The sequence below is a fragment of the Camponotus vicinus genome, unplaced genomic scaffold, assembly GCF_025532165.1.
Source record: "Camponotus vicinus isolate PSW18456_S1 unplaced genomic scaffold, iyCamVici1.0 SCAF_1, whole genome shotgun sequence".
Taxonomy (NCBI): domain Eukaryota; kingdom Metazoa; phylum Arthropoda; class Insecta; order Hymenoptera; family Formicidae; genus Camponotus; species Camponotus vicinus.
Genome location: NW_028141945.1, coordinates 16,424,489 through 17,001,204, shown reverse-complemented (window position 1 = coordinate 17,001,204; position 576,716 = coordinate 16,424,489). Strand labels below are relative to the sequence as shown.

At 39.6% G+C, this 576,716-nt stretch overlaps 11 protein-coding genes, 7 long non-coding RNA genes and 1 pseudogene across 34 annotated transcripts; 7 read left to right on the top strand and 12 right to left on the bottom strand.

Annotated features, from left to right (window-relative positions):
- Nucleotides 1-1,050: 1,050 nt before the first annotated feature.
- LOC145969877 (transient receptor potential channel pyrexia-like) lies at nucleotides 1,051-3,768 on the bottom strand (annotated as a pseudogene). The gene is made up of 2 exons (XR_014438261.1): nucleotides 3,113-3,768; nucleotides 1,051-2,912 (listed from the first exon to the last, which is right to left on the bottom strand). The product of XR_014438261.1 is annotated as a transient receptor potential channel pyrexia-like (transcript).
- A 12,584-nt stretch (nucleotides 3,769-16,352) lies between these two features.
- Nucleotides 16,353-17,833, top strand: LOC145959264 (uncharacterized). The gene is made up of 5 exons (XM_083077936.1): nucleotides 16,353-16,688; nucleotides 16,795-17,346; nucleotides 17,463-17,528; nucleotides 17,599-17,691; nucleotides 17,792-17,833. The coding sequence occupies exons 1-5, from the start codon at nucleotides 16,353-16,355 to the stop codon at nucleotides 17,831-17,833; spliced, it is 1,089 nt and encodes a 362-aa protein (XP_082934062.1).
- A 640-nt stretch (nucleotides 17,834-18,473) lies between these two features.
- LOC145959262 (uncharacterized) lies at nucleotides 18,474-21,778 on the top strand. Its single transcript, XM_083077934.1, has 5 exons — nucleotides 18,474-18,869; nucleotides 20,671-21,228; nucleotides 21,398-21,463; nucleotides 21,542-21,634; nucleotides 21,737-21,778. The coding sequence occupies exons 1-5, from the start codon at nucleotides 18,543-18,545 to the stop codon at nucleotides 21,776-21,778; spliced, it is 1,086 nt and encodes a 361-aa protein (XP_082934060.1). The 5' UTR covers nucleotides 18,474-18,542.
- A 1,287-nt stretch (nucleotides 21,779-23,065) lies between these two features.
- Nucleotides 23,066-24,957, top strand: LOC145959261 (uncharacterized). The gene is made up of 5 exons (XM_083077933.1): nucleotides 23,066-23,392; nucleotides 23,670-24,224; nucleotides 24,370-24,435; nucleotides 24,509-24,601; nucleotides 24,673-24,957. The coding sequence occupies exons 1-5, from the start codon at nucleotides 23,066-23,068 to the stop codon at nucleotides 24,712-24,714; spliced, it is 1,083 nt and encodes a 360-aa protein (XP_082934059.1). The 3' UTR covers nucleotides 24,715-24,957.
- Nucleotides 24,958-26,645: 1,688 nt separating this feature from the next.
- Nucleotides 26,646-30,116, bottom strand: LOC145977653 (CD63 antigen). Its single transcript, XM_083109739.1, has 6 exons — nucleotides 29,858-30,116; nucleotides 29,409-29,627; nucleotides 28,307-28,489; nucleotides 27,802-28,014; nucleotides 26,956-27,163; nucleotides 26,646-26,766 (listed from the first exon to the last, which is right to left on the bottom strand). The coding sequence occupies exons 1-6, from the start codon at nucleotides 29,918-29,920 to the stop codon at nucleotides 26,708-26,710; spliced, it is 945 nt and encodes a 314-aa protein (XP_082965865.1). The 5' UTR covers nucleotides 29,921-30,116; the 3' UTR covers nucleotides 26,646-26,707.
- Nucleotides 30,117-31,630: 1,514 nt separating this feature from the next.
- Elp4 (Elongator complex protein 4) lies at nucleotides 31,631-34,524 on the bottom strand. The gene is made up of 6 exons (XM_083109737.1): nucleotides 33,412-34,524; nucleotides 33,098-33,240; nucleotides 32,986-33,021; nucleotides 32,200-32,822; nucleotides 31,909-32,118; nucleotides 31,631-31,829 (listed from the first exon to the last, which is right to left on the bottom strand). Exons 2-6 carry the CDS (start codon nucleotides 33,225-33,227, stop codon nucleotides 31,716-31,718), a joined length of 1,113 nt encoding a protein of 370 aa, XP_082965863.1. The 5' UTR covers nucleotides 33,228-33,240; nucleotides 33,412-34,524; the 3' UTR covers nucleotides 31,631-31,715.
- On the top strand, nucleotides 33,749-194,045 carry Mam (neurogenic protein mastermind). Of its 5 annotated transcripts, none has more exons than XM_083109735.1 (8): nucleotides 56,819-56,844; nucleotides 113,488-113,551; nucleotides 145,354-147,114; nucleotides 180,042-180,479; nucleotides 183,684-183,873; nucleotides 184,859-185,173; nucleotides 185,486-185,740; nucleotides 186,028-194,045. In XM_083109735.1, the coding sequence occupies exons 2-8, from the start codon at nucleotides 113,495-113,497 to the stop codon at nucleotides 186,270-186,272; spliced, it is 3,261 nt and encodes a 1,086-aa protein (XP_082965861.1). In that variant the 5' UTR covers nucleotides 56,819-56,844; nucleotides 113,488-113,494; the 3' UTR covers nucleotides 186,273-194,045. The 5 variants fall into 5 exon arrangements, with proteins under 5 accessions (XP_082965857.1, XP_082965859.1, XP_082965861.1 ...); XM_083109736.1 differs by lacking the exons at nucleotides 56,819-56,844; nucleotides 113,488-113,551 and adding exons at nucleotides 120,155-120,425; nucleotides 123,134-124,153; XM_083109731.1 differs by lacking the exons at nucleotides 56,819-56,844; nucleotides 113,488-113,551 and adding an exon at nucleotides 33,749-36,528.
- On the bottom strand, nucleotides 39,290-41,442 carry LOC145977651 (uncharacterized). Its single transcript, XR_014440601.1, has 3 exons — nucleotides 41,275-41,442; nucleotides 41,145-41,175; nucleotides 39,290-40,512 (listed from the first exon to the last, which is right to left on the bottom strand). It is a non-coding gene; the product is annotated as an uncharacterized LOC145977651 (long non-coding RNA).
- Nucleotides 194,046-199,678: 5,633 nt separating the features above from the next.
- On the top strand, nucleotides 199,679-203,970 carry Trap1 (TNF receptor associated protein 1). Its single transcript, XM_083109730.1, has 14 exons — nucleotides 199,679-199,772; nucleotides 200,048-200,224; nucleotides 200,416-200,508; nucleotides 200,591-200,673; nucleotides 200,745-200,972; nucleotides 201,118-201,284; nucleotides 201,353-201,462; nucleotides 201,598-201,671; nucleotides 201,745-202,091; nucleotides 202,161-202,308; nucleotides 202,381-202,508; nucleotides 202,626-202,813; nucleotides 202,906-203,204; nucleotides 203,309-203,970. Exons 1-14 carry the CDS (start codon nucleotides 199,694-199,696, stop codon nucleotides 203,408-203,410), a joined length of 2,223 nt encoding a protein of 740 aa, XP_082965856.1. The 5' UTR covers nucleotides 199,679-199,693; the 3' UTR covers nucleotides 203,411-203,970.
- Nucleotides 203,660-506,313, bottom strand: Kug (FAT atypical cadherin kugelei). Of its 8 annotated transcripts, XM_083109722.1 has the most exons (26): nucleotides 505,901-506,313; nucleotides 469,871-469,936; nucleotides 402,754-403,677; nucleotides 399,558-402,271; nucleotides 254,049-254,155; nucleotides 252,695-252,899; nucleotides 245,349-245,410; nucleotides 230,122-230,277; nucleotides 228,394-228,504; nucleotides 225,936-226,088; nucleotides 225,196-225,409; nucleotides 223,414-224,974; nucleotides 219,933-220,503; nucleotides 219,633-219,804; nucleotides 219,323-219,547; nucleotides 218,462-218,485; nucleotides 216,390-216,626; nucleotides 215,234-216,286; nucleotides 214,475-215,118; nucleotides 212,994-214,391; nucleotides 212,692-212,829; nucleotides 209,915-212,623; nucleotides 209,239-209,572; nucleotides 208,785-208,925; nucleotides 208,233-208,379; nucleotides 203,660-207,677 (listed from the first exon to the last, which is right to left on the bottom strand). In XM_083109722.1, the coding sequence occupies exons 3-26, from the start codon at nucleotides 403,542-403,544 to the stop codon at nucleotides 207,124-207,126; spliced, it is 14,421 nt and encodes a 4,806-aa protein (XP_082965848.1). In that variant the 5' UTR covers nucleotides 403,545-403,677; nucleotides 469,871-469,936; nucleotides 505,901-506,313; the 3' UTR covers nucleotides 203,660-207,123. The 8 variants fall into 8 exon arrangements, with proteins under 8 accessions (XP_082965848.1, XP_082965847.1, XP_082965849.1 ...); XM_083109721.1 differs by lacking the exon at nucleotides 469,871-469,936; XM_083109723.1 differs by lacking the exon at nucleotides 469,871-469,936 and having other exon boundaries at nucleotides 208,233-208,358.
- On the bottom strand, nucleotides 322,626-332,866 carry LOC145977648 (uncharacterized). Of its 2 annotated transcripts, none has more exons than XR_014440600.1 (3): nucleotides 332,551-332,866; nucleotides 332,265-332,469; nucleotides 322,626-323,054 (listed from the first exon to the last, which is right to left on the bottom strand). It is a non-coding gene; the product is annotated as an uncharacterized LOC145977648 (long non-coding RNA). The 2 variants fall into 2 exon arrangements; XR_014440599.1 differs by having other exon boundaries at nucleotides 322,626-323,045.
- LOC145977647 (uncharacterized) lies at nucleotides 346,168-347,839 on the bottom strand. Its single transcript, XR_014440598.1, has 4 exons — nucleotides 347,730-347,839; nucleotides 347,282-347,644; nucleotides 346,953-347,155; nucleotides 346,168-346,656 (listed from the first exon to the last, which is right to left on the bottom strand). It is a non-coding gene; the product is annotated as an uncharacterized LOC145977647 (long non-coding RNA).
- Nucleotides 506,314-525,733: 19,420 nt separating the features above from the next.
- LOC145959257 (uncharacterized) lies at nucleotides 525,734-528,867 on the bottom strand. Its single transcript, XM_083077917.1, is given in 5 exon segments — nucleotides 525,734-526,073; nucleotides 526,163-526,545; nucleotides 526,609-526,673; nucleotides 526,731-526,887; nucleotides 526,951-528,867. Coding segments are annotated over 5 exon segments (2,862 nt in total).
- A 27-nt stretch (nucleotides 528,868-528,894) lies between these two features.
- Nucleotides 528,895-531,441, bottom strand: LOC145970522 (uncharacterized). Its single transcript, XM_083097369.1, is given in 3 exon segments — nucleotides 528,895-529,751; nucleotides 529,884-531,069; nucleotides 531,145-531,441. Coding segments are annotated over 3 exon segments (2,340 nt in total).
- Nucleotides 531,442-534,663: 3,222 nt separating this feature from the next.
- On the top strand, nucleotides 534,664-544,672 carry LOC145977633 (uncharacterized). Its single transcript, XR_014440595.1, has 4 exons — nucleotides 534,664-534,774; nucleotides 534,939-535,126; nucleotides 541,376-541,742; nucleotides 542,515-544,672. It is a non-coding gene; the product is annotated as an uncharacterized LOC145977633 (long non-coding RNA).
- A 3,817-nt stretch (nucleotides 544,673-548,489) lies between these two features.
- On the bottom strand, nucleotides 548,490-551,111 carry LOC145972605 (uncharacterized). The gene is made up of 3 exons (XM_083101334.1): nucleotides 550,962-551,111; nucleotides 549,437-550,772; nucleotides 548,490-549,136 (listed from the first exon to the last, which is right to left on the bottom strand). The coding sequence occupies exons 1-3, from the start codon at nucleotides 551,109-551,111 to the stop codon at nucleotides 548,490-548,492; spliced, it is 2,133 nt and encodes a 710-aa protein (XP_082957460.1).
- A 10,545-nt stretch (nucleotides 551,112-561,656) lies between these two features.
- On the bottom strand, nucleotides 561,657-563,160 carry LOC145969447 (uncharacterized). Its single transcript, XR_014438099.1, has 3 exons — nucleotides 562,743-563,160; nucleotides 562,451-562,672; nucleotides 561,657-562,363 (listed from the first exon to the last, which is right to left on the bottom strand). It is a non-coding gene; the product is annotated as an uncharacterized LOC145969447 (long non-coding RNA).
- On the top strand, nucleotides 563,148-575,877 carry LOC145969454 (uncharacterized). 4 transcript variants are annotated; one of them, XR_014438109.1, is made up of 5 exons: nucleotides 563,148-563,470; nucleotides 565,635-566,049; nucleotides 566,335-566,816; nucleotides 567,395-567,696; nucleotides 575,818-575,877. It is a non-coding gene; the product is annotated as an uncharacterized LOC145969454 (long non-coding RNA). The 4 variants fall into 4 exon arrangements; XR_014438100.1 differs by having other exon boundaries at nucleotides 567,391-567,696; XR_014438105.1 differs by lacking the exon at nucleotides 575,818-575,877 and adding an exon at nucleotides 567,801-567,877 and having other exon boundaries at nucleotides 567,391-567,696.
- LOC145969441 (uncharacterized) lies at nucleotides 566,278-567,581 on the bottom strand. The gene is made up of 3 exons (XR_014438097.1): nucleotides 567,191-567,581; nucleotides 566,658-566,781; nucleotides 566,278-566,544 (listed from the first exon to the last, which is right to left on the bottom strand). It is a non-coding gene; the product is annotated as an uncharacterized LOC145969441 (long non-coding RNA).
- Nucleotides 575,878-576,716: the final 839 nt, after the last annotated feature.

Below are 576,716 nucleotides of genomic sequence, written 5' to 3'. Positions count from 1 at the left end.
AGAAATTAACAATTTGAAAGATACGACATATGTAGCAGATAACAAATCTTTATATTAAATATGTCATAATTAGAAAATAACTGGATCATAGACATGGGCGTCCGGAGAGGGGGGCAAGATGGGGCATTTGCCCCCCCCCCCTGGAATTTGGAATCAGCAAAAAATTTGACATTTACATACTCTTTCTTTGAATAAACTTGCTGGGATTTACATCTCGATCACATTTCGATCCGATTCACGCTTATTGCCCCCAACTCATTGCTTGCATATTAGCAACGAGTCGCCAGATAACAATAAATGATGCTTCATGCCCCCTCCTGGAAAGAATCCTGCGGACGCCCTTGATCATAGAATGTCTTTTTTAGTAATTTTTACTATTTTTGTTTATACTACACAATGCAAGAACTAGTCCGAGTTTTCTAAATATTTCGGCTATTATGTTTGTGCACTCTTCTGCCTCTCTGGAATTAGTTTAAGTATTGATGACAATTCTATTATATGATCGTTTTTATGTATCGGACTTGTTGAAGATGATTGGAAAGATGAGATTGAGGCGCTTACTATATATATGTTCTGTTTTGATATAAATAATATTTAAAGGATTCTATGTTACAATTATTGTCCTGTTTCTTATTAGTCGGTCTTCATTCTCACAATTTTTTTGATTGTATTTTGTATTTAAGAACCACTTTTATGATCCTATTATTATTTTAATGCTCTTTTATATATTTACAACAAATTAAAAATTCTATCAAATTTTGGTATAATTTTTTTTAGTAGGTATGGGACGCATGTTCGGACGCTATGATAACGTTCAAGGAGGATCACTTGTCTGAGGAATTGGCACACATAGTTGAAAATGATCTGATATTGTACGCAGTCAAGACGCAACTTTCTTAGAAAGAGAATGTGACTGTGATTCACGAATATAAGATCACCGATGTAAAACTCTCCAAGACATCAACCGAATTTGCCTCTGTATAGCTGGAATCAGGAAAACGATACACAGCTGGATTACTGGTAGGTACAGAATAAAAAAATAACTTTAAATTTTATATAATTTATAATAAATACATATATCAATATAAATCATTTTGGAAATGACATGGTTCCTTAAATCCACAATTGTTTTTCGATTGCTACGAATTAGGTCGTTAAAATTTACATCTGAAAACATTTATAATTATTTTCGATTTGCTAGTTGCTCGGGAATGTCACATTTTTGCGTTCCTACCTAGAATTTTAGATTCTGCTTTGGTAGACCATCCGAGTCTCGGTTTCGCTTTTTTAAAACAATTCAAATGTTCGATATAGAATATTAGGCAATGTTAATAATGTTATAAGTGCATCGTCAAATCTGCTCTCGGGCGATACTCTCTATCTTGTTCGTTAAGCTATCCAACATGATACTGATGTCATGGGAACATTCCTTTAGCTCGGCCACGTCAGGGGAGCATTTCTTTAGCTCGGCCGCGAGTTCGTTCAGCTGCTGTTGATTGCTCTCGTTGCTGTACATCCTGCTGATCCTCACATGATTCATTCGCGGCGACGTTTTGGGATGGTGGCACGCCACAGAAAGTCGTTCCTCGCATTTTCCGCTCGCCGGCCAGACGATACAACGACTGAATGAGCTCTCGCGGTAGACGTTTCTCGCCCGGATCATTCGGCCGAATATGTAGGGCACAATGATGCGGTGGATGCAACAATAGTGTATTCTTTCTGCACGCTTCTATTATTTTACACGCATGAGTGTAATCAAGCAACTTAGAGAATAGCATGTTTTCGAAACCAGCTATTACCTCGGTCTGACGCACCAACCGTTCGAAACCCGCGCGTCTACGTAACTCCTGGATATCCGACACAGCCAGACCAACCATTAGATTCATTAGTATCACTGTCACCAGGATAACAAAGCAAAGAAACACAACATCCGCCGTGCCAAAATACTCAAGTGGCGGTTTACGTTTGAAGAAAAGGTCCTCGAATTCCAGCTCACCGGTCATCATAATCACTATCTTAAGCATGCTGATCAGCGAATCAGTGAAGAACTTGTAATTGTTGTGCAGCACATTAAAGCTAAGAGAGAAGACGATTAAGAGACAAAAGTAGGCTGCAAGAAATTTGAAGAAATTGATGGACACTCGCGTAAACATTTGTACATAGAGGCCAAAGATGGGAAAATAACCGATCACAATCATCAGCTCGATCCAGGCCAGCAGAATACCTAGGGCAGCAACGTGATGTTGCCATGGACGCGCTGGAGGAATCAAAATGATGCTGGATGCAACGATCACGCTCCACTGTAACCAGTTTTCCCAGCGTTTAGTATAAAAGTAAATACCATAGGTAATTTGGAAGATCTCTTTATTCGCAAATAAGCAGGTAATAGTTAATAGTGGCCAGAAGAGGACTCTGCTCAGTTGTTCATCGTGCCACAAATATGTCGCGCAGACGAAGCCGGTGAAGAAAGCGACGAAGATTAAATGGAACAGGAGACTGAGCAGGAAAAACTTGCGAATACGCTTCCACTTGAAATGGAGAAAACTCTCGCACAATGGATGCTTCAACATATGACCTTGACCGACCTCCACCAGGCAGAGCATCAGGTCCGTTTCGTTGCGACTGCCCAATGGAACCAATGGTCGAAAATCCGCTCGCAGTTCACAATCCATATCGGCAAGCATGCGATAGTGTAATGAGACCGCTTCATCGAGACGCGTCACAAATTGCGATAACACCTCCGGAGTATGGCGTACGATGAAGCTAAGAGCGGTGACGCCGTCTTTGGTACGCGCCGTTACGTCGCCACCATTTGACAACAACATTACCATTGTATGCGAATTCTCGTTCAAAGCAGCGATGTGCAGCGGCGTGTAACCGAATTTGTCCGCCTTGTTAACTGATGCGCCTGCCTTTTTAACAAAAAAATAATTTTATTAATTCCATCGTTAGACTAAAAACCATTATTTAAATTTTTTTATTACATAAATTGAATTACTTAACGTAATTTATTAAAAATATCTGTTTTTAAAATGTGAAGTTAATTTTTTTATTATTTTAATTAAGAAAAGATATTATATTCAGTGAGTTAAAGAAATTTTCATTTACAAACTTGTATTAAAGTCTTGACCAGTTCGCTGCTTTTCCGGGCACTTGCAGCATGTAGAGGGGTGCATTCTTCATTGTCCTCTGCATTTACCCTTGCACCAGCTTTAATCAACAGGTCTATCGTCTCTGCAGATTGGGCGAGCGTTGCCAAATGCATCGCTGTTTGACCACTCGAGTTTTTTGTCTCAGTTCTCGCACCGGCTTTCAACAGTAATCTAGTGCATTCCGCGTTACCCTTTTCCGCCGCCAAGTGTAGGAGCAACGATATGCTATGCTTGCGATCCTCATTTTTGTTGAGAGTCACACATTGAAATTTTTCCAGAACCTTTTGTAGAGCATCGCCATGAAGAGTAAGTATCAGAGATAAAGCTATGTCGCCTCCCAGAAGATTCGATAATGCTACTTCGATCTCCTCCTTGCTCCAAAATTGTTTCTGCGTCGTCGACTCGTCTTCTGATGCTTGAGATATCATAGATTCCATGCTGCGCTCGGAACTGCTATATGTCGGATATGCTATCTGAACCAATTATTCTCGTATTCTTCCTAAATATGATCTACATTAAGACATAGAAAAATCGAAAAACCATCGATGATTGTTTTTTTCACTGACCTTCTTCATAACGTTGGATCTCTTGTTTTTAGCAGTCTGTATCCCCTGCATTATTCATCGTGTCAAAGGAGTGACTGCCGGAGGAGGACTGCCGAAGAACCTCTCGAAGTTCTTAGTGAGACTCGACAAAGTAATATAATTCTTTGGTCTCGCATTCTTAAAAAGATACCCGGATTAAATAAATTGACACACACACACACACACACACACACATTACAATCACATTGCGAATTGATATAGAAATTGATCTTTTACACTTGAGAAGTGACGTTCACACTTAATCGTCATTTGATTTGATATAACAACTCGAATGCGAGTGAGGCGAAAATAACTGTTTATGTTTGATTTAGGTGCACTTCGTAATAAAGTCTTGTATTTATTATTTCAATTATTATTGATAAATACATGATTCATATATAAATTAACAGATATAGAGAATTGTTGTAGAGAACTTTTGAAAAATACAATAGTTCTCTACAACAATTCTCTATATCTGTTAATTTATATATGATTTATTTTTATGTTGGCTGTAAAAAATGTCATCACTTTTTTATCAAAACACTTTGAGTTGTTAGTTTTTTAAAAAGCAAAAAAACTATCAAATGCAAAGGATTAAATCAGCTCGACGCTATCTTCTACCAACAATGTTGATTCTGCGATTAACGCGCAATATACTGCTTCACAGTATGAGGTACAACTAATCTTCTCGATGTTGAATCGATGATTTCCTGCCGCGCGCTCTTGCTTGCTAGACTATACTTAAGTGATAATTCTAACTCTTTGTATATCCACAATATATACGCATATGTGTTTCTAAAATACATGTAATACATTTATATAGCTCCCATAAATCTCTTCTATTCTTCCAACGGCGAAGATAGAAAAGAAGAAAATCTTCGACAGTACAAATACTTTTCCTATGTAATCCTTGCTGGGAACGATTATTTTATTATTAATGATATCATTCAAAACAGTCATATCAGCGTGTGTATTTTTTTAAGAAAGATTTTTAATTAATTGAAGGACACGAAAAAATATATTTTAAGAATCCGTTTGTACAACGAAAAACAGTTGATTTATTTTCACTTCAAGTTAAGAGAAAAGTTAAAGAAAGAGACAATTTGATTATGAAAATGATAATTTTATATTATTTATATTTTAGTACTAAATATATATATATATATATTTTAATTATTATAATGTTTTATACATTTCGAAAGATTTATTTTCTGTATAACAGTTACATGATTTTTCTCATAGAAAAATTATAAATCTGAAGAATAATTTTTTCTTCATTATTTTAGTGATATTAATAATAAAATATTAGTAACATTAAATATTTTTTAATAATTTTTATATAAATATAAATTTTCAGGTAGGAAAAGTAGTAATTTTGATGTCATTTTCATGTAATTTAGCGTCAAAATGATTATTTTTGCTACTTGAGATGTATATTTTGCTATTGAAACATCGTATCAAAATGTAATCTTTAGCAGTAATATCCAGGTAGCAAGCACACATCATTTTGATGTCTCCAAACTGATCATTTTTGGTCATATGTCGCTTTACCAGCGTTTTTGAATAAAGCAGTTTAATCGATCCAAGATTCTTTTAAAGAATAGAATAGCTATAATTGTTCAATGATGCTCTCGAACCGGTTAATCTTCTTTATTCGACAATGTTATTAAATACATTATTATGCTAAGAAAAAGACGTCAAAATGGTCCATTTTATGATGTCAAAATGCGATACATGTTATGATGTCAATAATCTGTGACATTAGACTGTTACTTTTACGTCATAAAAACGTCAACTCGTGACGTCAAGAATAGTCAGTGAATGATCAATTTGAAATGTCAAAATGACATGTGCTTGCTACTTGGGTAGTTTGTGTATATAAATAGAATGATATTATGTTTACTATTGGATGCATATCATCTCCGGCATTTGTGTTGAAATTTTGAATTCTGGATTAGATCTGACTTCTATTTTCGTAACGTTTATTATAAATCGTTAAACTCGTTTTTCCAAACATGTGTCATTTTGGCGTTATCCCGATGAATATTATCTCATGACGTTGTTGGTAATTTTAAGATATAATTTATAGCATTGATGTCATAATAAAATAAATAAAGAGCATACCTATTTGTTTTAGATACATGTTGTTAGTAATTCAACTGTGCGAAAAACGATGTATGTGTCCTATCCAAACTGGCAGCACGATTGTTGCAACTCTCAAACTCTCCGAGGTAATATTATCTTTAAGAGTTGCTCGTTGACATTTGAATTTCTTGAGAAATTATAATATTTATCAATCAATTTCAGCCTACGGAAAACATCGTCGCTTGGCAGAGGTTTCTTCCACCCGGACTTATCATTATCACGTTGCTTCCGGTAACTTGTTCCTCTACTTAATAGAATTCCCGCGAATAAGGAATGATGTATGTATTAGTGGTAAGTGGTTTTGTGTGTCCTTTAGAAACCATGTCATAAATTGTGTTGGCAATTCGCTGAGAAATTAATCACCAAAGAATCGAGGAATCTTATGGCGAATTGAATTATGTATATTATAACAACATACAAAAATGTATAGTAAAATCAAAAAAGAAAACTGTCATCCTCTCCAGGAAACAACTGCTACTAATTTTCATTTGATTTTCCTCGAATAATGTAATATAAAAGTTGAAAACACCTCAATCTAAATACATTATTTTTTGGATTTTTATAAACAATAAAATAGATTAATACCTGATTTAGCCACGATGATATATAATTCTATCTATATAATTTTCGTACAGATTCTATCAGTTCATTTTGTTCGTGACAACCGAGAGAGAGAAGAAACCGCTGAAAATTTTGGAAGAGGAGTTTATAAACAATGTGGCGAAACTATCCGAAGAACGGTATCGTGAGCAGGATGCAGGCAATTTCACTAACTGCTTGCAAATCTGTCCCTGTAGACCGATATGCAATTGCCTCCGTAGCAGCAATCACCGTATACAATCACAGTGTTGATAGGGTAAGAAAATTTGCAATATTAAGAGTGAACTCGATTAAAGAAATATAGCTGAATGGATCATGTATTAAAACGCGAATCAAATCTCAATGAAAATTATGACAACATATTTCTCAAAATTTATCTTAAAATGAAAATTGTATTAAAATTTCTTTATAAAGATTTTATTATCATCCCAGTCAGCCAAGTCTGCTCGAACAGATTTTGTCAAGGGCTTGCTACAAATTCTTGTCACCAAAAAGGCCACAATTTGAGTACGAGTTGCTATTACAAATTTTGATAGCAAATTGGCGGCAAAAACTGAGTAAAGCTTGTTGGCAAAACCTGACAGCAAATTGGCAGCAAAAAGGGAGCAAAGCTTGCTAATATGCTCGACATCAAATTGTCGGCAAAAATCAAGCAAGATCTGCGCGCATGTAATCTAACGGTAAATTGACGACAAATTGTAAGCAAACTTTGTTGACATAATCTGACAGCAAATTGGTGGCAAAACCCGAGCAAAGCTTGCTAATATGTTTGACATCAAATTGTCAGCAAAAACCGATCAAGATCTGCGCAGGGAAGTTTAATGGCAAATTGTCAGCAAATTGTGAGCAAACCTTGACATTCCGAAAGCATTTAAATTTAACGTTTACAGATATTTAATTTTTAGTTTTCAATTTTTTCTCTTAAATAACTAAGATTATTTATACGTAGAAAAAATTTTATTTTATTTTATAAATATAATATTAAATTTTAACATTATGACTAATAAAAATTTCACATTACACTTTAAATATATGCAAAAAATAACGTTTGATATAATAAATATATAATAAAATAAAATATATAATACATATAATACATATTTTATAAAAATATACATTATATATGTTATATATACCTATATGTATATATATAACGGAATTTAAAAAAAATTGCAATATTAAACTTTCGCGCATCGTATATATATATATATATATACAGGGTGTCCTAGACCACCCGTACACCCCTTTTCTTTCAAAAACTAAGCATTTTAGAGAAAAACGTTTTCGACAAAAATTATATGGTTTTGAGGGGAACATAAGATGGTGTCATTGGTTTGACCTTGGATGGCATCGTTAAGGTGAGGTCAAGGACACCTTTAATTTCTTAAATGGAATCACCTATTTTTATTGCATATTCTTATAGCTTATGTCGAGAGCTTTCCAAAACACTATAATAAAGTATTTTTTTATCAAGTACTTTTCGAGTTATAAGGCTTGAAATAATTTCTTAATTTTACATAAACCATAAAATGTCTAGTAAAATATTCATTTTTCGATTATCTTACCTTAATACTTTTATGTACAAAATAATGAGAGGAATCAATTGGTGTAAAGAAAACACATAGTTGTTTCGAAGAAAAAATATGTAATTATTAATTGCAAATTACATTTTTTTTCTTCGAAACAACTATGTGTTTTCTTTACACCAATTGATTCCTCTCATTATTTTGTACATAAAAGTATAAAGGTAAGATAATCGAAAAATGAATATTTTACAAGATATTTTACGGTTTATGTAAAATTAAGAAATTATTTCAAGCCTCATAACTCAAAAAGTACTTAACGAAAAGGTACTTAATTATAGTGTTTTGGAAAGCTATCGAGATAAGCTACAAGAATGTGCAAAAATATGTAGGATGTTCCATTTAAAAAAATTGAAGTGACCTTCACGTGACCTTCAAATGACTCTTCAAAGTCAAACCAATGGTACCATCTTATGGCCCCCTCGAAACCATACAAAACATGTCTGAACCATTTTTCTCTAAAATCAAAAATGAGAGAGATATTTGGGGTGGACACTTAAAATGGGACACCCTGTATATTTATAAAACTTTATTCCTCTATATATATTGCATGTATATACTTACTCATGTAAATTAATGCTTTTTTCTGTAGATAAATTTTTGAAAATAACATCAAATACTACACAACATGCTTTAGGTTGTGTTAAGGGGTACGCCACCTTGACAGCCTCAAAAAATGGGTCAAATTCGAAGTGATATTTCTCAGAGACTAATCAATAGAATCAAATAACAGTTTTAGGGGATTAATAAGTATATTTTAGACTTTTATTAAACACGTCAATCTAATACAAATATAATAACAATGATTAATTATTTACTATGACTGCTGAGCGTGCAGCGCGTGGCACGGTCCGCTTGCCACCAGCATCAAATAAACCTGAAACATAAAAAATAGATCCAGTTTTGAAATTTGTTTAAAAATAGATTGTCTTCAGTGTAGCGTAACCGTTTTTAAAAATTTTGTTTTTAACAAAATGGCGGTACTTTTAAAATTGAGCATTATTTTTTTCTATATAAAAATTGACTTTAAACTTTCATAAAATTGTTATAAATAAACATATCAAAAATCGACTACGCTACACGAAAAAGAATATTGTTATCTATGATTCCTCAAAATTTCAAGTCAATCGAATGAACAGCGCCAAAGTTCTGCTGGTGGCAAGGTCAAAAAAATGTGATTTCGAGAAAAACGCGTTTAAAGTTTCAAATGAGAAAGTTTAAGGTTAAATAAAAAAATTTTTTTAAATTTACCTTTAGTCAGCTATTTCTGAGCCATAAAGGGATTCTTCTGTGTTTGCAAATTCCTCATTTGCATGCCTCCGGGCCTCCTTGAGAAGTTGGCGGGCCTCTTTGGATGACTGCTGCGCTCGGATCTCGACATGGTTGACGCGGCGCTCGTTCATTTTATCGCAGTATTCGAAAGCTTGTGTGCCAATAATAATATTCATTAATTACATCATTAAAAGGATGTTCATATAACTGTCGTTGAATATACTAATGGCACCTGCGGCAATATCAACAGTTTTTTTACCACAGAAAGTGGTTTTCGGAGCCATATTCCAAATGACGGAATTCACGCTCTCATTATTATCATTTTGCGTAAACCTGCCTTCGCATCTTTTCAGAAAATCGTCCGAAGTGAGGTCCTTATAAATAGGATAAATTGCGTCCTGTACGTTCTCGGGAAGTGGGTCCTTGTGCTTGTAGTCCTTCAATGTTTCATTCGCCTTTGCTTTCTTTCACGAACACCATTCTTCGGAGCAGTTCTTGTGCTGCGGCGTCTTGTCCGTTGAAATTTTGTGGAGGTACGTAGCCCATATTGCTTTCTTCATCTTGTCCTTATTCTTTACGTTTCTCCTGATTGCGAGTCCATAAGAAACAGCCAATTCATTAATCAATTTGTTGGTCAGTTTTCCTCTGCCTCCTAAACCTTTGTGGTTCTTTTTCGCATTCCACAAGCGAGTGCCCATTCGTTTCTAAACGTGGCAAATGCATTCCTCTTTTTCAATATTTGTGTCTCCGTAAGGCTTCGAAGTAACAACTCCGTTGTACGTCTTAGAATCGCCGTCTCCTACATATCTTGTATATTGTACAGAATATAATTCGTTCGACCTGGCAAACATTTCCGCAATTGCGTCTACTTCCATCTTACCGAATGATCCTTCATGATTGGCACTGCATGTTTTTTTGTGAGTTTCTTTCCATAATGCATATTCAACGGACGAAGAAAGCTTTCCCATGTCTCACAAGCTTTGCAATACGCGGATTTTACCATAAAATCTGTAACTTTGCCGGAGTAGTAGCCAATCAGTGTCGAAACGCCAAAAAGCGACGAAAATCCCCGCTTCATCCACGTCCCATCGCCCGAAACCGTTAATCCTGGACTATTTCCCGCGTCAAGATTTTTTTGTTTTTCTTCAACAACAGCATTTTTCTGGATCTCTTGGAAACAGCTTCAACCGCGGTATAAACATTCATCATGATTTTATCGTACATAGAAGATAAACAGGCTTTGGCAAATCCATCAGTCCACAAAACTTTTCAATCCCAGTAAGACCGATTCCTAGTAATCTAAAAACAAAACTCAATCGCCTGTTTATTTCATAAGCATGGTCGTTTATAAGGGGACTTGAATTGACATTTGTTGGTTCACACGAATCACAAACAATTAGTAACAATTGAATCCAAGTCCTCGTATGCTCGTTTCCCGGAATTTTACGTCACCGCCACACTTTTTACATTTCACAACACTGCTAATAGTAGAAAATACAGTTACGAAATTCAAAATTCGTTAACCGAAAATTGCGTTCATTTCCACATCAACCGTTTGTCCGCTACTCAGCTTTTTCGCCGACGCACTCGTACTTGCAGTTTCCTGCTCCATTTCGTATCTATTCTTCGGCCGATTCTTTTTGAAACTTTTTTGTCGATTTTTAGTTTCATGAGCACCTTTTAAATCGATGTAAGGGCGCTTTTTACTCGACATTGTCACGATAAAAAGTCGACTTTATGCGCACGGCACGTGAATTGTAACCTCGAAACAAATCAGTGTTATTAACACCATCTGGTGGCAAAAATTGCCACCAGAAAACATCAAACCGTGATGGTAATACACTTTTCATATTGATCTCAAGCCATAAAGCATAAAAGAATTCATTCGGGCGACGAGAAACAGGCTCTGATCCCTTCCGCTTGCGGCTTTCTACCTGCGCGGACGCGCGACCCTTCAAAGTGCTGTAACTTTGTAAAAACTTTGTATCCTGAAAAATCCTTTTGGCCCAACATTTTAGACACTTCAAACATTAAAATAAAGCAAAAAAAATTTCCATTTTTTGAACCTGTCAAGGTGGCGTACCCCCTTAAATGTAATATACAAGTGATAAAATTATAAAAAGTAATCAAATCTGCAGAAATGAACATCAAAACAATCATGCAGTTTCAATAAAATATCAAAAGCTTGCAAGCCATTGCTTCCAGTTTCGATTGGATGATCACATCTGCCTTAATATAATATATTCCTTTTCTTTCCTCAGTAGTCTTACTACTGATTAAATAAGGTTGCACATTTTTATTTTTATTATTTTGCGAGCATTCATTTAAAAATAAATTATCTTGTGCCTAAAAATATAAATATTAATTAATTAATATTTACCTATGTTTATTGAATAAAAATACTTTATTGAGTAAATGTTTTTAATTAGAGAGAGAGATACATGCATTTTTAAATATGAATAAACTTTTATATGGGATTGTTAATTTTGAACATAAAGTTACATATCCCACTGAGTGCTTTCTCTTCTTCATTGATGGTATCTCTTGTTAGAAGGTCTGATGTAAAAAAACAGGATTAATGTAAAAAAGACGATTCCAGATGAAAATGTAAGCTTTAATACAAAGGGATGCAGAAAAGATACAAAATGATATTTGCTACGACGTTGTGTGAATAATCGAATTATATATCCTTGCGCGCACTCTCATCGACAGGCGCGTCTTCTATCGGTATCTTGATACCATGATTACCGCCAAATTTTAACATCTCTGTGTCCTAAAATATGTGTATACTAACTTTTAGCACAATTTTTTAACACCTTTCAATAGCGATAAATCAGCAAAAAATCATCATATTAAGATGAAACAAAACTCAAATTAAAGCTTAAACATTCCTTTTAAAAACTTCTCCTTATAACTTAAAAATCTACATTGTTCTCAATAGTTTATTGAGAAAACTTCACTAAAAGGGTTCTGATCTCTGAGAATGTTTTCACAAGGTCGATAATCTGATCTGATAAGTGCGACAAGCAAAAATAAATTAGTATCAGTAGTATCGTGATATAATATAAATTCATCGTAACATCCTGTAAGACAAACATTCGCTTCTCATTCCGTGCAAATGAGTCCTCACTTCTTCGTCTTTTCGGTCGTTCACGATCGTCATTGAATCTGCAGTCAATCAGTCAGTCAGTGAGCCCATCATCAATCGCTTATTAAGTTAATTACTCGATAAGTTAATCGATCGAACTTTGTATAGTTTGATGATCAACAAGACGTCTTGATAATTAATATTTAATAATATAGTATATAATAATCATTTAAATATAAATGGACACGCTAATCTTTGGATCACGGCGATAAATTTAGCAAAATATTAGACAAATTCGCTCCATCCACTTGTTTAAAAGTTTATTTTCTATTTTTATTTTTTAGTTATCATCAGATGGAAAAAGAAATAGAAATCGAGTTTCAAGAATTAGTAGTGCCAAATACAATGAAAAACACTATATGGAAATACTTTGGTTTTCCTACAATAAAAGGAGAACCTAAATATTTTGAAACATATAGTAGTACGTAATCTCTGCAATAGATCATTTAATTATTGTAGGAATATTATTAATTAAGGATGAATGGGAACGTGAGAGCAGCGAGCGTCTACAATTTTTTGGTTCTACCGGGAATCGAACTCGTCTTTGACTTTGTAGACTGGCGCTGTCTACTATGCCACGCTTCGCTCCAATATCTGATGAATATAAAGAAGAAATAATTTTAAAAAATGAAAAAATACGAAATTTAGAAGAAAAACTAAAGTTAAAAGACAAAATTATTGACAAACTAAAAAATGAGTTGCAAACAGTAAAAAATAAAATGAACGAAGAAAAAGAAATATTATGTAATAAAATACATAAATTAGGGGGAAAATACGGCATATTTTGCCGGATAAGGCCGCGAACTCCAAACGACATTGAACAAACGAAAGAGTAAGTAGACTTTTATAAATGTATGTACTTTGCTTTGTAGTTATACTTCTTAATAAAACTTATTAATTATATATAAGTTAAATAAAAATTATAACAAAACACTAAATTCATTGAAATTTGCTTGCAATGTTAACAATTGTATAACTAGAATTATAAAACGCAATCAAATCTCTTAACCAATACGTCAAACTGAGTTTTAAAATTAATTTTGAAAAAAGAAAGAAATTTGCATAAATTTTATTTTATTTTTACTTTTATAACTTAATTTTTATTTATAATTATTTGATTTTTAATAAGATGTAAATAAAATAATAAAAAGCCATTTTTTAACATTAAGTCTTTTGCCGGTTGCCAAGCGCGCACCATTGGAGTGGGAACGGCAGGAACATATACAGAGAAAGAGATATAAAGAATAGGTATTCAAAATTTTGTTGCTAATTCTTGTCTCGCGCCTTTTAGATTTGCATGCGATCCATTTCATTTGCACACCGAACTTTTTTTGAGTTGCATTATAGCAGATAGATTGAATAGAACACAAGAAATGAAATATTACATATTTTTTTACTATTTTTGATAAGAGAGAATATAAGTACCTACAACTCATGCTTTTATTTTTTATTGAATATCCTTTTTTCTTTCTCTGCTTTGAATATCTCCATGTTAAACTGATGATCAAGGTTTCTCCAATAGCCAATGTAATAGAGCTTAATAAGATTTATATAATGTAAATAATCGCAGTTAAAGCAGTTATTAATAAAATTATCGATCTTTTAAATAATAGAAAAAAATATTTGCACTACTTGCGCAGACTATTAAAGACAATATTCAAAGACGTTGAAAGATAGATAAAGCTTCGATGTAAGTCAACGATTAAATTATAAGATAATATTAAATTATAAGATAAATCGCGATTTAAAATTCCTGAGAAAACACGATGAATAAATAAGTCGATAATATGCGGAATATTTGATCGCAATACGTATAACTTTTCTAACATAATAATCGAAGCTCTCAATAGACACGAGCGTGATATAATTATTATCACACAAATATAGAAAATCGAAGATATTTCGACAAACATTTGAGGTCTGTAATGTTTACGAATATACCATTCACCGACCGATTTACTTGCGAATTTTTATAAGATAAATCGCGATTTAAAGTTTGCGAGAAAACGGGACGAATAAATAAATCGAATATTCAAAATATTTAATTGCGTATAACTTTTATAATATAATAATCGAAGCCATCAGACACGCGGGTGACACACTGGTAAATATCCTATAAAAATAAATATCCGATAAAAAGAGGAAATCTTAAAATGATCTTAAAATGAATTAATTCTATCACTTAATCGATTCTCGATTAAATTGTATATTGTTTAATTAACAAGGATTGAGAAAATTTAAAGCATTGTTCGAAATATATTTAATTCTAATATTGTTAAGGAAATATTATTATAATAAGCATCAATGTAATCGAAAGATCATAATATAATTAATTCTCTTATCCCCTTTTATGTATCTCCTGTTTCAATTTTTATTCGCAGTAATGAATTATTGCGACTCGGTAAAGATTTATCGTTGCGATACAGTTTCCTATCCAGGCCCGTAACCAGCCCGTTATATTAGAGGGGGCAAATAAAATTCTAGATGGGGCAGTCTCAAAAACTCTTTTTCAATGCACAAAATACAATATTTTTTATTATTTAAATATCGATGCAATATTTCATAAGAAATACCAATAATATAAAATTACAATCAGGTAAATGTTAAAATGTTAAAATAATTGTAATTTTCGAGTTGTCTCGTTATTGAAAATTCTATAGGAAAACATTTTGATCGATTGATTCAGTTTTTTTTTTTCAAAAAGTAATATTGTCAGATTGGTTTCCCGACCAAACAACATAATTTGTCTGTGAATAGTTTTTTACTGCCTAGTGCCTTTATATTTGTATTTACGAATTACGTTTTTACTGCCTAGTGCCCTTAAATATGCAGAGCATTAGGAAACATATAAGATAAAAATTTGCCAGGAGGGACAAATGAAGTCCCTAGGGGGGGCAATGCCCCCATTTGCCCCCCCCCCCTGATTACGGGCCTGTTCCTATCGTTTATCAAAAGTTAATTAATTTTTAATTATTAATATTTATAGGAAATTATATTTCAATACTAATCGTAATCGTGTTTAGTAAAATAATTACAATATATGAAGCGTTTCACATCACTACTTTATTACTTGAGCGTCACCGTGCGAATGATGACAAAGTCATAACATAGCGCGCTACTGTTTATATTTTATATTGCCAAAGTCGAACACCGTATTATCGATAATTCGTTGCTGAAATATTTTATATATTATAAAATATACACTAACGTGGAATATTAAATTATAGAAGTATTTTAATTTATTAAAATTGATTATTTATTGAACGATCATTTATTAAATTGATTATTTATTAAATTTATCACGGAGCCCTTCGTTATGCTAATTATTTGCATCTATAATTCGATTGTTTTATATTTCGTGTTCTCTCATAATCCAAATTATTTTTAGATTGTCGAGTAGAACGATAAAGTAACACGGATGATATATATTTGTGGCCTTATGTATTAAAATAATAATTATTGTCCGTAAAGATCGAAGTGATTATTTAATATTTTGGATTCCTATCGATCTTGATGAATAATAATAAGTAGTACGAATACGTAATTTATTAAAATAGAAATAAAAATAATTTACATAAAATTTCTTCATCTCCTTTCAATCCACTGTTTAAATAGAGAAATATTGCTAATGGGGTAGACTAATGCTGTTATTATTAGCACGCGAGGATGGAAGAATGAATACATTAAAAATAGCTTTATGCAAATCGCGATACAGTTTGCAGACACGTTCGATCGCAGCTAAACTGATTTTTTTCGAACGACATTCAATACTTGAAGCATAATATCTTTCGAGTTATAATAAATATCAGTTATTAATAAGTGCGTTTACCAATGTGAAAAAAAATTCGCAAAATTGATTTCGGAAAGCATGCACGTATTAAAACAGGTATTAGAACAGAATTTCAAATCTTATGGACGATGCGCGGAACGCATGAAGCCATTTCTATTGTTGTTCAAATTGTGCGGAATGTTTGCCAACAAGATTACAGACGGTCAATTAAAACATTGCTCTAAGCCATTTTATGGTATTGGTGTCTTTTGGGTTGGCGTCTATATCTCATATACCTGTTTCTTGTTAAACGATTTTCTACAAGATCATATTAAAATAAGAACAACGGTAGACTTGATCAAGCATTTAATAGGGTATATAAGTCTTATCATTAACGTCATAGCTGCTTACTCTTCGCAAAATCACTTCGGCAAGGTAAGAGGAGGATAATGAAACGAAAAAGCGGTACACTATCTAAATGATTTGCATTTCCACCCATCATATGCATTTGACACTTTTCTGATATAAATTTTCACCGCAGCTTTTCGACCGACTGGATAGTTATGATTACGAAGCTGCACGATTAAAAAATAAAAGAAGGGACAATTTATGGATACTCAGAATTGCAATGCTTTTAGTAATATCTATTATTCTATTGCTTGCAAGCGTCACAATATATAAAAGATCAACGGATCTATTCTTCAGAATGATTTCAGATATATGTACGATATGTATGCACATTTTTGGTACTTTGGAGAAATCTCTCCTGTTGTATTTGATACTGATACGTTTCAAACATCTGAACGAAAAGATCGTGCCGAAGGTATCGTGGAACAAAACGCAACACGAACCAAAGACGATCGACATCTCGAATGTGCAAATTATGCACTCGATGCTTTACGATGCTCAGCAAGCTTTTAGCGATATATACAGAAATCCTCTATTGATATGGTTTGCGAATCTCATGATACACGTTCTTGGGAATGTACATTTGTTTCGAGAAATGAAGCCATTGATAGCTTGTGCCTTCGTTATTCCTCCGATTATGCAAATGTTAACTTTATGCGCAATTTGCCACTACACAGCGAAAGAGGTATACGAAAAATTAAATCTACTTCAATTACTATACGAAGTTCACTATGAATAATTTCATTTTATTTATAAAATCCATTTTGTGTGATGTGTAATGTAAATAATTGCATATTTCAGGCAAATGAAACCAGTTGTGTCATAAATGGAAGTATGACTTTGCTTGTTAACGCAGGACAAACAATGGTAATTGTAATTATCTAATAAAGAATAGGAGTTTCTTTTCGTATCAGATTGTAAATTTTCTTTATTTTAGAAAAAAATTGAAATCCTAACGTATTTCTGGAACACTCGTGTGTCTTTTGATGCAGCAGGATATTTTACAATTAATTTACCTCTATTTCAATCTGTAAGTATCTTCTTATTTTATATAAATTATTCACACATATAAATAATTATAAATATTTATTACACTTTTGCCGTTTTTTATCATGAATTTTTATTTCTAGATTATTGCAACGATAACTACTTACTTTATAATATTAATATAATCTTTCAACTAAAATATTCATCAATTACACATTTTTGTAAGACAAGCAAATATATATATATATATATATATATATATATATATATATATATATATATATTAAGAAAAAGAAGATTAATAAAATTTAGTAATAAATAATTAGTTTTTAATAAGCGTGATAAACGTATATGCGTGGAACTTAATCATTAATTCGCAATATAATAAATGATAATTTGATAGTATCGATGACATAGATTTTGAATAATCGTAACGTAAGTTATATAACAAATCGTGAATCTTTATTGAATTTTGTATGTCTATAGCGCGATGCGCGAGTCAATATAAGACAGAATGTGTCTTCACGCAAATAAATGTCATTTCACTTTTATTAACTGATGCGTCGAAATAGATTTAAAATACTATATGCGCGATTTATCGGTGATGCGATTATATTAGTTTTTACTATTTTAATCTTTATCTTCTGTCACATACGTCAGTTGCATCGGAAATATATATGTAAGAAAATAGCAATTTAACAGCATGAAAAAAGATCGAAGGCAATAATTTATACAGAATCCATTTATATAAAATTATATAGAATTATATAGAAATCATATAGAAAGTATCTCTAATAATCGTTATATGATGTCTTCTATGTAGCCGTCAAAAATAACTTATCAAAAGCTGTTAGTCAAGTTAGTCTGTTGCGAATAGCGCTTCATATTTTTACCATGTTAAAAAAGATATTGACATTACAAACACCTTTCCAAAATCTAAAGTTAATAACAATGATCAATAAAATATTTGGTTTACTTTCATGCAAATTAGTGAAAGGTCGATTGAAACCGAGTGCCGGTGGCCGTTGTTATTGTGCATTATGGATATTAATTCATTGTACGTACACGGGTATGTTCTACTATGATACATACATTGCATTGCTCGAAAAAGATGCTAAACAAAAGTTCATAATATTTGATACTTTGCGGTTTACTATTTTTGTCGCTTCAATAATTCCTTATAATTACGTGGCATGCTTTCAAGAGCAAGAGTTTATTAAGGTAAATGTGAATATTGTACACATACATATTTATTCACGTATATATATATATATATATATATATATATATATATATATATATATATATATATACAGGGTGTCCGATTCGTGAGGGACCAAACGAAAAGTGATGATAGATTGGGTCAAACTAAGAAGAAAAGGCCTCTACCATTTTGCAAAATTTGCAATAATTATTAAGTAATAAGCAAAAATGTCCCGGCGCATGAGAAGCGGTAAACCGCTTGTAGTGTGTGATTATTAAGTGATCAAACGAAAAGTGGTGATAGATTGGGTCAAACTGAAAAGAAAAGTTCTCTACCATATTGCAAAATTCGCAATAATTATTAAGTTATAGGCAAAAATGTTTCAGCGTATGAGAAGCGATCTGTCTACCGCTTCTTATACTCTGAGACATTTTTGCCTATAACTTAATAATTATTGCGAATTTTGCAATACGGTACAGAACTTTTCTTTTCAGTTTGACCCAATTTATCACCACTTTTCGTTTGATCACTTAATAATCACACACTACAAGCGATTTACCGCTTCTCATGCGCTGGGACATTTTTGCTTATTACTTAATAATTATTGCGAATTTTGCAAAATGGTAGAGGACTTTTCTTCTTAGTTTGACCCAATCTATCATCACTTTTCGTTTGATCCCTCACGAATCGGACACCTTGTATATATATATATATATATACATATATATATATATATATATATATACAGGGTGTCCCTGAATGGACTGTACAAACTTTGTGAATAAGTTCCAGGGACCTAAACAAGCAGAAAATATCCCATAAACATGGGGTCGGAAACGCTTGCTTCTGGAGTTACGACGAAGTTTTCCTGCAATAGCTGGAGAAATTATCACGTCAAATCGCATAGGTGTTACAAAACTGTGTTTATTTATTTCCTCGGTTTTGCCACGGACATAACAGGACAGTACACTTGCTATAGCAAATGCTCGAAATGGCCTCCGTTAGATTCCAAGGAAGCCTGCGCACGTCGTCGCATTGTCTGGCAAACCGTCCATTTCCACCGGCACGGCCATACACCAGATGGATATCCGCCAGTTCACCAAATGAATAATTTGATTCATTCATGTTTTTAAACACAGTTTTGTAACACCTATGAGATTTGACGTAATAATTTCTCCAACTATTGCAGGAAAACTTCGAACCGTCGTGTAAATCCAGAAGCAAGCGTTTCCGACCCTATGTTTATGGGACATTTTCTGCTTGTTTAGGTCCCTGAAACTTATTCACAAGTTTGTACAGACCGTTCAGGGACACCCTGTATACAGGGTGTTTCTAAAACTATGTCGGAGATTTTAAGGGCGTATTCTAAGGGTCAAAATAAGAAAAAAAGTTCATATAAAATCGAAAAATTTATTGTAACTCTCGGAGACTTTTTCATAGAACGTTAAAGTTTTGCACAGCGTAATAATTAATAATGAGCTTTATTTTTACAATACATTTTTCGATTTTTTCCCTCAACTTTAGGGGGCTATAACTCGGAGGAAAAGGATTTTTGGACCCATGTTTATATGAACTTTTTTTCTTATTTTAACCCCTAGAAAACGCCCTTAAAATCTCCGACATAGTTTTAGAAATATCCTGTATATATATATATATACAGGATATTTCTTTAGAAGTTAATGTTTTTAAGGGATATATATATATATATATATATATATATATATATATAAAAACATTAACTTGTAAAGTTTAAAAAAATAAGTGATATGCGGAGATTTAAATACATGTTTATTATATCGTGTCTTGTAATCCTTTCAGTTTTCCGACAAACTAGAAATGTATGATGACAAGGCAAGAGCACTAGGACATGAGAGAAAGGATAAGCACATATTCATATGGTTATATTTCGTAATAACAGCATGCGATCTGAGTAGACGAACATATAATATTATTAGTGCGAATATAGCGGATGGAGCGATACAAAAGATGATCGAAGACATCATTCCAATGGTTATAGGCACCTATGACATCTTTATAACTGGTATACTTCTGGATTTGATAGGCCAACGTTTCTATCATCTGAACAAAACAATAATACCTAATGTTTCGCAATTACCGGTCACTGGATCACCGGGCGAAATCACGGTTTATGATGTGCGCTATTTGCATCGTGTGCTCATTGATAGTGCGAATCAAATAAATAAGGTGTACGCGATGGGCAGCTTCTTCGTTTCCTTTTCTATATTGCTAGAATTTGTCAACCATATGTATATATTTGCAACAGAGGGTACAAAGAGAAGTGAGATCGGAAATATACTACAGATAATCTATCAAACCGTTTATTTCTATGCAATGTATCAGTTTGTGACTTATGAAGTAAATATAAAAAAAAAGCTTTGCTATGAAAAATTATTTCTTTTTATCAATTAATTCTTTAGAATGTTAAAATTATTTGACATTTGACATTTCCTTAAAAGTAGAATATTCTAATGTATCTTAATTGTTAAGGAAAAAAATCTCGAGTATAATATTATTATTATTCCAGGCAAATCGTGTTGAACATCAAGTATTAAAATATGGAATATCTTTTCAAAACAAAAAATACCGCATGGTAAACTTTAGGTTTCTTGCTCTCCTCCCTGCTCTGCAACAAAAATATAAATTATTTAATAAAAATAATTGATTTTAGGACAACATTGAAATGATGTTATATTTTTATCATCGGAGATATACCTTCACAGCTGCAGATTTTTTCATACTAAATTTAAGCATAATATTTTCGGTAAGATCAATCTATTCACATTCCTCTTGTACCATTATTGAAATATAACTCCATAAATTTTTAATTCCATAAATATAACTCCATAAATATTGTTTGTTTCAGATTCTTCTGGTTGCAGTAACATTTATAATAATATTAGTATAAATCTTGTAATAAGCCAAATATTTATCGAAAAAGATAATGTTTCTAAAAAAAAATTTTATATCGAGATATGTTATATGACACATAAATCATAACACATTTCATAAAAAATAAAACAATGCTTAATTTTAATGAGGACAGTACAAGGATTCCGTTTATTATAAAACTTCAAATATAAAATCCAATATCAATAACATATCAGATATACAGGGTGTCCCCTAACTTCAGTATCTTAAATATCTCGCTTGTTTTTGATAGTAGGACAAGATATTAAAGAGAAAAATTATTTTGTTTGAAAGGCTATAGGAATATCTCGAGAAAATCTATAGGAGTATGCAATAAAAAATTGAGGATTCCATTTAAAAAAGTGTTGATAACCTTGAAATCTCGAAAAATATGACTGAGAAAAATTTCGTTTTCATCATAATATTGGTTCTTTCAAACAAAATAATTTTTCTTTCTAACATTTTTTCTTAGCATCAAAAACAAGCGAGATATTTAAGATGTTCAAGTTAGTAGGATACCCTGTACAACTTATATACGTAATTAATTTATTCGTATGAATGTACGAGAAAATAAACATACAAGAGATAATAGATAAAAATAAGAATGAATAAAAAAACTCTTATTTCATATATTCTCCCCATATTTCTGCGCATATACGACGTGATAAACATATACATATATGCGTGAAACTTGATTACTTTGCAATATAATAAATAATGATTTGATAGTAACGGTGACATAGATTTTGAATAAGCGTAACATAAGTTTATATATAACAAATGACAACAAATCATGAAGCTTTATCGTATTTTGCATGTTGCATGTTGTGTGTTAAGCGTTGCGTGATTCGATATGAAACAGAATTGTAACACATATCTTCGAATAAATAAATGTCATTTGACTTTTATTGACTGATGTCGCAAATGGATTTAGAATACTATATGTGCGATTTAGTGTTTATCAGTGCTACGATTATATCAGCTTTCATTATTATGATTTAAGTCTCTATCTTCTGTCATACATGTAAATTGCATCAGAAAATATGTGTTAAAAAATATTTAATAGCATATATAATAGCAATATTTAATATTAGCAATTTAATAACAATGAAAAAAAGATAAAAATCGAAATGATAATTTATATAGAACTCATTTATATAGAAGTCATATAGAGAATATCTCTAATAATCATTATGTGAATTATCTAGCTTCGTGTTGTGTAGCCGGTAAAAATAAATTATCAAAAGCTGTTAGTCTGTTGCGAATAGCGCTTCATATTTTTACCATGTTAAAAAAGATATTGACATTACAAACACCTTTCCAAAATCTAAAGTTAATAACAATGATCATTAAAATATTTGGTTTACTTTCATGCAAATTAGTGAAAGGTCGATTGAAACCGAGTGCCGGTGGCCGTTGTTATTGTGCATTATGGATATTAATTCATTGTACGTACACAGGTATGTTCTACTATGATACATACATTGCATTGCTCGAAAAAGATGCTAAACAAAAGTTCATAATATTTAATACTTTGCGGTTTACTACTTTTGTCGCTTCAATAATTCCTTACAATTATGTGGCATGCTTTCAACAGCAAGAGTTTATTAAGGTAAATGTATGTAAATATTTTACACATACACATTTATTCACGTATATATATATATATATATATATATATATATATATATATATATATATATATACGTGAATAAATATGTATATATATATATATATATATATATATATATATATATATATATATATATGTACGTATATATATATATATATATACCTTAAAAACATTAACTTGTAAAGTTTAAAAAAATAAGTGATATGCGAAGATTTAAATACATCGTTCATTATATCGTGTCTTGTAATCCTTTCAGTTTTCCGACAAACTAGAAATGTATGATGACAAGGCAAGAGCACTAGGACATGAGAGAAAGGATAAGCACATATTCATATGGCTATATTTCGTAATAACAGCATGCGATCTGAGTAGACGAACATATATTATTAGTGCGAATATAGCGGATGGAGCGATACAAAAGATGATCGAAAACATCATTCCAATGATTATAGGCACCTATGACATCTTTATAACTGGTATATTTCTGGATTTGATAGGCCAACGTTTCTATCATCTGAACAAAACAATAATACCTAATGTTTCGCAATTACCGGTCACTGGATCGCCGGGCGAAATCACGGTTTACGATGTGCGCTATTTGCATCGTGTGCTCATTGATAGTGCGAATCAAATAAATAAGATGTACGCGACGGGCAGCTTCTTCGTTTCCTTTTCTATATTGCTAGAATACGTCAGACTTATATATTTGTTCGCAACAGAGGACATAAATAAATATGATATCGAAAATATAATACAATTATTCTATCAAACTAATTATTTCTACGGAATGTATCAATTTGTGACTTACGAAGTAAATATAAAAAGCGTTGCTATAAAGAATTATTTCTTTTAAAATGTTAAAATTATTTGACATTTCCTTGAAAGTAGAATATTCTAAGGCATCTTAATTGTTAAGGAAAAAAATCTCGAGTATAATATTATTATTGTTATTCCAGGCAAATCGCGTTGAATATCAGGTATTAAAATATGGACTATCTTTTCAAAACAAAAAATATCGCATGGTAAACTTTCTTTGTCCTCTCCCCTGCTTTGTAACAAAATTATAAGTTATTTAATAAAAATAATTGATTTTAGGACAACATTGAAATGATGTTATATTTTTATCATCGGAGATATACCTTCACAGCCGCAGATTTCTTCATACTAAATTTAAATTTAATATTTCAGGTAAGATCAATTTATTCATTCCTCCTGTATCATTGAAATATAACTTCATAAATTTTTATTGTGTGTTTCAGATTATTCTTGTCGCAATAACATATGTAACAATATTAGTATAAATCTTGTAATAAGCTAAAGATTCATCGAAAACGATAATGTTCCAGAAAAGCTTTATGAAATATATCATATAATACATAAATCACATTTCATAAAAATAAAACAACGCTTAACTTTAATGAGGGCAGCACAAGGATTCCGTTTATTATAAAACTTCAAATATAAAATTCAATAACATATCATATGTATATATATATTTACACACAACTCATACGTAATTAATTTACTTGTACGAAAAAATAAACATAAGAGATAATAGATAAAAATAAGAAGGAATAAAAAAAGATCTTATTTCATATTTTTTTTACACATTTGGCTTTAAATTAATAGCAAAATAAACCGTATCCATTAAATCGCTTGTACAATTGATGAAGAAATTTGTTTTTTTTTTTTATTTTAAATGGTTTGATAAAATATATTAATGTAATAATTATTAAAAACACAAAAAGCTGCATCGATGAATACTTTGTTTCACCACATCATATCCGTTTCCGGATTGGCACGCGCTAGAGGATTTAAACATAAGCTTTTTAAAACTTGTACAGCCTCTTCGCCATCATCTTTTGCGTACAGAGTCGTCCGTTTCGCGCTTCCCGTTTTAATCGATTTCCTGCCAAAAGTATCTACCAGCGAACTTACTTTAATTCCGTGCTTTCTAGATTTATTTGTTCTCTTGAAGGAATTCTTCGAGGACAACGATCCCGCTTTAGTTGTGATAAACGATGAGCGACGATGCTTTCGCCTGGATTTCTCACCGCTGTTAACAACATCCAGATAACCCACCGTTTTGATTGTCGATCTTGTAGTATTGCGATCGACGTCTCTAGAATGTATCATCTCGCGATTCGGCTGCGGCGCTTTCCGTTTCTGAGTTCGACGTCGCACGTTAGCAACAGTGCGAGGATTCTTGTAAACAGACCTTGCAATTCGCAGAGGATCCAAAAGCTCATGGTTGTGCCAGGAAGCTACGACGGGTAAGCCACAGGCGTTGTGCATACCTACCAATGGCACACCGATGCTTCGGTGTCCCTTTACCTCGAAAAGCGATCGATACCTAGGATTGGAGCTACGTAGGCTACGTCGAGTGTTTTGTTCATACGTCGATATCTTTTGGCCAACGTGACCCTCCGCTACCTGCAATGCATCGGTATCTTCAGTTTTCACTTTTCCATCTTTTGTACACGCCACCGTTACCGTTGTATTTCCCGAAGACTCGCGCGTACATCTCGAAGGCCAATGATCGTAACTCGATCTAAATCCCCTGCGTGAGCTCCTATGAAAATATTCATCTATGTCGGATCCGTCCTGCGATCTTTGGTCTTCTGTCTTATTAAAATATCGATTCTTTTCGGCGTTCTTATTCGGATCAGTGCAACAGCAGCTACGTGAATCGCGCTGACTGTTACAAAAGTGGCAGAGTGATCTCTTGCGACTATTATCGGTTTCCATTTGCGCGGCGATGCATGTAGTCTGCAATGCTGTCCGAGGATGCAAATTACTGGTTGTAGGAATTTTCTTCGCTGGTATGTAAATGCTTTTTTCAGGTTCAGAGACTAAAGTCTCGAATTGCGATTGAGGTGCCATGGATCGTCGTAACGTACCGATGTTATACGCAATCGATGCTTGATAATCTTTAATAGGGATGCTTCTAACTGTACCACCACCTTGAGGTCTTTTAATCTTAATCAGCTTGTCATCGTTGCTATTTTTATTGACGTCATCATTCACGATCTTTAAGGTGGGCGCGTTCTGTGAAAATTTCTTAAGATACTCCTGAGGACGATTATCGATTATAACATCGACCGCCCGTTCCTCGTATGTTTGATCGTTTCGTAATAAATCCTCGGAATATTTGGAGGGATTTCGCCATTCCTCGATTATGCTCTTTTTACTCGATGCTAATACGCTATATTTAGTATCATCGCATGTGGGTTCTCGATTATTCGCGTCCTTAACGTCGACCGTTGTCCGTCCTTGACTGCCCTCCAGCCATCTTCATGATTTGGCACCAAATGTCGTCCCGGCCGTATGCATCCTGTTCTCGATACCTATACCTATAATTTATATAAATTACATAAAAAAATATAAAGTTAATAATAAAAATTAGAAATAAATAGAAATTAAAAATAATTGTATGAAGTGTATAATTATAAAGACATATAAAATACGAAACATTTCAATTATTTGTGGCGTGAAATCGTGTGATCTAAAATCGCAAATTTTAAGACAGAAACTTCTCTTACTAAAATCATGATCGCTCTCGGTAAATGGACTTAAAGTCTGCGTAGAGGTAAAAGTCGACGCTTGCGACTTGCTTCTCCTGTTTCCTCGAGAGCAAGCGAGAAGTATGCTGAGGAGCGCCGTGACTTCAACAAACATGACGGCTAATACGATAGCTAGTAGTATCAATGCCTGATCTTGCGTCCATTTTTCGATATATTCAAGACAACCCTAAATAAACAAAGAAATTATTAAAGAAGAAAAATTATCGACATTAATGTGTAGCGAAATACTATTACAGAAAAGTGACTGCAACACTGAAATATCAGAGCTACCCGCATTTGAATAAGTTTGCTCACAATCTTTCTCTATGAAAACCTTGCCAGATAAGACAAAAGCCATTAACATTAGTATACGATTCTCTAAAATTCACGCACGAGGACATGCCGGCTTTATCACAAATTTCCTAACAAAGCACGAAACATTTACATTTACAGAACATAATTACAGAAAAGCAAATTGGAGTAAAAATGAAATTCATATTTCTTTCAAAAATATAATTTCGCGAAAATATTAGATTTTCGCATTCATGCAAGATATACAATTTTATCTTTTATTAAAATAAAATAGCTCTTTCCAACTTTGCAATAAAATGAGAGTTGTATAAAATAGTAACGCACGTGTCTTGCGAATTGTGCTTCCATCGACAATATGTCGATATTCCATATTTAAAACGCATTTGTCCCCGTTTGATATATGCGGGCATCCGCATTTATCTTTAATAAGAATCGAAAGTGCCGTCTCGCATGCGTTCGCATGACATGGCGAAAAAAAAAGGGGAGCAATAACTTCCTGATTATCGAGCATACCACCGTGTGTCGGGCGTATTGATGTTCAGCAGGGTTCAGAGCCTGGCAGAAAGTGAGATTGGCAGGCTCAGGATTGAGAAAAGAGTCCGTCTCATTGGCGTTATTCAGGGTGCAGCAACTGAGAGGTACTACTAATTCTCTTCGGCCGACTTCCTGCAGCCGCCACCACGACGTGCCGTAATTGCTGCTTCCGTTTATACCGCAACAGGCGAACTGTAATCGTCACAACGATATAAAATCTAAAGAGTTGTAAAAAGAAATATCACATATGTAATATATATAAGTAATGAAATAGATAAGTTCAATTTTTTTTACAATCTTAATTTTTATTATATTAATTTGTTAAAAAAATTGTATGTACAAGTTGATGTCTACGAATCAATTTGTTTGCAATATTTAAATAGTTACGTAATACAATTATAATGACAATTTAAAAGACACTGGTTCAAATCTATATTTTTTATTTTTGTATAAATTAAAAAAAACGATATATAGACTTTCTTACCGTCGTTTGTGCAAGATCGAGGGCCGCCGTGAATTGTTCGCGACCAGGAACAGAGTAACTGCGTTGCAAAGCGCGTATCAAACGCGCCGGTCTTACATCGATCCCCAATATGTGAGGCCAAAAAACGGCGATGATGCACACGGTACATTCACCGAGAAGCAGCAAAATTATCGTCACGAGATACTAGAAAGTGCAAAATTAAAGGATCAATCCCAATTATTTATTTATATTGAGATAGCTATCAATTTTGCATGTTACTATATACGATTATATTCACGAATAATATTTCTCCATGTATAATAATATCTGTTTAATATTTAACAGTTTAATATTATATTATATATTTAATTTATATATTTATTTTAATATTATATATTTCTTTTTAATTCAATGTGAAATATGTTTTTTAATTCAATCCGTTCCACTAGTGTATACGTAAAAATTAGAAACGCTAAGCAATTTTTGCTTTTCAAAAAAAAGAGCACTATCTCGTATTATTCTCTCGACGAGCTAATTCACATTCGCTCGTCCATGAGCAAATAATTAGTGTTTTTACGCGGCAGTCGGACGCGCCCTCCTTTTATTTACGCGCGTGTCTGCATAAGAGCAGATCCGTTTCCGGGCAACGACGCGTGACTGATTCCAAAGTAGGAAATCTAGTTTCAGATAGGCTCGATGAATAACATACCATAGTGAATTCAACGAAATGTTACGAATAGAATAGACTCCGATTACGTGATTAATCCCGATTTTTCGTATCTCGATTTTTATTCAAACAAATTTTTTCTTCATAAATACGCGAAAACCATTACAATTACTTCCATATATTGTATTCTATACAATATTTTTATTGATTTATGTTGTTAAAATTATCGCTATAAAAAAGAATTGTTGCAAATGACTATGTAAATTTTTGATAACATTGTAGAGATAAATTTTTGATGTTACACGCATTGAATAATGAATATTATTGAATAAAACAATATAAAAAATATAAAAATACTGGCGCATTACATGTTTTTTTCGAAGATATAAAATATTATTAAATACGTGTATGGAATTTTTATATTGTAAAATTAAAAAATATATAGATCTTTCTTACGGAGATTGTGATGCAGCGATTGAAGAGACAAGCTGCCCAGCATCCGAGAAGCCCGGTGATGGCAATGAGAAATCCTAGTGCAACTATAGCAAAAGCCAGATAATAAAAGAGTGGTTGATCAGGATGAATATCACCAGGTCCTAGTAGACGTGATAATAAAATCCGTTCATTATCGGCTAATAATAATCCACCCAATGACATCAATGCAAAACCTGAAATCTGAAAGAATTCTTTTTTTTATAAAAATTGAATTTATACCAAATAATTTTAATAATCATTTTACACGAGATATGTATATCGATCGATTTCTATCATATTAACCGACATATCATTTCATATATATTTATTTACTCAAATGTCATTATCCATCAAAATTTATAAAAACTAGTAACAGTAAGTATGTAAAATGAGATTTTATATTTGAGAAACAAAAATAATCGATAACTCACCAAGAAGATTATATTCGAGCAGCAAACAAAGGCGCGTGATATGGCTAATCTTCCAGTTTCCATTGTTATATCCGGGCGCGTTCCTTTTAATAAACAATTATTGATTTGCAAGTGACTTTTTTTAGTCACATAAGTTTCCACAATCACACTCTACACGCCGCATAATAATTCGACTCGCAAGATTGTGTCATTTAACAATTCGCTACGAGTTATAATCCGCTCTTCTTCCGAAGCGGACCTGATCGCGTATGTTGACGGACTGAAAACCCCCTTGTATGCGGTGGATGGGACTTTGCCGTACGCGTCTGTAGGCGCGCTTGCGTGCCCTCATGTGCGACCGACCGGACGGAACCGGAAGGAAGTAGAAAGGTGTGGATGCAAAAAAAAACGGAAGGGGAATGAAAAGTTTATATGCATACGCGGTTGTTTGGCTGCTTCATTTTACGTATGATTTGAGTGAAGGTTTCACTTGATCAAGAGAAGAACTTTCAATAGCAGATGCCCACTCGTTCAGATGTTAAATATACTTTTGTGTATTAATTTTATATATCATAATTGTACTATTTTTTGCATATGTTACATTATTTTGTAGACAAATATTAAAATTATTAAAATTCCTTTTTTACGTGTATGTAAGGATAATATGCGTATAAATGTGCGCCATTTTATTATTAATATTATTATATATATATCATACTTATTATATATATATATATATATATATATATATATATAATAAGTATGATATATATATAATAAGTATAAGTATATTAATAATATTAATAATAAAATGGCGCACATTTATACGCATATTATCCAATGTGTATATATATATATATATATATATATATATATATATATATATATACACACATTGCAAGTACATATATATATTACAAGTTTCTATAAATTTAGTTTTTTAATAAAGAGCTCAGTTAGAGCACTTTAAAATGTTACATGGGACGATATTTCGTGATGCTTTAAAAATGATTATATAGAAAGATTTTAAATCGTGTTAGGTTTTTTATAAGACAATATATTTTCTATAACAAAACTAAAATATGCAAAAAAAATCACAAAGAGATTAATATTCTTTCCATCAATGAAGTTCCTTCGATTTTTTTAATAATATAAAAAGTAACGTTTCATAAAACTTTTAGATTTATAAATACGACAGAAAGAAATTAAATTTACAAATATATTCTATGACACTTTTCTCTTATTTTTTTATTGTATTATTTACAGTTGAAAATCTTATTTGCAAATCACGCTATATATTATATATATATTTTTCCATGATTATGTAAAAATATTTATTATTTAATAAGAGGACGTAATAATATTTTAATAAACATTTCACTATTTTAAAATGTCATTAATTATACATATAATAACTGATTATTCTTCGAATATATTCGTTATAGGAATCTTTCTATGGTGTAAACGAAATTGCAGGTTGAGATCATATACCGCGTAACACGGCAAAAAGATATTTTATGCGCATTATTGTAAGTGTGCACGAAGCCTATCTCCTCTTGTCTACATTAATTCAGCCGCCACACCATGCATTTCCCGTTAAACGGAATAGGCACGGCTTACACGCGTACGTGAAAATTCAATTTGCTATTTACAGGTATAAAGTAAAATCGTAAATATATATAAATATATATAAATATTTACAATAATGATATTAGTAAGAGATAGAAATTGTAATAACAAAAATAATTGTGTATCTAAATTGACAGAAAATATAGTAGATGAGAATAGAATCAATTATAAAATATAAATGTTTACTCTGATTAATATAAATATACATATGTTAATTTATTAAATTTAATTGTTTATAAAACGTTCAAACTTAGAACTCTAACATATTCTTATGAGATCCACTCATACATCCAGTAGAGGATATTATTGGCTCATCTTGCTCTCGTTGTGTTGTATCCTCAAATTCAGGTGGTAAATGTAGAACCTACAAGTAAAATACATAATATAAAAATTCATATCAATACCATTACTTGAACTTAAACAAAATCATAAATTTGACTGACTTCTATGATAAATTTTTTACGACGTAATTTAAATGCTAGATCTCTAAAGTCTGTACAGCGAGGTGCCAATGTATTTAATGCAGACAATTTCTCAATATGTAAAAGTCCATGATAATCCTTAAACAATGGATTGGTCTCCTTGACAGATCCTGCAAATGATTCTAATCTGACTGCTATGTCTGACATGTGTTCAATTCTTTCAATGACATTCTAGAAAAAAAACATACATTATAAATTAACTGTAATCACTATAATAAAAATTCTTTTAAAATTAATTCTTTTAAAACTTACAGTATTGTCAAAATTACTAATTGGGACTGTTATTACGCCAACTGCATACGAGTTCCTCAAAAGTGCTCTGAAGCAATATAAGAATTTTAACAAATCTCGGTTTGAAGATTCTTCTGTATCGGAAAGCCACAATCTTGATCCCAGAGAATGTATAATAATTCTTAAAATTTTCCTTTTATCTGTTGTTTCAGAGATAAGATATTGTTCATTACGCAAAGTTTCTTCAACAGTATGTAACAAGTCAGTGTAAGCAGTATTTTCAAATATATTATTTCGCCACTGCAGATTATTTTCATGCCACTGTTTTATATCTGCATGTTCTAAGAGATCTTGTTGCATTGGTTTTGTAAGATCATAATAATGACCAAAGATTTGACTTGCCATAGGAGATGAGTCTATTACTTTCATATTTTGATATCGCCAAGCAATTTTCATTTCTTCATCTATGTTATTTACAGTTTTTGTATATAAATCTGGATCGTTTATAACTGCAGGCAATTCTGATACAAATTGAGAAGGTTGGATATCTTGCGAGGCAACCAGTATAGGCTGAGATGTGACTACTCCTTCTGCCATAAAGTATTTTAATGCAGTCTTAGCATAGAGACCATACTTGTCTTCTTCTGTAATTAATTATATTTTGTAAAATATTTAGAAAGTTTACAAACTATAGATTATTTTTAAAAAGCAATTATATATATCTTATAAAATTATATATATCTTATATTTACAAAGTTTTCAAACAATGAATTATTTACAAAGCAACAAACTTATTAGAATACGTACCAATTAAAAGTATTGAACCAATGGGTAAACCTCCACCTAAAAAGGGAAAAAAATTAAAATTAAAGAAATACGATTCTCTTGTAAAGAAACAAAATAACACATGCACGCAAACCTATTATATCATCTAGTGAAAGTATTCCTGTTGATATAAGCAATTGTGCATTTCTTATAGATGGTTTTGTGCCTAGTATCGCAGGAAATCTAGTTTTAACTTTTATCGTTTCTTTTGTGTCTGAAGCCATCCTAATATATTATCTGAAAAATAATTTAGCATTTAATTTATGTATACAATTTAACCTAAAAAGTGCTCATAAAGTTATATCTTATTTAGAGACAACGCAAAATAATTACATTCTTCATATTGAAATTTTATATATTTACTAAAAGTATATGAATATAGTAAATACAACAAAAATTATCGTTCACCTGTCAATATGTACACAGATTATTTTTTTTATTGTGGTATTTAATCTACCGTCAACCGATTTTGTAAACAGATTATTTTAGATTGGTTAGGTTAGGTTAAGTTCACGTGTATACTTCATTGAGATTTTTGCGACATGTTTTGCGATTATTATCCCATAATCGACCATTGTTGTCGTAGTTTCGATATCCATTAAACGATGACACCACGCGAGTGAAGTCAATCGACAGCTGACGTTTCTAGCGATTTCCCGCATCGCCACCAGAGTGCGCTCGCGTCGCGGCGGCAGTAATTATGGTTCGCCGTTTGAACGATACATCGTTCTATCCCTATGCGCAGTTCTGTTAATGGCATCGCGCGTTTGATAGAAGCAAGTCCTTCGAGAGCGCGATCCTTCGTTTTGTCGCCGGATGCGATCGCGCGCGAGCATCCGCATGACAGAGACAGAGACAGAGAGAATCAAGTCGAAGCGAGAGCCGAGTCAGTTGCATCGAGAGGCGCGCGCGCGCGCGCGCGTGCGTGTGTGCGCGACACGCGAAAAGTGAGGTTATGTAATTGTTTGGTACGATCGCGCGCAGCGCGTTTAATGTCGACGCTCGACGTGACTTTGTGTGATTTACCCGCGACAGATCGGGATCGCACGTGTGTGTGGATGTGTCAGTGAACCAATATTCGCGCAACGTGCGCGACCGGAGTGCGCGACGACTGTGTGTGCGAAAAACGAATTTCGCGCGTGTCAACGGCTCGGACGACTTCAAGCGACTTCCGGAATGTTCCTCGCGAGCAAGCGCGCTCGCGACAGTCCTCGTTTCGAAATAACGAGACTCGGATCGTCGATCGCGGAGTGCTCGATCTCGGTATAACGAGGGAGAGGAGAGAGGAAGCGAGAATTATGGAGAGGAAACACGCGAGAAGAGAACGGGACAGCGCGACGGGAAAAGGGATAGATTCCGGAGAAAGGTGAAGAACGTTCCTCGCGCGCGCGGCCAACTTCAAGCTGCGTCTCATGCACGAAGTGCGCGCAGGAGGAACTCGGAGCCGAACGTTGGAACCCGCCGCTCCCTCCCTTCCCTCTTCCTCCCACTCTCTCTTTCTCCGTCTTCGTCACCGTCTCTCGCGATCCCTCGTTCCTCCTCACTCCTTGGCGCGCGCGCACGCTCTCCCCCCTCGTCTCGCCCCCTCCCCCCGCTCAACCAGCTCGTTCGTCGCGGCGCGTTTCCTTCTCGTTCTATCCGATAGGTGGCGTCTCTCTTCCGCGGTGCCGTTTGACGACCTCTCGCTCCCACCCGCTCTCTTTTCTTCTCTTTCTCCGGACAAGCGGCAGCACGCTGCCCTCGCTCAACTACCTGTTGTGACGTCCAGCGCGCTCGACGCACCGAACGAATCCGCCGTAAGTACCTAAGGTCGCGTTGGTGTTTACTCAGTGTGTTCCTTCATCTAACGACGATCATTCGATACGTCGATAACATCGAATCGAGCGCGTCGGCAAGATTTTGGCGCGTCGAGAAACGGAGCAACGCGACTACCGTCGTGAAGGAGGTCCCCCGGATTGTGCGAAGCCGCGAAAGGCTTGTGTGTCGCGGTGGCCCCTATCCCCCTCTCCTTCTTACGCCAGCATCTCCGTGACGAGAGCAATACGGAGAGACGGGGAACGAGCGAACGCGAGAGAGAGAGGGGCGACACGCGCCCGTGGGATGGAGAGAGAAGAGGCGAACGGGAGAAAGGACTCGAGCGGGCTCTTATCGTGAAGTTAGTCGCGCGCGGCGAACCTTCCGTCCCACCGTCTCGTCAAATCTTCCGTTGCGCGCCTTGTCGAGAGTGACAGTTGCCGAAGCCGATTATTTCCAGTGAACTCTGACGCGACACTGGACTCGAAGTGACGCGTACAACGCGCGTGTACGAGTATATATCATAAACATTGACGTTTCGCGTGAAATCCGAATACGGCGCACGTCCGACTTGAACGTAGCGCTGGATATTAGCGCCGTAAATGTAGCCGCGAACGCGACCGCTCGATGGAGACGCGCTGGACGCGGTAATTCGCACTCGTGCGGAGTTTCGAAATAATACTGGAGGAAGGAGAGCGACGATTTAACGGGCCGTGCGACGACGCGCGCACTATCGCGCGCGCGGTCACGTGGATCACGAACAAAAGGCGGAACGCGCCGCGTTCATTGACGAGTCGCGTCGACGCCGCGCGCCGGTGGCATCACGTCGTATCGCGTATCGCGGGAGTCGCGAGTGTGTATGTATATGTGCGCCAACTCCGGAATATCTCTCCGTCGTAACCGTTACATAGGGACGTCTCTCGATCTCTCTCGTGATCGAGACAGCTACTTTGACAGCGAGCGAGTCGTTGCCTCGAAACAAGGTCTCGCGAAAGACGGAGCATCGATCTTGACCGCGGTCAAGTCCGGGGGCGCCCCGACAGCGCGATTACACGCAGCCAGATGCTTCCCTGTCGGAAGTCGGGGACGATCGTCGACACGCCAGCGGATTGGAGGATGCACGGCACGCGGACATCGGTGCAGCCGGTGGTAGAGGACGACGAGGTCGCGCGGCCGGCATCGCGCGTAATCAACGACCACCTCGGTGGCACTAATTGAGAACTGGCTTATCCTGCGGTGGATTTAGGGGGCTGTATGGAGGCCGGGGGGCTCCTGTCCCGTCAGCCCCCGCAAGGCCCCCCCGGCACCATCTCCGTGTGCGCGGGCCAGGGCCCGAACGGGCACACCGGCAACGTACCCGGCAACGTCCTCGGTCAGTCCGCGATCCACGAGTTGAACGCGTCCGGTCAGCTGGGCCTAACCGGCCAACAGCAGTTGCATCTGCAGCAACAGCAGCAACAACAAATGGGCCAGGCACCCGGCATGGGTGAAGTGCTCACCCCGAAGAGGCAGGCGGTCGTGGACCGTTTGCGACGCAGAATCGAGAGTTATCGGCGTAGACAGACCGACTGCATCCCCAGGTTCGATCAGAGCTTCAACGGCCTGTGCGAGCAGAATACATACGACACCCAGGTGCTGAAGCAACGCTTCCTCGAGAGCAAGGCGAAGCGGCAGGCCAAGAAGACGGACAAGAAGCAGAGCGACTCGGTCGGGCTCTCCAACGTTCACATGGTAAGTCCTTTATCTCTTTTACTCTTATACTCTTACTTTTTCCTCTTCGTCTTCGTCTCCTTCTCTCCACCTTCATCGCTTGCCGGGCAAGCGTAGGTGTGCCTACGCCGCTGTGGGAATTCGAACTTGTTACAAAGTTGGCGGCGACTCTCCTTCCTTCCTTCCTTCCTTCCCCATCCAACTTCCTCACCTTGGAGGTGGAAGCACGCACGAGGGAGGCGCTCCTCGCGTCACGCGGTAGACGAACGTATCCGATGCGTTCAATATACCGTTTATACTCGAGAAATTCAAATATATACCCTCGCAAACCCTCGTCTTCCTGTTTAGCATTTCTGGCAATATCCGAATAGTAAAATTTATTTTTTTTTTCCTTTGTTGTTGCAAAAATTATCAGATTTGCGAATCTCGGTCCTTTGCGATTGCGGCTAAACGGTTAGGCGCTATTCCCGTATGCTCGACCGTTAATCGAATTCACGAATACTATCCGAATGTTATTCGAGATATATGCGGGTATCCCCGGTATTGACAGCATTAATCCAAAGCATCGAATCGCGTCGGTTATTGTATGCGAACGGTACGCTTATCAAGTTGGACGATGACAATTGAAGATAAGCAGTTGTGTGACGTTTTCTCGAATAGTGTTTCGCTTTTCAGTGCCGCGATATTGATCGAGATTTATTTCTAAAATTACTTTGAGGAAAAAGTTTTTATATGTTATTCGCACAAAAGGATGTATATATAATATATATAAATATTTCAAAGGATGTTTAAAAATATGTTATACAGGGTGACCCATTTTAACTTAGGCAGCCAAATAACTCGAAAAATAAGCAAGATAGAGAAAAATGTTTTAGACAAAAGTTGTATGGTTTCGAGGGGGCCATAAGATGGTATCATTGATTTGACCTTGAAGAGTCATTTGAAGGTCACGTGAAGGTCACTTCAATTTTTTTAAATGGAACATCCTATATATTTTTGTACATTCTTGTAGCTCATCTCGAGAGCTTTCCAAAACACTATAATTAAGTACATTTTCGTTAAGTACTTTTTGAGTTATGAGGCTTGAAATAATTTCTTAATTTTACATAAACCGTAAAATATCTTGTAAAATATTCATTTTTCGATTACCTTACCTTAATAGTTTTATGTACAAAATAATGAGAGGAATCAATTGGTGTAAAGAAAACACATAGTTGTTTCGAAGAAAAAATATGTAATTTGCAATTAACAATTCCATATTTTTTCTTAAAAACAACTATGTGTTTTCTTTACACCAATTGATTCCTCTCATTATTTTGTACATAAAAGTATTAAGGTAAGATAATCGAAAAATGAATATTTTACAAGATATTTTACGGTTTATGTAAAATTAAGAAATTATTTCAAGCATCATAACTCAAAAAGTACTTAACGGAAAGGTACTTAATTATAGTGTTTTGGAAAGCTCTCGAAATAAGCTACAAGAATGTACAAAAATATATAGGGTATTCCATTTAAAAAAATTGAAGTGACCTTCACGTGACCTTCAAATGACTCTTCAAGGTCAAACCAATGATACCATCTTATGGCCCCCTCGAAACCATACAACTTTTGTCTAAAACATTTTTCTCTATCTTGCTTATTTTTCGAGTTATTTAGCTGCCTAAGTTAAAATGGGTCACCCTGTATAAATTAACACTTTTCTATAAATTTTACCGATTAAAGGAAAAATTTTAGTTTCAAATAATTTTATTTTAAATACTATTATCATTATTTATTTAAATATTATATTAAAAGTATTATATTACATTATATCATATCATGTCATATCATATTATATTATATTATTATTTCTTTAAATATTATTTATTTCTAAGAAACAATAACTACACGTATATAATAATTAAAAAAAAATTATGTTAGAAATTGAAAGGCAACATCGGAATATATTTATTTGACCGTGCCAATTAATCGCGCGCTTCTACCGCGTTAAATCGATGAATTTAACGTGGCGTTGAAATCGAGACGGAACAGGTGGACACGTGGATTGTTAAGGTCGTAGGTCGCGCCCGCGCTAGTTACCCGTAGGCGTTCGATTCGAGACGTCCCTGTGTTAACCTTGGCTTTACGTCAATGCAGGGGCGTTCTTACGATCCTCGCTACGCGTAACGTCATTGTCACGAAAGTTCGCGCAAAATGTTTACGTATAGAGACCTTTGCATGCCGCGTGCAAATATCTCTAGAGGAAAAAAACGAGTACTTCCGTCAGCTCGATTAAATAGCGAATACGTTGGATACGTCAAATATGCGTCGGTTTAACTATTTCTTTGGTGATGTGAAAGAATTTACTAATTCTGAGAAGTCATTTTTTCGATCAAAATTATTATTGAAAGTAAAAAGAATTATATTATTTTTTAATGAAGAAAAATTAATAAAATTTGATACATCCATCTGGAAAAAAGTAATCAAGAAATGTTTTAAAACCAATATTATAAAATTAAGATAAAATCACAATATAAAGATTACAGATATTAAATTATGATTTGAAATTATTGATAATATAAATATAGCACAGGTGATTAATTGATGTGATATGTATGTAAAAAAAGACTGACGCAAAATTTTTTACGATGCATTGCAGCTCATTGAATTGATCTTTGACTCAACTAAAAGAAATAGTTTTAAAATTTAATTTGAAATAATTTGTCGAAAGCAAAACTAACGGAAGACAAAGATATGATGAAACTTTCTATCTTGTTTACCATAATTATTACGTTGTCAACGTACCCGAGCGTGTGATATTAAGTAATACGTAAATGTGAACGTCATCGGGGTGCACTTTATAAATGTCGCGTGCAAAGATGAACGATAACAACTTCCCCACATCGGATGACGTCAGGTCATCGATGTGTGTTGTACGTGTGTAATGTGACGTGCCCGTCCTATACGAATCGCCATCAGCTATAAAGGTGATAGGTAACACGTTCGCGTCATACGAAATTACTATGAAGTTGATATTAATTAATTCGCATGATTGCACGAAAAACCCAGTGATATATGAAAGACGGAAATATCGGAAATGTTTATCAATCCAGATTAATGCGAAAATTTGAAATAATAACTCGCAAAAATTTACATCATTTTCATACATTGTAAGAAAATGTTAAAAGTTACACGAATAATAATTATGCAATTTTATTATACTCATTTATTGTCCATATAATTTTTAATATTTTTTACGGTATATGCTATATTTGTATCTTACGATTAATGAAGTGATTAGACTTTATAACGAGGATGCAACGTTTCAGAGTTGTCTGTAAAACAATTTCCTTCCTTCCTTCCTTGCTTAATAAGAAACTGGAAACTTTACATTTATCTTACTCTAATTGAAATTTGTTAAATGTTTCATATATATCAATATTTTTAACAAAATCAAGTGGATTACAAAAAGTCCCAATTCCTTTAATACAATTTTTTTTCTTTACTTTGTCTATTGCAAACATTTTCTTCATCATTACCGACTTCATAATCAAAGTCATAATTTTCACAAATTTTTCTCGAGTTTATTTAAAGATTCTAATCGATGCAAAATAATTTTTCCCCAATTTGAGGAACAATATCGCGCAATTACACTACTGATATTCCAGTCTTGCGTTATCGTCCGATTGATAGCGAATTATCGTGCGAGGGAGGGGATCGACAGGAAACACGATCCAATGCGATGCAACAGGATCGTCGATAATCGCGGTCATCTTCTCGCACGATTCGTCTCTTTTTTTCCTTTCTCATTCTCGATCGACTCTAACTCGAATACGCGCGCGTGTTCAAGTCTCGCGTTCCGCTCATTCATAACGCGCCGCGAACAATGGTGGACCACCACGATGCGGGGGAAAGCTATGGGAATCACGATTTCCGCCGAGAGAAGCTAACCGCGCTGAACCAGATCTAGAAACGCTTTCCTTTCGGCATCGCCGCTCAATTTGCGTGATTCCCAATTTATATCTGAAAAACGATCGTATTAAGTAAGTGATTGGCTATCGAGATATTTATACAATAACATCAGATTTGACAGAATAATTTACGATTACTTGCGCGATAATAAAAGATAACAGAGATAACTTTTTAGGGGAATTTTGAGAGAGAATTTTTATTATGAAATTAAAATCATTTTTTGAGTAAACTTTCTCTTGAATAAACTTGAATAAATTTTGTCTACGTACGTTTTGTATGTTTTTTATGATATTGTAAAGATATAACAAATAATAATTGCTCGAAATATTACTTTTAATCGTGTAAAAATAAAAAGATGATGCAAGTAAATATTATTATATTAATAAAATTATTATGATTCATAACTCGACAAGTACACAAACAATTCAAAGTGTTTTCCATCTCGATAATTTTTATCAGAACAGTATATAGATTACAGTTTTATAAGAATTTTGCTCATCGAGTTATTAATAATACATTATCCAAGTTCAAGTAACAAAGCACATTGCGACAAGGAATTAATCTTACATTAAAAATTTAAAAAATATGGAAAAAAAATATCATCCATAAAAGTTAAACAATATTGTTTACTCTCTGATTCTGACGTTAATAGGAGTTATCAAGCTTAAAGAAGACTTACTCACGTTGGTAGAAAATATAAATGACGCTTTTTTGCTGTAACAATTTTCACACATTAAATAAAAATAATTTCTATGTAACAATATTGTTAAATTTACTTCAACATTCTTTACAATACTATGAAAGGAAAATTACATGGTTCTTTCTCCATTTTTCTCGAGCAACAAGATCGGTTCTTAACGCGCGCGACACGTACGGAATCGTTTTGTCGTTTGGCCGCTGTTCGTTCTTATTCAAAGCCGTCTGGTGCCACGAATGACACGTGTCAGAGGGAGCCGTGGCTCGCGACACACGAAGGATGCCACTCCGACTAGATCGGCTCCAGTGGTGCTCAATCGGCGGCTGCATCGGGGACGATCCCGCAAATCGAACCGATGCGATGCACAGGAGAAAGAAACTCGAGGTTATTTGTTCGCGTTCATTCTTATCCGACGTTACCTCGAGAGTGAGTCACTTGCTGAACGAGACCGGCGAGATCAGTTGCAGCGACACTCATCCTGTCGAACGAGACACTGTGTTGTTTTGATCGAAACTTTTACCTTGAAAGTGCTCAATTAATAGCTGATCGTTCCTCAATACATTTTGCTAAGAGATATTCTGATTTATGGGATATTTATCTGCAAAAGGAGAAAGGCAATTTAATCAAATAATTTAATTTATGTAATATTAACTAATTTATATTTAAGAAACTACATTTTTTTCATTGTTACATAACACAAATTTTTTTTACATTTTTATCTTACTGCATTGTACCTAGAATTATTGTGGAAATTTAATGGATATTTTTTTAAATTTTATTAAATATTAAATTTTTTTTTTCATAGTTTTGTATATTTTTTACATACTTTCATGTAACAAATATGAATATTTAACATCAGATAATATAAAAATCTAATGTTAAAGAGAAAATAATTGCAAATATTTTCCTCTATATTTGATTTTCGGATATTTAAGAATAATTTTTCCAAATTGCAAATTTGTTATTATTTTATTTGTTGAATTTACTTTATTACACGAATAAAAGAAACAGCTATGTTATACCTCTCGATTAGAGATCGAAACGACTGTAAAATCGCTGCGTTTCGTTCATCTAATATTATACGAATCGGAAAGATCTTGCCGACCAAATAGATAATAATTTGTCAGGACCAAAGAATTTTTGTTAATCGCTGCACACGCGCCCGCTCATCCCTTTCCCATCGAAAATGTTTCCCTTCAAGCTGATCGAGAGAACTCAACATTCGTTTCAGCATAGTCATTATGCTAGCCCGACAACTCTCATTACGACCCATTAGCCGGACGCCCACCGACAATTTAGGACACCGTATAGGCCTGTGGTATTAGGCATCTCGGCTTATTCGTCTCCGAGTGTCGGTTCATAAGCATCGGATTTATTTCTCCGTTTTGCTCGAATCTGCGATGTGACTAAATGCTAGACGGGCCTTTTTACACGTAGCATAGTCTCAAGGATACTTCGCGTCCGGCTTTAAATTCTTCGCGTGCTGAAGGACACGAATCCCTTAATCCGAGATTTCGAATCCTTAATTCGAAATCTCGGATTATTTTATCGGCAAATTAATTTAGAGTTTTGTTCGAGAAATTAACTGCTACAAATTTGCTAAACTATTTATCTCTAACTCAATCAGTTCGTAAACAGGAATAAAAATCGAAATATATGACAGATTAAGCTATACATATATCTAAATTATATTTTTCCGAAAAAAATAGTAAGAAAAATTTCATATATGAGATTTTGTATATTTCATATATGAGATCGGTCGATAAACACATGATTGTAAAACGAAAGGAAAAAATTTTTGTCACGAAGGCGATGAAAAAAAAAATAAAAAGGTCATTCGGACTTTTGTTCCACCTACGATCGCGTCCGTTCATGACCGCAAAACGCGTCTCCGCCAAATCGAAACCTTGGTCAACAAGTTAACAGGACATAACGATGACAAAAAGGCCAGAAATAGTGGTACCCGATGATGCTACGTTTCTCTATGCGCGCGATTTGCATCGCGCCTCATGCTTGAGCACGAATAAAATGAATCGCAGCGGTTCTCATCACGTTATTATACGCGGATGATGACGAACGAAATTTCGTTTGAAATGCCATTCATAAGATGACTAAGCCGCAGTCGCCGATAACGATCAAGTGTTATCATAACGGTCCCAGGATGCGTTCGCTGTTACATCCTGACATTTAATTCTCGGATACACAGTATCCAATGTACACGAGAGATTTAGAAATTAGATTCTTTCATTTCTTTATCTCGTTCGATGTCGAATAAAAAATTCAACATTTAATATTCAACATTTTTTTATTATACGTTAATACATAATAAATTGTTTTTAACGTACTTAATTATAATGCGAATAATCATAAAATTTTGTCTATCATTTTTTATTATATATACGTCGTGCACAATATATAGTAATATAGTACTAGTAATATAGGGATATGTAATATTGTAAAAGTTACAAATTTTTATCCATTTTTATCCGAATAAGTTTTGTTGATAGAAACGATAACGGCTTTGCTTCGTTAAAACTTCGATAACAAACCACAAGTCGCCATCACAGCGACTCGCTGAAGCGTTATCTTTGTGAAATGCAGATTGCCTTGTGTTCGATTCGCAGAAATTTCAAGGCTACATCGTCCAACGCGATGTTTGCGCGATAATCGGAATTGTATATGCGCGCGAACTTATGCCAATAGCGTTCAAGGAAGCGCTTCCAGAGGACACAAATTATTGCCAGAAGACACGAAGATCCGCTTTGTCGAGCGAAGTTCCAGGTGGCATTTCGAGAATTTACAAATTATCATGCACCGATAGATAAAACTTCACTTTCAAAGTGACTATTTTGAAGTATCAGCCAGCGTTATCGGTCTTATTACGTCTATTATTAGCATCGTTGAGAGAAAAAATAAATTTCTTGTTTTGAAAATATCTCATCGTTTCAAGATTTCCATGAAATCTTGTTGAAATTAAAGATATTTTCAAAACAAGAAATTTCTTTTTTTCTGTGTATATAGTCGAAAAACACTCGTCATAGAACGCACACATCTGTCCGTAGCATTCTGTAAAATCTCACAAAGTTGTCTTGTGAGAAGCGTATAATTATACTCTTAAACCGTAACTTATCCGTAATAGCCGCTTTAAGCACGATAATAACGCTGCCATTATTGTCTTTGAATATCGCCAACTGTCAGTGAGAGAGAAAGAGAGAGGCCAATGCAATTTCGAACATTACAACATCGTAAAATAAAATGCAAATATGCATCGAACTCATCGCTAATTCACGTCATTAATTTGTGCGATTATTGCGTTCGGAAAGACGATATTTTTCCAATCAATAAAATAACAATCAATAAAAAAATTGTGAAAAATTATTTCATAACGCATCGAATCATTGCATATACTTTGTCGAGAAATTATTTGCATGCAATATTATATTACACGCTCCTTTAAATCCTTTCTCTCGATACGCGGATCAAAGAGTCGAGACGGAGCTACGGCGGAGGTGTTTCCGACTTCCGTTTTTCCTTTATTATTCCGTTTTAATGAGAGCAAGAGTGTCGCATCTCGCGAGATTCGAAACATGCCGATGCGACGTTACGCGCATGAGATATGTAACGGGCCTTCTCGGAACGCTTCGGGGAACGGTTGGAATTCGTGGTCGTGTTCCGACCACCCAAGCGGTTCCGCCGGACATGCCGGTCGCGTCTTTCGGAACGAGTCGAACGCGGTATTGCCTCGGCTTGATTATGTTTACGAGCGAATCGCGCGAGCGCGGTTATAATCACGTTTACCACGCCAGCCGGTCCCGCGATCTTTCGTGAAAGCGCGCACCTTGGTTATCGCCAGGCGAGGGGGAAGAATACGTCGTAAAACGAGACGTAGCAGCTACCCTTTATTGTTATGTGTGGTAAGCCGTAAATTTATTTGAGGAGATGTTTAGGAAAAGCATTCTACAGAGATGTGCCGTCTACAATTAGCGAGAAGCAATGTCGTCTCTTGCAATCATTTTTTTTTTATCGAAAATATAGAAAAATAAAATAAAATATATAAAATAAATATATAAAATATTATACATTTTTTCGAAAAATATAAAACAAATCACGTATTCGTTTTATGCAGATTCCCTTTTAGAAAAGGAAAAAGGAATCATGATTACGGTTTCTATAAAATGAGACGAATGGAATCATTTTCCGAGGGAGGTTTTCTACCAGTGTTTCTCGGGCGTGACCAAAATAATATAAGAGCCTGGAGATGCATCTGAATTGCTCACGGATCATTGGCGAGATCTCGAAAACGAGCGCGTTCGTATAGTGCGTGCGAGGGTCCGGGCTTCTTTCGTTGGTACATGTGTGAGAGTTTGTCGGACGAGTCTCTATCTTTCTCTTGGCTGGGTGGCCTCTCCTTGGCACACAATAAACACGGGAGCAAATCTCCCGATGAAGCGCACGGTCCCGGTGAACGGTCGGGGCCCCGAAAAATGTGCGTCTCTCGACGGTGCGAACACGACCAGACACACACGCGTCGACGATGTTGCGCGTCGCGTCGACCGGTCGAATCATATGCTCGCCGAGACATTTGCCCCTTTACGGCCGCGCTCCGACAAGACGGAGGGTGTTACATTCCGGACGTATGACGCATGCACGGCTTCGGGCGATCCCTTTCCTGCGGCCTTGAGGCTTTCCAGATCTCGCGGTCGCTTCGAAAACGTATCACACTCGAACGCCGTTCGATTTCGACTACCCGGTATTTAACGGTTCCTTTACGATTTTGCTACGACCTTGTTCGCAATATCCCTGAAGTTTAAGATCGACTTTCGTCTCTTGGAGCTTTGCACCCTCCAGAGGAACCGCTCTTCGATTCTGTCATAAAGGTAACATATCGACTGACATTTTTACACGCGAGCCAAACTCGTACGAGATACTAACGTAAATTTTACGGTCTCCAAGCACCGGTGACCCCCGGTATACATTTCGCCGGTATCTCCTCTCGGCTATTCACTCGCGAACACATGGTTCGCTCTCGAGTGTAATGAGCGACAGGTTTAATCTGGCCGGTCACGTACAAGTTAGATGGCTCGCGCGTTCATGAATACGGTATATCCGGCAAAGGGCTGAGATCGGTTCCCTTAAAGGACGCAGACAGCGATCGGTTTACATCGTCATTTTATTCCGTCACATTTGCTTAATTATATCCGATTATCGCGATCGAAAAAAAATATGCGAATATTATTTGCGCACGATTGCTGTGATGGGGTCGAAACGTTATAGTCACAAGGGAAAAGGAAGAAGAAAAAATATTACAGTCGCTCTATAGACATCCACGCTCGCAGGAGAGCGCATTAACGCGCCAGACTCTACTCTCCGAGATCGTATATGAAGAAAATAAATGTCCCGCAATAAAGGATCGCTGCGCGTTGCAACCGACGTGTAACGATTTACCGCGCCAGGTGCGCCGCGCTTCTATCGCGCGCGACTTTCATTACCGCGCCTAGTGACGTACGTTTTAATGGCGAAAAAATACGAAATTCATCGCGCGCCGAGATGATGAAATACGCGTAGATGAAGTTACGGATACAGATAACGCAGCGACATTGATGGCCATGTATATTATTTATTATTTATTTTATTTAATTCTTACTTTTTTCGGTTTCAAATGGCTTCCGATATTGCATTTCAGTTTCACTGCAAAATTACAAAATTACAAATAGTGACAATAGCATAAACTATAAGCTAAAATTGCAAATCTGAAATGAAAAAAAAATGAAACTTGAAATTCAAAACGAGGTAAAAATGATAAAAAAAAGGTGAATATGTCACGAAAACTGAACTCTAATTAGAAAACTTCTGCCTCGATAATTTGGAAAAGGATATGCGCGAAACTCTGGTACTCTGCTGCGAATCCTTCCATTTTATCGCGAGCTTGAAACGATCGAATATTTGCAAACCGCAAGTGCGATAAAGATTTTATTAATTTTAGCTAAAGCTCATTTCGAATTTAAACACCGAAAATACAAATTGTTTGACACGTATATCAGAGAAAAATTAATAATTCCAAAAGTTTTGGATGATAAGTGACAGGATATTTTATACGTGTACATATAATACGATCTGGTTTAAAAATGGTCTCGTGGTCGTTGACCGGTTTAAAATTCCGCCGTTTAGAAAACTTTTGGGGATTTCTCGACATAACGACGTCTATTCTGCATCGAAAAAAAATCGAACTCACAAATGTAGACAATGCAGTCTCAATTCAAGCTGCTCAGCGTGAGTTCTTTGTTATGCGCGTTTGTGTTGGGCTCTCCTGACGGAATCAAAGAGAGGAAGGAAGAGCATCGCCATTGTAGGGGATACCGTCGGAATAATAATGCAATTGTCATCCTGAATCCTGAATGAATTCCTCACTCTTTTATCATTTATAGGCTCTCTCCTTACATATGTATAATACTTATGAAAATAGGTATACAAATAAGACGAACAATCTCGGCACATATAATATATACGCTTTCCTCAGACTTAATTTACCAATTATATTTATGCACAATGTTTCAGAAATTAATTTTAAGGATTGATAATCGTCTTATAGCGCTGAATAATATTTTTAAAATTAGTATTTTTAAAATAATAAATTATTCGTGAAATTTAATTACTATTATGTAGCTTCTTATGTTATAATTAATTTAAATCAGATCGAATTATACAAATAACAAAATCATTGTATTAATCTACTAATTGATTTACATGTGTAATTTGAAAGCGGTATAAAATATATAAAACAAAGGCAGAGTGAGGATGATTGTCGAATTTATGCGCGAGCTTGGTCACGTTTGCGTTAAACACATTTATTAACAATGTTAATAATTTCGCATGCGGATACAGAAAGCGTCGAGCACCGCGGATTACAAAATTATCGTTTGAATGATAAATAAAGTTCACCATTTCGCTCGCTTCTAGATGAGTAATACTTGAGGAAATAATTCAAGCGTTAAATATCGATCCGCGAGTCTCGTCACCACTTTACACATTCTAATTTTGTCTAAAAACTTGTCTTTTTTCTTTAATTTATTTACTTGAACAATATTGAATATTACTATTAATATGTCTATTTGGATTAGAGATTTCTGCCACCGTTTCTTATTTTTCTGAAAAATTAATCCGCGATCGCGTTCGGTAATAATTATCGCCAAGGATTCTTTGCGAAGGAAAATAATTGTGATCGATGTGGAAACGCACATGTCAGAAATAAGAGAATAATTCATCGCGAACTTTGCACGCAACCTCCTTCGTTTTGCGTACACATGTACACACCCCCTATTGTCATTGAATCGAAACCAGGTTACTCGGCATAAAATCACCGGTTTATTAAGTAAGCCAGCGCCCTCCCCCGCCATCCTTCCCCTCCCCGTTTCAACGCAACGACAATATAATCACGGTCCCCGCGGTTTCCTTTCTTCTTACAATCGACGGCTTCGGTAAAACGGATATTGCGTAACCTTCATACATTGCACATCCGTCGTCTTCGATTCCCCCGCGCTTTTGCGTGACTCGCACGGGAAACTTTCTCCGCGAATGAACGGTGTAACAAAGATCCATACGAGAGAGGCATCGATAGACGAGCGCTATCCTTATTCCGGACGTCTTATTAAAATTTTAATACTTCATCTCAGATATACGTGATCGGAGAGATAGAATAATAAAAATAGAGTTCGCATTAAAAATTAGTAATTATGATATAACAGGTAAAATTCAAATTCAAATTTATAAAAGGTATTTTATACATCACCTTCGTGCCCTGCAATGTATTTCTTTTGATAAATATATCGATCTATAATCTAGTTTATAGTTAATGTCCGAGTGCGCTGGAAATCGCGCGTCACGGCGATTCTCGAAACAACGTGTTGGTGAAGGGCAGAACCCGACACGAGGAATCGTGCAAAAATATCCATCGCTCGTGCGACCATCGCTTCGCTCAGCTTCCTGGCGCCGGGGACTTCTTCGCGGCGCGTTACAAGAGGCGCTGCGCGCGATCGAGCCCAGATGGATGCGACTCGTACGTGTCATCGGATAGTTCGCCAATTGTTGCGGAATCGTGCGTCGTCGAGAGATATGGAACGCGTGGAGGGTGGGAGGGAGGGATCGAGCGAGATATTCGTTCGCATGCGCGTGCGTGCGCTAACATTTCACGCGATGCACTCTCTCTCGTTCGTTTCTACGTTCCGTTTCTCTCCCTCCCTGCGGTAGATCTCTCCACCTATCCTTCTCGCTTCCTCTCTTTTCGCTCCCCGCAACCTAGCCCCCCGTGTCAGGCCTCGAATGCGAATGTATACGTTTGCGCGTGTTCCTCTCTTTTCGACACGTTTGCTTCTCTTCTGCTTTCTTCCTCTCTCCTTTGGGCTTGCTCTTCCTTCGAAATGTGTGTTTATGTGTGTGTGTGTTTGCTTGCTTGCTTGCTTGCTTGCTCGCGTGCACGGAGAAGTGGTGCCACCCGTCCGTCGAGCGCTGTTGCCGTCTCTTCGTCCCTCTCTTCCTCTGCGAGTGCCTCGTGTCAGAGCTCCAGCTGAGCGTTCCGCAGCGGTTTTCAACTTAGTCATAAGCTGATGTTTCATTTGCCGTGTAAATTTATTGGATGTATGCTGATTGGTTGTTATATAAAGAAGTTTTCGAAATGTCAAAAATTCTTTATTTAATAGTTAATCGGTATATCGGATAAACTTGCCGTATAATACATAAGATATTAAGCTTGTTAGGTTGAAGATAGCGCAATGGAATGCAGAATGGACATCGTTCTCGTCGATTTTCAAGCGCGTTAAATAAGCAAAAGGACAAATTTATTTATTTTGAGATAAGTTTTCTAAAAAGTGAGAGAGAAAGGTAAAGCAGCGGTACTCATTTTAGTTTACTAGGTAACGAAAATTAATTCAAAGTGACAAAAAAATAAATTTTAAGTTAATAATGAAAATACTCATAATAAAGTAAAATGTATTAATACTTGAAAAAATTATTATAATTTTTCGCTTGATTTTAATGCCGTTTAAATTTAATTTTTGTCGAAATTTGATATCAAAAGCTTTTATTGGTTACAATTCAAATGCAGCGCGCATGCCCATTTTTGCGTGTCCAATTTCTCGACATGGTAATGCGGTAGTTTGTTTTTTTAAGTCAATGTCCACACATTCCTGCGATGGTAGATGGATATTATTAGATATGAGGCTGATTTGGCGTGTTATGTTAACGAGATTATCAGATTTTGCATAAGATTCTCTTTTGAGTATTTAGCTTATTTTGAACAAGTCATATTCGTTTGTAATCGTGATTTTCTCTTTGATTATTGCAATATGGTCTTTTTTTTATTTTTATCCTCATAAAATTTAAATTTTAATAAGTATTAATATTTTTGTTATATCGCTGTTTTCGCATTAATAATGCGAATAATTTCATCAAGCCTTGCGTGACATCTTGCACGATCTTTTCACCGCTTGCATAAATTTGCTCGATTGTTTTTTACAAGATCTGTGAGAAAAGTGCAAAGTAAAATATAGATTGTGAACCATTTCTTTTTCAAAATTTCCTTCTCTGATATATGTGTGTCACTTGTAGATTAACGTCGCAAAAATATTTTTTTTGGATTATAAAAAATGGGTTATTTTTTATAAAGTACTCTTAAAATTTGAAATTATTTTCTGATCTCAATACTGATTCTCAATACATTTTTAAATAGTTACATATTTTGAAAAAAAAATATGTTATTTATTACGTCTAACTTATTAGATTAGATAATGAATAATCTTAGGAATTAAGAATACATGTAGAATCTACTAAAAGTAAATCTACAAAGTAAATGTGTATCACAACTCGAAAATTATCGTTGACCTAGTTCTTGGTTTTTACGTCCCCGCTAGCGATGTCGTCTCCCGCGATAGGCGGTCTTAAAGTTGGCGAAATGAGGTTAAACCACCATACAAAAGCCGCGCTCATAACCATATGGTGTCTGTGGCAGTGTTTTATGTTCAGGTAGGGTTGGCATCATATATAATTCACATGGTAGCGAATATACTGCCTCGATTCCGTAGCATCCTGCCGGTGGATAAGCGAGGGGATGATAGAAGAAAGAAAAAGAGGTTTCACATATAGAAAGGTGCTTACTTTGACAGTGATCCTCAAATTATGTTGATTTCTTATGATTGCCAAAAGCAGTTACATAAATCAGCAGAAATTTACTTCATGTTCAGGAAATATAAATACTCTGTGTACGTTAGTAAATAAAATGCTTGTTTCGATAAATTTATATAGTGAACCAATATAAACCGATGTTTAGATTACAAAATTCAATCAACAATCGAAGAGCAAAAATAGAAGAAAATTAATGAAAAGCACAAATCGTACAATCGAACATATGTAGATATATGCCACTTTGAAAGATTGTAAAAATCAGATTTTTTATGTAAAATTGCAGAGTTTTGCATAATTATGAAGTCTATTTTCTACGCGAATACATTTGAGACATACATATCTCACATAAAAACTTGACAGTTTCAATTTATACGCAATGTCACGTGTCACATCACGATCTAGTAATACAGTGATTGCTTAGGATAATTTATCCACGAGATCATTTAACATGTCACGTTTACGCGTAAGAGAATATATTTTAAGAACGCATTCGTTGTTGCTATACGTTTGAGATAACATATCGTATTTTTCGATATGTCAAATACCCGTCTTCCCGAATTAATCGATGACAATAAAAGATCGCTGAGCGCGCGTGGACACATTTCCGATGCGGTTAAAAAGTTAAACGGTTACCGTATCGTTAGGCACATTCTCGGAATAAAGCCGCCATGTATCTCCAACACGGCCAGGCAGGTATTTATTGATTCAATGATAGCAGCGCCTATAGTTACGCGGTATGATGTAACTCTAGAATAGAGCAGAAGAACCGGGGTTATTGGCACCAGAGGTAAGGGTGGAAGGAACGCGAGGGTTGTGGCTCTCCGACTGTGTCGACATTAAAACGAACTGAAATACTAATGACATATATCGTAGACCAAGAGTTGTATATTTTTACTATGATGCGTATGAGGCTGTAAATTTAACGGCTCAAGAAAAGATAATTTTGGAAAAAATAATTTCTCTTACGGAGAGTCTGTATATAATCTCCTCATCTTACAGCGATATCTTGTTGGAAAAAAAGTGTTGAAATAAATCAACCAACTTTTTTCAATCTTAAACTATTAATTTCCGGCTTTACCTCGCTGACAAAATACCGGTTCTACACATGTAGATAGGTATATGTGTCCTTGATTTACGTCGATATACGTGCAAGATGGCGAAATGCATTAATCGATCGAATAGAAGACTGTGCAGAAATTTGTTGTCTCGAATTTTTATCAAGTACGAGCAGCAAAAAAGTGGAAACGAAGTAACGCGATAACATGTCGTGTATTTTTATGATTCTATCGTGTTACGTAATTCGCGTGCACGGTATATCGCATACACATGTAATAAATCGTTAAACAAACCGCTCGGATGGATTCTATTTTAGCAGCTGTGCTGTACGCGCGCGCTAAATCGCACTCATCGCACGTTCATCTGTATCATATTGAGACGGAAGCAGCGAGAACGAAATAATCTTGGCCATTAGAAACGTTTGATAGACGAGTGACACATATATTTTTCACGCTGTGTATCATTGCGAGCGTTATAAACTTGCTCTTTCGTTTAATTCCGATGTGTATGCTTATCTAAAATAATGTGCTTATCTTGTATAAAAAACAATCGCATCATTATTGTTTTATAAGTTCGCGATTTATTGCAAGCGTCGAATTTTTCCACTATACGGCAGTTATATTCCAATCGTGTGAATGTAATGAATAATAAAACACAGTATATATGTATATAAATTATCCATACTACTTGACTCTTCGTGAATTGTATATAAATATTACACGAGAAGGTCGCTTGCTCGAAATATAAACACTAAAGACTAGGAAGATTACGGGTCAAAAAACGTAAACAAATCTTTTCGCGCATTCTTTTCGTCAAACGGTAGGATCACATTTAGTTGAATTGTGAAAGTCGAGCAGTAAGGATGTTCCTTCGTTAAACGGTGTGGAGAGAATAAATGTGAAACGGAAAACGCTATATTCGCGAACGTGTGTGTCCTGTGTATCAAGTGTGTACGAGGCATCGTTCTTTGATTATTATAAGTAAGTATTAAATGATTAAGAGTACCTATAATTATGGAGCTTATAACTTGACATTGAACATAATGGAATGTCCGCTTTACGATTGTGACGTGTATAACTAAGCTTGATGTATATCGATACCATAATCGATACACATGTTACAATAAAACAATATGCATATACATTACGCAGATTATAAGGATTTAACCATCGATATCGAATACAACGTTACCCAAATAATCTTATTAATCGCCATTTATACTTTGTTTTATATTGTAATATTCTATCGCGCGTAATCTATTGTGATACATTACTAGTAAATATTTAAAGACAAAAACAAAATATTTAATGTCCAGTTATATCTCCAAATTATTAAAACAGAGAGCTAATTATAAAGAAAATGGAGAATGTATATTTTTCTCACCTCTTTTTATTTCTCTCTTTCTTTTTTTTAACTCTCGGTTTTTTTTGTTTTTTTGTTTGTTTTTTTTGACGTTTTCTAATGCTAACTGAATGGGAAGGAGAACTGCTAGTTAAATAGAGAGAGAGCTCGCGATCCTATCTATTGTGATACATTACTAGTAAATATTTAAAGACAAAAACAAAATATTTAATGTCCAGTTATATCTCCAAATTATTAAAACAGAGAGCTAATTATAAAGAAAATGGAGAATGTATATTTTTCTCACCTCTTTTTATTTCTCTCTTTCTTTTTTTTAACTCTCGGTTTTTTTTGTTTTTTTGTTTGTTTTTTTGACGTTTTCTAATGCTAACTGAATGGGAAGGAGAACTGCTAGTTAAATAGAGAGAGAGCTCGCGACCCTATCTATTGTGATACATTACTAATAAATATTTAAAGACAAAAACAAAATATTTAATGTCCAGTTATATCTCCAAATTATTAAAGCAGAGAGCTAATTATAAAGAAAATGGAGAATGTATATTTTTCTCACCTCTTTTTATTTCTCTTTCTTTTTTTTAACTCTCAAGTTTTACTTGTTTTTTTTTTTTACGTTTTCTAATGCTGACTGAATGGGAAGGAGAACTGCTAGTTAAATAGAGAGAGAGAGAGAGCTCGCGATCCTATCTATTGTGATACATTACTAATAAATATTTAAAGACAAAAACAAAATATTTAATGTCCAGTTATATCTCCAAATTATTAAAGCAGAGAGCTAATTATAAAGAAAATGGAGAATGTATATTTTTCTCACCTCTTTTTATTTCTCTTTCTTTTTTTTAACTCTCAAGTTTTACTTGTTTTTTTTTTTTTACGTTTTCTAATGCTGACTGAATGGGAAGGAGAACTGCTAGTTAAATAGAGAGAGAGCTCGCGACCCTATCTATTGTGATACATTACTAATAAATATTTAAAGACAAAAACAAAATATTTAATGTCCAGTTATATCTCCAAATTATTAAAGCAGAGAGCTAATTATAAAGAAAATGGAGAATGTATATTTTTCTCACCTCTTTTTATTTCTCTTTCTTTTTTTTAACTCTCAAGTTTTACTTGTTTTTTTTTTTACGTTTTCTAATGCTGACTGAATGGGAAGGAGAACTGCTAGTTAAATAGAGAGAGAGCTCGCGATCCTATCTATTGTGATACATTGCTAATAAATATTTAAAGACAAAAACAAAATATTTAATGTCCAGTTATATCTCCAAATTATTAAAGCAGAGAGCTAATTATAAAGAAAATGGAGAATGTATATTTTTCTCACCTCTTTTTATTTCTCTTTCTTTTTTTTAACTCTCAAGTTTTACTTGTTTTTTTTTTTTACGTTTTCTAATGCTGACTGAATGGGAAGGAGAACTGCTAGTTAAATAGAGAGAGAGCTCGCGACCCTATCTATTGTGATACATTACTAATAAATATTTAAAGACAAAAACAAAATATTTAATGTCCAGTTATATCTCCAAATTATTAAAGCAGAGAGCTAATTATAAAGAAAATGGAGAATGTATATTTTTCTCACCTCTTTTTATTTCTCTTTCTTTTTTTTAACTCTCAAGTTTTACTTGTTTTTTTTTTTACGTTTTCTAATGCTGACTGAATGGGAAGGAGAACTGCTAGTTAAATAGAGAGAGGAGCTCGCGATCCTGCGATGCGCTCGTGTCCCCGAGGGGAAATTAGATTTGCCCGTTTAATTTCGTTCTCTAAGCATGCGTAACTCCGGGTACTAAATTGACTTCGGCGCGTCCTATCTGTCGAGATAAATCTTCGAATCCCGTGGTTTCTTCGGACGGCGTCGTGGCTAGATCGAGGCGAGTTTCTCTTCGCAGTATCATGATGTATCGATATCAATAATAGGTTGAAACTGCCGTAATTCAGATGAATCCAGATTTCGCCACAAATTCTTATCTCACTTATTTTTACAACGTCGAAAATTAAATCCGATGAGACCGCGCAGATTTTAATTTTCAAAGAGAAAGCTTTACAGCTTTATCTATTTATAAATCGTAGACGCAACGGCCTTAAAAATGTCAAATCATGCAACTCGACTATGTGCGTCGTTTGTTTCAACGATCGAAGAGTGAAAATATCAAAGGGGTTAAGCGCCACACAATAGCTCTCTTGTGTTCTCTTATCCCTTTCAATATTTCCACTCTTCCAATCAATTCGAATCAATGTATAATAATGGAAGTAATATTTAGGTAAATCGAGTCTATATATATATATATATATAATCGACCCTAACGTGCGTAGGTGTAGATGACTATTTCATGGAAATGTGGAGCTTTAAATATTTATTTCGCATACGTCAAGATGTATAATCTAAATACCACATGTGCGTTTCAGACATATATCGATATTTTATTAAACAAATTATACAGATTAATATATTATTTTATTTAAACAGATTTAATTTCAGTGAGACAGAAAGATGTATTGAATAAAGAAAATTATTATAAATTTATTATTTAATCACTGAATAATTTTGATTAATTAATTTCATAGTTATCTTGCGAAATATTATGACACGTACGATAAACGCACAGCGACTTGCTATCAAAACAAATTCACGCTACTTAGCCACGTAAGTGGGAGATCGTGATAAAGGATATTGGTGATCGTGGATGTCGCGAGGTGGAAGGGAGACAGGGAGGGACGGTGTAAAGGGGGCCAGGAGGAGGAGGAGAAGACCAGTAAAACGAGGAATACGAGGGATGCTACGTCAGGGTAGGTCGCTCGATACTGACCACCCTATACACCTACGGACTTTTCTTGCTTTCGTTCTTTTTTTTACCCTAGTTACTCCCACGATTCATTTCCTGCTTTCTGCAAATATCACGATGTTAATTTCAATATTCCTTTTTGTCTAACTTGCTTTTATAAAATTACAAGTACGAGATATGATATAAATGTTACGTTGTATGTTAATATTCTAATTAAAGGACGTAATATATTTATATTTCTGTTATATTTTTGTTTCAGGTGAGTATTCACAGCACTAAAATCTTGATGTATTGTCAACTTTTGATCATCGACGTAATGTGAGTAAATAATGAATGAAATAATTTTATTATATTTCTACAATATTGTATTGTTTACGAATTTAATAATCGTGTTTATGAAATATTAATAGTTTATATATATATTGGTTAGGAATTTTTAATATTTTATAAATATTGATTTTAATATAATTTTTGCGCAACATATATACAAATGGTAATGTGAACGCAGCAAATTGAATTGACCGCTTATCGTGACTTGCGTTTCATATTTTATACGTAAATAGCAAGCATTTATAGGACATCGCAATTATTCGAAAAATAGATGCGATACAGGAAATGATTATAACGTGCGATTGGATAACAAAAATATATACATCACATATACAGAAATCAATCATCATAAATCATAATAGATATAGTGTTTGTTAAATAAGTATTCTATTTTTCTTATATAGGGAACTATATTAATAGTAAATAATAATAAATTAATTTAATTTTCATATGAGAAAAAAACGAGAACCAATTTGATTAACTAGATCAATTAGATTAATCAGACATAATTGTTACTTAATTACGAAATTATATTAATTTAATTAATTCGATATATGTATAATACGGAAATTTATTTGACTTTGATATCGTCTGATTTCATTGAGAATAATGAGCATTTCTCTGAGCTTTGCTTCATAACAATTGGACCGCAACGTTACGCAGCATCGGGTTAATAATCGCGAGTCGGCGCGGGTCTTTTCGCGCGTAGTAACTAGTAGATAGGTAACAAGAGATGGAGTACGGCACGCGACAAATCTAGGTTGGTAACCACTGGCAAGCAGGAGGCAGCTGAACGGACAAAGAGCGAACGGTTATTGCAGGACGACAGTGCAGACTCGATGCCGGCAAGCCCCACTCTTCCTTTTGTCTCGCTCCTCGTTCCTCTCCCATCACACACCGTGTATCCCTTGCATCTAAACCTACTAGAAGCTACCTGTATACCTACCTATCTGCCTACCTACTCTTCCTGACACCATCGCCATGTTAGCGAAACTTTTCTGGAATTCCTATGTCCGGTGTTTCTTGAACGTCGGTTTCTCAATCGCTTTTGGCCTCCTGACTTAACGTTCTTAAGTAATTCTTTTCGTTTGTGATTTTCAATCCGTTATAAGTCTGCGTACTATACAACACCATCTTCATATTGCGTATGTTTATTTAGTACATTTTCCCCATTTTTCTTTATAAAAAAGAAATTTCTTTTGTGCGATTAACCAGAGAATGTATACAATTTTTGATTTTATTTTTCTTAAAAATATAAATAGCGTTTGATTGTATAATATTTAATTTATATATTAATTTTTACAAATTTTGGAAAATTAAATATTAATAGATGTGTTTTTGGCTGAGAATTATACTGCAGATTTTCTTTTCGAATTCGATTTAAAAAAAAATATTGATACTCTCTTAACAGAAATCATTTGAGAATTGCATTAAAATTATACATTATAACACAGCACACACTATAGATATGTACAAAGACCGCACACACATTCAAAATTTCCCGAAATTATAATTTCTTTATCACAAGATAAGAAACAGTTATAACTTTATCACAAGATAAGAAACAGTTATAACTTTATCACAAGATAAGAAACAGTTATATATAGATAGATTACTTCAAAAACTAAAATTAAAAAGGGTATACTTTTGATGACATTCACCTTAGACTATTCACCTATGACTATTCTTTTTAGGTTACTTAAAAAAATAAATTTTACTAAAAAAATACATAGGATATATATCTTTTTATCTCTTTTAAAATTTCTACACTATTATTTCTCAAGCTGCTGATTATATTAAAACAAAGTTTTAGATGAAATTTAATTTAAGTTATGAAATCTGTCTCTAATAATGTATAAAAAAGTCATGATATTAAGTATCAGAGAAAAAATCCAAGAAGAAGAATTTATTGTATTTCAAGAGAGATATTTTTTGTTAACATAAATTTGTGCCAAATTGAGATACTTCCTAGAAATGTAAAAAATTATTTTTTTTTATTTTAAATAAAATTATTCATTTTTTCAATAAATTGATAATCTTTATTATTTGTATCTCTAAAAATATTATCGCGTAAAATTATCGAAAAATGAAAATATTTCATTTTTTAAAATATTCTAATATAAAATATGAAATATATATTTTGTAAAGAATATTTTAGAGACACTTTTATTCAACTTTACTAAAATATTTTAATATCCAGAATAATGAAAAAAATCGAGTTATAAAAAAATATATAATCTTATTTAAAAAGCCAAAAATAGTTTTGGATATTTTATTTACGTAAATAATTTGTATGTTGATTACATGTTCCTTAAAATAAGTAATATACAATAATTTTATTTTTTTAATAGAAGATAATTTATACTCTTAAACAAAAATTTTTTTGAATTAATTAATAAAATCAGTTTAGATGCATTAATACAGGAGATGGTGAGAATCGTAGAAGAATAATTTTTATATAGTATATAATAATTTTTATATAGTCAATGTTGATTTCGAAATCACACAGTATTTATCGCTCGTTCGATAAATTTTCTTATTTATTTTGTGTGACACGCTTTCTCTTTCTAAAGAAATACTTCCTGTAGCTGCTTTCAAAAGTTTACATTTGAGTGTGCGCATTACTATAGGTTGAAGATAAAGGAATATATCCCTCTTTGTCACAATTTCTGAGCAATTAGGTTTGCCTTCGAAGGCATCAGTCGAAAAGAGAAGCAAGTGAGAAAAGGTTGTCTTTCGAACGAAGCGTAGTACAAAAGAAGGAAATATTTTTAAGTGCGATTGGTGATGAAATAAAAAAGAATTCACTAAGTGATCAATAAGTGATTGTCGGATTGTGTAATTATTAGCAAAAATGTGAAAGTGATTGAATACGTGACATTTTTTGCACGTAATAATTTACGCATATATTTTGATAATGTATATCATCACGTTATTAAATATCATTCCGTAGTTTTTTAAATAAAGTGAAAGTATTGCTGAATAAATATGAATTTTTTAAATGATTTTTGGTACGACAGCTTTCGGAACACATTAAGAGATCAAATTACGTGGTTTTTGTTATCTGCGCCTGGTTGGATACAACACCCAATTCAGAAAGAAGAGAAAAAAATTCGCAAGACTCGAAAGAATCATTCTTATCAGGAGAAGGTAAATTTTTTATACTCACAAAATTCATTAAATCCGCTGTAAATTAATTCGGGGAATAAGAATGGGTAAAATTGATCATCGATTTTTACAATATCACGAGGTGGATGTTACAATATCACGATTATTTATCTACAGATGAAAGTTTAAAAAATATTTTTTCGAAGATGGTTTTTGTAGAACATATGTGATAGTAAAGCATGGTACAAAGGGCACAAAATTTTGTCAAGGTTAAGCATAATAGTGTCTCAGCGCATATGCGTAGTTGTATTAAGTCTTTGACCTTGTGAATTTCTTTTCAAAATCTCTTGAATCTTTGCTAGCACAATTTTAGAATTTCTATATCATCACTGTTTTTTTTTCTCAGAAAATTTCTGATAGTTTAAAAAGAATCTTTTAAAATACGTGCGGATTTGAAGATGGAATAATTTTTTTGTTTTACGAAAACTAGTTAAAAAGTTATTTAATTCAATCAGTTTAAATCTAAATATTTTTTAATCGATTTTTTAAAAAAATTATTCAAAATTTTCAAGAAAATGAAAAGTTAAACGTTAAAAGTTAGAAAAAAAATATATACCTATATATAATTCATCTGTAAAATTTAATTTTTATATAATTTTTAATATAATTTTTTTAACTCGAAAATCGGGAAATTGTCGCAACTCTTTCATTTTTAATTTTATCATTAATGTTATAAATTAATATTTTAAACTTTTAAAAACTTTTTATGATATATTTATCATACTTATATACGAATTTTTTTAAAATCTGCTTGAAATGATATTAATTTCAAATTAATGATATTAATTTAAGTGAGAAAGAAATGAGACGAATGCAACAAGATCCATGCGTAATTTTACATTTCATATTACTCGCTATCATATATCTCATTAAAGATTTATATCCTTTTCTTCTCTCTATCCGTTCATCCTTCCTTTTTTTCTTTTTCGCGATCGAGTAGCCATTCTTTTCGAGACGCTTAATTCAAGGTGACGGTCGATCGATAAAGACGCGGCTACGTGCTTGAGACGGGCTCAAATTAAGCATCCGTTGATATTTCGCCTCCCCCGCTGATCAGTTTCGTGGTTTTTGCGTTCGTCATAAACACCCGTAACCTTTCGTCCACGCCCGTTTCTTTCTCACTTTTTTGCCCATGAGGCGCATAATTGTTTAATGCGTATAGGGACAGGGACGTTTAAATTTATTAAAATATTGCTACTATTTTAGTGTCGATATCCTTATTTAACATCAAAAGTTCAAAAATTAGTGAAATTTATTATATAAATATAATTTTCCAATTTAATTTTTATATTAGAATTTATCAATGATAAAAATATTTAATACAAATATCAAATAATTACCAATTGTAAAAACAAAGAATTAACACATCGAATAATTGAATTTTGGATTTCGAATATTAACTTCAGTAGGTCAGTTCTCTCGAATTGACACAATTTTTCGTTAACGAAAACATGGTAATATCGTTCAGGACACTTTCACAATGCTTTGTTTCGTATGAAATAAAATGTGTCAAAGTAAGTGCTAATCGAGAAACACTGGTTTTCCTGGCTTTATGAATAGAATAGCCCGAAGGTAGAGTCGCCAGACTAGTCTAGGATACTATTGTCAGATGCTAAACTCAAGCATATTAAACTCACAATGGTCTATAATAATAAATTGAACGTCCGATTGAAGAATGGAGTTTCTGCATCGCGACTCGAATCTTAAATACATCGCGAATTACGACGTGTCATATTGATCGGGAATTAATTCCGATATCATGCGGTAATTTGAAGTTGTTTGATGTTTAATCACTTAATGATCCAATAAAACGATAGAAAATGTTTCATAGTATTTAAAACATATTTCCAGATAATCTGCAAATATCTGAAAATAATTGTAAGAAAGATGCATTATTTGTTAAAATTTCGAAATGTACTACAATTTTTTCATACTTGATATACACGAAATAATGGTCATTAAATTTTTAATTTACGACTAATGGCTTTCCACAAAAATATTTTCCGGTACGGAAAAAATCATTCGATATGGAATCTGTTAAATTTACTAAGTTGACAAAATGAACAGCTGATATGCGATACACGTGAGTAAAAGCATAGTTGAGCCAGTTTTTCCGGGAATAGAAACGTCGAATCTCCATCGGACAACAGGTTCTTGCGGTCGCGTGAATACGTGAATAATGAATGCAGATATTCTCGGGTAATGATAACGAGAGGTATTGGATTAAGGAGACGGGTCGCGATAGAGTCCTTTTATTTTCACGGGAAGGGGCGAGAAAAGGAGCGTGTGCCATCACGTGCGAAATGCCATCGTAGGGAAGAGACTCGACTTTTTCGCCAATTATCGTGACAGTGACACACTTTGCGGGCAAACGAGTTTTCCAGGCTATTTTAATCGAGAGGGAACGTACGTCGCGCGGCTTCGTTTAATCGGTTCCCCACTTGTTACTCTTTGCGATCGTCCAGCGCGCGTGCTATGCATCGTGATTTCGCGTTTCTTACTAGGAACGTATCGTCGCCCTCAGATCTACTGATCGAAACATAATAGAATTTGATCATGATGCTCAAAAATATATCAAATTTTTTTAATGATAAAGCTTTAGATATAATTAAAAAGTATAAATTTTATTTTTTTATTTTGAATGATTTCTAACCTAATCTAATCTAATAATTTTCTTCGTGTTGCATTGTTCCATTTCCCCCCGGTCTTGATTTCTTTTTCTCATTCGAATCAATGTTAATGGCTACGATACTTTAGTCCCGGTTTTCCTCGCTCAACTCTTACTATTGTTAACACAATTAGATTGAACGAGAGATTAGACATTGTAAGACGAGCAATTAACTTAAATTATCTTAAATTATATTGATTGAATTACACGGGAGCGATCGGGGGCGAATTGCGCGGGGTTTAATTGCGCGTGTCATGTCCCAAAGTCAAAGGTTCGCGTATCTGAAACGAGCGTGTCGAATCCATTTCTGCTCCGCTACGGCAACTATAATTCGATGACGCGTCGATACGCGACCGCGGGCTCCTTATCACAGCCGTCGTGACGCGCGTGTGTATCGCGCGACGCTGCGGCATTAATTAGCCGACCGGAGCGAAGACAACTGGCCGGCAAGGTCGCACACTCGCTCGCCGGTGCTCTGGACCCTCTTCGACGACAGCTGACAGCCGACGTGCGCGATCCGGGTAGTACACACCTCGCGGTATTAATCGCGCTACAAACGTTTCCTGGGCGCAGCGGTGCTCAATCACACCGATGTGACGTGTCGTCGGGCGGTCGTAATCTCGGAAAATAGGGACTTTGCCTTCGCACGTGAAGCGGAATGTTTCCCGGGTAAGATAAGACCGATCTCTCTTTTGCTCGTGATTCCGTCTTAACCGGCGTGTTAACGTGATTCTTATCGCTCGAAATAAACGGACCCGTTTTGGTCAAAGTGACATCATCGTCCGATTTATCGCGTATCGATAAAAAAAGTTTTTGTTAAAAGATCACGTTCTCTCTCTATTTCAAAGATACGTACGAAGACTTAGAGTGAAACGTAACGATATGAATTGACGAATATAAAGTTATACGTCAATTTTATAATTCTTTCGAAATGGTACAATTTTTTTTAAATTCGTTTAACGGCTAGATTTTTTTCGTCACGAGAAATCTCGATTAAATTTACGAAAAGTCGCTTAGAAATCGAACTCGATTTACATGGACGGAGATTAGAAACTGACATTTTCTACTCTGCGGAGTGTGTAACAGGTAATTAACTCTCTCACAAAGTGTTTGCGAGAAGGGAAATGCAAGACGCGATGGAGGAAGAAGCGAGAGAAAAAGAGACGGAGAGCGCGCGGAGAGAGAAGGATGGAGAGAGACGGAGAGATAGAGAGAACGTTATTAAGTGAATTACATGTTGTGCAAGGTAACATCGTATCCTATCGTAAGCGAGCTCGCGCGTCTCGATGGCTGCGCGCGTATGTGCGTAACGCGAAACCACCATTATCCTTAAAAAGGGATTCTTCCGTTTGAAAAGCCTGCGAAAGATAGCGGCAACGGATACGTTCGCGCTTCACCTCGCGAAGAATCCGAAGATTACCCACTGTTGGCGGAACGAGAATTCGTCGTACGAATTATTTTCTACCAAATTTTTCTTTGAAAAATTAATCTCGAAAAAAGAGTTTATTCGCATCTCATGTGGTTGAATCGAGTTTACTGCATTATAATTCCATTTCTTTGTCATTAAAAGTAGAATGCGTAAAAACGCCGAGTTGATAAGCTATTAATGATTCATCGAGTACACTTGTTTATGAAAAATTACGACAGAGAAAAATCTTCATGCAATAAAACACGACGCGCAAATGATTTTCCGTCTAATTAACTAATTGTTTCGAGTAAAGAGTCACAATCTTCGCACGTGATAGTATGGAATTAATATAATGAAAGTAATTCTCGTTGATGCAGCGGTTTGAAACCGGCGAAAACCGGGTCAGGAGGAGATTCTAGAAGCTTCAAACCTGTTATGCAATTCACGTATTAAAATATCAAATATGTTTTATTCATGTCACTTGCCAGGTTACGATCGAAGTCACATGAAATATAAAAATTGTAGGATATAAAAGAAAAACTCTATTATACGTATATCGAATTTCTGAGACGTGTGCTCGTGCATTTTTTTTTTATTTTCTTTTTCTATCGATCAGCTCTTATGAAAAAGTAAAAATTTTAAAAATAAGAAAATTAGAGACTGTTAGGTTTACTCTTTTATATATTAATTAATTATTAATTATTTTTGATATGAATCAAGGGCTAAAAATAATTGCGTCGCGGTTTACGGGCACCGAAGAGAAAACTAGAAACTTATCACGAAACGAAAAGTTTCCAGCAGGCTTCGTACTTTGAACCGTGTTCCTTCTCCTATTTGAAAGGCACGCAGGATTTGCGTCTACGGGCGAAGGGAAGCGATGCGTAGTGCGTTCGAGATGGAGGGGACAAACCGATGCAAGGGATGAGAGTCGGCAGGCCGAGACCGAGAGAAAAAGATATGAAACAGCTGTGCCGGTTCTATGGAGACAAGTCTCAGTCTACCGACCTATGCGGACATACCGTATAATACCGTGCTGGAGTTGTGTACCCTTCCCAAACAGGGGCGCTCATCTCGCACTTTGAGCGAGTTGTCACCGATCACTGATAACATCATCAGCTGACAGAACGAAAAAAAGCTGTGCTCAATCGCGGCGATTGCGCTCTAACATGAACACAAAACTCTTGAAAAGGATTAACGTGTGTTAAGGCGAAGAAATATTACGTAAAAGATTTACGTAAAATATGCCCTCGTCGAAATAACCATCTATTTAGGATTTACTTAAATATTTGTGATTCGGAGAAAGTGCACAACTTTGACGGCAAGTGTGCCTTTCTCCCTTCTATCCTTCTCTCTCTTTTTCTATCAATATTTTTCTGAAATACAACTAGTATACTTTTCCATAATGTAGGGAAAATTATCTATATACACGCTATCGCGTAAAGTCACGAACGGTGCATTCCTGTGTCTTTTACATCAGTCTGCTACTTTGTAACTTTTCACTATTGCGATGCATCGTTTCGATTTCTTTAAAGTTTTGTTCGGGACGGTGACCATTGCTGTTCTAATATTAGTCCGTGAATAATACTCTAGTTTAGCCGCCTGTACGAGCAGTACTATAAAGGAGTATGCGAAAGGAGGGGGAGAGAGAAGGGAAGGAACAACGGGAGTCTTTTTACGCCATACAAGTTCGTTGCTCCCTATTTTGGGAACGATAATACGGCGGATAAGCATCGAATCTTGCTTAAGACACGCTGTACATACGTTTTTCATGATAATCGGGGTTTCGTGATAGCGCGGAAAGCGTTGTTTTCTCATAAGAAGCAGAATTGGAACGTATATTAATAATCGTTTACCGTTAGCTAGACGAACGGCCGCGGAAATGGAGCGAAACCCGCTTGTTAGTTATTTATTTATTAAAGATTTCTCTAAATTTACTCACATAGCGTACCTTTAACTCCGCTTTCTGCTTTCGCATTGCTACACATCTTACACATTTTCGATAAATTGGAATTACATTACATTCCAAGATGTGCCATCTCAAAATTTAACGTGAAACGCTTCGAGATAAAAATTGATAGATAATGTTAAATTTAGTAAAATGCACTTATAATTAGTGAAAGTATAAATTTTCATACTTATTACGTCGCTCGCCATTTGTGCGCTCATTTCGTGCGATCTAATCGAAGTGCAAATTATAATGTCTCATATAGATATTTAATCCATATCTAGACCATATTACGGGCCTCGGGATATTAAAATGCGTAAACGAGGAATTCCATGAGCGATCGGAGAAATACGAATACGAGAAATAAATACAATCGCCGCGATATGAATATATAAATCGATCCCCTTGTCGTAGCCTCTTCCCCTGTATCATCTCCTATCGGGTGTGGCCGATAACTAGGATCCGTAGCGTTCCTCTCGATCTTCTCTCTCGGTGGCATTAACCTTGCCGATCCTCGTGCGTCTCGTCGTGGCCGCGAGTTAACACTAGCAGGTACTCGCCGCGATAATGGCTGAAGCTCCTTGCGACCGTTAGGTATGGCAAACCGGATAGGATATACGCGATCGGTGCAGTCGATGCTACTCGCAAGGGAAACATTCGCATTTCCTGAGAGCTTCTGCGATTTCGACAAACTTTGGATATATTGTAGACACGATGCATAAAGGCTACGATATTAATAATTATAATAATAATATATTAATAATAATAATATATTAATATAATAATATATTAATATAATAATATATTAATAATTAAAACTTTTACCATTAAGTAGTTTTTTGAAAATAGAGAAATTTCTTTGAAATTTGGAATTAGTCTTTAATTTCCAAAAACTTATACGTGGCTCTGAAAAATTTATTTTTATACATGCCTTTATGTCATTAAAAATTTCTTTCTCGTAATCACGCATAACATTTAGAAATTTATAATAGATTCCAAAAATATTATTTTTTCGTTTGAAATACTTTCGACGTCACAAAAATATTTTTCTGATTAGAGATATCTAAATGAAATTAATCTTTATTAATTAGATATCTAAATGAAATTAATCTTGCAGATTTATACTAATTCTTGCTTTAGCGTTAAAACAGTGAAATATAAATACATGTCTCCTAATTTTCTGCCTGCTCTTGCCTAACTATTTTATTAAATATTTGGAATTTGTATCAAAATATGAGAAGGAAAATTGTCAATGTTTCTTAATTAGTAAGTTTCCGTCGACTCATTGCCATAGGAAGAGGATACTGCGGAAAAGAGCGCGCCGCAGGTTGTTGATCCTTTCTTCTCGTTCCTAGCGTCCGTTCTTCTCCCCGTCATCCCGTTCTCTTTTTCACAGGGAGAGCGTGTTTTCTCCTCTCCTCTCTTCTCCCATATCCCATCCGCGGGGTCCGCGGCTTTACAAGATTATTACTCATGGATGACAGGTAAAAGGCGCGATCTGGTGCGAGTACCAGACCCAGAGTGGGTGCGGTGGCCTTCCGATCGTGTGTTTTTACGAAGACGATTTTATTTTGTAAACAGCACTCTGATTGAGAGTATCTTTCTGTCACAGTCATCACAATCTCGCGATCGATACGACAATCACGTTGATAATCGCGTCTATTTTTATATTTAAAAAATGGTAATTCCTTTGGATTAATGAAGAATATTATGCAAAATCAAAAGATATCGACTCTTGAGCTAGTTAATATCGAAAACGAAATACAAACGATACTTGATGTTATCAAATTACCGATATTATCGGAGAATTATATAAGTGTGCAGATTCAATACAGTCGTAATTTTATCAGAAATTGCAACACGATATTTGAATCTAATCTGCGACATGTTACGTTGTTTCGCAACAATAATGATTATTACTCGCGTTCGTGATCGATCCGCGAATATCATTCTCGGAATCGTCGGCGAAATCACGGCGACCGGTCGAGGCGCCAAGGTCGTGGACTTGGAAGGTTGAAGAGAAACCGGGAGGTGAGGAAACTCGCGGCGGAGGAACGCGAGAGAAGGAACAACCCAAAGAGAGAGAGAAGCTGCGAATGTATCTCTCTCGCTCGGAATGGATGATAATTGCATCTTGCATTCGCTCGTTTTATATGACCGATCTCGAGTGATTTAACGAATATGGCGGCCGCGATATTCTCATCTCCTGCGAGGTTTCTTCGTCTCTCGAACCGGCGAATGTTGGGTTCAATCGTCCACTGTGTAATGATGCTGGCACCTTGAGGTCCAGTCGATAAATCCGCAATGCTGTCCTAAAGAAGCATCTCTGGCTCCACGATATCGAAACTCTCGCTTGTAATTTCGGTAATTTCTTAATAATTTCTTAATAATTTCTTACTTAATCATGCGACAAATATTAATAAACACACAATTAAATAGTTCAATATGCATTCACGTTCTTGTGTTTATCTTCCTGAGCTTTTCGGCGTTTTAGAAAAAATATAATCGTTGACGTTGTCGCGCTTTTTCAATAGCCATTCAATAAAACAAACAAATGACTCATATTAAGCATTATGCGAGCAACTATGCGTTCTTCCGGAATTTTCCGCAGTTATCTACGATTATGAATCGCGCTTCAATTCGCTCAGACACATTTTAGTTGGAACAAAATTCTACGTACAATTCGATGTCGTTTAATAATCTCGGATTCTAGATCGTCTAAAGTAGGTTCCGTAATGAATGATAAAGCGTCGCGGAGCTTTACGCAACGATATCGCGCTGCTCCCGTTATTAATGTATTTTGCGAGTGTTAAGCGAGAATAAGCGACTCTTATCGATGAGTAATATGATGCGAGCCTCGATGGGGCGATGGGAAGGGAGTGGGGGTGGATTATTCGCGTAAACGATTACTGTAACAAAGCTACGCGCAATAATGTTCGGAGAGACAAATAGTGCAGTGGAGGAGGAAAGTTACTGTAGATAATCATGCGGTTCACGCGACAAAAGAAATTTCTGTCTTGATATCTGTCTAATTCTAATAAGATATAACATATGCAATTTTCTTTCTCTCTCATTCTTTCTACACGATACATATATTTATATGAAACATAGGAAAGGAATATCATAATTGCCACGTGTACGAAAACGCGTTTATTACAATCTAGGATAAAGTGGCATCAAGTATTATACCGTCTACTAAGAAAATTATATCATCATATTTAGCATTAAACGCAGAGTGCGGATACGGATCACGGCGTATGGTATAATTTGAAATTACACGAGGTAGCGTTCCCTCAATCCCCGTGTCGCGTATAGAGAACAAAGGAAACGACCGCGGGCGGGAACGAAGCGATACGTCAAAAAAAGAAAAAAAAACAAGAAAGAAGAAAAGTAGAAAAACAAACCGGACGACGTGGAGAAGAGCGCGCGCAACATGCCGATCGTAACGGTGGCTCTGACACAGAGCTGTCAGTGGCGCCCGACCGAGAGTAGGAATAATGATAATGGTAATCCGCGGGGGGGGGGGGGGGGGGGGGTTGGTAAGGCAGGGGAGTAAGTGCGGCAACCTCTCGTCGTCACCCCTCGCGCGCCGATCGGCTCCTACCACTCGCGCGGCGCTCCCACCCTCGGGGGCCGTCGCCCCCTCGTGTGTTGTGATTTTCCCCCACCCCTCCCAAACTGAATCACACTCTCACCCTCCCGCCCCCACCGCGAGCCTCGGTCCGCATGATGCTCACGCGCGGTTCAACCTGTTTTCCCCTCCCCACCGCGCGTGCCCCACGACCGAGCACTTCCGCCCCTCGCCTCCGTCTCGGGATCTTCCCCACTCGGGATCTGGTTTCCGGACCCCTCGCGCATGCGCGCGCCGCGTGCGTGCGTGCGTGCATGCGTGCGTGCGTGCGTGCCTGCGAGCGAGCGTCGTGTGTGCGCGCGCGCGGGTAATAATAATAAGAGAGCAACTCTATGAGGAACCAACGGCCTTCGACCCGTTCACCCTATGCTAGGTGGAGCCGGCCTGATACTGTACCCTCGACGGTTCTCAACCCGCGGCACCGGCAACTATCTTGGAAAGAATAAAACCGCCTAACTTTACTATGCATCGAATCCATTGCTTTTTTGTTTGGAAGAGGATGTTATCGCCCGTTGCATTATAATAAACGGTATATCTATCTGTCTTATATATGATATTTTTTTAATCAACTGGAATGTAATATTTTATAATTACTATAGGTGCAAGTTGTTCCATAGAGATTTATTATGAAATATTCATGCTACATTATGATATTAAAGTAATGCAAAACGAAATTTAAAATTTAAAATTTTGATAGCAAAATCTTAACAAAATATTTAATTTCTAAGTCCATTAAATTATTACAATCATAACATTGATGTCTTGCATATTATGTTTTATATTTGGATCAATTCATACATGCGATCCTTTTCCTTCTTGATCCATGTCAAATCCCTGTGAGGAATTTTGACCCAAGTAATCTCGAGTTGAAGACATGTGGAGGTTGAGCTTTACTGCGAGTATGACCGTGAACGAAGAGGCAGGAAAGCAAGACAGCGTTGTGGAGCAGTATTTCTGTCCTCGCCCTCTACCTCTTCCTCTCGCTGCGCGTCGTGCTTTCCTTCTCTGCCAACCCCACCCCGGTTGATTCCCCAACGTGAGACGAAGTGGACACTCGTCGAAGCGGTCGCGATGACGATGGTAGTGGGGCGCCAGGTCGCGGGTGAGGGAAGTTGGGGGTAGAGCGCATTGTCGCGCGCGCGCAGAGGGGAGGGTGAAATACGGTGAGGTTAGGCTGGTTTAGATTGGATCTTCTCTCTCCCTCTTTTTCTCGGAGAAGAGGAACTCGTTCAACGCCGATGTAGGGGGTGACGGCGACAAGAGCGGGGAGGGCGGGGGACACCCAGGTCACTCCGGAGATCGCCGGGAGATGACACCACCGCACCCACACGATGCGATATAGCGGTGATCGTGCAGGTGTAACGCACCGCACTCTGCATGCCGCTAACGCCCGTTCCCTTCCCCCTTCCTCGTTGATCTTTTCGCAACTTCTCCCTCCGACCTTTCTCCCTCTCGCTCTCTCTCCTCGTTCGCCAACGTTCTCCGTTTCGTCTCGACTCCCAAGCTTCGCGGAGACTTTGCCGGCTCTCTCTGCTCCGTGCATGCACCTAGGAATACGGTAGCGATTACGCGACACCGTCGTTGCACTTCGCGGCAACGTCGCGAATCCGCCCTCCATCCTCCCTACCTCCGACATCGTAATTTCTCCGCCGTTCCTCTCACTCGACCGGCCGTCTCGTTCTCTCCTCTCTTTATTTCTCTGCGCGCGCCAGCTCGCGACTAGCCGGCCGATCACCGCCACCGACCGCGCGCAATCCTGGTGAACGCATCGCGGTGAACAAACACTGCGGCCGCAGTCGCAGCTGCCGCGTGGTCGCCAGCGAGGTCCGCTGTGGCTGAGATTGCAGCTAATCTCGACGAGATTAGGCAAATTTTGACACGGGAACATTATCTCTACATCTATTCGCGATAACATAATAATTGAGATACAATATTTTTGTTAAATGTATGACACAAAAATTCCCAAAAATTCCCATTAAATAATATTTAAACTCGAAAGAATTTGATTTACAAAATTGAATAAGAAAATCACGCGTGACAAATTGCATCTCATTAAATTATTGTATCTACATATATCTTGCTTTATAATGTTTTATTATAAATATTAATTTATATTTCATTTTAATTTTGATAATTTTTTTTCTTTAATTGATTGCGACATCAATCCCGCTCCGATCAGAGACTTCCTGTCTCAAAGCAATAGCGGAGACGCTACGATTAATTTTACAGACATCTCTCTGCATACAAACAAAACGGAAAACACACACAGTCCGTCGAAACGAGTCAAAAAGGTCAAGGCGTTCGGAATTTTTTAACATTTAAAACGCGCCACGGCAAATACAGAACGCATGTACAAATATCACGATTTTATCTATCTGTGCTTCGATTCTCCACGCTATTACCATATTCACGTGACCTCTCGCTTCGAACGTAGGATATGTAAGTGCGAGTTCCGTAGATTGGTATCTACGATCGCAGAGAGATGCTCGCGATAAAAATAAATTTCTACTCCCCTTTGAAATTTTTATTCCTTACGATAAATGTGTTTTCGGGAAAGAGTTTATTTTTATTATGGCGAAGTATATATTTTTATTTATTGACATGGGAATTATTCATTTTCCGTTATCGGTAATTCCCATGTCAGCCTGTAAAGTAGCTCATTTGTTAATCGTACATTTATCTATTCTTTCTTTATCTCAAGTCGACGCAAAAATACCATTCTTTTTCTTGGCAGAAACATATTGTTAAATTAAAATTTCGATTACCATTACGTTATCTCCCTCCAAAGCTATCCGTTTAATAGATATCGTCGCGGAGTAGAAAGCGTCTGGCTCGGAGAATAGCGGAATCGCGCTTGTCGCGCGTAAAAACGCGACTTTTTCGGAAACTCGATTCTCTCGTATGCATGATTGACGCGTCGACGCACCGTTTCCGGAGGGAGCCCTCTCGCCGGTGGATTTCAATATCGGACACGGCCCTATCGCCCGCGCGGTGTACAGTATCGCCCGTTGCTCGCCCGCTCTTCTCTTCGCAATCGCCCATTTTCCTCCCCTTCCTCCCCTCCCCCTCCCGCTTCTCTCTCTCTCTCTTGGCTTGATATTACGGTCGTGTAACGTGTTAGCATATACAAACATACGGGATCGAGAAACTGGCGGTGACGGCGGCGGTATAAACTGGCGCGCGAATGAGAAAGAAACGAGCCGCGGTGTCGCGAAATTAGGAGGGGACACACGGCGGTTGGACCGATTGAATTTCTCCCCCGTCATTGATACCGCGTCTGAAATCGCGCGATGATATTTCCAATGATTTTTCCTTTTGACGCGCTAATAACTCGGGCCAAAAGTATCCAGGAATTTGCGTAAAGAGAAATCTCCTGCAAAAGTAGTTTTAATATTAAAGTATATACGATAAATAGCGGGAAGAATAAATACGAGTACATATGCGGCGGGGGATGAGATCACGCTGCATTTTTACGCGACGGTATCGATCTCCCTCCTCGCAAAAGTTCCTCGGCGAAGTTGAATTTCGCTCGCGCCAGGCGAGCGGATGAGCGAAACATTTTCCGGCGAAAGATGACGGCGAAAGATTCGGATTCGCCGCATTGGGCGGCGGGGAATTCGACATTGGGCAGACTCCCGGGGATATTGTGCCGGGCGAAATTAAACCGGATTTCACGGGGGATTAAATGGTATTTGACGGGCCACGCGGCGGGACGGGTCCCTCCTCCCTCCGTATTTTGAATTTGGGCGTGAATGTGACAGTCGAGTTTATACGATTTTCGGATTGATGGGCTCGTCGCGCGGAATGCCAGGAAATTACGAAAATAATTATTATCCGCGCGCGCGACGCACCCGCGTGCTCGGTCATCGACGAGGCCGGCCTCCGGAGGAAGGAAAAGGGGACGGACGTTCGCGGGAGCGAGCGAATATAGCGTCGATCGCGGATATTAACCGAGCGTGGAATCATCGTCCCCGTGATACGACCCCGCGTCGCTCCTCGACGCGTCGGTTCGCCAGGCGAGCCCGTAATCGGGGCTCGCCGCTCGCGAGGTTTCGCGCGTGTCGTGTCTCGATAACGTTTTTGTCGCGCGATATCGTCGCCTCTCTGCACCGGACTACTCCGCGAAATATAAAATAAATAAAAATCGAAAACGGAATTGGAGAACATACGAAACGTCAAACGTACTCTACGGAGCTTTTTATTTTTTCGAAATCAACAAATCATATTCGATTAAAAAATAGATAACTCTTCGATGTATGAATCTCGAGGGAACGTTCGACGGGTTTTGTAATTTTGACATATCACGCTGAATCGTTGAATCGCAGAATCTTATCGTTAAGACACTCGGTAAGCGCTGGGAGAAGAACGAAAACCCGATAATTCACCCATAGAGGCGAAGTGCGTGCACGCAGCGGTACCGATAAATGCCCCACACGGGTGTCCAGGTACGCGTATAACGACACGCCGGTGGAGAGAGCAACAATATCGCGCGGCTGCCGCGTCGCGCTGGTGTGCATCGCCGCGAGCAATGCATCAGCCTCGGCTGACCAATCCCGATAATTTACGATTATCGATCCGACCGTGGTGCTCAAATTTGCTAATTACGCAATAATTATACGGGACCGGCATTAGATCCCCCGACTACCGCGCGTCGCCCCGCGCCCCGCGCCCCGAGCTTCCAGATGCCCGCGGGGAAAACTATTGACCGCCGCGATGCCGCGTCGCGCCGTTTCGAATGGGCCAATAATAAGCCCTCGCTATGCGTGTCAATAGTTCATAGCCCCGTTGGATCGCATATGTATTGACCCGGCTCGCGGCTGCTCCGGCGAGACCATCGGCCGCATCCGGCGCGCCTATAGTTTCGCGACGAGTCCTGGAGCGCTGCGCATGGAGAGTACGTTCCTCGGTGCAGCGAGGCACTCGAGAGAGAAAGAGAGAGAGAGAGAATAGAACGAAGGAGAGAGTTGGGAAAGTAAGAAAGAGAGAGAGAGAGAGAGGTTGTACCGACCGAATCTTAGCGTAAGGTACATTATGTACACTCTCGGGAGTCTAGGCGGGTAATAACCTTGTTATGATGGCGTGGCTTTTCTCAGCCTATACGTTTCCATCGACAACGGTACGCTCGTATGAGGTTCTTCGAATAGAAATTGTTTCAAAGGCATACGACACGGGTCGATAAATTAATGTGGAAAGTAATACGTAATCGATTATTGTTTAAATTAATTTCTAGTTTTTTTACATAATTTTATTTCTTAAAGTTTCCTTTTTAAAATTATATATTGCATATCTTGTTCCAAATCAAACAACGAGAATAAGTATTCATTTAATTATATATTCATCTTTAATAATATAATAATATTTGAATATAAACACGAGTAAGACACAATGCAAATTAGGCAACTTTGCATTAGCTTGTCTTTCGCGTATTTGCCTCCTCTTCGAGGATGACCTCGCGGATAGCTGTACATGCGCGGCACACCCCGCAAAATAGACGGTTGTTCTCCTCGTCGCTCCTTTAGCGGCGCCTCTTGCTCCGATATGAGGCGACGCGATGCGATGCGATGCGGCGTGGCGTCTCGACGCGCACAGAAACCGACCGTGCACGGAGAGCGGAGCAAAGACGAAGAGACGGTCGGCGAAGAGGTGAACTAACAGGATCGCAACAAGTGACCGCCTCGCCCTCCTTCTATTATTTGCTCTCCCTCCCTGCTTTCTAGCGGATACCCTCTGCCGTTCCCTCAGCCGCCGTCCACCTCGGCTATCTGGCTCCCCTCTTCCTCCCCCCCCTCTCTCTCTCTTTTCATCCGTCTTTCTGTCCTTTCCTTCTCTCTCGGTACCTCCATCCGATTCTCGCGTGCGTATATTTCCGTCTCGCTTCGATCGCGCCGTAAGCCGGACGGCTTGTTTGTCCGACGAGCGGCTAAAAGATCGGTTCGCCCGTCAACAGTACCGATGCATCCCGAGTAGCTCGTGGAATTACACGCTTTCGACATTCCTCGGGAAGAGCGTCGAGTCGAGACCAACCAAACCGTTCGAGTCAAATATTTTGCGACTTACGGTACAGGGAGACACGTTTTTTTTTTTTTTTCTGTCTGACTTGTCTTTCGCAGTAAGATGTTGAACCAATATTTAAAAAATAATTTCTGGACACGAGCGAGCCTTACTAACGTCATGTATAATCAGTTGTCGATTATTATCTGCAATTATCGAGATGGTCTCTCCGGAGATTCTCATAAATCCGCGATAATGCGATGATTCATCTCGCAGGCCGCAAAGCGTGTTGCAAGCGTCAACGGAGGAATCATCTCGATAGCAGCTTCGTCTGTTGTCTGATCTCGCGAATATTGGGCAATTTCGATGAAACGTTGTTTGCGCGTGTGTGCGAAGAAGACACACGATCGAACGACGGCGGCAACGAGCCGTTGCGTAACGGTGTCACGTAATAACGACGAATCGACCTTCTCCCGTAACCATCCGCCTTCTTTTACCTTCCACATCTCGCCAAGAGAGCTCCCGGTGAGCAATTACTTTGTAGAAAGCATCGAGCGCGTCTCGGATACAACGATGTCACACGTAGAGAATTGCATTCGTAAAGTATAATAGATACGTTTAAACTCTCGAGATAGGCATACATTTTTTGATCCTGCAAGATTAATCGCAATTCTCATTTGAAACAAGACATGGCTTCATCAGGTGCACATCTGCGCTATTAAGGTAATTGTCGAGAAATTGAAAGCGCCTTTTTAACAGATAATTGTATCTCTCAATCGAGATATATTTTATTAATCAAGAGAAGGTATAGAATAATAATAATAATAATAATAATAATAATGATAATAATAACAATGTAAGATATTAAGATGTTAAATCTAATGCGGTTTCATTTTGTGAATATATCCGGATCAAAATTTTTTTAGAAACATTTTTAAAATATTCTCTTGTTTTACTGTTTCCTAATATTCATGTTAAGCTTGCGCATTCTATAAATAAAGTATTTTACCAATAAGGACGAGGATAATTCTCGTCAAGAGTAGTATCAAGAGGGAGAGAGAGAGAGAAAGAGAGAGAGCAACTCTATATGGAAACCGTTGGTATTAATAGCGGATGTGCCACAGTAGATATTAATAACAAACGTATCATAGAGTGAGATATTAATAACGGCGCGTGGCACAAAGCGGATTAAAACGCAACAAGGCCGTTTGCATAACGACGCAAGTTGTTTCAATGTTACGATTGTACAGCAAGAAAGAGAAAGAGAGAGAGAGAGATACAAAAAAGAAACGCTTTATAGATTTTTCAATTAAGTGTTTTGAAAGAATATTAATAAGAAAACAAATTAATTAATGTAAGAGACGTGACAGAAAAATCCTATAGATCTTACAATGTCGTATCTCCTGATAATGACATTCAATGATGGACGAGTGACATCCAAATATCTCGGCATTTAAAATCCGATGAATCTGAAATCCAAAGTAAAAAAGAAGAATAGCTGCATTTTTGCACGTAAATCGGATTCTCTCGATATCGATTCTCCGTTAGTTTTAGCTCTTTTTTGATTTCTGTAATTCCCTAATCATCATTCCCAATAATAGATGCTAAAAATGATGCCAATGATAGTAACCAATAATTCTCGTTGTTGATTCATCGCGTTGACAAATTTATGAAGGTACGACATAAATAAAGTGTCGATTTTTTAAAGGACAAAATTAGTATAGAAGACTCGAATGTCCCGATTGGCGATGAGCCAAGCAACTAATTCCGCCTTATTTCCGGATCATCGCGGAGAAATTACGATAGTTTGAAAATGGCCGAAACAGACCGATTGCAATTAAATTTAACTTTCTAATATATATAATACACTCTTATATAATTTAAAAAACATTTTGGGCATCTCTTCCTTTTTTTATTAATTTTTTTTACGATCAATCTAGAAGACAATCTCTAACCAAAGATTGATACCAAGACAGCGATATGAAAAGAGATCGATATGAAGGGATCGAAATTTCAATCTTCATCGTCGCGATCATGCGACTGTCGACATCAGTGACGATCGAGATGAGCCTACGATACGTATATCTTTTGTCTAAGACAGTACCGGCGTTTTCTCCTACCGTAACAACGGGCGATAAACACAGCAGCTCTCGGACGAGACGACAGGGGCTGGTCGGTCGACCTGGTCGAGGTGGCTGCCAAGTAAATCGACGTGAGGAGACTGTACTCGCGCGGAGAAAGGATACGCGGAAAGATAGCGGTAGAGAGAAGTTCTCTCGGCGGCGTATTCGGTCTCTCTCTCCCCCTTCTCTATCCCCTCCCCTCTTGCGTGAGATTCTTCTCTCTTCTTTCTTCCGCACCGCATCTCGTCGCATCCTTTTTCCTCCCTCTCGCGCGAACGAACTTACGAGTTTATAGATGACGCAGCCGATGTTGCTCGCCGCAGGTGAGAGACGTCCGAAAGAGAGGAAGCGACACGACAGGTAGCGAGACGCAGGATCGGAGGGGAGGATGGATCCGGACGATGGTGGGGTTGGCATCGTCGGAGAAGGGTTCGTTTCGTTGGAGGGGCGTTCAGAGGGGGTTGCTCGCGTTGCCCCGTCGTCGGGCTTGGGGTAGGGACTGCATAGCGCGCTAGGGACTCGGGAGGGGAAACCGAGAACGTGTAAATGCGTGCGTAATACCCGCCGGAACGTACGTACTTGGCGTGCGTGTGCTACACGCATGCAAGTAGGAACGAGCGGGCGAGCCGGCTTCCTATATCGCGCCGCGTCTCTCCCATGCATATTGATATTTTCGTTATGGCGCGTCCACACCATCGGCGCGCTCGAACGCGAATATTCGATTATTGCGCCTAAGCACTCGCAATGTTTCCTCCCGCGATTAAAACCGTGAGATGCACAAGTACTTTGGATGATTCTTTGAAGTAGAAAGACGCTAAAATGGGAGAAACGAATTAAGCTTGGATATATCGATCGATTTACTTTTTTTTATCGACGATTTAATTTTGTGCTGGATATGTCGAGATACATTTTTAAGAATTGTGAATATTTATAATAATATTGTTATTTATACACGTTTAATACAGTTTTTGGAATTAAATATTTCGACACTTTAAAAATGTTGACGCGAAATAAGAGGCGGAATAGGGTGGATACTTTGCTCGCGTTGGGAAGGAATTATTATTTTGTTTATTTTTGCGAGCATACTCGAAAAATGTAGCCAATGTACGAATTAAGCTCACATATCAAACAACGAAATATTCGGCGCGTGAAATGTGGCACGAAAATCGAGAGGCGCGCGCGACACGCTTTAAATTGCGCTTCGCGGGCTACGCATTTCGCGTTTTATCCGGCTAAAAATAGCATCGAGATTAAAAACGGGAGAAAAAAGAGGAAGGAATCCGCATACGCGGAGCATCGTTTGGAAAACCAAATTAGGATCGGGCTTTACACCCGGTCGGTCGACGTCCGCTCGGCCGGATTTCCGCGTGGCTTCGTCGCGCCGTCCCCGGCGTTTGAATTAATTTTCGCACAAAGAATGGAGCTTAATTATAGTTGGGTAGTCGGATATTGGGAGCGTGCCCGATAACGTTGTTTCGTCGGCGCCGGATATGGCCAATGGTGGGAATTTACGCTTTGCCAATTTTGCAAACTGTCACTTTCATATCGCCTCCTATAACATCCTGCAGCATGATACCGCCGCGCATTGTTCCAACGCATATAATATCGCATAATCGGGCTATTAATTTGCGATCGATTGCTATTTATCCGTTGCTTTCGGAATTTTTATCTGGACTGAACTCAGGGGGAGCCGAAAACTAGAAAAAATGCAACCAATTACACACATATATTTTCACGAGACATCCTTCAAAAGTTGCATGTATTTGCAGAACGCAACGCGTCATTGAGTTTTCGTTGCCTTGATAAAGAATCGTCTTGTGATTTACTTATCTGGTTTCTGACAAGCGGAGCGGCAAATCCGAAGGCCGAATCGAATGCGAATAATACGCATTCGCGCGCCTCGAGGACGAGTCTGGCGATCTCGCGACGGCCTTGGGATCGCGCGATTAACGGCACGTCACCGCCGCCGCGGTCCGTACATACGTCGACCTTTCCACTTAACGTGGACGTTGCCGTAGGTCCCGGCGGTTGGTTTTTCACGCGATCGATAAATCGTCGCCCGTCTGCACTTGTCGGGAAGCGGGAACGAGAACGAACGCTTATATTTAGGTCGCGGTGTCTTTATTAATAATAAATCGCAACGTTTGATCGATTGTTTGAAAGGCAACGAAATTTTAAATTCGACATACATGTATATATTCGTTAATCAATTTCTAAAAACGCATTTGCTTTACGTTTCAGCACGCGACTTATTAATTTATTATCTTAAAATTGGACGTCGCTCCAAAAAGATATTCTCATCTTGTCATTGAAAAAAAAAATTAAAAATAGTTTTCAGATTGGAAAGAAAATTCTATCTAGGAATTCTATATAGAAAGATGTATCAAATTTTTTCGAGTGTTTCGTATGTATGCGCGTCATTTAGATCTGCGAGTCCGGTATACATATATCGTATAGTATATATTTCTGACAGCGCGATTCTTTTTTCATGACGCAGATGATATAGCGGCAAGACCGCAGCGATGTTACGCCATCTCGCCTTTCAGGACTATCTGGGTCACGAATTTCTTGTCGGTATGTATCGTGTGTTCATGTGTATCGCGCGATCATCGCACAGCCGCGCTGCATCCGACAAATATTTCACGAGGGTGCGCGATGAGGGTTTGGTAAATGGCCCGCTATTTTTCCCGGCCAATCCAGCTTGTTATCTTCGTTCCCTGAAAATGCCACGAAACTCTCAGGTTGCCGGGAAATTTACGGCCACCAGTCAGAGATTGTAACGGAATGTACAGCGACGATTAACCATTTCGAAGATTAGCTTCTGACCGGTGTCGAAATAAACATGCCCCGCATATGGCGGTATAGAATTTCGTTATTAAGACTCCTGAGACATATCGCGTAATATTTAATCGAATATAATTTAATATAAATTAAACTTAAATGGTGTAAAAAGAAATAAAAGCTTCCTTTGATCGTAAAGAATTTAATTCTCTATCCAGTTTAACGCGATACTATTATTCTTTCTTATTAGCTTGTTAAAATTATATAAGGAAAAAAATTTAGCGGTACGGTTGCTACAATGATGCTCGAGTCGGACTTCATTTCGCGCGTCTTAGAGAAAGTATTCGCGAATATTCCCGAGTGTCTGCGCAATAGTGCACATTTTATGGCAGGTCGTAAGCCACCGCATCACCTACGAAGTATTAGACTTGACGGATGCATTTTCATAATATGATCTCCAATGGTACTGTCGGGGAGACGCTCTAGAGATGCGCCATCGGATAGATATTTTATGGAGTCACTTACGGTTCTTTAGCATCTCGCGTATCGCGAACGTCGTTCATCGAAAAAAATGTGTTACCGATGCGATCTCCTCTTCCCTGCCACACCCTTTTCCGCAAATGCATTTCGCACAATATTCGGACCACCCTCGAAGTTGATTTTAACCGAGCAAAAGACTGAAAATAAAAATTAACACTTAAATTTTTATGAAGAATCCATACATCCCGAAGCCTTCTACTCGATGGAAACGTTATGGAAATAGGACGAGGTGTAAATTTTGCTACTTTATCTCTACGTGTGTCCGTTGATTCTTCGATCCCGTCACGAAAATAAATGCATCTCGGCGACGCGACAGTTTCGGCTGGTAAATATGATTTATCCGAAACACTCCACAGCGATGCGAGCTGTGCATAAACTGCTCGTAAAGTGCAGCACGATCTCCGGGCAGCTGCACCGAGTAATCTGATAATGCAGGTGCTACGAGCCGACGACGTGAGAGCGATGATATTAACATACTAAAATTACGTCGCACATCACCGTTGATCTTATGCTTCCTTGCTTAGATACTCGTATTCTTTGTCCCTCCATCGGTTATCCTTTGAAGATTCTCGGTGTAAAAAATTCGAGGGGAAAGGTCTAAAATTTTCAGAAATCAATTTATGTCATTTACTCGTTTATATCACTTCCTGTATCGTTCCAGCTGTAGCTGCGCAGTCTTCGAAAGCTGTGCGGATCGTCAAAACTGCGAGGTCAGGGTTCAAACAAACAGAACGATGCGTTCGCGGGCCCACCTGCCGTTGCACCTTAATTGCGTCATTAGAACTTCTCGTTAGTATTAGCGAGTTAGCCGTCTGCGCGATTTAAGGTTTTAACGAGCGACGCAGTTTACGATGACGATTTCGCGAGACGATCGTTTCTCTATCGTTTGGCCGATTCCCGCGGCGTCAAAGTCTTTAACGATTCGGTCCCACGATACTTGGATATTCTATGATCGTGAGCATGATTGGTCGAGCGATGTAGAGTAATAAAATTATTTCTCGCGCAATTTTAAGTCAATATTTGGATTTCTCAAACTTTCCGTATCATTGATATATTTTTTTACATAAAAAAATTGGGAAAAATGCTTCGAAGGACAAGAGTTCGGATGCGAGGAGGAGAGATCGAAGCGTATACTCGCGATTTCGCAGTTGGATCCGCGCGGAGGAATCGCGGTGAGAACACATTGAAAATAAAAATATTCAAACTCGTTCAATTTCGATGCCGAATCGTCGAGTTCTGCTATTTGCCTCGCCTCGATTTGCTGTAGTCCCTCTTTCAATTTTCATTATCATACAGTTTGTTTTCGGATTTGATCTGTTGTCCAGTCAGAAGCACGTACGTTCGCAGGTTTTATTGTCCGGTGTAGAATTATTTTTCTTCCGCTGTTGAACATTCCATATACAATCGGGATTGAAATGCAGAACTTTTTGCAAGATCGCATCAAATTTCAGGGATTGTTTACCAATATTTTCCGAAAAATATGGAATTTCCGATTTGATAAATTCGAAAAACTGAGAGGAGGATTATTTGATATCGAATTTTATAGATCCTGAAAATTGATGTTTCCGTTTCTTGGCCATCTCTTAAAATTTGACGTGTAAACAATCTTATTTAGGACAATATTTTAAGCGCCATTATCATTTAAAAGAAAGGGACGTAACGATATAAGCGATCTCTCCCGTTACATCACGTTGCGCTATTTTCCGCAGGACCTTCAATTTTCAATGTAGGACAGCGAAAGAGCCACTGCCACGGTATGTGCTTGGCTTATATAAATCGCGCCTATGTATTTGCCGTGGCTGCAGGCGCGACGCCAAGTTGAGAAGAGAGGAAGCTACGCTTATGTACATCCACTGCGTAGCAAGGTAAATGGATGGTCTCTCGCACATGGGCGCCAACATAGTTGCAGATCGATATATACATAGATGTATATATATATATATATATATATATATATATATATATATATGCCGTCTAACCTACCTACCTTTGCGAGGCTCCCACCGATATAGAGCGAAAATCGTTTCAAGCAGGAGAGCGCCAAGTTGCTCGAGGGGGAATCCGCGAGCGGATTCTGTTGAAGCCCATCATCATTTTATACATGACATTTTTGCAAGAATGAAAACTTGCAAGATTGCATATATATATTTCTAATGTCTCGCCGAGATCTTCTCTCTGCGCTCTCCGTTTCGCTTACATTATTCGTCGCGAATCTGCGCGACCGATACGTCGCTCCTAATTGCGACGATCCTAAATCGAATCGCCTTCGGGTAAATTCTCGAGGCCAAATGCACCGTATCGGGAGACAAACAGAGGGGGACGGATGATGAGGGGGATGTACGCGTGTGCGTAGCTCGGGCCAAGGTGCGGATTCGGTGGGTACGTCACCTGCAATTAGGCAAGTCGTCGCATCATCCACCCTGTGTTTCGGCGCTGCTTAGCTCGGCTCGAGGGCAATTTCGAGCTTTGCCATGGTAATTTCTCGCTGAACCAAAAATAACATGACAACGAGAGTATGGCACGTAATTTTTGACTACGACCGATCCAATTTTTTTTTGGCGGGGGACTCCCGGATTTTTGAAAAGAATGGATAAGAAAATCACGATGCGAGAGAGGGTTGTACGTAACCTCGCGAAATGATCCTCACCCATGTGTTATTTCAGGCTTATCCTTTAGCTGCGATTTTAAATCATAGTACTCGTGTAGAGATATCTCGTACGATTCGTTAATTATTAACCAAGGATTTTATCGACGATTAATCTGACAATGTGCAAATGTCTTTGATATTTCACAATTCGAGAAGATTTCGAATATAAAATCTAATAGGATAGCTCGTTCTCCACATGGAACGCTTCTACCAAACCGAGGGAATAAAGCTCGGGCAATTTTTCGTTTAAATTCGATCTTAAATTGCGTTTGCGTCATCGCACGTTGAAATCCGTACGCGGCTCATTGTTCGGCCGTTCGATCGACGCTCCCGGACGGTAGCTATCGAGCGAAATGCAAAATAGCGTCCATCGCCGGTGAGCCTCGCGCGCACGTGAGAGCAGCAATGGCGACCGTTGGTCCTCCTTTTTTTTCGTCATATATACCTGTGTGTATCGCACCGTCTACACACGCGGACCTCGCCTCGATAACACCTGGCGCGAAAATGTATTCGGCGCCGTGGCCGTCGTCGAAGCCTCGGCTCGATAGGATCGATAGGTGCTACTAGAAACGCCGTAGCGGAGGGAAAGAGAGAGACGGAGAGAGAGGGAGAGTCGGCTTCTCCGCGTCCGCACCGGGGTCGCCTGGAAACTGCCTCTGCGATTCCGCCTCTGCGAGAGAACCATCTCGCACACACGTTTACACGTGTACACGTGCTGCTTGCGCATGGCACAAAAGAGTAAAACAAAATTTATCTTCCGCACCGGCGGAGCTTGCCGTGGATTTCCTTCCGTGCATGCGCAGTCTCCGCTTCACGTTTCCCGCAGAATACGATTTTTCTTCTTTTTTAAGTCTTTCCGTGATTTTTTCCTCGGGGAAATTTTAACGTACGAGGCTCAAATAACATCTAATAGCCAACAATATTTGAGATTTTTATAACTCACATTTTTTGTAAGGCAACTTTTTTTAATTGGGAAAATTATTCGAGTATTTTAACGGGACAAAAATTTTTCGATTAATGTAACGTCAATCGTCGGTTAATCGCGCTCGACCGTAATGCGTCCTTTAATCGGTCTATCGCGGGAGTGTAATCGTTGCTGGCGCGATCCCACGCCTACTTACCGGATTTCACAAAGAGGTGCGCAACCGCGATTTGGAAACCCGAGAGGAGGTGCCGGTCCACTGTCCGTGCCGGTTCGGTAATGTAACCGTTTAATCGATGCTAAGTAAGTGGGTAGAGCCAGAGGAGGAAGCTGACGAAACTCATGGAAATGAGAGACTCACCTACTTTTGGCGCAAACAATACGGTTTGCCGGCTTGTACCGGTTGCAACCAGACGCCAAAAAATAAGGTCACCACCCTTGCTATCTCGCTTTTTTACGCGTGCATTCCTCGAACGTGCATTTTACAATGACCGTGATTAATTGGCATTTTTTATGAAATCTCAAATGTACAAGAAATAATATTAAATAATTTCAATGATGATTTCATAAAATATTTAATCGTTAATATAAATATAAAAATAATTCCAATAATTATAAAATCATTAACAGATGATTATTACTCGAGTTTTTAAAAATATAGGATGATACAAGAGGCTCACATTCTCCTCGCTTCTCAAAATTTGAAATTGAAGTCAGCGGATTCGGATGATAAATTGTTTTAAAAATTCAGCGATTCTGCAGCGTTCTTGACGTTTCTTCGCGTCAGCGCATTTTTGATAGTCACGCTTACAGCAGAGTCTCCTCTAAAGAGCGTCTCGTGGCGCAACTGACGCATCCGATTGCGCGAAACAGCCTTTTACGTTATGTTACGTTACGTTAGAGGTGAACGGTAGACGAGCCTTTGCGCGGATCGCGTTGCAACGGTGCCGCAGGACCTCGAGGAGCAAACCGCGGTGCAACGGTGACATGTAGCGAGACCCGAGATCAAGAGGTGCGTACAACGGCACACGCCTCTCACTATTGCGAAAGCCAAACGCGCGTCGCGCTCAAACTGTTACTCTCCTGCAGCGCAAAAAAGCTGCTCTCGTCGCGATTCCCGGTTAGTCACGCAAACACATTCCCCCTCCCCCTCTTCGTTATGATTGCCGCGAGCTTCGTCGATTTGATTTCGATCGATATTTGATTCTCAGATCCTATCGATTCTTCAAGCTTGGATTTTTTAAATTAATTAATTTTTAAATTAATTATTTTATAAATTATTTTAAATTCCTTCAATTAATTAATTTTTTAATTAAATTAGTAAATATGGAAGTTCTAAGGAGAAGCGATTTTCATATTTTATTAAGTTGATTCTAGAGTTTGAATTCGGTAGCGATACAAATTTATTTCGGCAAAGTATCGCTTTATAGACTTAAATTCGATGAGACTTTTTATTATTTTAAATATTTAAAGGGAGATGTAGAAATAGGAAAATAAATAGGAGACATCGAAATGTGATTTTTAATATCTATTTATAACAGATCGCACAACGATGCATACTTTCAGTTATTTGTTTGGAAGAAAGCCACGATTAACAGAACAATTACGTCGCTCGTTTCGTTGCTTCATTGCATGTTTACTGCACTTTCACCTTCTCACCTCTCGATACAGATCGACGTGTATATCTCGGGTTTTCTTTTTGCACATACCATTTAGAAGATTGGCAACTTTTTCGCATTGTAAATCGTCGAATCATACTTAAACGATAAAAATATCGCGGTGAAAATAGTCTCTCGCGCGGCTTGTACCACGATACTTTTTATCCCGACGCCGACGTTACGATCGGTATAATCTTTCTAGAGGTGAACGTGGCTTTCGCTAATAACTCGTTATTGAGAATAGCACGGAGCTCAAAGTGAAGAGAAAAGAGCGACTTTCCGCGCTCGTCCCCGACCGTATCATCAGAGATCTTTCACTTCCGCTGCTGCGGAAAGAAAGCAAGTATATTAGGTACTTGTTGACACGATCGTTTTCGAAGTGAGTAGAGAGCAAACGGCGGAGCTAATTGACGACACCACGTTACGATGCAATTGCAAGGGAGAAATTCGTACAATATTTTCCAATAAAAAGTGCGCGTTTAGAGTATTTTTTTATAATTTTTGCTCTAATCGGATTTGCCCAGATAAACAGTATGACTCGAATAATCCATTAAAACTGATAAAAATTAAAGAGGACATGGAATTATAAACGATGGTAAACAAGAATCGTGGTCCGACGCGTTAAATTATGTATCTACCGTCAATAATGGACGGAGGAGAGGGAGGGAGAGAGAGAGAGAGAGAGAAGAGACTCGAGTTGTCCAGGATGCTAATAATCGCGACGTCGGCGTAAGACCTAAAAGTGAAACGTCGTCTCGAGTTCGACGATCTCGTAGAGGATTTCGATTGTCCCCCCATGTCCCTTTCTCCGCCGCGCGATTTCCGTTCGTTGTCGACGCAACACGCCGGCCTTTCATTTCGTCCTCCTCCCTCGCCGGCGGTGACTTTCCGCTCGCGCGCCGAGAAACACCGAGAGAACGGGTCGCGTGCCTGCCTTCACAATGCCACACGTTCGCGGAGACGCGAAGAACGTGCCGATAAATACTTTCCAGATCTTAAAATGCGCGAAAAAGTCGCACCGGAGAGTCGTTTACAATTGATCCGCCGCACAAAGGGATCGGACACGCGGCGGACGGATGTGACGGATTACTTACGGAGGCGTTGTCGCTGCTGACTAGCCGCCGTGGAATTCGAGATTGGGGCCTTTGCTCGCGTGCCGATTAAAGTAGGCGCCGATCGACGACAATCAGTTTGGACAATGATATGATAATGAATATTTCATCGCGATACAAAGAAATATTCCTTCAAGAAATTTAACAATAATGTAAAGAAAACACATAATTATTTTTAAGAAAAAATATGTAATTGTTAATTGCAAATTACATATTTTTTCTTCGAAACAACTATGTGTTTCCTTTACACCAATTGATTCCTTTCATTATTTTGTACGTAAAAGTATTAAGATAAGGTAATCGAAAAATGAATATTTTACAAAATATTTTACGGTTTATGTAAAATTAAGAAATGATTTCAAGCCTCATAACTCAGAAAGAACTTAATGAAAACTAACTTAATTATAGTGTTTTAGAAAGCTCTCGAGATGAGCTACAAGAATATGTAATAAAAAATAGGGGGTTCCATCTAAAAAAATTAAGTTGATCTTGAAATCTCCTTAATGCCTTCATCTATAAAAATATCGTTTGTACCATACGATGTCCCCCTCTGTGTCAAACATCTTTTGGTATAAAAATTTTTTCATAGCTCTTCAACTTTAGCTAATATTCACATCGGTCACTTTATATGAATCACCCTGAATATATTTAATGCAATAAGTAGCATCGGATCGAATAAAAATTTCCTGGTTTCTTCATAATAAAATAACGATACAATCGTTCCGAGGGATCTAATTGCGATTAAACGAACTCGTGGCGTGTTTGCGGGCGATTTCAGTCCGCACCCTTATGCTTGGAATTCCACCTGGAATTCATCCTCTCCGCTTGTCGCGGAGAAAGTGAAACGCCCGTTCGCCACGAGACGAAATAAGCGAGCGAAAGATGCCCACGACAATGACAATGAACACTCTGGTACCACTTCGTACCAGACACGCTTACTTAAAGTGGAAGAACGCTGAATAAATACAGACATTGATACGGAATATGAAGAACAGTACAAACGAGCGTCTGCTCAACTTGGTGTCTTCAGTCTTGTCGCGCTCCTAATTTTCCAATCGTTGGAAATTCAATATCGAGCAAAACATGAAGTTTGTGAATAAATCATAAATGAATTAATAAAAAAAATTAATTAATTAATTAATTAAATATTACGCGAACGGTAGATTAATAGAGAAACGAGGCGCATTAATAGAGATGAAAACACTGGGATATTTTATAAAATTATTTATGTATATATATTCAGAGAAAGAGAGAGAAACACTAGATTTACATAAACGCCAGCGAGTAAAGGTATAATAATCCCCGATGTGCTTTTCTATGCACTTGACTTCGCGTAAGACTAGGTTGAGATAGATCGATCGCCGACATCTAAAATATTCACAGGCGCATCAAAGTATACACGCCGCACGTGTCGTATCGTGGCAATCTTATCGTTGTGTTATGAACCTCTTGCAAAGCGGCCTTTAATAATTTTCGCGATTGCACGTTGATAGGTTTCGCTGATGATTGGTCATCATGATTTATCCTACAAATAGAGATCAACAGATACAGTCTGTATGTGTGTGTAAATTTGTATGTGTGGTAAATTTAAAAATTATTGGCCTAATTGGCATTCGGTGTTTCGTAACGATTGTGCCGAGCGAATTTCGCGCCACTTTGCGCCTGAAATTAGGGCGTGCTCTCGGGTTACTTACTCGGCTATCTTGTGTCATGGCTTTTGTAGAATGTATGAGCAACGATTGCGCGTGTCGGGGGAAAATTATATATGGCGTGTCCCCGTTGATTCGATGAACGCGCCCCTTAAATCGAGTCTGCACTTTTCGATGAAATGCAAACTTGAAATTGACTTCTAATACACATTCGAAATGATGGTGTGTTTATATATTTTTTTGTAATTTTTACACATGGTTTTTCTCCTGATAAACTTACCTCGTAATACTTGAGCGTAAACATCCTCAGCTTGATCTTTCTTTGGAGAAAATTTCGATGAAAATAGCAACATCTCTCGTCAAAATATATTTTATCGAAATTCTTAAAACACCAAATTGATATTCTAATATCTTTTATCTCTATAAACAATCTTTATTTTGCACTTGCTCAAATATAAACACGACTTTAATCGCGACGCGAGATTTATGCAATTGATAGTCAGCTGGGAGAGCCAGGTCGATCGGGTTGCCGGGTGATCGCTACTACTGAACGCTGCATAAATCATGAATCTGATCGCCATTCATGAGAAAAGTGCTAGGTGTGTCTGATACCTGGTCAATACTCGCGACACAGATTGCGAGTATTATCTGTCATTACAAGATCATCGTTGTTATAGGTAACACGCGATGAAAGGTAAATTACGTAACGAGAGCACTTGAGCACTGCGTATTCTACGTGTTCCCGAAGAATGATTTGACCCTTAACATATGCTACGACAACATATCACTCAGTTTATACTGTTCATAATCGCGCAGAGAATCCAATCGATCGTCTCATTTGCGAAATGACTCTGTTACTCGGTGAAGAAACAATGTACGCTTGTTACTCGTTAATGTCGCGTTGCTTATTGACGATGTACTTCGATAAGCTCGAGACGGTTATTAAACAAGTTAAATTAGTTTTTAAAACAATGATCGCCGTCTCCGGTTGTATAAGAATTGATAATTATCGAATTATTAAATCGTGAACATACAATCGCCGCCCACGTCCCTTCGAAAGTAACGAGACTGTTCATCCTACGCAGACATCTCGTGAATGATTATTATAAATTTATTTCGTACAGAATGCGGGACCACTTCTTAATTAAGTGTGCCAAAAGAATATCAAATTAATGTACAATAAATGTCATGATTTTTTGTTAATCATAATTGCATATATATATATATATATATATATATGAAATATATGAAATATTATTTATGATATAAAAATATATTATAAAATATAAATATATATTATAATTATAATTGATTATTTATGACATAAAACAAATATTACATTTTAACCAAATGTTTAATCAATAAATAAATATACACACATTATATATATATATATATATATATATATATATATATATATATATATATATATATAATGTGTGTATATTTATTTATTGATTAAACATTTGGTTAAAATGTAATATTTGTTTTATGTCATAAATAATCAATTATAATTATAATATATATTTATATTTTATAATATATTTTTATATCATAAATAATATTTCATCAAATGATATTTATATTTTTCTTTAAAAAAAAGGAATGTTTGCCAAAATAACAATTATGCTAAACATTATAACAAACCATTAGATTTTAAAAAATATACTGGTTATTAATTTTTTAATTTCCTTTTTAAAACTTTTCTTCTTAAAAATTAAATCTTATATGAAAATATATCGCGTTTCTACATTTACTTATTTTTTCTTGTAAAATCATCACCTCTTTTCAGTTGTATCAGAGAAGTTCCACTTCTCTTACTCTATACATGTATATGTATTGACTAAAGTACAGAACTGTATCTAATCTGAATTTACACCGCGCAGTTATTAGTTGGCGAAATGGATATCTCGCGCATAATTGTACGAAAAGTACGTGAGAGTCGTACACAACTACGCGGTATAACGCGGAGAATACTCACCGTGAGAGTAAACAATTCAAGTTTCGCGAAATCTCTCGCCTGTACCGCCGGAAAACGATTATTGGCTGATGCACTTTGGCACTTTGTATGCATGTCTCGCGCCGAAAGGGAAAGCAGCGTTATTTTCAGATGATTGTAGTCGTCTGGTCCTCATTTGCGAAAGTTGGCGACGATCTTAAGAAACGCCCGTTTTGTGCTTTCTCCATTCTTTCATCTCGCATCTACAAAGGCCGACACGCATTCCTATTTAGCATTTTAATTTCGTAACCCATTAATTTGCACGAAGAGAGAATTTTTTATAAAAAAAATCAAACGTAAACAAAAACCACTGCCCTATTGCTTAGATAATGAACATTCATTAATGCTACAATATCTATAAATTAAATAATCGACAAAATTGACAATAATATATATATTGATTAATTTATAAAAAATTAAGAAAAAATAAGATGTTATAAAGTTTCGTGAAATTTGCGAAATCGATATAATTTTTAATCGAATTTTTCAACGTAATTTCAATAACGCGTACAATAATGGGATATTTCGTATTCGCAACACGCACATCATTTACCGTTTCCAAGACGTCGTAACAAAGCCCGAGACGATGACAATCGCGCGATGTCATTGTACACATGAATCCGGTGAATCATTTTCGGGGGGACCTTCCTTTCGCACAGACGACCTCTTTGTCCCTTACGGGGACCGATGACGCGTTCCCGGCGCAAGGTTGACCGCGATTTCTCCTCGATTAACGTCGAAAATACTTACAATGTGCACGCTGTATGCACATAGGTTGCTTGCATATCATTGAGACAAACGCTGTGCGAATTCGATTGCAGTCACGAGCCCGCTGACGGTTCGCGCACGTTTCTCGTAATACTAAAAGTGCTTTATCGTTCAGTTTCGTAAATGTGGCTGGTTCGCGAGACACGCCGCGGGGTTTCGCAAAATGAAGCTAACGGTTCCAGGAGAAACGTCCGTCTCGCGGGACCCTTTCGTTGATTATTATAACTCTCCTTGTGGACTTTTGGTCTACTTTCTCAGCTCGGGTATAAAAGCGCGCGTTTATTTTCCAAAATTTTGCGAGCAAATTAAATTAACGGACACTGTCTTATCATCTTTACCGGGCAACGGTCCTTGAAACCACCCGGGGGACTCCGTTAAACGAAACTTCGCGAGACGCGAGATCCTCGAAACTTAAGGATACCTGATGTCCAGTTTGTTCCGCGGCAGGAGTGCGCAAGTAGTACCTCGTTACGCATAATTGGGCAAATATACGGATGTGAAGTCGGGAATGTTAGTGCTCGGTTACAACGCGGGACCCGCGTTCACGCAAAAATACGACGGCATTCGAAGAGAGAGAGACAGAGAGAGAGAATACGGTAATAGCCGCGATAATATACAGCTCCGGTCGCAACGCGCGAAAGCACCGGGTGATTTGTGGAAGCCTTTTCGCGTCGCGTTGTCGCGGATGATCCATGGAATCGACAGTATACTGTATACTATACGGTACGGGTCGATAACGCGTGATTTACGCGAGGACCGTCGCTGCAATTTTCGCGTTGCCCGCTGTTTTCGTCGCTGTTGTTTTTCGCGACGAGTCGGGTTCATTCCTGAATGGACGGCTGGATGGACGGACGGATGGATGGATGGATGGATGGATGGATGGATGGATATCTCGCGAGAATATAAGTAGCCTGGTAATTACTTCCGGGTAATAGGCGCGAAGCTAACGATATCATTCGTATACACTTGCGATCATCTTAGAGAAACGATTAATTTGCAAGATACTGGTCGCTCTCACTGGTCGTTCCTTTCACTCGGCGAATTTTTTATTCGATCTTTTCTGATTGAAAGTGTCGCGTAATTTATCCGCTCAATTTTCATATAGATAATAAAATCATCAATGAAATGTCAGTACCTTGATCCAAATGTTCGCGTTATTTATTTTTTTTAATTTCTCTGTCAAATGCAACATTTTAATATTTTTCAAGAGACTTTCAGTGTACGCGAATAATGAAACATATTTTGTGGAAACCTGTAAATTATTAAAATACAAATTATTAACGTAAATTATAAATTATTAAAATTATAAATTCGTACAGCCTGTGATCTCTCTCTCTCTCTCTCTCTCTCTCTCTCTCTCTCTCGAGTTCTCTCTCGAGTTCTCCTCCTTTTATGAGGCGCGAAGATAGTTTGTTCTCGATTTCGCAACTATTGACATTTCGCCTCGATTTCGGTGTCTTGGCGAGCAATCGGGGAAATCGCGGAGGAAGCGATAGGTGACGATAGCTGGGGTCCGATGATACGATCTCTCATCAGCAACGCAAAGCTAACAAAGCTAGCTCGAATTCCGGTAGTCGATAGCATTGCGCCGGTTCTCTCTGCTCCTTTGCAACTGGCAATTCTGCTTTTACTTGTATCAAAGCGAGAGAGCGATTCGGGGCAACGCTTTGAACCGTCTCGGTTTCAGTTTGATGTATCCGGCAAGATCGTTTTGCATTGATAAAACTGGTGCGTAATGGACGTTTCGCGTGCACGTAGAGCGATTATTCGCCAGCGATTGACGCGTTACGCTAATCGCAATGTGCATCGAAAAAATACTGTAATGTAGAGTAGTAAAACATACTATAATCAAGTATATTTTAATAATTTACTATATAATGTTTTTTAAATTACATATATTTAATTACAAATTATTTATATTTATAAATGATATTATTTATAGTATTATTTACGGTGCAATATATTAATATATACCACATGTTAAATACATTGATATATTATTTATAATATTGCTTAGTTAAATATATCAGTGTATTAATATGATATTAATATATTATTTATTATAACATATTATAACAAATAATCTCTCTAGTTTTACATATGTACAATATTTGTTTCTGTGTGTTATACACTCATCGCTCTTATATTTTTTTCAACATTAAGTATGATTACCGTGCGCTTAATTTTCGAAAAAAAAAGAAAATAGATTTATTCCAGAACACGAGGTAAAACGATGATTCTCTCTAGGAAGAATATTTTTGATTTATTCATAATTGCTTCTCGGTGCGACCGACGTCGTTCTTCATTAATTACGTAACATCTTCGCGCATCTATAAATCTCTCGATTAGCGAATGGCGCGCAGATTCAATTCGATCATCTCTCGTCCGGAGTGACCCGGATGACTCGCTCTCTTGGCCGATCTTCTCGCTCGGTCTCCATTCCGTCCTCGCTTTATCACCGATTCCGCGATCCTTTAATAACGGCAGCCGTGATTTATCGACAGGGGCATATCAAGCGAGTGGGAAAAAAAAAGAGAGAGAGAGAGAGAGAGAGAGAGAAAGAGGATCCACTGCGGCTTCAGACTCCACGGGCAGGTGTGTGGATCCGCCCGGAATGGATACATATATGTATGGATAGGGGTGCACCGAACTATCGATTCGTCGCATTTTTCAGGGCCCTCTCTTCGCACGTTCGCCAGAGAGCTTCGTGTATTCTTTTTTTTTTTATATATATATTTATTCTGCCGGCCGTCCGACGAAATCTGCCGCGATCTGAACGCCCGTTTGTTACCGAGAGAATTCCTGCGCGTTGCAGGATTTTGATGGCTGCAGCTTGCTCTCCGTCCGCGAAAAATAAAATGCGCCATCGCGTCGCGGTATAACGCGACGCAAATCGAACGTACATGCTTCGATGAAATTTATCATCTCTTACCATTAAAAGACTTGTAAATTCGTAAAATTATTTATCAAATTGCACCTTAGTCAATTACTCGGTTAATTAACCGTATATTTATGCAGCTAAAGTCACTTTCGTGCAGATATATATATACGCTGATAAAAAAAGTTATAATTATCGCAATTATCGTAAGTAGTTGTAATTATCGTAAATTATAGTTATTTTTAACGGCAACTATATTTAAATTATTTTTTACTACGCATAAGATTATTATTATCAACATTGTAGTAGTTGTAACTTTAAAAGTAGAAATCTCTCAACTATGTAATTTTTTTACTATGCAATTATAATTGGTCCTTTTTTCAATGTAGCAACAAAAAAATTTTGATAAAAGAAATCCCTTGAATCAGAAATAAACGCATATCAAATATATATATGTAATATATTATACTTTTGATGTTGCATGCTGTTCAAAAAACCCGGTCAAGAGACAGTAATCAGGACCCTAGAGAGTTAGAGTGGGGAGTCGAAAAGACTCACACTCGATAGAGGGCGTAGCGGGAGTTTTGGAGGCCCTTGCTTCGGAAAAAAAAAAGGGAACTTGGCGGCGACGACTCGCGAGTAGATACGTTGTCGCAACGCACGTGCATAGCTTTTAATCGAAACTATCGAGTGTTTTCTTTACTTTCGTGGACACTGGGTTCACATTAGATTCTGTGATTGTGATGGACATTGAATATCATTCTTTAGTTCGAATATAAAGACACAGTAGTGTCATTCTGCCAAACAAAGACGAAAAGTCGCTTGCTTACATTAACACGCCGTCAGTAATCCTCATAGGGAGGAATCTCGATGCGATCACTATTTGAGTGATTGTTGTTCACGAGCCTCAATCAACAAATGGTTTGGCTATCGTAAGACTGTGCATAATAACATACAGTACACTGGTAACAAGCTTGTTTCACCTACATACACATACATATGTGTAGATCATTGGGATCATTGTGTCGTGGTCATTGGGACGAATACACACACACACAAAGACGAAAGTCACAGGGACTCTTTGTCTTTTTTTGCTATATACCTAAAGGGACGTATGGTCAGAGTGATCCGTCGTTCTGCTCTTCTTCTATTACGGTGTCATAAGGACCACATTTTATGATTATTGGAATCAGTCTTACCAAACGTTACGCATTAATTAAACGTCTATTATAATCTTTATCGACCAAAGTTCATGATTCTTAGTCTTATTAAAAAGTCTATTTTTCTTGAGTATTACTTCTCCAGAGAGAAAACAAGAATATACTTTGAGATATAAATAACACAAGTCTCTTTCAATTAATAAGAATATATATTACGAGCTTCTTTTCTTTTTTCTCTTTTTCATACGATTGTTCAAAATATATATTACGAGCTTCTTTTCTTTTTTTCTCTTTTTCATACGATTTTTCAAACATATTATTACTATTATTTACTACTAGTTTATAACCAAACTGTTTACAGCAACTAATTTTAATCTTTAATTTCAGGTATTATATTAGTCTGAATAGCGAGTATATTTTATATTTTAATATTTCTTTGGACATTTGCTTTCATTTTTTTGTATACTTAACATATAACTATAACATAAATATTTTCTTTCATATTAGAAACTACAGTTGTACACGTTCATACATATATACTTGTTAACCTGGTTTTCAATTATAACACATTCAATAAATTTTGCCTTTTCAATTTCTTTGTTTATGATACACATAAACGGCTTATTTTTCCTTTGTTGATTTTTTTTAGGTATATCTTGTGTTTTTCCTATTTGTTTTTTTTTTAATTTCTTTATTCTAAAATTGAACCTCCCATTTCAGATCTTGACATTTTCAAACATTTTGGTCCTTCGAGCCGGATCCGTATACATATATATATATTAAACACAAAAATCATGAGGCTCTCACACGTCGAGGCTCGTATTGAGCAACAGCTCGAATTGATGAACATTATCTCCACCGCATACGTAAACCTGCTCAACGTCGACTCTCCTGCTCTAACTTCTCATGGAATAACTGCAACACTTAACGTATTAAAAGAAGAGTGGCAAAAGTTTTCCATTGTGCATGAGGCTTTGGGTATCGCTGTACGCGAGTTAACAACAGAGGATAGATTAAAGATAACAAGTTATCCTTATTTTAGAGACAATCTATATACGGTGGCACACGAGAATTATCTTTCGGCAGTTGTAAGGATGACATCACTACTGGACAACGATCACGGGAATATCAACGAGGTGATCTCCGTTCAATCGACACATTCAACACCAGCGGTTATACCATCATGTTCGCATCAAGCGCGACTTCCTCGGATTAATCTTCCGAAATTCACTGGGAATTCATCGGATTGGTTGTCCTTCAAAGATCTATTTCAGTCGCTGGTTATTACAAATCCATCGCTTAACGCAGTAGAGAAGCTGCAATATTTGAAGACAAGCATAACGGGCTCCGCCGCGACTCTACTAAAAAATACTTCTCTCACTGCTGCTAACTTTCAAAAGTCCTGGGAGGCTCTGATCTCATTTTATGAGAATAAGAGGTTACTGGTCAACACAGCACTGCACTCTTTACTGAATCTCAAGAGGATGACGAAGGAGTCGGGCGCAGAGATGGAACAGCTGTATACGAGTCTTCTCCAATGCTATAGATCCTTGGAGATTCTACAAAGGCCAGTAGATACTTGGGACGATTTCCTAGTATTTATCGCTACACAACGATTAGATTCGGAATCAGTTAAAGCGTGGGAGCAACACTTAGGATCTTCAACAGAACCGCCGACATGGACACAATTCAACAATTTCTTGATTTCTCGTCTTCGTTCGCTCCAAGCTTTTGAACGGTCACGATCTGGAAAACTTAATAATAAAGCACAACCTATCGTGGTTAAATCACATTATCAAGGACGAGGGAAGGAGACTAACCCTAACAGCAACTATACGTGTTCAATCTGTTCCGGAAAGCATCATGCTGCTGCATGCAGTCAATTCTCTTCTAAAACGCGGAATCAGAAACTCGCTCTCATTAGCAAGCACAAGTTATGTTTTAACTGTCTAGGATTACATCGAGCCTCCAACTGCACCTCAACAAGAAGATGTCAAAAGTGTGGCAACAAACATCATACTACCATCCATTCGGATATGTCTCAGAATACTGTGTCTAAACAAAACTCAGATGAATCTACTAAGTCAACAGATAAGTCAACAAAGGAACCACCAAAAGCACAAGTGCTATTGTCTCATTCAAGCTTGCCTTACAATCGGCCTCAAGTCTTATTGGCTACAGCTAAATTACATGTTAGCTCTTCAAGAGGAAATGTCACCAAGACAAGAGCACTGATAGATCCAGGTTCGGAAACATCTTTAATTTCTGAACGCTTAGCACGACGACTAAAATTAGACCGTTTTCAATCTTTAGTAACATTGGTGGGAGTTGGAGCACAATCTTCTCAAATGACTAAGGGGAAGGTCCAACTAAAGATCAATCCACACTTTCATTCGGATTATGAAGACACGATAGTTGCCTATATATTACCTAATATTACTTCACAAATACCCTCAACGAATATCGTGCGAGATTCCTGGGCTCATTTGGAGGGGCTCCAACTTGCGGATCCTCATTTCGCAACCTCAGGAAAAATTGATCTATTACTAGGAGCTGACGTCTATGCGAATATTGTTTTAGAAGGACTCGTCAAAGGTCCAGCGGACGCGCCCATAGCACAACGCACAGCACTGGGCTGGATTATCTTCGGTCCGACTACTAGTGAAAGTTCTACGCAATCTGGGCAGAGTTATAGTGTCTCAGTAGACGACGACATTTATACTCTTATCCAGAAGTTTTGGGAACTGGAATCGGTACCAGTCATTCACAATACATCATTAACAGCCGACGAACAAGAATGTGAAGCTCATTTCCTATCTACACATTCTAGAGACGAACAAGGAAGATATATGGTCAGACTTCCATTTAAACATTCGTGTGATAACCTAGGTACGTCCAAGCATAGAGCAACCCTTCTTTGCGACAAGTTAATAAAACGATGTTTGAACGATTCACAGTATGCTCGCATGTACTATGATTTTATGGCCGAATATAAACGATTAGACCATATGAGACAGATTCCAAGCACAACACCTGAACCATCGCACGCCTATTACCTTCCACATCACGGAGTTCGAAAGGAGACGAGTCTCACGACTAAATTGAGAGTGGTCTTCAATGGGTCAAGCCTCACCACAACAGGACGGTCCTTGAATGACCTCCTTCATGCGGGAGCAAAACTACAAGTAAATATCTTCGACGTATTAATTTGGTTTCGACAATATCGCTTCGTTTTCTCAGCCGACATCGAGAAGATGTTTCGTCAAATTAGAGTACATCCTGAAGATTATAAATACCAAAGAATCATTTGGTTGGATGATCAAAATCGCCTCACTCCCTATGAACTTACAACCGTCACATACGGATTAGTATGTGCACCGTTTCTGGCATTACGAGTCTTACAACAACTAACGGTGGACGAGGGTGATCGTTATCCACAAGCGGTTGCTACCATGATGAAAGGTAGATATGTAGATGATATATTCGGAGGTGCGGACGATACCGCCCAAGCACAAATAATAATCCAACAATTAAGTAATATCTGCATGGCGGGCGGTTTCCCGCTTAAGAAATGGATTAGCAACGACCACACAATTCTGAACTCTATCCCCAAGGAAGACCGTCTGGACTCTTCAGATGTACATATCGACGATAATCTGGTCGTTAACTCACTAGGTCTTTTATGGCATCCAGCAACAGACAGTCTTCAATTTAGGCTGGATTCGATTCCTATGAACAACGTCACGAAGCGAGTTATGTTATCAACGATAGCGAAGATATTCGATCCACTTGGTTTCCTAACGCCAGTGGTGGTCGTCGCCAAAATATTACTACAAAGTTTATGGACCTTAAAAATTGACTGGGACCAACCCCTACCACCCAGTGTAGAAGAGGAATGGACTAATTTTGCTATTAGCTGCCAAGACGTACCTAAAATTGAGTTTCCACGGTGGCTCGGCACAAAATCATCTCGTACCATGGAACTCCATGGCTTTTGCGATGCATCTTTAAAGGCGATGGCCGCGGTAGTCTTCAGCAGGTCCATTGGTTCAGACGGAAACATATCTACACAATTTGTGTGTTCGAAGACTAAGGTGGCACCGATCAAAAGACTTACCATTCCAAGATTGGAATTGTCAGGAGCTGTCCTGCTAACCAAGCTGATTTTACAAATACTTAAGGTTATTGACAAAAGTCCCATAAAGATTTATCTATGGACAGATTCATCTATCACATTCGTGTGGATCAATAATCACCCATCACGATGGAAGGACTTCGTGCACAATAGAGTGTGTTTTATTCAGGAGTCATTGCCAAACGCCAATTGGAAATTTATTCCTGGTAGTGAGAATCCGGCTGACCTCGCTACGAGAGGACTCTCTGCGAAACAACTTTCTTCAATGGATCTTTGGTGGAAGGGGCCACCTTGGCTGTCACAACAAGATCATCTCTGGCCGTCAACTCTTCCAGGAGAATTAGACGGAGCGAATCTCGAGGAAAGTCCTTTAAATGTCTCAATCGTTCAAGCTCGAATCCCTCAACCCTGGTCCTTACTTGAGCGTTACTCAAGTCTAACCAAACTTCTACGTATCACAGCGATGTGCCAACGAGTGAAGACACGTTTCAAGCAACAGAAGACAACTTCTTATACAACTCCGATATCTGCCATGGAATTAAAGCACGCAAAGGAGTATTGGACTCGCGAGGTGCAACGTTGTAGCTTTCATCAGGAGCTACAGTTACTATCAACGGGCAAAGAACTATCAAAGGCAAGTTCCCTTATTCGACTTACACCTTTCGTGGATTCATTGGGAATCCTACGAGTAGGCGGACGTCTACACTCCTCGAGCTTGCCGGAGAACACTAAACATCCTGCTATCCTGCCCAGGGACTCATTATTCACTTCTTTAATCATAAGAGACGCTCATCTGAGATCACTTCATGGCGGAACACAACTTACATCCTCATTCATTCGTGAGGAGTTTTGGATTGTAGGGGGTCGAGCCCCAGTAAGAAAACATATTTTACATTGCGTTATCTGCACCAGATTCCGACAAAGAAGAGCACAACAGTTAATGGGCCAGTTGCCTGTTAACAGAGTCACACCGGCTCGACCATTTCTTAATTCCGGCATAGACTATGCGGGCCCTTTCACTATCAAAACCTGGAAAGGAAAGAACGCCCGTACTTATAAGGCATACGTTGCTCTATTTGTGTGTTTTGCATCATCAGCAGTACACCTGGAACTGGTAACTGATTATACTGCAGATGCGTTCTTGGCTGCCTACAAAAGATTCTCAGCTCGGCGAGGCTTGTGTGCCACTCTTACTAGCGATTGCGGGACGAATCTAAAGGGCGCTGACACGCAACTTCGAAATTTGTTGACAGAAACTTCTGCTGAATCTCAACGCTTAGCATCTTTACTAGCAAACGACGGAACGGAGTGGAAATTCAATCCTCCATCAGCTCCTCATTTTGGAGGAAAATGGGAAGCGGGCGTAAAATCTATGAAATTTCATCTCAAACGTGTCATTGCAGACACGCTACTCACTTTCGAAGAAATGACTACTCTCCTTACTCAGATAGAGGCCGTGTTAAATTCACGACCTTTATGTCCTTTGACAGACGATCCAGACGATTTTACGGCCTTAACTCCAGGACATTTCATCATGGGATGTGCTCCAACCGTTATTCCAGAACCTTCACTAGAATACGAAAAGTTATCCCGTCTATCACGATGGCAACTACTCCGACAGTTATTGGACTCTTTATGGACAAGGTGGTCCTCAGAGTATTTGCAAAGATATCACGCTATATACAAATGGAATAAAGTCACTCCACCTATAAAAGAGGGTGCAATGGTACTAGTAGTGGATGAAAGATATCCGCCGGCAAAATGGCCGTTGGGTCGTGTAACTAAGGTCCACCCAGGCCCAGACGGGCTAACAAGAGTAGTAACTGTAAAGACACAAATCTCAGAATTGAGGCGACCTGTTACAAAACTCTGCCTCCTGCCAACGGATGAGAACTCAACATCTATGTTCGTCAACCAAGGTTAACGAAGGCGGGCGGAATGTTCAAAAAACCCGGTCAAGAGACAGTAATCAGGACCCTAGAGAGTTAGAGTGGGGAGTCGAAAAGACTCACACTCGATAGAGGGCGTAGCGGGAGTTTTGGAGGCCCTTGCTTCGGAAAAAAAAAAAGGGAACTTGGCGGCGACGACTCGCGAGTAGATACGTTGTCGCAACGCACGTGCATAGCTTTTAATCGAAACTATCGAGTGTTTTCTTTACTTTCGTGGACACTGGGTTCACATTAGATTCTGTGATTGTGATGGACATTGAATATCATTCTTTAGTTCGAATATAAAGACACAGTAGTGTCATTCTGCCAAACAAAGACGAAAAGTCGCTTGCTTACATTAACACGCCGTCAGTAATCCTCATAGGGAGGAATCTCGATGCGATCACTATTTGAGTGATTGTTGTTCACGAGCCTCAATCAACAAATGGTTTGGCTATCGTAAGACTGTGCATAATAACATACAGTACACTGGTAACAAGCTTGTTTCACCTACATACACATACATATGTGTAGATCATTGGGATCATTGTGTCGTGGTCATTGGGACGAATACACACACACACAAAGACGAAAGTCACAGGGACTCTTTGTCTTTTTTTGCTATATACCTAAAGGGACGTATGGTCAGAGTGATCCGTCGTTCTGCTCTTCTTCTATTACGGTGTCATAAGGACCACATTTTATGATTATTGGAATCAGTCTTACCAAACGTTACGCATTAATTAAACGTCTATTATAATCTTTATCGACCAAAGTTCATGATTCTTAGTCTTATTAAAAAGTCTATTTTTCTTGAGTATTACTTCTCCAGAGAGAAAACAAGAATATACTTTGAGATATAAATAACACAAGTCTCTTTCAATTAATAAGAATATATATTACGAGCTTCTTTTCTTTTTTCTCTTTTTCATACGATTGTTCAAAATATATATTACGAGCTTCTTTTCTTTTTTTCTCTTTTTCATACGATTTTTCAAACATATTATTACTATTATTTACTACTAGTTTATAACCAAACTGTTTACAGCAACTAATTTTAATCTTTAATTTCAGGTATTATATTAGTCTGAATAGCGAGTATATTTTATATTTTAATATTTCTTTGGACATTTGCTTTCATTTTTTTGTATACTTAACATATAACTATAACATAAATATTTTCTTTCATATTAGAAACTACAGTTGTACACGTTCATACATATATACTTGTTAACCTGGTTTTCAATTATAACACATTCAATAAATTTTGCCTTTTCAATTTCTTTGTTTATGATACACATAAACGGCTTATTTTTCCTTTGTTGATTTTTTTTAGGTATATCTTGTGTTTTTCCTATTTGTTTTTTTTAAATTTCTTTATTCTAAAATTGAACCTCCCATTTCAGATCTTGACATTTTCAAACACATGCAAAAGATATTGTACTTTGACGTAAAAATAGTTTTAATGATGACAGTTTATCTCTATATTATTATTTCTGCCATTTTATATCTTCATTTTTCTATAGTAAACTCTTTTCTTTTACACTCTACTTTGCAACTAGGTTGACTAACAATAAGATGAGTAAATGTACCATTCCGCTTAATTTAAACTGCATTGTTCTCTTTATGCAATTGACAAGCATTTTCTTTTTTTATATATATAATGTTTTGATGTAAAAGTTATGTTTAAATTCAGATCATTGTCCTGCATACTGATAAAATCTCGCACGCGATCTTTGTAGCCGCCGGTATACACGCTCTGTTGGTTCTGTTATTATCGAGTACAGGAATCGGGCGCATCTTGTATTTTACAATGATAGAAAATTCCAATATCATACTTTTCTCATCCCTCTACTGATCCGTTGTCCCTCTTGATTAAATGTCGCGATTCCGGGGGGAAAAGTGCTTCATCATCAATAATATCGTAGCAAGCATCGCCCTGAAAATGTATAAATCAGTGTCCATCGAGTCAATTTCCATGGAAGAAATTGCGAGTGACATCCTTTTTGTTATTAGTATTATATAAAATAATACTAGAGATATATAATTATTCGTATAAAATATCTAATAAAACGTTCCGCTTTGAAATTTATCACGAATCATACGTTTCATGAATTTTCCATGGTGGAAGCAATGCATTTTTCTAATCTAGAAAGAATACATCACGAAAATAACTCCCTCGCAAATATTTAATCGCCATCTTAATCCATCCTTTCGGAAGAGATGCATTTTTGATTTAATAAAAGTCGCACGAAAAGCTTTGTATTGCTTCTATTTACGTGCCACGCGAAGATAATCGAAAGAAAACTGAGGAAAAGGAAAGAAAAGGATGCTTGTGCCCGGGAAATCCTGTGTGTAAGGTGGTTTAAGGAATTTTCCTTTTCTCCTTCACCCGGAAACCGGTCGCCGACCGGAGGCCGGCGCGGGCTTCTCATAGTATCGGCGATCTTCGTGAGGAATTCTCGTTTGTCAGCCGTCAGCCAGGTACTCGGTTGACCGTGACGATCACATGATGCACCCACGAAGGTAACGACCCATCGGAGATCCAAGCGCTTTGTAGCTCGCTAGGCTACGAGCATGCTTATCAGCCCCTATTAATCCGCCTTGCTCTTACGCGGCGATAATAATCGCATCGCGTTACCGTTATTCGCGATTTATACCGTCGATCGCGGCTGAATTTATCACCGAAGGTCCCCATCTGCTTCTCCCTGCGAGCCTCCCGTCTTCGGCCTTCTACGCGCGCGCGAAATCTTCGCCCTCGAGACGATTTCCTCATTGCCTTCCACGATTAATGCCACACATGGTAGTCGATCTATTATTTAGAAGATTGAGTGACATGGCGTCATTTTAATACAGCAATTTGAGAAGGAAGACAGACATTTTCCATATGTAAAAAAATTTTAACTATTAATGTAAAATATGAATATGATAAATTCTTTCACATCAAGATAATTTAATCGATATTAAATTCAAGAGAGATTCTAAGCAAATTTTTCAAATTTCATGGCTAATGTTATTACAATGATGGGAGTGAGCGTTGATGAGATGACTCCCGAAATTCTTTTTTTATCGAATCCAAATATATATCAACATCTTGACCAAGTGTAAAAGAATGAAATGTACCGTGCATAAATTGTTGGACGGGTAATGCATATCCGGCGGCAAGCGCTCTCGGATCAAATGCGGGTAGATGCGCTAATATCCGCGATACCTTTGCCGGTTCGAGGGGGGAACAGATTGCGCCCAGGAGCTCTCTATTCGAGACGCAATATGTAGACAATGTATACGTCACGAAGGTGTACATTTTCACGCGGCAGTCGCCGACTGGCAAGGTAATAAGAGACGGCTTAGCCGACAGATTGCCTTCTCGCGCTGCGAGTAATAGCGCGGCTCCTTTTCCTTCGAAGGAGACAGCCTCGGCTCCCTCTTCCGCGCCCTGACCTTCTTATCGCGGATTAGTTCATATAACTGTCGGTGGAACGTTTTTCTTCCTACGATCGCCCGCCAAGAAGCATACATTCGCGAACGATTCTGTTTGTTTTACGACTGTAAAATATTCAAGGATTTTTTTCTAATTAGAGGTAATTGTAATTATTTCACTATTTATAAAAAATCAAAGAACATGGGGGAAAAAAATTTGATAGATGATATAATTTTTCGCTGAATTTAAGGTAGCGAATTAGGCAACGCGAAAAATATTCGGAACGTCTAGAGAGGGAACTCTCTCTCTGTCTCTTCGCGGTACTGCGTCATTATGAGAGCGGCCACTGTCACGACCAGAAAATGTGTAGAAAATGAGATAAGTGGAAAATGCGCTGCCGCGAATAACGTAATCTCTGACTCTGCCGTATTTAATTCGCACGAATAGTTTCGTAACTGTAAAACAGCGCTTCCAGGGATGAAGAGAGAAAAAAATGAATGAAATCTTGTAACTGTCACTGCTATTACTTGATGAAAACGCGGTATTTTCGATTACAGTATCTCGCGGGAGCGAAAAACACTATAACCATCATTCGATCGGACACAATGTTGGAGCCTACGTGATCGCGATCCCGTCGCCGAGATCGATCATAAAGTAACCGTATCGTTTGCGTCGCGGATGCGTTCTCGAGGTGCAGACGGATCATGCTCGCTCGCTGCCATGTACAGCCGGGGGAAAGGCGTGTTCGTGTACATCCGACATACTCCCGGCGAATAACCGAGCTGAGATTACCCAAGGCAGTCCTCTCGCAACGGTTGCAAAAATTTCAAAACGCACTCGCTCTCTCGTTTCGCTCTCTCTGTCCTCTCTCGTCTCTCTCGCTTCAATTCGCATTCTTTCGTACACCCGTGTTCCTTCAGCGTATTACGCGAGCGCTAAATTTTTCCAAGTATCTCCGAATAACTCGAATTAATCATTATGACTCAACGTTGATAATAATAAAATCATGGCATTAAAATGAAAACTAGTATAATTCACGTTGATCAAAAATTATATTACAAAGTTATGGTAGGATTGATAATATTATACTTGAAATATATTTTTCTTCCTAGACATTAAATACCGTCAATGCCAAAACTTCGCACTTAGTGCGAATGATTGTCGTGTACGCGCGTGCGCTTTCTTATTATTACGAAACGCGTCGTCGGAAAGTAAAGTCGGCCGGAGACAAGTGAGGGATACGTGTATGTGTGTGTGTGTGTGTGTGTATATGTACGGAACTGCGTCGCTTTAATGTGTATCACCGTGATATATGCGGGTGTACATGCATAATAAATATGCTCGCGCAACGCGCGGTCGCCGCGCAGTCATTGCAACGTCACGTGATCGCACGCGCGACTCTCTCGCGCGTGCAACGTAACGAAAGCGTCTCTCCTCTCCTGTGCCTCTCGAACCGAACGTTGGATATAACGGTTGCAGTAGCAATTTAATGCGTTCGGTGTACAAATATATATCCGACCGAGACCGTTTTTTTTTCTAGCTCGGCAAAAATATTATTTTCCGTTTGATTTCCGTTTAGTAGAGAGATTTCATCAAACGTCATCTTTTTTCCTTTAAATAAAAATTCCGAAACTGATAAGAAAGCAAAGTTATCTTGAATTATTCATAATTTTGAAGACTTTTATTTTGTTTGCTATAATTTTTATTTTATTTAAAGTAGGAATTTTTATAAAATAATTTTCTAAAATAATTTAGTGTTATATATTGTGTATATGATAATTATATTCGTAAATGGACGTTTATGCACGCGTTAGGATTTTCGCAGACTGACAAATAGTTGTGTCGTCGATGCATAATTCTCGTGTAAGGTGACGCTTGGACGTTGAAGCTTGGTAGACAAGTAGCGGCGCGATCGGTACGAATCACGAGGGTCGGAAAGATTAGATCAGCGATAGCGCGTGTTTAACATGCCGCGGGACACGTGTATCAGTGCACCGCGATGCACGCATCGTCGTATACGTGCTGTCGTCAGATGTATGAATGTACATGAATTACGAATTTTGCTGCTCGGTTTTTATGCCCAGTGCACTTTTGAAGCAGCTGCATTTTAGTAGCGATATAAACTAAAAATAAATTATAATTAACATAAATATTTAATCGGTTCAATTATCGTGTAATAATTTAATATATTTGGCACTTTTTTGACAGATACATATATTAAATATTTTTACTAATATATTAAATATTCTTACTAGATTAAATAAATGTCTAATAAAATATACTTTAAAAAAGTATGTTAGATGACAGGATTATATCTGGAATTATTCGTCGAGATAAAAATTCGATTCGTCGAGATAAGAATTACTTTTGAATTCGCATCGTTGATATTGTGCGATTTACGCGACTGGAGATTATTCCGAGCAGGAAGACCGCCAAGATGGTGGTGGCTCGATAAATTCTGCCATCGAACAGAATCGAAAGTGGGACGGCATAATCCCACCAAAATCCATTCGTGGCAAGATTCATTCTTCAACCCTCTTGGCACAACAATGGCCGCTGCCGGTTCCGTTTCGAACATGATCCACTCCCCTCCGCCAATCGAGTAAATAATTGCGATAAAGTGACTGCGAAGAGATTCGCTTTTCTTGTCCGGAACAAGAGCGATTAATGACTATACAAGGTCGTACAAGAAATCTAGCATTCTCGACAAACTTTAGTAAAAGAGTATATATATGTATTTAATATTATTTTCTATGAATTTGAAATTGAATTATGATGGGAATACATTAAATAAATTGTACTGTTGTAATATTATGTAATTATAATATAACAATTTATTTTATATTTATTGAGACATTCAGTATATTTAAAATTTATAAAAAATAATATATAAATGTAGACACGTGTGTTCTTTTATCGAAATATATCCGAAATATATTAAGATTTTTGTACATTATAAACATTTGAGAATATTTTGCAAAGAAAACAAGTACAAAAAAATTTACATAATATAAATAAAAGGCATTATTTCCAAAGACAATTTTTTCTGGATTCAATAAACACGTTCACATGCATAATAAAAGTGACGTTGATAAGTCATAATTTTTTTTAAATTTTAACGAAATTAAACTTAAATATCGTTAAAGTAGTCTATTTAAAATTGAACGACGAATAAAAAAAAACATAATACAAAAATTGTGTCTTATTTGATTTTGACCATACAAATGTCTAAGGAAAATTTGGCTTATGTTATTTCGGGGGGTTCTCTTCTGGAATTCGCTTCTCGTCGCGATTTCATCTGCGTTGCTTCGCTCGTGCCAAAACACATCTTCAATTAAAGACGGGTGCTACTCAGTCGAAGTCAATTTACCTGAGTGCCGACCGAGTCCGAGGGTAAGGAGGCGGTGTCGGAATCGTGCTGTATCAACACTAAAGTCGGTTGCCAACCGCCCGCGGCCGAAACCTACCGCGTGCCGATCTCCCTCTCTCTTTCTCTCTTTCGCTTTTCCTATCTATCTCTCTCTGGTCGGGTAGCCCTGGGTTGCGGGTTCTTACGCCACTGGGATCGATATCCCGGGAGGCCAAACAGTAAACAGCCGGTTGGTCAGGATGGAGTCGGTGGTGGGGCTGCATAACATGGTGGTACCTCACTTCCATCCCCCTGTACCACTTACCACCCGCGCCACCGCCGACCAAGCAGCGTGCGAGGGATGCTACCGCCGGTAGGAGAACGATGACGAAAGGAGGGTAAGCTCCTGCGAAGTAGTCGTGACGCTTGGGATTAACGAACGAACGACTATCTCACCGCGAAGGAGACCTCATCGGGATAGACGTTGCGCGATGTCCCAGTTTAACTTTTTAGCGATGGAACATTTTCGGGAGTACCATTTCGTTTAGAAAGAAGCTTGCACGATTGCACTCTGACTCTTGATACTTTGTCGATTCGGAGTATCTAGAGGATTAAACTAAATTTTGCGTTATCTGCTGCAAGATACTAGTTTCTCCCGATTAAAGTGTCATTTTGATTTTTATAACAGTTGAAAATATGTCTGTTTCTTATATTTTTACACTTGTTAAAAAAACACTGTTAATTCTAAGAATTAAAAGTACTTTAATTAAAAAAAGAGAGGGAAAAGGAAGAAAAAAACTGAAACAAAAATTAAATTAAATTTCAATAGGATTAATGATAAATGTGTCTAAGGATTTAATAAAAATAAAAATCATGTCAATTTTTAATAAATATTTTATTAAACGATCATGAGATACATATTTCTTACGAGTACCGTTTTAAAACTATCGTTTACCCGTATTTACGTAGCGCAATACTAAGTTGGAATAACGGAAATGCAAGTTCGTAAAACCGTTGGCGAAACTCTTGGACGGCTGCATATATATCGTTAGATGCTCGCGGCAAAGAAAGTAGGAAAGAAAGTATTAATCGTCGTTATACGATCGCCATGAAATTTGCGCGCGAATGAAAGGCGACTAATTTGCAGTGTGGTCGCCATGAAACGTCAATCTAATTTAACGTGGAAATTTGCGATCGCTTCTCTTTTTTTCAGCTACACTTTACTTACATACCGGAAGAAGAATAAAGAGAAAAAAACAAAACTTTAATTTAAGCTCTCCTCGACTTGGGATATTTTAAACGCGTTCATTGAAAAAGACTATGCCTTTGGAAAAATGATCAGACCCGATAAATCAGCCACAGTTGTTAAATAAATTAAAACTCATCCCTCGGGAAAATACCGGATGTTGGCTTATGGATTTCCTTCGAGCGCTGACGCTGAGGCAACACGCGAAAGCTTCCATGTAAGGGAAATATACTCCCTTTCTTTCCCCTCTACCAGCAAGAAACGCGCAAGAGGTTGACAAAGGGTTGTAGAGATTGGGCGTTAAACACATCAACGCAGGTCGTCGAGGGTGGTTGACACGACGGAAAATAACCGGTTGTAATTCGCGAAATCGCGAAAATTATTTTCGCACGTATACAAAGGCGTCGTCGTTAACGACGTTGCGCAAACGACTCTTCAATCTATAAAACTGATTATGCGTCATTTAAATATTTACGACGCGAAGATACCTGATGAAACAATGTCGTTTTACATCGTAATTGCACGACGACGAGATGGTGTAAATCCGCAGAACGACGTGTAGACACAGTCCCTACCTTTCATGGCGCACTAAAAGCGACAAGATTTACGCTCTTAATAGACATTGTCGATTCTGCCGTTACGTTGATACCGCAAGCGGTTACGCCATTGGCTGCATAAAGGGGAAACGCAGCACCTCGGTAGCCAGTGGTGCTCAATGCCTCGCCGATTTGACCCTGTATTGAAAATTAAGCGAATCCAAAGTGTATTTATTTCCTCGCGAACTGCCTAGAAGGGATCGAAGAAAAAAGGCGTGAAATCGGAGATACTTGCTCCCGCGCGTTTCCGCGGATATAACTATGTAGAACGAATTTCTCTAATCTGTCTCGTTTTGCTGCGTCGATTTTGCGTGTAAACCATGCAGAAAAGTGCATTGCCAAGTAGACCGTACACAGCGATCGACCTCGGTGCAGTCCGATGTCGTTATCTTCCGGCCCGATTGCGTTGATGCGATTATTTCTCGCGGCGAAACACTGTTATTCGGACGTTTCTCAGAGATCAAATCCAGAGATCGAAATTTATAATCGACCACTCGATGAAAAGTATTCTCCTCCCCCTCCTCCCCTTTCTCTCTGTCCTCTTAAAACGCTTCGCTTTCTTTCGCATACGTGATATCCGTATCGCGTCGCTTGGCAAAGTTTAGATAAAATATTTCGACAAGCGGGTCAAATTTCTCGCTGAAATATCAGGTTCCAATCTGGAGATGGAACCGTTCGAATCGTATTCAAGATCATGTCTGAGTTTATCTTGCCTGGATCCCTGCAACGATTGATATCGGTAGATTACACGACTATCACCCTAGTAATCTCTCTCCTTCTGCCCCTCTTTTTTGCCATAAGTTTTTATTACGTCTGTTCCACATTTTCCGCCGCTCTCCTTGTCTCGCTTCGTGACATCGCTCCCTCGCAGCCTTTATTTTTTTTTTGCAGTCACCGGCCTCTCCCCCTCCCCTCGTCCCCCTTTCTCTTCTATCTCCGCAACGTCCGTCGCGTCTCTTTTTCGCCTCTCTCCCCCCTTCTTTCCCTCTCGCTCTCTCTCTCTCTCTCTTTTACCTCTCCTTTTTCTCTCTCCGATTCCACACCTCTTCGCTTAATAATACACACCAGCGAGAGCCACCCGCTACTACAACGATACACCGGCGGCACCGACAGTATGGCACACCACTTTATTGATCTTCTTTCCCCGCTTTCACAGGTTTCAACCCGAATTTTCTGCCGCTTTATGCAAGCATCGTACGCCCCGCTCGTTTACGCGCCCCTGCACCGGATTCATCCCTTCGCCGATAAATCGAACCGGCCTCCCGGCCATCCGAGATCTCGCCGCTGTCGTAGCGGGATACCCCCGCGGCGTTTCGATTCCGCGCTATTCGGCATAATTCGATTTCGAATCGCTCGCGGTAACCAGTCGCTTTTCGACGGATCTAGTTCCCCGCGAAATTTCGAGCCCATCGCAAATACCGGTCGGTTTGAGTTCCCGCTTGTTACGCGTTTCAACGTTTCCATCAACTTTTGTCTCATCCCGCCGAGAGAGAGAATGTATTTTATCGTCCAAATGACTATTCATGGGAGTATTTTCCGTTTCGGGTCGTTAACGGTCTTTGCATATAGAGGGTCGTGTTATGCCCCGCGCTCTTGTTTAGAAAAGAGAAGCGAGTTGTAAAAACGATTTATCGTACTCCCAAGAAGATGGAAGGAGAAGGAATGCTCGGCGAGGGGATGGGGGGGGGAGAAAGGTACGTCACATGGTACGCGCGCCCCATAACGCGACGAGGAAAGACCCAAGATAGCGAGATGTAATCGCAGTCTGGTTTCTGGGATCACGGGTGGCGTTCGCTGGCCGTCAAGGGTAAACACTGTTGCTTGTCTCCGAACGCCTCTTATCCTCCTCAGTCTCCTCTGGAGCGCGCTTCGCCTGTCCCCTGCCTCCTCCTCGGCTTCTCCTCCTCCTCCTCCGCCCCTTCGTCTTCCTTCGTCTTCTTAACAGCTCCCTACTTTTAACCACTCGAGGCAATGATTCACAGTCGCGCTCTCCAGCTCGGGTCCAAACTGTAACAACTGGAGGAACGTATTCGATGGGAATACATTCTTATATTTGATATATATATATCATAAAGGAGCTTGGCTCGAGCCAATCTTAAATTGGTATTATTTGAAAATTGATAATTAGCTGAAATTAAATTTTCCTTCAGATCGAGAGTTGAAGAAAACTTGAATTTTCCCGAATTTTTTCTTAATTACAAAATGAATAACACTTTTTCGAATTTACACATATATATGGAGAGAATGATCTCTCATTAAAGAAATCCAATGACATTAGTAAGTCATCACGTTAGTCGATTGTCACATTATCACTATAGATTTAACGCATTATATTACGAAAGTAATGAGCTATTATTTTGAAAGACGTTAACTGATAATTCGACGAATCTTCCCAATAAAATCGTAAAGTCATTACCAGTTGCTAGTCCGATGTAAAAAGTCATAAATGCATTATCGTGAATGATAATGCGCTCCGAGATAATAAGTATACAGGAGACAATGACGAGCGAAATCATTTCATGTTTTATTATTGTTGTGACATACCAGGAAAACGATAGTTAGATTTTTTTCTCGTGACACGCGTATGTTGGACTTGCATATCGTCGACAATATAATCTGTTGTACACATGTTGCAATATTTCATATATATTGATACTAATTCGCTTCTTAAAATTTGATATTTAAAAAATTTTTTTAATTTTCCAACTGCTGGATAAAACAAAGATAAATATTTCATCATACGCTCTGATATTAAAATTAAGAAATTTATAAGTACGCTTAATCAATTTGGAGAAATTCATACGTGTAAGAGAGCTTCTGAGAAATTCATATGCATAAAGTTTATATTTATGAGATGTATATTCTCAGATTATAACTTTAAAATAACTGTCTTTATTTTTTGTTTCAGGTAAGTCATGTATGGATCGTCATGCACGATACCCTTTCATCGGTCTGCGATCTGCCGCGTAAGCGTAAGTTAACAAAAACAAAATAAAATTAATTGACGCGTAACTTTATAAAGTTACCTCCGAGAAATCTTCTCGGTATATCGCTTACTGAGAACGGAACTGGTTAGTTGATGACGACTGCGTGATCCGGTTACGTAGAATCATGTCGATAGCAGAAGACTCTAGCGTTGCAGTGATATAAACAGTTGGTCGTTCATATACGCTCGTGTAAGTGTCTAAATGAAAACAAGTAGGTAGAATGGATGTCATTCCTAAGCAGCGGCTCTCATTAGCATTTGTCCCTTGAGTGCGGCTAGCCTGGTAACATATTAATTTCCAATGCTAAGTGTAAGTAATTAAGTCGAATTAAATTCGTATTGCGATAATGTTGAATCAATTAAAAAACAAACTTTTGCATCATGATTCTCATATATACAGGGTGTCAGGGCAATCTCTCGCCAAAAAAAAGCTCTTGTAACTTACCTCGAGAGCTTTTCAAAACACTATAATAAAGTATTTTTTTATCGAGTACCTTTCGAGTTATGAGGCTTGAAATAATTTCTTAATTTTTACATAAATCGTAAGATATCTAGTAAAATATTTATTTTTTGATTATCTTACCTTAATACTTTTATGTACAAAATAATGAGAGGAATCAATTGATGTAAAGAAAACATATAATTGTTTCGAAAAAAAAAATATGTAATTGTTAATTGCAAATTACATATTTTTTCTCGATCGAAAATAACTCATGTACTCGATGAAAAAATACTTTATTATAGTGTTTTGAAAAGCTCTCGAGGTAAGCTACAAAAGCTTTTTTTTGACAAAAGATTGCCCTGACACCTTGTATATGTATATTGCACAATCGTGCTTTTGATACTTCTTTATATATAATAATCGAGACAGTTATTATTTTTACCCCCGAGTACACGTACCAATCATCGGGCGTGCTCTTTTAGATGAAAAACGAATACATCATAATTAAAATTTTTTTCCGTATTTTTTATTTCGCTCTTCTTGGCTTCTTTATTATTATTTCGCTCGTTATAAATTGTATCTTCATGATTTAAAAGTTTATAAAAGTTATGCATATATATCTTAATGGGCGAGAGACAGAGAGACTCGACTTGGCGACGCACGAAGGCGCTTCTTTTATTTCCAACTCGTTTCCTAATGGCCTTCTTTCTCGCGCTCCGTCTTTCTCTGATCACCGACGCGACTCTTTGTTTGCCGGAGGAATTCGCTGACGGCAGGTTTCGCTGGAATCGCGCGATTACGACGCGCACGCCTCGAGATAAATCAGAGAGCAGTGCTTACGACGAGAGAGGTAGCGAGATGAGGCAGAAACAGAGCGAACGCGTTCATGCCATTCGATCTTATTCATTCGCAATTTTTCCTTTCTCATCCATTCGCATAAATATCCGCGTGCGGATATTCTTCATCGAATATAAATAAGATAAATTTTCGAAATATAGGGGAGAGAGGGCTATCCTATTTTTCAGTTCGACAAGATGCAAAGATGGAAAAAGTCGAATGTATCTTTATAAATAGTTAACGATTTTTTTTCGTCTCGAGTGATACGGTTATTTATAGACGAACACGTGTCGCATAAGGCATATATGGGTAAACCGTTGGTAATAAATATAGATCGTTCGCCCGAGAGTCGATATTTTAAAGATGGTAGATGATAAAAGATCGCATCTTTTGCAGACATGTAATGTGTTGCACGCGCGCTCACTGACACTCTCGGATGTGCGCGTTACAATATGTCGTGCGCAATATGTGACGTTATGCATGCAAAATTGGAATTGTTTCCTGTGATTAAATTACATGAGGCGCGGTAACGACTTAACCCGTAGTTTCTTAAACGTCACGTAACGATACTCATGTTGCGGAAATGTCGCGCGATTCTCTTCGTATAATGTAAACAATATTCGAGATAATTAATTCGGCAGTCTTTATTTATTTATATATTAAATGAATCGTAAAATAAATATATAATTTCGTCGAGTTGGAAAGGCTCCGAATTACTTACCTAATTTTAGAGATTTTATTTTAACACGTTAACATATGAGATGAAAATAAATTAAATCATGATTACGTAGTATATTGGATATCCAATAATACACGTGAAAAATAACAATTCTGTTAATTTCACCAGCGGAGATATTATTTCTTTGTATTTTTATTTGGTACTGAATTTTTAATATTTAATAGATTACTTTATCCACATTTTATCTGATCTCTTCCTGACATTTTCGCGGGAAAGCAGTCAAAATTTTGTCATATGACTAAATCGCGGTTGGATATTTTCGGAGTTGTTAAAGAAATGTCGTTAGTGATATCAGTCTTCAGATCGAAGAATTTTTATTTATCAAAGCGCAAACGCCGTTGCTCTTTTCGTCCATTTCTGAGGATGAACGGAAAAATGTGGAAGAAGACAGGTAATTCCTTCCATCGTCATCGCTTTCCTCTGGAACCTTTATCAGTTTCTTTCTCTTTCGAGGAGCACAGCATCCTTTTTATCTTATACTTTTAGTCACCATTAAATATATAATCGTTTTTCTTTTATTCTGCGAATAATCTATACGTGACAACCGTAGACATGTTTCTTCTCGAGCGCTTTCCAAAAATTCTATTCATTATTGAAATTATATTCCATTTTTTATTTATCTAATGTTTAGAAAATGTTTGATTCATCGCTTTATTATTTAAATGTATTTTGTGATTTTTGTCAAATTATCGTCCATCGAATCAGGATTGCAGAGTAAGTTGAATGAGAGAAATTTGACAAGAGAGAGAGAGAGAGAAAAGATGCGAGTGAATTTGACAGATCAACGAAGGGGATGGCATTGCGCAACCAAGTCATCACCTTTGTCTCTTTTTTCGTGCAAGTAAAATGGAAACACGGCGAAAAATGTCCCACATGCGCAAAAATACAGGAGGAAAGATTCTCTGCTCGCTCGTTATTTTCGAGCCGGGTCTCGTTGATTCGGAAAAAGGATGGCTCTTTGATTCGAAAAACACGTTCGATGGAGCGTAAGCTGGCCGGAAGTAACGCGAAGCTTGCGTTCGCTATGAAAATTACATTTGTATCCCGCGGACATTTTTATATCCCGTCGACGACCGAGGCAAAAATTCGAGCCGAATTTTTGATAACGCGCTGACAGATTTCGAAGAGAGAGCTCTCTACCGTTGGACAGGAAGGAACGTGATCTAATCAAGTTTTTGACGTTTCCATTGACTTTCTGTACATAGACAAATATGCCGCCGTCGCTGCAACAGCGATGGATGTAGTAAATTAAATTATATTACAAAAGAGAGAGAGAGAGAGAGAGCGTGAATTTTTTTCCTGCACTTTTTTTCTAGTCCGACTAATCAAGAATTATTCCCGAACAGCTGATCGGTCTCGTAATCGATTCCTCGCTCGATACGAGCATTATTTTTCCCGACACTGGCCTTTTATACGCATCTACGATCCTTAACGAAGAAATGTCTTTCCGCTTGCTACATTATTTTCGGCTTCCCGAGCCTGGCATACGCATTTGCTTATCTTTATTGTAGCGAATCGGGTCGTATTTTTACAGTTGGCCTTCAGCCGTTCGCGGCTCGTATATCTGTAACGTAAACATCGATAGCCGGAGCCGCGCGGCGTCGTCATAAATGTTTACAATCGACCTTCGATCGTATAACGCGGCTCGTTTACTCGGCGGCTGTCGTCCAGCACGTACCGCTGTTGCGCGAAATACTTGAGAGGAAGAAACTCAGTCGACGTCAGAGTGTTGTAGCAACGTAGGAGATAATCGCGGTTTCGTCTCGGTGCTCCGAGTCGCAGATTCCTCCTCGAGAAAGAAACTCGCGCGCGCGCGTTACCTCGAGATTCAACGAAAGCCGATGCGATGTCGACTCGTTATCTCGGGAGATCATCTTACGTTAACGGAGGTTACATTACGTCCTCTATTTTTCCCGAACGCTACGACACGATTTTTGGTTCCTTCGTGCGGACGAAAATGAGAGGATGAGGATGATGTATGATGCCATGTGATTCTGGTTTCGAAATATTACGATATTTTTAGCCCGATAGATGTAAACTACTCTCTAAATTTCTTAGAGTGAAAATGCACTCGAAAAATTGAGTGACTGGTCAAGTCACTCTAGTTAGAGTGATTTTTCACTCATAGGAGTGAATTCTTCTCACTTTTTGTTGTAGAGTAAAAAATTCACTCTGCAAAATAGAGTAAATATGTATACTCTATTTTGTAGAGTGAATATTTTCATTCTATGTAGCATTTTCACTCTATATAGAGTGAAAATTTTCACTCATGAAGAGTGAGTAAAGCGCATGTGAAACGCGCATGAGTCCGCCATTAGCAACACTGTCGTATCGTTGTCTCGCGACGTTACCAACTCGTCGCACGTGTACTTGGTATACAAGACATATTAAAGTAACTTCTTAGGGATATATCTTTTTATTTTAACATATTTCGAAATGTAAACATATTTTTGTGTGTGTAACGTTAAATATATTTATATAGCTGTGACAAGAAAAAAGGAGGTTAATCGGCTTTTACACCGACAATGAGATAACATGCTGTGTGCGATGTTCAGCTTCGATTAATTCAAGTAAAAAGCAATGATTGCTTCTCATTTCAACTAATCGAAGCTTCACGTCATATACGTAACGTGTTATCTTATTATTAGTAAAAGACGGCTTAGAATCTCACTTCCTAAGAGTGAATCTGTTCACTTGTAATTGAGTGAAAAATAACTTGACGAAAGTGATGACTCCACTCTGATTGAGTGAATTATTCACTTCAAACCGAGTGACACATTCACTTTACGTTCAGAGTTAAACAGTTCACTTTTGTGAAAAGTGAATGTTCACTAATTACGAGTGGCAGTATTTTCACTATCACTTGGAGTGAATATTCACTCGTTTGGAGTTAGATTTCACTCTAAGAAATTTAGAGAGTACATAAAGTTATACGTTCCGAGAAAAATTGTGTGGAAAAATTTTGAGGAATTTTATCGAATATAAATCCTACAGATTTAATCCGAGAAAATAAAAGAGAAATGGAAGCAAAGACTGACTGGCGAGTTAAACGAGAAAGAGAATGGTCAGCGATGTGTAGGTGGCATCGCTTACCGCGAGAGATCGGCCTTTATGGCGCCGCGTAAGACTTTTAATTAAAAGCCTCAACGTCCTCCGCTGTCCGCGTGGTATTATCGTCACGTTCCTGCGGGACGTTTGCGTGCCATCCAGCAATTTTACTTCTCATTTACGGAGTACGCCACGGCGGCAACTCGCAATCGCAAGTAATATCCGCATCGCAATTTGCTCGCCCCCCATCATTCGGCGCCTCGCGTCCTGCGGTACACCTCGTCGCTTAATTATCTATTGACAAATAATCGCCTTTCTATCGGTTACATTAGCATAAAGCGGCCGCGCGCGCAGCCAAAGTAATCGCGGTTAATCACGCGCGTTTTGTTGCGCAATCGCAAGTTTATCTCGAACGTGATATCTCTCGACCATCGTATATACTTGTTCGATCTCTCGTTCCTACGTCCGTGCGTCGTTTGTCCTCCATCGTGGCGCGAGAGCCGCTGAGGCTAATTCACGATGCGTCGTCGCGTAGGATGAGCGCCACTGGGACGGATTTGTAGTAAGTGTAAGCAGAGCGGTACAGATGCGTCGTCCTCGGCGCGCCCGCTTCCGCGCGATCCCCCGCTCGAATCCCGACGTACTGCGAAGCCGCGCGATGACGCAACGGCCGAGTGGAGGAGGCTTGTTGGAAGTATATACGGGCGACGTGTCGCGCGAGCGCGCCTGTGTAAAGGCTCCGGCGCGGTCAGCTGCGCGGAAGGCAGGCCTTTAAGTCGCGACAGCGACCGTGTCGCTTTCCGCGTCTTTTCTTTTTTTTTTTTCTTTTTCCCAACTGTGCCATGGAGTTTTCTCTCGAGAAATTCAATTAATATCGAGCATCTATTTTTAGATTCTTTCGAAATAACCGCGATTTTTCAAAATTTTGTCAAAATAATTATTGCTTTGATAAACAATAAATTTTACTATAAAGTCTGAAAGATGTAACCATGTATTTTTTTTTAATTTTTACTCGATGCTTCGGTCGTCCCCAGATTATTAAAGAACAAGCTTCTCTTCGCAATCGACGAGGAAATTATCGCGCCTAAGCGAGATATTAAGGGCACGATAACGACAACTTAAGTGATTAAGACAGCGTTCCTAGTACACCGACTGTCTCGCAGCGTGTACTATCGGAGCGATATACACCGGTCGTACGCAGTTACGGTACACCCACGGTAGTTGAAGCGGGGAGGAGAGACAGGGGAGGCGAGAGAGAGGGGGGGGAGTCTATAAGGTTCGTTCTAGAAGTCGTAGTGTCGGGTGGCATCGGACAGACAGCCGGCGGCCTCGGCTGCGGATCGGAACGAGGCGCGGCGCGGAGCGGAGTCTCCGTGTCCAAGTGCCTCGAATCGGTCTCTGAGAGAGGACGAGCCGAGTCGAGCCCGACCGAACGTAGCCGACGACGCGTCTCGCGTGCCTCCCCCCCCGCCCCGCGCTCGAGAGTAGCCCTGGGCCTCCCGGCGCGACGGTCGGTCGCGACGCACGTAGTCAGTGGCTGACGACTTCTCGGGGCGTCAGGTTCTCCGTACCAGGGGGGGTCCGTTGTCGCTCCGCGTCTCCTGCTCTCGCCACGTGCGTAGCGCGTACGAGACGAGCTACGCGCGTACCGACGAATGCGAGGGAGGGATTTCCCGATCGAGGCGCGTAACGCGAGATGTAAATTTTCGTAGCTCGACAATTTCGACGACCTCCCGCGAGATCCGACCCCTTGTCCGACAAATGCAATCACGTGGAAGAGATAGCGAAATTTGCGTAAGCGAGGATGTTCGATGAGAATCATCGTCGTGGACGACCGTATCCTCTCGAGATAACGCGTGATATTCGGTGAACGAATGGATTGCTGCGACGAAACTTGAGCGAAGGTTACCGGCGTCGCGTTTCTGATAAAATCTGACAGTTTTCGAATCTAAAGCGCGAGGTAACGTTATCGATAAAAAGACCTTCGACGAGGTGCATCATTTTTTTTTTTAAACACTCGAAAGAATATGAACGATAGCAGAGTATTCGACAAGATTCGCGAACGTCGCGATGTTGGAATGTTGAAAAATTGTCGCAATAACTCGACCATGTACTTATCGCCGGAACTTTCGTTAGCAACTCTTATCGACGCTACAAGAATAATCTGACTGTGCAACGTAAATATTATGAATGCACGGATCTCTCTATCGGACGAATCGACTTGGAATTATCATGCCGGCGCGTCGTGGCCATCGCAACGTTGTTGACAGTTTTCTCACATGAGACAGGCTTGGACGACACGCGCGAAAAACTACGGAACGGAACGTAAAGCCATCGCTTCGCCCAGACATAACGAAAGTGAAATTTTAAAGCAAGAGGGTGATGCACCAATCTCGAGATAATATCGAAAACGAAAAGAGAAATATCCAACCAAAGAACGAGCAAGAAGACCGTCTTTTAAAATCCGGAGAAGAGCCGAAAAACATAGCGAGCGAGTAACTAGAAACGAAGATACGACAAGATTGACTGAAAAAAAGGGGAGAGAGAGAGAGAGAGACGGGAAGAAAGAGTAACGGCGAACCGCGCGGTGGAAAAAAACGGAAACGCGCGCGGAGAGAGGGGGGGGAGGGAGATATAGAGATTTCTGGGCACGCGCACTCCACCTGCTAGCGTGTAGTGGCACGCGCCATACTCACCGCCTCCTCCCTGCCACCCCCGTCGTCACTCACGCTACCGCCGCCGCCTGCACCCCTCTCCCTCCCTCTCCTCTCTCTCTCTCCCTTACCTCGCCCACCCCGTTCCATTCTCCCGTTTCTCTCTCTCGCGCACGCCCTCCTGGCCCTACCGCCGTGTTCGTCGCCGCTCTCCTCCCCCCTCTCCCGCGGGAATCCCCTCCCGTGTTCCTCTTTCACGCGTGCCGCGGCCACCAAGAGGCCGGGACGCGCGAGAGTCAATCGCTCGCGGTCTTCGACAGGGCGAGCACCCAAGGTCCTTGCACTCCTCTCTTCCCTCGTCAGTGCGCTTCGATTTGCGAACGTTGGCCAAGTTGCTCTCTCGGCCTATCGAACCAACATCGGCGACGATCTCGGCGAAGGAAGCTTCTTCCCCTTTTCTCGCGGCGGCCTCGCACGTGTATCGTCACCGCCGAGATAGAGAGTCGAAAGAAAGAGGAAAGAGAGACACAAGGACGGCAAGATTAGGAGCCGTAAAGGACGTTAGCCCGACTTTCTCGCCCCGGCACAAAGTGCCGTGATTCGCGAGTGGACGGAGTGCACGAGTGCTCCTCGACGGATTATTATAGACCGCTGATCCCCCGTCGAGTGCTCGCGTTTCGTAGCCGTGAGGAAGCGTAGCTCCTGTATTCCGCTCGCTCGTTGGGCGTCGAGGGGCCGAGACGCCGCACGACGACAGTCGTCAACCGATGTTTGCGTATGAAAGAATCCGGTCGCCTACCTCCGTCTCATCCTCCTTCTGCTGTGCGTCTGCTGCGAGGGGGGAGACGCGCGCGATCTTTGTACTGTAAACCGAGCGAGCAAAGAGGCAACGGAGAGAAGGACGACGACGACGACGACGACGAGGACGAGGACGAGGACGAGGACGAGGACGACAGCGACGAGGAGAGCCGTATGAACGAAGAGCGCGAGGAAAACACGAACGGGACAACAGACACGTTGGGGAGACGACGGAAGGCGGGAAAGAAGAAGGCGCGCGAGAAGAAGGCAGGAAACGGAAAAGAGCGGGGCCCGCGATAGAGGGGAAAGCGACGCGTGCTTAAACGCGTCGTTCCTTCCATCGTGAGACGAAAATAGTCTCGCGAGACTAAGGTAGGCGCGAACACCGACGAACGAACGAAACATCGACGAAGGAGGGGAGGGCGAACAAGAATGCGAGGCCGATATAACAGTCCGTCGCGTTTCGTGCTGTGCGACGAACGGTGATTGGAATCGACGACGATTCTCTCGGTGATTAGTGAGAGAGAAAGAGAGAGAGAAAATTTACCAAGACGGATACAAAGCGTCAGCATTTTCCAGTATCGTGGCGATACGGTGGTGGCTTTCCCCTCCGCCGGGGGAACGTTGACGTTGACGTGCGATCAGCTGTTCGCCGGAGCGCGCGAGAAGCCCACGCGTGACGTCGCGCGAGAACCGAGAATCCGCGTCGCGTATTCCGCGTCGTCGTTCGGAAAACCACCTGTTGACGATTTACGAGGGAAAATCGAAGCGCGCGGTCGCGCTTCGTCGCGATTTCCTTCGTCCTGCGCTCGTCCGTTCCCACGCTCGCTCGTACACCGAGAGATCACGTTATCGAGGGATCGTTTTCTGGAACGAAAGCGCGTCGCCGTGCGCGATACGAGGGCGATAACGCGAGCGTCGATAGGGAACCGCGTCTTCTTGACAGATACGTTGTTGGAAGGACGAGAATCGTGCGTGAATTTGTCGAGACTTCTTGTGAAAGGTATTCTTCAAAAACAGTGACAAACATCGGTTCTTTCTCTTTTACAGAAAATTTACATTTTTATGAAAAGACTGTGCGACAAATTGTTTTTCGGAAAATTATTAAGTGAGAGAGACTCGTGTCGCAGAGGCGTTGAGACAATCGCATCGCGTCAATTGCTCTTCACAGCCGGGTGTGTTATCATCGATACGTATCTGTCGTTGTCGGCCAAGTCGCCGACTGTGTGTGAGAACTCGAGTGCAGAGGTCAGGGAATAGCTAGCTAGCGATACACAGACCCGCGCGCGCGCGCGCGCAAGGTCGAAAGAAACGTAGCATTCTTTCGGTGAGAGAGAGGATCGCTGACTTCGAGCGAAGAAGCGATAAGCGAGGCGATTGAAAGAATTCTCCGAAAGACGCACGCATGGAAATAACGTCGATAGTGTATATCGACGATGATAGCTAGTCAAATTGTTAGATGGGCATTATATACGTTTCACGGATCACGATCGACTGACATTGTATACGTTTGACGAACGAGGTGCGAAAGGCTCGAGTGACATTCAGCGGCAACGAGTGCACGGACTTTAATTAAGTAAAGGCTCTCGGGTGCGGTTTATCGCGCCTTTTCCGCGGTTTCAAAGTGGTGTTTACTTCTCATTCGATGCCATCGAGATAACGGTATAATCGAATCAAACGCGCGAGCGAGACTGGAGTGTATTGTACGAGTGTTTGTACGTTTTCCTGGCGAACAAACGTTGACTTCTTAACGTCCACTTGCGATTATTGAGAAACATTTAACGGAGATTAATCGTTGCGACAACTCGAGAGAATACGTGTCGTTGTAAACGAGTGAAGGAAAGATGACATTCAAGTTTCGCTGATACCTACGATCAGCAGGAAAAAAGTGTTTCGACGATCGTCTCGAAGAAGACTCGGAATCTGCTGCGTTGACAGAAAGAACGCGGGACCTGGAGGGGCATGGTGGGCCCCCCTCAGCCAGGGCCTCAGGCCCGGGTGGCCTCTCTATGAAAAGAAACCTTCCTTCTACCACGTCGTTCGTACCACATTAGACTACCTGGAATGATGGTACGTGTTTGCCTTCGTTTTTTAAACATTGGAATTTATTTTTAGATTGTGTAGGGAATATGAATATCGCCAAGTAAAAATAAGAAAATATTTAGTTACGAAGGATCTCTCTCTCTCTCTCGAATCAAAGGCTCGTATCGTGCGTATCAATGTTGATTGCAGCTTAATGTTTATTTTTGAACACACAGACGGAAAAAATTTGCGTTTTGATGTTAGGCCAGAGCGAATATTTAGTTATGGCGGTAAGAAAAAAAGGAGACGCGTTGAAGATTCGTGATGTTTCGCGCTCTCGGCTCCGTTTCCTGTCCGTCTTCCTCTTTCACAGATACAAAGAAACCGGAAACTGCTGACCGTCGTAACTGTATTACGTACCGTACCCGGAGAGAGGCCCCCGCTGTCCGTATTGAAATCGCGCCTTGTGTCTCTCGGAGCATAACACACAGGTGCATCCGTACCGTAAGTTTTCATTGCAACACCGCGCGCGACTCCCCCTCCCGTCCCCCTCCCTCCAGCTGAATGGCGAGAGAGAGAGAGAGAGGAAGAGACGTTTGTTATTTCGATGAGCGTTTTTATTCATCGTCGTAACATGGCTACTTTGAAATTACGCCTCGACACTCGAGCGAGTGTCATGTTTTCGCTTACGCATCACCCTCGATCGCTCTTATTAAGTCTCGTCTACTAGAGGCGTGCAAATCTGCTCTCACTCCCGCTCGTTCTCGACAGCGAGACTGGATTCTCGAGACTCAGATTATCGGGAGCGCTGTTATCGAGAATAGAGGCTCGAGAACGAGCGAGTCCCGAGTCTCGATGCTGGTAGATTTCTATCCCCACTCCGTCTAATAGAACATCGAGACTCGGGACTCGCTCGTTCTCGAGCCTCTATTCTCGATAACAGCGCTCCCGATAATCTGAGTCTCGAGAATCCAGTCTCGCTGTCGGGAACGAGCGGGAGTGAGAGCAGATTTGCACGCCTCTATCGTCTACCTGATTCATAATTCGCAAGGAGCGAATAAAATTGAATCGAATCTGAGAATCGGAGAAAGTTTCGAGATCGATCGTTTCCCAGCGATCGAGAGAGTTGGATCGAGCAAGTCGAAGCGAATAAAAATGATTCGCTCTTTCAATCTCGTTCACTCCCCGTCATCGCTAAATGCCAGATTTATTTCCGTCGCCTGTATTTTCCGATCTTTATTGTTTCGAGATAATTGAAATTTTTTGTAAAAATTTTTACTATTTTACCAAGTATATGGTTCTCCATTGATCAAAATAAAGGCACCGGAAAAGTGACATCGCGTTTTCTCGCGACGTTGAGAAATCGGCAGTCGCGATTTAACGGGATCGACCGCCGGATGTTTAAACGCGAATTCGATAATATTGTACGAGACAAACAAAGCGAGCTCGAGGAGGCCGCGGGTCTTCCTCGTGTAACGAGAGAGAGCTAATTTCGTTCGTCGCCCGGTTAAACTTGACGACGTTGGTTCTCGGCCGAGCACGAGAATCTCTCTCTCTTTCTCTCTCTCACTCGCGGGAACGCCCCGGGGAGAGCTGCGTGCGTTCACGTAGAGGACAATAGATTGACCGTGCATCTAACGGCATTCTGGCGAACGGTCGGACGACCGATAATAGGGGCATCCCATTGCGCGCGGCTCGCGGACATTCCGCTCCCTCTGTCCCTCCGATGCACCGGTTCCGTTGCACTAATGACCGGTTCGCGATCCGGGGCGTTAGTCGACGGAATCGGCGACGTGCCGTACCGTTCCTCCGCGTCCTCTACGCTATTTTCCACGGCCTTCCGCGACCGCAACCGTCGTCGTCGCTTCCTCGCCCGTTTGTTTCTCGTCGACGACCTTCGCGACGTACGGGCGTTCGTGCGATCGTTTGAAAATATTGACGCACGAGTTTAAAGTCGAAACTAACGAAGCGCCTGGTCGTGATAACGAAAATTAATCGAACGTCCTTGTAAAATGTTTAATTTTATTTATTGCTATTTAATGTGTTTTAATAATATATGTTATATGCGTTGTATAATTACCGCTATAGGTTGCAGCTTTGCGAACGCTAATTGAATTCCGAGTAAAGACGCAACGTGAAAATCTCTTTGGCGCATTCCGTTATCTTCCGCGTTTCACCGACGAGTCAAAATTAGTCTAGCGATATTAACGTAACTGTGCTTTCAGTGTTGCTTGCTGAGTTCTAGTTCATAGCTATTATCTATGTAAAGCTAGCTCTCTTATATATATTTATATAATGGCCAATCTATAACATAATGTTTACTAAAGAAGAATTTTCACTCGTATGATTTCTCAAATATTAATTGTAATAATTCAATTTTAGCCAAAATCACCATTAATATTTTACAAATCAGCATTTATTTATTTTCTCATCGCGTACAAGTAAAATTTACTTGAAACGTATCTTGGAGTCGCCAATATCGGAATTGATGAATTTTCGAGTTTGATCGATCGAGTCTCGATATCGAGAAAAATGATATCTGGACGCGCGAATTAGGGGCGAGGGGTTAAATTTGCGGGCGAAATGGCAGGGGACAGTTTCCAGTTTACGCGCATCCCGTTTTCTGGCATGTCATAACAGGGGATTAAGCCTCGCGCGGACGCTCGGCTCATGGCTGCACACTGTCGGAATTATTTATACCACTTGATTACGCGCCGAGCCGAGCCGCGCCGAAGCGACCAGCGGAAACAAACGAGCCGACAGAGACGGAGGCGAGCGAGCGAGCGAGCGAGGAGAGGCCTCTTCCTCTCGCGTCACCGTCGTCGCGGGCGACGCGTCTCTTGGTGCGCGCGGATCTCGCTCCATCGACGATCGATGCCAACGTTGCGAGTGTCATACGTACACGTCCGCTCGTTATCGGCGATATTAGGAGCGTGATAACGAGAACGACAATTCGCGTTCGACGCGCATAATGACATTGAGGAAAGTCGGTGCGTATCTATCTATCTATCTCTCTCTCTCTCTCTCTCGCTCGTTCACGCTCTGCTCGAACGACGACGCGAGTCGTCCTTGGGGTCTTCTTTTAATATCGCAGAAAGCTCGAGCCGCGTATCGATACAGAATCTACGCTGCTGATTTGATCGAGATTAAAATCGGACCGTTTGTGTTAAAATTTGAAGAAAGATTATGAGGTTCTCAATTAAATTATAATATTGAATATTCGTAGCTGAATTAAATTTCGATGCTTTATTTAATACCAGTCATTATATTTTGAATCGAATAGAGAAGACGAATATTCAGGATCGTTACTTTGCGAAGCGGAAACGAAGCATTGCCAAACAAGCAACGGATCCGCCGGTTAACCGCGATAAATTTACTTTGGCGACGAATGGATGCTTCGGATCCGAAATCGCGTCCGGATATCACCGCGATATTATCGGTATTATTATTATGTCTTCGAGTTTGGTCAGAATCGCCGAGCAAGTCGCGCTTCTGCTAATTATTTCTCGACTCTGATTATAACGTCCAATCGCGTGCCGCTTCGCGATCGATTTTGGACGGGGTCTGTTTTGTCGATTTACGTCAATCGTCACGGTACGTTGCGACGATTCGTCTTGATTCCACGTGCAGCCTCCTCGGAAAGAAGCGCGTGTCTTTGAAATTCTCGATTTGGACCACGAAAATACTCACCCGATGACCTTGGGTACACTTTAAACGGGAATCCGATGTTTTATTCTCTCTTTCTCTCTCTGCGATTTTGTCGATAGTCTTCTGTGGGTGTCTGTAAAAGATATATTTAGCCTGCGCATCGAGGATGGTCGAGCTGCAGCGGCGGGGAGGGAAAGAGAGAGCCCGAGGGGGAGAGGGACTGTCGAGAGGAGAGAGGAGCCATCCGAAATAATCATGATTCGTGACTCGCTCGCATTAATGCCATCGCGTACAGCGTGGATGTGCATTCACGCTAGTATTATTCACGGTTCCCTTTCTCCTTCTTTCTTTCTGTTTTTTTCGCTCCTCGCAGCTACGACAGTATGCGGTTAATTCCCTCTCGTCTTCTTTCGCTGAACTGTATCTCTTTGCATCTTTCTACATTTTTTATTATTTTTCATCACGACTATACATTTTAATCGATTCTATACTTCTCGCGGATATTGTGCAGATTATTACTCTTGGCTTTTTTTATTACTCATCAAAAAATCATTAATTTGCTTTGATTTGATTAGAAGGAGCGTGCGGCTTTTTTTCTCTCATCTTTCGTCGAGGATGATAGAAAAGGGACTGTTGCGCATCGGTGCGCACGATTCGCCACCGCGCGCGCGGTTTACGACGCGATAAACCTCCGCGTTTCTCAACTAATTTCCAGCGTGACGAAAAGTCGTTCCGGCCATGAATTCTCTCGCGCGCCCATGTCCAGAAATACCGTCCACCCGCTCGCGCGAGAATTTCTGGTTTCGGTTTTCTGGACTTTGGCCATGTCGCTCTCGTCCGGAGGGATATTTTCGGGGGAAGGAGCGCGAGAGAGGAGAAAGAAGCGATCGTGCACCTCCTCGACGAATCTCGCGATAGCTCCCACTTTCAAGAAAGAACGACCGAATTCATTATTCGCGCACGTCTTGCGCGCATCATCGCCGTACGCTTATTTACACAGAAGGAGAAATTATCGCTCCTCTGCTTTGTATCTCTCGGACGCTCTCGAATGGGCGGAATGTTTACCGGAAATTGTTACTTAACGAAAATTTAATCTCGAGATATATCGAGAAAGCTAATTTTGGCCGAGTAATTTTCCAGACAGAATATATTAACCGTCAAAAGGATATGAATTTGAAGAAAAATTTATATTATTGATTTTTTAATGAAGAATAGGAAATGTAAAGTGGAAAGAATTAATCAAGAATATTATTTTTTCTCAGTACTATACATGATACATATTGGACTTTAATAAAAATTATGCAATAATAATAATATAATAAATAATAAAATAAAACAAAATAAAATAATATAATAAAATATATAAATAATTTCCCAATTTTTTTGCCTCTAGATTGATTGTGACTTAAAAATCCGTAAACGCTTAAAGCAGAATTCTGCGAAAGATTTTGAATTTGTTGCACTTTGACATTTGAACTCGTTCAAATAACGACGACTGTAATCTTTTCATGCGAGAAATCGTACGATATCTTTACGCTGTGCGTGGTCGATCTCGCTGGTTCGGCGGGCGATAATCTCGGTTGGTGCGCGGGGCGTTAAAGCGGCAGCTCGTCTTTAAATCAAATCGAGAGCGGCCGCGGTGCGATGCGCATAGCTGGCGTGGCTGTGTTGCGAAAGCGCGGAGTCGTAAAGACGCATTATTGGCTCTCTTTCTCTCCGCGCCGTTCCATCTCCTTTTTCTCTCCCCTTCGCGAACCCGTAGGTGACGAGGGGCGCGATAGAAACGGGTTGCGAGGGTGCGCGCTCGCGACTGCCGAGAACGAGGTGGAAGAGAGAGGTGGTTGCTGGCGGAGAAAGAGGAGAAGGACGAGAGGTGGTGGACGAGAAACTCGTTCTCATGGCGAGGGGCTCGGCAAGCAGGTTCGCCTTTCCTTCTCGCCAGGACTTGAGTGCCGAGAGAGTAGGAGGAAGAGAGAGGGAGCGAAAGAGGGTTATACGGTTCAGAGCAAAGGGTAGAGAAAGAGAGAGATGGAAAAAGACAGAGAGAGAGAGAGAGAGAGAGAGAGAGAGATGGAGTAGGACAGAGAGAGAGAGAAAGAAAGAGAGAGGGCGGGAAGAGGGTCGTCGAGCTTGCGGAGGGTGGAGGACGCGTAAAACCTCCGGCCGCAGATCGATAGGAAGGTCGGAGGTGTGTCGTGTCTGTTAGACTTTGGCCTGAACTCGCGCGTGTTCGGCTACGTATTCCGAATCCGCGTGTATCGTTCGCGCGCATTGTCGCTCGCTTACCCCTCGCCGGGATCCTCAGGGAGGTGACGACGGGGGTAACCGAGGGTGAAGATCGAGTTTGCGAATTCGCGGCTCGTCGATCCTTTTTTCGAACCTAATCGCCCCTTCTCTTTCGATAGACCTTGCCTTGCTTAGCGATTTTTATTAATGACTTTGATTAATGAGTCGCTATTAATTTTTAAAGAAAAGGACGATTTTTAAGTTTGAAAATTAAAATAAATAAATTATTAAATAAATAAATTTTTAATCTTAAATTGATTTTGATGGATTAAAAAAAATGCTTCGAAGAATACTTGGAGAAAAATTGTATGAAACAACTTATAGGTGGAAAAATTCCAGGAATATTTGTATTACTTACCAGAGGCGACGAGACAAGTTTGAAAATCGATAATCAAGCTTGCGACTTGGATTGTTTGCGTCATCATAAGACAATAATAATTATAGGCACACACGTAGTGTTGTCTGGTCGAGTTATATCCTTAGTACGGCTTCCGTAATACTTAATCGATAATATCGTATCGCTAGGTATATTCTTGTATTTCTTCCTCGACTACCCCGATGCGGCTTAAGCGGCGTTACCTACATTCCGTAATAATAAATCAATCGAGAAAAAAAATCTAGATGCTGCTCGTTTGGAAAATATTCATTTCTTCGAGATCTGCTAGTCTTCGTTTCCTTTCCAACGAAATCGATTTGTCAGCGATTATATTAATTTCCATCAAGATAACATCCGCGTCTAATCTATGATCCAATATTTTTTTTCGAATGCTTCTGCAGTTCCGCCTTATCATTATTGATTATTTTTACGTTCTAAAAATATCGCTTCTTCTTAACCTTTATCTTCGATCAAGAGTCTCTCGAGATCAGACAGTGCATTACAAATGGTAATACCGAGGATTCGTAACGAGCTGTATCGGGAACGACGAGCTGTAATGAGAAACGGCTGTAAATCATACACTCTTTTGCAATTAAATCGCAACTCTCGTATGCTCATTTTGAGCGAAGGGAAACGTATCACCTGAGAGCAGCTGTAAATCACGGGGAGTTAATAAAGCTCCACGCGGTGCCCCGATGAATCTCCTTGTTCCGTGGAGACGCCTTGGCTTTGACGGTGAGAAAATTCGACAGGATCTCCGGGAATCGAATCGTGAATTATTATCCAGACCGTCGACATCGAAACGCTGAATTAAAACGTGTTTCCAAACGCGCGCGATAACCGTAGACGTATATTCGTATATTGCGTATAGCGATAAATGGTGCGAGATTTTCACGTACAATGACGTGTGTAATTATCGTGCAGGAATGCGTATAAATTTCACATAAATTCAGCTGTATTAAAATCTCATTAGCACACCATGTTTATACATTATGTATCGTACTCTATTATTTTTTTTAAATATTCTCGACGTTCCTGCGCATCGAAATAAATAAAGCAAGACGCGCCTTTTGCCTCGGATAGAAGAGAGAAACGAAACGCGACAGTCGAGTTGAGGCTGTCTCGTATCGATCGTTTCAAAAACTTTTCACGAGACGCGTGACAAAGACTTAAAGACGACTCTCGCGCCAGGGAAGTTGGTTCTCACGGGTAAAGTTCGCGGAGAACGAGTCGATGATTCCATCCTCTTTTACATCCGGATCATTCCCTTCCCACTTGTTCCCTCTCGCGCGCACGCGTCGATTTTAACGCACCCTTAAAGAAGTTGCGAATGTAAACGTTCTCCTTCGACACGAGGGAAAATCAGTCGCGCAGGGCGAAGGAGGTCGAAGGGGATCGATATCTCGTGGCAAACGCGTCCCAAAAGTCGATGCCCTACACTTGTTCGTATCCGCGCGTTGACGGATCGCACGTACAGGGTGTCGCAATATATATACGTAAATGTGTAGGCATCGCTTCCGTTTCTTTCTGGGAAAGCGACTGGCCGTCCTAGCGAACAAAGTATATCGAAACTGTGTCACGTGACATAGCGCAAGTAACGTAGGCGACCTGTCGTTGAATTAAACATTGGCAAACTTCCGGAAAGATAGTTACTATTTGCGTAAATGTTGATAACACCGACGTTGAATAAGGAAGATAACATGGCATAGCATAGAATCGGCTAAATTGCGCCTGCCTACCGTAATAAAATTGTGTTCAACGTTAGAGAAATTACTGTATATTTTATATATTCGAAGCCTAGAGGAGTAGAAGAACTCGTTTGTTAAAGAGAATCGGTCCCTTTCTAAATGGAAAATTATCGCGAAATAATTTATATTCTAATATCGTATATAAAGTGGAAGGTTGCCTCCCGCTTTTCCACGCGAATTTCGCAGGAAGTGCCTCGTCGCCGACACTGTTTTTAATCAAGCGCTTCTGCTTTACCACGGAATAGCAAGTATGAATAAAGGATCATCGTGAATAATTAAGCGCCCTTCTTTCCTCGTGGGTGTACGCTTATAACGCGAATCAAACGCTTCGATGAAAAGTTTAATGTTCGAAGGGAAATGCTCGTCGGCGAATTATCGATGAACGTTACGAGTAGCGGAGATCGTAGACATTCAATGTTACGTCACTTGGCATAATGATGCGTCCAGTTGTACGCTTAAAATATTTCGTTTCATAATTACCTCCAAAGGCTCAACGAATATTATTAATTTATCGATTCATGTCCCTATTTTAAAATGGAATCTATATTTACACGCACGATTTTACATCCGCCAAGATTTCGAATTGCGGTAATGATACGCGCATATTGCGAATATTATGTTATCATATATTAAATTTTTCTCACGCATGAAAGCTAGCTTATGTGCGTCGAGAAAAAAGTTAAATGCGACATAATGCAACCACGTCTCTCTAGTAAATAAAAAATTCGCGTCGATTGGCCCTTTTTATATTTTTCGCCTAAAAAGGTAATATGTAATTAGGTAATTAGTGACGAAGGATGCAAAACACCTTTCACGATATCGCGAATTCACGCTTATGAGCGTCGTTATACATATTGCAATCTTCGTTCTTCCCGAGAGTGGAATCGCAGGCATATAAGCGTCGGCGGACGCTGTTTGTTCAATAACCGATTCGAGACGCCTCGGCGAGAGAGAAGGAAAAGCGGCGAGTTGCGCCGCTGCAGTTGGGGTGCTGCTGAAATATATTTTGCACGAAAGCTCTCGCAACGACGGGCGTCGTTGGCCCCGCATGTCGGTGTTCCGAGAGAGCTTGCAAGTTCCAGAATTTATCGTCGCAGTGAAAAGCGCCGCGCCGCAGTCGAGCGCGGCGCTTGCAGCCTCCCGCGATCGATCTGCCTTGCCCTTCTCCATTCGCAAAAATCGCCCCGTGCCTTTGCCGCATGGCTGATTGCGAATCCAGACACGTGACAAAGTTAACTACCTCTGATCCAATCAACGGTGCGAATTACTGAAAGGCCAAAGATTTGCGTCGAGACAATTGATTTCCGACCGAAAACGAATTAAATTAATCGTACGTAAAACAAGATTATATCTAATTTCGATCGAGAATATTTTTGGGATGGAATATATGGGATAAATTTGGAATTTTGTCTTACGATCGGCGATAATAAGGAGTCTCGTCGTCAGACGCGATTATCGAGCGATTTTGCAAAGGGGCCAACGCAACGTGATATTATACCGTGACTAGACGCGCAGCGCGATGTGTTTGAGACACTTGGATAAGCGAGGGACAGCGGGGACACATTCGAGCGCTTAATACCGTAATATGTGCACGCAATCGACGATGCACCGATGGTGAATTACACGTGAAACTTGTCGCGTGCGTGTCGCAAGTGAACGTTTCCCACGCACATGGTGAATAATTTCGCGAATTTTTTCAGCATTACGTGTGCATTATCGGCGTGCATTACCATCGCGTTACATGTAATGGATTATGATTGGCGGGGATATAATTAAAAAAAAATTGCGCACGAATATGAAATATCGAATGTTATTTTCTTTAGAAATCACGCGCGAGAAATCGAGGAGAAATTTATATCTTGCGAGTAATTTTCTGGCGTCTAGTAAATCGTGATTGTATCACGATTCTCTGTGTACGTATGCTTCTGCCCCGAAATCAATATTTACCGATGGCTGGCAGAGGAATCGCATCATCGATCGGACGAAGCGTGAATAATATTTCGATGCCAGGTGATATTCCTCGTATCTTTGCAGATAAATACACAGGAAAATCAAAATTTAAATTTCATGCGGACGATTACGTTTCACAGAATTCTTATTCTTATCGATTCTCATATGTGAACTCCAAGTTTATGTTCGTTAGTTGCTAAACTTGGAATAATTGTCTTTTTTTTTTGTTAAAAGCGCGACACACGGGGAAAACGGCGCGGTGTCGAAAAGGATAACAACAACGTCGTCAACGACGTAGATACGCGACGAGATGACGAGAGACGAGCGCGTGACAGTGCAATAAATAAGCAATTACCAACAAGTACGACGACAAGATTGCGTAATGCTTCTTCTCTCTTTCTCTCTCTTTATCTGCTACTCCTTCCTAGTCGGTGCGCGTACCTCTCGCTCTTTTTCTCTCTTTGTCTCTTAGCGGCAGGAGGTGATACGCGGTGTTGACAATGAATGCAGCCGGCTAATGTAGATATAAGAAATCTCTCGTGAAAAGAGTTTACCCCCTGTTGAGATTTGAGATTGTATAATATGCGAAAAATTATAAGAAGTACATGATACGAATGAAACGCAAGAAGTTGTCTTTTCTCTTTTCATGCATAAATAAAGCGAGTGCACTTGAAGATGACTGAAAAATATCAAAATTTTTTTATTATTTTTTAGAGAGAAAATAGGTAACTTTTTCAACATTTTGAGTTGAAAAAATAATTTTTGATTTAACATATTTAATTTCAAGTATCTAAAAAATATTGGACATGTGTAAGAAAGGCATCGAAATCTTTGAAATACTCTCTTGTAATCATGCTTTTGAACTTTTTTTTGAAACTACTAATTTTATTTTTTTTTATTTTTATATTTTTATTTAATAAATCCGATTTTTTAATATTTATACAGATGCAGTTTTCAAATTAATTGACGATAAAATAATTAAATCAAATTTTATCAGTCAGTCTTACGTTAAAAAATTTCAAGAGATTCGATCAAACGTATCGATGACGAATTCTGGGTCGATATATAGCCTCGGAGAGTGAGAATTTCGAACATGGTGTATACAGGGTGACCCATTTTAACTTAGGCAGCCAAATAACTCGAAAAATAAGCAAGATAGAGAAAAATGTTTTAGACAAAAGTTGTATGGTTTCGAGGGGGCCATAAGATGGTATCATTGGTTTGACCTTGAAGAGTCATTTGAAGGTCACGTGAAGGTCACTTCAATTTTTTTAAATGGAATACCCTATATATTTTTGTACATTCTTGTAGCTTATTTCGAGAGCTTTCCAAAACACTATAATTAAGTACCTTTCCGTTAAGTACTTTTTGAGTTATGATGCTTGAAATAATTTTTTAATTTTACATAAACCGTAAAAAATATCTTGTAAAATATTCATTTTTCGATTATCTTACCTTAATACTTTTATGTACAAAATAATGAGAGGAATCAATTGGTGTAAAGAAAACACATAGTTGTTTTTAAGAAAAAATATGGAATTGTTAATTGCAAATTACATATTTTTTCTTCGAAACAACTATGTGTTTTCTTTACACCAATTGATTCCTCTCATTATTTTGTACATAAAACTATTAAGGTAAGGTAATCGAAAAATGAATATTTTACAAGATATTTTACGGTTTATGTAAAATTAAGAAATTATTTCAAGCCTCATAACTCAAAAAGTACTTAACGAAAATGTACTTAATTATAGTGTTTTGGAAAGCTCTCGAGATGAGCTACAAGAATGTACAAAAATATATAGGATGTTCCATTTAAAAAAATTGAAGTGACCTTCACGTGACCTTCAAATGACTCTTCAAGGTCAAACCAATGATACCATCTTATGGCCCCCTCGAAACCATACAACTTTTGTCTAAAACATTTTTCTCTATCTTGCTTATTTTTCGAGTTATTTGGCTGCCTAAGTTAAAATGGGTCACCCTGTATATTTAGATTGTCACCGAGACGGCGATTTCGACGTCGTGATAAGATCGAGCCGACCCGAGCGAGGTTTCGCGTATCACGTTTATGGCACTTAGGCGCGTTACGATCACGTGATTCCGGTGTGTCTGGCTCTGTGAAATTTGTAATTATAATTGCGCGAATTTACATGTCAAGAGACGACGTCGATGGGTTTGTGTGCCGTATCACGTACGCTTTCTCGCTCGCTCGCTTCGCGTCTTAACAGATCCATTTTTTGAAATATTTTTAATCCTTTCGTTAACAATACATCGTTAAACGATATGTCAGCTCTCTTTTAAATATCCTTATCCATATATCGCTCTGCTCTCTATAAGATGAGTGAATAATTTTTTCGTCGGATTTATTCTAATATTTTTTTTTTCAAATTGGTACATAAATATTCGGTATAAAATCTATTTGATCATCATCATTGATTCAGATAATTGTATTTCATTTATAAATTTCTCTTTATGCCAAGTGTTAATTAATATCACATAAAATGATGATTAATATTTATTAGATTTAACGAAACAATTCTATTTATAAGACAAAGGTTAATAGCTTTTTCTTAAAAAATATGAAATGTGCATTATGCGAGAATATTAGTATAATATTAATATAATATCTGGCGCCATTTGCGCATTTTTTAGTTGCGTGTTTTATGCATTACTACTTCGATATTTGCAACATGTTTTACAAAAATTCGCTTATTTGCAAATACTCGAAATAATTAAATAAAAAGGGAATAATTGGATAAAAAGGGAAAAATGACTTTTTTAAATGCATTTATTAAATAGTCCTAAAAAATTAATTATATAATTTTCATTTCAGTAACAAATAAAAAAACATGGGTTTTTATTTTCCCATTTTACATATTTTTTTTAATTTGACTAATCTTTTTGCATATACATATCTCTTTTTCACATTTGCGATTTACATAGTCATGATGAATATTCAGAATTCCTATAAACGTACATGAAGCTTTTACTGAATTTTATTTCAATTAATCGTACAAATTATATACATATATATATATATATATATATATATATATATATATATATATATAATATATAAGTGGTGTGAAATGCTGTTACATATTATTAAAATTTTTAATAATGATGTTGGTGTTTCGATGAAGAATCTAGTACGTCTTCAGAAAGAATTTTTCTCGCATTGTCCAAACAATAAAGTTCTTTGAGCTTTAGTTAATGAATTTATTCCCGAGAAAGGAAAATATTTTCGGCAGTCACAAATTTCCTCGCCCACATTCGCGAACGTCATCCAACTCTCTCCTCCTCATCGTCCAAAAGTAACCACCGCGCCTTCTCGCGCCGAGTCTAAATATGGCTTTGCACGAAACAAAGACGCACCCTTACGTGACCCCTAATCGACCTCACCTTTCAACGTCGTATGCGATCTTTCTTTTCTCGGACCTTCGCAGATCCTCCTACGCTTTGTAGGCCACGATAAATTCGCTCAAGGACATGGTTAGGGAAAAAGGAATTAGGTCAAAAAGTTTCATTTGACGATCCTCTTGACGCGCATTCGTGACAACCTTCAGCTTCCGGTTGGACCGAACTCTTTTATTCTCGTCCTCAATATTGCTTTTTTCTTGTCGAAATCTTTATTTCAATTCGCTAAACAATTTTGTCCACGTGTGTTTACGTTTTATTGATTTTACAATTAACATCTATAGTCTTTTTACATAGTGATTATTCTTCAGTTTTATTTTCAAGTTAATTTTACACATGTACGTCTTAAATTATAATTACTTTGCTTTTTTATAAATTGCGTTAATATTCAGTTTTTTATTTACATCATTTTTTCATCATTTTCATCGTAATTATCGAAATTGTTTTTTGAAAATGTTATTCTTTATTTAAGATCAAGTGAAATTTAACAGAATCTTATATAGGAATCATTTTAAAATACTTGATATCGAATAGTCTAACATTCGTTAAAAGAAGATTAATCTTAATTAATTGAGGAAATCAGAGGCGACAGAGAAAGAGAGAAAGAGATAACAGCAATCTTGATACGCCATGTGAAAGTCTTATGTCGAAAAAAAAGATTCTTATGTAGCTCAAATTACATTGGTTTATGAAGCTATATAATTGTCAAAAATAATTAATAATTAAAAATGTCATTAGAGAGAGAAACGCCATTTCTCATTGCGATTATAACGTTCGGTGACTAAAAATAACGACGAAAGAATTGCTGGGATTCTCTGAGGACTTTTGTAATGGAGTTGTATCAATAATACAGAGCTGTAATAAACTTCGATACTGGCGTTGCCGCATCGTTTGCAGCGCAATTACATCTCGCACCTATTCTTTTGTACGTCCCTGGATTAATGGCACTCGAAGGAATAGAGCGAGCATCGCCCTCGGACTTTGGTTGTAACTGCTCTCTGTAATAACAGACTTTTTTTTGCGAAATATATATATGTATCCTACTTCGATTCTGCTATTTCGAGCTAGGAAAAAAATATATAACACAACTATAATATCGTTATAAAATAGATAGGGATATTTTTATATTTTTTTATATTTAGGATATTTTTATATTTTAGGATATTTCATATTTATATGCGGATAATTTTCCTCTATAATATTAACTCTACGCAACTAAATCACGATGCGAAGCATATAGGATAATACAATTATAACAGAAATTATATAAAATATGACAGATTTGTCCAATAGTCATATTTTATGAATTTTCCGAACGATCTGATTTGTGATTCTTTCTCAAAATATGAAACAGCGTAAATAATTAACAAATTATTTATCCTCGCGTTATATTGTGCGCTACACTCGACGACGTATTGTAATCAGGAGCGAACGCGCTGCCATGGTGCATACGTGGCGCTACGTGTCCTCGTTTACATAAACGTTGTCGGTGATACGCCATCGGGTCCGGTTGATCCAAGGTAGATGGACGGTCCGCAGAAAACTGGGAGGACACGCGCGACGCGCCGAATTGACACATCGTCATCGTTCAACGTTGTGCAACAACGTCATATTTGTAGCGCGCCGCGTACATTATTACTCCGTCTACTGCGTCGCGTCTGTACACTTTCTAGAGTAGGTCGTATCCCCATTCCGATCATTTTTACTCTCGCAATTGCGTCGAAAGATTAGCGATACGTGTGCTCTCTATAGCTGTTGAAAAATACCACATCTTGACAATTATGAAAGTTATGAATTTTTTTACGATATAACGCGATTTTTGCAGATCCGAATAAAATTCCCGACGAATATTTCTCGCGCTTAATTTATCTCGCGCACGCGATTACCTCTCGTATAATTCATTTCCATCCGTCAGCGCGAATATTTTTTAAGCGGTTCAACGCGCCGCGAGTCTACATACCTGCGTACATGCATATATATAAAATCCACATTATTGCATCTGATTATTGAAATACGCGAACGGACAGCGCGAGCACCGCGTAAAGTGGCGCCTGACGCCGACGTGCTTCGAAAGCGCGTGATTCTTTAAAACAGGCATGACAGTTTGAACCGCTCGCCGACAAAATGTGCGCGCAACGAGAGTTACAGCAATAACGATTATTCAAAAGCGCGCTCGCGCTTGTGTCGCGTGTGTGTGCGCGTGTGCGTCCGGGTTACGATACTGTAATGCACGCGCAATGGGGAATCCATTTTTCTTTTGAAAGCCGATGCGTCGGATTGCGCGTCGCATCGGCGCATTTACATTTGCACGGATGCATATCGTAATTGCATCTGTAATCGCGCGTGGATGCCCCTCTCTCCACCGAGGACCCCCGCGTCCCGCCCCCTCGCCCTTTCTCTCCGTCTCTCGCGTATTCACCGCGGAAAAATCGCCTCGCGTCGACGCTGAAATACCGCGAGTCATTTTTACTTGTTCGCGGCAGAGAGTTCGCGGATTTTCGGGGGAAATTAAATCATTTCGTGTTGTCGTGACGCCTGGAGAGAAGCGCGGATGATTAACAACGGTCCAGCGAGAGCCGACCGCTAAAATTTGTCAGAAACATGCGCGCGATGTCGAAAAGTGTCGCGAAATCCAATCGCGAAATTAGGATCACGTAATAAAAATATTACACTGAGAAAAAATATTGTAAGCTTTACTATTTTTCAACTAATTAGTAGTTTTTTAATTGAAATATTTAAGTATTTAAATTAAATGCGACATATTAATTTAACATGACATTTATTTAACTACAAACAAAAAGCAAGAAACTCTATTATATTGTATTTTTTATGCCGGAAGTAAGTATTTTCTCATTAATCGCGCGTGATCCCACTAAATAAAGCAAAGTAATTACAAGAAAGAAAGAGGAAAGATGCTCTATAAAAAGATTCTTGGCTAAAATAATGATAAAACGATCGTAAATCGTAAAGCGATTGCGATTTCACGCAAGAGGAAAGAAGAGGGAAAGTGATCTGAATAAATTGTACGCGATTGCTTATCCTGAAAACGACGATTACATAAACATGTCATTGCACAAGAAGCTGTAAGTGCCTATCAATTGGCAGATTACGATTCTTGTGTACCGATTCCACTTGGTAGAGCCGCGTAGTTGTGTAATTGGGAATCTCTTCGATGCGCTTGAATATAAAAAGACGAAAGGATAAAGGGGCAATTTTTATTTTACATTCATAAATTTTATCAAATTTAATTTTTTCATTACAATATAATACTAAATTCCCTCTTTTTGCATAATTTCACCAGCGCGCCTGGAATTAATCGGCACGAATGCTCTTCTTTCCAGACGCGCTTTATTATCTGCTTATCTCTGAATAAACCGAAAGCCACGCCGGCGACATCCGCAAAGTTTGGCGGTTCCCCTTCCGCTATTTACATTTATGCAGTCGCGTAAGGGCCCGCGGGCTTATCGGGAGTGAAAACGCGGAAGCGATAAACGCGTATGCGAGCAAAAAGAGTTTTGAGCGCGAAAAGCAGAGGTGAGGGGGAGATGGAGGGAGACAGAGAGAGGGGGACAGTCGTGAGGTGGCGGCGTATCGTCAAACGTCATTCTCGCCAGCTGATATTTAGGTCGTGTTAACAGTCGCGTCGCGACTGGCGGGAGCGTTGTTAACGAAATGTAACGCTCAATAGAAACCGGTGTATCCGCCCACGCACGTACACACGAATACATGTGCTCGCATACACGTCAAGGTTAGTGACACGTTCTTATCTCGAGGAATTACCGACGCGCCAAGATTCACCACCGCTCAAGATGTACGATTTGTCATCGTCGATGATGCTTTTATATCGCGAAAACAGGAAAAAATCTGAAATAGGAAATAATAAAGGTTCCTTAGAATCCTTTCAATTGCGAACTTTGTACGTACGTTTAGCTAGGATCGAGAATCTTGCAGTGAAAGAGGAGCAAAAATTTCTTAACAAATAAATTCGAGATTATGCTCGCCGTGCGTGTTAATTTATGGCATTATTATTCAGGTTGATTAATGCGAAAATAATAGATCTGCTCATATATTACATGATATAATTCACCCAACATCTCTTTTCGATAATATCGAGAAGAATGAATACGGAATATAATGTTGGATACACATTTATTTATGAATTTCAAATTAAATCTCTTGACAAAAAAATATTCACACGATTAAAAACAGGAGAGATAAAAATGTTTGTAAAAAAGTTGCAGACTATAATGAAAAATAATGTGACACGAATTCAAGATACCAATTCCAGACGTCTGACTCATTTGCAACTTAATCGTGGCGCAACATTATGTACGAAGCAAGTGGACGTTAAGAAGGGACGCTTTATAGACGTGTCGACTTCACGAATTAAACCGGCCTTCGCGTGCTTTTCTAAGCGACTTCTCAAATTCGTTCTGCTTATTATATGACTAGTAATAATGCGATCGCCAATCATCAACATGATACGATATTCGAGCAACAAGAAATTATTATTTATTCTATCAAGTGATATTTTATTTACGAACCAACTTTAATAAGATAACTGCTCTTTCTATAGAGTTCGTTCGCAGTCACGTTCCCACGCAAATGTGATATCACGCAAATATCGCGAGCAAGAAATACGGATGTGCAAATTGTAGCAGAATCCGCGAATTCATCCCCCGAATTCGGAGCAGCGCGCTCAGAGCGGCGTAAGAATTAATTCAATCATATTATATTCACACCCGCGTTACTCGTCACGTTTGACAAACGACAGTGGTGGAGCGCGATGCCTCGCTCGTAGTGTGTAACGATACAGAACTTTAGTTCTAATGCGACGCATGAGCGCAGTTCTCTGTACCTAAGCAACTGAATTGACGCGAAATATATACCGCGAAACATTATTTCCAGACGAAGTGGCTTGTAACATTTCCGACCCTGAGTTTGGCAAACTCGTATCCGGACTCACAGTCCATAGGATCATTAACTGATTTCGTCGGAATAGGAATTAAAACCGCAAAATACAAAAATTGTAAAAATATACACTTTTGCGACATCAAGTTTTCACGATTAAAAATCGTTTACCGTTTATCGTCGTCGTTGACGCACACTTTGAGCTGCACAGCGTTTCAATTCGCCGATTGTAAACGTACCTTTGACCGGCGTCGAATCGAAAGAAAGGAGGGAGGCTTCGCATTTTTGCGCGGCTGAAAATCGCGCAACTCGGAGAAAGTAATTAGTTGGGTGAAACGGGAGCACAGTTTAAAGTATTTTTTTTTTTTTTGCTCGCAACCAAAGCCACGATGGAGCGATGCACGAATGAAGAAAGAGGAGGAGGGGAAGGAAGGAGAGAGAGAGAGAAGTGGAGTGCAATATTGACGCGAACAGGGGCTCGGATACGCCGTTATCTGCCAACCCCCGACACACACACTTTTCGTCCTGTAAAATTGCTTCCCGAGAGCTTTCACGGGCCTTTTTCCAGCGTCTGGCACACACGTGCAATCAACGCGTGTCATGACTCCCGCCCCTGTTATAATATCATATAATACAGAGAGAGATGCATGCGCGATATTCGTTAATATTCAACTTAAAAAGAAACCGGATAAAACTCGATCTGTATTTTGTATCGGTAGTCATTAACGCAAATATTAATCTGAAAGTGTGATAATAAATTTTTACACAACGCAAAGGTATCGTAAATTTGAAACGACAATCGCGATATACCTGCCGCGAGTCTCCTTATTATCGCACAATTATGGATCTTACATTTTGTCGAGATCATCAAGGAGATGATTGGCGACGGGGAGTTAGCTCCCTTTATACCTAGTATAACGTACTTCATTCCGCGGAACGTAAAAGGGGAGGACGGAACCCGGGGTTGCTGGGTATCGAGGAGACGCCATCCACCTTTACGACGAGCATGATGCTGGTCCTGCGATTGGCGGGAGGATGCTGCGGGTAGAGAAGGCTGACGGAATATCGTATTACATCTGCAGAAGACGCGGGATTATTTGAGCTCGGGTCTTGGGAGGGACAGAGGGGGGCGAGATGGGGGGAGAGGGCGAGAGGAGAGAGCCAGAGGGAAACGTAGAGCGGCCGATTCTCTATTAGAGGGTAATACGTATTATCGATTTTTTGGGATGAAAACGGTAGGTTATCCCGGTTCAAATCATGACAAATGTAGAGATATACACCGACGCGCGCGCAACCGTGCGCTTTTGGCCGTGTGCGTTCGTCGATTGAAGCGCTTCTCTCGCGACCGCACCCTGGGAAAACTTTTTCCAATCTCTCTCCTCTCCTCTCCTCTCCTTCTCCTTTTCTTCCCCCGCCTTACATCGCTGCCGTCGTGAATTTGCCCGGTCGAAAACAGGGTCGGCGACTTGGAGATCTCGCAGAAATCCCCGAGAAGTAGCTCGTGCCTAAGCGGATTCCTCAATCTTTGAAATCCAGCGATAATTGCTTCGAGTTGCTTTCTATCGTATTTCGTATTTCGAATAATCGAAATACGACAAATAGGAGTCAATCGTGACGGTACATTGTCAAGTCTCGAGATTTGTCGGATGTTTGTCAAATTGATAACTACTAAATTTTTAAAAAAATTCGCGGAAAATAATTATATCTTGTAATAACAAACTAGACTTAAGAATCAAAACTGTGAGCATAACGTTACTAAATTAATAATTAATGATTATGTTATTGAATGAATAGTAATCAGGAATATATAGAAGTAATCCAGATTAAGCTTTCATTATTAATTACCATTAAATTACAAATTATTCAACAAAAAATTACCATTTTTGATTATGATTAATTCAAAATAAATTTAAATATACTGATGTATGTTATACTTTACTGAATGGTAATATCTTTTACATATGTTTTATTATATGATTACCGTTTACTAATTAATAATTAATAATTAAACTTAAAATGATTATTTAATTAATGATAATTTTAATTACGTTCTCTTTATTAATTAATCATTAGGATTATGAGTCACTCTCCAGCATTCATAAAAACATGTATATAAAACGCGTTACAACATATACGAAATATGATTTACATATGAAATATAATTTATATATGTATAATATGAAATGCAATATTTCATGATGAAAAAATCTGTGAACCGCCTAAAATATTGTTACTATACGCATAGTGCGTGCCTTGTAATGTTCTAGTATACGTATATTTGAAGAATTTGATTGCATGCTATTGACCAGAGACTACTTGGATCAACTATGCACCTTGTCGTGCATAGAATCACGTGCTATCGGTCTTTCGATTCGGGAGACGATTCGCTCGTCGCGAAATTTACGAGCCGTCAGAATCCGGCTCCTCGCGAAACAAAACGGCCCGTCGCGGGCCGCCGTCGGCGATCCGTACAAAGACGGCAGCTGAAAAAGCGTCGCAAGTATTGACAGATACGGTGAGAAACTGCTCGGGTTAATCGTAGAAAAAGCTATGGAATCGAGCTCGGCGATATCAGCGACGAGTTAAATACCTCGGTTCGGTTTCGTGCCGAGCAACGGTACAGAAAAAGCTGCTGTCTTTCAAGCAAAACCAGGAGCTGTTTTCTCGCTAAAGTTGATCAGTCGGCGATCAATACTATCAATCGAATATACTAACTATAAAGTAAAGGGCAAAATAATAAAATTATACAAATAATTAAAGAAAACTGGAAGAATAATACAATATAATTTATCTCTCTTAAAAATTGTGTATCGCGCGGGCAGATTTATATAAAGTTCTACTATTTCTTCATTTTTCTCCGCAGAATTCGCGAAAACGACTCACGATCACATCCCGTCTTCTTGTTTCAGCAACAGAAATACCTCAAGAGGACGGCCGAGGATTTGGAGCCTGCCGGTGCTGGCAGCGGCGACGGCGGATTCGGCGAACCGCCCGTCAAGCTGCAATGCACGCAGGGTCAGCATCAGCATCAGCAGGCCCCGGGCGCCGGTGGTGGCGGTGGGCCTCATCACGGCCACGGCCAGCATCAACCCGGGAATGGTGCGAATTCGACGGGCCCGACGCCCGGCGGCGGGGGTGGTACTGGTAGCGGTGACGGGAACGAGGGTCTCACCAAGTTCCAGGTACAGATCGTTCAGCAACTGGAATTCACGACCTCGGCGGCGAATAGCTCGCAGGCGCAGGCAATCTCGACAAACGTAAAAGTTACAGCACTAACGAACGCATCTGTCAAGAGCGAGCATCTGCTAAATGCATCCTCCTCGCCGAAACCCGGTCCAGATCCGACGTCTGCATCCGCTGCGTCCAGGCCGCAGGCCGGAAACGGCAACGGACCTGGTGGTCCCGGACCCGGCGCGGGTGGCGGACCTGTTCCCGGTGGCGCCGGTGGCAGCGGTGGGATCGGTTGCGTCGACATCAGTAACCTAGTTGAATGTAAACAGGAACCCGACAACGAATTCGTGGATCTAGAACAGTGCGCGGCCGCGCTGGAGAAGGATGCCGCAGCGAATGGCACCGGCTTTCCCGGCTTTTCCGAGTTTATGGGCGACGACACCGGCGACGAGATTATCACGTCTGACGCATTCAAGGATCTCATCTCCGAGATATCGGATTTCCATCCAGAGTTTATGAAGGACTTCGACTTTGAGGACAAGAGCGTGGACACGTTGGCGAATAACGCCGCGGCGGCGGCGGCCGCCGTTGCCGCGGCCGCTGCTGCCAACAACAACAACAATAGCAACAACAACAACAACGGGCTCTCGACGACGAACAACGGACAGATCAAGATCGAGGATGACAAGGACGCGATGCATCAACAGCAGCAGCAACAGCAGCAGCACCCGAACAGCGCGAACAACGGTGTCAATAGCAACAACGTCGGTAACAACAACGGCAACGCGATGCCGGCCAACTCGAGCCCGGGCGCTCTCGGCTCCTCGCAATTCTCGCCCGCACGACTTCCCTATTCCGGTCTGGATTTTAAGTCGGAGATGAGTCCCGCGGCTCAGACGCTCAAGCAGATGGCCGAGCAGCATCAGCACAAGAGTCAACAACTAGGTCTAGGTGGATTCAACCCTACGGCGGCCGCAGCGGCGCGAGGTCCAACAGCGAGGTCCCCCTACGCCGAGTTTTCCCAGTTTGGCGCGTCCGATTACCTCGGCAGTCCTGGCAGCACGGGTCCAACCGGTGGACAGACTCAGTCCGCGGCCACCGGGACCGGCTCTTATCACAAGAACAACGGTACACCGACTTTCGGGAACCAGCAGACGAACGACATGTTCGTCGGCTCACAGTCGCAGTTTGCCGCGGCGGGCCTGACGGACATGAAGAGGCCTCAGCCGGCTACGACGGGCGGCAAGCCTGGCATGCTCGGACCCAGCGGTTACAAGCAGCAATACTCGCCGTACGGTAGTCCGGGTTCTATGCCGAATCACGGGAGTCCGGGATACCCGCTGCCACCCAGAGGATCCCAAGGCGGTGGACCGAACCAGACCGGCTCGCAAGGACCTTTCAACACCAACTCCACGCCGCCGAGACCTCCTTCGGGACCCGGAACTTCCACTCTGCAGATCAATCAAGCGCAGCAACTGCACATCAGTAACCAGATACAAGTAAGTGAAATGTATTTGCATGAAATCGATTTTCATATGAAAAAGAATTAGTCTACAGTGTGTCGACTTATTTTTGTAAGAATCGCCATATGCGTTCATTGTTTTGCGTTGTATATTTTTGTTTTCCAAAAAAAATTCTCGTTATGCGCGTTAATTTTTTGTAAACTGAATAATCAGGCATAAAAATGTACTAATAGTACACAGAAAAAAAATAAGTGTCAAATCAAAACTTATATACTTGAACTAACGCGTTCATTGTTTCGTATATACGCAACAATTTATAATCTTCTTAGGAGAATTTAATAATTTTAAATTTCAACAATATTACAATTTTATTTTAATATTGTAATTGTCACCTCTCAAGAATATATAATTATTTAATTCTACTTTAAGAAAATTATAATCTTTGATTTAAAAATGTTATTTTCTATCTAACATTGTTTCTTTTCCATTCAAGAAAATTAAATCTTAAATCATAAGAATATATTTTTCTTGATTGAACTGTATAAAATGGCTTCATTCAAGTAAACAATTATTCAAGCATTTATATTTTTTTTTTAATTAACGCAATATAATCTCACATTTCAAGATTTCCATGTCAAAATTAAATATACTTTCAAAACAAGAATATCCTTTTTTTCTGTGTAGTTTATTATTACTATATATCGTGCATATATATCCTTTTAGAGTCTCAATCATCAAGCTGTAAATAAAATTTGCTGCGTTCAACCGCTCGAATTAAGCAGATTCCCTCGGATTAAGCAAAGTTTCTTCGAAAGTTACCGCGTATATCTTGCTCAACGAAAAGGTAGAATTCGCATCGAGTTTCGACATGGCAAAATTTCTCGATCAGCGGGATGCCAATCGCCGGTATCGCAGCAATCAAGACGAACGGCGAAGGCGAAGCTATACCGAGAGAGCCACTCGAGGCCGAACCGAGTGATATCTGTTGCGCCGCGACGACGCGTCTATTTTTGTCGGCGGCATCGCGGGGCGTCGTTGGCGACGACGGCGTCGTCGAGGGGGTGGCGGCGTTGTCGGTCGTCGATGAAACGGCGGTAGGGGAGGGGGAGGGGGCGCCGGCGTCACGGGGGCGCGCAACAAGTAGTCTCGTTTCTCCCGCCACATCGCCGGCGGCTCCTCTTTATAAATTTTCCCTCTCGCCAGAGAGTCCACCCCTGCTCTCGCAAGCCCTCTCTCTCTTTCTCTCTCTCTCTCTCTCTCTCTTTCTCCGCGCCGACGTTTCTGGACGGGCGGTGGGGGCCAAGGGGTGGTGGAGTGGGACGAGAGAAAGAGAGACGCAGCGAGGGGTGGTTGCGCACAGCCGGCGTCGCGACGCCACCGCCGTCTGCTCGATTTAACCTGCGCCTGCAATCCGCGTCAATACGCTCCGGAGTGGTTAGTCGCGGGGCTGCGCTCGTGACAATACGCACGCGACGCCGTCGTCACGCAACGGACTCGTCGGCAGCGAGATAGCCCCCGTTTTCCATCCGTACAAAGGATTTCACCTGGACGGATGAAAAGAATCGCTCGTCGATGCGCGGAGAGCCCGATTCAATCCGCAACGTTGTACAACTTGAATGGCGCTCTCTGAATAACTGTCAATGAATACATCCACGTGGACGTATCTACCGCGTAAACAATGGAAATTAATTGTTAGGAATGCCGTCGCGATTATCGAGCCGACTCGATATCTCGTTATTCATCCAATTCGATAATCATAATAATGATATAAAATTTACAATATACACCATCTTTTCAATTTAACGAGCATATTCGAGTTAATCCGCGAAAGATTCAGGGATGATCAGGCCGCAATTTACGGTTCTCTGTCAGATCGTGGAAACTCATATGGTCAGCCGCGGTCTTTCACGTCCGAGTCCGAGGGGAACTTGCTGACCGAGAGAAAATCGGTGGTTCTCCGGCACCGCACGCGAGATACTCCACGCTATAAAATCCCCGGTCCATTGTGGCGGCTGCTCGGACAGGTCTTATCTGCTCGTACCCCGAACGGATTTGGATTTGGAAGCGCTCCTAGTTCGCCCAGCTCGCACGAGCACGTTCCTCCCTCTCGTAAATCACGTAAGGTGGCGTGTATTTGCATCTCAATGCAACGCGGCGAATGAAGCTTCTTTGTTCTCTTTAACCAAAGAGATCAACCATTCTCTCCGGCCTTCTTTATTTTCCCGTAGATGCTTTTCTTTCGTACTTCATGTCATCGCCTATTTTCATTCTTACGCGATTACGCGTTACTTTTTCCATCTCGTCCGAATCGCTCGAGCGCAATGTTGTCCGTATAAATATCATTGCGGAATAACGATGTCATTATGTAATATCAGTGATATGTTAGAGAATTCCTGCGATTAACGGAGATTCGCTACACGATAATGAGGATCAGCGCGCGCCACATCGCACAGTTATATAATTAATCATTCTCCAACGGTTCTGAATCATTGAACCTTCCCTTCCGTAGATGCCAATGCGATTCGATAGGTTTTGTTACCGGCGGAATATTATCGAAGCTCATAAAAGAAAGAAAAGGATCTAAACGGAATAATCGAGCATCATGCGGAACTTCCGCGCAAAATCACGCACGAATCTCGAATATCGAATCGTAATTAGAAGCACGAACGATATGGAATCTGCTTTTCTCGACGTCTTTTGTGCAAAGAATTTTTTACAGCGTATCGATCGTATCATTTAGTTGGAAACTCTGAATTTTACTTGAGGATTCACTGTGTCGAGCAATCGATTTACATGTTGACTTTCCCACGTTTTTTTCGTGTCACCGAAGATCATGGGATCAATGTTGTTATTGAGATCGTATCGTTTGCTTATCAAAGCCTCCGATATCAAACATATTTTAGAATCGCGCACAATCAAATACAACGAATCTTTTCTCGAATGTAAATCTCGAAGGGAAAGTTCGCAGGGACTGAATGCATATTAGAATTTAATCGAAAAATCGATCCGTTCGCGATACCATTTAATTGCTTTTATTATTAAAGTTATCATACGATGCTCACTTTATCGGCTAACAGAATAATTCTTTATTTATATATACACATTACATTGGATATAGAAATTAACCGCGCGATAGGAAGCAACAAAAGTGTAGCCGTGGGCAGGGAAAATGAACGTTACTGAAATGTCGTGCAAATCAAACATACCACGACGTAATTCGTAAAACTCATTCGGTAAATACCACGCGGTCGATACGATTTGCGAAGCATAGCCCATTTTCCCCCCCTGCTACCCCTTCCCTTCCCTACTCGGTGAAAGGGCGTGTATGTTATGGACGTTAAGCGCCTTTTCCAAAACGTTCAACCGCGACGCATTCAATGATCGCGAATATTAATTCACCGCTAATTACGGTAATCGAGGATCGCGATGTCGCAACAAACGGATAAGCTCAATAAAAATTTATCACCGAAGCTCGTTATCAATCTGTAATCACGGAATACGTGCTATTGGTTCGTCTAGTCGATATATGCAGAAGCAAAAAAAGCAGTATCTTCCGGCCAAGTATCTTCCAAGAAGAGAAGAATAACGTGGAATGGATTGCGTGGAATTTTCTTCGTATCGCAAACTATGCCGGAAATTTCACGCAGATGAAAACGCTTCCGACGAGGATGCAGCGTTCACTTGGGTATTCATCGCGCACATACTTTCCTCTCCTTAGTAAGCGGTACATGTTTATGAGTTGAAAGTTAACCGGAATTATTAATTGCCAGTTAAGTAACATCGATTTATTTCTTCTCCTACATTCTTATAGGTGAAAATTCCGAGGCGATTTTTCACGCTATTATATTAAACTGTCGTTGACATTGATTCTTATACTTGATCCGGCAACCATTAATTCCCTCGATCGCTAGATCGATATCCTGTTCGGATAACATCGTCAGATGTTTGTCGTTAAAATAAAGCGGAGTGATCGCATCGGTTGGTAACCCTGTCTTCACCTATGCAAAGTAGCATCCGCGGATTAATTGACGAAATATTCAAATTGTCGATTCCGAGGCACGTATCAGGGCTCGGTCACGTCGCGCATTCAAATGATAATGTGATTACGAGCGTGCGAGCTTCCTCTTTCTTCCTGGAATTGACACCTTTCCTGTCGACGTCCCTTCGCTTGTCGTCGAGGAAATCAGTGAGATACCGACGATTTACCAAAGGGGTTATCGATGCCAACGACATCAATCTGCATATTATATTAAAGGCCTTTTTATCAAAAAGGAAGTCCTTCATTTGTGACAAAGTCCAGTTAAGCTCCTGTCAAGCACTTTAAATTGACAGTTCGCTTTCTTGTCAAACTTGAGATGTCTTATTCGTTATCAACTTTTCTCATGTTGGCGACGATTCAGGATTCTTGCTGCTCGCTGATTAAAGAAATGCATCGGTATTTCGCATATCGATACATGGGTAGTATCATGTTTTTTTAGCAGAAGCGGACACTGTATACTTATACGCGGCGCGTGTATTATAAAATCGCTGTTCGGTGTGCAACGTTGTTCTCAATTTGTTTCTACACCGCGCGTGTACCACTTGAAACGTGATTCGTTAATGAAACAGCACTCGTTCGTTGTCGAGCCGATTTTCGCGCTCGAAATATCTCGCATTATTCAACGCGCAGAGACGCGAGATGCGGCGCATCAAGCATCACTCTCGTTGTTAATTTGCCGAAATATATGATTGACTTTCCAACCGGAAGCTCGAGCGTGTTTTCGCTCGATATGTATGTATTATCGCTCTCATACGACGTGACGCAGCCATTCTTTCGTGTTTTTATATCGCCTCGATTAATCTACTAAATCCAAAATGGAGTATTTTACGCACAAACAACGCTTGGAAATATCTCTCCGCTGGAACATTTAACGCGGCGCTCGAGAAAATCGACGTTGCACGGCTGCGATAAATCGCTACGCGACTGCCAGCCTGGTTGTAAATTAACGCCGTTCTTATCGAAGAAGAAGTCCGCGTAATCGCCGCGTCGTCGCTTGCAAATTGCAACGAAACGTACAATCCGCGCAATTCTTGTCGCGCTTCGCGCCAAACGTTCCACAATCGTAACCGTGTGAATACGCGGTTCGCTATAGTAGACGGGTGGCTCACGTGCAGATACTACCGCTGTTACTTCGCATACCGGTCTAGTCGCGCATGAGATCCGCTTTAGCCACCGTGTATATACGTCTCTTGGGTATCTTACATACCTCAAGTAATTTGATAATACAAGATATTAATTAATTTTCTCATTAAAATTGAAATTCGTCACATGTGTCGCAAACTTTTTTCCGTAAATTCAGCTTCCTTCCTTTCGACTTGACTTTTTGTAAAACATTTTTATTAATAATTGTATAAAATTCATTTTGAAACGATTGATTTTAAAGCCTGAGCGATGACGCGATACGATATGGAAATTAATAGCTCGGTTTGATTTTTATTATTATTTTAAAAATTACAAATGTATTAACCAATTACGCTTAATGCACTTTGCTTGTACGTTACGTCCTATGGTGTCTTAGTCAACTAACTCGCGATTTTACAGACGTGCTCGTCGATTCCGCGCGTCATAGTATAAGCGAGCAATACGCACACCAGCACGAACGAGCATAATGTATAAGGCACATTCCACAATGCTTGTGCATACCGCGCTGAAATCGATATCCATGTCCCTCTGTTTGCAACCTACATCGCGTCGGCTCTGTACAGTCTGTTCTCGCATAAGTCGTCGATTCAATAGGCATTCTCGCACTCAAATGAGAGTCAATATTCACGCGGCGTTATTGTCCATAAATCTTGTAGCTGCAATTTTTTTTGTACAAAACTGATAGATTTATAGATTATAAGCGCGGATTAATTTTACGTTCTTTTTTTTTTCCGAAATCATCCTACGATTTTTCGTGCGCGAATGCCATGTCGGAAATTACCAGAAATATCGCGCTGGCAATTCATTATTTTTATCGGACAAAAACGCATTAATCTGCGTTCTCAAATTCGGTTCAATTTTGCGCGAAAAATAAAATTCGACGAGAGATACTCCCACGAGCACATCCCTATATTAACGAGATACAAATAATGTTGCGTCGCGTTCTGCATGCGCAATAATTTCCACATACGCTCCGAATTCGCGAACAATTAGCAATGTAGAAAAACGCCCGTGCGTCGATATCGGTTTACATAATCGTGCACAGGGACAGACGTCAATCCATGTTACGTGAATAATTACTTTCAAACACAGGAACGCGAATAGTTTACTCGTGCATATTTTTTCCTCCGAATGAAAAAAAGATGAATGCTTCTTTGGCCAATAAGGTAAATGGCTACAACTTCGTCAGCGGATATAATTTCGTCAGGCCTTCTTAAAATTAAATAAATTAAGCAATCTCGCGTATATCAACTATATTTCCCGATTTGAAACGATTTGAACACTTCATCGTTTCAATACGAATATAGTCGATATACGCGAGATTGCTTAATTTATTTAATTTTAAGAAGGCCTGATGAAATTATATCCGCTGACGAAGTTATAGCCATTTACCTTAATCCTAAAGATACCAGTACAAATTCTTTCTCCAATTCTTTTACAATATTTAATTATTATAATACATTTACAAATTATTATAATACATTTACAATTTTATCTTTTATATAATTTGGATATTTTGTATTACTTGTTTTTATTATTGTTATTATTTATTATATATTTATTATATTTTATATATTTATTATATTTTATATTTTATATTTATTATTTATTATATTTTATATATTTATTATACATTATATATTTATTATTTGTTTTTATTTCCGACATGACATTTAATGGAACATCGTAGGCTGACTTAAAAAAAAAGAGAAAAAGAAACGTAAAATAATTTTGTTTATTCTATAAACTGGATTGTGCAGATTTTAAAAGCGATAGTACGTTCGATCACATACAAATGATCGCGAACCGATCCGGTGACGCTTGATGTCGATCGTCATCGGATCGGATTGACGTAAGTCGCCGTAGTCGTCGTCATCGCGGAAATTTTGCCCGCGGCAAGGCCGGCGAAGGAAGGAAGGAGCTCTCGCGGTGAACACGCGTGCACGTCTCGGAGCGTCTTGGAGCGTGCCGTCGTCATTGTTTCGTTCGTGTTCGTCGAGTTCTCCGCCGAGGCGCCTCCGCACCACCTCTCGTCGCCCGCCCCGGCGCGAATCCGGTTGACTTGCTAATTTTAACTCGACCGTGACACCGCGCAAGTGCAACTATACAGCTCGCGCGAGCGAACGAGTTGCCGAGGAATCCGCGATTCCCCATATACGCGTGTACGGACGCATGGAAACCATGTTGCGTGGCCATATGTAGGGTAAATGACTCGTGGTTCGCGCCCTTCGCTCCTACAATTTCTACAATCGAGATTCAATGAGGTTCCACGCGCACAAAATCGCTCGATGAAGCTCGACAGGGATTATCGGGAGAGAGAATCGGGTGAATCCCTATCGAGTGACTTGCGTACGCATCGAATAACACGTATGTTAATCTGAACGGTGACGAATCGTGACTCGTGGAAATGCTAAGGGCGTTAGTACGCTCTTTGAAGTACAAACAGATGCACGTGTCTCTTGTTCAACGTTCTGCAAATGATACTGTTGTCCATACATCGTATAATTTTACAAGGATTGTTGATTCTTGCTCTCTACCTTTCGCATACGTTGTATACGTTCTAAGAAAATTAATATTTATTTGCGAATAAAATGCAGATGTGTAGGATGTCGTGACTGTCATTCAAAATTTAATTTTGTACAATATTTTGTGCATCAGATATTTTTATTATATCTTAATTAATTATATATTTTAAAAAGTCTACGAAAAATAATTTTATATTCGAAATACATATTTGAGATAATAAATAAAAGTGAACAATCAATTTCTGTAAAGAGAAGGAAAGAAGCATAGCATCTGTTCGAGATTCACTTTTATCGAGTCTTTTGCATTCTTTATCAAAACCACAAAATGTCGCCGTATGTATTTTCGTCCGCGACGATATTCCGAAATATTGCTCTCATATTTAAGGCTAATAAAATCCACTCGAGACAAACGAGATGTAGCCGATAATGTTACATACATCCAATGGCGTCGGATGCGCGCGCGCGTTTGCCTTGTCTTGAAGATTATCCCACATGATGGGCGCTACTTTACTCGCAATTTCCAAAGTATTATGCCTCAATTACGTCTATCAGATCATGTAAATCTTCTGATATTAAATTATATATAACTGACAATCATATATATTTTACATATGCTTGGCTAAACTTGTAATTTTCCTTCAAGATGTATTCACTCCCTTAATTTTCAAACTTGACGTGCTTTTCCTGAGAGAGAAAAAAATTGTTTGGATTTTTAATCCTCCTTAAAGAGACACCGAGTACCTCTCGCCGCGAGGGTATCGGCGCCATCGCTATCCCCGACTCTCTGGCACGTCGCCGAGGATATCGCGGCAGCCGAACGAACGCGTCGACAAGTAGCCCGACCGCAAGCACGCGTATTTTTGGTGCGGCGTCGGCCAATAGTGACCTCTTCGGGGAACTATCGAGCGCCTTCTGGAACTCATAACTATATATTTGATCCAGGCCAGATAAACATCTCTCAGAAATAGTAGCCGACCGACGTGTGTAGCAACGAGACTGGGTTGGCGGCGACGATGGCGGCGGTCTTAAATCGCGATTCGTCTTCCAGGGGGAGGAGGGAGAAAAAAGTCCTCCCACTCTGTCGAAGAATCCGCGTATTTTCTCTCTTTTTTTTTTTCGTGGACCGCATATGCGGTTAGATTCCCGCTCGTTCGTACTCGCTTCGATCGCGCTGCGTTTCTTTCCTCGCGCACCGAGATTAGCTCGCCTCTAAAGATAGGTCGCTACGTATTAATGTCGCCATTGCCGGTAAACGCGCGAGCGCAAGCATGCTTTAACTTTTGATGCCAACCGGATCAGCCTTTAAAGTTGGGATGTTAATAATTTAATTAATTTCCGTTTAGTATAATAGAAAAGTTGCATCTTTAAAAAAAAAGAATAAAGAAGCCATAAAAGTGTAATATTTTTCATAAGTATAAATATAAGTGTGAAATTTGCATCATGTGCGATATTATAAACATGTCTATGAATGAATGAACGGACGATGGTCGATATAATTAAGGAACGTGCACGAGATACAAAAGGTTAAGAGACTTCATCCGGATCGATCGCACTTTATTGCAATTTCCTGTTTATCGCTCCTTCATGAGTTTTCAAATGCCGCGTCCGGTATGACACATCCGATGTGTTAACAAGCACGCGCTTGCGATCTCTTAACGTGCAATAGAGCCTATCGACAAAGTCGGAGTCGACGCGACGTTTGCGAAGCGGAATTTGAAGAACGATCGTGGCTGGAGGCGCGATACTTTATCGCCTCATCTTCGGAGCGCCAGCCATCTCGTTCACCGATGCTTATGGTTGGCTCCCCTCGTCTTTGCTGCAAAAAGAGGCCATGATCCATATAGGCTGCGATCGCGCGACTGCAAATAACTCTCGGGCTCCAAACGACAAGGAACGTCGCGCTTTTAAGCGCGTCCTTTCAATCGAGCAGAGACTTTTCTGAGGCATGCGAGAATGAATAATAAAAATGTTTTCTTGAATAAATTTGTCGGATCTGATTGTTTAATTTTCTATTTAAATTCTTACAAGATTTTATTAATTCATGCATAGTAGATTTTTTGAGATTTTTTCTATAGGATATATTATGGTGGGTGTGTTTTTAATGTTCATTAGACAAGATACAACTATTATTTTTAATTTTAAAGTTTTATTTTTTGAATTCTCGAGCTCATGTAATAGTAGATTTTGCATTCTCTCAGTTGTTTATCGCAAAGTAACATCTTAAAAGATACAATGTTTTGGCTCAACTATCGACGATATAGCGGCCACCCAGATGAGGGACCCTCGTAGAGGCCGCTCTATTTTTCACTCGCGACAAGCTTCGGCTACTTGTTTGCGCGACCGTAGCAGCGATAAAATTCGTTTACGAGTACATTAGACGCGCGAACCATGGCTTTTGTGCGATAGCCACTTCCGCTCCACTTGTAAATCAAGAATTTAGCTCGGCGCATTGTGCTAGGCTCTCTCTCTTTCTCTCTTTTGCTTTCCCCCTTTTCCCTCCGTCGCGGAAATCATTCGCCGCCACCGCGCTATTTTTAACACGGTAGCTACTAATTCCTCCTCGATCGCACATGGCAAACTCCCGCACACGACCTCGCGCTGTTGTCTGCTCAAGTCTCTTTCTGAGATGATTGTAGATTAAGAAGTGTCAGTGACCACTCACTGTTTAATATCTACGTATGTTTGATTTATCGACGATGACGTTAATTGAAAATTGAAATTTTATCAAGATACATCATCTCTTTTTGCGAGAAATTAAATTTTTCATATTTTAAAATATTCTTTCGTGAAAGCTATAAAGTATTATTTAATTATTATGGACGATTTTAATTCTTGATGATGGAATTCAACAAGATTTAATTATTTTTTCCAAAAAGTCAAACGACGTATTTCAATATTAGTCCTATAGTCGATATATTAAAGTCAAAATAAAAGGCGATAATTTAATATTTTCGTTACTTTTTGACAAATTTGCAGATACTGATGGATAACTCACTGATTAAAAGTCTGAAAAGCGACTAAAATGCTGTATCACCTACGGTCGTGCAATCGAGTTTGCTCGTGTATTGTACAATAAACACGTACGTGCTTGGCGACAGCCTTCGTAATAAACGAGAAGGAAAACAAGGAGAGAGAGAAAGAGAGAGAAAGAGAGAGAGCAGAACGTGTTTATTTTAAATGTAATAACTGGTTTAGACAGCGACTGCATTATTCCGTTTAATTAATTATTTGATTCGCTTAATCTTTTAATACGATCGACCATCTATGCTATTTAATAATACTATGTTGTGAGGCACGAATATCGCGCTAATTAAGTTCGAACGGATAGAAACGCCGACTTCTGCTCAGCAAGAGTCTAGCGTTCTTCTTCTTTCGTCTTACATGCGTTCTCCAATACCTACGTTCCTCGTGCGCGACGCATAAAGATATGATAATTAGGCGTGGCGAACGGCGACGAGATGCTCCCGATGATACCGGAGACTGTCTTCCCGTATGGAACGTGACGTAAGTCCGATTCAATGCTGATGTCTTTGCTGGGCATCCTCACGTACGTGCTTCGCGATCGCGCAACAATACTTGCAAAAAAAGTGCTTCTATAAATATCTCAGAGTGTCACAATATTTTACTCTTTCTCGATATCATTAGTTTTCTTGAGATTAATATTTTATCGAACACGATTTTTGATAAATGAAGGAAGCAAGATTATATTTTATCTTTTGAAACTTTTCGCTTAGAACGTTGGAAGTAGAAAATCTGAAAAAATAAGAGGAAGACTTTTCAACTTTGGAAGAGATTTTGTTATTATTATCTCGATCGAGTAATTATCGATCTTAACTTGTTGCAGAAGTTTTAAAGAAAAATACTATAGTTTTTATTTCCGCGATTAGTTGTCGGAATTGAGTCAAGGTAGTTGGCGTGTAAAGTGGAACAAATCTTTCTTCATAGATCCGTAAGGACGCGGAGAGAGAGAAAAAAAAGAAGAGATAATTTAAATGCGCACAGGTATGGTCCAATGGCAGCAGTGCAATACTTTTTATTACAGACATTAAGATAGTGTTGGTCGTAATTCACAGTCATTTTGATGCTCGCGAGTTCTCCGTTCTTGACGTCATCGCGCTCGTAGCTTATAGCTCTCGGTTCATTAGAATAATACATTAATTCATTTCTTTCTCCTTCTTTCTCTCATCATCGCGAGAATCGATACGCGGTAAAATTATAATACGACGTTACGTACTTACTACGCTATCGTGTATTCATTGTGATCGCGCGTGTTCGGACAATCGTGCATAAAACTGTTCATATGTATCTCTCGGCACTGCTTTAAACGCTCTTATCCCGATAATAAACCTGACACGTTATACGCGCTCGCGAGGCATAAATGTGCGCGCAGGAGAATAAGATACACCACACGTTACGCGGGAGTTTACAGCCGATTCAATGAAGCATAAAGCGCTCGCGACGGCTGTTATTCAATGTTAATTTCATTTGCGGCGGACACGTGTGGATCGTCCGTCCGTTCGTCGCTTCGTTCGTTTATTCGCGACGACGACGGAAGTTACGCCCAGCTCGCGATCCCGGTTGCAAGCGGCGTCAACGGTATACGACAAGTCCGATACGTCGAAAGCAGATTAGAAACGTACATGTGCCGAGTATGCGCCCAATGAACGCTTTTAATCGAGTAAATATTTCCGCGAGACGCGCTCACACGATAAATCGATCGACCCGCAGCAACGTGGACCTCGTGTTGTTTGTAAAATCCATCAGACTGATATATTTTTCAAGCTAATACAGAATTATATCAATTAGCCAGATTTAATTGAGAATTAGTTTAGCCAGATTATAACTAGAAGTTTAATTATTACCCGCGTGAAAATGTATTGAATATCTTATATGTATAAAAATATGTGCAACAAATATAAGAATATATTTTTGCTACAGAGTATTCTGAATATTGTATCGCACGTGTATTTTTATTTTTCGCTAACGTCATTTTATCTCGAACATAATTACGCTGCAAAGCTGATTACTTATTGCAATTAAACGAATAGCTATCTGAATGTTATCGATAGCATGTCTAGGATCTCTTGTGTAATCGCTTGCATGTCATGGTATTTTCGCGTGTTTCTACGCGTACGCGGTTTTCCCTTCCGCTCGTCTGACCATACGCTGACTAGACTACTCGCATTCAGGGGGGGCAAGTCGCGTAAATTATTGACAATACGTTGTTAGACAGAATGGACGTAAACGCCTGAAATTATTCACCAAAATAATATACGTATCTCATATCAAAAATACGAGGAAAATCGTAAGATTGGAACATCTTTTATCATTAAATTTTGCAATATATTAATATTTACTATTCGACTCACCAGCGCCGATGATAAATCTAATTCCGGGGAAGACACGTCGCTGCTGGCGTGCCATTTTCCGGATGCGTAGTACGAGAAAGAAGGTTATTAAACCTGCGGGCAGGACGCGTAAAATATCCCGCGTCTCTGCAGACCTCCTAAGGGGTGGCTGGGAAGAGCGAATTTGCCGAGGGCAGTGCCGTAGCGAGCTCGAGAAGGGGGAGAGCAGGGCCCGCCGTGCGAGATCGATGCGTCGCTCGGCTCATCATTTATTTACGCCTTCATTACTGTAAACAATGCATCTCCCTTTACGTCCGGTCTCTCTGCCTCGTCCGTCCCGTCTATCTCGCCCCGTCCTTCATCTCGCAATCATATACCGCGAGAGCCATTCCATCGTGCTCCCAAAGCATCTCGTTTCTCTGAAAGCAGCATCTCCCAGATGTATTTTAAAACGACTCGACGTCGCATCTACTCTCTTCTCCGTCTGTGTCTGCGCCCCTTGTTCCCCATCCTCCGGGTTTAAATATCCCCGGTTCCTCTCCCGTTGTTCTAATAAATATTGAAGCCGAACGAGATTCCGTGGAATGGCTTTCGCGTTGGTTCATTATGCGCAATGTGCGATTAGTTATATTTCATTACTGCAATACACATCAAGTATGAATATTTATTGCCTACAATATTCTAAACAAGAGGAATTAAAGGATTAGTGTTTCAATGTAATTTATTCTCTCATTTATTTCTAAAATTTGCATAAATAAAACATTCGTTTTTAAATTGATTAAATAATATATACAGTTTTTTAACTCGCATAAATGTATCTAAATTCGAATCCAGCTGTTCGATTAAAAGCCAAAGGTGATCGGAGCGCGCAGTTCGTTTTCATGAGATCAACACGTTAATAAAGCAGAAATGAGTAAGCGAAGTGCAAAATGTTAGCTACCGGGATACTCAGCTGGTATCTCGCGAATAATGTTTTCAATTAAAATGCCGACATCTCCGCATTGCAGCTGCTGATCATTAGAGTTGTATACGAACTCGCGTATAAAGGAAAAGAGTTCTCGTTTGTTCTTTTCCTTATTCTCGCAATTTTCCACTGCGCATACTCCATTTCCGTATATATATTAGACATAGTGTAATAAAAACTTGCAGTATCGTGTCAATTTAGTAATCGTAGGATTTTACGAATCTTGTAAATTTCTCTGAGAGAAAAAGAGAGAGAAGAAGCCGAAATCTACGGCAAATAGCGGCGCATAATGGCTGCACGATAATTAAAGTCGTATGTTAGGTTTAGTCGGTGCAGTTTTCATTTTGCTAATGGTAGTAATACTGCCACATCGAGGTAACGTTCGATAAGTTAGCAATTGTCTCCGGGGATTGCACGGCAAGGTTTTATACAAGATGAGGAGCCTTCGTTTTAAGGCCTTGGAAGCTAATGTTCATTATTTACGTCACATTTATTCCAAAATCTGTGTACTAACACCAATCATTGTACGATATATTGTTTAACTTTATAACATTGTTGAAATAGTTTGATATCATAATTTAGATTCTTGATCCTTCTCGAATCGCGAAGAAATCAATATATGCATATCGATTTATTTTGATCGCTTCTTATCGAATATGCATGTTTCTCAAACATCTTCGTGGAATAAATGTGTCGTTTATTTACGCGAACCTTTACCGCAATATAAATCGATTCCTTCTGTTCGAGTAAACTTTATGATTCGAATCTCCATCAGTGGATGCAATTACGAAATCTCAATCGGCTGCGGTACGTAATAAATGATATGTAATGAACCACGTGGGAAATCATGCGATATATTTGTCCTTTAAATACAATTAATTCCCTCGAAAGCGATGAAATCCTGTGTTGGACGCGGTGCATGATACGTTTTCCCATAATTTGTCGATTTAGCCAGATTTATTTTATCAGCGGTTCATCGATTTTTTTTTTCATTTTTTATCACGTACACTATACTCTCATAGTGCGATTATACGCGACTTTATCGCGTGTCCTCGTGCTGAAAACTATGTACAGGGTCATCGTGAATTACTAATCTGCATTCTTCGTTATAGAAGATAACGGCAAAAATATTTATACGAAAAAACTAAAATTTGCAGTTTATTTAATGGAAAGGCATATATAAAGTTCTACAAAAAAAGAGGTGCAGAAAGTTCTGCTGGCATTATGCAAACAGATATGATCGAAACTTTTTGAGAATTTGCGCGAACTGCAGATTGCGTTCTTAGGAAAGTTGGAACTTTTGTGGAGACGAAACGAAGCTCTTCGATTTCGTCTCCGAGTTATTTTTACAACGTTGCCACCAATGTTGCGAACGTTACGTAATTTCTGTAGTAATTCTAAATTGTAAAAAAAGTTTAGCATTATTTTACAATCGTGGATCTCGATTGAATCCATCAAACATCCGACAGAATACGAAATCGTCCGTAAACAGACGTTTGTTTGTCGCGGCTAATACTGTCTTGGCTCGGGATGTCAAAGTATTTCTTGGCTGCATAATTATGCATTGAACTTGAAAGTATTATTATCAATGCGTGCCGTGTAATAGGACGGGCATATGCGTGTAATTTCAGAAATGTATCGTACAAATGAGCTTTTCTTGGCCAAGATTCAAACATGCCGTTAGCGAAAGTTTCATTTACGCTATTTCTTAAAATATTTCTTAAATATGCGCGAAATGTCGATTCAGTGAAATCAAACCGCGATTCTGAAAATGTAATTTTGCGATATTTAGTTGCCGAATAAAAATGCATGCGTTTTATCTTCGCATGCGATCAGCTGATCCTTCGTCTTGACAGACTCATCGTATCAAGCGAGATTTTAATCGCAATTCACACTAAAGAGACGTATTCGACAGATTCGTATCTCATCGCCGACGAAATAAAAATTAAGATGTTTGTATTATTCTACGATAAAAGCAGCGCAAACTGTTGATTTCGATAAATCGCAGAAATAGGCGGACGCAAACTCTGCGTTTGTCGATGACGCTTTCCTCGAAGACATTTACGTCGGCGTGCAATGAACTCAATATCTTTTCGTCGCCGTTCACGTACCTCTTCATCCCGAAATACACGCACGGAGCGTATTTTGGGGCGTTTAATTAAGAGTTCTTACGACCTACTTGCTCGAAATATTTCGCTGTTGACGGCGCATGCCGGCGATGACGCTCGGTATATCGTTCTTATTGCTCCATGATTTCGGTAGGTGACGATGACTCTTCCTGTGGTTAGCGTACTTTGTTGTCGACGACTAAATTTGTTAGAAGAAAATATAAAGATATTTATATTTCTCCGTATTATATTAATCATAGGATGCATTGTTATTAATATAAATATAATGTACCAGACGAAGAATATATCAAACTAATCACAAAGATGCTGGCGATCCGACAGTTCACAAACACGGTCACATTTCAATCATTGTAGTTGTGTTTGCAGAGGCTCGCAAGCCCCGTAATATATCCCGAAGATAACCGGCCATTAACAGCCGAAAGCTACCCTAACGTAGGTTTGCTAGTACGATTGTTTCATATTAACCACCCCGAGAACTTGGCACTCGGGACACGTAGTATAATTCTTTATCCTCTCTCTCTCTTTCGTCCTTCTTCTCTTGCCATCCCTTCGCATCGTCTTTTCAGAGGATACACGATTCCCCGGGTTCCAATAGTCGCCATAAGCAACGCCGACGCCGGCAACACTGTCCTTCGTCTCGACCTTACCCAGCGCCTTGTTGCCACCTTCCCTGTAACCCCGAGCACGCCCGGGCAAGCAAACATTTATTCACGATTTGAAATTAATGTTTCGACCCATCGCGTCCCAATGGAGACGACCATTTCCGTATCGCCCCCTGATGTGCGCTGAGATGGCGAAAGCGAGAGTTGGGAAGTTATTAGCTCCAAGTTATCCGCGTCTCTAAAACCACTACATATTTCCGCTCCTGTTTCTTTACGCAAAGATCACTCATGCGTTCAAGTTCTTTGTCTTACGATCTTTTTATCATATTTACGCTCCTTGAAAATACTATATTAAAACAAAAAGTAAAAAATAGAAAACAGTATCTTCCTTAAAAGGCGGGATTTTGATCGTCATCCTAAGTCCATCGCGATACGCCAGAGCAAACTAGCGAAAATTAGTTATGAAGTGAGGAGATGAAGGATCAAAGTTGGTGGGGCGCGATGGGGAAGAAGAGAAAAAGGCCATCAAGAAACCTCGATATCTCGCTAATGCAACGTGACGTGAAACGAGCGTACTTGGTGCTTCGCGTAAAGGGTAGAAAAAGACGAACGTAACAAGACATCCCGCTTTACGTATCGCCGATCAGAAGCCGCTAAAGGAGGCGCGCATCGATGGTTGTAAATAAGCGTACTTCTCTCTCTCTGCCAGCGCGCATAATTCCCGAATATCGCGTCGGTTTAACGTACCCCCGGTCGATGCTCTCTGCGCCCTCGTCGGCACAAAGTGGTGTCTCTAATCTGGGTCAAAGGTGATTTGCCGCGCGCGCAGCCCTCCTTCGCTGATTGTACGTCGGTTCGTATAACGACGGTCAAAGTATGTAATAGTGCGACCGCGGCCAAAGTATCCGATTCCCATTACTCGGCTACTTTACCGCTGAGGTGTATCTTTAACGGATCGCGTATCAGGTGCGATGCGATGACCTGGAAGTCGAGGAAGCGAGGCGCGTCTTGACTGCGCTGAGTGGCAAATTAGAAAGTCTCGAGAGAGACGCGGCAGTTGAAGAAAGATGTCGGAAAATCTTGAAACTCGTAAAAATATAGCTTCATCACATTTTCACGCAGTCAGACATGATTAATACATAAAGAAATTTTTGAGATAATTTTTGCGGCCTAAATGTTTGATATTTGATAAATATTCTCTTTGATTTCAGTTAGATTTATTTGAAATTATGTACACAACATAATTGCGATGATTAAGTTATAAATGTCATCAAAGTAGAAAATAGATGGCTGCGTACATGATCTTGTATTGCTTTAATTATCTAAATGAACCTTGAATCTATGAAATTATAATCAGATTTTATAGTGGCGATTGAATTATGAATATGGTAAGTATTCAAATTTAAATAAAATAAAATATAATTGAAATTATATATGGCTTGAAAATATTTATATTTTATACCACGTTTATAAGAGATTAATAATCGCTATGAAATAGAAACGGAATCAACATTTTGCTCAAGCAGGGATCAAGTTACAAAAGATCGCCATTAAATGGCATCGTGAATAAAACATCGATCGAAGCTATTTTTGAAGCATCATTTACCTACCGAATGACTTTTGGGAAAAGAACCCTCCGCAATCTGAATTTCTGTTCGCGGAAGCGAGAAGCGGGGGCGGACGATGGGAAAATAGACGGGTCGAAAGAGCGAGGCGGAAAAGTAGGCACTCGGAAGGTGCGATCTTGGCCAAAGGTATTGACTTTCCCGAGGGTTCGCCCTCGTTCTCTCTCTCCTCTCTCTCTCTTTCTCTCTCTCTCCTGGTGGTAGCGCGATGATGAGATCTCTTGGGGCGAGGACTCTGCCTACACCGTTACTTGCCCACACTCGCAATGCCCCGTCGTCTTGCTACTTCCGCCGCGGGGGCGGCGCGTAGATGCGAACGGGGTGGTTGAGCGGCATTCCAGGATGTGTAGCGGCGGGAGAGATTCTCCCCCTCCCTCCCTCCCGACCCCCGTGTGTAGGTGGACGCTGTGTAGACATTGAAACGGGTAGTGGTTCCGTGTCGAGCCCCAGATACCACCATGCGGAACCCCGCCACTCTGCCTGACACAAATCTCCGCAGGAAAAAAACGCTCGTCCTGTCGTGGGTGGTATATTCGCTCTCTCCCTTTCCCTCTCTTATTCCCGCTCATTTTCTTTCCCTCGGATTTGCTTGCGTAATTCGTCGCGTCTCAGAGGGTCGACGCTTCATTCTTGTTCGCCCTCTGCGTGAAATTGAGATCTCCGCGTCTCGTCGGCGATCGATTAATTCAAATTTTCAACGTGACAATACATATAAATCTTAATCTGAACAGAGAGAAATTTGAATTCAAGATTTAATTATTAATGAAATTAAACGTATAGAAATATTTTATATTCTCTCATAAATATTTATTAAATATTCATCTTTGACACATTTATGTGGAAAAATAAAATCGATCGCTTGTTATAATAGTTATAAAAGATTCACATTGGTATGTGATTTTTCAAGATTCAAGCTTCCGATTTTCTTACCTCGAAGTAGCTAAAATTGGCGGTTGATCCCTTTCAATGAAATGCCGTGCAATTCGTGCTTTGTCGTCCCGAGCTTACTTCCGACGTGCTTTATACCGACTACGAGCGTACGTGAGCTTTGCGTGCGACGATTTTCGCGTCGCGTAATGCAGGCAAATATACAAGGAAGCGCGATTCGAAGGAACAGTCTGGCGCAGTCGGCGGAAGAGTCCTTCAAGACGAGTGGTTTCGCGACGACGGCGTCGTCGACGTCGACGGTGACGGGTGCCGCACACTCTGCTATTAGCGACGGTTAATGGAGGCGACGTAGAAAACGGCATCGTAGAAGAGAGCGAGAGGAAAAGAGAGAGAGAGAGAGAAAGATGATGGACTTGTAAGCGATGATGGCGTGTAGGGCGCAGCGCGGTGTAAAGTAGCGGCGTGATCAATGCCGCAACGCTAATTAATTAACATTCCCTTGCGGAGCTCTCCGGCAGACACACCTATACACACGAGAAGCCTCCCCCTCCCTCCTGCGTTATTACTCTTCATCCCCTCGCCGGGTCTCGCTGTCTCTCTTCCCTCGACCTTCTCTCCTCCCCCTCTCTCTCTCTCTCTCTCTCTGCCTTTCTCTTTCTCTTCCTCTCGTGACTTTAACGTCGACGATCGTTACCGTACCGCGATAACGACGGCGGCGATGGCGACGACTAGCACCCGGCAGGAATATTCCTGAGAGGATTATTTCTCGCCGGCTAGCGAGTAGTCGAAAGTTTCTCTCCGAGCGACAAAACGCGCGGCTGCAGCGACGAGAGACGATTGAAAAGTCAGAGATCTCGAGATACTCGGATCTCATCCGATGCAATCGTTGTGCAAAGTGTAGCATCGTTGAGATTTTTCCTCGCTGCGACCAAACAATTGCATCGACGGCCGATGAGACGCTGCGAAATTTTCCTCCACTTTAAGTAAAACGTTACTCGCGATACCCTCCCCGTGTATTTCGAGACATTTGAACGGAATATTGAACTCTTGTTACAATAAGTTCCTCGGATATTGCGAATCTCACGATATCCTCGATATCTGCCGAACAATCTTTTTTATAATTCATTCACTTGTTCTTTTTTCTAATCGTTTAAGAATCGATCGACGAACTTCTTCCAAGATAAAGGCTTATACGATTTTCCACGGCGGTTGACTATTTTACGAGACAATTTCCTCTCACGTGAGATGATAGGAACCGAGAACTCTTGACGATCCTCGTTCCTCTATCTCTCTCTTTCTCTCGGTCTTGCCCTTTTCATCCCCCGGAGAATTAAATCGCGCCTTATCCTCTGGCCGCGGTCGATACCCGGCTACGGGTATGGGAACGTTGACCAGGAGAAGCAGACGAAACTTCGCAAGGACACGGCTTCTCCACATGTTTGTGGCGTGCGCGCGCACAATACACACACGTACGCGTGCACACAAACGTGCGCGAAGTAGGACACCCGTGGGATGACATCCTGTAAGAAAGGGTGCAGCATCCTGCCTTATCGCGCGCAAAAAGATGACTTTGCTTTTATGATAAACGTTATATTACATCGTACGAGAGCCGTGCAGTAGAAACCAAGTTCTATAAAATAATTCTTTGAAATTTTCTATCAATTTTGAAACATAGTTTTTGTGATTTTAATCGTTGATTTAGATGATTACAATCGCCGTAGCTCGTGAAATTATAACGTACATGAAAACGCAGGAAGGCGGTGCAACGTTCTCTCTCGAAAGAAGTTTCAAAGAATCGATCGATATGCGTTCCATCGTGCATTGTTCCGCGAAACGCGGTTCAAAGCAGTCCATCGACGCAGGGTGGTTTTACTAATTGGTGCCGAGCATCGATTACCGCTTCCGCCTCTCCTTCTCTATCCTCTCCCTTCGGATTTTGCCATCCACGACACGACACGCTTCTCGCGCAAATAATGCGGAAATTATCCTTGATTATTATACGAACTCGTTTGTTTCTCATTCATCCGTATGTGAAATGCAGATTCGCTTACAATTTCCAAGATAATTAGGGATTGTTTTATTTCGCGATATAATCGAAATGAGATCTTGTCGATTTAACGCATGACTCGTGCACCTATACGATCGGTTTCATTATTTCGCCATTAAGGGTCGGGCCAAGAGTTGAAAACTAGGGCAAGTTTACTCAAGCATAAGATGTCCGTGAGTGTCGCACACAACCATGACGAAGCATGGGGAAAGCAACGGGGGTGGAAGCGAGAGACGGCTAACGGGTCGATGCTTCCGTATTTATAATCACCAGCTTCGCTGGTAAGTGGGGATGTGCTGGTATACGAGCTCCCCGAAAACGTGGCCGGGGTGCACTGATTGGTGATTAGACGGGTGTATCGATCGGCGATTAAGAAACAACGTGTCGACATCGGCTTCGCCAGGAATCATTCGTAAAACAGTGAAGCGATAAGGGGAAAGAAGGAGTGGAACGGAGAGAAGAGATGAGATAAACAAAGGCCAACCGCGAGCAATAATTAATGCGTGCTCTCCTCCCAGTGAACAAGAGTGGGGGAGGCAAGGTCTTCTCTTGGAAGCAGAGGTTTTGATTAATGAGGAATTTACTGGCACCTTGGCTATTGTGCGGGCTAATTACACCCTGCATGACCAACCCGTTCGCTGATGCTTCGTGGTGAGAGCATCTTTCAATCCGCGAGAAAGCGAGACCCTTCCGTGTAAATCGAGCCCCGTTATTCCGCGATAACCCCTTGCGGCACAATCAAAGATCGTTTGTTCTCTCGCTGATTAAGAAGCGAGATTGCGTAGGAAATTGTTTAAACTCGGGAAAGCCAGGAATCACTGGGGAAAGTGTGCGAGAAATCTCTGGAATTTGCCATAACGTTGTTATGATTCTATCGAATGTTGCGTCTATAAAAAAATGTGCGAATAGAAGTTAACAAAGTTAATTAATTTTCTTCCGTGGATACGCTGATAAAATTTGAGGAATAGAGATTTTCATTCTAAAATGTCGATATGTTTGTTTCGCCATCGGATATCAATTAGCGACAATGAAAATGTCGATGTAACATTTTCGGGACGCTGCAAAATCGAATTCTTGTCGTATATTGAAAAGATTGAAAAAAGAAAACAAGACCTTTGAGATCAAATAGACGTAGCATGACGTAAATAACGGAGAACTTCGTATTTGCTCGATGCTTAATTTCGCTTCTTAGCTGGGCAATAATCGTCGCGCGCGTCACATTGAAACTTTACGATCGATTCGAGGTAATATCATAAAGTTGATATGCCGGTAAGAATCTGGTATCCATCACGTGTACGGGCTTATTTATAGCAATCGATATGGCACACCGTTAGTGCACTCGAATAATAACACGTTGCGTTTTATAAAGGCACGGAAGCGAGAAGGCTTCATTACGATACTTAATTACAACTGCCAGCGATCTTTACCGTCTTACATATCTCCGTTGCTCTTTTTATCGATAAATCCTACGAACGTTATTTTACATCGGTCGCTTCCGCGTATCGAGGATTATTTTTTTGGTCGCGGTTTGAGAGAATCGATTATGATACATGCATCAGTTTGTAAAAGGCGATAGAAAAATGCATAATTTTAATATTCGTGTTTATTTTTATTACTTAAATAACGCGTCCGTTTTTTTATCTTGGCTTTATGGAATTTTATATAAAATATCGAACCTGTGTCTTTTACATTTAACCAAAGGGGAATAAATTTTCCAAGAGCTTCGTGTCTTTCTCAAGAAACTCATTCACTTAAACTCGAAATACTCGAGATACAAAGAACTTTTAATTCAAATTTATTTTTTATTTTTTTTTTACACCACCACGAGTAACCAGTCTTCAATCTCTCGTCGGGGTCTCTCTAATTGCTACGTGAAAGGGTCATTCGCCTCCGAGGTTCATCGGGAACGCATCGGCCGTTCCCTTTGCGTCACCTTGTATGCCGCTTGACTGCAATTTGCAGTCAAGCGCCCGCGGCCTCTCACCTCTCCTTCCTATCCCCCTCCCTCCCTCACCCCCGATCGCCTGCCGCGTATCACGGTGTCGTGCCTATCACGGATACGTATATGTCCTCGTATCAGACACGTATGGGGACCAGACAGAATATACAGAGCGCTAAATGCCGCCTATCGGAAATCGATATCGGAGAACCAGCAGCAGCTACTCTTCATGTCTCTCTCTCGCTTTCGTTGAAAATTTCCTCTCTCTCTCTCTCTCTCTCGCTCTATCGCATTGGTCCAAAACCTTCTCCCTCCTCCCTCGCTTCTTCCACCTTATTTTTTGTCAGTCGTATTTTTATCGCATCTCTTTATCCGTCGTATCTCAGTTTGTCAGTTTCTCCTTCTGATCCATTCTCGCGAAAAATTCTTCAAAGGGCGCAGTCTTCTTCACGAATCACCGCTAAATTCTTCTCGACCCCCGCTCTCCTTCCGCTTCCCCATCCTCCTCTCACTATCAGCTAGCGCGGTCCAAGAGTATCCTCGCAACGACTATATCGATCGGTCTTTCGATAACGATGAACGTTATATCGGGATAACCGGGAGTAAGCCAGTCGGGAATTGCAACTTTAAAATATTATAATTGACGATATCGCGATGAGGGAAGCTCGTTTTTCACTACGATGCTTTCCGTTGGTTTACATTATGAAATGAACAGCATCGGACGTCGTGGCGGAAATTTTTTAAAGCTATTTTCAAAATTGCTGCGGATACTGTATTTAGACAAAAAGCTGGATCGATCGGGAGATAATCGTGGCAGTAGAAAAATTGTGGCGCGAGACATGAATATATTTTGGAATAATAAAATTTATAGGCTTTGTAAAATCACATGAAAAATTGTTTCTTTAATATTTATAAAATTATTGAAAAATAATTAATATATCATTGCAAAATATTATAATGACGCCGTCTATAAATACGACCTTTTTTTCGGGGAACAAAATTAATCACCCATAGATTCAATTTTCTCTGTAACCATCGACTCTTGCTCTCTGGTTCTTCCACTAATATCCGAGTCGCGCTTTTGTCTGGAAGAGACGTCGACACCTTCTACCGCGTATTCATTCCGGTTACGTACACACGGGACTCGATTTGATCGGCTAATATCATTTCAAAGCTTACCGATTAAACTACGCTCGACGACGAGAAATCTGCAATTCGTCTGGGACTCGAGTGGCTCGTGCGTTTATTGCCGCTTCAATTATCGACTTCGGAGTTTACATTTCTATCTATTACAGCTACTTTGTGCCTCATCCGCGATTAACGGGGAGGAAAAGAGCGCCGATCCAATCCCGATGTGATTGCAATCAATTTGCAGCGATTGACGGTCCCGTGCTTTAAAGACACGCGATTACGACGCTCGCGTCATAAATATTCGAAGGATCTGAATCGTTTATTTAATGCTGACTTTAGATCCGTCCCTCGAGATGGTAGTTACTCAATAAACGTATACGCACGCACGTAGAGGCGAGCTAATGAAAATTAATCCCTTCCGCCGTCGTCGTCGTTGTCCGCGCAACAAGCGCGATCGCAATTCCGGCAATTCCGCCCTTCGGTCTCGCGAGGCCGACGAGGCACGCTGACGGCGCACAAACCCGAATGCCACGAGGTTAGACGGTGATGTCGGCCGATCGATCTCTGGACCGACCCGTGCGCGCGGAAGTTCGTGGACCGCGCGGCGGAATCGTCGATCAGCGCCCCGTCCTCCGATGCTTCACCGGTTTGTCAACACGGCCGCTTCATCGTCGGTTTACAATACAAGTTTCTCGGGTCAGCGGATCCATTGTATAGCGCAGAGTGGAGCAAAGCGAGAATTTATCATGTTCCAAGGGTAATTTCTCGAGAGAACATCAACCAGCGGAAGTACCGTCGCTAATAATGCACATGCAAACAACAGATTGACAATAGGAACGTACGTTTGTCCGCAAGCCGAGCTGAAACGATTACAATTACGCAGCTTTATTATTTATTTATTTACTTATGCGACTAATGTAATTTCTTATTTTCTCGAGGGGGATATTATCTGAGAAAATTGTTGGAGTAAAATCGATTTTTTTTCAACGACATAACATAACTCGATGAAGAAAAGTCAGATGTATAGTTTTCTCGATTTGCAAAATGGGAGATGAGACTTCCTAATCTCTGGAAATATCAAAGGATACCGATTTAGAGTAATTTCGCAAGGCACAGAGAAATGTATGTACACAATAGAGGCGTGTGCACGCGGAGGGGCACGGGCGTGCACCACGGTAATATCGATCAGGAGAAGTCCCGTACGTCGACACACACATACACGCATATATGTGCACACACACGTGCATATCCAGGCTCCTCGACACAAGAATATCAACGCCTGTCGACCCCCGCCTGCGTGTTGTTGGCTGCACGCCCCGCTTAAACCGTATTCAAGCGTTTCCCTTTCACGACGTAACCCGACCTCTTCGCTTCGCTACTTTCTTGTCCACCCTTCCTACGAGTCATTAAGCGAGTGCGTTAACGTTGCACGTGGCTGCGACTCGTCGTTGCCACGTCCAAAAGTCTCAAGGCCCACTCGTTTCGTATCGATCCATTCAAAGCTAACTAATCCTGTCGAAATAATTTGTCTTGATGTACATAATAGATTTTTTTCTTTATCTTGTAATAGATATTTTGTTACAACATTGCATCGTAAATGGATTTACAATAGATTCTGATGTATAATTGCATAAAATATATATTATTAAAATAAAAAAAGTTAAAATATATATTATAAATAATTAAAATATACTTTATAAATATATTAAATACAAACTGTAATATTTTTTACGAGTCATAATATTTCGTTGTAAAGAAAATCTATAAGAGATTTATTTTGTTATGATTTTTCTCACATTATCATCTTACGCAGAAACCTGTGTCTTAAAGGCTCGTTAATAAACTTGACTTTACTCTTTCGCTTCCCTTCTCGCGATTTCCTTCTCGGTCGAATTGCGTGATGCACACATGTGTGCGTGACAATTGGCCACTTATTGTATCGTCTACTCCCCCGAAGCGCGTGTATTTCTGGCGCCTGTGTATTCATGAATTCGTATATTTCTTACGGCGTATGTTTCTTCTTTTGTCGATAGACGTAGAACGTCAACACGACGAATCACGGGTGTCGCTATTTATCGTAGACATCGGAAGATTAAAAATTTCCAATTTTCTCTTGATATCAAAAACTACGCAAATAAAAGCTACGCCAGGGAGATAAAACATTTCTGTAAATATTATTCGATGTAAATCTATGTGTTTTTTTCGTCGGTCAAATAACAGCATTGATTGCTGCTAAAGTTGTTGCAACAATAAATAGTGTTGTATATACATATTTGTATTCTAGTTTTACACGTATATGCAAAATTGCGTACATATAAAATTGAAATCCGTCCCCCAATGAGCGACGCCTATGGCACTACTTTCTCGACAGTACCTAGTATCGAACAATCCAATGGCTCGAGTGAGTAGAAGGAAGGAAGGAAGGAAGGAAGGCCGTTACTGGGGCGAAAGAGTCGAGGGAGAAGAAAGGGATAGAAAAGGGAAACGGCGAACAGAAGCTTTGGGAGAATGAAGGAGACAGATGGCACCCAAGAAGCGACGATGGAGAAAAGAAACATTAGAATTATGGCAGAGATGTAGGTGGTGGTCGCGTGCGGCCTTCAAATCCTTCACGGAACTCTCTCTGTCTTCCAACCCTCCTCGTTTTATACGGGCCTGTCACCGTCACAATCACGTGATCACCACACCCTCACCGTACACCGACGAGATATCTAGAGGGTATCCGGTTTTTAGAGTCCAGGTGGATAGAATACCCACGAAGCGCTCATTATCGATCCGAGCTTCGGTTCAGAATTAACTCGGCAATATCGTTAGGGCAGTCACTCACCTTTGCGTATTACATTTTCCGATTTTACTTGAGCTCCAAGATAAGAAGCACAAGTAATAGAATATCACTTATATAATATATTTGTTCTACGAGCCATTTTTAGGTAAATTATACATATTATTTATACATAAATGCGCTATTTATATTTTAACCATGATATTTTTTTATCGATATATTTTAAAATCTGTTAATTGCAGTCTTGATGATAATTTGATAAATCGTGAGGATCAATGATGCATTTTCCTAGAATAATTGTGAGCACTAGGTCATTATATATTATAACATGGTGTAACATAATAAAGCGAACTCTGCTGAAGTCTGTTTATGGCGTGTTGCTTTCGCTGATCAACGCACAATGTTCAAGTTCTCCTCGAGGCGTGTTGCTTTCCTCGACGAGTACACGACGATCAAAGTCGGCGTTATCGAAGAAGGGACTGTATCATGTCTGACGATTGTGGCGGCTGCACTACTGAATTTTTCCATGATCGACTTCTTTGCTGTGAAGGTCTTCGTGCCCGTAGACGCGAAGGGCGAATCGGTCGAACTACTCGTGAACTTGAACTGAACCGTAGAAAATGGGTCTGCGAAAGGTCGAGGGGAAAAAAGCAGAGAGTAAAGATTACGGCAAATATTGAGACTCCTCCAAAAAGAAAATTCCTGTAGGTTTTATAAAGTAATCTCAATGTTATAAATAGGGTAAATAAATGTAAATAAGATAATTAAAATTCTATCGACATAATTATTCTTTTTCAACGAAAACAAATTCTCGTTTCTTTAGCCAATTACTTGCTCGACGGTTAATCAAAAAACTGATGTAGCTATGAAGCTTTTCGATTTAGTAATAAAACATGGAAACAACAATGCAATCGATTTATCCGAAAATTCTCGACTATTGCACGAAATCAAAGTATCTTATTTTAAGATTAAAGATTTCGAACGACGCTGATATGTAACATGGAATTAATTACAAATCGATCTTGAAGAACAGATTCTAGAATTTGACGTTAAAACGTTAGAATATTTGCAATGCGATTATTTGCAGAAAATCGTTAGAATACTTGCAATGCGATTATTTGCAGAAAATATTTTGTTAGATACGTGTCGATATTTCTGCATACGTATGTGTGTGTGTGTATGTTGCTATTCGTGTGCGATACATCGATCTTCAATTAGCAAACTATTTGCGACAGGCTAAAATTTTCACGAATTCAGAATATAATGCGAATCTCCTGGAAATAAAAGCGAAATATCTCTGCCGAATAATTTTATTTTATTTTTCGTAAAATATATATCGAATAAAACTCGCTCGATAATTTCACAAATGCTTACAATCATGTTTGTACGATGCCGTTCGCACTTGTGAGGACACCTTTAACGATGTGTGTATTCGCGTACAGTCCACCTAATTCTCGCAGACGCGTCGCAAGATGAGACGAGGCGATTAATTCTCTATGTTCTCGATAGGCCGAGCGTGAAGCGCGCAACATCGGATTTGCACGCACCCCCTTTGCTCGCACAGGTCAAGCAGGCCGACTGTGTATCATAGCGCCGATTGATGCGTAGGGTGACGATATCCGCTACCAAGGGTGAGCGACGAGACCGACGCTCGGGGGTGGTGACGATAGGCGGCTGAAGATCGGGTCGTCGGACGTGCTCGCTCGCACCGGAAGGTGATGGATACGTCGGCGCTGTCACCGACGGCGATGGTGGTGGTGGTGGTGGTAGTGATGGTGGCGCGGGTGGCGTTTAACACATATCGCATGTGTACGGGGAACACGAGGTCGGGTGGGAAAGAGAGAGGGGGCAGAGGTCACCGGCCGCGGAGACTCGTGCGACTCGCCCACAGAACCGTTCTCTCTCTCTTTCTCGCTCCGTCCCTCTCTTTCCCTCTCCTCACTCGTCTTTCTTGCCGCTTCTTCATCCCTTCCTCCCGGCTCTCTTCTTCTATCGCCAGCGTACACTTGTAGTCCTCTCCCTACGCAATTGCGTACCGTTCTACGAACGGCGACCGGCGTAATCCGTAGGATAAACCACGTAGGTGTAACGCACGCATAGCTCGCTCATCTCCGTTTTCATCGCGAGAAACGAGGTCTCTCCCCATCCGTGTCGCGAGATATCCCGATCTCAAGGTCACTCGCCAGGATGCCATTCCCGCGACACCATCGTCGTTGCAACACGGTATTCGCGAACCTCGGTGCGTTGCACCCGGCAAAACCTATCAGTGGTTCTCCAAGCGGCTCCAAGACACAATGCGCGTAGTCGCATATTTTTTGGCATGTTTCCTTCTCTCTTCTGGCCGAACCATTACGTATGATTCATACTTAACGAGAATTAGGATGAAACGTTGCTTCCTAAATTCAACTGCAGTGAAAGGGGGAAACTTGAATAATTACGTTGTACCACGTTGCATTCGAGATACATTTAGATCGCGTTTGCGAAACGCGTTTCGGCCATTTCTCTAAAAGCGCAATTTCAAAATGTGTGTCGCGAGTGAGCATCTCGGACACGAGCGCTATGATTAGCGATTACAACATCGCGATATTAGTCACGATGCGATTCCTCCATGCGTACATATGTATGTGCATGTACATGTCACGTCTATAGCACGTTACGAGCTATATCGATCAGTATGATGGCTCTATGCAATATATACTAATAACGATTTAAACATGCACTTCCATTACGCAGAGATTTTCTTCACGGTTATTTCACTATTTCAATCTTCGAATCTTTTATACTCCCTCTTATTTTTCACTATCATGTACATAAAATATCTCAAGTCCATCAGATTATCTTCCATCTCCGAATTTTATGTAGGACTCTATACGTATTTTTAATACGATATTTTCTCTATACGTATTTTTAATACGATATTTTTAATGCTGATAAAAATTAGTTTCTGTTTAATTTGAGATAAACATCAATAAAATTGATTTGGCAATTAAAGGATTTTAATTCTTATGTGAAGTAAAAGATATAGATATTAGATCGTAGAAATAATTGATTCGTGAGATAAATATGTTGTGTCATGATTTTCAATGTCGCATGATCGAAGTAAAATTCCGTAGATAAAAGCAGTATATAATCACATTCTACTGGAACTTGGAAACGCAATGAAAATGTATAGAAATTAATCTCGAATCGCGTAAAGTATAGGCAACAGGAATTGCGTAACACGGTATTATTCAATTATTCATAGAATTTAATATTGTATTTATAACTTGTTATAAATATGTATATATCGTTTAAATTCATTTATTACTGACGCACGATGAAAGAGGAAAAAAAGAAAATCAACACTTATTAGAAATAAATTAAATCGATAATAATCGTAATAACATCGATTCTAATAACCTGATTAAAGGCTTGATAAAAAAACTTGTTATAAAGATAAAAATTAAGTATTTTCAATACGACACACATGCATGTCTGAGTAAAAAAAGTCGTTCGAATCTAAGAAACAGTTTAATTTATGAATTCCGTCCATAATACCTTCCATTTATCGGTTCTTGTGAATTATCCGTTAATGGTGGTCATCATTAAACGAACTTGATTGCAAGCGGTCGTATATCGGCATTCGGAGAGTTCGGTGTAAATATCGATTTGTTCGAAATGGGCCACGTCCGTCCATGTTCGCGATTTTGCTTTTTTCCGCGCTTTCGTACCACGAGCTTTGACGTCGAAAGAGTTTCGAATCGAAATACAAGTACAGAGGGAAAAGAGAGCTTTTTCTTACCTCGTAAGAGCTCCGTTCGATCGAGGCTGAAACTTTCAATCGCGACAGATTTATTTTGATCGTTAACACGACAGGATCATGTTTTATTAGCTCAAAGTTTCGATGAATTTTTCAGTTCTAAAGTATCAGATCTCTGATGCTTCGATCCGTGTGCACTTCCATTAGTGTACTTGTTGGAACTTTTGGTTTATCCTTATTTCGCGATACGTAAGAAGAGAATCTGCCATATATGTATATTTCTTTTTTCTTCTCTTCCAGACTCCTTTTAAGTGCTGTGTCAAAATATGTGATATGCAGATGTCGCGTTCAGAGGCTCTCGCCGGGGACACCGCCGTGATTTAGGCTAATTATGCGCGGCCAAATAGGTTCCTCCTACCAACCGGTATATCTCTATGCATCCTACTGGGACACGCGACCTCTCCGGCTACCACCATGTTAATTCTCGTGCATACACGCGTGCGCACGGGAACATATCCGCGTATATCTATTCGTCGTGTGTTTATTTTCCCGGATAAATTCCATCTTACAACTGCATGCACCTATCTCAAATTCGCAGAGTTTTCACTGCGTTCTGCTCCGCGTATCTTGCACTTGTACATGCGTGGACGTGCCTTTACACGCTTTGCATCTCTACGCATGTTTCCCTACTTAATTATACACGTGTACATATGTTTGCGAGAATTCCATAGCCTCATCCGTGAATTTCTTGAGATCAGTGAAGAGAAATTTTAATTCTACATTATATCAATAATTTTTTTAATTTTCCATGTTGAATATTTCGATAATTAAAGTTCTAGATTAAAATTCTGATAAAGAAAATACGATGGTAATTCCTAAGAGACACTGTATATGTATATATTATATATATGTATGTGTGTGTGACTGCTTATCGCGTGGAATATATGTGTACGGATACACATCGGAAGCGAATAGACATGATAATTATAATTCCCTTACACATGTAAATGTGTACGTGTAATTGTACATAATCTCTACAAATGAGTATACGATATATGCTTATGTACATATATATATAAGGAAATTATATACGTAGTGGTTGTACTAAATACCGATCCTTGACTGGCGTATAATTAGCCTCAAGTATCGGTAGATGGTCGTCTTATACATATGTACGTAACTCCTCGTAATATATGTATATAAACGTATCTCTACGGACACGTAGGTATACGCTAATATACATACCTATGTATGTCATACATATATATCTCAAAATTTCGGCAGACTGAGCGGCTATCAGAGGAGGAGGCGACTCCACACCTGGGTATTTGCATAAACATCTGTCAGCGTTCCTAGCTTGTGTTTTACAAGAGTGAAGTCAAACAACAAGCGCGCGATTCTACTTCTATTATTTTATTTTTTTTCGGACGGGGTTGCGGATTGTGAGCACCCCTCGTTCTGTCGCAAACTCGATAATCGACCAACGACGGATCGTGTAATTTACCGATAAAAACACAGGAGCGACGACTCTGTAGGGGACGCAATTTGGCGATGCTTAGAGTCTCGCGGGGGCTCGAGACGGGAATTGTACGCGTCTGTGCTATCGAGATACAAAGTCGCAACTAGATTACGAGGGTTCGACAGCCGGCGGCAGGGTCGAAGGGTCACTCGCTGGACACGGTTCTGGCTTATTTTCCGTTTCTCTTTCGTCGCGCGATATCAAATATAGAAGAACGGTAGCCATCCCGTATCATTGCCGGCGATTCGAGGGATGACAATAGCCATTGCTTATTTATATCGTACTTTTTCCCTCAGAAGCAAAATTCCTGCTCTCCCGTGGCTAAGTTATCCCATTATCTCCCGGGAAACCGCGATTTTTTTCTGTGAATTCTCATGATTAAATAAGTGGATTCCCTTACTTAAGAAACTTCAATATAATTTTTTTTATTATTGTAGGGCAAATATTTAAATATCCTTAAGTATCTTTTATTACCTCCGAGCTGGAGATTTTTATCGCGCGTAATCTACAGGGTGTAAACTAAATCTTGAATTTTATTCGCAGGTGTCTGCCGGCCAGCACATGCAGCTCACGGGCGATCTGAAGCCGGTCGTGTCCGTCGCGGCGCAGCAGGGCATGTACTTCAATCAACAGACGCAGAATCAGGCTGTGCCTTCGGCCAACCAGACCGATACCTACTGCTCGGTATCACAGTCTCAGACCATCAACTTTACTCAGCAGAGTCTAAGGCAAAGGGCGGCCGCGGCTGCGGCCGCTGGTGGAGTCCCGCAACCTGGAGCAGCCGGTCCAGGAGCGCGGGGCCATCCGCAGCAAGTGTCACCGGCCCAGGTCGACCAGCATCAGCACGCGAAGCATCAGCTTCTTCAGCAGCAGCAGCAACTGATGCGCGCGCAACAAGTAAACGCGCATTTTGTTCATTCTTGCGTTGATAAGTTTGCAGGAGGAGATGGTTTCATATACCGCAAAAATACATGTCCCGATGTGAGTTTTGGAATACATTCTCGAAACGTATTGTCAATTTCCGTAAAACAGCTACTGATCTAAACGATCATCGTTTACGAATTAACGTACGGTGATTGAAATAAAAGTCTTTTCGTGACGCGTTAATTATATCAATATTCAATTCTTGTTCAACTATGTCACGTATGTTATATATATATACATTTTCACGCGATTATTGTTTTCCTTCCGAGTTCTCGCATTCTTACCTCGTACCGTTCGTACTTACGCGAACTCGAGACTCGCGATTAAGAGTCGTTACATCGCGAAACTTGCACCGTGACGATCGTCTATGTAGGTAAGCTCGCGATACCTCCGATGGCACATTATCTAAGACATTAAGCTCGAGCGAGAGAGAAAGAGAAAAAGAGGAGAGAGGGTTCCGCGACGTTCGTATGCAACAGGTACCGCTACTAGGTCTTTTGCAACTTCTGTGTCCCGCCGCGTTGAAAGAAGCAGACACAAATAGGACAAATAGCGCGGGATGCTTTCTCAGAGACACGACCAGGGAACAATGGAAAAGTTTTTGCCAGAGTTTCCGCGTGAGGAATCCGTTTCGATGATCGAGAAAGGGAATAAATCGAGCCGCGACTCGACTCGATCGCGGGAATATATCGGTGAATTAGGTGATTATTCGCGCTTCACATGAGATCAAGTATCGTCGATACATATATTTTTATTTATGGTTTTTCGTCTTTCAATCAATTTGCTCAATCGCGTAAAATATGCAACTGCTCGTATTAAATTGAGGATATTGAATAAACAATTTGTAAAAATCCGTCAATCTTTGCATGAATTACATCTCTGATTTTTTTCTCTCATTCTGGAATTTGATAAAATCCTTTTTGATTTTTAATTTTTCAAAAATCTTTCTTTAATCGTGCTCTTCTCGTAATCAAGATACATGTTTGGCATCAAATTTATAGAAATTAATTAATTAATTTTTAAATTAATTTAAGTTAGACTCTCCTTATTCATCGCAGCTTGTTCCTTTCGTTCTCACGGAATCGTCACGATTAAACGCGTAGTCGGGAAGTCAACGCAAAATTGCGTGATGCACACACGAAACTCTTGGCGAGTCGCACGCGATCGCACTCGCCTAGATCTCGCAACGAGTCGCCTATTGGGCAGATGACTCAGTCGCAGCGCGCGACGCGATTATCTTGATAATGTTAAGGTACCGAAGACAACGTCGTGCTCCAGTTACTAATTGTACATTTCGCGCAGTTGTTACTCACTCGCTCTTCCAGGGATAGCTTCGGGCGAGAGAGCACTGCATTATCTAGAACAGTCCAAAGCAGCTCTTATGATCTTATCCCGAATATTCACGTGAACTCGACTAATGTTAGTATGCGCATGTCAAATATTAACTTAAACGCTGCAGATGCTCTATTTTTATACGTATTTTTTTTTCACACAACACTAAAATCAGTGGATTTGATTTAGAAAAATCGCTGCCTTCTAATATGGTATTCATGTATCTCTTTCCTCTTTCTTTACCCACAATAAATATTGGACAAAACAACTATCTAGCATGCATCAATATTTTGTTTCATTTTTTATTTCAATAAAATTCAAAATTCTCTCAAAATTAATATAAAGAAAAGAAAATTATTCTGAATAAATAAGATAAATTTAAATAAGAATGATTATGATGCCTAGATTAAAAAACAATCAAATCTTTTTTTTTAATTTTATGTTTTTGATATATAAATATTTTTATTAATAGAAATTGCAAACTTAAGAAAAATTAATTTGGCTACTTTTCGAAATTAGATATCTCAGTTATTTTCTCATAAGTGTGGCAAATATAAAGCAAATAAAAATTTTATTTTAATCGAAATATGTTCTCATACTTATATACGTGTAATTGATCATCAATTAATAAAAAATCTCCCGATTAATTAAAGAAGCATAATATTTGTCTGAGAGAGAGAGTCACATGTTTACTTATCTTTGCTTATCTATATATATTTGCACATATATTACGATTTTTATCAAATTATATTTATCTTGTTATAATATATATATGCGTAATTGTTTTATATAAATATTTTTTAAATATACATATGTAAATCCTGAAATTATAAATTTAGATTTAGTCAATATCTTTATCGAATTTTGCAGTCTCTCCTTTTCGCATACGTTTCCATATAAATAGACACATACACGATCTCAATTATCGCTTATTTGACAGATTCACAACGATATTGGAATAATCGGTCTGGTATTTATTCCATTTTATTAGAACAGTTAACGTGCATGGAACAACGAGCATCATCGTACAACGGATATCTATGAGTTCTAGGAATTATTCAAGCTCGTGACACACAAATGGAAAGCCATTCAACCTCATATTAGCGAAATACAAATTAATATAATTAAACTATAAACTTTATAAATATCTCTTTCTCGCGAAAATAACGAATTCTGGAAACAATGCTATTAAAAATAGGAACTTTTTCTAGATCCCTTTGTTTTTAAAAATCTGCTTGTCTCACTCTATTGAAGCATTATATTCTATTCTTTCTAAACTGTTACGATACTATTCATAACCGATGACCTATTGGCGCATCGTTGCACTCGGTGCGAATTATCGAGATCAGCGAGAAGGGGAATAATATTTGACGTTGCACAAGTCGGTACCATCGACGTTGCATTTTTCGCTTCCTGGTGTTACACGGGCGCGAGGAAAGTCCATGGTGAGAGAGAAAGAGAGACGTACGACACAACGAAAGAACAGCGATCACCGCAGGAAAGCGACCGCGATGTGGCCGAGACAAACTCCGTTGCTTTCCTCTCGTCATCGGATACATTCACCCTTTCGCTCTCTCTTTCTCCTCGCCTTCCTATTCATCCCCTCTTGTTCGTTGGCACTAGCCGACGTCTCTTTCTATTCTCGAGCAACCTGCGATTAGACGAGTAACGCCCTTTTGCTTTCTCACTCGAGAGAGGAAAAGCTCTCTCCTGCGAGAAAACAGAGAAAACAGTAGTTAATCATAAAATCGGCACGTGTGATTTTAAAAGAGTACGTCCATCGATCGAGATCTTCAAGTACGAGAACGTCTTCTCGTATAATCCTCGAATTAATGTCAAACTACCTCGCCTTTATTATTTCTATCTATTAATATAAGATATCTTGTGTTTATTCTTATTTCTAATTGTGTATTTTTCTTTTTATTTTAGGTGATACAGCAGCAGCAACAGCAGCACATGGCAGGCGGAATGGGAGCTGTTGTAAGGCCGCCACCGCCCGAATACAAGGCCGCGGCCCAAGCACAGATGATGCACGCTAGTATCGGGATGGGTCAGCAGGCGAGGTTCGCGAATGCTGGGCCCATGCGTAGAGTTACGCAACAACCTATGCCACCGTCAGGTAAGTTCGAACAAAAACAAATCTTATTGATTCTATCAATCTAATATCTAATCCATTCATTATTCCTTCATTTATAATTGAACATTCGTATCATAAATATGTATCGTCGGTCACGTTCAATCGAACGATTGAAGAGAAATAAATTTTGCAATAATAATGTTTGTTACTCGCAATAAATAAATATTTCATAGGTTTTAGTACATCCATCTTTATTCGATATTTTGACACGGATTGCGCGTTGAATGTTAGCGCGAAAAGAATTTGACCGAACGTGAACGCGATGCTGACGTCCTGCTGGATTCGCTCCAAGCTAGATGGTGAAGAGAAGAAGAGGGAAAGGGGAAGGGAACTGGAGAGGGAGAGAGAGGGAGTCGAAACTATCCTTATATACCCTGGCCTCTCTACAAGACTCCTATCGATCGGGTCGACGCCGGTTTTCCCGAGATTCTATTCGAGCAAAAATCTGCAAATCTTTATTGTGTACTTTCCTCTCTAATTTAATTGAGGCAATCTTATCAAACAATTATTTAGGGACACATAAAAGTCTGAATTAATATAAACAATTATTTCTTTTAGTCAATATAGATACACGAGATATTTAAAATTATCACTTAAATTGTCTACTTATTTTTCTAGGTATTGTAATTTAATTAAAATCTGGAAGAGAAAAAAAGGAAAAAGAGATTTTATATACATATAAAATCCAATACTATCATATTCTCGATGTCTTTATCGAAATATAACTATTATTCTTAATAAAAATTCATAGATTAATAAATTTCTAAAATACTACCTATGTTTTAAAATTGTGTAAAGTGAGTTTTAATCTTTCATTAAGAAATACAAGTTTTAATCTTTAATTAAGAAGCAGATCTTGATAAATAATTTAAAATATTTAGATGAAAAAATGGATTTCTTATTTTTAAATGCCAAATTTAACAGCAATGAGAGTTTCTTACATCACGATGCGACATGTTTTTCGCAGGTCCGATGATGAGGCCGCAAATGGCGCAACAGCAGCAACAGCAGGCATTACATGCGGCCGGTGGTAATATGTACATGAGTGGCGGCGGGATGGCCGCTATTGGCGGCATGCATCAGATGCACCAACGGCTAGGCTATCCGAGAACTAACAATCAACGGCCGCCCAATGTTAGTGTCGGTCCTCCGGACGGCCTTGGGAACAGTATCGCGGGTCGCGGCCCTCAACAGGAATGGGGACGACACGTTCTAATGCAGCAACAGCAGCAGGGCTTTCAGGCGCAGATGCGATCGCAATTCAATCAGCAAGGTCACCAAGGTGAATACCGAGAACAAGAGAGAGAGAAGGAGAATGGTCCTTGTAATCTCGATATTATCAGTTACTAATCAGACTGCTCTTATATTTTGTCTGTTAATTTTTTTGAATAACATTCTCGTTTTTTATCGGAAAACTACATTTTATTCATTTTTTGAATAGACGGATTATATATGAACATATAAATGCAAATTATATTCGGAAAATTTCACGAAAAATTGAACTCGTTTCGAATGAATGAATTTATTATTGTTCGTAAAAGTTATTTATAAAATTGACATACAGGATTTTATAGAATCATGTGATTTTTCATAGGTGGCTTTGGCATGGGTGGTGCAGGCGGCACAATGCAAATGACCGCGGCCCAGATGCAGCATCAACAGTTAATCCGTTCGCAAAACGGTAATATAGCCGGCTCGGGAATGGCTAACAGTACGCAGATGCAACAATTGTTGACGCAACAGCACCAACAACAAACCCTAGCCATGCAGCAGAACAACAACCAAATGCCATTGCAGATGCAGATGTCACAGACAAGTTCCGTTAGTTCGGTAAACGTTACTGGAACTGGTAAGTACGCGAAACACTTTAAGCAAAATAATAAAAAATTACACTTGAATTCGATTCTAATTTTTAATATAAATTAATTAAATCCTATTAAGTAAAACCTCGCATAAATTTATTTGTTCTCGATATCTGTATCACGAATATTAACATCAAGAAAAAATATGTTTATGCGAGGAATGAGTAATGTTGGAATATCACATTACGAAGGGTGTTATTTCTCTTTCAAGAAGTATGGCTTTTTTATTCAATAATTCTGAGATAAATAATAAATGAATTTCGAATATATCTAGGTTCTCCGTTGCATCCGCATCAGCAATACGGCGCCGGTAGCCCGGGAGTGCGGAGTCTGCCGCCACCGCAGCAACACCCTCAACCGCCACCGCCTACCGCTACTACGGATCCGTCCGTAGCGGCCGCTGACTTTAGCCTCGAATTCCTGGAAAATCTTCCTACGGGAGACACGTCGAATTTCAGCGCTCAAGAATTGCTTAATTCTCTCGATTCTACGGCCGGTTTCAATCTCGATATTCTGTAATGAGATCATTACGTTTGCTGTATGGTCGGTATGTCAGCCGATATGCTAATTTATTATATTATAGGACACGATCACACATATATATTAAGTAAAAAATACTTGGCGCGACGATACTGACGAATTTCATTTCGTCCGACGCCATATCGATCTTTGCTCTTACTGTATTATAAAAGTTTTTGGGCAAATTTTTTGAGCATATTATCGAGAGTCAAAGAGTTTTGTTTGTAATATCTTTTTTTAGTAGTAAAATTTAATTCTGAATGGGAAAGAAACAATTTCTATAAGACGTGTGTTAATTCAAATGTGCGAGTTTTATGAAATATGATGTAAGGATAATAATTATGTAATAGAAAAATTTTTGCTGACTTCCGACCTCGTGACGAAGGAACGAGCACAAGTTGGTAACATACGTGAATATTGTTTATTGCAAGTTCGTTTGTTATATTTGACGACTGAGTGACAGTTACCTACCGATGCAACTACGTTCCACAACCGGTTGTAGTGCATTCTCGGTCGCCGTTTTCGCGGTCACCGACACTTATTCTTCTAGGGAATCACATTTTTTAGTAAAATTTAATTTTGTAATGATAAACCGTCGGGGGAGGCGAGGAAGTTAATCCAACGGAGATATAGTAGCGTGGGATATCAAGAGATACGTGGAAATCGTTCGATATCTCTCGTTTTCTTATTTAGCAACGATTGCGCGCTTGGAGAAAAACGCGAGAACTCGCGACTCCTATTTTTTCAAGTTCGCCTATGGCTATATCGAGAAAACGATCGATAAATCTTTTCGAGTGCTCGCGTCGACGACACTTGTAGTGACTTCGACGAGCATTCCATAAAACGATTCTCCTCTCCCTTGATCTTTCACGTCGAAATCCGCGCAACTAGATAGAAATATTGATACGATTAGAGTTTACTTGGCTGACCGTATTCGGCCACAAAAATTGGTTACCTTGCGCCAGCTTGTCGATACAATAAAGAATGAGAAAATTTTTTGCTAAATCGCATTGATAACATTAATGCGATATCTTCAACAAGAGAAATCTTTATTGTACATAGATATTAAAAATTAAAGAAATTCGAAATGTTAAAATTGTACAGTTTAGCCGAGTATATCAAAATAAGAAACTTGTAAAAGATTATTATATACATATATATACAATGAGATGATATAGTAATTATAATGATGATATATATGACGGTAACATGATGCATAAATGGAAACGCAAATGGAACGAAAGAAGGATTAGTTGCAAGTTTCTTTTCTCTTTTAGAGCATTAAACTATTATTTTTTTAATTGTGACATTAATAACTCTGCATACAAATGATTTAAATCATGAATTTCAATTGATTTTGTTCCCGTTTTCAATGCGATGAATTACACGTATTTTCGCAATCATTTCTTGGAATTTTGCGGAATGTATTATATGAGATATATTGTATTCACTTTCTACCTCACCATTATTTGTGAACAACATAATGCTATATAACATTCGAGATTAAAATTTAATAAATATATTTATTGATTGGCAAATGTACTCCATATGTGTTGGGACATCTATTTTTCATGTTTTCTTTTACTACACTTTTTCCTTAAATTTCTTATCCATGGCATATCCATTTACATCATTGTCTATCGTTATTATTTTAATAATTATGCTACATATAAGTATATACTTTATATATAATAAAATTCTTATTATTTATGTATTTGTCTAAACTGTAATCTTAAAATTTCGAATTTCTTCTAATTTTCTATATATAATAAATTTTTCTATATATAATAATATCTATATACAATAAAGATTTTTTTTTTAAAGTATTACATTAATTTTAGCAATGTAATTTAACAGAGATATTTTTCATTCTTTTTTACTTATCAAAATATATGTTTTATTTCAGATTATTTAAATCAGATTATAGTATCACACGAACAAAATTGAAATTCGTGCAAATTGTTTGTATGTAGAATTGTTAATAACATCATAACGTAGTTCAATGCTATACGAAAGAAAAGAAATATGAAACTAATCTTCCAAATACCGATACATTCCATAGATAACAAAAAGAATAGCGATCTGTGGTTCGTCTAATCAAAAGTACCATTTTTAAAGGCAAAAAGCCCAGAAAGAACTACTAATATTGTATTATAAGAGAAGCAGAGATATATTGAATCCCATGCTTAAATGTATGTATGTATGTGTACACACACAAACACAAACATGCATACATGTATATACATACATACATATATACATACACGCAAAAAACACATCCTCGATTGTTCGCCGAAAGCGTGCACAAAGACTTCCTGCCTTTTTCCCCTTCTTCGTTTATGCGAAACGTATAAAATGATAAACATAGATTAATATAATGCTGATGCAATTTTGGTCAATTATCCCATTTTAAAGATATTGAAAATTAGAGCATTTATCTGTTCCTTCTCATCCTTTCGTTCCTTTTTATTTGTTTGTATCTTGTTACGGCTTTAATATTTTCCAAGACTATAGCATTGAATTTATTTCGTTTCGAACGATTATAAATTTTCGTCGGACAATACATAGTACGATTAATGAAATGATATTGTTTTTTCTTTTTTTTTCTTTTTAGAAAAGTTTATATCGAAGTGAAAAGATATTTTTGTAGGAACTCAACACTCTTATTATTAATAACAATTCAACATAGAATTTATTCTATGTATAATGCTTGTATTTTTTTGTATAATGTTTCTTTATAGATATTTATACATGAGATATGCGCTCCAATAATGATTACGAGAAATTAATACGTCGCATTAATTTCTTTTAATTTCTTTGATTATTATTATTATTTGTTTTATTGCTAATTGTTAGACGAGTCGCGACAATAAAATTTGGAAGTTTTCAGCAAATAGTCGAGGATGTGCATTTTGTATGTTATATAATGTTTTTTATATATAAATACATATATACATATATGCAAAAAAAACACATTCTTGATTGTCCGCCGAAAGTGTGCACGAAGACTTCTGATTGGATTTTATTGTCGCAACCCGTTGCTAAAAGTTAATGATAAATCTCGCGCCAATTGAATAGCGTCAAGATAGAATAATTCTTTTTTTTTTAAATTCTCATTGGGCAGATTATTCTATCCTCTTGTAAAATATTGGGGCCACATTGATATAATCTAAAAAAAAATAATAGAGAACAAAGGAGGTGGAAAAAAGAAAAATAGTGCTCTAATTCTAATTATTTTTAACATGGGAAGATCGATGAAAATCACCACTATTATATTAATGTTTATTTATCGTTTGTACTTTTTCGCACAAACGAGAAAGGAGGATAAGAATAGGAAGGCGAAATTGCGCATTGTTATAAGAAAAAGAGCATCAGGGACCAACCAAGAAAGCAAAAATGCTTGATGTCGATTGTCACAGTGGATCGTTGTCTCTCTCTTTTCGAGCAGATAAAATTAATAGCAGTGCCTAAAAAAATTGATCCATTTGTTATCGAGTTGTTAAAAGATTAGCATACGATGTCAGGATACGCTCAAAGTTTGTACGGGAATTTACATGCACGCGCGTACGCTGACAGGAGAATCACACATCATTGAGAAATCTTGATTTTTTTACACTGTCGCGATAATCGATTGCGAAGGAGCATGTAATCAATGCGAAGGAAATTAATGCGACGTATTAATTTCTCTAATTATGATTGGGGTGTATATATTCGTATTATTTATAAATATCTATATATATCTATATACCTATATATATATATATATATATCTATATATATCTATATACCTATATGCCTATATATATATATCTATATATATAAATATCTATAAATATGTATAAAAGAAGGACGGGCATTTTATATATAGAATAAATTCTATGTTGGATTTTGTTATTAATCATAAAAAAGCGTTGAATTTCTATAAAAATATCTTCCAAAAAGACTCGTCTTATTCATCATACTGTATTTATATTATTCAATGAAAATTTATAATCGACTGAAACGAAATATAAATTCAATCCGCGCGCGCGTTCGTTATGCGGAAAATTCCGAAATGATAAATTATTGTGATTTATCTCGTTTAATATCGATTCACTCGAAAATTAATGCGCGTTATTCAGCATGTTATCCTGTCGCAATAACGCAAATGTTTCGCGATCGGCAACGTAAGATTTTCCATAATATCTCACTTTACTTTTTTCGATACATTTTATTTCCTTAAAAGATCTTCAGTCCGTTGCAAATCAAGATTTTTATTTATCAGTCATATATTTATTATAACATATATATAATATATTATTTTATCTTATCTTTTTCTCTCATAATTTGAAAATCTTGGAATAAATACCAGCTCTCGCGTCTCGATCTGTGTTACGATCCAACACTAGGTCGAGTAGCAGCCTAACGTTGCTGCTCGTGGGTGGGCCTCGCGGCAGGAGGATCAATATCACCGTGAGGGAGAGGAAACGAGCAGACTGAGAATGGGAGCAAGGGATAGGAACCGCCGCCACTGCCGCCGCGATGAGGAATAAGGATTACAAGGGCGGCGGCAGCGACGATGGGGGGAAGGAGGGGGAGGGGGCGAGGGGGAAATAGCGAAGGGTTTGCGAGAATCGCGCACCCTGAAAATGTCAATTCGTCGTTCCGGCTCCTCATAAAATTACGATCGCGATAAGGATTGGTCCGCGTGAGGACCTCATTCGATTTACAGCGCTCGCACTCTGCTTTTTTCATCCTCGCGGCGCGAAAACGCGTCTTGAAACGTGTTTCGTCGTTCCTGAGACGAATTTCATTAATTTTCTCGTCCACGAGGTCGTTACCTCGATCTATTCCCCGCTTCATCCTGCATTTACGCTCTTCGAAAATATCGTTCCGGATTCCCGTCTGTATCTTAATGATTTCGGCAAAGTGCGAAAGATCATTTCCAGAGGATACTTCCGGAAATTGTTAGCGTCGTCATTTGGGATGCCCGGTACAGCCGTATTCTGAGCCGGTCGTATTCGCGGCTCGTCGTCTCGCACGAGCTGCGCTTTCATCGATCCGATGCGCAAGCAGAACAACGATCCACTGGCCGACATCGCACGTTTCCTCATAACAATTCCCCGACAACGACGACGGCCGAGTCTCGCTCGTGAAAATATATCGTGAAACGCGATATCAATTAGCGCGTTGACCTTTCGCGATGTAACGGTGCGCGGGGCGATATGTACGAGGGATGCTCGCGAATATCGTGAAATCTTCATTCTCGATAACGAGCATTTGTATTAACGTGGTAATGTATCGAAATTATACGCTGTATTTGCATTCTGAGGACGAAAAGTTTATAATAACTTTGGACGCTGCAACAGTCGTCTTTTCTGAACATCGGGAGCAATGTTTTCACACGTTTTTCCACAACCTTTCCTTCCCTCGCGGTCTTCTTTTTTCGCAAAAAAAAAAAGAAAAAAAATGAAGAAAGAATCTTGAACGAGAGAAGATTGTACGCTCTAAGACAGTCGGTCGGAAACTTAGATATCAATTAATCACCACACGGGGGATATTTAGTGGGATCAGTATTTCTACGCGAAAAGGTTTTGATATATACATATACATAAAAAAAAGAAGAAAAAAAATTAAGTAAGTTTATAGGGGGGAGGGGGTGATTATATCGACGAAGAGAGCTCGACGATGACATGCGGTGCATCGATGTTTCGTTTTCTTTGTCGCTGTAAATATTGTAGACGTAAAATAAGAAAGAGAAGAGGATAGATAGACACAGTATGTAATATGAGAGAGAGAGAACGACGCGAATGGATCGGGCGGGGGCGGTTTTCCTGACGACGTCATTGCGATGATCGATGATCGTGCAGACGGCTCCCTTCGGACGCGTTCTATGGCGAATACGACAGAGAGACGTTTCTCTTCGCGAAATCTTCCCGGTCCAGCGAATCGCTCTCGAAGGATCCGTCAAGACGGATCGTGTAAATGCCATGCGAAACGATGCATCGCCCTGAGGATCGAGACGTCTTTCGATTCGTCATTTCGCGGAAGAGAGCCGACACACGTGTGCTCTGAATTCTAAAATTATCTTCGTATATGTATATCTCAGGAAGCTGCGGAAAATTGCGCCGATTTCGCGCGGAAGGCACAATCGAAAGTTACTCCTTTCGCCGAATCGCTTTCGCGACACGAGGGCGATGCGATCGTGCGTGCGTGCGTGCGTGTGTGTTTTATGTGATGATTGTTTTATATTTATTGTTAATGCTTAACTTATATGTATATTCATTGTTAATAATGAATATAAAACGCATCCTCCTCGAAAAGAATAGGTAGCATCGATCGATTTAATCCTCTCTAATTTATTAGATCACTATTCGATTCTTGTCGATATCGCGAGCAGATAAATGAATCTTTGTATAATTTTGTCAAGAGAGGATTAATAAAAAGGCGTAATATATGCGTTTGCATCGAAGAGTGCATCGTTGATTATCGGGCGATTCGCCAAATATACGCATACAACGCACGCGATCGAGCGAGGCAGCAATAAAAGAAAGAGAACACAAGTATAAGAGAATGAGTGAAAGAAAATACGTGTAAGAGAAAGAGAGCAAGCGAATCTGTAAATAATAGTGTTGCATTATTATTTATGTTGCTACCGTGGTGAGTAATAGTAAATTATCGTAACGATACGTAATTTAAAAAAAAAAGAAAAAGCAGGAAGCGAGGATTAACACGCACGGAAAAAATATGTACATAAGTTATAGGTATATCTCTCCTAATAAAGCATACTTTTACGGATAGTTATTTTTATTACTATTATATTAAGTAAAATATATGATTATATATTATTATATTATATTATTATGATATACACAATGATTATATATTATTACCATTATATATTATTAGTTATTACTATTGTCATTATTAATATTATGATTAGCATTGTTATTCTTCGGCCAATGATGATCTCAAAAGAAAATAGTAATTGCGTTCGTACGAGAATGCGCCGATTTTTGAAATTCATTCGACAACACGCGCATGATGGATCTTTCGTTGATGTTAAAACGAGTTTTTACGTTTTAAAACGTAAGTTAATTTAAACGTAACGAATTTTATTTCTGGCCTACGTACTCTCTAAACATGTTTATGACACAGTAGATGCACACATCCTATGTGTGTCTCATTGTTTCTTCCTTTAATTATTAAATCTACGCTTCTTGTGCAACGCATTCCAAGAAAGAAATTTCTCCAGGACAATTTTCTTTTATTGCATAAGAAATGTATGTAAGATTTAATTTACTTTCACGATTATATTGTATAATAATTAATTAGATATTTTTGAAAAAAATTAGAAACTTGTTTCTAAACGATGTAAATTTATCAGCATTGTTATTGAAACAATTTATGAACAATATTTGTTTTAATATATATTTGTAACCCATATATGTATATATCGGTTATAAATATTAAATCAAATTTATCGATAATATTTGCCTGTGGCTAAATTTAAAATGTTTATAATATATTTTTATGAATTGTTTTGTGACTTTCAGTCCAACATTTTTACGAAACGTAGATCAAACTGCAAATTACACAATCGACATATCGAATCTTTTTGGTTACAGTTACATATATAACAGCGATGCAGTACTAAGCAATTATTCATAAACATGTTTTATCGAATGAGAGTCAAGACATTTTTTCATGTCTTTGTATATTTTTATGCAATGTTGTAGAATGATATTGTTTCAAATATATTATACAGATAATAATAAACAAATTTATATGCAATATTCGGTGTTATTGTTTTTCTCTTCAGAAATATAGATAAAATTATGCATTATCCATTAAATCAGGAATTTTTGAAGAATTGCGATTTTGGAAATTTTTTTTAGTCCTCTTTTAAATCTATTTCTTGATACTAATTTCCAAGAAATAAATTTTTTCAACTTAAAATCAAATATTATTTTCATTTTAATATTATATAACTACTAAAATTGCAATTCTTAAAATTTAGATGGTTAGAAAATTCAATAAATGTATTTGTCAAGCAAATAGATTTTTAAAAATTAAAAAATGGTTTTGAATCATAATTATTCTCTACGAAAAATTTCGGATACATATAAATATTAAATTATTCCCAAGATTACTTATATATACAAGATTAGAATACTCGTGTAATTTAAAGGCTGGATTGCAAACACAACAGCAGTAGAGAGAATGAGGGACGTGCAATAAGGTTTGGTGCGACCACGTGTGCGCTTGACGCACGGCGATTTGACGTTTCTGCTGCACAGAGATGTCAGAATGCCCATGCCATCAACAGAGAGAAGCTTTTATATTGAAAACAGCTATATATAATATACAGAAATTTATTCATTATATGATTATAACATTTAAAAATAAGATATTTTTTATTAGGCTATTAATAAATAATTTATATATTTAAAGAGAGAGAAAGTTTGATATAAGTTTTGAAAATGTAGAACGTATAATACACTATAAGAAATAAAATATTCAAATAAAAGTTAAAGTGGGATGCATATATGTTAACGATATCGTTTAAAAGAGATTTAAATTTTAAATTATAAATATTATTTTTATATCTAAATATCATAAACAATTATAGGTATACATAAATTCATATCAATATACATACATTTTAATGTATGTATGTATGTATGTCTACATGTAAAAATTAACAACGATTTAAGGCTTCAAAGTTATATTAAATTTTAAGATCACATTTAATTAAATAAATCTCCCTAGATATGTGCAAATAGTTCCAAGAGACCGAATATTAACCTGCAAGGATGAGTCGTCTGAGAGATTTTTTTAGTTGCCCAACACTACCCCACCGTATACGGTAGGATGTGCATAAGATATATTCTTCCCCTCGCGAGAAACAAAATTGAATTAATTAATACATTATTTTACAATTTATTATACCACTATATTATATTAATTAATTATGTGTAAATGAATCAAATTAAATAAATTTAATAAATATTAAATTTAAACTATTATTGTTGATATTAGTTCACTAATTGTCGACATTGATGTCAAGTTCTTCGCTGGAAACGTATTCTGAAATATTAGGAAATTATTAGGCGAATATAATCAAGTTGGAGGTAGCACAATTAGTAAAATTACGTACGGTAAATTATCAACCGTTGAAAATCTACCTTTAGCGATAATTTGCTGCCTTGTTGACGATCGGTAATTTTCTGTTAGTGTTAGCTCCTATTCGATTATATTCGCCTAATACTTTCCTAATATTTCAGCTAATATTTCAGAATATATGCAGCTTGAAAATCATCGACGTCGAGTGAATTGAATCGCGGTAATCCGCGAACTGTAAATATTGAAATTTTGAACTATTAACAAAGTATCCGACTAATATAATTCGATAAGAAGTTGCACTAATTAAAAACCCAAGAATTACAAGTATTCTTAAAATTTTAAGTTTAAAGCTTTGTATCACAAAAATATAAATTCACAAACGTATTAAACTCTTGAAAGAATTGGAGAATTCTTGAAATGAAATCGTAATATCTTTATTAAAAACTTGCTATGTTTAATATAGAGAAATTTCTTTTCTAGGAACTGAAATGTCATTAAATAAAGATTTTGAAAAAATATATTATTCTATCAGATATCTCGCGAAATAACATACAATTATGATTCTTTTATAAATTAAACATATATTGATGCCATATGCAGTCTAAAATCCAGCGACCGGATTATATTCGAAATCCTGCGACTAGCAACTGTCTGTGATAGTCGATTGCAGTTGATCGAATCAATTAATCGAATAATTGCATTCCGGCTCGCTTTTTCGTTCAGTATATATAAATATTTAATCAATTAATCGAACGATTGCATTCCGGCTCGCTTTTTCGTTCGGTATATATAAATATTTAATCAATTAATCGAACGATTGCATTCCGATTCATCTTTTCGTTCGGTATATATAAATATTTAATCCACTATTCGACTGATTGCATTCCGACTCGCTTTTTTATTCGATATATATAAATATTTAATTAATTAATCGAACGATTGCATTCCGATTCATCTTTTCGTTCGGTATATATAAATATTTAACGATTTAATCGAACGAATGCATTCGGCTCGCCATTTTACTCGCCGCGTTACAGTGAATATCGCGTGTGAGAGCCAGACAACATGCGCGGCGTCGTGCGCGATTTCGACCGTCCGCGCGCAGACGAAAAACGGCCAATTTATATCTCGACTTCCGGATGCGATAGCGATTTCGTTCTTTTTGCATAAGATTCTGCACCATTTCGTGGCACTACCGTTTATCCCGTTACCGGCATCCCATCCCGATCGCCCGAGCGGCGGCCGACTTACAGCGAATGTCCAAAATCCACTTTTTGGACTTGTCCACGTGACGAATTTTAACATTTGTCGGGAATCATCGACTTTCTCAGCTTGAAAAACTTTCAATAACGACTGAAAATACCGCTCGCGATTCGTTATCACTATTAATATCATCAGACGTTATATACTTAAATATCCAGAGTAAGCTAGATATTCGTTAAACTACAAAGATAAATGATTTTCTAAATTTCACATTCGTCGATCAACGAAATGTATCGACATTAATACCATTTGTTTAATAGTAGTCTGATATGCGTTTGAAAATATAATAATGATATTTTAAATTATATAATTTTTATCTTCTCTCATAATATTCATATGGAAACGAAGAATACTATAATATACTGAATCTAGTATATACTAGATTTTATGCATATCTGTAATCTTCGTTGTTATTGAAAGTTTTCTAAGCTCAGAAAGTCGATGATTTCCGACAAAGGTCAAAATTCGTCACGTATAGTTCACGTGTGAGTCCAAAAAGCAGATTTCGGACATTCACTGTAAGTCAGCCCCTCGGGCGATCGGGACGGGATTTAAACGGTAGTGCCGCGAAATTGTGTAGAATTTTACGCAAAAAGAACGAAATCGCTATCGCGTCCGGAAGTCGAGATATAAATTGGCCACTTTCGTCTCTGCGGACGGTTGAAATCGCGCACGACGCTGCGCATGTTGCCTGCCTCTTTCGCGCGATATTCACTGTAACGCGGCGAGTAGAATGGCGAGCCGAATGCAATCGTTCAATTAATTCGTTAAATATTTATATATACCGAACGAAAAAGCGAACCAGAATATAATCGTTTGATTAATTAATTAAATATTTATACCCATACAGCACAGAACATTGCAGTAATATTGCGGTAATATTGCAATGTTGCTGCAATGTTACAACAATATTAATAATATTGCTGCAATATTTTGTACTGTATGGGTATATACCGAACAAAAAGGTGAGTCGGAATGCAATCGTTCGATTAATTGATTAAATATTTATATATATCGAACAAAAAGGTGAATCGGAATGCAATCGTTCGATTAATTGATTAAATATTTATACATACCGAACGAAAAAGCGAGTCGAAATGCAATTATTCAATTAATTGATTCGATCAACTGCAATCGACTGTTACAGACAGTCGCTGGTCGCAGGATTCATTTCCTTCACGTGACCTTCAGCTGACTCTTCAAGGTCAAACTAATGGCACCATCTTATGTCCCCCCTCGAAGCCATACAACTTTTGTCTGAAACACTTTCTAGTAAAACTCTTCCTTATCGAGATCTTCAACCGTGTCCAGACTTTTTTAACACCCAGTATGTTTGATTTATAAAAGATTCATAATTATACGTTATTCGGCGAGATATCTGATAGAATAATATATTTTTTCAAAATCTCCATTTAATGACATTTCAGTTCCTAGAAAACAAATTTCTCTATATTAAATATAGCAAGTTTTTTATAAAGATATTACGATTTTTTTTCAAGAGTTCTTCAATTCTTTCAAGAGTTTAATACGATTGTGAATTTATATTTTTGTGATACAAAGCTTTAGATTTAAAATTTTAAGAATACTTGTAATTCTTGGGATTTTAATTAGTGCAACTTCTTATCGAATTATATTAGTTGGAGACTTTGTTAATAGTTCAAAATTTCAATATTTACAGTTCGCGGATTACCGCGATTCAATTCACTCGACGTCGATGATTTTCAAGCTGCATATATTCTGAAATATTAGCTGAAATATTAGGAAAGTATTAGGCGAATATAATCGAATAGGAGCTAACACTAACAGAAAATTACCGATCGTCAACAAGGCAGCAAATTATCGCTAAAGGTAGATTTTCAACGGTTGATAATTTACCGTAGGTAATTTTACTACCCACATAGAAAATTATAAACGGCCCAATACTGATCCAATATCGCTGCCAGTCGTGCCAGTACCGGCTGCCGGTAATTACCAATATTAGACCAATGAAAGTCAAGTACAGGAGTGTAACACCAGATAACACTATGCCATGATTTTTTATTATTTTTTTTTTTTATGGGACATTATAAACCCGACAATTAACCAACAACGGGACAGCATTGTCTGCCAACGCTTGGCTGCCGATATTAAACCAATATTGGGCCCGTTTTTCAACATCGGCATTTTCCACGTGGGTAGTTGTGCTACCTCCAACTTAATTATATTCGCCTAATAATTTCCTAATATTTCAGAATACGTTTCCAGCGAAGAACTTGACATCAATGTCGACAATTAGTAAACTAATAATCAACAATAATAGTTTAAATTTAATATTTATTAAATTTATTTAATTTGATTCATTTACATATAATTAATTAATATAATATACTGATATAACAAATTATAAAATAATGTATTAATTAATTCAATTTTGTTTTCTCGCGAGGGGAAAAATACACCTTATACATATCCCACCGTTCGAATACCGGGTAATGTTGGGCAACTAAAAAACCCCTCAGCTCATTCTTGGACGTTAATATTCGGTCTCTTGGAACTGTTTGCACAGTCATCTAGGAGGATTTATTTAATCAAATGTGATCTTAAAATTTAATATAACTGTAACTTTGAAGTCTTAAATCGTTAATTTTTACATGTATGTACACATATATATTTGCATTAAAATGCATGTATTTATATGAATTTATGTAAATATACCTATGATTATTTATGATATTTAGATATAAAAATAACATTTATGATTTAAAATTTAAATCTCTTTTATATGATATCGTTAACATATACATCACACTTTAACTTTTATTTGAATACTTTATTTCTTATAGTGTACGTTTTACATTAAAAGTAATATCAAATTTTTTCTCTCTCTCTTTAAATATATAAATTATTTATTAATAGCCTAATAAAAAATATCTTATTTTCAAGTGTTGTAATCATATAATGAATAAATTTCTATATAATAAAAAAGTAATTAAAATTCCGGGTCAATGAACCGAGATCGCGTATCTTGTGGCGACAAACAAAAGAAACAGCACCTATATATTATTTTGGCAAAGATGGAAAAAACTGTGAAAATAACATATGGATCAAGTGCAAGATTTATTGACAATAGACAAACGTTTCTACCCCATTCGGGTTCTCTTCAGTGAAGAAAATAATTAACTAATTGACAAATGTTTGTTTGTCACCACAAGATACGCGATCTCGGTTCATTGACCCGGAATTTTAATTACTTTTTTATTATTTGTTATACACTGAACCTTAAACTATTTATTCGTTTTTTAAATTTCTATATATTGTATATAGCTATTTTCAGTATAAATTTCAGTATAAATATATATATATGGAGAGAGAGAGAGAAAGAGAGAGAGAATATATAACTTGATACTTGGCTTGTATTCATATTTTAGCGCTCACATGTCGATTCTGCTGCGGTTCCCTCTCTTCATTCATATACAAGAGTTTAAGGATGGCTGCTGCCTTGATGCTTAAGCAGACTATTAAATTAGGAAGATCTCTTTCGAGGTCACTGAATATAAATTTGCAAGGGGAAAAATTAATTCGAGAACAATGCCGGCGACTTCCAGGTTTGTTAATCTTTTATTTTTGTTTCATGTTAGAACATTAAATTATTACATTTTTATCTTAAGGTTAGATTTGTGAGAGTACTGATTTTTATATTTTGTCTTAATAATTTTTCTATAAAGTTTCTTAAAGTATATTTTTTTAAATATTTTATGTTAAAAAGTACATAAATTATTTTTATATAATTTTATAGTTGTTTGCAATCATATAAGACATTGGTCATCTCAACCAGAAGCTCAAACTACAGAATATCATAACATTATAAAAGATACAGAAAAATCTGTAGGTGAGTAATGTATATAATAATTACATTTACTTTAAGTAATTTATAGCGAAACGTAATAGATGCAATATTTATTATGTCACAGGTGAAAGTGCAAAGCATGAATTTCAATCGGAAACACAAATGTTGCTACAAATTGTTGCAAAATCTTTATATTCCGACAAAGAGGTAATTAAATATTGATTTCAATAAGAAATATTTGACAATGATCTTAACAATTTACTTCTTTGTTTATTTAGGTATTTGTGCGAGAGCTCATTTCAAATGCTAGTGATGCATTAGAGAAATTACGTTATTTACGCTTAAGTGACAATGAAGCTGCGCAAGTAGCTGGTGATAGAAGCTTAGAGATACATATAGGCACTGATAAACAAAATCGTACTCTCACAATCCAAGATACTGGTGTAGGGATGACTAGAGAGGAACTAATATCCAATTTGGGAACTATAGCTCGATCTGGTTCTAAGGCAAGGATCATTAAGAGAGCATTTATTAATTTTTTTATTTTGACTATAATCTATAAAATTGCAAAATCTTTATATTCAAACAAAAAAATAATTTTATTCATTTTGTTTTACTCGAAATAAAAATTATACTACATTCATTTTATAGGCATTCTTGGAAAAGTTGAAAGGAGAACAAAATGCTAGTGATACTTCTAAAATTATTGGACAGTTTGGTGTTGGATTTTATAGTGCTTTCATGGTTGCTGATAAAGTGGAAGTCTTTACAAAATCTTTTGCAAGAGATGCAGAAGGCCTTTGTTGGACTTCAGATGGGTAAAAAAAATAAAATATTCTATACAAATTTAATATTATATCAGTGATACTAAAAATACAACATATAGATCAGGTACATTTGAGATTTCAAATGCAAACGGAGTACAGCCAGGCACAAAAATTGTTATACACTTGAAACCAGATAACCGAGAATTCAGTGATGAGAATGTTATAAATCGTAAGTATATTAGTTATAAAATTATAAATATATATATATATATATATATATATATATATATATATATACATATATATATTTGTTGTTTTTACGCACCAAGAATAAAATTAATTTTCATATAATTAATTTTCTTAGGTGTTATCAATAAGTACAGTAATTTCGTTGGCAGTCCTATTTTTGTGAATGGAAAGAGGGCCAATACAATTCAGGTATCATCCATAGCTTTATCATCTGCTGCATACTTTGTATTTGATATTATAAAATAACCATTTATCTTTGCAGCCATTATGGATGTCTGATCCGAAAGATATCACGTCATTACAGCATGCAGAATTTTATCGATTTATAGGAAATTGTCTCGATGCGCCAAAATTTATATTGCATTATTCAACGGATGTGCCGCTGAGTATTAAGGCTCTATTATACTTTCCAGAAGAAAAACCTGGACTGTTTGATCTAGCGAGGGATACTACCAGCGGAGTGTCACTCTACAGCCGAAAAATTTTAATTAAAAGCAAAGCGGAAAATATCTTACCAAAATGGTTACGATTTATTAAAGGCGTAGTTGATTCGGAAGATATACCTTTGAATTTAAGTCGCGAACTACTGCAAAATAGTGCACTAATTGGGTAAGAATAAACGCTTTGTATGTCACATTATTGTTATGTATGATATGAAATTATGTGTAATTTTCATAGGAAACTGCGAAATGTATTGACCGCACGTATACTAAAGTTCTTACACGAGCGATCTACAAAAGAACCAGAAGACTATAATGAATTTTATAAGGCTTATGGCTTGTTCTTAAAAGAGGGCATTGTCACCAGTACTGATCAATCTGAAAAGGTAACAATTGATTATATTCTCTGCGGGTATTTCATAAAATATATCGATTTATCGTTTTCGTATTTAATCTAGGAGGACATAGGTAAACTTTTGCGATTTGAATCTTCTACTGCTGCTCCAGGAGAATTGGTCAGTCTGCCACAATATTGCAGTCGTTTAGCGAAAGATCAAAAAGATATATATTACTTGTCGGCACCGAGGTATATATAATTAAAACATGAGTAATTCTAGTAACGTTCTAATGTAATCTGCAAAATTCATATTGATCTTTATATGAATCTTTAATGTAATCTGCAAAATTCATATTTTTGTTATAGTCGAGCTTTAGCCGAACAGTCACCGTATTATGAATCTTTAAAAAAACGAAACATTGAAGTACTATTTTGTTACGAACCATATGATGAATTAGTATTGATGCATCTGAGACAGTATAAATCTAATTTTTTGACTTCTGTGGAGAAAGAAATGCGAGATGATACAGAGGCAAATAAACCAGAAAATCTAGGTATGTAATAAGTACTGTACTTGTGTGTGTGTGTAAATTATTTTGAATTTATCTAACTATGAGGGAAAACTCTTTTTATCTCTTTTCAACAGGTATTATAAATAAGGATGAATTGGATAATCTTGTTAATTACATGAAGAAGGTTCTTGATAAAAAAGCATACGACATTAAAATGACGAATCGATTGGAATCACATCCTTGTGTTGTAACTGTACAAGATATGGCAACCGCAAGGCATTTTATTCGTACGCAGAGCCATCAAATAAATGAAGAAATGCGGTATTCCATTCTTCAACCGCGTTTTGAAATAAATCCAAATCATCCTCTTATCAAAAAGTTATGTAAACTGACTACTACAGATACTGAATTAGCCGATCGTCTAATACAACAGGTACGTTGCATTAATAATATATTACAATCCTTTTTGAAATTGCACATTCAAAAAATATGTGGTTATATATTTATTTATGCACTTTAAATTTTTTAATGCTGCAGTTATTTACCGGTGCTATGGTTGGAGCTGGTCTAATTGAGGATCCACGCATTTTATTGACTCCAATGAATGAATTACTTACGTTAGCATTGCAAAAATATTAATAATTGATATTTGTATTAGAGGAAAGGATCATATCGATACCTCGAAAACATGGATAGCCAACATTGTTCTATGACTTGGAAGTAAAAGAATATTTTCCTTTGTATATCTCTTTATAAGTATAAACATTTCTTTCTTCCATATCACAGAAGAACGTCGAATGTCCTAAGATATCGTAATAAAGTACCAATAAATTATCCATTTTATTATTCAATAATAAGATCGATAATTGTAAAATAGAGAGGTATAACTTATTATAGGCAAGATTGGTTTCTTTATTACAATAGGTTGATCTTGTACAAATTAATTATAGCCTTACAATAATAACAAGTCAAGTTCCTCAGTTTCTTGAATGATATCGATATGTATTCTATTAGCAGGGCTAGGAGTGTTATGGCGAATTTAGAAATTGTACCCATATTTTTCCATGTTTTTCTTTCACAATCTGTTTTTATAAAAACTTCTTCACTTCAACTGTTTAAAAGAAAGTGGCAAGCAATAAATAATTTTGTAAAGTTATTTTATAAAATATATGAATTCAATAAAATTATTCATAATCTTATATTCACTCCATTTTCTTTGTGATTTTTTTTCGACAACATAATTCATAAATAGAAGTAGTAGACCCAAAGTAATAATATAGAAAATTATATATATAAATTATTTATACATCTTGAATTCATATTTTATCGCTTTTACTCTTCTTAATTCACTGGTTGGAAGATGATTATGAAAGATGGATTTCTGCGATGTTTGTAAATTACTAAATAATGCGTACACTATAAAAAGTCCGCTGTCACATTCACATTTTCTACTTTACAGTCTTTGACCAATGTGCTTCATTTTTTTTAAATAAAACTAATCTCTAAATGTGTGTTATATATATAAGCTTTATCTGTGCTTTATACTACTGTCTGAAATTTTATATCGCTTGTCGAAATCAAATCTGTGCTCTCTATATCATTCTTACTCTTTTTTTTGTATATTATTCTAAATAAAATAAAAATCATCAAAAATTTATAGTGTATAAGTGTTAATATTGTAATATGTTAAAATTTCAGAAAGTAGAAGCACAGTTGATTTTAACTTATACAAGGACGAGAGATGCGATGCTTTTGTTCTTGGTCAACGTAAAAATCACCCTGTTTAGCATTATTATTAATGTGATTCGCTAATATATCCTACGAGCAGGATAGCTGGCGTCCTTTACAGAATAGGAACATAAAATCGAATTTCTCAACAGAATTCTACGCGCGTATATAAAAAATATATATATTATATTATACCTCACCCAAATTAAAAGCTGCCACTATATAATATCCATTAATGAAAGATACTCTAAATGGAAGTGACAATGAGTAAAAAACCTTAGATATAATAGATTGCTCCTTGATTCTTCTATCTCTTTTATACAAATTAATCGAAGGAAATATATTGTTTATATGGCATTACGAATTAATTGGCAGTTTAAAAAGTATTTCATTATACATTATATAGACAAGTCTCTATGATGAAGAACGATATATGAAATGCGAATGGCAGATTGGTAAAGAGCGCGATGAATATAGATAGGTGAATATCTCGCGCTGCTGAGCAGTCTTATTAAAGAGTGGATAAAGCGTGATGTAAGTAGTAGCACCATGTATGCAGATTTGTATCGACCGTATTGATGGTGACTAACGAATGAAGAGATAGAAAAGAAAAAGAGTTAAATAAACGGAACGTTGACTTAGCTTACATATACGCAGACGAGAAAACATCGTCTCTTCCATCGCTCTCTCATCTTTCTTCTTTTTTTCAAATTTCAATCATAAACATATAAAACATATAGACATAGCATTAGCTGCCGATATGGGCAAAATGGGACCCAAAATGGGAGTACTTTTGACATTAGGGAAATAAGTCGTAAACTATTACTGACTTTATATATCTTATGCTTATGTAGATAGCATGTTCTACATATTGAGCGTTACTTATGCATGTTTCGAGCCGCGTCACGACGGAATTACCTGAAATATTATCAAGTCAGTATAATTTGCTATTAATTTTTCCCTTATTGGAAATCTTAGTTTTCCCTTTGAAAAGGCCATAGGAGTGGCGAGTGGCTGAGGCGATAAAGTGTTTATTATAAAGGATCTCGGATTTAAGTCATAAAAATTTACAGCATGAAAATTTTCCTGCAATATAGCCGCCCTACCTCCTCTTCCTCTCCTTTCCCACCCACTTCCCCACAGTCTTGTATGTACTTCTGATTTGAGAAATTTTATTCTATATTAATCGTTATACTTTAATATACCAGATTACGGTCGGAATGACCCCTATGGGGGTCAACGTTGGCCGATAAAATTAAAGAAAGAAGAAGAAGAAAGGCTCCGTCTATTAATTTTATATGCTTATGATTTTAGTTATAAAACGTTGGATAATTAACATTGTAATTATTATGATACAAGTCATATAGTATTTGATCATCGTATAAACATTATTATCATCACAGTAAAAATATTTCATTATATCTTTTAACTATTAACCTGCGCCTCTCTCTGCACGCAGCAGCCACGCACATCGCTCCGTGGGGCAGGCTGTTTTTTTTTCACTAGAGTCCATTTACTTACACACTAATACGCTACTTTTAATATATATATATTTATATATTTATATATTATTAAGTAGTCCGTCGGTTCATTTATACGTAACCAAAATAAAGTCAGTTAGCAAATAGTAAAAATACATAAATGTGCCTATGTATCTTTTGCACTTGGAATTATATAATTGTTGGATTAACATGTTAAATTTAAATGATAGATCATTAAACAATAGTCATTGGTCTGACGACATGGTCGCGATTAACTTTACGTTTTTTTTCGAGTAATGAAAATTTCCCACTCCTTAATTAAGATCATTTTTTACACATACATATATGTGCTCGTAGAATTGTCCTAAACTCTATTTTCTTCAATAAATCTCCTTGGTAGAGTCGAAAGGAATATTACCGTGTTACGTGAAAATGAAATAAAAATAACGTATGACGTTTAGCATCACCCAATACATAATGCATAATTTTTGATTAACCAAACAATGGATGTATACAACATTTTGCAACTAGAAGAGAAAATATTGTGGCTTGAGAGTAGAAACGAAAAAAACATACGATCATTAATGTTTAGATATCTACTTTTCTACTACCAAGTCATAAAAAATAACGTCTCATTGATCATGATCATTCTACATTCTTCCAAAATATTTAAAAATATATTACTATAACAAATGTATATATATATGACATGTATCTCTGCTAATATGATAAAATCAAAATAAAGTGAATAAAATAAAAATTAGATTCTCATCCCTTTCGGTATGACGTAATGCACGCATTGCTAGCGACTGTAAAATGTATAACGACTATGCGCGATTAATTTGCAGGATTAAGTACGCTGATGCTTGAACTCTACCTTTATGGGAGGAGATTTTTCAGGCGTGATATATTTTCGCGACGATATATTATACGTGTGTCGAAATACGTCGCATCGATTTCGCTCGCGCACACTGGTTCCTTATTTCATAGAGCTGCCTGTACAGACTGTCTTATCTTATCTCTCGGCGATATAACACTTATGTACAAAATTGCATATTCACAGACATCCGCGTGTCTCGATCGCAGAAGCACAGAGAAACACGCTCCCGCACGCTTAAGTCTATCCTCGTCCAACTTCGTTTGTCACACCGAGGTCTGCGTGATGCCGTTTCCCGACAGCCACAAGCGCCCGTTGCTCTTCTGATCTGCGATCTCGTACTCGGAATCGTCGATCTCGCACAGATTCGTGGAGAGATCACTGTTGCTCGTGGCACCGCCCAATAGCGAGTTTCTTTCCTCCAACGTGGTGATGACAGAACCGATCTCGTCGTCCTCGACCACCTTGTGGCATCGGTTACGGTTGCGGGTGCTTGGAAAACCATAAGGCACTACATCGTCTTCCTCTTCGTCGGACTCGAGAGTGCTGAGACGACCGTTGAGCGGATTCGTCTCGTTCTCGGTGTCGGTATGAATATTATAATGCGGTAGATACGAATTCGGATGACGTAAATAGGTTTCAGAGCTCTTGTATTTGTACTCCCCTTCGCCGCCGCTGTCGAGGGGATTGAGACGTTGCGTTTCCGCGCAGTGATATTGCTCCGAGAACTCGGTCCCACATTCGGAATCACCGACATATTCCGACTCCTGATCCTCGTTCAGGGTCTCGATGTCCCTCGTTGGATCTACCGGACCGTGTACTATAATAGAATTGAAATATTACATTTCTATAAATCTATATTAAGTAAAGTATTAAGTAAAATCTATATTAAGTAAAATAATGAGACTGTATTAAGGAATATATAAAACTATATTAAATAATAAAATAATTGCGACAATTACACATTGTTAGTAAAATATCAAAAATTGGCATGAAAAATGTACAATCGTTACATTATATTACATTTTTTGCCATGCATAAGAACTAATATAAATGATTAATTGAATTAATGGTATTAATCTGTATTATTCTCTTAATTTTGTCATATACATATATCATAATGTTATTAATATATTAAATGATAAATTTTTGAAATTTCTCTCTCTCTCTCTTTCGATAGGCTTAGCGATAGTAACAAAACTATTAGATTTATTGCAATAATCTAATATGTGTGTAAGTTTGTTATCAAACTTACATAAAATCCAATGTGCTTGTGCGATATTAGTATTATTAAAATTAGTGAACACATCAATGTTATGCAAATCATGCTGATATGAGAGAAATAGAATCGATGGACATGCACTTCTATACTTACTTGTTGGTAACTGATGAGTATTGGATTCGTTACTCTCATTACTGTGAAAACTGGATGAGTCCGGTACCTCGCTGCCGGGTACCTCCGTGATGTTAGGTAAAGGATTCTGACTTCGTCTGACCCAGTCTGAGCAGTCCCAGTGATACCCTAAAAGCATTGTAGACAACGACTGTACTCTGACACGCTACATGCGATGCAGCATAGTGTTGTGCAGTAAAGAGGAAGGCAGGGCAAATAGTAGCATTCAATTGGAAACAGATAGTGCAAGCGAAGAAGCGAGAATCTACGGATGTATATACCGAATGTCCGAAAAATTATGCACATTTAACTGTAAGATTTTTGAAATTTGATTGTAGAAATACACGATCAAAATCAATAATTTAAAAAAATGTTTATTTTTATCATTTTTTTCAATATTAATTTGTATCTTATACACACAAATTAAACTAGTAAAATTTAAATCAAATTAGATCGTTTTAGTCTGAAGTGCGATATTCAAAGGACATTCTGTATCTTCACGTGATCAATACGAGCGGGCAAGTCTCAACTTACCACCGACGATGCGGGGATCATCCTCGATGGACGTGACGGAGACGACGGAAGATCCAACCGCATGAGGCGCCCGTCGAGAGGAGTTTAGTAGAAGTCCTCCAGTGGTCAGCTCTGGTACCACTGGGCTCGCTCGTTTCAGGTCTGTTAGTGCACACAATACGAAATACGCTGGTGTTAATAGAATAATTCGCTACACGCCCAATCGAGTCAGAGCACGCAATACAAAGAGATCGCGATAGGAAAGATGAGAAAGAGAGAAAGACAGAGGAAGAGAAAGCCGAGAGTAAGAAAAATTTGAGAATGAGATTTGTGAGCAATGATGAGAAGGGGAAAGGCGCCTATCTAGTGCTCCCACCCCTTACGATCGCATGCCGCAAGCGAAATCAAAATTAACAAGCTATATCGAATGGAGTTGGGAGAAATTGTTCTTTTTCTTTCTTTCATTGACGCTTACCGTTCTTGATCTTGGTGGTGTCGGTTATGAAGGAAGCTAGCTGCATCTGCTCTTGCCAAGTGGGCTTGTGGAGACTGTCCGTGTCGCTGCCAGCTGCGTTCCCACTGACCGGATTAGCGAGGGTCAAGGACGGGGGTGGTACGGGGGTGCTGCGATTCAAGTTTCGCAGGTAATCTGGCGGAAAGTTCTCTAGCTCGTCGCCCGCGCTACCGTAGCTGCGCAGGGTGTCCAAGTTATTTAGAGCCACCGCCGCCGAGTTACCGTACGCGACCGGTTCGTTGTTCGAGCTGGGGGTGTAGGAGGCGGGTCTAGGAGGGCATTGGGGAGGTTCTCTCTGTAAAAAGAAGAATCACACAAAGACCTTAAACAGGATCGCCGCAGCGACGGAAGGGATTGTATCGTGTCGGCAAATCGATGATCGCAAACCAAAAATAAAACAGCGTCGTTTACTAAACAGATCGATTACTAAACAGCGCAGAGATGAACGTGAAGGCATTATATCTCAATCGTAGATAAAACTATTAGACAAAAGAGTATTGCGGTAAAATCTCGCTCGAGTTTCTTTACGTCGATACTGAAATAATGCCTTCTGAAATGAATTTATGTTATAGCCCTTGAGAGGTCATGCTTTTATACTGTGCACGATAACTAATATCCAATCATCTAAACATAGTACCTGTATGACTTCTAGATTGCTTAATTTTGAACTGCGTTTGAACTCGTGCTCGTGTGGTCTCGCGGAATTCAGGACGATCTGCTTCCGCGTCTCGTTGTTGATGTTATTGGCGCGTGCTCTAGTCCGCTTCATTCTGATCCGTCGAAAAGCGACGAATATGATGATGAGGAATATGTTGAGTAATACCGCGACGCCGATCCACATGAGATGCTCCCACGTGATGTTAAAGTGGCTGGATATGATGGGCGTGGAGAAAGCCGGATTGCCGCAGTTCAAACCGGTCATATTCGGCGGACAGATGCACCGATACGTGCCGATCTCATTGATGCAGGTGCCGCCGTTCGTGCAAGGGTTTGTATCGCATTCGTTGACGTCGGTCTCGCAACGTTCACCGGTGAAACCTTGACATTTGCAGATAGGACCGTTGTTACCTTCCTCGCACACGCCAGTATGATTGCATGGATTCGGATTACAGTATCTGCCGTACTCGCAGCGTTTGCCGCTGAGATTCGATCCAACGCACTCGCAGACGTAATCGCCATCCTCCGGCACAATCTTGCAACGACCACCGTAGAGACAAGGCGACGAGGCACATGGATCCGTGTCGATCTCGCAGGCGAAACCGGTAAACCGATTGTGACACTGGCACTCGTAGCTGTCACTACCCACGTCCTTGCAAGTACCGCCATTCTGACAGGGCTGCGATCCACAAACACCCGGTGGCATCAGAATAGTCGCCGTATCGCAGCTGAATTTAACCTGTCCTTTGAAGCCCTTGAATATCGCGACGCTGCTGGCGCCGCTCATGTGTAACGGCACGGACACTCGGGCAATTCTGACATCGTCCATGCAACCAACGAAACCGCGTTGCACATCCTCAAAACCGATGATGGATGGATGCTGTCGTACCTCGGCGCCCAGATATAAATCATCCGACTGTAGATTTAGAATGTCATTCATACCAGGTGCAGCGCCGTGAGCGATGTGTTTACCATCGACGGTGAGTCGGGCGCCGTTGCTTTCTCGTTCCAATTGAATCTCATGCCACTGTCCGTCGCTCACGTATACGCTACTCACCCTGACTAGCCCCTCGCCGCTACCTAAATCGAATTTGTATTGCACGACACCATTAACGATTTCTAGGATATTGTAGTCTACCTTGCCAGCCGCGTACATTAGATTGCCGGTAGGCTGCACCGTTCGGATTCTCAAGGATAGGCTTAAGCGATCTTCAATCGTTTGCCGTATCAGCGCCTTGTCGATTCTATAATGCGCATAACTCTTGCCGCTGAAAGATATGGGATTCCGCGGAATATAACATGATTCGTCGTGACACTTGGAGATGTCAATGTCGCAGATCTGGCCGGCGAATCCCTCAGGGCATTGGCAGGAATATCCTTGCACGGACGAGTCGGGCACGCAGACTTTGAACAAGGGACAAGGATCCCTGGCACATTCGTTAACTATCACTTCGCAATGATTGCCCGCGTAACCTTCCTTGCAATTGCATTCCATTTTGTGTTTGTGACGTGGCGATACGAAACTCATTACATCAGCGGACACGGGCGTGATTTGCGTAGGATCAAGAGTGATCTTGTCTTGGCAGTCGCCGTAGAAGCAGTAACCTTTGTTGCACTTTGAACGAACGATCTCCTCGACCACCAATTTCGTCGATTCTTCCAACTCTTCGACATGTTGATTCAGTGCCTCGCGTATACTTTCCGAAGCGTAGAAGCCCAACGAACCTATGGGACTCGCTGCCTTCTTTACGGCAAACAGAAGATCGAGATCGTTGTGCACCGCCTGGCGAATCGCCCGCGATTTGATTAGATTCGCCTCGTCAATCGATGGTTGCACGCTGATAATGATGATGTCTTTAAGTCGACAATTCATCGCATTGCGAACGGTCCTAACAAAGCCTTTGCGATGACTCAGCATGAAATCTTCCGGGCTAACCTCGCGGAATCTTACAATCACTGAATTCTCGAGCATCTTGTCGGTCACCAGATCGACGGTAACTTTCGCAATAGAGTATGAATGAAATTTACCATCCGTTACGCTGACGTTTATCCTATACTCGCCGACATCGAGTCTAGGTAAGGCCACCAATGTACCGTCGATCTTGTCTATTTGGAAGAGATTGGTACTTGGGATCGGCGAAGATGGTACCAAATTAAAGAGTAGCGTGTCGTACTGATCTTGATCGGTCGCGTGGATTTTTCCGATGATACCACCGGGATACTCATCCATGTAAGAATTGACAATTACCTCGAGAGGTGTGATTACCGGTGGATACTGCGACTCCTCAATCACCTTGATTACGACCCACGCGTCCGAGTACAAAGGCGGGCTGCCATTATCAAACACTCTAACGTGCAGTACGTATTTATCCTTTACTCTATTATTGAACTTCGTCGCTGTTCGCAGAGTACCGTCCTGTTCCAGTCGGAAAGCGTCACCCTCGTTTCCGGAGCGAAAATCAAAGGTGTATGGTTCGGCGTTCGGTTCAATGTCCGCGTCGGTGACTACGAATTGTAGAACCGTGTGACCAAGTGGTTTATCTTCCTGCACTATAGCGGTGTAATTCGGCAGAGAGAACAATGGTGGATTGTCATTCGCATCCAGAATCTCGATATTCACCATCACGAAGCTCGAAAGCATCGGTATGCCGTTGTCACGTGCGTGAACTTCCAATACGTAACTCGCGATCTAGGAGAGAAAGTATAATGTATAACAAAATGTTTTGATTAGGTTTATGTAGTGTATTTGATACTAACTTCCTCTCGATCCAATGGCGCAGCAACAGTTATTTGTCCAGTTTTTCTGTCAATAGAGAATTGCTTCTGTCTGTCGCCCCGTTCTATATAATACGATATGTTGCCGTTCTCTTCGCTGTCCAAATCGTTCGCGTATACCTAAAAAACATTAAAACAATAGAATATAACATCTTAATATGTAAAATATATCGCTTCACTTGTGCATGAAGTACTTTCTATTTTAATAATTATTCATATTTCTATTATTGCGAGTAATCACATTACATATAAAATTATTGTAACAGAAAATACACGAAACTCACTTGCGTAACTTTCTCCCCGATTTTTGCGTCTTCCCTCACGAAAGCCCTGTATGAAACCTCGCTAAAGATCGGCGCGTTGTCATTGCTGTCAGTGACAGTGATGTTGACAGTAGCGTGATTACTCAGCGGTGGAATGCCTCCGTCGACAGCTTGGATAGTGAGAAAATAATCGCGAGCTCGTTCATAGTCCAATTGTTCGGCAATGATTATGACGCCCGTTTTGGCGTTTATTTGGAATTTCTTGTGTTCGTTACCACCGACAATCGAATAATATATGTCGGCATTAATTCCCGTATCTTTTGATGTAGCGAGTACATGAGCCACCTCGGTACCGATCGCATAGATCTCAGGCACTTTCGCAAAATAGATCTTGGAGGCAAACTCAGGTGGATTGTCATTGATGTCCTGTACGTTAACGATAAGTGAGGCGATGCCCATCAGCTGCGGGGTGCCCTGATCGAGCGCTTGAATAGTCACATTATACATGGCCTTGGTTTCTCTGTCTAATGGTTTGGCCAGCGTGACTATCCCGCTATCCGCCGCGATAAGAAAGTGGCCGTCCGCTGAATCGATAAACTCGTATCTGATTTTCCGATTAATACCGATATCGTCATCTGTAGCGTGTACCTTTGTCACTAGCGTACCGACTTCCACATCCTCGGGCAAAGTGCTGCTGTATGTTTGCATAGTGAATTTCGGCGCATTATCATTGAGATCGGAAACGAGAATTTCCAACTGCGATGAACATTCCCAGGTTGGTTTGTCTCGATCCTGCACATGAGCCATCAGGGAATATTTGGCTTGAGTCTCGCGATCGAGCTGTCCGACGGTTTTCAATACGCCCGTTTCCCTATCCAACGAGAATTTGTCATTATTGTCACCGGTTAAATAGAATCGTAGCTTAGCGTTCGGCTCGTCGTCATAATCGGTGGCCAATACAGTCAGAACATAGGCGCCAGGATGCGAGCCTTCGGAAAGTATCTCTCTGTAACGATACCGCAGACAATACGGCGGATTATCATTGACGTCTAAAACTTGCACCGTCACTTTCGTCTCGAAGACGTATTTTCCATCAGTACCGATAATCTCAAGCTCGTAACGATCGATGGTTTCTCTGTCCAAGGATTTCGCCACATACACTTCACCGGTAGATCTGATTTGAAACTGTGATCTAGGATCACCAGCCGTTATGTAAAATTCTATTGGCGTATTGACGTCTGAATCTTTATCGATTGTGATCAACTTCACTACAACCGTTCCCGGTAGAGCATTCTCGTTTACCGTGGCCTCGTAACGATCGTCGACAAATGCGGGCGCGTTATCGTTATAATCCTTTAGCTTGACGTGCACCGATGTCCTCGCAAAGTGTTTCGGATTTCCATTGTCAGTGGCAACCACCTGAAAAGAAAATTATTACGTGATTATCTGAGATAAATATATTCAGATAGCAAATTATTCAAAATATTTAATAGTATATTTACCTGAAATTTATATTCTGGTTGCTTCTCCTTATCGAGTTGCACCAATGTCGATATCCAACCGGTATAGGCGTCTACTGCAAAAACATTTGCTAGTTCTCCTATGTCCGAACCAAACGAGTAACGCACCTCGCCATTACTACCGAGATCTTTATCGTGCGCGATAACTTTTAATATAGACGTTCCCTCCTCGATGTTTTCAGCCAAGCTAATCGCATATGGATTACTCTCAAATTTCGGTGCATGATCATTCTCATCCAACACTTGAAGAGAGATCTCGGCGAGAGCTGTGAGTGGCGGATTGGAATCGGTCTCGGCGAGAACACCGATCAAATGATTATCTTTCAATTCTCGGTCCAATGGTCTCGCCAACGTAATTTGACCGTGAGAATCAATCGTAAAGAGCGGATTGTTCTCGTCACCTGACACTATGCGATACGTCACTGTGCTGTTAGTGACGGTTTTAAGTTTCGTGATCGGCGTGCCGACAGAAGAATCTTCCCTTATAAAGAATTTATCTTCTTTTCGCTCAAACAGAGGAGGAATATCGTGAGGACCCATTATATAGATGTTGAGTGGTACATCAGTGTGATGTGTAGTTGTACCTCTGTCTTCCGCACGAATGAAGAGCTCGAACAACTGATTTTCTAAAAATAATGAATATTCATTTTTTATATTGAAAAAATTTTCAAGATGAATATATCCATTTCATTCATATATTCTATCTACAACGTAAAAATGAAATGCAATATTTTTACTTACCCCACGGCACAGCGCTTTTCTGCAAATAGAGTGATCCTGTGTCGGGGTTTATACCGAACAGAGATTTAGCTGGTGACGTTTGCAAATCATAGATGGAATAAGTAATCTTAGCCGCTTCGTCTTCGTCCGCGTCTTGCGCTTTAACTTTCAGGAATGATGTATTTATGGACAAATTGCCTTGAATAGTCGCTTTGTATTCTCTAAGAAGAAATATCGGTGAATTGTCATTCTCGTCGCCGACCTTTACACGCACCATCACGAATCCAGATCTACCGCCACCGTCCATCGCCATGACCAGTATTTCATAACGCTTTTGCTCTTCTCGATCAAGCTTCTTACGGGTCACAATTTCGCCAGTGATTTTGTTTATGTCGAATATCTCCTTCATCATTTCCGACATTATTATGTACGTAATCGCGCCGTATTCGCCAAAATCTTCATCCTCGGCCAATACGCTAGTGACCAATCTTCCGGGCAACTGGTTCTCCAAAACAGTCACTTCAACCACCGGATTCGGAAATTTCGGATTGTGCCTATTTGCTGGCAAGATCTCGATCTTGACACGGGTGAAGCTGGTATAGACACCATCGGTGACGGATACATTGAGCATGCTGAGCTTCTGTTCGCCAAAGTTCTGCATGTTTATCAACGAGATGACACCGGTCGACTGGCCGATGTTGTATGTTTGCTGTTCGTTACCGCCCACGATGGTATATGTCAGTTTCTCGTCGATGTAATCCGGATCGCTAGCCGATACCACTGTCACGAATTGACCGCGTTCGGCGTGCTCCGATAGAGAACAAGTGTACGAGGGTTGCTCGAACTTCGGCGGATTGTCGTTCATGTCGATCACGCTCACCCAGACATGCGCCGTGCTCGACAAACTTGGGACGCCGCGATCCATGGCGATCACCGTGAAGTGATGGGACTCGTGAGTTTCATGGTCCAAGGATTGCTTGAGAAATACCACACCCTCATCAGGATCGATGTGGAAGAGATCCGTGCTGTTCTCCGTGTCGTTTTGAATGGCATAACGGACTTGTTGATTTATACCTGTGAAAACATGAGTGCGCTCTTAGTATTTTTTCTAAATTTTATCTACATAAATCTAGAAGAGATAATCCGATGATTTAACGTGGTTTAAATTTAATTTTACCTGTGTCATTGTCCCTTGAACTGACTCGTAGAACGGAAGTACCGAACGGCGCTGCTTCCGATATCGAGATATTGTAAGAATCTTGCGTAAATTCGGGCGGGCAGTCATTTACGTCCAAAACGAGAATGCTGACAAGCACCTCGGCGTAAACGCCTGACACACTGTCGGTGGCGCGTACGGTCAGTTCATACTGCTTCTTTTGTTCATAATCCAGCTCATCCACCACATAGATTACACCTGATTTATACGAAGAGAAAATTGTAGACCCATAAAGCACTATGCAGCAAAGTGTCTACACATCCGTCGAATGTTTTCTACGCCAAGCGTTTTCCTTAAGAATGATGAAAAGTGAATGCGAAATCAATCTACAATAATTTATCAATATCTGATTTTTATATTATTGCTATTTTCATTTTGCAATCATTTAGGACGATAAATTCAAGGGATCGTCATAAAAATTAATGTCACGACATTTCTGTAAATCCAACGGATTCGTAGACACTGGAAGATAATGACAGTCACGTTTATATAAAAAAGATCGAGAAATCCCGTAAATAATTTGCCAATGCTATTGTAACATGTGCCTGCACCTTTTAAGAGATAAAAATTGACATTGTGATTGTTACCGATATCGCAATTTTGTGTTATCAAGTCTTTTTAAATTTAAATAATCCAGAAAATAGGATGGAGATAACGGCAGTCCGCCTTATGTAAGGTGCAAGCACGTCATGCGAGCAGATTGAAGCTATTGAAATCTCGTGAAGAAAATGAGAAAATGGGTGGGCCGCGTACGTTCACATCCAGGCGAAATATTTATGATGTGTCTAGAGCGGCCTCGGATCGTGGAACGATATAGTGCGTGTAAGCAGCTATTGTGCTCCAAGCCGGTTTCGTGTGGTTCCATCGCGATTACAATTTAACGAGACCCGCCCAGATTACGATCGTAGAAAAACGGGAAGCAAGAACAAAATTAATTTTGTGGAATGGTATATACGACAAAAGCGGATTACAGAAGAGAAGAGAGAAGGAGCAGGGATGATATCATCAAAAGAGCAGATATTATAATTATTTTTTAAACTTTTTTGTCTTCGTGAAAGAGGATATTAATTTCCAAGTGAATACATGCAACAAGCTTATATCATAAGCTGACAATCATAGCTAGCAATCAAGCGTTTAATGTTACTTTCACTACGTCACTAGTATCATGCATCGTGATTAATAAATCTAAATGTTGCGAATAATAGATTATCGAGTAAGATTATTTGAGAGAGAGAAGAGGAATTAAAAAACGTGGAAAAATGAACATTCCAAACTTGGAAAATGTGAAATGCATCTTATGCAAATTTCAGAAACAATAAATCGCGTCATGTCTGTTATATTAGTTGCATCTAATTTAAGATAAATGACAGTTCTCGCGTATATAAATGACATATATATTTTACATATATATTAAAAGAGAGATATTAATAGACAGTTGTACATGTCAGTTATATGTTGTTATGGTAATTGTATAAGATAATTGAATAATTTGCATCGATCAAAATATTAATTGGAAATGCAATCAAGCACTGCAGGAATCGATAAACTTATATATATATATATATATATATATATATATATATATATTCTGAATTATTAATTAACAATTTCTAATTGTAAAACTTTGATTTTATATTGTGCATGACAATAAGAATCTTAATCTTTTTAAATGTGAATCGAAAAGTTGTTTGATTTGTTTCTTTAAGAATTTATGAGAGATTTCCACTATTATACAGATGTACAAAATGAATTAAGAGTTTTTGAATTAAAAACACAAGCGAGAAATTTAAATTGGAAGCTCCATATTGCATTCAATGTTATCAAGTCGAAGCGCAAGCCACTTTCGATTTAGTTATTGAATCTCAGATTTATCCAAGTTCAATTTCGTCGCTCGCGCATTCTCTCAAATCCGTTCAACCCAACTGCAGCAATTTGCCTATGATATTACGTCGTGCATGAACACAGAGCCGGTGTGCAACATAGCATAGCAACAGTACAGACCGATAGAACTAGAATTTTCATTTTATACTCACAAGGACCATTGTTACTGTCAGGGGCTGCGAAAACAGGGAGATATAACAAAACTTTAATTTCTAGTTTCCAGACAAGCAGTCGTAAGAGATACATATAGGACAAATATTATGATTCTAACTGAATGATCTATGAGAAATAAATATGTATAAATATACGAGCAACTATACTACAAAAGTACATAATTGGAAAATATATTTACTATAGTAGAAAACCAGAAAAAAATTATGAAAAATAAAAAAAGAATACATAATAAGATAAAATGTAGAATCGGCGCTAAACATTTTTGATAAAATCGTGAAAATAAACGTTTTTTAAAATTAAAATTATGATAGATTTATATTATTCATTTTTCTCGACTTCCCTATTTTCTCTTAATCAATATCGTTATGCGATTAGAACTTAGTAACCAACTACCATAATACAGCAAAACTGATAATGTTTACTAAAATATAGCCAAACCAGCAATATATCATAAGAAATTCTATGATTTGAACAGTGTAAGTCCCACAGCCAAGTTATGAAATAAAAACGGGAATGTTTAACCGAGATCCGAGGAAATATTCATTTTAATATAGTTTTCACGTATTTTTAATTAAAAAGATTTTGATATAATAATAGATGCGTATATATGTTATTTTTATTGATTAATAAATTTTTCAAATAAATTGGTTTTATGAAATTTTTTGCTACACAAGTAAAAAATAATTGTATCGCCAATTCTTATACGTTTCTACCATTTTTCACTGTATCATTTTTACAACGTTACGCTATACGTCATACGAAATTATTTTCTAACGTAAAATTCACGTTTGTCATCCGATAACACATGCCAAGAGATTTATATCGCGCATTTTACTTACCCGTGTTGAAATCCAGGGCAAACTCCTCAAAATCATTGCCCTTAGTAATGCTGTATATGAGTTTGCGATTCAAAGGTGACTCAGCTTGAATGGATAACGCCAGGGGTGAATGTACTTCTATACTCTCCAGCACGCTATCCGTGTAGAATTGCTTGTCAAATACCGGCATCGAGCGATCTATCACCTTCACGTTGACTGGCACTTCAATGGAGCATGGCGTTATTCCTGCAATCATATTTAGAAGCTCATTTGAAACGAGATCAAGTGGAAAGCGCGAATGTGAATTGACTTTGTATTCTAACGAACTTACCGCCGTCGTACGCGGCGATTGTAAGCTGATACTCGCGATTGTGACCTTCGAGATTTTGCTTCAACGATATCTCGCCCGTCTTTCGGCACACCTTAAATAGTTCCCCGTGACCTTTCTTCAATTCGTATCTCACCTCGCCGTTATCGCCGCTATCCATGTCTATCGCGTGAACCTGAACGGCAAGAACAAGTTGTTTAAAATTTGCATATGTAAGAATCGAAATGGAAAATAAATTGAAACGCAAAGTCTAAATCATATATTAAGCATGCATTAGAAGTCACGTATTAAAAAGCACTCTACCTTCGTAATGACTTCGCCTTTTTGAGCATCGACGGACACAACAGCATAATAAGGTAGATTAACAAACATCGGGCAGTTATCGTTGATGTCGAGTATAGTGACGTTCACTATAACGTGAGCCACTCTCGGCTTCTCCCGGTCTGGTGGGTGACTCTTCGCCTCGACGATTAATTCGTAATGATCGCACACCTCCCGATCGAATCGTACGCCGGTGGTTCTGATCCCGCCGGAAGTCGGCCCGATTACGAACATGTCGGTGGGATTAAGAATGCTGAAGACAATGTGCTCGTTCAACGAGCTACCGAGGACATTTACCACTACCACGGTCGTAATTTTCGTGGAATTCTCCAGGATGGCACCCTCGTACACGCTCTTCTGGAAGATCAAACCGGAATTCTCCGACTTCTCCACCATCACGTTCACCTGCGCCACGCTCGAGTACTTGCCATCTGACACTCGCACGTGAAGAAGATAGCTTCTCTTCATACGCTCGGGATTATGGACCGTAATAATGCCGCTCTGAGCATCTATATTGAATGTGTGAGCCTTGTTCCCGTCAATGATGTCGTACCTGTAACAAATATAAAATGTCATCTGTAAAATTAAGGCTCCTGAGTAGTCACCGCAGCCATATTGAAATCGTGACGTCAGAAGCGAGAAATAACACGCTAAGAATTCTTGCGTGCCATTTTTAAATAAAAAGATATTTTGAAAAAATAGCACTACAGATCGCTTTAGCACACTTGTAAAATATTCCGAAAACTAAGTTTTTCCCTTGACGGTTAATAAACTGCCTTAAAATGAGTATCAAAATAAGCGAGAAAACGCATGGTTTGACAACTGTTGAAAAGAGTGAAAAATGTTTTTTTACTATATTTCTTGCTAAACTTAGTTTTCGGAACATTTTATGGGTTTCACAAACACGTTACACGTCACAGCACTAGGATAAAGTGAATAATAATGAAATGGCACGCAAGAATTCTTAGTCGTGTCATTTAGACTGTCAAAATGTCACTTTTGACGTCTTATAGTTTGTCGTTTTGCAGTGTGAGGCGCATTGAAAATTCTGATATGTGGTCATTTGTTATTGATTTTTTCATGTCAGGTGATATTGATTTTTATGCATAGCTGACTTTATTTTATTTTACATATAAATTTTGAGATTTTATTTGTTGTTTCTTATATACATGTTTATTATGTACATTATAATCACTATAATGTACGATGTACATAATAAACATGTATATAAGAAACAACAAAATAAAATCTCAGCTGTGCAGTAAAAATCAATAACATTTCATGAAAAAATCAATCATACACACCGCGCGCACACACACATACACAAATGCACACATACGCACGCACATGTACACAAATTTATGTTACCTCACAAGATTTATTTATTTTATATGATATATTTATTAATAATCAAATAATAATATACATTTTTATATTAAATTTTAATGATAATTTTAATGATAATTAAATATAAACACAGGACCCTGCCTATCCCATATATCCACCTCTTCCTCTCGATCTTCCTCCCCTTCATCCTCCTCTCCATCCTCTCCATCCTCCTCTCCAATTTCTTCCTCTATTTGTTTTTGATCTTATGAGTAAGAAAAAGGCTATAAGAATCAAACCACAGTAAAACAAGCGAAATTTTTGAAATGAGAAATATCCTTTAAGAATTTCACTCGTTTTACTGGGGTTTGGTCCTTATACCTTTTTTTTACTCATATGATTGTTATCAAAAGGACCCAATTTTAGATTAATTTATTGTCAAGATTGTTTTATACATAATGATCCGTCATCTGTTATTGATTTTTTCATTTCAAGTAATATTGATTTTTACTGCACAGCTGGTTTTATTTTTTTATTTTATTTTATAATGATAATATAGATTATTTTCTATAATTATATTTCTTTAAAAAAATGTATTTTATTTTTCAGATATGAAAACATGTAAAAACATTATATATAACTCTATTTAAATATAATAATTAAACAATTATTTAAATTGTTATTTAAAAAATAATTAAATATTTTCTATTATATTATAATTTGTTAATATTATAATTTAATATTGTTCCGTGTTTTTATAATAACGGAGGCTTACGGTCGATTGAGCGAGCCGCGAGAGCTCTGCGACCCTGAACAGGAATTTGAGGTCCTTATCATCGGGCATTTGGAGCCATCCATGCGCACAAATCGAAATGTTCTGGCGACACTTGCGAGCGCGCGTCGCGCAGGATCTAGCGATTAGCCAATACTAGAATCAACCAATACTAGAATAACCGCGTAGCGGCCTTTAATTGGACCACGTACTCGGCCGTAAGACTTCCGCTTTCTTCACGAAGAAAGTCTTCTTCTTCTCGATCGGGCGCTCGTAGCGAAACGTCTTGCTAGCTCGCAGCAGTCTCCGCGATAAGTCGACCGCGTCATCAAGCATCACGTTAATGCTTACGCGAGCGAGTGAATCCGCGAGTTTTCCAGCATTGTTCCGGTATCGCTTTACCATAGTGCACGCTCGAATAATCGTCGCGCGTGCGAGCGATTATCTTCTGATCGCGGGTACGGAACTCACGGCTATCTTGGCCTTCCGTAGCCGAGCCGATACCGCGATACGGTCGAGAAGCCGCATGTACGACGGCCACAGGATTCTGTCTGTGGCCTGTCCCGCTCATCGTTGTATTGTTCAACCAGTGACGTGTAATAAACAAATGACTGTGATTGTGAACACGCCGCCTCTTTTTTTTGCAAAGTCCTTTCGCCTCCGAAGCATCGGGTCCCAGTCGGGAACGAATCATCGCCTGCTCCCGACTATCATTAATTAATTTTCACGTGTCGTACGAAAATAGACAAAGTTTGATCCTGACGATCCGGATCTTATAAAATTAAAATAATCGCACAAATATAATATTTATAATATTTATAATATTTATATAATATTATAATATTTATAATTTGTTAATATTAATTAATTATCATAATGTATGATGTACGACATAATAAATATGCATCATATGAGAAACGACAAAATAAAATCAGCTGTGCAGTAAAAATCAATATCATTTGACGTGAAAAAAATCAATAACGGATGACGCATGAGTATGTGTGTAAATGTGTGTTACACTGATTGATTTCTTACCAATTAGTAACACACTTCACTTATATGGTAAATCTTATTCTTACCGCGTATTTTTTTTGTCGTCACCGTCAACTCAGAGTTTCGCGGTGAGTGTTCAGGAGCCTTAAGCCATAGATACTATTATGTCGCGACAATATTAAAACTCTCATTTATGAGGTAATTAATAATTGAAGAATTATTTACAAATATTTAAATGATTTAAATTTCATTTTTTATGTAAAAATCGTACAGGAAATATATCATGATTATGAATTGTAAATTAAGTACCTGCATTCAATGATAAATATGAATAAGAACTGAAAAATGTATAGATATTTTTGCAATACATACCTCAACGAGGTTCCCTCGGAACTATCGGGATCCACGGCGTTCACTCGAATGACAGCGACATTTTTGTATGTCGGCGTCAGAAGCGTGACGTTGTAATCAGTTTTGGAGAATTTGGGCGGGCAATCGTTAACATCCGTCACGGTTATCATCACTTTGGCGGTGGTCTCGGACGAGAGCTTCGGCTTGCCGAGATCCGAGACCTTCACGTGGAACGAAAACATTGGTATGGTTTCGTGATCGAGCAACATGACTGTGCGAATGGCACCGGTGCTGGAGTCTATGTGGAAATACTTTCGCGGTAGATCCTCGACGATGTCGTAATTGAGTAACGCGTTCAACTCGGAATCCGCGTCTTCGGCCTTGATGACCAGCGGCGTGCTGGTGTTGGTCAACACGAGAGAACCGATGCTAGCGCCTTCGCTGATCTCACCGCTGTAGAGCGCCTGCAGGAATCGCGGCGCGTTATCGTTCCTGTCGAGCACGTGGATGATGACGTTGCAGGTGGCCGACGCGCCAGCCATGTTCGTCGCCGACACCGTCAGATTGTAGAACTTGGTATTCTCGTAGTCCAGCTGATTCTTGATGACGATCACGCCGGTGCTCGGATTCACGAAGAACGTGTCATTGCGATTGCCGCGTACAATCTCGAACTGCAACGATGACGTGCTCCTCGCTTCCACGTGCTTCACGTACGTGCCCAGCTGTTGGTTCTCGTATATCTCCGCGGACAGCTCCTTCTGGGTGAATCGCGGCGGCGCGTTGTCGGCCATTGTCACCATGACGTGCACCGGCACTGAGTTGGTTAAAGCGGGAGAACCGTGATCGATCGCTTTCACGAGAAGTATGTATTCCGACGAGACGCCGAGATCGAGCTCGCGAGCGACGCGGATGAAACCGAGATCTGGATCGATGGCGAACACGTTGCCGACGTTGCCGGACGTGATCGAGTAGGTGATCCTTGCGTTCTCGCCGCGATCGCGATCAATCGCGCACATCTGCACCACGGCTGTGCCGATCGGCGATGTCTCGTATACCTTGCCTTGAATAATCTCGCTGATAAACTCTGGTTGGTGGTCGTTGTGATCGTGGACAGTAACGATCACCCGGGCGTAATTGCGTTTGGCCGGCGTGCCCTGATCTTTAACCATCACCGTCAGCACGTGCTCCTCGATGGTCTCTCGGTCGAGTGGTTTGTTCAGCGTAATCGAGCCCAGCACCGAGTCTACGTGAAAGATCTCAAGCGAGGCCTGGGTCTGCGCCGCGTGCAGGCTGTAGAAGACCTTCTTGTCCTCGTCCTCGTCGGTCGCGTGCAGCTGCAGGATCTTCTCCCCTTCCTCGACATTTTCGGAAATGTCGACGCGATACGTGTTCTCGGTGAATTCCGGCCGGTGATCATTGATGTCGATCACTGTAACGAGTAGCTGCGTCAGCGCCGTGTGCACGCCGTCCGTTACACCGATCGTCAGATTGTAAAAGTTCTGAGTTTCCCAGTCCAGTCTCTTGGCCAGTAGTACATTGCCGTTGTCGCGGCCGATGAAGAACTCGTCGCGCTTATCGCCGTCTAAAAAAAACGCGCCGACAGATTTTAGGATGCCCTCTCTTTTCGCGATGCATCGCGAAAATCCGATTTTAAAATATGTACATTTCGTTTTTATCTTTGTATGTATATGTGTTATTAAAAAATTTAAAATTTTAATTAACGCATGACTTTACTTTTGATGTGATTACGACAAAGAATACAAGAATATCTTAAATTATTAGCAATAAGTGTCAAGTTCTCACCTAAAATATCATACCACAAGGCATCGCCATCCTTGTCGCTGGCTTGCATGAGCGCGACTAAAAAGCCCGCCTGATCGCTTTCCGTGACTTGCACGCTTTGATTATTTGTCTTGAACGCCGGAGGGTTCTCCGATTCCTTTGGTGCCTCTACAACTTGAACGGAAACTCGAGTCTGATGACTACGCGGGGGTTCTCCGTGATCGGCCGCTCGTATCTACGGAATATATAGCATACGTGGAAGTTCCGATTCAAATCGAGTTTACATCGCAGGAATACCGGTATGAATATGCTGCATTATAAAGTCAGAATCTGAAACCCAATTTGACGTAATTTGCGTAATACCATGTAAATTCACTTCAATTTCTTCTCGCTCCAATATTCTCCCTTCATACGCCAGTGTGTCATGTAGTTTTACACAATTTCACAAGAATATAATAGCCAATTATTATACATTAAATATTCTTTACATTGTTTTTTCATTTTTATGCTTTAGAAATTTGCACATTTACGAGAGATGTTAATCCACAATGCATAATAATTCGCGTTATACGACAGAGAGATACAACTCTATATAATAATTATCTCTCCCTCTTATATTATTATTTATCTTAACTATTTCATGTATAGCTTCTATCCTCGATTAAATTTCGCGAACTCGATTTTACCTCATATTTACTTGATTACGTAAAATCATGATTCCTTTCTTTAATAAATAAAGTAGTTATTTGTACACTATTTACCATCATTTCGTATTCTTGACCAGCCTCGAACCCACGCTGGGAGTACACCATGCCTGTGGTGGGATGAATTTTAAACTTGCCCTTTCCTCGACCGCCCTTGATGCTATACTGGATTCTTCCGTTTTCTCCGATATCTTGATCGTATGCAAGAACCTAACACAAATTTCGAGAGTTATCCCGCTGTTGCTTTTGTTGTTGCTGTGTTACGGCAAATACATCCACTATGGCGTAAATCTAATGTTAGTCTAATCTATAGCCGCGTATAGACTATAAATAAAATCGACATTGCAGACAGTGGCTCGTTTAACATAATCATTTCTATCGTAAAATCGTAAGATGGTTCTCACCGAAATTTAAATACTTGAAAGAATTTTTTTAATGTTTCTTCTTTAAATAAAGAAATAGCTTGACGTAATATATATCCTTTAAATTCGGGCAATTACATGTTCCTTGTAGCATCGCGAGACAACGAGTCTTCGAAGCACATTGGCATTCACACAATCCACATGCGATACATTGAGAAAAAGAATTAAGATCGTCGTGATAATAAAATGTATAGCAATCGCTCTATTGCCGTGTGTCGATCAGCCTCAAGCGTGTCAACAGAGTGTCTACTCAAATTTTGTAAAACAATTTCCTGATCCTTCAGGTTTTTTTGTTCAAAATTTCAAGTAAAGAGAATTTTTTGGATGCAATTTTCTAAATAATAAATAATTTTTTTATTGTGTGCGTTTTCATTCATAGAGAAAAATAAAGAGATACTTAAGTTTCAATGCTAGATTTGAAAATATACTGAAAAAAACTAAATAGCTTTTAGCTCGGTATCTAAGATAAACATTTTTCATCTGCACAACATTTTTAATTTTTTATCACTAAAATTACGATAAAAATATGAATTATTTCTTCTATATTCTGTTAAAACATTGAATGTATAAAGAAAAATACATATCATATTTTAAATACGTAATTTAGTTGGCTCTTGTCGACTGGCTACAATATAAGAGCAAAGTTATCAAAGAGAGAATTTTAAAATAAATTTCCCGAGTTCTGTGAGTGAGAAATAAAATTGTATGAAAATTCCGATTTTTTCAGAGATAAAAAAATCGCAGGTCTTGCACGCTTTTGCAGAGAGTAGACACCCTGGTCAACGATCGCGATCGCGATAACACGTTAAGAACGTGATCTAGTAGCCGTGCGAAACGAGAACTGCTACGAATGCATTCGCCAGCTATTCTCGGCAAGAGAGAGTCCGGTGCACATACGTATGGAGAAACATATGCTTGTCTATACGTTACTCTCCGCAGTCTGCGCTATTGCTCCGATATCTCTCCTTCCGAGCGAGCATTTTTCTACACGTCGGTTCGTTGACGGCGATCCTGTTCCTCTTCTCGCGCGTGCATCTTCCAGATGACGTCGCGCGGCGAAATCAAGACGCGATAAATTTGACTAATTACGTTGTCGCCACGTGAGAAAAGGAAGAAATCTCGATATCTCTGGATCTGTTTTATGCAGCGCATGCATTTTCACACATGCACCGAGCCCGGCGTCCTGTTTGCAAATTTCAAACGTACAGTCGCGCTTGTGAAATATACATATGCAGGCGCAATCTATTGTAGCTTCGTCCTATTTCCCTTCGATCGTGCGTGCGAGTAAGTATTTTTCGATCGTGAATCTGTTATCCGCGATATACGGTATAATTCTTCGGAAAAGAAGCGCGCGCAAATATTTCTCAATTCTGCAGTAATAATGAAACGCAAATGGCCCGTGCTAAGCCGGGATATCGTGCGGAAAATTTCAAGGAGAAACCGATATCCTTGATTCCCGCATCAAGATCCTCGGCGGTGCAATCATTAGTAGCGATAAGAGATAACGGAACATTCTCAGGCGACAGCTTCGCGTACGATAAGGCAACATTCAGGAGCACAATACACATAGACGAGCACAAGAGAGGCACGCGAATTATCAGATACAAGTGGAGGAACGCGAATAGGAGGGCTAGAGACAGAGAAGAAAGACAGACGAGGAACGAAATAAGGCGCAGCCAAAAATGCTAAAAGTGACATATATACATAATCATACATAATGAAAATTATAGAACCTTGAATAGTCGCGCATGGGAAGCTCAATAAATTTATCGCGTTTCATTTGCCATAATTGTTACCTTTATTGGTCGATAATTCGATTATACATGCATGCGCGACTAATCAAAGTGCAATCAGTTAAATGCGTGTACACATGTAGTCCTATCGATGGACAGTAGCACGAGAAGAAGAAAGAGATGTATAATTACAGAAAAATATGATTGATCGATATATAAAAGCGTTCGTGAATTAACGCAAACAGCTCGCGTAGAAATGATATGATTCAATCGCATAATCAAATATAGTATAGAATATATAGAGCTATAGTCGCGCGCGTCGTGCCAGACGCTTTATTTTACGTGCCAAGGTGTCCTTACCCTGAAGATACGATCTCCTGACAGGGTGTCGGGGCTAAATGTCTCCCAAGTCCCGTTCTCTAGTAACGTATCGCTCGAAAGGTCGAACTCCCGCGAGCGGTTCTTCGATTTCTGTCGAGAACCAGAGAGGACAGCATTTAGCCTCAGGACTCTGTTTCTATCGGCGATTCGAATTTTTTCTTTTCTTTCCTCCCGACGCGGCTACGTGTCTACGTGGCGATCGTTTATCCTCGTTACTTCTTGCAATCCGACGTCACGTCGCCCGAGAAAAACTCAAAGTCGATTCAAGTTTCGATGCAATAAAGCCACGCGCGACTTGGAGGTGCTTTTGTAAGCAGGAAAAATCTGATATTTTTGCATAATTTTGTATATATTCTCTGATTTTACATCGACACGTTATATTTAATATTATACATATTATCACGATATATAGCTATGTATTTAATGCACGTAGAAATAAAAATTATTTTCTTTTTTAATACCCTTCCTCTTTTAAAAGTTAACAGATTTACAATGTAAAGCTTTTGATTCGAAAAATGTTACATTTTTTAAATATAATATTGCAATAGAAAGCATTTTATTTACATTTTTTTATTATATGATGCAGATTAAATAAATGAGCATGTATATTATAGTTGACCGTAAGCAAATAATATTAATATTTATGCTCTGCATGAGGATCGATCAACGTAATGACTGTGATGTAATGAAAATTAACAAGTTTTACCCTATTTCCGTACTAACTAAAACATTATAAATTTCCGTATCTTTAATTCTTATGACAATCAAATCTAGAAATCAAAACTACACTTTTATCATTATTTATATGCATTTGGCAACATAATTTCGTAATCGTGCCTAATTGTAAGCGCGTTGCATTTAAGTATTGATCTGTTTTAAACCAAGGTCGTAAATTTCCCCGTCTTCAATTAGGTCTGCATCGTTTCAACGACGCCTCGTAATTTAATTTGCGTCGGCCGATCTCCAGGGTCGATGCTCGTGTTTGCAGCGGACGTGCGACGTTCATAAAGGTTCGCCGTCGTATTCACAAAGGTTACGAGAGAGAGGGGAAGAGAAAGAGAGAGAGAGAAATGGGATGATGCTGTACCGGGAATCTCGTGCTTGTGAGCTAAATCTCTACCCTTTCTACGCGACGATACTCGGTGACGGTTACTTTGATCACATCGAGAAGAGAAGACTTTGATGGGAAAACGATAACGAGAAGCGAGGGAGGAGAGGTCCCAAGCAATCTGTTTCGTGTTGGTGTAATATATCAGACTGTTTTTTATGGTCCGACACACACAGAGAAAGAGAGGCAGGAAGAGAGAGAGAGAAAGAGACAGTGCGGCGCCTCTCTGCGAGTTGTGGGTCGGTGAAATATTCGCGGACTCTCGAGATAGCGTCAAATCGTCATCGCGGGGCTGACGAGATGTGAATAGAAATTTTACGCTTATGTCGCGGGGTGATTCATCATCGCATTGCGGATTAAAAAATTTCACAGATTGTGCGCACGTATATACAAAACGAGGTGGAAAAGGTGATACTTTTTACGCGGGGACAACAATGGAGAAAGCGGGGGTCGCTTTGGAGCGATTTGTGGATCGGCGACCGCTTTGTTCCCACTCGATCCGTTCATCGATGTGGAAATGTATTTACAAGAAACTTGGGTGAATTGAGAAGAGACACGGTGGTAAATGCACGAAAGAATTTTCAAACAAGTTCCAGTACCTGGAAGAGGGGCTTGTCGGTCGTCAGCGATGCTGGAATCTGGACCGTGTAAAACTTTGCCTCGAACTCGGGTCCATGATCGTTAATGTCTGCCACCTCGATGACGACTCTCGTAGTCGATGACAAAGGAGGCCTACCGTCGTCCCTTACTGTCACCTGAAAGCACGAAATCACAAATCACAGCGTGAAACAACACAATATATCAGCAGATATACTTGTTATTTGCAAGATCGTAAAATTCCACGTCTCATTCAAAAAGATATAACGTAATACACAGAAAACGCGTAAAGTATTATTTATTAAATAAAGTGGTTTTTTTATTACATTAATATGAATCTAATTAATGAACATAAATTTAAAAATAAATCGATATTAAATCGAATATTAAAATAAAAAATATAAAGCAAAGGAATATTGCTCGATAAATAACATGTTAATTTTATTTTCGCGATAATCACATTTCGATTATATGAAGAAGAATGCACGGATATTAATATGAGAGTAAATATGAATTTCTCATTAGTTATATAAAACATAAATATATTATTGCACGCAAAAAAGACTTATGTTATTGAAACAGATTTAGCAATATTCAAATACTCTCTGGAAAGCCGGCGCCGATAATTTCAATAAATAAATGAGTTAATGCAAATCCTGATTAATTCATGGTTAAATTAACACAGACATTGAGCTATCAACAAATCGAATCACAGCATCAACATATCGTTGACTCGATTTATTGTCTCGTAATGAAAACGTACGATCAGCTTCACCACGAAAATTTCAACCTCTCATCGTTCATTAATATACAAAATCTGCTCTTGTTTTCTCGTTCCGTGTGTGTCGTAATAAATATTTGTACATTTGAACTCTACAACTATATATGACAAAGAAACATTACGAATGTACACATAAATTAATATCTCGTCTAATTATTCGGGAACACAGATGAAATATGTATGAAAACATAGCCTCCATCCATTCGTATCGTAGGATTATTAATCGGGAAATGGAAAAGGGCGGAAGAAAAGTATGTTGAGAAAAGTCCAGGTGGTATGTCCTCTGGATTAATGCGATATCTTTTTAGATTTTCCAGCGGTATGACTTTTCATGCGGCCGCGCCCCTTTTTTCTTTTTTCCCTTACTACGGTCGTTGTCTTATCGTGCACGTTTCTACCTTCTTTCTCCGTGTCCTGCGAAATCCAGGACTCTCATGCGCGAATATCGCACGTACGATCTGTGCAGTCGGCGATGCTGACCGAGAGAAAGAGGCGGAGGAGATTCGGGTCGTAAAACCGAGTGTCCCCGCATCCGAGAAGATGTCGCAAACCCGAGATTCCGGTCTTCATACTCGCGTCGTCGCGAGAAGCGCAAAATGAAATTAAAGTCCGAAATAATTGTAGCAATTTAAAATTTAAATGTCGCAAAAATGACACAAGGTCCCTTTCAGTTGTGCTTTAATTAATGTGATTTTAATAAATGCGTAAGCGCCGAAGAGAGAGATCTTTCTATGGTAAAACGTAGGTCATTGTTTTAGGTCAGACAAACAGGCTTATAATTAACTTTCCTGAATAAGTTACACGGATGATACCAGAAATGCTCGCAGTTCGCGTAATTTTACTCGTGAAATTTAATTTAGCGTTTTTTGCCGAAACCAACTGTAGTCGCTCGTACTTTTAATCCTCGGTTTGCTTTCTTTTGCCTCGCGTCTATAAATCTCAAACGTTTCACTCCAGTTTCCAGACGTTCCCTATTCTACTTAACAGATCTATAAATACATCTAATTTCTAAAGCGGCCCTTTGCCGCGTCAACGGTAGAGACCAGTAACGAAGTATGTGACTCAGCGCGATGGCGAGCGCTCTATTACGAGATCTGGCAGGCGGTCCATCTATTCGTCCGGCGGAAGAGGCAAACGGACTGATGAGGAGGAGAAAGACGGACAGACAGAGAGAGAGTAGACCGGTTACGAAATCCTCCGTCTCGGGGCCCCATCGTCCCCGTCGTTCTTCGGTGCAATAATCGGGCCTTTCACGAAGCAATTTCCGTCCGGACGGGAAGGAACGGGGAGGAAGGCTGTGCGAGGAGACCGCGACGTAAATCCAATGTTCCCCGGGACATCTCGCGGGAGAGGACTACGCGTCAGATCCTCCGGCGTAATACCTGCACTAAATTAGGAGTACGAAACTCCGTTTTATACACCGGACGTCGGGTACCCGGGCACTTTCATCCACGTAGTAGACGACAATGATGCGACGGAGCTTCTCCGGGTGAAACTCTTTCACGGATTTCTCTCGTATTCTCACGTACTCGCGCTGCAGGATTATCCGTTTCTCGCAGGATATGATTCAAGTTTAAATTAAATATAAAAGTGTGTTTTATCCTATATTTTTCATATATTTATTAATAGAATTATCACCTGTCTTTCTGGATGTTATTACTTTACGACTAATATCGCAGAGTATTTAACTCACAAAGTGATAGAATAAAAGAAAGACAAATAATAATTCTATTAATATAAATTTCTATTAATAAATTTTATAATTATTAATTTAATAAATATATTAAAGATGTAGAATAAAACTTATATATTCTTTGATTCGTCAAAAACGAGATATTAATACTTTTCTTCTCTTCGGAATGTTTACGATTTAAATAATTTTAAAATATAATAAAAATATTTTTTCTCTTCTGCCACGTCACTTTTCTATATTGTGTCAATTATAATGAAAAAAATCGTGTATGTGTTCTAAATAAATTTAGAAGATATGTACATCAGCGCTAAGATTCCTCCACGTCGTGTTCCTTCGAGGCTATATAAATTTCACCACACTCATCTTCTCGTACCTTCGCAAGGCACGAGAATATATTAAGTGTCGCGTTTCTGGAGCACCCTATACACGATAAACATGGGTCCTTACGGCGTGGTAGATTTAAACGCTTGGCCGATCGCGCTAAATCCGTCCGAGCGTCATCGTATCTCGCCTGCAGGTACTTCGTAGGTTTCCTCGCTTCGCACTCCCTCCGAGCACTCGAAATTTTATCATTTTACTCGACAAGCGAGAGTACTCGCGCTTCGGGCTACTGGAGTGGTTTCATATCGGTTTGCGATCTATGTAAACCGCAAGAATTGATCAGAACGACAAACATGCAAATTCTGAATAAAGACTAGCAACTAAAAGTAACGCATTCATTATTATTATTTATACATCTAAGGGATTTTTCGATAAGTGACAGATGAAAGCAACACGCCGCGAACGAATCCAGCTAAAAAAAATCGTAGATTAAGATTTAGCTATCTCCGTCAAAATTTTTATTTGACAATAGTTTAAAAACTATAAGTTTCTCTCTCATGACTCTCATGTATATATATTTTTATTAAGAAAAATATTAAATTGATTAAAAAATTCTAAAAAGATGAATATAAAAAAAATAACTGTAAACTAATATTAAAAAAGAGAGAGAGAAATTAAAATAATCTAAAAAACGGTATTTTTATCTCTAATAGGACCTTGTCATCAACTGGCCACGCGGAAGATGAAGCGATGTAGCCGTCGTGACAGTCAGTGATAGAGCCGTGTTATTTCTCCGACACGGGCATCGGTTGAGTAACGAGCGATGAAACTGACTTTTCGAATAATCTGGCGACGTTTTGCGACGGGAGAAGAACGTCGTTCCAGTGAGAAACCATGTTTTCTTCGTGATTAGGGGTAATAGCTGTGCGTTGCCCGGCCGAGCAGTTCTTCAGCATCTTCTCCCTCCCCGCTCGTCACCCGCCTTTGCTGTCGCTCCTCTCGCTCGACTCTCCGTAATTACCTCGATGGTCTCTGATGATTTCCTCGGGCTTAACCCCCGCGTTTGCGGCTAAATCCGAGGGATTCACGACGACCAGGCACCGACCATTCGTGACAGCCGCCATAATAAACTCCGAATGCCGCGCGCGGTTTCGCAAGTAGCCGCACTGCTTTCTTCCTACTGATTGTGATCGTCAGATCGGGTTACCATTTTGATTCTTGCCATACTTTACGCGAGAGGAAACCAGCCAGCAAAAATTTTACGAGAATATTTATATATCATACGAAATTATTCCGTTTAAGGCGACATTTTTGTACGTCGATAAAGAGTCTGGCTTTTCGGCAAACACTACCAATGCAGAAAATTGCCGAGTATTCGGAGATTCGTATCGCGAGAGAATCCGCATTGTCGACAGCTGGAGGAGCTGCTTCACGGAAGACGTAAATTGTCGACGGCGCCCGGTAGGCATCATTACCCCTTACGCTTCTCGAAATTGTCTTCGCCTCGAAAGCCGCGCGCTGACTTTTACGGTCCCTTTTATGGACAACGAATAAGCACGTAGTATACTAACCGCCCGGCGCATTAAAATCCTAACGGGGCAGCATTATACTTCGATGGTTCCCACATTGCATCGTGCGTGTCAAGCTGGAATATCCTCTTGAGAAAATTAAAAAATAATTAAGAGCTCTGCCTTTATTTTCAATTGCTCTAGAGATCTTGATATGATTTAAACAAATAATTCTGGCCGTTAAATCAACGAAAATGTCTTAGAATAAAGCTTTACACACACCATTGCGTCCGCCAGGAGATGAAAATATTTGGATACGTAATCACGAAATCGGAAACAACGAGATCTCTTCTCGTTCGCGATTTAATAATCATTCCGCTTGTATAAAGCAAAACCCTCGAAAGTTTCATGTAAGCCGATTCGCTGTAATAGCGGGGCGGGAAGCGCAATGGGAAATCCGGACTTATCCAGAGGATATCGTAATATTCTCTGATCTATCTAAAGCTCTGTTAATAATAATCGGTCCGTGTTCGCGGGAAATTTCTACTTCTCGCGTTACCTGGTCGGAACAAAACCAGCCACGGCTAATTTCGTGCCATAATAAATTTGCGTTTCCAACACGTTTCCTTGGCAAATGCTAATTCTCCGGAAATACGGTTCTTAGAGCTTTTTTACGTCATCTTCTTCTTTCTTTTCTCGCCACAATCACGAATACGTGCCAATAATACGTTCTATTTGGCAAGTCGAGTTTTCCCTTCTCCATCCCTTTTCTTTTCCACTTTTCCGTCCTTTCTCTTTGAAAGTAAACCGACAGATCGTTAAGGGAACATCACTCGCTTACCGGAGCAGAAAAGCATGCATAATTTGAAGGCTGTCTGAAGAAGATCCAGCTCCAGGCTGGTTTGCGTGGTCGAAACCGTTTCCGGCAACCGCTTGCTTTTAGAATTTACGTTCTCGCGCACGAAGTATGATTTCGGAAATGACTACACGGTAGATCGATTATCATAAAAGATGAATAGGACGGACGACCGATAGTTTGGTCAAAGACACCGCAATCGCGCTGTATTCATTATTCATCAGATCGCCGATGAATTCACTTCATCTGTTGACGTAAGATCGAGTCGTAATGTACCAACAGAGATGCATTTGCCAACTCAAATTTTGATGAAAGTGTTCAATCATTCACCATAGTCCGAATCTGACACCGACCTATAGTTTTTTTTTCAAGATGCATAATAAAATCGATACGCTATTTTCTTTAAAAGACAATAAATTGAAAAATTCAATAGAGAACTAATTAAATACATTGACAGCATATTCTTCTTTAATAAAGTTTAACGATATATCTTGTCAAGCATTTCATTATCTTGTAACATCAATCGATCGTTATTAATATTAATATTAATTTTTATTAATATTTATTTGTACACTGTATATACGTATACATATAAATATTAATGAAAGTTGAAAATAAAAATAAAAACACAAAGCAAATCTGTAACATAAAACATTAAAGGATCGCAAATATTATATTCGAAAAATAAAATGATAATATTATATAAAATAAAATGATAAAATTGGCTTTATTTTGATTTTAAATAGCTGTTTTATCTCTTCCTCTTAGCCATCTCACAAAATTATACTTTTTTATTTTACTTTTATTTAAAATTCCTATACATATTGCGTTAGAATTTTAAATAAAAATGAAATCAAAAAGCTACATTTTAAAGCTACGTTTCAAAAGCTACGTTTTAATATATAGTAAAATTTTAATATATATGCATATTTCAATTTTATTAATAACTTTTTTATCAAAGTAATTTTTTATTAAATTAAATAATGAATTAAAATGACCGAAATTAAAAATAACAACTATATTTTGTTGATAATAAAATTCAAATTCAATAAAATTGCGAATTTAGCTTTGTTACGCATTATTCGCAGCCACAACGTTCCAGAAGCGATTATATTCAACCGCAGGTACACTGCTATTGTACCCACAAATTCGAAATTCCTCGCTAATAAGCATATTTTATCAAATGCCACGTACACGTAAGCGATGCTGCGAAAAATACGTATTTAATCAGTTGGTTAGAGCAGCGAGCGGATAGAACTGTCGTTTAGCCACCAGTTAGGCATTGGAAAACGCTTATGGCAACCCCGTGAGATGGCTAAGTGGCTAGATAAACGTTGAAGGCTATCTGAGATAGGAATAAAGCCAACTTTATCCCAAATGTTCCGAATATATCGCGATCCCTTGATCTCTTACGTTACATACAGATACACCTCGTACATTTTTTGCAGAAATTATATCGGTTGATTTTAAGATATTAAAAAAATATAAAATTATGTAATTAAATGGATGTATCAAGTTTAAACATTTCAAAGAAAGAGGGATCTTTTAAAAAGATTCAGAGAGTATAATATTCGTAAGTTCTCTCTAATATTAAAGATATTAACGAAACCGAAATTGATCTGGTATCAAGCAAAGACCTTCAAACTTTGTCGTAAACTTGCGATTTTCATTTCCCATTGGAACGAGTCGAGACTCCAAAGATGTTATCACAGAAAGCATCGCGCGTAATTGCGGTCGTTAATAATTGGAATTCCTGTCTGGAAGGCCAACCGAAGGCGAACACACCATATCGAACATCGAGTAGACGCACGATAGTATTTTCTTTTTTTCCCCGTTTAATCGTAACCACACATAAAATTTATCTTCAATTAAGGAACGCTTCCTAAGGCGTGCAATTCATAATTCTAATTAGTATTACTAAGCGAGTATGCATTTTATCTAGATGACTATCGGATTTCCCCCGGAAATATTCCATCACGATAAACACCCCGGGATCCATAAGCGAAGCGTAATTTCCTAATCGAAACCACGATCGGTTTCAATAATTAATCGCGCCTCGATTGCATTTTGATCTGAAGCACGATACAATGACTCTGAGCGAAGTGTAGCGGATTATCGGTTTCTTTCTCGCGTCAATTTTTCACGATCGCGCGCATTTGCTTTGTGTCTCTCTCTTCACTTGGTCGAATACACGAAATATATATGTGCCGCGGAATTTCCACCGTAGAGATTCCTGGATATTCATCATAATTATTTCTACCTACTCGCGAGCTCTTTTGCAATGCGCTGTGAGACGTAAACAGGAGAAGGGACTAGGCAAATGAGAGTAGTGCTGTATATTAATTATATACCGTTCCTGCACATAATGTATACTGAAAGCGTCCACAGAACAAGCCCTTTTTCTTTTTCCTTGCGCTTCATATTTCGAGGAGAGAAAAATGAGATGAAAATCAACGATATTCCGATTGTTATACCCTTTGTGAAATTTAAACATTAATTCTCTTAATGTCAATGCAATTCATATCACTGAGAAAAAAGTTGTTAATTTAACTAAACCGTTCAACTAAATTATTATTTTTTTAATTGAAATATTTAAATTAAACACGACATATTAAATCTAACATGACATCTATTTAACTTTAAAATATTTGAATATTTCAATTAGAAAAATAATAATTTAGTTAAAAGGTTTAATCAAGTTAACAATTTTTTTTTCTCAGTGTATAGTAAAACGATGTGATTTTCGTAAAATTCTCGTAAAATTAGCTTCTTCAAATGTACAAAATTTTCAATCTATAGAGAATCATAGAATAAAGAACCTGAGACTTGTAAAATAATCTCACGAAGTTAAAAAGTTGTGCTATTTTTAGAACGCCATTGTTGCACGTGAACGTGATTGTTATTTTTGTCTGTACCACAACGCAAAATATTTGCAAGTTTACTACACGCGTACGAGGAGAATTGGAGATACTTTTGCATTCGTTTCTCTCGGTTGAAGTTCTTGCTGAGATACAAAACTCCTTATCCCCGAGCGTAATACGAGGGTCCATCCTATAGAATACTACACCCTATTGTTTTTCTCAGTTCCTTTGACGATGGCATCGCACAGTGCTTTCTCATTGTCACGGTAACGTCACGTGCACCGAGACGGAAGTTTCCATTGCGCTGCAAGAAAGATCCAGACATCGAGAGCCGGGCGTCGCGACGATAATCCTCACGACAGTGCGCGAAAGACAGTAGGAAGAATGTCAATTAAGCGACTTCAGTGATGCTTCTGAGTGTCCGGGCGACACCGGCAGTAAAACGAAGGGTTTCGTAGCGCGTAGGCAGAAAAGTGGAATGTAAAAAGGGACGAGACATGGGGTGGAAAGAAGAAAACTTCGAGTTTTTTCTCCTTCTTTCTACCTTACGTTGCTTATCGATTTTTTCCTTCTCCTTCTTTCGTTATCTATTTTTAACAAACTTCTTTGACACACATCTTATGAATACTTGAAATTGAATATTTAAAATATCGGAAAAAATGTAAGGGGAGGATTTTACGGCGATGTAAAATTTACCCTTGACATTTATCTTTTCGAATAATCATATGCAGGATCAACAAGCCAAATGCAAGCGGGGATAATTAGATTCGTGCGCACTCGTTTATGCGGGATAAATCACACGTCAGAGTCATTAGTCATTCGCGAAAAACGCTGAGCGAGCGGGGCGTTTATCTCCGCGTCACGACGTATGGTTGTCGAGGGAAAATCGGCGTATTATAACGTATTACATATAACGCACCGAGTCCGAGCGGAAGCGTAGCCGTCGTGCGGAACGTGCGGAAAAAAAGGATCTCGTGAGGAATAAGCGAAGGGCCGATTCGTAGCTGCCCTTATTAATATACGCGGCGCATAGTGAAAACGCCCGACGGCACATTTGAAATATGTCCGCTTGCGCTAAAGAAGGGGTATATTTCTCGGACGACGGTCGGAGGAGACCGTGAAAAATCGCGCCTATTAATAAGACGCCGGCAAAAACTTCTCGAGAGGGTGGTTAGCGGCCGATGGTTCGCGAGTCGCCGAAACTTACGCACAGCACTTTCGTCGAGAGACAGGACGTTATCGATCACGAAATACTTTCAAAGAGAAGCAGAGGAGAGGGGGTAAAAATTCGATGGAAGCAGAATTTTCATATTTGATGAAATAAAAAGATTTTCTTCAAAAATAATTAGGGGCAAGAAGACAGAAATAATTGCATTAAATTAATGCATCAAATAGAGAGATTCTGTAGACACAAAAATCTATTATAACATCTTTAAATAACTCCTTTTATTTGCCATTCGAATTCCCCTTTTATAGCCCTGTTTTAAAAGGCAGGTAGAAATGGGAAATTAAATAAAAAATTTGCTGCGTCTATAAGAGTGGCACGTGAGCTGAAAATTGATTCTTACGTGTTCTTTCTCATGGATTATCTATCGGCGACTTCGATTTACATTCAAGTACGCCCGGTCGATCATAAATTTCGATGAAATACTCTCAAGCCGATACTTGAAGCAGTACTTAGTAGAGAGTCGACTGTCTGTTCTACGATAGTAAGCAACTTTCTGGCTTACTTTGAATATTAGAAGGAGCGCCTAAAGCGCATCTTTACAACAAAAGGTCATCGGAAAAAAGCATCAGTCGACTCGACGTTACGTCAGATAATGGTTACGTCGAAAGCTCTTCAACAAGTACTAGGCACATGTATTTGTATGCATGTAGTTTCCTCAATTTATTTTTTATGATTTACTTCATATTTCTTATCACAATATAATTTTATTTTGAATTTGCTCACAAGATAAAATTTAAATTTTATCTTGTGAGCAATCCAAAATAAAATTATATTATGATAAGAAATATGAAGTAAATCATAAAAAATAATAAGAAATTGAGGAAACTACATGCATACAAAATAAAATCCAGAAAAGATAGGGATGTATATGGGAGGAGGTCGGACGTGTCTATACGCCCATTTGATCAACGAGCGACAGAATCCATCCGTGGCAACGGCATCGACGCATATCCTGTGGAGAGAGCATTCACACATTTTTCAGCCCAACGAATAATTGCTAGAAAACAATATTCGCGGATTAGAAAAATATGTGAGGTGCAAGTGGCTGAATCGGGAATCGAACCCGAGTCTTTCGCTTTCCGGGCAACTGCTCTAGACCACTGAGTTATCCAGACCTCACACCTAATGCTGCATTTTAACACAGTGATATGCGACTCCAGAGCGATGTTGGTATCTTGCTCGATGGATGCAATGCCGATTGCCATGAAGGATCCTTGAAAGGTCACTCGCTGACCAAATAAGTGCCGATGGAGGTATTCGCGTGCACTGCATGCTGGCTTCCGACTGGCCTTCCGTAAGAAACGGCACCGACGAGCACAACGCCGTAGAGTGACCACATCCCCCAAGATCCCTTTAGTACATACTAAAATCCCCACTGTACCAAATAGCAGTGGCGGATGGACCCTAAATAGGGCAAGCCTCCAGAAAAGATAAAGATGTATGTGGAAGGAGGTCGGACGATAAATTGTATGGCAAAGGAACACGACGCGATCCATTGTCGTTACGTGAACTCCATCGAAAGCGAAACATTGACATTGTCGATGTTTTAGATTTATCGAGCGCTCTGCGAATTATACGGCATGTAAAAGAGGCGCCTGGCGACGCGAGATACGCTCTCGGGTAGTGAAAAAATGTCTCTTCGTGACAGGGCACAACCATGAGGATGCAGTCGAGACCCGTAAATTATGCGTGGAATTATGAAAAAGGAGGACGCACGCGGTCATCCCGGTCACATCTCGCATAAAATAACGTTTGCACGGGTTGCGCAAACGTAAACGGCCGACCTTTCATGCCAAAATATACCGGCGTCCGCCGCCCTTTGACATCGGTTATACATATCGGTTAAGCGGCATATCGATGACAGATAAACGAGTTTGGCGAGCGAACGGATGCGCAATAAAAAGGAAGTCTAACGATCCAAAAGCGCGGAATCTACGGGATATGTGCCCCGTTTAGATGCGCGTGCTGCCAATAACGCTATTTCAGCCGATATCAATTTCGCCGATCCTTGAACCAACATGGTTGCAGTGACGATGCGATAGATGCTATTCGAAAATAAAACAGATTTTTAACTAGTATAGAGAAAGAGAGGATTGGATATATTCCATGCGTTCCCTTTCAACTGAATGCATGGAATATCAATGGAGAAATAAAATCCCCCGACTTATATATAGTTGCTAGGTTGCTATTACGTGACGCGCATAACTTTCTACCCTTTACGTGAATTTTATAATTCGAGAATATTATTTGGGGGGAGATTTTCTTCACTACTTGTCAATTTCATAAATTTGTCTGTCGTTTGCGCGCTCAATAGGATAAGTCGCTGAATAAGCAATTTAATCCGTACGATTGATAATTAATCAAGGAGTAATCGGTAAAGATTATGATAAAAGAAAGCACTCTGTACACTCATTAATTATTCGCGGCGGGAAGACTTTGTGAAATTGCGCAAGTTTCCCCGCAAGGAAGTGGCAGGAGATGCCACGGGGGAGGCGATCGTTTTCACGAACTCTTGTTTCTAGAGCCGAGACTCATTTAACTCGGTTACGAACACAAACACGCTGTTAACAACCCGCATCGTAGGATCAAAGCCTCTTAAAGTGATTTCCTGGTCGCGACACGGAATGGAGTCGTCGGAAAATTCCCGTAATGATGTCTAATGAAATCAGATCTATACGAGGCAAGCTTAAATGTCACAGTCTTTCAGTCTGTCTATTGTATATTTTGTGGGAAATGTCATTTGTTTCTGTTTCAGAGCACGTTTTATATTACCTTTTGATTGTATTTTATTATGTGAAAATACATTCCAGTATTCTATATAGATATATATTGTGTAATATACAGGGTGTTAGAAAAGTCTGGAAACGGTCAAATATCTCGAAAACGAAACGTTTCTGAGAAAAATGTTTCGAACCAAAGTTGTAGGATTTCAAAAGATCTATTTACTGGCGTTATGAGTTTAACCTTGGGTGGCGTCGCTAAGGTCAGAGCAAGGTCACCTAGAATTTTTTAAATGGGACCCCCTATTTTTTATCACTTATTCTTGTAGCTTATCTCGAGAGCTTTCCAAAACACTATAATAAAGTATTTCTTCATTGAGTACTTTTCAAGTTATGAGGCTTAAAATAATTTCTTAATTTTATATAAACCATAAAATATCTAGTAAAATATTCATTTTTCGATTATCTTACCTTAATACTTTTATGTACAAAATAATGAGAGTAATCAATTGGTGTAAAGAAAACATACAGTTGTTTTTAAGAAAAAATATGGAATTGTTAATTGCAAATTACATATTTTTTCTTAAAAACAACTATGTTTTTTCTTTACACCAATTGATTCCTCTCAGTATTTTGTACATAAAAGTATTAAGGTAAGATAATCGAAAAATGAATATTTTACTAGATATTTTATGGTTTATATAAAATTAAGAAATTATTTCAAGCCTCATAACTCGAAAAGTACTCAATGAAGAAATACTTTATTATAGTGTTTTGGAAAGCTCTCAAGATAAGTTACAAGAATAAGTAATAAAAAATAGGGGGTCCCATTTAAAAAATTCTAGGTGACCTTGCTCTGACTTTGGCGACGCCACCCAAGGTTAAACCCATAGCGCCAGTAAATAGATCTTTTGAAATCCTACAACTTTGGTTCGAAACATTTTTCTCAGAAACGTTTCGTTTTCGAGATATTTGACCGTTTCCAGACTTTTCTAACACCCTGTATATAGGTCACATTTTGTAGCACGCGGTTCAGATACTTTATAATACTGTGGTAAAAAACATACTAAGAGAGAATATAGGCGAGCGCTAGCAGCGAGCATGTCATCAGACGTGCTGCCATCACGTCTGATGACATCTAGATAGTTTTTAGTGTAAAGTCAGGAGCACCCAATTCAATTTAAACCTTAACAGTTTAAAAAAAAATTTTAAATAATATCCGTAAATGATATCAAACTTCAAACAATTTTGTCATATATTGTAATATAATAAATATTGTAGAATATAATAAATATTAATTTTAAAAATACAAGAAAGATACAGGATTCGCTTTGATTTTCGATATCATAGTGTTGCTATAAAATGCATTTAATTCATTGGCTCGATGGGGGTGTTGAAAATTTAAATTGCACCCAACGTGCGAACGAGCGAGAACATGGCCATTAAAACCGATAACGCGCAATTTAATTTAGGGCGAGCATATGCTCATGTTAATTATGAAACACTTTGCCACTGTAATGGTCCATGCATTTTTTCTTTTAACATTACTTGATACGATTTTATCGCATTAAAACCGTTTTAATTCTGAATAAATAAGATACTTTTGCACGCGTTTCAAAATAACGCATAAATTGTTGTAAAAATTGCTTTGTTGCAAATTTGTTATGAAGATATGATCATATTTTCGCGAATATTATAACAAAATCTGCAAATTGCGATTCTTAGGAAATTTTATGAAAAACTAGAAAGAAATATATACTTAGATTATAATGCACTTTTTGTTATCTTGAAAGAAAATATGGAAAATATCATGGTTTTTTTTCTAGAAATAGAACGAAGGTAAGAAGCTTTACCAGTGATTTTATTTGCAAAACTTTCCTAAATGCGACAACGCCAAAGTGGTATCAGACAAGTAACGTTGGTATAAGTTTGTTAGAAACTGCAATAGAGCCGGTATAATATGCAGAGAGATGCACGTATTGCAAGTTTCGCGATCAAGGTGAAACTGCGCGAGACCCACATGTTCGTAAATCTTTAAAACTTACGAGACGACATTGTTATATACACGATGCGTCTCCCGTTTCGCTCAGTTACACTCATTCGTCGATGTCAAGTTTAATCTATCTCACCTTTCTTTCATTTTATAATTCTTTTTTTTCTACCTTCTTGGATACTAGACTTTTTTAAGCTTGTTACATCTAAAAATCTTCCTTTTCTTCCTCCTACTCCTCTTTCTTTCCATCACTGTTTTAAACCAAACCAATCTTAATTAATTATAATGTTAGAAAATTCTGCTTCGGATGATTAGAAACTGAATTAATTACGTTTAAAATTTCAAAATGATAGTAACAGAGGCAGTAGAAGGAAGACATGGGTAAGGTTAAGGACCGTTTACCCTATCAATCGCATTCACTTCGGTTCTATAGCCGCGGAAGAAGCCTCTCCGTGAAATTGGCATCGATCTGTTCCTGCTTTTATCGTTCTGGAAATTTCAGTGTCTACCGCCGTACACGACGTGAGACTATCGCGCCAGCTCCTTCTTTAATCCCGATGCAGGTAGAAATTCTCCGAAAGGCTCCGACGACTTTCCCCGGAGAAATGTCTCGCCTCTCCCGTGTCTCACCCCATGACCCTTTTTCTTCCACCATCTTAGCGCGGAGACCACTGTACCTTTTCAACCCTGTTCCATCCAAAGCCTCCTCTTTCTACCTTCCCCCCCTCCCCTGCATCTTCGCCCTTCTTTCTTCCCGTCGTTGTCCCAAGCCATCCATTCGTTTTCCAGGCTCTCTCGCTCCCTCGCCGTTCATACTACCCCTTTTCTCACTCTCAAGTTAGCCTTCTCGCTTTTATCGTTGGAGGCAGCAGATTTTCCTCATTTTACTTTTCAATCTCACGAAAGATGCGATTTTCTTCCTCATTTCCACTCTGACAATATTGAGGGAGCGTCGTTGGAATGAAGAGAGAAGGTAGAAGCGGCAGTTCTGGAACTTTGTCGACAGTATCGTCGAGAAATGGAATACGAATGGATGGACGAAAAGGAGGCACACTAATCTATCTATCTATCAACTGTTGGCATTAGCGCGCCATTAGAGAATACGATTTGCTCTAACGATTAAACCGTTGTCAATTGCAAAGACGCGATGCGTTTCGAATTCGTTACATTCTCTTACTTCTTTTACTCGTACTTTTAGTTTATTCAATTACATCGCTGTCGGAGAATTTTAAAAGAAACGTGAAATTTGATTCGATCCGTCGACTTACCTCCAATACATGTTCCGCTTGATTCTCGCGATCGAGCTTTCTGCCACTAGTGGTAATGAGACCTGCAACAATAAATGCAATAGCGATTAGCAAAATGTCCGACCATTAATAGCGCGATAAATAACGATCGAAACCGGGATATCTATTACGGTATAGGATACTAAAACGTGGTACTTTGCACGATGACTTTCCTCTCGATAAAATCCCGCAGAGGAAACAGGAATAGTACGAGTCTCGAATTGCGGGCGAAATAGGAGGACCACCACCATTACCGAGACAAAGATCGGTCCGATGAAACGGACTCGACGAAATTATAGTGTTCAGATTTTGCCACACAGTGCTTCTTGTCTCTTTCAACCACTGCGATACCGAGCTTTATATTAACGTCGCACGGACGTACGTCCCTTTTATCATGGACGTGGATTTCGCTCGAAAATTTCGCTCAATTGCGCAAAAATTCGCGGAAGTTATTGACGTTCGAGAAAAATTGTTTCAATTTACTACGTGTTTCACGAGAAACTAATCAAACAAGAACGAGCGCTCGCGAATTTCTTCAAAATTTGGCGAAATAAAACATGTTTCTACACACGATTAATTGTGGAAATACAAACAAGTATTTTTAGAAAGACATAAATACGATATGGAGCTAGTCTACTGTAGGTGAGTCGAGCGTGTGAAGCCTCCGCAGAGATGCAAGCGCGACGTTTCAACAAAGCGACACCGTTAAACAAAAAAAGGAAGCCATGAATAGCGAGCGCGCAACCACGTTGTGTAAAAGCCGAGCGGCTTTTTTGCATTATAGTCTTACGGCTTCCGGTGACGGCCTAGATTTTACATTACACCGCGAACCGCTAATCGAGTTACAAGGAAGCCGTTGTCGTTTCGCTCGGAGCCACGATCCGCCGACAAGGCGGTGCTGCTGGCTCTCGTAACTTTTGCTTTGCAGCGTTACCCGTTATCATATCAGCGTGGCGTGAATCCGAACTCGCACAACTGATACGTACGAAGCACTACCATTAAAACAAACTAGTTCCGCGTTTTCGTCGGGCCAAATCGCCCCATCGGCGCATAGGGGTAGGAGAGCATCGTTATTAGAGCCACGATAGAATGAAAATGCGGAAACGCCAATATGAATCATCTCGAATCTAATTTTCATCATCATTTAATCGAATTCGATTTCATTTCGAGCGAACTGATTGATTGCTCGATCCTTTTTTTCTCGAATTTTATCGACGTAGTCGACTTTTGAACAGGCACACATTTCTTTTTATTTCTAAATAAAAAGTATGAGAAAAGGGGATGAAGACCGGAAAGGCGGGTGGAGGCGGAAGTGCCGCGATGGACAGGGAAAAATGGGGGAATTGAGGGAAATAGCGTTCAATCGTGCCACGAGCGTATAACCAACCCTCGACGCATTTAAATAATTGCTTTTCGTTTTCGTTCCTTACCCCCTGGACGACCGGTCGACCCGAGGGTTCGGCCTCGACCTGGCATGAATGCACACCCACGCACCCTCGCGCACGCGTGTACACGTGCGCGAGGGTTGCGTTATTATTGCAGCAGCAGCGTATTTGATCGCGAATAAGCCCGGAATGGGAAATTCGTTATCGGAAATCAGAGTGCGGGATCAGGCGAAATTATTTACGATACTACCCGCGACGTGGACAACATATTATGGCAGTTCGATACTGCGACATTAAATGAGGGTTTCGACAGGCGTAACGATGGATTTATTTTCTCCCGCGCGCGCGAGTCCCAATGGACGTTACACGAGGATGTTTTTCTTGAAGCACCGTGGAACGCTCGACGGAGTAATATTTTATGATGATAATGAAAAATGCTGCCGGGGGTAACGGCTTCTGGGGCAACTTCCGCTTAAAAGATCGCTCGTCGAGAGAAAGTTTTATCGGAATTATTCCCTTATGACAAACCAAGATTATCTGTCTTTTACGAGGCGCATTATCGAATGTTATATGAAATTTGCTTGATGGGTCTCACGCCTCTATTCAAGAAATTGCGAGCTTTTTATGGTACGAATAAAAGTCAAAGGATTGATTAACTCACAAGGGAAGTTCGGCAAGTCGAAAATTCAAAAAAATCTGAAACTTGGCATAATTTTAGAGTAATATATCCAAATAACGAAACCATTTTTTGTTGGTGCTAAAAAACGGGTTTAGGGGTATAACCAACCGCTAGAAAATCGATTTTTGCGTTCCGAAGCGAATATCATCGAAACGAATAGAAATATAAAAGATTTCTATGTTCAAACAAATGTTTCATGGCTTTAAATGTACTTTACAATTGCGTACTTGGATTTTTTAAAAATGATAAAATTTTTCAAAATACCCCCACCACTCAATATTTTTTATATTTTGAAAACATTTTTAAATTATATATATTTTAAAGCTTATGTATTACGCCAAATTCAACCATGAATATTACAGTTATGTTGCGGAAATTAGTTCTTGAGAAATAAAATAAAGACGCACGCTACTTGCCTATTACACTTATTTGTTCGCTGTTTCATAACGACTTCGGAACGCAAAAATCGATTTTCTAGGTTGGTTATACCCCTAAACCCGTTTTTTAGCACCAACAAAAAATGGTTTCGTTATTAGGATATATTACTCTAAAATTATGCCGTTTCAGATTTTTTTGAATTTTCGACTTGCCGAACTTCCCTTGTCAGTCAGCTTCATCTGAGCGATTTTCTCAAAAGTCGAGACTTGTCGATGACATTTTCAATTATACTTATAAGTATAGAGTACAAGTACATTCCATTACGTTAAAATAATACATGTGAAATCACAAAAGCGAGAAAAAATATTTTGATATTTTGGCACAATCTTGCCAGTTCCGCTCTGTTTTTATTAAAACATCGAGGCGCGTTAATCGAATTAAATCGCGATCATTTATAACAATAATACGACGAGCAATCAGCGACGTATATCCGTGAAATAAAAGCTCACATTTTTCCATTTTTCACGTAATTAATAAAATTAGTCGGATATATACGTAGGACCGTTTAACAAAAGCCTGGGATTTTTAAAAGCGACTCGCGAAGTACGGGTCATCAAAGCTCAGTGGATTTAATTAATACCGCGTTTTATGCCCTATTTGCTCGTTATATAACAGACGAACAGGGGAGAAGGAAGGGGAAAAGGGAAGAAGGGAAACGTATTTTTGCGGTGGTAACGCGTGTTACGCGCCAAAAGCGCGATTAACCGCGCGATTAGTTACACGGGGGTCGTGTAACGCTTACGATGGCAACGTGCTATTCGTTCGCTCGTGTAAGCTCGTTCCCGCGGGCGAGGTCGTATTACTCGACCAAGATCTATCTAATCTAATTTCGTACTGCCGTATAACACCACCATTGTTCTCCAGCATCGCCGTATCTTACGCTACGTGCCCCTATAACAGGAGAGACCCGCGTGCGAATGCACTGGTTAACACCTGAGATACGCCCGAACCTTCTCATGTGTCGCGTTATGCTCTGTCCGAAAGATCCTGTTACGAGAAGCATAAACATGCGAGGCTGCTGCATTTGTAACTAAATCGTCAAAAAAAAACTCGGACATTTCTCATTCGAAATTCAGGGAGGATGTTAATTGTCTTTTTAACGCAACACGTGACTCCTACATCTATGAAACTTTTTTCTGCACCAGGCTATGGATCTTAGATCATAAAACAACACACCGCCTCGCGCCGCATAATAATGGTAAAGAGGGCGGAGGGGAACGACGGTGTGTAATCATAAAGCACGTGCATGCGATATACCGTGACGCGTTATTCCAGCGTGCATTCTGGGGCGCATGATAAAGTAGCTTTTTGCGGACTGACCTTTTCCATCGACATCGCCCCTTTTTCGCGCGGCGCGTTCTGAGAAATTTAAAAAAAAATTCTCGGTCTCCTTGCTTGTTATCGGGCGTTTGCGAAAATTGATCGAAGGGCCGCGGTCGCAGATGACAGATGCCGCGGATGAAGAATGCGCGCGCGGATGCAAAAGAGATGACCGCGCGTAGGCGACAGCGAGGGGATGCATTAATCGAGTGACCCGGTGATTTAATTGCGGAAACGAGCTCTCGGCTGGGGCCGCTGTTTCCTGGCAAAAAGGCGGTATACGCTTTTACGGCAAAGATCCTCCAATAAAAGCAGCGAAACAATGTTACAATTAAGTCGCGCGACACGCCATGCTTCAGCAAAAACGACTCGTTTAAAATAAACCTAGGATAGATTCAAACATAAATAAAAGACTCGATTTAAAATCAAAGATAAAAGGCAAGAAACATGCATGACGGAAAGAATCGAACGTTATTTTGCAGTTTCTATTAGCGCGCCTTTAACCGAGTGGGAGAAATTAAGAAAATAAATTAATTAACATTGCTAATTATTAGAACTCTTTATAGAAAATGGAAGAGAATAATCAGAGTCCCTAAACAAAACGCGCATAGAGATGCCCTCTTCTCATATTAGACTAACCGGAGGTTTCGAATTCCACTCTGGCCGCACCTTTATAATACGATAATTACCCGTTTAATTGCAAGATTATGCGTTATAGCATAACACGAGCCGTAACTTGTTCTAGCGAACGGCGTATGCAAAAATGCACATTGTCGTGATTGGTCATCAGTTTCGTATTACATTGCTGGTGTCTTGGATATAGAAATAAAATACGGTACTCAGGTCTATTTTATACTATCAATAATCCTCGCGTAGGTATTTACGATAGAATTTTGTCATAAAGTTTAAAATTAGTATTACGTTCGGGAAGAAATTTTTATTTATGTCGATCGGAAATTAAAATTGCATATAATTAACTATCTAGTTTGTCCGATCACGTGAATTTACCGACTTAGCTGGAGATACAGTGTAACTAAATCCGAAACGGACTTTGAAAAATGCAAGCCTAGGTCTTACGAGGAGTATCGCATGTCCAGTAGTTTGTTTGACTTCACCGTGAGACTCCGAGCTATCGTATAATACCGTCATTAAGAAAAACCGCGATCATTCTATTACACACATAGACTCCCGACAAAGCGAATAATACCGAGTAAATACGAATCTATGTGTTTGCCGAGAGAAACAGCTGGCGATACATCGCGCGGAGGTAAAAGTAACACAGATATAAATTATTATAATTTTAATTTAATCGAATGTAATGCCTAAAGACAGATAATTGGATGCAATCAGTCGCGACATCACTTGTCGCAAAAATCGAGCGACATCGATAAACGACAACGCGTCTATAACAATTCCGCGCGAAAAAAAGGCTATGCCCGATCGATCCGCAAAAAAGTCGACGATACTTTTTCTTCGGGATCGGCGGAAACCAATTTAGCCGATGTTACATGAAATTTGGAAGCTATCTACTCGTTGCACTACGCGCGCTAATTACTGTTGCTGGAGTGGCATCGCCGCTGGGATAAAACCCGAGATACGAGTTAATAGTTTCCGATATACAACATCAAACCCGCGAGATATATCTATACTTTCATTGTTTAACAGTTCGATTTCATTAACATTTGGTTTATTTTATACATAGACGTGTTTATTTTGATAATAATAACTTTATATGCACAATAACATGTGAAATAAACAGAAAATAAACAGATTATAAACAGAATGTTATACATCAAAAAAGGCAAGGCATCAGTAATGATACTCTTTTAAGTCTAAATCTATATTATAATCTATAATTCTAAAACAATATATAAAATGCTAAGAAATATTCTATAAATTAATATATGCAAGAGAACATTCAAATATTCGATGTAACATAAATATACGATATAACAAAGAGAAATAAAATATTGATGATTTTTCATATATTTTTTCACTTGTTTTATATAAATAAAAAGAAAAAAATCCGAGAGCAAAAAATAATTATCGGCGTAAATGCATATTTACTTTTCGCGACAAAGGCTCGATAATAACTGTGTCGAAAATATGCGACTCGCGCATAAGCGTTATTTGATCGATGATAATCCGATTGGTATTTGTAACCGATACGTATTGATCACGTACTTATAATCAAGTATTTTCATTTGACGTATAACCAACAGCGACCACGATATGTATATCGAGTCGTGTTTCATCCCCCTTTAAAACACATTTTCGGCCCAATACTTGTCCGATTTTTTTCCTCGTGTGTGAAATACGCGACGACGAGCCGGGCCAAGTTTTGCACAATCCCGCACATTAAAAGTTTTGCGCGCAAAAGGGATTGGCCAGCTGGCGAAGTGGAAGTTTCCAGGATTGGCCAGCGACGATGAATATAAATCAAATGTTGGCTGACTTTTTCCATTGTTGAACTATCCCCCGATATAACTGACTCTCATTTTGCGTACTAATATCGATCACAAACGACTTTCGAAGAATGTAGACTGTCCGTTGTTTGCGATAAAAATGCCTGGCTGGATGCCAGCAGAAGTCGGTATCATCTCGACGAGTTCAGATTTGGATTTTACATAAACGGAATTAATATCTCTATTTTAATAAACTACTTCTCTCTCTTAGCGTCTTTTTTATCGATTTAAAATCTTTATTTCATCACTAACTTTATTATCTTATTTCTCTTTACGTAAGCTTCGAGCATTGAAAAATTTGAATTTCGTCCGCTGCGCGTTACTTTTAGTTTCTGCCTGTTTGCGAATTATATATTATTTCGTCACATTAAACAATGTAACTGCCTGTTTTGTTAGTTATGGAGGTTCTAAAGTTACAAAGCCGACGCTGTCCTAAATCTAACGAGCTTGCGAGATAGGCACTCTCATCGTTTTATAATTCCCGAGCGTCTCACGCGAGCAGAAACGCTAAGCGAAACGATAAAGGGACTGATGAATATGGATCGACGTTCGATCACTTGAATTTGCATGCACGGCCAGGTGAGGCAAGAACAACGTATCTTTAGACGCGCCTATATATCGACGGAATGCATTATTACGTCTCGTCCGTCAGGCACGTCAACGGAATAAAGATGGATCGCGCGCTCCTCTCTCTCTGTCTGTCGAAAACATTTATAATTTTCTGCCCTACGTTCACAATAGCGCGGAACCATCAGTGATACGTATTCGCTGGGTCATTCGCGAGGAATCGATATCTCGACCTATCCTTCGATTGGATGGCCGGTAACGAAGATGAAGATTCAACCGAGACTCCTTTCACACGGAAGCAACCAATCTCCCGGTTCCGCGTAACGGATCTATTAAAACTCCCGTCCGGCAAAATTGAGCTCATTACCGGCTGCTACCGGGTGTGGCTAAAGACCCGTCATCCCGATCTTGCCGCGAGACCGTATTATTTCACCGCTGATGCGATACGAAGCGCTCCGAGCTCGGGGGACTTACCGGTGGTGGAGTTGATGAGAAAATAACCCTCCGGATTGCCGCTGCTGATGGTGAAGACGAATTGCTGGGGCGAGACGTCGCGATCAAAGGCGCGGATCTGCAGGACGCTTACGCCGGCGGGCGAGTTCTCCGGCACCGAGGGATAGTAGACCGGAAGTTCGGTCAGTGGCGTGTTATCGTTCTCGTCCAGCACCTCGACGTAGACCTGCACACGCACGGAGAGCATGTCGTCTATTAATCATTCGCTAAATAAAACTGTGCGCGAAATTTATATTTCGCGGACGTAAAAAGGTCAAACAATCGCGATGTTTATTTATATCTTTTATCATTACCATGACAAAATCCAGGGGGAGGAGGGAAGCGTCCTTTTTTACACTAGCTCTATTTTATCGCGCATATCATATTTTTAATAAGAAGTAAAAGAAGGCTAGGAATCAAAGACGCAGGTAATGGCGCATGATAGTAATAATATATTATGATAGAAACTTTGGAAACACATACACACATAACTTCTTTCTTTTATTATTCAGTTAGCTGGCTTAAATAATATTATGTTTTTCTCATTTGACTTTGAAAAGGACCCAGAGCAGGATCGAAACAGCATACTTTAAATATACAGGGTGTCCCGAAACTAACGCTTGATATTTTAAAGGCAGATTCTCTGGCATGTCGAGGGAGATCATTATTTTTTGCATATTCCCAATTTTTGTCATCATGTATCTTTCTAAGCCTTAAATTAAAATTCTATTAAAGTAAACTCTACCTAAAATTAACTAAAGAATGTGACTTTATTAATATTTTATTCCCATAAGTATTTCCCTTAGTTGGCGAAAAACCCTTTATTTTCAATCGTTTATAACTCGAAAACTATTAGTGCCGCGACATTTTCGCTGAAGAAAAATCGTTTTTAAATTGGCCAGAGAATCTGCCTTTAAAATATCAAGCATTAGTTTCGGGACACCCTGTATATTATATTTACGCTTTTTATTGTATGTAAGTGGAATAACTTTATAAAGTTTCTATCATAATATATTATTATTATCACATTACCTGCGTCTTTGGTTCTTAGCCTTCCTTTACTTCTTATTAAATTTATATCGTTTGAACAATTTTTACATATTAAAAATTTTTTACTTGTAATATTTCTTTTAGATTTACGCTTTTTACACAGCTATTTATGAGATGTGAAATTTATTGCTTAAGGAATACGAGAAAGGACATTGTAAAATCGAAATGGAAACAGATAGTCATAGCTCATCGAGTATAAATGACAGCATTAGTTTCTAGTATAAAAATAGGGTTTGCAATTTTTTTCTAAAAATCTCTGAAACTTATGAAATGTCGAAACACTTACTTGCAGACTGGAGCTCAGCGGGACCACTCCATGATCCTGAGCATAGACCGTCAACCAGTATCCCCTCTTTGTTTCGACGTCAAGTACCGCTTTGGTCCTGATGTTCCCTGCAATAAAACCATGCGATTAATTTTCAAAAGCGAGAACATGACGTGCCAACGAACACGTGGCGATAATATCTCTCGATCATCCATCTTTTAACAATTCAAAAGAATTGAATTTTCATTTCCACGGTCGGATATTATTCCACATAATAAAATATATCGCACGTGCGCGGCCGTCAGGCGGCTTTTGGAATCGGTATTAAAAATGCGAAATAAAATCGCGGGACCTTTCGCACCCGGCGTTCGATATCGAGACGTGAAGCGAACGGAAGGCCGGCCGGTTCGCGAGCGGAGAAAAAAAAAAGGAGGCAGCGAGATATTTATTTCTCCACCTTGTGCAAAGTGGCCGGCAACAAGAGAGCCGACAGGTATGCACGTCATCACGCATATGCGTGCACCAGTCGAGCGCGCGAACAGCGCAAAAATCGAACCGCATTCCTGCCGCTAATACAGGCCGGCGCCGCCGCCTGTCTTTCCGCGGGTCTTCGACTCGGCTTTTTGCCGCGAATTCGCCGGATGCACCGACGGCTTCTTGCTCGCGACCAATATTCCGCGTTCTGCGCCTCTCCTCACGGTTTGTTTAATCATCGCCGGGATTAAAGAACGGCCGAGGATGCCCGATTACGCCATGTTTCCGCGGGAGAAGCGGGGGAGAGGAAGAATCGTAAAAGCCGTGGCCTCTCCGATCTTGCGATTTGTGGCGTCGATAATCAACGTCTTCGTCTCTCGTCCGCGAGGTTTCGGTCGCTGTGCAATTAGTGAAACACCGAATCTTCAGGGTAACGGACTGGATCGTCGAATTTACCGGAGCGTTAATTGGAAATCCGGGATTCGTAAGGATCGTCGCCGTCTTCGTCATAAATTATTTCGCCGGGAGTTTTACCCACGCTCCTTTTTTTCTCCGCGCTTGCGACTTTTTACCCACGCTCATATCACGAACCCGCGTCTTTGAAAGATGCACGCTGAGTCTCGTGGTATGCGAAGCGGTTTTGTTGTATTTCTTTTTGCTCGCAGCTTCCGCGCATACTCGAATCCTAGCCGTAGTTCTCTCGTTGCAGACTGTCCGTCTCGAGTTGGCGCACATGACAGAGAAAAAAAGAAATATATATTTTATAATTTCCTTTGTGCTGTAAATCGCGTATGCATCAGTCGTGCGATTCTTTAGAAGAGACATTATGTGAAATGTAAAAAAATGTGGTTTCCTGCGACTTGAGGGGTGAAAGAAATGGGCTCCTCGATTAGCTAAATGTACCGTGAGAATTGTTAAATCTTAATTAACCGCAAATGAACATTGCCATATATATATAATAATACCGTACTGCTATATTTCATCTCTCCCCTGTGCACCATCGTTATCCTCGCGTTATACGCGCCTCTTCTGTTCCTTCGGCTAAGGCAGATGAAGACACGTGCAGTACTTAATAGCGGGTGAGTCGGCGAACGTATTAAATTTAGTACCGTAAACGCGACTTATACACAGCATTCTCCGTAGTCATATAACGGGAGATCTTGGTTGATGGAAAAACGAGCCGGTAACGTGGCTCTGAGATTACAAAAATAAATTTTCTCGCAGTCTATGTTGTAATTCCTACAAAAGAAGGAACACCCGGCGGCCCGGTTGTCTCGAGAAACAATCTGCGACGATACAAAATGCAGATTTTTCCAAGAGGCATAGCTCCTTCCTTCTTGTTTCTCAATAACATTCAAATAAATATTCATTAAATGTTTAACCTCTCATGAATAACGCAACTGCCATAAATTAAAAAGAATGTTGCTTTTTTGCGAAGAAATTTCTCGTAATATTTTAGCACTTATTATTTGAAATCGCGCGGATTCGAGATATTTGCAAGGAGACATATTTGAGATATAAAAATATGCACGATAAGGTAAATAAATAGGCAAATATATATTTATATATTATATGTATCGCGGTTAATTTTGTGGCGAGAAGAGAGAGAGACGAAGAAAATTATTTCTTAAGAAATATTTCGTATCCACATTCGTCCTTAATGCGAGCTGCGAAACGCAGTCACGTTGTATTTCAATCAGATCTCATCACGATGGAGCACGTGGATACGTTGGCAACTCTCCCGGGTTCCTTCGTGCTCATCCATCTGTTCAGACAGCTGATGAAGGCGCGTGCAGCATTTAATAGCGCGCCGGGGATCGTATTTAATGTGTGCTTGCGCACAGATTGCAACAAACTCCAGCGATACATATATTAGCTACACGGTTAACGAAATATTGCAAATACCGATGGTTGCAAACCTCGCAAAGATTTTTATGTGTAATACGAGAAAATTAAAAGGAAATAAAATGCATATCACGCGATGTTTCTAGATACGTGTATCATCGAGAGAAAAGGAGCAAAAATCGCGACAGCTAATTAGCGATTTTTCGTCGCGCGAAACTTTTGCAATTCGATAAGAACTCGGTATCGATTAGTATATGAGATCGATAAGGACTCGTCTCATCATCTCATGCTTCGGCATGAGATTCTAGCGTGACTTTGTATCTTTTGTTCGAGTAACGACGAAGCTGCTTGGCGAAAACGGTGGATGGCTTTTCGAATGGAAAACGTGCTGCTGTAATCGAACCCTCGGTCGTTTAATTTTTGGCCTCGAGCTGCTCCTTTCTCTCTTTCGCTCTTTCGCACCTAGTCTTATTCTTCGTCCATTACTCTCATCTTCCCTGAGAAATTTCTCCGAGTCTTGACGCGGCCTCGTGTCCGTCTGATCGTTAACCTAGATTCGTTACTGATATCTTCGGCATCATCTCGTTGGCAACACGCGCCGTTAACGTTCGCGAAGCGTTAACAACGACTATCGTTCTCTCGACTGATCATCGTTGAGAGATGATTGATGCTCGATCGGATATCGGGGATTAATGAACGCTTGAAAAGCTGCTGCAAAATTGATTATACCAATTGGAGCTTTATCTATTTCGTTGTTAGCGTTGGAGATAATGCTACGATTCACATCAGAAATTCAATTTTATTTAGTGCGCATTTTAGTACGTAATAACGTCAATTTTATTTAGCGCAAATTAGTACGTGTATAATATAAAGAATATAAATCGGAGATAAAACTCTCCGTCAATCTTGACATATAAACGTTCAAATACGATCTGTCTGAGGCATTAAAATCTCCTTACGAACGTTGAAACGATCGCGCTATCTTTCTGATACCGGCATTAATTAAATTAATAATCTGAAGAGGATTTTAAACGACAAAATTTCACGGGATTTAAACGTGAAAAGTCAGTGAATTAATCGAGAAAGTTGACAAATAAAGACTCTTGAGCGATTACGGAAGTTCTTTTACTACTATAATCCGATTTCTCCCAGTCTCGGGGGCAAGAAAATTATGTCACACAAATTTTAACATTTCGCGAATGAATACGCAGTATGAGAAAAATTAAGGCGAATATTCCACATGCTGTAATATACGTTATCGCTCTTAACTAATTTCGCATATTTCTTGTGCGTAGGAGTCGCGTACGTTTAACGAGAATGTCGGGGAAAAAAATACAAACCATAAATCACGAGTACATAAAAGTGGGCCACTAGAAACGAAATTGCGAGATATATACGTGCCCGCTCAACCGGATTTCTCGGTACGCTCGAGATTCAGATTGCCTGGAGCATATCGTCAACAATTCGATTGAAATGCGTTTCCGTGGAAAGCTTTTAACCATTAGATTCACGTAACGGTATGTACACGCGTATAAAGAGGCAATATACCTTCTAACTCTTTGATTGGAATACAATGTTAACATGAAAAGTAAGAGTAGTATTTTGAATAAATGGAGAAAGAGAGAGAGAGAGAGAGAGAGATAACTTATTAAATAGACCTACGCTTGCTGTTCCGATTAAAACCTCCGATTAATAAATGAAAATCTACTTATCGAGAAATTTAAAATGAGCAAGAGTTAAGAAAAATTTTAAATTAAATATATAAAGAGGAAATGAGGATTATATATTAATAAATGATGTGAAAATTTCTTTCGTTGTGGAATTTAGCACGCGAACCAATTATGGCTTCGAACAAACATTCCACAAAAGGGAGCACGTTCTTCTTTTATGATTCTTGGAACTTTTCCGTAGCTCTGCGGGACTTCGTGTAGTACTTGAACAAATTATTATACCTCTAACTCTACCGAGATGTCCAATCTTCTTGTGCATCGTGCCCCGCGTCGTTCTATCGGTAGATAAACGATTTCATGTTTTTTTCCAACTTTTGTAAGAGCACTACCCACTAGACGTTTATCTTTATCTTTATAACCCTTTCGATAATCGACGAGTTTCTGTACCAATTTAATCCGCACTTTCATCGGAAATCCACGCAAACTGATAAAAAATACCTCGCAATAGCTAAAGAACAGAGTTTATGTTAGTTTTGTATTGTGGTAAAACGCGTTATGTATATTTTCTTTTGTTCTTTCAATCCAACACAATTAATAATTAATAAAATGTGCTTGTTAATTAATTATTTCGAAAAGAGAACGAAAGAAGAAATATTTTAAATATTTACTTTAAAACATTCGAACTATTTTTTATTCATGGATTTTAATCAAAATAGCAAATAATTTTTCTACCTTATTTTGTGACATATATTTAAAAAATTCATTAAATTCATTTTTTATCATTAAATTTAATTTAAAAAATGCATACACAGAAATAAAAAAACTTCGAGATATTACATTATTTGCTGTATGCATGAAATTATAAATTATAATATTATATATCTAATTTAAATGTTTTTTTTCTAACTTCCCTAATTACAATTTGCAAATCTTCAACGTAATACACATTTTATTTAATGAAAATCTTGTTTATAATTTTTAACAATTTTAAATTATGTAAAAATAATGAAAAATAATTGGAATATAAAGTTAAAAAATTAATAATAATAATATTCTATACAATATAATGATTTTTCATCACATATGATATATTTATTATGCATGACATATTATTAAAATTTAATATATATATATATAATTTAATATATATATAATTATATATATATATAATTTAATATATATATATATATATATATATATTAAATTTTAATAATATGTCATGCATAATAAATATATCATATGTGATGAAAAATCATTATATTGTATAGAATATTATTATTATTAATTTTTTAACTTTATATTCCAATTATTTTTCATTATTTTTACATAATAATACATACAATAATTTTTACATACAATAATTTAAAGCACGGTCGTAATTATTATCTATTTTCTTCTAATGAAATATTATTTATATGAATATGATTTCCATTTGAGAAAACTTGAACTTTAATTAAATTATATTTAAGCATAAAGATAATTATGCATTATTTATTATGTATATATATATATATATGTATATATATATACATGTATATATATATACATAATAAATAATACATAATTATCTTTATGCTTAAATACAGTTTAATTAAAGTTCAAGTTTTCTCAAATGGAAATCATATTCATATAAATAATATTTCATTAGAAGAAAATAGATAATAATTACGACCGTACTTTAAAACAGATATGCATATAAAATGTATGCAAATGAAATGACTCACATAAAAACTTGTAATCGGCTTTTAAGGAATATTACAATTTTTGCACAAATGTAAAATAAATTCAACCAAATGTATAATTTCCATCGCTAAAAATTTTACTTGTAATCTGAAATAAATCTTAAGAATCTATATAATAATCTCTCTCTTTAAATTATTGTACATTTTATCTCTCTTTAAATCTTTAAAATATTGACAGTAGCCATCTCGAAATTCCAATTCCTAATATTTTCAGAAATTCCTAAAAGACTTCTTTAAACAAGATACTTTTAATTTATTTCCATCATATTAAATTGAAATTTATTCTTTCGTGTTTTGAGATTCGCGTGTTAACCTTCATAATAACATTACACTTTCATAATAAAACTGCGACAATTACACGTCATACAAATGCACATGCATTTTAAACGTAAAAATGCCAGTATATAAAATAATCCTTATATAAAGGAATTTTGAAGCGAAAAATTGAGGTTTTTTATCCTTTCAAGCATTTGACAGCGCGATCTCTATAACCTCGTGTGTGCCACGTACCTTGAATAATCAGCAGTCTTTTTCAATGCTCGGATCCATCAGGCATCATAAACGCAGCTTCCACGTGTAGTGTTCATTAACATGTATATTCTTTAAAAATAAAGGTGACTTTGACTGTTTTCTATCCTTTAATTCACCGATAACCTTACCACGTACTTATGCGCAATGTGTCTCGCGTCCATACTTCATACCGTGAAGTATCGCGTATGACTGATGGCAGAAAACGAGACGCAAGCGCTTACTCTGTCGTAGTGATGGACGTAAAGTAAGGCAGAGAAACGTATATGCAACTTACGTATACGTTTTTCTCTGCAAAAAGGCTAATATTACATTTGTCGTACAACAAATTTTTTAAACATATTGATTGACTGCGGGATAGAAAGTTTCTAAAGACTCAAAAATTACATCCGCGACAGATGTAAGCGCTTACGTTTCGTTCTCTGCCATTAGCCCATCACAGCCAACTTCGATACTATCGAACGCACGTCGCTTGCGATTTTCGAACGGCAGTTGCAGTCATGATGCGCGCATTCGCTCGTCGTTCTCGTATCGTGCAGTGTTTTCTCTCATTTTTTATTGTGTAAACTTTGCGTCGATGTTGTCAAATACTTGTTTTCGGGGAAACAAACGACAAATCGAGCAGATACGGTCAAGTATGATAGTGAGGATCGGAACGAGAAACATGAAAGAATGATTTAAGACTTGGACGCAGGTGCGTAAGAATGATGAAGCGTACGTTACGAGATAAGATGTATGTAAAATCAGAGATTGAGAGCAATGTCGAATTTATGTAGTTGAGACGAATGTATAGTAGATAATATATAGAATAATAGTTATTCTCGATGCTGCATATATTGAAACATATATTTTATATTCATTCATTCAAAAGAGAGAGAGAGAGAGAGAGAGAGAGAGAGAGAGAGAGAGAGAGAGACAGAGAGACAGAAAGACGCTTTGGATAAATATAAAGATCATTTTTGCATGTCTTTACTATCGAATTTTGAACGCATCCATTGTAGCAATTTTTGGATTAAAATATTTAATATAAAAGTTATATAAATGTAAATTTACATGTTAAATAGGTGTGTTTGCTCGACGCGTCCGCTCTGGTATCGTTCGTGTTGCGCATGCGCGCGCCTCTCTCTCTCTCTCTCTCTCTCTCTCTCTCTCTACATATACATATATATAAAATTTAATATAGAATTCTCTTTCTCTTTAAACGAAAAATATTTTATTTATTACTATTAGGAATAAGAAATATTTTATTTCACAAATAAATCAGAAATAAGAGATCTTGTAAATTATAAAAGATATAAATTTTAAATATATATTTCTTATATATTATTATAAATAGATGAAGTTAAAGAAATGAAAAAAATAACTATAAGACTTTACTTTTAAATAACTATAAGAATATAACAATAATTTTAAATTTAAAAATATTATTAAATGTATATATAATTAATAATAATATAAAATTAAAGATACATGTATCTGTGTGTTTAGGTATGTGAAAACTCAAGGCTTTGACTTCTACGCATTTTTGCATCTACTAAGGCATTGCTGCGTTTGGTGAGTTTTTGTTTTGCACTTTTTATTAATTCTCAAAGAGAGAGAGAGAGAGAGAGAGAAAGAGAAGAAGAAAAACTTTATGGTAATATAAAATTATGCTTACAAAAATTAGCTGTAAACCAAAGTTAACAAACTTGCCACAAAAGTTTTACACACAGAAATCTGCTAATTTAATAAAAATATTTTATTACGTATAATCGAGTCATCTTCTTTGCATATATTTTTTTATACCGATTATTTGTGCGATTACACAAAATCGAACACAATATTTTATAAATTTTGTATTTTAAATACATTCATCTCGTGCTATACAATATTACTTTTAATAATAATTTACAGATATAAAACACACATATACACATATACACACTTATTATTTTATAATAACAATAAATAATAATTATAATATTTTAGAATTAGTTTCAAAATTTTAAGGTACTCAGCTAAATAACATGTGAAACATGTAATATAAATTGATTAATTAATGTATAAGTGGCACATTTATTCAAAATTTGCGAAATTTGTAAAAAATTCCATAATCATTCAAAGATGGAAACGACTCGTGTGGATAAAGTAAAAATTTTGCATGGAATTTGCTCGACCAAGATTTTGCATACCCGAAAGTTCTGAAGAGTTTGCATCAATGTGCAAGTCGATGCTGACGATTCTTTCTGCAGTTCGTGATAGGGGTATCATATGGAAAAGTTCAAAAGTGTGAATACAGTTTGGAAGCAATCGAATTTAAGCAGTTCGAAAATCTGCGAAAACCGCTTTAAAACAGATGTTGACACGTAGCTGTAAATGGCGTTTATAATTTCTTTCATTTTCTACATTTTTGCAGCGAAAAATCGATAAAATACAGGAAAATTCATTGAGATCTCAATTCTATTTGTCCCGTCTAAGCATTTTTGAAGAAAGGAAATTTTTCTATTCGCGAAATAAAAATATTCATTGTTTCAATGATTGCTAATAAAGTTAAAGATTTTTTTATCAAGTCGCTACTCTTTCTCTTTCTCTCGGAATTTATCATGCAATAATACATTTATAACGTTGATCTTTGATCGATATATATGAGCGACTCGGCGATTTCACAAGTACTCGCGAAAAGCTATTGCGAAAATAATGATCGCTACTGCTCGGTGGTCGTCATTAGCCGGATTAACAGTGGGAAACCGTTCTGTCCTCGACGCAGGGAGCCGGTTACGAGGAATTATGTCGGCGGTTAGGATGCCATAAGACCCGCCTTCGTCGTGTACCCTCCGTCTTCTTTCGCTCTCCCGTTGGCTCTCCAGTTTCCTGACTTACCGCATCTTCCCTCTCTCGCCCCTTTTTTATCGCTTTTACTATCCCCGAGTAGCGAGCGCTATCGTTTTCGCCTAGGGAGAAGAACAAGAGTCACGAATAGAGACGAGTATATCTCGTTCTTTCCCTTCTTTTTTCGTATTTTTAAGCTACGGACTCTCTCAGCGTCGAAAATTAATTTTTGTCTGAGATTTTTGTCCTTAGATTGAGTACGCAACGTATATCAGTTTCATTTTCAATTTAATTAGATGCATCAATTAAGCTCATGTAAATCAATATTGCAAAGAAATTAAATTTACAGACAGTTATAAAGTATTATATGCATTCTAAATTTTTTTTCTTATAAATAAAAAAGCAAAATTGTATTTTACGTCAAAATCCGAGCAAGTTTTTTTTTCATCCTCGTTATATGTGTACATTCATTTCCCGGTTGCGTAGTTGAACTTAAATGCCTTACAATTAATTTCAATGCGACAGAAACGTTATCTCGTGGAACGTTCATTATTACACCGCGGCTCTAGACAGGTGGAAAGTTAATTACATAGTTACCGGCATTCCATATTTTATGAAACGCGGAATTGGATTTTTGATCGAAATATTTCGTGCGTCCCCGAACGTTGCGTTACGAGTGACCAAGTTATTGGCCGCGTAATAAATCGAATCTTGTACACGTGGCTGATGACACACACAGGTGTGCGTGTCATCGTGATAAGAAATCCGCGATTGAGCATGACATATCTCTTATTGCGCGATACATTTATTACGAGATGGAAAGAAAGAAGGATGAGTACGGAATTGCTTGTGTATAATAGATAACCACGTATATATCTGATAGCGAGAGATCCTTTCGGTGGGCGCGAGAACCATGTATTGTGTTCGACTCCGAATATGTAAAGAGAGACGTTACCACAAGACGTGTCTCGTACACGTACTCTCTATCGTGGATCATGATGGAGCAAAAAAGAGAAAAGGGACGATCGAGACGCGATCGAGTTTTATTTCGAGAGGAGAAGCCAGAGTTTCAACGTTTCTTTCTCAGTTTGATTGACACGAGCTGTCTCGCTATTCGACCTGGTTCGAAAAGACGGCTCGAACCGTATCTCTTGTAATGCTTCGTCGTTTCGGGGAAATTCGACGGTTCGTCGTGAATTTTTCGCGAAATCGTGGCCGCACGTCGACCCGATCACATCGCGATTGCATCGTCGACACACAAACGGTGTCTCTTCCATCTTTAATGCGCGGCATTTAAGCGTTTGTCGCTGACACCGAAGAAACGTTTCCCATTGTACGAGATCCTCAGGATCCAAGTCCTTGGTCTGCCGCAATAAGATTCTCGTGATAAAAATTTCTTAGTCGATTAAAAAAAGAAAGAAAAAGGAAACGATATTTATAATTGAAAATTATAATTGACTGTCAAATATATCGTTCATTTTACTGTGTGTTGGAAAAATTTACTTGAATATAAAATCATGTCCGCGATATTCTTATGGACGACCGTATATACAGGGTGTCCCATTTTAATGTCCCACCCCAAATAACTTTCTTATTTTTAATTTTAGAAAAAGATGTTTCAGACAAAAGTTGTATGGTTTCAAGGGGGACATAAGGTGGTGTCATTAGTTTGACCTTGAATAGTTGCTTCAAGGTCACGTAAAGGTCACTGTCAATTTTTTAAATGGAACCTCCTATTTTTTATTGCATATTCTTGTAGCTTATGTCGAGGGCTTTCCAAAACACTATAATAAAATATTTTTCCCTCAAGTACTTTTTGAGTTATAAGGCTTGAAATCATTTCTTAATTTTACATAAACCGTAAAATATCTTGTAAAATATTCATTTTTCCATTATCTTACCTTAATACTTTTATGTACAACATAAGGGGAACATAAGAGAGGAATCAATTGGTGTAAAGAAAACATAGTTATTTTTAAGAAAAAATATGTAATTGTTAATAGCAAATTACATATTTTTTCTTCGAAACAACTATGTGTTTCCTTTACACCAATTGATTCATCTCATTATGTTGTACATAAAAGTATTAAGGTAAGATAATGGAAAAATGAATATTTTACAAGATATTTTACGGTTTATGTAAAATTAAGAAATGATTTCAAGCCTTATAACTCAAAAAGTACTTGAGGGAAAAATATTTTATTATAGTGTTTTGGAAAGCCCTCGAGATAAGCTACAACAATATACAATAAAAAATAGGGGGTTCCATTTAAAAAATTGACGGTGACCTTCACGTGACCTTGAAGCAACTATTCAAGGTCAAACTAATGACACCACCTTATGTCCCCCTTGAAACCATACAACTTTTGTCTGAGAAACATCTTTTTCTAAAATTAAAAATAAGAAAGTTATTTGGGATGGGACATTAAAATGGGACACCCTGTATATCGAGGAGCACGGATATGGACTCGGAGATGCGTAGAATTTAAAAGTGAATAAAAATGCTAATTATCAAACTTTTAACGAAGTAAACGCCGGCGAATGTTTCATAAGCGTGAAGACCGCTTAAAATATATGACACCTGCCACTCTCCTATTTATTTCGCGAGCAGCAACTTTAGATAGCTGGCGCGGAAAAATAAATTATGTGTTTCAAACTGACGGAAAAAATGTATACAAACATGTATCTTGCACTTGAAACAATTAATTCAACTTTATATCAACATTATATTATTTATTTTCGTTTGTTACTACTATGCCACGATTCATCAACACATATTGAAATTGCGCCACTTGTTGCTTTTTTATTTTCACGTTGTACAGAAAATCGAAAAAAATCTCTCGGAAACTTTAGAATCTTTTAGGAGAGAAAATCACAGCTCTAGCAATTACATCGAAACCCTGCTAAGAGATGCCAACAAAGACCTCGTTCCACTCTCGGAGAATTAGGGCACCGATTGTAGGAATACGATCGAAAAATAATCGCGGTATTTTAGGATTCGGGAGAGAGATCCGCGCTTGTTCGGTATTCAACGATCTTTGCCGTGCAATTCCCCGATGGGAGATGCATCGCGTGCATACGCGGCTTCAATTGAGGGATGCACCGAAGGATTCCGCGCAGTCTGTGGATGTAGGGCGCGGGGAAGGGGGAAGGCAGGGGCGCGAGATGCGGCGCGGGGGCTTCCGAGAAACGTGTCTCTCGTCTGTGACTGATGGCGCACGTCCGACGTGACACGTGCTGCACGTGCCGCCGTCTTTCGCGGCGAGGATCCGACGCGAGGCGCTGGACAGAGACGTACGGACGGATGTACGACGAGAACCCGGTGTAATTTCGCCGAGACATCGGAGGATTGTTTCCCTCGGAGGAGTCATGCCTCCGTCTTCCCTCCGAGAAAATTAAAGAGGCCGAGCGGAAGCATCTCTCCGACTGACGAGATAATATCACGACACGCCCGAGCGAGCGCGTTCCGTTCACCGGGGGCTGAAAAAATCACGAGAACTCGATCTCGATTTTTTTTCACGCTGAACACGCATAATTTTAGAAATAAGCGCTTTCTGATAACCGATTATTAAATTAATGGGACCATAATCGGGTTTCTTATATTTTTACTTGGAATCCGCTTAGAAGTTTCTTGGCGCTCGATCGCGACTTTCAGGTATTCGATAAAGCTTTACCAAGCATCATCGATAATTAGTGGAACAGATATCTCTCGATAGTAATTAAATTAAATCAAAGCCTTATCTCCATCGTTGTCGACGGCCAAATAGAAAATATCCCTTTTGCTTCGCGCGATCCATTGTACGGAGTGAGTTTATTCCCTAGTAGTGTCGAGTATATTGAACGGACTCGTCCACCCATCTCGTGTTCCAGTCTCGTGCCAATTAGGATCCTCTGATCCCGCCGCCGGCGAATCGCTCGTTAATTAAAAGTATTGCGGACAAATGCGTTTTCGCCGCAGCTAAATTGCTTTCACTTTGGTGCTCGACGCGAGCTGAAGGAAAGACGGTGAAAGAGACAAGAGGGAGAAAGCGCGACGGGATAAAGAGGATCGAAATGGGGCAGTTTTGCGAGCAAAATGCGCTCATTAATTTAGCGGCCGGTTTGTTCCTCCTGACGCAATCCTGATGTCTCTCTTCGACATATCGCATCGTGATTCGGTGGAAAAAGCGCAATTGAATCATCGTCGGGAGGTCAGCGAAAACGGATTCGACGGATAATTGCTGTCGCCGATTTAAAATCGTTTCTCGATAATTCGCTTCAACTCGGGCAATCATGAGCCATGAGTCGCGAACGAAAAGCGTGATTAGAGCGAGAGATAAATTCATTGCAGCGAGGAATGACATCGTGTACGATAACGAAGCACTTTTTTTGCTCCGATTCTTACACAGCTTACACGATTTAAGGCAAAAATAAAAAAAAAAGATATTAGTGCGAATTGTAAAGAGATTTTTTAAATATTTTTTTCTTCCCTATCCCACTTCCTTTAAAAGCGTTATAATGTCACATGGTGTCTCTCAACGACGGTAAAAAGAGATTACAATTCGTTCTGCACGATATAAAACACGCCAATGTTGCGGTATAACGTTAGCTCGCGAGTACGTCGCGTGTAAAGAGATGAAACATGAAAGGTGGTTAAGCCGACAGATGAAGGGGATCGTGCATCCGGCTTCTCGGCTACCGTTCAGACTGCTCCTATTTCTTGGGTGGCCCTTTAAAGTGGCTCGCTCTGGCTTTTCTGAGATTACGCGTTCAAGAGACTTGCAGCACACGGCTCGATCAAACGCGACATAATCTTGTTCAATATTTCATAATTTTGTCCATCATTGTTACATGACGATGGAAAATTGCGAAATATCATAAATTAAATATATCATATATTGAAATTATTTTAATCTATCACTACGGTAACCTGAGCAATGACAAAAGTGCGATCGATAGACGGAAACGTTGTCTTAATAATTCCGATACGTTACAATTCTGATACGTAGAGAGGAATTAGAAGAAAGGACGTTCCTCGTGGAAACAACTATTAATTGCTTGGGAATTGATTCGGAATTTCGTTGCAGTAACGAAATTCGTGTCTGGTATTAAGGATGAAACTTGTCAACAAGCTTCCCCGTTCTTGTACCTCAAACAATCGAAAACATTATTAATGAGAGGATAGTTGTCTGTTACGAGACAAAAGGTAACAGAATGTATTACACGCTAAACTATTGTTTCAAGGCGTACCTGGTGAAACAATGAACGAAAACAGGTAAAATTGTGTGCCGAGGAATTAAATTACACGAAAAAAGAAGACTTCTAATCTTGTAACGCGCGTGTATTTTGTTTTTTATCTCCCTTAAATCCTATACTCGAGAGAAAAGTCCTCTAACAGAAATGCGATAAAACCCGCGAAATCTTGTGGATCTGCGGACGGAGGCTAGATTTACCACGTGGATTTTCCCCGTTGGATTTTCAGGAGGTTACCGCGAGAGATTTATTCCCGCGAATCAGACAGCCCGTCGCGCGACGAAACATACGACAGATTTTTGCGAAGCGACAAGTGAGGGGTGGCTTTTTTATCGACGCCTTTTTATCGACAGCGTTTTTGTGGAAAAATGAAGTTATCTAATTCTTTTGCGTTTTTTTTTTAGCGAGACATAAAGAAAAAAATCTGAATTTTTTTTGGAATATTAATCCTACGATATTAATTTTAATTAATTGACATTTATTTTGATAATAAAAAATTAAAAAAAAAATGTTGCTCGATACATTTACTTGTCATGCTGAGTGATTCATCAATATTTACCATCAATTCATCTCCAAGGATTCGCGGATAACGAGAAGCTCTCTAGTCTTATAGTTTCTTTCAAAGTCGTGACTTGGAGGACTTTGCCGGTTTCGTTGACACTCGTACAACGAGATGTGCATTCGTTCCACGTGCGCGCAACGAATAAATTTCGCCAGACTTTTCTCTACCGGCCTTGTTTCGGGCATCTCGTTGGAATAAGGCGCGCGGAAACGACGCAACGGGGGACGCCTTCCGGAATTTATCATCCTTAATAAAACAAGGCGAAAATGGAACTCAAAATGACCTTCATGCCGAATAAATAGATCCTCTCCGTGAGACGCGGATAATTCCGTGTCACTTTCAGCGGTTAAAATTGTAGATTTTTGTAGAGATTGCATCGCGCATTCTCTTCAAAAGATTTTTACAAAACGCTAGAAATATAAGTCTGTTCCTTTTGTATCCTCTGGATTTTAAGGTGACATACACGTGCATATATTTGTACTTTGGAAAGAGAGAAATGAGAAGGGAAATATATAAAGTACTATAAAATACAGGTAAAACGAGCGGGCTATTTTTCTTTCGCGTCACGATTTTCAGTACCGTCACTTTGTAAGACATCAAAGATAAAATCGGATTTACTCAGATTTTTATTTTTAAGGCACGAAATTGAGGCGCTAATCGCGTAGCGACCGAGGTCACGCGCGTAATAAAATCCGAATTACTTTCCAGAGAAAAAGACAAATAGTGTAAAGCTGCTACTACGTATACCGTTGGACGTAGCTACGGGATTAAGAACTCATTTCCGATTTAACGGTCGGACGGCTGTTTTACAAGCGGATATTACCGAAATTTCAGAGTGCCAGAACAAGATAAAGCATCTCAAATGACTCAATGTTGGAAAGAGCTCATTATCGTGTCACGAAATTACAAAAACAAGTTTCTAATTAAAATAACGACAAGAATATTAATAAATAGATAATTATAAAAGATATTTTTTAGAGTACAAAAAATATAGTCTATTATACATTTTAGAAAATTTTGTTTGGGAAAATATTTACTTCCTTGACAGATTGTTACTTTGCATGTGTGTTATCATACGCACACATTAAAATTATATTGCAATACGCAGACTTTTAACTTATATAATAGCTAATTCAAATTGTAGTATGGAAAATACAACGCATTTCTGCGCACGGGAATCTCTGAGTTTCATACAAACAATTTACATTACTAAACATCCCCTAATTTTAATGTAACCCGACGGGCGTCATGTGATATTAACAACATCTCTCTCTCTCTCTTTAACGATATAAGGTCTCGCTTGCATTATAAATTTGGCACTGCCAGTTATGCAGAGACTGGTAAAAAATTTCAAACGTTATCGGGATTTATCGGCTGATTTCTCGTCCGACGTTCAATAAATGGCTACATTATTGAGGGCGTGTGTTCTCGCGCGAGCACGAACTTTCATTTTTCCTCGCGCGAAACGCACGACACTCGCGTCTAAATTTATCGCGACAAATTGCTCGGCCGAATTACAATCTAATCGGGCTTATCGTAGGCGGAAGTTCCGGTTATGTAAGGCAGCCGCCGAGGCGGTTTCCCCTCGGAGCGTTCGCCGTGCGTTATGTAATTCCTCCTATGAATCGATAATACGCTTCCCTTAACTAGACGCGTCTCGAGCGGAGGTTTAATCGCGCCCTCGCGGCTTCACGCTCACGGAATTCAATTGACGATGATTGTTACGGGGAAGCTATTGTATCGCCATCAAGATTGATGCCTGCGGACGAGCCTTTTTCCTATCCCTCAATTGTCTTGAATATAATACTACAGAATACTCTTTGAAACGCTATGTGGATTTTTCCTGTAATATTGATACGTTACAAACAGTAATCAAAATTCTCTCTCTCTTTCTAATATCTAGTCTTAGCGAGATTAAGCGTTTTACGAGGAAGATGAAATTATGACAGTGAATCAACGTTTGCTGAGAATTTGCTCGCGATTACGCGATTCGCATTTAAATAATAACCGTCGCCAAGGATAGAATCGCTAATTGAATTGCAGTCGGTCTTACACGGAAGATCTCCCGTCCATCTAACTTCGCACTTGGGGAAGTTCATTCATTCGGCGTAAAGTTGTCGCAATTCCGAGCGGATGAAAGCGTCAGTCGAAACGGGCGAACGTGCACACACCTCCTGGTGGATGCTCGACAAGGGGACTCGGAGAGTTTCCCCGAACGGAATAAGACCGGAACCGAAGAATATATCTCGACGCGTTTAACGTTCCCTCGCGGCTGATGTCGTTACTCGCGACTAATTGGCCCGCTGACAAAAAGCGATATTAATGACCGAAACGTGATGTCTTCGCGTTTCTCGATCCGCCCTGCTTTCATTTATTATTTTTTTCTCTCTGTTCATGTCTCGAAATACGATTGTTTATACGACACAACACGACAAAATATTCTCATGTAATATTTAGTATACATGTTTTCATTCACATTAAATCTGCAACGATACAATAAATTTTACAACATTATTTATGGAAGAATATTTCATCGCATCGTATAATATGAATCAATACTAATCAACCATCTGCGTAAAAGATTTTATATAATAAAGTACTTGCAGTACATGTATTTCGTAGGATTTACGTCACTTTCCGTAGCAGATTGCTCTCCGTTCTATCATTAACACTAATCTTCATTCAGATCCGACTCCGTTAAAGGCAACTTACTAAGCAGAGCTTCTCGCATAATAGCATGATTCACGCTCCAATATTCAGTAACCTTACATTGAATGAAATAAATGAAAATAAATAATTACAGTTTACATAAAGATCTACGAGACTTTATTTTTTTTCCAGAGAGATGTTAACTCGCACACACAACTGCTTAAAGCCGCATAAATGTATGTGTATACATGTACAAATAGCGCTACGCGATTTAAAAGAGATTAAACAATTTATGTTTTAAAATATGGATGAAACACATAAAACAAACAAAGAGATTCGAGCTATGTTAAATTGCATCTCGTTTCGTTATTTTGCTTGTATATAATGTTTGAACAAAATTTTTGCCCTACCGAGCGTTTCAAAACTACCGTCAACGATCAAACATTTTTTTCTAGCGCGCTTGAAAAGATTCGCGACATTTAAAAACAAGTTAAACACCGTCGTAAACTATTTTATTTATTAAATTAAATATTTAGATATGCACGTTTTTCAACATCCAAAAAAAATGTTGTTTATCTTTTAATATCGAGAAAGTTCTATCTCTTTCCATTTTTCAATATTCGAAAAAAGTTTTATTTACATTTTTTTACAGGCAACAAAGTTCATCTATTCACTGATTCCGTGTATCTAGCGTAGGCTCGTTACGATTTCGTGCACGTTGCACGATTTACATAGTGCGTCACGTCATATTCGTAACAAACGATGCGAGAATAGAAGAGAGAATTCGGTATTCAGTGTCACAGGTGTATCCATTCCCAGAACCACGGGAGTGGGATTCAGTCTCAAAATGAACGAGAAAACAATTTTAGGTGAATTGGAAGAACGAATACATGTATGTATTTGTACAATCGCAATTAAATTCTCAATTAATTTTGAGCGAAATAACGATCACTCTCTGGTGAAGAAAAATAAAGCACAATAGCGTACATTGGTCGTGTCCCGATTCTAAAAAAATACGTTCCGCGATTGTGTCAGACGAGTAAAGACGGAGTAATATTTGCACATTTCGCGTTCCATGGTACTTGAAAAGTCGGCAGAATTTCGCGTCATTGCGCAATCAAGGCGACGGAGTGCAAAGGCAAATAACGCGGGCGCAGAATCGCCCGCTATAATAAAAAAGTGCGTAACCAACGTCCCGCGTAACGACCTTTTAAAGCTGTTATTTTACCAGACGATTAAGTACTAAAGAACAGATACGAGGAATGCGAGGGTCGCGCGACATTTACGGCGAGCCATAAAAAATGTGAGGGTGTACAACAGAAATATATACGTCCTCATTTTTATTCGCCCTCGCGTGATATATCGCGATGTGTACAGAGTGCAAAAAACTCGAAATTTTCAAGAATAGTGGGAAGATTGAAGAAAACATTGTCTATCATGTTTGTTATAATTCTTGCATCTTCCTAAAGAGCATACGTTGCTCCGGATGTATTTTTAATTTGACAAAAATAATTAGATTTTGATGATAATTGAATCTTTTGACAAACAATCTCTCTCGAAGAGAGAAATTATACAACGCACAGAAGTCCAATGTCACCTGTGTGGATAAGCGCTAATGCGGAATAGTGTTTATGAATTGGAATCGCGTAAATCATCCACTAGCTGCTGCGGGTAACCGGTCGCGAACCGCGATGGCCGAACGCCAGTTTTCACGATAGTGTATATTCATTCACATCAAGTTTGCGCGTGACCTCTCAACACACAAATAGACTTCGCGATCTCGATTATGCGAGCTGGTACCCATCTGGTGTACGCGTCGCTCTCTCTCTCGGATTATGTGACCAGATCACGCGCGACAGGTGGCCGTGACACTGTCGTGTGAGCTCATTTTTAGACTAAACACACCATAATCTCGTGACAGGATAACGAGATTATCTCCTTGTCAAACTGCCATTTATCATAAAAATCTTTTATACATATATGACTGCTTTATAAAATTCTTTATACAATTTATGGAATTGATTATCTAAAAATAAAATTACAGGATAATAGAAGATATCTCGTATAAAAATACTCGTCATGAAAAATCCTCAAGATTATTTCCAGCTGGCTAATTTACAGATTGATCGTATCGAGAAGCGAGAGCATTGCGTGTTTAATGCCGTGTCATGATATTTCGCTTGCGATACCGATCGAAAGGTTACCGTAAATCTTCTCCTTTAGACTCATCGCTGTTGGTTGGATCGCCTGATGACGAAGAAAAAAATGGATCGTATATTTTTGTCGTCCTTCGAGGGCGAGCGCACCCATTTGCCTGGCTCTTTTACGGCGCGTTGTAACGCGACGACGTCGAACGTAGCGATTCGTTGCGGGTCGGCGACTCGATAAGGCAATTAGCCGGGGAAACAATTGCGGAACTCGCGAGGATTATACGGCTGCAGTTCCACCCGCCGCTAATGAACCGAGCATGCGTAAGTGCTTCGGCCAAGCAAATACGGCCCAGGTGTTTTCGACTCGCATAAATGGCCACGTGATAGTTAAAAAAACACTGCAAGATGTAAGCTCTGTCCTTTTATCGACCAATTTTAAATCACAGTTATATAATAATTTATATAATTTATATATAATTATATAATAATTTATAAAAATGTACTTCATGCATCTGTCAAATTATTTTATCTCTCATCGTTGATCCTATAAGTCTTTGTAACGCGACGAGAAATTTTTGTATTCATTTCCTCGACGCTATATTATTTCATGTACGTAGGGAAACATTTCACAATTTCGCGCAATTTCAACTTCAATAATAAAGAATCACCTTCTATTAGCGACACAATAAAGCTGCGTTTGCGCGCTCGATTCCGAAACTTTGTCCCGTTGTTTCCGTTCGCAACGCCGTAAATGACGATATATATCCTTCTCCGTTAATCCTGTTTTTTCCCTCCAGACCCATTTCAACTAAGTGGCCTTCCAATCGCTGGGATTCGAGTCGAGTAACATTCCCGGCGAGCTTCGTGTCTCGTTCGATAGATTGCCGAGAGTTTCCAATCACCCACTCTCCCGCTATCCATAATTAACAAACGATCTATATTGGATTGATAAATTCATTCTGCGGAATAGTTAAACTCGTTAGTTAAGGATAGCCCATCCTCCTCGGAGGAGAAGGCGAGCGAAATGGCAGAAGAGCAACTGCAACGTCGCGTGCACGGTGCTGTTGACTGCACGTGATGCATCGAGCGCACGGTATCGACGTTCATGGCTGCGAGCTACTAAAGGTCGTACGGGAATCGAACAACTCACCTGTTTGAACCGAGTGCATTTCGCGTGGTTATTGACCTTTAAATGAATCCGGACACGCTATCGGTTCTTTTTACTACTTGCTACTTTCCGTTGTATATAATCTCGCCGATTATGAACTATGTCTAATTTGTAAGCGCAATATTTTAAGTGCATCTGCAATAGCGTAATGTGTAAATTATATAATGTAGATTATCGATGTTGTCGCATTATTAATATCGAATTAAGACGCACTCTATAGATTTCAAAGTTGTATTATTTTCTAACAAGAAAAACATTGAGACGTGTTTTCTTTCTGCGGGAAAAAATATGAGGAATAAAACAAGCATCGGGGTGAAAAATGTATGAAACCGCCCGTCGAAAGATACTTGGAGAATTTCTTGGCACGAGCGATAAGTATATCTCGTTTAGGAGGAAGACACGCGCAAAGTCTCGAGAAGCAGAAGTAACCGCGAGTCAGACTGTCGGCTCGTGACACGCGAATCGGCGTGCGAGATAACTCGAGTTTTCGTGACTAGAGACGAGAGAAAGAGAGAGAGAGAGAGAGAGGAAAAAAGAGAAAATTAGAGGCAAGAAGGCGAGCTCCGAGACGCGCGTATTACGCGAAAGGCCGCACGATCTGAATTCCCCTGGTGGTGGTTGAGCGATACGGTCGTCAGACGCAGACTGCACGCGATCTCGCTGGCGCGCGAAAACGCCAGCCGCGTGTCGACGAGGGAGAAACGCGGAAAGGGTGGAGAAAGACGACCCCCTGCCGCCGATCCCCGGGTGCAGTAAACATCAAAGGATGTGTAATGGAATTAGCTCGGCTGCCTCTCTCCTTGGTGGTTGACCGTGTGCGCGGAGGCGTAATGCGGTCGGTCTTCGACCCACTGTTGCCCATCCAGGATCACGTCGTCGACCCCGCTGCCGGTGTTGACGGTGGTCCTTTGTACGAGGCGCGTTACACGCTTCGCTCTGCGGCTCCTTCGTATATACCGCTCAAACCGGGCTCGTTAAATGTTATTATAGGTGTAATCTCGACTAGATGCCATCAACTAGCCGTCTCTAATATTTGTTACGACGTGCAACGCGTGTTTACGTGGACCGCTGCCTCCTCTTCGTCACGCATCTTAATGTCATCAATTTGCTCGATTGTATTCCTATTTTTTAAACTTCAACAATAGACTCTTTAATGGATGGATATTCTAATATGTATGGAATTTTACGGAATTTTGTGGAATTGGAAAATCTGTTTTTCGGTGAAAATAATATTCCCTTGCATAATCGGAGGGACAGGATGAGTTCGTCCAGGAGGGTTCCGCGCAATAATAACGCGACGCTACGAACCTGTCTCTTGTCTGGATTTGCTCTCGACAATTTGATCGCGATGGATTACTGCGCGCGAGATATAAATCACACGAGCGTAGGACAAGCAAGATTATCGCGCAAAATGGTGAGATATTTTCGTCACGGCACGGTGTGATTTACGTCGTATAGACGGCGCATAATAAATTAACTCGCGCGCGTCGACGAGCATTATCAATCGCATAACGGGACGCGCCGCGAGATTTCGCCTCGATGTGTTCCATCGGCGGGGTTAACGGTAATCAATGGAGCCAGCCATTCGTCGTCCTTAATTCCGGAGGTCAAGTGTCGATGGCACGCCGGCGAATCGCGGCATCGCTTATCGGAATTTCAGAGATAGAGAATCGCGAGAATGCGTGTTCGTTTCTCGAAAATATGGATATAGGGTCTTTTAACTGGCTCGATTTAAACCGACGGCCACCACGTCATTATCCGGTGATAGAAAGACGTAAGAATCTGATCGACGGCGTCTGCGGGGAAACGCGAGCGACCGATAACGTTGAACGGCGAGCAGTTGCAGTCTCAATTAAGCGAATCACCTGGTCTTCGTTGTACTCGAGATTTATGTATATGCAACAATTCGCTCGTGAGAGCGAGGAGTAGTCCGATGTAATTAAATTCCTGCGATTATTCGCCGTAGTTTCGCCGACAATCATCCGAATCGACGTTGTTTGCGATTGCCTGGATAACAGCCAAGATACTCGATTTAGAGTAAAATAACACAATGTCCCTGGAATGATATTTCCGATCTGATTATTAAATGCAGGATGTTACGTAAAACTTTCGACCTTAATTGGATGATAAACAGCACGGATATTCAAGCGCCATTGTATAATCTCGCTCTAATGTAACGTTCATTCGCGACTCGTTTAATGTTTCGTAAACCGGATAACTTGCAGCAAATACGCGATAAATTACAAAAGTGGATTTACGATTCGATTCGGCCATTCGTGCCATTCGGCCGTATTTATCAATTGCGCAACGTTATTATTTTACGAACGCAGACGTCCTGTCGCCATTACACGGATATATAACGTAATCGAATCGCGGGCTCGACCCGAGATCAATGCTCGAGACACGTGCGGCCAAGCACGTCATTCGATTCTTTCCAACAGTGAGATCCGCGGGATCGTGTAAGCATAATGAGAGAAATAAAGTCCTTTGCTCACAAATTCGTCGATTAATTGTCGAACGATAAACGCACGTGCGTGAGAAAACCATCGGTTCTCTACCGAGCTTTATTGTTTTAAGCTCTTATTGCATTTAATTGCATCGTTTCAGATTTATCGTGAAATTTGAGAGCAAAAGACAAAGAGAGATCAGATCATATAATTCACATTTTCTGCAACGTGATCTTCGCGAATTCCATCGCACATGATATTGATTGATGCAAAAAAATTGAAATTTATTTACTTGTTTATTTATTGACACTTTAAAAAATTCATCAGCGCGAATGATGAATAAAAAGGACAATAATTAATTACAGTTATTAATAATCGGTTAACCGTATATCCGTCTCAAGACTAATATTTGAAACGTTGAAAGAGAGGAACAAAGAGCATTGATGCTATTGTAAGATAGCGGATGACGTTATTATGAGGCCTTAATTAAATGGTTTAATTAAATAGAAGTTTAATTAAAAACACATTCCGTGGCTTATAATGTTTTCCGGATAAAATTGTGCAACATGCCGCAACAAAAGCGTGTTAAATAAGCTAGAACGATGTTTAGTCAGAGAAAAGCACGATTCCATCCATATGGAAACTATACTTTCGCGAAAGAGGCTAATTACTCTGAAATTTCGAAATATTTATCACGCTCAAAATTACTAGAACCAAATTAATTACGTTAATCGCGATAATGGCCAATTTCGTCCAAGTTGAAACTTGATCAAAACATTACAGTCATATTTCGTAATCGTTACACGATTATCACTCGTCTAATATATCGCATTTATTATCATATATAATTTTAAATTTGAGTATATCTCAAACTTTTTCGAGTGTGAAATCTTTTCAATGTATTTTATGAGGAATCTTCAATAAGACATTAATTATATAAATTTATTTTACTATCAATCTTGATCGGAAAAACATTTAATTTTCATTAAATTCTTTGAATGTAAGTATTTGTATATTACTAAATATTAATAATTTACAAGATTGCAAATTTTACATTGTATATTGCAAACAATTATATCTCGCTCGCGTTTCGAGGCGATATATCTTGTAAAGCAAAAATTTCGTTGGTTTAAGTTCTCCCTAGCTTCTCCCCTTCATTTTATTCCGCCCTCTCGCATCTCCATGAAACAACCGCGTTAAATAAAGCACGCACTTAGCGGCGATTAAAGCCACTTTAACGTCATCGGTGTTAATCTGAAAGGAGACTTAAGGAGCGTCGCGAAGTGCCTCCTGATTTTCCGCCGTCGTATTTCACGTCTGCCTTACCCTCGTTTACTCTCTCTCCGCAATTCGCGTATTTTCCTACAAGATCATCTCTCGCAACGCATCTGGGAACGCTTCCAAACGTATAAAAGACGATTGCTGGAAAGTAGCTATCGGGCAAAATGGCAAAATTATAAATCTGGCATTGCGGCCTCGCATATTATACGTATCATATGCGTGTAATATGAAAATAAGAAGAACTACGATGCATAACCGAATGCAAATCTCTGGGATCTCTGGGAAACGGGAGTTTTATTCAGAATTATCGTGCAACGAAGTATCATATAAACTATCATAAAAATGTTACAAAGTCGAAAATCGAATTATTTTTCTGTAATATATTAAATCAGTGTCACTGACATGTTTGATGCAATGCCTTGGTACGCGCGTTTCTCTCCCTCTCTTCCTCTCTCGCTTTCTCTCCATCAGCTGATTCGCTCTTCCCTTCGTGCGGCGAGAAGCAAAGTATCGGATTTACTTATGCATTTAGTTTACACTGCGTCCGGATTACCAACTTTATATGCCGCAATGGAAAGACGACGGCGCCAGCGCCGTTTCCACTGGATAATCCGAAGCCCCTGGCATCGTCGTCGTCGTCGTCGTCGTCTTGCAGTAGCAGCAGCGCGACGAATTAACGGAACTCTTGAATATAAACTAGTCGAGCGATTCGAAATAGTCTAGCTTCTAGTCCGCTTCTCTAGCCGATTGCGAGCGTTTTTCGCGGCAGGAACTTACCGCCGTTATTTACCTCGTTACTTTGGCGGCAAAGTTCCTCGGAAAAGATAACATCGGCATTCTCCTTGATATCTTTATGCGACCGGGCGCTCTTTTAACGATTTGCAGCCCGACCGGCGATGCCGATCGGCATCGTTTCCGGTCTACACTATTTATGCGAGCAACGACGGTCGGCACTCAGCATATATTATGCCTTGCATTACGTCGGCTAATATAACCGATAGTATCGGCAAGCGACTCCGAACGAGGAAGTCGATGAAGAAAATAAATGCGAATGTTTATTATATACTTATAGAAATATTTTAGACTATTTTTTTTCAATAATACGCGAATCATCATGAATTGTATCGAAATGCGTTATTTTTTTAAGTAAGATTATTAGAGATTTTATTAGAGGTATCTATTCAATTTCTTCATTTGTATAACATATAGGTAATGTTCATATCTAGATACACACACATATGCGTCCCCAAAACCAAATCGCATTCAGTTACGGTGTGACAATTGTATGGATATGTAATTAAGATAATGCATGTAATTAAGATGGAAAATTAAATCACTCAATAATATTAATTAAAATGTGTATGTGTGTATTAGTAATATTTACATGTATGAAACTTAGTAGAACATTTATTAAATATAAGCACAAACTGATTAAAAGATAGAAGGACGAGTAATTTCCATTATAATTAGTTGAAACAGTAATTACTTGATGGACGAGTTCAAAACCTCGCGTTCGATAAAGTTTCGGATATTGATTGGCAATTGATTCGCGGATGACTTAGCATCGGATTCTTTTCTGTCATTCCAATAATTGTCATTCCAAAATTGCCGTAGATATAGTTAGCATAGTTAGTGGAACTAAATTTAATAAAGAGAAGAAGAGAGGAATTTTTCGCGGCCAATTCTACAAAAAGAATTGATAACATAAAAATAATTAATACGGAAAATTGTCTCATTTTGGGTAAAGTTTGCATAGACACATAAGTTCACTCGGAATAGTAAATATATAAAAAAGACTTTTTGCGAAAAATTTTCACATACAATTATTATTACACCAGTTGTCAAGTATTTTACATTTTGCATTTGGCATTTGAGTATCTTAAAGAAAATTTTCACTTGATATGTACTTATATCATGAGCATAAAAGAGAAGAAACGTAAAGAAAAAATGTCTGTATTGAATATTGATTTTTTTTAAGACATTAATTTTTTTTAATATTATGCTTTATATTTAAAATATCAATAGTAGAATTAATCTAGAAAAATAAATGTAATATTATTTCTCTTCCTCCCAAAAAATCTTCTTGATAATAAAATAAGGCAAACAGGAAAATTTTTTATAATGCTAATATTTAAATTAAATTTTTAAATAGATCTGTTAAAAAAATGAATTATCTTGGCATTAAATTAATTTTTCTATTATATTACACACATATAAAATAGTGAATCTTTAAAAAAAAATTTGAATGTAAAATACGTAGGATTCTATATTTTTTAATATAAATCTTTTGTGTAACGAGATTTAATCAAACTAGCAGTATAGACTCGCGTTTAAACAAGAAATCGTATTTTCGCAAGAGACACTCATTCCGCGATTCACGTATTTCAAATGAAACGGGTCGTATTACAACTCCCATCCAAATTCTCTATATGAATGTTCTATCCCATCATATTCCTGACCGTATGCATTCATGCGGTTTCCATTTTACTCGGCGCGTTGCAAAAGGCAGAAGTCTAGTATATACGTCGATCCGTAATGTTACTCTTTGCAGTCCGAATTTACCCAATTGGACCGGCATAAAGCGTAGCTCACCAAGTTTAATTCGAGAAAAGCTTCTCATTTTCAATCACCTATTTTCAAAGTCCAACTTTCATATTTGCACTTGCGGCAAAAGCGAGTATTTTATTGGTAATTTATTGCTTGCAAATTTTATTTCTGCATTTTAATAATAATAAAAAAATACAGTACTATTTCCTACGACTTATTTGAGTGGATATTCAACGTCCTAAACATCTATTCACCGGAGACTCCCTCAATCTCGGACGATCGCATTCTTGTCCGCAAAAGTATCCCTCGCGAGGGATGAAGAGTAGAAGAAAAGGCAAGAGAGATCGACGGGTCGGAGCGGACGATCCGCGGCAAACCTGGCACGCCACGGTTTCACGCTCCATTTGACCGACGCCGGCCATCGAGCCGACATTCGAGAAAAAAAGGGCCGCGGGAGTGAGAGATTAAAAGGCGATCCATTGCGCGGCGATCGCTCATTGTCCGAAACGCGACGGACGGCTGAGGCCTCTTTCAGTTTTCTCTCTCTCTCTCTCTCTCCCTCCTTTGACATCGGCTATTATTGTCTGGCGCATAACCTGGTGCGGAGACCTGATGATGAACGCGGCTGCGAGAAGACGCAATGAAGAACGAACGAGATGGTGTCAACGTCCCGGCGAAGCATCCTCGAGAACGCAATCGCGGAATAAATTTTGCAATATTTATAGAAACAATTTCTTTACATAGAAAATAAGACAAATAATTATATAAATGTAACCATAGGACTATAGAAAAAAATTGACAAAGTTGCCAATATTCCGCTCGAGAGAGCGCAATCTTTTCGCGCGGCCATCAAGACGGCCCGAGATCGATTGTACGATCGCTCGCCGATAGGTGAGACGATCAAAACGAGTTGCCGAGCGTTCGGACGCGATATCGAACGCGGATTAAAAACCGCGATCCGCCCTAATGCGCGGTGGCATCGCCGCGGAAAATGGCCGAGAGCGAACGAGGAGCTGCCGGCATCGTTAGTGCCCGACAATATATAATTTACACGTCCCGACCGGCCTGATAATATTATTATCGTGGAGAAGAAATACCGTTGTGCCGGAGAGCAGCCACGTTATAATAAGGTTTCACGAGGAGGAAGGAGCGCGCGACGCGCGAGGCGATCGCGAAAGCTTAGGAACATCCGAGATGAGAGTAGTTTAGCCAATGTGACGCACGATTGATTTTATTACAGTAATTGACGCTATTCGACAAGTTAAAGACGAGGTGTTATATTTCTAATTTTTACTGTTACGCGATCCAATTATTATATAATTTCCACTCCTCGCGCGTATTGCGCGTTTTGCGATAATAAATAAAGTCGGAAATATCACGCTTGAAACGAGGCAAAATATCTCCCGAGGAATATTTAAAGATTCATCCGACGATACAAGTCAGCTTTATATTAACTTTGTTGCGCGGGAGATACAATGGAGATCGCTCGGACATCCGGGTACAGCCGACGAGACCGATTCAGCGCCGGGATACGCTGACGCGCCATGATTGCGCGATTTCTCCCGTTGTAGGGACGGCAAAAGGCGCCGGCAAATTCGTCGTCCCGACGAATCGATTTGACCGCGGCGAAATCATTTAAGGGATCGGCCGACAAACTAATTGATTCATCGTTTCTCCATCGAAATTCACGGAGACGCGCAACAAGCTCACGTACCGGAACGCGCGCAGAATGTCTTGCGTAACGCAACGAAAAAAAGAAGGGTTTGTTGTGCGCGAATTGGTCTAAAATCTCCCCTCAAAGAAGAGAAAAAAAAGGGAAAAATTATCCGTGCAAGTGTACTCGCTGCCAGCTACCTGTGCGGGCTGCTCGAGCGCGTGTTTCTCGTTGACGGAGCGCGCGGAAGCGAATTATTCCGCGGGATTAAGGCGAACGAGGAGGAGAGGCGAGGTGGTTGGACACGCGAACGACGGCGTAATTGGATATACTCAGATCGCTCGGCAGCTAATCAGCATTAGTCACTTTGCGCCGGAAAGCGCTATGACAAATCGCGCCCATGTACGCGCCCACGTGCGTTTCTTTGCACCTCGATCGTGTAACGAGCCTTTTTTATGGGCTCGCGGACCGTTGCGACAACCGTGGGAAGATAATTAAAGCGCCATGTATATAAATCGCGCGTATATACACATACACGGATATCGCTGTAACGGATTTCGAGACACCGGAATTTTTTATCGCGTCAAACGCGTTTGCCGAGTAGAACATTTCATTCTATTCCATAGTCGTCGTCGCGAGAGGACACCGAAGGCATCGATAATTACTCGGAGAAATTCTCAATCGCACCTCGTCCTCGACGCGCTTTAATCCAGCTCGACTCGTAACGCGAAACGTACAGTGCTCTCTCTCTCGCTTTTTGTGATCCCTTAATCCATCCGATCGACGGCTCGCGTATCTTAATCCCGGGACGCTTTATCGTGTCCAATCATCGCGGCGCCATTATCGATCGGCCCTCGAATTATATTACTCCATGTTTTCATCCCGTCACGTGGAACGGGGCCGCAATGAGATCGAGTTGCAGTCGTGAATGCAAGAAAGATCAAAGCGCAGCGATCGTGATTCAATAGCGTCCGAGATCTGTTCCTCGTTAATCAATTTATCTTCGAGCGCTTCTAATGGAGGAACGAAGCGTCGTCGTTTTAGTCACGCTTTTTCATTCTTTTCTTTCGCTCCGTTCTTTCCCCCTCGAAAAAAGAAAAGTCGAGTGGAAGGGAAACTGCCCGAGACTATTTAGCTCACACAGCCGTTCGGAGATACACGACGGCAGCTCGTCTTCGCGACAGACCGTCCGTTTTTCCGAAACTGCCGGTGCCGAGATCCCGTTTTAACATTCAGCAGTAACCGGTCGGCGCCGAGAAAAATCGATCGACGTTAAAAAATTGATAGCAATCCTAAAAGTAGTAAGGCAGTTCCCTTAGGGGGAGGATGGAATTACAGCTAAAACTGGATTTATGGCGCACTCCTGTTCCAGTTTTAGCGATATTTTTCCGTTTGTATTTCGCGCATTGGTATTATAACTGTGTCTTGTTTAAATATAATTTTACATGAATTGCTAATTTTTCCGTTTGTATTTCGCGCATTGGTATTATAACTGTGTCTTGTTTAAATATAGTTTTACATGAATTGCTAATAATCAATATTATGATTCGATACATTTCTATGCACATTGTTGTCTCGCGATTACAATTATCCTATTAGCCGTATTACACGTAATATCAACATTGAATTGCAAAGGGAGGATTATCGATAACCACCGCAGTGTAATTTCAAGCACGTGTCATCCTCGCTAATGCATTTACGTACTCTTCGTAGATACTTGAAATCAGATTAGTATCACCTACCGATATTACATTGCGCTTTACATCCACGTTGCGAAAATACATGCGTAAACTGTGGGAGATAAATTAGCAGCTATACAATCACCTTACGCTGTAGAAATGAATTTCAATTAGCAGCTCCACGTACGTACTTTCGGAATGAGAATGAGAGGTCGGTACCTCGATACGTCGACGAGGACGTGAACCACGACACGACATCACGCAGCGCGAGAGAAAGCTGCGAGTTCAAAGATCAGGAGGAGACGCGGCGGGGTGAAACGCACCTTTCGAGAGATTCGCCGAGTCGATCGATCATGAACTCTCGTCGCGTCGAGCGACATTCAAAGCTCCCATGGCCGCACCCGGGCTCATCATTTTTCACGGCACTTCGGTATCCGCACTGTCGGGCAATTGCGTGACGCGCTCGTTACGAGGGAATGACCGGGTATATCTGGCCAATATGAAAGAGACCACGGCAAAAACGACCGTGCTTTTTTTCAAACAACGTCGCGACGTTAACTGATAAAAAATTACAAAAAATACGCAGCTTCCACTAATGACTCATGTACATACCTAATGATGAAAGTTAATAAATGAATTTTTTAATATAATATTATAGCCACGTTTTCTCTCTTTCCAATGTCGGGTTCGCAAGGGGAATAAATCGCTTCGAAATCGCGACGTCGAAACAGCTGGTGGTGATATACAACGCGAGGACTGCGCTAACTGTTACACTCTATGGCGCGCTATAACGCCATAAAATAATAACGCGGCATGTGTCGCACGTGTATCTAGGTCAATTATAAATAATCGTCGGTGGTGAAAATTAATAATAATTTATGGTCGATTCACCTGTCAACGCCTTCCAGTTGATCTGTCTGAATGAAGACTGATGACGCACGCGCGCGCACGGCTTTTGCTCTCTCTCGTGTAACATTCTAGGGAACTTTTGTTGAAAACCGATGACGAAAACTACGAAACCGCGTTCTCCTTTCTCCCCGTCGCGTATCAGTTCGTGCGCGATGCGGCTGTCGAGATAATTTATCAGCGGTAGTTTAATCGTTTAGATCAAGCTCTCTCTTTCTCTCTCTCGCTTCATCCCCCTTTGCTTAAAATATTTTCTTGCGCGCTATAAATCCGGATTACACGGTTGTCTATACACTAGAACGAGGTTGACACGTGTATAAATAGGAGGCCATTAATAACGTTACGTAACATAATTTTCGGTTCCTAAGTCGCTTCATAGGTATATATATATATATAATTTTTTCTAATACAGCTGTTACGTTTCCGTTACTCGCGAGCGACGCAGTTATCACGTACGTCAAGTGAGTGCGCGCATAGTTGGCAACGATAGTGCAACGGCGATAGGATCGAGCACTTTAGCACGTTCTCGTCGAAAGTGGAAAGACTCTCTTTCTCTCTCTCCCTGGGGAGAGAACGAAACGCGCGTCATGTACAACGCGAGCGCTCCGGAATTTCGTGCCGGGATCCGTATCTTGGAGGCGCATCGGGTCGGTCGGGTTAGGAGGTAGAGAAGTTTCTACGGCTCGTTAGACTATCTCAGATCGTAATCAACCGGTGCGGATGGTATTACGTTTACGGCAACTTTTAATTAACACCGAAATGCTCCCCATTTGCGTTTCGGTGCTCGCCGCGAAATTAGTCGCCGACTCGTCTGTCATGGACGCGGTCTGGTCACGGGGCTCTCGTTTTATTTCGGCTCTTCTTTCGCGCCACGTCGTCGCTGCTCCGAGTTTCCTCCGCCTGTCGACGACGATACTTTAGGCGAAACTCGTCGGCGGCATTTCGGCCTGTCACCGGTCGTAAACTCTGCCATACCTGGCATGATTCCACGAGTAAATTAGCGACATCCCAAGTTAAGACTGATTATGTAGTTTTCTCTCTTTCCTTCACCCCTTCTCCGCATGTTCTTCGATGTTGAATACAAAAAGATGGGCAAACTTTTCATTAGGCGTTCTTGTTTTCTTCCCTTTCCTAGTCGGACGCTTTTCTGTCGGTCTTATAAGACGGCATTCGTAGAAACTTTCGAGCCCTTTAAAATGGACCAATTAGTTATTCAGTGTACTTGATGTACATTCATTCGTCTGTAGTCTCTTGGATCTACCTGGGGCTGCTTGTCATTGCAGTTTGAAGAAGTCGACAGTCGGATTCATTCCGCTTCGAAAAAGTAATAAGTAATAACACTAGCAACATTCAACTGTCGCCGTTGAAAAGTACGCGTTAGAATATCCTTTTTCTGAGATTGGCGGTATCCATTGATCTCCTGGCAAGTTTATTGTACATTCGAATCTCATATTGAAATTCAGGTCGATGAAATGGCAGCACGGTTGCACGGTAAAATGCCAGCGATCGGCATTTTAGCGTTTGATCTCTCGACGAAGGTATTAAATAATGTATATTCAATAGCGCCGCGCGATGTGCGCGGCCGGAAGCGTTCGCTCCCAATCGATTTACATAAGTTCTATTCGTGTCTATCCTCTTTCGGGTAGTGGCGAAATTCCGTAGCACCGGATAAGAAATTGCGGCGAGATTTTCCGTGTCTCACCGTCCCGAGCGGAGAATCGTCGAGCTCGATAAATAAAGGTGCCGATTGGAGATCGGTGCGCGAGGGGAGGGGGAGGAGAAACGAGAGCATTCAAAGGGAATTGGAGCGAGTCGTTGTGGTTTATCGGAGGCTCTTCTAGCGAAGTCAGAGATGGAAAGCTTCTACATATTGCGAGTACTTTCGAAACAGAAAAAGAAAGAGAGAGGGGGAGAATCGTGCAGCAACCTATAAACTTTCGTGTCATTTTTGATCATGATAAAAATAAAAAATAAAAAATAATATAAAATCTTCATCATCTCTTCATCAAGCTTCAATTTTCATCGTTGTATATACTACAGAGAGAAAACTATCGTATTTGAATTATTATTGTAGTCTGTACTATATTGAATCTCCAAGTATTTTTCCAATTTGAAAAATCATCCATTGTTAAACTAGTATCCGTGATAGACTGGGATATCGAGACGTCACCGCGTTCGATAAAAACTGAAAAAGGATCGCGCCGCAATCCTCGGAGATCCTCACTGAGATCCTCAGTGATCGAAACGTTTCCGTCACCGGAAGTCCGCCACCGGATGAGGACAGAAAGGGAGGTCGAACGGCGGCGGTAAAAGCGTTGCGGAAGGACAGCTCAAAGGGAAATACGGCCGGTGGCTTGTGGTTTACTAGGGGCTTCCCAAGTGGAACTCGAACTCGCAAACACCGAAGTACCTCGATGGTACCCGCGGCGACGACCGATCGACCAGCTCATAGAAACTCGTTTACTTAAGCAAAAGCCCGGGCGCGCGCGCACGTTTGTATTCGGATCAGAGAGCCGATGTCTGTACCTCTGCCCAGCAGCGTGTTCCCATCGTCACGCTTACCTCCTTCTCTTCCTCACCTCGTCCGAATTTGATTAACCGCGGATACCCGGCAGCTCCGGGCGCGCTAAGCGCCCTGGCTCGTAATTAAGCCGGCGTTACGTCGTGGGAAAGTCTTTTCGAGAAATGCGTCGCAAGGGTACAAACGGGGCTGTTAGTGCGGATTACTTCAAAGTAATTGCTCGGGCAACCGACAATACTTAAACAAGGCTTTGCGATCGGTAGTCTTTTTTTTTTCTTTACGGTGGGCACGAACGTCGCGGGCTGCAATCGAGATTAATTAGCGATTCTCGAGGGAGCGAGCGAAATGAAAATTTGTAGAGCGTGTTAATTATAAATTACTAGAATGTCGTGATGTTAAGAATTTTAAAAGGTCTATATTTTTTTTCTTAATTAAACGAAATTGACCGTAATAGCGTAATCGGCTTAAGGATTCGACATTCCTGTAATGTAAAAATCACGAGAAAATCTGCTCGAGGTGATTAATTTGTCAAGCATCTTTGTACAAAGTGCAAGCAAAAAGTGAATGAGAAACCATAAATACGTCTTACCGAGGCGAGCACGATTTGCGCATTAACGACTTGCACTTATAACGCCAAGCAATAAAATCGTTTCTATAAATCACTATTATTTGACTGCGAACCGGGCGAGGCTACAATTAAAATATGAATTATTCTTGTCGAATCAAGAGCGTGTCGGGCAAATGAAGTCGGAAACGACGGCGAAAATGACGGCTTTTAACTACAGTAATAACGATCTTCTCTGAAGATGAAGGCAGATAAATTCGCCATGTTTTATTTCAATAATTACCGAGTGCAAATTGATAAATACTATTGTTGAAGTACGGCTGATATTAATCATAATTTATAAAAATATATACAAGTTAATTATATAAAATACAACTATTCTTGTATTTACATCTCACAAAAATTCACAGATCTCTTTCTTTTCTCATTTTTTCACATGAATTATTTTTAAAACGGCACATTTAGGATTCTAAAAGATTATAAATTATATTCTTGCTAAAAATAAAGTGGCGATATATTAGGAAATAAATAAGACAGTTTTCGCAGAATCGTCGTTTCTCACTCCATTCTCGGTGAAAGTGCATTAACAGCGAAATTGTAGAAACGTTTTAACGGGTCTTGGCGAAAACAAGCATAAAAATGTTCGCGATCCTCCACATCGCTATGAGATAGCCACGTTGTTGACATTAACATGTCGAACGGGGGAGCATTATAGAAAATTTTATTTCCGTTGCCACCGAGACGGTACGATAAAAGTGTCCTGAAATCGTGCGCTCCGTTAACGAGCTCTTACCACGCAAGCAAATCCTTTGACGTAACGCCTATCTTGTCGCGAGGCGAGGTCAGATAAACACCTTTGCGATTTAAGACGTAACAACGTCCATCGTCGCACAGCACGTGTGTGTTGTGTGCACGATAACACCGATCCGCTTCACGGGAATGCTGCTTGAAGCGTAATGAATTGCCGGCACGACACATAAGATACTCGACGTATGCGCGCCTCGCGATCTTAATATAAGACGGGATTTTTCTCTGAAAAAAAAAGAGAGAAAAAATCCAGTCGCATTAAGAGAGCGGGACTAATCCGTCGCCGACGTCTTAGAACATTGAATTTACGAGCGCGTCTCGCACGCGCAATAATCGTCTCGTCGAAGGCTTTTTCAGGCGAGCTAAGCGAACGGCGCACGTTGTCATTACCGGGCGTGATAACCCTGAATGAGCTGTAAATCTCCGTCCGATAAAATGGCGGTGCACGCGCGAACGATCGCGCAAAAATGGATTAATGGACGCGGTTGACCCGTTTATTCGCGCGCGAAAAAGAATCCCGGCGCCTATAAATTTCCTTGGCTGTCGATGACTCAGCTGCGTAATCAAAAGCTCGCGCACATCGCACTGCGATTGCGGAATTAAATTGCGTGCGACGCCCAGATGTTGCCGTATAACTTTTTTTCGGCGGCTGATTGCGATTTCTAATATTAGATTAAGCAAGCGCGGATTTTTTTCGCGCCAAATCGAGGTGGTTATCGTAAATAACGCGTGCGTCACGTACTTTTATTTCCAATCTTCTCGACAATTGACACAACCACAATCTTGAAGATTAAAACTGTGGGAATGTGTTTATAAAATTGATTGAAAGTATGCATTTCAAATTCTACAGAGATATTTCTAATTATTGGAACTTTCTGTAATTTGTATCTTTTAACAATTTATTTTTTGCAAATTCTTATTAACATGATATTCTTTCGCGTCGCGGAAATAAATCAACGCGCCGCGAGACAGAAAACCGGTTATCGATATGACAAGCAATATAATAAAGTGACCGGGATAAAGTCAGCGCTTTCCTTCCCGATGGAGAAGTCGCGATGCTATAATACGACTACTGGTCGTCTGGCAGTAAAATGTCAGCGATGCGAAGGAATCAAATTAAGGAAAGCTTCCACGATAAAATAAAATACGCGCCTTATCTTCCTCTTAATCCCGACTCGACAACGTCTAATCTACGCTTGAATGTAACTGGAGAAAGAAGTATTTTCAGTTACAACGAATACGAGCCGTTCTAATTTCTTCCGAAGAATAAAACTCTTATAGTGTTTTTTTTTTTATACGGAAATCAGATTGCGACAGAAATGTGATTTTATGTAAAAAATAAAAGTTCACGCACTGGTGTTCTTCGGCGTGACTATCTGTTGCTCGATGCGTTTCGTGTCGCATATGTAGTACGAATGACATATCGCAAGCGTGACGCTCGATCAGGCTCTAATTAACCGCTAAGCCTCTTTGGGTAAGCGTATCGGCCCGCACCAACAATGGACAATTCCCTTGTGCCGTTACATACGTGTGGCCCACGGCATCTAATGCTCGGATTATCGCGTTAGTGCGTCGTTCCAAAATGGACAATGCGGCGATTGACGTGCCAGCATAATTACTACTCGATCGATGGATCGATAAACCCATTTGCAAATTGCACCTACCTTACATACCCCGAAAAGCCCGACCGACTGAATGTCCGATGAAAAAAAGGGAGGAGAATTTCCAAGGGAGTGTTAAAAATGAGCGTCTGTCACCTTCAGAAGACATATGGAAAATTTAAAAGTAATCGGCTTTCGAATTTCCTCTTTGTTCTACGTGATGACCTTTTAACAGAGAAAAGTTGAACTCTAATTTTTGATGATTAAAATGCGGCTTTTGCTTCGAAATTATGCTCGATGCACTAAAGTAACTATTGTCGGTTTTGCAGCAAGTCTTCGAATGCCTGTCCGGACGCTGTTAATATGCGAGGCAAATTTAATGTATAGGGAGAGATGTACGATTTTGTCGTAATGTATGTGAATAATTGCGATCGCCATTAAGTTACATTAATGTACTGTGTGACTGCTGCTTTATGATAAACGCGCCACAACATGTTTGATTGCATCGCATGACTTGCGCCACATAATTACCGGCAATTTTGCCATATTGTATCTAAATTTTATATATGATATGTATTAAAATTATTTATCTGTCCGGTGTATAATTCAAATATTACAATCATTAAAATAATTATAATCGAATTGAAATAGATACAGATAAATTATTAATTTCTTACGCGCAAATATAAACGCGCAAGATTAATATGTATTTTTTAATGGAATCGAGAGAAATTTTGTTTACTAAACCAGAAAATGAATGTTTATTTTATTCTTTCGACATCGCGGGATTTGAGAAGACGTAAATTGCTGCGTTTTACGGATTGGCAAATGGCACATCGTAAATAAATTGCGGTTTCCATCAGGATAAACGAAACATGTACGATATTGCAAAGTGAAAAACAGAAATCAATGCAATGCAGTGTTGACCGGAAATCGATTACCGCGCACAATACAAGGATTATATCGTTCACTTTTACAATAAAATTAATACGTTTTTCATGTGTCTCGTATATCGTTGATATCCAATTCTTCCGACAATTTTTTCGGGACGCGAACACGTATATCCGCCTCGCAAATTATATTTATCTGTACCATTTAGGATTTATAGTGTCCTTATAAAGCACGAAACTGGATTCTTTGATCTCTAGATAAAGCGATAAAGTGGTTGATGACCATCAGTAATAACCCAATAAAGTAGAAAAAGCTCAATTGTACACAAAGATTATCCCTTAAACTTTTTAGTCAGAGAACTAAAGCGTTATTTTATTTAGCGTTCTTATATGTGAAGATCGTTCAATGTAAAGAAAGATGAAAGACCAACTGGAGTTTCTCAGGCGGATTCGTTCACGATCTCGTTTCTTTTCAAAGAGAGAAAGAGAGAGAGAGAGAATGTGCCATATACCATCGCTCGTGAATAACACAAGAAAACGAAACAAGTTTTCCGAATAGCTTTTGAAACGCGACGAAAGTATGAGTATGTGTTACACAATTTACGGTGTCGATCTCGATGGGCGCGCGCGTGCACGCATGTCTCAAACATTGATAATCGTACCGTTCGAACGGTAGTAAAATTAACGGAGGCATAAAAGAGATTTCGCGCCGCGAGTGAATGAGCGCGTCTTTTTTATAGTTAGTGTAGTCGTAAAAAAACCCGATTTTATCGACGCTCGAAAGAGCGCGTTCTCGTCCGCACCTGCCCGTCAAACATAATTATTTTGGCAACATCCTGGTCCGGCGATTGCGAGACCGGCAACAAAAAAAAGGTACACCGCAATTTTCCGCATCGCTAAAATTTATATAACGACTGGTGGACTACTTCCCTTCTATCGAGGGGTAAATATGAGGAAGTTGCGCACGCCATTGATACGCATCGCGTGTAACTGGTCCATTAAATTAGCCTCCCTCTTCTATTCGATACGCGTAAAATGAATCAATTCCATTTCGAGAGGTCTTCGGTTCAGAACCGCGACGCGGATATTTTATCGAAATGACAGACGCGAAAAAGCAATTTTCTTAATTAACTCTTGTAGGTCGCACATTTTTTTGCTCTTTTCCTGATCATATACGGATCACAATATCTTGTCGCAATTTTATCTGTCTTGAAAGAAAAAAATCTACAAAAATTTACATATATTTCTTAACATCTGTAGAAAATGATCAATGAAAATTAAAAAATAAGTTTTAAATTTACATTTTTATTTTATTGATTAAGGAAATATTCTACTATTAAAATATCGATAATCAAAATTACGTGATCTTTAAGAATTAAAACAGGTAGCCGAGATTTTTTTTTCCTGTAAAACATATGATCGATTTATTAAATCGAACCCGTCAACCAGAAGAGGAGCGAAAGAGAACGCAATGTACAACGCGTTCGTATATAACGGGGAGTATGAAAAAAATAAAACTAGTTCAACATCTCGCAGCCGTTACCGAAATTACTCTGCCGGGGTTTATAGCCCGACACAAGCGTGCACGCCAAAAACGCCAAAAAATATCCAGTTTTAATGCTCCCTTCGGTCTTCCTCCTCGTCTAGAGAAATTGTGCTTTTTCCTTCACATACCGGTTGCACGGCCGAGTATGTCTCCTTCGTCTCGCTGCGTTTCTCCGCGTCTGAATGTAACGGGCGGTGTTAAGTTTCGCGGTCGCCGGGGTCGGCGGTTTTGTTTCGACTAACCCGAGTGCATCGTTCCCACGAAATCCGTGACACGCTCCCTTAAATGGCCTCTCGCTTCTTTACGCGCTCTTACGGCTCTCACGTCACCCCTCCTAGTTTAATTAGCGTAAATATATACGATAGCAGTAACAATTGCATCTCGTCGGAGACAAAATAAAATAAAGCCGCATCGAAAGTTGTTTGATTTGTAATTTGATTTGCGCGTTTCCCTGAATCGGATCAGATTCGATTACGATCAATTTTCACGAGCTCGTTTTTATTTACAAACACGTTCCACGTGAAATGAGAATTATTAATTTTCAACATATTTCTAGAATTTCTGATAAACGTTATTAAAAAAGAAAATTATCACATGTTAATATGTAAAAATTATATTTGCTATATTTTTCTCGTAATTTAATTTTATCATGTGTGTCTGTATATCGTTTTCTGTAACAAAGTAAAAAATTTCACGAATCGGCAATCATGCAATACAGTTAAAGCCAAATGTATAGAAGCAGGGCTATCGAAATTCGCGCAGTTGAAAACAAACGCAATGCGTAAAAACACATTGCGTAAAAATTACACAAAAAACACACCCGATACTAAAAGTTGCACGAGTTTATGTTACCAATCACGATTGATTATTTTTCATTGACCATGGCAAAAGAGATAAATTCGACCTACAAACATAGCGAGAAAAAAAACGCAAAGTCGAGATAAAGGCCGAGATGACCATCCGCGCATTTCACAAACAGCGTTTAAATCCGGGATTTATTTGAGCGGGCCTTTATATACGCGTCTGTCATCGAACAGTTTGTTTAATTAAAAACTATATGATCGTTGGTGGTCCAATGATCAATGTTCGGAAGAACTTTGACGCGGGAAAAATATTTTGCGCCATAGAGGCAAAACATGGCGGTTGCGTTTGAACGTTCGCTAAATCGCGAATATTTCCGCCGTGTTTTTCGACAACTATTTACGTAAATAAATTCCAAAACAAATCAATAACATCATACAAAATGAGCAAAGTTCGCCAAATGTCGATCATCGATAGAGACTTCCGTTAAATACGTTATTTTTGCCGTTGATTCAAAAGATATTATTATAACATGAAATAGCGATGTTTGACAGAAGATCTCGCATCTGAAATCGAATGTCTTTTCGGTGGCCAATCTTTAAAGAACCATCCCCGTGACAAGTGAACGACGCAAAGATTAGAAAGGGTTGACGCGTATATAATATGGTGAGAAAAATGAATACGAGTTGGACGAAAAAAAAAAAAAAAAAGAAAATACGGTTGGTTGGAAACGCGAGGATATTGTAAATTGTTCGTTTAAATCACCGCAAGAGAGGCGAGCGGTGGACGTTGAAGTATTTGGGCATATATCGTATAATATCGACCCTTGGTGATAGCCGCACGTCGGTTGGAGAACGTTAGGGATACCAAGCCACCGGTGAATAAATCAAGTTAGACTTGCTCGTGCGAAGTAGGCGGCAAAGGGAACGATCGTTTGCAATTAATATCACGGTAGATATGTGGTTAGCGCGGAATAACCCGGGTCGTAATTAACGGGACGCACCAAGTGGATTTGAAATTCAGATCGTACGCTGCGTAGAGTGCGTAATATTCGCCCGCGATAACTATGCGACATTATTATTGCAAGCAGTCTAAGATGCCGGGAGACGCACGCATACTGGGACGCGATAAGCTTCCGTGTCCACCAATCGATATCCGCAATAATCGCGCGGCTCTAATTTCAATTGAATGTAACGTCGACACGTGTCTTGATGGTATCTAATGTAACTTAATAGGATATCGAATAATCGAATATTAATATAATTAATGAATCATATCATCGCGTATTCTAAACGGAAATAAAATTATCAACGTCTATTTATAATAAATCAAAAATTCATCTTTTGACAGATAGAGTAGCTATAACAATGGCTCAAAAAACGAGAAAGAAGGAAAATTATCGAATGCACCCGTATCAATTTATCATCGCGTTATTATTCCCGATTGTGCAAGCGTAGACAAAAATATCGTCGATGATAAACATGCATGATAAATATTATCTCAAACAGAAAGAGAGGGAATAGCTAATGCAATCAATCGATACAATCGTTTATTCACGTCGCACATCAGAAATTCAATCCGATATAATCACGATGCAAATTTTATTTTCGGCGATATAATTATATTATGGAAACGTGTGCGCGCGTGAAATTCTACCTTACACAAAGATCCCCTCGATGTGAAAACGTGATTACGTATGTATAAAATTCCCGAATATCAAAACTGACGACGTCGCTCGGAGTCGTGATTTACGATATCAAGAATATCTTCCTCGCAGCGCATCAATGTGCACGTCTGTAACCTCCTTTCACCCGAGTATACACACGCGCAACCTCGTTTCGAAGGATGCACTTCGAGGTGCACGCGCAGCTTCGCAAAAAAATCTCGCTGCGCTTTAGCCGAGAACGTTCGTGGGTTTTAGTCGTAAAAATTTATAGATGCCGGGTAAAATTCAAAAGATATCCGGGGGACCGTCGAAGGGCGTCGGTTCACAATTTACTGACGAGAGAAAAGAGAGGAAGCGACCAAAAGACCAAAGAAGTTCGCGCGAACGATATCTTGACCGATGCACGTGGCGGATCCAAATAAATCGGCAGATTCCGACCTATCGAGCCCCACATTCGTCGAATTCGGGGAAAAGCGCGAACGCGGAATGACGTGGTGTAAAAAAAAAAACGAAAAAACAAAACAAAAATCTCTGCCCGCCAGGTCGATTTACCCGAGCGCAGGGTGAAAAGTTGACTCCGCGAAATTTCGCTGCGCATGGATTTAAATACCGCGAATATCACGCGAATATTCGCTCTTTGAAAACATAGACCGGGCCCGGGCCGCCGCGTGCGTCCCGTTATAGTGATGTACGATCCATCCGGTCGGATATACATGAAAATACAATTCAGGATAAAATTGCGGAAACAAACGAGCTAACAAAACTGCGGGCGTGTTTCTCTTCAAAGGCGGATTTAAAAAATCTAAATCCCGTAAAAACATCGTTCTCCAAGAAAGAGATTTATTTCCGTTACACTGTATTGGAAAAGGGAAAAAAGGAAGAAGACAAAAAAGAGAGGGAAAAACTTGCCCGAGACAGTTTTCGATGCCTAGAAAGAGAGAGAGAGAGAGAATCGCTTGTCGACGAGAAACTTCGCTAAAGATATCTCCTCGAGGCGCTTTGCATAATATCGAAGAGCATTTTCTCGAAATCGTTTCTTGTTCCGAATACCGTAGCGATGCATCAAAAATTCATGAAACTCGAAAAGAGATGGTCCCCGCTCGTTTCCAGGGGGAAACGTTCGTGTGGATAAACCAAAGATACGACGGCGCGCTCGTGCGTTCCCTCAAGAATAGGCGTGCTAACCGACAATCTGTTATACGAGCGTAACTCGGACAAACATCGCGAGATCCGAGATCTCCGTGTCGAAAGTTATGGCCGGTTACGTTTTCGTGATAAAATGATCGCTCGCTGCTGCAGAGTTTCTCACGCTCGATGTGTGTTATCGAGTCTTTTTACCAGCATTTTAAGAAAGAAACTGATTTTGACTCGACTTTAAAGATACGTCAAAGAGAATCTGTCAATATTGAAAGTCGATTAAAATTTAAATTGTAAATTTTTTATATTTGTATTTGTGGCTTTGTACGTTTTGTTAATGACATAATTCTTCCGATGCTCTTGTAATGTGGATTTTTTGAAAATTATTGATATGGAAAATTTTGTCCACCGACAAAGTTAATAAACATATACTTTAATTATTCCACAACTCTGAACGCGTAATAATTTGCACGTTTGCGTAAATATGTTTTTTTAACGGTGACGCGAATTGTTTTTCATGACTAACATTTTTCACCATTACGTATGTTTTTATATTTTATCGTTAGCTCGGTTAATTCAGTCGTTAACGCATTACGCGCAAATATTGCAGATATCCCGCAATATTTCGCGATAGTAAAACAACAGCAAATATAAACTACCGCGTCGAAACAAAGCATAGCAATTTTTAATGAGAAAGCCGGTAGAAGTTTTCCATTGAGTTGGACATAGAACCAAAGAGGTTGAAAGGCTTTTCGAGGTCTCGCTCTCTTCCTTTAATACGGGCTTAGTGGAGTACGTGCTTTAATGTGAAACAAAGAAGGAAAGGCGATCAAAGGAAGCACTTAACGTCAGGTCGACCGAATAGTCGCGACGACCGCGGACAATAAAATCATAGCGGCATCCATTTCAATGAATTTCCATTTTCATTGCTGAATGTATCGACACGGCAATACATTTTATCAGTTTATTCCTCACGAGACCGCATTTAATTTGGCATCAACCGATGGCATTTTCTTTTGCGTGCGTGTACGCGAAATAATTAAATTTCTCCGAAGATAATTCAATCTTTGTCAGAATGTGACACGTAACTCCTTTATCCCTTTGAGCTCTCTCTTTCACATCTACGCTCAAAGCTGATCGAAAATTAGCAACGGTTTTTTAATAGGAAGACTAAGATAGATGGACATTTTTGCGGTAACTTGAGGTCACCGCAAAAATTGCCTGTCGTGCCTCGAGAAAAAAACCGCTTGCTTCTATGGTAGAAAAAAAATTCATTTTTTACGGCTACCTCCAAACCACAGACGAATGTGTCAGCGACCGACATTGCGGGGATGACTCTGTGATAGACCGCAATCGTAATAAGCGCGGCAAACATAGTGGAGCTTAACTACATTGTGAATTTTTAACGCTTGATTTTTTTTGCGCGAAACTTTGCGCGACGAGTGTGTGCGTTTGGGCTCGTTTTTACGATTACGTGAATGAAATCTTTACAACGAACGAGCGCTAATTGTAAGAGTGAATACCGAGTCGAGTTATACCATCAATTTGTATGAAAATGATGTTAAAAAATAATAAGATGCTAAAAAATTTAAAACAAAAGTTACAAGAATTCTCTCTCTCCCTGTCTATTAAAAACATGTAGAGTTGAAATTATGTTCATCGTTCATGGCTAAAATTTGATTACACGGCTTGTTATTCACCGTTATCTGCCAAACGGTGGTCGATCGCTAAAATTGATGATCGGTAGTTTCTTTAATGGAGTTTGAATCTATAGATTGGCCCGACGATCCGATACTTTGAAAGTTATAAAGTACTAATTTCTCTGTAAGAGAAGGGGAAACTTTCACCAGGATCCATGTTCCTTTCCTCTCGAACAATTCGAGGGGATCCGAAACGACTGTCTTCATCTTATCGTTACATTCTTATGTTCGACCTCTTGATAGCAAGTTGGAAAATGTCTCGATGACGAAGGGGACGACATTGATAAGGTGGCCTGTTAATAACGACGCTATTAGTCTCCCTTCGCGAGATGATGCAGCTGCTTCTCTCGAAGGGTGAGCGCGATCAGTGGCGCGAAAGAAAATACGTTAAGCGCGAAAATCAATTTTCGTTCGGGCAGCGACGTCGAGAATCTGCGCGGGTGTCTTGAAAAAGTGCCGTAATCGCCCCTTAACGATCATTGGATCACGCGAGAGAGCCCGAGATGCCATCAAGATGCTTGCTTCGTCGGTCGCGCAAAAAGGTCGAGGAACGACGCGGGCTCACACGAGTCCGACAAAAAGATCAATCGATCGACGGCCGTTTCGACGAGGCTGTTTGTGTCTCGGAGAGACGCGAATCCGAAATAACTTTACCGATAATACGGTAATTCCACGGCGCAGTCGAAGGAAGCGAATTAAACGATCCGTTCGTGGCGAGGCTCCGTGGAAACCGCGTTGGAACCGGGGCGGAAATTGGGTTGGAGTCCCCCGGGAATTTTAGTCTTCCTTCTCCCCCGCCCTTTCGTTCCGTTCCGAACGTTCACCGGGCTTCCCACTTCCCTCCCCTTCCTTTACCCGCAACGATCTTATTGCGGAATCGGAGTAGTCCTTAACCGGAGATATCAGTGGCAGTTTCCGAGATTTCCCTACCAAATAAAAGATACTCTCCCGAGAGTTTTCAGAATAATGCGCCCCTTTCTCGGATGCTCGTGAAGCTGTTTCATCCGCGTGTGGCGTGCCACACTTGCGAGAAAGGAACGTACGGAAACGCACATCTACACCAGCACGACCCATCGAGCACGGCTATTCAATAATTCGCGTCACGTTCTGTCAGTAAATTCGTATTTTATAGTGTGTGTATTTTATTTATTATATATAATGTCGCATAAAGAGGGTCCGAAAAAAAGTTTTTTGTTTATAAAAAGAAAGGTTCTCCATTAAGAAGAAGACAAATGTTCGAGAGCCGCACGTGTCCTGTATATCTCTCTGCATATACGCCGTCACCATAAGTATAACGGCTAACCCAGAATTACCGGAATACCGATAGCAATTCATCGTAAAATTTACGACTACATATCTGATAGTTCCGGAGCATTTTGAAACTTTACGACAATAGCGATCATGATGTCTTTATCCTAAACGGGCGTTCGACACTTGAATAATAATGTCGAGTGTATCCCGATCGCGTGACTGCAATTATTATTTTTGCAGCTGATTTTATTACTTTCGCACTCACATCGGATAAAATACTTTACGCGCTCACACGAGCGCTTTTTTGATGGAAATCAAAAGTGAGATTTAAAGTAGCAGACGAAAAATACGCGACGTTGATATGATGTATTGAATTTAGCAAGTCCTGAAATATTCCTGAGACGTTTACATAACGACACATATTGAGAAATGCCTAAAAGTGTTCGGCAAGACCCAATTTTTAAAACGCCTAAGATTTAAATAAAACATTGAATATTCGATTTTGCTACAACTGAGAAAATTAAAAAAAATTGTAAGACACATGTAGATGATTACTAAAAAATCCTATAGTATTTTACAAAATAGAAAATAGAAAAAAGCAAGTTTTAAGGAGAGAGTTTCGGAACCTCAAATTATTTAATCCTCTTTAGATTATAATGAGAAAACGACTGAGGCTGTCGTCTGAGGTACATCGTTCTCGGGAATTCTGGCGAAACTTTTCGCATCTCGGCGTCGTCCCGAAAAATCCTTTCTTCGTAACACCAGAGTAACTATCGCAAGGGGGTCTTGCTTGCACGTTACGAGGGATAAGAGAGGGCTGTAGCGTGTTGCAAGAACAACTAGGCGCTTTTATTAAATCCTGCCGGATCGCCGAAATGGCAAAAGTTCGTGACTGGTCGTGTATTTAGTCGAGAGTGGTTTACCGGAGCGACGCTAAATTCGCCGCAGGTGTCACGTGTTCCATTATATCGTATCAAAGGCGACGATATCAATTCGCGTTGCAAGAAGGACGCCCCGAAATCTCCGAAGAACGATCTCGTATTAGAATATCCCCCTGGATGTTTCTCGCGCGAAACGGAAAAAAGTCAGCCGCGCAATCTACTTTTTAAATCTCGGCTTGTGCTTGATTAAATCCCAGTTGGCAACTTCGACATATCTATTACTTTATCCGTTTCTTTGTTCCCCCCGAGTGTCCCGGATCGGAATAAATGAGACTCTCGTGACGGTAAGCGGAGCACAGCAAGTAGCTACGTGCCTGTACCAGGCGGACAGGTTAGTAGCCGAGCACTTTGCGCCAGCCGCCTTGGAAAGATTAATGACACTCCCTCGATCGACTGTGTGTGTCTGTGTACGTGCGTGTAACAAAAGGGAGGGGGATATACTCTCGCATCCTATTAATATATTAGCCGTACACTCGCGAGCCACCCTCTCGACGACCCTCTCGTCGCGCGCCTCCCCCCTCGATCGTCGACACCGTTCATCGGCTAAAGTGTCGCTCGAGCGTGTAAGGCAAACGCTTCCTCGAGAGTAAAGCAACGCCGATGACAGCCGGAGAGCTCGCCAGCCGCTCTTGGCCGTTTCACCTTCGTTGCATCTCTCGCAAATTTTATTGCCCAAGCGATCGAACGACGACGTCGTCTCGCGAGAGATCGCGTTCACCTCGATATCGCGCGATACACGGTACACCTCGCTTTTCGTCGGATCTTCCTTAATTATGTTTTCTGACTTACGCACAACGAGGATTCCCATCTACTAACATTAGCGACTCTCGGAGATCGAGTTACAGTTCGCGATGCTAATTTAATGTTGACGCTCTGGGAAGCTGTACTTTGTGTAGGAGATGCGTCGTCTCGCGCGTCCGATTACATTACGATGCACAAAAGCTCAAGGTACCGTACAAGTTAGCGACTTGGACGAGGGAAAAATAAACGTTCGTTGGGAATTGTATTAAACAATCGCTCGAATCAACGATTAATTTCCGCGAGGTGCTCCAAGAACTCGCGTAATAGTTCGGAGAAATATATTCGATCGAAACGCTCTCGTGTCTTAATCATTGCCGTATCGCGGTTAACGAATCATACGCGAGTCCGTCTCCGCAATTGTCGTGTCGGAAATGAGACCGGGAACGAAAATCGACCGCGTTACAATACGAGAATCACGCGACGATTTGTCGCTCCGGTTGGATGATTGCGTTTCTATACCGTGTGAGAGAGAATCGACTGATCCTGCATTGTGCCGTGATACCATCATTTGCATCGCGGAGCAGCGTGAGCTATCCAAGGGTGTTTACAGGCGATTGTGACGGAGACAGTGAACGCGAACGAAAGATCGACGCCCGCTAAATTCCGCTGGAGCGAACCTCGACTATTCAGTGGCATTTATTGAACTACCATGATTGTTGGATCGCCACTTCAGCGTCATCATCTATAATGTGCACTCAAGTCGCGCGCTGATACGCGGTAGACATAGAATAGCTGTCGGGTTTATTTCCCTCGGTCTCTTCCATGAGATGAGCATTACGATGCTTTGTTTAATAATTGCTTTATCGCACATCGCTTCCTGGTGGAATTTACTCTCTAAATTTCTTAGAGTGAAAATGCACTCGAAAAATTGAGTGACTGGTCAAGTCACTCTAGTTAGAGTGATTTTTCACTCATAGGAGTGAATTCTTCTCACTTTTTGTTGTAGAGTAAAAAATTCACTCTGCAAAATAGAGTAAATATGTATACTCTATTTTGTAGAGTGAATATTTGCACTCTATGTAGCATTTTCACTCTATATAGAGTGAAAATTTTCACTCATGAAGAGTGAATAAAGCGCATGTGAAACGCGCATGAGTCCGCCATTAGCAACACTGTCGTATCGTTGTCTCGCGACGTTACCAACTCGTCGCACGTGTACTTGGTATACAAGACATATTAAAGTAACTTCTTAGGGATATATCTTTTTATTTTAACATATTTCGAAATGTAAACATATTTTTGTGTGTGTAACGTTAAATATATTTATATAGCTGTGACAAGAAAAAAGGAGGTTAATCGGCTTTTACACCGACAATGAGATAACATGCTGTGTGCGATGTTCAGCTTCGATTAATTCAAGTAAAAAGCAATGATTGCTTCTCATTTCAACTAATCAAAGCTTCACGTCATATACGTAACGTGTTATCTTATTATTAGTAAAAGACGGCTTAGAATCTCACTTCCTAAGAGTGAATCTGTTCACTTGTAATTGAGTGAAAAATAACTTGACGAAAGTGATGACTCCACTCTGATTGAGTGAATTATTCACTTCAAACCGAGTGACACATTCACTTTACGTTCAGAGTTAAACAGTTCACTTTTGTGAAAAGTGAATGTTCACTAATTACGAGTGGCAGTATTTTCACTATCACTTGGAGTGAATATTCACTCGTTTGGAGTTAGATTTCACTCTAAGAAATTTAGAGAGTATACTATCATAATGTAATAGAATTGAAATAATAATGATTCTGATAAATTTCTACCTTTGATCGATGTAACCGAACGCTTGTCGATGACAATCTTTTCGTATCATTTTCGTTTCAGCGCGTTTTGCGAAAAAAGAGAAGGGTCAACGGTGCTCTCTAAATTTCTTAGAGTGAAATCTAACTCCAAACGAGTGAATATTCACACCAAGTGATAGTGAAAATACTGCCACTCGTAATTAATGAACATTCACTTTTCACAAAAGTGAACTGTTTAACTCCGAACGTAAAGTGAATGTGTCACTCGGTTCGAAGTGAATAATTCACTCAATCAGAGTGGAGTCATGACTTTCGTCAAGTTATTTTTCACTCAATTACAAGTGAACAGATTCACTCTTAGGAAGTGAGATTATAAGCCGTCTTTCACTAATAATATGATAACATGTTACATATATGACGTGAAGCTTCGATTAGTTGAAATGAGAAGCAATCATTGCTTTTTACTTGAATTAATCGAAGCTGAACATCGCACACAGCATGTTATCTCATTGTCGGTGTAAAAGCCGATTAACTTCCTTTTTTCTTGTCACAGCTATATAAATATATTTAACGTTACACACAAAAAAATATGTTTACACTCGTTCGAAATATGTTAAAATAAAAAGATATATTCCTAAGAAGTTACTTTAATATGTCTTGTATACCAAGTACACGTGCAACGAGTTGGTAACATCGCGAGACAACGATACGACAGTGTTGCTAATGGCGGACTCATGCGCGTTTCACATGCGCTTTACTCACTCTTTATGAGTAAAAATTTTCACTCTATATAGAGTGAAAATGCTACATAGAGTGAAAATATTCACTCTACAAAATAGAGTATACATTTTTACTCTATTTTGCAGAGTGAATTTTTTACTCTACAACAAAAAGTGAGAAGAATTCACTCCTATGAGTGAAAAATCACTCTAACTAGAGTGACTTGACCAGTCACTCAATTTTTCGAGTGCATTTTCACTCTAAGAAATTTAGAGAGTGGAATATTATTTTTAGATTACCGCGTATTTTTTATATTTCTACAAATGTTAGCTCAGACTAAGCGATATCGGGAATTTGTCATCGACTGCGCGCGATTTGATACCGAGATAGCGTGATGACGAAACCACTATTCGAATGAAACTTATCGAGATCAGTGAACGTTAGCGAACCGTAAAAATACTTTGCTTTGGAAATCATTTAAATACAAAGTACATAAATACAAACGCGTTGATAAACATTAAAGTAGTATCTCGTCGCTAAATCATTCGAGCAATAAAAACAGGAATCTAAAGACTTGGTACTATAATGTTGTCTTGAGATTTCTCTACTAATTCCTACTATTTCTCAATATTAGAGTATAATTATGTACAAGTCGCAAAAAAAAAAAAAAAAAAAAAACAATGAAACGTTAAGTCCCTAATACCTTGCCTTTCTCTCTATGATTGCGTGTGCTCGAAGCTCGCTTTTACCCGAGACAAGAAGTTAAAAACCGGTAACGTCGAAGCATTTTCGCGGAGGACTATTTTCCCCTCAATTTTCAGCAAAATGCAAATTGGTTTTCGCGCGTTCGCGGAAGCCTCGAAAGTCTTCTCCGCGAGAGAAATAACCGGAAGTGGTCGCGTGACCTTACCGCGGCAATGAGAATCGCTCTCTTATTGCCGGTCTAAAGTAGTTTCTCGAAATGGTCGCTGTAAATATCCAGTCTGCTAGCATGCACTTAAGTTTGAAAGAGAAGAGAGGCTATATGTCGCGGGGTTGATTTTGTCGCGTTGATTCGAGTGAATACGGTTCTCGTGACCGGGAACGGAACGGGTCGGGTCGAGCTTTCCATTTTCGGTATAGAAAGGTGGGTATATAACTGGCGTACAACGCTCGCCCATCACACGAATCGCAACTGCAGTTATACGAGCCACTGTATGGCATTATCGTTACGGCTATGCACGCTCACGATAAATCGTGTAGTCATCACTCGCAAAAATACTGAAATATTTGTCGAATTTTATAGTCCCATTTGTCGCAATATGGCATGCATGCCGCGGGTTTTATTTATGCATGCTTTTCTCGACACGAATTTGTCAAATGTTTCGTCTACCTGCGAATCTCGAGCTATAACCAATGTATTATTATTGTTGTACTATAAATTGTTCGCGCGATATTCCTTATTCGAGGCAAAATAATATCTCGTAAGAAAATGTATCGATAATCTAGTTGAAGGGATATGAATTTCTATCGGGAAATGAAAATATCTATGCAAGTTTGGCGTGCATTTCAGAGGATTTCCGATCACGAAATATCTACGTTGATGCGATCGTTTCTACGAGTTTGTTAAATTTTTAGTTTCGTTTCGCACGATCGTTCGGTTTGCGCTTGGATTTTAAAATACAAAGTTACGTTGTAGAAATTCGGAAAATCGACATCACGATTCGTGAAATCCGCTGACGCCGCCATTCAGAATGCATATTCTATTCGTTATAGACGAATATATTCCACGCAACTAACGAGCAGTTCTTTTTACCTGTGAAAGAAGGCTTCTTTTTACTCATTGGACTCGCGTCCATTTTACAGCGTCGATCCTTGTGAAGTCGATCAAATTGTCAACTATAACATCTTGTCAAAGTTTTCTTACCTGAAACAAAAATAAATAAACGCGTCTATAAATATTTTATCTGGGGTAAAATCGCAATGAAATATCGTTGCAATATCTAAAATTTTTTTGTTACAATCCTGTTCCACAAAACACCGGGATGAAAAAAGAAGGAAATATCCCAAGGGTAAGATTCCGCTGGCATATCCTCGAGTGAGACACGCGAGTATTCGCTGCCCCACTCTCTGGAGGACCATTAATAATAATCGCGTGTCGTGGGTGCGAGGACAATGCTGTCGCAAGAATGTATGTGTGTGTGTGTATTCTGTATCCGCCCTTGTAAATAATATTCAACAGTAGCGTTCTTTTTATAGTCTTTGTGCGAGTAGTATTGTTGCATCGTTGCCCAATTTAAGAAGATAATACCGACGATCAGGACTCTTTTTTTTTTTCAAAGACTACCCTCCTCTGGCACTCTCTCTGCGTCGCGAAAAGAATGGAAAGGACATTATTGATGGCGGGCCAGGAGGCCCGCACGGAAGAAAAGAAACGGGACCCTCGTCTCCCTCGTCTGGGAATCGCGAGTAAGAACGACGAAAAACGTTTCTTTCTTCCAATAAAATTCTCTCTCTGTCTGTCCGACCTTTTTGCACTTTCGCGACGACGGCATTCAGCCGACAAACGGTCTAAAAGGGACGGATATCGCGCTACTTATCCCGTTCATCCGACGCATTTAAGCATCAGTCGCTGTCATAAAGATCGAGTCAACCACCGAGCCGTTAATTAATTATGACACAGACGATTGCAATCAGCTGACGTATATTTGCGAATTTTTCGCGATCAAAAAATACTTCATATTTTTATCTTTATACCGCTATTTTTATTTCTTGAATTTAAGATCTCATTATTACTTGCAAAAAGATATTATAACAAATAATCATAAATTAATTAATAAATATTAATAAATTAATAATATGACAAATTATAATTTATTAATCTTTGATGAGAGTGTCTACCTCGATGCTTTGTAATAAAGCAACATCGTTTGACGAAAATTTATATATATCGACGTTAGTTTGAAACGAAACATTATATGTATCGACGTTAATTTGAGATAGAGCGAAGAGTATATAAAAATATCGAATGCGTGCGAACGTAATCGAAATTCGAGATGTACCTTCAAAACTCGACAAACGCGAGGAACATGCTTTATCGGAGATGAATTCGAATGAAGCTGAGTTAAGATGTTACGCAAATGGAAACGTCAATAAGGCAGACGAAGTACTACGGGGCCCATCGCTATTCTCCATATCCTTTTATTGAATAAATTTGAAAAATGAAAAAAAGACGTTACTATCTCCTCTCCCATCCTCTTTAGGACTTACTCCATTTACAGAATGGATGTGAAGATTATTCAATGTCGGTGAGGAGAGGAGAGCGCGAGCATGTATGGCGTCTTTTATGGAAGAGCTGTTCAATTCGCAGAAAGTCAGAAGTCATTTCTTATAGATCGACCTCAATTTTCTATCGGTGATGATACAAAATGAAGTATGCATCTCTTTCTTTGATAATCTTTAAATCTAATTGTCCTAAACATGTTTTTCAACGTAAAAAATATTTCTAAAATAATTATATGCAAAATATAATGATAAGAGATACAACTTTATAATGTAAATATATATTTTCTCGAGTATAAATAAAATAATTTTCAATTTTTTGTTTTATCAATGCGAATGAATTGAAAACTCGATTTATACCATGTTTTATCAAGATCTTCGATGGAGGATGATAGATAACGCGTCGGGAAAATGTCGTGGAACTCGACAAGATTGTGTCGTCGACTTTATGAATTGTGAATCATATATATTTGAGAAGAAGAACGATCCGTCGAGAAAATGACGAGAAATTGATTTCTCATAGAAAACTACTCTCCGCGCGGGGACGGAAATAAGACGGACGAATCCCATCCATCCGCGAGATGATTATTGAAGCAAAACCGCCAGCGAGAGATCCGGAGGCGAAGGAATCGTCTCGACGGAAAGATGATTGACTTTGGCGCGATAAAGAAAAGCAAAGTAAATTTGCGGCCAACTTAATGTGCAAAGACTACACAACCGACATCAATGGCGAATATATACATAAATCTTTAATAAAAAGCGAAAAACTATCGTCCCAAGCGCAATATTGCTTTTTAATATCGAAATTACTATTCGAAAAGCAATCTAAAAATTTTCTTTACAATCATATACCTTATTTAAGGCAGAGAAAATTTTGTTACAAGATTATCGCTGAGTTAGTTTAATATTATTAGTGGATAAAAGCTGAAATAATTATTTCTAAATAACGTCTTTGAATTTTGCATCGGGAAATGCTTTGCGAGATAATATTCCTCTTTCAAAATATTTTCTCGCCCGAAAGATTACTATAGCGGACTGTAGCAAAGAAACGAGCACGTCTTCGTGCTGCTAGTGCATTAATGGCACGTCACAAAGTTATGATTAGTTCGATCGCCTCCGTCCGCGCGCCTGACTGTCATAAACAAATTCTTCCCTTCGAAAGAATCTCAATTCAACTTGATCTCGCTAACGCGATGGGTCGCAGCTGCTCTCTCGTACGCCAAATGTATGAGGTCGCATAAACGCTGATTTACCGTGTCGTCGCCAAGCATGTCCGTCTTGTCGCGGATATGCAATCTACAAGCGCACAAACAATACGCGCCGCGAACGAATAAAAGTGTTGGACGCGCGACAGGATGTTTCTCCTGCCCTATTTATCATACATACATACATACATGAGCACGAGTCGCGTATACTTGAGCATGTCTGATCACTTTCGTTAGCGCGTCGGGATGTACTCGTTCCGGTTTAGCTTGAATTATTAGCCCGACACGCCCATCGATCGATCTCGCGATCTCTCGAAGCCGGCGCCGTAAGGCACCTCCACTCGGAAGTGCGCCATTTTCATCCGACCGCCGTCGATATTCCGAGAAACGAATGAACGCCAAGAGAACTCCAATTAACACGGCTGCCACGCCGGTGACGTAACATCAATATGCGAAAGACCGATAATTGAAAACATCGTATATATAATTCGCGATCAAAGTATTACACGTGTGTAGGAACGGGTATTATTCGATCGACAATTTTTTTTATCTCCGTGGTCAAGTAGACAATAAACGAGCGATCTGAATTCGCCGGGAGGGTTGATTCTGAAATACCGGATGTGCCCTTATGCAGGCACGATATATCGGTCGCACGCAGACACACATACACAAAGGGCGTCCCCTTATTCAAGAACGGCACATGCACTTCCGCTGCTGCGGCCCTCCGTTTAAGGAACAGGAGAGGTGCCCTGTGAGTGGCCCCGAGGCTACTCGGTAGATACCACCATCTCGGGCATGTATCTACGACCGGCCTCATTATTTCTATTACGCTGCGCAGCCTGACAGATCCTACAACCGTAACCAACCGGCACGCAAATTTTCTCTCTTCCTTATTCATTCCTTTTTTCTCTTTCTCTCTCGTGTAAGGTTTATCGTGGGAGTATTACTAAGAAGCGCACACCCACAAGCTCATTGATGCTTATGAGACGGTGATGCGTTGCGTTTCACGCCTGTTTGATGCCGCGAGATCTTATTGGAAAAAAAATATTATTCTTCATTAAAGTTATTTCCTAGATTTTTAATTTATCTATACAATTTTTTTCATGTTCAATTTTTTAATAAATTTTCATGTCAAGTATACGGTACACTTTCCGTGCGGCTGTCTTTTCAATTTAACGTATAGCTACATGTCAATGTTCAGAGCTTTTACAAAAGTAATGAATCTAGGTCGGGTCGATTCAATAATTTCCAGGTAAGCTAGGAAGTCGGAAATATCCGTCGATTTTTCTCGAGGTTCACCGACCGCCTAACATTTCCGCAAATGTCTATAGCACTCTTAACGCGAGAGATATTCTTTAATCTCTAATGCCATGCCATTCCCGATATCGTCGCTTGTATTTTTACCCTTTCACGCGAGGAGCACATTTGCACCTTTCGCGAACCGGCAGTATTTTACAAAATCTACGAGCGAACCTCGCCCCAAGCATCGCCCACCGGTTTATGAATTTCAGATTGTCATTATTATTCCGACTTTATTGCCGATATTAACGCGTAAACATACTTGTCTGACAGTAGGTGTGCCACGGTTCGCATTATCGGACTTCTTTTCCATTATTTCTGAATATGAAGCGCTCGCCTTAGATCGGTAATCGATTAAGAAGCATAATGTTTCTGAATTAGCCTCTTTCGCATGTTACCTTCGACTGACATCAATGTAAACATTTGGATAGAAGTCCCGGCTTTCTCTAAACCGACATGGAAGCGGTGATGACGTGATACGATAGCGTGATTGTACGACCATTCAATATGTAAATATTACGCTGTGCATATTTAACCTTTAAGCGATTCCGATAACGATGGTACATTCCTAATTAGTTTTTCAAATATTTTAAACTTTATTTTTCAAATATTTTAAACTTTATTTTATCTACATATATTATATACGCATAATAAAACTTGTAATATTGCACGCTTATTGTTTAAATAATTATTCTCAATAACTTAAAAAAATATTAAAATTCAGATGTGCTGAAACAAGTGATTCTTATGACTGTAATATTGTTCATACCTTGATATAACGACGGCAATCGCAGCATTAATCACAGCGATCAACTGCTTCCGTTCCCTCGACGCTCGCGATGTTTCATCAATTAAATCACTAGCATCTCGACATCACAAATAATCGTGTATAACACGTCGTAGATGAGTGCGAAGACGATTAAATAAGTTGATTTCCGTAAAAACACTGATTCGATAACACTGATTCCGTAAAAATACTATTGATCCAATTCCGAGATTCCAGTTTATACAATATTTATCAAATATATCAACAGTAATTATACATGAATTGTTAATTTCTATTAACGCCATATTTTATGACGTATGTATATTGTATATAAATGTATAAACATTAAAGCAATCAAATATAGAATATTATAATTTTTATCAATAAGCGCGTGGCATTATTTATTTAATTAATGTATCACTCTTGATAATATTATGTACGAATAACGGATCCAAATATCACACTAGCGAAAAACGCGAAAAGTTCGATTTAATCTTCGCGATAGTTGAGACGAAACTAAACGAAAAACTTTAGAAAAAAACGAGGAAAGTCGGGCGTGAATGAAGAGGAAGGGTGGGGGAAGGCCTTGAAAGCGCGCTCGGCCGCTTTGTTTAAATATCATTGACGCGAATACGCCGCTAATACATTTAAAATTAAACGACATAAATTATTACATCAAACATAATATTTTAAATTGAAACAAGATAAGTATGTCATTCATAAAGAAAAAATAAAGCAGCGCGTTTAGCATCTATTGCGTTTCTTGGACTTTTACGTAACAATAAAAAATCTAATTGCAAGTTATTATACTTGTTTAAAAAAATTTATTTAACAGAAATTAACAATTCATGTAAGTCATTGCCTTTTTTTTTTTTTTTAAGAAAACATTTTCAAGTAGATTCGATCTACGAATATGCGTTTGAAAAAGATCGAGGAGATCTTTAGATCGAACGTTTCCCAAAAAGTTCCGTTAAGATCCGAGTGTAATCTTAAACGGGAAGTAGAATTTTATTGTCCATTTGAGTTTCAAATATTGCCAAAGGAACGAGCGCGGCGATAACGACGCTCGAGATGCGCTCGAGGAAGATTGGATTGTCGGGAGCGGGGTATGAAAATCAATTCTCTCTCCGTCTGCGATTCTGCAGTGCCGTTTACACAACATCTGAATAAAGCTGACCGAAGAAACGCGAGCGCGAAATACACGTGTAGATGTACAAAATCATTCCTCCGTGACTCTTTATGCAAATATCGCATGCGGGATCGGTACTGTCGTCGTTGGATGTAACACGGTGATCGTATCGCGTGCTCGTCAAGCGAACGGTTTTGAAAACGAAAGACGAGACATTTAGCGGAACGTCGAATCGAGTATAATCTTCGCTCGCGTTCCGTTTCCGTCATTCTTCGCGTTACATGTATCGTCGTCGAAAATTTACGAGAATGCCGCGCGTGCGACACACAACACCGTGTATAATATATTAGAAATTTATCCGGGCGAAGAATATTTTTTTTTCCCCGTTACACGGTGTTCATAACTTATTTAAAAGTAGTTTAGGGAGGTTTCCTCTCGCGCTTTCGTCGTAAAAAATTTACGCGAAATGTGGATGCGAAGCCAGTTTATCGTGTCGCGTATTATAGCTTTTAGTATCTCAAACGCTTACATAAGTCATCCCGTAAGCAAAGTGCACTGAGATGTAATTGCAATTTGAATAAATTGTACCTGAAAGCGTGTCTCCTCGGACAACATTTTTCTCTCTTCATACGTCGACTTCTCTTTCAGGCATTTTCTTTCTCCGCGCGATGCATATGACCCGTGGGTATCACCTCTGCTCTCATAAAGTTCAGCTCAAGTAACCTTCTTTCTCCGCAGCCCTTATACTACTTTACACTTTCGGGACTGGTCGTTAGCGGTAGCCGTTACTTTGGATGGCCGTTAAAGTGACACTTTAATAAAAGAACTAGTCGATGGACGATATGATCAAAATTTCACGCAAAAGTATAATATAACGTATGTGTAATAAATATAAATTAAAGCTTAATGTGCGTGAATTTATACGTTAAACTAAATAAATATAACAAACGGCAAAATGGAAAAAATTTTGGGAAAAATAAATTATAAAACTTATTTTGCCCTCCTCTCTCACATTATTTTTGTAAAACATTTTATTTATTTATCAAATACATTGTTATTTTTGAGAGCGAATTCTTCCAAAAATACGTCAGGTGTATTTATTTTTTTTGTTACCTGTTTGTAAAGCCGCGTGAACAAACAAAATAAAGTGTGCGTCGTTCATGATATGCTAACGCATACAAATAATAATGTTAACTGTAGTAAAAACTTTTCAGTTTTTATTTCAGTGGTATTACTTTAATTACATATCAGCCACAACTCGAAATTTCAAACACGCAAATTAATTTCGTAAATTTTTGCTCGTTCCATTGATATAGACAGCCTTGCGCTTATTTGCTATACAACTTTATTAAAGTGACGAGACAGACGTATCGATCGTTTAATTTACGAAAATGAAATTGCGACGAGACGGTCAATTTCCGGCATTGAAGCAAACTGAATAATTACAAACATGTACAATACTTAAAGAAAATGAATTTAAGATTTCTAGAAAAAAAATAAATTTTAATGAATTAAAATTCATCAATTTTATATATCCCGAGAGCGATCTGGAAAAATACCGTAACATTTGACGTTTCTACATGTATAATTTCTTAATTAACTACAATACCCATTATTTAAAAATTCAATTTTACCGTTGTAATAATAAGCTAAACTCCATATCAAAACGTTTACTTTGGAAGAATACAATCAGCATAGGTTTAGAAGAATAACACCAGGACATTATTCCAACTCGGTCGTTAAATTAAGAGAGTGCATCGCTGCCGAGAGAACCAACGTTGGAATATTTCTAGGAAGGATCGTAACAACCGTTGCCATGAATTCTCGAGTCACGAAATTGCGCGCAACTACACATATCAATCAGCTGACCGATGGAATCAAACTTTCAGGCTTCTCGCGCGCCCGCCGATACATACCACGACATGCACCCGCCGCTGATCGAGGGGAGGAGGGACGGACGAAGGTCGTTTTGCGCCCGTCGAGGAAGAGGACGAGGAGGAATGCGCATGTAAAGAGGAAGGGAACGTGTGGGCGCGCGCTGAGCGGAGAATCGAGCAGGGAATCGGTGGTGGTAGAGACGGCCGTAGCAGACAGAGACATTGCGCGAAGGTTAAACGGCTGAACCCGCCGGTGACCCTTAGGGTCAAACGCCTAAATTGCCGCGTCACAGCGCGCCGTAAGACAGCGCGAGTCGTCGTTTTAGCCTGGAGAGGCTGGCATTAAAGGCAGAACGAGGCGCTTCGCAGAGAGAACGAGGGTGGCGAAGGGACGGCGGGATGGGACGAGAGGACCAGGACCGTGTCGAGGCGCGAGTACAAAGGGCTGCGAGGGAAATCTACCGTGGCGTGGATTCGCGGGATCGTGGCGTTTAATGACTCGTTTAGGGATCTCGTATAACCCGGGACTCTTCGATTGCCTTCACGGGCGATCGGAGAGACGACCTGTCTCACCCGTGACGCGATTACAGCGATTGCTTTTATCGTCGTTTAACGGATGACACGCGATCGACATTTCGCGATATATTACTTATTGTTAGCGCGAAATGACGACGCCGATCTTGTATATCGTGGAATTTATGATTACAAATGGCTTCCTAGGGATGACGTTGAATCTGTAAAATCGAGAATAGCGTCAGATGATAGCAATAACAATCTAACAATCCGTTATCGAATTTAATATACAAGCATTTCTCTTACGTCGAATACAAAATAGGTAAAGAGGAGTAGATAATTGCTTAATAATCTCCTGCTAGTTTCATAGGAGAGATTATATATGTATTTAGCTGTTGATGGAATGTTATTGCAACGTAATACAATAAGTGATTGAGGAGAAAAATAGGCATCGCGTGGTCTAAAGTTGCGGTTAAATATGTATCCGGAATTCTGAAGCCGTATAACGCGCTGCACAAATAGATAACAATACACCTGAACAGCTACTTATCCGCTATAAGAGTCCGTAGAATTATCTTTAACTTTCCGCGTGTTCGAGAAACGAGTTAAACCGAAAAGTATTATTCAACTTTGGAGCACGCGATCGCCTCGCAACGTTTACGATGAAACGATGCTTCGCGTCCGTCTCGCACGCTCGTCGTTTATTGAGGGCAAACGTCGTCGAGCTCGCCCTGGAATTGAATGATATTAAGAGTGGCGGTCGTTGACATGAGCATATGACGACTGTAGCGCAAAATGTACGCGATCGATAACCCGTGAGAAGAATCGAAGAGCGACCCGATGCAGCTTCATTGAGCGCTTATTATTAAAAATGATCTTCGACAGCCTCGAAATAATGACGCCAAGTATTTATCCCTTGTTAAATCGCCTTTGGAATCGTAATGCAATCGAAGAGTAGAATGGATTTATAATTCGATGAAATTGTCAACAAGAAATTGATCAAAGAATTTGTGGAAAGAAGTGTCTGGAAACGAGGGGAATTTGTATGCAAATTCGAGAGGTCGCAGGTGGAGCCCGATGTTCATCCGGAAACGTCCAATATCGTGTACGATCGTCTCGGGTTTGCAACGACGCACTACGATCCACGCAAATTCCGTTGATGACTAACTCGTGCGTACAACTCGGCGAGACCGCGTCCTGATCCCCGATCTTCGCCGAGTCGGCGACAATCTCGAGACTCATTAGGCGCGCACCGAGGTAAATCCGCGGCGGTTCAGCCGTGAAATTGAAATAATGGTACCGTACGCGGTGATCCACCCGATCCAACCGTTAAGCGTGTCGCGAGAGACATCACGGATGATATGTCGGGAATACGCCTTTGTTCGTTCTGGACGAAGGCGACGGAATGACGTCGTGCCCTTCGCCTTTATGGCCGGATCGCATGATAAAAGGGCAAGACGCCAAATAGGAAGGGTTTCTTCGCCACTTGTGCAAGGGTGATGATGCGTAAACGACCATAATTTTAGAAGTTATTTACGTATTTACGTAATAGTACACTAAAAGATTCATACCGCGTCTCCCTCTTTCTCTTTCTCTCGTGTTACGTAATAGTTTGCATAGTTTTGATCGAGAATCTCGGTCCCAAAGTCTTGCGGTTTCGAAATAGTTTGCTAAATAGGTTCGATAATCCTTTAATATTATACATTAATAAATGTGTGTTGAGCATTATATTCGTTTTACCATGTTTTAGATTTAAAAACCTTCTATTTTCTCACTTTACTTTTTGTTGTTTTCTACTTTTAGCTTATAACGTATAAATTTGTAAAAAAAGAAGAGAATCCTCGTGGAGTATTATTATATTTACCGTGCTCTGGAAAAATGCAAGACTGCGATACGTGGACGTTCAAATATTGGCGGAAAGACGGAGGTATAGCGCAGAAAACTATCCCTTCCGGATATTTGAGGAAGAGTATTTTTCGTTCTTGTATAGAGGACATCTTGCCCAACATCTTGGGGATCCAAGAGAATTTACTCCCGCGCGAAGTATCCGGAACTATCCCGGGGGCGGTTCCCACCTTAGAATGCGATCAAACATGGACCATCGGCGAAATATTCTGATAAATAGATAGATGGATTCCGCGCTACTTCGATGCGGTGGATATTCGTCTTTAATACTCGCCGAGAGAGGCTTGTTTTCTTTCGGAAAGAGACGAGAAGGAGATCTCGAGATCACCGCGGTTATTGCGCCGGCTCGACCGTACCTCGGGAACGAAATCTATTTATTTGGCGATGGTATCTTCGCGAGCGGTGAAACGAACGAGTAATCTTTGCCCGAGAATCCGCGAGGGAAGAGAATGTCATTCCGATTTCGCTCTTCGCAGACTCTGATGATACACGTTCGGTGGAGTTTGCCGCGAAAATTTAACATGTTCGTATAAAGATAAGTCACATATCTCGTACTTTAAGGTATTCATTCTATTCTTATATTTAAGATCATCCTAAATCTGGTCTTGAATCATCTTAAGATATTACTTAAGACAATCTTGAAATAAGAATAGATTATGAATACTAGCCTTAATGTCAAAAATTATATAAAAAAGTATTATGACATGTGATATTTATCTTTCAATTTTATAATTATAGGCGATTTTAATGGCGTATAATACAACGATTATTGCGGTTGATGCGCCGATTAGTGAGTAATTATCTTGGAGGATTTAAATCGTGGCACAGCCATTAGAGCGCCAGGTAATGCGCGAAACGTATCCACTGTTCCTCGTCGTCACAATAGACGGGATCAGCTGACGTGTTCCCCCTCGTTGCAAGTAAGCTCTTAAGCGCGAGCATCCATTCCGCGTTCTGAGCGTCGCACAGTTACTCTTGGGTAAAGGGTAGCATCCTTTTGTTTCTAAGTTCGTGAAACTCGGCGCGATTACCGAGATGTCACGTAAACTCCCCCTCGCTCTCGAAGCCACGTCTCTAAACTCAGACAAACTTGGGACGATGGACCATCTTCGTCTCCCATTCGTCTTCTTTCCCCGTAATTTACCGAGCGGGCAATGAGCTCGAAAGTGCCTCTCGCGTATAACGATTCGGCTGGGAATGATTGCTGGCGTGCAATTAAAATTTTAATACGTGAAAAATTTTACTATGCATCGCCACGAAGAGGGAGGGAAAAAATTTCAACCATGAAATAATTTCTCGTTTTTATAAAAATTTCATAAATGATCTGTGTGCGATAAAAATATATATGTCTATCAACGATGAGAGAATGAGATATTAATCGAGAGAGAGAAGTTGATGCAAAAAAACAAGAATAGACAGATGATATCACCATCGCTTTCGGTGTTCTTGACATTAAGAGGCATTGCTCATGTCGCTCGACGTTTATAGGAAGATGTTTGTCTGCGCCGTGGACAGGTGTTCCTATCGTAAAGCCTGTACGGATGTGTTGCCTTTTAAAAAATGGCCGGGACATGCGTTCCATCGCGACCGGCATTTGTTGCTACCGGTAGATAAGAGACGATGCACTCGGGAGTCACATCAGCGGAAATCGCGGAAGCATCAGTGTCGAGAGACATTTATGGTTGTATCGTTTAAGTGAAACCTATTACGAGACCGTCGTAAAAATTTATAAATCGGAGAAGAAGATTGGCGAGCGAAAGAAAAAAGAGAGAGAGAGAGAGAGAGAAAAATACTTATTGTTCTCATCAATTTTGAGCCAAAATAACCAAGTCATTTCGTCACCGATAATTATATTTTATATCTCTGATTCTGTTGAAAACGGTCGATAAATTGATAATTTCCTCGTAAAGGATTTGCTCGGTATCCTCGTAAATATATAGTCGACTTTCATTTCCTTAAAATCTTCTTTACATCAACCGCTTCTCTTTGATGATTCTGATATGGGATTTCCCAGTGATTAGATATGCACTCACCCCGAGGACATCACGTCTCTCCGTGGACCGGCTCTTAGCGAGATTTAACAGGAAGTGACCCATTACGTTTGTCATATTTATAGATGGTCCGGCAACAAAGCTCCGTTTGAAGATGGGAGAACAGATCTCCGACAAGCTAGACCGTGGCCGGTGTAAAGACAGCTCGCGGAAGTAAATGGAGAGAATTATATACAGGGTGACCCATTTTAACTTAGGCAGCCAAATAACTCGAAAAATAAGCAAGATAGAGAAAAATGTTTTAGACAAAAGTTGTATGGTTTCGAGGGGGCCATAAGATGGTATCATTGGTTTGACCTTGAAGAGTCATTTGAAGGTCACGTGAAGGTCACTTCAATTTTTTTAAATGGAACATCCTATATATTTTTGTACATTCTTGTAGCTCATCTCGAGAGCTTTCCAAAACACTATAATTAAGTACATTTTCGTTAAGTACTTTTTGAGTTATGAGGCTTGAAATAATTTCTTAATTTTACATAAACCGTAAAATATCTTGTAAAATATTTATTTTTCGATTACCTTACCTTAATAGTTTTATGTACAAAATAATGAGAGGAATCAATTGGTGTAAAGAAAACACATAGTTGTTTCGAAGAAAAAATATGTAATTTGCAATTAACAATTCCATATTTTTTCTTAAAAACAACTATGTGTTTTCTTTACACCAATTGATTCCTCTCATTATTTTGTACATAAAAGTATTAAGGTAAGATAATCGAAAAATGAAATTTTACAAGATATTTTACGGTTTATGTAAAATTAAGAAATTATTTCAAGCATCATAACTCAAAAAGTACTTAACGGAAAGGTACTTAATTATAGTGTTTTGGAAAGCTCTCGAAATAAGCTACAAGAATGTACAAAAATATATAGGGTATTCCATTTAAAAAAATTGAAGTGACCTTCACGTGACCTTCAAATGACTCTTCAAGGTCAAACCAATGATACCATCTTATGGCCCCCTCGAAACCATACAACTTTTGTCTAAAACATTTTTCTCTATCTTGCTTATTTTTCGAGTTATTTGGCTGCCTAAGTTAAAATGGGTCACCCTGTATATATAAATATACAGGGTGTCCCATTTTAATGTCCCACCCCAAATAACTTTCTTATTTTTAATTTTAGAAAAAGATGTTTCAGACAAAAGTTGTATGGTTTCAAGGGGGACATAAGGTGGTGTCATTAGTTTGATCTTGAATAGTTGCTTCAAGGTCACGTAAAGGTCACCTTCAATTTTTTAAATGAAACCCCTTACTTTCTATTGCATATTCTTGTAGCTTATTTCGAGAGCTTTCCAAAACACTATAATTAAGTTAGTTTTCATTAAGTACTTTCCGAGTTATGAGGCTTGAAATCATTTCTTAATTTTACATAAACCATAAAATATCTAGTAAAATATTCATTTTTCGATTATCTTACCTTAATACTTTTATGTACAAAATAATGAGAGGAATCAATTGGTGTAAAGAAAACACATAATTGTTTCGAAAGAAATGATTTCAAGCCTCATAACTTGGAAAGTATTTAATGAAAACTAACTTAATTATAGTGTTTTGGAAAGCTCTCGAGATGAGCTGCAAGAATATGTAATAAAAAGTAGGCGATTCCATTTAAAAAATTGAAAGTGGCCTTCACGTGACCTTCAAGTAACTATTCAAGGTCAAACTAATAACACCACCTTATGTCCCCCTTGAAACCATATAACTTTGTCTGAAACATCTTTTTCTAAAATTAAAAATAAGAAAGTTATTTGGGGTGGGACATTAAAATGGGACACCCTGTATAAAATTTGTACATGTGTGAGATGATACAGACTCGCTCACAATGCACGATAGAACGAATATAATAATATATTATTATTATTATGTCATCTAGCGTAAAATATGCTTCTCTATCGAAGGAAAAATTTCGACTGGTCAACTCGCCATCATTTTTTATATCGATACCTTCGTCGCGTTACACACGAAACTTTAATATCCGAGTTTTTCGTTCCTCGTTCGAGCGTTAACGGTCTCCGTCAGAGGACAGTATTTTCGCCGGAAAGTTATCCGCTTTTTACGACGAACGTATCCGAGCGTAGATTGACTTGCGCCCGCGCTGTCGGAAAGTAATCTAACTTGCGGCCAATCGGGGAGAGGACGAGTGGGAATTACCAGGTCGCGAGGGACAGGACGGTAATACGCGGAATGCATCAGACGCGCCTCGTCCTCGTCGACGAGAGAATCTCTCTCTCGTCTTTCATATCGATGTCTTTTTACGAAACATAAATCGTTTGTCGTTGTCCTTGTCTTTATTCTCGTTTGACCGCAACGCAATTCAGGACTCTTCAGGATCGGATTTACCGCTCGTATTTCATACTTTCCATCTAATGTCAAGTTCGCGAATATAATTTGACCGGCAAACAGAAAACGAGAGAAAGAGCATTATTTTTTCTTTAACATTCTACGCCACGAATTCTACCAAAATGGTTTCTTTTATCCGCAAGGATCTCGCTTGCATCGATCCTCGCGTCCCTCTTTTGTCGTTCGCTTTCCATTCAATCGGATCGCAATGTCCTGTTGGAGTCCTGTCGAACGATCGACAGACCCCTGGGACTAGTCGGAGACTATCGAAACCGCTTCTGTTCGGTCAAACGACACCGTCGAGCCTTATTCAAAAATCGGACGGCAAAATCCAGGCCGAAAGCACGGCTGGCAGTCTCTCGAGAATAAAGAGCCATTGTTGCGAAAAATTATAGCATCGATACATAAGTCATATAAAAAAGACTGTTAATTTTGTCTGGATCAAGTTATTTTTTTTTCATTATTAATTTTATTAATTATTTATCAATTTATTATAGATTCCTCGACATTATTTGTGACAATGTAAAAATTAGGATCGAATGAGAGAGGCAGTTTCTTTTTATCCGTATCTTTGAAGTTTAATTAATTGTCGCGCATCTGGCGAGATGTAATCTTCCTTCGATACTAAACTCGCTTTAATCCATGAAACGAAAGCGCGACGCGTATGCTCGACATCATCGATATCGGATGCCGGAATCGAGTTGTATGCGTTGCGGAATCACCCTCTTGCTGCACTGCCCGGTGCTCTTGCGGTCCCGGCGAGATTGGAAATCCGAAACTCATCGTCGCCGCTGCCGCTGTCGTCGCTCTCTCCAAACAGGTTTGCATGCAAATAACGCTCGCTCGGCATAAGGCAGCCGCGCGCTCCCATCAATAGATCCGGCGTCTCCGGAGAGCCGAATGTGAGGATCGATTTATCACGGTACCCGGCGCCTTTACTCATTCAGCGTCCACAATGATATTTCGATAATACGCGAGTTCGTCAAGTCGCGTTAATCTCCCGATTGAAATTTCTCTCGGAAATTATCGTCGTAGATCTAAACCAAAGGTTTCGTGGCGGAAAAGCTATACCGTCGACTCTTTCCTCGGGGAAAGAGATTTCTAGCCGATCGCGAGAATTCCATCTTCGGGATCCTCTTTTGCCGCATCGATACTCACCGTCGCGGTCCAAAGTAAGAAACGACGACAGGCACGGAAAAGACATCGATATCGATTTCGTGTCAGACCGCAATCCGCCGAGAAGGACTCGCAAAGAATAACGTGTCGCACCTCTTTTCCAGTTTATTTTAATGTTAAACGTCTGTCGCGCGCGACAGAAGGCAAGCTTTTCAAATGTACGCGTAATATATTTCAAAAGTGTTTAGCTTCATGGAGGTTTTTTTGAGAATGTGTGGTCGTGTTTACGCGCGTACAGTAAGAAAATACCACCGAGTAGAGCTCGGTATCCTCGTCTCTCGCTCGTAGATTCCGTGGACAATCGAAAGGACAAAAGCGTGACCAGCAGGTGAACAGAATCGTGACATATTTTTCATTCGCCGCTCGTCGAGACGCGAGCTTTCCCCCTCGTGCCGATCGTGAGCCATTATTCTCGACGTGGAACGTAATTTGCTGCAATTCCATGATTGATTATTCATATTCATGAAGAGAATATTGATTTAATTATTTTTTTGCGACAAGATATAATAACGTATATAATTTCAAAATTGCAAGTACGCGTAATATCAGTTCCTAGACGCGAGAAAATTTTACCACGGAAATAACACGGCTCTTGGCTCGATATCAACCGATATAAGTTATCCGAGTTACGCGCGAAAATAAGCGTAATTGAATATTGAAAGCAGTTACAGTCTGGCAAACGTTTCGTTTGCGAGTTATTATTTCCATGGACTAATTTCTCACAAACACGAAAACATGACAAACGAACGAGAGGGGCGAGTATCAAAGGTCGAGTGCATTAGATGCGCACTTTGATGAGATAGTTAACACACATTTTCCATCGACGTCACTCATGAATACGTACAGGTACAACACGCTCACCATTGTTTGTTCGTTCCATCCATCGAATCCGCATTCGCGGATATCGTAAAATTTGATAGTAGAAAATCGATAATTACAGAGATCCGTTGACACTAGTTTATTGATAATTAATATAATAATTTAACAAAAATTCTTTGATTTTTCACATTGTTAAACTAATAATTGATGTCATATCAAAGAAATTAAATCGCTATTGTATCTACACAATAGCTATTTTGTATACTCGTTACAATGGTTCGGAAACTATTTCATTGTGAAGAATATTTTTTTGAACATTTTGCAATGCACAGACATATCGTCAGTTGTATTTTAATTAGTGATACTTTTCATTCGTTATTTTTTTCTTTTTTCTTGGAAATGGAGATACGTCAGGTAACAAATAACTCATTGTCAGAAGATTGTATTGCGTGTACATCAGTAGCGACACATTCCACGCGTGTCAAACAAGCTTCTCGCATTCCTTCCTTTGAAAGAGAAGAATCGCGAAGACAGGTGCAAGACGTAGAATAAAGCTGAATCTTTTCAGAGGATCTCACGAAGATATGAGAGCCGACCTGCGGCGGTCTTTTAGCATCCATATGTTGTACGTTTGTCCGATCCATCTAAATTTACTTAGGAAAGTTTTATTGCGATATTCGCGATTTTATCTTATCAAACAAAAATAAAATACGAAAGCGGTATAATTCTTAAGATTTACGATGGACATGTATAATTCACATGTGTAAAGCCAGTACATATTTATGTAATCAATAGTGTCAATAATCTGTATCCGCCATTATCGGAAAATGCTTTTCGCGAAATTGAAAATTAAATATGCTTAGTTTTTTTTACGTTGCTTAGAAGTCGACATATCGATCATAATCTAATTTATCGCAGCGAAATAAGCAAAATACAATTGGTCGGTTTTATCTATCTATATCAAACATCAAAAATTGATTTTTAAAATATTTAAACAAACGCAGAAAATAGCGCCAACGCACGAAAATATTGGTTTTCGTTCCAAAATGTGCGAAGGAAAATAAAATGCGATTTGCAGCGCTGGAATAGTTCTTAAATTCTTTCACAGAGAGAACCGCCACAATTTATAAACATATACACGCGGAACTGTTCGCGACTTCTCGAGTGTATTTCCCGTTTACATTATCGAGGCATTTTTCACGACGACTCGCGGAAATACTCGCGTCTGGAAAACTCAGGAAACTCGACGCTGGAGAAACGAAACGACATCCCTCGGGGGGAATATTACGTCGGAAGAGAGCCGCGAAGCGTAATATCATGACGACGATTTAACCGCTTTGCCGCCGTGCCTTTGATAACGATAATTATTACTGGAGCATCATCATACTAATGGAATTTAATAACAGCATTTGTCGCATCGCTTGCATAACGCGGTATGTCAGCTTCGAGTCGGACTTCTCGCGGAGAGAGGCAGCTCCTCGACATTTTCTCATGGAACTTATCTATCCGCGCGTTAGCGCAGCATAAGAAATGTGCACCGCAAAATGGAATAAATTTCTCGCCTTACGGTACTTCTCGGAATAATTTTAAATACGTATGTACGAGGAAACCTAATTTGCGCAATTGAATTTTCTCGCGATTCGATCATCGTATTTATTAATGTATGAATTTCGAAGGGACGTTTCTAATTTAGAGAACGGAGCGCAACTTTAATGTAATGTAAAAATTTACATAACGATAATGCCTTAGAATCAAAATTCAAAGCGACATCCTCGTAATTACGAGAACGAATTTTACTCGAATTTGCGAGTGCATCTGTCAACTACGAACAACGAAATCTTCATTCGTCGTCGTGTACAGAGGTAGAGTTTGGTCGTTTTAGATGCGATATAGAGAGTACGAAAATGGGAAGTTGCAAATGTAGAACAAACTGAGGAATACAGAGCGAGGGAGAGAGGAACATTTGCGCCATTTTCTATACGCTCGAATGTCACATTCGTCTCTCGACAAGCGCTTTCATCGGAAATACTGAAGGTTTACCTGTGTCGCGAAGAATTGGATCTTGAAAGAAAAGATTGAAAAACCTGCGAATCAGTAAAAAAAAATTCGGAACGATAAAGCGATCGAAATTGGAAAAAAACACGGTGCAACAAAAGTACCGTGATAATAATAGCGCGTTTCATAACGAATTCGTTTTCCGAAATTTCAGAATAAAACTAATTACATATTAATTCGAATCTGATATTATACCGAAAGGTGACATTTTATTACGGAATACCGATAATGAGAGCTAAAATAATTGGAGGGAAATATTGCGGGATTATTAACATGATTAAAAAGTAACAAACTCGAAATATCGGTGTATAAAATAGAGATTAAACTCGAGGCTACCTTAACCACATTTACACGCGTTTACAGGCAAGGTTACAATTTGAAGAAGCCTGGAGTAGCCCTGGGGGATTCGTTGATAACGCTGAATTAGACCCGAAACTCTCTCCCGCCTTAACGGAATCTCGCGATAGAGAGTCGAACTCTTTAAAAAGTTGGCCGACTACATTTCGCGAATGAATATAAAGCTTTCTCGATGTGCTCCGTTTAACTTTAACTCTTAAATACCGTACGCCGCTGCTTTCGTGATAAACGCGAGATAATATTCCAGCTTATACCGGCCGAATTTATGGCGGACTATAGCGTATTACGTAATTTTTGTTTCAAATAACCGCGCACGCTGCTGCTCTTTCGCGGATATCGGGCGCATATAAGCGCGCGAGAGACTTTATTAAAGTCGTATAAACATAAAACAACGCGAGGTATATTCGCGTTTATCGCGCCGGCAATTATCGTTCTCCTTAATCAAACTCAATGCCATATGCGTGTGCAATATAAGAGATAAATCGAACGCTTAGACTAGATAGGACAACGTACCATTGTGCGAGCTACTTTTATTTTACAATCTCGATATCGAACTGTCGTAAATTTTTTTCACCAATCATATAACTTTAAATTTCTATTGATATCGGGGGTAGGAGAAGAATGAGGGCCTCGGTCATGTGGAAATAAAAGTTTCAGTAGTCTTGCGCTCTCGTTTCCGCAAATTGTTTCCGAATTCACGAGATCACTACGAGACTTCGAAGGATTCTTGAAAACTTTTCCGATAATAATAATTTCGTTTGTCAAGAAGAAAAATCGTCCGAAGAGAGAAAAGCGCGCTAGTATCGAAATAAAATATCGAATTAAAATCTGAAAAATCTCCCTTGAATGATTTAATGAGATCTTGAATGATTTCAAACACATACGTGATCGGATTTTAATTGACAAGAAAGGATACAAATTTAACGAGGATAATCGTGTCAAGAGAATAAAGAACACTACGAAGGATTCTTGACAACTTTTCCAATAATAATAATTTCGTTTGTCAAGAAGAAAGATCGTCCAAAGAGAGAAAAGCGCGCAAGTATCGAAATAAAATATCGAATTAAAATCTGAAAAATCTCTCTTGAATGATTTAATGAAATCTTGAGTGATTTCAAACACATACGTGGCCGAAAATTTTAATTGACAAGAAAGAGCACAAATTTAGCGAGGATAATCGTGTCAAGAGAATAAAGAACACTATGAAGGATTTTTGAAAATTTTTCCAATAATAATAATTTCGTTTGTCAAGAAGAAAGATCGTCCAAAGAGAGAAAAGCGCGCAAGTATCGAAATAAAATATCGAATTAAAATCTGAAAAATCTCTCTTGAATGATTTAATAAAATCTTGAGTGATTTTAAACACATACGTGGCCGGAAATTTTAACTGACAAGAAAGAGTACAAATTTAGCGAGGATAATCGTGCCAAGAGAATAAAGAAAGACGAAAGCTCTCTCTTTCTTTCATCGATTTTCTTCCTCCTTCTTAACTTGACGAAATATTGTATCCGTTATGCACTCCTTGCATGCCGTTGCACACCAAATTCTCGATAATAATAAACGCATTAGGCGGCCAGTGCGAACGTGGCTCTCGAATAAATATTGACGTCTTGTATTTGAAAAATAGCTATACTGTCGATGCAAATCTCACAGTTGGTTACCTCAATTTTCTCGAGTATTCTCGCCTGGCGAACACATATTTATCTTTCGGCAATGCATCCATTGGTTCCCGACGTGTTTGCCTTTGACGACGAACCATTCGTGGGTCGATAAATACGAGAAGATACTCGAAAGACGAAATTTTTCTATACTCGTAATGTGTAAGTAATAAACGTCCACGGTCTCGCCTGTCTGAAAAATATTATTTTCAGAACGTAACTGGACGTTTAGAGTTTACGTGCCGTTATATCGGTAACGCTGCAACGTGTTTCAGCAGATTGAGCGAAATTATCAACCCTTTTACGGAGAAAGGAATATATATTGCGGTCGTGCCTCTCACCGCTCCGTTTTCTGTCCTTAAATTTGTAAACCGATTCGCAAACAACGTCGTAAAGAGGCGATGCTCGTAACCAGTCAGTATAACTCAAAGACCCGTTCCAGTTCTTGCTGCCGGCAGTTTACTTCTCGTCTTTGGGTAAGCGAAGAACGTTGGACGAAACCTTAAAACAACCACGTCACGCTACGGGATACGCTTTAGTCCAGCGATGTACTTGACGTTAAGATGTTCGCCCGTGAAGAGGTGTTTTTCCGCTCGAGCAGATCACTTGCAACTTCCGAGCTCGCAGCTCGCTCTAGAAGACAGGCAGTCGAAACTCGTCTCGGAAAAGTCCTAAGCTATTGCTGTCCGGGACGAGAAAGGATCCAAACTTGAAATCCGACATCCTTGAACGAATAGATTATTCATTTCATTGTAGCTTGTCTTTTAAGACCGTGCGAGGCTTTCGTTACCCTCGCGACTTCATTGTCGTATAGCGACCCAATTCCCTTAATGAGACTGTCTTTCGGAGTAACTCTGTGCAAATTGAAACTCCTAACGTCGCGAATGAACAAACCCGAACGCGATACGTGCGACAAATAAATTTACTGGGATGAAGAAAAAGAAGCAATAAAAAATATAATTATTAAAATTATATAAGACTCGAAATATAAAAATAAACAAATCAATTTTAATGGCAATACGAGTCAAGTGTCGATCTTATAACACAGTTATTTATTATACAAACAAATAAGTATAGAACAAATTACAAAGAAAAGTTTGCGAACGTTTCGACCCTATTTTTGGGCCATCTTCAGCGCAAAAATGATAATGTGATGAAAAAAAGAAATAACAAAGTTTTACATAGAAGTCAGTTAGTTACATAGAAATCAGTTATAAAGTGTGCCGTCTAAAGAAATAATGAATGCCTCGGTTCCTCATTATTTTGACGATGCTTGTAATAAAATCAGTCAAAAATTTTTCAAAGAAAATGAAAAAAAATGAATAAAAAATATCTTGAAAAGAGGCTGCAACACGAAATGAGTTGTCACGGTTTCCAATAAATTAATTACAAAGAGAACCATGCAAATAAAGATCGTCTCGTATAATAAAATATATCCGTGTGTATGGAGAGAAAGAGAGAGGGAGAGAGATATTGATTTGATAGGCAATCCTGTCATCCATTACAGAGCAAAACGATCGCTCGACGTGCGCGTGAATCGTTCTCTTAATTCAACACGCTGGTACCGGAAGTGCAAAAGCCCGTTCCATGTCTAATCCCTCGCGATCACCGATGAAATGCATGAAACTACGAGCTGCTGTATCCGCTCTGGACAACGGCCAAGTTTCTTGCACCGGTCGGCATGACCGGAAATAACCGTAGACAGCACGGGATTAGTGAATGCATCGTTTAGGAAACTACGCGAGCGTTATCGCCAAATAAGTTTTGCAGCCCGGGTATCGAGCAAACATGAGTCGCGAATTTGCGCTTCGTTGAATAACGTCGACAGACGTGATAATGGACGAGAGCAAAAGAATGATTGCCGGGCGTTTTTATCAGGCAATTCAATCCGGAACTATTCAAGGAAAGTACTCGTAGTTTCGAACGAGATCGAAATCGCGAATCATAGAGATTAGCAACACTTTGAAGAAGTGCAAATTATTATTATATTATTCTTACTTTTTAAAGTTTCTCATTTTTTTTCATTTAATATTTGCAAATTGACATTTATAGATTTTGATTTGCAAAAATCTCCTTCGCGATATTCTTGTCTCGCGAAAGAACCGCTATACTTCATCTTCGATGAAGCAGAATCTCGTTCATCATGTTCGAGAACAAAGTTGCGTCCAATGATGCTTTTGCGTTCCATTACCCGCCTACGCGAAACGCGACTTTAAATCCAAGTAGAATCCTCGTGCACGTCGTAAGCTCGACGAGAGATTCCAAGAGAGAACTTGTAGAAGAAAGACGCGAGATGTAGGTCGAGCAGAAGGAGATGGAAGAAACCAATTAGAGCAGCGGTATCGAAGGACGAGCGGTGCGGACCCAATCGGACACGGTCTTAACTAGATTTCGGCAGAGAGGAATTGCCGAAAGAAAAGGTACAAGTGGAAAAAGAAGAACAAAGTGGTCGAATGGAATTTCACGGGATATATCGTGAAACAGAGTCTATTAAGAGTTAATAGTCCGTATGGATGGAAGAGACAAGGTGAAGCAAGGGATGATCCTTTCGATCAGCGATGCTGGCGGAGGAGGCTATGCGACAAAAGCCTATTGCTTGTCGTCGATGTCCATCTTGTCTCGCTCGCCCTCTCCAATAAACAGCCGGATGCCTGGAGAAGCCAATAAACGAAGCAATTACACGGAATTATGATCATCGTAGGCGTTCGCGCGATGACGATACGTAAAGAGAGAGACTTACGTCAGCGTGCATTGTGTCGTGCTGGAAAAATTAAAAGAGATGACCCGCGAATTGCAGTGGTCGTCGTCGTTGATACGTAAGCCGAGCGCGCGGCGCTTGTTTTGCATTTTTATCCCGTCGTATAAAAGGACGAATTACGTAATGATTGGAGCACGATGAAAAGAGCGATGAGGCAGAGAGAAAGAGGGAGGGAGAAGGAACGTCATCGTGACGAGGCGAAAATTTCCGATTGAATATATTCTGGCGTTCGCTCGAAGAGCTTTAACTCAAAGCGACGTCTCACGCTAAGCGTAAGATTTCTTTCGCGTTAACAGAGTTACTGCTCTCGGCGATTTTTTTTAATTACGTAAAAAACGCAAATACGCTTGTTTATTCGGTCTGAGATCGAGAGATGCTCGTAAAGATGCAATTTACGATCGAGAATAATTGTAATTGCCATAAGTTATTGGGCGAGCAGTCGCGCGTCGCGATTAATTTTTAGGAATAAATTAATTAGCGGAATTATATTCGGCGAGTTTTTCGGGTGCGGACCTGTTTGAAAACGGGGTTACGTAAATATGCGGGCCCCGAGATGCGCGAGATCACTTATATTCACGAGTCGGTAGTAGGCGCGGCAAGGTGCATTTGCATCGATAACGCCTCTCTCGCATGCGTGTCTTCGAGGTGAAACGTTATTTATCGCCGGTTCTACGCTGCCTCTCCTCGTCTTCGTGAGGGGAATTTCATAAATCTTCCCGCACGCAGGTATCGTGCCTCCGTGGCCCTTTTCATCGTGTTACACGCTTCCCCCCGTTGTGTCACGAAACGAAATATAGATGAGGTGGTGCGCTACACGTGGCACTATAATTCAGGAATTTCAATTCTTTAGATTTTCGATATACCATGTGTGTATTTGTGGCTACGCGCGCGTGGCTTGCAAATTTGAAGATGACTTCTTACGATTAATGACTAAGCGTACGATCACCTGGCAATTTTTATCGAGTGATGCAGCGAAAGTTGAACGCGCTATGGATGTCAAAATAATTCTACACGAGCAGAAGAGCCAAGATATATATTCGAAGAATCGATGTTCGCGAATCGCGACTCTCTCGTATTTTTACACGCTTCTCTCCGTTGTGTCATGAAACGAAATATAGGTGAGGTGGTGCGCTACACGTGACACTATAATTCAGGAATTTCAATTCTTTAGATTTTCGATATACCATGTGTGTATTTGTGGCTACGCTCGCGTGGCTTGCGAATTTGAAGATGACTTCTTACGATTAATGACTAAGCGTACGATCATCTGGCAATTTTTATCGAATGATGCAGCGAAAGTTGAACGCGCTATGGATGTCAAAATAATTCTACACGAGCAGAAGAGCCAAGATATATATTCGAAGAATCGATGTTCGCGAATCGCGACTCCCTCGTATTTTTACGCGCTTCCCTCTGTTGTGTCATGAAACGAAATATAGGTGAGGTGGTGCGCTACACGTGGCACTATAATTCAGGAATTTCAATTCTTTAGATTTTCGATATACCATGTGTGTATTTGTGGCTACGCGCGCGTGGCTTGCGAATTTGAAGATGACTTCTTACGATTAATGACTAAGCGTACGATCATCTGGCAATTTTTATCGAGTGATGCAGCGAAAGTTGAACGCGCTATGGATGTCAAAATAATTCTACACGAGCAGAAGAGCCAAGATATATATTCGAAGAATCGATGTTCGCGAGTCGCGACTTCCTCGTGTCGTATTTTTCGCGCGAGCAGCTGTAAATATAAATTCTATCGCATTCAATTTTCAGGAATGAACAGCTCTCGCGAATGGAGTATCGCGTCGCATTGTCTCGAAAATTGCGACAAGTGGCGAACAAGCTGTTGTTGTGCGATGTTGCGTAGGGGAGGAGAGGAAAGCGTCCCGACAGCTCGTCGGTCACGGTGGATACGTCACGGTGTCAATGTCTGTACGTCCAACGTCACGATAAAGTAACGGGACATTAGATTAATGGTCACCATCTCGCCGTCGTTTGATATTTGTATCATTCTACGTGCGCCGCGTTGCTTTCCTCTCCCCGTCCCTCCTCCCCCTTCGTCTTCCCTTCACTCCTACTTCGGCTTAATGCCCTTTCGGGGCCATTGTATCGATATCCTTTCCCGCGGCAGCGATTTGCAATTTGACTCGCGCCCGATGGAGATTTATGATGCCGTAAATCTAATTGACTCGGCGCTAACGTTCGTCGCTGGTAGCTCTGTGTGTGCGAATGTCAGATATTAAAAATCTTAGCGGGGTGGCATACACATATATACACACACGTACGCACACGTGCACGTACAAAGTAACAGCGCAATCAATGACGCGGCGCGAATACGCGAAAAGCAATTTATTTATCTTACTTTCGCGCGGCGTAATTATGCTATATATGTTGCGTAAGAGAAAGATCGTATTCCTCTCTTCAGGGTGACGGCGGATTGCCTCGGGCAAAGCTCGAGGCTCTTTTTTGCGGCGCAAAGTTGCCCGATAAATGAAAAGTTGGGGCGGAGAGAAGGGTTCCGAAACAAGCGACGGCAACACGGTACGCTATTAATACCCGATACAACACGCAATGCACGTGCGGCGTGCGATTCTGCGGAGGTTGAACAATCTGCATATCGTACAGTTTCCCGTTACATTGTCGGTATGATAACAGTAAACAGTCTGATCTATAACATACTATGCATAATATCACGCGATTTCATGTGCCACGAGTTTCGAAACGGCGGCCAGAAAATTAGTCCCTTTGCAAATGAAACGCGATAAGTACGGTCATGACGTTGCAAACGCGACGTATGTACACATACACTTATAATCTATACACGTGTACGTGTGGGAAACATATTTATGACGATTGGAATAAACGCGTTGGCGATAAATAGTTTGCGGATATAAGTGTAGCCAACGCGAATGGCTACAAAGCGCTCGTTAAACAGTTCAACTTTCCTTAATTAAGCAATTAATTTCCGAGAGATGCCTCTCTCGATGGGCGGGGAAAGAAATCGTGTTACATGAAAACTTAATTCACGAAATTACCTGTAATCGGGTTTATATTTGTAGAAAGCGCGTGTATAATTTTCTTTCCTTTTCTCCTCGTCTCCCCGTCTCTTCCGGACGAGCAGACTTCCGTCTTTACGACTTATCTCGTACCTTTAATGCACCGACGCCTTCCTGTCTTCGCGCCGCGACGTCGTAAACTTTTTTTTGTCCGAACCCTTGTACGGCACAGATGCCGACGTCGCTAGAAAAGCCGGCGAACGAATAACGGCGGTTATGTGTAAGCTTTTGCTACTACGCGGGGCTTTATGGCAGTCGTGGATACCGTGGGACTATGTCTCGACGAGGCACACATGTGTAAACTATTGTCGCAGTTATGTGTTGCGGGGGAAGAAGAAAGGCTCTCGACTACGACCTCGTCGACGAGACCGGGCGAAGAGAGAGAAACAGATTGACCCTTTGATCCTCTAACTTCTACGTGACGACTGCGAGATAGACGTGACTCCCCGGGGGTTCACAATGTGTAGGTACTTTTGCCGAGATGCGTTCGCACACGTGTATCTCTTGCCCTTTTCGATTTGTAAGCGGATCTTTGAAATAGATTTGCCATACTTCTATTCGCCATTCTATTTGCAGATCCGTGTCTTTTTTTTCCATCGCCTCCGCGAATCGATTCGTTTCAGCTTACAATTATAGGCTGATGCGCGAGCGATTTGATTTGCGGCGCTCGCTCGCGAAAATTGCATTGTGGATTGATTAAAAAGAAATATTGCGTAATAAAGAAATTGCGCGTTATGGAATAATGTTTATCGCGAATTTATTCCCTCGCAATTAATTCGTTATTATCGGAAATGTAATGCGCGAGGCTCTTCGTCATTCGCCGCGTTTGTCGGTTCATTCGCGGATTGCGATCTAAATTATTTCATCTCATCGCCAGACCATTTTATCTCTTAATCGTGCCGATTAATTATGAAAGTATTATTCATTATTATCGCTTTTTCATCACCTCTCGTATATATACGTTCAATGATTATTGCAATATACCGTTAATTCCCATTTCCCTTCACACGTCGTTCACTTTTGTTTGCATATTAATCGTAAATTAGACGACAATATTATCCTTCTCTTCATCGACATTTCATTCAAGTAACGCTGGCGGCGAAAGCGTGACTCTTCCTGGTGTACCTCTTTGCGCTCTCTCTCTCTCTTTCCCTCTCTTGTAGGCGTCGTTTACGTCGTGGGATGACAGCTCGATACGCTTTTCCTTCCTGAAAACGATGGTTGTAGTATCGAACCGAATCTCCAGCGTGTCCTCCTCGCGTCTTTCTCGTTGTCTTCTTCCCGCACCGCTGCCGATAAATATTTGCCAACGGAATTGATACCCTTGTATACGACGAGCTATTCCAGCGCGCTACAGTAGCGATATTATAGTCGGGGAGGCCTTTATTACCTCGATACCTGTCACAGAAGTGTGACAAAGAGGGAATTGGAGAGACGAGCTCGGAATGGAATCTTCAGATGAAAGGGGATTCGTCCTCGTTTTGATACACGCATTCCCTGTCGACATAATGCGACTTTGTAGTTGACTATGTAAGATACTTCTGATATATATCTATATGTCTGACATCTTCTTTTTCAAAATATTGGCCTTTGTCAGTTTTGGAATACAAAAAGTTAAACATCGAATTAGCCTCCTCTTAAAAAAAAAAGAAATAGAAAAAAAATATCAATTTTGCCGTCATTAAACAATGCATTGTTTATATGAAAAAAAGTTAGATATTATATATGTAATAAAAAAAAACAATTTACATACATAATCCTAGTATAAAATATAATTTATTATTTATGAGTAGCGTTAAATACATTATTTTCTTATATTCATCATGCCTCCTATTACTTTTTATTGTATTATCATCAACACGTAGCGATTAACACGAATAGCAATTTTTCTTAGCTTAAATGGCCCATAAAATGAATAATTCTAAAAAGGACTCCCCTACATTTACCGTTCTCTGGGTCTCTGGGTCAATCACCGAGCGTAAAATTTATTATTTACTTCGGTAAAAGATAGCCAAGCACGCTCTTCCCGACATAAACAGGTTAAATAACGCGTCTGGTGCGTTGCAGCTCAAGCGCAATTAAATTATTTATCAGCGTATCTGAATAGAGACTGGCGAAAGATTTAGCCTGCTAAAATTTATGAAACTCTCCTATAATAGGTAGTTCTAAAGTGTTGCAACGCGCATTCGCGCACGCGTTAAATGTTAAGAGAGTACGAAGCAGATCCGATGTTGCCGGATAATGTATAAAATATTTTCTTTGATATTAAATATCAACATCGTTTATCCTAAAACATTAAAAATTTATATGAAAAATTCGGACATATATGTACAATCATGTATAAATATTTTTTTTTAAATGAAGTCATACGTGTTACTTTCGAGAAATAAAATATTCACGTCTCAAAAATATATCTCTATCAAACATAAAAGCCATTTCCGTCAAGGCTCGGATATCCGTTATTCATGAAACTGCAAATTCCATCGAACGAAATTGTAAATTTTCTAAAATCAGATTAAAGTGTGATATCTTTATTTAAATGTTAAAGCAACGCGCGGGGATCTATCCGTTCCATAATTGTTGAAGCAGCGAGCAAGAATGTATCCGTTCCACAAATGTCACATCCAATATCCGCCGTTCGTTGCCGAAAACGGATTTCTAAGTAATCGAACAAATTATGTCAATCAACGGATCCGACTTAAACGCGAGAGATTATCATTAAGCTTGGATAGTGCGCCGAATGATCGCGCGCTCCTCGGAACGTGAGAAACCCTAGTTAATTATTTTAGAGTCGTCGTTAGTATCCAGTTTAGGGGGGCCGAGTAAACGATTCGTATAATGGCGCCGATATCCGTACGATTTATTACCGAGCGGTGCGAAGCTGTCAGACGGAATCGCCCGTTAATTTAGGTTACAGGGAAAGGAAGGGAGGGAACGCGCGGATTTCGGGGCAAGAGGGAGGAAATGCCGAGAGAACCGTGGAAACTAGCCCAATGTGGAATTCATCGGGGTTGTAACAGACTATCGAAAGAGAAAACGACCATCGAGAGCAACAGTGCGTAGAGTCCGACGATTCACCTCGCTCTTTATCGATTCATTTACTATTCCTTCTCGACTGTCCGATCATCCCTTTACGCAAGAGCAAGCCTCTGCGTAGTGAATTTATTCGATACGTGCGAGGAAAGCCGTTCGCGTGAGATTACTTAACCGAGACGAGCTTCCTTTGCGCCTGCGAAGTAAATTTGAAAAAAAAAAAAAAGATATTTGTGCAAAATCATCCAGCTGAACAAGTAATTAATAAGCAGCGATTTTGTCGTGAATATTTTAATTACGTTTTGTAAATGCAGTTATGCAACTTTGAAGTAGCATAGGGGAAGACATTATTCACTATTAGCTGATTCGATCTGGAATAGGGTCTCAACGTGTATCCTGCGTGCGTGCACGACGCGACGTAAACGAATGGTTGTAACGCGCCAAAAGCCCTCGGCGTCACGGTACATGGTGTTTTAACTCGATGCATCATTCTTCGTGCTTTATAGTAGTAGGCTCCCTTCGGGAGGGAAGCTGCGAGATGACGCGATATGCAAATTCCAGCGGGAAGATCGCGCGCGGTAAAATTCTTATTACGTTAGCAAAGGTTGATTATTGGAAAGTATCTTCAAAAAGGGGATGTATATATGTATCTTTGCGCTATCGTGCGTAAAACCCATAAAAGATAATGGATAAGTCGTAACGCTGTGTATTCGGTAATAAACGAAGTAAAATACTTTCCCCCTGCCTATTATTATCTACGGGAGATTTTATTATGTCTCTAGAGACACATATACATGTATGGAATATAGATTTGCTCTTTTTGTTCTTGCCGGGAATATTAAACGCAGTAAAATTTCGTAACTTTTCCCTTACAACTTCTTTTATATGTTTTAGATGAGAAAAAAATTCGAACTATAAATTATGTAAAATCGCGAAAATATATTTCCAACATTCTGTTCACTTACTTTTCATTCCTAATACGATTCCAGCGATACGTGTAAAACGATGGAATATCTCTCGGGCGATGTATAAATCATCGAAAATCCCTATTGTCGTGGAAACGACACGGATGTCTGCGAATCGTTACCGCTTCGGTACATCTGGTCGTTTCGCGGAGAAGCATCGTTCATTAGTGTAAAAGGCGAGTTTTCAGTAAATTAAGAAACGACTCAACAATCTCGACGCTGCTGGAACCATTAACCATCGTCGAGAGAAGAGAGAGAGCGTCCAAATGGTTCTAATTCATTTTAACACTTTCGTGGCACACGGTAAAAGTCTACTGTCGAGTAAATAAGATTATGCTTACGTTGAAAATGTCGAAAGTCTAAAAGGAGCCATCAAGAAGCGTTTTCATACAGAAAGAGCTTAAATCAAACATGAACCTCCGGCAAGTCGGTAGCTCATCTGTTGAAAAATTAATTTTCCATCAAAGTTTTGAATATTAGAGTTCCTTATTAATTTTGAAAATAATTTCTGGCGAATTAAGGTCAGACATTATTCTTACGTAACTTTTACACACTCATAAAAATTGGTTTCCTCTTTCGTTCTCTCCTCTTTTCAAGCTGCTTGGAACGAGCCAGACTGGAGTCTCCTACACGTAAACGAGGCGCGGAGGGACGGTCGTTATGCGAAAGTAATTGATTACCCGCGATGCACGATGCGTGCGAAATCGATTTCGAAGCGTGGATCGCCCGTACCATAAATTGCATCGATAGGTACCGCATCGTACGATGGATATCGAAGAAGACTTCATGCCTTCTTTCAGAAGAAAACATCGTTTATCGTACATTGTAACGGCATTTTCTGCTTCTCTGCCGAAGAAAAAAAAAGTACGATTTATATTGTCTCTAATCAATTATATTTTTGATATATGCGTTAATTTATAAAAAAAATACATTAACTATATATTGTTCTATTTGTCTGACGATTTACAAGCTTGCCGATAAGCATTACAGAATGAGATTATTATCTATGTGATTTATTAATGTAACGATCAACGGTATATCAATGTCTTCTCTTAAAAGCCTCTCTATTAATACGAGCGATTACTATGACGAAGGTGATTATCGACGAAATCTGTTTCGCTACCGTTCCTACTTGCGTCATGAACACGATACGCAAATTACAGTGTTAAGTAATGACATCAATGTAACGAGTAGCAAATGTTTGCCGATCGAGACGAAGTGTATCTCGGGCATGAATTGTCAATTCAGAATTACGCGAAAACAAGTTCATTCGACCGGTATGCACGCACCGACGTTTTGCAATAAAATTTATAACGATACAAAATCAGTCATCGAGAGGCATGTGTCGCTTCGTGGATGCACGCGATGGGAAAAAAAATTATAAACAAAGGCACAGATTAAATTTTTCGCAATGTCTGGCGCAACCAGGTGACAAATGCAAATATACTCGTTGCACAAATACTATGAAATATTATTGAAACAATGCATTTCAATCAAATTGATCCCGCGAGATAAAGCAAAGTTTGTGCTGCGCATTGTTTTCGATATGCTTTCGCGTTTTCACTATTTTTTTATATTTTAGCAGCGTTTCTCGCGCATGTAATTTGTCATAATTATCTGCCAGGATTTCGATCATTGTTCCCCCAGCGCTAATATATGGTTATAGCGAGTGGAATTAGATTGACTAATGTGTATTCAGAACTTTGAGAAATTCTGCAAATTTAGTTACAGGATAAGCACCTTGCTTACAGTCGAGTCGTTGCTCGATCGCCTATCGTGTTATAAGCAGGGGTAGAGTAAAGCAAGCTTCATTTAACATAATAGGAGTTATATGTTTCGTGCTATTTGTATACGCGAAGAAAAACAAATGGAGATTGATTTAACAGCGAGAGGGAAATGTAAGAGCGAAAAAATTCTCTCGCAGTAAAATGCAATGCAAATTATGTACGCATTTCATTAAAAAAAAAGGAGAAAAAAATATATAGTGTACTTTTTATCAGATATCGTCGGAGCTACACATTCGTAAGCTACGAGTGAGATAAAAGTCATCAAGTATATGAGGGGACTTCCCTCTTTTCGAAGCTACCAATTTAATTTAAAGGACGAACGTGTGGGTAAAGAGGACGGAAATGCGGGCTGTTGCTTCTGATTCGAAGCGTACGAGCATACAACCGCGACTGTACGCTAAGTGCTTTCAGCAATCTGTATCCCGGCGGTGGATTTCCATACAATATGGTTAGCTCGTCGTCTGCCGAAGCTATCGGTAAATAACGACGGCAACGACGGACGTTCGCTCTAATTCCGCGCGCGACGTTGCGCCGCGCATAATAAACGCACGGCACGCATCACACTTTATCGGTTCCCAGTGTGTGGGTTATGTCAGCGTATATACATCGTGGTGTTGCCAGCACGATCCGTCGATACGGCCGCTCGTCCGGCCGTGTAACAGCTACTATTGAATTGTGTCTTTCATGCGGAGTCAGAGACGCGAGCTGCCTCCAAAATAGGCACTATCGAGAATTCTCCGTCAATGCGATTCATCCAAAATAAATTTCCGAACATCCATGCAACGCTGGCAATAATCGCGAAAATAATTTACTGATTTTTTTTCATGTTTCTGATCGTTGTTTGATCCGGTACTCTTGCTCAAAAAAAAAAAAATCATGATAAAAACTATTATTACTACTATGCTGTCTACTAAATTCCTTCCTAATCGTTATAAATATAAATTAATTAAATTTAATTGTTATTAATATAAATAATTAAATAAATATATAAATATATATGAGAGAGAGAAAGAAACATATTATATATTATATTTACTTAAATAAACTTCAACTCAACGTTTTAATAAATTTTCATTTAGAATTTCAGTGGATTTTTAATACTAAAATATATTAAATCACACCACTTAGGAGTTCTTTGAATAATAAATTATTATTATTATTATAGAGCACTGATCTGTGCACACATTAGCATAATGAAAATGACGTTGAAAATGAGGACTACGTAAACTATTATATGTAACCATTGTATCTCTTTGGCGACTTCATCCATAATTGATTGATGCGCAAATTTTGTGCATAAACAATAACTGGAGGGCAATGTGTTTTTGTGCGCAACGGCGAAAAGCGTTCACCCCGAGACTACGGCATTCGTCATTCTGTATTTTACGTACCGCAATTTGAATTGTTGATTAAAACACTAGTTAAGTTATGCGAGAATTACTCAGGCACACCGGAGCTTCAACGTTCGCGGTCGAGATTTATAGACAGCAAGCTTTATATTTATACAACGAGAGGCTGTGAGATTGAATGTAGATATATATAAGTCTAGCCTCTCTGATCTATCTACCATCTCTCTTGTAGAATTATTATTTTTTATAAATGTACTCACAGATATTCACAGAGTAAGATGACAAGATAACTCTCGATCGATCGCTTACCTGAAACAAAAGAAAGATACAATTAGCATTGGATAATTTCTTTTTTCCTTCTTTTTTATGTGTACTGTTCGATCGCATTGTATTATCTTTAATGCAATTTCGATCAAGCGAATAATAAGATAAAATGCGATCGATAAAGCAAACAATCCGATAAGAATACGGTGAGATGAGAATCGACGAATACGAAACGTGACAGACTTGGAGATGAACTTATCACTCTCTTTCCGAAAGTATCTCTTTGACTTCGAAAGTCGGGATGGACTTCCTGTCGCTCGCGGCTGTCGTTCCCTTCCTGTCGAGACGGATCGATGGCGCAAGAGGAGAAACAAGTCGACACTTTGCGGGAAACGTGCCACACTTGGTCGTCGCACTTGGTCTTCCTGGTCTCTCTCTCTCCCACCTAAGCGAGGGCGGCAAACGCGCCAAATAAACACAACGCGAGAGATCGCGCGGACCGGTTTTCTCAACCGGACGCGACAGTGCATTGAATGGGCCATTCACTAACTTTGACGTTTCCACCTACGTAAGTTTCCAGACATTTTACGAGGTCGTGGACCGCGCGGGCTTTCCTCTGGTAAAGCCCTTTGTTTCGGGCAACGATGACCAGTTGTTGCGAATTTAGTCTCTAAGTGGAATCGAGATTCGCGCCGAAGAGTTTTCCGAAAGGTTTACCGCTTCGAGCTATTTATAATACGTTCGAACGAGTGAATAAATTCACCCCTCGTGGGAGGAGTTTCGTGGAAATTCGCGCAGAGTGCCTCGCACGAAGATTTCCACTGTTTATCGTTCCAATGCCCTGAGCAGAATTAGCGTACCGGAAATATCCGAGCAAACTTGGTGGAACCTGAGTGAAAATGGAGTTTCAGGCTGGATCAGTATAACATCAATTATTCTTAACGGTCTAAAGTTCACGAGTAATTTCTCCGAACGGAGATAATTTCAGACATTCACCGTTTCTTTAGGATCGAATTAGGATCAAATTCATATTGAAGAGATACTGATTCGACATTGTATTCAATTTGCAATTTTGCACAGACAGGGATTTGTTTTTGCTAGAGTTAAAAGCGTTTAGTTACGCTTTTCAAATTTTGCCGTACCAGTGAATGAAATAAACGTCGGTGGACAGAGAGCATATTTCGACGTGACAGAAAGAGCATGGTAGAAGAGAGGGCGGAGGAAGGGGGAGGGGAGGAAGCGCAGGTACCGCGGGCGTGTTGCACAGCGACTTTAAAAGTTGTAATAAATTCCGGCGGGCGGTGTGCCTGACGTGAATTGTCGTACGGTACACAGCCGGCCGAAGAAGCGGATGGTAGAAGAAAACGAGATGGAAAGAGAGGGAGAGAGTCCATGGAAGCCGCGCTCGTGTCGAGTCAGACAGCAGAAACGAAAGTGGAGCGAAGGATAGGGTGGATTCTCCGGAACAGGTTGCCGGAGATTTAGAGAGGCAGGGCGAAGAGCGGTGTCGGGGAGGGAGGAAGAGAGGGGGGAGTCCGCGAGCTGGATTCTGACGCTCGAGCGGGGGAGCCGGGGGGAGGGGGCTGCAGGCAGATTTTAGGTTGCATGCGTCAAGTGCATACTTCAAGTCGCCCTAGGGCTATACAGCGTCTATCCACTATCCAGACCTGGCTGTCTCGCTCGCTCGTTCCCTCCTTCTCTCGTTTCCGCTCGCCATCGCTTCTCGTTTCTCTCTCTTTCTCTCTCTCTCTCTCTGTTTTCTCCCTGTCTCTCTCTCCTTCTCTTTTCCCTCGCTCGAGAGTTAGGGTAGCTTAATTCTCGGATACGCGACGACGTATAGGCGTGTAACCTCCGGCGGTATCCCCTCGTCGGGCCGTAGCAATTTCGCTCGGCGAAATTAAGGAAATTTTCTGTAACGAGCCTCGAAACGGCGGAACATCTTTCACAACCAGCTGGCTGGCTGTCCGCGATTACGACGACGGGGAACGTTGCCGCCGTCGCGGCGCACATTTCCTTGTGCACGCGAGAAAACTCGCTCCCGGCGACGTTGAGTGACTCTACCTCGTAGCTTCTATCTCGTCGCGTCGTTATAACGCATAAATTGGAATAGTTAGCCGCGATGTTGACTGACGTCCGCTTGACGGAATATTCTGGCGCAACGCGAGGAATAACAATTACGCCGATCTATTAACGTCAATGCGCTGGAGAACTTTAACTTGGGCCTCGAATGCGGTTGCCTTTTTGCGCGGATCGCAAGTTTCACGATCAAACAGAATCAACATTGTTGTGATTCATGCGTCATATTATATAATACCCATGTATGTTATTTTTTCTCTTATTTGCGTTTGCTACCCTGCCGTGTATTTTTTTTTATGAGCGTCCAGCTGGAATTGCAAATGCTATTTACTGAACTGTATATCTCTTTATTGCATGACAGTTTCCGTAGATCGTAAAGTTGTCCGTCCGGAGGTTATTAGTCGCAGCCGGATATCCGATATGCCGCAACAACATTACATCGTTCATGCGACACGCGGAAAGTGCCGGTTTTCCATCAAGAGATATCAGATTTCATATTTAGGTTTATACGAAACGGGGGTTGGTTTCCGCGCGCGGTTCCTGCGATCGTTCCACCCGGTATACTTATCACTATATATATATAGTCGCCTAATTACGCCGGACGCACGGTATAAACTATCTCCAAATTGCAACCGGGACTCGGCTGTCGCGCGAAGGGAAGGAAGAGAAGGAGAGAGCGAGAAAGATAGAACGCGTGCATAAAAATTCGCGCAGAAACTTTTACGATATATATGTGCGTTATAATAATAAAAACAAAATTATTCTCTTCGTAATTCAATTTGAATTCCATTGCCATTTCTCGCATAGTCGCGCTCGATCAGAGACATCCTATATCTGCATTGATGGCAAGATAAAGGAAAGAAAGAGAAAAAGAGAGAGAGAGAGAAAGAGAAAGAGACAAGGAAGGATGTAACTATCAATTCATCTCTCTCGTAAGCCATTAATCGCCGCGACGTGCGAAAGCGGCATTTTTCTCAAGATAATGGAATTCATCGCGTTCGATTAATTACGGCCTTTCTTTCGCGTCCAGCATTGTAGAAGGAGGAGTCCATAGGAGTTCGCTAACAAATAGAGGACAACTTCATCGTCGCGGTATTAAGGACGAGTGGACGCTAATGAGCGTGGGCCGGCAGCAGATCCCTCGGAATAGTATCGGACGAGGTTGCAGCCTTGGTCGCAGCCGGTGATTAGTCGTTAACGCTTATCATTAACCTCGTGGGTTAATTTCTGCATTAATTACTCCGTGTCGCTCGTTGGAAACTATCTCGGTCGTGTGGACGAGCGCATGGACAATACACACCGCAGGTGTTCGGAGTTTGACGCGACTGAACGACTCTGCGAATCGTTGCCGGCCAACCGTGAAAATCAACCAGAGTACAGCGTAAACGAGGCGAATGCCTATCATGCCAATCAATTCTCGAAATAAATTGCTCGCGTTTCAAATAGTTCTTCAATCTTTCAAAATATGAATCAATCTAAATGCTCGAATTTCTCGATGAGAGTCACCAAGTACAATTTTACAAATAATCGAATGCGATTCTTTAACCAAAATTTTTTATGCAATGATGTCAATTTAAGAAACTTATTCCAGTGAAAAAAATAACACAAGTTAAGAGCGAGTCTTTCGTCACGAATGAAGGATTAAATTAAACCTTCAAAGGAAAAACAAATTAATTTATAGTAATAAATTACATTTAATTCGATAATATAATGAATATATGTTACGATTATTTCATAACAAGTATAAACGCGACTATTAAATACCTCAAATTGTATAATAATTTTTTTTTTAACGAACAATCCTGTTCATTAATGAATTCCCGAATTAAAATTATGTCGGAGATTTTCTAATAATTCGACGCTCTTTCCACTCATATTCTCAGAATCCTCTGATGATATCGCTAAAAATGTTTCATTTAAAGCCGCTCGTTTATGCAGATTTACATGCGCGTATATCGATGCATTACGTAACTTCTGTGAAATGCGGCGTTTCGATAATTAATAACAACAATAATTACTGTTCGCTAGACACGGATCAATGTAGTCATTAACGCTGGTTTACTAGATAGGTAATACTTGTATTCGTTGATTAGCGCAAAGAGCGTAAGAATTCCGTCGTGCATGAGATAGAATTATTAATGAGACTATCGATAAACGACGCTTAATTGCCATTGATTTTGTTCGCGAGCGCCATGTCAGAATCATCCGAGCGTACGTCAGCTGTTTGTATGTCAAGCAACGGTGATAACCGCGCTTTACGCTTTACGTCACTGCAGCGTCTTGCGACAAATTTTACGGGACTTTGAGATAATGTATACTCATTAGATTAATGTAACATAACAGCGTTCATTAACTCATTTCGCAGCGATATTCGCTCGTTAATCACCGTTAGTTGCTTTGATCTTTGGCAGGCTATCCCTCGCGAAAAAGAAAGTTTTATAGTACAATCGTATACTTAATATTACCATCATTATCATCATCATTATCGGAAACATCAAACACTTTGCGATCGAATGTGTCGAGAGCTTTCTCTATATAAAAGAATAACTAATATAAAAAAAACCATTAACGACAATTTAGCGAGTTATCGTTGATACCCTACATATTCGAAGGAGAGTCAGGTATCAGCGAAAAGATCTGAAAGATGGAGCGAAGGCAAGAAGGAGGTGTAAGAAGGCGATCGATTAGACGGTAAAAGCGGCGGCGCCTCCGTGTTGTCCTCGTGTATATATCTGGTATAAATCTCGCTAGGTGGAATATTTATGGCGTGCCCTTCCGACTGCCTAAGTAATACATTTTCTCCGCGTCCGCAGATACGACGCTCGATTAACAAACCCCCGCCCACGCGGGCGAGTTACAATATTAACGACGGCGAAATACGATTCATTTGCACCCACCCGCGCCTTCGTGAATGAAACCCTCGCGAGCGAAGCGTTCGGGATCGAACGAGTGGGATGCGGCCGGTGGGTCGGTCGATGAGCGCGCACAATGCCCGGTAGCCGACACGCTGACATTATCTTCCGACTTTTAAAATATCGCACGCCGCGCGAGGAAGATAAGCCGCGATACCGATTGTAATTTGCATCAATAGACTTAACGCCCGTGGTCGGCGCGATCGACATTGTTCGCCGTTAATCTCCGCGTGGGCGTACGCATTGTTATCGATCTCAAAGTTGCGCATTGAAGGTTTAAAATTTGCCTTGATACGCGAGAGTCACGCTTTTTTACATCGACGCGAAATTGGATAGATTCTGACCCCGAGTCCGAAAAAAGAAATCCCCCGATAACGCGACGGTATCTGAGTTTCCACGTCGTTTGACGTTTCTCTCCGGGAGATATAAAAGGGGATATCAAAAGGCGGTAGCTCAAAGGACAAAAGTCTCTCGGCTCGCCGAGGGAGGCGCGCGAATGAGAGGGGTCGTCGGGTCCGGGACGATCGAGATATCGGAGGAAGGGACCGTGAGATTCCTCTGCGGAGGACGTGGCGTCCCGGTATAAATTAAAAGTTTTTACCGCGAAGATCGTTAATCCGTCGTATCACTATCCGCGCCGTTTCGCGCAACTCCCGTGGTTTATTTCCACGATCTCTCTCTCTCTCTCTTTCTCTCTCGCGAGACTCCAAGTCACTGGAACTTAAGCTTTACATTTCCGTCGAGACGCTTACCGCCCCCTTCCTCCAACTTGGCCCCTTTTTCGTTATCGGCCGTCCCTCATAAGTCTCGCAGTTTCCCTTCACTTCGCAGCCGTGCTTGCGGGGCTTCTTAATGCACCTCGGACGGCGAGTATATTAGACGGATGTAAAAACTCTGCCGGTGACATTTACGACGAACTTCTAGGTAGTCGGAAGAAACTGGCCAGTCCATCGTGCTGACATTGATTTTTTAACGATGAGAGAAAATGTCATATGCAAGCGCATTACGTATTTTAAGCTAGCTGTGAGTTAATAAGTTGTTTCTGACTCGGGATAATTAGCGTAAGTAACACTCTGTCAACTCTGCGTCAACTTCTTGAATGACATCACATTACGTTGATAAATATTTACTGATTAAAGATACGCGTCAAAGTCTACGTCCAAGCGATTTTGGCAAATGAAGCAGAAATCGCGGAAAGAACGCGGAAAGTGCAGAGTGGATAAGACGGCGGATAGGTAATTAGCAATTCTTTGAGCGAGCAGCGGTCGAGCAAACTTCACCGAGCGTATCGTCTATTCAGCTGGGTGGAGCAGGTCGTATTTGCTTACGATACACAAGTAGGTGTAATTAATCTCCCTTTCATACTCGCTTCTATCCAGGCGAAAATAAAAGGCTAAGAGGCTCTTAAATTCACGTAGTTGGAGGTTCTCAAGATGAATAGTAGCAAGATACGTCTTCTCTATCTTTTATATTCTCTATTTTAAACATTTACAAAGTAAATCTCGTCGATATATATTACATAAAATTTTATATAAACTAGTTGTAATAAAATATTCCGCGTGCAAAGATATTTTAGAAAATGTAAAATACAGTGTCAACGCTAGTCGAGCGCGAAATGTGTCTCGAGACAGCGAAGGTTTCGTGCGAGTTCTGTCAAGAAGTCAGAAGGGGCGAGACACCTTCGGAGAAATGTATAAAAATATCGAAGAGCCGGGGATATCATATTGGAGTATACTCGAGGAAAGCAGTTGGGTGGATAGTATTGACGGATACCGTTGGTAAGTCACGAAGGATCAGCTAGGATTGATCCTTGGCCGAGACACACCGTTGCTCCTCCATCCAGATTTCTTTCCTTCGGGGTTGCGCCCGCAGCGACATTGAGATGCGGCTTGCATCGTACAATGTTGAACCCACATCATGCAAAACTTTCCGAGGGATATACTTCCCGAGGAAGTCCAAGCGTTAAAGCACGAAGGATCACGATTCTGCGTTATAATAATAATGATTTTTCAACAGTTTTTTGCGCGAGGAAAATTTTTCTCGTGTTAAAATTCTCCTCGGAATATTATTACGCTTTTAGTAACGCTATTAATCATTATAATCATTACATCTTTGAATAAATTTCATATATATTCATGATATTATATGTCGAAAACACAGGCTCCTAACGTAAACGTTCAAAGAATTACTTTCCGTTAGAACAAATTGCTTCGAATATTGTCTCTATTATTCGTCATCGCAAATGTGAGTAATAAACTTTGATAAATGCATTAACCGTTACCTCGTTTTGCAACATTCCGTAATTGTCCGACGAGGGCAATTACGTGGGATTGCGCAACGTGCTTGAAATTATTGAATGGAGGAATTTAACGAGACTTATTGTTTTGTTTATATAAATTTCTGCGCTGGCGCCACTTAAATAAACACGAGTCTATTTCGATGTAACTAGCAAATTCCGATGAGATTCACATTTCATCATTTTCACTACAATCGTTTTAAATTCAAATATTAATCGCACAATTATATAATCGCGACATGGTTACAGTACTATATTTTACTGACTTATATAAATTTTTCAGACTTAATCAATAAAATAATGTAAGTCTACACCTGTATATTCGCAAAGCCTTGTCTGGCGTTTCATCGAAATAGCATTCTCATCTGGGAGCTTATTATTTTACAGCGAGCCACGGGAGACTTTACTCGAAACTCGATCGTTAATCCGCCGTGTAGAAGCAGCTACGTGGATGAATTTATAAATATAGGCGTTTACACTTTCATTCCGCACACGACACGCGAGGTATCACGGCCTTTGATCGTAACTCGCTACACTTAATCGGATGATCTCTCTCAAGCCTGCGCGCTTGCATTACAAGTTGCACGCAAGCAAACTGCCAGAGGTCTTTGCCTTTGAAACGTGATAAGATTAAGCTGCCGGTCTATTCATCGGCTGCCGCAAAAATGTCATCTCCTCTACGGAAAGAGAGATTAGCGTGCGTTGGCTAATTATAATCCCAGAAATAATCGTTACTTCAATACGTTCTTTATGTTCCTTTACCTTCTACCTATCTAATTCGCTTTTAGAAAATTGACGTTTGCACGAGAGAAGAGACGCAGCCTGATCTCACCGATTCGAGAAATCGATTTTAAAAATATCGCGCTTCTAGTCGCGTTATGTTTGATTTATCTTTCCACGTGAGAGACTACAATGTTGCCACCGATTCCAGCAATAAAAATCAATAATTTCCTTTAACCTCTTACGGGGCTCTCTGCCGGTACGTTGGAGGATTTATCGAATAAGCTTTATGTGGAAATGAAACTCAAGATATCCGACCTTAATACCCCCGATGGAAACCGCACGTATCGGTCGTTGAAAAGAACTCGATAACGATTGAATAAAAACCCCGATCGTATCAATGTCGCGAGACCTCTGTTAGCGTTGATCATAAAATTCGAATGGGATGTAAGATGCCATAAATAGCAACGGTGGTTCTGCGGTTTTATACTCGTAAATAAAGCGACAAAGTAAACAAAAGTAATTTTTGGTCGGCGAGACGCTGGGTTTACGAGACAGCAGATCCAAACTAAGCGGAATAACAAATTTATCGTCGCGCGATACACAGTTAAGCTGTTAACCCGATGCGCGCGGCAGGTTAAGGGAAACTATTATCAAATAAGATCAGAGGGATAATGTACAGAAATAATGTTAATTAAATCCGCCGAAATCTCCGAGGCATACAACTCCGAGGCACGACCCGCGCGTCTTAACTTTCGTTAATATCTTGCTGCTCTAAACTTCCAGGACCGCGTTCACCTGCACCGGAGCATCTTCCCCGAGCGAAATTCCACCATTAAATAGAATAGCTGAAGGTAACTAACGTAGGTAACGTTACGTAGCGCATCGGTAAGGTATTTAAATGGTTAATGAAACCGAATAAAGGAGTCGCATTTTAATGAAAATTGGTCAAATGACACTCTCTTTGCCTTTACATCTTAAAAAGTTATGAATAATTCACAAGCCAGGGCCTTGGTTCCTTTGCATTTTAACCGCCTCGCCTTTTGTGCGCGCTTACTGAGAAGTTCGAGATTATTACTTTTTGCATAGTGCCGTTCTCAAATATCGATATTTTACATTCTGATCTATTTCATTTTGGCCAACTTTTAGAAATTTTTTGACCAACATTTAGACATAATAGAGCAGAGATTCGAATATTTTCTGCTTTATTCGAAGGACACTGTATATTTTAGGCGCAAGTCAAAGTGCAAAAGAGTAACGTCCTGCTGAAACACGTTTCGGTTTTTGCGAGGACTTTGAACCTTCCTGTTGTTAAAAACGAGTCCTAGTTAAAAGAGAACAATGAGAAAGCTGAAAGGGAGGGGAGGGAGAAACGGAGAGGCAGCATGGCGTCCGGAATAGGATGTAGGAGGTCAGAGGTTCTGGACTGAATTACGCGGCACTTAAATACCACTAGCCCAAGTACATGAGATCTGCATTCCATGATGATGCTGCATCGTGCGCAAGCATTGGCCGCAAAAGAATCTCGATATTCCTATCGGACACCTCTATGCAACTAAAAAAAACGATCAGATATTTTATATAATTAAAATAGCAATTAAAAAATATTTCTAAATATAATTAAATTCTTTCTCTTGGTGTCAAAAACATATTATTTTTGTTATACGTATATATGTGTATGTTTTAGATATTAAAAAAATTAATTTACATTTCGCGGTGCTAGATTAATTATTACGTAATGGTATTATATTTTAAATTAATTAGTTTTATCAAAGCAACAATTTGGTTATTTTTACATTCGACGATGCCGCGGGTGGTTTTGAAGAATTTCCGTAAAATTTACGAGAAACGCGTTAATTTAATGTGGAATATTATATAAAGCAAACACAATCCCCATTACATTACGTAAGCATATGATTAAATTCTCCGTTTGTTAATATGTAACTAAATTGAATAACGCCAGCAAAATTCAATATGTCTTTTAAATTGAATTCATTATAATGAGCACTTTGCGTTACAGCAATTTAATTGCGTGTTACGAATCGATGGCAAATGTAGACAGAATTTGTAGATGAATGTTTATTGCACAAAATTGAGTTGTAAAGCGTAATTGCATTCAAAAGTGCAGCCATCCAGTCACGAAAATCGAGATAGCGGTACGTCCCCATCATAGCAGCCATTTATTTAGCGGGATTTACATAAACTGACGGTGGTTCGTAACTGAAAGGTTTTAATTAACATGATGACGCCTTTAATTTCTCTGCACGCGCTCTGCTTTGGGTCGAATGATTGCGTAACTCACCTGCATTATTCACGAGAGTGCGGGGCAACGTCATTGATAAATTCTTCTTAAAACGCTTCAATTTCGTGCGCATACACGGCTAAATATATTCGATTAATTTTGCAAAAATGTCACCGTCATATTATCATCTGTATCGTGGATATTATTGGACTGTGATTGACCAAAGGTCTAAATTGCAAGGAAATATTTAGCATAAAGAATGCAAAAAGCGTAACAACTTCCCGGTAGGAGAATTGTCGGTTACTACGCGAAACGAGAAATTGTGCAGTGCTATTGACAGAATAGTTACGAATATACCGGATAACAGATGGGAACGAGTCGATTGTTTCGCGCAGAACTAGCATGAAAGTTTCCCGTTGTTCGTAACATCACGCGCGGCTAATACAAGAGAGTTGCCTTCGGATCGGATCCGAAACACAATGAAATAACGTTTGGGGAACATTCGCGGATACGTGGGATATTTATCTGCGTGTGTCACTTTGAACGAATGCGAGGTATAAGTATAAAGTGCGTGCAAGAAAGCACAATCGCAGCCACGTGACGTTTTATCTGTAACGTGTAACCTGCGAATGATAAAGGCGCTACTTTTACTGGAACCTCACGGTCCCCGTTTTTAACAATGTCCTTTTCGCGACGGCCAGGAGAGCTATAGCTGCTATATCACGATGTCGAGGTTGCGATGAAAAACAGGTCATTCCGTTATATCCTCTCGCGAGGAGCGAAAGAAGTTGGTCGAATAAAACGGCCAGCCATTTCGCCGCCGTCGTCGATAGCCTCTCGCGGCTCTGCTATTTTTCTCCCCCTCTTTCTTGGGGAAACTTGCGGGTTTCTCGCGACGAGATTATATTCTAAAGCACAGCCACATCCACGTGAGAGCGCATCTTCGGATCGCGTACATTCCGCGCTCGCCACGGGGGACTTATCCGACCGGCGTTTCTTCTACTCGCGCCAAAGTACTTCTGTTAATACGCGAATCTCCGTGAGAGATATTTATGAAGATTACTTCGTGCGTGGGGAAGCCCGGATGAGAAAATGTACAAAATACACGGAAAAAGCAACAATATAATCCTCCCAAAAACATCCAAGTAAAAAAAAATGTAATTACATGTATATACATCGCAAAATTGCATGCAACTTTTAGTATAAATACTGTTCGTCAATAATGCATCACGTTTTATTCTGTTGATATAAAACGTCAAAGAGTGTCACAATCGACATGAATCAAATTACTCTCGTATATTTTATTAAAAAATCATAATAACCGATAATTGGTGTCATTTGAATGATAGCGTGAAAGAGCAAAATCATATTTTAGCGTTGTGTTGCTAGTGTTGAAGAAGGGAATATTGACGGAAAAAGCGAGCAGTTTGATCGAGTCAACCGTGTCTGTTGTGCGACTCGCACACCCGCTTTTCGATCGATGACGTGGAGTTTAAATGGAGTGCATCTCATGGCAATTAAAACGTGTCAACTGCCGGGACTCATTACGCGCTCGGCTTCCTAAAAGATCTAATACGCATCAGGTTACTCTTTCCCGTTACGAAGCAATCTGCCGCCTAACTGTTACGGCGTCCTCTCGCTAATTACCAAAGTCTCTCAGCGAACTGGATCGCAAATTACAATTTTGCTTTGACATTCGTGCCGTGACAGCGTGACGGTACTTAGCATCTCTGATCCGGCGTTACATACGGCAGACGAATATCCCTCGAGGATTCATTACATGGCTGGCTTGCCAGGACAAACAAGGCATTATACACGATAATGACGGCAGTCCGATCTCTTTAGCCCGGGAATAGCCAATCCTGCCGCTTCTCGCCCTCGCAACCGCCAACCGACCCTTTCGCTCGCTTTGGACGGACGTTGTCCCGAGGGGCGAAGGACACTGTTATATTCAGTTAGAGCGCGAGGGAGAAAAATCTAGAATGAGCCTAAGAATCTTTCGCTGGACCGGTCCATCATCGCCTCGCCGATGTTAAGCGACAATGCGATTACCCTGCGATGATATCTGCTTGAGGGTGTGACACGATATCCGAAATCTGACAATTTTAATGCGCGAAACGGACTAATCTTTTATGACATTGGTTTGACATATAAAATCCTGATATCGATTTGTAATCGGAAATTTGAGGAGCTAAATTTAATTAAGCAAAAATATAGATTCACTGCCCCAGAATTTATCCACAAATTGAGAAGCTATTTTTAATAAATTGACAGTTTCTTCGCCTAAAAAAATTGTTCAGCAGTTAATGAAAGAGAAAAAAAAATTAAAAATATCAATTCTTTTCCAGAGATGTGTATCAAGGGAAACTTGTCAAATCTCGAGAACAACGAAAACGAGTGTTTTTCATGTGGTGCGTGCGAAATGAAGGTACATGCGTAGAAAGTAGATGAGTTTTTCCGAAAGCACAATATTTCTCTCGTTGCTAACTTTGTCACGTGCGCAGAACGAGCGTACGGTACGGAAAAATGACGAGTCCGGGATTGTGGTTGAAATAAGAAAATAAGGCGGCTCGCGAGGTCAGATAGTCAAACTTTACTGTTTCGCTTATAAAACGTAGCGTATATTTCGCGGTGGACTTTCACATAGGTATATGTATTTTCTCTTTTAGACTGCAAAATTATAAAACCGTCATATACGTTACCTATTCCGTTACGAAATGTCTATTTCCATTCGTATAACTTTCTACTATAGTAATATAGTACGACTTGATTAAGGTAAGAGCGAAGGAGTTAATTCACATATAACGGTATTATATTTTGCTGCGAATGTAATTTCAATTACATTTTTCATCCGTCTTTTTATAACATAGAAAATAACTCATCATGAAAATTGAAATACGTAGAATGTTTAATATTTTTAATATTTTTGTCTGTGATTATTTTCTAAATTATATTCCTCTATATTAGATACAATCTTATAACACATAGTGGCTGATAGTTAAAGCGTGATAAATAACGCATTCAACGTTTCTTGACGATTATCCAGGACTATAAATTTCTTATATATACTAAAATGATGTATCCTTATTCCTTCGATCATTATTTTACATACATGAAAAGAACAGCTGATTTCATTTGACAAATATACATCCTCTTTCTGTCGAACAAATCGTTGGAGACTAAGACTATTAAATTCGCTTTTAAAATGCATTTCTGAAACGACGAAGAGGAGAACTTTGCTCCGCGGGTTCGACTATCGTGCAAATCGTCTGGCAGAGAAAAGATCCAGGTGAACGTCGGTGGGATGCTGAGAGAGAAGGACCCGGGCTAGAGAGAATAGTCGGATAAAAATAACATAGGGCGACGAAGATAAAAGAGAGAGGAAGAAAGAGAAGTGCTGAAACACGCGTGGCAGGAAGAGCGCGAGGCGTAAATTCATTCATGGCGAAGAATCTGGCGTCTCGGAGCCTGCCAGACACGAGTCTACGACGTCCGCCCACGTTTTCTCTCTCTCTCCCTCTCTCTATCTCGAACCATTCACGACGCACATGAATGAAAACGCGTCTGCGTACGCGAGAGCTTTACGCGCTTATGTACTCGATGCCAAGAGACGTGTAGTCGCTCGCTATTTCCGCCTTTCGCGGAGTTTCTCCTGTATTTGTACCGGTGTTTGTAAGCTATCTCTCCATAATAACAGATGGTGCGATTTTTCCACAAGTTGCTTGGAAAAAATATTTGGAAATAATTCAGAAAAATATGTGTGCATCAATTTCTCGAACTTAATATAATACGTCAAATGCATGTGGCATGTCATCTATTTTGTAAGCTAATTTTTGATAATCAGAAGGATGACGAAGAGTGAAATGAAAAAAATAGATTTTAATTTTGTACGAGTTCCGTGAAACAGTCGCGCCGGTTTGAACGAGTTTTCATTGAAAGGCTACGCTGTGACAAAAGAGGAAAAAAAAAGAAAGAACGGGAGGGGAGAGCGGCTCTGTCGAGCCATGCGCGAGCGAGATTTGCATATCCGCTGTCAACCCGTTCGACCGGCGTGCAATAAGCGGCAAGGTCATTCACACCGATCGCTGAATGAGTTTTGCCCCTGCCGCGTAGTCTCTCGTCTCTTTCTCTTTTTTGTAAGACAAGCGTAGCTCTCAACGCTCGTAAAAACTTCTAATTTAACGGCCGAGTCTCGTAGATACAACTTATCCTACGGTCTCTCGAAAGAGAGGCGGTATTTCGCGATTTCTGCGCTATCGTAAATGAGATCTCTCGTCATATAGACAGGAATCTCGTAGATTTAAGAGCGCGATGCTTTTATTGCACCGAGTCGAGAAGCATTAACGTTACACGTCGACCGGACATAATTAAAGATCGGAGAAAAGTTGGGGGTGCGCCTGTCGGAGAACAAAATTTCCGACTTACTTTTAATTTTCAGGCTTCCATGATCCCGATTGTGTGTGTGTGATTGCGCTTACATGCGATCGAAATTTATGTGCACAATTTGCGCCGCTGAAGCGAATTTATACGGGAGTTCGAAGAACGCCCTACGGCTGATTTATGACTGGAACTTGCAACCGTGAATTAAAGGAGTGTACTCGGAGGGCGCGACGCGGCGCATCGGCTAATAACCGCCTAATGAAGTAAATTGAAAAACGTCTCCTCGCGGTTCTCGATAATAGGAACACGGATTTCCTAAACGGCAGGACACATAAGCGGGTCGCTACGTAAATCGCACGAATTAGACGAAGGATTGAGACGCCTCGGTGAAAATTAGTCGATCGTTCTTTTCGAGAGGGAGAGAACGAACCGTGCAGACGCGGGGGAGGAGGGGGCGGGGGAGTGATAGATGGCAGAGAGGACGAAAACGGGAGGACGAGAAAGTAGAGAGAGAGTTCCGGGAGGGTATAAGAAGAAGCGTCCCGCTAGATAGAGTTCTCGATGCCGTTAAACGAACTTGGAATCCACCGTATTTTTTCACCCCGACCGTTTATTTCTCTTTCTCTCTACGTCGCGTAGGATTCATTGTCGGACCCATCGGCGAAAGAGAAGAACGAGAAGAGTCGGGAGGAGAGCGAAAACACTGACACGAGAAAGAGAGAGACGGGACGCGCGAAAAGCGAGCGCGGGAGGCGAAAAACCGACGCGCGTTGCACGCTTTATTTACTGCGTGTGTTGTAACTCAAGCGTGGTCCGCCACAAATCGAGTCTTTGCCCGCGTCCCGAGGCTTTATTACGCATTCATTACCGCGCGGGCGGAATATTTCCTATGTCGCGCGACCGCGACATATTTTCTTTTTTTTTTTGCACGAAACTCGCTCTCGGTTTGTTTCGTGAACCGAGACACGAGCGTGTGAAGGAAAAAATTATTTTCGCGCCAAAGATGATAAAGCCGGCCTCTGGCGCTGCCGAAACCATAATGTCAATGCGTGCGCGTGCGATAAGGGATGGCAATTTGGATTACAATGCTGCGTGTAAATATAACAAATCTGCGTGTTATCGTCACGCATATATAAATAGGTCCCTACAAAGCGAGCAATTATTGGCATCCCTTGCTTTCTTGAATTTTTTTTACGCGGATATCGACGGATACATGGCAATTATTTATTAAAATAATGTTATTGCATGTATATTCAATAAATATTGTTTAATCATCATTTTGACAATCAGATAATTGATTATTCAAATTTAAAATAATTTAATTGACGACAAAGATAAATTAATGCTAGAAATATTCACGTCGCCGAATTATTTTGAATATCATTAATCGCGTGAAAAAATCAGGGAATCTAAACCGGCAGAAACGAGAGGTAAGCGTCGAAAGAGAAGGTACTCCTCGGCAGTTGGGTCGTTACTCGTGAATAATCGTTTCAGAAGGATGTTAACTACCGCGGTAAGGTACACAACAGGTCGGCACAATCTGAGATCGATCTACAAATAGAAAGAAATAACTCACCGACGTGCGAGAGTGAAACGAGCGCGGGCATCTCGTAAGCGGCGTAATGGTCTACATTCTACGCGTTTCGCGATAGGGGAAGATAAACTCTTGACCCCTCGGTTTCTCGGGTTTAATATTTTAGCGACGAAACGTGCGCAAATGCAAAAACACGCGACGCGGCGGAAACAGCTGCGGGAGGCGCGTTCCCCGCGCGACTTCTCCTCCTCGAGCCACGTCATCTTTATGCCCCATCTGTACAATTAAATTACGCAAACTGTAAACGTCGGCGCATAAATCAGACGATGGAGAATAATATGCGGAAACCCCGTGCCCCGTCGATGCGCAACGGAATAAGAATGGAAGATAAAAGGTTGGTATTAATATGATGGTATAAAAGTGGCATTGTTTGTACGCGTCCATAAAAGTGACGGAAATATAATATAAAAGAGTGAGCGAGAGAGAGAGATAAAGATAAATTTAATCAAATTCGATCAACAATGCTGATTCTTAAGAATCATCGCTTTTAAGAAGGAAGCAGGTGTCAGGGAGCTTTGAATGCACTTTAACGACTCACGTGTCGCCCAAGCTTCAAAAGGCAAAAAAATAGAATCAGAGGTCGATCAAAAGCGAAATGCCTTGATCAATTATTACGAGAGGGGAAACGGATATTGTGAGTCCGCAAAAATCCGGAAAAACGGGTTTATTTGTCCAAGACCATCATTGCTCGACTCGAAACTGGGACATTCGCGCGTGCAAAGTTTACTTCTTTCGACGCGCTACAGTTTTTGCATTGACGCGACATCGTCGAAGGGAACAGTGTCATGTTTCGCATATTTCCGTACGTCACGTCGACGCGGTTTTATTTTTGAGCCGTTCAATCACGCGTGTCCACCGAGACGCAGAGGAGAAACAAAGCTGCTGCAAAGTCATTTCGAGACTCGACCGTCAACGTCTGGTCACGGTACTCGGAGATTACACGGCGATACTCGCAAAAACGTGATGTAATTTCGAGAACTGCTTTTTACGATTCTTCGGAATAACGAGATTCATACGATATTGCGAATGCGAGCTTAATTCAAAATTTGAAACGTGTATAAAAATATTACACGCCGCGAGCACAAGTTGGCAGCCGGCAAAATAGAAATGGAGGGGCTGCTAAAAATACATGACAACGTATGAAAATGTGGAGCGAGAAAGCGTGCAATTATTCCCTCATCAGTGCTAAAATTGCGATGACGGGCATAAAAAGGCGTTGGCTGCTCACGCGCCTTTTGTTCCCGCGAGACAAACTTTCTCCTCGTGTCCGGACGCGCGGCCGTCAAACTTGGCGCGAAGAGAGATTGTATTGACATCGATGTCTCTCGATATTATTGGCGTATAATGAGAAAGGAGAGCGTTGCTAGTTAGTTTACGGGGGTTGTACATGTCGCGTGTGATGCGCGCGCGCGCGCGCATCAAAGTTTGCATAGACGTTATGCGACTGCCAATCGTTCCGATATTGAGTAGCCGCTATGAAGCACATGCGAGTTGCAACTTGGCGCGAGTTGAGTATTTCGCACCGCACCGGTTTCACACGCCGGACTTTCTCTATCCTGCGTGCAAAACTTTTCTAATTACGGTTATTATGCTGGTTACGCTGGTGTATCGTTAATGGAAAAGCTGTCGCTGACAGACTTCGATGCATTATAAATGACGAGACGCGCTTTCACAGCCCCATCGTGATCGTCCAGTGACACTCGCCTGTGTCGGGCGATGATTGAATCTTATTAAATCGACGAGATCGAAAGGGCGACGATATTTTTTTTATATCGTAGCAGAGAAACTTATTAGAGGAAAAATAAGAAGAGCTCGTTTTGTGTTATACCTTAAATATATTATCCGAGATCTATCTCTTGGATTTAAACGGTACTCAGGATAGACATAATATTCTTCTTTCATATTTTACAGGGAAGCGAGATGCCTTCGCGAGTTTCATTTCTCATATTTGAAGGAGTTAGCGAGTGTAGCGCGCAAGACAGACGTTCGTTGGAAGGATTTCACGGTTGTCACATCGCAATCCAATTCTTTCAAAATGATCTTCTCTTCAGTGTTTAAAATTTAACACGTTCAACGTCTTCCAAGGCTTGAGTTTCGAAATAATATTTGAGATTATAATGCGCCTCCCTTGGGAGAGCTTTAAAACAAATCATCGTCGTAAATCGCATTGCATAAATGTAGAATGAACAAGTTTCTATCATTTCACTAAAGATCGATCCCAATGAAACATTCGAGTTACGAAGTGTAAAAATAAATGGAGAAGATACGCGACATTCGTAGACTCGCGATCTTCTATGAAAAGCATAGAATTGAAGCGATAAAAAAAAAGCACGCGAATAAAATTCACCGAGCTATGGTTATATAAACGTGACGTAACACAATATTCGCTATGGTTGTGAATTCGCGCTTCGCGACGACGGCGAAGTAAAAGGAAAATAGGGAAAAAAGGGGAAAAAGTTACGCGCTGCAAAACGTACCACCTCTCGGCTCGAGAACAAAGCGAGCGTGCGACTGGGCTCGTTTCGTTCTTATCGAACGAAATAGAGCGAGCAATGGGGCGTCAACAAGGCAAAGGCGATTCTTTTTTATGCATCCTACGAACCATGTCGCCTAATATTTCGCAATCGATCGCGCAAATGTCAGCGCGCAATCGAAATTGAAACCCTAAATTGGAAACGAGAAATTTCTATCGGTCGGGAACACTCTCGATTATTTCCAGATAATTTTAGTAAGCGCATTTGATCGTTGCTCGTGATCAATAGAAGCTAATCGCGTGGTATTTCGGTCCATCAAAATTATTATTATGCAGAGCGCTCATATTAAGGGTAATTAATCGATTCGATCAACTAAATTCGCAATCAACCTTCTAGAGATTTTACACATGCACACGCACATAAATAACAATTCATGAAATTTTTAATAAATGAAGATATCTGGGACAATAAACTTAAATTATGAACCGCTCGAAAGCAGCTAGATTTATCATTTCTAAATATCAAAATAATTAATAAAGCATTTCATAAACGCTTCTTTAAATAATATACAAGAACGAAAGAATTGAGAGCGCCGATCTAGGATGGCAGAACGAGAAACGGAGCGGAAAATCGGTTTAGGAAATTTCTCGTGGAAAAATGTAGCCGTAGCATTCTGAGCTTATAATGCAATAATGATATCTATGTTATTTCGGTGCTTATAACGCAATATGTATGTAAAGCCGGCTAGTTTAATCCGATCCGATCCTGTTGATCAATGCAGCGTCCACCGGGGGCTTTCAGTTTAGACTTCCGATAACTAGGCGATCGAATAACCGATTTCAACGAAGAGCCATGTGCGATGGCGAACCTGACTACGGACCTAGTCACGCTCTATTATGCACCGCGGTTTCATAATCCGAGATAAGAGAAAGAAACGCAATGTTGCGCAACGCCGTCTCCAATTGTCCGTCACGCTCCGGCATCGGCTGGACAAATTCTCGGTATGCGAGGTACACATTATACGTCAGGTACAGGGCGGCGTGTCGAAAGGAGAAGGGCACGCACGATCGGTATAATTCACCAACTGCTTCGCATTCCCAGAGTATTACTCGAAATTGCTCGCTACTCCTTCAAACTCCCCCGCTTCTCCAACTAAAACGTCGTTGCAAACTAATTTTCTAGAAATTAATTACAAAATTAAAGCGCTTTCGTTCAAATCACGTTCCTCGAGAGACGCAAAGGAGGGAAAGTAACCAGCGCCGCCTGATTTGCGAGTAATTATCGGTCGCGATTCGGACGCAGATTCTGCGAGGGAAAAGCGACAAAGATGAGAGAGAGAGAGAGAGAGAGAGAGAGAAAGGAACCGAGCTCGTGTGTTCGAAGATTAATTTAAAAAAAAAACCTCGCCGTGCGGTGAACGCGCGGCGCCGAGAGTTAATCGATATCTGTCGCCCTGGGTGACGCGGCGAGAGGGGGGAGGGAATCGGCTCGTTTCGATTAATCCTTCTTTCGTCCTCGTGCCCCTTAATGCCCATCGTCCGGCAAATTACATCGTTTACACCTCGCGTGCTGGGCGACAGCTGGACGCGCGCGGCTAAAAGCGCGCGCAAAAGCAACACGTCGCTTGTTTGCGCGCTCCGGACGAATTACAATCCCGCAAGAACGGAGAACGAGATAGCGGCGCGTATGCGCGTTCCCCGCCAGAGATGATGCGATCTCGCGTAATTATCGCCGCGTCACGTTGACGTCCGCGCGTTAACGTCCGGTGATCTCATTTTCCGTGGGAATCAAATTCCACGTCGGGGCAATTAACGATTGCCCCGACACTGCCAACGATAATTATCCGCGAGTCGAATGGGATGGTTCTTGTCGCTCCGAACGTTGGAAGGAATGCATACATCGTGTTATCTTGCGAATCTCGCGATGACACATATAAGTATGTATGTATAATATAATTTTATGATATCGAGAAATGATTAAATATTCTTCATTCACGATTCACGGAGAATATTTAATGCTAAATTATCTTTCGAGCTCATTTTTTTTTGATAAAATTATATCATCGCATTTACATCTAAACTTTGCGCGATATAAGGGAAGAATTAAGAACAAAGTATAAATAACGCGGGCCATTTTGCGAGTATTATACGGCGGCAATAAAGCATAACAACATTATCATGGCTTATCGGAATTCCAACGATGCATCTTCCGGTCGTATATTAAGTGCTTAAAGGATCGTTTATATACGGGAAGCGCCTCGAACGCGCGCGACACTCCATTCGCCGTTTTTATGTCTTTATAAATACCGCGATGTAAGAGACGCGGCGCGCGCGACCACGATAAGTCCCCGAAGATCGTGGACCAGAGAACTCTCGTAAAAATGAGAGCTCTCCGCGCCATCGCGAAGGAAATGACGTAGTTCGCGAAGAGATCCAACTCGCAATAGTGTGTTTACCGCTCGCGCGGTTGCGGGGGCTGCGCGGCTGCGATTACATAAAGCGACCAACAAGATCCGTTCTATGCAACGTTTGCAGTTTATCGTCCCCGATAACCCCGAGGAATATCATTCGAGCGAGACGATAACAACCACACTGTGTTTCCAGCAATGTAACCGTTCGGTTTATATTTCGGCCAATCAATCACGTATCATTCCGTAAACTATGGATATACAAACGGAAACTACAAACCATTTGTCTGACAATAAACAAATAAATAAATGTGCAAAAATATGCGATATCTTTTCGCGATATTTGATCCGTTTTTAACGTGATTAATTAAACGACAGACGAGTATTAACTGAGAGACAATTATTATATAATGCGTTGGTAATAATACAATTGTGAGAAAGATGGTCGTATTTACTTGTCATATTGCAATTACTCACTCTAATGAAAATAAATATTAATACAGCAATGACCGGTAAAGAAATTCGAATTAATACGTCGATATAACATCTAGAATAAATTAAACTAAATTAAATGTTGTATCATCAAACGCGAGTGTATGTTATATTCTGATAATTGAATATAATGAGCACTATTTTCTCCGAATATGCTAAGCCAAACGGAAATAAACCGCTAAGCTTTGAGTTGAAAATTAATTAGAAAAGCCAAAAATCAATTTAACAAAAGGCTTTTTAAATAAGTGATCATGAAACGAAAACGCGATCATATGAGAATACAAAGTGTATAAGCAATTATTAGAGTTGCCTAAATTTTCTATGACTCTCTCAGCACAAGGAAATTTCATGGAAAAATGGAAATAATTCAGCATGAAATGAAAAATTTGAGATACTATAATATTTATTTATAACTGCCAGACGTGAAAATCTGATCTCGAATTATTATACAATAATAAACAAAATAAATCTGAAACTTAATCTGTCAAAAATATACACGTAATCATTCATGTAATTTCACACTTTGCATTAAATTTCACGAACGTGCAACGCAGGTGTAGCTTTTTTTGCTAAATCACACTTTATCGTGTAATCGTGCAACGAATGATATAAAATTACGAGCAAAGGATTTGTTTGGAATTTGATAAAACTGCGGGGCGAGATGGAAACAATTGCGATGAACATTGCCGTGGCCGATGGAGCATAAGCAAACAGATGCAATTACATACTGAAGCGCAGACTCGAAATTAACATTTACGTTTCGGTGCACATGTCAATACGTGACAGCGGCTGGTAATTAGATCAAGTTCGGTCATTTATTAGTGCTATACGTGCTACGGTCACGTCAATTAACCCCGACTACGCGCATGCTAATCGCCTTTATGTAAATACGGCGAATACTAATTCCATTTTGGCAATCTCGCTGCTCCCAACGATTACTCAATGGTTACCCACGTTACATCAATGACATAATCGATACGTGTCTTTCGAATGGCGAGAACGCGATAAGAATTCTTCAAATTTGACTCGCAAGATCGGTCAGACTCTTCCATGTGATATCCACGCATGGGAATGCACATCTTCTCCAAAGTTTGGAGAATCGGATGCTCGGGGAAAAACGACCCCGGCGAAATCGACTCCGGATTCGACGACATTCGGGACAAACTCGTTCGCTTGAGATCTCGACCAACCGTCAGAGCTATGACTTTTTCTCGAAACTTTCAGCAAGGTAATCAGATAAAATCGGTCGAGTCACTTGACGAACTTGTCGAGTTCCCTGCAACTTTTCTCCAGAATCCACGTCGCGCGCTTAATAATCCGCGAATCCTATGTCAGCCGGATTCAATTCGTCTCCTCCACAGCTCTGGTATTTCTTGAGTAGCTCAAAAAAAAGTGTAAATATTTTATTAAAATATTTTAACAAAATCTATATATCGCGTTAGATCTCGAATATAAAATTGAAAACGTTGTTTCTAAAATTGATAATTATGTTTCGGAAAATTTGCCGAATTCGCTTTTGCGGGAGACGATAACCATTTTTTAGTCGGATGCAATGGAAGCAGATTGCATGGACCAGGTGTTCATCTCGGTTTCCGGAAACGTGCGACGCACACGCGAACGCGGGATGCAATTTGGCGAAGGGACAAAAGAATCGCGCACGTAGCGACGATAAAGCTGAGTAATCCCAATTCCCACGCGTGCCGAGTATCACACTCGGTAACAGGACGATATTCCGCTTCATGTCCCGTAAACGGAGTTATCCTCGTCGGGTTATCCGATTAGCCGACTCGCTGAGACCATAAACTATGTTCCGTCCATTCCTCTCGCAATCAGGATATTCGCTGGCGGATTCGATAACTAGGCAGATGTAATATTGTATCTCGAAATCCTCAAAGTCGCGACGTGATGAAAATGATGATAAAACAGTAACGTAACAATTCACGTAACATCCATTGTGATTTCTTCCTCGACCTTCGCAGTTCGAGGGAAGCCAAAAACCTGACTGTATCCTGAGACTGTATCCGGTGCATGAACGAAAGTGACTAAACTCGCGTTGCTGAAAAGATGAGGAACGCGTCGTCGCAGCGATATATCGCGAAAGTTTCTACGCGAAAGAAATTTCAGTCGTGTCTCGAAAGTTTCGAAAGCTTCCCCCGATCATTCCCTCGTATACGATGACTTGTGGAAAATCAAACGTCGCGTCATTTCTTGCGCGACAGCGAGAAAAAGCCACGGGAATAAATAGCAGTACATTAAACAGGATTACGAGACAAGAAGACGGACACGAAGATTGTTCATCTTTTTACGAAGCCGTCCCGGTAACATACGACTACTTAAGGAACTGATAATTATGGAGCGCGGTTACACACGACGATCAGCTGATGCGATGTAAGTCCGAGTGGAGTGGTGCGTGAACGCACAAAAGCGCCACTCGCGATCGATGCTTGATCCCTGACGGGCATCGTTTCAGGTACGACAAAAAAGCGAGAGTAGCTCTCGCAATTATGTGCCTTCTGGCAAAAAAAAACGTAGAAAAAAATCAAACTTCTCAAATAAAAGATAGAGTAACAATGACAATAATATTGAAAAAGGCACTTATCGTGATTCACGAGCTCGCGTATCCGCGAAACATGCGCGCTTCTACTCTATGAAATATTACGCAATTCGAATGATAGACGTTGCCGCTCCGCTCGAAACGCCAGAGAGATACTCGGAGAGATAAAGCATGAAAAAAAGATACGGCGTAATCGAGACGAGGAAGATAATCGATCTCGGATCGACTTGAGCGAGAGCCGCGGTCCACAAAGCGACGTGGATATCCATCACTTACGCGCGAGTGTCGTCGGGTCAAAGGTGTCAATTAAACAGAAATGGCACGCTAATGAACAAAAGCCTTCCCGTAATCCGGTACGAGCGCGGGTATCCATTATTAGCGTGTCACGTAAGTGGTTTTCTTTGCCTGGCAGCTGCCCAGGAGATAATAATTGGCTGCGGGAGCAGCAGCAGCGGCAGCACGACGATGCCGAAGTGGGATATTATCCCACGGACGCGCCGAGGAACACCTAGGCGGACGGCCAACTTCCAAGGCTCTTCTTGGAATTGTTCCGGAAATCTCCGTGTGGCGTGGCACGCTCGTTTCCAAGTCACTCACCCGCGACAGAGTATATAGTATAGTACGTCGGCACGATAAGTACGACGGAATAATGCGTCCTAAAACGCGACGCGGCGGCAAATGACCGGCTTTCTATCTTTCTCTTTCTTTCTTTTTTTTCGTTCGTCAATCGGGATTACGCTAAACTGGTTCCGGATGGGAAGAGAGGGTTCCGTGAATGGATTAGCGATTTGTACGTACGTCGCGCAAATTGTTTCCCCCGTTATTTTCACATATTTTCGCGTGCATTAATCAATACGGAATTTGTATTTTTGCGATGCAGCTGTCACGCTCGTGACGATTTAAAGCTAGGGTAGAAGTTTCTGAGGCGACACGTTGGGTCGTGGAATCGCGCAGTTGAACCGGCGAAATTAACTGCCAATTACGCGTCACACGGTTGTGTCAAAATATGCACGCGTGTGTATTCGGTGGATTGCATAATTCATCGTATTTACTTTCGTCGAATTGTTTACGTTATGAAAAGCGAAGCGAGATTGTTGCTCAATCAATACCGATGGACACGCGCGCTATGTTTATAATTTATTTTGCTTTGTTAATTGGTTCTACGCGTAAAGATCTATTCTCGAAAATTAAGAGAATTAATACTTCAAATTGACACGTTACTTCAAATTTCATTGATACGCTATTTTAAATTTTATTTATTAAATTTTATTTTATTTATTATTTCAAATTTTATTTATTATGTGAAATTTTATTTTCACTATTTTAAATTTTATTTATCGACCTCACGCATTGAAAAAAACCTCACGATTCATCATTTCTAATAGATATAATAGACAGCGTAATTATAAGTTTTGTTCCTTTCTATTAATTCGCGGCATTAATTTCGCAACAAGTCTATATTGAATATTAGAAAAAATTAATGGAGATTTAAATATGTAAGACTGCTGATCAACATAATATCGAAACGTAGTATCCGGATTATGCACGGTATAAAAATTTATTACGAGGTTAAAATCGAATAATAAAAAGGGAAAGGAGGTCGCCTATTAAGAGTCCACGCCCTGAAGAAAAAAAAAGTGCTGATACTAATTACATAACTGCCGATCGTAACGAGGGGCTGTTCTCCGCGCGTTGTAATGTCCATATTATTTATTAAGGGAACACTGTCACAAAGGCGTCAAGCCGTGCGATTATAAATACGGGTATTTCGACGTGATGCATAACGAAGACGCTGACTTGAGGATAACGACGTGTCTTAATTGCATTCCTCGACTTTCATCGCGTATCTCTTCTTCCCCAAAACGATTAATTACTTCCGGTGATCAGCGGCTCGTTCCTCGTTATCCCGCTGTTGTTTAATGCCTACGAAACTTATGAACTTATATTCGTTTAATTCTAACATCATTTTGTCTACCAAAAAAACATTCCGCGGAAAAGAACATTTCTACGTTTTATATTTCACATTTTTTTTTTCTTTATATAATATATATGAATAAAGTGCATAATGGATAAACTCGTAATATTACGTCAACAACTATATCCATCCATTAAATAATAATGCATCTACGTAAAATGTGCAGGCAAAATTGAAAATAACATATATTTCTCTTATTGCGTTTATGACAGTATTTGCTCTTCGCAACAATATTCGCGTTCATTATTGATATTAATTATTTCCGATAAAAATGAGAATCTCATATACATGTATATCTGCCTTGAAAGATCACTATCGATTATTCGCGGCATTTTCTTTACAAGCATAAGATGAAGCGCGACGGCTGACATATACAACACAAATGTGCTTAAAACCATGTTATTAAGTCGCTCGAGAGTCGCTCAGAATGAAGCTGTTATTCTATTCATGGGTCAAATTAAAGGTCGGATTGTAATCGCGTGTAATGACGAGGCGAATTGAAGTCTGCATAATCGCCGTGTTACAGCTCGACGGCCTCGCCTTTGGAGCTAACAGTGAAGTCGGAAAAATATTCGTATGACACGAGCTCTTCTCGTTCGCATGCAAATCTGACTCCGTACGATGCGTTCATTCGCCAAATGTTCAGTGAATGCAAATGCGCCGCATTCATATAAGGAACTTTACCGTGCTTCCTATATAATTGTCATATTTAGATGCAACGCCGGCTACGCGTATGTCCATTATTAGATTATTTGGGTATCAAGTAATTCTCAAGTAATTTAAAAAACAAGGAAAAAGGCGAATGAAATTTCTTTCTAGCATCGATGCAATCTGATTAGTATTCCACAAATAGCCGCTTTCGTGCTATATAAAAATTCTCCGATAAAATCTTGTTGTTCGCGAGCTTATTCACTCGCGAAAAGTCGCGAGCATATATATATAGGGAGTGAAAAAGAAATTCACGGCTTGTGGAATTCAGGTCGGTGCATTAGGAACAGATTCCACGGAAGGCGGGCGCCGGTCTATGAATTTTTGAATGAAATCTACCAGCCCGTAGATGTGCCGCGAGAAACTTTCCGTCGACGAACGCTGAACAACTGTGAATTATTCATGTAACTGTATCATCGTTATGCTTCCACTGTTTTCGCGGCAACTTTATTTTCCGCGCCGGCGCTGACGCCGACGCCGCGACCGCGTCGCGTCGCCTTTCACCGAATTCAATGCGGATCCTGTGCTTCCCCGATGAGCAGCCAAGGGTTTAAGGTTTCGGAATCGGTTCCGTCTTGCATTTCCCACCTCGTCTTTCGAGTCTGTCTGTCGAAACGGGAGAAATAAATATCAGCGAGTGTCTATTGTGTTTGGGAATGTGCGAAATGTCATCTTGCATTGTCATGTTACGTCCAATAAAAAGTTCGATCAAAGAGATATAAACGTCGAAAAGTTTTTCGATGGCTCGAAAAAATAATACGGTAAAGGAAATGTATTTGCAATAATTAAATTCAGGTTTTATTCATATTTTAATATTTTATTTATCACTGTGTTTTGAATGCATGCGTCATATCTCGATAAGAAATACTAATAATATTTTTCTTTTCTTCAATAAATAAATATAACTTCTACGATTGAAATGTAACAGATTATCGTGAAAAAAATTTCAGTACAAAACATCAATAAACAATATTGCGCTGTTTACTGTACATTGATTTATTTATTTATTTGTTTTAATATTTCCTCTAACAAATAAATATAATCTCGATGGAAATATTGCAAATGTAAAGTCGATTTTTAATAGAATATTACACAGTTACAATTGTTATTACACGTTACATTTTCAGTCAGCCGCAGTTTATTTTAAATTACGGGAAACTTGATTAGCTTCAACAAGCAACTGCATAATCAAGTGTCGCCCAAAGATCGATGTCGCGCGAACGTAAACGTTTAGAGGAACGGAAACAGCGATGGAGCAACGATGGTACCAAAACAATAAAATGTCGCGTGACACGGGAAAACCATTTTAACCGTTTTTACCTCCAAGCTGCTGTCAGCCATCTGCACAGTATCTACGCGCGAAGAGTAACGCCTGGCAATACTCGAAATATCCATCTATCTATCTAAAGCACATTTACGACAATTTATCACCGCCTCGAAAATGCGGAACCGGAACGTGGCAATTGCTAGTTTTTCAGCTTTTTGCCGATTCTCGCGCGCGTCGATTGAGACAGAGAAATTTTCTCCAGTTGGCATTAAAGACACCAAATTCACGATCGTAAAATGTATTTCGAAGAGTTCTTCAATGCTGCGACACCCTAATTTATTTTGCTCATTACCTTCGAGACATTGGTCTCCAAACGAAAAATTTCGAAAATCGAGAAAACGCGTCTTTCCAATCGCGCTATCGATTACAATCGAATGACAGAAACGTTTGTTCTCTCGAGCATCGAGAAGAGCTTTCCAGGCCGATTCACCGCAGTCGTATGGTAACAGTACGTCTTAGGTTAACCATTATTGATTCAAAGCCGTTCAAGGACCAAGAGCGAGAGAGCCTCGGACGCCTCTAAGAGGTCTCCCCATAAATCTGTAATCTTGATCCTCGTTTTCCCGTCTCTCCCTCTCGCCACCTTTCGCGTTTCCGTTCATCCCCCACCACCCGGAGCTCTCACATGCAATCCGCTCGATCCTACATTTCCAAGGCTCGATGTTATGTATCGAGGACTCTATTTCTCTCTTTCTCTCCGGGTATATATTTATATACATATACATGTATATATTCCTCTCTCGGTAAGACTCGGAGGAAACTTCCCCGAGGAATTTCGAGTTGGCGATTTATGCCGCAAGGCTGCGGCTTTTGTGCCTCGCCGCCTCGAGCATTGCGCGCATAATTTCAATATCGCGGTCGTTCAAAAACGCCATCGCCGTCAGTCTGCGGCGCGCGAGAATTCCATTTTAATTTCCCCCGATCGCGTTAGGTTTGCCGGGTACCCTTTCTCTCTCGTCCGCCGCCACCCCAGAGAGCAGAAAGGAAGAGATAACATCCAGAGTGACGTATAAGCGTAACTCGTTTCCGAGTCCTCCTTCCCTCGCGGCGTCCGTCCGACTTATCGGCAGGCGACATTAATTCCCGTTCGAGAGCGAGTCGTTTGTAAAGGAGAATTGAAATTTGAGCGGAAATTAAGCTGATAGTTAACATATACGGGTCTTACATCAAGCTGTCCCTCTCACCGCGGGCGAGAAATAGACTCGCCGGCGCGAGCCGATGAAACGTAGCGGAGACGCATTAGTCGACCTTCGATTTAATTAACAACTATGCCTACGCGTTCGTGTCAGCCGAGATACATGGGAGATAAACCAACGAGTCGCTCGACATGATGAAAATTAACCGCCACCCTTATGCATCATCGTCACCTGCGAATTTTACGCCCGTGAACGAAAGTCGGCGTGAATTTCGACGATTTATGGTTATCCCGCTTGTCTCTCGATTAATCCGTAGGAGATCGAGGATTCCAGGTGCCTGCAAAAGGATGATAAACAGGTCTGCGTCGCCGGAGAAACGATTTGCAAAACATGTTTTTTTGATCGGAGTTTTAGCGATGCAAGGTCAGCTTTTTGATATCGAGGTGTCCATTTGTTAAAAGAAACATGTTGGTTTCTTTCATAAATATTTCGCACATAGATAATATAAAATTTAACTGCAAATTTTTTTAGGTAATCTTTTCTAAGAAATCTCGGTAAAAAATAGATAATAATTAAGAGCGATATTAAAGTAGTGATTAATATCTGCGTGTGTTTTGTAGAAAGCACACGTAACACGCAAGTAATGAGATAATAGTAATGTCTACACAAGTTTGCACAGAGTTGACTGTGAGTTGGGCTTCTTTGTGAAAATGTAATTCGACATTTCCGAGGTAAACTTCCTAACAGCATGTAAACGTTGTTGTGAGGAAACGTAGGAAAATTTTCTCCAACGCGAGAAATACCTCCACTGTGAATCTTTTAAACTTCGTTCTTGGAAGTCTCGGTGGATTACGACGTAGATCCATCTAATTTCCGGATTTCATTCGTCAACACGTTAATGTACACGAGAATATATCGCATGACGGTTTTTAAGCATTTCCTCCCGAGTCTTTTTTCTCCCGGTGTTCTAAAAAGATATTAGATTTAAACCAAATATATTCATATTTTCTCAACGAGAATTCTATACAGTTGCTACAGAAGCTGTGCGAGAAAATTTTTGTATTTCGCTATAATATAAAAATATTATAATAAGCACACGGATGTACACAACTTGTGGTAAATCCAAAGCATATTCGCAGAAAACCAGCGACGATTTATAATTCAACGGCTACGCTAATTAATCCGGCATTAGTTCAAAGTTGTTTCCGCAACAGGATTAAACATCCAGGTTGCCAGTACAACGACAAAAAGCGACGAAAAAGTTACCGTGCATTCGCACAAAAAAAGGGGGGGGGGGGAGTGAAGCGGGAAAAGCGCGACCAACGAAAAGAAAAAGGCGCGCATCGGTCAAAGGTGGCTTTTACTTTGTGCCCGGTCTAGAAAACCGCGTTACAAATTACCAGCGGATACGCTGGAAGGTCAAGCAAGCGCCATGGTGCCTTTTAGGGGGATGTTGTACACGAAGAAAAGAAAGAAAACAAGAGAGAGAAGGAGAAAGAGAGGGAGAGAAGGAGACTGCAATTACCAGTTGCAGCACCATGAGCAAGGATGCGATTTATTTTTGTCTGTTTAATGTCTTCCAGGCGATCATAGTCGCAAGGTTGGCACTTTACGGCAACCTCTTATGGCGGAGGACGAGAAACAAGCTGCGGGACCATCTTCCATTCGTCAAGCTCGCTATTAGAGCCCGACTCTTGTTAAATTCGTAGACCGTAGAATGACACGCGTTTTCGGTGTCGGTGATCGAGAATTCGCGCTCGAGCAAGAAAGAAAGCTGCTCCGAAAGTCTGCGCTTTGTTGGAAGAAGACATCAGGAGATAATTTACGCGCCGCGTGTCGCAGCACTTAACGTCAAACGCGTTTAATTCTGATTTATGCCTCCAATGCGAGTGGATAAAGTTCTCAAAACGAACGAACGAACGACGTTAGACAAAAAGCGCTTTCAATCGTGCGAATGCGTTTTTTACTACAATTTTTCCGGTATCAATCTGATCGGTTGATGCATGATTTATCTCAGCACGAGGAGGAATCTCTCCCTGAATTCGGGTGCCGCTTCTTTTACTACGGTTTATTCGGGCGATGTCGTAAACATATCTTTGTTGCGTTCAAAGGGGTATCGAGTCGCGACGTTGCAACCGATAAAAGCTCGCCAATGTAACGTCAGCACAGCTATCGATCTATAACGGTGCACGGGCGGGTTTTATTATACGTTTTTACGTGCCGAGTCTTTCGAGTCAGCGCCGTTATTAGCTTATCGACGGAGGAGAGCGGATCAAAGGGAGCTAGAAAAACTGGCACGGGAAATGATATTGGCCAAACTCGTTAAAGATAAGTTAACGAGCCTCCTATCCGGCGCGACTTCCTAATCCGCTTTTAATTAGAGGGATTTATTTTGAAGCACACATGAAACCCGATCGTAATTGCGTTGCGAGCGCCTCGCGCCGACAAAGCGTATCGAAAGGTAATTAATTTCCATCCTGACCGCGATAGGCTCGACCTAGTTTCGCGATTCTTTGCTCCAGCAACTCATACATCCGTCCGCGCTAATTTTCAGAATTATAGATATGCATATATGCATATGCGTGTTCGATATTTTAATGTATATAAATTAATTAGCGCGCAGTTTTTAAAAATTAAGAGCTCGTTATCGTTCCTCTCTCTTCGGGAAATATTAAATTTAAAAATACATCTCAATTTTTTTATATCCTATAAAATCCTGGACGCGCGATTATTTATTGTATGTATTGTATTCTTGACGTTTTGACATTTTATACAAAAAAAAAGAATGTGTATATCCTGATGATATAATGGACATTAACAGAGAGAAAGTCCGCGCGCGATTCAGTAACTTTGTGATAGCAATTTAAATAATGACTTGAGACCGGAACAAAAATCTAGGGAGGATTGCAAACGAGTTAATTGCATTGACGGTCGTTTTTCTTTTTTCCTTTTTTTTTTAGAGCGCTTAACGACGACAAGAATGACAAAAAGCGCGAAACGCAAATTTCCAGAGTCCAATTCAAAATTCTTTTTACACGAGCTTTATCGAGGCAGACTGAAAGAGGAGAGAGTTTTTCGACCAAACGCCACTAATTTCACGGTGGCCGGGCTTTTCTTTCGTTCTGCTAGATTCAACGGAATTCAACGGACCTTTTTCAGAGCTCTTATGCAAATAAAGTGCCCGGGTACGTACTGGGACAGAATGTTGTATTATTCTCTACAGTTACACATGAAAACATCAAAGTTTAAGATTGTTGGTAATAACGAAACGCGGAATGTTTATGCCTTTTTAATAAGATTGATGGAATACGAAATGCGGAGTTACGAGAAACTGGATTAAAGTGGAAAAACTGAATTATTCCTGGGTGTCGCGCAAACGACACAAAGAAAAGCGACGAAATCACGGCTGTCGGAGAATAGTTAGCTCCCGAAGAGTAATAAAGTCCTCCGACATAATTTAATAAAGCGTCGACCGGCGGTCGACCTCGCGGGCAAACCCTTATTTGTCTTCGAATCTCTCGTGCTGATCAACGAGGTAGGAAACCAGGCCGCTTACAAAGTTTTGGCAGCTATCGGCCTTATAAGCCGCGACGGTGAAATGTGACTGCGTAAATCGACTTTTGAACAAGCTTTTGTTACGGCGGGCTCTCTTTTATCCCTTAGATAAGACATCGGATTTCTTGTCAGGACGACGGATCTGACGAAAGCGGATAAAGCCTAGAAGAATTTAAGTAGACGCCCAAGTTTGGTACGCAAATCACGGAGGCATTATGTCGTTAATCTCCGTTCCGGCTCGTTCTAATCTGATTACTCCCTTTTATTTTTCAACGGTCAACTGTTCAGAGACAAATGCGAGAGAAAAAACTTCCGGATAACAAGATCCGCGTGTTACCTTTGCTGCAACTTTATCGCGCTCGTTAGCTTGCGAATGGATTATACATGTATATATCTCTCTTTGTATTCCGTGAAAATATTTCTTAAGCGTGCAAAGAGAAACGTACGAGCGCAAAGAAAGAGCGACGAAAATCGGAAATGGGCGCGAAGCCGTCGAGGCGAAGCCTCGAGAAGCGGCCTTTCAATGCACGTCGCCGGCAAATGACAGGGACACACGTAAGAGCGCAACTTACATACCAGCACCAGACTCGTTCCCGAATTCGTAAAAAGGCGCGCCTCGCCCTCTTCTCGTCGGTTTATTATTCCGCGGCTGTCGCGAGCAGATACCTTAAATCCGGCATGTCAAACGCCGATCCGTGGCCCGGATGAAGAAGGCGGATGTCTCGCGCGAGTCTAACCGCCGGCTTTTATTGTTATTCGGGTCGACCCGCCGTATTTGCGATTCGTCCCGACTCGACGTTTGCTCTCCGCTTTATTCCGCTTCGATCTGCATTCAACGGGGCGAGGAGAGGGCGTGTTTCCGGTTCGTAACCGCTTCAAGGGGTGATAAATTAAGCCGCGAAATTTGACCGAAATCCCTCCCAGGGCTCGACGCCCGATTAGTTTGCGCGTTCTCGCTATTCAGGCTATTCTCTCTCTCTCGCGTCCAGATTCACAATGAAGCCCTTTATCTTGGCCACTCGTATCAATTTTGTATCGTAACAAATATTATTTCAGGCGGAAACTCCCGCCTGCCTGCGGGATATGCATGCGCTTTACGTATCGCTCGAATGCACAAAGGATAAAACTAAAATCGCGAATTCATTGATGGATTTTTCGAGAGCGGCCGTAATGTTTATTGGCATTAAAATTTGTGAAATGCATCCCGCGCACTCGTAAGGCTTATCGATGGTATTATTTCAAAGCTCGTTTGTTTGAGTTAGTCTCTCGATCGGCGCGCGTGCCGATTGATGTATTTAACGTTAATGGATACTTATCTGGGGTAAAGCGAAAAAACCAATATTTTCCATTAAATAGCTTTATGTAAGCGCTTGTAATGGGCAAAACGTTGCGCGTCAAAAGTGATCGTCGCGTAATCGGTAGAATCGAACGGATTTACGGGGCTGATGTAAATTTGTTTAAAATGCTTATAGCTCCGCGCGAATCAATCCGATGAAAAAAAAACGACGCACTCTCGTTCGCAATATTTAATTGTTCGACTGCATCCGCTTAAATGATATTGATGCAATTGTCGTTTGTGCGCAATAACAATCGAAGTCGACCATGCCAAAAAACGATCGTTTATGAGACGTTATTGTTTCCTAGCAAAGACAATTTGAACACGACACTTGAAAATAATTGGATCGACGTTGACGTTTATGGCCACGTGTAAAGCACGACACGCGATATATATTTCGTTTCACATGTCGGAAATAAGGACGAGGGAAGAGGAGAAAACGTTCGATCAATTATTAAATTCAATGACATCAATTTAATGAGCGAGAGCAATTACGGATGCCGGAAAAATGCGAGCAAGATCAGATTTATATTTCACGCGATTAAATCTTTGATCTCTTCCCAGCGGTTTTCTTTATCACGCGCTTTCTAATAAAGAAAAACGTAAATCCCCCTCTAAAAGTGAAAGATAAGTTAAATCGCAGCAGCGTGCAATCAAAAATAGACAGACTACCGATCGGCCCTACTTCCGGGCGCGGTATCGACGCGGACGGAGAACAGACGGGATAACGTAATCGGGGCAAGGCGATAAATCACGGTCGCTGATTACACATTTCAAAACGCGGCCGAAAGCGGTTGATCTACGGCTCCATAACTCTGGAAGTCGTCTCCCGGTCCCGTCCGTCCTGGAATCACACAGCGTACCGTTCCAGGGTATGTACCGTCCCGAGCATCAGTTTTTGGAGTTTCGCCGATTTTTATCCCGGTGACCCAATAATCCCGGGCCGATAGCGCGTGTTTGCGCGCGCGCGAACGCGCTCCCATCCGTTCTGGCTCACGGCGATCTACCCTTGTTTCTGTATTGCCGATGAGATTCGACTCGCAGTTCCTCCCTCCTGTCGAGCGGCAACACGCTCGATTCTCAATACGCTCAGAGAAATATATATCTGAAAGTCGATAACGGGAATAACGAATTAAACGCGTTAAAAATTGTACCGTGCGCACGTTGTGCGTATGGGCGGATACACATCGGGCGATACGATCGATCATGCGTTCGCTGTCGTTTCGCTCGCAACGTTTTGAGAGAAACAAATCGTGTTTCGATTCTCTACCCATGTTCGAGTGCAATCTTGGCTGTCGTTCAAAAGTAAGGAAAATGTATTTCTCTCTCCTCCTCCCTTCGAAAACAGCCGAATCGAGAGAGAGAGGAAAAAAATAGACAAAGAGAAAACGCACGATTGGCATCCTTTGATCGAGTTTGTTCCCGAGGAGGATCGATAGACGGCGTGGTTTTTTCAGTCACAGCCGATTTTCGCGTTGGACGGCAACTTGAAGAACTTCGTATTTAGATGTTACCGCAAACATTACAATGATGGTGCAATAACCGACGAACAATGTGCTATGCAGTAATTTTAGACGGCGCGGCGCCGGGATGCTACAAGTAATGGCTGTAATAATGCTACATATTTCACGTATAATCGGTCGTAAAGGCTGTTTTATTAACAGCTCTCGAAGTTATAAGACGTTATATAACATTGCTTTATGAACGGGACAAACATATTTCGTAAGTATGATCCTTATCGATTAACCCAAAGATCACCAATATCCTTAAAAAAGTTGCGTCCTTCCGGGATCTTCAAGTATGTCCATTTCTTTTCATGCATCTCGTAACTTTCACATCGCTCTAATTACTTCGATAAAAATCCGCCATAAAATTTACGTGTGTCGGTAAAAAATATGACAGATATTTCCGCGATATTAAAAATTTTAGTCGACCGAACAGCGCGATAGATATTGCTGCATCGAGTGGACGTGGAAAAGGAGAAGAAAAGGAACGGAAAGAAAAATACCTAGAGAGATGAAAGGAAAAAACAAACTACAATTTCCTATTCTCGTGCGAGACGCAACGAGCACTCTGTCATCTCAACACCCGTCGATGGCGCTCCGTCTGCATATCAATGCACTTCGCAGCTCTCTCATTATCATATCTGACTTGTTCGTCGCATGGAAGTGATATTTCTTTCCACAGATGCGGGTTCTAACAGATAAATTATGAAGCTACCGACGCGTACATCGCTTTTAATTGACAGAAAAATATTTACCGTGCAAAGAATTTAGTTCTCAGTCTTTAAAAAATATATTAAAATATTTAAATTATAAACAAATGTCAAATATATGTGGCTGACTAACAATAGAGTTTGAATGATACGAAATAATCAAACATAGAAGATTAAATTGAAATTAAAATCTATTTAGCTGAGGAAGCTGACATGTGCTCGAATTTGTTCTCGTTCTATGATTTCCTCGATGCCTTCAGCGACAGTCTTATCTGGTTACTGTTTTGATCCAGCAAATTCTCGGAAAACATTCGGCAGGAGAGTGCCACGCCCGTTCGTCGTCCGCCCGGGATTGCCGAGGATGACTGGGGAAATTAATTAGACGGAATTTCACGGAGAGGAAGACTGCCCTCTCCCCGCCGGAAGTTAGAAGCGAGCGGAAGAGCGAGCACGAAAAGCTTAAAAGCGACTTCAGCCCTGTAACTTCGTTGTACGACGACTTTGGACGATCTTGGAAAATCTCTAATGCGTCAATAGCACAGTAGAGAGTTAACGTAGATTTCCCTGTAATGCTACGAGAACACGGATTTGACTAAGAACTAACTCTTAAGAAAGTTACCAGACGAAACATCTCGCCAGGTTAATTTCGGTAAAGTTTTTTATGCCATCTCTTTTTCTCGAAAAAAAAAAAAAATACGCGAGGATCTTCTTTTTCGTTGCACCAATTAACTGGTCTTACAATTTTGTCCGAGGTGCTATGTTTCCATATAAAAAAATGAGGAAAAAGAATCAATAGCCATTTAATAACGCGTTTTTTCAATTTTATAATTACCAATGTAATCTGGATTTTTAAAGGGGAATCATATATATTTACCTTCTGAAACAGCTACATAAACTCACATATTAATTGCAAAATTTCTTCTACTAATACGGTATTCCATTTCGAATTCATTAAATTGTTGAAACCTGTTTGTGGTAAACATATAATTGCACAGAGTGCATAAAATATACACATGTGTACAACGTGCAGACTTTGCTTGAATTTTCGTTGGAGAATAAAAGTAGACGAATTTCGATGAATTAATCAGACGAAAGTTCGATGAATTAATCAGAATAGGGAGAGTATATCCAAAATTATATTTCTCGTAAGAATAACCAACTTTGGAAATATCACAATAATCCTGTTCTGTGAATGCCTACGCGGACTAAATGTGAGAGAGAATCCTCGGCTGAACCGAGGCAAATATTTGCGCGGCTCTCCGCACGAAAACGTATTGTTCGACCCCGTGACCCGCGGTATTTTGTAACAATGTTTCGCGAATGTATGCCCCTTCGAAGGAGGCTGATTTTCACAAGTTCGAACGTATATAACGTTCATAAATCCAAATAAGAATTATTTATAGAAGTCGTCGGATTCCGCAAGCGAAATGCTCTCGAGACCCAACTTTCTTCGACAGCCTAGCAAAGTTGATGCGCGGGGAAATATCTGTGAGTTTGCACAAGGTATTATTTCTCTCGAATTGGTGAAAGATCAGCGTATACGTAGCACAAGTTAAAATTGAATTCGAGGGAGAAGGGGCGCGCTTTGAATAAAAAACAATAAGCGTATTGTTTTCTTTTTATTCTTATGCTTATTGCCTTGGCAATTTCTCCGCAAGTGCGCTCAATTCAACATCATGTCGACGATTGCAAGGCAGAAAATCTGTTAGTCTACACACTTGAGAAAATAACGTTTTAAAACGTTGTAAAATTCTCGAATCCGTTCATCGTATATTTATTTGAAAGCCATCGCGATACTTAACTATTTTTTTTATCTCATTATCTACGAATTTAATAAGTTTAATTAAAAAAACATCTTTCTCGATTCAGGAACGATTTTGACTAGAAACTAACATCATGGAACGTCCCATTGAGTAGACTAATGCGAGTTCTGCGACGCGGGGGAGGAAGTTGTCGGAAAGAAGATTAATAAATGATGTCTGTCGAAAGGAGAAAACTCCAAGCCGGTCGTTTCTTTTCATAGGAAGCATGATTTCTGACGACGGGAGTTGGAGAAGACTGGAGTTTGAGAGGATTGAAGTTGGTTGGGATCCAATTCATAGTTCAAAGGCCTCCTTGGCATTGGCCTTTCAATCATGGAAAAATGGAGAAAACAAATTTATATCCATAAAAATATTTTCCCGTCAACGGCGCGACTTCCATCTACCTATATTTTTTTTTTCACGTCGTAAATCGTAAAGTCCGCGACAGCAGGACGATAAAATGGATAAGGAAATGAGCGCGACGGAGAAATGTCTTTACAGTAATTCGTTACTGGGATGATTGCTCTGTTTACACAACTTGCGAGTGTGCATTTCCGCAGCGCCGGCGTAATTACGCGAATGACTCAATCTCCGCCAACAAACTTGAAAATTTTCCCGAGAATCCCCGGGATGAAGGTGTAATCATAAAGAAAAGCTACTTTCGGAAAGATCTTCGTTATACATTTGGAAACCAAGCATTGCGAGTCAGATAGATCCGCGCTGGCTTTTTCCATCGCGATTAATATTTTTCCTTTATACGAAGATCTCAATAAGCTCTGACGTTTCAGGATCTCATGCTTGGATAACAACGCTTGTCGAAAGATTGCGTGTATAAGTTGTGTTCCAATTAAAATGATGATAAATAATGATTTTCCGATGCCCGTTATTCAATTTGAAATTTCAATTTTAAAATTGGCGACATCTCTCTCAAGATGTCTGTTACGTCACCGGACGATTACTCAGAATCGGCGAATGATCGCGCGCTGAGAAGTGGCATATGGTACTCGGAGAATTCTGTCGAATTCTACGGATTTTCGAGGCGGCGCATTCTCCGCGAGGTAACAGTATGAGAATATGTTACGTGTACACGAGTGCCTTAGCTCCCGCTGCGGCTTCCACCACCGGTCCGGACAACGCCTTAGCCCTTAAGCCAGACGAGGATCGGATCGCCCCCGTAGGAATGCGCCGAGCAAATAGTCAAAATAGCTGTCGAGCTTGGCGAGCCTATGTGTCTTCGCGTGTGTCGACACACATGTTCCAAGTGCTTACGTTTCGACATATGACGCGTTTGTCGTCAGGATTAAGGATCAGCCCAAACGTGACGATGGCGCGTGGATATCGAGAGAATCGATCTCGCTATATTTACGCTATTATCCACTCTCGGGTTCGTTCGTCTTGGGTGTAAGAGATCAGCTCTATCCAACTTGGAGAATCTCACGTTTTTACATACGTTGTAAGAGAAACTCGCCATGTGTCAAAATAGATGCACGATTGTTTTTGACAATTTGGGCAAAGCAGACTCGACCTAGAATCATGTCATATAATCTAATGGTTTACTGACCTAAACTCACTAAGAATTATAGTTAAATTATGATAATTGCAACCATTTTTTTTTCTCAGTGTTTAGATTGTTCGTGAAACGAGCCCGAGGTAAGAAGCTTATTCTGGAAATGCGTAAACAGGCAAAACAGGACGTAGTGTCCTGATCGATACCGTTGGCTTAAGTGCAAGCGCTGTAGATTGAAAACGAGAATTTTCGTCGCTGAGACACGCACGATTACGACCATCTCCGCGGGATTCGAGCCTGGGAGGCAATTATCCGCGTTAATAACTATTTACGATTACGAGCGCGCGCATAATTACGTTCGTAAAATCATTGAACGTGCCTGACGAGTGTCCGCGGACATGTGCGTATTTAATGAACGCTCGTCTTCGTCTTAAAGGATTCGCGGACTTCATAAAAATCTCCAGTTGAATGCTCGATTTTACAGCGGCCAGCGCGTTTTTCTCCTTCGCCAGGGAATCTGCCAGAGTGAAATCGATGGTAATTATTTGCTCAGCAAACAACATTTCACGCGACACTACTTTCGGTAAAAAACATCGCGCGAGTCGTTAATTGAATGGTGACGGACGCCATTTACTCTTTGACGAGCAGTTCTGTCAATTTTTTAATGAAATGCGCGCGCATTCGGGATTCTCTCCGATACGAATGAAAATTATCGTACACAAACAAGCGTATAATAACGCTTATCTGATTATGCGCTATTGAAATTTGGCAATTCAACCGTTACGTCGGATTGCATTTGGATGAAAATCAATTTTTTAACGACAGTCTGTCCATCTTCTTGCAATAATACAAATGTAAATTTATCTCGATCATTCGCGGCAATAATTTAAACGCAATCTCGTAAATATGAAAGTTCCAAATAAATGGAGCGAATTTAGAAATCCGCAGAATTCTACGTCTTGCAAATGTGCTCGCGGGGAATAAAAAAGAGTTGAAAATTTGGCTAATTTTGTAGAATGATTATGGTCACTGTGGCCATACGGAAGGACGTCCTTCATCTCGGGAAGCGAGCTCGGTGGGGTTGTACTTATGTAACGACGTCATTTGTGAGCGGGCGAGCGATCATGAATCTCCCGTCACCTGACGCACGAGGTCAGCGTATTCGTCGTCGTTTCCGCCTCGATTTCTCTCGCTGTTTTTATTTAATCGGCGATCTATCTCGCCCGCGATGGAACTCGGAAACGAATGACGACTCCTATCGCAATCCATTTATTTCCTCAACGATATTCGGTCAACTAGTTTCCCCTCTCTTCTTTCTCCCGACGCGATGCGCCCAAACTCGCAAGAACGAGAGTAAACTTTGTTAAGGTAAACTTTTCGACCTTGATATGACTCTCTCTCTCTCTCTGCGGGATCTCCAAACTTTTGTGTAACTCTCTGCGCTTCAACGTAAATTACTCACCTGTGCAATTTCACGAAGAGAAGAAAGAAGTAATTAACGGTGATTACGCCCGTAATATACTCGCCGATCGTTTTTGCGAGAAAGAACGCGCGGACAAGCGAGTTAATTCGACATACTGCGAGAAAGGCTTTGGTGGTTTGAGCGCCCTTACTCTTTCTCTCTTTTTCCACGAACTGTAATTAACAAAATTGTGTAAACTGTTCTCCATGCACGTACTGGCAGGGCGTTAAAACCTACTTCGAATAAAAACGCGGACCCAATTTTACGTACGTGAAATAGCATACCACAATGGCACGAAACGTTAACACGTAGCTTCTTCGCACTAGTGTGCGCAAACATTTGTGCCCCGGGCAATATTGCCGGAATACCAATAGAAAAATGCGCACAATAGCATACTTCTTATACTAGATTTACACATAAATTGATTTAGGGGACAAAAAATACACGCGGAGATACCTCTCTGGAATAAACTTTAAAATATTCCTGTATAAAATTTTTTTTATATAAACGCGTCACTCATCCTTCAACTTTTAATTCCACGTTTAATCTAAACGTTATATATATATATATATATATATATATATATATATATATATAGATTGATATCGATTATTCCATATAACGGTTCTATATCGAGTTTGCCCAAGAAGCGCGATTCGGCCGGTTTGTTTCGAGAGCAAAATGGCAGTGATTCCGATAGCGCCGGTGAGTAAAGGCGAGCCAAAAATAGCGACACGTTTTCGGACGCATTGTCCGCTGATACAATTGTATCGTTACACGTGCGAGCGATGCTGCAACTTGTATCGAAATACGAGGGAAATGGGAAAAAAATCTCCGCGCCACCGAGTAACCAACACACGCTCCTCTCCTTTTTATTTCGCTGACAAGTTTAGCGATGTGTCTACTCACCTACCCCTCGCTGCCACCTTCCGATCCCGCCCCCGTCAAAATCGGACGGAAGTGGACCGTGGCTCTCGAATTCGACACGTACAATCGGGAAAACAATTTTCTCAGCTCGTGCTCTTTCTTACCTGTAATAACATAAGAAAAGGCGACTTGTTATTTCTGCTCGGTTTAAATCGGAACGGGATATTATCGTGAACCTGCGCGCGTGCGTATGATTTACATGAGGCACGACACCGCATCGAAAAGAAACTTTTAATGACGCGCTCGTGTCGTTAAGGTAACTTTTAACATGAAGGATAACGGAAGTACCGGCATACTTAAAAAGTTCAACGACTTGTTAAATGTCCCGGAAGCCGTTGGCTTAAACAAATATAATCGCAAATTGCGCATATATTACGATTAATTAATCTCCCTCTGTTTCTCATTTACTATAATATGATGTAAATATGATGAGAAAGTATTTCAATGAGAGAAAATATTTCTCTCCTTCGCTCTTACGTCTCGTATTTGAAAAAAAAAATCCTCGAACCTCATCATTTTCAAGATAAACAGCACATATGTTACGATAATGGCCATCTCGTCGTAAGCTTCCACGTCGAGATTTATCGCCGCGAAAGATCTACTCTACCTTACTACATTTACCGGTGAGAAGTCTATCGTTTTTTGTGCGGTTGGGCCCTGCGGGCTCTGCCGGGACGCGGGGGTTTGATTCGACCAGAGCAGCTTTTACGAGCACTAATATTTCTTTCGGATGAGAACGAGGGGGAAAACGACGAACGAGCGTAAAACGTCGAGCGATTCCGTTGCATCGATGCAATTGCACGGCCCGATGGCCGAGAGGGAATAAGAGAAAACATAAAAATAGAATGCATATATTGCAGTTGCATTGCACGGAAGTGCCATTTTCGCGTATTTCGGTATTCGTGAGGCATAAACGGGTCACGTGACCTCTTCTTGCCGATCGTCACGAATCGTAAAACCGCGATATTGTCTCTTCATCATCGTCTCTACCTACCTCACGTGCTGCGGCGTGACATTTCACAGGGAAATTCTACGCGAAAGTCTGATATCTTCTCTGGTAAAGTTTCGTTTCCCTCTATCTCTCTCTCTTTCTCTCTTTTTAAGCTATGGTTTAAGTTAAACCATTTTGTACAGCTGTTTCAACGTTTCAAGTATTTAAATATAAATGCAAAAAGAGAAATGCACTTTTTAAAGAAACATCGTTTAGCAAATTCGAGTGGATACACTAGCACATACAAATATATATACAGGCTGTTAAATATATAAAAATTTATAATATAGTAAGTATAACTGAAACAATAAAATAATTAAAATTCTAAATTATTATTATCGTTATTTAATACAAAGAATGATGCACACGTTATATAACTTGTAATATCAACTGTCTTACTATTTTAATTATGCTATTATATATATAAATTTATTTATTTACTTCTACATTCTTTAAGATGTATCAGTGCATACTAGTGCATGTGGAATTTGTTATATGATTTATACTAAATTGCAAAGCGTATATTTTTTTAAAATCGTTAACGAAATACTCGAACATAGCAAGAAAAATGTGATTGTATTTATATGCCATGCGCGATGGAATCAAGGACCATAATATTTTCGGTCAATATAATATGTTAACGCATCCGTCCAACGTATCACCGCAGATATAACGATTTTATTCTCATTAGCTACAATAATATCGCGCGTTTATTTGCACGTGTGCGTGCATAATTCGCTGCCGGTATTATGAGCCGAGCATGAGAATGCGCGATCACGGATCCAATCATCGAAAGGCACGACTGTTTCCTAATTAATTATTGTCGAGGTTGCACCGCTTTCCATTTTCGGAATTAGAACGTGTTTGCGATTATTATTCTTGATGGAAAAAATGCATTTATGTATCGACGTTAAATAAAGCTATGATAATATAACACAATATAATGCATATAATGAATTATTTAGAATAATTTTATTATATAATTTAGAATAATTTATTTTAATTTAAAATAATTTTCAATCATTATAGAGAAACTGAAATCTAATTGTAAGTCATATTTGTTTATCTCTCGAAATTATGTAAAATGTTTTTAAAATTCTGTACATGTTCATCATCAATCATGTTTTCATATACAATATTTAAAGTATCTTTCTGAGAAAATCTGTTATGTTACAAAATATTTAAAAATCAATTTCGATCATTATATCCGACGTCGCCGGTCAAGATGTCGGACGGAGCAGCGCTAATTAATGGCCAAAGTGTTGCCGTCGCTTGTTACGCGAAAAAGGTAAGGACCGAAGGTGCTATGGGAACGATCGCAGTTGCTGAACTTTAAGCTAATCACATTGCATAGTTTGCGGTCCAATGGCGGGATCGAACACCGCGCTACGTCCGAACTGTCGGACAAACTTCCTGACCGAACAGAAAAGTCCCGAAGGTGCCACCGGGCGGTGATTCCGCACTGGCTGCTCCCGATCGATATCCGAAGACAATCTCGGACTTTCAGGCGTTAAGCCCGAAATGTTAAGTACTCTCTAAGCCGCGCTCGCAAACACCGTTCATGCTAGACACAAGTTTCCGAACCGAGGCCGGTAAATTCTCGTCGTCGAACGTGATTCTTGTTACCATTTAGCACGTCGTGCTACTTTCCTTCGCTACTTTCTCGATAACAACGGACAGAATGACAAAAATGTGCTCTTTGTTCTCTCCAATTTCCTACACTGAGGAAAAAATTATAGACTTGACTATATATTTTCAACTAATTATTATTTTTTTAATTGAAATATTTAAGTATTTAAATTAAATACGACATATTAAATCTAACATAGCATTTATTTAATTTAAATACTTCAAAATATTTCAATTAAAAAAATAATAATTAGTTGAAAATATTTAATTTTAATTTTTTGAAAATATTTAGTCAAGTTTATAATTTTTCTTTCGCAGTGTATTAATAAAAGTTTCCCTCCCCTCCGACACAAAAAATTTTACATAATTTATATATTATTATATGAAATATAAAATGAATGCGCGTATCGAATCGAATGATAGATCGATCATGTAAATGACTAAAAACTCCGAATTATTCCAATCATCAAAGTGCATTTTACGAATATTTTGCAAAGTTGATATTAAGTGGAAATTATTATCATTAAAATATGTTTTTTCTTATTGCGCGCTTTCATGGAAAAATACCAGTTATTTTTTTAAAAGCTCGCATTGATTAATGATTATTCATACTAAGAAATTTCCGATTTGCTGAAAGCTTGCCTAATAATAGTTTGTTTCGCGAGCATTAATGTCGAACCATTATCGCCAAGTGTAGGCTTTATTATACAGTCATCACCCATCACGAGAGAGCCAGAGATGATTTCGCCGATTAGGCTCACATATGCTGAACGACAGATCTAACGATCTCATCTAATGCCTCGGCAAACGAGCGCAAGGGTACAAATTAAATACAATCGCGTTCGCACATCGGACTGAGAATATCGACCTCTCGATGAAGAAGATGAGAATAGAACCAAACACACATGGCATATTTTTACAAATATCTAAATGAAAGCACGTTTTAATCTTAGGATTAAAAATATTTATAATTGCTTCTATTTTATTATATTAGTATATATAAATTAAATCCGAATAAAATGTATTGAATTTAGAGATTATCATGTGTGTGTAAAAATAATCTTTTAATTCGTTGCGATTACAGTTTTCTAATTAAAAAAAATTAAAAGCAGGATTATATGTATATATTTTTTTGATAAAAAAATCTTTTATATTCTCTCTATTTCTCTCTATATATTGCATGTTATTTTCATCTTTATTAGTAGCGAACACAGGATATTAAGAGTTATCACTCAACATCTCATGTGAGTTGCATTTTACCGCGCTTCATCATATTTTATTTTACGCGCCGGCTTTCACATTTCATTTGCTTTGAATTATACGGTGATGTTTCGATTTTTCCATTGATTTTGCGAATTGAAAAACGGCACGATCGCGATTAACTCGTTTATATCATTGACGAGCATCCATCACTTGACGGCGCGAATTCATATCTTTCATATCGACGATTCGTATCTTTGCGGCATTTGATTTCCGACTTACGCACTGCTGTAATAAAACCGCGGTTACGCGGTATATAATTTATCAATTTCTTTTTCCGCAAAATTCGATCTCATCAAAATGTAACGAAATCGCGCCGCTTCTATCCAACGTGGTATCGATCGAATAGGCTCGAATGCGGTTTAAATCACGGCGGAATTTTTCAATTTACGTGGAAAACGTGGGGGGAGGGGCGAAAATTCGATTGCTCGCAATCACCTCGCGTCGTGATACACGCGCTATCGAATCGCGTCGCAAGCCAGTAAATTCCGTGACGCGATACCCGCCGTCCGAAGGGTACGACGAGCTACAACAGACTTCCGAGTCGATTCACGGGACATTGATGATCGCGATGCGCGCGATCGACGTGGAACGTGCGTCCAGGATAACTGCGTAGGACGTGCGTGCGCCGAGAAAAAGAGAGAAAAAAAAAGAATGCCAACGAAATACGCGAGAGAGGCTTTTAGCCATGGCATGAATGCATGCATTGAAACGAATGGCTTTCACGGCGCGCGACGCTATCATCTGCAGATGATATATAACCCCCCGGGACTTTTGAACACTGCGGACTTTTCTCACGTGTTCATGCGCCAATGCGGGGGAGGGAGGAGGGGGCGAAGAGAGAATAGTCGCCCCGTTTGCGCTTATTTCAACAATTGCGTGCTTGATATTCGCTCGGTTCCGCATCACCTTCAATTTTCCCGTTTTCATAATTAGTTTCATTTTAATTAATTAAAACGTGGATTATCATCGTGCTCGATAATGATACGTTGAAGCTCTCGTTAACGTTTGAATTAATTCACGCAATGATGATGCGAGAATGTTTATACGCGCGTTTCGCGTTTATACAGAAATCAAGACGTTGAAGAGTGACACGTGGAAAAGTCGTAAAGTCGCGGGGATTTGGAGACGAAGCGCCAAAGCGGTAACTTTGGTATCTTTAGCTGCGGAAAGAGAGAAAAGTGCGAGAGACACGCGCGAATCACGACGCGCTCGCGGGGTGTCTAAATTTATTTCGTATCGTAAAACTAGTTTAGATGCAACAGCTGTAGAAGAACTCGCACGTATCATCGTGACGGTAGATTTGTCACGTGTAACCGCATTGCGGCTTACGCGCGTCATATAATTTCAAATGCAAGGACGACTTTTCCTACTTGCGTTTCGATGCGTCGACCTCTGCGTATATATGTAATAATTTATCTTTTTTTTCCAGAAAAAATGAGCGTACCATCCGGACGTGCGCGAAACGTATATTTACGACGAGCATGACGCTTGCGTTAAATTCGCACGGAAGTTGAGGCAAAAATTGCGATTCCTTTTTACGATCCAACATGGGGCGCGCGTAAAGCACAGATTTAATTCCGCGTTTAATTATATTCTTGCGATCAAAAACGCGTATCAAGCGATATCCATTTGGGGGAGGGGATGTGTGATAGTTAATTAAAAATAATAATTACCGAAGAGAAGATATTTGCTCGCTCGAAGCCGGTTTCAGCACCGGCGGAGAAGTTTACAGATAAACCCAGCTTTACGGCTAATTTCGCGGCCCACCATTCTTCAAAGTAGAAGTTAACTACCTTGAACTAGTGGTAAATTACATGTCGGATATTCCGCGCGAATAAGCACGAGACGCACGTTTATTAAACACGCGTGTTCCCGCCGCTTGTCCTGCAACCCGACATAATGCAACGTTTCGCAAAACGAGTAAAAAAAATAATAATAAGCGTGATACCAGTCCGAGTTTTGCTAATCCAAAATTAATACACGTACAATTGTTTGAATTAGTTGAAGTAAAATTTTGCAAATTTATGTTTTATTTTTTAATCAATATTGTGTACAAATTTACAAGACTTGCAATATTTTTTTCCTTTTTACGTAATTTTAGCACAGGTATGATACACCTGTAAAATTTTCGCGCGTCTGTAATCTGTGTTACGGAGGGCGATGGGTGAGTCATCGAGACGAAGGATCCGACCTGACGAGAGATCGAATTCTCTCCCCGTCTGCGAATTATTACGAGTCCCTCCGCCAGGATACCGATGCGAAAAAGGAGAGAAGAGGAAGACGAAAGAGGAAAGAGAGACGAGAGGGGAAGCACCGTCTCGGCGGACAGTTCTCTTCCGTCCATTATCGACGATCCCGAGTTGCACATGTGCGGCTCGAACACGTCCTAAAACCGGTTTCTCCCGATCGGTTCCGAGAACCTAACCTAACCGCATGCGCCCGGATCACGGATCCGGGTACCCACACGACTATCCCTCGCCCTTCCGCCCCCTCGTCCTCCTCTTCTTCCACTTCTCCTCTTTCCTTCACCGCTTTCACGTCTAGGCTCTTTCAGCCGCCGATGTCTGCGGCTGGAAGCAGCGACTTCCGCGAGGCGCGGATGTGGGCCGGACCGGATTCGCGTTTACCTACGCCATATTTTAGGCGTTAGGCACGTCACCACGTAGGTAGGTAGGGCAACGGGCCCGGCACGCATGCATCATCGCATTATCGCCTTCGCCAAAGTCACCGTTTACCACGAGCCGATCTACGACCTCGTTCTGGCGCCACGGAAACGCCGACTATGTCGAGCCTTTCGATCAATATCCGCGCTAATAATTGTGGTTAACTCCCCGATAAACAGATTAGGATCGTTAAATGGCTGTTTAACGTCAGCCGTTTAACATCAGCTGTTTAACATTGCAACAAGTCATCGTTTGCGCTCCGCGTTAATTCGGCTTTACAGTCACTTCTCGCTGATCGATTTGTGTATCGTAGACTGTCTAATTCATATTTTTATCAGCAATATAATGGATTCGAAAGCTTCATTTATGAATTATGAGCGACAAGCAGAAATGCTTCATTTTTAAAGACCTTGTTCGCGAGGTATAAGTAATACTGGAAGGATGTCGTCCTTGTGGCTTGGTAAAACGGAAGTTCCGTCAAAGAAGGCTTCTTGCGTACGTCGCGAGCCGCCATCCATCACCATCCTGATCGCTCGCATATATCATGCATTTTTCCATCCATTGTAAGCTAGCACGCCTCCATTCGCTACGTGATTTTATCATGAATGTCGTCTACATATTCGCGCTTAAAATCTTAAGTGACCCGAGCACATTTTTAGATGTACTCCCCAAGAAAGTAAATATAAAAAGAATTTTCCTTACAAATACATGCTATGAAATTTTTATACCTGATTTTTAAAAGTGTCAAATATAAGAGCGAGAAAAATTAAAAAATAAAAATTCGACGATTATGATAAAAAAATTATATATTATAATAAATAAAATATCTTTTAGGTATCTAATAGATAATATATATAAGAAAATAATGATAATATATAATAAATGATTTTTTAAAATTACATGTTACATTTTTCTTGATTGGCAGTTTTTGAAACACGAAAATGCTAGCCAAAATCTGAAAGTTTGAACATTCCCTCGAAAGATATACGTTACACGAAACGCCTTTCCTCTGTCTTATTAAGCTAATACACGCAAGCAGATAAGATACAGAGAGATAGCTAGGAATATAGCGGTGAAGTTAGTTAGTGCAGTGACACCCCAGCCGAGAGAGGTTTAGTGTAACCATCATCCGAGCTAAGTGCTACGACATTTATTCTAAAGCTTCGGGAAAAGACGTGGAAAGCGGAGTAGAGGGTACGAGGATATCATATAACAGGATATTGTTATCCTTAAAAACCATTTTCGCGACACCAAACGTTGCTTATTCGAATTTATAGACTAAATGAAATAATGACAGCGATAAACCCCACAAGCGTACAAGTGTGATATTAAGTAATATAAATCTGAAAGTTGAGACAATGATTAAGAAAGATCGCCGTCGACCAATTAAGCTTCGCTCGTGCAACGCGCTTTCACGTGTAGAAGAAAGCGGCTCTAAATCCCGCGGACTATTCATCATCATTCCCAACTGGCAACGAAATTTAAGAGAAGCGCCACGTACACGATCCGGTACATCATTAACCACGTAGGAAAACTGGCTTAACCACCACGTGGCGTCGCGTGCAGGTGTGCACCTACGGTGAATTTAGGTTAATCGTTCGCGCTAATCGCCACAAGTATATCCTTTGAGTAAGCAAGTAGCGGAGAGCTCTCGTAAAGCTTACACTGCGCGCGCTTTGCTATCCGACCAACGTTGCGGTGCAACGAGCAGCGATGGATCATTTTATCCGAGGTGAAGCATCACGCCGTTCAACACGCTAAGATACGCGCAAACATGCATGCAGGATAAGAGGGATGCTTTTTCGTTTTACCAAAACATCGACATTTTTAGCCCCTTCCTAGTTATTTCCCATTTTCGACCAACTTATAAAGCCGCTATTTCGAAAAGCCGAGTATTTGGCGTGAACAACTTTACGGATGTCGCTCTCTAGCTATCGAGAGTGGCTAAATTGAAAGCCGGCTTGTCCGATATCGAGAAAGAACTGCGGTAAAACCATCGGTAAATTGACTCTATCGTAAACTAGCACACAAAAGAACCCCCGGCATCGACAATAGAATTCCTCGGATAGATCCTGGCAATGCGAATTGTCTTAAAGGTAATTGGCTTCGCGACGAAAAATTCAATACACCGTCTCTCTAAAGTAGCACAGCTGTCCAAGCACTTGCTGGCTTTAATAAAAGACGACGTTTCCTATCCGTCGCAATGAATTTGCGGCTTCGTCTCGACCGATGTCGCAACGCTTATATTTGTTACAATTTCATTTTTGCCATGATCTAAAGATGAACGGAAAATATTATCGATGTACGGAATGCGCTCGCAGAATCGAATAAATCTTTTGTCGAAATCATGAAAAAAAAGTTATAAAATAATTATATTTTATATTTAACAAGATAATCTCTCTTAAAAATTCTTTACATGCATTATATTGTACAATAATGTACAATAAAATGAATCATTATCGCAAATCTCACCAGAGAATTGATTTCATTGATGACGAATAATATGTATATAAATTTGATAAATTATAAAAATTATTATAAGCAACTATAATTAACTGTCGTTCCAAAGTATAATATGATGACACATAATGAAGCTCTCCTTGAATACCGCCGCATGACTTAATCCGTATAAACAAGACTTAATCTGTATAAACAGATTACATGTTGTCTGTACAAACAGACAACAATGAAAACAAGCGAATTTTACGTATAGTGTACAATGTTATCGCTATATAAAACCTCCTTAGGATGATTTATATTTGTAATAAAATTTGAAATAGATTTTTATTTATAATTTTATGTATCATATGATAATATATAAGAAAAACACACACATCTGAATAAATATTGTAAAACACATATACACAAAATATATATTAGAATGTATATATACATCAGGATATGCAACACGTAAAATTATAAAGAAAACTTTCCCTCTTAAGTTTTGTTATTGATTCAAGACGTGATAACGGATAATTGTTAGATATAATTCGTTCATGTTCGGCTAAGAAATCGTTTCATCGACCTTTATAATAACAAATCAATGGCAAATTATAATATTCAGTTGTTCGAAAAAGGTACTCGGTTCAATAACGATGCGAAAAGTCCTCTGTACCAGGCGAACGCATAGGATATAAAAATTGCGAAACTTTCATATAAATCCATTCGAGTTGTCAGTATCAGAACGTACGGCTATGCGAAGTGAAAATTGATGGCTCCGAATCGGACAGGAAGATTTTTCCACGGGTCGGCGGATATCGAGTCGAGGTGATAAGCAACGAAGGGCGCGGGATAGGGGCAGCGGGGTAGCAGTATCCGGCGCGGCGTACCTCTCTTCCGTTCCAAGTCTCGTATGCGTTCTTTCCTTCTACGATCGCGTGTACCTAATACAAGCAGGGCGATTCTTTCGCGGGAAATCCATATGTACCTACCACTGAAATCTGAACGGCCGGCTCGATATTCCCATATTTAATTCACGCTCGACGGACTCAAGAACATTAGAAACGTCTCGGAAGCCGAGGGAATTTCTTCGGAGTCTCGGTTCGCCGGAGGGAGTTTCCTCTGTACAGACCTCTGAAAAAGTTGGCCGTGGTAGTATCCGGCGAAAAAAATGATAGCTACCGAGGAAGAGAGAGAGAGAGAGAGAGAGGGGGGAGGAAAAAGGAGAGAGAAAGCGGGCCGGGAAGACGAGCGAGGAAAAGTAAAGGACAAAAAAAAAAAAGGGATTGCGATACGACGGAACGGGCGACTTCGAGTCCGCCAAGAGAGAGAAACTCGTTGAAACATTTCCACGACAGTCGTGCGCTGGCTCAATGCGATTTCCAGCGAATCGCGGTTACCGCAGTCCCGGAGAAATTTCTCTAGCTCCTTCTCCATATTTCTACTGATGTATCTAAAGTTTCTTCCTTTTTTCCTCATTTATATTAATTTATTTGTAGTTTAGGATAACAAAATCGATTACGAGTAAAAGAGCTTTTTCAACAGGCAAGATTTTTCTTCGTAAAATGGAATGATAGTCTCGAATTTGCGTACATCGACAATGAGTGCTTTTTATTTTATCGATAGCGCTTTGTGCTCTCAGACGGATCTAATTCTCAAAGCGCAGCTCGTCATCTGTTCACACACACACACACACGTACGAGGCAAAACTAATACGTGAATTTCCGCGCAAAGTATAATGCGTATTTTTTTCTGGAAGAAACGACAGGCGGAGAAGAGAGAGCACCGGTTTTGAAAGAAGCCTGTAGGCGTCGGAAGTGATGTCACGTGGAAGACGACATATATGTATTGCAATCTCTGGAGACGACGATCCATTCTCAACTTTCTTCCTTCTTTTCCCTGTATTCTCTATCCGTCTATTCACTATTCCAGCCTCCCTTTGTCACTCGAATACTTCGTTTCGCTTCCTGTTTACGAGCGATTTGTCTTCGACGCGATATTTAATCGATCATAAAATCCGCGCCTATCGAGATGGATGGAGATCATTCTTCTCTCTCAAACTTATTGAAAAACTTGCGATTCTCGCATAATAATTTTCGACCAATTATAAAATAATCTTCGAAAGGATATCTAATGTTAATGAAGCGTTTTAATGTCCTCGCGTCGCGCTTAGAGCTACTTTTATTACTTAATGCAAATTTCATACTCGTTTGATTGCGCAAATTCCCGTGACTTATCTATCTGGCGGCGACAGGATAGAGATTATAATGAACGTATATCGTAAGCTACGTATCTCTCGGCCGCGTGTAACTGCAACCGTCATCTCTTTCCACTTACGCGCCCCACAGAGCGACTGTCTCGAACTTTACGCTACGTGCACGACGAGCGCATAATTACCGGCGCATTCTGTCATTCCCGTAGCTTTTATTTCCCGAGACGAGTGCTCTTTGTTTCCCTTCCTCTTTTTTTACGTGCTGCCTTTACGTGCTGCTTTCAACGAGATCGTTAGTGGCGTCTGCAACACAATGCATTCGACTGCCACCATTATGTCTTAGCTAGATAAAAATAAATTCGAGTCGATCCCAGTTATATATCTCGTGAACATCTTTGAAGTCACTTTCGAAAAGAAGCAACGAAACAGATGCAAACTTGATCGGAACAATTCTTGCGTGATCGATGTTTTCGCTCGCGAGACTTTGATATGAAGAAAGATGAATGATTATGTCACGTATATTAACGATAAGAAATATTCACTTCAGAAAGGAACCTTTTGTGCTAACAAATACGAATTTACGAATTAATTAACTTTCTAGTAGAGGTTGTAGCACGTTGGTAATAAAATTTAATGCAAGAAAACTGAATTTTCTATATTTTATATTTTATTCTATTCTTATATTTTATTTTTATTTTTAATTCTTGTTGAAAAATAATAGTAATGTAATAAATTAATTTTGCAAGTGCAATTGTTATTTTTTGTAATAAAAATAACGTCTTCTCTCTTTTTCAAATTCCACGGTTGATTTTTAACAAGTGCAATCCTTACGAAAAACCTTCGCATCCTACAAAGACGCAGAGAAATAATAGCATGCACAATGCGTAATCGTTCGACATGGCGGGGGACATTAGGTATTCACAACGCGAGTTTGTACGCACAACACGCGTGAATGGAGCGTTCCGGGCGTGACGTCACGATCCGTCGAAAACGTGTTTTACGACATTACATTACAATGCCACGTTGGAATCTTGTTGACTGCGTTACGTGATTTATAATCAGTCGCGTCTCATTAGCCTTAACAACGTCCCGTAAATGAATTTCTCGATGCCGGGCTGTAATTTTGACGATGCGATTATCATTCGCAGCCAGGAAAGCCTGCCAGATGGTTATCCATTTTCAAAGACATAAGTAGATGTAACATATTTAACCGATCAAACGTCGATTCCGAATGGAAGCAGATATGAAAACCTTTCATCCAAATCATGCAAATCTCGTTCACGATACATGAATTATATCCTTTCACAGATAAACTGCACACGCCGCAGTCGAGAGTAAATTGAAGAGGAATTTCCCATGACTTTAAGATATCTATAAGTGACTTTTGAGGCCAGATATATGTACTGTTGCGGTGTGTAAACTGAACGGAAATGGCCAATAAATAATAAACTCGCGTATCGTTGCGAGGCATTATCGCGTGTAGTTGGTCTGTTCGCCGACTACGCCATGAAGCAGAATCGAGCGTCGATGTGGTCCAAGTATTTTCCTCTCGATTTCTCCCGGCCGTACAGCGGAGCAAGATGTTCCTTCGCTCTCTATAAATAATTGAGTTTATGGACTCGGATAAAAGCGCACTTTTAAGTTTCAAACACGTTGCCTCTTTCGCCTCTTGACTTCCTCCACGATAATGTTCGCCTTTAGTTCACGACACGGTATTTCCGATGGTCGAAGCGATTGACCCGATTCTCGCACATTTATCTAGATACAAATGTAGAATTTCATTCAGCATCCCCCCCTGTATATTCATAAAATTTAAGCGCGACACGACGACAATTGTAAGAATGTAACGACAGAATGTAATTTCGCGCGCGTAATGAAAAGTATTGCATTTTATTATACTAACAAATGTGGGGCAAACGTGTAGAATACGTACGGATGTGGGCCACGCAATATTTTCCGCCGCAATGTTTTCTTTACGCCGTTATTTTAAATGCAACGTCGCCGCAAAAATACCGGTTTCGTACACATTTAGGAAAATATCACTGCACCACGGTTTGTTAACCAGAGTAAGAGTATTTCTGTGTAAACAGCCGCGTAATTGCTATGGACGGTGCAAACGCTTTATTGCTGTGGGCGTACATATTATTAGATATATAGAGTAACCGTTTGCGCGTCCCGGTTGCGCTCGCCTGCTTCTCGCCGCTTCGTTAGAGCACGACACACCCTTGTTAATTCTGATACAATATTTAAGCAGAGGCTCATAACCATTATCCACCCACCCGCTAGCCGAGTAAATCGCGCAGGTCCAACAAACAGGTGACAGTCAACGGAATTAATTTTACGTCAACAATTTTTCAATCAACTTACGCCGGCCGATATCGCGACAACTACACGCTCGACAAACACGTGGTCATGTATGCGCTGTGACAGATTAATTTTTCGTTTCGACGTGTATAAAAATTTTTGGCGAAGAGAAAAATACCAGGTCCGATCATCTAATGGCGTATGATGACGATGATGGAGGCTGTTTTTCACGAGAAATACGCGAAGAGCGAAATAACAGTCGGCAAGGTTGACTTTAGCACCACTGCGATGTGATTATTTATAGTCGCCCCGTTTTGCATTAAAGAAGAGAAACTAGGGAAAATGCAGAGAAACAGCGAAGCTAGCTCCTTTGCATTCGGAGACTCTGCTAGAAATCTGCTTGATAATATAGAAAGCACTTCGGATGAATGAATATCGCGGAACGATTTATGAAATGAATAGAAGCACAATGGTTTGTCGACGAAGGCAATTGAAGGGGATGGGCTTTATGAATGCCACATATAATTTAGTCGGTGCTATTTGCTAATATATGGCGAGTCGAGCGAAATAAATGTTCCGCGTTAAATATTTGCAGGAAATCGTCAGTCAAGTCCTCGAGCAAAAACCTTCCAACTATTGCAGCTGTTCGATTCACGCGTTTACGATAAAACGATTACATCTCGTTCTAATATAAAGTAAAAAGTAATGATGCTCGATTGGCAAGCGGTTGATTGATCCAATATGTATTTTTCGCGAGCAAAACTTTTCTCGTTAATTGAGAGAAAATGGAACAATCGAATCAACATCTTTTAACCTTGCTAATTGAAAGCTAAGTTAGTTTAACGCAAATTTCTTAGCAGGCAAAAGAGATGTATATAGCCTTTATTATCGTTGCTCCAGTCATGTTTGATGAATTTTCAACATTAGTCGAGGCAGAAATACAGTCGTGTTGCCATCATTCATCAAGAAATATATATGAATGACTGTTAATATGAGACTATTTCACGATGAAACGGTTTACAAGAGACATATGTTTCTCATATCAGTTGAAACGTGAAGCATATGATTCTGTCCGTTCTCGCGCAAATTCCTCGGATTCTCGCAATTAAGAACATGCCAGTGTTTATTCATCTGCTGGGATAAAGGGAGATGAAATGTCGAGTCTACTCAAGAAAGAGAGCAAAAAAAATCAGCCACTTTCGGATATCGATCTATCCCCTTTAAACCACGCGAGTCATCGCGAGCTTTCCTTCCGTTCCGCGCACGATCAACGAGAGCTTTCGGGACGCTCGTTGAGGTATAAAGCTTTATTAATGAACTAACGTCCGCTGCCGCAGGCCAGCAAAGTGGACAGAGTCGGCCGGAATAACGCGTTAGCTCGTTTACCGGAAAACGCGTCGCCCCGGCTCGTTCATTGGGCGCTCCGCAAACTAGGTATGGCACTTTTCTACAACGATCGGAGTTTAATCGCATTTAGTCAGAGCGCGTCAAGCTGCGCATCGTTTCATCGGAAATTGCGTCAATGGGAATATATTGTTTCGGATACGAACGCCAGATACTTCCTCGTAAAATACCGTCGTCGCCAAGATAAACGTAAAGACTAACCGTATAAGGTCTTTTGAAAAGTGCGAGAAATACGAGAAAAAGCGACATTTTCGCGATAAATGATAAAAACGGAGATCCGATCGTTTAGGTCGACGATAATCATTTCGATCGCTCCTTTTCCGATGCCGAGAGATGATAACTTCTTTGCGTGACGCGAGCAACATTGACTTGGGCGCGAATCTCATGTGCCTGCCATAGATTCTAAGTATCCGCCGGGAAATTATGTGCGACTTAAACGGGCGCCGTCATCCAGCTATCGCCACCATTACTGACACCATCACACCATCACACCATCAACCACGCCATTATTATCGCACCACAACTCCCATCGGCACCGGCGACATTACCGTTCGTGCTTCTGACACCGAGGCAATACACCGGCGACTTATGAATATTTACGCCAGTTGAATATGCATACTACTGATAATGTATTATTTTTGCTCCACGGGAGATCAATATACGACGCACATACACGCGGAAGCGAAAGTGTAGAGACGCAAACGCGCGCAAATTCCAGCCCCACGCTAATGATTAAGGATTTACTGTCAAAAAGCGATGGAATAAAGCAAGATATCTTTCCATTAGAGGCAAGGGATATTATTTTTTTCGTAAAAGCTTATGTCTCGATCCTTTTAAGAGATAATTATTTTTTTTAATTATTGTAAAAAAAATTTCAACGAGAGATGCAACACAAGTTGCGAGTTTTTATAAAATTTTCGTCAAAACAGATTTAATAAAATTATATTTTAGAAAATTTTGTTATTGTGTGACTATGACTTATAATTTATTAAAGTAGAAACTAGAGCAGCCTATATATATATATATATATATGTTTATGAATATGGATACAAACGTAAATGTATGAATATAAACGTATATGTGCATACGCATGTACGTACGAAGTTATTCACGACCATGTGCAGCATATATTCTGTTTCGGCGAAAATTCGACAAACTGATGCAACGACAAACTGATGACGGCTATATATATATTTCTTTTATCTGTTGCACGCGGTACAAAATTCGCGGCTGTAAAAACCAAATCGACGACCGTTACGATTTATAATCGATACTGAGAGTAATTTTATATCGCGCTACAAATACCGATCACGGAGAGAAAGAGAGAGAAATATATTGTAAAAAAACAATTCTTACGAATCCGATAAATTGCGAGCACGTAATGTCAAAAAAATTTCTATGTAAATGACGAATAGATATCGATGCTTTTTATAAACGCGAGTGTCGAAACGTCTCATGAAAATTAGCCTGGAAACCTATTTCGTCCGCGAAACCTTCGTTCTTGCCCGGTGCATTCATCAAGAAACGATCATCGGTGCATTATGACCGCTCGCCGTGACCGATGTGGCACCGGTACACAGGAATTAGCCATTAAGCGGAATGACGTGCGATTTCTTGAGAGACGATTTCCGCGGTGAAAGGAGACTGCTGGAGAAATTTAATGCGCCTCGCGCACTCGAAAAAAGAACGGGGGGAGGAAGGGAGGGAAAGGGGGAAACGGGCAGATGATGGTGGTGGTGGTGGTGGTGGTCCTGCGGCACCGTAATTCAATTAGACTCGCTGCATCGAAATTTAATGGGCCGCGACGCTGCAGCTTCGCTTTGGATCGGTGCCACAGCGCGTCCGACGCGAGCCGCGTCCGATGCAGAAAGGGCAGCGCGCGTTGCACGCCCTTTCGTGCCCGAAGGACCCGGCAGAAGTAGTACTCGGGAAAGAAAGAACGAGGAAAAAAAAACGAATGGGCGCACTTAACATGTGCACGTTGTACTCTAAGCGAATGCTTCCGCATGAGTGAATGTGCGAGTTCTCTTTTCGCCCAAGAACCAACGCGGTGCATCTGTAATAAAAGTCCTTCAAAGTGTGCGTGCACATGCATATGCACGTGTATTTATGTATATGTATCAATAAAAAAATGCATGTCAATTTAAAAGTTTAAATAAAAAATCGAAACGAGCGAAAGGGAGATTAAACTGCATTTCATATTATTTCCTGTGAAATAATCCCTATACATCCGCTTTGATCTCAATATTTGAGTTACGTAACATGTTTCAAATATTACTATACACACGGTATTTTCTATTTATCTACTAAAAAATATTGTACATGTATTTTTTTCGAAGAGCACTTATCCAACGCAACGATATTTACAAACATCAGTATACGTAAAGTCATTGAATAAATTGAAATTATTATTGTTAAGTCGAATATGTTTAACTTGTCACGCAAAACGGCATTTTCATATTGAACAATCTTGGTGAAACTCTGATACTCCTTTTGTTTCCCTCCTCAAAAGAAGCCTCCGTCTTGCGATATTGATTGAAAATTCTGAATTCAATATGAGCGCGGCGATTCAAGCGTATGAATGTTAGAAGTTATTGCCAAAGAATATACATGGCCAATATCGATTAAAAAAGAATCAATAGTGTATTTCAGAAAATCGCAAAAATTGCTCGATTTTTCAATTTTTATTTTAATTCAATTATTTTAATATTATTAATATTATATTATAAATTTTTTTCAAATTTCTCTGCTTTTTTAAATACGAAAAATTTTATCAAACGCAGCTCATAAATTTTTATTAATTTTATTTTAGCTTAGCAGCATATTTAAAAAATACTCTACCTCTTGAATAACACTATAATCAATCTCTTACCTTCATCGTCGACGGAGAAGATGCCGATGCCGTCGCCTCCTCGAATGCTGTAGCCAACCTTGGAGTCTCCCCCGGGTGGATCCGCGTCCTTGGCCCGAACCGTGGTGACAAGGGTGCCGACCGGTTGATTCTCGAAGACACTCGCGGACACGACAAAGTCGTCGAAGACCGGCGAGTAAAGGTTTTCGTTCACATCGATCACCTCGATCACGAGCATCGTCTCCGAGGACAGGGACGGTTCACCGCGATCGCGCGCGACTATCGTCAACGTATGCGCCTGCCGCTCTTCAAAGTCCAGGCTTTGAGTCGTCCTCACCGTCCCCGAGACCTTGTCGACCTTGAAGAAGCCCTCGCTCTCCATGGCATCCGATAGGAAATACTCCACGTCTCCACCCGCGCCCTCGTCGGGGTCCGTGGCGTCTACGACGGCCACAACGGTCCACACCGGCACGTCCTCGCGGATCTTGACGTTGTACGTTGACAAGGCAAAAGTGGGTGCATTATCATTGACATCGTCAACCGTCACCCTGACAAGCGCGTCCGAATAGAGGGGCGGGGTGTCGGTGTCCTTTCCACCGTTATCGCGCGCGCGAATCCTCAGCTCGTATATCTCCTGACGTTCCCTGTCGAGCTTGCCAAAGACGCTAAGCACTCCCGTCACGGGATCCACGCGAAAGTCGTTGGTCTCGGTCACGAGGGAATAGGTGACGCGCGCGTTATCGCCGAGATCGGCGTCGGTGGCGTTGGCGCGCCACACGTTGGTGCCGTTTAGCGCAGTCTCCGAGATCCTGAAGCTCGCCAGAGACTTTTCAAACTTGGGCGCGTTGTCGTTGACGTCCAGGATGGTCACCGGCAGCATCTTCGAGGCGGACTTTTGCGGCTTGCCGAGATCAAACACGCTTATGTTGAGATAATATTCGCTCTCCCGTTCGCGATCCAGGTAACCGATCGTGTTCAGGTCCCCGGTGTCCGGATCGATGCCGAAGACGGAATCGCGGTCGCCGCTGGAGATGACGAAGACGAGCTTGCCGTTGTAATCGAGGTCGCGATCGCGGGCGTGTATTCGCACGAGGATCGTGCCGAGCTTGAGCGACTCGTTGACCCGTATCTCGCTCGGGAAATCGATGAATTCGGGCGCGTGCATGTTCTCGCCGTAACGGCTCGGTATCAGGGTGTACTCGTCGTTCCGCGATGGCATGTTGTTCTTCTCCGCGGAAGCGATCGCGTCCGTCAATCTGCGTGCCACGCCGGTGTCGTGGCACTTGAAGGCGCCGGTCTCGTCGGTGAGGATCCTCGCTTGCGAGCCCAGGTTCCGCTTGGCGTTCACGAGATGCATGTGCACGGGATTGACGTCGGCAAAGTGCGTGCCATCGGTAGCGGTAACGTTGATGGTCCTCTCGCTGGCCTTGATGTCCGACAGGTCGCAGGCGACCGATAGGACGCCGCTGACCGAGTCCAGGGCGAAGCAACCGTCGGAATTACCGGAGACTATCCGATAGCTGACAATGTTCCCGGCGTCGAAGTCGATGGCGGATACGGTGATGATCTCGGAACCGATCGACACGTATCGCGGCACGTGGCCGACGCAGTCGATTCGCTCGAACTGCGGTCGATTGTCGTTCACGTCGCGCAATTTCACCCGCAGTTGCATCTCCGCCTGGCGGCGATAAGGCAGGCCCCAATCGCTGGCTCGCACATGGAGCAGATACTCCCGCTTCATGGTCTCGTAATCGAGCACCTGTTTCGTCTTGACGATACCGGAAAAATGATCGATCTCGAACGGCACCTTCTTCAGGTTGTCGATGCTGTAAGATATGTAGGCGTTCTCGCCGGAATCGCGATCTTTCGCCGTCACTCGTACGACGGACGTGCCGGCAGGCTCGTTCTCGTCCAACCACACCTCCATTTCCGGCTGATCGAAGATCGGATCGTTGTCGTTGGTATCGACTACATTGATCTTCACCTTGGCCGAGGATTGCTTTCTAGTGCCCGCGTTACCCTGATCGATCGCCGATACCGTGAGCGTATAAAATGCCTTCTTCTCGGCGTCCAGTTCAACGGCAGTGTACAACATCCCAGTTTCGGCGTTCACGTAAAACTCGCCACCCTCGTTGCCGCCCACTATCTCGAGGTAGACCAGGGCGTTTCTACCCTCGTCCGCGTCTGTAACCTTGAGTCTGATGATGGGCGTGTTGATGGGCGCCGTTTCCGGTACCTTGACCTCGTAAATCTCGCGGCTGAACACCGGCGCGTTGTCGTTCATGTCGGTCAAGTGCACCGGCACGAATTTGTAGCTGTATCGTTGCGGCACTCCCCGGTCCATCGCGCGCAGGGTGAGATTGTAACCCTGCAGCGCGGTCTCGCGATCGAGCAGGTGCAGCACCTCGATGTTGTACTCGCCGGAGTGCGGCCCGCCGACCGGGCGCACCCTGAAGTGACCGGCCGGGTCCCCGCCCACGATGTCCAGGCTCGCGATCTGCCCATGCACATCCTTGTCGTGGTCGATCACCCGCACGATCGCGTAAATGTCGGCGTTCGAGTTCTCCACGATCTCGGGCAGCTGGTGAACGTAGATCTCGGGCGCGTAAAGATTCACCTGCTTCACCTTGATCGTGACCCTCGCGGTGCTCGCGTGATTGGTACCCACGCTACGAAACAGAGCACCGCGATCCTTCGCTAAGACTACTAGCTCGTGTATGGCGCGTTCCGCGTACCTAGTGGAAACAGTGACATTTGCTTATCGTAGGCGTACCACAATTTTATAGATGATTTATAGAAATAGAAATTTTCTATAGTATTTTGAGTAAGTTTTGTTGAAGTATAATATATATATATATATATATATATATATATATATATAAATAATTTAAATACAATACATTATAATAACAATTATTCAAATTATTTCTAAATACTTTTATTCGCATAGTTTGAACCTGAATTTAGATAAAATGGCAAAGAAAGTTGATTATTTTTATTTATATTATTTTTATTTAAATTTTTCTTGATCTAGAATGTTATAACGATCGAATTTATGGACAACATGGACCGATTAAACAATTTAACAAAATTATATAAATTTGAGACTCGAGTTTCTGCTTCGAATTATTTGGATAATTCTATTACGCATTTTTCTCTACGCGTTGCTCTCTATAAATCCTTGAATAAGGATAATAAAATACGTCGTAATACTAACCTGAGTGGCCTCGTGAGCGTTATTACGCCGCTGACCGGATGAACGGCAAACTGATCGGTCTCCTTGGCGAAGCTATAATAAATCTCGCCGTTTCTGCCGAGATCGGCGTCCTCGGCGATTACCCTGAGTATACTGCGATGCAAAGGCGTGTCCTCCATCACGGTGGTCTCGTATTCGATCGGATAGAAGAGCGGATTGAGATCGTTCGTGTCGAGGATCGTCACCACCACCGTCGCGTCCGCGATCGCCGCCCCGTTTTTACCGTCGTGTCCGCTCGAGGTCGCGCGCACCTCGAGGACGTAGCGGTCCTTGCGCTCGCGATTCAGCACATCGACGTTACTAGTTCGAGTCCGAATGAGGAGGAAGCAAAAGTCGCCGATCGTGCGCTCCTCCGCCTTGAAGAACTTGTCGCGGTCACCGCTCACTATACGGAACTTGATGTCGACGTCACTGTCGGCGGACGCGAGCTTGATGCCCATCCTCTCGTCGGGCACGACGTACGTCTTGCCGATGGAATTCTCGGGAATGGAGACGTTGTACAGGGGTCGAGTGAAACGAAAGTCGACTTTCGTCTTCGCGACACTCGCGTCGTCCTCGAAGGGCGCCGGGGTCGTCGCGGTGCCAATCGACAACTTCATCGCCGACCCGTCGCCGCCTCCGCCCTCGCCTCCGCTGTCGCGGGGCGGTAGAAAAGTCGTCGACACGGAAGACGGAGAGCCGGCCGTGGCCGCAAACAGCCACAGCCACAACCATGGCCAGGCGTGCAGCACGCGCTGCTTCATCTTACGCATGATGGTGTCGCTAGCTCATCGTCGGTGCTCGTCGACGAACGCTGCCGCCCGATTTGCCCCCCGTCCGGCAGGACGAGGCCACTGCGAGAGGCACGAGACTTCCGGTCCCGTTTCCCGTATCGGCGGCGGTCACCTGAAACAGTAAACAGCGCCGAAGTTAGACGAAGCGACAAGTTGAGTCAAGGAGGGGGAGAACTACCCGCGGTAGTTTAGCACGTAGGTACGGTCGAACGGCAAGATCCAAGATTATCTTCGACGACAGCTACCGGTTTCCACCCGATCGAGCGCGAAGACTAGACGGTTTAGCGGAGGAAGTTTAGGTGGAACGAGCGAAGGAAAAGAGAGCGACAACTGGGACGAAACTCCTTTACGATCGTGCATTATTGATCGATGAATAAGTACGAGGCGGATCATTGGAGAATGAGATCTTGCGGAATGTGCAGAAAATGAATATCGTACGCTTCAATTATTTATTGACGAGACTCACTTAACTCAAATGGACTCAATTGTCCATTTCGCGGAATATCGTCGGACACTCAAATGCAATTATATGTCATTACGTCGCTTCGATGAAATGCGATTGTCATGGAAGAGAGCGCTGTAGAATATTCACATATCAAAATCCGAATTAAAATTCCATTAACATTACAGCGCAATTGATCGAATTCATTTTTTGTGTAATTCAGATTAAAGAGAAGAGTAATTCACATTAAAGAGATTATTCTTTCAAGTTAAGATTTAAAATATTCTGCCTTTATAATCTTCAAAGAGAGAGAAAAAGATATCTTTTTTCTTATATAATATAAAAAATAGAAAATATTGTAATATTTAGCGAATTAATAAAAGTTATAAAATTTTAGCCAACAATATACGAAATAAATATATAAATATAATTATAATTTATAAGAAATTAAAAAAAAATATATTATTTTATAATGTATTTTATAAAATTTATGATATATACATATATTTTTCTAAAAATACAATATTTATTATTATTATATTTTCTAAAAATATACATTTTATATTAATTTTTGAATATCATAAAATTGTATTTATCTTCGAGAAAAAACAATTTGAATATGAAAAATATTATTTTTGCTAAAGTAAACCGGATACACCGGATGCATCGATCGATTTCTCGTGAATTTAACCAGCGTAACGATTATCCCCCGCCTGACAGGTTCAGAACCAAAGTTCCGATATCAACGGCTCGTGTCAGAATGTAAGCGAAATAAATACGATATGGGTGCCAGGATTTTGCCTATCTTCCTGCAGTGTCCTCCGCTCGAATTCTCTCTAATCTTAATCAGCAATGCCTCCGGCCGCGTTTGCACGAGTCGATACATCTCGCGGCACATTTGACAGCTCGATATCGATCCAGCGTTGAAATAGGAACGATACCATTACGTCAATGAAAGCGCGTTCGAATAAATAACACCGTTAGCTCTTGGTTGTTAAAAGCGTTTCGAGTTATTCGCGAATGAGAACGCTGTAAATGACTGTTAATCTCCAACTATTTGCTATCGGTTTTCGGAGAGAGAGATACGATAATAATCGGAATAAAAATGAATATAATCGTGGTACAAGAATCGCGCTTTGACAGTCGCATAATTATCTCTCCGGGGATAAAACGAGAGCCTCGGATTGCCTCGCGACTGGCGAAATTGTGGAGACAAGATTGTTTTCCACGTTTATTGTGGCATTCAAAGTCATTTCGCTTGTATTTGTAAAGCGATCATTATTAAAGGGAGCATCTTTAATAATAAATCGAAACAAGATTGAGCTTTAAAGCGTCTAAAACGCTGCAACACCCAGCGTCTCGGGTAAATCGCCCGCTCACGCGTACTCGACGCCAATTACACAGCTGATTTGTAATCGACGTAATAAAAAGCATTTAAACCACGGTGCGTTTCGTTCTCCTCTCCTCCCGCCTCCCCGTAATTCCCGCGTGCTTCAACTTTCCACGATAATGTACCCACGGAACGCAAGCATGCACAGGTAAGTGCAAGTAAAGAACGAGACGAGCGAGAGTCAGTCCGCGCCAAGTTGGCGCCTCTTCAACATTTGCGTTACATTCGCGTCTGCGAAGCCTTGCACCAGCCTTGAACGCGTTGCCGACCGGTTGACATCCTCCGTATTTCCAATCTCGGTATACGGTTAATGAGACGTCTCGTTTCCCTCTTAAAGGCGAACCGAAAATTGCAGAAGACTCTATCGCTTAAAGTCGGAAATACAGAAAAATTCAATAGAGAAAAGACACAAATTAAAAAATATCTTAGAGAATAATTTTCCTCGCAAAAAAGGCTTTGTAACTGTACTTTTAAATTAAGAATTAATTTAATTCCACGTTCCAAGTTTGCTTGCAATATTTAATGTAAACATAGATCACCGAAAATATTAATCAATATAGTTAATCAATATATCAATGCATATAATGTATGCATATATGATAGTCTTAGAGAATAATTTTTTTCGCTAAAAGTGGCTTTATAATTGAACTTTCAAATTAAAAATTAATTCAATTCTGCAAGTTTGTGCCTGCGACATTTAATGCAAACATACAGACGCCACCGAAAATGTTAATCAATATATTCTCGGCGGTACATTCCCACGTTAGCGTGACAATGTTTGCCGCTGTATCAAATATGCTCTTCAGCAAGCGCGTCGACCGCGGAATACATTTTCCTCGGATTTATACCGTGGCATCATACGGTCAAGTCCAGAGGAAAATCCCGTTGCAATCTTCCCAAATGTATTTGCATATGACGCCGGATATAGAAAGTCTCTACATGCGACTCTCTCTGCATCGCGTACGTAAATAAAATCACGTTTCTTTCGCATCCGCTTAAATTTACTCCGACAGAATCGGCGAAGAGAGACGGTAGAAAATAGTTCCGAGACCAGTTTCTTTCGCGATTTCTTCCCTCAAAGTTAAAGGCGCTACTCGCGAAACATTCATCTAGCTATAATTCTAGTACGACTATAGTAACAAAGCGAGATTATGAGGATATCGAGAACAAGGACGGACACCCAAGATTGTACTCGACTCGAGTTTGTACCCGAAAGACCTTCCCTCGTTGGCTTCCTCTCGTTCAAAGAAGCCAAAGCCGGCGGCGTCGAATCGTAGAAACAACGAACCGTAGAGCGCGGAGCCTTTGACAGCAGCGCAAAAACATTCGAGCGAAATTACGTGTTTCTTTTTTATCTCTCCCTTTTTCTCTCCTTCCGATGAGATTTAGACAGCTTTGAGCTCTTCGCGAGGAGCTAAGAAAACGGATGGATGGATGATTTTTCAAGCCCCGAGGGCGGGTCTTATATCGTTCGGCGATCGCGACAATGCTCGCGTATAGAAACTCGTTTTGCCAGTTAAATCGAGCGTGAATTGCGATGCCGCGCGCAGAAAATGGAGGCAGCTCCGCAAGAAAGACGGTGAGTGAGGGCCGAGAATTTAAAAACGATCGAGAGATAGATAGCGAGGGGAGGAGAACAAAAAAAAATTGGCAAATCCATACTTTCGCGATATTTTTCCGTACGAAAACGTGCGTATGTTTCGGCACTTTCAATCGATGAAAAAATCGCGGGAAAGACGAGCTGAAATACAATACGCGCCACTGCGTGTATTTCAAAGCAAGAGCGATCGTATTTTGAAGGACAAATGGTCGCGAAGTGCGCGAGAAAGAGGTCAGTCGAGAGCGACGGAATTAATTTTCAAGCTCGAACCCTCTACGTGTCGTGCTCTCGTGGACCTTGTTGCGAATTTTGTCCAGTTTACGGAACAAACACGCGCTGCCTCATCTGGACCAAGCTGGAAAAAAGGCATTGTTCGATGCCGGTGCAACGATGCCAAATATTCGACAGTATTGTTATTCCGAAACGCATTCGCGATGCCAACATACGCCCGTGTTCTCCATTTTTATTTTGCAAAAAGATGGAAACAAAGAGACAAATCCGATTAATGTCCACGGTTCCCGTTTCTTTGCGCGAAACGTAATCGCTCGTGCCGTTTGGCTTTTATTTGCTCGAATAAAAAAAATATATTCATCTATTTGTTTATAATGCTTGAAAGCTTGCAATACTTCAAACATACGTTTAATTAATTTAAGAGTAATGTTTTTTACTTTTCCCGAAATGTTTCAAGTTTCTTTTAAATGAATTTTCTAAATCTTATCGTTCGTTTTTTCAGCAAAAAATGATTTTTACGGCAAAGAATAAGTAAGCTCAAACAGATTTATCTCTGGTTGTCATTTAAAATATTTCGATAAAACTTATGTAAAATTTATAGATTTATTTTTTTTAAATCGACTTAAAATAGCATTTATTATTATCAAAATTGCTTTAGATCGATAATTTACATTCGACTAATTTGCATCATCAATGCCTTGCATTTTTATGCCGACTTAATTTTTTACAGACGCTTCGCCTCTTAAAAGCACGCCATGATTTTTCTCACGGTTAGAAACAAATCTTTTTTTATCTCTGAAAAAAAGCGAGCCCCAACACACGCCTTGTCTGCTTAAGAGTACCTTAAAATACACAGTATTAAAGTTTCTTGATTAACAGAGTACGCCAAGCATTTCTGCCAGATATATTTTTCTAAATTTTGAATAATTCTCTTTTATTGAAAATTTTTACTTAAAAAATTAGAGAATTAGAAATTGTAAAATGGAGAACATTATCATTAATATATTGATATTTTCCTCATTGAGGATACAATCCATAAATATATAAAAATGACAAAATAAACATATCCAGTTATATTATAAATTTTTCTGAGTTTAAATATTCGTTGCAATATATACACGAGTTTAATTTAAAAAAACGGACCTAAAACATGCGAATAATAATTCCCGTAAACATTCGAAATGTAAAGACTTTAAGGAACATGTTATTGCCCTCCAATACATCGACGTTTCCCTCCCTGACGGAATTATCCGGCTAAGTTTCGGCGATATTTATCTCGCGACGATTTGTAGGGCGCGTTTCCCTCGTTTATGCCCTTTATACCTTGTATCGACGTAACCTAACTCGCTCGCGAGACCGTTTCTTCGATCAGGGGCGACCAAGTTTCTCGGCAGAATCGCGGTCGAGGGTCCCCGCGATGGAGTATCGGCTAAAAAGATCGAACTTTCTCTAAGCCGTTTATTGCCGCTGTGCCGTTACGTAGATGGGATTTCTTGCGCTTCGTCGCGCGCAAAGTCTGGCGGATCGCGTTACACTCCGACGTACGACGTCTAATGTGCAAAGTTTGACAATGTCGAGTACACGACGGAACCGGCGAGCGAGGGGATGAACGTGCCTTCGGGCATTATTCCCATTCTCCCTCTCCCCCCTTCTCTCTCTCTCTCTTTCTTCCTCTCCAACTTGGCAAACTCAAATTGTCCCGCGATATAATACTTCCGACGCTGTGCTTACGCTAATAACGTCGTGCTTCGCCGCGTAATTGCATCCAACACGGAGAGACGCGCGTATCCGATAAGAGAGGATACCGTAACGCGCCGGCAATCACGTTGGCGCCACATGAACAGCCAATTGACTGCTTGCGATCGCATACGAGAAAAAAAAAGAAAAAAATGCGGATTCATCAAGGCTGGATCTGATTATCATTGCGTGATTTACTCGCCGACAGGATTCGTTAATTGGCACTCCGATCGGTGATCATTTCCCCCTCTTTTCGCGAATTGATAAAACGCAAAGGAGGAACGAAAATTATTCGGATAACCGAAATTTGTGCCAGCAACACGAGCATAACGGACGCTACAGTGGCAGAAATTATGCAGAATGCACTCCGATCCGTTTGCATCGGGATTCTTCCCCGCCAAAGTGGGTTCCCGTGTTTCTCTCTCGCAGGGCGATCTAGTTACGTGCATACGTCACGCACTGAAAATATATATTCCCATCCCTCGCGCTCTCTTGTATCCCCGCACCTGCAGTGAATCGCGTGATGCAGACGGCTTGTTTGAGCACACAAATGAAGAACTAGCGAAGTTACTTTGGCGAGATGGCGGCTGTTGCCGAGACGACGCGAAGCGACGCGATGCACATTCGCCGAGGCGCTCATGCGAACGCGGCAAAACGTTGCAGTGCGGCTTTAAGGTCCGGGTAAAAGGAAGATAGGTAGGAAGGTAGGTAGGCGAAGGCGGGCGAAGACGAGAATCGTGCGGGGACGCGCGCGCGATCATTACTATACCATTTCTCCGAGAGCGAGACAGAGAGAGGAAAAAAGGAGAAAACGCGCAAAGGAGGGAGGGAAAAAGAGAGAGAGCGGCAAAAAGCGACAAAAGCGGCGCTCTAACTGCCGGCACCTTCGAACGCCGTAATCCAGTAATGCAAATACGATTCTCGGCCATGATTTTCTTACTTCTCCCTCGCGTATCGCAATGTAAATTTTTTTCGAGTTCACTGCACTTTGTCTGTTTTTACACCGGCTTAACGACGGACTTGGAACTTGCTCACAATCGTTTGGAATATCCACCTACGTAAGGAGAGAGTTTGCGATTATGCATGCCCTTATGCTTATATTCACGACTTTGCTATTAACCGTGCGTGAGGTATCGCTGAGAGAGAAAGAGGATCAATGTTGGAGACATTAAAAAATATAAAAATACGTTGTACAAAGTTAATAATAATTCCGTAAATATTCGCAATCTGAAACTCATCTCGAGCAATAAGCTACTTTGAGATAGACGACAATCTCTCTCGAGCCACAGTCATCCTCTGTCAGATGGGATATTTCCGAAATGACGGCTGTTGGGAAATTTTTTCGCTTCATTCCACCCTGGCTGGCAGGATCGCGCGATAGGGTCTCATCTTTCCGAGGGGGATTGTTGCAACCGCAACAATCACGCTGACGATCGGACCGACATCGACCGAGTCTCGCTGCAAAATGGAGGACGGGATCCGATTCGCTCGGACGGGACCGACGACGACGCGGGAAGCGGGGCCCACCCGCGCTCGGACGTCGGCCTTGACAAATGGAGGCTGGCGATTAAATCAATCCGACGAGATATGGCTCTCGTGCTAGCGCGACGCGACACGTCACGTTGCGTGGCCTCGCTATTTATGCGATCGCGATCCCGAGTCGCCGGATACCGGCTCTCCGTTTCATCGGGGATCCCGTTATACCTTGGCTGCCTCTCTCGTCGACTACTTTTTGGCTCGCCGGCGCCTGCGGAATCGATTTGTTAACTCGTCAACTTTCCCGCGCTCGATAAAGCCAATCCTGATTTCCCCCTCATAACGATCGATATGTTCATTCCGCGATTAATCGTCGTCGTGATTACTCGTTAGGCTCGCAGAATGGGTGAATCCGAGCGTTAGCGGGGAACGAGTTTCCCTCCGCCCTCTTGCCTCTCTCCTCTTTCTCGTCTCTCCCAGCAGCCGGATATAATTCCCCCCCGAGATATGGCTCGCTGCAACGATTATTCTGGACGAATCGGAATTACGGGTCCTTTAGATCGCGCGACCATATTTAGTGGCGCGGCGGAAACCAGTTCACTAACAAAGGCTGCGAGCATACATTGGCGTTAATAGGGTAGGAGTGATCTTAATGAGGTAGACCATCGAGCGAGCGTGGGTACCCGCGTGCCATCAAAAGTCCGATACTCGAGCGGAAAGGACAAAACCGACCGCCTTTGTTCGGCTCCTGCTCGAGAGACCGCAGGATTCCATGGCGTGTAATGGATTTATTTTTATAGGGCCACGTTGTCCTTTCCTTTATCCCCGATACAAGACACGGGGAAGCCGAACATGTACATGCACATGTATAGTTTTCCCCGATTTTTCGTCCTTGGTGAAAAACACGTTCCAGATAATCATCACGAAAGGAAATCGCTGTCACGGAAAAGTGAATGGACCGTATCAAAGGGAACCCAGGTATAACTTACGCGTGTTTTTGCCAAGGACTCTCCCGATCGTATCAGAGTGCACTGAAATGATTGTGAAACACGCGCTCGCGTATTTCACTCGAGTATAAACGACTGTAGAGAAAAATACGATATCGTTATGTGTAAAGCGACATATAATAGTATGCATGAAACAGCGTCAACAGCGTGCATTCGTATACGTGTACTTGACAGAATTCTTCTTTCTCGTTTCCTTTGCGTGACACTAAACTCTCACATCGTTAACAAACGAAACTCAAGGTAAACTCGGGAGAAACATCTGTCCATCTGTTTGTCTAACTAAGTAATTAACAACGGAGCTAGAAGCTAAAATATATCCGACTTATCTGCTGGAAATTAAAATGAAATTAAAATGATATATATATTTACATTAAAAAATCACGATTCACCATGAAAATGATATACATTAATTTAATATTGATGTGTGCTAAATAAAAAATCATTCTAAAAATAATTAATTCATTCGATTTAAAATAATCAATATATCGCGTATAAAGATAAATATATTGCTTATTTTAATTTTATTTTCGATTTATTTTTATATGATAAATTTACATTTGCGTTATCCCCATTTCGAATCATGATTTTTATTTTATATAAATCGCAGGAAATTGATGATGCATTTTTGTAGTCAATCTTGGAATGCATCCATCGCGATTAATCCGGTTTGAAAGCTTAGCATGATTGAATGTTTGCGTTAAACATTTTTTTTACGGTGACAAGTTATAAATGCATCCGCGACAAACGTGCCGACACTCGGAACTCATTTTATTATTCCGCACAATATTACGCTTTCGCCTGACATTTCACGAATAGCGAGCTGTCGTTGCGCTTTCATCTATGATTTTTGCCATTGTTCTCCCTTTCACGTTGCTTCCACAACTCGTTAATCAATGCTCGATACGCTGAATTCAACAAAAAATAAGAAAAAAATTCAAAATTTTTTTTTAATCAACGTTGCACAGAGTTGCACACGTTATTGGAATTAGTTCTCGTTGTCAATTTAGATCTTTCTATAGTTCTACGTCAAAATTGAAATATCCTCTGAAATTATATCGCTACTTATTATTTTTCAAAATGTACGAGTATTCGTATGATAGAACGGAAACCCAATTGTAATGTAAAACTCGTTGCGCGCCAAAGTTCCCGCGGTCATGTATTATGGAAAAGACGAGACGCAAAATTTGCCGACTCATCGCGTACTAGCAAGTTCTACCACCAACTAGATAACGAAACACGCCGAAGGTTCATCTCACGTTCCTCTCACACGTGTCCCCTTGTACTTTTACGAGCCGACCGAATCCGCGATCTAAATTCGACATGGGACGAATGGCGCCCGTCCGGCGATTCCTTTCTGATTCCTCGATTGGATCTCGGGCCGTTTAGTATTGTCCCCGATATCACATCGAGACAGTTCGATCTTTGGCCCTGCGGCCGGTATTGTCCGTTCTCGCGTGCACGGTATTAGACGATTCGTTCCGTTCGTAGAAAATGGCACACCATCAGCTGTTCGCTCTAGACGGCCCTTGCCCTCCTTCTCTTCCGCCTCCCATCTCGCGTATATAAATTTTTATTATTACCGCGTTATTTATCGTCGTTATTTTCCTTCCGATAAAAATTCCCATTGTACCGACGTGACGTTGAGCAGCAGAGTTATTTATAATGATTGCCGTCTTGCGTTCGCGCGAGCGGAGTCTCCTGACCCGCGGTCGCTTTATTCGTCGCGCCTGGCAATCGCTAGCCAGGCACCTGTTGGTTCTTCGCCGGATGAAATATAAATTTGATGACGACGATAGCTCGCTCGCTGCGTGGGTTTTCGGGATGCCGAGGTAGCGCCCGCGTAGACAGCGACTGATATTAAATTCCTGCGGTCCGCGCGCTTCACCTCTGTCACCGTTGTCTTCATTATTTTTGTTATCCTCGCCTCGTGGAAGGAATCCTACCGGTTGCCAATTGGAATATTTCGTTGTTTGCAATCTTCATTTTTTTAAGTATAATTATTTCAATGAGTAAATACATCGTGTAGATAAAGTTTTTGATGAAAATTGAAGTTGGGTGGTAAAATAAATTCTCCAGAGGATCTTCTTTTATTTGTTTGCTCTTAATCATAATTTCGTTGAACTCATGCAGTCGTATTAATTTTCGTGCACGTATCGGCAACACGTTGCGACTTGGCAGAGTTTTAGCACACCGCGTGTATTTCCCCGGTGTAATAAAACTCACTTGACAAGATTGCCGGGACCCCGGGTAGCGATAACGGACGACTTCGATATTACATTCGTTATGACGTATCATCATAGAGGGGAATTAGCTGGAATGAGAAATGTACACATGCGCGCAAAACGGGACACGCGCAGGTGAACATTTATGACGATGTACGCAAAGTAGAAAGACCAAGTTATCGGTCATTGCCTCGCTACGAGAGCTTCGTATTATGTTAGCTTCGTACAAAGCATTCGTTAGTTACACTTGAGTAAGTAACATATGGATAATGAGGATTGTGGAAATGTAGAATAGGAGCAAACGCGGAGCTTAATTCAACAAAGCGCTTTCCCTCTAACGCAGGAAAATAGGATCGCATAGATTCTATGTAAATTTTAGAAAGAATGCAGAAACGCAATCAGACCGTACTTGTGTCGGACTAACTCGCAGGATTATCCGATTAAAAAGCGATGCATTTTATTTCCAAAACAATTCTTTTCATGTAATGATTAATGGAATCCCGACTTTGACGCGCGCTTAAATCTGACATTTCGATTCGTCGATTTACAAAAATGACATTTTTTTCGACAAACAAATGATAGAGGACAATAATATGCAAATAAATTACTTATTGTTTGCATTGTCGGTAGCAGCATGCGGTAAAAAAATCCGTCCAAAGAACATTTTTTTACCGATGAAATAGGTCGAGAGGTCGCCGGATCGTGCATTTCATCCGCGCCGCGGCCATTTGTAATCCCGGCACAGCCAATATTCTCGTTCGCAATTATTCTTCGATAAAGCGAATTTAATCGACGATCACGAAGTGCTCGTGTCGAAGAGCAAACGATGCATTCGATTCGTATTTTGACCTGCACTCGTCGTCGCTGCGATGATATAAAAACGGACGTGTGGAATCACGTGCGGGGTATGAAAAGCCTTCGTTCGGTCGATTCAACGATCGCAAAATTCCCCTGAATCCTTCGAGTACCTTGGAAAGCGTTCCCCTTGGACAAATTCGTATTTCCAGGTTCAATAATTATCTCATAATTATAAAAGTGAATTTTCCTAAAAAAACTTGATAATATTTCAAATCCAGACGACACATCTGATTTAAAGCCGCTCTTAAAAGTCATCATCAATCGTAATCCTTTGTCGAGGAATATTTATGGCGCAGCCCCGTGTTAAGGCGTTGAAAGTGGTTACATTGGCCGAGCGCGTGCTGCTGTTTAAAGCAAAGTTATAATTGCGAGATAAAGTTGGCAATGGGCGGCGGAATTACGCCAGTCTTCGCTAGGCACGGAATTCTACCTCCAAGTCTGACCGTTCCGATTTTCTGTGACTCTAAGCTGTACGTGTGTGTGAGTGTGTGCCCAGAGCACACGATATCAAGTCAGGTCGTTAGTCACGCCATTTCGGATTTAGCCGGTCGTTACGCCAACTGCATACCGTCTTTCGGGGGCTTGAGAAGATTAGGGTTTACGTTCGCGCGGCCACCTTCTCTCGCGGCACTTACGGTATGTGCGAGCTCGCACGTACGGGAAACCGATACTAGACTAGAAGAGGTTGGTGGGTGGGTGGGCTCTCCCTCTTATCACGATGACCCCGATAGTTTCGTACTCGGTTAGGAAGTGCATAATCGGCGGCTTGTTATGTTAATCGCTCCTTTATCGAGCGGCCTCGCGCGAGTTCCGCTCGTCCGCTCGTGCGCCGAAGCTATCTACGTGTAACAAACGTCTCTCTTAAATTATTACGACGTCGAGAGAGAAGTAAAGAGAGAAAAGAAACGCGAGGCGAGAGGCTTTGCCGCTGCTCTTAATTTCCGCGTTCTCGCCGGCCCTCGAATCGTATCAATCTCGACGTCGCTCTCGCGCAAACGTTTCATTCACAGCGTTTTGTGTTCGAGTGACGCGCCCCCGACATCGCGTTGGAATGTAAAGAAGAGTTTTACACTTTGCGGCGAACCGCCTGTTTCGTTCTACCTTGCCGCGCGAATCGAAATCGAAACGAAATAAAGCAGGAAATAGCAATCAAATTTTTCGCTCTTCGCGCATAGCGAAATAAATGGTATTCGAGAGGGAATACCATTCCGAGATTGAAATGTCGTTGTACGATGAATAGACAGCGTTGTTTTAAACGTAAGTGTTCCACGTTTTATTTTATTTATTTTTTTTAAATGAAACGTGTAGTTTTTCTCTTTGAAAACGAGATATTGTTTATCCTCAAAAATAAAATTTTTCCCTACAAATGTGTAATTGATTTTAATACGATTAACAAACAAAGTTGAGGAGCTTGATGAACAAGCGTCCTGGAAGGAAGTTTATTGGTGCGAAAATGTAGCCCCAATTCTTCGGACAAATCATAACAACCTGGCCGTACGAACGTAAATTGCAAGATTCAAAATACTGATATTTGAATATCGATCGCACGGTTGCTAAATGATTCTATCCTTTCTTCCTCTCGGGATGACGTGATTTTAGAAGTTGGCATATATTCCGGAGCAACGAACCGCGGACGTGACCGCGAAAAAGGATTTCGCGACGTGCCGCTACCATCAGACGTCGAACATCGATTTTTTTTTTTTTTTTTTAAGAGGCTACGATAAGACGAACAGCATACGTGCAACGCACGAATTGTAGCAGCTGCGCGTGCGTTGAATATTTAATCGGTATAAGCCCCATACACAATACATGCTGAATCGCGTTGAATGAAGAAGCTGCTGCCAGGAGCAGGAGCCCCTTCAAAATGAATCGAGGTGACCGGGGGTCCATATTTAATCATACTCGGCCCCTCTCTCTTCATGACCAGCCATTCCTCTGATCTTTCGAGGTACTATTTCAATTCAGCTTGCAAATTTGCAGAAATTTATTCTCCGTAGAGCCTCCTTTTTTCTTAAATTATTAAATCTAACCGCGTATTATTGATTATTTCGTTAAAAGCGTTGCGAGATTTCAATCTGTAATATTCCAGCAATTTTTTCTATAATAAAGTCGATGTTCTAATGTCAACGTCACGTGCACAGACCAAGGTAATTGAAGACCTCTTTATGTCAGTCAACTTTGTTGATACTAATGGACGGTAATGATCTTCAATTATTTCCAACTATTATTTTTGATGTTGCAATTAAAAGTTGACAACCGCTTATTAAAGGTCCTGCGGATTTTACAACTCCAATACTGCAGACTGACAAACTAACGAAGTAAATTGATGTCTCGTACAATATAAATCTCATATAAATTTATGCAAATTTACAATTTTAATATTGCACTAAATAAATCACGGCCGAATATAATTTCGCGTAATTGCGAGTGGCAGTCGACGACGATGGTTTCGTAAGGGAGGACGGAGAGTTATATAAAGTGAAATCGCGGAATCACCAGACGTACCGAATAAAATGAACGCAAGATGCACTCAGAGAGCGCATAACTCGCGGCGATTCGATATTCCCTCGACGATATAAAATGGATGGCGACTAACGAAATCGATAAAGGTTTCATTAATATGAAATAGACCCTCCAATCCAGTTACAGTGATTCCGTTGATGTAGCACGGTCCAATTAAGGGTCAACATAAGAAGACCCGCAAATTGCCGATGGCTATCTCGTTAGGTAAATGTTCAATTGCTCATTAAGGGGAATCAAAAATCCGGAGGGGGAAGAGACACGAAGGGAGCAACGAAGGGAATATTTATCGAAATTGTTAAATATACACGATGGCGACAGTAGCGAATCCATTAATAATCTTGCGAGAGTAATTTGCCCGGTCCACGGAATCGATCGAGTGGAAGAAGAAGGGAAAGATTTCACCGTGAAAAAAATCGAGAAATCGAAGGTGTAACTCGGCTCGTTAGCTTAAGGACTTTCGACGTAGTCGCGTGGAACGAAATACTTCCTGCATTAATTACAATACACATACGTACGCCGTCGCGTTGCATAATTAACTGCGTCGAGTATTTATATCGATATTTTCTCGGATTTTTAAACACGTATCTTGACGATAATGAGAAATCTTCGTGTATAACCAGGAAAGTAAAATATATTATTACGGTGAATTGGATGATATAATGTGCAGTCACTGCTTAATCGTAAATAGTCGGCGGTAATAATAGCTGTTCAATTAATGGACTTCGATAATTGCATACGCGTTATACATACTATAACGCATGAAATTCGATATGTAAAATCGCATAAAAATAACTTGTACGCGCGAGTATTGATATAGAGCGATATATATTAATATTTATAGAGTTATTTACATATTTTATTATGTTTTGTCGATTTTTTAGCATTTTTTTCCGTTCCTCATACAAGACGCAAACCGTAACGCGGTAAAGTTTTATCTTTGCTGTTTCAGGCTCTTAACTACGTGCAATTACAACAAGTTACTAGAAAGCGTGGCGGATTTTCTCGTAGTCGAATACTTGTTCAATGGAAGCATAACTGAGCTAAAAGCAAAGTTTGAGAACCACGTTGCGAAGGAGTTAGACTAATGCGTCTCGCTTGGTGGACAAACGAACGACAAGAACCTCTCGAAAGTTACTTATAAATTACGTTACGATACAGATAACATCGACAGTTCATTAGGGACTTTTAATCGTCTAGACGTTTTGATCACGTTCAAACTAAACAGTCATAATGGCTGACTAATGAATCAATGATGGCATTAGAAGAGTAGTAGGTAAAATGTACGCAAAACGTTATTCGTTTCAAAGTTATCAAATAATAGGAAATATAATACATGACGCATATATATGTTAATGTGAAAAACAATTTCTCTGCGAAAAATTGTGCTAATGAAAAACTTTTACTTTCAACCATCAATTTTTTAGCAAAGTAGAAATATTTTAGGTAAATCTTTACTTTAACTTACTCACCTCCAATGACTTTGACCTTGACATATGTTGTCAAGGTCACTACCCTGAGTGACCTCCAAAAAGTTTTAGCCGTCGGTCATTGTTTATTACAAAGTTATAAACAAATAAAGTTTGACGAATTATATGGATACAATGGATACATCGCTTAGCATAGAAAATTACAAACCCATGAGAGGTTCATCAGAAATGTATGTGTACACATACACACACGCACACACACACACACGCGCGCGCGGGGGGGGGTGCAAGGGGGTCTTCGGCCCCCCCTCCCGCACCACCCCGCCGGTAGGCTAGGTGGACATTGCTTTGCTACAATGGACAGATGTTGTAAGTTGTAAAACGAGGTCCACCTTGTCTACCGGCGGGGTGGTGCGGGAGGGGGGGCCGAAGGCCCCCTTGGACCCCCCCGCGCGCGCGCGCGCGCGTGTGTATGTGTGTGTGTGGGTGTGCGCGTGCGTCTTGTGTGTGTACACATACGTTTCTGATGGACCTCTCATGGGTTTGTAATTTTTTCATAAGCAACATGTTCACTATTTGACAACTTTGAATATACTGAATGTTTGATATACTGCGAAGCACTGTGTAATAACATGTTTATATATTTCTGATTTAGCTTACTTATTTCACTTGTAATAGAGATACTGTTGTTTTGATATTTTTTTTTATTTTGCCTAAATAATTTATTAAATATTTGTTATTAAAAATAAAAAATAATTAAATAAACGTATATTTCTTATAAATACATTTTATTAAGTACGTAATATGTTCGAAAATTACGTGAAATTCATGAAACTTTATTTGTTTATAACTTTTTAATAAACAAGGACCGACGGCTAAAACTTTTTGGAGGTCACTCAGGGTAGTGACCTTGACAACATAGGTCAAGGTCAAAGTCATTAGAGGTGGGTAAGTTAAAGTAAAGATTTACCTTTATAACATTTTATATGTCGTTGTAGATATATTTATACTCGATATTTTTTTATATTATATGCTGAGAAAATAAAATTGTAAACTTGATTAAATATTTTTAACTTTAATAAATACTTAAATATTTCAATTAAAATATAATGGTTAAAAATATATTTAGTCAAGTTTATAATTTTTTTCCTCAATGTATGATGAGATTAATGAAATATAATTTCGATATAATTTATTTTCCTAGAAATATTCCTCGCTTCTATCGATAATATTTAAAGTGCTTTCCCAAATTGCATAATCGATATGCTAAATAGCGCTGATACGTAAATACACATGGTATCCGTATAATACGAATACAACTCTGTTAACATCCGACAAAGGTAATTTCTCGGCCGTGTAAACGGTGTAAAGTGTTTAGCCTATAGCCCCGACAGACAAATGTGTCGCGTTCATCATGTTATCGTGTGCAAATCAAGCTATGCCCGAATCAACATATCCATTACATCGTCGTCGGAGGACATGAGCGTCCGATCGAAATCCCGTGACGGGAATGAAGATATTGTTTTAGGGAAATCCATGCAGCATCCGCTGCTCGTGGAACCGATCTCGGCGATCGATCGAGTTCGCCCCGCGATAAACGTAACGCACGGATTGCGTTTACACAGCGAAATATAAGAGAAGACTCATTATTCTCGTAACGAAACATAATATAATTGTATATCAAGTATAGTTCAATCGCAACAATATTCATCCAGCGTTATTGCACGGTTGATGAACGCGGAAACGCGATATATATTTAAGCGATGCATCAAGCGCAGCGCTAAAATTGTACTAAAATTCCGCTGGAACGAAAATTAGCAACTATCAGAGGCAATGGTTTAGTTTATAACGTAATAACTCCGTACGCGATACGACCGCGTATTGCACGGCAAAAGCATTCTCCTCATCGAGCGGCTCAAAAGCCGCAGTTTCGGTAGAAACGCGCGATTTGCGAACGCGTGTATTACACGTATGTTGCGATGCTAGTTCGAGTCTGGCCTCGGGAGAAGTTATCCTGACGTGGGAAATGTATGCGTTACACGGCGAAGCATGCGGCGGAGTAGTTTATTAGACACCGCTATTGTTCGCGGCAGAGCAGCGGACGCCCGCTGCGTACCGTAAGTAAATGTTCGCCATTGATCATCCGAGCATTTACATTTCGCGACTATGACTGCGCAGTGACAGTCCATTATGAATGCATTCGACGATGCGTTTTCCAATAACGGGCTTTTCTCATAATTATCACGGGCAATTTCAAGCCCGCGACTGCGTTTCCCTCGGCGCAACGTTAACGTGGGGTTCTTGGAATCTCGATGACGAATCGGAGACTCGATTATTCCGAGGACGGAATTGATATATTTCGCATCGTAATACGATTTGCGACGAGGTAACGTCGTACATGTATTTACATGTATTTACAGCTACAATACGTTCTTAGCGATGATGTAAATAGCGGTATTTCGATATCGGAAAGACGAATAATTCTGAACGCGATATATCTGTAATCTATAAATACGTTCGACAGTGTCGGTTCGATATGAACGAGATTAGAAACAGAAACGAATCGAGGTAAAGAGATATCTTTGGGCTTCTAAAAAAAGAGAAATACAATTTTCAAGTTGCAGAAAATTGGATTATGATTGACACTACGATCTAAATCGGCTTAACACGTGTTCTCGTCGCGCATGATTAAATACGTTCTACGGGCATTTCTATGCAGAAATAATTATGCGAAATGACAGTTAAAGCAGTAGCAAATTGCAACTAGCCGTTATCATCATCATTATGCATATCGCGATGCATATTATGAATACGAGTATCTACGATTATGCGTACGATTATGTATGTATGAATGAGAGTAGGTTTAAAATTAGAATGGCAACGGTGTTTCTTTTCCACGGCAACTGCGTCTCTTTGCCTTGATCATTATGATAATTAACCGGCGCGTTCTCTTCGATGAAACAAAATTGCAAAAAACACAACGAGACGAAACAAAGCGTGTATCGATCGATCGGCCGTTTCTCACCGAAGCGGCATTGATGAAATATGTACATAATCATCATGGGATTCCATCGCGCTTACATGATTTACAAATGTTAATTCTCGGAGGAACAAACGTGGACTGAGGTAAACGAGAAACTTTGTTCTGTTTTCCGCTTTTCGAGCAGTCGAGATACGTTTACAGTATAAACCGCGATTTTAATTTCCATCAGATAAATACGCAAACATCGGATACCGAAGGAAAATGCTCGCATGCAGATTGTATCGATTAAATCGAAAAACACTGTCTTTCTGTTTACTATACCGATCCATTTGCGTGTTCGATAATTTTGGTTTGCTTTTGCAAGATCACTATACAATGAGCAATAACGAAATAAAACAATGAATAAAATAATGTAGTCGAAAGGAATAGCTCGATTAATCACTCTTGTAACGATCGAATCGAAATTTAATTGCGAAAAAAATAATCCGTACAATATATATATATATTTTCTCGAGTCTCAGCCAAGCTTAAATTCTCTTGCATCTCGTCCGCAAAAAATCGCGTCTGACCAAAGTTCACAGAGACCAGAACATTTCGGTGAAACTCCATCCTCGCAAAAAGGTATAGGATGTACCGCGAATCAGGAGGCCCTGGAGAATAGGAGGATCTAGGAACATGTCGACTCGGACATAAAGCGAAAGAGTAAGAATCTGCGAACGTAAGAGAGAAGCCTTGAAAAATCCGACGATTTAAAAAATCCAAGAGGACAATAATCGCGACTAGATAAAGCTAGAGTTCGCCGCGTTCGATTGGCCCGAGAGAAGAACGATGCGCGAATCGATCGTTTCACCGAATGAAGGACTCGACGAGGAATCGGACAATAAAATCGGGCGGGCTTGCGGGAAATATATTTCAATTTTCGGCATAGAAAAATAAAAAAATGGGGGGAAGGCGCGGCGGGCCGACGCGATAAATCGACCCGCCGTGTAAATATCCCGACGTGCCACAACCGGCACCGGGTATATATATGCTCAGCCAACGACGTGCGCGCGTTATTTATCGGCGGAATACGTCGAATAATGCGAAACCGTCTACCGATTGCGCGCGCTTTTTCACGGGAGCCGAACCAGAGGCTGTGTCGACTCGACACCTCGAATTAGTTCCCGCGTGTGATCGAGTGCGGCCACACTCGGGGTCTCGCACGACTAAGCCGGCTATTGCAACCGCGCGCTGTTGTAACTGCAACTTTGAGAGCAACTCATGCGCCAAGATACGTCTGCGAACGTCATGATGCCGGGATAATTTATGTTGTTCGCCGTTGCGATTAATTAATCGAGGAACTTCTCGCGCCCGCGGCGCACCGGAGTTGCAACGCTGAACCTTAACCCCGAGAGACAGAAAGAGAGAAAGAGAGAGAAAGAGAAAGATAGACAGACAGAAAGAGAGAGAGAGAGAGAGAGAGAGAGAGAGACAGAGAGAGCCCGAGGTGTACTACACCCACATTGCGTTTTAGACGTTCGCAATTCATACTTGAAGACATAGATATCTTTAGAGAGATGAAAAACAAAATTACACATTATTTTTTTTTAATTATTAAATTTTATGCTGCAATTGAGAGGTGGTTCCAAATTGCTCGGCATTCAATTTAGATGAATCATTATAAATATTATAAATATTCTGGTAATGTGTTATTTCGTCGAAAGATATGGTTTACGCACTTTATATTTTCAATATTTGAAGATCGCGAAAAATGTTCATGTAAAAAAAAATCTACAATAATTCGAACCGTGAAAAAAAAGTATGAAAGAATAGTGTGAAACGCGTTTGCGGCACGTTTCCAATTATCTGAAATTTTTTGCACTGCGAATTCGCTTTATCGAAAAGTTCAACGAGAGTCAGGGAAAGTTCTGAAACGCATTTGCAGCGAGATCTTTCGAGGCACAGCAAGATTGTCGGTCTTTTTCGATCACTTTTAGTTTCCGCAATATCCCTCAAAACAATATATCTATTTTTCAAATATATAAATCATTTTCCTATCAATCCAATACATATCTTCATCTATAATGTAAGATTTAAAAAAAAATATCGATAAAAGCATCAATAAAGTATCAGTTTCACATTTTTGCATCAAAGATAAAATATTACCGCAAACATATTTTTAGAAATTCGATAATATTATATGTTGCATAAATTATTTTTAGAAATTCGATAATATTATATGTTGCATAAATTTTATTAATTATTGATTAATTATTTAATTAATTATTAATTATCTTAAAAATTTAATAACACTATTAATTTTCACATTTTTTATCGCATAAAAAAACCAGACAAATGTCTCGACATTTTTTTCTTATACCAATGTATCGAATCTTTCTACATCTTATATATCTGTATATTGTCTGTGTATATCGCGTAAAGCACCAGAATTTCCGAGTCTCACGGTGGGATAACGGAGGATATCCCGAACATGATTGCACGTGCAAATCCTTTTGCACGCTGGACGATCAGCAAAGTGATCCGTGGAAGCTCGGACACTCCGGCGAAATTTCGTAACCGGCTTAGCGCGAGCTGCACGAGAGATGGACGACAATCGGGAAAGGAGCAGAAAGCGGCTGCGATTGTAGAAAGATCGGGGAGAAAAAGGAGGGAAAAATATGAGCCACACGAATCGAAAGCACTCTCTGAAGACGGTCGTAGAGCCTCGTTAGTATTCCTCAGCCTCTATCGGGATGTCAACCGACGGCGATTTTGCATTCAAGCCGGCGCTCAGCCGCCGTAATCTCGTCGAACGCGAAATAGATTCCGTTTCATCTTGCGCAATCAATCTTGATTGGGACTTTAACGTCGGGGAAAGCGACGCGCTTGACGTTGTTCGTTGACGTTCCGGGGAGAGAACGCGAAATTCCGCGCCGTAGACGAAAGACGCGATGGCGATATAACTGGCAGCAGATGCGCGAAATAGCGCGGTTCGTCGTGGTTCTTTTATATCAGATTTAATCGTCCTTACGCATTTTAATATCGGATCACGCGGGAGGAAGAACAGAGGCGTCAACGAAGCGCGAGAGAAATCGCGTTTATGGAAATATTTTCCCAATAAGATTTGACATTTAAATGAGCAGACCAACAGATCGTTCCTCGACGCCTCGCTTATTCCGCCGGATACTTTTATTTCGATTTTCATGAATAGAGATTTACGTACGCCGGAGATTATCTCTTGCGTTTTATCGCGGGGAGATTCCGCACGGAAGATTAAATTTTTCAGTCGCGTAGACTTTGTCGGATTTAGAACCTGCAAAGAGAACTTTCGACTTTTTTGCTACCATCGTGTCATTTTTGATTGATCCAAAAGCGAGTGGATTCGCGCAAAAGCAGATTAGACGGTCCGATAATATCCCTTCGTAATCTTGTTTGCGAGAGAAAAAAAGAATTTTCCGAGCTAAAACGAAAATTGAAGTAAACTCTTACATCACTTGGCTGTGAATAATTCACATCAGCATCGCGCGGGCGATTCGTAAAAGAAATCACATGGACGTATAACGTTCGGCTCTACAATTTTGATGGGAGCGAAAAGCCCTCGACTACGTATCGTTCGAGGGAAAACGCGATTGCGTCGGTCAGATCAGAGATCTGCTTCGTCGACCCATTTTCGCATCTCTTTACAGTCAGAGACTTGGAGATGAGCAATCGTTGAAATCGATACCTCGCGCAACGAAATGTCAATTGATCGCTCCTCCCGAAGAGAAGCCTCCCTACGAGTATAAATACCAACCTAGCTTCGACATACCTGCGGGTCTTTTATTCTCTTCGCTAGCATAGTGCATCGTACGTCTGATGAGTTATTGCGCCGCTATAGACCGCGGACAATAGAACCGAGAGGCTCAGAGTTGTATACGTCTCGGGGTGATGGAAACGATCGGAGAGATAGGGAAGATGGACGGATAGATAATTAGGTGGAAACTCCGCGTCGGATCGCCGAGAGAAAAGCAGTGCCATCGTCCCGTAAGAACCTCGCGATGCCACTCGCTCGATCGGACAAGAGTAATGTCATCGCGCTAATAAAATTACGTCATGAATTATACGCCGCGTTTCCACGTCCCATTGTTGCAACGCTCGCGCGTCTTCGCGTCCACCTATTATCGTCGCTTTGAGCACGATACGGATTCCATCCTCGGAATCACACGCTCGGTCCCGACGACTATCTCCCAGGATCAGAAATCATCTCCCTGACCTTTCGTGGAAAGCGCGGGAGGAGGAAGAACCGACGACGACGACGACGCTCGTACGTACCCTGGGTTATCCGGGGTAATCGCGACCACGTTTTCGGCTGTCATAAATCTCATTATCACGACGGTTCCGTGCCAGGCGCGCGCGCCGCCGGGTTATAGTTTTTCTTTCCGCCCTTTTTGCCCGTTTCGTTCAGCGCGCCCGGAATCTCGGCCGGACGTACATACCGATTTCTCTCTCTCTCTCTCTCTCTCTCTGTTTCGCGACGCGGTTTCTGCGCTGAAAGGATTCGCCCGCGCATCCCGGATTCGTCCTCCTCGCCCGACAACGCATTATCTCCCTTGTCGTTCGAAACTCGAGCCCTTTCTCGGCGACACAAAGCGCATTCTCGCGTTCCGCCTCTGGTAATTACCAGCCGAGACTAAGACGAGATTTTTGTCCGCGCCTCGAAGAGGCTCGCCGACATACGCGGGTTTCCGACGCGCAGAAGAAGAAAGTTAATTCTTCCGAGCCTCAACCGCTTAATCACGGGGGTCGCTTCGCTTGTTATCGTCGAAAGTCAACCGATGACGTTTACGCTACGTCTGGTACTGAGATATAGTATTTTGACGACTGATGCGATTTTTCTCGAAATGACAAGATACATCTCGATTTGAGTCGTCACGAATTTAACAGACATTTTTCCGAGAAACTCGAGAATGCTCTGCAAAAGTTACGATGCATAAAAGTATGATGCTGGAGAGGTGTGAATAGTACTTCCATCGACAATTCCATCATAAAATCTTCAGCCTCGTGAAAAACGTACTTTCTGTTTCGGCTCTTTGTACGCTCTCTTTCGTCCGATTGAAGGAATTGTAGATGGAAGGAACACGCGTCAGAAACTCGTAGAAATTTCTCACCGTTATTCAATAGGAATACAGTTTTATTGAGCAACGGAACACGAATCGCGCTTTTATCGGAAGAAAGGACTTTAAGCTGGCGCACGAAATATATTTTATTATTTCCATTGGCGTAAATCGCAGCTTATCAACCGTCTGGGCGCGACTAACTGCGAGCATGTATGAGGATTGATGTGAATATTCACATTTTCGAGTAGGAAAATATAACAAGGTCGAGACATCGCAAAATAATGCGGCAATCACAAAAATAGAAGCAAAAATGCAGAGACATAATTCGTTGAAAAATCGACAATCTAATTAATTTGCATAATAATTTAATGTTATTGCATGACACTATGCAATCAAAAAATCTGTTTCTCTCATTACAGCATAATCATCTGTCGTTTGTATATTATTTCGTTATTATATAAACAACGGTTTGTTTAAATGAATAATAATTTTGCTTCGCACCTCGCGTCAACCTCGCACCTTTATGTTTTCCTTTTCAGGCTTCGCGTCCGGCAAACTTTTAGCCTCGCATTTACAGCTCCGTGATACATAACGTACTTCAAAACTGATACTTCCGCGTAGCCGGATACACGACCTGGCTTCTATGCATTGTACTCATTGGCACTACCCTGCGAATCCGAGCGCCTTTTCAACGAGGCCCCTGCTCTCGCTCGGTCGTTCACGTAGTCGGACGAGGTTAATCACTATTTGACCCAATTTTATTCTCGCGCCTTAATGTGCCTCGGAGAATAATGGAGACTTTAACGTCATATCAGGCCGACTGCCTTTCGGTAATTCCCCCTCCGCCTCCCTCTGTGAAAGCCCTAATGCCAGCCGCTCGATTCAAGGATTTCGAGATAACGAGCGCGCGAATGACGATTAGGGATTGTCTTCGGTCTCCACCTTCTAGTTGTTCTCCTCCTACCATTCCACGAAGAGAGCTTTAATTGCAATTAGTCAACCATGAGTCGTTCCGGTTCGGCCCGGCTCGAATCACAAAGCTTCGCGGAAATTCCGCCCTCCCCTCCTTCATTTGAATACGAATGTACTGACATCCGCTTTCTTTCCCATGAACGAGAGAGATTATCCACATACATTTGCGAAACAAACTCTTGCGAAATTTCGCGCGAGCGAGCACAATAGTTTGATGATATCAATAAATGATTTTCCTATGAGGTAACTTGATTGATTCATGTATACATCATTATTCGTTGTCTTTGTTTACCATATTAGTTTTACATTCTCCCGTTGTAAGCTTAATACGTATCGAAGAACTTGGTATTAAATTTTAAAATAAATCACACCAAAGATTGATTATAAATCGGGGAAATTACTTTGATGATCCTTTCCTACTTTCAGATTTTGCTGATTTGTCCTGCGTATCTTTTGAAAGAGGACGCACATGCTCGCTTTCGAGGCCCGCCAATTAATTTCTCGGTGCAGCTTATCAAGATGCCTCGTCGATGACCGCGAGCGAAAGAGTACATCGAGGTTGGTTTATTCCTGGCGGCGTAAAAAGAGGAAGAAATAGAAGTAGAAGAACAAGACGAAGAAGACAGCGACAGACAGCGCAGGACGAGGCAGGATGGGTAAGGGCCCGCTCGGCCACAGAACACGAAGAGAGTCGTAGAGACGAAAGGTCAACGTTCTTCGGAGGTGCATTGCCTCGAGGACGAGGAGAAAGGGAGTAAAGGGGGCCCGAACAGCAGGCAGTGACCAAGGACGAGCGCGGGAAGGGTAAGGTAGAGGGAAGATAGTTAAAGGCAGACTCGATTGAGAGAGAGAGAGAGAGAGGAGGCGAGAGGAGAGGGAGCGAATCGGACAAGGAACGAGGCAAAAGAGAAAGAGAAGGAGGAAGAAGAAGAATGGCAATGCGGTTGGGAGAGAACCAGCAAGACTAGCACGGCAGGTGCAGCGCGCGAGGATGTAACATTACGAGGATGCGAATTCCCATAATTACACCTGGATCGCCGAGTTACGACCAGATTTCGATATGTTTCGTGCACGAGAGGAAACGCACTTCCCCTCGCGATAGAAATTCTTTGCACCGTTGGTACCAACATTTCCGTGACTTACGCCGAGATAGAGAAAAAGAGAGGGAAAGGAAGATGTATGTACATAATATATATGCATGCATATATGTGTGTGTAGCTGGAATCAATATCTAAAGAATGTATCAAAAATAAAACACGAAAGAATTTTCTCTACCCCGATCATGTAATGCATCGACAATGCGATGGCTTCCTCAATTCAATAATTTTGCAACCACTAGAAGAATAATAATAATTTCTGACATCTCTTGCCGATATATATTTTTGGATATACGATACATCGATGTACGATCGAATATTTTTACAATCTGCATTTTTAAAGTCACGTCATATAAAAGAGTAGGAAAATCCATCTCGATTTCCAGCGACTAAATCTAGACAGTCGCACCCATTTTTGCGTCAGCTCTCTCGACGTAAATAAAATTTCATTTACTATTGTACTCTAACAACAGCACTTCGCAATTAACGAGCTCGGTTTTTACAGGACGCGCAAATAATTCAAAAGTGTACACGGTTCCAGGGACAATTTTATCGCGGCGGTGATCTCGATTCGCGTTTACGACCGTTCGTATATTGCTTTCGCGATTCGGCGTATTAATTCCGGGGCGACGATGGCCGGACACAATACCGCACAATGCAACGACGAGTGCACGAATGCACGAGGCCGAATGAAAAAGCAGGATCGTCGCGGATATAGGCATAAATCAGCATTACATAAATTAACGGCGCACCACTTTCTCTCCGCATAGCGACGACACCCACACACCTATGCGTGCGTGAGTGCGTGAGTGCGTGCGACACCGAACGGTACTATCGTGGATCTCCGTCCATCTTGTCGCGCAAATGGCTCCGCCACTGTAGTGGTCATCGACCGCCTGCAATCACGCTGTATTACGATGGCATAGCGATAGAATATACGCCTTTGGAGAGACATAACCGGGACACAAATCCCGAAACCGATATCTCACGTTTGTTTTCGAAAGCGTCTCGTCATCGAATAGATTTTTCGTTCGTTTCTCTAATCATATCGGGAGAGATCAAAATTTCATACACTTATTCACACTTGAATAGTTTGTTTTAAATCGCGAAATTTATAATTATAAATTTACGATTGTGTGTACGCAATTGATGAATATTCTAAGCAAACATCGCTGTAATTAACGCTAATTACTGCTAATTAGTTGGAGAAACATTGTTAATTATCTAACAATATATATTTTTAAAAGTGTATTTTGAATAGCAATATTTCAATGAAGTAAAGAATAAGTAATAAATTATAGATAAAAGTTGATAAACATCACGATTAGATTTATTTTATTCATTATTTTAATTTATTAACTCGATTGTTTACATGTAATATATCGCCAACAATCTTACCAATAATCTCTTATATCGCATAATAAACGTGAAATAAACTGAATAAAAAATTATTTTTTCGTGGAAATAAATAAAGATTTAAATTAAAAGTTTGACTGTGTTTGTGTGGGATGTGCAATCTCCCACATATCGAGTTTGTTCGCTACTATTTCCCAAAGCGATTTAGAACGCGGATGTAATTCTTGCAAACATTAGCAGGTAAATATCCACGTTCTTTCTCATTTCACATAAGCCGTCACATGATATCTGCACATATACCTTTAGCTTTATACTTTGGTATCTCGAAAGGCATTTGACAACACGTGGAGATCTCAAAATAGCGATGTAAGAAACTCTATATTTGTCACTACATTGGACTAGTGCTCGCATTCATACATTATATCGGTTTTCTGTCAACCAAAGTGTAAATCTTCATGCAAGATCCGATGTAAATGCTTTATACACAATTAGGAATACACAATTGAATACGCTCCGAGCAACTTTGTATGAAACGCGCGCGTGCGCGAAAATTGAATCGCAAATATACCTGTCTTATACGTAAGTTTATAGTTGTTTATGACGCACGAATAAAGGATATTTCGCGTATATATGCGGTTGCGCATAGAAGTAGAACGCTCAATAGAAGCTCTCGACATAATCGCTCTACAGGATCGAAGTAGGATTCCCTCGAGACATCAACGTTCCATAAACCTACTTCCTGCTAAAATAATACCGTCCTCTCTTGCGACAGGGATGCGCGACGACACCAAAAGGAGGAATTGGAGCGTCTCTAGTGACAGTAATTTGAAGCGACAGGGTTCCAATTAAAGCTCTTTAGAGGTAGAGGTTGGCGAGGAGTGGCGGGAAGCGACTCCGACCCATCGTCGCTGGTGAACAATGTCAAATTCAACGCTCTTGCTGCAACTACGCTCCGGTCCGGATTTACATGCCGCCTTATTATAGACGTACCCCGATTGAACGTAACGACTGATTCAACGCTGCCAGCATAGTCGCCGAAACCGCGCATCTATTGCAACTTCTTCTACCGAATATTGTCCAACTTTGACAAACGAACGTTTCACACGCGACGCTTGATAATTCACGAGTTCCCTCGAAGAATGTATCATTTAAGTTTAATTATTCATAGAGAATATTTCTTCAAAGTGTCTCTTATCAAACTTACAAGGAGATGACAAGAAGTGCGAAATACCGAATAAAACGAGTCATAGTTCATTCGAAAGGGAAGGTTGTTATATATATATATATATATATATATATATATATATATATATATATAATAAATAAAAATAAGAATATGCATTTCTTAATTACTTATTGTAAAATTGAGACATTTCTTTACAATTTTGTGGATGAAAAGTAACATTTAAAAACATTTAAAACAAATAAGTCGCACACTGTAGGCCCTTCTTCTGTTTAGCCAAGTGTTTAGCTCTTTCCGAAGCTCGGGATATTTCCGCCACAAGCATGTCACAATCATTGAAACATTACACTGCTTATCTTGTCACACTACACACATGAAAAGAGTTAATATTCTTTCGAATATTGATTAGCAAAGAAATCTCTGTTTAAATAAAGTGATTTTATATATTATAAAAATGGAGGAATCAAATATAGATCCATCATTAATAGAATTTATCCAGATATTGACAAAATCTGATGTATCAAAAGAAGATTTATCTGATAGCATCGCATATTTTCGAGGTAAATATTTGTATATTTTTGCAAATATTACAAAAAATATAATGTGGAATGTTACAAATGATATGATCGTGGCGGAAATATCCCGAGCTTCGAAAAGAGTTAAACAGAAGAAGGGCCTATAGTGTGCGACTTATTTGTTTTAAATGTTTTTATGTTAATTTTCATCCTCAAAATTGTAAAGAAATGTCTCAATTTTACAATAAATAATTTTACAATAAATAATTAAGAAATGCATATTCTTATTTTTGTTTATTATATATATATATACAGGGTGTCCATGAGCTCACGCACTTGTGAGGAGGTAGAGCGCAGTAAATTAAATAAAAAAATCCTATTCCATGTAACGATTTCTGTAATAATAATAGAAATATTAATTATTGGAAGTTCATCACAGTTACTTTCAAGGTCAATTTTAAGATTGACAGAGGCACTTTCAGAAAAAACGTTTGATACAAAAGTTTCTTATTTTTTCACGTACAATTCGAATCTGTAATAAAAAGTACCATGTTCCCCTAAAAAAATTCAACTTCCGATCCGGATGGCGTATTTCCGGTCGGAATCAAAAGTTGAAAATATCACCATTTGATAGAGCGTACCCAATTTACTTAAAAATTGTTCGCGATTTTTGACAAAAGCCATTTATTTTCATTTTAAAAGGAGTGTACGGGTGGTCTGGGACACCCTGTATATATATATGTGTATATATATATATATATATATATATATATATATATATATATAAAATATTATTTTATGTGTATGAATAATATTATTGCTACGAAAAATAATAAAAATTAATAAAAATGTAAAAAATATGATTATAAAAATATAATTATATAAAAAAGTTGAGATTGCGAGACCTCAAACTCTCCTCGGACGAATAATAAAATACGCGTGTGCCTTAGTGTACTCAGCCACCACGCTTTATGATTAGTGTGTAACATAAATACTCAAATTAACATACAGCCGTTTAAATAACTGTGATTTTCTCACATAAACGAAGGCCCATGCACTCAAACCCTTTTACAGTTTTGATATATATATCCAACCTCCCCTTTCGAATGAACTATGACTCATTTCATTTGGTATTTCGCACTTGTTGCCATGTCCTTGTTAATCGTCCTCTTTCAGAAAACTCTTCAACGACAAGTTATCGCGCAAGAGATTCTCGAGATAACATGTTTTATCTCAATCTCGATATAATGTTTTATCAATTTGTGATAGTTTACATAACGTTATTATAAATGTATTGATTATCAACGAAGTCTGAAAACTCTGTCATTAAATTCCGATAGCTATTTGGATAATGGCAATGCAGAGATGCACGTAGGCGCAGTAAGTCTCCTTCAGTCGACTGACGTCACTTTTCTGGGACAAAGAGCAGTTGCAAATGAAAAGCTCTTATGAACTCGGTCTAGACAAATATTGAATCTTACATAAACCGTCCAGAGTCGCGACGACATTCTTCTGCAAAAGAAGCTTCTTAGTTTTCTCAAATGTTAATGATTTCCCTTCGAAACATTTAATGGTCAATCATGGCGAACAATCTTGCGCCTTGTTAAACATGCAGAAGAATCAAACTTTTTTGCCCAGCATAAAAAAATTAATCTTCTTTTTACATTTTTTCATAATATAAGAAATTTTAGAAATTCTTTTTTTTATTATTATTAAATACTATGAAATATTCAAATAAAAGAATTCTAAATAATGAAACAAAGAGAAGCTTGGTATACGTTGTCCATTGATCAGTACTTCTGACGTTTTACTGACATATTACGTATTCCGCAACCAGTCACTTTCTCAACACTTTGTCTGAACCGATTCTAATTATTCTCGACCGATACAGGCTAAGCCTGAGATATACGACTGTCAGTTAACGTAGGAGCACCTACGCGCATCTTTCATCGTGATTGGTCAATGAACTGAGAAACTCGTGAATGAACAGCGGGATTTATCGCGCCTGGAATCTGCGGGCACACTGACAAATTTCCCCGTCAAGTCGTGGCGGGAGATAAACGTGGTCTACGAGTCATAGGAATGCTTGACGGAATAACAACAAAGAGCTTATTAGCGGGAATACTTATGAAACGCCAGCGGTGACTAGCTGAGCTCGTTAAGACGAATTAGCGGCAAAATGGTCGGACCTCGAGCTAATAGGCAGCGACTGCCGATGTCAAAACGTCAACCACAAGGACTCGCGAGATCGTCGGTGATTTGTCCCCTCCTCGCCTCCCTCCCCCATGTGAAATGTAAATCCAGTCTATTCTCGTCTGTCTAAACGGCAACAGTCATATGACAGCTGCTTCTCGCGTAAAAATATGTTGCATCGATATTTAGATACTATAGTATTATACATGCACACATGTAAGATGGAAAATAAATTTCTTATAATTAAAGAAAATCATTCTGATGTATTTTTCCAAATAATCATAATTTAAACAATTATCTTTCATTAAGTGCAACGAAAGAATAATTAACTAATTAACAATTGATGCAAGAGAAAATATTTTAACAATGACATTTAAAAGAATAGCACTCGCGTGCAATTAAAAATTGTAGAAACATTCGCAAACCGCGAGATAGTTAAGACAAAGCAAAAAAGGAAATTAAAAGAATAATAATGATGGACAAGCATTTCTTCGGTTATCTCGAAACTTTGCGGAGGACGAGCGACTGCAAATACCGCAAAGTCTATTGGCTGCTCGCACTATTGCAGCAATCTGCCGTATAAGAACGAGGAAAATGAAACACTTCTGGACGAACAAATAAGAACGTGAAGGATCGTAACGAGTCCGAGTTCGTTCTCTGTTAATAAGATTCGCGATAACCGCGCATTCAGAAAATCCATAAATAACTCGGAAGTGAAAACCCATAAAGCAGCTATGCAATTATTTACCGTAAAAACTGAGAGCAAAGTGTGTTTTAAAATTTGCGAAGCGTATATAATAGAAAAAAAGAAAAAAAATTATCCTTCGCTGCGCCGACAATTGCAATTTCCGCGCGAAATGTAATCTCGCTGTACTTATCGGTCTTCGTGTTTTCCGATAGGTGACAATATGATCACGCGCGCCCAAGAGTATCGACGTGAAAGATGAAACCGTTAACCTCGCGGGAAATCCCTCCGAGGCAGAGTCCGCCCTGCCTTGCCCAGCCCTTGCAAATCGTCAAGTTACGCACAACAGGCGGTGCAGGCCGTTATAAAGCTTCTGAATGCGTGTAGAACGAATTTCCGCGAGAAGTTCAGATTTTAATTAGAAAGTTACGCGATTCTGAGGATCAAATAGGGAAACTTTCGTAAACTTACGCTAGCCGACATTCTTCCCAGGGAGGTTCCTCGGTGTTTACAAGTTCCCGTGCCCCCTTGAGGCTAGATTTATCACCCAACAACCTGGTCGCGCTGTATTCGTTACTAGACTCGTATTTTAAACAGTAGTTAACTAGATTTTACGACGAAACGCGACGCTCGACCATCTTTTACTCGGCGGGCAACGACTTAAAGACTCCGGTAAACAATTCTATTTTCATTAAATTTAACAATCGAATAAAAAAGAAATCTCATCAACGCAACCGGCGAATTAATTCAATCATGAATAAGCGCACATGTCTTTAGCATGAAAAGTCGTGTTGAAACATCGTAAAAAAAAGTACCAAAAAGTATTATGTTGGGAAGCTCAAGCACGAAAAAAAGCTCAAGTCGAGCGAGATGACGTAAGACTTTATATCTTGCGTTGAAACTTTGCTTTCTTTAGCGTTTTACTTCTGGCTTGTGCTACTTTCTAAAAAAGTATTACACTACGAGTATCGCGCTATCGCATGACCTTTAAATCTTATAATCTCTACACTGAGAAAAAAATTTTGTAAAAACATTGAAAATTTTGTTGAATAAACTAAATCCGGCGGTCACGGGCTGCCAACAGCATATACAGGCCGAATAATAAGATTACATAATTGTTTGAAATAATGAAAAGTAGTTAATTGAACTAAATATTATTTTAAATCAACTGAAATAGATATAATGAGAACTAGAAATCTGTTTGGGCAAAGTAAATGAGTTGTTCTTCTGTGTATATGTTTCAATGTTTTGAGCGAATATATAATCCTTATGACAATATATCCATTAAAAACAGAATAATTTTTCGTCAAGTTAGCTAACTAAATTTTTATTTTAATGTCATTTCTCAAAAACTTGATCGATTTATGGCCATTTCTATACCGCTTAACTTTAATCTTAGCTTAACTCATTCTTTGTCTCTTTCTAAAGGAACAGTTAGAAGGAAACAAAGAGTGAGTTAAGCTAAGATTAAAGTTAAACGACGTTGGTAGAAACAGGTATTAATGTTCTCTGTATATAGATACATATATATGATGGAATTAAAAAAAATTAACCGTTTGCTGTTAATTACATGGAGCTCTGGAGCTCCTTACAAAAGCTATAAGAGATGCGGCTATAATATCGCTCTTTAATCGATAAGCCGTGATTCGTGGGACTTGTGTCGCGGCCTTATATTACTGTCTTAGATGAATGTCACTTTCGGGTTAGGCGTTTTCCTTTTCGCCACCTAGAGGCGAGGCGTGAAGCTCGTGGAAGTACATGAATATTATCGTATTTAATTCAATTAATTTTGGTCTTGAAATGATACAATGTCGAGAAAATTCAATACAATAATTGATTCAATTAACTAAATGTATAAATTGTATTTAATTGTTTTATGATTTCTCTCAAATCATTATTTCGTTACATCAAGTTCAGACTATTAGTTGTAATATATCTTGTATCTAACTGAAGATTTAGTTCATCGTAACATGCGAACAAGATTAATAAAATGGAATATTTGATTGTTTCAAACCATCAAAATTGTTTTTCCAAATTTTTTAGTTTAACAATATGTGCAGTTACTCAGATTTTGATTCAGTTCATTCAACATATCTTTTTAGTTCCAGTAACACATAATGGTGTTCATGCAATTATATCCATTCAACTAATTGATTCAAGTGTCTCAATCACTTATTTTGTTAATTAAAACACATTTTTTGTTATTTAGACAATTTTAGCATTGAATTAACAAAATAGAAGTCAACTAAAGTTATTTATTTAATTCAACAATTCCTTTTTCTCAGTGTACTAAAAAAAAAAGTGTCATTTGTACGCGCCGTCAGATGTATCATTTTCTTTGATCAACCGATGTGTGCATCAGCGAATATCTTATCGCGACACTCACGTTTTTTGATCTTGATTATTATTCGGGAATAGCCATCGTTTAACAAGTCGCGAAACCGGTTCGGATCGGTTCGGTCATTGACAATGAGTCATCGCACAAGGATTCTCGAATCGCCGACATGCTCTCAGTCTCTCGCTCCGGACCGTGAGATGAATCGAAATCAACAAGAAAAAAAATAAAAATAAAAAGAAAAAAAATTGACAAGAAATCATACGTTTATAAAAGGAAGCTACTCTCGTTTATCGTACTCCATCACGTGCGCATTATTATTATCCGGATAAATAAGCAGCGGATAAATAGCTCCGATAGAGTTGGGCTTGCTAATTCATCTCAAGCAGATCGCATTTCGATCATTTTCGATCGTTACACGTATATCAATTGTTGTTCTCCGTTTGCTCTCTTATCGCTTTCGCGATACGGTTCATGTCGAGGATCGTTTGCACGATCAAGCGTAAGCCTATATCCCCCTACGCTTTACTCTGTACACATCATCGTTGTACGCGCGTATATTTAAACATATATACGTACACGTGCCGATATGTGCGGTGTACGGTAATTGATAACCCTTCATCTCGCATTTTGGCGAACGAGTCGCTCTGCATACTCGAGTTTACCCTTCCGGTGTACTCTATTGAGTTGCCGCAATTTCGGTTCTACATTCGTGGATCATTAATTACGCCGATGCACGTTGTGTTGCTAAGCATTAGAGAGACGACCGGCTAATACTGTGTAAAGGAACTATTGTTTCTGCGAGTTCGTTGATCGCCGATAGACGCATTTCTCTAATAAAATTTGCATTTATAAACATCACGATTAAAAAAAGCCTCATATTCAAAAGACTACACGAATATCTTTATAGATATATTTAATCCAAATTGTATAGAACAGTATTTATAAATTTATTTTATACCGAATTATAATAGGTGCCGAAATATATATGCTAATTATAAATACTGTATTTTATATACAAATGTCAAGTAGTTTAATCTAAACAATTTACTAAAGAGCTTTTATTTGATACTACAGCCTAAAGCAACACTCGATATGATCCATCGTATCGTGCAGCCTTCATTATTCATTTAAAATTGAGGAAGTTGAATTCGGTTGCCTCAGGGCTATATACGTATATCGCGTGATCAATAGGGAGATCAAGCTCTTTGTATAGCGTATAAAAAGGATAATCGTTATACCGCGTTCGGTCACTTTTGTAAATTCTTCTTGTTCGATCTCGAGCGCTCTCAGGGAGATGATTTTGCGTTTCGTCGATCAAACGAGGCGAGCAGCTGCAGTAGAGACACGAAAAGAATAATAACGCGTGCATGTGTGTCGCATACAAGCGAAATTGCTTTCCAAGGGATCAGCGGCTACAAAGTTGGCGAAAAAGTTTTTCGTGGATAGCACGAATAAAGAGCGAGAGTTTATAGGAGGAGCCGTAAACCCTCGAAGAAGAGAGCTGGATACTCCTCGGGACAGTAGCCGGGCACCGAACGATGCACACAATTTTTACGTAATTTCCTTTCTTCTGCAAAAAGAGACGGCGGAATTGCAAAGTTATGGAGTCCGCGTACGCTTGTGATCTCGGAAACGCGACGATTGCAAGGTGGGCGCCGCGTATCTCGACCCTACCTGCCTCCGCCATTCGGATCTTGAAGGAAGTAGTAACCGACGAAACTGGTTTGACGGGTATCGAGACCGCGTCTCCAGTTACCTATCTCTCGTAGGATGTCTCGCGTTTGCTCGAGTCTCGCTGCATCAACAGCGAGTTCGTCCTCAGCGTCACCACTACTACCATCACCGGTGTCATCCGCGGTTTTAACACGCACATTCACATCCATGCATCATTGTTACAAATGCTGCTCGTCCCATCGCCATTCACGATGCAGTCTCGCCGATCGTAGGCACCGTCATTGCCGAGAAACGCATCGCAGACAGGTTTTTTTTAAAGGCCCGCTCGTGCGCGTCCTGATGAAATTGATCAGTGATATAGTCGCGACACGCCAGACACGTAGAAACGCCAGGCGAGGAAGTCTTTATCCGCCGACACGACGATAAAACGCAGATAATTTGGCGCGAAAGCTCGTACGATTGAATCAAAATTGCAAATCTCACGCCTAGTCGGCTGTCAATTGTCAATTCAGACAGACAAATCATCGGACAATTCGGTTCAATCTACTGTTTCAATAAAGAAAAATTTATAAATGACATCGGAACGATGAGACGCTTTGTCTTAACCGTTAGATGTAATGAAACGATTCAAGAAACTCAATTACGAGCTTTTCAACTTTAATCACGCAGCGCGCGACGCAACTTTCGCGAGAGCGATTCGCGACGCGACGCGTTTCTCAATTTCCTTCGCTTTGTGCGGATTCGATGGAGCGGCAATCTCGACAATCTCTATCTGAGGGGCCGCGAGGAACACGACTCGATAATTAGACGCTGGCGTATCTACTTAATCAAACCGTCTTTATCTTCGGCGATGCTCCTCCTGGTCGTCGCGGGATCGCGGTTTTCAGGACGGGCATCCGGCGCGAATCCGAGGCCGCGGGTAAATGATAAACCCCGAATGGGAACGACGATTATGTCGCGCGAAAGTTAATGACGCTTATTAGTCGCGCGTTAATCGGTCCTAGTCTCTGACGCGACCGATTTTCACGATTCGAGACGAAGTGACAGCCGGTGTCCTTGTTGCACGTTGATTGATTTACAGCCCCAGCTGATCGGAGCTTCGGCGAGATCACATCGAATAATTAAAAGCGACGCGAAATAATTTGGAGGCACAATTTCTCGCCCGTTTCCGCCGCTATTCCGCTCTTGTTGTAGACCGACCCAAATGAATAATCGCGAGACCCACGTACATCCGCCGCGAAACGTCATTACGCGTTTCTTTGCAGTTAAGCTTAATCGGTTCATTTATTACCTCATTTGCACACCCACGGCAATGCATGTACGCTAATTTATAACGCAAGGCGTAATACATCGCGCTGTGATTTATGCTTACGATACGATCGATCGCACTGTCATCCGCAAGCGTGCTTTCGTCAAGTGGAAACACGCTGGAGTGTAATTACATGATCTTTATAAAACGCACCGTCTCGGATGGTGTTTTTAACGAACCGCTTCCTACATTTTTATTCTCTTGAATCTAGTTTCTGTGTGAAAAACGCGCCAAGAATTTATTGTGCACCGTCTTACTTATATAAAAAAAAAAAGAATGCACGGCAGATTCCGAACGATGTATGCGGGTATCTCATCCGTCAAGGTGGAATGAATGTCAGAAGCATCTCACAGTATTTAATTCGTTTATGAAGGAGAAAGTATAGCGGCGATCACACACCGCGATGCCGGCGGATTAACGGTGCAGAAAGCCGAAAGGTCAGGAGATAGTTCGCCACGCTGAGGTTTCCACGAGTTTTGCAACTACAAAGGCATCATTGTCTGGGAACTCGAAATTCAACCCCGTGCACATTGTACGATTTCTTCGCCGTCCGCCTCTCCGACTATGTCTGATGCGCATCATCGTTTCACGTCCATCATAGATACGGACGTTTAATTATAATTTAACAAGCCACGAGCGCCGTAATAAAATACATTAACGCTCATTCGATCGATTGACAATCTGCAACAATTTAATTCCAGCATACTGATTATAATAATATCCAATGCTGTCACATGTAGCGGTCGATTTAATTACTATCGAGTGATATTTATTATTAGAACAAAACAACTATCGCCAAACATAATTCCATCGGTAAAAGGACGAAAGGATGGATTTAACATCGAGTGTATTTACGATTATGACCGTGTATTTTTCGCGAGGAGATCGCACTTTATCACCGGTGCCCTCGTGTGCGATTCTTTTTTACCCACCCCACTCCCCCGGGGGACTATTACATCGCCGTCGAAGCCACTACATTCTATTAAGCTTAAGCGTGTATTTCGGCGTTGGCTCCGACGCCGACGTAGTCGAGATAATGCAATTCCGTTTTTCTCTCGCACTCATAAATAAACGTCGCGCGCGCGGGAGATAAATATCGGAGTCACGCTCCATCGGTGAGAAAGAGCGCCACGCTACGTCAGACAAGAGGCGAGGATTGCGACTTACGACATACACGCCTCGTCTAATCAGCGCGAGGGAGAAGGAAGATTCGAGGAATCCTGGCCATGCGATTCCCACAGTTTCTCCCTCGTCCCTCGTCCTCGAGGAAGAGGACCGACCGACGCGCGTGTACGCATCTAGACTGCGCGTTTAACGCGCAATGTCAGTCGGCGTATTCCAACTCAAGTGCGCTTCACCGAGGAACTCACTCTTGGAGCATCGTCCTCTTCCATCTCCCTTCCTCTTCCTCTCGCTTTTTCTCATCCCTCCCCGGAATCGAGGGTATACATTAGCTGCGGTCGCCGCTTTACGTTCAAATTTGCAACGTGTCGAGTGCAGTGTCATTGCTTAGCCACCGTGGTACATCGAGAAAAGCGATAGATTGAGAATGTGGAGAAAGGGGGAGAAGAGAGGAGAGGAGAGAGAGAGAGAGCGATCCGCTCGGTTGTTCAGCGACGATGTCTTCGCTTATCGTCCCGTCTACATCTAATCAGCGACAAGGATGCATTGTTACGATCCGCCTGACGAATCGCACAACGACGCTCTCTCTACCCATTTGTCTATCCTTCTCTCTCTCTCTTTCCTTGTTTGTCAGATTCTCTCCATCTACAATGTTAATCCACAATTCGACCCATGTATATCCTATCTCGACTCGCATGATTCGTACAATCAATCGATTTCGGAGATACGGTTTGTATTATTTGAATGAAAATTGTCGCAAAGCTGTCTATAATTTTTATATAAAAATTTCTTATTTATTTAAAAACTGAAATCCGTTTTAAAATGATTTTGATTATTTACAAGTTTCTACGAAATGTTATGTCAATTTTACACATGTAATATTTCATGAATAAAGATGGCAGCATAAAAAACGACATAAGACAGGTAAAATCAAGAGATGCTTGTTAATCAGGGGATATTTTATAGCTCGAGATAGGAAGGCAAGAAAATGGAGTATCTAAGAGGAAGATATAAATCGAGACTTGATTGTAAACACTGCAGTTGCCATGATTTTATCAAATTGCCCTCTTAAAAAATTACTCGTTATCAACTGTCTAATGGAATCACGCTCAAAGTCGAGAAACGTATTTGAAAGCTTCCAACAAAAATATATAATAGACGGATATACATAAGAAAATTGCTATCGAGATGTAATCGACGATAATTCGATGACTACAATGTTAACGAACCATCGAGCGAAAGAATATTAATCTTACTATAAAAGGGTACGAACTACGCGAAACTACGCGAATCTACGTGAAAGTTTGCGCGCGAGTACTTTCCATTTCAATCTGACTGTATGTGGCAAAGTTCTACTTTGAAGAGTTTTATATCGAACCTTAAAAGTAAGTACCGCGCTGCGGGGAGCTGAGAGCTCTCTTTGTAGAAAGTAGCGTAGAGTGAAAACTAGCCGCGAGCATAAGGTAGGTCGACTGTGTGACCCATCTGTTACAAAATTTTGTAATCCAGAACAAAAACAACGTTCGGAAAAGAAAAAAAAATTCCCGATCCCGCATCGTCGATTTATCTTTCTCAGAATTACATTAGGCATCTTTTAAATTCTCTTTACATTTCTCTCATTTAGAAGGGAATAATTTCCTCCGCTGCTGAATGTAATTACAATGATGTAATTGCTTCTTGAGCAATTTGATTATAAGGTTCCTTATTAATCATAGTTCATTATTCAAATATATCGGTAAGGTGATAAATTTTTACGCACCGTGCGCTTTGTAAGATTAAAAGAAGAAAATGTGTTCGTTGAGCGAAATTAATTCTTCAGCCGATGGAATATCTACTTTATCGAGTTTTTAACGTAATAATCAAGCATTGATGGATTTACTGATTCATTGACGTGTAATCTACGTTAAAAAACGCGCTAAAAAAGGCAAAGAATAAGAAAGAGACGGATAAAGAAAACAACTACAGACGAAGCTTATAAAATCTGACGCGACGATATGCAATTTGCAACACCTGTCTATGCGATTTCCTTTCTAAGTAAGAAGAGTTAAAAGTATCCGACTTCAATTTACTTGTACAATCTCCTCTTGACTGACGCCAGATTACTTGGATGCGAAAGTTTTTAGCCTTAGAATACGTACTATTGTACCGATTGTAAAATGTCAAAAGGTAGAAAAATATTTTCTAATTTAACAGCGAATTTATAAACCGATAAAATTCGAAAAAATTTACAAAATAGAATATTTCGATAGGAGATTTTTAGATAGAATATTTTAATAGTATCCTTTTTCAATTCTGCTATAAATTTAGCAAGATGTAAACGAGATATTCACAACATCGATATACCCGTTCAGATTCAGGTTATTAATATTAATTCATTAAAAAAAGGAGAGGAGAGAACGTATACGCGAGTTAAATAAAAATGATTTTTCGCGCAAAAAACATTACCGCGCGCGATTCAGATACGTTTTTGTATTATGATAAAAATAAATGTTTAATTTGCCAGGTGCAACATCACGATTCGCGGACCGACCCTAGAGAGAAGTGGTACAAATTGTTGCAAACGTGACTGGAAATAGCGAGTAACCGTACGTTCGTGATGCCATATTAAAAAAAGAGAGTCGCGCGAAAATATTTATTCTATTTCGCACGATGAGCCCGATGTAACGCAATAGAAGAGATAAAGTGAAAAAGGAAAGAAAAAGGGGGAAAAATCCCGACATTTTTCCAGACGTCGCACTTGACGAAGATTCATCTAAGGAATTTGGCACATTTTCGCGCTTTCCGAACTTGCGGGTAGCAGGACCGCACGTCGACCGGAAGACGTACGGCACGGTTATCACGCTGTGTTTGCACGATATTATCCGGCTATTAATCAGGATTGCGCGGGGGAGTCTCGTGGTGAAGGGAAAACATGTGCCTCCTTCATTTTAATTCGTATTACCTGGCTCGCTGACGCGGACGATCCGAGTCCCACCATTTATCACGGGAAATCGCGAGTTTGTGACTTATCCCATAAGAAGATATTGCCGTGAAACTGCGGAAAATCGTTATCCGACAAGACAGGGAATTTTTAACGCCAACGACAATGTTACGTGACTGAATACAACACGGTAATGAATTTTTAGCGCAACGATTTCAATCTTCATTTTGTGTTTATGAATTAATAAAAAAACTCATAAAATATCTAGCGTTCCACTTTAACTTTTCCGACTGTGTCCAATGGCTTGTTCTTTCGAGGAAAAAAAAACACGAAACGTTTATTTTATCTTAATACAACATCGCAACAATTAAACGCGACGAGGAAAATCATTTTGACATTTATGGTAAAATATTCGACAAAATATATAGAGGAAAGAAACGAAAAAATATATAACCGAGGAAAAATACATGTTTTCTTATCAATCGTGGTTATTTTATCGTGAAATATTTGCGTGAATCTGGACATGAGTAAATTTTTCAACGTTTATAAATAAACTGCAACAAAAAAAAATATATATATATATATACACATGCACATAGCTGTTGCACACATTACATACCCGGCAGGTATTCTCATCTTACAAAAGCGATGCCGTTCTCTGTGTTATACGAAGAGAGCACGTTTCTTTTTTTGCAACAGTGACTCACCTGAAACATAAACAAAGAAGCGGGTTCGTTAGTCGACAGCGTTTTTTCTGATGCAACGAGAGAGAGATTGATTTTATGTCGTACATCGGCTCTATTATCGCGTTTACGTATCGCGTATCAAAAAGCCGTAGCGTAAAATATATCACACGCGGTAAGCAAATCGGTTATCCTGCCTAGATTGGATCGGCTCTCGTTAGTACATCTAAAGATCTGTTACAGGCGGGAATTATCGGGATCGGTGTTCTCTAAATCGAAAAATGTCACAGAGAGAAAGAAGGATCGCCCGTGCTGCCGTAACCGTATCATTGCGTCATAGATACGAGCTACGCGCTCTGTTCGCTGCCACTTTGCGGTATCAAATCAATAAATTAATGTCACCGCTGAAATATCTCTCAATAACGGTTTCATCTATCTGAGCCTGTATTAACGAGGTGCGACAGTCGATAAGTCCGTTAAATCCTCACGTACACATACATTACAAAATATTCGCAACTTGTTTAAGCGACAAACTTTCCTTTTTCGCTTGCAAAATAATACGTGTAATTTTACGTATCATCAACAGAAATTGAATTAACTGCATTTAAAAATTGATGCAGGCTTCGAGCGATCTCTCGTCGAGATTTATGAAGCAAAATACGAAGAAACGTTCGCGATGTTACCTCAGCATCGCACACTACATCCGTTACAATGTTGCTCGGTGGTCGCAGGAGACACGAATGCGTGTGTGTGTGTGCGTTCACGCACACGTGTCTTCACACATGGTTTAGCACACGCGTTTGCCATCGCTGGAAGTATGTCGAGGGTCGTATATATTTGAATAATATTACGTGTGTCCACACCAAGAGCCAAATATCTCTCGTGTACCGAGCGATATTTATGATTTAATTCCGTAACATTACCGCGACCGCGCATTTCACTTTCCGATTGCAGAAGAAGAGCATTTATTCACGCTCGTGAAAGTCGTCGAATGCGCGTCGAAATGTTAATTAAATAAAACCCCCCATGCGAGACGCTCGATAAGTCACTCCGAGTGTGAAACATTAAATTTAAAAAAAAAACGTGATGTCTCTACGCGAAGACAGCCTGGCCATCGACCCTTCGATGAAATCTTTCGTATATCGCGATGCGGTTTATTCGCTCGTGCGAGTTGCCGCGTTCTTGAGATAAGAGAATCAAGGTATCAAGCTTTAATCGAATTTCAGGTAGAATTAGTGGAATAATCCGTCAAGTTATATGACTTATCCGTATTTTTACTATGTCTAATCGAGTTACTTGGGGAGAGGAAGCGGAATTTCGGCTTAAGACTTTAGCAAAACGAAGCTGTATCCAGATAAGCGCATCTTGGCGCTGTGAAAATTAGACATACTTAATTGAACGGACGCAAGATCGAGGGGCAGGAAGTTTAAGTGTGATTATTCGCGTGCAATCTTGGATTAATTCTCGTCGCTCGCGCATTATTATTACGGCGCGTTATGATCGACATGCAAAGATTCGTGTGGCTCGTAATTAATTACACACTCGAGATATCGCGAGGCGATTACGATCAAACCTGCTCCGCGCAAAGAGATAATCTCGTATCTGTGTAATCTATTACGTTTACACGTGTAATCCGTTGTAATCGTATTGTTCCGAATCTTGGTAGCGACTCGTCGAATCGTTTAATAACTGTGACGTAACACATATTCCGATCGGATCGTTTCGCTTTCAATTTCAATCATTCGTGTCTCATTCTCGATGATAATCTTGCGTGACTTTTTTTCTAATTATCACTCCTGCTCACACACATGGATCGCGACATCGACACGCAAGCGCGATCGTACATGTGATAATTAATTATACTCCGAAGCACATTCGGAGTTTATCGTCGAGATTGCGCCGACAATTTAAGCTCGGAAACGATCGATAATTTATCATTGTGTTTACTATGTCTCGCGTATTAATAGATCGCGACGGACTTAATGATCCGCCGCACTCGTTGTACTCTTGTACATCGGCGCGTTTTCCAAGTGTCCATATTTCATCGGGTGTTGCCGCGAAAATCCGAACGGAATTTTTTTTTTAATCGGCGAAAATTTTAAATCCCATCGAGAATTTTACCGGATTTGATCGCGCGCGTGCGACGCCGAAATTGCAATTACTAGGCCCGCAATTGCTCGAAATTTGCGTTACTCGGGCGAGATTATCAAATCGCATTTCCATCAACACGCGACGATAGCCGTTGTACGCGGCGATTAATTTTAACCGCGATCATCGAGTGCGCTCGCTGGTACTTGGATGACGTCGACGCTAAAACGATGATCTAGATCGATGATCCGGCGAACATCACCGGAAGTGTCCGCGCGCGATGATCTATGCGTTGTATCCCTTTTCCCCTTAGCGTTCCAATATATATCTCGGTGGAATAACTATTATCTGCTTAAACGGCCATCGCCCGCATACCAAGGTAATGCATCAAACGATTAAATTGCGTTAAGCTCCCGCGCGGTAGATTGGGAAAATCTGCATCTACATTTTCTGCCCTGTATGTGTCACGGGGGAGATAATTTATCGTTCGTGATTTATACCGACGTGTATTGCCCGAGGTCATGCGCAACAGTTCCAAGTCATTTATCCTGCAATTTTCTTGCCGACAAGCGATGCTGATGCAAACTTTTAACGTCAAATTAGCGCTCTATTATCGCACGTTAATTACAAAGTCGCCGACTTCGTTGTATTCTCGCTCAACGATACGTCATCAAGTTCGCCGTCTCTTGCGAGAGACGGAACCGTATCTGGACCTCCGATAGGAATATGCCAGAGATGTTATAAATCGTTTTACTTAACGGTTCATTTGATTCATGGATCTCTCGTCTCTCCCGCGAATCGTTTGCGCGATGGAATGTCGATCGGAATCGTTATCGCCGATGCGTTTCCCTATCTGCGTCCATTCAGGAAACATCATAAAATTTTAACGATCGCATAATGAAATCGCACACTGCCTAGCCTTTCCTTAGCGATCGTTAAAACCACGCTAGCAGCTACGCGCACATTCTGTTTCCGCGTGCGATTTATTGACCAAAAACTCGCGAGAACAATCTAGGCATCTAGGTTTATATAATTTCGTCAAAGAAACGACAAGTATAATTTTTAAATGTACATGATATGAAATTGATTCTCTTATTAACATCAATTAATTTTAATCTTGATAAAGTAAAAAAAGTAGTAATGGACAAAATTAATTGCTGCAAAGGCTTATGATTAGGAAAAGGAAGATTAATAAACGTTATCCTAAGGTAATAATACACGAGAGAGATTTCACTCGAGCGCAAAATAATTACAAAAGTTTCGTAAGATATGAAGCACGTGTAGCTGTAACTCACTGCCGATTATTGTGATTATTCCTTGCAAGACGAGCTTCTTCGTCTCCGTTTCGCCACCGATAATGGCGCGGTATCGCAGGAGGTGAGGATTTAACTTTTTGGTGTTTACGAAGGCACCCGATTTACGCCGCCGCCGTAAACTAGGACATCCCGAGCCATGCAACTTGGACAGATACGCGATAAAGTCTACTCGAGACCGGCTTCGCTCACCCCGAGGTTATCAACACCCTCGCCCGAGACCGGCTAACGGCCGGACGTTCAATTATTTATTTTGTCTATCTTATCGCGAGAGAGAGAGGAAGAGAGACGATGCGCGCACGAACCCGACGTGAACTCGTCGTGAACCCGCCTTCTTCCCGATGAAGGGAAAACGAAGCGAAACAGGCAGACACGAATCGGAAAACATTAACGAAACTTGATTGCCAGCACAAGAGGACCAAATTTCGATCCAATAAGAGATTACCTTTTCATCTTTTCGATCGTCTTCACATCGACAACCTTGATATTGACCTTGCTTCACCTGCCAACAATCATGTTCCATAAATAAATCACGTACTTGATATTATTTAATTCATCTGTCATCGCGACGAAGGTGAAGATTCGCGATCCGCAGCAACACATTAGTGACAAAAATAATGAAAAATTTCCATTGATGAGGAGGACAGGTACAAGCGAGCGAGATGGCGTGTCTCGCGTCGTGCACGAAGAAGAGCATCGCTAACGACGTGGTTCGACCTGCACGTCCGGTAGTTGGTTCGTCCTCGAAACTCGTTCCGTCTCGCGAGCGAGCCGGTGATCGCTCGCCGGGGGGTCGGCCTTAACGATCTCCAGAGCGTGGCGGCTAACGTCATGCCCGTTTACACCCATAACTGTCGTTAGGCGCGAAAGCGTGGGTGATCCACGCTCATGTGGACGGTCCTCCACGTCCTCACATACGATGATCGCCATCGTATCTCGTTCCGCCCAACGACTCGCACTCACGAACACGCGTACACGCGACACGCAAGAAGAGGATGAGGAGTTAATCTCGCGTGAGACTCTACTCTCGAGTTCGCCCAAGGCCAGAATCGGGAACGGTTGCGGAAAGGTCGGGAAATCGCTCGTGTGTCACGATCCTAGATGAAATTTCAATGAAGCCGCGCGCACCCGACTGCTTAACATCGCCTTGAACTTTGCCCGTGAAAACGGTGCCGCCCGACCAGACTCTTTCCCAGATGAGGGATATATCGATGTTAAATTCTGTCTAAATTTTGCCTCGCCAAAGATACCCGCTGCTAAAGTTGAAACCGGTGAGTTTAACTTTCTAATCGCAACGCGCATCGCCGTTGATGCGTAGCATCCGGTTGAATGAGATGAGATTAAGAGATGCCCAGAAGACGAGCGTGTTTGCCTAAACGTTTGCGATATTTAAGAGGCTTCTTTCAGGAATATGTGAGAAATTGCGAAACAATGTAAAACTGTTCGTCTTAGAATTGAATACTCCAAAAGCTTCTCGAATAAAAGGGAAAAGTCGATGCTAAAATCGAGAACGGCGAGGAAAAAAGAAAGTAATAGACTTTCATGGCCTTTCAAGCAAGAAACTTTCTTAAATAAAGCGAGCTCGATTTAAAACAAACAAGGGGCGCGTTGATGTGCGCCTGAAACGTTTATTATGGTTGGAAATGAATGTTGTAAATTTGTAACCGGCAAAGAATAATACGGTAAGACGTAAAAAGAGCGCGTCAAACTTGGGGAGGAAACTTATATAAGGAATGGGAAGGATAAAAAAAGAGCTATGCATAGTGATATGTAGGGAGGTATGACCGGATCAAAAAAGTTTTTGGACTCGGAGAATTTTTAACGCCGCTCGAAATCCCGCATAAGTTTGAGCCAATTCCTTTTGACGAGAGCGAGGAAGCTAATGCTGGGAAAAATCTTAAAAAAAAAATTCGTGCCACACGTAACTCCATCGCGGATCTTACGTGGCAAAATGTCGGTGAATGCTGAGCAGGCCGCGTCGATCGTTCATAAATTTTACGATGCGCACCCCACGTGCGCGGCACTAAATAAAGTCAACTTCAACGTTGTCGTTCAACTTGCATCGTACGCGTTGCAATTTTAAAACTTTATGGATAACGATGAGGATCGCCTTTCAGAGCTTATAGGTGACACCGCGAACAGCTGATAGTAAAATATCTATACACCTGACGGAACGTTCAACAGAGAAAATTCGGCTGCACGTATGTCAGCCATAAATAAAACAAAATTCGTACTTTAAGATTTTGATTCAGTTTCATTCTTGATGCGATTATTTTTGTTGAAGCAAAAAATAGATGTACCTTTAAAAGTTGCAATAATAATCTTGAGATAGACAAAAGACATAAAGACATATACATATTACATTTTTCAAAATTTATTCCTGTCCTAATTCGTACAATAATCGTTATTCGTTACGTTTATTTTTTATCCACGAAGTAACGTTATTTTTTCACAACTACACCGAAAAAAAATTGTAAGCTTGATTAAATATTTTCAATTAATTATTATTTTTTAAAAATTGAAATATTTAAATATTTAAATTAAATACGACATATTAAATTTGATATCTATTTAATTTAAATATTTAAATATTTTAATTAAAAATTTACAATTTTTTTTCTCGGTGATAATAGATTTCAAAATTTCCTTAAATTATTCAACAGAAGATATAACATTCGGACGAGAGGTGTACGTCGGCAGACTGTAAAAGCAAAGTTGCGGAATTTTATGTTGAAGAAGAAGAAGAAGCAGGAAATTTATGCACCTTGTTTATGTCTCCGGTGGGTGACTCGAAGCTCCCTTATGCGTCGTCATTCGGACCCGTTAAGGCTAGAACGTTGCGTCGTTCCTCTCGAATTTCAGGGTTTATTGTCTCTGGATCTTTTCGAGCTTCGCATTACCGAGGTTCCTTTGACTTTAAAACGTAACGCGCACAAATTCGCAGAAATGTCGAAAGCACGAATTTCATTAACGTCTCCGACAGTTTCCAGATCTTTATAAATTACTGCGCCCGGAGAGATGACAGAGTAGTTCGTCGTCCACCGTAAAACGTAGGAAAGAGTAGGTAGCTTTTGTACCGCGTTCTCCTCGGTACCTTCTTACGATTAAATATAAAACGGCTTCACCACAAGCTGTGAATTACGACTCTCGACTATTATGCGTCGAGCGCTTTGCGTATAAAAGCGAGATTACTGAGCGAATTTCAATGCATTTGTCTCTCGTCGGGAAAAATTATTAAACAAAGGCAAACTCGCTGTACGACTATGTTATACATCTCGAATTATTCTTGATATTTCCCTCTCGACGCGCACATGTGTCGACGTTATTATAATTGTATATATTCCGTGTGTTTATTTAATTTAGTTACCGACTTTATGAAAGTCTCACCGGGAGAGCTCAAATTCTCTGGTTCGTCTCCGGATTGTGACGGTCGTCTCGTTATCGTTTACAGCGTTTCACACAGCTGTCACAGGATGTACGAGTAGCTGCGACTTTCGCCGTCGCTCTTGGAGTTCGTAAAAATTTACATACACAAGATGCGTAGCTTCTCGAATGTTAAAGGACGGATGCGCTCGCTTTGTTGCTCTTCATCAGATGATAATAAACAGTCTTAAATTCGTTATCAAATATTATTTATTTATTTTTATATATTTTTTTATTTATTTTTATTTATTTATTTTAATATTATTAATTTTTTTCCTTTAATCGATTCGTATATTTTTCGACAAAAATAAATATACCGATATTATATATTTCAACGAAGATTTACTATACAGGGTGTTTCTAAATTCGGGATAAATATTTTAATGACAAATTCTTTGTAACATTTTATAGTTTTAACTTTTAATAGTTTTCAAATAGGAAAAGTTTAAAGATCACGATTTTTAATGAAATTCTTTCACAATAATTTCACCAATATCAAAAGCATTCGATTCATGGAAGCACCTTTATTATTAGCCATTTTGCCACCTCTGAGCGCGAAATTCTAGCCCTGTTATTCGTGAGCTTTAAACTTTTCCCATTTGAAAACTATTACAGCCTCGACATTTTCGTATTAAAATGTTACAAAGAATTTGTCATTAAAATATTTATCGCGAATTTGGAAACACCCTGTATAAAATATTTTTCTCGCGATCGATGCAACAGTCCTCGATAAAAAAGAATTCTCTTAAATTAAGAGAAAGATTCTAAGCAAGGTTTTTTTTTAACGAACCGCGCGATAATTTCGCCATAAATACGATCACCGGAAGTCTTTCAAGACGATTTCACCGCGACTACGTCGAGGCTACGTTTATCGCACAGGCAACGTTTCAAGGAGCAGGTTTACGCTGATACTCGAGGGGTCAAGAGCTTGTTAGAACAAGCCGAGTCATGATATTACCCGTTAAGCCTCCTGTTTGCATATTACACAGGCGAACGCATTTATAGTCGTAGATCAAATGTGAGACGAGGGCCGTCACGAGCGCCTGCGAGCGGAAGTCCCCGGACTTGCCAACCCGACAGGATGGATGGTCCCGGCGTTGGCGGGGGAGGGAGATGCCGTATATGGCACTTGTATAAGCGATTGTATTTATGGCACCATTTCTCGCCGGCGCGCGCGCTCGTCAAGATGAATACGAGTTGTACATCGTCGAAATAGACACGTTTGCATGGCATTCGCTCGCGATATTATTCGTGATCCACCGTGATATTATCCGCGACAAGCGTCGCGTAATGTTTCAACGAAATGCATCCTTAATGGCGTATTCAGCGCACGACTCGCGGCCTTAGATAGAACAAGAGCAAACGATGGCATCCTGCCACCGAGACAGACTGGTTATCGTCGCGTCCGCAAAGAGGCGAGATGTAACGCCGCTGTGTTTACGCTGGTGATACACCAACTTTGTAACAGTAAAGCCTCGCGAGCCTGTCATGCGTGTGTCTACATCTGCATGCATCGCGCGTCGCAGATCGAATGTATGTTCGAAGGACGATGCGCACGGTTTATAAATGTCACGAGCGATGATAATGCGTGCGGTTGGGTGGATTTGAGGACAGAGTTACACGATTTTGTAGGTTCCGTGGTTAAAAACTGTACCGTTACTTCAAACGAAACGCGTTTCGCGTCTCGTTCCTGCCCTCGTATGCTCTATACGTTTGTAATCCAACGCACATACCACGGAGATTAATTGGAACAAATATTTAACGGGGATATCTTTGCTGTGAATTTCGTCCACGCCGACGAATAATGCATTACTGATACATGACGTGCCGGCGACTTGCACGAGAGACACGCCGGTTGACGGATGTATCGCGATGCCGTTATACCAGGATCACGCGTGGATGTACACGGTTAGTTGTTGCTTGTCATAATACTGTCAGTGAATGACAAACTGGAAGCAGCGTAATATAGCCACTAATATATCCCTCCCAACCATCCCTCGCTACGAACCGTCGGGGCTTTCATAACTTCCGCTCACCGTTTCCCTTAGCGCCGCTTCGATGGGGTGACTCCGTGCACGAGGTTCATTATGGCGATAGAATCAACGTTAAATAAACCTATCATACACCCCGACACGAATCGTTAAACAGTCGTATCGTATTAATAATTAGATAGCCTGATAGATTAGATAATGCAAATACTATTTCACAAGCTACACAGTAAAAAATTGTGCGTCCATATATTAAACTTTTCTTGTGTTACCATGTTTTGATTAGTACTTTAATGTAAAATTAACATACAACCTATATTTTATTTTTATAACGTTTTCATGTGTTACATTTATGTCAACTTTATCATTTGAAACTTTGTATGTGTCTCTTAGAAATGGAATATTATTATGAGTATTTTTAACATAATCATTTTAAACAATCAACATATCTCAAAGTCAATTTCACATTCTAAGAAAGATTTCTAAGTAAAGAATCTTCAAATAATCTTGAACTTTGACATACAAAAATAATCAAATTTAGTAAAATCAAATGTTTCTATTACAAATAATTTCAGTTAAAATAATTACTATTATATGTTAATGTCCTCAACATTTCTTTCGAGTTATTGTAACTATTTTTTCATGTAATTTTTAATTTGTATGTTATTTTTACATTGCACTTAAAGTCACAATAACAAAAATAAATGTAAAGTATCGTGTCAATTATTTAACATTTTTAGTTTGTCAATAAGTAACATACGATGATGAGTTATTTTAACTTATTTAGAGCGAACTTTCTGGGACATGTGAAAAATATTATAATTAACATTTTATTTTTTTACTGTGTATGTACAATGAATATCGAAAGAAGAAATAGTAATATAATCCATTAAGACAATCCAATAATAAACGTCAATTATGATTTGACTGAGAAAGGAAACACAGTCCAGTTCTCAGTACTTTCACTTATTTTCAAGATTCAATCGCACTACAAACAAGAGTCACGAGAGGCGTCACGTCGTCATCATCGTTTCTATCCGACATTAATATTCGGATAATTATCGTGACTAATAGTCGCGAAGAGAGCGATTGGCTATTAGTTTGGCGTTGTCAGTTAGTCGATACATTTCTTGCGTGTCAGGTGTTTAATAATCATATTATTACAACATGGCTGGCAATTTCACCTATAGGAACTCACGCGCACAGACATGGCGTGGCAATTACTAGGATCACCCTTATTATTCGCAGATTGATTAACATACTATCCAACGGGAATGCAAATCTGTACAAAATCACACGAATGCGCCTCCAGAGGGCATCGAAATGATATCGTTTCACGCACACCTGCGCCTATTTGCGATAATAGAATTATTGTAATATAACACTATGTGAATGTTGCGATAATATTCCATAAACTTCAATCGTATTTAGATACAAAAAAACATCGAGAGAGAAAGAGAGAGAGAGAAAATGAATATTATAAAATATATTCGAGAGGGATAAACGTCTAAAATTAGCGGGACCTACAAATATATTGGATCCATAAATATTTGCAGTAGACTAAACAGAAAGAGAGATTAAAAAGAGCAGCTGTGTTCGTATTTTCGACAGTGCAATAGTTGTCCTAAGCCGATCGCGGTCTAAATCCTCCGATAAAGCTACATTGACAATGAAGTACAATTTCAACGGGACATTTTTTGTTTACTCGTTCATTGATCCTAGATTTTATCGATTCTAATGAAAAACATAAAGAACACGTACTGGCACTTGGCACTTTTTTGCATTTTCTTCTTAGCTGTAAAATATTTTATACGAGCATTCGCAATGCGATAAAATTTATGCGAACGCTCGTTTATTAGTCTACAGATTTAAATCAATGAAGCGAGGCAGTTTATTTATGCGCTTTATAAGAGAATTAATTAAACAAATAAACAAAAATTGGAAAGAAAGAAAGAAGCGAAAGAGAAAAGAGAACATTACGAAATTTTCAACAATCCGGATATGCAAAATATATATACGAGGTGTGCATACAATCGTCATATGTTGAATTTAAATTAAATTACAATCCTCCATATACGCTGCATATAAATTCGTCATGAATAATGTAGATAACAATCATAATTTAACTAAGCAAAAATCCGATTCTACGGATCGGATCCGTATCGGAGGAATGATAGATAAGCTTAGTTCCCACGTATGCAAATTGCTACTCGTCAGAATAACCATGTTGTAAATCTCATTACGAAATAGCAAGAAGCTATCAGCGTGAAAAGCCCGAATATTCCGTTATCAATTTTTGTAGCAAAAATTGCTGCGCTACAACACGATACAAGCATATATTCACGCGTATAATAAAATACCGCTCACGCAATACGTGTATGAAAACATGAAAAGTGTTTGATCGATACAGTAAATATGCGTGTATTCGAAAACGCAGCAAATTCTGCGTGCATGAGTTTTTTTTAGTTAATAGATTGATTGACGGAACAGAACATCTACCTCGCTCTCTCTCTCTCTCTCTCTCTTTATTTATCTCTTTTTCGATGCAATGCCAATATTTTAGACCTCTGTTAAGCTAGCAGGACCAAATTAGCAAAATCAAACCAAACCTATCACATTATTTAGTACCTATTTTGTACTAATTTGTACCACTAATAATAATTTTGTACCCTGTGCAATTTCGAAAAAAATCATGACACTGCCACCTTAATATTAAGTCAGCAGGACCACAATAAAAAAAAAACAAAAAAAGAAAATCAAGTACAGAAATATAACGGACTGAATTTGTACTATTTTGTACCATTAATAATAATTTTGTAATCTGTGCAATTTCGAAAAAAACCATAACACTGCCACCTTAATATTAAGTCAGCAGGACCACAATAAAAAAAAAAAAAGAAAAAAAGAAAATCAAGTACAGAAATACACTAGACTGAATTTGTACTAATTTGTACCATCAAAAAAAACTTAATATATTCATCCCTTCTACTTCAAACAACCCCCAATTGAATTTAGCCCTATCAGTCTTAAGAATAAAGTACTCATTCCCATTAGCAGAATCAATCGCTACTTGTACATTCGACGTAGCATAATTTGTACTATCAAAATATAGAGTTTTAGATTTTGTACCCTCGCCGATTATTCAAAAACTACCCCCAACCCTCAACAGTCTCAAGAGTAAAGTACTCGTTCCCATTAGCAGAATCAATCGCTACTTGTACATTCGATGTGGCATAATTTGTACTACCAAAATATAAAGTTGTAGATTTTGTACCTTCGCCGATTATTCAAAAACTACCCCCGATCCTCATCAGTCTCAAGAGTAAAGTACTCGTTCCCATTAGCAGAATCAATCGCTACTTGCGCATTCGACTTGGCATAATTTGTACTATCAAAATATAGAGTTTTAGATTTTGTACCCTCGCCGATTATTCAAAAACTACCCCCGACCCTCATCAGTCTCAAAAGTAAAGTACTCGTTTCCATTATCAGAATCAATCGCTACTTGTACATTCGATGTGGCATAATTTGTATTATCAAAATATAAATATACTTATTCGATATTTTATATACAGAATCATAAAAAAGAATAAGTTTTATTACTGAATGTAATATTAAAAAAGAACAATACGGTATAAAAATTGAAACTTTATATTTATTGTTGAGACTGATGAGAGGGTAGTTTTTGAATAATCGGCGAGGGTACAAAATCTAAAACTTTATATTTTGATAGTACAAATTATGCTACGTCGAATGTGCAAGTAGCGATTGATTCTGCTAATGGGAACGAGCACTTTACTCTTGAGACTGTTGAGGGTCGGGGGTAGTTTTTGAATAATCGGCGAGGGTACAAAATCTAAAATTCTATATTTTGATAGTACAAATTATGCTACGTCGAATGTACAAGTAGCGATTGATTCTGCTAATGGGAACGAGTACTTTACTTTTGAGACTGTTGAGGGTCGGGGGTAGTTTTTGAATAATCGGCGAGGGTACAAAATCTAAAATTCTATATTTTGATAGTACAAATTATCCTACGTCGAATGTACAAGTAGCGATTGATTCTGCTAATGGGAACGAGTACTTTACTCTTGAGACTGTTGAGGGTCGGGGGTAGTTTTTGAATAATCGGCGAGGGTACAAAATCTAAAACTCTATATTTTAATAGTACAAATTATGCTACATCGACTGTACAAGTAGCGATTGATTCTGCTAATGGGAACGAGTACTTTACTCTTGAGACTGTTGAGGGTCGGGGATAGTTTTTGAATAATCGGCGAGGGTACAAAATCTAAAACTCTATATTTTGATAGTACAAATTATGCTCCGTCGAATGTACAAGTAGCGATTGATTCTGCTAATGGGAATGAGTACTTTATTCTTAAGACTGATAGGGCTAAATTCAATTGGGGGTTGTTTGAAGCAGAAGGGATGAATATATTAAGTTTTTTTTGATGGTACAAATTAGTACAAATTCAGTCTAGTGTATTTCTGTACTTGATTTTCTTTTTTTCTTTTTTTTTTATTGTGGTCCTGCTGACTTAATATTAAGGTGGCAGTGTTATGGTTTTTTTCGAAATTGCACAGGTTACAAAATTATTATTAATGGTACAAATTAGTACAAATTCAGTCCGTTATATTTCTGTACTTGATTTTCTTTTTTTGTTTTTTTTTTTATTGTGGTCCTGCTAACTTAATATTAAGGTGGCAGTGTCATGATTTTTTTCGAAATTGCACAGGGTACAAAATTATTATTAGTGGTACAAATTAGTACAAAATAGGTACTAAATAATGTGATAGGTTTGGTTTGATTTTGCTAATTTGGTCCTGCTAGCTTAACAGAGGTATATTTTAGCGACTATGTATATGGCTTAAATAACCGCGACTCTGTTCAATAAACTGGTTAATGGTTGAACGCCCCTTTTCTGTGTGTTTACGCGCAGAAAAATGTGTTGGGAGCAAAAATGAAAAAGCATAGAGCGATACATCATATTAAAGTAAAATTGCATAACCGATCAGAGAATCAACAATTACATACACATTTTTATATCTTGTGTGATATACATTTTGCTCCAAAAAATCACAGTTCAATACAATTGAATAACTATTAATTTCCAACATTATGAAGACTCCAGGCTTCACTTTTCGCGGAAAAAAAAAATTCGCAACTTATATATCGAAGAAATATAATATAAAATTTCTCCTTCACTTTTACTATCTCGTAAAATACATTTTTCTCTCCAGAATTATATTGTTAAAAAATTAGAAGCTAGAAAGAGAGATGGATTATTTTTCTTCGTAAAATTCATCCTCGCGAACCATCATCTAAAATGAAACAATGCGCTAAGTCGACTCGACTAAATGCCGATGCCTTTAGGTATCTTCGGTGAACCAGGAAATGCCGAGAGGTGCGGTTGCAAAAGTCGAACGGCGACTATTCAGGACGCGCAGATGCACGAATGGATTTCAATGAACACAGCGCGCTTCGTGCTTTTCGAACCTAGTCTGGCTCGGTGCTCCTCGTAGCCTCCGATAACTCGGTACATTCGCAGCAATATGCCGGCTGTCTGTATACGCTGCATATTGTGAAAAAGTTAAACCCGATCGTTGCTTCGTACGTGCTGCTATGCGTAATATCAACTCGCGTTTGGGAAAAAAATACGCAAAGGAAATTGCGTATCAAGTTTATCAGCGATTTAAAGACGATCTGTCGATATTTCTGCATTTTTTTATTATCAAGCCATATAATTAATTAATATCGAAGACGTAACTACAATTATATGAATTTAAAACTTTGAATAACAATGATGAAAAAAATAATTTCGCTCATACATCGCGTAAGCGAAATTATATATTTTTAATTTTAAACAAAGTAAATTGAGACGTAATTACAGTGATAAAAATCTGTCGACAAACGTATGATACTGAAAGATGTTTATGATTATTGAAGGGAATTTTTCTCGCTTCTCTGGTTCGTTGTCGTGAAATAACCGATAATTCCGTCGGGGGCTGTATTACGTTTCTCGTAACCTATTCTCAAATGCAAATGCACGGGAGACTTTCTCCGCGCCTATCTAGCTACTCTCTTTTCCTTTCCGTTCCAGCCGATGACCCGGAGGCGCCCGATATCCCGCCTCGCGTTCGTTTTACGTTTCGACATAACGATAATAGCGGTCGAATCGCCTCTCATTGAATGGGCGAGCCTCCTGTCCACCTTTTGTTCTCACGATCTTACATTCGCGCTTAATGCAATATTTTTTACATCAATTTAAAAGTTTTCCGATATAATCGAAAGTTCTCTTCTCCGCGGAAACAGGTGAGATGTGAGTTATCCGCTTACTTGGAAAAGATAATTTGTTGGTGAACTTTTGAAAAGTTGCTCTCTCAGATTATTCGAAAACTTGGCTTCGTTCTATCGAAAAATGAAAATTTTTCCACGCAATATCGTCGACAGAATCAAGACGTATTACCACGAGATTAAAAATATCAACTAACAACTATTGTCGCGAGGAGTCAAATCCCAGCTAAATCTTTTCCCTGCGTTTTACGCGAAGCGAGCCATCATACGCGTAGTTTGCGTAAGTTTGCGTAAAAATTCTAAAATTCCACACGGGCGCCACGTGAATGGGACGCGTGTACCAAATAGTGTCATTCGTATGCAAATGATCCGAGGCACAAAGGCGCACCTGCGACGGCGCTCTCGTAAGAAAGCATCATCGCCGTGAGATGAACCGTTGTCGAGCAAGTAGCGAGTAGCGCGAGAGGAAGATCTCTCTTCGTTAAACGTATACACTGGCGCACTGTTATCGCGAGACCGCATTTCCCAACCGTAAGCAAACGTCGCATACTCGGGCTTCACGTGACGAAGCTATAACATCATCGACCGTGTTATTTCAGCGCTCCCTGATAACGGATATTCTTCTCCCGAGAATGCGTTTCGGGTTAGATACATCATTTACGCGACTATTATTGCGCCATACATCGTGTTTCCCGACTACACGACTGCAGCTCGAAATCGCGGCCTCTCTGAATTAGGAAGAGAAAATTCGCAACATTGTACGGAGGCGTATCTAATCGACCGTGAATTTTCTGCAGAGCTAAGAGGTTTAGTAGAAAAAAAAAGAACTCGATTACATGGATCGTTTAATCGATCTCAATTGATAAATCTCTAATAGCAACTAGTTTACTTTCTGTTTCGCAGAGGTTCTCAAACTCCCTTAGAGAATTTGCCCTATTAATAACTGAATTTTTAAGAGATATTTCTTTTTTTTTTTGCAATTTTTCTCTGATGATCATACAATGAACAATGCTGTTATTTAATTTAATCCACTCTAAAAAAGAGAGAACACTTTTATTTCAATATCCATCATGTTTAACGTCAATAAACCTATGCTAAAGTTTACGAATCACCGTTCTTAGGGTGCGGACGAGTGGCCTAATTTGAGAAGTACTGTCATGCTCCCTTAGAGAATTTGCCCTATTCATAACTGAATTTTTAAGAGATATTTCTTTTTTTTTTGCAATTTTTCTCTGATGATCATACAATGAACAATGCTGTTATTTAATTTAATCCACTCTAAAAAAGAGAGAACACTTTTATTTCAATATCCATCATGTTTAACGTCAATAAACCTACGCTAAAGTTTACGAATCACCGTTCTTAGGGTGCGGACGAGTGGCCTAATTTGAGAAGTACTGTCATGCAATGTATATACAGGATGATTCAAAACAACCTGATGTTCTTTGAAATATGATATTCTTGAACGAATTCTAAGACTATTTTTCCTCTTGAAAAATTTTGTCCAAAGCTTAATTTTTGAGTTATAATAGAAAATAATTGGCTACTCACGAGTCCGATACAATGGGCAGGCAGGGACGGCGCAACGCGTCACGAGACAAATGCTCTCCCGTTTCCCCAGACAGTCAATTTTATTGCACAATATTTGATCCTTTGAAGTGTATTAAATTATTATTGCAGTTTCTACACAATATTTAACAATATTATTACCGTCCAGGAGGGTTATAACGTAACGCTTAAGAATAAAACGCGAAATTACATAAAGTAACAAATAAACTGGAAATGGACGAATGAAAAACGAAATAGTAATCGCAATTTGATTAAATATTCTTATCTTTAAGAAAACTGACGAATTTTATTTTTTTCTGGGGATCGTTTATCTTATAAATAACAGCTTCTAAATTTCACTTGACTTTACACAATAAAAATATTACTATTTTAATAATCTTTATTATTACTTGCAAATATTTACTTCCGCACAAATTAAGACATAAAATTACACGATAAATAGCGATTAGAAGTCCCCATTTCTCTCTTTCTCTCTCTCAATTATTTTATTCTTTATTTATTATTTTGCGTTTAAGAATGTTATGTTATGTTATGTTATATTATGTTAGTTATTATTATCAGCATTTGTCTCGTGACGCGTTGCGCCGTCCCTGCCTGCCCGTTGTATCGGACTCGTGAGTAGCCAACCATTTTTTATTATAACTCAAAAATTAAGCTTTGGACAAAATTTTTCAAGAGGAAAAATAGTCTTAGAATTCGTTCAAGAATATCATATTTCAAAGACATCAGGTTGTTTTGAATCACCCTGTATATCGCACATTTACGAGAAAACCACAACATGAATATATATAAACGCGTTATCATTAACTTCATTACGACTATGTCGGAATTTCAATCTACAACGTCGCGCCGATCCATAATCCCCGATATCGCTATCGCAAAAAAAGAAAAGAACTGGGGAGGGAGGGGAAGAGGGAATCAATTGCCCGCTTATCGTCGAAGTCGTAAACGTAAACCTGGACAGGTTTCGCGGGAATTCGCGGCGATTCGAGCGATTTCTCGCGAGCGTATGCGATAATGATACCGATGAACGGGCCGCCGTAATTGCTGTGAAATTACACGCCGCCACCGGGTATGTCGCGTACGCTTTCGCCGAGACGTTTGGACAAGAGAACCGGCCCGATTTCTCGGGAAAATCACGCTCCGAGGACCGCGACATATCGAAGAGCCTGATTGATCAATTGGCCAGGTTGCGCCAGTGCGGTCGATCCAGAGGAACTAGTTGTACCTGACTTGTACTTCTTTGTGTTTGCGTCTCATATACAGGGCGCAGCAGAAACGGCGTATCTGTGCATTTCCTCGAAGAGAAATTTTTAATTAATTAATCCTAGATTAAATGTTTATATTGAGAAAAATTGGGAAACTTAAATAGAAATCAATTGCTTCGAGAAGCAAACATATTGAATGAATAATTATTTTAATTTTTCAATATACATATATCTTTTATTTTTACAAATTGAGTAATTTCCATGAAATCACGTGTAATAAAGTCATCTGTCGAGGATCTCTTTATTAGAAAATTGACGTCTCTTTCGCAAATAAGATTTCCGCTACACCCTGTATGCGATCGAGACAGAGCGGGGAAGAGGAGAGAGGGGGATTATTGCCGATACCGCGCCTCTGTTCCATGCTACGTGCTCGGCACCGTACTATCGGTGTTACGCTACATACACGGCGACACTGCAATTCTCTGCACCGACCGACATGCTCGTCGGACACCCGACTGTCTAATCGACTGCCTGAATACACTGCGCGCACCTGTTCCTCGAACACAAACCCGGACGACCGCATTTTGCATAGACGTTCTCTCTACACGCTGGACCTGGTTATACCGTGTTGCCGAAGATGAGACGAATTCGTCGTCGGAGAGAAAGGGATTATCGATCTCGGGCGTCATTGAAATCCCGAGGGTCGACGCTGCGACGAACGCGAAACCGCACGCAATCTAAAGAAGGGATCAGGAGGGAACAATGTTGAAACCACAATCGGTAGAGAGGCAGATGGACGCAATCGATACGCGAGTATGTATGTGTGTGTAAAAACGTGGATACCAGTACACTGTGATTCGTCAACGTGTGTGACAAGTGACAGTTTCACGTCCCTCACAGTTAACACTGTCTAGGTCACCGTCGATTAGAATACATTACGTTCTACTCTTCAATGACTATCAAAGTAGACGAAGGATACCTCTCTGTCACCTGCCTTTAGTCATCCTCGCCGCGATGGTATACATTTAATCGCTCTACGAATAACCGACGTATGAGTCAGCTGACGCATCTTGGTGGTAGCCGTTCGCACGGATCGAAATGTCAAACGACGAGACAAGGGAGCCGCGTTACGAAACACGGAACGCAACTCCCATTTCGATCGAGTCGTATGTTAATTAAAGCAACGTGAATATCGAGACGGCGATTTTTGTCTTCGCCACCGTCGTTGTCGAGCTGAAATGTTCTCTCTTCACGTGCGCGGCATAATTTACGGTTCGTGTCGCGACCGGAGCACCGTGTCTCCTTCGCGGAGAGAAACGGCCGGGCTAAACTCGGCTAATCCGATGCTAATTCAATGCAACGGCCAACTGCTCCCGTCCACAATGGACTTTATGCGCGTGTAACGCGTCCGCGCGCAAAGCATACACGCGCAGACTATAATCGCGACGGCACGAGAGCGCGTTTTTCCGAGCGAGGAGAAAATGCCGTAAACGTGCGATGGAACGATAAGAGAAAGAGAGAGGAGTTTACCGATACGCCGGTTATCGCTTGACGCTGCTTAACTTTAATCCGGCCAGCCGGCAGATCGTGGAACGCATGCGACGACGGTATTTTATTTTCACGCCGTCGAACAATCGCTTTATTTCTCGCCGAACCGATCTATTAAACCGATGAAAATTCTCATGTCCCGAAACAACGTTTTACTCTCGTTTCATTCGCACTATGTAACTACGTTATACATATGTACAAATATAGCTGTACATTGCTCCAAACTGTCGAAAGCGCAATAGATGAAATACATAGGTATGAGAGACACGTTTAAAAAACTGTGATTTTTTTATGTAAGTGAAACACTCGATCACGTGTATTATGCAACTCTTGTAGATAACGAAGAAAGCGCGCTAGAACAATCAATCATCTTTCCGGTTCGTATAAACGTGGTTGACCTCGAGCATGCTAAATATCAAGGGGTTAACACTTAGTATCGTACAGACATGCGCTTTCTCCTCTCTACAAGTGCACCTGTTCCACAGACGAAATCAATATATATTTCGAGAGATACGCAAGTTTCTCTCAGTCAACGAAATCGCGTCTAATAAGTTGCGTGAAAATTTAGATTTAGGTACATAATCGATTAAATAAATTTCTCGGTGAATTCTCGGTCATGAGTTGCGAATAATTGAATGAGACGAGTAAAACGTCGGTGTGCAAATTTCATTGAGGAAACGATGTGCATGTTGTATGAATCATTGCGACATATTTTATGCGCAAATTTTTTAGAGATGAAGTAAAAAAAAAAAACATTAAACGATAATCCATTTGAGCGAACAAACTCATGTATTGCCAAGACTTCTTATACATTATTACGAGATAACGATTCCCCTGAGTTAAGTATGTCAATGGTTTGCCGCCTGTCCTCTCTTCTCTGCGGTTTTAGCGCAAAAGAGACTTATTTTCGTGAAAAAAAATACAATCGTTATTAGCATTGTCACATCTGCCTCTTATAGTATCTCTTACAACAATCGTGTGATCCCTTAATGTATCGCGCTTATCGAATCAAAGAAATAATCTCAGTTTTAAGATAAAATTCTGTAGAATTAAAAATAGAAAACTTCCGTTATTGAGAAAATCATTGAGAAAAACATTCTATAATACGTTCTGAGTATCTGAGATATTACTTATCTTTAAACAACGCCCGATTATCTTGAATTGGAATAACAGTCTGTTGCATTATATATAAATATCTGTAATATCTCTCTATGAATTGACAAATATAAAAAAGTAAATATTCAGTAACCCATATATGTAAACTTCTAAAAGCGACATCATGTATTATGATAAGAAACTCCATTTGAGAAGTAATCGCGACAAAATTTTTAATAATAATCTTGGAGAAAACCAGGTTAATTAGACCGCGTGATAGAAATTTAATAGATGGGAGCAAAAACTCTCTCGAAACGACCATTAATCGCTTATTATAGCTGCAATGAAAACTACATGATAAACATAATTTTCTACATTATATAGGATATAATTCACATAATTTTCCATCAATGTTTTGTAGATCCGCAAGATATATAATCTTAGTTTGAATTTAGAAACTAGATTCCTATTAATTTTTCATTCGTTTAAAATTGAAGTTACTTGGTCAGTTTTTAATAGTACGAATAAATCGATATATTTCGACATATAATCGATGAATTCACAAAGGATGCAGTATTTTAATAAATGAATTTTATTAATTTAATATATTTGTGATGAATGCATCGAAAATATATTTACTAAAAGGGCTAGATAAAATTTGCACGTTCATGTTTTTCCAACGGTACAAGATATATATACATTTTTTGCAGGAAAAATTCTATTAGACATATATACGTAATTAAACATTTGCTGTTGACATTGAAACAATGTGTATAAAAGTTTTTCATCAAATGTCAAAATTGGAATATTGATTACGTGTACGCAAATTGCGTAGAAAAATTTTGTTATTGCGGACTCACGCTATACACACAATTGTAAATATATAAGCATGTTTTTATGCGTGTACACACGGACAAAGGTGTCATAAAAATGCATGCGATATTACGTACGTTCGCGTCATATCATTTTGACGAGATCAGATCGAAGCACGCGAACTCGTTACGCAGGCTTCAATCTTTTGTCAATTAACCGAGGAAGCGAGCACGTACCGCGATCAATAGCTATTGACTTTTTCTTCGCATTAATTACGAGCTAGAACATCCAGAATTCCGCTTAAATTGCGTGGCTCGAAGCAAACTCGGAGAATTATTATCTGGATAACTCTGAGAGAATGTCAGAAAAACAGATTATTAGATATCTTCTTTTGCATATGACTTATGTACGACTCTAACGACCTTTAACTTCCACTTGGGAAAAGTTAGTCGACGTTATCGATACGATGTACCGAAATAAACGTTCCATTTTCTCGAGTTATAGGAAAGAAGCAAGTTCAAAGGGTAGCCTTCGGATATAGGTGTGAATACATTGTATGTATTTACGCGTTATGTAGTTTACTCGTGCCGTGCATATCCGCACAATGTGGTTTATACTCATAAATATGGATGCGACGCGGACAACAGGATGGTTAAGCGCAAACTGATTAAGGCCAACCACGTAACCGGAGATTTATTCCTGCTTTTCATTGCTATTAAAATAACTTTTGACGCACTAATAAGACAGAAAACAATAGACTTAAATGTGTAATAAGCCACTTGGAAAAAAATAAATCCCAATATCTCACGATTTTAAATCACGCGATTTGATGAAAATACTGAATGTCTTTCATTAAAAGTATTGCCACAAACCCGACGCTCCAGCTCGCGTCTGGAGAGACATAATAATAAGGAATGCAACTTTGTGCGACCAACCATATCATATTTCACATCGTTGTAGAAAACAATAAGAACATAATTCATAAAAACTTGCATAAGAAATTATGAATGCAAAAATGTTTAATTACGTACATGTATCTAATACAGTTTTTTTCCGCAATTAAGGAATAAAAGATGTACATATTTCTTATACCTTTCCTATTTCATATCTCATTATTCTTGATGTCGAAAGAATTCTATTAAAATATAAATTGTTTTTGATATTAAAAATATTCTTATTAAAAAATATAAATTGTTTTTGATATTAAAAATATTCTTATTAAAAAATATAAATTGTTTTTGATATTAAAAATATTCATATTAAAATATAAATTGTTTTTGATATTAAAAATATTCGGATTTCATACAGATGTTCAAAATAGTGATATTGTTGCTGATCAATAGGCATTATTATGCTATCTAAATACGTCGTTGATCAAGACGAATGTGCATCAACATCTGTATAATTAATAGAAAGACAATACAATACACATGGATCTGCAAGATTAATGACGACCAAGGCAATAAAAAAGGCGCACTAATTATATCGTTTGCTTGGCCTCCTTTTAACGCGAATGAAATGTTTCACATACATATTTTCTAAATTACAGCCTGCAAAATCGACCGTACGGAAGGACGATAAAAATAAAAAGTGCCATCTCCGAGCTCGTTTTCTCTCAGTTGAGCATTTGTCGCGCGAGTTAACGGCAAATATGATGGTTCATCGGTTATAGATCGAGATAATGATTATGTATGTCACGTGACATACTTGCAGTTTCTTTCTCTCTCTTTTATTCCCTCTTTCTTTCGCATAAACTTTAATTCCCATGAATAAAAGCATTAATAACGTCGACCTTGCGTACGCGTGTATTGACTATTAAGAGGAAGAGGACATAGCATGCATTCGCGACATCTGCAATGTATCGTTGCGATGAGATAAATGGTTTAATATGCAATTATATTAAATCGTTGCACAAGTTCGTTAGCGAAAATGCGAGACGGAAATTCAATTTTTACCAACTTTTGTGAAAACATCCCTAAAACTCTAACGCAAGGACAGAGTGTTGACTTTAAATGTTGTAATCCGGAAGAGAAACAAACTGAGAATAGCAATATGTATTTACGTACAGGTTGCTCGCAAACAAGGGGAAACGACATAAAGAAATAATTGGAGAAAGTACAAATCAGGAAAATATTATACCTGCCGGGTATCTAAATGAAAGATGTAATTTTAGTATTTCTTGCGTTAGATAATTAACAATTTGCCGCTCGCGAAAATTAACTTCCTATTACATTTTACATTAATGCGACTCTCTCTGTATTGACTCCTTATTCTACTTACTTCGTTAACGTTTGATAAATGCCAACGGAACCGTGTATTACGACAAGGACGATTATCCATTCGGTAAAACTTACGACATAAAAACGTACGACTAAGAAAAGAAAGGCAGCTCGATCATTGTAATTACGTTGCGTTTGCGACTGGCTTAATAAACGCGCAAAATGTAAGCGCCGTTTCCCATTGAAAAAACTGCATAATCAATGGTGTTAGACGGAAAAAAATAATAATCTAATCACGAAAAACACGCGCATGCGACCGTGTTGTTTAAACATTATAATGCTTAGACTAGGAATACTTGTACGACGTGTGTGCGATTTTCCGTTAAAACGCCAATGTGTACACGTTCCTGGAACGACAGTTATCTCGATACCGCCGTTTCTAGGATTATAAATAAAAAAAAAAACCAACGTAATTGGCGAAAGCGCGATAAAGCGATTCATTAACTTGTAAATACTCGACGGAGAATATATTTTATCATCGTTATTTGGAATCCATTATTTTGCAGTTTTTAATGGGAATATCGCACACGTAAAGAAAATTAGCGAAATTATCTGCGATAATTAAAAGCGAAGATATATAATGCGTCGAGGGTTAACGAGCATTTAATATACATTCAATGGGATTAATAATTTAATTGAAATAATAGCGAATTTTACACGTCTGGGAGAAGCTTACCTTACACGTCACATTTGCTGGCTTCGAGAATAAAATCTCATTCCGTTCACGTGCGCGTCAATCTTACGACGTGTAAGAAGTGGTTGTACCAGTCGTTGCCGCGCAGCCTTAATCCATTCCAGAACATCGGATACCCCGGTAAATTCGACGTTTTCCTCGAATACTTAGTCACCGGCGCATCGAAGAGCGAGAGGTTTGTCGCGCGCAGAATCGCAAATGAGAATAAGAATAGTCGGATGTAAGAAGCGTGACTGATTCTCGTGGTCTATTGAATCGCGAGATTGTGTCGGCGCCATGTCGGTTTTTGTAGACAACAGCTGGAAGGTCGGTCGGGTCGAGCCAGCCTTCAAAGAATTCAAACACGCGCTACTATTACGTCGGAAGGACGTTAAATCTCGCATACTAATCCCGAGCTTGATTATATAAACGAAGAATAAGACAAGTTGCGCCATGTTTATTAAATTCTCCATTCATCGAATATAAAATTTTATCGTCCCTCGCGAAAGGGGAGAGATAATATAGATGAGCTGGAAGCGCGAGCGACAGAAAACCAAAGGCTCCAAAGGTATATTCCATGAATTACAATCGCAAATCGCGCGCTCGCGTAAAATGTAGATTAGAACGCATTAACATATTTTGCCGTTAACGAGAGTATGCCGTGGCCTACGATCGCGGAATACGCTTAACTTCGAAATTACACGAGCCCCCTTTGCCTTGACGGAGCGCGTCAAAGTCGCACAATAGTGATGCCTCTCTCCCCCACCCTAAGGATGGATTACAAGCGCCGTTTGTAAAAGTTTCGGGAGTTTCGCGTAATTAATGACACCTTGATTACGAAATCCCTAATGTGTAGAATTAGCGAAGCAGAGATTCACCATCACGAGGACTATTTTTACAAGCTCGTAAACTCTTAATTATCGCAACAATGTAGGCTTGGAATTCTGGTGTATCGCGAGATATATCGTGTGAGATATCGATTGCGAAATTACCTGCGCATTGTTCACCTTCTACGGCAGCGCGACGTATAATATCAATGAGCCTTTTGTTAGTCTCACCTGTAACAGAAAAGAATAACACATCGATTATTACACACATGGCGCCAAACGAACGCGTGATCGCTCCAACATCGTACATGCCACACACGCAAACGCCATCACGAATGCCTCATTACACTTTCCGGTCTGTCGATTGCGTAACACTGGTCAAAGTAGGATCTTATTCGACGTCCGCGATAAGTTTCCGGTAAGTCAAGCAAAACGTACGAGAGGCGAGGACAAAAACATAATACGTTATATTTATCTTGTCGTGCTAATAAAAGAGAAGATTGATGAAAAAGGAACCTCCAAGATAGATAGAGAAAAAAAAGGGAAGCTTAAAGCGAAAAGCATGCTAGGGGCCAATATTAATATAATTTTCTCCATAAAACGCTAATTCCGTCGAGCGTTTGCCCTAAAAGAGCGTAAACTGTTTTAAAGTTTTACGTCGCACTAGTAAAAATTAATGTCGCGTAAACTTTCTCGCGACGATGTCATTAATCGTTTAGAGATGCGGAATAAGAAAAAATATTCGGTAAACTTTGAACGCTTATCTTGTTAAGTGAAAAAAAAAATATTAAATAACGACATACACTTAATATGCTGTTAGAAAAGGTTTCCGATAAAGTTCAACTTAATAATCCGCTTAGAAAAGATAACGCAGGCTTAAATTAATGCGCAAAGTAAGCATAATTGTCCATGAGCCGTCACCTCGTGATAATCTACCGGATGACGATAAAGATGATGCAACGCTGTGACGGTGAAACGGCTTAGCGATAACTCAAAGCACAAGTTAAACGAACGTGCACAACGCGCGGAAACTCTCCTCCTCGAACCTGACATGCTTTTTGTACATATTAGAACACAAGATTTCGCCACCTCTGTTAAGCCAGCAGAACCAAATAAGCAAAATCAAATCAAACCTATCAAATTATTTAGTACCTATTTTGTACTAATTTGTACCACTAATAATAATTTTGTACCTTGTGCAATTTTGAAAAAAACTGTGACACTGCCACCTTAATATTAAGCCACCAGGACCACAATAAAAAAAAAAGAAAAAAAAGAAAATCAAGTACAGAAATATAACGGACTGAATTTGTACTAATTTGTACCATTAATAATAATTTTGTAACCTGTGCAATTTCGAAAAAAAACCATAACACTGCCACCTTAATATTAAGCCAGCAGGACCACAATAAAAAAAAAAAGAAAAAAAGAAAATCAAGTACAGAAATACACTAGACTGCGGTATAAAAATTGAAACTTTATATTTATTGTTGAGACTGATGAGAGGGTCAGGGGTAATTTTTGAATAATCGGCGAGGGTACAAAATCTAAAACTATATTTTGATAGTACAAATTATGCTACGTCGAATGTACAAGTAGCGATTGATTCTGCTAATGGGAACGAGTACTTTATTCTTAAGACTGATAGGGCTAAATTCAATTGGGGATTGTTTGAAGCAGAAGGGATGAATATATTAAGTTTTTTTTTGATGGTACAAATTAGTATAAATTCAGTCTAGTGTATTTCTGTACTTGATTTTCTTTTTTTCTTTTTTTTTATTGTGGTCCTGCTGGCTTAATATTAAGGTGGCAGTGTTATGGTTTTTTTCGAAATTGCACAGGTTACAAAATTATTATTAATGGTACAAATTAGTACAAATTCAGTCCGTTATATTTCTGTACTTGATTTTCTCTTTTTCTTTTTTTTTTATTGTGATCCTGCTGACTTAATATTAAGGTGGCACTGTCATGATTTTTTTCGAAATTGCACAGGGTACAAAATTATTATTAGTGGTACAAATTAGTACAAAATAGGTACTAAATAATTTGATAGGTTTGATTTGATTTTGCTAATTTGGTCCTGCTGGCTTAACAAAGGTGATTTCGCCAATCTTCCATTCACGGGAAGTCACGGGTATCAGGGAAGATTAAGCAAAACGATTTACTTCGTAATATATACAGAAACAAGATAGAACGAGGGAGAAATGAAGCGTAAAAGAGAGAAAGAGAAAGATAATACCAAGAAATTAAAGAGATGAAACTAATGAAATTAAAGAGCTGAAATTTTGGAATTTATTCCCAATAAAATTCACCAATTTCTAAAGAAGAATTGAAATAAAAAATTCCAAATGGGCAATTATTTAATGCAAAATGTTATGCACGTAAATGACCATTTTATTCGGTGCCTCGGAAAAAAATTTCAACGATATCTCTTTTCCTTCTCGCAGTAATTATCCGCTAGCGGAATATATTTTCTTTCACGCGATTATTCCGTCATAGAGGGAAACAGATACATGCACCATGTTTTCTCACCCTCCATTAAATCGATCTCATCTTGAGCCTCGCAAAATCCCTCGCATCCCTCTCGCTCAACATTACATTCGTCGATTTATTTTCCGCTCATCGCGGCGATCGCGTAAATCGCGGTTAGAAAATTGGTGGCAACGTAAGGTGGAGGAGAGCGATCGATATTGAGAAGTCTGATACGGCCTACACAGGAGCGATACCTGCCAGATTAATGACCGAGTCGCGATCGCGACCGGCCCACCGCTCATGACCATATTAGACTCTCCCTTTCTCGACGGAGATTGAGATTAAAGCTTATTACATCGCGCGTACGAAATTGATTTCGCGCGGTTCCTTGTTCTACGACAGATCGAAGGTGACGCTCGTGGTTTGCGGTTGCATTTGCATGGCTTTCGTATATTACCTTGTATCGCAAGGAAATATTTCATGAAAAACTTCGCCAATCGAGTGTCACGAGTGCGATCGTCGCAAGTTGGAAAGTTGTGGAAGAGACGTTTCAATGGAAGGATAATCGCGGATCGCAAGAGACAAAGACACACGAGACGAATAAGTGGTGCACGTATACGTTTCACATGCGATTACGTTACATCACACTCTTTAAACGACCGTCACGTAGTGAAAATCATCAGCGATGACGTCAATTTTCATCTAGTGGGAGCGCCGGCGTATCCTGTTAAAAGTCAGTAGGTCGATTGACGGCAATAGCCGACGATGATTCGTTCGCGCATGATACAACCGGCCAAAAATTGACGTCCAATCAACCTACGAGGAGAAATGTCCACGCGAAATGACTTATGTATAGTATGTAATACATCTCCGGCCGTCTAAGATCCAAATTAACATTCGTATAAATTTATTCATTTCTCGTGATTATTTTACCTGGAATTTATACTCTTTCAATAACAACAAAATGACATGGAAAATTCATTCTTCAAATGACGCCAACTTTTTTCCTCATCTCCCCCTGATTGCTTCTCATAAACTTGTTACTGTCGGGGGAAAAGAGAATAAAAAAAGTTTTGACACAGATCATGTTGTATCATCGAATTATGCCACCCTTCACCTTATCTCTTCCGTGGAAATGTAGAAAACTCATCTTCGGGATGAACGATATGGTTTGTTTTTTTTCTGCAGACTAATATTGACGTGGCAAGTCTGTTTCTCTCAATGTAACCGACAAAATCGCACCGACTGCATCTGACGGCCAAAGCCAGGCTGCGTCTGACAGTCCTCGTGACAGCAGGTTTCGCGTTTCATCCTCTTCTATCTATTTACACTATAAATGTCGATTGCCCATGGCATACGCAACCTATGTAGGACGATTTACTCCGTTGAAAATAAAGATATAGATATATCAGATAGAACCGTGTCTGCATCGGCTGCCTCTGCCAGTGACATGTATTAAGTTCCTTCGTACTCCTTTATATAACGATTGAATAAATTGCGCGTGACATTAATATCAGCGATGATAATTTGATGAAATTCCCTAAGTCTTTCGATTATGAATTAAAAAAAATAGATCAAGTAGAAAATTAAAATTCTTCTCGATTAAGTGGAAGAGACCCACGTTAAAGTATTCACACTGGGCGAAGAAATCATGTGCTCGCCGCGATCGAAAGGCGCGATTATTCTTGTTCTTTCGTTCCTCGATTACGTACCCTTTCCAAGACAGAAGTTTACGGCTGGCTTCGGCTCTTGAGAAACTTTTAGATGAGAGAAATAGGAATGACCTGACTCTCTGGTAATGTAGGAGCGTCATTTTATGCGAGGTAAATGATACTACCTGTAACGGTAATGCGCAATTATTTCCTTCTGTGTAAGTCGTTTTCCAACGACCGCGATTGAAGGAAAGATGATCTCGCGGCAAATCGCTTTTCCTCCAAACTCTCACGTTCCTCTATCCTAAATTTCCTAAATAGGATGGCAAAATTAACGCACACGGTAACAGAGATGCTTTTATAATATTCTCTATTATTTATTTATTAATTAATAATTCATATGATATATATTAATAATTAATATTTCTTATTAAATTTAAAAAATGCACAAAAATGATCTCTATCTCTTTCAACTGCGAAAAACGAAACCGAAAACATCGTCTCGCTCGAGTAGTCTAAACTAGCGAATGAATGGCGTAGCAGCGGGCGAATATAAATAGGATGGCAGTCTCGCATCCACCGCTGATGAATCGGGCAACGAACCGAGCACCTAAGATCGCGTAAAGTGACGCATGCACGCGTGAATGAAACAGCCGGCAGCAGCGAAACGCACGCGGCCAGCTATAGTTGGACGCGCAATGTCAAGGGACATCGACGTACGGCCTGCGAGCAACATACGTTGCGTCGTCGCCGCACGCATCGTTTCATCGCATCGCATCGCACCGACCAGTCGGTCGGCCAGACGGCGGTCGACTGCGCTTCGCCGTAAATGGCGTGTAAAGCGCTCGAACGCGCATGACAATAATGTCACACACGACTAGGGACTAGTATGATTAGAGATTCTGCTGCTAACGTGCGAAATCGGCTGCGAGATCCAATTCTCCGTCTTTCGCGCCGCACCTGTCTAGAGATTCCGCGCACCCACGCACAATTGCGCTTCATCTCTTCCGAGAAAGATTAATATTAATAAAAATCGGAGCGAATAACGAGAAATGTATATATACTTTATGGATTTACAGTAAAAAATTTTATTATTTTAAATAATATATGTAAATACGCCTTGACATATGTTGACAGATTATACAGTGAGATTTTTACAGTGAAATTTTACAATGAATGTTCTGACAATGAAAAATGTATCGCGTGTATTTTGATATAACTATCGCTCTATGAGTAATATTTTCGTGTAATCACAAATTTTTCCCATAATATCTACTGCAAATCCAAATTATCGTATAAATTATTTGCCGTCTTCTTGATTGTTCGAATCTACAAATGGCAGATTATTCGATTTCGAGCGCATTACATTTCAACTATGCACCGTTTGCTAAAGCATAAAGTTACCAACATCTAGTGCGCTTCAAAAGCTGGTTTCTACAATTCTTGTACAGGCCAAAGTTCGTTGCCATCTTTCCCCTCTCGCCTTTTCCTCTTCTTCTTCAGCAATTTCTTCTTCTTACCGAACGATCGACGGTGATCGATCGGTCGTGCGATTAAGGCCAAGCGATTACCTCGATCCTCGTGGTTCTAGGTGGCTAGGTGATGGCGATACGCGTTACATAATTAATGTGTGTTAGCGGGTACAGAAATATTTCAATATTTATTTCATCGAGAACATATCGTGATCTCATTGACGCAGAAATCAATGAAAAACATTTGAGCAAAACTAATTTTTCCCTTCCATGTATTTGAAATGCGTAGAGAAGGAATGCACTAAATATATAATTTTAATTATAAACAAATGAATTATAAGTTTATATTAAAAAATTTATATTCATAAATAAATTATAAATAAAAAATAAAAATAGAATAACTATTTCTATTGAGCTAAAAAATATCTTAATAATTGATATAAATTGATACTTTGTATTATGTTGATATAATTAATCGATTTTATGAACCAACTTTCATAAAGAAAAACGAAATAAAATAATACTCCAACATAACTTTCTTCATAAAAAATGAATACATAAAGTAATACTGTCATAATGTCTGTCATAATTCTGGGAATCGGTTTAATTGGCATCGCCATAATGTGGGACGATCACGTACGTTTGAATTATCGCGTCAGAGCTCTTTGCCTCCTCGCTCATGTAAAATAAATCCGATTGCCGTGTCACAGCGCACGCTATTCATTTCAGTCGCAATTTCGTAACTTGACACGATCGATTATCGCATACGAGGCTCGCGATATTAATTATCGCGACCATAATAATTCCGCGATTAATCACGCCCAATTGCGCGGCATCATTAATTTCGCATCGCGCACCATGTGCATCGTGCGTCGCGTCTCGCTCTCCCGCGCGGGGGAGTGGGAGGGGGAGAAAAATGCGCAATGCTCGGGTGCGAAACCGCCGTTCTTCCCGAAACGTCCGCCGAGTCGCATTAACCCTCATAGAGCTCGTTAACCCAAGCGCGACGCGCTCGTGCTCGCGCGACAAAGGGACGGAATCCGTCGTGTAATAAGGTTTTATGATTTCAGAACAGCCTCCGCTGTTGCTGCACCCGAGATACAAGCCCGGAAGACGAATGCAGCCCGACGACGTGGCGGTGCAGCGAATGGGCGCGTGCATTAACTCTTTGTCTTTTCACGTACGCTACGCGTGAGTCTATCTCTCTCTTTCTATGCGCGAGACTTTACGGCGGTTTTATCCGAGCAATTAAAATTCCCCGAACGAGCGTCATCAGCGTCGCGCGTTGGACGATAAATAAATCATTGGGGCGCGTGCATTTCTTCGCTTCGTCGAGCGTGACGGCCTGATCCTGCACGATCGGATAGCGAAGCTGTGCCGATCGACGATGGAGCGAATCGTAGGATCACAAAGAGAGGAGATAGCATAGTCTTACAAATGTTCAGAGCCTCCGTTATTAATTTTCCTCTTTAATTTATTTTTAGAGTTTTTAATCTCATAAAATGAGTCTCGATTTACACGTATTAAGTTCTTAGTCTCTCGCGACTTGTCATTAGAGCGGCATCGTTTCCGCATTCGTGGACTCGCGATTATAAAGAGGGAGGTAAAAAATGTACACAGGGTATATCGATTTCCAATACATATCGTACATTGTCCAGCGGTGAAATGGGCGTCGATGTGATTATACACGAGTTCCGGGATTTCTATTTTCAATTCTGCCCTTTCGCGGCCGAGAATCGAGATATCGTTGGAATGCCGTATTAGTCTAACCCTCGTAATAGCGCATCGCGAATGCGAAGGTACGGCACGATACCGTCAGAATTACCGGCAACGGCAGGCTATATAAGCAGACTATACCCGCACACACACATACATCCAGGGTAAGCCGCGTTACAAGGAACTGAAGAGCAACCCGAGCCTGTGCCATTCCACGCGGACCTGCAAAGCGCCTTTGTTCGTGCAATTGCGAGCGCGATATTAAAAGGACGCTCTGGAAAACGTACCTCTCGTCGCTCGGGATAACAAATACGACTCGCGACGAGCCTCGATGAAGGTACGATTGTCTAATAATAATCGAAAGATAATGCCCCTTCGCGTTTCGCAATTAGAGTTCTCCGATCAACGTCAACGATCGCGTATAAAACGTTTTATCGCGACCCCATTGTTCGTTCCTTTCAATCTCCGGCATGTATCAATCGACTGCTTTTCCTTGTGCACGAACACCGCGAGCCGCGACTCGCATTGTTAAGATCTCGTATGTTAGATGGAGGGCAAGGTGATGCAAGTAGGCACAATGGTGACACGAGAGGGCTAAGGTGACATATGGGGCAAGCGATCCGTGACGAGATAGAATTACAATCTCAAGGGTAAGCCCAAGGTTCATGCCTAGTTAAAGCGGCACCACTCGTGTTCCCGCGCATTACATGCGACTTGATTAAGCGCGAGTCTCCCCGTCGAAGGGCTCCGTAGCAAAGGCCACGTCGTATCGGGGGCTGGGACAATCGAGCGGTTTGATTTAGACGACGGATCGTAAATATCGGAAACAATGGCCGGCGTTCCGGATTGAATTCAGTAGGAAAAGTCGTCGCCCGTCACCCGGTCTCTCGCGTTCCTTCGTAGACACTAACGAGAACATAATTATTCAAATTGTATCGATAAACGAATCTGTCCGGATGTCAGCGAGCGCGCATAATGCAAGCGAGAGCGTATAATCGTCGGTCGCGGCAACAGTAGGATCGATGGCCACACATAATCCGATGAAAATCGTTGGCAATAAATTGTTGGCGTATTCATGCGGAGGAAACATATTTGCATATTATCTGCCAGAACGCTTCTTCCTGATTTAACATGTAATTTCGAATTCCGCCCGAGAGTCGCTTCCTGCTGCAACGACAATGAATAATTTGCGTTTGGACAAAGTTGCCGCGATAGCGGCGCGAGATGTAAATGTGCGGTGATCGTCCGACTGTAATTGCGATGTACGGACAAGACGAAGAGGACGCGCACGGTCGTCGTCGTCGTTGCCACACCTTTTTGCGCAACGTTAACGAACGCCGAGCGTAACCTACGATGAAGAACGAAACAACCGGTTTTGTTCAACAAAATCGTGCGCAGGCCGTGCCGTAATCCCCTCGGACATACACAGCAGAGTACACGAGAGGTCGAGAGTACGAGAGGAAAACGATGCGGCCGGCCAGTGTACGATAGTCCAAGCCGAATAACACGGTTGCCGAGAGCGTCACGTGGCCTCGCGAAGGGGAAGGTCAGAGAACCCCTGGGGATCCGTTCACGTCGGACTCTATTATATCGGTGGCTTCCCACCTGCCCCTCCCTCCCCCTCCTCCCTCCGCTTTATCTCTCTCTTCGACGTGCACGCACACATTACACGGGGGTTGGGCACGAAGAAGGATGCCAGAATGCCGCGTCCACCGACACCACATACGTAATACACGACTCGGGTCACGCCGTGTCGTAGCTCGGCTAGTCCGGCTATCTACCTACCGAACGGATGCCGAGGAGGAGAGTCCAAGGTGATGCGGCGACTGCGCGGGCGAGAGATCGCACGTTCCACCTGCTCGCATAAACCACGGAATATCCACTTTGCTCGGGCGTGCTCACGGTTAGATACGTTCGCATAATGGGCGCGTATAAGCCCGGACTCCTCTCTCCGACCCCGCGGATGCAGAACGGATCGCATGCCGGCCACGTAATGGCGATTTACGTTTCCTCTTTAAGTCGGGCTCTGGATGCGCGGTTTTGCGCTGCAGCAGCAGCAGCAGCAGCAACAGCAACCGCTTCGCGTCGTGTTACATATCGAGCGAGTCGCGATAATCGACCCGAGCGATAATTCGTCGTTTTGTGTTTTGCAAACTCGCGAGCGAAAAAAATCACGAACGTCAAATTGTAAGCGTCGCTGTGACACGGGAGATTCGCGTCATTGGCCCCAGCTGACCGAGGGACAGCGCGTGATCGAGCCGCTCCGATCGCGTCCCGTGTAAATTTTGAGTAACACGATGCATTACTGACAAACAAGCAGCTATCAATCTGCCCGTCGCCTATTCACCCGCTGCGACCCGCGTCCATATTCGGAGAGTACAGTTTGCAGCGAACCAATATATGTATGTACGTAGGGGCCAGCGAGCATTGTTAATGCCGACCGATCGACGCCACCAGCGGCGAGGTTTCCATGGGAATTCGCGGCGAATTCGCCGGTTGCGCGCGAATTCACGCGACCCTTCTCGTGTTTAATTAACACCGCTATCAAAGCGTAACGATTTTGTATCTTTCACGCGGCCGAACACGCAGAATCAGAAATCGGTTAGGTAATTGGTGCGATAATTAGTTGCCGTTTTACGCGTCCTGGGGATTATATGTCGCGAGAATAATGAGGGTTCTCTCCAACAAAGATGCCACGACCTGTAAGCGTTTCTATTGTGGATCATATATTATCTGCAATTGTGTGTGTGCGATGGCTTAATTAACCTTATTGTGTTTATTCTATACTCATCTCAACGATACAAATTAAATAAAGATATATGTTATATGCAGAATAGAGAGAAATATATACTACTAGGAGTTTTAATATTTTTTTCTCTGCAAATTTCGTTTCTTGGACCCGAATTGATAAAAGCATCAATTATAATTATACATTATTAATTATAAATATATTATCTATCTCGTAAAAAATATTTAAAAAATATAGGATCGTTTATTATTATAAAATTAAACTATATAATATATGCATTATTATACGTATATTATATTAACGTAACATTTATGTTAATATAATAATAGAAACAAGAGGTTAAAATTGCAAATTTTATATAAATAACTTTGGAATATATTTTTACGTAATCTTATATTGTACTATCAATTTTGAATATAGTAAGAGAAAGAGAAGAGACAGAGATGGACGACGAAATTTAGTATCATTGGATATCAAAGGCAATAGAATTTCATGTCATCGACGATGCAGATACTCCATAATTAGATCAGACGTCGCATGATTAATTACCGTAAGTCGAGATGTTTGCACCTGCAGTGATTCGATAATTCCTTGGATCGATAAACACAGGATTATTGGAAACCTAATCAATCCTAGCGATATTTGACTATACCGAAAGCCTTTGATAAACTATTGTGAATGTGAAATTATTGTCGCTAACAAGAAAATCATCCTCTCCGTCACGAGAATTGCGTTACAGAAAAATGGAAAACACCTGCTTATTTTCATGCAACAATTGGTTAAGCAAAGTACGCTTCCTCTTTATAATCTTCATAAAACATTTACCATAAAAAATCGATCAACGCGTTTTCTCATTTTTTTTTATACACTCTCAAGATAAATATTTCAAAGAACTGTTACGCTATGTTTTTTCTTTGAGCTCCGACAAAGTAGTGCATGTAGCTTTCACAATTTGAGATAGCCCGAGTTTTCTTGAATTTCTGCTGAGATGAAACAAGCAACTCGCAAGAATGAAAGTCTGTCTGTTATGGCACGAGCTTTGTTGTATGACAATACATATTCCATAGTAAAAGGAGATATTCAACAACAAATTGTTCTTTCTCATGTTTCTTGAACATTCGACGTACATTTTTTTCGCCATCTACTTTTTCATTAATTTGGAAAAAAAACTAACAAAATCTATTTAAAAATTTACATAAAAAATTATATAAAATAATTATATAATTTATTTAAAAAATTAATATATAAAAACCAGAAGGTAAGGATTTTTTTATTCAAAAATTATAAGAATAATAGATTGATATTAATTCGGAAAACCAGTTTGTAATAAATAACGGCTTTGTATTTCTTTTAATTCTTTGCGATTTTACGTCAAAATTAATATATACGATACGTTATGATACGATAATCTCTCATTTAAATAATGGAAGCAGTGCACGATTATAATTGTTAAACACCACGTATGAAATTCACCAAGAATAAATGTAATACATGTAAATTAATAGTTACATACGTATTAGAGAGACTACGCTATAATAAGGTAAAAATCTCAGGACAAAGTCGCTTAATATCAGTTTATTTGCAAAACTTAATTCGAACCGCGAGGGATTTTTCGAAACATTAATAACCGGATTAAAAGCCATATAAAGATGAAAGCACGAGCGTGAAGAGAAAGAGAGGGGAGGGAAAGAAGGCAGCGACGGGGCAGCTGTTACGGTCCCATTGTAAGCCCGTCCGGTGCTCCGCAATTATTTACCGGCACGTAGAGAAACATCACGCGAAAACACAGGAACGCCCGACGACTTATGGCGCTTCGAGACAGTCACTGATCGTGCCTCGCACGAATACGCGTCGCTTTTGCAATGCAAATCCTATGTCTAGCGCGTAATACGCCTCATTCGTCACAGCGAGCAATGCGGCGCCATTCGCGACGTTACTAAATCTCCGCCACGTAAACGCAGTAGCGTCATTCCAGATAAGGAATTAGCAACGAGGAAGCATCAGCGCGAAAATTCCATTCCAACACGAACGTCCAACGGCACGTTTTATAACACCAGAGGAGTACTACCTCGATAAGTACGGGTAATAATGGCTTAAACTGTATCAGCGAAAATATTATTGTAATATGCGAAACCGGTATCGCATGCAAAATTAACATTAATTTGTAAATAATACGCGTGTTGTAAGTCCGGCCGCCTCAATTAATATATGCATTTAAATATAGGTCGAAACCCCGCAGTGTTGCCGGTAATATTCTGCTCGTTTAGCACGAAATTATTAATAGCATGCTACGTATCACCGGATACAATAGAATAGAAAATCAAACAAGTGCGCGAGTGACTAATTAAATAAATAGACGTTTCCAACGCGAAAACTAGCGTTTATTCCAAGGTAAACAAACTGATTAGTTAGCGCACGCAAATCTCGTATTATGAAAATATAATTCGCAACTTATATTTGCAGAAAAATTGTTTGTTATATCGTTGAGAAATTCAGACCGAATCAAAAGCCTGTTAGAAACGAGAATCTGATAAGTATAAATTGACATTGTGTAACGGATCCACGGGCTAAAGTGAATCTTTACGCTTAGTGTTTTTCGTCGTTAAGGAAGAGTATCACAGAAAACGACGTTGGTGATTACTATCTCTGTTTCCTGCTCTCAGAAACGAGCAAAAGCACACGGTGGTGCTTTTACAAGAAGCGATCTCGTCGTCTACCTCTTCCGTTTTCTTATCCTAGAGACGAAGAGTACGGTATATGTAAGCCTTAATGAGGCCGTAGTAGTTCAAGCAGACATTAAATCGGCGTCTGGCCAGCTAACAATTCTTCCCTGACGTGCTGCGAGAGCTTTTTTAACATACACTAGACCAACTTGCAGCGCGAATATACGAGGTTTTTGGCTCGAGGCTCTCCTCTCTCTCTCTCTAAAAGTTTTTATTTATTTATTTTTTTAACGTCATCCCGCCGCTATCCTTCGGCGATTTTATGCGAATCATAAATCAACAACTTTTTATTTTCACTGATCTCGTTTAAAAGCTCTCAAATGAATATATTTCAAAATAAATGTAACATATTTAATCTAATTTTTTATTTTTTTAAAGTAGCACGTGACAGAAACGTTCGTGGGATAATCGTGTTGCGGATAAACTGATCGCAATATGTCACAGTTGGCGCGATGTGCTCTTCCATATCTCTCAGTTTGCCGCGTCAGCAACTGCAGAAGAGAAACTTATCCACGCGTAATTTCTTGATGAAGTGGTCGTTTGCGGAGCGACTTTAGACCATGAAATCATATTTGCGGAGACTTCGACCAAGTGCCTACAAGAGCTCTCGAGTATGTACCTAGGGGGCTATAGAGCAAATGACCACGCTCGGACTTGGTCATTACGTGTGAAAGCAAGTCCGTCCACCGACTATATTCCAAGTTACAAGCCGAGAGTTGACGACTTTGATGATCTTCGACGATCGAGAGATGGAGATTCGTCGATTTAGAATCGCGGATCCTCTATTCGCGATTGAATTCGTCGATATCGAATCATAGAGTGGGATTCAAACGTTCGAAAATTGAACGTAAGAAATCATCAATATGATAAAAAAAATAAAATATGTATATTGTAGCCTCTATAATGCATAAAATGAGTTAAACATCGCGTATACATAATACTTGGGCATTCGTTTGATCTAAATCGTGCCAATTTCCGATGCTTAATTAAGAATACATAATGCTTGTATTAATGGAATGCAGAATCGAATGGCGTGTCGGTTTCACTCAAATATTAGATCGAACACACATTCGAATAATGAATTGCGGTGGAAAGACACGCGTACAGAATCGTGTATTGTAGCCTACATGGAGAGAGATATACTGTCACAATAGATCTGCTTCTCGGTTTAGCCTATCCAACTAACGCTATGTTGCGGTCGCATGTTCATATTAATTGCTATGCAACCAGCATACATTTCCTCCTGTAAATACGTCAATAGATACACCGCAAATACATGAATTTTACACAACAAATATATAGATGAAAGAAACAGACAAATGTACTGTAATATCTGGCTGATAAAAGTTTGATCCGTGAATCTTGAAAAAAATTTTTTCCGCAAAATCATTTTACACGCTATTATTCAATCGTATTTAATTAGTTCTTTTAATTTAGTTCATTTTATATAAGCAGATTTTAAACGTACATTGCTCAAAGTATAATGGATTATTTTTAACACTGCAAATATATTATATACATATATAAGTTTAATAAAAAAATTATAGATACACATATATATTTCTTTTTTTATAAAAGTCTTTTAAACGAGATATATACGGTTAATAAAAAAGTTTTTTAATTGAAGAGTTAGAGATATCGAGAAAAAAGTACACGCCGCAGTAAAAAGTAGAATATTGGCAAAAAGATTCCCCGAGATGGGAGAGCCGCGGTAACTCGTGCTGTATGTGTGTGTTTGGAGATTATACTCATCTCGCTGAATTCATGTGTAATCACCGGAGAAAATTTCGGGCGTACGTTACGTCGTACAGAAATTGCCGAGGTCCCACTTAGAGCGACGTGTCCAAAAGTTGGTAATAAGCAGGTTAAAAGTACGAGGGGTACTAGAGACGATATAAGCCTCGAGGCTCCGAAAATTGGGGGACCCGTATAATCCCTCCTTTACGCGGAATTAAGATTAGTATATTTGCGGTAAACTCGATGGTGTGTGTCCTGCATCCGGCTTGTTTTCTATCTTTAGGACGCGAAAGCACTTCGCACCTTCGCCTTCGCCGAGCAATTTGCAGCGAAACGAGATAACTTTGTTCCTTCGGAGACGGTAGTTGTACAGCTTCTCTCGTCGCCGGGTATAAAAGCGACTTGTTAGCGCTGTATCTTATAGGGACGGGGATTTGTAAGGACTTGACCGAATAAACATTCCTTTAGGTAGCGCAAATCCATCTTAAATCCGATTGCCCGATCGCCGTGCGCTCCATTGAACCGACGATTAAAAAGTCCTTTCAGGCACGTCCTCGACCGAGCTCCTCGGCTCTTCTTAATACAATCGAGCCGTGAAAACGTGCCGCAAATGCGATCGCGCGATATGGGTCAGCCGGTATAATGCAATGTTATTGACTGTGCCAGTTCCATTTTAATATCGCCCGAATTATAATATTAGTTAGTTGACTGTAATTACGGAGTAATGACGAGAGTTATGCGGCCCTCGATATTGAGAGATACCGTTACATGAAATGGCTGTATCCTGCACAGGAGGCCGCGCTTCCTGTCGAAATAATTGGCATCGTTTCAGCGTCGATGCTTCTTATTGCTCGTGCGCGATTCGCTTCCTCAGGAAGTTACGATACCGGTGGCTCAAATAACACGGTTATTCGCGTTATAATACCTTATGAGAGCGCAAGTTCGGATATCATGAGTGAACCCGATAATCCTGCATTCGGAGTCAATTTGATTCGCGACATCGACGGAATAAATCGAGGATGCCTGGCCAGGAAGTGCGCGCCAAACTATTCGCGAAGCCCGAAGATCGGCGGGAGTTGAAGCGAAATTGCCCCACGGCATAAGAAACCCGAGAGCGCATAAAGTTTATTACAAGTTTATCATGGGATCTTGAACCCACAGTTTTCCCTCCCCGCCGCCCCCGCGAAGGTGAAGGCGACGGGGCACGTTCGACCTCAAAATAAAACTCACGAGTTAGTCGTGAATCGAAGTCGCTCTACGAGCGGCGACCTTGTCGGTGTGAAACAAAGCTAGATTAAAATCTAACACGAGGTTCGAGTGACGGTCCACGCATGGCGCTGGCATTTAAAATATTTATGCATCCCCCGGAGGGGAGAGAAAAAATCTCGCAATTCGTAGGCGCGTGCAAAAGCACGCTTCCCCGAAACGAGGTAGATCTCTCTCTGTAGAAATATTTCGCATTTCATATCTACAAGTTCCATCGTGTTTTTTCATATTTTTATTATAACGTGATCTTCATTTTTAATGACTTTTTACAGAATAAAAATCACTGGACCTAATATTACGAATGTATTTAGATTTTTAACACGTGCGTCCAATAAAAATATTATAGGAGAGATCAAAACTATAAAAAGCTTAAACACCGGCGGTAATCGTGATCCTCGCTATCGATATGGCGCCTCCATTATCACTCGTCGTGATAAATATAATCTCCAGTAACGGCAGAGACGAGACCGCCAAGCCCGATAGATGCGAGTGACTCGATACGCGTGGTCACGATAAGATAAACCACGTCTTATAAGTTAGCGGAACAAAATGAGCGGAATCAATTATAATTGATATTTTTATTTGTTGCTCATTTGTTGCTAAAAAGTTGCCAAAGAAAAAAATTTGTTGCTCTGTAATTTTTTTAAAAAAATCATGTTCCGCTAAAGGAAGATTAAGTTAGCGGAACAATATATATAACAACAAAATTATACGTAATAATAATATAAAAATTTGTTGCTAATTTGTTGCTCTTAAAATATTCAATTTGTTGCTTGCAAAATAAATTTAAACAATAGCGGAAAACTTTTCACAGCGAGCAAAGTTACAAGAGTAAACTATCAGAAAAAAATTTGGATATTGAGATATTATTTGAATTTGTTGCTCTCGAAATATCCAAGTTTCGAATTTGTTGCTCGCGCAATAAGTTTAAATAATGATGAGAAAGCTTTCACAGCGCGCAAAGCTACAAGAGTAAACTACTACTAGAAAAAAATTTGTTGCTCGCTTAAATTTGGTATTGAGATATTATTTAAATTTGTTGCTCTCGAAATATCCAAGTTTCGAATTTGTTACTCGCGCCATAAGTTTAAATAATGATGAGAAACCTTTCACAGCGTGCAAAGCTACAAGAGTAAACTACTAGAAAAAAATTTGTTGCTCGCTTAAATTTGGTATTGAGATATAGTTTGAATTTGTTGCTTTCGAAATATCCAAGTTCCGAATTTGTTGCTTGCAAAATAAATTTAAATAATGATGAAAAACCTTTCACAGCGTGCAGAGTTACAAGAGTAAACTACTAGAAAAAAATTTGTTGCTCGCTTAAATTTGGTATTGAGATATAGTTTGAATTTGTTGCTTGCAAAATATCCAAGTTCCGAATTTGTTGCTTGCAAAATAAATTTAAATAATGATGAAAAACCTTTCACAGCGTGCAGAGCTACAAGAGTAAACTATCAAAAATAAATTTGTTGCTCCCTTAAATTTGGTATTGGAATATAAGTTGAATTTGTTGCTCTCGAAATATCCAAGTTTCGAATTTGTTGCAATAAGTTTAAATAATAAACAAATTAAATTACAAGAATATGTATATGACGACAATAACAATTAATAAGATTTATATGGCCTTGAATACTTGTGCCAAATATATTAAGTAAAAATTCAGTCAATATGTTTTCGATGTAATTTAAACTTTGCACGCTGTGAAAGGTTTTTCGTTATTGTTTAAATTTATTTTGCAACCAACAAATTCGGAACTTGGATATTTCGAAAGCAACAAATTCAACCTATATTCCAATATCAAATTTAAGCGAGCAATAAATTTTTTTCTGATAGTTTACTCTTGTAGCTTTGCACGCTGTGAAAGGTTCTTTATCATTTTTTAAATTTATTTTGCAAGTAACAAATTCGGAACTTGGATATTTCGAAAGCAACAAATTCAACCTATATTCCAATACCAAATTTAAACGAGCAACAAATTTTTTTCTGATAGTTTACTCTTGTAACTTTGCACGCTGTGAAAGGTTTTCAGCTATTGTTTAAATTTAGTTTGCAAGCAACAAATTCGAAACTTGGATATTTCGAAAGCAACAAATTCAACCTATATTCCAATATAAAATTTAAGGGAGCAACAAATTTATTTTTGACAGTTTACTCTTGTAGCTCTGCACGCTGTGAAAGGTTTTTCATCATTATTTAAATTTATTTTGCAAGCAACAAATTCGGAACTTGGATATTTTGAAAGCAACAAATTCAAACTATGTCTCAATACCAAATTTAAGCGAGCAACAAATTTTTTTCTAGTAGTTTACTCTTGTAGCTCTGCACGCTGTGAAAGGTTTTTCATCATTATTTAAATTTATTTTGCAAGCAACAAATTCGGAACTTGGATATTTCGAAAGCAACAAATTCAAATAATATCTCAATACCAAATTTAAGCGAGCAACAAATTTTTTTCTGATAGTTTACTCTTGTAACTTTGCTCGCTGTAAAAAGTTTTCCGCTATTGTTTAAATTTATTTTGCAAGCAACAAATTGAATATTTTAAGAGCAACAAATTAGCAACAAATTAGCAACAAATTTTTATATTATTATTACGTATAATTTTGTTGTTATATATATTGTTCCGCTAACTTAATCTTCCTTTAGCGGAACATGATTTTTTTTTTTAAATTACAGAGCAACAAATTTTTTTCTTTGGCAACTTTTTAGCAACAAATGAGCAACAAATAAAAATATCAATTATAATTGATTCCGCCCATTTTGTTCCGCTAACTTATAAGACGTAGATAAACCTTCGTAGAAACGCTCGTCGCGTCTGGCAAATGAACCACACGTGGTAACGTAATACGTATAGCGTAGCGCAAAGCAAAGAGACGGGGTAGACGCCATAGACTAAACGATGATAAATGTCTTATTACTTGCGCGTGCAAGTCGCGGTTCTGAATCCCGAGCATTTATCAATTAACCGCGCCACTTTCTCATCGATGGATTCGGCCCCGCGTTCGCGAAACATAAATTATTATATAGTACACGAACAAATAATTCGTTATTAGCATACGTCGAAGTTGTCAAAATCGAACGCGTCAAACTTGGATAAATTTTATGGCGCGCGTTAATCAAGCCCTGCCCTATCGAAGGCGAGCGATCGTTTATAAATACGTCAGAAACCGTAGTTTTCGTCGGATAATTGAAAACGGCGTCTCATCGTATTATCGAAGGTAATTAATTAACCGCATTCCCGATGTTTTCTCTGGTATGCAGCCAAAACTGCCAGAAATATTGAAGATTACATCGGATATTTTTGAGAAATTAATCAAAAATATCCTTCATGTGCCAAGTTCGTAAAAAGCACTGGTATAAATTTTATTTTCTCCAAACTATATTTCTCTCCGGTGATAACACAAATAGAAAGAGAATTTGATTATCGTTAACGAGATAGAAAACTTTCATGTTAACTTGGTGCCATTAATAGCAAGCTTTTATTTTACCTTACACGTTGCATTTTGAAATATAATCGACGTACGTTATCGGGGAAAATTCTCTTGTATGATGAAAAGCCAATTTTTCTCCAACAGCGGAAACAGTGATATTAACTTCGTAAACACGTATCCGAACAATGGAGCCCGTAAGGTTTGCATTTTCGTTGTTTGCCGGTCGAGAGTGGAAAACACATCTGTTCAAAAATGGCGGATAGTCACAGCGAGGGTGTCAGACGGCGGTGCAGAACATTATAATAAACTTGGTGAGAAGAGAAGGAGGAGGGTATACACGCTCGTCGAACAAAATGCCTTTGTCATTTCGCACAACAAAGCTGGACAGCAAAATAGGCTCGCATAAGGGCAAACCGGGGGGAGGAGGCACGAGCGACTCGGTAACCGCGAGGTATATAAACCGGAAACCGTACACCGAACACCGGAATCGTGTTGCCTGGTCGCAGTTAACCGTTTGCCCAGTCTCCTGTTTCTGGTCCTGAACGCACCGATAGCGAATTTTGTTTCCTTTGTCTCTTTTGCACGAGACGTTATAAACTTCGCGAGCGGCGAGCGCGAAAACTGAGAGCCGAGAAGGGAGAGGAGCGAGGGGACCCACGAATGCTCCGTAATTCCGTTTCACTGGGTATCGGGAGCCGAGATGCATCACGACACGCCGTCGTTAGGGAGCATCTTTACTGCCGCCCCCGGTGATATAACTTGCGCGAGATGAGTCATCCGATGGGGTCCGCGCACCCCTGCGGGATAGCAGTCGCTCCGATGAAGGGTGGGTACGTAATAAACGAGACTTTCGCGAGGTCCGACACATCGAGAAAGAGAGAGAGAGAGACGACGATAAAAGGGTAGCGCAGAAAAGTCCCGCGCAAAGTTGGGTAGTAATTCCAACGCTACTCTTCGGAATCTCGGGGGATGCGATGCAGTTTCGCAGCTCGCGACAATGACGAACGATGCCGGGAAAATGTGAGTCGTTCTTTGTTACGTTCGTTTCGACGAAATGATCGTTTAACGTAGTGAAGTGCACACATTGCAGCCGGAAGAAAATTTGTTTATAAAAAAATAAATATGTACAAATTTTGTTTGTAAAAAATATATACGTATAAGCACGTAATATATCTAAAATAAAAATAGATGGTATTGTTTGAAAGATATAAGATATTTTAAAATTAAAATGCGATTGCGATGTAACGCGCTACCGATTTAATTTTGACATCATTAAAGGCGTGGGATTCTTAGGCGCCGTTTCGTAATCTCTGTACGCGCATTCTTTTCGATATGACATTCCGATAATTGCGATAATCTGCTGCCTCGCGACGGAGATAAAATTTTAACAATCTGCCGATCCCATCACGAACAGGCATCGAAACATTCGTCGAGATAATCGACTTTCCCGCGCATTCGACCAATTACAGTTGCGTCGAACCTCGGGGAAATTCGAGGGGCGGAATATAAAGGGGGGTTGGTCGACGATGTACGGACGGCAGAGAATGCGGAATAATCAAACTTCCGCGTGCAGGATCCCCTACGCGTTCGCACTGAATTATGGCTGTCGTGCGTCATGGCATACGTGGCAATACGCGCCTTCATCCGAAGGGGGATGAGCAGTCGCGCCATTCAAAGTCATTTACGTATACACAGATTATCGGATAATACATCTTGCCGGCATATGATTAATGACGTAATACTCTGATTATCGTTCTTTTGAAGCAACGTACCAATCCAAATCCATTTCTGATAATCTTATCAGCATCGACGCGCTGCACACTCGGTGTTTGCGCGAGGCGCCTCATCGAAATTCATAACATTTCCAAGAGCGACTCGCGTCATCGAGTTTCGTAAATTGAGTTACCGCTTGTACGAATAGTTATTAGCCGCTTAAAAACTGTCAACTCACGAGACCGAGCGGGATTTAAAAGTACTTTGTCAGCTATATCGCGGCAAGATTGAACGGTTGCCCGGACCACACGAGAGGAGGTTCTAACTTCCTCCTTCTTGGCGAGATGTATAAGTTGCAACGTGAATATAAATGAGACTAACGAGCTCTCTGCGATGTCGGTAATGATGGTGGATTACAGTCGGAGAGCTGGGTCGGCTCTCGTACGGTCAGCCCCGCCGGATTCCACGTCGGTGCTGTCATGACTCGCAGCTATGCAGTCTCGTGCACATGCAGTTTTATCGCGAGCAGCCAAAGCGAGCATCTATAGCGTGCCTTCCCTTCCCTGCTCTCGCGTTCTGTACCGCCGCGAGTGATAAAAACTGCGCCGAGTATCGCGTTGCGATATGACGGTCAAGTTCCGAGCGCATAAACGCGAATAAAGAAAAATGGACGTTACGTAAGTCGTCGCTATTGCAAGGGCATCGCATTTCTTAACGTCGTTGTGCATACGTCTCTGCGAATTATATTTTTTACTATACGACAGATTTTTTGGGTCGACTGTTATTCGTTTCGCAGACTTTAAAATTCGCTTAAAATGTTGATAAAAAAAATTATTCTTGCAGACAGAAAATTTTATTTTCTATTGCGTAATCTTAACATTCCATATGATGATTAAACAGCACATTTCTAACAACCATCGTCCGAAGGTGTGGAAATTCGAACTGTCTGCGTTATATATATATTTGTATCGCTCCATCTTGAAAGTTATTTTTCATCACAACTTTCTCGATAACGCGATATACTCGATGCGCGTACACGTATACCTTCGATCTGTTTTTTTTTTATTCTCTTTATATAGTAGCTCCTCCACTATCAAAGGCTCGTAAGAACGCGGAGGCTGCGAGAAATCGAGGTGGTCCACCGACGAGCGTACTCCTTTATCATTAATCATGCGTATCAGAGTCGGCAGACACGAGCATGAATAATTGGCAGAGCGGTCCAACCGTGAATGGTTCTTTTCTCTTGAACCAATTACGTGCCACTGTAAATCCTACCGATGGATACGAGGATCCTCGTAATCATTATCAAAGAAGTTGTTTCACAACAAGAGAGAGAGAGAGAAAGAGAGAGAGATCTGATATCAGCGATTTAAATTATTTGCATGCGCTGTTTTTCCGATCGTCCATTTAAAAAAACAAAATGAAAGTCACGTTTCTTCTTCAGTCGATTTAAAAACATTTTTATTATAACAAGGTACTCTCCTCTCTCTCTTTCTCTTGCTTGCTTTCATGCTTTCGCACGCAAGCTCGTGCAAGCGCACACACAACCGATCCTATAAACTAGAAGTAAACTTTATGCGGCCGGGATTAACTCGGAATAAAAACTGCCGACGACGATCTCGCCAAGGAAGAAACTTCTCCCATCAGTCTCGTGATCACGTAATAATTTAAACGCCGCCCGGATGGAAAAGTTTATTTCCCCGCAGAGCTCGAAGTCCAAAAAGCATCGTTCACGGCCAGCAACGATCTTTCTCCCGTTACCACGTTAACCGCAGTATCGTATGAAATCTGTATCAGATTCGAAATCGAATTTTTGACCCGCTACAAATCTTTGATGCGCAATTGAAGTTGCATTGCAATCGATTGTACATTAAAGATTTGTGGACCAAAAAGAATGAAACAGTTACATCGCGTTTGTAGTTGGTTAAAATCGGTCAAGTTTCAATCTCTCTCCCGACATGATTTGCATGAGAGAATTTGTATAACCCAATTATGCAGAAATTTAAATTATTAATTAGAATTTCATACGAACCGTCAAGAAAATTTTTAAGAAAGGAGAAAGATGATGTATAATTATTCATAATTAATAGCATTATAGACAACCTGCTTACTAAATGTATAAAGAATTGAAGTCGTAAGATGTCGTACAATACTCCTTTAGAAAACGAACGTAAAATGTTGAAAGAAGACTTCATATACGAATTACGTGTACTCTAGAAATAACGTGAGACTTCAAGTGACACGTAATCCGTTTGCTCGGGAACAATGTTGGCGACAGTTTGACGACACTACATTCACGCATACCTATATATATTGTATGTATCTCTAATCTCTCGTACGTTTGTGTGCATATGTGTGCATGTATGTGTGTGTCAACGTGACCACCTCGACGAGTTTCTTTTCGCCGCGTTAATATAATTTCTATTTTGTTATATAATAGACTTCATTGTTTTAATACATATTTCGAAATAAATCGATGTTTTGAAAATTATTTCATCTCTTATCAAGAGTGTAATTCAAGTTCTAAAAAATAAAAAATTATACAAAATATTATATGTTTCAAAACGTAAATTAAAAAAATTTTTTTCTCTCATAAAGTTACCCGTCTTTTTATTTATCTAAAAAAATTTCACGATTTTCAAATTCGTATAATTTCTGTTAATTATTTTTCTTTTTTTCACATATATATTTCATTTTTCGGACATTACTTTTCATAATAACTTTATTTTGTAGAACATGTGTATTATTATTTGAAATTTATATTTCCAATTCGTAGTTCCACTGAAACAATGGAATTTATTACAGTCACGGTGCTCTACCGCGGGCAATAAAATGCACCTCGGGCAAATAAAGCGAATGTCCTTGGGAAAAGTATACAATTAAAGCAGAGATTCTCCATAGACGCTTTTAATTAGATCTACCAGGATATGAACTGTCAAAATGCAAATATCATCACGTAAATATTCTTATACATTTTTATATAAACTGTATAACATATATATTAAAAACGAAATAAAGTATACTCTTTTCTTTTTTATACGCAAGTAACATGAATATGTTAATCCGCTCGTAACTTTGCGGGATATGAAAGAAAGCTCTTTTTTTACATAATTTCACATTTATTTGATTAAATTACATTCTCATAATATATGAGAAGTTTCTTTTCCCATTCCCAGCATACTCTACATACCGGAAAACTAAACGCAACCGAAGACGAAGTAACTGCAGCATCGCGCGCAAATTTGCATAATATGTTAATGACACTTGCAACGTATTAGCATGATACGAAGACGTTCACCAGACGTGCTACCTACTGCTTCTCGTCGCGACTTCCTTTATATATATAATGCAATTAATAAATTCGCTATATTACTTGTACGCCGTGTTACCGGATTAAAATACGCCCTAGACCAGCTCGCATGTTCCGGCTACATCGTTTGCGGGGAACGGACGGTGGCGGAACCGCGGGTCGGCGCACCGTTTACTTACGTAAGACAACGGCAGTAGCGTAAAAACGACCGAGGGGGCCGCAGGATTAACAGAGAGCTCTTGGCTGCACCTCGGGCTCTTGTATCGGGAACCAAATTAGCGAGGGGGCTTATTACCCCGGCTGCAGCTGTGCGCCGTCGTAATCCGCCGCCGGTGCTCTCCACCCGGGTGCGTGTAACCGTGTAACCGAGGTTCTTCGCGGTACGTTATTGTCTCTAATTTAAGCCGGCGATTTCCTGTCACTCCGGGTCGCGCGCGGCTAAGGCTGTGTGCGCTGCTAGTTACACACACGTTTCTAGCGAGCGCGCCTACCGGTTGGCTCGAGAACAGGATTACGTGGGTTAGATTCAACGCTACGCAAAGTACGAGTACGCGACACCAGTCACGAGTCTCTCGATTAAATTTGTTGAATTAAATATCGGAGTAAAAAGGAGAAAATAGGACACGCTGTCCAGTCAGCTGTTTTTTTCCCCTAAAATTGGATGATTACTTTTGTGGTACATTTATCACGATCGCGAGATATCTTCATCGTCGTACATTTACAGCTATATTATTTGAAACAGCTTTTAATGATAATAGACGAAATATCGATCGAATGTATGAGCTTTTTGTTTCAATTTTATATCTGTTGCAGTGAAAATTGTGCAAAGTTTTTATCGATTCGCCGACTTTTCGACTCTTTCAAATTATATAACGAGTCTGTCGCCGATTCGCGATATTCGATAGTTTGAGGAGCACTGGGTATTGCTTTGGTATGCACACGGAATATGCGTGGGTTTCTTCGATGCTGGCCACCGGCGACGCCATCGATGTCGCGAAGTGCATAAGCGGAGGAAGCGATCGCGCAAGACTCGAGAAAAGTAAAGATGAGAAGCTTTGTATGTCGAGTAATATCCTCTTTACAAGATACTTTTTATAAAAATACAATTTCTCCAAACGGAATGTGCTTTATACTTGTTAGAAATATTCAAGCGAAAGATGCAGCAGTTGAGATAGTCACAGAATGTCTTCTTGCGACCTACAGACTTTTATATTCTAATTGTAAGAGATGAAGAGAGAAAAAGAAAGAGAGAAATTTTATCTTATATCTCAATTTTAATATTAGTAATGTCGCATTAATAATATATTCCATTGACGTATTCTCCGATATTTCTGCAATATTTTTTGTTAAATATTTTATGTATTATTAATATTTTATTTATTATCACATTTTATTTATTTTTTTATTTATTATTATTTTATTTATTATTAAATTTATTTATTATATATATATATATATATATATATATGTTTTATATTTGTTTATATGAATATTTATGATACATTATATCTATAGATACTAATATTTTAAAATTTATATAGATAATATTTATAGATACTTTTATCCATATTATTATCCAATCTCTCTTTGAAATCTTATAGCTCAATGAAATGGCCGAAATGTTATTGTGAAACACTAACCGATGATATTCGCGTGGAGAAAATGATTGATGACGATCGGTCGATGCTACGCGAGGAGAGAGAGAGAGAGAGAGAGAGAGAGAAAGCCGTTCTCTTCTTTACAACCGGGTACAAACGATCTCTCGCGAGCCCCGGCGGGGATACAACACGAAACCGGTCGAGCTATTATTTTTTTATGACGTAATTATCGTCGAAGCCTGCGCCCTGCGCTGAATTGGCCCAGGCATGGACCACTCTCTCTTTCTCCGCCATACCTTCCTGTTCTCTCTATCACCCATCTCCGCCGTCTTTGTTTCTCTCTCTCTTTTCCTTTCTTCTCCCTTTCTCTCACATCCGTTGTAATCGCTCGCAGCAGACCAATCTTTAATGTTCCGATTTCGTTGTAGACTGCAAGAGAGAGTTTTAGCCTCACGCGTGTTATTAATCTACTAAGGGTCGTGCAGGATTCTTGTCATCCCGATCGAGGATTTTTTCTCAATGATCAGCATAATCATGCTCGAGTTACCCTCGAGGCTTTTGTATGCGAGGCGCAATAGTACACATTAGAGATTCCTCGATAAGAAAAATATCTGGTAAAATAAAATAAAATAAAACACACATGCATACTAACATGGTTCCCGTATATTCATCGCTCTCGTTATCGAAACTGCACGTATTGTGAAAAAAATATCATTATCCAAATATAGAGTAGATGTATAAATTTAATGATAGACGCCATTAAGAAAACATTGGTAGTACCTAACAATTAAACTAAAATATATACAACTAAACTATATAACTATATAACTAAAATATATACAAATATATTCGCGAAGGAAGAAAATACATTTTCGGAGAATTTAATGATATTTTAAAGGGAAGAAACCTCTCTTTTTTTTATATACTCTTTTAATGAGTTTTCAAGATTTCCTCAAATGGGAGGCATTCAACGTTATCTTACCATAGCATGAAAACTACATGGTGAAACGTTTCTATGGAAGCTTTTAACATGGGAATGTACGCATAAACGAGGATGACGCCGACGATGTTTTGAGGAGCGCGTTAAAAATATATATTCTCTTCTCTGCAGCCGCGATTCTTTAGGCTTATCGTCAATTTATTCACTTCTCTATATTTAGATAAGTCTTTCTGTCGCTTCTGCATAAAATAATCTCTATGTTTCACGAATTACACTCGTACCTGCTTTATTATTTTTTCTCGTAATTTTGAAACGAGACATAGTAAAATCTAGTAAGCCGGCAGAAGTAAATCTCTCTTCGCGCTATGCAAACGTATAAAAGAAAATGTGTATGAGAGGAACGAGTTTACAAAAAATATTTTTCGTTCGACGCTACAATTTCCGTACAGATTTATTTCTCATTTGGCGCATTCAGGGGTCGTCGGCCGTTTCACTCTACGCTGCAGTTATCAAAATTTCATAATAAATGATATTGATCGTGGGACGAATATATCCTACAAAAATCCGCCATCAGTTTTTTTGTCCGCCAAAACTCTGTTCATATCGAAATGCATGCGAATGACCGGCGAATGAGTGATCTCTGCTGTACGAGTGCCAGATATGAATGTATAATTTTAATGGAAACGCGCTTTGAATTACCTATGACCCCGTGTTTATCGTGTAGATTTCGCTTTTCTACTCCCGACTTCTACATAATATCGTTTTATCGTAATCTTCTTAACGCTGTCAAAAGCTTATTAAAATCCACTTATACGCAAATGGCCAATTCGACGCTGATAACTGATTAAAGAGAAATCAGCAGAGTTTTCGAAAGGATGCAACGCGATAAATTCATTAACCGTTCGCTAATAATATTACGAGAAACGATATATATTTATACGTACGATATTGATTATAAAATGTATTGTTACAGTTTTATTTATTATCAAATAATTATATCGATTGGACGCGATATGCATTTTATGCTCATTTCAACGACATTGTATGTGCTTTATATAAGTTTGAAAATATAAAATCATATTTCCGTTAATTTCGATATTTCCATAGATGTGTAGCATCGATTCGATGGCGCTGCCAGTAACAGTCGCCATAAATAAGAATACGAAAAATGTACACACACATATTTTCGTAATTGAAATAAGCATAAATTCCGGTCTAACATAAGTATATGCAATCGGTGTATGACGGTATGTTTATTTGCTGTATACCTGCGGTTCTCTCTACCTCTCTTTCCTTTTCCCGCCACTCAGGAAATTAACTGTCAAGATAGCTTCAAAGCTGCGCATTCTCGGCGCTTGTCGATCCACGAGCGCATTGAATAAGAAGAAATACAGCAAGTCATTATGTAACAAATTGCACAACGAAGACAGCGAAGCTGCGCGACAGTAAATTTGAGTTTAAATAACTCTTTAAAGACGGCGCGTCCTCCCCCTTCCTCGCGTTTGCCCTCCTATAATAAAGATCGAAAAAAAAATATAAAATAAATAATCCGATCCCGCTCGAGCTTCAAAGGGAAAAAATCTCGGAGATAATAATTTCCCGTCAAGCCGCGTTCGCGTAATTAATTTTTCCCCCTCTCCTTCTGCTCCTCCTCCTCCCTCAAAACTTTCGGCGGTAAATAATTTTTCGAGAGCAGCGCAAACACAGTACGATCATTTATCACGAGTATATTGTTACAAAGAAGAGCAGGCAGTTTGCTTCGCTTCCCAGAGTAGGATTTATACCTGCTGATGGGAAGTCCTTCGCAATGCCAGGTGTTTGAGATTATCTGCCTATGCTGTTGGAAGAGATTTTCTCCCAAGAACATCTCAAACGCCGACGTTATCGCTATTGTGTACGGTCAAATAATCACCAGTGAACATTTTCTTTCAATTTTAAATCTCGCGTAAAATCCATTCGATAAAATCTGTGTATTTAACAGAAAATTCTCAAAGTGAAAATTTTTCGTTTCTTAGCTTTTTACTTGTACAAGAGAAAATTATGCGGTAAATATAGCTTGTTACTTATAAAAGAAAATCATGCGATTCGATTAATAATGCAGTGGGTGTATCGTTATCCTGTAATCAATAACATTGTTTCACCGCACCGTGCGAAACAATTATTGGAACTCGAATTAAGCTGTCAGATCCGTTCTTTTACATCGTTTATTCACAAAATGCATACATCTGTTCTATTCACAAGCGCATATACGCACGACCGTAAAATACCATAAAAATGATTGCGCCCGCGATCGAGAATGTCTCTCGAGGCGGGAAACCGACATAATCGATAAGGTATAACAGTAAACTCCACGATATCGATCGACGCGTTTCTGCCGATCGAGTCGCAAAGTTCTCAGCATCCGCTCGTCGAATGTCGAACGATCTAGAAAATCTTAAGACCAGGTCGGGTCAGATCGGGTCGAGTAAATCGCCTGCGACCACCAGTTCTCGTTTCTCAACACGTGGAACGCGCATATATCTCAAGTGCTATGTGTATTTTTTTTTCTTTTCGGTAAGTGCACGTGTGCACGTTCTTCACCTTTTTCATGCTCTGCTTACGGTATAAGTGGCGGCGAGTTTGCGTTGGATCGCAACGAACTCTCGTAAGAACGTGAGTGACATTTTAGGTTGTGTTTACGAACAATGTAAGTTGTAACGCGGTTTTTTTCCGAACAAAACTCAATCATCATTAAATTCACGTCGTAATTGAATCAATCTTGTCTGCAAACATTCGGCGAAATAGAAATAACGCATATGGATTCCGTGACATTCGAGCCGAGTAACGTCACGTGGTGAAAGATAGAAGAGAAAGAGAGAGAGAGAGAGAGAGAGAGAGAGAGAGAGAGAGAGAGAGAGAAAGGGAGAGAGCAGCGTTCCCCTTTGCTTATACACAGTGACGCTAATCGACAGGGTTGGGAAGTAACGCGTTACTTGTAACGCCGTTACCGTTATAGTTACTTTTTTTTGGTAACGGACTGGTAACGGCGTTACATTTTTTTTTCTGTAACTGTAACGATAACGTAGTTACATTTTTTTAGTAACGATAACGATTTTAACAGTTACTTTTACCGTTACTTTTCATATTTTGAAAATACTTATGACATCGTATTTCTGTCATATTCAATTTTTAGTCATCGACCGACATTCATATAAAATTTGATAATACTTCGGATGAAATTTATAGCTCTGAGAGGTGTCTGTGAAGCTGGCACGACAATTTACGAATTTCAAAAAAATACTTAGAGTTCTGATAGCACTTTTCATAGTTCTACAGTTCCTGATAAAAATTAAAAAGAATTCCGCATTCCTTATATTAAAAAATCGAAATCGGAAAAATGTGCTAACTTCGCGAATCTAGCACGACACTCTTCCCTCTAAAATACCAAAACGCGTTGAATATTATTATTTTTAGTAAGAGTTTCCGATAGTTCTGCTATAGTTCAGCCTATATATGCAATTTCAGATCGATATTCCAAAAATTAATAATTTTTTATGAATTTTTAATGTTCTTGCCAGCACGACACTTAGTGAAAATGTGTCGTGCTGATGATTTTCCCTAGTTTTAACGGCAGTTCTGGACAGTTCTATTCTTTAGAAACATTTTTGCGCAGAGTTCCGACCGTTTATCACTTTATAAATAATTATTTAATTATTTATTAATTTTCAGGAACTGTAGAATTATGAAAAGTGCTATCAGAACTCTTAGTATTTTTTTGCAATTCGTAGATTGTCGTGCCGGTTTCACAGACACCTCTGAGAGCGATTAATGACATCATTGGTCAATCACAGTTATTCCATTCTTCTGAGGAATGGATGTGATTGGCCAGCTTTTAAGTTTGACGTAATATCGGACGAGAGTGCATAAAAATAATGTAAATTTAGCTGTATTTATCAATTTAATGGAAATTAAAATTTTTTATTTACATGTGAAGTTACATGTTAAGTGCTTTAAAATCTATATCTCTTTAAATTTTTTACGGTTTTGTAAATTTAAAATAAAAAATTTGTTGCTTTTACTAATATTTTAATCAAAAATATTACCAAAGTAAATTTTTTATTTAATTCTATCTTGTTTTAACATTAAAAGCGAAAAGTAACGAATCGTTACTTTTGAAGTAACGGTAACGGTAACTAGTTACTTTTAAAAATAAGTAACTAATAACGGTAACGAGTTACTTTTTTTACTCGGTAACGAGTAACGGTAACGAGTTACTTTTAAAAAGTAACTTTCCCATCCCTGCTAATCGAATGGATGGAACCACTGGATGGAATGAGAAACGATGTTTAGTCTAAATCTGTGATGCACGACTCGTCCACCATTCGGTAGTTTTGATACGCATACATATATGTTCGAAATCAATATTAATGTTTATCAACTTTAGAAATTATTCATGCATAGATAAATATAGCTGCGATATTAAAAATGATGTGATGCAAAAATGGCTCGAGAGAAAATATAATACAGACTCTAATAATTAAAATGATTAAACTGTGTGATATATGTATATAATCAAGTTGGTTGTAACTTGTTACGCGAAACTTTCTATTCTGCGGCTTTTCAATTCCGCGATGAACAAAGTTTCAGTGGGTTATCATAACCAGGCAGTTATCATAAATTCTGTATACTAGTCATAGACACAACTTGTACGAACGTTAATGCGCGCGCACGCGATGGAATGTGTTTTGCGCATACATCGCGCTATTTTACGACCACGAGCGACAGCATGTTGAGATTGAGATACGACTGGTCTCATAAATACGCGCCGAATCGTGTCCGAGTTGAAACCCCGACATTCTCGGGCTCGGGATGTAAAAATGAAAACATTGCGCGTTAACTCCGTACGGCTTGGTTGGAACAAATATCGCGGTTCCCTTTCCTTTATAAAATTAGATTTACTCTCGAGGATCACCATTTTTTGACCACAGGATAGAAGAGAGGATGCGGCAGCTGCTCCTGCGCGTCAAACCTGAGAGAGGCGTTGTTGTGTTGCCTTTATACTCCTCGGGCGACCTTTTACCGACAAATTTATCGTCATCCTCGAGTTTATGATCCGTTACAGGCGCGAATATGGTTGCAAGGAGCTCTAATACACACTCCTTCTCCCTCTTTTTTTTTTTAAATTAAATTTGCCAATAATAAGTATTTATTTCCGTTCAAAAAATAATGTCGAGATTTTTAATTTAATCGCTACTCGGCTTGATTTAATTAAATATATACAGTAATTATTTATAAATATTTAACATTTTTTTTCGAAAAGTATTCCCCTAATAATGCGCTAAAGGTATTTAGGACAGGTCTAACGTATAATATATTATAGAATGACAGTCGAGAAACCGGAATGTTCGAATCGGGAAGCTTTTTGGATGGTCACACGATAGGTTCTGTTGAGAAACGTCCAAAGTTTTCTCCGACCGAAAAGGCTAATTTTTCATTCGGCTAAAATGTTACGATTGCCCATCGACGCTAAGCACAGAGTACATTAATCAGTACTTATCGACGATACTTAAAGCGTATTCGTTCGACCAGCATTTCCAGGACAATGGCTAATCGTCGGAGCCACCTGTCCCCGTCGTAATCTCACAAGGTGTAATTAACGAAACGACGTTAACATGCGAACTCGAATGGAATGGGTTAAAGCACTCATGGAAACTATGTCTGTTCGACGTTTAATGGCGTGTCGTATATCGACGCTGATGCAACAGAGATATCCGGCTAATGTCTCTTACCCGAAACGTCGTCATTATAATTAAAGGGCAATAATACGGTATATGGGACGCATTTGACAGACGAGCGGTCGTAAAAAAAGGCCACGATTACTTAACTCATTTAATATTACTCTCGCGATTCTGAGATTTATACTTTCGATATAAGATATTACATCTTGAGAACACATTATGTGCATTTGATTTATATCTTTTGCATGAATGTTTTATTTCGCAAAGTGATTGCGCAGGCTTAAATAATGCGGCAAATATTTATTCCAGATATATCTCGAAAAATCAAGCCTCTATTAACGTTAGTTTACGACGATATCTCAAATGCATATAAATCCATCATAGCCTGAAATTTATGGAGGTGCCTTTTTTGCATGCATTCCTTTGCCGCATCGATCGAGGTAAAGGCCTTCTAAACTTTTAACGAGACGCCAGATGTTACATAGTTATATACTCAGCTATACGCAAACGACAGTGGTTGTACGAAACTGAATAGATACTACCGGTTACAAGAGAAGCAAGAATTCTAATTCAATAATGCATAAACGCGTAACGTCAACAATTCGTGCCATTTGTTAAGAATAAACAGACAGCAAACGGTCAGATTTATTTTTTGTATTTTCGAGTTTATTGTTTCACGATCAGCTGAGTGTGTATATATTAGTCGGAATTTTTGACAGATTTTAGAGGAATCTGTGTTTGAACCGCGTGCAAACGTTATTTACCGGCGAGAGTGACGCATTTGTATTCTCTCTGCGAATCTAAAAAAAAGATCCACAAAGTTCAGCAACCGATAGCGACCGATCCTCGCAAAAGCGTTAGAAAAGCGTCACGCAAACTTTTACCTCGAACTGCTTTACTTTGTTGCAACAACAGTTACCGCGCATCTGCTACATTTTGCCACACCGGAAAGCGATATCGTTTGACTGTAACGTATTACGATTTCATTTACAGATATTGCAAATATTACGGAAATATTTCTACAGATATCACAAAAATATTTTCATACTGAGGCTTTCGCGAGGTAAAAAATATTTTTTAATATACTCCGAGATTAAATCCGAGGAGAAAATCGAATCGTCCCTTTTTCTAATATCAATTCTCATAATTTCTACTTTACTGCGTATGACGATCCTGTTTAAGATAAATTTAAATAATATAGGCAATATCAAAGATTTCTACGACATACATATGCTTAGCAAAATAAAAAAATTTGCAGATTTTTCGGTAAATTCCAACCAATGTTTTGCTTGTCAAGGACGAAAAGAAAGAAAGAACTGGTTTTTCAAACTCGTTTCATCGCAACAAAGTACGTTGAAGGCTTTTGTCACTCAAAAAAAGAAAAAAAAATCGACAACATAATTTAATAGTCGCGGCAAAATTACGGATAATTAACCTTAATAAAAAATTGAACAAGACGATGCCGCGTTTCAATAAATGAGTTACTTTTCTCGCAAAATTGCATTCACGCTGCTCTCATCCCGTATACATCTCCATTCTGCATCATTATTGTTACAAAGTGATGACGAGTAAAAATGAATAGGAGATACAAAAGCCTCCAATTACTTGCTCCACATCAAAGATGTCTCGCTAGCGCGAAGAAAAAAATTACAATAAAAAAAGATATACATTTTCGAAGTAAAATTGTACGATCGTTCGGTAAAAGCACGATGAATGACGACTTTTATTTTCGCTTCAATGTACAATTTCTCCGAATCTCTCCTTCCTCCGATGTACCTAAATACGACGCAAAGATGAGTGAGAAGTCGTCGAAGGTTTGTTGATACACACGTACACACACACGCGCGAGCTTATCTCGAGCTCGAGACTCGCGGCGCGCACACACACATACACACACATGTGCGTATAAACACTTGGGCTTGCTACGCAACAGCCGAGGTAAATCGTCGCGAATTTATCTCAATATCCTAATCTAACTACTTTCGCGAAAAGAATTACAGGATTTTCGTACAAAATTGGTACGCGAGGCTCTGTGATTTGTGGAAGGAGAATTCGAGGAAATATTGTACATCGAAGCGAAAATAAAGGCGACCATCATTCGATCCGTAGCACGTTACGACATTATATTAAAGCCTAAGAGATAGTATTATATTATCTTATGGTTAAACGCATAGCTACTTGAGTTATTTATCGCACAGTATGTATTTAACGCGGGTGTTGGTAAATAGATTACACGCATTACGCGTAAATACAATGTATAATCTATGTGAGAAAAAAACTTGAAATACTCGAGCGTTCTTCGTTCTGCGTGCAAAGCTTTGTAGAAAGGAAATAAATTTATTCTGCGATTATTTCAAACTTGTTTTGCCGAGCTAAATTTTCTTAATAATATCGAAAAAATAAGTTTATTGAAACGAATATATTTATTATTATACATATAAAAACAAATATATTTTTATGTTAATTATTAAAAACAAATATATTTTGTGCTGAAACAAAAAATTTTGATGTACGATGCGCATGAGAATTCCTATAATATCTTCATTTTAATAAACCTATTACAATATACCATTTTTTTGTTTGTATAATGGTACATGGGACTATTCGAAATTTATCGATATAATTAATGTTGGTAGTAACTTCCGCGAATAATAATTTAAACGTACTACAGTGTGTTTTTATTGCATGCATTCGGTTCGACGTAAAAAACGTAGAGTTAAATAAATTCCGTAACGATGTAAATAAATTTTCGCATACAACGCTACGTATTAAAGTAGACCACAACAAAAAAAATATGTATATTCGAATTTTTTTATCAACGTGCTTGCGCTAACTAAATTTAGAAAGCAAACGGCATTTTAACTTTTCTGTTTTCATTCGAAAATCAAGCGAACGGAAATCACTGTTCATTCCGAAATGTCAAAAATTGTATTTATTAATCTGTGAGCGATAATTTAATACATATTAAAACTTGAAACGCGCTTTCGCGAATCGCCTAAATCGCTATCGAGGATAAATTCATTAAAGTAGTTTTCTTCTCGTAACAAAACTAATTCGGTAAAAAAGTATGCAACGTATTTTGCGCGTTTGTATTAGGTCGAAAAACTGAGTTCTCGAAAGAGCAATAAAAAGTCACTCAAAGCGAGTATTTCCCCGAAATCCATCGCAGCGAGATTTGCTCCGAAAACTTCGGTCGCTCGCGTCGAACGTTGTTCAAATATTCTGCGACAGGACGATCGCTGGTTTTGCTCACTAAAAGCAATTTTATGCTGCGAAATATAATAGCGGCGCGTGAATAATCGAGCTTTCACTCCGAAATTCTCGTCGATCATTATCGATCGTTTTTCATATCATTGGTTTTCTCCTAAATGTAAAAATATCGCGATGAAGATCGAAGAGACGCGGTCGTTATTCGGCAACTTCATGTTGTTAAAGTAACGAAATGAAAAAATTATAACGGCAAAATATCGATCGGCCATTTTGTGACCGGTTATGTCGGCGCTCGTCTCATCGTGCATATATTCCGCGATCTGTAATTCAATACACGTTGTCGTAATTGTCGAAATTGCGAATGCCAGCTATTCGTCCTCTCGCTTTACGCTCATTTCGCGCATATTTGACACCGTTCATCGGCGTACGCGTCGCGAGAATCGAACGCCTTTGTCTGGCGGAAGAAAGAAACGCACCGAAGACACTGACCTTGTTCTGCTTCGATCCCCACGGCGACTGTCCCTTCTCTGGCACACGATGCAGCGACGATGCAGCCCTCACCTCCACGCGACGTATCGTGTTTCAAGTAATCCAAATTCCAGGTACAACTCCACTCTCACCGTCCACCGAGTCTCACTGAAGCTCAAGCTCGATCGTGTGTCACTGCACTCTGAAGTTAGGCGCACGGCGCGTCTTCCCGCCCAAGGATTCACTCTCGCGCGTCCACCGCGATCGCGGAAAATTCGAGAGGCGCGATATCTCGTCGATCAATCAACCTCAACGTCGCCACTCGAAACTACGCGAAATTACGCGCGCGGTAAGAGACACATCGGGGCGACAGCAGCTCGGGGCTCTGCCTCCACGTGGAAGCGAGCGACCGATGTCAACGCACGTCCGTCACGTCAGAGCGGCGAAGTGAAACTGGCGCGCCACCGCGCCTTCGCGGCCGCCGCGCGAGTCGCGTCCCCCCACTCCAGCTCCCCCGCTCCGCCGCTCTTCCTCTCAGTCCGTTACCTTCCGTGCCCCGTTCCCCACCTGCCGACCGCCTGACGCGCTCTTCCACCGGCGACGATCCCTTCTCTCTTCGCGTACGATCTCTTATACCGGGTCCACACAAGCAACCCCGATCCCTTTTCCAACTCTAGACCGGCGCGAACGTGTTGCCGTGTGTATGCCTCACTTCATGGTGCTTCGTCACCGTTCCCCTTTCCCCCGTTTCCCCCTGCCTGTTGGAGCAAGCCACCCGCGCGTTATGGACCGTTGCGCGCGATGCACGCAAGTTCGAATATCGCGCGCTTCTTCCCTCGTGTTTTTCTTCGACCGGCACGATGTTACGATCGACGCTGACCCGCAATCAAAGTTCGACACTCGCGACCGGAGGCAAGTGGAAAAAAATAGTAAACTCGAGCGAGTGGATTTTGAATCCAGAGCATTTTGTTGAAATCGCGACGTCTCTCTCTCTCTTTCTCTCTTTGAAAAGAGAGATGGCGCGCGATAATAGGGGAGCACCGATAAACTCGTTGCGAATAGATACTCGACCGTTAAAGGCCCATTTATACATATCCGTTCCGTATCCGATCCGTATCCGTACCGGCAAAATCGGATTGACTATTTATACATGTCCGGATCATATCCGTGAATTTTTTGAAACAATACGTCAGTCTTGAGACGTCCGTGATCATGGCAAGTTTGTCAGAAGACGAATTGGCCGTAATAGCATTAATTTTGGATGAAGAAGAGTCTCCAAGAAAAAAAAGAAAACGAAACTTATGGGTTCACAAAGCATGGACAGAACGTGAAACGGAGGGTGAATTTTTCACCTTATATAAAGAACTTGTTGATGATCCAACCAAATTTCATCAATATTTTCGAATGTCGGAACATGCTTTTAATATATTATTCAATACAATTGCTGATAAAATAAAAAAACGAAATACAAGTTGGAGAAAAGCAATTAAGCCAAGAGAACGTTTAGCGATTTGCCTAAGGTAAGAATACAGAAAATACATATGTATATATTAATAGATATAATTTTATTCATTAACTTTATTTATAAAATATTATTTTATTATTAGCTATATGTATAATAAACTTTATATATAACTTTTATATATATAATATATATACATATATATACATATATATATATATATATATATATATATATATATATATATATATATTATTTATGACATGTAGTAACTTTTATAAATATCTTAGAAAATTTATTATTAAACAAAATATTTAAGATAATTATAAAAAGAAATAAAGCATTCATTAAAATAAAATAAAAAGTTATGTAAAAGATAATTATATTAATATTCTGCTGTTTCTGAAGAGCTATGTTGTGTATTTGGTTGACATAGTTGCAAAGGTGGAGGAAAAGTAAAATATTCAGAAGATGTTGAAGAGGAAGGTGCTGAAGTTAGTGGCGAATGTGATAGTGCATGCATTGACGATGGCGATGTTGCGAATGTAGGAGATGGTGTTGCCGAATTATAGTTGCCAGTGCTCGAAAAATTTCTATTATTATACGTATATGTTTGTGATTGTCTTTGTTGCTCCATTATTTCATTCAATTCAATTTCCTGGACAATTGAAAAAATTTTGCTCTTTGCTATATTAAGAGAATATGGACTGAGATTTTTAAGAGTGGGAGCAAATCCATTAAGAAAAGCGTAAACAGGATGAACAGTTTGTGAAATCTCTTTTTTTTCATTTTTTTCCATTATATATTTCATTAAAGTTGATGCAGCACTTTGCGATTCTTTTGATTTTTCTTGTTTGCTTTGTTGTCTGGACAATATGGGTTTACGTTTTATACGATGTGTTTCCTGTGTTTCATTATCTTTATCTTCATTTAACGTTTCAACTATCGTTTCACTATTATCATCTGCATTATTATCATCTGCATTATTTAAACAACTGTCTTGTGTTTCCACATCTTCGTTTGTTACATTAGAAATAGTATCACGTTCCTTTAAAAAATTAGTCAAAAAGCTTAATTGATCTTCGTATTTGTATTTATTTATTTTTGCAGCAGATTGGCCACTTGTTGTTACTCTTTTTTTCAAAGATTTTCGATAATTATCTCTTATATTATTCCAACGAGTCTTACAGATGTTAACTGAAAAAATATTTTAAAAATAATACATGTATATAAAATAATATAAAAATAGAAAAGTTATAAAAAATATTAAAATATGTTTTCATATATATGTATATTAATATAATTTTTCTGTGTAACTATAAATTCTTATATCAATATTTCAGATTTTTAGCAACTGGAGATTCTCTGAAAACAATTTCATTTAGTTATCGTCTTGGAGTCACAACAGTTTGGAAAATAATCATTGAAACATGTAGAACTATTGTCGATGAATTAATGCCTAAAGTCATGCCACCACCAACACAAGAAAAATGGAATGAAATTGCAAAAGAATTTTGGGAGATATGGAATTTTCCAAACTGTTTAGGCGCTTTGGATGGCAAGCATGTTCTTATTCAAGCACCAGCTAACAGTGGATCAGAATATTTTAATTACAAAAAATCATTTTCTATTGTTTTGATGGCTCTCGTCGACGCCAATTATAAATTTATCATGGTTGATGTTGGTGCATATGGAAAAAATAGTGATGGAGGCATTTTCGCACATTCTGCGATGGGAAAAAAATTTGAAGAGAAAAAATTAAATGTCCCGAATGATACGTTTTTGCCTGGTACTATTACTGAAGTACCTTATGTTATAGTCGGAGATGAAGCTTTTCCTTTAAAGCCCTATCTTCTTAGACCATATCCCGGAAAAAGTTTAGATACTGATGATAAAAGAATTTATAATTATCGCTTATCGCGCGCTAGAAGAGTAGTTGAAAATGCATTTGGGATTTTAACACAACGTTTTCGAATTTATAATCGCCGAATTCAAGCCAAACCTCAATATGCTGATTTTATTATACTTGCAACATGTGTGTTACATAATTTTATCAAAGAAACTGATAATAATTATACTATTAATTTGGAAGATAATACTAACAGGAATCAACATCAGATAGCATTACAAAATATAAATGTTCGTGGTGGAAATAGTACGCGAGTAGCATTTGCAGTAAGAGAAACTTTTACAAAATTTTTCAACTCTTCAGCTGGATCTGTTATATGGCAAAATAAAAGAATTTAATTTATAATATACATATATGTACAATAATTATTAATGTTATTACACGTATATAAACTTTTTATGGAAAATTGTACTTTTTTCTCGAAATAAAATTATATATTTAATAAACTTAAATATTATTTGTAAAATAATTTTCATGATATGATATTCGAATTACCTGGTTGATCAAGTTCTTCAGAAATACTTTTCCATATTTTCTCTTTATATTGTCCATCGAGATATTTTGCATGAGAAAGATCATACAATACATTGTGTTGTCTTACTAATTCTATTAATTTGACGATACGGTACGGAATAGTGTAAATACTTACATTTGATTACATGAAATCGAATCTAGCATCCGTGCACTGACGTACACGGTACGGATACGGAACGGATACGGAACGGATATGTATAAATGGGCCTTTATACTTGTCCGTGCATGTCCGTACTCGTACGGTCAGTGCCGTCCATTCCGTGAAAATTTGATCGCCACCGATATCGGCGATGTCGGTACGGACACTGACGATACGGTACGGAATAGTGTAAATACTTACATTTGATTACATGAAATCGAATCTAGCATCCGTGCACTGACGTACACGGTACGGATACGGAACGGATACGGAACGGATATGTATAAATGGGCCTTTATACTTGTCCGTGCATGTCCGTACTCGTACGGTCAGTGCCGTCCATTCCGTGAAAATTTGGTCGCCACCGATATCGGCGATGTCGGTACGGACACTGACGATACGGTACGGAATAGTGTAAATACTTACATTTGATTACATGAAATCGAATCTAGCATCCGTGCACTGACGTACACGGTACGGATACGGAACGGATACGGAACGGATATGTATCCGCGTCGATGTGTCGACGAGGAAAGCGTTTTTGTCGGCCGATATTCAACGCGATGCAGATGGAAGCGGTTTTAATGGAGGGCTCGCCTAAAATAAATCGTCGCACGCTTTATAATTATATCAGAATTGACGCAACAATCGGTAAACTTTGTGCAGTGTTAAAAAAAACTCGTAGTTAAAAAAAACTGTGTTAAAAGAAAACTCGTGTTAAAAAAAAATCGTAAGTCGAAATATTTCAAGAGACGAATCTGGACCATCGAACGAGAAGAGAGAGAGAGAAAAGGTTGTGCACGAAGATTTAATTCGAGGTTGTCATTACATTTATGCTTGTTTACATCTGTCAAGACACGCAACGTGCAACATCTGGTAACAAATGCATGGTGCATCGGAGTAATGGAACGCATCTCTCACATTTTCGTGCAACGCAAGGATGCACAGGTAAATATTATCTTGATTTGCTGATCATCTTTTTAAATGATTTATCATATAGATAATATATATGTATGCGAAAATTAAAGTCATCACGATAATATTGTCGATGCATTTAGCAAACGCCAGTGCTTCATAAAGCGATAAATAATTGCTCGGTGAGAGGGGCATTGTACTGTTTTTCGGTAATCATGCGTGAATAACAATGGTTAATCGTGCATGCAACGCGTACGAAGGTTTATGCTTTGTTCTGCTTTTAATGCACCCAGACCCGCATCGATCCAAGTATAATGTATTAGAAAAAATACTGCAAATGTTTTTCAAACTAACTCGAGATGCTCTCGTACTTAATTGCACACACACATTCAAACTCAATATCTGTAATACTCTACTGTTAACGAACAGTGTATAAGAGACTTTTAAATATTTATTGAAAAAATACCCGATTTTTTTCATTCAAGATTTATATATTGTATAATTTTATCTTTATAAATCTTAATTAAATTTATAATTTTATATAATTTTCGACAATCATAACTATGTATTAAACAAGATATCCACGGGGCGAGAGGGGGACAAAACGAGTATCGTCGATGTATAAGAGACTTCCAAATATTTATTGAAAAAATACCCGATTTTTTTCATTTAAGATTTATATATAATTTTCTTCTTATATATAAATCTTAATTAAATTTATATATAATTTTCGACAATCATAACTATGTATTAAACAAGATATCCACGGGGCGAGAGGGGAACAAAACGAGTATCCTTGCGACTAGTTTATGCGACATAAATTTTCAGAAAATGCAGCCTAATTGACTCCTATACATTTTGCCCGTATGATAAATCATAACCGCACGCTATATACGTACCTCTACACCTGCACCCGCAAAAATTCGCATCGGTATAACGGTCTTTCGCGTCACGCTCAACCTACCGCATTACCGGAAGAAGAATTTCACGAGAGCCGACAGTTATGTCGTCGGGTTAGCATTTAAATCTACGTACGCGGTGTGTCAAAGATGCAGGTGCCGCTTTAGACGACGTTAAATTGCGTCCACAGTCGGACAAACGCACGGACCGCTCTGCTCAGACCTGTGTTTGCACCGGTAGTTGCCAGTGACTAAGCTAACGGAGCCGTCCATGTACCAGGAACTTGCAGAAAGGGACACGAACAGAAGATCCCTTAATTCTCTCTATTCCCTTCGCCCCCTCTCCCTCCAGATATCCCTCCTGCCATAGTCCCGGTCCTATCGGCCCCCTGTTCACCGTCGCCCAACATCTCGTCCTCGCAATCAGCTGCGTTTGTGTGCTCGGACACCATTACCTTAATTAAGAGCGAAGTTTTCTCAAGCTGCCCGCGCGAACACTTCCTAAACTAAGTTCTCTCTATTGATTTTATCTTAATATCTTTAAGTTCTTCGCGCAGTTCGTCCTTTTATTCTTCTCCCTCTGCCGCAGGCGCTACGTGCTACGACTAAATGGCTTTACATGCATAAGACGTCCCGTCATTAATGTCGCAAAACTTATCGTCGCTTTAATGAGAATTTCTCGTAACTCCATTTTTCTAAATATGACGCGCGACGCGAAGACTGTTTAAGAATTTTCTAATGTAGTTGCGTCAAGTTTGAAATTAACCCCCTTAAATGATTTACGATGCTACACTTTACAGCATAAAATCAGAGTGTTTTTATCTTCGGAGAATGATAAAAATCTTTAAAATCCTCGAATTACAAAAAGCAGACGGATCTTCATTATATTCATTAAATAATATTTTTTTCCCAGCCTCTTATAAAAGATTTCAGATATCATCATTATTAGTTTGAGTTATAATTTTCAATTTATTCTATTAATTTTTTGTGCATGGATCTCGCTAATTATAAGATACTATTAACATTTTTGCGGCGTATTTTTCGATTTTTATCTTTTAATTTATTGACATTCTCGTATTTTTTTCTGCAACGCATATTTCCTACTATTTTCTCTTCCGCATTTTTTCCTTAATCTTTCTTTGAATAGTACACAACAGGAGACAACTTAAATATGCTTATTTCCTTTCGGACCTATTCTATTCAGGACAATAGCGATCGATCCGAAGACTATAACGCGCGTTTTATTAGTTTTTTTTGGTATTACTGCATTCTTTTCGTTCACGAGAATAACAGAGACCGAAGAAAGATAAAGAGATGATGAAAGGAAGGGAAAGTAAAATATTTCCAGAATCAATCTTTTATGATTATTCTTTTTTTTCATTCTCTATATATTTGACTGAAGATTATCAACTTCTAAGCATCCATTATCTAACATCAATGTGTAAAAACGCAGACATATGCATACAATACATGTAAATATATAAATGAAAAGACAGCTGTTAACTCTGTAACATTTCATCTTTGCCGTCTGTATTTTCGCAGATCTAAAAACTGCTTATTATGTTTCAAGTTGCTTACTTATAATACTTCAAATGAGCTCGAAGTTATCGAAGCAAAAGGTGTGCAAGGTGCGAGATACCAAAATATCGAGGAGCGAATGATAAAATATCGTAATCTTATCAAATTCTCGAAGTTATAGTCGATAATGTATTTGCGACTCCCAAAAGAGAAACACCGCTCAAAAGCAACAAGTGAAAGTTTGCACGAAGCAACATAAGTCGGAAATCGTGCGCGTCACGCATTATCTCTCGTTTCCCACTCTGCTGCCTTCGTCCAGTATAATCAGCAGCGATCATATCCAGCCTTGGGATCTCGTTTTACCTTAACTCACTATTAACCGTTATCAGGGATTCGATCGGGGTATCGTCGGTCAATGCAAACTACTTCGTTGATCGTTCCTCGATCAGACTCCGATGAGTTTGATGAATTCGGTTTCGTCAGCGTCGAGCTAGCGGCGCTAGTTTGCTCGCTTAGGAGCTCGCAATGAACCGACCTGACCGACAAAAACTGGTCGGACAGGTAAGCGGTAGCGAAATATACAGGTACATACCTGACGCCATACGTGAGGCTAAACAGCTCCGAATGAGAGAAGTAGACGTCGTCCTAGACGTTGTCCTTCTGTTCGACATGAACACGTTTTCTTCGGCAACATACTCATTCGAACTTAACGAGTAAGCGAGGAAGACTCATCTCGGTTTCGTCGCGTATGATTTACAACGACATTAAAGGCGAGCTTGGTCTTTTGTGCGTACACTTGAGATGTAACGCACGATGATCCAACGTGCCGGATGGAATTGCGCCACTGAATGGACCTGCGAGATTAACTCTCTTTTGAACGATGCATCAAAAAGGTCCTTAGACTCTCTTTGAACTAATTCGCGAGAGATGCACGATGTGCTTGGTAATTTAGGCCCGCGGGGAAATAAGGTTTTTCGGTTTATCTTAATCCGAAAGTATAGGTATATACGCGGCTTGCCTCGGACTCCGATCGATTCGAGAAGATCTCGTCGGGATCGTGACCTTCGTTCGGTCATTACAGCCGCCATAAATCATACGGGAAAATTACATCGCGGACTTCTTGTGATGAGAGTATTACTTGCCGACGAATAAGGAAATATTCTCGGCGAGATCAGACAAGCTAACATTTCGCGTGTTTATGTCGAAATACGTTTTGCTCAAGATACAGTTTTTCATATGCAATTACAATAATTATCTTCGCGATTTCGATCCTTTCAAGGAAGTTTTGTTTCGACGAGGAAAATTGTAATTATAATAGACAAATAATTAGGTTCCAAGTGTACCGATGAATGTTTAACAAGTAACGTGACGTGAAAAATATTCCACGAGCGAATGAAATCGACACACTTACTATGCTCAATGTACTGTATAAATCGATAATTGGAGCATCAGTCGTTTTACGCCTGGAATTTTCAATCTTCGCAAAACACGTCGCGCATTCGACAGACCAATCGTATTTTTCATTTGAATCTCGTATACTGATTACATTATCGTTCATTTTACGGCGCCGGGCATTTCGCTCGATTAACGATCGCGCGTATTTTTTGCTCGCGCACAATTTGCGGGGACCTCCGATTTCGAATCGAATTAATTTCTCCCATCCGTTAGTTTGGTCTGTAAACAATCAACGCGATTATCGTAATCGGGGCCCATCCGCGCCATCCGTCAGTTTATGTACAATACATACCCACCAGCATGGCACGCACGCAGCTGTTTCGCTGACAGATGCCGGACGATGCATTGATTAAAACTGCAATCATCGGGCGAGACCGCAGAATCCGATAAAAATCGAAAGTTTAGTCTGCCTGGTACCGTCAAATAAATTGACGATACTCTGGCCGTTTCGATTCGTGTAAAAACGATTTGTAGAAATTTAACGACAATCTCTCTTTCAAGACTCGTAACTTTATAACTTCCACATATACTTTTATAATCGACTCCAATAATGTTGTTGCAGTACAATGGAGCGCAGTTAAATGTGCAGCGAAAATACGGACTAATGTGTCGCGTTCGTGAAATGGGCGCTCTGAACGTAGCATCTAGCAACGTCTTGAGAAATGCAAAAATTCTGAACGAATCTGGGCTCGAAACTTGGTTCGGCGCAACTTCTCCCGTGTAACAAGTCGCCGAACTTCTTTCCCGGAAACTCGATTACGTTTTGAATAAATTAACGAGGGAGTCTTTTCCGAGAACGCGCTCGTTACTCTCGAGAAAACTGGGACGCGACCTTTTTCGCGTGCGCGATGGAAAAAGGAAACGTCAGTTCGGAAAAGTTGCAACTTTGTGACGCCGTCAGCCTAACTTTGCGTCCGACGAGACGCTCGCAGTCTCGCATCGTCTCGTCTCTCTCTTGTCATCGCTCTGACAAATTGCTTGGCGCAAACCATCGCTGGACGCTAACGTAAACACGGAACGTCGTGTTGCAGATTGGTGCATGGACGCACGTGTTGCCGTCGATGCACGAGCGGCAAAGGTCAATGAAGCGCCTGCCTGCGTCGGCCGATCGATAAACGTTTCGACAGCGGCAAACAATAGCCCGAACACACCGTGGCGGTCTTTATTTCAGGTGAGAATGGCGATCGGCAGGTGGGAAATGACGGTAAAAAGTTTTCCGAAAGAATTATGAATCCCCAGCGGCGCCGGCGGCTGCGGCGGCGGGAGGGTGTAAATCGTTCATTCATTCGTATCCCAATCGCGCTTTTATGGGAATTCCATCGGAAATATTTCAATACTCGCTGGAATAGCCGGCCCATGAGACGGCCTTGCTTCGTTCAATTTCGCTCTCTTTCGTATTGCTCTTGCAGCGATTCTACAATCCTCGTTGGCCACATTTGCCACACAATAAGCCATTATGAAAAAATTCAGGACTTTCTTCTGATAGCTATCTGAGCCATGTGTGTGATAACCTGAATAAAGTGTGCAGGAGTGAATCAAAATTCCTAAATTCGACTATAGAATAAAATTTCAATATTTCTATAATTGTTTTTTTCGTAATATATACGTATCGATTTAATAATTGTAGATTTGTCTCATTTGAAACTGAAAGGATTATCTTTTGTGAATTTTTTAACAGATTCTGTCTTGTATGGAATTATGAAATTCTTTTGTTAAAGATATATCGAGCCGATATACACAATGTAAAAGATTTCAAAAAATTTACTGAAAAGACGGATTATAAAAAAACTTGAAAGCTAATTTCGAATTAGATCTGTTTATAATCTGTTGTCAGATCTTGTGTTACAAAATATAATAGCTTGAAGAGTAAACGCACAAAAGCGGTTTCATACCTTTAAAGTCTTAAAATTATAAAAGGGCTGAGCTATTCAAAAATGGATTTTTCGAGGCCGAAACTGGATTTTTTAAACGGATTTCATGTTTAACTATTCCTCGAGAATTGTAACAATTCATAAAATCTATTTATAAAATCTGATCTTCTGCTTCCTCTCTCCATATCATACACACACACACAGAACACACACACCTATATATTTAAAATTTTACACTTTTACAATTTTAATAAAAATAGCAAGAATAGAAAAAAAGCTAAAATTATTTCAAATTATAATTACTTTCGAAAATATCTAAATTTTTCATTTAAATAAGAATATATATTTTAGTTATATAGTTTGTCACAATAAAAAAAAATATTTGAGATACAAAAGAAACAAAAATAATAGCTTTTTTATATCGAATATGGATAGTGGATTGAAAATAACCGGATTGGAAATTCTCTTAATTGACCTGCTTCATGCTACATTTAATGGTCCAGTGAATATTGTAATAATTTTTAGATGTAGCACCACATTTCCGTAATGTTATACCGGAGTAAAATTTCAATTTTCCGAGTCATAAAGTATACGCTGTGTAGGAGGGCTTATGAGCAAATCGCAAACCAAACGATCTTCTAAATGGATATCGATGAAATGGTATATCATCTGTATTAAAATTACAGTCATTTTCCAATGCAAGAGAAATTCTACTGTTTTTAACGTACGAGTTTAAACTCCATTATTTTCTGTACTCTTTGTAAGAGAAATTATTTTAATGGCTACACCTATGTTTTCGAATATATTGCATGAAGTCGAAAAGATATAATCAATTTTTTTTAAATAAAATCTTCAACTTTTGCGCGGAATGTAATTTATATTTTAGTTGTAGCTTGACAATGGAACCGAATTATGATGAAGAAAGGACAGAAAAAGGAGGAGAAAGCGGAGAGACAGTCAAATCAAGCGTACATAATCGATGTTTCGCCGCGAGAACTCTTCATAATCCAGTTTCGATTCACCTCTCGAATCTCGCCGCAGTATTAATCAAGGCGTTACACTTTCTGTAATCTCCAGACCAAATTCCAAACAAATTATCCCGAGATCTCGGTGGACAAGCAGCTCGTGGCGTTTTATAAATGATCCCTACGGAATAAGGAATTGCGAACATTAGTAAAGGGTTGTCAGCGTTTTCTGCGCGGCGTATCTGCCGCAGCAGCTGCCGTTACCGTCTCCGACTGAGGAGAATTAAGCAGTCTTAAACGCTCTTTGATACCGACGTCAACGTTTTGAAATATATTTCTGCGCCATATTGCTCTACCGCGTTGACGCCTTCATTTTTCACAGCGACTCAACCGCCACCGTAATAAAAATGTCGAAAAGCGTTCCTAATTGTCTTCAAACGAAACTTGTTACAATTTTAATGTTAGCTGCGAAAGATATCTATATATCGTGTTACGCGAATAATTTCATACAATATTACTCCCTACAGCTATAATAATTATGTTATGATCGATATTTGTTTGAAAATATATGAAATATATGACGTTCCAAAATTACTGGTTATGCGTCGGGAACACATAAACACGTGTGTATTTTTCTTGTGTCATAGATTTTTTAATAATGCTCCAAATGGTCGCATAATTCAGGCATACAGTAGTTGACAGATACAGGCGAGCCGGGATATAAATTTAATGTATAATTGATAACATATGATAAGTCACGATCGCAAATTGCGACTTGAATGAATGTTTTCCTTGAATATTCTGTATATTGACTGCATCAGACTACACGTTACATGAATAATTCAATTTTACCAAATTTCTATCTTTCAATATTAAATATATTTTTACACATTATTTATTTATTATTTATTATTATTGTTACATATTACTATTATTTGTTTCCATATGATATATCGTGATATATTAAAGAATACGAATCAGAGAGGATTAAATAAATTAAATTTATCATAAGGAGAAATTCAATTCGTGTGTGTCACTACTATTAAATTCGATATATGTATAATTAATTAATTAAGTAGAATAGTTGATTAATACACATTCTTATTTTTTCTGACTCTTGTCACATTAGTCTTGTTATTCGCGATCGATATAACTTTGCGAGTTCCTCCGCATCCGTTCGTATGTGTTCGATTACGCCTCTGAGATTCCGACAAGTTTGAGGTGGCGATTGCAGCCCGGCGAGTCCCGCAACGGATAATTAGACATCGCTATGTGGGAATGACGAAGAATCGGTGCACTGCGGGTTCTGCGTAGACGCACACTCATGGGCTACCATTATTTCGCCGTTGGGATTCTCAAATAATTGAACGTTGGCCGATACGTGGCGGCGAACCATGCCGCATAACGGTTATTCACATGCTGCGGATCGTATCCTGCGGAAACGCCGGGTACTTATATCAACCTGCGAGGCAGCGCACGATGTCTATTTCAAACCGCCAATCTTTCTCTCTCTTCCATCTAGCCCTTCCCCCGTTTCTTTCTGCTTTCCTTTTCACTATTTCACGGGGTACACAATAAATCTCAGAAACGTCGGAAGAGTTGTTTCGACCAAAAACTTCATGATAAATTTGAGATGTCAGTTTTTCCTTTATGAAAATTTTGCGTGATTATTTGTTACACGGCTTCCTTTTTATTCCCCTGGCATTAAATGTCAAGGGAACATTAATCCATGAAATAAACTTTTGTTTAGATAACGTCTAGTTAAAAATATTAACAAACGAGAAATTGTTATTTGTTTGAATCCTCGAGATATGTAATTCGTCAACATCCTACATTTCTCGATAGCTCTGTAACCATCAACTGCGCTTTGCTATTAAAACAACTGTTTTTATTATTCTTCAGTGTGTATGATTGGAAGAACTATATCCGATCGATCTGGCCTTGTATGCGTGGATGTTTCATCATTAGTACCTCTTCTCGCGTCTTCATCGCGGTCTACGGACTATCGATGATCAAGGTGTATCCACAAAGCAAACAGCTGTTTCCTCAAGCGCCGATGTTTTCAAAAGTGGGTATTCTCCTCGCAACGCAAGGAAGAAAAAGAGCCATGGAACGTTATTAAAACGGTCCAGCGCGATGGATCACGCTTGTTGGCGCGAAACATGCGGCTGCTTCGTGTAATGAATGAAATCAGATGGCCTGCGCTCGATCGACGTGTTAATTACGCGGCGGGCTTAATCAAAGGAGGTCGATCGTCTTGTCCAACTCCATAAACATTACCGAGTGTCCCTGGCATGTCGGACGAGGGCGACGATTCTCGTCCTGGAGGAATTACAGCGGCGATGTAAGACGCACGGGAACCCAGCGTATTCCCCGTAAGCGTGCATACACGTTCCGGTCGAACGTGTTGCGCGAATCGAGAGCATCGAGGGCAATAGTATTCAGAACCAAAGTATTCGGGATTAAAGTGGATGGGTCTACGTGATCGGGGTATCGATAGCGACTGCAGACTTATGGCGAGCGCCCGCGTGCGAATCGCCTCCGCCGCAATAAACGCGCCGTATAAAACATGTCTGCCGAAACGTGGCGCTGATACCGCGGACCAGTCTTTATTTAATTAATGCAACCGATACGTACGTAAGGCCTCGTGTAAATGCGAACGCTCGTTTCTCTCGGCGAAGCGATCGCTCGCCCTTGTTCGATGCCACGTGCGAATTCGAGAGCTCTGCGTGATGCATACATACGCATCGTGATCGCATCGCGAGTCCTGTACCTGGGCTTCTGAAAAAGAGAAAGCGCGTCTTCCCTCACGTGTGCAGTAAGTAAAGTCTATATACATCAATTTGACGATACGATATAATTCGCGGGGAATGCAATTTCTATAGCGGATGCAACGTACGATTATTGCGGGCCAGAACTTCCGCGCGATGATTATTCGGCACGCTCTCGCGCGCCCGAATTATTTATTATAATTATCCTCACGTCGGTATGTCGTCGTTGCTAGCAAATAGTAGTTCTAACAGCGGAGCGTTTAATAGTCGGAGAAGTTTCGGCACTTGAATTATTTGCTACACGCGACGCGGGCGCAATTATGTCGCGTTCATTAATCACGGGGTGCAATCACGAGCGACGCGCTTACGGCGCATATTTTATAATTTATTTTCGTACGTCCAGCGCGCAGTCATTTATTCCATCGGTCGACCATCGTAATAAACCAGCGGCGACGCAATCCGCGCATCATTGCGCGATCTGGTTACACGGGAGAGAAAGAGAGACGCTCTTCGAAGAATTAAATTAGGCTTTCACGCGGGGGCGACGGCTACCGAGAACTTTGAAATTGCGTCCTGAAGGTTTTCGCTACGGGAGCCTCGACGCGCCCATGTGCACGCAAATGCGTGTGTCGTGTAGTTTCGAGCGTCCCGGTCTCTCGTCGGCGCTTATCTCACGCGAAGCTCGTGTAACCGTCGTTACCTGGCCGATTGCGAGATGTACTGACAGGTGACAGCCGGTTACGACCATCTCCGAGAACAGTATTTATACTACGACGCGCGATTTATCGTCCGACACGGCTTTTCGCAAACGTGTAACAACGTGAGGCAATTAAAATCTATTATATGTTATTCAATGATGCAATATATGCGCGATGGTAATGATTAAATTGGTAACATGCACGAAGATTTGAAAACTGGTTTCATATAAAAAAACTTCCATGTGCATGTATAATAATTATATATAAATACTTATAATTAAGAGTACAAGTTTCCTCTGTCTTGATAAATAAAAAATACAATGTTTTTAAATAAATATTTTTACATGAAGCGCAAGAAAAACAATCACGAACTTTGCACTTCCAAAAGACACGATTGGAACTGGTAATCGAATATCCGATGTTGCACGTAGCAGGTTTCTTTCTATGCGTGCAGGTAGTTTGTTGTACGACCGGTTGAGTCATCCCGGACAAGCGTTTTTGAACCTGGAATGCATCGTTGTCAGGTACTTGTTTGCTACCGAAACCGCGAAGTCCTGTGACACTGTCGGCTTCTGTTGTCTACAACCGATTTCTCTCGTCGGTTCCTGACCGTGGGATAAGAATTCCTATGATCCCTGTCGCTCACAGGAATTTACGGTAATAGCCGCACGCCTTCTTTGTGGCTTTTTGGGAGGAATTTTTATGATCCTTCAAAGGGTTAGATAAAAAAAACAATTTAGTTAATCATTTTTTCAGTAAAACTCGTCAAGATAAAGCCAATCATGTGCAAAAAGTTTAAAAAGCTATGATCCAAGTGAGCATTGAACAAATACTTTTGTCAATTTGATTTTTAAATCATGGAAACATTCGACATGATTTCTTGTTGAACTTTATTAATGATGAATTTTAATATTGTAATTTTATATTGTATAGTAACAAAGCGAACTTTGCGACGCAGATACATATGCCTTATGCATCATGCTACGAGTGCACAAGTGTGTGTGAAAAAAATCACGTGAGCGTTGCATAAGAAATACACCAAATGCTACTAAGCGTTACAACCGTCCTCTGCATAACTTTTGCGACATGATGCGTGCTGTGCGTACCGTATATACGATTCTTTGCTTCTTTCATCTTTTTCTCTTCCACGTACTTTATCTGTCTCATTTTTTCCTGCTCGAGGCAGAACGCGGTCGTGCAAAGAAGAATGCATCGGAGTCGATGTTGCTGCAGAATTTAAAAAGCACGCAATATTTTATCCGCTAATGGAACATTGCTTCGATTAAACTGGTCGTCTGGTACGACATGCCACGATTCGTACGAGCATGACGAAAGATTTCTTCCGCGGTAGGTCTTATCGGGACGAGAGTGATTCGGTTAGCTGCGCCGAACATTAAACTAACTCTCATGTGAGCCTCCTAAAGTCGCGGTGCTTTAAAGCTTACAGCACCACCCATGGAGGAAGAGTTGCCAGAATTGCAGCCACAAAGTGCGTTAACGAACTTTTCACTTCGAACGACAAGCTCTTGCGGTGTATGAATGAATGCGTGGGAATGTTATCATATTTATATATCTCAACATGTAGAGAGATATTAAAACTGTATCCTACAATTGTCTCATATTTCTTTCACGATACACCGAATGCAAGATTAACATCATTTCATTGCACACAGGTGTTCATAAACTTTACGTAGCGTATGATTGTAATATAAATGTAATAAAATGATTAATTGATACCACACACAAGGGATTAATAATGTTTGGTAACAGAGTATTTTCTTTTGACATGTCGATCGTCATCATAAACGATAACATCATGGAATAAGAGATCAAGGTACCATCAAATAAGAAAAGAAGATGGGAGATACAAGGAGAGGACGCTATACTCTGCGGTCGGATGACCGCATGGCACGTTGCCAATCCTCATACATCACACCGTGACATAATCATCCTATATTCGTGCCCCACTCATTCGACTACCCATCCTCCGCATCTACCCCGATTCCGCACTCTGCTGCATTACGCTCCGCAGATAGTCTCATCCGTAGCATTACGCGACGCTATCATTGCAGCAAAGCGACTCCTGCAGTAAACGACACCCTGCTACCGCCCACCAGTAACTAAGCATTGTAACGTGTATGCTTCGAATGCAAATTGAGAAACATTGGAAATAGCACCTCGCGGATCTCTCGATTATTAAGATTCGTAATCATCGTATTACGGACTCAATTTTCGTCCTCAATTTCGGACTCAAGTATTTATCAAAAGTGTATTCAACGCAGGATTTTTGTTTCGAGAAAGTTAAATGGAATACGACGCGAGTAACTCCACATTAATATTCCTATTTATATTATTGCGATATAATCTGCTTGCATACTATCATTATTCAGAGAATGACTGTAGGAAATGGAAAAGTCTCGTATCGCTTCCATTCCTGTCTTATTCATCATCTCTATTCGCGAGGTACAAACCGCGATTTCCTAGTGCTCTATATTTTAACCAGCCAACCTAAATAAGCTCCTTAATCGTACAAGCTCGCATTGTTTAACCTGAATACGATCTCGTTTGTTAAACGACTTACATTTTACAGCACGAAAAGACTGTCATTTTAAATTTTACAGAAATTCTTAAGAAACTTATCCATAGGATATATTTTAAGTGGCACGAGATCTCGTGAAATTTCTTCTTCACATAATGATGTAATGTGAGATCTCATCTATCACATAATACATAATAAAGGACACAGCAAATGAAGGCGTTTGCAATTAATACTTAGAAAGTATGTCGTCTTTTAATCACATTGTACAATATATCATTTCGATTGTGAACTGGTTATTTAAAAGAATAAAATACATGCATATAAAACATTTTATTTATATACCGTGTAACGAAAAACACACAGGTATATAATATATAAACACTTCGACTTTAACGTACAAAAGCAATCTAAATTTATTTAATAATACGTTATCGATACATAGAACGATATTTCATAAAGATAAATAAGATTACCTAGATAGAACCGTTTCTCTCCGGTTCTCTACGCGATATAGAAACGATAAATGAAACTATGCGTTCGAATGCCACGTTGCAAATAATTACTGACGAACGCGACAACTTGCGTCTGTGGTAATTGAATAACGCATTTTTTTCTGACAAGTATAAATAGCAACGATAATATTTTATCGGCTTGTGTGCACTACACCATGACGGAGCGGCGAATGTCTAAGCGGCAGCGTATACGATAAATTCGAATAATCGTAAGATTTTTATATTCAACACGTCCGCTACGATAAGTACTTCAATAAAACATACTCTAGCGCGCAGGTTGGACGGATTAGGCGAGTCTCGTATGTATTTACTCTTGCGCGAAAGTAAAGGCCGTGAATAATAAAACTATAAAGCTATCAATGCGAACTGAAGCAAAGTCATCGCCATGACGGTGCGATTCTTTTAGAAATATATCATAGTGTAGAATAAATCTATTGAGAGACTATTATATTGATTATTGATGTAGTCTTACTGATTATAATTTACAATCATTTATAATGATTAATGAACAAAACAATGTACACAATATGGTGAAACAAAATACGTATGAAATTATACACAGCTAGAATTCAGTCTTTATTAATGAAATGGACCTTTTGTTATTATTAATTTTGTTGTTATTAAGTATAAATGCAAAAATTTTGATTGCAAAATTTTTATTTTTGCAAGAGAAGATCTATAAAAGATTGTACTGTATTCTATAAGCTGATATTTTTTTCTTAGCATATCGTAATTGTAAATTTTTAGTTAAAATTTTTAAAAGTTTTAATGTCGAAATTAAGAATGTTTCTATAATGCAGATATTGGAAAATTATGAGAGACATGCAGTTTTTTATATAGTATGAATTTTAATTGTGTGAATCTATATTTATGTAAAACAAAAATATTTTTAATAATTATTATCCCATAATTAAAACGTCTCTCCCTTTTTTTCTTGTAAAATAAACTTGAGAAAAATATGAAAGATTATTGGCACTAGCAGCAGCTTGTGTAGATGCAGCTGCATCATTCTTTTTATATGTTATACTTGTTGCCCCCGCGTTAGCCGAACTTTGAGCTATTGCTTGCTCATATCCAGATTTTTTTTCATTTCTGCCTTTATTATGAAAATCTATAATGTCAATTATGTTATAATTATCAAGTTTACCCCAATTAAGTCCGATTGTTTTACTATTACTTACCGCTTGTGCAGAAGCGGCACTATTTGCTTCGGTCTTATCTTCAGAGTGTAAAGAGCTAATATGATATATTCCCCCATCATGATCATGTAATTTATATATATTTGTGCTGTGATCTTTGCCATATTTATGAATGTGAATATTAGATTATTTTATCCATAATAAGATTTAAATGTACCTCGTAGCAGCGACTGCATCGGATGCACTATTAGCTGCAGCAATGGTTCCTTTTTGACCATTATTTATAGCAACAGCATCAGATGCACTGTTTGCTCCGGTATTAGCGACCCCTTTTCTATTGTTTACAGCAGCAATAGCATCAGATGCACTGTTACTTCCGGCAATAGAAGTTCCTTCATGTTTATTATTCGTAGCAATAGCACTGCTTTGACCTGAAGCCGCGGCATCGCTGATTGCTCTTCTTCTTCGATCATAGATTATACGATATTTATCATGTTTCAGCCATAACTTCTCCTCTGAAGGATCTTGCTAGTTATCGTAGCTTCCATGATGATTGTAATATTCCCAAATCTTATGATTCTTTTGCTGTTTTATAGGATTTAATGAAATTGCGCTAGCTTGACTGTTAGCAGCAGCTACTGCGCTTTCGTATTTACTACCATGTACGCCACTGGCAGCGTTAGCACTAGCTGAAGCTTGTGAATCTGTGAGTGCATCATTCTTTCCATATGTTTCACTAGCAGCATTGGCACTAGCAGCAGCTTGTGTAGATGCAGCTGCATCATACTTTTTATATGTTATACTTGTTGCCCCCGCGTTAGCCGAACTTTGAGCTATTGTTTGCTCATATCCAGATTTTTTTTCATTTCTGCCTTTATTATGAAAATCTATAATGTCAATTATGTTATAATTATCAAGTTTACCCCAATTAAGTCCGATTGTTTTACTATTACTTACCGCTTGTGCAGAAGCGGCACTATTTGCTTCGGTCTTATCTTCAGAGTGTAAAGAGCTAATATGATATATTCCCCCATCATAATCATGTAATTTATATATATTTGTGCTGTGATCTTTGCCATATTTATGAATGTGAATATTATTCTCATCGTCTTTAACGTCACTATTCCATGCTTTATTTGCAGATATTGCACTAGCTGTTGCACCCGCAGCTGCAATAGCTTCCACATTTCCTTGATGAGATGCAGATGCGACATTCGCGTTCGCCGCTGATTGTGCATTAGATTCGGCAGATGATTCCCCTCTTCCACGAGATATACTTGCAGCATTTGCGCTGGCTCCTGCTCCTGCATTAGATTCGGCAGATGATCCGCCTCTTTCACGTGCGGCGCTTATTGCACTGGCGAGAGCTGTTGCTCGTACGTTAGCTAACGCATTTCCTCCATGAGATGAACTTGCAGAATTCGCGTCAGCTGATGCTTGTGCATTAGATTCGGCAGATGATCCACCTCTTTCACGTGCGGCGCTTATTGCACTGGCGATAGCCGCTGCTAGTGCATTAATTAACGCATTTCTTCCAGGAGACTCACTTGCAGCACTTGCGCTAGCTGCTGCTTGTGCATTAGATTCGGCAAATGATCTCCCTCTTCCACGAGATGCACTTGCGGCATTCGCGCTAGCTGCTGCTTGTGCATTTGATTCAGCAGATGATCCTCCTCTTGCACGTGCAGCGCTTATTGCACTGGCGAGAGCTACTGCTCGTGCATTAGCTATCGTATTTCCTCCATGAGATGAGCTTGCAGAGTTCGCACTAGCTGCTGCTTGTGTATTAGATTCGGCAGATGACCCCCCTTTTCCACGAGATACACTTGCGACATTCGCACTAGCTGCTGCTTGTGCATTAGATACAGAAGATGATTCACCTCCTCCACGAGATACACTTGCGGTATTCGCGCTAGCTGCTGCTTGTGCATTAGATTCGGCAGATGATCCTCCTCTTGCATGTGCGGCGCTTATTGCACTGGCGAGAGCCGCTGCTCGTGTGTTAGCTAATGTATTTCCTCCACGAAATGAGCTTGCAGAGTATGCGTTGGCTACTGCTTGTGCATTAGATTCGGCAGATGATCCCCCTTTTCCACGAGATACATTTGCGGCATTCGCACTAGCTGCTGCTTGTGCATTAGATACGGCAGATGATCCCCCTCCTCCACGAGATGTACTGGCGGCATTCGCGCTAGCTGCTGCTTGTGCATTAGATTCGGCAGATGATTCCCCTCCTCCACGAGATGCACTTGCGGCATTCGCACTAGCTGCTGCTTGTGCGTTAGCTAACGTATCTCCTCCACGAGATGAGCTTGTAGAGTATGTGTTGGCTGCTGCTTGTGCATTAGATTCGGCAGATGACACCCCTTTTTCAAGAGATACACTTGCGGCATTCGCACTAGCTGCTGCTTGTGCATTAGATTCGGCAGATGATCCTCCTCCTCCACGAGATGCACTTGCGGCATTCGCGCTAGCTGCTGCTTGTGCATTAGATTCGGCAGATGATTCCCCTCCTCCACGAGATGCACTGGCGGAATTCGCGCTAGCTGCTGCTTGTGCATTAGATTCGGCAGATGATCCTCCTCCTCCACGAGATGCACTTGCGGCATTTGCGCTAGCTGCTGCTTGTGCATTAGATTCGGCAGATGATCCCCCTCCTCCACGAGATGCACTGGCGGCATTTGCACTAGCTGCTGCTTGTGCATTAGATTCGGCAGATGATCCTCCTCTTGCACGTGCGGCGCTTATTGCATTGGCGAGAGCCGCTGCTCGTGTGTTAGCTAATGTATTTCCTCCACGAAATGAGCTTGCAGAGTATGCGTTGGCTACTGCTTGTGCATTAGATTCGGCAGATGATCCCTCTTTTCCACGAGATACATTTGCGGCATTCGCACTAGCTGCTGCTTGTGCATTAGATACGGCAGATGATCCCCCTCCTCCACGAGATGTACTGGCGGCATTCGCGCTAGCTGCTGCTTGTGCATTAGATTCGGCAGATGATCCCCCTCCTCCACGAGATGCACTGGCGGCATTTGCACTAGCTGCTGCTTGTGCATTAGATTCGGCAGATGATCCTCCTCTTCCACGAGATACACTTGCGGCATTCGCACTAGCTGCTGCTTGTGCATTAGATTCAGCAGATGATCCTCCTCTTCCACGAGATGCACTTGCGGCATTCGCGCTAGCTGCTGCTTGTGCATTAGATTCGGCAGATGATCCTCCTCTTGCACGTGCGGTGCTTATTGCACTGGCGAGAGCCACTGCTCGTGTGTTAGCTAATGTATTTCCTCCACGAGCTGAGCTTGCAGAGTATGCGTTGGCTGCTGCTTGTGCATTAGATTCGGCAGATGACCACCCTTTTCCAAGAGATACACTTGCGGCATTCGCACTAGCTGCTGCTTGTGCATTAGATACAGAAGATGATTCACCTCCTCCACGAGATGCACTTGCGGCATTCGCACCAGCTGCTGCTTGTGCGTTAGCTAACGTATCTCCTCCACGAGATGAGCTTGCAGAGTATGCGTTGGCTGCTGCTTGTGCATTAGATTCGGCAGATGACCCCCCTTTTCCAAGAGATACACTTGCGGCATTCGCACTAGCTGCTGCTTGTGCATTAGATTCAGCAGACGATCCTCCTCTTCCACGAGATGCACTTGCGGCATTCGCACTAGCTGCTGCTTGTGCATTAGCTAACGTATCTCCTCCACGAGATGAGCTTGCAGAGTATGCGTTGGCTGCTGCTTGTGCATTAGATTCGGCAGATGACACCCCTTTTTCAAGAGATACACTTGCGGCATTCGCACTAGCTGCTGCTTGTGTATTAGATACGGCAGATAATTCCTTTCCTCCACGAGATGCACTTGCGGCATTCGCGCTAGCTGCTGCTTGTGCATTAGCTAACGTATCTCCTCCACGAGATGAGCTTGCTGAATATGCGTTGGCTGCTGCTTGTGCATTAGATTCGGCAAATGACCACCCTTTTCCAAGAGATACACTTGCGGCATTCGCACTAGCTGCTGCTTGTGCATTAGATTCAGCAGACGATCCTCCTCTTCCACGAGATTCACTTGCGGCATTCGCACTAGCTGCTGCTTGTGCGTTAGCTAACGTATCTCCTCCACGAGATGAGCTTGCAGAGTATGTGTTGGCTGCTGCTTGTGCATTATATTCGGCAGATGACACCCCTTTTTCAAGAGATACACTTGCGGCATTCGCACTAGCTGCTGCTTGTGCATTAGATACGGCAGATGATCCCCCTCCTCCACGAGATGTACTGGCGGCATTCGCGCTAGCTGCTGCTTGTGCATTAGATTCGGCAGATGATCCCCCTCCTCCACGAGATGCACTGGCGGCATTTGCACTAGCTGCTGCTTGTGCATTAGATTCGGCAGATGATCCTCCTCTTCCACGAGATACACTTGCGGCATTCGCACTAGCTGCTGCTTGTGCATTAGATTCAGCAGATGATCCTCCTCTTCCACGAGATGCACTTGCGGCATTCGCGCTAGCTGCTGCTTGTGCATTAGATTCGGCAGATGATCCTCCTCTTGCACGTGCGGTGCTTATTGCACTGGCGAGAGCCACTGCTCGTGTGTTAGCTAATGTATTTCCTCCACGAGCTGAGCTTGCAGAGTATGCGTTGGCTGCTGCTTGTGCATTAGATTCGGCAGATGACCACCCTTTTCCAAGAGATACACTTGCGGCATTCGCACTAGCTGCTGCTTGTGCATTAGATACAGAAGATGATTCACCTCCTCCACGAGATGCACTTGCGGCATTCGCACCAGCTGCTGCTTGTGCGTTAGCTAACGTATCTCCTCCACGAGATGAGCTTGCAGAGTATGCGTTGGCTGCTGCTTGTGCATTAGATTCGGCAGATGACCCCCCTTTTCCAAGAGATACACTTGCGGCATTCGCACTAGCTGCTGCTTGTGCATTAGATTCAGCAGACGATCCTCCTCTTCCACGAGATGCACTTGCGGCATTCGCACTAGCTGCTGCTTGTGCATTAGCTAACGTATCTCCTCCACGAGATGAGCTTGCAGAGTATGCGTTGGCTGCTGCTTGTGCATTAGATTCGGCAGATGACACCCCTTTTTCAAGAGATACACTTGCGGCATTCGCACTAGCTGCTGCTTGTGTATTAGATACGGCAGATAATTCCTTTCCTCCACGAGATGCACTTGCGGCATTCGCGCTAGCTGCTGCTTGTGCATTAGCTAACGTATCTCCTCCACGAGATGAGCTTGCTGAATATGCGTTGGCTGCTGCTTGTGCATTAGATTCGGCAAATGACCACCCTTTTCCAAGAGATACACTTGCGGCATTCGCACTAGCTGCTGCTTGTGCATTAGATTCAGCAGACGATCCTCCTCTTCCACGAGATTCACTTGCGGCATTCGCACTAGCTGCTGCTTGTGCGTTAGCTAACGTATCTCCTCCACGAGATGAGCTTGCAGAGTATGTGTTGGCTGCTGCTTGTGCATTATATTCGGCAGATGACACCCCTTTTTCAAGAGATACACTTGCGGCATTCGCACTAGCTGCTGCTTGTGCATTAGATACGGCAGATGATCCCCCTCCTCCACGAGATGTACTGGCGGCATTCGCGCTAGCTGCTGCTTGTGCATTAGATTCGGCAGATGATCCCCCTCCTCCACGAGATGCACTGGCGGCATTTGCACTAGCTGCTTCTTGTGCATTAGATTCGGCAGATGATCCTCCTCTTCCACGAGATACACTTGCGGCATTCGCACTAGCTGCTGCTTGTGCATTAGATTCAGCAGATGATCCTCCTCTTCCACGAGATGCACTTGCGGCATTCGCGCTAGCTGCTGCTTGTGCACTAGATTCGGCAGATGATCCTTTCCTTGTACGTGCGGCGTTTATTGCACTGGCGAGTGCCACTGCTCGTGTGTTAGCTAATGTATTTCCTCCACGAGATGAGCTTGCAGAGTATGCGTTGGCTGCTGCTTGTGCATTAGATTCGGCAGATGATCCTCCTCTTCCACGAGATGCACTGGCGGCATTCGCACTAGCTGCTGCTTGTGCATCAGATTCGGCAGATGATCCCCTTCCTCCACGAGATGCACTGGCGGCATTCGCACTAGCTGCTGCTTGTGCGTTAGCTAACGTATTTCTTCCACGAGATGAGCTTGCAGAGTATGCGTTGGCTGCTGCTTGTGCATTAGATTCGGCAGATGACACTCCTTTTTCAAGAGATACACTTGCGGCATTCGCGCTAGCTGCTGCTCGTGCGTTAGATTCGGCAAATGATAAAGCTGAAGCACTAGCGCTCGTTTTACTCTGCGCGGATGATTGTCTTTTTCCATGTGCATTTGCTTGATCGTAAGCTACAGCGTTAGCGAATGTTTTGGCATCACTGTAAACGGTATATTTTTCTTTCGTATTGCTTGATGCATTTGCTTCTGCTTTAGCTTGCGCATTGGCTAATGCTATGTCATTCTCAAATGCGTATGTTAAAGACAAATAAGCTATAATGAAGCCTAGAGTAAGCTTCATTTTGCTGAAGTTTTGGTAACTGATACTGAATACTAGCAAACCGACGGTTTTATATGCATACAGTAATTGTAATAATAAACATTTCTTGCCTATATGACTCAGGATGTAAATTTCCTCGTGCTCCGTTGTCGCATGCTTTTCAACTGTTGCAAATGTGTTTTATTTTAGATATGCTACTTCGCTTTGCCGCCCTTTTATTATTACAGCCGAATCTACAAGTCAAAATCAATACTTATTTCATATGTTTTAGTCTTTTTTTTTTAGAATCAATACTTATCCATAACACATTGGTTGTTGTTTAAATATGGAATTATGAAAATATATTTATGTTATTACAATTCATTGCATCCTGTAAAGCATGTTTTGCATATTTTTACTTAAATTAAATAAGCTTTTTGTTTTCTTTTTAATTAGATATATCATATTATTTTATCTCAAAATATAAAATAGTAATATTAATTTTGTGAACTATATTCTTGCCAAATGTAATTTAATTATTTTAATTACTTAAATTTAGCATAATTAAGATATATATAATATTTTTCATTATTTATTTATTTTTAAATTATTCATTTACACATGGTTTCCTTATCTAAATAAAAAGACACAAAAATCTAATGAAGAGACACAAAATACAAAAATAAAGTTAAGTTCAATCATGTTAGATAATTCGAGATAACGCAAAAATACAATTTAGCATTCGTGTTTTTCTACAATACTTTTTCTCAAAGATACTTTAAATTGAAATGTTCCGTGTCGCAATATCTTTAATGACAATGACGGTGATTGCCTCAATATTATGACCGAAAATTTGTGAAAACGACGGCCGGATTTAACTAATCTGTTTGATCACACACATTTTCAGGTACACAGGTGATAATGGCAGTATGCTAATTATAGCTTACTAATGCGCGCAGCTGGATATGGTTGTCATATCTTCTCCTTTGTAGCTGTTGCATGAAATTATATGGAATAAATAGTAATGCTTGTACTTGTGTATGTGTCACGACATAAGGTATACATATCTGTTCTAGCATCCGGAAATGATTCGCCGTTAAATAGTATCGTATTTACGTAAAAGCTTTAGAGCGAGTAATTATGAACGAATTAGAAGGTCATTCGCTGGCAATGGGTCATATTTGCTGCCACGATCATCGCAAAGTTTTACGTGTGATTCAACGCGGAAGGGTAGGTATATTAACTGGTTATATATCAGAGAGTAATAGAGATCCGACGCACACACCCCTGTTGGTTCGCTCATATGTTGTTCATATTAACTTGCATGCATTACTACTGAAATTAAATCCGTCAGTAATTAGCGGCATTATAGATATCGATATCGGAATACAGCGAGGAATACGGCAAAGTATCAGTTGCGATGAAAATATGAGCAATAAAATTTATTGAAAAGCAAAAGAAACTCGCTTGCTTATTAATTTCTTTTAACAAAAACATAGAGGAGGAAAATTGTTTTTTTTTTAAATTGGTTGCACACACCGGTTTCTGTAAACGCGCGTAATCTTCATCGTCAAGGATAAATGTTTGCTGAATAATATATGCGCCATTAACGTTATCTGCAATGTAGCCAATGTTGTCGGATAACGATTATTTGTTGCAATTGCGCAAATCTGCAGGGATCATTAGGATCCGCTAGGAAGTATACGTGATACCATCTCGTGCATTCATGAAGCTAGAAACTCATAACTGACAGTTTAGAGTCCATTAGCCAAGCCTAATTGCCTGGCGGTTACCTGAAATACTGTGAGTTTTCGGATTTATTATGACCGCCTCTAGTAATTAGGAATTTAACCTATTATCGTATCGCTTTGTGCTCACAATGCTTAATCCGTCATGCAAATTAGGATTCTATTTGCATATCGCTGTTATTCAGGTTATTATCGCGTATATATAACAATCTCTCGTTCTACCACTCGATGAATAAAAATAACAACTGAGTATTATAATATGTTATTTGTGGCTTCCACGATAAATATCGGGAGATAAAATTGGTGCAGTTTTATCGTATCGAGGTAGTTCCTCGCGTGCTTGCGAAATGACTGTAAGACTGTCATCTTAATGGGATAGCAATTACTTAAATTGCATTAAATGAATATTATCGCGCCGAGTCTGCTTTAACCCAAATTTGCTCCTCAAGTGATACACAAGAAGAGGTAATAACTGTCGATATTTTAAAAGACCTTTGAAATAAATTGCATTTCTTTATGCGCAACATTTATCTCAATATTACATTGAACGTAAAGACAGGTTATTTATAATTTTGTTATCTAATTTTACAATTTTCTTGATTTAATTATATTATTTAATTATTATTATTATTTCATTTTTTTATTTATGTTCGTATTATTATTTTTACAAGTATTATTAAAAGATAAAATTAATTCTAGAATGATTTGTATAATATAAGGCATAAATATAGGATATTGCAGAAATTACGACAGTTTTTAATTGAAAACATATTTCAACAACGAATATTTTCTTATCATAAACTCTTTTCTTATTATAATGATTATGATTAATAATGACATGCAGATATATAGTAGTAATATAAGAAAGAAAAATATGAAAAAAAATAAAAGATAAAATCACTTACTTGATCGAAAAAGGTTTATCCAAAATAATGTAACAGGAAAATGTTATAAAATTCTTATCGCCAATACTTTGCAGCAGAATACAATTCATGAATAAAAACCGAACGTACTGTGATATAAACAGAAAAGAAAATACAGCTGGATACTATCAATTTCATCGAAGTCATATGCTTTGCAGTAACGTACAGGTGGGGCTGACATATCTGAAACGGGCGATTTAGCAAATATTGACTCGCAAGAAACAGTTTATCTCGTCGCTGGGAGGTGGTACCTATAAAAGATGGATCGAACAAAGCGATCAGTACATGTCTCATTCGTACGTGAAACATATATTTCTGCCTGACATTTATCGATCTCGACGCGATTAATTTCGCCGAGATTGGATTTGTTAATTCGATTAATTGTTTTATCGAGGATACTACTCGTAAAACTCGTTTGGTAATGAGTCACTTTCTACTCACACGTTTCATGTTTGTCTTTGACGCAAGGACCACTTTTTTTCTTCATCCGTATCGTTGTCGCACAGTCATGCCTGTCGCACGCGCGGAAATACGGCCGAGGCGTGAAATAAAGTGGGTAACGTGTAACGTTGTATTTTTCAGGGAAACATTTAGCCCGTCGTCGAGAAAATTCGAATTAACGTTGATCGTTGTATAACGGGGCGGAAGATTCGATAATGCGAAATATATGCACGAGTACTGGCGGTTGTACCTCTGCTGGGGCTGACGCGCGAACAATCGTGCATTTTTATCAGGATGGTGCTTCTCGTAAATCCGTCGGGGATGTTGAGGTAAGTGCTCGGTTGCATGCATCGTTCGATACCTCTTGTCGCATTCTCCTCTTCCTTCCTCTTCTTCCACTTCTTCTTCGAGTCTCTCGCTTCCTCGAGTAATTTAAAGTCAAAGTCCCGCACCCTCTAACGTGACGTCCTGGTAGAAAGTTACACGTGGACGCGCGTAAGTCATCCGATGTTCTCTCGGTGCGATAAGATAAAAGCTAAATAGTCTGCTAATTAAAGACTCCCGTTGACTCACCATACCACCACGAAGACTGAAAGAAGAAAAAAATGACGAAGCCATCATTTTTTGAAATAAATGCTAACCGTTAGTGTAGTTATCTAGGTGAGATACGTTATCACATTTCGAATAACTGATATAATTATCAAGAAATGATTTACGTAATATTTCATAGAAGTTATTTATTTAATTTAAAGAGGAAGAGTAAATACACATAGTACATTTTTTTATATTTAAAAAAATAATGATTTAAAAGAATTTTGAAATTATTAAAAAAATTATCATACATATAAATTTGATATTAAAAAAATATAAACGAGGAATAATTATAATTGATCGTTAGTGAATCCAAATAATAATTAATCACACTTAAAATTTATTTCAAGGTAGGTTAAATTGAGATGTATTTGTTTCTACATGAATGTGTGTTACATCGAATAAGTGTGTCTTCGATAGTGCAATATTTTTGAAGTAATAAACGGAAATCGAGCCGGTTGGGAAAGCAATTCTCGGTCTCCGGCTGACAAAGCGAATGCGCCAACATATCGTCAATATTGACGCAAGATAGTTTCCACCTCCGCAGGATAAGTCTTTCACTTCCTTGAAATCGTCGTGCTTATCGTGGGCCAGCCAGCCAGCCTTCCTTCTAAAAACAAACAAGCTTGAGAAATCGGTGGAAAATCTCCGTCGACGTTCTCACAAATCAAATTCGCCGGCTCGGATCTTTCACTCGAGTACACGCGCGCCATAGTTTTAATAATAAACCCTCGGGGAGTTAATTGCGTAACTCTCATCTCCGCCTATTTCAATCCAAACGAAAAACAACTGTACAAAGAACCGGCAGGGCTAAATTCGGAATCGATCGGGGACGATAATTCAATCTATGGTGGATTCTCCCGCAGAAGAGAATCTCCGTCCCTTCACTCCTCTTCCTCTTCACCTAGAAGTGATACGGAGACCAGATCGTAGATACGAAGTGCCAGGCCAGCTTTATCTCTTATTTGTGGCCCCGTAGATTCTTGAAGCCGTCGACCGACCCTCCTCTCCCACCCTCTTTCTACTCTCGTCCATTGTTCCTTCCGTTTTCCTCCACCGGCAGCTCTGGTTCTCTAGGTGCTATCCCGGCATCTTTTTCCCGCACCCTTCCCTCGTCGCGTAGTCTTGTCCGTTCTGTTATTCCCTTTCCTCCGATTTCCCGGTCCGTGTTAACTCGCGAGGGACAAACGCTGATCTCGTTCAAGTGTATACGAGCGCGACAAGCCACCGCTTCGCTTGTATCCCGTACGTTCCGAGTGGCTCGAATCTCCCTATCGGCGACGCTAGCAGAGAGACAGGTAGCTGTTAGCTTATGTAGATTAAATTGTTTCGAAGAAGCCCGACTGCTGTTTATTCATCGCGAAACGACGGTGCTCGAGATAAACGGAACGATCCAGGGACCGCGAGAGAGGTCCTTGCTTGGCGCTTTCGAAACGCCGAGAGAATCCTTGACGATGGTGCATAGATGTTGGAGGAGAAGCGGAAGGGGAGACAGGGAGGAGCACGATGCACTTCTTCCTCGCAATTCCGAGGATCCGCATAATGCAACGTACGCGTGCACTACGTTTCCACCGCGCGTTTTATGGCCGGCTTCGAATTATCGATCGCGATTCGGAATTCCTTCGTGCGAACGTTTCGAACAATCGACGAAATGGATTTTAAATGCATAGCTCAGAGTGAAAAACAGTGTCTATTCTGATACAAATACGTTATGTTATAGATTTACATTTTGCAACCTGCCGCAAGCACCGCTAATGATTGATTTAGTGCAATTCAAAAAATACATTCGCTTTTTTCCACCTGAATGATCGTTAACGAAGATGTGGCGAAGCCCGGTGATGCTTCTATAGATGTTTGTTTTTTGAATGGCGAAAATTATCGGAGAAAACTACATTGAATACACAACAGATGCGCGTTACGCATATTTCGCGGAAGGAAGACCCAGAACTGGTTTAATGAATAACCGTGTTATGCCGTATCGTAGCAGATGCGATAGAACAAAACAGTGAATTCCAGTGGGATACGGCACTCGCCTCTTTTAAATTCAACTTTGTTTTATCGCGCTAATTTCCACAATATATGCGATACGCGCTGCTTAACTGTTGCAGCAAACTACCGGCGCTTTTTTTTTCTTCTCCTTGTCGAGTTTTGACATTTGCTGCAACATTACCAGCGTAATGAAAAATTCAAACAGTGATAATTAAAAACAACCTGGATGTAAAGCCGGATTTAAGCTGTTTAAACGGACGATCTGACAAATAAGTTTGCATTTGTATAATTTTGTATCCGTGATGAGAGTATTTGATGTGAACGATTGACGCGAAAAATGGAATCGAAAATTCAATGGATCCTCAGTTTTACACACAAAACTGTTCTGTTTCGTTTGTTGGTTCGCTGGTTTGAATAGTACGAACGGGGCTTGAGATGGTAGCGTGATATTGAGTGCGCGTGCGGTGCAAGGCGCGGAAGGCCAGTGCACCGGACGAGAGAGGGTAATTAATTCCGGCCGTAGCCCTTCTAAATTGCGACAAAATTAAAGCCATGGCGTAACGAAGGTCGCGTAGCCCGGCCGCCGGTAAAGGACGCCACTTTTACGGTGTGCATATTTCATCATCAATTGCGCACCGCGGGAACCCTCGAGTAGATGGATGCAGTAGCGATGCGTTGCGAGCGCTGGGACCCGCAGAGTCCCCGAGGCTTATCCGACAGGGAGTAACACGATGGAACCGAGTAGCAAAGCGAGACAAATCTTCAAGCGACGCCAATCTGCCGGATTAAAATATCATAAAAAGGTTTTACGCGCTCGTGAAATTACTGGGTGGGCGATTCTCTGTTACCCTCGTCCTCGGGGGGAATCACGATTCGGTATGACTCACGCAAAGGGAATATAACGTTTGATTGCCGATCGCGCGATGCATACCGCTATCAATTTATTTGATAAATCAGCTGTAATCTAACTAATCAGATTTGCTAGAAATAACACTCTGAAAAAGAGAGTGTTTGAAAAGATTTCACTTTGTTACAAAGTGTTGAAGCGTAAACATCTCATAAAGCTAAATAAACGTATGCGTACGAAGTGCACGTATCTGAAGAGATTAAAGCGGTCGGTGAGCGGTGAGCCGAGAAAGAGAAGCGAGAAGAAATTGGGTTGCGTGTTGAGTGGCTAACGAGCGTCCGCCGGAATAAGAACAACAAAGCATGGGAGATGGGACACGACTTCCGTGCTTCGAAACGAGGAGCAGCGACGCGTGGAATACGCGCCGTTATGCTTCAGGACGCATCGATCGTGCTTGTCGCGTGGGGAATCGCGTGCGAATCATAATCGTCGATAGATTTCTTGGCCAGTGAAAAAAAGCAAGTTTATAATAGATCATATTTTTTACCTATCTTTTCGAAACCCTGTCGATTGACGATAACCTCGCTATTTATTTTCCTCTAATTTAATCGGCATCAAATCGATTACATCAATCTTAACTTCCGCGCGGATTTTTCGACGACATTCGCAAAAATTGTATCGAGTAAAGCGCGTCGCGAAGTACGCTTGCGACAGAGAACTACTCGCCGAAAGTCGTTAGTCTTCCATAGATATCGCAGCCCACCGGCGGCGTTCTCTCTGAGGAATTCATCTTGTCCCTTGCATCTTTGATCTTGATAAATGCGCGCTGCGAGAACAGGGACGATTTTTGCTCGGCTACCGAATCGTACCCGGGCGACATGACGGGTGTTATTCTTCATCACGAATTTCTGGTTGTACCGGTCACGTGAAAGCTTCGCCTCTTTCTCGTAATGATCGTGTGTGCCCGCTTATAACGGATTAATAATGACTTAATAATATATTATGCGTATCAAATTATAACAACGGACGACTTTTGCCCGAAAGAGAAATAATGGAAACGCGTAATTTCGCTACCGTGCACGAAGCTCTCATTTCGGAGCGTCGACAATGCAGTAATTTGCGGCAAGTTATTGCTTTTAATGCGACGCCGTTTCATCTAATTGCCTCTCCCTCCCCTCACCTCCCCCTCTCTCCCGCATACCACGAGTATCATCGTATTTTTAGCGCAATTAGTTGCATATCTCCGACTCACTCTTCCGTATCTTAATATCAGCGCAGCGTTCTCTGCAGAACTAAAATTCCTTTAAACGAGTTCTTCTAATAATTTTCTGCTCGGGGCCCGGCCACTTGCGAGCGAAGCAGGTGCTTTTCAAAGGATGAGAGCAGCGTGTTATATCGGCTCTAAGCGGATGGAAACATTTTCTCGTTAAAACGAGGAATTACGGGAGGGAAAATAAAGGAAGCCTTTTCAAAGCGTTAAACTAGTTCTGGCAATTAATGGCCGTGCCCGGCGACCTACGCGTGAATATCTCGCTGTTTTTGCTACACGTGGTGCTTCATTTCCAGACGCGCGTCAACTTGGAATATAGGTCCGTAATTAGCTGCCACTTAATATAATTAGTTTTTCGTTGGCCCCGATGTCTTGTCGCGTCCTCCCTCGTTCTTTCAATTCACCTCCGCTATTTTATTGTTCTTTATCTTTTCTTATTCCGCTCTTCCTTCCTGGGTCGCACCCTTCAGCGCTTTTCTTGTCGGTTTCTTCTTTCTTTATTCTACAAAACGACCGCTCTTGCCATAGAAACCTTGAGATCCCGGCGAGTCTCATCGTTAAAATTATGATCATTTCCGTGATTACCGCTGCCTTTCGCGGAACCTCTTCGTTCTCTGCAGAGCAATGCCACGCCTCGGCGCGTGAAAGCGCCAGAAATGAATACGCCACTGGAATAAAGGGTCGGAGCCCTTCATTTTCTCAGCGTTTGTCTTCTGATATGCAGCATTAATTCTTTTTCTTTTTTACTCGCATAAACGCTATTTATTTCCGTTCTGTAATCAACGATCTAAACGGCATTTATGTAGAACGTCTAGACTCACGTAATTATGACGTATATATATATGTATATATATATAATTTGTCAATCATATGTTATATACTACTTATTACTTTTTTCTCAGGCGAGAATCAATTTTATCAGCGCCATTTATTTTAATAGATTCTTCTCATTTTGCGATTCTTTGAGCAGGTAAGAGACAAACAATATACATAGCAGAGTCTCGATTAAGTCGATGTTAAAAACTGTATTTGCATTCCGCCGAGCGCGGAACGGATCTTAATCTAGGCGCCGCTGTCGTGATCCGATAAATGCAAATGTTGAGGTCTCTTTTTGCCGGCAACCCACGAATTTACCGAACGTATGCAGCGTTTATATGCGCGATTTCACCAAGCATTCTCGCGGATAAGTGCCGCCGTTTGCGGTTGTCTTTTTGAGTTTTAGCCCGGCATATCCGTAGCCACCGATCTTCTCGCTGGCCGACGTAAGAAATCAATGGGATGCAACTCCTGACTACGTTGGCATCTAATAGCCGGGCGATAGCACCGATTACGGTGGAACGTGTTCTTTGCATATTTTTCCGGCGGTTGGCGGCGGCCCAGAAAATTCGCCATAATAACGCGCCGCGGAATACAGTGTGTGTAAAACGTAACTGCCACTATACAAATAAATCCCAATGTTTCCCACCTCTTCCACGGCCCTCGGCTGTTCCTTTTTCCCGGCGTGTTTTCCCGTGCGGCAATTGCGCCGCCCGCAAATAGCCTGTGCCAACTGAGTTCTCGTAATCACATCGGGATCTTCCATTGTTCTTGGGAGAACCACTATGAAATTTATACCCATTATCATTGCCGGGCTACTTCGCCAACATTTCGCGTTATTACGTTTATGTTGTTAGCGGAAATCTCATTACTTATTACTTAATTCGAGAAATATAATGCTTTGCAATTGTTTTGGGAAAACGAAGAAATCGTGAGTTGCTTGATGTAACTCATTTATGCAAAGCGATGGAGGCAAAAATTCTACGAGTAACGTTTATGTATAATTATCATACCATGCGCAATAATGATTAAATTACTTTGACTAACTATTATTTGTATTTGCAGGGACAATATTATGTGCAACTGCGAGATACGCAAGAGTGTCACGGACGTAGGGCTATGAATAACGATGACTTAACCATTGGCCATTCATTCCGCTGCGCAAAGTGGCAGTCGTATTCAGGATAATAGGCATTTCATCGTCGATACATCATGGATTTTATTTTCGAAGCCAGGTGTATTTATTTTGAGCACGCGGACTTGGCTGCAGGTGCAAATCACCTCTTAATTTCAGGTTACAATCATTTTTAAAAGAGTTAATGGCATCGTTTGTCGATGTATCCACGGAACTGTGTCCACGAGCGAATGACGAATGGATTCGAGCTTGGAAAGGAAGTGCGAGGCAAGAATAGGTTGAAGTCTTCAGTTATACGTAAGTCGTAATCACGTCTATCGGCGAGCCACAATGTTGTGGATAACGGAAGACGCACTTTTGTTCTCTGATCGTGACCAGCCGCGATGAACATCGATAGAAGATTTCGCTCGGAGAACTAAACATTATTAAAAAATGATAATAAATATCCGCGATGATGAGTCATCCTTTCGAGACGAGGAGATGCATTTCAGATTCTTTCGAGACTTGGCATTTATTTTATTCAATTTTGTCGAGCGGTTCGTCGAATTTACCTTTAAGGCGATTGTATTTTGACCAGCAGTCTCATCGACATCCGCGAATAAAGCCTTTTTCTCGTCTCCCTCGACGCTTTGAGCGCGTTCGTATTCAACGAGCGGCGGATTATTACGATGGAAACGTGCGGGCAAGTCAAATCGACGTGCTGTAACAACGAAAACGAGTGTCATTGAGACACGCGCGAGTGAATGTATCGCGCTGTCAAGAGACTTCGAGACGGAATTCATTTAAACTCCGCTCGGACTCGTTTAGGCACAATGTAAGCGCGTTTGTTTAAGCGCCCCGCGTGATTCCATTTACAGATTTCTATGATTTCCGTCGACGTGCTCGGGGGAGAGAGAGAGAGAGAGAGAGTAGGGGAGCCTAACAATGCTTTATTCACGAAGTCGCGCGTTCGCGCAAACGTTGGGCGAAAGCGCTGAAACGGCGCGACGAAAACCGGGAAACAAGCGACGCATTCTAGAAGACAGACACTTTTCACGTTCGCACATTCAGCGAGCCTCCTTTGTTTCAGGTAATGCAGTGTATTCGTCGCCGCAGGATTTGGTATTCCAACAATACGTGCGCCTGGAAAAATGGTTCACTGCTGGCTGGCTGTCTCTCGGTTTGGTCTCTCTGCCTGTTGGTTTGGCCGAATTTCGCAGTTTCTCAGGTCGTCAAGCGAGTATGCGAAATTCACGAGGGAGAACGAGTATCGTTCGAACGTATGATTATTACGCAGTTAGCCGTTGCGCTAGAGTGCTTCTCTATGCTGACCTCTGTAACGTAACGTAATTAATCTTCGGGATTACTAGACAGGATAGAGGAATAGTCGACATCCTTATTAACGCGCTGAAGACGAAGGCGTATCAAAGTGGATTTTCTATCTTGAGAAAGTTATTAATGAATAAAAATAACTAAGGAGGAGAAATCGAGTGATTTTTGGCGCGGTTCGCTGCATTGTTTGATAAAATCGCGAATTATGCAAACACGCAAAGGAGAATGAACCCCGCGCAGATTGTACAGCTAATACAATCACGCTGATTATTCCAATTTCGCCGGACCCCTGAAAATTCGCATCTAATGGGATTTTAATGACCACCACGAGTAAGACAATTCTCGCGAGGCAATCCGCGATTAAAAAGCTAATTTTATTTAACATGAATGCGCATCGGAAAGTTTACTTTGTCGTCAATACTTTCACCTGATTAATAAGCTGACAATCTGTATCCATTTCATTTGTAAAACTAACAACTTGCTAAGAGTCTAATATTAACTGTCACCGAGGAAATAGATTTTTTTTCTCTGAATCCATCAAGAGAAATTAAAGCCACAAGTCTCTTTTTACAGACGTGATCGGGTTAGAATCCATTAAACAGACGCCGGGAGATGAACGTGGTTTTAATCACGGCGTCCTGTTCGCGGTTTCAGGGTTCGATGGCCGATCGCTCGTTGCATTTTCGGAGGATCGCTTTCGAAATAGCGGGCGCACGTGTAATCCGCGGAAAAGTCACGTTTGATCGCGCAGCCCTGGTGAAACGGGCAAAGTTCAGGCTCATAGCGAGATAGCGCATCGGCGAACGATGAGCTTTTACGCTTTCGCGCGATTTAAAGAGATACATCCATTGTGAATTATGCCTCGCTTCCCCGCACGATGACGAGCATCTCGCATCCAGTATTTACGGCCATTGTCTTCCTACTCGCGTTGCTCGGGGCTAGAGCGGCAACGGGCGCATCGTGATCGTTATTGAGGCGCGTGGGTTGTCCTCTTCATCCTCGTTCCCGTCCTCCTGTTCCGCGCGCGGTACCGGTCATCGGGGCGTACGATATATATTTCAGACTCGCCTTGTACGTATGCATGTATGTGTACCCACGATATGTTATGCGACCGCATTATATTATGACTTGGTGAGTGCACAAATCTCTTTTTTGCATAGCGCCTCTTACACAACGCACACGTTCCTTTTATTCTCGTGTTTTTTCCCTCGCACAATCAGCGATTTAAAAATTACGCGCCTGCTTTTACACGTGTATATAAGCCTCGGCCGCTAATTGAGGTCGTAACGACGACGTAATTTGGCAATGGACGTTACGTCAGATGAACCTCGTGCGCTGATGCGCGCGAACGCGATCGACGATGCCGCGTTAATGAGATCGGCGGGATTTTATTAAAATTATTAATACGCGTGTATCTTTCGAGAGATGCCCCGTCGATTAAAGTCACTCGTTAGCGGATATTTTCGAGTAATACGAGCCATGGCAAATGCGATGCCTCTCGTAACAGCACGTACGAGCATACGTACTACACGCGCGAGTATTTTATACCCGAGTATATCCACTCGTTGCGGCGCATACAGTTATAATTGCCGCGATTCCGAAGGGGCACGGTTGCGGCTACGTCTGTGATCAGTCTTGGATCCTGAATATCTCGGAGATTACGATTTTCGCGGGGCTAAATAAATTATTAAGCTGTCCGCTCTCCGTCCGTTCCTCGGATCCTCCTTTAATTCCGTTTTCTCTTTTTTACATCTTTTTCTCACCCTTTTACCTCATATATTAACAATACTATAACGGATACACGTTAAGGTTGAAAAATTACTCATACTCGAGACTGAATTTTTTATAAAAGAGAATCAGAAAATAAACTTGTCAAAATTGTAGTTTTGTTTTAATTATTTAATGCAGTCTTTTCTGTAGTCCACCACGATATCGTTTAATATTTTTGTTATAATTACCGAAAAAATTGTAATGATAATGAAATATAATTAATGTAATTAAATGTAACGTATTAATTTTTAGTCTTAATATATATTAATGAATTTTATTTCTCAGTCAGAAAATCACAATTATTAAAATCGAAGAGAGACTGCGTTGAGTTTGAATTTATTTGCAAGAATAACAAGGAAAAAGCAAACACGTGAAAATTAGATACGCTGCGAATACCTACACAAAAAGAGAAGAGAAATTTTCCGTGTATTATTGCATTAACTTCCTCCGATCGGGGAATCGTGTAACTTTTCCTCTTATTCAATGTGATTTCAATCACTGTGTGGGCATTATCCTTAATATACGGTTCAATGAGAAATCATAGACGTCGACGGGCCAAAGTAACTACTATTACGGAGAGAGATGCGCGCGCGCAATTTCATTCTCACGATAATCGGGACTCCCTCGATTTTCTCCCGTACAATGATTTTTTATCGAGCGTCTGTAATCTTTAGTGGAAACAAAACCATTCTTCGCCGAGATTTATCGGGCCCCGGTCTCTCTGCAATGAACGAACGAAGCGAGTAACGGCGCTCGGGCCGCACTCGTGCCGTGCGCACGTAGATAACTTTCTCCGGCATGATAAGCCGTAAGGTATAAATCTGAATTGTTTTTATAATTCCTGCGGTGAGATGAGGTATCGAGATAACGGGGATTCTAACGAAGTCTGTAATTTGCCGACACCGCGATGACCGCGTGCGCGGCCGCACGTTAGCGAGTCGCGATGGATCGTGATTTAAACCAATCGACGCCTGATGGATACGAGAAAAAAGCGTACCCTCATTGTGGCGCATAATATTGGTCGATCGTTACGTGAACAATTCACCTTCGTTACACTTCGTGTATTTTAAATCCGCACTCTTTTGAAGCTCTAATTTCAGCTCTTTACGCAAGGATTAAAATTTCAACTTTCGAATTAAACCGATGATCTTTCATAGATCAAAAGGCTTGACATTAAGATATTCTATTTGAATAATGAATTAAGAGAAACTTGGGGTAGCATGAAGTGAAAATTTCGAAACAATTAAAATATGTTACGTAACTATTAATTTTGGCTACTTTTTCAGGTATATCTATTTTTCAACACGATGTACTAGGTGTATAAAAAAAACACGCAAACATGTTTGGTGTCCGACAGCTTATAAATATGTATCTCGTTGTAAAGCTATCACTGTGCACTAAGCGCTATAAATACATGGTGTCCAGCAAACGTCGGTGAGCGCAATGTTTCCGATGATTTATATCCGGTGAAACGTAATTGGACATCACCGCAGAGAGTGCTTCCTATATGTATAGAGTGTGTGATGTTGGGAGCTGATAAAGATTGTCTACGATAACGCTTCGTTACCATTTAACATTCTGACAATCGACACGCGTGATATAAATGCTGGGAGAATGCATTAACGTTCTTTGTGTCAAAATTTAGCGCCCGTTTATAACGACACACCAGCATATTGCTAGTACTTTGATTAACAAATATCAGAATTATCTTACTTAATTTTATTTATATTTTGAAAATATAGAAGACCCTAGACGAGTATTTCTTTCATTGCTGATGATTATAAAATTTGAAGCATGCCTTCTATTCTAGTAGATGCATTTCGTATTGAAACTATGCAATGTTCTATTAAAATTACCAACTCTGCCAGTAACACAGATACATTGGCCGTTCTATTAAGTACTTTACATCATGATGATGTTATAGTCTGAAAGCGGACACTCACTGAATGAGCTTGTTTTAGTAAAGCGGTCATATTGGGAGAGAGACAGAAAGAGAGAGAGAGAGAGAGAGAAGGGGAGAAAAAGGGGGAGGGAAAAAGAGAGAGAAAGAACAACCTGCTCCACGTGCGCTTGGTCGCGGACAGGCTTCTCTCGTCATCATGTTACCCTGTTCTCCATACTCATCTGACGTGTACAAGGGCCAACAAGGAACGAAGGAGATACGATTTGGCGCCGATGCTTTTTAAAGCATGGCAGTACGCGCCGAGACAGCGCATGTCAGCGATATTGGATTTACCTACGAACGCGCATATCTCCCGCTTCGGGAAGTATCGGTGAATATATTGGACTCGCTCGGAAGTTTCGACGTGTGAGTGTGAGACAAGTATAATGGCATTATGTCTGCGACGCAACTCGTCAGAAAATGCCCAACTTCCGCTTCTTCCTCTACCCATTTCTCTCTACCTGTGCCCGTCCTTTCCTCCTCTCCTCCGTTTTTGATGTCGTTTCAGTACAAGCGGATGCATCGAGCTCATTCGCTGTGCTAGATGTCTATATATAAGTCATATGTACATCATATATCCAAACATACGAAAGTTATATAACTATTAGAAATTGTATTTATTGAGACTCATTATATAATATTATATGATAAATTTTTTTTCTACATAATTTTTGAGATTATTAATTGATTGAAATTATTGATTTTAAAGGATAAAATTAGAACGTAATTCGAATAAGACTGGTAAATCATGTCGAATATACACAAGTGCACCTTACACTATTGGCAAACATGTATATTCTGTATTTTACTTTATGACGCAAAAATTAATAATCTAAACTAACTTTGCCAGTGTGTTTCAGACAGTACCGTTCCACGTATTGACCATATCACAAATTCATGGATTTCCAAAGTACAAGAGTAAACTCGGTGTATCCAGTAGATGAGACACGAGCACTTTAGGGAATAAGCTACTAGTATTTCGATGTCTCAATTGCGAATTACAGAACTCTAAAGTACGAGAGTAAACTCGGTATAACGTCATTACCTTACCTGCCGATCTGCCTGTAAGCCTAGAATTTGTTCGTGGAACTTGGGTATCATAACTCGCGAATATGTCGAGCAGTACAAATTACTTTGCTATATATATAATAGCATGATCTACAGAGTTGTCGGAGTACAATATATCATATATGCATAATTACATTCTTCAAATAAAAAATAACCATTTTTTTCGTGAGAATGTATATAGTAAGCGATTTATGATATATATGCGTAATTATTGATTATATGTGGTATTTATTAAATTTATCAATGCAATTGTTTTTATTGTATTATTCTATGCAAATTTTGACAATTGCATTAAGATCATTATTAAAGCGACATAATTAAAGCATGAATAATTCTCTGTATTATACACATTTCCTGCATTGCAAAATTTGTTCATACATTATCACTTAATTTTTTATAGTTGATAATAAATAGTTATGAAAATATCACTTATAATAATAATTAATATTATATATATAATTTATATTTTATAAATAAATAATTCATAATGAAATAAATCTAATTTAAAACATGCAATTGCGTGCACGAGCAAAAAATATTATAAAGATAATTATAAGTTAAATTTATTTTATTTTAAACTCCATTAATTTAGTAATAACTTTCAAAAAATATTCTATATTAATATTCTGTATTTATGTGCAGGTTCATTTTAATAATGTTTAAAACTACACTCAAATAATTAATGTATTATTAATGCAAGAGTATGTGTATTTTGTTACACAAATAATTTTTCCATATACGTTATGTACATATAATATAGTAAATGAATGAAATTTTATCATTATTAAATTTTCATTATTAAATAATGAAATAATAACGCGAAAAATATCATTAAATTTACAACAATTTTAGTTAATTATATAAAATTGAGATACATATATGCTGCGGAAAATTCACGAAATTGATTTATCCTCGAATGTGAATATCTGTTTCCGTATACATGATTATTTCCGTTACAGCGTTATCGTACCTGCTTTTGAATTCGCAGCGGCTCCCGCAAATGCACTGGCTTTATCTCCTGCTGCGGATGCTGCGCTATTCGCACTCGCTAATACGCTCGCTGCTGTATCATTAGAGTCGTCATCTTTCGAGCCGGATGCAGAGGATTCGGCGTAGGACGAGGCACTCGAGATGCTCTTTCCTCTGCCTCCGGATTCCGCAGATGCGCTTGCGGCAGCCGAGGCCGACGAAGCTCCGGATCTTCTCTTTCCTCCGGATCTTCCCTTTCGTCCGGATTTCGCAGACGCGCTCGCATTTGCGTTAGATGACGCACTCGATGATCCTTTCCCGGATTTACCATCGCTCTCTGACTCTGCAGCTGCACTCGCGTCTGCACTGGCTGATGCATCTGATGATCCTTTGCTCTCCTCTTCTGAATCAGCCGATGATTTGGCATCTGCATTCGCTGATGCATTTGACGAACCTTTTCCGGAACTATCTTTTCCATCAGATTCTGCGGACGCTTCGGCGTCTGCGTCCGCTGACGCACTTGATGAATCTTTTCCAGATTTACCCTTTCCCTTCGATTGTGAAGACGCCTCAGCATTTGCGTTTGCATTTGCCGATGCTCCCGATGAACCTTTTCCCGATCCACTTTTACCTTCCGATTCAGCTGATGCCTCGGCATCTGCACTGGCCGACGTATTCGATGAACCCTTTCCGGATTTACCCCTCTTGCCCGATTTTGCAGACGCCTCAGCGTTCGCGTCGGCCGATGCTTTCGATGAACCTTTTCCCGATCCACTTTTACCTTCCGATTCAGCTGATGCCTCGGCATCTGCACTGGCCGACGTATTCGATGAACCCTTTCCGGATTTACCCCTCTTGCCCGATTTTGCAGATGCCTCAGCGTTCGCGTCGGCCGATGCTTTCGATGAACCTTTTCCCGATCCGCTTTTACCTTCCGATTCAGCTGATGCTTCAGCATCTGCACTGGCCGATGCATTCGACGATCCTTTTCCTTTGCCCTTAGAGTTAGCGGATGTTTCGGCATCCGCACCTGCTGATGCATTGGACGAATTCTCTCCGGAATCATCTGTTCCATCCGAATCCGCAGATGCGTCAGCGTTTGCATTCGCAGAAGCGTCCGAAGAACTTCTTCCAGATTTACCATTCTTACCTGATTCCGCGGATGCGTTTGCATTTGCGTCCGCGGATGCGCTTGATGAATCTTTATTACCGTTGCTGTTTGACTCAGCGTTGCTCTTTCCTTCTGCTGACGCATTTGATTTTTCTTTTCCAGCATCCTCTGATCCATCTTCTTCCGAATCCTTTTCCGAATTGCTCGATTTTTTACCTTTACTGCGTTTTCTGTTTCGTGATTCCGCTGCGGCACTAGCATTTGCATTCGCTGCTGCACTGGATTTACTATTTCCTTCTTTACCATTGCTCTCTGATTCCGCTGCAGCATTCGCTTGACCGCTCGCTGACGCTTTCGATTGTCCTTTACCATCATCATTCTTATTTTCATCGTTATCGTTGTCATCTATTGATTTTTTATGACCGGAATTATTGCTCGATATTGCCGATGCTGCAGCATTTGCAGCCGCTGCTGCGCTGGAACCACTTTTGCCGGCACCAGCTTTACTTTGTGCAAAAGCCGAAGAAGCTGCACTTGATGATGCTCCATTTTTGCTGGACCAGGTGTTAATTATATTGGAAGCTCTGCCACTTGCACTCGATATACTACTGCTTATTGTTCTACCTGAACCACCAGCATATCCTGCTCCATTACCACCTCTTCCACTATTTCCTGCTTCATTATCATTTCCAGTATTTCCAGCTTCATTGCCACCTCTTCCGGTATTCCCTCCTCCATTATGACATTTTCCAGAATTTCCATTAATACCTATTCCATTACCACCTTCTCCAGTACTTCCTCCACCATTTCCTCCACCATTTTCTCCACCATTTCCTCCAGTATTTCCTCCTTCATTACCACCGCTTCCAGTACTTCCTGCTCCATTGCCACTTGTTCCAGTATTTCCTCCTCCATTGCCATTTGTTCCAGTATTTCCTCCTCCATTGTCATTTGTTCCAGTACTTCCTGCTTCATTGCCATTTGTTCCAGTACTTCCTGCTCCATTGCCATTTGTTCCAGTACTTCCTGCTCCATTATTACTTCCTCCAGTATTTCCTGTTCCTCCAATTCCTCCTATTCCAGTAGCTCCTCCTCCATTGCCTCCTCCATTATACCCTCCTTTTCCTCTATCCAAAATTTTAGCTGATAACGATATCTATAATTTCATACATTAATAGTAAGTGTTTGGTTTTTGTAAAATTTAATATAACTTTTTTCGATTTTTTAACCTCAAAAATATGAATATTACAATATGTTGTATATTATGTAATTTGCATTAGACATGCGTGTATTATTATTATTTATTCTATTTGTAAAAGTGATAGAAAGAATTGTTTAAACATACCAGTGAATTATCCTTATGTGCACCACCTGTCCAACTTCCGCCGCCACCGAATATATTTAGAATAGGTAAGCCACCTAAAAGACCACCTAAACCGCTAGGAAAGGCGACTGCCCATGATACGGCAATCGCAAGCAAAATGATAATCTTCATGTTTCCTTATACTTGGGAATACTGACGATTGCAAAAGATAATTCGACCATTTTATACTCCAGATCGCAATTGTGAAAACACAAGTAGTTGTATTTCCGTTATTTCATGCAATTCGTTTTTCTTAAAAATGTTATCGATTATATTGCCACTCGGACGGATGATACTTCTTTAATTGTGACAGACAAACTTTATTTCTACAGATGTCATAGTCGCTCGTCGTTTTTACAATAACAATTGTTTGTTCGGAACGGATACGTGTACGTGAGTATATAAGATACTGTAGATTGAGAGAGAAATATCCGTTGTCATCAATCGATCTTCAAATGCGGACAGATTTATGATTTTGTACTTTATCATTGTTGTAATATTAAGAATATTTTATCGTGAAACGGAAATTAAAACGAATCTGTCAAAGTCATATGCACAAGATAGGCATTAATTATTAACAAAAATAATAGCAATATAAGATAGGATATAAAATATACAACAATAAAATTTATTTATTCGATCATTTCAATTTGTCTATATTGCTTAATTGATGACATGCTTCAACAATACAGGAAACCAAATCATAAATACAGTGTTGAATACAGTAATAAGAAGATACGTATCATTGTTGTGATACGTATTTTCCTTATAGAACAAGCGCATTTCTTTAAATTAATATTATTACGAATAATTTAATGGAAAGTGATAATTTTTACTATTAATAAAATTAACTATTTATTATTTTGCAAAAGATCAACAAATTTATTTTATTTTATTTTATTTTATTTTATTTTATTCAAAGAGAATTCTTTTTTTGCATAGAATATATTTTAAAACTATATTTTAACGCAAGAAAAAGAACACGTGATTCATCTATAAGAAAACTCATTAAATTTCTTATTAAAAAGAAATGAAAGATCAGGTTGTATATACTGCGATATTTATGTAATGAAATATGTCAACATAATATCTTGTAACGAACCATGAAACAAGCTTATTAGCAGTGAACCAAGTTCATAACCGTATATAAGTTCACGCGCGCGTATTATTGCATTTTTTCCTTAAATTATATGTCTACTGTGACCAACAGCATTTTATTAATTATACATGCTATTGATTGGCCAACGATCAAGGATGGTATAAATCAACTTTTACTAACATTATTATTTCTTATAATTAAGATTCAATAATTCGCAAAACAATGTTTTATTTTTATAGTAATATTATACATTAATAATAATTGTAATGAAAAAAATGAAAAATACACGGTATATTAATTTTTTGCAAAATTTCAAATTATATCAGATGTCTCTAATTAATTTCGTCACATTACGTTCATATTCTGCGAGATGAAAATATTTTAAGCTTTGCTGAACAAAAGCTAATCAGGACTCTTTTGTTGACACTCACCCGGATATTATATATTTGTAGGCGTCGACCTGGTATAGAAAAAGAGATGCTGACGCACTTTTTTCCTTATTTCGTGGACTTAAATCAGATTGAAATGTCAGAACGCGCTCTCGCGAGCGGGATTGCCGTCTTTTATCGTTCGTAGATTTTGGAGCTTTCACGAACATAAGCGGCCGCACAGAGGAAAACGCAGAAGGGGAACAGCTTGCGCTCTCAAGTATATATATACATATATATAGATATACACAGGTCGTCAGTTAAAGGCCCCATCTCGCTCGCGATGTCGCCGATGCTTTAGAATATTAGCTATTTTCCGCCCGGCTGCGCCGGATGAAGCTGCTCGCCTCTTTCTTCTTTTTTCTTTTTCTATGTGGCGTGTTACCATTTCACCTGCTCTCGGGAGAGAAGAAAAGTGGCAACTGTTGGGAATATATATTGTGGATAGAGAACAAATTTGCGTTTGGATAGTATCGCGATGGAAGCAGACATCTGGTAATTATGCATCTACATCAAAGAACATCTGCATCAATCGATCTTTTCTAAATTCAGAAAAAAACTCGTTTATTCTTATATTAATATTGAAAAATAGAATCTTTTCTATACGGGATTTCTTTTACGAAAGCATTATCGAGGCAATTAAAACAATCGTTATATAAATAAAACATGTATAAAAGAAAAACAAAACAAAATAAAACAAGAAGAAAAAACGCTCGTACATAAAACAGCCTCAAGCGTACGAATATTTTTAAGCTAACACCGTCGATTCGAGTGGTTGATATAAAGTAGAGGATAGAAAGAGTACAATGAAACAGACAAATTGCCCAAGGCGATAATTGTACGTTGTACTACGTGCAAACGTAATAATTCATTTCGCAAAATCTATCGTTCGAATCTTGAGGAGGCACCTTCATACTTTCCATTCCGCAATCGATAACTTCACATACGTTTAGCGTCTACTTAATTCTACGCAAGCTTATTGCATATTCTGTTATGTTGTGCCCATGCTTGTCGAAGAAAAATATCGTTTGCAAATTATTTTCAATCTCTGTCCAACCGCAACGCGGAAGAATTAAAATCTCTTTGTTTGTATATGCAATAACATCCATTATAAAACCGTACGATAAATATCTAAGATATCAGATGCGTATATGCGTAAGGTAAGTGATGCGCAGCTACGCTTAAGAAGAAGGCTTTACCACGTGCGGGATAAATCCGTAAAATAAAAGAATGGAAAACGCGCGCGGGACAACGTAAAGTCTGAGCGTTATCCAAGAAAGCGTGGGTCGGATTCAGTCGAGACATTTACCTAAATCGTCCTGTATCTGATCCAGTTTCGAATGGCGAATATAAAGTAGGTGCTCGATTTCTATCCCCGGAACGCGCCTCTCTTACTTTCCTTCTCTGTAATGCGAGAAACGACAGGGTCATCGACATTTCGATGTAATTTCGCGAAACGTCATGAGACGAAGAGGTCCTGATGAGCGATCGATTCGTGAAAATTTAATTACGCGAATCGAGAACGGAAATGTATAGCGGATTCTTTAAACTTTTATCAGGTAACAAAGATCAATTGGTCATTCTTCTGCGTGACGGAAGTAAATTTTTGCAAATGTACTTTATTTTACCGTGGTGGGCGTAATAACACGAGGCAGCTGTGCGAACGTGTATTTCCAAGTGCTGCGAGTGCTCTTAGTTTGCAAAGTTTGCACAGCAAATACACATTGTTATAGGATATCGCAAAGTACGTTTAACACAACATTTTACAAACCAGAAATATTTTACATACTCTACGCTATTATTTACAAATGTAATTTAATTGTGAAAAATAATAACAAAGCAATCGTAATGAAGTAACTTTGAAAAAAATAATTATCATTATTTTGTTACAGAGAGCAATCTTGCAACAAACTGGATAATACTCTCCCTTTTGTCGAAGAAAATATCCTATTTGCATAAATTAAAAATAAATTATTCATATCTTATAAGTAACATGGCAGTGCATTAAATAAAAACGATACTAATCATTTTCCTATCGATTCTTTCGGAGTGTGTGTGAAATATTAAAGCCACCCTGAGTTACAGAAATACGTTATATTCCCGACAGAATCGTTTGGAAAGTTTCCAGTTAAATGTTTATTCTTCAAAAACGATTTTATTTTTCATAAAGACGTATTTGCTGTTTATATGATTCAACTATTGTGAATAATTCTACTTGTTTAATTTTTGTTACTTTCGATTTCGTGAGTTTGTAAATTTAATTGAACAAATTAACTACATGTGCAATGAAACATTTATATGAGTGTACAATAAATTTTAAATAAGTATTACCTGATAGAGTTCAATCCTCTTCTAAATTATCTATTGTGATTGATTGAGAAAATTCTGTCGGTTTATTATGTTTAACGGTTTTTGAAATTACTTTGAGAAATTTTGTTGAAATATAATCTTTTGCGATTAAAATGTACAGTACAATATTGTGACATCTGCTCATTGTCGAAGACATATTAGACACATATGTACTCTTATGAATCCGTGTTGAATGAATATATATGTATATACGGATGTCTTTTATTCAAATTTACTGCCGATTCGTATGTAAAGTAATATGTTTCGAAGCTTTTGTAAAGCCACTTTCCTCTTTAAATATTTATTAAAATCAATAGAGATGTGAGAAAGAAAATGAATTTTCGTTCTCGTTTTTAATTTTATTAAAAAAAAACAATTAATGAGGAATGAAGATAGATAAATATATTTCAGATCGATCAAAATTAATAAAAAATGAAAAGTACTTATGTCATCATACTGTTGAAAGTGATTTATTATATTTTTTTACTTTCTGATGAATAGTGAAAGATCGATGCTTGATATAATACGAATATTAATGATTAAACAATAATAATTGAATTGATAATTTAAAATATAATCTTTATATAATGAGTACGATAATTACATGTTTTCTTCTCGAGAGACGTATCTCTTTTACTAGGACGTAAATCATGATGCTTTATTGGTCCCTCGAGAACTAATTAATCTGCTGGTGGTAACAGTTAATGAATCTGCCTGCGAAAGCTGTCTTAACTTTTGTGCAGAACATGCAGAAAGATGCCTGTTTTGCAAGCTCTCGTCGAAAGGATGAAGGACGAAGATAATAATTAATATCGTTTATTCGCAAGTCTGATATCTTGCGGCGGTATTCATCCGCGATTCATTTATAAGGGCAATATCTCGATTCGGGATCGATTCATTTGTTACTTGACGAAAAGAAAACGACACAAGAAATACTTACGCGCGACTTATGCAGAGATACATGATACGCGTCATGGGAAATCTTGCATCGATCATTATTCAAATAGATGAACCCACGATTAACGAGCGACTATTCGCATTGATAAATAAAATATATAATATTTAATCAAAAATATTAATATAAATTTTTTAATATAAATTTATATAAATTTGAAATTCACACAAGTTATATAAGAGACGGATAAATTTTATTCATGTATAAATTTTATTTATAACTTTATGTCATTTAACACTCGGTTTGAAAAAAATGGAAGCTTCTGTTGTGACTATAACACTGTGTACTTGAACACTTCCCATTAACGCTCTGTATTTCGATGGCAAGCGATGACATAAATTGGTTTACCGTGTATGTACGTATACGCAGTATGCTACGCAATACATAATATATCTACCAACCTACAGCCGGTGTCCCGGTTCCCTGACGGGGTTCCTGGACCCCTGGCATTGTCCTCGCCGCATAGTTCATCGATCATAGTCGCCTCGAGACAATGATTCGGAGAAATTGTTGTTTCCTATGTTGCAACGAGTGCGCATGGTATCAAGATGGAGAGCCGGTGGAAGTAGCGATGATGACAGTTGGTTATCTGAACGAACGTTTTTTATGCTAAAAACTGTGCACGCAGAATATTGTATTTGAATGAAAGGATTTTTTATATTTATCTCTGTCAAAATAATATTATTACGATGTAATGATACTCACCAAGTACATAAAATAAATTTGGCGAATGAAAGTCGCTACATGAATGTTGAGCACCATTAACAATAAGTAAGTTTATCTGGAATTCTTACATCAGTGTACTTTATAAATTAAGACATTTTAAGAGAATTAAAATCGTAATTAAAAACTAAATTTTTTATCATACAATGTTGATGCAAATGTTTGATTGCGATCAATTTGAATAAAACTAGTGCAATGAATTCCGAGATCTAATAATCGTATACTAAAAAGTTAATATGTTTTTTTTATCATTAATTATTCTTCAGGCTCACGTACAAATATTATAAAATTTATTAATTCTAATTTTAAATTTTTATATATCGATTCGAATTTATTGTTAGATGATTTTAATAGGAAATACAATTTATCGCTTTTTTTTGCAACAATTAAATTTTCAAAGCTATTTATATTTTATATACAAGAATAAATAGATAATTTTTTCACAATTACATGATTAATGTAATTTAGCATAATATATATTTAATATAATAATATATATTTTAGCATAATTATATGCTACAAGATCTACGGAACGGCAGTAATTTGGACTCGAATCAAAAGAATTGAGACCGATTATTTTCGATGAGATCGATTGATTTCGATTCTTATTGACTCAATATTGCACTGATCGCTGTATTCATTCATTGTTGTAGTTCATTCGTTGTATTTCATTCATCGTTTTCGTTCGAGTATGCTCTGCTTATTCTTTTTATACATTATGAGCTTTTCTTCAGAGGAATTCTCATATATATGTTTACCAGGGATGGGAAAGTTACTTTTTAAAAGTAACTCGTTACCGTTACTCGTTACCGAATAAAAAAAGTAACTCGTTACCGTTATTAGTTACTTATTTGTAAAAGTAACTAGTTACCGTTACCGTTACTTCAAAAGTAACGATTCGTTACTTTTCCCGTTACTTTTAATGTTAAAACAAGATAGAATTAAATAAAAAATTTACTTTGGTAATATTTTTTATTAAAATATTAATATAAAAGCAACAAATTCTTTATTTTAAATTTACAAAACCGTAAAAAATTTAAGGAGATATAGATTTTAAAGCACTTAACATGTAACTTCACATGTAAATAAAAAAATTTTAATTTCCATTAAATTTATAAATACAGCTAAATTTACATTCTTTTTGTGCTCTCGTCCAATATTACGTCAAACTTAAAAGCTGGCTAATCACATCCATTCCTCAGAATGAAATAACTGTGATTGACCAATGATGTCATTAATCGCTCCAGAGGTGTCTGTGAGCTGGCACGACAATCTACGAATTTCGAAAAAATACTAAGAGTTCTGATAGCACTTTTCATAGTTCTACAGTTCCTGATAAAAATTAAAAAGAGTTCCGCATTCCTTATATTAAAAAATCGAAATCGAAAAAATGTCGTGCTAACTTCGCGAATCTAGCACGACACTCTTCCCTCCAAAGTACCAAAACGCGTTAAATATTATTTTTAGCAAGAGTTCCCGATAGTTCTGCTATAGTTCAGCCTATATATGTAATTTCAGATCGATATTCCAAAAATTAATAATTTTTTATGAATTTTTAATGTTCTTGACCAGCACGACAATTAGTGAAAATGTGTCGTGCTGATGATTTTCCCTAGTTTTAACGGCAATTCTGGACGGTTCTATAAAAGTTCTGTCCTTTAGAAACATTTTTACGCAGAGCTCCGATCGTTTACTATTTTATAAATAATTATTTAAAAAATCTCTCTGCTTAAAAAATGTTTCTAAGGAATAGAACTTTTATAGAACTGTCCAGAACTGCCGTTAAAACTACGGAAAATCATCAGCGCGACACATTTTTACTAAGTGTCGTGCTGGTCGAGGACATTAAAAATTCATAAAAAATTATTAATTATTGAAATATCGGTCTGAAATTGCATATATAGGCTGAAATATAGCAGAATTATTGGGAACTCTTGCTAAAAATAATAATATTCAACGTTTTGATTCTTTAGAGGGAAGAGTGTCGTGCTAGATTCGCGAAGTTAACACGACCTTTTTTCGATTTCGATTTTTCAATATAAGGAATGCGAAACTCTTTAATTTTTATCAGGAACTGTAGAACTATGAAAAGTGCTATCAGAACTTTTAGCATTTTTTTTAAATTCGTAGATTGTCGTATCAGCTTCACAGACACCTCTCAGGGCAATAAATTTCATCCGAAATATTATCGAATTTTATATGAATGTCGGTCGATGACTAAAAATTGAATATGACAGAAATACGATGTCATAAGTATTTTTAAAATATGAAAAGTAACGGTAAAAGTAACTGTTAAATTCGTTATTGTTACTAAAAAAATGTAACTGTTAAATTCGTTATCGTTACTAAAAAAATGTAACTACGTTATCGTTACTAAAAAAATGTAACTGTTAAATTCGTTATCGTTACTAAAAAAATGTAACTACGTTATCGTTACAGTTACAGAAAGAAAAATGTAACGCCGTTACCAGTCCGTTACCAAAAAAAGTAACTATAACGGTAACGGCGTTACAAGTAACGCGTTACTTCCCAACCCTGATGTTTACAACAGACTGCATTCTGCTATAGCGATCGCAGTAATTTTCAACAGAAAATCACGCAGTTAATTTATATTAAACCATCAATAAAAATGTGATTTTAAATATGACCGCGTGCGTGACACAGCATTTTAATTCCGTAGAACGGAATGGAATGTCCAACCTTTTATATGTGCGCGAAACGAACACGAGGGTCGTCGATTTAATTATTTGCAGGTTCTCGTAAATTTATCGGCAGATCTATATGCAGAAGAGCATTGTACATATCGAACACTGGTGCTATAAAGCCCGAGATTAAGTGCCATAACAGCCACAAGCAGCTCTAATAAAATATAATGTTCTGTATGTGCAATCGATATGAGTCCCTTATGCTTGCGGCCATTTCATTAAATATTTGCTTTCTATTTTATCATACTAGAACATTATAAAGCGCGCGCTATGCACGTGCCGTATAGTTTTACTGTGTAATGTGATACGAGAAAAAATATATATGAGTATATTATTCATATATACAGAGTGTTTCATAATTTCTTTATATATTTTAAGATAGCGTGTTCTAAAGATAAAATACAATATAAATATCAATGTACTAGACTGTATTATTAACCGCATTCACGATGTACAATGTGTCACCAAACTATCACTAAATTATTTAACTAAATTCAATAACATTCACATCACCAATCAGACATAATAAAATATAATTAGTTATAATAATAATATAACATACCTTGAATGTTGCAATAATTATTTTATATATTATTTTATTTAATATTTGTTTCATAATTCTTTAGATTGTTTGGAAATATGCTTTGCATTTTGAAAATATTCTCTAGATCATTTAAAAGCTTTGCTTCTAATAGAATCTTTCCATATACATATAATATGTGTTTTAATCTTTTCTTCACTAACAATCTGAATAAAATGCTTTAAAATATTACTAATTAATCTTGTTCACAGGTGTTTGTTTTTTATTTTTATTTTTAAAAGAAGGCATCAAGTTTACAATTTTTTTGTACTTATTTTGTACTTATTTTTTATGCTTATTATATATGCATAAATTATTATTTTACTTTTTTTATGATAAACGCAAAGAGCGCCTTGTACTTTACATTTATGAATTAAAACGTATAATATATAAGATGTGATTATCATATATTAATATACACGTAGATCTTTCTCTAACAAGAGGATAGACCCTGCAAATATTTGATGTAAGTGTGCAAACAGCCTGTAATAAATGGTACTATAAAGCCAAGTTCTCTCCGACGTTTCTGGTTGTACGACGCGCTTCTACCAGTAAATTTTCTCATATCCCTCTTTGTCGGTTTTTGCATATTGCGGCCAACCTCCATTTTGGCATCTATCGAAACCTATCCGACACCTACAACTTATCTATAATGCCGATGTTCAGCCTCTTAGTGTGCTCCACATTTGCGCCGAATCCTGTCCTGCACGTATGAATGGATGTTTGCGTATACGTACACTTAAAGTAGCTTAAATCGGAGCAAGCTGCTTTAATTGTCAGCAATAGTATCGACGACATATTCAATATATATTATTCAATATATATCATATCATATTCGCATATATTCAAATAATTTGTAATAGTACCTGAAGGAAAGATTTACTGCAGGAGGAGGGAAACAAATCCGACTATCTAACAATATTTTTAAACGATTATTCATTATGTATGCTATTTTAATGCTCGTATCATATTTCAATTAATTCATATCCCATTAGTTTACGGCTCGCGTAATCAAAAAGCGTATACAAATTCTCGTGTTTTATATGGTAATTTATGAAAAGTATGCTTTCTTGCGCCAACAATGTGCTAGTTACAAATTTGAAACTTTCTCGCAAATTATATGTGTCTTTAAAATTACAAAATTACAATATCAAGGAGCGCTGTCTTCAGAAATTTACATCCTTTGAATACCGCGCTCGATTTCGATGCTGCCTGTCATGTGCGCACAATGTCAAATATTATATTCGGAGATATGTATGTAACGACTCCATATTTGTCTTGTCAGAAGAATGTTTCGCGAGGAAAAATATGGAAAGTACTTACGTGGCAGAGGACGCTACTAAAGATTCGTCCGGCAGATTGCCAGAAGACAGTTCCTACCCTTGGAGACCATCATGCCAATTGTGACTTCGTGAGTGGAATATAAAGGCGAGGTCGGCCATTATAAGTTTTCCACTTCTCTCATCAGACTTCAACCAGCGCAGCAAAAACCATTGCGTTCTATTAATCGTAAGGATAATTGTTGCAAAAGAAAGGTCAGCTCGACTTATCCACGGCAAAGTGGAAATGCTGATGAACGCGAACAGACTTTAAGATGCTAACACACTTAATCAACTTTAATCCTTACGATCTAAACGCATGCACAAGAAGTAGAGATTCGCGAGAAAAGAGTACAGCCTTTTAATATAAGAATATGCCATTATTATACGTCTCGCATTTTAATATCCGGTTGCAACGTGGTAATTGCGTTCTTGTAATCGGAGACCGTGATAAATTGGAAATATTTTCGTTAGGAAAGGAAGCAGTCATTTGAAATATTTAGTAAAATCGAACAAGAATATCGAATAACTTTTTAATTGAACAATTTTAACATGTTAATTGGAAATCCAGTGGTTGCCATTTTTCCGCACATAGTTATTTTCAAGCGCTCTTTTTCCAGCAAAGCAGATATGTCTGCGGTCAGCTGTATGCGCAAGAATATGCACTGAATTAAATCACCGACATACCAGTCGTTATCCACTTGCATCGCCAGCACAATGTTGTACTAGGTATATGCAATCATCCGCCGTTATATTTGGACGCGTATTGTCGTACATAAATTGTAAGCTTTTTATTTTTAGTATCCCGTTGCAAGCGTTAAGCGCGCCAAGTGCTGCGGAATAGCCATAAAGTTGCCTTTATGATGCTTTTAGTGCGTGAACGCTATAGCGAGCATAATGGCGAACCCCCATTGTTTTCCAGTCGACCTTGAAGAAACGCTGTAGAAACGCCCAGAGAGAGGAAGAGACGGTACGAAGCTTTATTATATCAGCAATTATCGAAATGCTTATCCGGATCTCTCTCGTGCTCCCGTATGTATCGATCTCTTGCGGATGTTTCCGCGCTTTATTGCAGCACGTCTTGGATTAATTCAATTGAATTCAGTCGGAACGTCTCTTCCTGATTGAATCCGATGGATCTAGCTCACAGTTTTCCTCGTACGATTAATCTCGTTCGTATATTATTTATATTGGAGCCGTGCAATCTACTGCAATCGCGTTCTGCTCTACAAGATGTTATATATAAAACGTTTTATTGCAATGGCAGAGTATAATGAAGGTGTTCGCATTTACGTTGAAATACAAGAAAGTACCTTACAAAGAAATATTATTCAGGACAAGCTCTTTTATAAGATTTCGTCGCGTATTTGATTAGAGAGACGCAAGTTTTTAACGTTCGTAAAGCTTTAAGACTCTTCTGGCGCGTCGCCACAAGATGTTTGCAGGATCAATGCGATGGAATTTATCATTTCATCTTTATCTCGAGGACCGGTATGTCCTGCGATTATTCAATATCTGTGTCTGCATCACTTGGTCTACAAAAAAGATTTTATGACCCTGTTATAGAGGTTCTCTTAGGCCGCAGGGCACGGATGACCGAGTTACTTCAAGCCCGCACGCTGCAGAATCACCAAACCATTCATTGATACATCTCTATTGGCGATTAATGATAACCTGCGTGCTTTATTAGCGTTATTAGTCTAGCATTATTTATTTGCTTTATGTCGTAAATAATATTTATTCCGGTTTATCTGTGCATCTTCTATACCCGGTTTCGTGTTGTAATCGTTTTTCATTCAACTTTTTTCCACGTACATCCAAACTCGTGTATACGTTTGAGTTTACTTATTATTATTAAAAGGCAAAACATGCCGCGATATATTTTATAAGCTAGAATCGCGCAGCAAAAAAAACATCGCGACCTCGCCGGAGATGAAATTGAGCCTGCTTCATTCAGTCACGTTGAGGTATACCGAGTGTAATAGATCTGTTAAGTGGCAGTCATGTCAATTAGATTAACTCGGAAGGTGGCTGGTTTCAGGATTACTTAAACAGTCATTACAGACGCGGTTCTCGAAAGTGTTTTTAATATCGTGGTTATATTCTGTGATGGTTATATTCTGCCGGGTAATTTGTAAAACTAGACAGGACAAGCTTCTTGTAAAGCGATATACATTCTAGAGAATATATACTCTTTTAAATTTAGATGATCTTATACATACTTGACTCTTATACTGGGTGCTTTTTAACATTGTTGTGAAGATAAAGATATCACCATTAATTTTAAAAATCTTACTCAAGTACTCGTTCATTCCTGGTTATTTTAACTTCAGGTATTTATACAAATACATAAAGTACGAGGAGTTTGTACTCCTTGACACATGTTTCTTTTCGCGTGCTTCGTACTCAAATTATAATAAAGTCCTACGAGCCTTCGAGAGACGTCAGGGAGTTTAGGAATGAAATAGGTTAAGATAATAAAGTCTCGAAAGTTTTCCACGATTGAATTCCTAGAGTCTCGCTACTGTAATTATAAGTGGATGGAGTTTGCTCGAGAACTTACTTGTCGCAATTACCACTGTGCGTTACAGGTCTAAATTCTCACGATAAATACAGCTAACAGTTGTCAGCGATGGATCGCATATTCTGAAATGTTTCATTTATATTATAAATGCTATCTGCATTTTCACATATTTGTGCCGTTATATCAAGGATTTAACGGGCTGATGATAAATTAACGAATTAATAAAAGACAGACATAGCGATAGAGACAAAATTTGCATACATATATACATTGATCATTTTTACTTGTGTGGTATTTGTAACGATTTTTTTATTACATACATATATCACGCAATTTTTAAAATATTTACTTTTTTATGTTTTGCAGAATATTTATTTCTCTCTAAGATTCATTGATTTCAAATTCGTCAAAGAATTTATTATCAAAATTAAAATTGTGACTTGCCACAATTAAAATATAGAACTTATCAGTTTTATAATTATTTTGCATTTTAACTATGAGAATATTGCAGGTATAAGTAATATGTGTGTGTGAGAAATAACAATGCACTTTGTAATTTTAACATTCATCGAACAGGCCGATGTCGGTTATAAGTCAAATGTAAAGTAAAATGTCACACTATTTCATTTCGCGCGAGATTGTTAGATAATTCTTGCGCACAAATAGGCGTATATATATATGCATATAATGTACCTGATAGTTTTTATCCGTCCTCATAACTACACCGCAGAAACGCGTCTTGAAAAATATACCGCAGAGAGGTCGGCTCTTATTGCCGCCCACGCTCGTAGAATCGTATCGTCTTGAGGATTGCTTGTCTGCGTCTCCAGCAACATTAATCAATGTCAAAGAACTCTTATAACGTTGGAAAATGTGCAAGTGTATAATTGTGACCATTATGCTTACGAAATTCACGTAATGAGCGAGAAATTCAAGTTTTTCTCAATACATTATAAAAGCACAAATTGCGTGCAGACGAGCAAAATGTTAACTTAATTGGCACCTCGAAAATTATTACGATAATATAGCGATAGGTTTGCACGTGGAAATGCCTGGCATGTACTTATGTATTATTCGCACCGGTACACATCTGGCTTGATCGTGAGCGGGCTGCTTAGATGCGCCCCGCGGTCGAGCACGAAGACCTAATACACTCCTTTGAAGTCATTGGTATACACAAAGCCGAGTCAGTTGCCACAATCTGAATTATTACACCTTACTACCTCTGACACGAAATACGTTGGTCGACTACTCAGCCGTTGAAACACCGGCGGCTTAATTAATGGCGCGGCGTCATGAACGTGGGCAATCTCTGTCGGCAGACTCGTTAAATTATCACACAACAACTCATTAAATGCGCTCCAATAACGGCGGCCAGGTACGCCGCATCCTGTTATCGATCTAGCGAGAATAAGCTGCACACATCTTGCAAATGTTTTCCGTTAATTCACTGATTCGAGAAAGCATCTGAACACGATTCGACAAAAAATTTCATACTCGCGATTATTCCAGCTTTCTTAAAGCATTTCTTCTCCCTGAAGAGTATGTAAGGATTACATATTATTTTAATACTGTTGCTGTTTATGATACTGCAGAATTCTTGTAAAGATGCTTGCAGATCTATTTATCGAACGCGTTTATGCAGACAATTCTCTTGGAGTGCGTATACTACGTGGGAGGTAAATAATTACGTACTTCTAACACGTAAATAGTTACCATACTCCTAGACTTAATGAACTCCTATGCGAGTACTAAGTTCGAATAGAGAACGCGTTTTCGTTCACAAAATTGCAACGATGAAGTTGCGAAAGTACAAAATTCAGAAATTTAATAGATTTAGCGAGGAAAATTTATTCGAAGTTGTCGAAGAAATTTTCCTCCTTAATTAGCTTTACAGATTTTCTGAAAAATCGTTCGACAAATTTTACCTCCGTCTAATTCTCTTCGTTAAAATGTTATTTCTTAAATTTCAGGAATCCTGTTTCTACCTCGCATCACCTTCTCCTCGTGCCCCTTTGTTGAAGAATACTTCGCAGGATGTGGGTCAGTGTGAGCGGGATATTCGCAGAATCTGTAAAACGATTATTCGAGTTATTCAAAGCGTAGAACTTATAATGTTACTCTGGGAATTCTCTCCTAAGAGATCGCTATCGCCCAGCCCGACGTCCGTGCCGTATGTAACATTTCTGCAGCATTTGAATTCTTCTCTTCGCTTTCGCTGGTCGGTGTTGCGATATACCACGGGTCCAGCGCTGCGAGGAGGCTGCGAGGAGCCGTCTGATAAATGGAGCCGGCTGAAATTTCAACGATAGCTCCGCGCACGATTTCTCACGAACTCGCACCAGGATGGAAGAGTCTTTCCGGCTTGGTCGGTCCACTACAGTGAAGGTAGATTCAACTTCTTACAATTATTCAAAATGTACGATTTATATAATTAATATAAAAAATTTCATTTTGAACAAGTCCTTTTGCACAGTTTTAATGCTGCCAAAAATTTTTTATATGTTTGAGAAGTGTTTTTTTTCTCTTTTAGGAGAAGATTTGATAACTTTTTCTTGACAAATTATATGTACGCAATAATTATTACATAAATGGAACAATCATATATATTTTAATCCTAAATATTTCAGTTGTTATTTTATACAAATACATTTAATTTGATTAATATTCAAGGATCATACGAGAGGAGTATGAGTGGACGTTTTAAACCGGTGAATGAACTTTCTTTCTCACATGCTGCATCGAGAACAAAACGCAACGAGATACATATTACGCTTCGTGATGCGAGATCAGATACATCGTGCTGCTTGCAGAGTCGGACGATTGGATCACGTTCCCATTCTATGGTTTATACTAACGAAGTAGCACCCTGTCCATCGAATCCTACGAAATTTCAAGAGCGATGCGGTTTGCAACATCGATACGTGATATAATATTTTCATCGAACTTGCGTATACATATAAAAAAAATCTTTATTTTCTCATACTCATGCTTACCGTTTAAATTTAATCTTGTACAATCGAGATTACATTAATGGCTGGAGATGTATTTATACGATTATTCCGCGTTTCCTGCACCTGCTCGTGAGGTTTCAGACGCGGTGCATGTCGATCCGAGGAGCTGCAACGGAGGAGAAAAAGGAAAAGAAAAATGCGGTACGATTCTCTCAAGCTGAAATTTTGTTGTTTTCTCGTTCATTCAATTATTCAGCTTCACTACAAAATTATTAAATAATATTTTTACGAGATCAAATTGTGTATAAATGGGATCGATGATATAAAAAAATAGATATATCGATATATTTATAACACGAATTTCATAAGGATCAGATGAAATAATTTATGTTCAGTAATTTGCTAGTCGAAATTTGCAGATGAATGATGATAAATTATTTTCTCAAACGAGACTAGTAGTTGAAATTAGTTGTAATTAAAAAAATGATTATATACGTGGTGCTTGAAACAAATTTTACATTTTAATTAATCGTAAAAGTATAGTAATGCACTCGGGAAATTGCCAGAAGCTTTACCTTTCTCGTTTAAAGCAACATTATTGTCGAAGCGTTGTTCGTTCGCTCACGATTACACGTTTTTTCCCCTATTATCTTCATCCAAACGAGAAATTGTTAAAAGATTAAAAAGGGATCGGTAATTTCAGCGCGCGCGTTAAAAATTTATTGGCCATCGCTATTTTAATCCCTCGCGAATAATGTCTCCATTTTCTGGCTAGTTAGTGTCTCAATCGATCGGGTATCTGCAACGGCAAGACGATTGAGGCGAGGAATAGATTTCATGTTCGATTGGATATCTCCGAAGTCTATCCCACTTTACAATTACACACTATCGAAGTAATAGCGACGTTGTGCCCCGACGATGTAGGATCGAACAATTACGTGGCACTAACCACCTCGGGCCAGATGTGATAAGACAAAAGTCTCGAGTAGCGAAAGCCAGATTGGATCCGATACGCGGCTGCGTTCGCTTCTGATAAATCTAAATAGCGGCAAGATGGCGTGAATTACTTGCATATTATAAGGTAAACGCATATGGCGAAAATAATTGTGGAAATACTACACATTCGAATCTTATTACAACTATAATGCAACTTAATAAAAGTTTATGCATAAATTTATTATCTAGACGCAAGAATCATTCTCTAAAAAATATTTTGAGTAAAAATATTATGAATTTATCTGTGGAAGCGAGGTAAAGTACACCGATAAATAATTACATGAAATGTAATTGATCTATCATCTGTTTTTAGAAATTATTGAAATTATATTTTTTTCATGTGGCATAAATATAATTTATTTAATAACGACTTAAAGAGAGAGAGAAATACATAATATTATTATATATGTATATTTCTCAACTTGTGTTATATATATATATATATATATATATATATATATATATTCAAAATAATGAAAAGTAAGTACCCAAATGATATTCTCTGTTCAAAAAGTAATAAACGCGCGATTTAAATGCAATTAAACGTAACTAGGAAAGACCTGTGATAGTGACATTCGACGGTAAAACGGAAGTAATATCAGTTAATTAACAATTACGGAAATGCATTACAAAGCAGAATGTTAAATGAAATCATTAGAAATGACATTAATGTTTTGTTAGGCTTCTTTGAGCATTTTGTATAATGAATGTCAGAAAAGAGTAGATATTCTCGATGTCTAGTTCTATTTATCAACTAGCTGTACCCTGCGCGCGCTGCTACGCCTACAAAAATCGAATTTAAAGAGAACTCGTTATAACAATTCTGTGCTCATTTTTTTTTATTGAAGTGCTCTTGGATATACAATATTTTTTGTTTTTCCGTCTGGTGCGTAAACGATTAAATCGGAAGGTTTCCCGACGCGTGAGGTGGCCACATACAGCTGTCCATGTGAGAAACATGGATTTTCCAAATTTAATCCGCAAACTTGTAGCGATTCTACATTTATGAATTGCACTGATTTGTATAAACGACGCGCGCGCCACCTATTGGAGAATTGTTGTACTAAGTCAGAAACCTTCGCGGGCATGCGCACAACAACATGTCAAAGTTTCATCGCAATCGGATGATCGGTTTAGGAATGCATAAGGGACAAACAAACAAACATTCATTTTTATATATAGAGATGTATTAAATACAAGCTTTAGAATTTGCCATCAATAGAATCGTATTTTTTAAATTTACATTGTATAATATATGAACTTTGAGATTTAACATATCGACGAGTTATAATCATTATCTCCCTTCTTCTAATCTAAATCAGATACATGAAACTGGTTTTTAAGCAATGATACATAGTGTTGTGAAACCAGATATATGACAATTTTAATTTTGGAGAACAACACTTTATTCTCAAACGTGACATATAGAACCTAATTCGATTGTCAAAGTATTTTATGATCATGTCACTCCATGTATAATTAAACGAATTTCATGCACAACGCGAACAAAAGACGAATCGCATTTATATAATTTTTCCAGGACACGATTGATAATTTCAATTTTAACAGAATTTTAAAATGTCGATAATAAAGTAATTATATTTAAAAGACCAACAAATTCTTTATATTATCGAATTATGTTCAAATTGTTGCATTATATTGTTCCATTCAATTTTATAGAAAGACATAATCATGAAGTACAAAAGTACTTTAGAAACATTTGCTGTTACAACTATTGTATATTAAATCATTTACATAACAAATTACAAGATCCATATTATTCTCAGAGAAATATAAGATTGCCATAGAAGTCTTTGAGCAGATTCCTCGTTTTCTTGCGTCAAAAATTGCGAGAAAATAGTATTTTACTCATATAAATGCTACAAAACGGCATTCTACCAGAGTTGCACTTGATGGACGGAATCGGCAACTTGGCGAACAAGGCGAAAAATTATCCGGAGCCCAGGACCATTCATTGTCCTGCGTTAGCAATAAGAACCGCGTGACTCGAGTGCAGCATTGCGTTGCACCGGCTGGAAAACTTTCTTAAGTAGGAAGTCGACGAACTGGAGAGGCGAGCTTTCCGTGCCAATACATATGGCGCAAAAGCAAGAGAGAGAGAGAGAGAAAGAAAGAAACAGAAACGGAACCGCAGACCACCTAGAAGTAGAGAATGCCGTATTTCGTCTGTTACGAAGTATGCTCTCTTGGAGAAGCTTCGAAGTAATCGGAAGGTTGAGATCTATCTCGTTCGCGCGCAAGGAACGCGGAAAACGGGAGGAAGGGTTGAAGAGAGGATTGTGTGCGGGAGCGCGCGCACAGAATTGTTCGTCGAAAGTTTCCCGCTTCCGCACCCTCACAACGAAAAGCGTCACTTGGTAGTTTCTGCTGAATTGTGATTGGAGCGGATTAAAACGAGTGAGAACTAACCGGAGTGCCGCGGCACTTTGAGACATTAACAAAAGCGCGTGGACCGTTTCCGACGGAAGTATCTTATTGCGACGAGAGAATCGGGAGGAACGAATTCCAATTGCATTGATTAAGATGCAGATGGTGCTTAGATATTTTCAGAAAAATAATCTCAATGTAGAATTGCACGAGACACCCCAGAATTAGTCCTAATATTGTCTTGTCTCGAAATTCGGTACTAAAATTAAAATTGTCAAAATTATTAATTTAAAAAAAAATTAAAATATATATATTTATAAATTAGATCAAACACATTATGTGAAAAGTAAACGAATGACATAAATAATAATAATTATCTTAAATTATTATATATTATAAAGATTGTTTTATGTATATATAAATATTATTTTAGATAAATATTCAGCATTAAATAAAAATTGATAATAAAATCAAGACAAAACAATACAAGACAGCGATTTTAACATTCAAAATAAAATTTAAGTTTCGAAAATTTTCAATATCAATATAATATTTTTAAAAACATCGTCTTATCTCGAGTTTTGTGCAATCTTATCTCAATGAGAGAGATTTAATCACTTTACAGAATTATATAATATTTACTATGGATTGTTGTGTGCTACATGAATCTATGAATTGTGGGGACACACTTGAAAGTCCTCTTCCGGATACGCAAGTAACCGGAAACTCTGTGTATCTCTTTCAAAGTCTACATATTGTTTTGAGAAAGAGAGAAGAGAACGTAAAGAAGCCATACATTATTAAAACGCAAACAAAGAAGATGTATCTCTCGTGCTCATATATTGGATTATCCCCCAGTTCCCGCGTTTGTACGAGAGATCGGGAGCGAGGGGCCGAGGACCGCGACAGAAATCTCCAAGGAACATAGAAATTCCATATGCGGGAGCATCCGGAGAGGACGGGTTTTTCTGCCGATCGGGCCCCGAGTATTGAATTATACGGCAAATTCGAGACGGGAGATTTATCGGAACGAAACGCGACGCAATGTAATGTGTCGCGTCGCGTATGCGAATATAGCGGTACGTACTTTTCAATGTGGTGCATAAATTTCGTGCCGGACGTCATGCTTCTTCTCCGGGCCTTCGGCTGATATAATATTTCGTCGTTCCCCGATATTTTTGCCGCTGGGCTTCCGTAAAAAGTGTTGTTAAAGCACCGCGGATCGACGCAAGGCGGCGAATACGCCATATTTGAAAACGCCATTGTTTTAATAATAACATACGCGCGCGCAAATATAAAGCTGTATTCTCGAAATTATTTTCCAAGGAACAAAACCCGCATTCTTTATAAGGACATGTTTGTGTACACCGTAATTTCGCGAGTGCGCAGAGCTATTTTTAATAGGGGAGCCTTAATTGCATTTTTAATTAACGTTTTATACCGACTAACAAAGTATGAGTATAACATAAACTGTGACAGATCCATTCTACCGTTCTAATAGCTTTGGAGAAAAAAATTTTAAATTTCCCTCGATGTCCGTTTCTTGCTTTACTCATCAGGCGAGCAATAACCGGTAGGTTGGTTTAGTAGGAACTGCGACGCGGAGACGGTGCCGTTATATGCTGATTAAGCGAGACGAATTACGGAATCTCGAAATTATGCCCGCGGGTCGCACGAATACATCGGTTCGAAGGGGACCCCTTCAATTTTCGTTAAATTAAATTCATACCAGATTCATAAATTTCGGCGATTCTATCGTTTGTCATTATCCAATTACGAGGGTTCTCGATACTGAAAAAAAAATATAGAAAATAAAATAGCAAAGATTAAACGTTGCTCTTTTTTTCAGCAACCACATTGGTAAGATTCTGCGACGCTTCGTATTATAATACATACCGTGTGCAACTCGTTGCTCGCCGGTCCATGAAAGATTGTGGGAGTCAAAGGGAACAAGAATGGAGAGTGGTATTTGCTGAAGAGACGCTGTCTTTCTTCCTCTCTCCAACTCTATATAAGCGGCCGCATTTTCTGCTGCCCTTTCCTCCTTATCGCCTCCCTTATTCCTCGGAGCCTAAGGAGGACGAGTCGAGATGCTCGGCTTAATGGAGGGTTAAGGCACGAGAAGAAGAGACGAAGCGCAAAACAATATCGGAATGTGCCGTTGGATAGAGAGGAGAAAGAGGAGAGAGAAAAAGAGAGAGCGACTTCCCCCCTAATCCCCATCCATCCTGTCCGTCTATGCGCGTACTCGGATAATAGATAGCGTGTACAACTTTGTGTGCATGTGCGTGTATTTGTGTGTGAACCGTGCACGGGGTCGGCCAACTCGTATGGGGTAATTGTTGCGCCCCGGCTCCGCAGCGTCGGATAAACCGTACAATTGCCGCGCCGCAAATCAGGGCCCAGGAGAGGCACAATTAACACATTGAGCTAAACCAGTTTCGAGCTAATTTACGTTCAGCGACTCTCCATTGCCGTCTTAGTTGATGATTGGAGTGCGCGTAGATAAATAGCACGAGAGACCCGAATCGGAAGTGTAGAAACTGCACAGAATGGGTTTGCGATTTAATTTCCCATTTGTCTTGTTCTCGGAGAAAATATTTTATTTATTCGTTTCGATTTTCCGATATGAGATATAATAAATGCAGAGATAATGTCGATATTTTAGAAAAAAATAAGAACTTTTTTATGTTAATTTCAGAAATTTGTAAAAGCAAAATTGCAGAAAAAATGCTAAGATAAGCGAATCGCTTTTTATCGCTTCAGTTATATTATCGATAAACCATTACGTATGAATTCCAGTAGTAATTTGTTGGTGTCAATGAGTTATCGTTGGTAGCGAAAGCATCGGCAACGTGAACAGCATCCAAAAATTGAGACACGTAGACATCAAATTGATTTTATCGCCTCGTTCGAGTCTCGTCCGACGATATAAGCGCATTGTAGTGCTAACACACTCTTGTTATTTACGAATTTCGCCGATAATGGCATATCTGTACGGAATCGCCCGAGTAAGTGCACCGTAAACCTTTGCCGAAGCTCGGCTGAAACGTGTCGCGATTGGCAATACGGTCGTGTACGCTGGATCGCTTCTCGGAGGATCTCTTTTAAAAAAAGACAGATCTCTCTTTTCAAGATTTTAAGGCGTCGTAAAATAGAACGTAAAATAAAACTCAACTGCTGATTTAACTAAGAAGCTAATTTGTATTAAAATATAATTTCGATGCGAATATCTATTCCGATGAAACCGTACAAATTGGCCTTCGGCGCTATTTGACCCTGAATTTATTTGATAACCACTGGTCGGCTGTATAAAGCGCGGTGTTTCTTTAAACGCCGTGAATTCCTTTACCGGCGTAAACACGTTATAATTTTCTTGTACCGCGAATAATTGCGCGATCGCTGCACCATACATTCCGCTATTTTGCACTTTGTACGTTATTATCGTGCTTCCATTCCGCAATGAATGGTATGACACGGCGGCCGGAGTGTACAATTATCTCGCTCTTTGGAGTGCAAAGTATAACGCCAGTACGAGATTACATGACTATCAATGCCGTGCATTAAAATCACCATCGCGGGCCGTATAATACCGGTGTTTCTTGCACACGATGCGTTTAAATGTTTCGAAATAATTATACCAAACTGATAAATATTCAGCCAGGAGCGAGTATCTATTTCTGTAATTTTCTCTCGTTTTAGCGAGCGACCCCACGCATCTCCCTGGTGAGTTAAGATAATTTCGTGAGATCGCTTATTTAATAGAATATGGAAGGAAACTAAGTCTAGGAAAGCAAAGATATATTATATCGATCGCGATACAAGAAAAATACACTCTGCGAATATGCGTGGTATTTGTGATAAATAGACGCGTAAATAAATTTTTCACTATTTCCTATGAAATTCAATTTATTAACAAATATTATACAGTTTAATCATGAAAGTAATCCCCATCATTTTCCAATATATTTCTTTTCATCTCTCAGACAAGTTATAGATTCCGGATCGATAGTCTGGTTTTCATTCGCGATGAGTTCACCGATTCATATTTTCTTATTCCTAATTTTTCTTCATCAGACAAGATGCATTATTTTCCTACGCGTTGTCAGACCTAAGATTGCAATTCGACGAGATCTCCGAAAGATCTCTCTCTCTCTCTCTCTCTGGTTCTTCTCCTCTTAACGAACGCCTGTTTTACCTTCACCTTAGCTCACGCTTGGGCTGTGCGTACGAGATAAACGCTCGTTCGTCACTCGATAATTCTTGGCGAGCGGAATCGCGAGAAGGCGGCGCGGCGAATGCCAGCGGAAGCGCAATCGAATGCCAGTCATCCGAGATTCATTCGCAGGCGCTTGTAGCGCGAATACCAACCCGAGTATAACGGGGTTCCTCCTCCGCGCGTCTAGGGAGGCGAGATAACGGCGGACGAACGAGAGTTTTGATAAACTGCGCCGATGCGCGGACGATTTATCACGTATGCACGCAGATACGCACGCTGGAACGTTCGCTCCAGATGAATCCAACTCGCCCGCGGTCCGTCACCTTGCAAATCGATATCTTAAGATTAATCCTCGCGCGTAACAGGGGTTGTATAATCAAGAACTCGCTGACGTGACCCGTCAATAATTTTCAAAACTATTTAATTGTAGGAAATATTGATAAAAATTGCGTGGCGTATTTTTTCTACGAATATTTATATCCTGTGTTTTTTCTCATTTTTGCGAGATCCATCGTATTCCTCCCTCTCTTTTTCGTCGCGATGCAATTCTAGGTTCGCTTTCTTAGTTTTGCCGAGCCTTAAGGTTAACCAGCGTATCTTGGCACTAGCGGTTTTGCACGCCTCAGCGCGTCCCGATATAAATCAAGCAAAAAGAGCAGGCGCACCTACCCGCGCGAAGCCTCCGGCCTTCCCGGACCGCGAACCTTCTCACCCCTCGTCGCTCCCGCCGCCCATTTCCGCTCTCGCTCTTTTACCTTTGCATTTCCCTGTCTGTCTCGCGGACGATTTTATTTATTATTTCGCCGCGTTGAAAATATTTATCACGGGCCAGCGTAAAATGCGACACGCAACGCAAACAATGTGATTATCCGCGTTCGCAAAGATGGCGGACGGGGGAGATGATAATCATGTCGCTTTGCGTTTATCCTCGGTGAGGCTCCGCGCAAAATTTATGGGGCGATTTCAAGCCAAGCGTGTTCGTTTTATCAGCATATTTCATGTGTTGAAAACACATTACCAAAGTGAATAATTTCACTATCGATTTAACAATTGACGCTGCAGCTCGTAATTCACGCGGATTTTCTATTGGATACGTAACTTTCACGGCGCCAGACACCGCGAAATTTTCAAAATATTCACGGTAATTTCGGATTTTACGAGCCACAGGCGAGTCGTTTCCACATCGATCGACCGGACGCGTAACCGCGTTGAATCAACGTCGAGTGTCGTTTAAAAATTGATTACCAGTTTTAAATCGGTACCAATGGGTCGAATGTATCATCTATGTGGAAACCGGCGCAACGCGCCACAAAATTATTAATCGCCGGCTCTCTCGCTTCCGTAAAAGACTAAAAGGGATATTGCAAATCATTATAACATGGTATATTAGAACGAATATTTTTAAAATATGAATACAAAAGAATTTAATTTAATAATTATAAATTTTATATAAGAATATAGATGTACGAGATAAAAAAATATTAATAAAATGGCATCCACGGTTGCATGCGTGATAAAACCATTACATGTAAGAGTCTCTCAAAGGCATTAGATTGGAAATTATGATTGATCAAATAATAACTTAATCTTTGTTCGCAGGGAAACCAGATTGTAAGACAGATTCCGACTTCGCATTAATCTTGGATAATTGAACAACGGTAAAATGGACCGCACAACATGCTGAAATACGACATAAATGGTAATTTATTCTTATTATTTACCATTTTAATCAATCCCCAAATATGTCAATTCCATCGTTTCGCATCAAACCATTAATCGGCTGTAAAGCAACTAACGATGTCTCGACTAAACCCGTTTTTCACCGTTGACTCTTGCCACCAACGTCGTCGCAGATATTGATACTGCGCTCGTGCCTCGAATAAGATTCGCGAGATGGTTTGCTGGATTAAGTAATTCGCTGCACATGTTGTATAGAAAGAGAGAGAGAGAGAGAGAGAGGGAGAGTATATGTGTGTGTGTGTGTATGATATGTACACTGTAAATATCGAGTTCTTTTAATATCTTGGCGCTTTAACAATGTCTAATGTAAAAAATACAGACTTTAATTTAAGCAAGATTTAATTCTTGAGAATCATAATCCTTTCCTGCTCTTATATTATTATTATCCGTTCCATGAATGGTAATGAATACTTATATAAAGACTTGGGTAAATCTCGAATCTATAGGCGCAACATGGATAAGTTGGATTAAATCTGTCAACAGTTTGATTATTCCAAGCAAGTTTGTCATCGATACTAAGACCGTCTCTTTAATGGATGTCAAATATTGATTACACATTGGTAATCAGTGCTTGGTACACTTTGCTACAAATTTGATGTTGGCGTATTTATACACGCGTGAAGTCTAATATATGTCGGCAAACATCGTCGGCGAATATCGTTGATGAACTATATGTGTTTGAAGCGTAACCCTCTCTTATAACTATTCGTAATCAAAATCTGCAAACGTTTCTGAACAATATTTGTCGATGATATCCG

Excerpts from the sequence above, each read along its gene's own strand:
- LOC145959264 (XM_083077936.1), top strand. The coding sequence starts at position 16,353 with ATGCACGTATTAAAACAGGTATTAGAACAGAATTTCAAATCTTATGGA. Across the intron at positions 16,689-16,794 it reads CGCAAAATCACTTCGGCAAG|CTTTTCGACCGACTGGATAG; the intron begins GTAAGAGGAGGA and ends TTTTCACCGCAG. Across the intron at positions 17,692-17,791 it reads ATTTACCTCTATTTCAATCT|ATTATTGCAACGATAACTAC; the intron begins GTAAGTATCTTC and ends TTTTATTTCTAG.
- LOC145959262 (XM_083077934.1), top strand. The coding sequence starts at position 18,543 with ATGTTAAAAAAGATATTGACATTACAAACACCTTTCCAAAATCTAAAG. Across the intron at positions 21,464-21,541 it reads AAAACAAAAAATACCGCATG|GACAACATTGAAATGATGTT; the intron begins GTAAACTTTAGG and ends AATTGATTTTAG. Across the intron at positions 21,635-21,736 it reads ATTTAAGCATAATATTTTCG|ATTCTTCTGGTTGCAGTAAC; the intron begins GTAAGATCAATC and ends TGTTTGTTTCAG.
- LOC145959261 (XM_083077933.1), top strand. The coding sequence starts at position 23,066 with ATGTTAAAAAAGATATTGACATTACAAACACCTTTCCAAAATCTAAAG. Across the intron at positions 23,393-23,669 it reads AACAGCAAGAGTTTATTAAG|TTTTCCGACAAACTAGAAAT; the intron begins GTAAATGTATGT and ends TAATCCTTTCAG. Across the intron at positions 24,602-24,672 it reads ATTTAAATTTAATATTTCAG|ATTATTCTTGTCGCAATAAC; the intron begins GTAAGATCAATT and ends TGTGTGTTTCAG.
- LOC145977653 (XM_083109739.1), bottom strand. The coding sequence starts at position 29,920 with ATGGAAACTGGAAGATTAGCCATATCACGCGCCTTTGTTTGCTGCTCG. Across the intron at positions 28,490-29,408 it reads ATCGCTGCATCACAATCTCC|TATCTCGTGACGATAATTTT; the intron begins GTAAGAAAGATC and ends TGCACTTTCTAG. Across the intron at positions 26,767-26,955 it reads CGAGAGCGATCATGATTTTA|GTATAGGTATCGAGAACAGG; the intron begins GTAAGAGAAGTT and ends TATAAATTATAG.
- Elp4 (XM_083109737.1), bottom strand. The coding sequence starts at position 33,227 with ATGGCTTCAGACACAAAAGAAACGATAAAAGTTAAAACTAGATTTCCT. Across the intron at positions 32,119-32,199 it reads TTAGTAATTTTGACAATACT|AATGTCATTGAAAGAATTGA; the intron begins GTAAGTTTTAAA and ends TTTTTTTTCTAG. Across the intron at positions 31,830-31,908 it reads GTAAAAAATTTATCATAGAA|GTTCTACATTTACCACCTGA; the intron begins GTCAGTCAAATT and ends TTTTACTTGTAG.
- Mam (XM_083109731.1), top strand. The coding sequence starts at position 36,052 with ATGGAGGCCGGGGGGCTCCTGTCCCGTCAGCCCCCGCAAGGCCCCCCC. Across the intron at positions 185,174-185,485 it reads CAATCAGCAAGGTCACCAAG|GTGGCTTTGGCATGGGTGGT; the intron begins GTGAATACCGAG and ends GATTTTTCATAG. Across the intron at positions 185,741-186,027 it reads GGTAAACGTTACTGGAACTG|GTTCTCCGTTGCATCCGCAT; the intron begins GTAAGTACGCGA and ends GAATATATCTAG.
- Trap1 (XM_083109730.1), top strand. The coding sequence starts at position 199,694 with ATGGAAAAAACTGTGAAAATAACATATGGATCAAGTGCAAGATTTATT. Across the intron at positions 199,773-200,047 it reads AACGTTTCTACCCCATTCGG|CGCTCACATGTCGATTCTGC; the intron begins GTTCTCTTCAGT and ends TTCATATTTTAG. Across the intron at positions 200,674-200,744 it reads CTTTATATTCCGACAAAGAG|GTATTTGTGCGAGAGCTCAT; the intron begins GTAATTAAATAT and ends TTGTTTATTTAG.
- Kug (XM_083109722.1), bottom strand. The coding sequence starts at position 403,544 with ATGCGTAAGATGAAGCAGCGCGTGCTGCACGCCTGGCCATGGTTGTGG. Across the intron at positions 220,504-223,413 it reads TCCGAGGGAACCTCGTTGAG|GTACGACATCATTGACGGGA; the intron begins GTATGTATTGCA and ends TATTTGTTACAG. Across the intron at positions 215,119-215,233 it reads GAAAAGCGCTGTGCCGTGGG|AAAATCAGTTGTTCGAGCTC; the intron begins GTAAGTAAAAAT and ends CATTATTTTTAG.
- LOC145972605 (XM_083101334.1), bottom strand. The coding sequence starts at position 551,111 with ATGAAGATTATCATTTTGCTTGCGATTGCCGTATCATGGGCAGTCGCC. Across the intron at positions 550,773-550,961 it reads CACATAAGGATAATTCACTG|ATATCGTTATCAGCTAAAAT; the intron begins GTATGTTTAAAC and ends ATGAAATTATAG. Across the intron at positions 549,137-549,436 it reads AGCATCAGCTGAATCGGAAG|GTAAAAGTGGATCGGGAAAA; the intron begins GTAAAAGCGGAT and ends CTGAATCGGAAG.